Source organism: Canis lupus, chromosome 34 (genome assembly GCF_048164855.1).
Source record: "Canis lupus baileyi chromosome 34, mCanLup2.hap1, whole genome shotgun sequence".
Classification (NCBI taxonomy): Eukaryota; Metazoa; Chordata; class Mammalia; order Carnivora; family Canidae; genus Canis; species Canis lupus.
In genome coordinates this window covers 13,035,658-13,523,244 of record NC_132871.1, presented here as the reverse complement: position 1 = coordinate 13,523,244, position 487,587 = coordinate 13,035,658, and the positions used below count along the sequence as shown (strand labels likewise).

General features: G+C 41.5%; 3 protein-coding genes and 6 long non-coding RNA genes across 24 annotated transcripts; 3 read left to right on the top strand and 6 right to left on the bottom strand.

Moving 5' to 3' along the window:
- Positions 1 to 306: 306 nt before the first annotated feature.
- MAP3K20 (mitogen-activated protein kinase kinase kinase 20) lies at positions 307 to 178,664 on the top strand. Of its 10 annotated transcripts, none has more exons than XM_072810902.1 (21): positions 309 to 358; positions 585 to 770; positions 14,732 to 14,924; positions 85,038 to 85,125; positions 96,697 to 96,798; positions 101,124 to 101,189; positions 105,538 to 105,566; positions 105,694 to 105,831; positions 111,996 to 112,082; positions 117,785 to 117,859; positions 123,068 to 123,174; positions 130,361 to 130,496; positions 142,402 to 142,446; positions 144,267 to 144,297; positions 144,398 to 144,537; positions 149,355 to 149,417; positions 150,408 to 150,500; positions 166,326 to 166,442; positions 168,947 to 169,021; positions 171,900 to 172,050; positions 176,455 to 178,664. In XM_072810902.1, exons 3-21 carry the CDS (start codon positions 14,766 to 14,768, stop codon positions 177,153 to 177,155), a joined length of 2,403 nt encoding a protein of 800 aa, XP_072667003.1. In that variant the 5' UTR covers positions 309 to 358; positions 585 to 770; positions 14,732 to 14,765; the 3' UTR covers positions 177,156 to 178,664. The 10 variants fall into 10 exon arrangements, with proteins under 10 accessions (XP_072667007.1, XP_072667003.1, XP_072667008.1 ...); XM_072810900.1 differs by lacking the exons at positions 309 to 358; positions 585 to 770 and adding an exon at positions 1,201 to 1,357 and having other exon boundaries at positions 176,455 to 177,072; positions 178,204 to 178,664; XM_072810903.1 differs by lacking the exons at positions 309 to 358; positions 585 to 770 and adding an exon at positions 1,107 to 1,159.
- Positions 27,225 to 30,339, bottom strand: LOC140624509 (sialomucin core protein 24-like). Its single transcript, XM_072811430.1, has one exon. The coding sequence runs from the start codon at positions 30,270 to 30,272 to the stop codon at positions 29,676 to 29,678; it is 597 nt and encodes a 198-aa protein (XP_072667531.1). The 5' UTR covers positions 30,273 to 30,339; the 3' UTR covers positions 27,225 to 29,675.
- Positions 105,579 to 117,849, bottom strand: LOC140624166 (uncharacterized). 2 transcript variants are annotated; one of them, XR_012023685.1, is made up of 5 exons: positions 117,743 to 117,849; positions 113,226 to 113,298; positions 109,200 to 112,794; positions 107,771 to 108,445; positions 105,579 to 107,191 (listed from the first exon to the last, which is right to left on the bottom strand). It is a non-coding gene; the product is annotated as an uncharacterized lncRNA (long non-coding RNA). The 2 variants fall into 2 exon arrangements; XR_012023683.1 differs by having other exon boundaries at positions 107,771 to 112,794.
- LOC140624167 (uncharacterized) lies at positions 120,031 to 129,508 on the bottom strand. The gene is made up of 5 exons (XR_012023686.1): positions 128,715 to 129,508; positions 127,425 to 127,538; positions 126,629 to 126,869; positions 124,269 to 124,347; positions 120,031 to 120,170 (listed from the first exon to the last, which is right to left on the bottom strand). It is a non-coding gene; the product is annotated as an uncharacterized lncRNA (long non-coding RNA).
- LOC140624169 (uncharacterized) lies at positions 133,831 to 146,070 on the bottom strand. The gene is made up of 2 exons (XR_012023688.1): positions 144,319 to 146,070; positions 133,831 to 140,352 (listed from the first exon to the last, which is right to left on the bottom strand). It is a non-coding gene; the product is annotated as an uncharacterized lncRNA (long non-coding RNA).
- LOC140624168 (uncharacterized) lies at positions 161,061 to 235,660 on the bottom strand. The gene is made up of 5 exons (XR_012023687.1): positions 235,347 to 235,660; positions 234,712 to 234,824; positions 175,311 to 175,466; positions 166,761 to 166,952; positions 161,061 to 161,650 (listed from the first exon to the last, which is right to left on the bottom strand). It is a non-coding gene; the product is annotated as an uncharacterized lncRNA (long non-coding RNA).
- LOC140624213 (uncharacterized) lies at positions 208,490 to 214,979 on the top strand. Of its 2 annotated transcripts, none has more exons than XR_012023717.1 (5): positions 208,490 to 208,622; positions 211,018 to 211,157; positions 211,627 to 211,748; positions 213,171 to 213,395; positions 214,844 to 214,979. It is a non-coding gene; the product is annotated as an uncharacterized lncRNA (long non-coding RNA). The 2 variants fall into 2 exon arrangements; XR_012023718.1 differs by having other exon boundaries at positions 214,726 to 214,976.
- Positions 235,661 to 236,425: 765 nt separating the features above from the next.
- Positions 236,426 to 249,676, top strand: CDCA7 (cell division cycle associated 7). 3 transcript variants are annotated; one of them, XM_072810910.1, is made up of 10 exons: positions 236,426 to 236,583; positions 239,629 to 239,754; positions 240,175 to 240,411; positions 243,135 to 243,371; positions 244,062 to 244,139; positions 245,507 to 245,704; positions 246,204 to 246,341; positions 247,057 to 247,206; positions 247,642 to 247,778; positions 248,348 to 249,676. In XM_072810910.1, exons 1-10 carry the CDS (start codon positions 236,563 to 236,565, stop codon positions 248,376 to 248,378), a joined length of 1,353 nt encoding a protein of 450 aa, XP_072667011.1. In that variant the 5' UTR covers positions 236,426 to 236,562; the 3' UTR covers positions 248,379 to 249,676. The 3 variants fall into 3 exon arrangements, with proteins under 3 accessions (XP_072667011.1, XP_072667010.1, XP_072667012.1); XM_072810909.1 differs by having other exon boundaries at positions 245,504 to 245,704; XM_072810911.1 differs by lacking the exon at positions 240,175 to 240,411 and having other exon boundaries at positions 236,427 to 236,583; positions 245,504 to 245,704.
- Positions 249,677 to 378,926: 129,250 nt separating this feature from the next.
- On the bottom strand, positions 378,927 to 414,718 carry LOC140624597 (uncharacterized). 3 transcript variants are annotated; one of them, XR_012024066.1, is made up of 8 exons: positions 412,156 to 414,718; positions 411,846 to 412,064; positions 399,931 to 400,013; positions 390,687 to 390,812; positions 390,248 to 390,445; positions 388,685 to 388,824; positions 382,557 to 382,811; positions 378,927 to 381,016 (listed from the first exon to the last, which is right to left on the bottom strand). It is a non-coding gene; the product is annotated as an uncharacterized lncRNA (long non-coding RNA). The 3 variants fall into 3 exon arrangements; XR_012024068.1 differs by having other exon boundaries at positions 382,720 to 382,811; XR_012024067.1 differs by lacking the exon at positions 388,685 to 388,824.
- Between the last annotated feature and the right edge of the window lie 72,869 nt (positions 414,719 to 487,587).

Genomic DNA, 487,587 nt, shown 5'->3' with positions numbered 1-487,587 from the left:
CCACTGGGCAACCCAGGGATCCCTGATAATTTAAATAACAGACTAGAGAGTGGTGTTTCTAGCTTATATTCACCCATCCCTCCGCTTTCATGTTTTCAACCGACGATTTACGATGCTCTTTCTCCCATGACCTCTTTTCTGAGTCTCCGTTTCATATTTCCACGGCTGCATCTCTACCTGTTTTTCCTCCCATGACCTCGGACTCAGCAGGAAGCCAGCTTCTCCCCGACATATCCCTATTTCTGTCAATGACACCATCGCTCTTCCAGTCACCCAGGTCTGAAACCTTGACTGACTGACTGACTCTTTCCTCCTTCTCTTCCACACCCCCAGCTTCTGTGGCCTCCTCCTGAGACAGGTCTCTCAATTCCATCCCCCCTTTCCCAGCTCCATTTCCTGCGCTGCTCAGGCCCGCACGACCCCTTGACCGGGTGGTGACAGTATTTACCTCCCTCGCTGCTTCCCAGTTTCGTCCTAGCAACGCATCCTGCAACCACGTGGCCTGCTCGCTCTCCCCCCCCCCCCCCCCACCACTGGGCAAACACAAACACCTATTTTAACCCTTTGACTCTAACTTCCCGCAGTGCCCGTAGATGACCCAATTGCAAACTCAAACCCTTGGATGACGCCGTCAGCCCCTCGGCGACCCTCGCCCCACTCTTCCTCCGCAGGACCATCCCGCCCAGTCAACACTTTTCTTCCCCAGACTCGGTGCCACATTTTGCTCACGCCCGGAACGATGCTAGCGTCCTCGTCCGACCTCCGTTTAGGTAAGGTCAGCAACCAGGGAGGCGGGCCAGGACCCCTCCTCAACCTCCCCAGGTGTTTGCGGGCGGTCCCGCCGGGGCAGGTGCGGCCCTAAGCGCAGCGACGCCCCCGGGTCCGCGCGGGCCCACCTGGGGCCCGAGGCCGCGGGGCCCGACGCCGCCTGGGCCCGGCTCCCCCGCGCGGCGGCCCAGGGCGAGGTGTGCGGCCGAGGCCCGGGGCGCGGGGGCACCTCGCGAGCCCGAGGGGCGGCTGCCGGGGGCGCAGGGCACCCCGGGGCGGGGCCTGGGGCGCGCGGGCAGGTGCGCGGCCGCCGGGGGCGGGGCGGGGCGGCGCGGGGCGGCGCGGGGCGGCCGGGCCGGGGGAGCCGCCGGGAGCCCGCCCGCGCTCCGAGGTAGGTGGTGCTGCGGCCGCGGCGGCTCGCTCATTGGCGCGGGCGGAGAGGCGGAATGTTCAACTCCTGACTCGGGCGGAAGCGTGGGAGCCGCGCGGGCCGCCGTCCCCCCCCCGCCCCTGCCCTCGCCGCGCGGGGCCTCGGCGCCCCGGCTGCTGCTGCCGCTCCTGCCGCCGCCGCGCCCCGCCCGGGAGCCAGGTAAGGAGCGCGCGGGGCCGCGGAGGCGACGGGGGGCGCTCGCCGCACCCGCACCCGGCCCAGGCCCCGCCGGCCGCCCCCGCCCCGCCCCGGGCCCGCGCTCCCGGCGGCCGCCCGAGGGCCCCGCGAGCTTGGCCTCCGGAAGGGCGGGCGCAGCCGTCGGCCGCCGCCGCGGCCCCTGGCCCGGCCCGCGCCCCCGGGGCCGAGCGCCCGCCTGGCCGCCGCCCACCCGGCCCCGGAGGCGCAGCGCGGGGCTCCGAGGGGCGCGGGGCTGCGAGGGGCGCAGGCGCGGGCGGCCCCGGGCCGAGGGCTGCGGGGAGGGGGGAGCCGCCCGGGCGCCTTCTGCCTCCGCGAGCCGCCGCCGGGCCTCCGCGGGACACCGAGCAGCCCCCCGGCCCGCACCCGTCCGCCGCCCCGGCCCCGGCCCCGGCCCCCCGCCCCCCGCCCTCGGCCCCGCGGAGGCCCCGCGGAGGCCCCGCGGAGGCCCGGACAGCTCGCAGACCAACTTCAGCACGCCCGGCCGGCGACCCGGCTCCGAACTGCCGCACACGCACACGCACACACACGTACACACATATGCACGCACACGCGCACACATGCATGCACACGCACACACAGGTGCACACGCAAGGCACTCACACGCACACATGCACGCACACACAGGTACACATGCATGCACACGCACAGGCACGCGCACACACACGCACACACACGCACGCGCACACACACGCGCAGGACGCAGACCGCGCCGTCCGTGCCAGATGGCTGCATGCGTGTGTTCCCGCCGCGCCCCGAGAGGCCCGCAGAAGCCCGGGTGGGGAGGACTTCGTGCGGAGGTAGTTGTGTTAGTTTCTTCAGTAACGAAAGCGCCGGCGTCCGGGCCGGGCCAGGGATCCGCTGCAGGCCGCTCTCGGCTGGGAATGTAGCGGGATCCACGTCCAGGAGCGTGCGAGGTGGTTGCTACCGTGGGTGCTGCTTTCAGCTCCGAGGCTGCGTGAGGTCAGAGCCCTTCTTGCTTCGCTGACCTCGGCTGAAGTGAACAGTCGGGATCCAGGGGATCCAAACCTACAGACGTGTTGAAAGACAAAAGCAAGTGATTCCAGAGAGTCCATGACTTTTGCTTGCAGTACAGGCCCATCTCCACAGTGAAATTTCACGTCGTTTTTTTGATTTTTCAAAAAAAAAAAAAGTCTGACGGATGCATTTTAATTATGGTTTTGGTCGTTTGCAGAGCCTTTGTTTAAAGTTCCTGCTACGGCCAGTGGGAGAGATTTGGGAGATTGCAAATGAACATGAATCCGGTTTGTTTGGAAAGAGCAAATTAAGAAAAAGGCCTCATAAAGCAATGTGTACAGTTTAGTCTCTCACAACAGAATTCCTACTATAACTTTTCTGGGAGGCTTTTTTTTTTTTTTTTTTTTTTTTTGACCTAGAAAATACTGTTTGAATCAAAAGTTACAGTGGTGATAATTCTAGAGTCAATGACCACAGTGCCATGGGAAGGATCCTTTTCTTGTCTAGGAAAGCAAAGAGATGACTGATCTCTTCGTCTTACTCTTTTACGGAACACATAAGACACATTAAAAAGAGAAAAGGAGAGAGAAATATCCAGATATTAAGCAGGAGGATTTGGATCTAAAAATGGATGGTCAAAGATCTTGGGAACTAAGGGACCTTCTTGCCAAATAAGGAAACTTGGCAAGCTGCACTGTGTATTTTAAGTTAGCACAAGAGTGAGTGTTATTGGCAATATATTGGCTGAGAGCCTATCTGGAATGAGCAGTGAAACTGACTTTGACAGGGCTACAAAACTATAAACAGGAGTTATGAGGAGCCTGGAGGACTAATCTAGTCAGAGAAAACACTGGAGAAATTACAATGATGTTTCATGAAAGGAGGTCAGACATACAGTGAAGCTATTTGTGTGGAGTAAAAGAGAAAAATGGACAGTTTTTAGAAATTGTTAGATTCAGAGAAAAGAGAGGAGAGAATCAATGATTTAAAAAAAAAAAAAACCCAGAAAAAGATGTTTGTGGTGACACAGTACTTCTTGGAATAAGATAGCCTTGTGTCTGTATCCAGAGATATTGAAAATAAAAATCAATTTGGATCATTTGTTTTTCCATTTTATTCTACCCAGGACAGATTGACAGGGAGGGTGTCTTGTCTATCTAAATGTAATGGGAATAGCTAAGGCACCTTTTGGTCCTACTGCAGGGAAGATTTAGGCTACTTCTTTTGTGGCTATTAACCTTGCCCCACTACACACAAATAAGCAGAGTTCCAGCTGTGACCAGAAAACTGTACCTGTTAAGGAAAGAGAACTGTAAATGCTAGAGCTTAGGTTGGTTTGCCTGATACATGGGTGCTTTTGTGTCAGACCCTCCTACAGACAGCTAAAGCATCGATTATGCCCTAATAGCAGTTAAATAATCCCAGCACAGTAGAAGATTCTGTGAGAACAAAGCAGCCTTGCATTGACACCCTAACCTCGCATCACAAATGCTAATAGGAAATTAAAGCCTCAAATTGAACTTTGGGTGGATAATAAGCAATCTAGTGATTACTGTATTAAGGAAACGGTTTGTTTAAGGCCAAAAAAAAAAAAAAAACAGATTTTAAGGAAAGAGCAGAATGATAGAGTGGAAAAAAAAGACGTGGTGAAAAGAATGATATGACTTTGAAGTCAGACCCGAGTTTGAATCCTGGTCATGTTACTTGTAAGTTAGGTAGTTGGCTTGGGCAACTTTCATCCCCTTCATCCTCCGTTTTCTCATGTGTAAACTGGGCACCGTAATACCTGCTTGCTGCATAAGCGTGTGATGCAGCACATGGAAATGCCTGAAGAACCAGCCCCCGAAACTACAGCCACCATGACTGAGCGGTAGGAAGAGTATTTTTCCACATTCTCTAATTAGACACAGAGCAAGCTGCCTGTCTCACCTGTACTCAGGTAAGGCTTGCCCTTGGTAGCTGGCCCCATTCCCAAAACGTACTTCGTGTGTGTTTACAGGCCTGGGAGGTTTTCCTAGCTACTCTCCTGCTTTGAGTATCCTTATTCTTTGTAAAACAGCTTTGTGCACAGCTTTATGATATTTTGGTCAAAGAATCTGAAAGTTATTGCATTTAAATATCTATACGCGGATTTTAAAGAACTCTATGAGTTCTATGAGTAGGGGAAGGCTATGATCTAGAAGACCAAAACCAAAATTACTTGGATCCATTCAAGGCTTCAAGCACAGCTTATCTTCAGGGGCTAACATCTTTCTGGACCTTCTATAGGAAAACCAAGAGAAGGCAAGGATCGTTATCTAAAGATTGTGGAGTGAATCTTTTCTTATGAAGCTTTTCTACCAAAGTACCCTATTGTGGAGAAGAATGTATTTCTTTTTTTTTTTTTTTAAGTTACTTATTTATTCATGAGAGACGCGAAGAGAGGCAGAGACATAGGCAGAGGGAGAAGCAGGCTCCCTGCAGGACTCGATCCCAGGGTCCTGGGATCACCACCTGAGCCAAAGGCAGATGCTCAACGACTGAGCCACCCAGGTACCCCAGAAGAATGTATTTCTCCAGGGATCTGTAAACCTAGCCACAGATACTCCCCCATCTAAGCAAGCACTTTCTTTAAGCACTTTTATTTAATCTTAAAAATCAAGTGAATTTTGCATTCTCTGCCGTGCTGTTTCATTTTATTGAACCAACCGGTACAAACAGATGACGTGTTTATTCCCCTGGATGTTCAGGTAAAATGGACTTGTAGGACGTGGGTTTATTTATACACCTTCCTCACAGTGCCAGATACCCGCCGTGTGGAGGGGCATGAGCCTGGTTCTGATAAAGGGACGTGCACCATTAGGCTTTGCCACTCCGCCCATCGCAAGGCGGTCATGCAGTTCCATTTTGCTGAGAAAAGCATAGCAGTAGATCATCATCCAAAGAGTTTTTATTTTCTGTGGTTATCCTGTGGCTTTCAGCGTAAATAAAGTGTTTGGAAATGGAGGAGAGGGGAGAGGGGAAAGAATGGTTATAGGAGAGGAATCTGGAATAGAACTCACACCTTCCCAGCCAGTTTGGGAGGAGAAATTGAGGAGTATGGCCCACTCATCTCCATCATCCCCATTGCTGATTGTGATCACTGCTCCTCCACCTTGCCAGGGACTCTTAGGTCAGGTTCATGATTGTATCCCTCAGAAGGGAGACCATCCATACTTTATTGTAGGTTGATTAGTCATAGAATACTCTTAGGGTTGCTGTTCTGGCTGTTGCAAGAACCTCCTGTCCCACATACCCACCTCCCAGGGAACCCTCTCAGTGATAGGCAGCTCACTACTAGACAGACTGGCATATTCTCGCAGGCAACTCTAATAACCAGGAATTCTCTCTGGGATTTTTATATCGGCAGCGCATACTATGGGGTCTTCCCTGGTTTTAACAATCCCCATTTGCTTTCATCTTACATCAGGGTTGCTAGGTTTTAACTGTCCTATTGACCCTTTTCAGGGAATGTTTGTTCTAGGTAATTAGTCTAAGACGGTACCTGTTTGTCAGATACTTTCTGTTTGACAGAAAATGGCTCAAGGGTAGAAACAAGAGCCAAGTAGCAGCACCATTAGGGATGGGTAGGTCTGCTGAGTGAAGTAAGCCTTGTTTACTCTTGTTTTCTCCCGCCTCCACCACTCCCACCCGCAAACATCTGTGGATTCCTCTTCCAGGGGGCCCATGGAAATGTGCCCTTGCAGTGCTCCTTGACTCATAGACTCTGGTCCAGCTCTCTTCCCATGCCTCTAGTCCTTGGACACCAGGCCCTCTGCAGTGACCTCATGTCACGGAATTGTACCTACTTCATGTTGCCTCGTTGGGCTTCTGTTTGAGCACAGACGTATTTCCACACAGTCTTTCTGTGGCATAAGTGCCCTTGCCTCCTACATTCCTATTTTGCCTCCAGTGACAACATTTCTGGCATGGACATGTGTGTTGCAGAAGTCTGTCTCCATTAATTAAAATATTACAGTACAAATAAGAATGTTGCATTTAGCTAACTCATTTTTACTTTAACCTTAGCTATAATTAGAGGGATTTGTTGCATGGTGAAGCGTGCGTGCGTGCACACACACACACACACACAATAAAACAGTAGCTGTTCTATTTCTTAGAGTCTTAAAGTCTACTTCTCTCTGCTGTCCATCATCACTAAAGATCCTGTCCACTGAGCCCAACCTGTTCTCTACAGGCTGCTTTTCAGTGGCAGCATTGGAGGAAGGAAGGAAGGAATATCTATGCTAGACACAATATGAGTTGGTTCTATTTGCATACCTAATCTCCTTTGGCTAGACTTACAGATATTTTTTAAGTGGTATGTATGTATTTATTTATTTATAAAAGATTTTATGTATTTATTCATGAGGGACAGAGAGACTGAGACAGAGACATAGGCAGAGAGAGAAGCAGGCTCCCTGCAGGGAGCCCCATGCGGGACTCTATCCCGGGTCTCCAGGATCATGCCCTGAGTCAAAGGCAGATGCTCAACCGCTGAGCCACCCAGGCTTCCCTTTTGAGTGGTTTAAAAACAAAAACAGTGGAAGAGCAGTCCTTTTCTAGAATAGAATCTTAGAATCTTTGCGCTTGCTGTTGTGAACAAATATGCCAAACTCAAGCTTTCCCCATGTTTTAAAGCTAAGACCTGTAGAAAAAAAAAGAATTCATATTATTAATAGTTAGCACCATATTAATAATTAGACCAAGTCAATAATTAGAACCATAATCCAAGTGGTATTGTTTCAATACACGTGATAAAGCATATTTTTGTTTTATTCAGTAATCTATGTTAAGGAGGCTGAAAAACAATATGAGCATAAATAAATATTAGAGCAGCAAGTTTGGCAAAAGAATTTGTTGAGGGCTGTTTTCTAAAAGGCTTTTTTGGTCCTATTCAGGTCATTCTAAAATAATTTTGTTTTTTTCCCATATTGCATCAAAAATAAACTTGTAACTTTTGTGAAGAAGGGAAAAAGGAAAATGTAAATTAGGGATAGAAAAAGAGGAAGAATCTGCATTCAGAAATTATAAGCCCATATAAATCTAAAAGAAAAATTAAAAAAAGCCCAAAGACCTATTTTCTAGTAAAGTTAGTTCTTTTATATGGTGGATTTAATTAAGAAAAAAAAGTTATGATTTGCAGGTATTTAATGAAAGTGGTTGCAGTTTCTTAGATCATTTAATAAAGGAAGACAGTGGCCAGCATGGAAAGTAGGTAAACTCTAGGAACCTACCAAAGTGAATACTATAATTGAATAAATAGGCCTAGAAACTATTATTTAAAAAGTGCAAAAAAAAAAAAAGTATTGTCTTTTAGTAACTTATTCTTGTGAAAAGGTTTGAAAGAAAATTATAATTACTCACTAATAAGATCTTGCAAAAATGGCCAGAAGCAAAAGCAGCAAACAGAAGAGCGAGAAAAAATGAAAACATTCATAGATAAGAGGGATTTGGGAACAAATAGTACATTTATCTATATATCATTGCTCTGCAAAACTACTGGAGGTGTAAAATGATCTGAAAACAGAGGGAAGAAAACTATTGAGGAAAACATACCTGACGATGAAAGCCAAAGAGGTAAATGGCTAAATATGAAAACAAGAAATATTAAGATACCTTGACAATCATCATTTCCATTTATTGAGTATTGTGTACTGGGTGCTGGTACTACCCAAGGTACTTTCACAGCATCTCCCACTTTCCAGCACCAGGCAGGATGGGTATTATTGCCAGTGAGAAAACTGAGGTCAGGGATCCCTGGGTGGCGCAGCGGTTTAGCACCTGCCTTTGGCTTGGGGTGTGATCCTGGAGACCCGGGATTGAATCCCACATCGGGCTCCCGATGCATGGAGCCTGCTTCTCCCTCTGCCTGTGTCTCTGCCTCTCTCTCTCTCTCTCTGTGACTATCATAAATAAATAAAAATTAAAAATATATATATTAAAAAAAAAAAAAGAAAACTGAGGTCAGAGAGGCACAGTGCCAGGGCCAAGGTCTAACAGCTAGTAAATTCAGGTTTGCTACTGGCTCTAGCTGGGTCTTTCCCCTGGACCGTGCTGCTTTTATGTTGAGATAGCTGTTATTTGGAAATAAAACTCATTAAACAAGTCAGATAATATTCTGCAAACTTTTGAGCTAGCAACTGTGAGTCATTTAGTAAAATAATAGATTTCAGATTTTTTATTTATTGGGCCTTTTAGACATTTGCAATGTCAAGGTCAGAAAATGTGTTTGGTTTAAGGTTACCAAGAGGTAGAGGCAGAGTTAAAACCCATTATCTATCTAATTCTAAATCTTGTTTGTTTTTTATAGAATGTTAGCAAGGTCTTTTTTGTTTTATTTTGTTGTTTTAAATTCAGGACAAAAGTCCATTTTTCTTTTTTTGGATTAGAAAGCTGAAAACTTTAAAGTCAAATAATACTCCACTTAAGGTTTCCTGCCTCCACACGTTTTCACTTTTGATAGTTCCTGCTGATGGTGGTATATATACGCTTTCAGTAATTTAGTTAATAGTTAAAAATCATTTTTAAATTTCAATTTTAACATTTTTAAAAATTGAAAAAGTCTGTCTTACTATTCAAGTACTCAAATAATTGGACTCCACCACATTAGTGATTTTCAGCATTTTCAGTGCTGTGACACCCTGTTAGCTTTGATTTTTGTAGTATTTCTGCTTTAACTTACCTTTCTGCGCTGTGTGGTAGATCCTTATTAATACTTAAAATAGCTGTGAGAGTTTATGAAACAAAAGTTAAAATGCTACAAAATTAGACTGGGAAATGTTACATGGAGAAAAATTGCCTTTCTTGGGTAAAAGCTATTATTTTAATATGGTGGGATGTAAACATAATTTGATGGGCATATTAGGTTAAATACATTTATATAGATTACTCATTGTTAAATTCGGCTTTATTCACTGGAGAATGCGTCTGAAAAATGAGAATATAATTTCATTAGCTGGTAGTCTTCCCCAAGATGCTCTAAGTACAAGTAATCAGCAACTCAGATTTTCCATTCTTCTGATCATAAGTTGATCCTCTTAGAATAATGATTTTAAATTAGAGGGGGATAGCTCAAGGGGAAAAATAAATATACAGGTATCTTCCACTTTTTGAAAATTTGCATCACACCACTTTGCTTTTATGAAAGACCTACCTCGGTGCCTGTTTTTACTAACTGAAAGAAATCCGAAGAGGATTTTCACATTTAGGGAAAAAAGGTGTGAAGGGAAATTGCCTTCAGTGTTTGTTTTGCAGTGAGCTGATATAGAGGCCGTAGGCACCCCAAACTTCTCTCCCCTCCCTCCCCTACCACACTCAGCATCTCAGCATGCAGCTGCTGTAGCTTTAAACCGTGTCTGAGAGCATCTGTACTTTATTTATCTTGACTTATTTTGTGCATCTGTTAGCAAGGTATGTCTAAAATACCAGAAAAGTCTAAAATTGTCAATTTAGGCATCTGGAAATACTCAAACTTTTTTCCATGTAAATTAATGGCAGTTGCTTTTATGCTTAATACCATTTTGGGTAACAAAAGGTCTCATAGGAAGACTCTCCTTTCGGATGGTGGGGGGAACCTGTATGTGGTCTGACACCCATACGGATGGCAATGGGAATCTCGATCAGGTTTTTCAGCTAAGTCCATGATGGTTTGCCAAGCTCACTGGAATTAAAACCTGTACTCACATACCCCGGAATTGTTAGTCTCTTCAGTAATAAGATGGGACTAAATTTTTTATGGTCTTAATAAAACATTCAAGTAATTACAGAGTTCCATTCACACATAGCCATTTTCCAAATGGCAGGATGTATCACAAAGTGAGTAACAGTGATTCTGGGAAGGACATGAATAGAACATGATTAGTTGCCTCACCTCAAGGAGGGAAGGTCCTGGAGAACTATACTTCTCAGTGGTCAGCCTTCCTCTGGTGTTCTTAGGTCCCTTTCAACTGTAGCTGATCCTGCCTCCATTCATCCATGTTCCCTGGATTTGCTCTGTACCAAACGTTTAGATTTATTGATCTCATCCTGGTTCAGATCTCTAGGTTTGTTTTGAAAAGAACTTCCTTTTTTCCCCTCTTGCTGTTCTTCCTCTTTTTCTTTATTCTCCTTTAGACTCATAGACGCCCAATTCTGGAGTCCCAAATATACTCTCCTCAGTTTCCCAAAAGGCCTAGACAGCAGTTTTCAAATCAGAATTTTCTTCACAGTCCTCTGGGGAGAACTTGTAAACACTACAGAGCTCAGAGTTTCCTTAGCCTGTTTGAAATCTTTCTAGCTACAAAAGGTATGATGGAAGGACAGCCAGAAACTATTTATTCATTCATTTATTCATTCATTCAGCAATTTTTGAATGGAAAATGTGCGACGTGCCTGGCTGTGTACTTAAGTGCTGAAGATCCAGATGTAAATAGAAAAAAAGTTTTGCCTTTAAGGGATTTATAGTCTGGTGGGAAGTAAGTGGGAAAGATGAATGAATAAAGAAAGGCACTAAGGCACAGAGGAGAATCTATTTCTGTTTATGAGACTTGAAGTAGAGAGTTGAGGACAGGAGTTTCCCAGGCAGAGAAAGACATTCAAAGTAGAACTAGCTTGTGCAAAGGTATGGGGATAGATGTGAGAGAGGTTAGCATGAACTGAGAACTGCAAGTAGTTCCTCATGTATGTATGGGGAATGAGAAAACAAGAAGTAAAAGCTATAAGTGGTAAAAGAGTAACACAAACTTTCCCAGAATTAAAAGACATGAATTCACTGAGAGTACGGGCTGAGAGGATTCACTGAATGTCCTACCAACGAATGGTAGGAAGGACTTCTAAACACTCTTCAACATGTCCTATTAATTTCAGGTTTCTGGAAAGGAACACAGGGTTCTCAAAGCTTTCAGAGAAGTAACAGTATAAAAAGAATTAGTTACCAGAGCAGCATCAGGCTGCTTTATAGCCACATTAGAAACTTAGAAGACTATGAATAATACTTTTGAAATTATAAGGAAAATTATTTCCTCCATAGAATTGCAAACCCAGCCAGGCTACCGGTGAATGAAGACGTTTTAAGACAGAGTCTCGAATAAACCAGGAAAGAGAAACCAGGGGATTCGAGGACAGGGCTTCTCACAAAGGAGAAGGTGAAGGAAATTTTAGGATGATGGTGAATAGAAGTCCCAGTCCAAGTCAGGCCTAGATAGCAACCATCCAGCCAGAGAGAATCAAGATGAAGAGTACAGGGAGAATGTCTCTAAGAAAACAATAGAACACTTTCCCCCAAATTACCTGATGTTTTTATTTCATTAGAGGAGTTTTTGCAGTTCTTGGGAGAGTTTGATGAGGTATGTAAGTGCTAAGAATATAAAAAGCTAAGCCAGGGGGTGCCTGGGTGGCTTAGTCTGTTAAGCATCTGTCTTTGGCTTAGGTCATGGTCCCAGGGTCCTGGAATTGAGCCCCATGTGTTGGTGTCTCTGCTCAGTGGGGGGTCTGCTTTCTCAAATAAATGAAATCTTTCAGGGGGGTGGGGTGGAGTGGGAAGCTAAGCCAACAACAAAAACAGAGAAACTAATAACTCTAGGAGAAACAAAAAGTTATCTAAGAAAGGAAAAATCATTGAATTCTACACAGTACTCCTGGGATTATTTACTTTGTCTACAATAGTTAGACTACTGAATTGATTTAACTAAATGTTACAGTATAGTTGGAAGCTGGGAGGACTGGGCAAATATGACATATTTTTATGCAAGGAGTAATGGGAGTATATGGAAACTAAATCCTTTTCTTCCACAGGGAGAAATGAATAGATAATATCTGTAATGGAACATCAAGAAATAGCAATATGAACACATTTTTTAGAAATATGGAAGTAAATAGAAAAAATGCTAAAGGAGTTGAAATTAGTTTCCTCTGAAGAGAGATGTGGATGTGGGGAGGGGTAGAGCAAGAGAGTTCTATTTTTTTTATTATAAGCTTTGTAGTCCTATTTTATTTTTATACTTTGATAAAAATAAAAATGATTGATAGCAGTATAGACTTAGCATTGGTAACACCGTAACACTGAGGGAATCTTGCAAGTGGTGTTTTGCATTTTGTTGAACAAACTTTTTAGCTTGCATATTCTATGTTCCTACCTTTGGCACATTCCTAAATATTATTTAAACTTTTATTTCTTCTTTTTAAAGGTTTTATATATTTATTTGACAGAGAGAATGCGCAAGTAGGAGCGAGCACTAGCAGAGGGAGTGGCAGGCAGAGAGAGAGGGAGAAGCAGGCTCCTTGCTGAGCAGAGTCTGATGTGGGCCTCTCTCCCAGGATCCTGGGATCATGACCTGAGCTGAAGGCAGATACTTAACTGAGCCACCCAAGTGCCCCCTTGGGTGCTCTTTCTTCTTTTCTGTAATTAACTGAATATGAATTGAAGCAAAAGTTAGTAAGGTAACTTATGTGTATAGCTTTAAAGTTTTTTTCCTCTGTGGTTTTATGGAGACAGTGAGCTAACTTTTAAACTTTATATGACAAACAAACAATTCTCTCTCTTGCCTTCCCCCCAGAGTAGAGCAGAGATTGACTTTGTGTAAGAAATCATCATTCTCGGGGCGTCTGGCTGGCCCAGTAGGTAGAACATGTGACTCCTGATCTCAGAGTTGTGAGTTCAAGCCCCACACTAGGCATAGAGCTTACTTTAAAAGAAAAAAAAAGAAGAAGAAGAAATTGGCATTCCTCAGTGACATGGTGTTCCTAAAATGGGATTGCTCGTCAGCTGCACATTAAGATCTCTGAGCCAACTGTGTACATCACTCAGCAGACCTTCCAGTTGTTTATGAAGAAATTTTGTCAATTTATATAGATACAAACTGCCTCCTTCACCTTTTTATTTTGAAAATAATCAAACCTCAAGAGAAATGGAAAGACTAGTGAAACACTCATACAACCTTTACCTAGATTCACCAGTTCTGAACATTTTTGCCACATTCGCTTCCTTTCCCTCTAGACCCATGAACTATTTTTGGAGGTGGAAGGGGGGTGGTCAAACCATTTTAAATTAAGTTGTAGGCATAATGCTTAAGTGTGTCCCCCAGTAGATCTCCCAAGAATAAGGACATCCTCTTATCAAAGCAAAATACCATTAATATCCACGGATAAAATAATAGTACCTAATAGATAGTTGGTATTCAAATTTCCCCAAAATCCCAGTAATACCTTCTATAGATTTTGTTTTTTGACTCCAGTATCCAGTTTGTGGTCATGCCTTGCATTTAGTCATCACATTTATTTCTGTCTCCTTATGCTAGAAGTTTTCCTGCTTTTTAAAATAAACTCTCATGACATTGACAGTTAGGAGGACCCCACCCCAGGTGTTTTGTATACATACGGATTTATCTTTTTGCTCCCTCATTGTGAGATTCTGGTTTACAGTTTGGCAAGACTATGCACACACACTTTTGTTATCCGCCTGCTTTTTTATGCAGGTTCAAAATTTTAGTCCTTTGTTTTCTTGTTTGTATGTTTTTATTTTGTTTTTCCTGCTGGTTGTGGTTCGGCACGGTGTGTAAGGAATGACCACTTCCCCAGATAATAGTAAAACTCCTTAGACCGCAGAAGACTATCACTGTAATAATCTCTGGGAGGGGTAATCTGTTCCTCTGGAGACAAACATAATATTTTTTTTTAAACATTCTTGGCAGAGTTCTTTGGATGACTTAATATATTGTAATCAGGGGCAAATTTTCTACTCTTTAATTAAATTCTGCTACGGTGTACAGTCCAGGGAGCCACTTGTAGAAAACACTTGGCCGGCTTCTCTATCATCCCTAAATGGAACCTTGGCTTTTGGGATATAAACCCCGAAATTGGCGTTCAGTCTGCAGCATCGTGGCCCTGCTCGTGCCAGGATGCCCAGCTGGTTAGGTTATGATGTATATTTTGTGTGCAGTGCGCACAGCGTGGAGAGCGGGCATGCCTCGGATGCCGGAAGAGCTATGCAAGGCTGCTGTTGAAAGCATGCCTCCGGTTTGTCAGGCTTCGTGATAGACCTGGTGACACAGTAGCCTTTAGGCAGAGCTGCTCTCGATGTGCAGGAAGCACCGCTACAGGTTTTGTCAGGGGGGAAATCCGAGCCATTTCTCTGTGAACAGCTGTGTTTCAAAGTCTGGACAAGTTGCTGTTGACTTTTGCATGGGCTGCCAGGGTACGTGTTTTCCTTCTGATTTGTTTACAGCCTTGCTTTCCTTTCTCCTAAGTCATCCAGGTTCTTTCTGGAAGTTTCACAGCACTGGCTACACATTCCCTAACGTGGGATTCGGAGGATTTGTTCTAGTATTTTTATAATCCAACTTTTCTTTTTCTTTCTCTCTGCAGATTTTGTGGGAGTCTAATACTTTGTCATTATGAGATGTCGTCTCTCGGTACCTCCTTTGTGCAAATTAAATTTGATGACTTGCAGTTTTTTGAAAACTGCGGTGGAGGAAGTTTTGGGAGCGTATATCGAGCCAGATGGATATCACAGGACAAGGAGGTGGCTGTAAAGAAGCTGCTCAAAATAGAGAAAGAGGTAAGGTCTTTTTCTGCTCTCAGAAATGGTCGTGATTGCACTTATGTAAGCTTTTCAACCGAGTCAGAGGTCACAGGCTGTCAGGGACCTAGCAAGAGAGGCCTTTGGGGCTGATCCATGAGGCTGTTTCCCAATTTCCATTCTGGGAGCCCCATAAATAGAAATCACTGCCACGTGTGTGTTAGGGTTGAGTTCTCCTAGGGGTCATCTGAACTGAGAGGATTTCTTTCCATGGCATGAAAGACCGAATGTTCTCTGAGCTCTCATCGAGGGGGAAGGTGAGGCTTCAGCCCTTCTTAGGCTTCAGGCTTTTCTTTTCCCTAGGTCAGCCGAGAGGGGTCAGTAAAGAGTAACGTGTGAAAATTTTATTCCCTTTCTATTTTGGGTTTCGTGATTTTGTGGCCATCAGGAATTGTCTTTTAAAAAATACAAAGCATTATTTTTCTACTGAAATATACACAATAATAGTTTCTTGGATTTCACCTCGAAGCCAAAAGTGGTGAACTTTGTTTAATAAAGAATTAACAGATGCTAGACAAAGAGCTGCCCTATTCATAAAATCAGAAAAGAGTCTTGGCTTCCAGAGTGTGGGACTTGTGCTGGTCCTTCATCTTCGGTACATATGCCCTTCATCTTCCTTAGAAATATGACACAGCTTGGTCACCACGTTCAGTTTGGTACCTGGAGAGTAAAGCTAATTGTGGAGCTGACCTGCAGGGGCTCAGTGGCAGTGATAGCTTTTAACAGCTACCCTCTGTAGCTTGCTTTGGTCATTTCTATTTATGTCCTGTTTTGGCTAATTATTCTTTTTTTTTTCCCCATGTCTTTTTAAAGTGAACTTTCCATAAATATCTTTTAATCTCCCCTGGATGATTTCTTTCTTTCTTTTTTTTTTTCCTCTTAATTGTTGTCAGTGAACCATAGCAATTGATTAGAGAAGGAAACCCAAATGGCAGCACTTTGTGGCATTTCCTCCCAGCAGTGCTGTGTGACTGTGTGATCACCAGCTGGGTTTCCAGTTGTTGAAGCCAGATGAGAAGGTCTAAGATATTTCTGCCTTGGGGTACCAGGAGGTTGTGGAAAGCATTATGGAGCGATAGCTTTTAGTGCCAGTGTGCGCACTATACAGAAGGGTGCTAGGTAGAAAAATAGTAGCCAATTAGTAAAACCATTTCTTACTCTGGATGGACCTAGCTTCTTTTATCTAGTGAACTTTTAAGCCCTTTACAGGCAAGCATTATTGTACCCATTTTATGGATGGGAAAATAGAGATTTGAAAAATATATTAAGGTGCCTCAGGAGGGGCAGTTCAAATCCAGGAGATCAGAACCCCTGTTCTGTGGTTCTTAACTCTGAAATCTATAGTTGACCAGATTGGGGAGAAAATAAACCAATTCTATCCCATTTATATTCAAAATATTTAAGCATGCTAATATTTATAAGCATTAGGTCTTGCAGCTTCAGTACAACACACATGCTCTAATATGGTTATTGAATGTGAGAAAGACTTTTTGAGTCATGGAACAAATTTTGACAGGAAAACAGTAATTGCAACCTATTTGTCCCCTCCCCATTAATACTTTTTTTTTTTTTTAAACTATCTTTGAGAAGCTAGGAAAATGACATAGGAAAGCACAGGGGTGAAAACAGGAATTGGAAACTACAAAGTCCTGCTCTTGTGTAGGATTTTAACCTAAATGTGTATCATTCAGAAATTAGTTGATTTTAACCTAAATGTGTATCATTCAGAAATTAGGTGTCCAAAAAAGGACTTTTTATGGCAGTTTTTTCCAACCCAGGATCCAATCAGGATCACATATTGCATTAATTGCTATATCTGTTTAGTTTGCTTTAACTGAACGTTTTCTCCATTTTTGTCTTTTAAACTTGGACATTTTCGAAGAGTGCAGGACTGTTTTGTAGAATGTCCCTCTTTTTGGGTTTATCTGATTTCCTCTTCCTCTTGCCTAGTTTAAGGTTATGCAGTTTTGAAGTAGGAATACTTCACCGGTCATATGCCTTTGGCGTATCTTAATGGGAAACTACAATGTCCATTTGTCTTGTTACTGGTAATACTAATTTTGACCCTCGACTAAGAGGGGTTCACCCAGTTTCTCCATAGTAAAAATACCTCTTTTCCATCTGTAATTAATAATTAAGCTGCTGGAAGATACTCTGAGGCTATGTAAATATCTTCTCTCAACAAAAGTTACCCAATGTTTTAAGCATCTGTTGGCAATTCTTGTTTGAATGAGATACTATTATAAAGCAAAAAGGTCTAGCATAAGTGAGAGCCTCCCTTTCTTCACTTATTTATTCACCTATTCATTCATTGTTTCATTGTAGACTTTTAGATTCTTTTTAAAATTCAAAATGTTACATTATATTACTGTCGTTATTCCCTTTCATGCTGAAAATGTCCCAATGCAAGAGTCCCTTCAAGTTAGTTCCTGTGTCCTTTTGATGTCTCCATCACTTTTTAGCATTTCCTTATTTCCTGGCACAAGAAGATGTTCCAGGCTGATCTCGTTCCTGCAATCAGCCATTTCTTCAAGAAGCCCAGGTTCAGGGTACCTGATTTGAAACCATGATATTTAGAAACCAAGATTTGGATACTCGTTTGGCTTCATGTAGACTTGCTTTAAAAAAAAAAAAAAAAAGCCTTTGGGGACCCCTGGGTGGGCACAGTTGGTTTAGCATCTGACTCTTGGTTTCTGCTCAGGTCATGATCTTGAGGTTGTGGGATTGAGTGACGTGCAAAGTCTGTTTGAGATTCTCTTCTTCCCCTGCCCTTCCCTATCCTATACTAACTCTTCCTCAGATATGCAAATCTTAAAAAAAAAAAAAATTAAAAGAGCCTTTGTTCTTTGGGAGGAAGAATGATTACAGATAAATTATACTTATACAAGCATTTAATTGAAGCATTAATATGGCTAGCTATGATTTGTGATCGTGTGTTAGGGATGTAAATTGGTAAACTACTTGGAAAGAGATTAGCAAAATGTATCAAAAGTCTTAAAATATTTACTCTCTTTAAGCCAGCAATTTTACTTCTATGACTTCATCCTAAGGAAATAATCAGAGATATGCAGAAAGATGGATAGAATAGGCTGCTCATCTCAGATGGAAAATGGTGAAGAACTGGAAACAACCCAAGTATTCTGTAACAAATTATCTTTTAAATTATGCTACTTCTCAAACACACACACACACACACACACACACACACATATGCAAATATGGGAGGTGATAGATATGAAAGGATTCACACAGTGGAAGTAACACAGTACATATGTGTAGTAAAATTATGTTTTATACTTTTAAAATATTACAATTTTATCTGTTGATTATGCCTCAGTAAAGCTGCAAAAAATTATTCTACACTTGTACGATGGAATTCTGTTGCATTTGGAAGAATATTTAGAGAACTAAGGAAATGCACGTTATTATGTCGCTAAGTGGTAAAGCAAGCTACAAAGCATTGTACATACATAGTAAGGTCTTGGGTGTCTGCTTGGTGTCTGTTTGGTGTTTTTATGTTTTTCTTATACTTCTGTTGTTTTCCATATTCTTCTATAATCTCATATTTCCCCTCAACAGTTTATTGTGAAAATTTCAAACATAAAGAAGAGTTGAAGGAGTTTTCTAGTGAACATCTATATGTCTACCATCTAGGGTCTGTCATTAACATAAATACTTGCTTCATCACATATATATTCAGCTATGTGTCCTTCTATCCATCAATCCATTTTGATGCAATTCAGAATAAGTTGCATGCATCAGTACCTTTCCCCTTAAATACTTCAGCATGCATATTATTACCAGAGTTTCGTAGGTGTTTACTATTTTGTTTCCTTTTGAGGTAAAATTTACATACAATGAAGTGCACAGATCACTCAGTTTTGACAAATATGAACACTGCGTGAGCCTTATATTTACTTTTATAATTGGAAAAAAATAAAAAAAATTATAGCTCTGACAGTCTATGTCACTTTCTCAGGATGTTCAAGTGAATGGAGTTTTATAAAATTCTTCAATATGTCACAGATTACTAATTTTCCTGTCTCAATATGTGCGCCTAAAATGTTTAATGTTTACTTTTCTATCGATTTTTTTCAAAGAATTCTTCAGTGATAATTTAGCTTATGTTAGTTGCAGATTTACTTACGGTGCACTATTTATTTTTGTTAAGAATTTCAACAGGAAAAAAATAATATCTGAAGGATATTATTATAAAGGTAAGGAAAGAAGTCATTATCGTATCTTTTTGGTAAATCTCAGATGAGTTGAGATCGAACAGTATTGTTTAGGCAGAAATTGAAGCAGGAAGTGGAGAAGGCAGGGAAAGACATTGCAGGTCAAGGTCCTCTTTCCAAGCACTGACCTCACACAGCACAGTGAATTAGTTCATCAGCTTCACGACCCTTTTAGAAAGGCTAATCACAACAGCTTCATTTTGCTCTTGCAGTATATTTAATGATATGTTAAACCAGACATGTCTGCACATGATATGTTTTTCCAAGAGATGGAGACCTGCGAGCATTTATGTTACCTTGACATCCGTGGGTATCCTACTGATAGTAGGAAACCAGACTTAAGTATGAGATATGAAAATGATTCCTTTTGTTTCCCCAAAAGAACTGAAAGGAAACAGAGTGTTCAAGAGGTGAAATATGAGGATTTTTTGCCTTGCCTTTTGCAAAGCACCACTCCCTTTATTTAAAAACACACACACAACAAACTTACCAAATTTGTTGTAGAAATGTTGAAATCCAGATAAATTCAGGTTTTGAAACTGTCCCATGCTGTATCTATAATTAAAGAGAGAACATCAAAATGTCAAAACAGGGCATAAGAAGAGGAACTACCAAGCAGCTTTTGTATAAAGGGGGAAATGCCTGTGAGAAACAGAAAATACACTCTTGAAATCGACACAGAGAACTAAAAGGAAAAGCTTCTCTTACACGGACTTCACCAACGCCACGGCATTTAGTGGCTCACCGAAGGCTGGCAAATGTTTTTATCACTGTCTTAGCCCCGGGGAGACCCGTCTTCCTTTGCTCTGCAGCTCTGGGGCTGACCTTTTACTAAAGAGTCGTTTGCGTGGACGTCTGCTGTGGGACGTCTGCTGTGGGAACGCTATTTTATTTTCCCCTGACTCTGAACACAGCAAGGAAGCATGAAACGGCATCGTGTCTCCTTGGTAAATCCTCTCCGTGTTTAAGTACATTGATAGGACGGAGGCAAGCGGAGATATTGTGGCTGCCCGCAGCCGCCGCGGAGTTCTGGCAGGTGTGGCATTGATCCGGGATGGTGCGTCTGCAGGCCGCGGGGCACCTGCCGCCAGCACGAGGCCGACTTCACCGTGGCAGAGCTGGCAGCCGGGCCGTCGCGGCTGCGCCCTCCAGTGCCCGCGCCCCGGGTGCCAGCCTGGGCGCCTCCCCTGCGCTCAGGAGGCCTGCGCTGGGCGCTCCGCCGAGGCAGCCCCCGCACAGCTGTTCCGTCCCCAGGCAGGATTCGCCCCTTCTGGACTTTTCCCATTTAGGTCAGTGGTCCTCCAAAGTGTGCCCTTTGGCCCCGAAGCATCAGGCTGCCCCTGGGAGCTTGTTAGAAGCCGCCTTCCGGGGCCTCCCATCTGCGGGGTCACAAGCTCCGCGGGGGCCTGGCAGGGCGGCCGAGCCTTCCAGAGCTGCCCGACGCCCACTGGAGGGCACGTGCGGGTGCTCAGGGTGTCAGCGGTGGTTTGGAATTTCAGGTGACCCTGTCAAACCGGCAGTGGCCTAGAGGCTGTCGGATCCCCGCGGTCGCCCCCGGCCGCGGGCACAGGTCCCGCCGGGCCGTGTCCCCGAGCACGAGAGCGAGGCCTTCCCGTCCCGGGCCCTCACCCGCCTCTCAGCACCCACGCCCTGGGCTCGGCAGGAGGGTGACGTGCGATAACACACGGAGAAGGGGCTCGAAGAGCCGCTGACTCGTCGCAAGCGCGGGACGACGGTCCGCTGGCAGGTGCACGGCACAGCCGTCCTCTGCGGTCAGGCTGGCCGATCGGGTCACGTTTGGTGAAAGCTCCAGTTCGTGGTTTGCTAGAACCTTCCCTGGGGGGAAAGGTGCCGGAGGCTGCGTTTACAGGCCACGGTGCCTCCCCAGCCCTGGGGCGAGCCCCCGAGGGCCGGGGCGGGCTCTGCCTTCCCCGATGCTGTCGCCGTCCCGACCATCTTCATCTTCACTGTCCCGGGTAGCCCTGCTGCGGTCCCTGGGCCCCGTCCTTCCGGGTGGCAGCCCGCCCGAGACCCGCAGCCTCCCGCCCTGCCCGCCTCGCCTCGGCCAGCCCGGGCCTGCCCCTTGACCTCTGCTCCGTCCTCGTCCTCGGGAAGGGTCCTGGGTGGGCACACCCGCAGCCCCGCCTCTGTCCCTGAGCTCCCGAGGGGGGGGGGTGGCTTCCTTCAGCTGCGTGGTGCCGGAGCTCCCGGCTCTTGCCTTCTCTGTAAGGTCTCTGCTGTGTGATTTTTACAAATGCTCCAGCTTTTCTACCCTTTAGGCTGCCCTGCCACTCCTGCTTAGGAAATTTTAAACATTTCAGAGTGCCATATACTTCTACTTTGGTGCACCATGTGTAAATCATCACTTAGAGAATAAGCACTGTTAAATCATCTTATTTCATATTTTTTAAAAAGATTTTATTTATTTATTCATGAGAGACAGAGAGAGAGAGAGACGCAGAGACATAGGCAGAGGGAGAAGCAGGCTCCATGCAGGGAGCCCAGCATGGGACTCGATCTTATGGGACTCCAGGATCATGCCCTGGGCCGAAGGTGGTGCTAAGCCGCTCAGCCACCCAGGGATCCCTCATCTTATTTCATAATTAACGTAGTCCTCATCCTGAGATTGAACCCCGGGCTCCAAGCTCAGTGGGGAGTCTGCTTGTCCCTCTGCCCCTCCCCCTGTTCATGTTCTCTTTCTCTCAAATAAATAAAATCTTTAAAAATAAATAAATAAATAGGTATCTAGAATTTTCTTCTTTGTTTTCTAGTGAAGACAGGAAGTCACACAAAGGGTATACTGAGCAGCTATCCATCACTCAGCCTGTCTCTGCGTGGCAGTTTCCTTACTAGGTGCTGATAATTTAAGACCTTCCCTCCCCGCCCCCCCTGCCCCAGGTGAACTACTCAAAAGAGATTTAAGAAATTAGACACATATTGAACAAATGTATATGTTAAACGAGTAAGCACGTATTGCTGATGTTTCTGAGGGCTGCACAAACCTCGGAGGAGAGGTAATCAATCATAGGTGGGGAAAAGCCATAGGAAGGGCTTCTCCTAGAACCAGGGGGGTTTAGAACTGAATTTGATTAGAAAGTCACCTGAATTACAAATAATGTTCTTATCATGATCTGTGAATTGCAGTTACATGCAGACGAGCATCACTTTTGGCTTTTCTTCAGATTAATGATGTGACCATAAAAATCTTTAATCTGCAAAAACCCCTATTCCTCCTTATCTTTGCTGCTCAGTTGTTTTACATTTTTACAGTCCTTTCAAAACTTTGTTAGATTACATGTTTACTTGCATGTGGAAGTTATTTTTGATTGGCCATGTGAGGAACATTAATTGCAAACTGTTATTTCAACTCTTCATTAAAGTATTATTGATCTCGGTATATTAAGCAATAAGCATTTCGGTTAGTTAATATTATCCAGTTAATTAATATCCAGCCGTGCTCTAAATATTGTGCTGAAATCAAACCAATGAATATATTCCAATAAAAATGTTGTATCCTGACTGGTGTAATACAAAGGTAGGTTCTTTCTTTATAAAAATAGTATGAAGCACAAATTGAATTTCTGAGAAATTCAGAGCCAGATACAGAGAGAACAACTGAAAAATTGGAGAAGAGCCATCCGTGAGTATTTCAGACAGTTTCAAAATAGATATGATTGGCTGTTAGTCTTCACAATAGGATTATGTCACTTGGGTATCAAAAAGGTATCTAGGGGTGCCAGGGTGGCTCAGTTGGTTAAGTGTCTGACTTTAGCTTGGGTCATGATCTTGTCTTGGGATTGAGCTCTGGGCTCCAAGCTCAGTGGGGAGTCTCCTTGTCGCTCTGCCCCTCCCCCTGCTCATTCTCTCTCTCTCAAATAAAATCTTTAAAAATAAATAAATAGGTATCTAGAATTTTCTTCTCTGTTTTCTAGTGAAGACAGGAAGTCACACGAAATTACCCAAGATAGAGACCATCTTGTTAATTTTTTTTTATTCATGCCTAATTCCTGCTCCTGGTTAGGACACCCAGTTCCTGTCTGAATATTGCCTTTGAAGACATGTGAGATGCAGGCTGTTTAGTTTTGGAACAGTTTAATTCTTAGAAAGTTCTTTATATTGTAACTTCTAGGCATTGATAATGGGCTCTGGCTCTGGGGCCACATAGAACAAATCTTACCCTCTTCTGTATGTCAGCTGCTTGAGCACAGGATCTAGATCTTACTGATCTTTGTATTTCCTGAGCTCACTGTAAACAATCTGTACATCTATAGGGCATAAGTAAACAAAATAATAAACCTGGTGTTCACACCTCAGCTTTTTTCACTTGTGAGATTTACAGAAAGGTCTTGTATTCCTGACTCTAGAAAAAATACAATTTGCCATTCCTAGTCTACTTTGTAGCTTTTCCTTCTTCATGTTTGGCTGAGTTTTTGAGTTCTTAATGAATTCATTTGTCTTTGAATGAAAGCTTCTATAGCAGCTAGGGAGGATTTTCCTGGCCATGGTTCTTACTTTTTTTTTTTAAAGATTTATTTGTTTGTTTGTTTGTTTATGATAGAGAGGCAGAGACACAGGAAGAGGGAGAAGCAGGCTCCATGCAGGGAGCCCGATGCAGGACTCGATCCCGGGACTCCAGGATCGCGCCCTGGGCCAAAGACAGGCACCAAACCACTGAGCCACACAGGGATCCCCATTTTTTTTATGTGTTTCCAAAAAAGAAATCCAAGATGCTTTTTCTTAGCTCTGTTAATATCAGATGTTCATTGATCGATGACCTGAGAAAAATTAAGGTGTCCTAAATGAAATGAGACTGCCGGAATCTTAATGACTTGAGAATGTGACTTTTATCCCTGTTGCTGGTTGTCAGAAAATAGTGCTTGGTAAAATCAGCTACACTGATAAGGATGGAAATGTCTGGTGAGTGTGTGTGCAGGCTCTGTGAAAAGAGGAGGGGACTATAAGGCTGCTCTGCTTTTAAAGAGAGATTATATTAAGCAATTAATGAACAGAATCAGTTTAACTCATTAAATTTTTAAAACATGTAGAACAGCACTTCCTTCAGTGGGAAACTAAATTGCTTCTGTTATTAGAACTGTAGTTGTAGGGATCCTCTGCCTGTGTCTCTGCCTCTCTCTCTCATGAATAAATAAATAAAATCTTAAAAAAAAAGACATACATTAAAAAAAAACTGTAGTTGTACAGTTGATCATAAGCAACAGGTATTCGTTTTTATGTCATCGGATGGGTATTTTTAAATACAGTACACAGGTTTGTTGGCATCTAAACTGACTTTTCCTAAACCAGTTCAACTGTGGGCGAATCTTTAAAGTCATGAAACTGGGACAACGTTTTCCCCTTAAAATCTCAGGACAGGTTCTTAACCACAAACTAAGGCCCTAAGTGTAATCTGCATTCTTCCTTGGGAAAGAGTTTATACTCCAAAGAGCCTGGGAATTGTGGCTAGGGCCAGGGTACATGTCTCGGAACAATGAGGATATGTGGGAAACTCTGCTTCTAGGTAGACTTACCTCATCTGCTGAACAGACCAGGAACAGACTTTTAGTAAGAGATTCAGAGATTAATATTAACTGGATTCAGGAATGTGGAATGTTAAAAATTTATACTCTGCCTTGTTTCAAAAATAATTTAAAATTGTTGGCAGGTAGAACAAGTATATATTTGAGGTTCCAGGGAAGACCCTCTGAGCCCCCAGAATCTCTCTCTCCTAAATGTAGGGCAAAGAAATAGAAGAAAGTGGGCATTTCTTGAGTTCCCATTATTTGCAGCCACTATTTTAGGCAGTAGACCTATATTCTCTATTTAATCCTATTACTAATGCCTAAAATTTTGGTTTTGATAATTCCACTCTTTAAGATAGTTTCTCGGGGATCCCTGGGTGGCACAGTGGTTTGGCGCCTGCCTTTGGCCCAGGGCGCGATCCTGGAGACGCGGGATCGGGTCCCGCGTCGGGCTCCCGGTGCATGGAGCCTGCTTCTCCCTCTGCCTGTGTCTCTGCCTCTCTCTCTCTCTCTCTGTGTGTGACTATCATTAAAAAAAAAAAAAAAAAAAGTTTCTCCTGATAAAACTGCACATACCACTGAGAAAGGTAACTCAACATGTTAGTAAGACCTTACAGTGAATGACATATGTGATTTTTTCCCCTAAGCATGTACTTTTCTAGGTGGGGGGCATATAATTGTTGTTGTAAGAAGCTATGACCTGAACAGATTACTAGGAAATCTCCTTTTTGGTATTCTCTTGTCCAACAAATATTATTACATGCAAGGTACCGTTTTAGATACTGGAGCCATACCGGTGATAAAATAGACAATAATTCATGTCCTTTTAGAGCTTACCTTCAAATGTGGGAATAAAACATTAATTAAATTGTATGTTAAAGCATAAGATGCTTACCCCTTCTTAAATATGGGCTGAACTTAGTGACTCAGTTGCAAAGACTGGAGTATAGAAAAGGAAAAACTGAGAACTTTAGGCTCCGTAACTTTATACAGTGGACAAACTTGGCAGGTGCCAAGTGATCTGGGTTAGCATCACTAGGGATAAGCCGCATCAATGTGATGTGACGAGACACACCTCATCTCTGTGGTCTTCTTCCCCAAAACCTGTAATGCCAGTCTAGTCATGAGGAAAATACCAGATAAACTCAAATTGATGGACATTCTACAAAACGCCTGGACACTGCCTCTCGGGGTTGTTGGCAGAAACTGTCAGAATCCAGAAGAGGTTAAGGAGGCAAGGAGAGCAAACATTTGGTATCCTGAATTGGATTCTAGAATAGGAGGGGAGAAAAAAAAAAGGCATTGGTGGAGAAAATGGTGAAATGGTGAAAGCCAAATAAAGTCTAGAGTTTAGTTATTAGTAATGTACCAGTGGTGGTTTTTCAGCTTTAACAAGTCTGAGTGGTGCAACATGTTAAACTTAGGGGAAACAAGGTGAGCGGGACTGTCTGCCTTATCTTTTCAACTTTTCTGTAGATCTGAAATTATTCCCAAATTAAAAGTTTATATTAAAAAAGTTTATATAAAAAATATAAGGAAAAAACAGCAGAGTAAGGGAAACCAGGAGGGCCAGCGTGGGGTCAGAGTTGCAAATTAAGGTGTGTTGGGCAGAGGATATTGGGTACAAACTTGAAGGAGGTGAGAGAGAGAGACAGAGAGAGAACCCTGTGCTTATATGTAGGTAAAACTCCCCAAAGGGACAGGCAAATGCCAGGTGGGGGCATAGCTGTTGGATTGGAGAAATAGCAAGGAGGCCATTGTTGTGGAGTGGATGCGGGGAGGAGGAACAGGAAGTGAGGCCGGAGACGGAGCAAGGCTGAATGGCATAGAGCCTGGTAGGCAACTGTAAGACCTTCTGATTTCAACTTGGGTGGGAAATAGTGAGCAACTGAATGCTTTGGGTTAGAGCAGTGAAATTATTTGACTTGTGTTTTTAATATGGCTACTCTGGATAAACTGTTGAGAAAAGACCATATGGGGCAGAGGCAGGGGCAGTAGGGCCAGTTAGGATTATCATCCTGGTGAGAGGTATTTGTGTCTGGGACCAGGAAGGTTGCCATGGAGGCAGTTCAGATATGGTTGCATTTGGGGTTTGTTTTAAAGATAGAGCTAACCAGATTTGCTCACTGATTGGACATGCTGTGTGAGCATAAAGTCGCAGAAGGCCCAAAGGCTTTGCTCTGAGGGCACAGAGGATGTATTTGCCGTCTTGTGAAATAGGGAAGATTGTGGGTGGAACAGATTTGTGAGAGAAGACGAGGAGTTCATTTTTGATACAAGCGGTGAAAAATTTGATTCAGCACCCTAAAGAAATACCATTTACAATACAATAAAACTGTGAAATAGTTGGAAACATCCCAAATATCCATCAACAGAGGAAAGGATAAGCAAAATATTGTATATGGAGGTAGTGCAATAGTATTCATCCCTTAAAAAATAAATGAAATTGGGGTACACCCTAGAACATGGATGAATCTTTTATTTATTTATTTATTTATTTATTTGCTTACTTACTTACTTACTTATTTATTTATTTATTTATTTATTTATTTATTTTTTTTTCAATAAACATGTAGATTTATTTTAAATCAGTTTGGTACATGATACAGATTGGTTTTGCAGTTTTTAATGAACTGAAATAGAAATTTCTAAATACAGCAGTGTCTGCCTGTGCAACGAAGGTCTGTAAGGTAAAATAAGGTGTTTTGATAGAACTACAACCACATGAACATATCAGGAGAAAAATCTGAAAAGGTTTCTTAATATACCTTCTGGATTAAAAAAAAAATCATTAATGGCTCAAGATACCAAAGGAAGGTGAGGGGGGGAGGCTGTGAGTTCTGTTGTAAGAGCTCTTCTTGCAGAATCTAACTGGTTTCATATTATGGTTTTGTTGCCAGAGCAGTATTCAAAATTACAGAAAACGAGAGGCTTCATCAGCTACTTTTCACAGAAATTGCTGTATGTGTTGACATTAACGTGTGACAAGGTATTCACATCTAGGTAAATGATATTTGTACCACTGTAGCTAAATTTTGCCACTTTGGGAGAAAGGAAATTCTGTATATTTTAAAATGAATCTTGGATCTTACAGCACTCACTAAAAACTAACAACCATGGCACCATAATAAAAATTTTTGTGAGGTTCCTAGAACTAATCTCAGAATATTACTAATGAAAACACAAGAATGTGAGGTAAACCCACCTTTTTCCCAAAAACCTTTGAAGCCAGAGATTTTAAACAATTAAGGCACTTGAAAACATTTGGTGTATGTACAAATGTGCAAGTGAAACAAACTTAAACTGTACCAGCAAGTAACAAAGAAACAGTAAATCTTCATTTTAAGAACCTTGAATATAATCATATCTAAATGCAAGGAATTTGGGTTTATGAAATGGACCAAAGCAACCTGTCATTTCCTACTACAAAATATTGAAAACCAAGTGCTAAACTCAGCCCCTATAGGCTAAAAAAGCTAAAAAAAGAAAAAAAAAAAAAACCCTTTAATGACCTAGAAAAGCAAAGCTTTTATAAAACTAATGTAAACCTCTGAACTAATCCAATATGTCAAAAGCAGGGGAGCAGCATCCTCTAAAACTGAAAAAACTAGTGCTTCCTAAGAAAACTAAAAAAACCTAAAGTATGCATGCTTATTATACTATAGGAACTGAAACTAATAAGAAGGATGGGAGAGAAAGAGAAAAAAAAAAAAAGAGAAAGCACAATCTGTCAATCCAGGGCATTCATTGTTAAAAATCTACAGTGATCCAAATCAACTAACATTCCTTAGATTTTCTGAAATTATACTGGTCACATTTCTGGTCTCAAAACTTAAAATGATTGTCTCATTAAAGAATTAATAAATGACCCTAAAACAACTTATTTCCTTCTTGCCTCAAAAAAAGTTACTTTTCAAGGAAGCTTGGTGAAAATTCTCTCAAGGTACAACAGTGTTAGGATACTGCCTAAAGTACCAAGGAAAATAGAAATCAGTCAACTTTATTTTTATACTTTTTAACAGCCTAAGAAAAATGTTGGGAAGTTCACTATATGAAGGCTTTCAACTTTGTAGAACATCCTTTAGCTTAACTTGCTTAGGTCTGAAATAAAATAGTAAAATTTCAATTAAATACTAACAGTACGGTATCTAAAAGCAGGTCTACTACAGCTCGTCAACAGTTACATCATCAAACCAACCTTCACCTTTCCTCCTGTGAAAGAATAAATCACAAACATCTGAGGTCACAGTCTACCTTTCCGTCTGTCTTTTTAAGGCACTGTTCTTTATTTTCTGTGATTTAAGGTGCTTTACAAGTATGAACGATAACCTGCTATTCTTTAATGGTCTGTATCCTTTCCACTCGTTTAACTCTGGAATGTAATTCCCTGTGTGGCATCTTATTTCTAATGTAGAAAAAATAACTGTTATCAAGCACAAAATTTTACTCTAAGGATACAGTTTACTCTAAGGATACTAAATGTATAGATTTATTCCACTTTTGAAAGGACAGCCAAAAGTCCACCCGATTGATGCTCATTTGGCACATTCTTCTCAATTCTGGTCACTAAACTACATCCTGAGATAGGATGAAAGTAATGCAGCTTTTAGGCTTTAAAAGGACTAAATTTAAACTGCCAAAAGAGTCATGAGGTTGTCTGCGTAGGACAATGTTTTCCATCACTTACAGAGTTACATTTGGTATGTCAAGAAGAGAGAACATAATCCCACAGCAGCAGCCATTTAAAATAAAAAAGAAGACAGCCACAAGGATTCATGCAGAATATTTTAAATATTCCTGTTGAGCAAAATGACTTAAGTGATTTTTCCTCAAGGACGATGCTCCAAAGTATCCTATATGCATCCTTTGAAAATATAAAGATCCTGGAATAGCGTCTTCCATGTGGGACATCTTGAAAGATAATATTTTGGTTTCAGTGAGTCACACACCAGTCCTTGTTAATTTAATGGGTCTGTTTACAGAGTGTGGTAGTTTCGTTCTTTCGATTTGCAGAATTTATAGAGAAAGAAGATTACAGCCTGCACACCCAAGATGAGGACAATTCCTCCAATGAAACTGGCTGCATCGAAGGTAGACTTCCGCCCAGGTTGTGAAGTTGGACTTAAAGTAATATTAGTTGTACCTGATGTAGTAGCTGTGGTGGTAGCTGTAGAAGAGGAAGGCTGAGTTGTGGTTTTAGCTGTAGAATTGGTTGGCATCATAGTGGGCTCCGGTGCAGAACAGAGCTGTGTGCTATTCACCACCTGGCAATCACTAACTGTTGTATTATGTGAACAGTAGCTTTTCTCTTTACATTCTATCCAAGAGCAGGCAGTGGCATCAACGCTAGTGTTCACACAGGAAACACAGCTGTTGCGGTTGTCACAGGGATCTGGTGCCGGAGTGGTGGCCGGCGCGGCGGTCGTCACCCGCGTCGTGGCTGCGTCGGTGGTCGCCTGAGTCGTGGTGGTAGTCCCGTTCGGGTCCGAGCTGAAGCTCTGAGCCGCGGTCAGCGCACAGAGCGCGGCCAGGCAGGCGGCGGCCCAGCACAGCTGGCGGGAGAGCCCCGACATCGCGGCCTGCGCTCCGGCGTTCCGGCGACTGCTGCGGCGCCCTCCGCTCCGCGCGTCCTGTCCCCTGCGGCCCTTACTTATTTATTTAATTTATGATAGTCACACAGAGAGAGAGAGAGAGAGAGAGAGGCAGAGACACAGGCAGAGGGAGAAGCAGGCTCCATGCACCGGGAACCCGACGTGGGATTCGATCCCAGGTCTCCAGGATCCCGCCCTGGGCCAAAGGCAGGCGCCAAACCGCTGCGCCACCCAGGGATCCCCGAACATGAATGAACCTTGAAAATGGCATGCTAAGCAAAAGCCAAACACAAAAAGGACAATTACTGCATGATTTTACTTATACAAGGTGCCTAGGGTAGGCAAATACAGACGCGGAAGGCAGACAGTGGTACCCAGCGGCCAGTGGGAATAGGGAGCATCAATAAGTTGATACAGAATTTCCGTTTGGGATGATGAACAAATTCTGGGAGAGGATCGTGGGGACGTTTGTGCCACAATGTGAACAACGTCCTTAATGCGTCATGCGTCGTACACTTACAGACAGCGGTTGAAATGGTAAATTTTATATTATGTACCACAACTAAAATATAAAGTTCTATTTCTAAAAAGAAATATGAAATACTAAAGGATAAATGTAACCAGAGAACTATGCGAGATCTTTATACCGCAAACTGTCAAGTGCTGCTGAGAGAACCGAGAGAAGGCGTCGGTAAGCGGGGAGGTACATGACATTCATGGTCAGAACGTGCTGTTAAGGTGCCGGTTCTCCTGAGATGGATTTGCCATTTGGTTCGGTACAAGCCCAGTTGTCACACCAGCCAGTTTTTGGTAGAAATTGACAAGCAGGTTGTAAGACCTGTGTGATAACGTAAAGGACGTGGCACAAACAAAACAGTTTTGAAAAAGAACCATGTTGGAGGCCTTCCACGATGTCCTACCTCGTTTCGTTACTTATTGTAAAGCCCCAACACCAAGCCTCGGTGGTGTTCACGTTGCAGATCGACCGTGGAACAGAACAGGGTCCAGAAATAATAGATCCATATTTGGTCAGTAGATTTTTGACCAAGGCACCAAGGTACCAAGGCAAGGCAGCGAAGGCAAGGGTCACGTTTTCAACAAAAGGGGCTGAAACAATCAGCATCTGTGTGCAAGACCCCGAGAACCACGGGACTGAGGAAGCCTAGGACGGCTGCCGAGCAGCGATAGCTGCACATTCAGCTCAGCAGGTGCAGGGGTGGAATAGACCGAGACCTGGGGTTTTGGGGGGTTGTGGTCTTCCTGAGTACAGGGCAGTTAAAAGCACAAGGAGGGAGGTGAGGATGCACCCAAAGGAAGGGTAAGGAATTTAAGCTAGGTAAGGAAGGAAGGGAAGACAGCTGGGAAGGAAGTGCGGGTGGTCATAGGCCGTGGGGCCACTGGATCCCAGGTGCTAACAGGAGGAGCCGGGAGTAGAAGCGGGGTGGGGGTGTGTGTGCAGTGATTGAAACTACTGGGTCTAGGGTGTGAGCAAAGGAATGCGTGACTAAGGTGTGGGGAAGCACTGGATCCTTGCAGCCGAGTTCAAGGGCTTGAGGGGACAAGTGCCAGAGCCTCGTTTACGTGCATGTGAACATTCCCACACTGTGAGACAAGAATAGTAGTTGGGGAAGATGTCAGTGAGCCAGGAGCGAAAACCCTCAAGAAATGAAGAGTCCTCTTGGGAGTTGTTGGTGTGTGTTGGCAACAGTGAAGGATGAGGGATGGTGCGGCCTGATGAGGACGCAAGAGTCAGCCTCTAGGGAGGGGGCGAGCGGTCAGGAGGAGGTAATGAGCGGCGAGGAGGACCCCTGCGCACCGCCAGGCCCCACGGAGCAAGTGCTGAGGGGGACCCGCTCCTGCCCTGGAGAGAGGGCGGCCTGTGGAGCGGAGCCCGGCCTCCGTCGGGGAAGGCGATGCGCAGGTTAGGGAAGACGTTCAGGGGCAGGGTGTCCAGCTGCTGGTCTGAGGGCCCAGGGCAAGGGTTTCAGGAAGTGGGGGACCTGGGGATGGGGTCCGGCTGGACTGTGCGCGGTCACACAGGGGTGAGCAGGTGGGAGAGGGGCCCGACGACCCGGGGCGGCTTGTCTCGTGGTGAAGACCCGAACAGGGGGCCTAGGCCCGGGGCGCTCCAGTAGGCCGCGGAGGCAGGGGGGGCTGGGGGTGAGGGCTCCCCGGGCCTGGCCGCCAGAGACAACAGAAGGGATTTTCCTGGACTCCAGGGTGCGTGACACGTGTCGTCTGGAAATTGTCTGTGACTCTGAGGAGATAACTATCTGAGATCAAGGCCATTCGAGAGAAACCAGGAAAAACTTCTTTCTGGCAGCATGTCCTTAACGGGGAATCCGTCCGCTGGCTGAGATGGCAGTCGAAATACTTATGAAGACCCTAGAATGAATTTTCATTTGCCGGTTCTAAACCAAGTCGTCTGTCTTTCGCTGAAGATGGAGGCTTTAGTCCCTAGGAAGCTGTAGAGCCAAGTGCTTTCAGAGCCTGCGCTCCGGACTCGGGCAGTGGACGCTCGCCTCCAGGCTGCGCTGGTCATTACTTAACCGGATCTTAGTTTCCTCTCCTGTGAAATGTAGATAATAAGAGGGCCTGCTTCGTGGGGTGATCATGAGGGCCAGGTGGGGTAGTCCCCTGAGGACACTCAGCACGCTTCCCGGCACCCAGTCCACTTTCAGCATTTGTGACTGCTGTGATAGTGGTTAGTTCAGCAACTTACAGTGTGAACACACCCAGTATTTATACTCTCCTCTGTGGCTTGTTGAGCACATTTCAGCAGAGCTTTCTTTTTTAAGAGCTGTCGAGAGGCACCGAGGTGGCTCAGGGGTTGAGCGTCTGCCTTTGGCTCAGGGGGTGATCCCAGGGTCCTGGGATCAAGTCCCACATCAGGCTCCCCACAGGGAGCCTGCTTCTCCCTCTGCCCGTGTCTCTGCCTCTCTCTCTTTGTGTCTTGTGAGTTAATAAATAAAATCTTAAAAAAAAAAAAAGCTGCCAGTAACTAGCTACATACCTATAGTATAGTGTTTCCCAAACTTTTAAAATCCACGTTTTCTATGATACTATATACCTGTTCCTTCCCCTTTCCCTATCTGCCAGAAGTTGGTATCTTCCCCCCAGTGGAGAATCCTTATCATATAGGATCCTTATGGTGGCATCATAGAACAATATGGAGATATCCTCCCCGCCCCCCCCCCCCGCCCCGCACCAACCCCATACAAGATTGGTGGAGGTGGGAAGGAATGATGTCACTTACAGTGGTGAAGGGGTAGGTAATGGGCACACTCATCTCTTGGTGTCAGTTGGCAGCAGTGAGGGATTATGGATGATGCAGTCGAATGACATAGCATTCAGCTTCTAGGGAGGAGGCGAGGAGGGCTGTCTGGAAGTGGTAATGAGCGAGGAGGGCCCCCTACTTACCTCCAGGCCCTGATGGAAAAAGGGCTGCAAGAGACCTGCTAGCTGCCATTGAGAGAGAGGCCTGCAGAGGAGAGCCGGGCAGGGTTCAGAGAAGTGTAGACTTCCAGTGGAAGTCTAAAATGGCAGGCATGACCTTCCAGAGGGCGGTTTGGGAGATTCATAGAGGTCTGGAAATGAAATGTCATTTGACCCATCAACCCTCACTTTTGAGAATTTGTTCTAAGGGAATAATTGGAAAAAATGCACAGGCGAATGTATCCAGAGTTGTGTATGGCCATGAAAAATGGGAAACAGTGAGCATGTGCTATTTTTATAATAATAATAAAAGAAAGCGGAGCCGACCAATTGCATGGAATCTTACTTTTAGCATGGAGACAGGGAAAATATCTTTATAATTGGCCTCTTCTGTACACCTCGGCAATTCACCTCCTGTTTTGTTTTGAATCATGCAAAGTGCTTTGAAGTTTCCTTATATGTTTTTTGATATTTTCTGCTTCACCTCTCCCACAGTATTGTTGATGACCCAGAATTTTAATCTCCTTGTTTATCTTTCTTTTTCCCTCCAATTTCTTTGCTGTCATGAGGCTCTGCATACATATGGTATAAAGTAAACATGAATTCTACTTAAGAGTTTCTCCAGGCCTTAGTTGATAGCTGGAGAAACACTACAGACATTTTAAGTTAAGTGTAATTTGCATTTATCTGGGCACTTGGCACCTTCTTTGTAGTATTCTTTGGGAATACAAATAGAACATTTGTTTGTTAACCAATAAGGCTGTAGAACTCTGTGTTTCTGGCTTGCTCCAGATTTGGTAATTATAAGGGGAAGAAATCTGTATTTGCTCTGTAGGTGAAAATGTATAAAGAACTTCTAACTCACTACTTGGGTGGTATTCGAAATACGGCTTTTCCTTTATCATTGTGGATTTTTTTCCTGTTTTAGCAAACTCATAAAGGATCTGGAATGTTTACCCACAGCCGTTTGTCAGGATGAGTTAGGAAGAAATTGTCCTTTTTAAGAACTGTATATAAACAGAGAAAAACATTTCACACCTGTTTATCTTAGCAGGGCCTGCAGAAAGGGGTGGGGGGAGGTAGATCCTCCATTAACTCTTCCACCCAGAGAGCAATTAAGAAAAGAGGCAGAGTGTCCTGCGACCATGTCAGCTTTGGATAAGAGCACCCAGAGCCAGACAGGGACCCACCATTTGTGTCTACACACAAAAACCTTTCCGAAATTTCTTATTTCTCTCTTTGAGTCCATCTTTCAGCTCATCTAGCTGAATTATCTATCTATGTTTATAAGATATTTCTATAATACATTTTCAGAAATACACTTTTTGCTTTAAGATTTTATTTATTTGAGAAAGAGCATGAGCACAAGCGGTAGGGGAGGGGCAAAGGCAGAGAGAGAAGCAGCCTCTGCGCTGAGCAGGGAGCCAATGTGGGGCTCAATCCCAGGACCCTGGGATCATGACCTGAGCCAAAGGCAGATGCTTAACCGACTGAGCCACCCAGTTTTGGTCCCCAATTGATATAGCAAATATCTTTCTCATCCTAGTATTTTAGGAAATCTTGTTGGAGGTGTGGTGTGATCTATGTGTTTCCTCTAAAGGAATGTTTGATGATCCTCTTTTAAGATATTATTAATTCAGGGGCACCTGGGTGGCTTAGTGGTTGAGCGTCTGCCTTCAGCTCAGGGCGTGATCTCTGGGTCCTGAGATGGAGTCCTGCATTGGACTCCCCACAGGGAGCCTGCTTCTCCCTCTGCCTATATCTCTGCCTCTCTCTATGTCTCTCATGAATAAATAAATAAAATCTTTAAAAAAAGATATTATTAATTCAATTCTGTAATAAGTAAGATATAATAAGTTAATACCTTTTTAACTTTAAGAAAAAACCCAGAGTCTTTTTTAATACAACTTCTAAATCAAAATAAGTGATGTCCTCTTTGACTAAATCAGTTCATAAGCTATATAAGAAAATTAGTCTATTTTTCCATTTGCTACCATGTCTCATCCCTGAATCTCTCTCCATATAACCACTTGAACCACTTCATCTTGCAGATGTTCCCACTGTACTGGGCTTCAGTGCCTGCCTCAGTTAACATCTCTGTGCTGTCTTTGACCATCATCCTGAGTCAATTTGGTACCCACCCTACGGCCCTCTGAGCCCGACTGCAGACTTCTATCACCACCACTTCTTTGTCCTGCAGCCACTTAGGGGTAAACCCCTCAGCATCTCACAGCTTCTCACAGCTTAGAACTGCTACTTCACCTTGAAAAGAACAAGCCTGAGCTTCCCTTCTCTGCCCATAATTTATCTTATCCAGTCTTCCAACATTTCTGCTTTTCTTTACCCTTATCATGACATCTGGCCCGGGTTCTTCAAACTCAGCACTCCCCTTTTTAAATATCTTTTTAAAATTGAAGTAGAGTCAACATACAGTATTACATTAGTTTCAGGTCCTCAGCATGGTCATTCAACTGTTATGTATGTTCCAAAATGCTCGCCACAGTAAGTGTAGTCACCATCTGTCACCATACAAAGTTTCTACCGTATTATTGCCTAGATTCCCCCGTTTGGATTCACTTGCCTCCACGCCTGCAGGTTTCCCACCACGTACTTATTTCAGTGCTTACCTCTTAATCCTGTTAAATCCCCCTCTCCTCATCTCCTTGACCTTCTACTCTTTGAAGACAAAGGCAGTGGCTTAGTGCATCTGTGCATCACCTTGAACAGTGTGAATTTCTTTTCTTAATGCACAGGTGAATGTTAACATATGTGTTCACAGATTGAGTTTCAGTAACTTTTGGCTGTGTCAGAATTTAATAAACCTACCATCAGAGGACAAATATTTACGCCACCAAGGACCCTAACTAACAGAACTGCAAGGTCTGTACTTTGAGGGCTGCACACTCTAGAATCTACACACAGTAACCTGTGGGAGTGAAGTTGGCCTGGCATCACACAGTGGGAGGCATCACACAGCCTCTGCGCTGTGTAGCTAGCTGTGTGCCAGTCCTCCCGGGTTGTCATTCAGAACGTGGTCCAAATTGGTAGCTCATGGGGGTGTCTGTCCTGCAGATATGTCCCACAGTAGTCTAATGTTTAAAAATTCATGGTCAACATTTAAAAGTTTGATGATTTTAGATAAAAATCCGGATTCCTAACTTCCTTTAAAGCAAACTGGATCTGTGTTGTTGAGTGGTGACACTGGTGACTTCATTGGTCATTTGGAAGCATCAGGTCTTTGGGTTTTTTTTTAAGATTTATTTATTTATTAGCATGTGCATTTCAAGGGAGGGGCGGAGGGAGAGAATCTTAAGCAGACTCCCCGCTGACCACGGAGCCCAACACGGGGCTCGATCTCATAATCCTAAGATCACAACCTGAGCTGAAACCAGGAGTCAGACTCAACTGACTGAGCCACCAGGCACCCTGGAACTATCAGTTCTAAAGGATTAGTGAAGTTCGGTTCTATAATTTTATAATTAAGTCTCCTATAATAAGATGCAATTTTCATTAGCGTTTAACAATGCAATCAATAAAATAAAAATAAAAGAATTGGCCTTTTAAAAATATTTATCTATGAAGTATATCTGAAAGACTAGGGAGCGTTAAGCTGAGTCCCTTAAGAATGCCCCAAAGAGTTTCTTTTATGAAGTAGGAATATGTTCTTGTAAACTTCTAAACTTCCTCATTATTTTTTTTCCTAATAAAACATACTGAAATTTATTCTTGGAATTCATGGTAGCACAAAAAGTGTAAGTGCCACTACAAAAAATGCAACGTGTAAAAAACAAAAGCTGGAATGTGCGTTTAAGCAAGCAGCAGCTTTTTGAGAACTGCAAATACCATGTCCACATTTGCTGAATTATTTCTGATTTGATAACAGTATATTCTTTACCTTTGTTCATTTTCCCGAACTACAGTCATGGCAATTATTTTTAATAATAAGTAAAGTGTTAATGCAATGATTCTTTTGTTCCAGTCCTTGAGTGGCAATAAAGGAATGAGACAAAAACCAAGACCAGTGATAAGAAAAGATCGTTGTCTCTTTTCCGTTTTCTTCTTCCACATGAAGCTCTCTCTTCTGTCCTCCATTGTTATCTCTGTGAGGAAAGCTACTCCAAAAAAAATCTTTCTTTGAAAATTCTAGAATGATCAGATTGTTTATATTCATTCCTCTTGTTTTACTTTTATTGCTTCTATGACAGCGAAAGAAAAAATAACGTTTTCTATATAGTAGAATATTAAATTAGCAGACATTTCTATTCCGTTGAAAGGCTTCTCCCACCCACAGCTCTTTTTAGGAGTTTTTTTTCAAAAATATAAGGAATGTTGAATGCATTGGCATATTTAATTTTTGGTTAATTGAAGAGTTTTTTTAATGATGAAGTTTGTAACAATAAAAAGATAAGATTTTATATGAATTGGCTTTACATGAAATTATTTACATGAAATTTACTTGAATTATTTACATGAAAGTAATACCAAGGCACTCACACACATCATCTATTTTGCTATTTATTTTCTTAATAAAATTTCACTGCTTAGATTGTAACCTAAATATTCCTTAATTGTACAGAAAAAATGATTAATACTTTCCAAGCTTATACAGTACAGAACAAATATTAGGATAGTATAGAGGATTGCTTATCTAGAAAATGTATCTGTATGAGGCAAACCGACATAAATCATTTTTGGCTACAGAAATTTTTATTAATCTCTTTTGGCACCTGATAATGAGACATTGTCCTCTTTCCCCCTAAGGTATATTAGAAAAACACCTTCTCTGTTTAGTTTGAGCAATATACCTGCCTTTAGTCAAGGTAAGGAGGGGGGACGGAATGGCAGGTGCTTGGGAGAGTGATAAATGGAGAGAGAAGTGACAAGAATACAGATCTAAGTCTATGGTATGTCAGGGGATTTGCCTCAGGGGATTTTCTGTTCTTTATACAATTTTAATCAGAAAATTTTGGACCTGAAAGCATATTATCTGAGGCCAGCTATTTTTGCTCCATTTTACAAATGGAAAGATCTAGCCACGTAGCACACCTTAAGATTAATTATGTCCTGTTTCTTTTCCCTTTGTAATGCCATTTTCCTTGAAGTCAGAATATTTCTTAGTTTATCGTCCTGTTTACATTTAAGGGGATAATAGCCTTTCTTTAACTAGATGGGCCTGAAAGAATAAGATCTGAAGTTAGTAACGTAAATGAGTCTAGTTGGGGGAGCAAGAACTAACCACAGAGTTCTATGGCCCTCTTAATTTTTCGGAATTACTTCCAGATTCTTGTCCCTGCGTGATGGGTTTATGGTGGTAGAGCAATTTAGACAAGCAGCAAGTAAAAAATGTAACCTATAAAGTACTTCATGTGTTGGTTACTTGGGTTGCCTGAGCATCTCAGTTTGATCCTTGTGGCCGTGAACACTCAGGAGCCACAGGCATACGTATAGATGCACAAGCACACCCACACACTTTCCCCCTAAGCTTTTTACAAGACTCTGTTCTGCATGCAGTGATTTTGGAGTGTAAAGTATGAAACAGAGAATATATTCGAGAAAGAGACTTACTGGATTCTTTGAAGGTGAGAGAGTCCTTAATGGCAGGGCTTGTTTTAGACGTTGGTAGTAATTATGCCACTTCACCCTCATTGTTTGCATCTGCATCATCATGGCATATTAGACTTGATTTTAAACTATCTTCTTTCATTCAAGAAATTACAACTTCTGGGGCGCCTGGGTGGCTCAGTCATCTAGGCGTCTGCCTTCAGCTCAGGTCATGATCTCAGGGTCCTGGGAACGAGCCCCTCATTGGGTTCCCTGCTCAGTGGAGAGTCTGCTTCTCCCTCTGCCCCAGCCCCCACTCATGCTCTCTTTCTCTCTGTCTCTCAAATACATAAAATCTTTTTAAAAATGTACAACTTCCTGTCATTCACATAAAATATTATCAAAATGATGGTTTGTTTAAAGTAGTTGTAAGTAAGTTTTGAAAGTGTGCAGTTTGTACAGTTAGTAAATCCAGTCCAGGGGTATATCAGTTCTCCCCAATATGGGAGATGCTTCAGTACAAAAGAGTAGATTATATCAGCGAGGATCCAGTCAAGATGTAGAAACCACAATTTAAACAGTGAAAATTTAATATTAAAATTACTAACTAAAAAAATAAAATTATTAACTAGCAAAAGGTCAACTACTGTTAACTCTTAACAGTCTCTAAAGAATATAGGAATAGCAAATGTAGGGGGCGACCAGCACCTCTAGAGCTGAGGGAGAACAGACTCAGGGAAGGCCCCGCAAGGCTGAAGGGTAGACCTCCCTGGAGAGGATCCGGCTGTAGCCTACTGGATGTTGGAGGGCTTTGCCATGTGTCACAGGCTGGAGCTGGCTGACAAATAGCCATCTGCTGGGATTCTCGTGAAGTTCTCAGGGATGCCATAGGCCAGTGCTGATGTGTAGGAGGCCACCTGGTGGGGTGTGGTAGGCTGACGCTGGTCCGCAAGAATCCTCCCTTGGGGGTGCAAATAAAACACTTGAGGGTGAGGAACATTGGATCTCGTGCATGCTGCTGGCTACCACGGCCACTGGAGAAAAAATCCCACAGGAATCAGGAAGAGAAGTCTCCTCCTCTGCTGTGCCTTGCAGTGTCCCTCCAGTGCCCTTTACTGACAGCCTGACATTGTGCCAGCTGGCAAAGAAAAAAACGCTTGTAGGGTTGTCTAGCTCCTATATCACAAGGCAGAACAAAAAAACAGTAGCTACAGTGCTGAGAGGCAGCAAATTATTGACGGGGACAGTTCATGCCTTTGGCTACTTAGCGTCTATGGATGCCCTTCACACACATTTGAACTTCCATATCATAATGAAGCAACTCTGTGCTTTTACCAGGAAACATCAGCTGTCCTTTGTACGAATGAAGTTCTTACCATTTTCCCCAATGACACAATCCCAATAGTCATTGTATCCATTGCTGACTTTATTAATTTCTCTTCAAATTCCATCAGAGTCCCACTGAATATTCTGTTACCCAAAATCTAAATCATAAAATTAACTTCTAACAACTTGTACACAAATTATGGTGGAAATAGACGTTCTTCCAAAGAAGACCTACAACTAGCCAATAGGTATATGAGAAGATGCTCAACATCACTAATCATCAGGGAAATACAAATCAAAACCGTAGTGAGGTATCACCTTACACATGCTGGTATAGCTGTTATCAAAAAGTCAAAAGACAACAGGTGTTGGCAAGGCTGTGGATAAAGAGGAACCTTTATATACTGTTGGTGGGACTGTAAATTAGTATAGCCTTCATGGAAACCAGTATATGGGGTTCCTCAAAAAAATTAAAAATAGAGCCAGCATGTAATCCAGCAATCCCACCTCTGGGTATATATCCAAAGGAAATGAAATCACTATCTTGAAAAGAAATCTGTGCTTCCCTGTTCATTGTAGCATTATTCACAGTAGCTAAGATATGGAAACAACCTAAGAAGTGGAGTTGATGGATGAACGGATAAAGAAAATGTGGTACGTAAGGTACAACTTTCAGTTACGAGATAAATAAGGCCTGGAGACCTAATATACACCATGGTGACTATAATTGATGCCGGCGTGAAATTTACTAAGAGGTCCCATCACACACATGCAAAAGGCAAGTATGCGAGGTGACAGTTATGTGTTAATTAGCATGGCTGTGGTTATTTCACAGTGCCTGTGTATATCAGACCAGTATGCTGTGTATTTTATTTTATTTTATTTTATTTTATTTTATTTTATTTTATTTTATTTTATTTTGCTGTGTATTTTAAATATGTACCGTTTTTATTCGTCAGTCTCAGTAAAACTAGGAAAAAAATTAAAGGGAAGAAAAAGAAGAAATAGTTGATGTACCCAAATAAGTGTACATTTTTAGATATGGATATGCAGATATCAAACAAAGGGGAAAATACACCAAGCTGCTATCATCCTTATTTACAGTCCTCATTTCTGTAATTAGTCATGATCTCCGGCTTCCTCCTTCTGCTCATTTTCTATTTCATTTTCCCCGCAGCTAAAACCTCAGCTGGCCGGGAGTCTTTACCTGCTGGGATGACCTGAATTTCATTCCTGAAGGTTCCGAGTCCTCAGTAGCCCTGCTTATTATTGGTTGCCATAGTGTTTCATTAAGTTTTATTCTTGGGCATAGAAGTACTGGGAGTCATGGCATAGAATCTCCTGGGTTTCAGACATAGACTTCCTTGCACCCACTGTTTGGCAACAACCCAACTTTCCTTCGGTAATTGGGATCCATCACTTTGGTCAGTAGAGGAACCTCTTTTTTTGTTTGTTGGCTCAGTGGCATAAAAAGGCTAAAATAGCCAAGTGGCGGTATCATATTTCAATTCACTGGAATCATTATTGTGTCCCCTGGTAGAAAACTTCCATCACTGGGGACTAAGACCTCCAAACCAGCAGAGCTCAAAGTTGTTGGGATAATAATAATAATAATCTGCAAATAGATTATTAGATACAGTAGTGAGGGGAACCATTCCCACTTTTTTTTAAAGATTTAATTATTTGAGAGAGAGAGTGTACACCTGTGCTTGTGTGTATGCAAGTGGGATGGGGGAGGGGCAGAAGGAGAGGGAGAGAGAGAATCTCCGGCAGACTCCCCACTGAGCATGAATCCCAACTCTGGGCTCCGTTTCACGACCTTGAGACCATGATCTGAGCCAAAACCAAGAGTTGGACGCTTAACCTACTGAACCCCCCTCCAGACACCTCTCTGTCCCCCCCCTTTTTTTTTTAAGATTTTATTTATTTGCTCATGAGGGACACAGAGAGAGAGGAGAAACATAGGCAGAGGGAGAAGCAGGCTCCCCGTGGGGAGCCCAATGCAGGACTTGATCCTAGGACCCCAGGATCACAACCTGAGCCAAAGGCAGATGCTCAACCACTGAGCCACCCAGGCGCCTCTCTCTTGCCCTTTTTTGATTCCCAGATCCAGTGGCCTCTGTTCAAAGCATAAGCTATAAGCTTCATCATGTAAGTCAGAAGTGCTTTTAGGATGTGTCTCCCAGCCTGATGATATAACAGAGACCTCCTAAGCCATTCCACCTTTTGGTTAGGCTGGCTTCTGAATGAATGGGTATGTGGTGAGACCAGTTCATCCCAGGGGTTCGAGCCCATTGCTGCACTTCTGTGTGCTCTGGAATGGTTTCTTCCTCGGAAGCCGTGCAGCGTGGAATGCTGTAATGGTGAAGAAGGCGTGCCATGGGTAACTGATGGAGATGCTGTCAGTTACAAGCATTACTGCTGCTCACCTTTGAGGAGGGGAAAGTCCATGTTGTTGGGCCCACATACAGTCTCCATCACTGTCACCATGGCCACTTGAGCCAGCATTGTGGGGGCCAAGAAAGAGTCTGATACCTACAGAGAGGATGATTTTGTTCATCTGATTATCGAGCATCTCCTCTGCGGTAGATACCCGATGATGAGCTTGCTTATGGGACTGTCTGTGCCCGATCTGAGAGGTCCATCCACATGTTTGTTTCCCAAAATTCTTATCAGTCTTGCCATCTTGTTCTTTTCAAGTCCCTGATCATCTAGCCAAACCATATGTGATCATCCATGGATTAGTGTAAATCCACACTTCTGGACAGCTCTCATTCCAGATAGAGTGGGTCACTAAATGTACTGCCCAAGTGCTGCCTCCTGGGAGGATTTTCCTGAGAAGTTGTTCTTCGGGGATTACCCCTGACTGGGGCTACAGACATCTAGTTTGTACCAATATAGTACACAGAACCATTTATAAATTGAGCTCAAGTGGTTTCTTTCTCAGTCAACTGGTAGGGAACTTAGCATCAATTCAGAGCGATGTTTAGTCATCCCTGAAACCACTAGGTATTTCCTTTTCCCCAATGTACTTTCCATCTAGTAAATGGCAGCAGGTACCTTTGATGTGCTCTTAGAGGAAGACTTTCTAGACCTGTAGCAGAACTGCAGGTTTTCCTCAAGGAAACCTGGCACGTCATCAAAGGGCCCAGGATCTATAAGACCAGGCCAGGCCTAGAGACTGGGTATGAAGCTGTGACTCTCTCTGGTGTTACTTAGTGGCCACCAGATCTAGAATTTCTTCAGTTTTATAGATCACGTAATATTCAGTAGGCTCCACGCTGATTTCATTCTTAGAGACGCCAAGATAAATTATCTACCACTGGAGATTTCTGTGGGCAAAAAAAGCATTTTGAGTATCAGTAATGTCCCTGTTGCCTTTTATGATAAATGCACCAGCCTTGTCTTTGGCATTAAGTGCTGCTACTTGGCCTCCGCCGCTCCTGTAATCCCTTCATCCCCAAGGAATTCTAGAAGTCTTTCTCAGTAGTAGCATCTCCTGTGATCATACCTGGTCTACAAATGAGAATGGCCACAGAGTTTTTTGGAGATGCCGTATTCCTTTCTAATGTATTTTTAGATGTCTTTGTGAAGGGAGAGTCTCTGGTCCTTCTTGGGAGATGTTGGTGGGGTAGGTGGGTGGATGTGCAGTTTGCACAGGATAAATCCACTCCAACTTTGTTTTCTTGCTAAGCCTTAGATTCCTCCCTCCGTGCCATGCCGGGAAAGTTCTGGCATCTCAGACTTATTACATGTAGGCTGCCATTGGGCTCAAGTTTCAGTGAACCAAGTAAGCTCTTAAGACACTCCTGGCTTCATAAGCCAGGAGCTAATACATTAATCTGGAATCTCTAGGAAATCCATCCATATCCATGAGATCAGTGTGATCTGTTTATTCCCATCATCCTCCAACACCTTTTGATGTTTACTCCCCTACATATTCCCTGAGTTTTTCCAATACATATAAATCAAAATCTTGCAGGTTTTTTGGCTGTAAATTACTCCCTTCTGGGGGTAGTATACTATGTACCTGATCCTCTGGAGCATGTTAAGATTTGAGGGTGGCACTTGACGGGATGAGCACTGGGTGTTATTCTGTATGTTGGCAAATTGAACACCAATAAAAAATAAATTTATTAAAAAAAAAAGATTTGAGAACGATGAGTGGTTATGGCAGGTCTTGAGGACAACAAGCATACCTTTGCAAAGTGGCCACTCCACGTGAGGCTATCCAGCAAAAGTGTTCCAGCAAGAGAAAGCTAGTCTCTTGAGACACAGGAGGACAAACTATTTCCATAGGTAAGGGAGCCTCAGGATGACTTTTAGGTTTGAAATTGTTAGTTCTGTCTTGCATCCATGCAGAGGTACCCCTTTCCAGGTGTCAGGTCCCATTCTTCCCCAGTCAGTACGCTAATTTTCATACAAGGAACTTGGTGAGGTTGTAAATTCAACTGATGTTGTCATTCAGCAACGCACAAGATCAATTTTGTTTTTGATTTCTGGAAACCCCAGCCCTGTGGCTATAGGTAAAAAAGATTCTTTTAGATCTGCCATGGAAGCTTTGAGATTCTTAGACTATGACTTGGCCTGGGGCTTAAGGGACCTAAACTTGTCATTTTCTTTGGTAAATATGTCCTTGCTCTCAAAAGAATCCGTCCCTCCCTACAATCCTTCTCTTCACCGTTACTGCCATAACGGTCGAGGACAGCAGACACTTTGACCTTCCGGCCTTGCTTCAGTTGGAACTTCCATGCACTTAATCACAGGTGATAGCATGATTGATTTTGATGCCACTTTAGGCTGTGGGTTATTAATAGCCCATTTCCCATCGACAGGAAACTGAGCCCTGCATTCCAGCCCAAGATCATGACCACACCCTAACATCCTACTTTTTGGGGGTCTGTAGCCTGGGTCCACACCCACTACCAATTCTGTATTAGGAAAATTAATACCATCATTAACTATTAAAAGGTGGCCAACTGCTAAGTGGGGTGAGAGAGACTCAGGAATATGGGAATAACAAATGCTCCGGCTCCCTGGAGGTGAGGGAGGATAGCCAGGGATGGAACAGGCTTGGCGAGTGCCCACCCCCCAGGCTGTGATCCCGACTCATTGGGGAGGCTGTGGCTGTGAACGGGTGACAGCAGCGTTTACTGTGGCTCCCTGGGCCAAAGCTGGGCCACAAGCCTGCCGGGGTGCTGGGTTAAGTTTGTTGTAGTGCCATCGGTTCCAGTTTTTCCACAAGCAGCCACCCTCTGGTTACCTGTGGGCCAGAGCTGGTGGACACAGAGCCACCTACCAGGGTGCCAGCGGCCAGAGTCGGCAAGCGGGGAGCTGCCCGTCACGGTGCCAGAGCTCGTTCTCAAGAATCCAGCTGCCAGGGTGCTGGGGGCGGGGCTTGCTGGTGGCTGAGCACCCCTGGGTCTCCCGCACACCGCCGTCAGCCGTGCCGTAAGAGTGCGAAAAGCTGGGGAGCAGAAAAGAGAAGCCCCTTCCCCTGATCGGCCTTGCAGTGACCCTCCAGGGCCTGTACTAACCGAGCCTAAAAGTACACCCACTGACTGAGGGGAAACGTTTATGGGGTCCAGCTCAAGCATTACAAAGGAGGGCAAAATGTAGGTGCAGAACTGAGAGGCAGATAATTCATACTTGGCGCGTGTTTATATATAAAGTACTTGGGCATTTTGAGAAGAAACGGATGTATTGTTTTTTTCTTCCTACATTAAAAATCAACTGCCCAGTCATTTGTTTATCTTGTGGAAGATGTGCGTGTTTCATTTACCTTTAAATAGATCCTTGTAGAATCTCCTGCATCTTACCACCTAAAAGAAAGCAGCCTCTCAGTGTAATAAGTTCTCATCCATGTATTTCAGTCTCAAGTCACTAATATCCCCACACGGTCTGGGACTATAACTAAAGAATGTATATTGTCTGTGGCTTTTTAGCTGGGTGGGAGCTCTCATCACAGCAAAACAAAGATCTCAGATTATCTTGATAGAAGCCTCAGTTACTCGTGCTTTTCTGCCTAGAATCCTCTGCCTCATAGTTTGAAAATAGAAAGCAAAATCAGATTTCAGATATAGAAATAGAACCTTATGGTATTGAATGTACTAGCGTGTCAGACCAAAACACTAAAAATACCAGTATGCTGGAGAAGAGAAGAGAAGATGCATTTCATTCCAGAGAGTTTTCTCAAAAGGTTTTCTCTTCCTTTAATTTTCTAAATTGAGGGATGTATGCTTTCACTTCAGTTTTACAGTGCATTATACAGTTCAGTGTGCATTATGCAGTACAGTGTACATTATAAGTGAGCCGAAAATTATACCACTAGCATGATTAAAAACAAATGCCTTGAAACAATATAATTAAATTTCTTTATGGAACTTTAATACGTTTAATCCAAAGAATGAGACATCGTCTCTAAATATGTATGTTCTAAAAGGGCTTTTTTGTGTGATGTTTTTACCCGTGGCACTTCCGTAAGATTTATATAAATTAGAGTATAGAGTCTTGAATTTCATGCTGTATAGCAGGGGAAAGAATGAGTGACATAGGACAGGAAAGAGATAATGCTATGGTATTCCAGTGTGGTATGGAGGGGAGGGTGGTGCCCAAAGTAACAAAGCATGCTTCTTTACAAAGAGCACATTCATTTCCTATTTCTTTTGCCAATCCAAAAGGAGAGTGAGAACTCCAGTTGCAGAATGCTTTTGCATTTGCACTGTTTTGGACAGTGAGGCTTGCTTGGAAGAGCAGGATAAATATTCAGATAGGCAGTAACTCTGACATTAGCCACTACAAAACGAGTAGGAGTTTGTGTTTTCTGGATTTGGGAAAGTGAAATGGAGCCTGCAAGTGTTGTTCACTTACATGACAGCTATGTGGTTTTGAAAGGGACGTTTATTTTCTTGCGAAACCACAATCCTATCTGGGTTGGTTTTGTGGGTTTTTTTTTTGGGGGGGGGGGACAGCAAGAGGAAGTAGGGATTAACATTTTGACCACTCAGTAAACACCAGGATTTTGATCACAAAACAAATAAAACAAGGAGTAAGAAAGCAAATTTCCATGGCAGAGGATCACCTAGTGGTCATTTCCTTCTGATTACCTCAGTGAGCCTAAGAAAAAATGAAAAGGTGGATGTATGGACATACACTGATTATAAACTCCCATTTCTGCATTTCATTTCCTACTCATTTCCTACCTCATTTAAACATTCTGTTCATAGTTAAATAATTTAATAATTTACTACACTTTCACTCTTTCTTTTAAGACTTGTTTAGCTGTTCCAAATAGGGGAAAGAGAATACTTTTGTAAGTAGTTTGCTTAGAAGCAGAATTTTGCTCTTCTGAGGATGCCATTAAAAAGATGACCTTTAGAAATTAGCATCTTTCAAATTTAGGACCCCAGCTGAAAATAAGCATGTTGATATTTTTAAGAGTTTCTGATAGGGAAGAAAAATGATGAAAGTTGGTATGAATAGGAAAAAAGCTAAAATGTATATTTTAGTAAATAAACCAGACCCTCTTTCTTGGGCAGCTTTTTTAAAAATAGCCTAATTTCTAAACGAGATGAAGATGGGGAGGAAGGTTCTAGCCAGAAATATTTATATGATTTGGAATACAATGTTAATAAAATTTATCTTAAGTTAGGGCAAAAGAAGTAAGAGATGAACTTAGAAGCCCCATAATTTGCACATAACAACTAGTGATAATACTCAAAATCCTTTATTAAACTTTTTCCATATGCCAGCACTCTTTGTGCATAGGTAACAGCTTAGCGACTTAGGTATTGTTACCAATACACAGGTGAAGAAATGCAGAGAAGTGAACTTACTGCCCAAAGACACATAGTGTGTCTTGAACTTGAATCCAGACCGTCTTGGCTCCCATGTTCAACTGTACCTCTGTTAGCTGAAGCACGCTCCTGGAAGCCTTCCCACACCTGGTTATACGTTTCTTTTGGACTCCAATGAGAGATACAATGAGTTCATTTTGTGGCAAAAAAATTCAAGAAAATTATTGAAAGAACAATGGAAAGCTTTCCCTCTAACCCTAGTTTTGTCTCACATTCCTGCTTGAGGCCCTCCCTAGTATTTCTCATGGTACCCCTCTGCTTGTAAGCCCAAAAAGCAGTGTTGTGTGAGGCGGTGCATCTGCAGAAAGACACTGTGACAGAGCAGCAGGTGGAAAACATTATGGTTACACTGACTTTAATTGAAGTTTCCATACTGTTCTTTGCATTATTTTTCCCATAGTTATTTAGTGACTGTGTGAGAGCACAATTCTAAGATATTATTGAGCTGATTCTTTCCTAAATATGCAAAATAATAGATCACTTCCTGCCCAAATAGAATTTCCTTTAATTTGCATTACACTAGCACCTGCTTGTAATAATTTTAAAATGAAAAAATGTTTAATTGTTTTACAATAAAATATGATTCAAGGAACTAAAAAACATTCTTTAACTCAATTTTAGAAGTCTTTCTTTTTTTAAAGATTTTATTTATTTATTCATGAGAGACACAGAGAGAGGCAGAGACACAGGCAGAGGGAGAAGCAGGCCGCCTGCAAGGAGCCCCATGTGGGACTCAATTCCGAGTCCCAGGATCATGCCCTGAGCTGAAGGCAGAAGCTCAACTGCTGAGCCACCCAGGTGTCCCTCAATTTTAGAAGTCTTAAGCATTAAAAGCAATTATAGAACTATCTAATACTGTATCAATAATTAGTAACATTCCTCCAGTGTTTATTATGCTAAGCTCATAGGCACCTCATTTCATTTCATTCTGAGTACAAGCCTTTAAGATTGGTACTACCATGTCTCACCAAATCTAAGAAGCTTTTCATTTATTTATTTTTATTTTTTATTTTTTTTAAAGATTTTATTTATTCATGAGAAACACACAGAGAGAGAGGCAGAGACACAGGCAGAGAGAGGAGCAGGCTCCATGTAGGGAGCCTGATGTGGGACTCGATCCCGGGTCTCCAGGATCAGGCCCTGGGCCAAAGGTGGTGCTAAACCACTGAGCCAGCCACCTGGGCTGCCCAAAGCTTTTCATTTAAAGTGAGCCATTACTATATGCGCCACTACAAAAGAAGGAAGGCTGCTGTTGAAAGCTGTAAGGGGACACCCACTGAAATACAACCTTAAGGCTAGTGATACCTGGAGAAATAAGCGCATATCTTAGAATCCATGGAATACAACATTAGTGCCAGTTTTACATATGGTAAAACTGAGACACAGAGAAAGAAATGACTTGTCTCTGATCCCTAGGTGATTGGGTAGCAGACCTGGGATTGGAGCCCAGGTGTCTGATGATGGGTGTTATGTTCATAACCGTTACATCTGTGCTTTCCCAAATGGTTTCTTTAAGGAATTTGGGAGTATTTTGAAGTGAAACTTTATTGCATGATTTATCTATATTTGACTTATTAAAATTCATTTGAAATTGCTTTTTGAAAATTTATCCATAACCAGAAATTAGAGTCGAAACACGCTTTAAGTGGAGTCAAGAACTTAGGGCCAAACACACTAATGTAAAAAGTACATGAAAAGACATTTCACAAAGTAATAGACCATTCACTGTTGATAAAAACTAATGCAAATTCTCACTACTGTTCAGGACTGGGCAAATGGATACTCTCTCAAATTGTCGGTAGAAAATAAGTTGATATAATTTTAAAGTGCATCTTTGCATTATGTATCAACTGTGCATACTTTTTGAGTAGGCATTTCACAACTAAGAATATATTCAGACGTTATTGGTAAACAAATGCCTCTGATAAAAGTACAGTGATGTTTTTAGAGCCATGGAAAATTAGATATAAGTGAGATGTTCAGTAGCAGAGGACCAGGGAATAAGTTCTGGTATTCCCATGTAATGAAAATTAAGCTGGTAAGGAAAACAACAATCTGGATCCATATTTATTGACATGGAAAAATGTCCATAGTCTATCACTGTTTTTTTTTTCTAAGAAAGCATCTTTTTTTTTTTTTTTTTAAATGTTTATTTATTTATGATAGTCACAGAGAGAGAAAGAAAGAGAGGCAGAGACACAGGCAGAGGGAGAAGCAGGCTCCATGCACCAGAAGCCCGATGTGGGACTCGATCCCGGGTCTCCAGGATCGCGCCCTGGGCCAAAGGCAGGCGCCAAACCCCTGCGCCACCCAGGGATCCCGCTAAGAAAGCATCTTATGGACAATATATATTTGTTTAATGAAGAACTCTTTTTTTTTTTTTTAAGATTTATTTATCTTAGGAAGAAAGAGAGAGCAGGAGTGGGAGGAGGGGCAGAGGGAAAGGGAGGAACTCTTTTTTTTAGGGAGGGGGGAGGAACTCTTAAGCAGACTCCTTCCTCACTGAGCATGGAGCCTACATGGGGCTCGATCCTAGAACCCCGAGATCATGACCTGAGCCAAAATCAAGAGCTGGATGCCCAACTGATGAGCCAGCCAGGTGCCCCAGTGAAGAACTGTTTTGAGATGATATCCACTTAATTTCTGTTACTATTAAAAAAAAAAACAAAAAACAAAACCACCATACGAAAAGCACCATGAGACTAGTATTTCTATGCTGTCAAGGAGAAAGTAGCATTTATATTTTATCCTAGATTCCAGAGGGAGTCCCTTTACCACTCTACTTCGCTTCTCTGTAAAATGAGAGGGTTAAAAAACAGAATGGTGGGCAGCCTGGGTGGCTCAGCAGTTTAGCGTCGCCTTCAGCTCAGGGCGTGATCCTGGAGACCCGGGATCGAGTCCCACATCGGGCTCCCTGCATGGAGCCTGCTTCTCCCTCTGCCTGTGTCTCTGCCCCTTTCTCTCTCTCTCTCTCTCTCTCTCTCTCTCTGCATCTCTCATGAAGAAATAAATAAAAATCCTAAAAAAAATAGAATGGTAAAAATGATGAGCATCTTTCCAGTTCTGAAATTAAAATACACCTTCACTAAAGAGCAGAACTGCATATGACAGGAGAATGTGTTGCATCCCATCCAAACACATCCAGAGTGTGCTAGTTAGCTGTGGTGCCCAGCTAAGGTGTGATGGGGCCGATTCCTAGCTGAACATCTAGCTAGGAAAGTGCTCTGCATGGGGTGGGCTTTCCATTTCTGTCCTGGACTGTCTAGTAGATAAAATGAGATGAGCAGTGAGAGAGCGGGATAGTCAGGCTGATGATTGTCACCGGTACTGGCGTATCTGTTGTATCAGTGTAAAACAAAAACTTCAACTGTACCAGAATTCAGAGTTTGACAAGATTTTAGAATCTACCAAAATTCTGTTGAAATGTGGCAATGGCTAAAACAAGACTTGTCTCTCAGCACCTTTGAAAACAATGTGCATACAATTTTAGGGATATAATTACTTCACATGGTAGTGGCATTTGTGCAGAGTTTTTGTCTGCCTGGATAAAACCCTTAGCTGCGTCTTCTAACTTGGTGAAAATAGCAGAGCCAGCAGCAGTCCAAAGATCTTAAATCATCCTTGTGCATACGCTCATTTTGGTTTTCTGCTCCAGCTTTTACCTGCTAGAGGGGATAATGCACCATCTCCCGTGAATCCAGAGGCTATCCTATGCGCCTTATAGAATATAAAGGAGATTAAGTAACACACACACATATAAAGTTCCATGTATAGTAATTGACATTAGGTGCTCCATTAAACAACGAAATGCCACCTTGTACCAGGTCTTCAGGACATGTTGCCATGGATACCCAGTGTGATGGAGATGGGGAAAGAGTTGCTTAGGAATTCGACAGTTTCATTTTGAGGTGGATTGAAAACTAAAGCATCCAGAGAGGAGAACCATTAAAGCAGCCACAAATATAAATTGTTGTTTTCGAAATTATCAGTGAAAAGAAAAACGCGTTTCAAAATGAGTATCAATTAACAACTGTAACTGGGGCAGAATTTGTCATTTCAGCTAGGAAGTGATGCGGCATTTAGATGTTCTTAAGAGAAGATATTTTAATCACAGATAAATAAAACTCAAAAACTCAAGCGTAGAAGTACAGAAGGGTGGCAGTAGGACAGTAGGAGGCAAGTCCTCGGAGCATCTGTTCGGGTGCAGTCCGCATCGTGGACCCTCCGTGGCCTGGGGGCTTATTGCAAAGCAATCATTTGGGAAAGGAGCAAGTTTTCAGACCAAATACGACACTGTAGAAGCAGTGGTAAGGATGGCAGCTAACTGGCTTGATGATTTCACGTCCTCCCCTGTGGCTGAGAATAGTTTCCACCCTTATGATTCCGGTTCCTCCATCTCCGAGCCCTGATCTCACGCCCCTCCCCCGTGGCCTGTGGAATTCTCATCTCTAATCAGATGGATTCCAAAACAAAGTCCCTGGAATGGAAGGACGGAGCTTGTGAGGAAATGGGTGTTTGTCTAGCTGTATTCTCAGCCATGTAAATTGTGTTGACAAAGGAAAGATTTTTTTTTTTTTTTTTGAATCAGTCCTCCCTTCTCTCCATCTCTGCTTCTCTTAATTCAAGTCCTTATTATGTCTCCTTCCGGCATCTGGCTATTTTCTCCCTTTCTGATCAATCTGCCATATAGATACCAAATTAAAAAACAACAAAGAAAATGAAAAACAAGTCAGATCATGTCATTTCTGCAACAGAAACTTTTGATAGTTCTCCATTATCCATAAATTCTAACTCCATAATGTGACATTAGGCCCTCTAACAAAATTACAACTGCCTCTGGCTGCCTTCTCCTCCTCCTGCAGGCTGTGTATCAGCTTCATAAGAGGACAGAACGTTCTCCAAATGGGCAGTGCGCTTTCCTGCCTCCAGCGTTTCTACTGGCTCCCAGGCTGTGCGGAGCCTGATGTCCTTAAAATACCCGTCCTTAAGAGCTCTTCCGGCCCTCCTCCCCTCCCCGCAGCAGAGTTCAGTTTTCCCTCTGTGTTTTCATAGAACTCTCTTTACACCTCTGTGGGGCACTGGTCTTAGGCTGCTCTTGTAAGACGTTCTTTCCCCTTCCCTCCTCAGGATGTGGATGGAGTGGTTACAAGTAGGGTTGGCCTAGTGCAGTGGCTGGAAATACGGGCTCCAAAGTGGTCGTCCTGGGGTAGAGTCTCTCTTGGCTATTCCACTTACCAGCTTAGTGACCCAGGGCAAGTTCCTTAACCACCAGGTCTCACCTTCTTCCTTTGCCAGCTGGAGAGAACCTTGCTAGTTCTCATAGGCTTGTTAGAGGAATTAAAACAGAATGCACAGGAAGTATCTAGCACAGTGCCTAGCACATGGTAAGCATTAAACCAATCTTAGGTAAAGGCACTATGGATAACTTTTTGATCTTTTCCATTTCCCACCTCCCAGTAGAACTTTACATAGAGTAGACCCTCAAAAATATTTATTGATTAAAAACTGCTCTTTTCTATAGAGTCCTCAGTAAGTTTTTGGTACGTAGGTGATGGAGTTATGTAAAATTTAGGGAATATTGTTATTATTTTAAAGATATATTTATTTGAGAGACAGACAACAGGGGGAGGGGGAGATGGAAGAGGAAGACTCTGCTAAGTGCAGAGCCCTGCGCCGGCCCATCTCCCAACCCCGAGATCCTGACCTGAGCCAAAGAAATGAGGGCTCCAACGCTTAACCAGCTGAGCCACCCAGGCACCCCGGGAACATTATTTTTGAATGCTTTCCCTAAATGTATACTCTAAGAGGGGGAAGTATGGTGAACAATACATATTTTATATGTGACTTCTAAATTTCAGAGGACAGCAGCGAAGCAATGTAAACTTCTAAGAGTCCCTCACCCATAAGGCTGATGTCACTGTTCTTGTGCTTGGTCAGAAACGTGGGTGTGATCTGAAAACAGATTGGGTAACGTGTAGAAAGATGACAGGCAATTGGGAAACTCCAAATGGACACTGACTTCCTGGCAGCAGCTCTCTCGGGACAACTGGAACAGAAAGGACAAAGTGAAAGGAGAGGTGTGCCTAGAGTTTGATGTTGAGAGTGACAGTCAGCCGGGGACCTGTGATGCCTGCAGTACCTCAGAAGTTCAAATCCAGTGATAATAAGGTGAAGAGACAAACGAAAGCACATCTCCGTAAAATTATGGAAGCTTGAAGTTGGAAAGAACCTCACGAGTCTGGTCTTCAGGATGACCTGGTGGGCCTGTTAACATACACATAGCCTGGTCCTCCTTGGGACGATTCTGCTTTAGCAGTTTCACCACAGAGCTTAGGCAGGCGTGTGTGTGTGTGTGTGTGTGTGTGTGTGTGTGTGTGTCTGTGTGAAGAAACCGGTATCCCTGATGTAGCAGGTCAGTGGACTGGCATCTAGGAACCACTGGTCTTCCTTAACCTAAGGTTCTCAGTATGGGATTATTCTCTCCATCATCTGGCCATCTAGACACTTTAAAAACCACTGATAATAGGAACCTTCTGGTAAGAAAACCATATAGTTTTCTTTTGTGTTGCTCTCTTTTAAAGGCCTTAGTTGGTTTCAGTGAGAATTTGCTACCCTTTACCTCAGCCCATCGATTCCAGTACTGTCCACTGGTGCCACATAAATTGGGTCTGGAACATCCTCCGTCTGGCAGCCCTCAGATATCTGGAGACAGCTATGATGCCTTTTTTTTTTTTTTTTTAAGATTTTATTTATTTATTCATGAGAGACACACAGAGAGAGGCAGAGACACAGGCAGAGGGAGAAGCAGGCTCCCTGCAGGGAGCCCGATGTGGGACTCGATCCCGGGTCTCCAGGATCACGCCCTGAGCCGAAGGCAGATGCTCAACCACTGAGCCTCCCAGGTGGCCCATGTGATGCCCTTTTAAAACTTTCTTTTGTGTAGGCCATAGTGCTCTCTCCATCCTTCTTGTGCTGTGATTTCACCTTATTTTACAAGCCTCTTATTAAGGACTGAATATATACCAGAGTTGCGCTGGCCCTTGGAGACCCACAGGCATCTTATGGTAGCACCGGGAGAGAGAAACTTGTAGATGGATACCTTCCATGCGGAGGCAGCAGATTGAAGTGGGGCTCCGGAGTCAGACCTGGGTTGGAATCCCTGCAGGCGAGCTCCTTGGTGCCCTGTTTCCTCGTGTCTCAAGTAAGGACACTAACAGGACCTACCTCAGAGGACCTTCGGGGGGGTTATAGGTTTTCAGTGCAATGCAAGTGCTCAGTGCATTGCAATGAGCTAAAAATCATGCTAAGGATTATGATAGTGACAGGAACAAAGAGGACGGATTACTATGCGGAAAGCAAAATTTATGTGCTGCTGAAAGAAAAATATTGAAATAAAGTTTCCATGTGCAAATTGGGTTGAATTTGTACATGACTCTTAAAAGTATGTAAAGAACACCTAATCCTTGGGCGGTTAAATGATTTTACTCATGCCTGTTCGACACTTACGTTCATAATTTAGGTAGCACCTGACTCAGTTAGTATGATAGTAGGAAGAGTAGTTGACATTGTATAAGGCACAATAAGATCAAGAATCTGAAGGGAATTCAACAGGTGACAGCCGTGAGCCAGTAGAAGGGAATGCAGCATCGTAGACATAGACGCTGGAAAAGCCAAGTGTAAGTAGATGGTGAGGAAGCTGTGGCTCAATGGAAGGACTCTCTCTGTTTGGCTTACTATGAGTTCAAGGGTGATGAGCTGGAGAAGCTCATGTGATCTTCAGACTGTGACAAGAGAATGTTAGGATCCTGAACAATGGAGACCATGCCCTGTTCTTCTCTGTTTAAACTTCTAGAACTTCTACTTTGCTCTTATTGACCATGGTGTAAGGCAAGTCAGCTAACTGGAATTTAATTTCTTCACCTATAAAACGGGGGTAATTCCTGGCTTTGTTATATTTCCCTTGAATTGTAAAGATCAAATACAATGAACGCAAGCAGTATTATTGCCGCTTTAGAGAATTCTGTCAAATTTTACTCATATGGTTCAAAACCCTTGTCCCTTGACGTGACTGACCTCACTAGTTTTTATTAACCATCTAGAGTTTTAATTAACTGAAATTTAAGTTAACTGAAATCCTAGAGATTGTAGTACATACGTTATTGTGCATCTTGCTTTACATTCAGTAGAAATAGGAGCATCAAAGTGGTTGGTAAATGATGAATTATTTTTTACCTTTTAGTTTGTATGTTCACTGACGAACCTAACTGTGCCAAAGTGACCAAGATATTTTAGAATAAGTTGAACTGAATACCTTAACAGCATCTGTGCTAAGATTAGCTATAGCAGAAGCAGCATGAACCACCTCACTGAATAAGCCTGTGTTCCACTTTTGGGGAAAAAGGATACTCTAGGAATATAGGAAGAGAACAGGGTGGTAGTTTCTTTAACACTCTGCTGCAGGTGACTTGTGCTTTTTATGGGGGAGGGAGGCGGGAGTGGGCCAAGAAAGGGTCCTTTTTCCAGTTCTCTCTTTCTCCCTCTGTCTTTTTCTCTTATTCTACTATTATAACAACAAAAATTCATAACATGGAGATCAAGATCCTGTAGACTACAATTCTAATTATGTTTAAAACCCAAACATGAAAATTAGAATCCTTCTACACACAATATGACCATTTCCCATCAGCCTTAAATTGGCATTTTGGATTGTGTTCTCTGTAACTACTGAAGAGCCTCGGTAGAGAAGGAAAGAGACGGTGAGAAAGAAAGATTCTAAATGACGGTCTTTTGAATAGTGTAAGTTCAATCCCTAAAACAAAAAGCAGATCTTTCTTTCCCCTAAATAATGTGCTCTCCAGCTTCACCTCTCATCCTGAGAAACATGAAAGAGAAAGTAAAAGAGGTGACCCAAATCACAGAGTGCCTTTGATAGGAGAAATTCAGCTGTTTTGAACACTTACAATCAAAGGAAGTGGTTTCCCTAATTACATGAACTATGTGAAATCTCTCAGAATAGCTCTTCCACCCCAGGATTCCTTGCACTTTAGAAGTTTGCATAAAAGCTCACATGGAGAATCAGATGCAAAGTGTTTGATTCAGATTTTATTAGGCAGAAGAGTGCCCACATCCGTCCTGCGGCCTGCCAGCTGCTTAGGTTAGGACCACTATACCTGGTTTTGATGTGGATATCTTTCAGACCTGCAACATTAAGATCTTTGTTCTATCCTTTTCTTGCAAGAGGCACCACTTTTCAGGAGCAGTAGCTATGAAAATATTCAGATTGGTCTTCCCAGTTTCTCTCTCAACCCGAAAAGGATCATGGCTGTGTTTGTGCACTTTGCATGGGAAAGCATGATTTCTTGTGTTTGTTGCTAGGGAGTGTTAAACTGTTGGATTTTATTAAGCTCTTCATTACATTTTTTAAAATATTTTAAGTATAATCATGATTCGCCATAAAATTTATATGCAGAATTCTCCATTTACTATCAGAATCCAGAGTTGGAATCTGCCAAAACACTTGGCCTAAAGAATAAAGTGATTATGACTGTATTAAATCTTTTGTATTTTGATAGTCACCTTGTCATTGAGGCATACAGTGTGGTGCAGGTGTGTAAAGAAGAGAATTATAAATATCCCAAGTTCTCTGTTTGGGGAGGCAGGCTCAAGAAGACAGAAGCATCCATTTTAATTAAAATGTCAGCTTGAGAAGATCTTTTTCTGGGCGAGTAATTTTATGTGTAAGGGAGATTGTCTAGTAATCATATATAGCAGTAAAAAACTGTGTGTGGATTTTTTTTTTGCTCTCTTCCTTTCAGTGAATAGATATGTTGCTCTTATTCATTTTATATTCTTAAAAATCTGTGGGTCTGAAGAAACAAATGAGAGTCTATGAGCAGAAACAAGGAAATTTGATTTTGTCTAGTGTCTAAAGTACAGTAGTGACTTAAATTGTAACCCACATAAAATTTTCTAATAGTAGGACTGTTGGCTTTTGGGCAGCAAGGATTCAGTAAAAGAAAATAACAAACAAACAGTTACTCAGCAATTTCTTTCTACTTTAACAGTTTTTATTTATTCTAGGTACATTAATGAAATTAATGAATATTTGTAATTTTAGAATATTTAAAATCCAAAAGTGTTCATTATGGAACTGTGAGACTTTTTCTTCTCTGTGTGTTGTGAACTCCTAATTATGGATGGGTTAAGATTTGACTATTTTGTATGTAGTCACATCAATATAATAAGAGAAAGGAGATTGGAAAGATGATGGAGGATTGATATTGTGGTAGGTGTTTTGCTTAATGGGTAGGTTTTCACATAATTGTGAAAAGGTCTATTCAAACTGTTTTAGTCCAACAATCCCAAACCTCCATTTTAAAAACCAGTTATTTGAAGTGCAGCATATTATGTTGGGTAGCAATAAATTCAGTTGTAGGGCCCAGTCCTTGGCTTGCCAGTTTGGAGCTCTTGTCAAGAGCACACTGCCAAGTTCCTATTGTGTGTGTTATATTTTAAATGACATTCAGCTGCCTACCCTATGCTTGTTATAAGAAAGAAGGTTAAATATGCTTGATCGATAGGCATTGATAACACTTGAACGTTAAACAGTGAAAGGTCATTTTGCTTTTTCTTCTTCACAGTGTTTCTAGCAGCCAGGGAAGTAGTGCCACATAAATCACAGTTGAGCTTCTTATTCTAGATCAAGATTATATTTAAGTCATCGAAGGTACTGAAAATTATGTATCTCTTGTTAAAATTCAACAGCCCCTCTGGAGAATCTTACCATTCAGAACTCTGCTTAATGACTGGCTTAAATAACTTCTTTTGGGGTTTTAATACAGTATCCCTTGCATTATCCTCAAATGATAATATTAATCAGCTGGTGCTTTTACCATTTATAGAGGACTGTTACTTATATCATTTCCTTTATAAGTGATGGAACAGGCTTAGTATAATTCCTAAAATTATACTGGAGAAAACAGAACTTAACCTTGGGTTTTCTGGCTCTGGATCCAGTGCTGTTTACCCTTGATGGAACTTCAGCTTTGGCAAGGACCTTAATTGACCATATTTCTGATGGCCGAATCTCCTTTGCAACATTCCTGTTACAAATAAGCATCTTGCTTCTGTTTGATTTCTGATTACTAATGATGGAGAACTCATTAACCTCCTGGGACAATCCATTTCATCTTTGGAAAACTGACCATCAGAAAGCTCTTCTCTAAATTATTCTGAGTCTCTACCACATGCTAACAGTACATGTTTGGCCCAGCATTAAAGGAATAATGTAATACTTTAATGTGATTTTTTAAAAAGAACATTAAAATTATACTCAGGAAACTCTTACCAAGTGATATTTATTAAGTGCCTAATTGTCCCCTAATTCTTATTAATAAGTACTATAGCTCCATTTACTGTGGCATTTTAGTTTTCTGTGAAATTCTTAAAGTTTTTTTTTTCTTTTTGAAATCTCTTCCTAGTATTAAAAGTGACCAGTTCTTAACATAAGTAAAGGAACATAATTTGGGTATAGTATACTAACAATAGAAATATAGATTTCTGAATAAATATCTTATTTGATACACTTCAGTATCATGCTTCTTTTTTAAACTTCTACTTTTATCCATTTGTTCACTATGCTGTACTTACAACCAGATATTTCCATGTTGTATTTATTTCCCAGATTTTATTTTTCTTATAAAAAAATGATGCGTTTTTTCTAAAAAAAAAAAAATCAAACATTAGAGCAGTCCATATCCTCCCTGTAATCTTATACTCTAAAACTTACCTGTTTATGAGTAACTTTTCAGATTGATTTTCTTTCTGCATGTATGAACTGTACTAATATTTTTCCCTCCATAAAAATGGATCATATGGATAGGGTAATATGAGGGAAATTTGTGATGTAACTGTCTGGATCTTGACTGTGGTGGTGATCGCTTGAATATATGCATGATAACATTCTTTAAAACTAAATACACACACATATGTGCATGTAAAACTGGTAAAATCTGAATAAGATCTGCGGATTATATCAATGTCAATTTCCTGATTATGATGTTGTGCTGTAGTTATATGCAGGATATAAACTGGGTAAAGAGCATATGGGATTTTACAGCTGCATAATTATTTCAAAATAAAAAGTTAAAAACTTGGATCATGCCATCATATGTATATACTATCTTAAAACTTGGGTTTTTAACTTAGTATATTGAGGCACTGTGTGATTTTATAGAGAGCCCCTTAATTTCTTTTAGTAACTTTTGTATTTTGTGTTTAAATAGTATTTGTTTACCTTTACTTATTATAGCAAATTATATTCTTGGCCAACATACAATAAAAAATTACTAGACATGTGGAGAAACATGAAAATGTTTCACTGGAAACTGTGAGATGACCCAGGTGTTACAATTAGCAGACAATGTAAAGGAGCTTTTATTAGCAAGTTCAAGAACTTAAAGGAAAACACGGCCATAATGAAAGAACAGAATGGGAAATTCAGCAGAAAGATGGGAACTAAGAATTCTAGTCATGAAAAATTGCACTCTTTGAAATGTATACTTTATTAAATGGGGCTTAATAGCAATTAGGGGAGACAAAAGGAAGAGTCAATATATATGAAGACAGATTAATAGAATTTATCAAATCTGAAGAACTTGTGGGGAAAAAAGACTTAAAAATTGAAAAGTCAGTAATATGAGACCATATCAATCAGTCTAAAACATAAAATTGGAGTTCCTGAAGGAAAAGAGAGAGAGGGTGGGCAGAAAAAGAATTGAAGAAATGATAACTTAAAATTCCCCAACTTTGGTAAAAAACATTTAAGTCCAAAAAAATTCAGCAAACCCCAAGCAGGATAAGTCATTTTACCTACTTTCACCATTTGAGTTCAGTGTTGTACTGGAAGTCCTCACCAGAGCAGTAAGATAAGAAAAAGAAGCAAAAGGCTAAACATTGAAAAGGAAGTAAATCTGCCTTCATTTGCAGATGAGATAATTATTTACATAGAAAATATCAAGTGTTCAAAGTTACAGGAAATAAGTTGATTATATTGCTATATACTAGGAGCAAACAATTAAAAAGAATTTAGAAAACAGTTTTATTTACAATAGCATCAAACAAAAAATACTGAGAAATAAATTTAATGGAAAATATGAAAAAATGTCCACACTGAAAACTACAAAATATTGCTGAGAAAAATTAAGGATGATCTAAATAAGACAGAGATCATGTCCATGGATTCTAAAAGACACTGTTGTTCAAAAGTCATTTTCCCCTAAAAAGTGATTTTGTGTAAGAACATAGTTGGAGGATTCACACTTCTTCATTTCAAGACTTAATGCAAAGGTCCAGTAATTCAGACTGTGTGGTATTGGGGTAAAGACAGAAACATAGATCAATGCAACAGAATTTCAGATTTAGCCCCCTGATATTAAAGTCAGTTTAATTTTAATAAACATGTCAATACATTTAAATGCAGAAAGGAAAATATTTTTAGTACATATTTCTGAAACAGTAGGTATACATATTTTAAAAACTTAACACTCCTACTTTACACTATACACAAAAATTATTTCAAGATCCATTATAAACCGAAATGTAAAAGTTAAAACCATAAAGTTTCTATAAGAAAACAAAAGGAATATTTTACAATCTGATGGTAGCCAAATATTTCTTAGACAAATCACAAAAAATGCTAATAAAATTAAAAATTGATCACTAGAGTTTCATCAAATTTAAAATTTCTGCTCATGAATAGAAATGGTTTAAAAAATAAAGAAGCAGGCCATAGACTGGGGAAAAAAGATTTATAATAGATGTATCTGTCAAAGGACCTATATCCAGGATATTTAAAAACTCCTACAACTCAATATTAAAAAGATAAATAAAATTTTAAAGTAGAAGATTTGAATAGTCATTCCACAAAAGATACACAGTTGCCTCTTAACAACAGGAGTGTGAACTGTGCAGGTCCCCTTATATGTGGATTTTTTTTATATATATAAATACAGTACTCTAAAGTATTTTTTAATGATTTTCTCAACATTTTTTCTAGCTTTATTATAAAAATACAGTATATAGTACATATACAAAATATGCATTAATCGACTGTCTATGTTACCAATAAGGCCTCTGGTCAACAATAGACTATTAGTAGTTAAGTTTTTGGGGGAGTCAAACAAGGGCTACCAACCCCTGTGTTGTTCAAGGGTCAACTGTATATGGATAATCAGTAAACATATGTGAAAGTGCTCAAACATATTAGTCATTAGGGAAAGGCAAATTATTTTTTTAAAGATTTTATTTATTTATTCATGAGGAGACAGAGAGGCAGAGACGAAGGCAGAGGGAGAAGCAGCCTCCCTGTAGGGAGCCCAATGTGGGACTTGATACTGGACCCTGGGATCATAACTTGAGCCAAAGTCAGATGCTTAACCACTGAGCCACCCAGGCCTCCAGGGAAATGCAAGTTAAAACCACAGAGAGATTTATTTCACACTCATTAGAATGGCTAAAATTTTTAAAACCAGCAACACCAAATATTGGTGAGAATGTGGATTAACACCTCATAACCTCATATTATTTAGGAGAGTATGAAATGGTATGACTAGTTTGGGGTGTTTTTTTGCCTGTTTCTTCAAAAATTAAACACCTACCCTACCGTATGATCTTGTGATTCAACTTATAGGTATTTACCCAAGTGAAATGAAAACGTATGTTCAAAAAAGACTGGGTGTAAGAATATTTATAGCATCTTTATAATAGCTCAAAATTGGGAATAACTCAAACACTCATTAATAGGAAAATTGATAAACAATATTATATTGATAAAATGTAATTTTAATTAGCAATAAAATGAACTACTGATAAATGCAACAACGTAGATAAATCTCAAAAACATACTATTTAGTAAAAAATCGAACATGTTGGGGATCCCTGGGTGGCGCAGCGGTTTGGCGCCTGCCTTTGGCCCAGGGCGCGATCCTGGAGACCCAGGATCGAGTCCCACGTCGGGCTCCCAGTGCATGGAGCCTGCTTTTCTCCCTCTGCCTGTGTCTCTGCCTCTCTCTCTCTCTCTCTGTGACTATCATAAATTAAAAAAAAAAAAATTAAAAAAAATCGAACATGTGGTATGATTCCATTAGTGTGTATTTCAAAAAAGGGCAAAACTAATCAGAGGTGCTAGAAAGCAGAACAATTCTGAGGTGCCTGGGTGGGTCGGTTGGTTAAGTGTTCCACTCTTGATTTTGGCTCAGGTCATGATCTCAGGGTCATGAAATTGAGCCCCTTATGCAACTCTGGGCTCAGCAGGGAGTCTGCTTGAGATCCTTTCCCTGTCCCTCTGCCCCACCACCTGCTTGTGAGTGAGCTCATTCGCTCACTCTCTCCACCTCTCAAATAAATAAATAAATATCTGTTATTTTTAAAAATCTTGTTTTTTTACAAAAGGCAGAACAACGCTGATGAGTAATATTGACAAAAAGGCACATGGAGAGATAGAAAGTCTATATTCTGATTGGGATGAAACAAATGCTTGCATGTATCAAAGTTTTTTACCTTATTTATTTAAGATCTGTTTATTTTATGATATATAAATTTTACCTGAGTTAAAAAACAAAGTTCAGGTTTTTTAAAAAAGACAAAGGAGTAAGCCAAGTCTGTTGCCTTTTAAAGGGCTTTTTCCAAAGCACCAATCAATACTTTCATATGTATAAATATATGCATGTGTATTCACATATGTAAAACTGAATATGAAATTAAATATAATCCACATGCCATATAACCCGTGCATTTAAAGTGTACAGTTAAATGGTTTTTTAGTACTTTCACACTTATGCAGTTATCACCACAATCACTTTTAGAGTCTTTCACCTCCAAAAGAAATACATATCCATTTGCAGTAATTTTCCATATTCTCTCAACTCCCCCACAATCTAGCCCTAAGCAACGACTAATATAATTTCCTTTTTTATAGATTTGCATTTTCTGGATATTTCATATAAATAGAATTATATAATATGTGGCTTTTTGTGACTGGCTTCTTTGACTTAGCATGTTTTCAGGGCTCATCCATATAGGGTGTATCTATTTAAATAGGCTCCTGGACCTAATTCCAGTGTGGGGAGGGGTTCCTTCCACACATACTGCAGGCAGTTCTTGGACACCAGTAGGGTGTCCTACAGTTTAACTCAATTCTGACACAGTCTACCTGGAGATAGCATCAGATAACGCAGGCTAAGCCCAGGTTGTTATCTGTACTTCTGACTGACTGATTGTAAGTCAGAGGTTTCCATGACCCCCTTCTTGGATTCAGTTAATTTGCTAGAGTGGCTAATAGAACTCAGAAAAACATTTTTTTTTAAAGATTTTATTTATTTATGTAACAGGAAGATAGAGCCAGAGAGCACAAGATGAGGAATGGCAGAGGGAGAGGGAGAAGTAGACTCCCCCACTGAGCATGGAGCCTGATGTGGGTCTCGATCCCAGGACCCCATGATCATGACCTGAGACGAAGGCAGACGCTTAACCGACTGAGCCACCCAGGTGCCCCTGAAATTATGTTTTTAATTTTATTTTCTGAGCCCGAAGCAACTGTGGAAGACACATAGAATTGATCCCAGTGTAGAATAGGTCTAAATATTTATAATGATAATGTTCATAACCCATATTTGGAGCTTCATACGTTCCAGGCAGTTTTCTTGGTGCTTCACATGCATGGACTCATTTACTACATAACGACAGTAAATTATATTCTAATGCTCCTTTTTTTTTTATAAAGGGTTTTCATATTTATTTGATTCTTAGCAAAATCCCGTGACATGCAGCCAGAGGAGACGAGGGAGATGTGACAGCTACATGTGACGTGGCGCCTTGGAGCAGGTCCCCAAACACACAGAGGACCTTAGCAGAGACCCTGGTGAAATCCAAAGTGCTAGGTTCCTGGTAACGAGCTGCGGCGACCTAGCTGTTCCCTGAGCCAGGGCTATCCACGTGTCTCTACTTCTTTTAATCTGAACTCAGTCTGGGGCGCCCAGGTGGCTCAGTGGTTGAGCAGCTGCCTTTGGCTCAGGGCGTGATCCTGGGGTCCTGGGATCGAGTCCCGCATCAGGTTCCCTGCAGGGAGCCTGCTTCTCCCTCTGCCTGTGTCTCTGCCTCTCTGTGCCTCTCATGAATAAATAAATTTATAGTTAAAATCTTAAAAACAAAAACAACCCAGTCTAAAACCCAGCTTTTCTCTGAATCTAAAAATTGCTCCAGAATACTAAGTTTATTTTTGAAAATTCTAAATCCTATTTAGAAGTTTTTCCTGTTCCCTACTCCACAGAGTTCTAAAGGTTGAAAGGCTGGGTTGCTGTCCAGCACCCCGGGGAGTGGCGAAGCCGGACCCTGGAACCCCGGGCCACAAGTTCCCAGCTCAGTTGATTCATTGCCACCTCAGTAAAAAAAAGCACACTGCTTCCCACCTCAGCCTCCCCAGTGGATAAGCTCTTCACTTTACAGCTGATAGGTCATTATGACCTGTGTTCACTACTGGGAAAATAACTCAAAAAATATATTTGCCATTGACTTTGAGCCAGTGGCCCTTCCATATTTGAATGAAGAATACAGTACATATTTGGGGGCCTATTTGATTAAACCAATACAATAGAAGCTTCACTATGATGAGTGATGACAGGTGGCTTGAAAAAGCCTGGGCAAAGACAAGTAATGTTCAGTTTCTTTCAGCTTGGCACTTTATTTGTTTTAAATAGTAGGAGACTTTAAGAGATTTATTGTGAGGCTTAAAGAATCGGGCCTAACACCTTTGGTCATCTTGCTGTATTTTTGGTCTTTGGATTAGAGGTTCTTCTGCTGGGTATGATTATTACCTGAATATGCTGGATGACATAGGCCTTCACTCTGTACGGATGCTGTATTCATTGGACCCTGGTCTGTGCTCAGTGTCCTGCCCAGACCTACATTTTGGCCTCTTTCCTTTTTTTTTCTTTTTTTCCCTCCCTCGTGGCCTCTTTCCTTTATGAGTTTCACAGTGCTGTTGCTGTCAGTCTTTGGATCTATTTTCAGCGATGCATAGTTCTAGCTGATGTTCTATATAGCTGAGTCCAGGGCCATGTATCTTAAACATTTTTTCTTTGACTCATTCTAGGTACAATTCCTAGCAGCTAACATTTATTGAGGAGAAACCGTGTGCCTGGCGTGTACTTTCCATTTAAATTTGGTCCTCATAGTTCTTTTAAGTAGATATCAGTTTTCTTAATTTTACAGATAAAGACCAAGCTCAGCAATATTAAGCGACTCACAGGTCCACACAGCTCATACATGATAGAGCTAATATTTAACCCCAGGGTTTTCTGACTCCAGAGTGACTGGACTACCATTCGCCTGGCCCCAGAACTACCCTCTGGGCCAGTAGGTCTAAATCCTGGCTTCATGTTAGACTCACCTGAGAGGCTTCCAAGCAGCACTCCGGCCTGAACTTCACCCCATACTAATTAAATCAGATTTAAGACAGAATGTTAGAGTTAAAGAGACTTTAAATCATTCATTCTATCCTTTATAACCTCCATATTTTGACATTTTATCAGTAGGTAAGCTGGCCCCGAATCACATAGCTGTCAAGTGTCAGAAGCAAAACTAGAATAATGAGGATCTCTTGATTTCTGATTCTAGAGTTCTTTCCATACTTGGGGCCAAATAAATATGTTAGAGTATTTACTATGTACAAAGTCCTAAGCACAAGTATAGTCATAGGTGAGTTTATTTATCCATATGTAATATCTAGAAAAATGTGTGCCTGTACATCTGTGTATATGTATATACACGTACATCTATGTGATTTTGGAAATTGATACTCATTGTGAGAGAAGCAATATTGCATCATGGTTGAAATCGTAGGCTTTCCGGCCAGACTGCCTGGTTTGAATTTTGGTTTAACTGCTTCCTAGCAATGTGACCATGGGCAGGCTACTTAATCTCTCTGTTCTTTGGTTTCTTAGAGGTAGACTGGGGATAGTAGTAGTGCTTACTTTGTGGATTAAATGAGCAAATGGATGTAAAGTGATGAGACAGTGTTGATACACAGGAAGCTTTCCGTAAGCATTGGGGAGTGTAATGTATGAGTAAGGATGTACTCAGCTTATAGCTTCTGGAACTCCATGGTTATTGCATTCACTGACTACAAAAGAATTATAATAATGATAGTATTTCTGTGATGTGGTTCATTTGCATGAAATCCCTTTCTCTCAGCCTTAAAGACATTTGTGTAGCTTTCTAGAGGGCTCTTAATAGGGTCTGTACACCCATGCTTTATAGTTCACAGTATTTTATCTGTCTTCTAAAACATGGTCGTGTTATAATAAATATATTTTCTTCTTTATCTCAGGGCCCACTATTACATCTCAGCCATTTTCAGCCATGACTTTCTGTGTGTTTTGTTAAATGCCTTGAGCTGCCAAAAGGTTGCTCTGATGCAGGTTGGTATATGGTATCAGTCCTCTCCTATGGTATATGGTATCCTCTAAATGGTTTCTATTTATTTACATGCAAAACAATTCCTGTCTCTTAAGAGTCATATGTAGTTGATAAATAGTATTATACAGAAAATCTTGATTTATTTTCTCTGGGATATTGAGTGATGAAGTCTTTTACATGAGAAAAGTTCTACCTGGAGAACTCCAAATATCAGCTAAGGCCTGTCCCTGATCTCTCCAGGGTTCTGCGCAACACTGGAAGAAATAAAAGGAATCCGTTACACAAACACTGCTTTAGTCAACCGGCATGCAAGAATGGATCCATTTACAGTACCATTAAGTACCATTTACCAAATGCCTTTAAAGGTGCTCTTTCTCTTCCTTTCTGTTCAGAGGTATTAAGGTATTAAGTAGAGTCACAGTCAGATTAAGGACACCAACTGACTCTTCCAGCAAAGAGAAAAATCGAAATTTGGGGTGAGGCAGTGTTTGGAAATGAGATAAAAATCTGAACTGAAATGGATATAGCAAGCAAGTTCAATTCAAGAACACAGGAAGTTACATGAGTCAGCTCTAGTAATTTGAAACGATTAGAATAGGCTATCATGAAAAGTAGTTTCCTGCTATAGGAGATCTTAAGGCTCCCAAGGATATAGTAAAGGTACCTCCTAGGCAAAGCTGTTAGCTATCCAAATAGCTCCCAAGTAAGGTAGCATTTGCTTTATGTGTTCAGAAATTTCATCTTCAGTGTTCGGTGGACCTAGGATGGATGCTAAATCACACTAACATATTTGACTCTGACTGAAGAATAAAACCAACTTGCCAATTTTAAAATTTTCTATTTGTAGGTGAGTTATATGGGAAACAGACTTACAAAGACATTGCTTTACGAGTGTGTGGATTCAGAGCATGGAGGCGTTAGTAACAGGATGTGAATATATTGTGATACTACATTCTCTGTATTAGTCTTTTCACTTTTTAGGAGTTACTCCTAGTGAAATGCAACATGAAGGTCAGCATGGCATGTGTTGTCATGTTGCTGTGTCTTAGCAATTCCAATACCTATTTCTGTTTTCCCATGTAAACTTCATGTTCACAACCAAATGGAGGTGCTACTGCTCCTCATACTTGCTGCCCCATGCTGCCTCTCCACCAAAGCTCGTGCTATTTCTTCTGCTTGAAATGGCAGACCTTTCCCAGCTATTAATCAAAATCTAAATCATTCTTCATGGTCCAGTTGAAGCTTTCCATTAGCCCACACCTTCATCAAATCTGCACATGGATCCTCCACAGCACTTTGTTCTTCTGGTGGTTATTTTGCATCTTGTTAGTGGTTTATTTATTTTTGTTTGACTTACAATGCCTGTCTCATCCTTGTTTTCATTCATATCAGGATATAACACAAATATAGAAGCTAAAGACAAGATCAGAATGTTAAGGGGAAGAAGCATGGTTATATTTAACTAGAAAACTCAGAATAGAAACTATGTAGAATATTTAAAAGAAAAGGCCAGAATTCAGTTATTAGGGAAATTTTAAGAAGGGAAAAACCCAGCCAAGTATTATGGGATTAAAGGGTGAGTAGAAAGTGAGGAAATAGAATTTAGGGTGAAGAATTATTTCAAGAAGTCTTGATGTTTAGGAAAGTAGCTTGAGAAGGAGATGAGAGTCAAGGAAAGTTGTTTGTTTCTTAGAGAGATGAAACTCAAGCATTTTTTAAACCTAAAGGAAAGACTTAAAGATTAAAGATTCCAGAATGGATAAAATTGACGGTGTATCATATCCTGAGGGAAGAGAGGGAGATATAAAGAGCACATGTGTTAGGTTAAGGTCTGGGGGAAGGAAGGTATCTTTTTCTCTGAGGCAGAAAGGAAGACCATAAGCATAAGGTAGGATAGCTGGAGGCAGTTATGCCTGTTTATTTCCCCAGTGAAGGACACTCATAGTAATCTGAGGATGACAGGGGTTAGACTAGCCAAAGGACAGAAGACTTGAGGTTTATTGTAGTCGACTCATGAAAATTATCTTGTTTATTTCCTGATATCCTCATTGTCTGTCTTCCCCCATAAGAAGATCTCCCCTTGTGGAGATCATAAGCTCCACAAGGCAAGGGTTTTGCTATCTGGTTGATCACTATCCCCAGCAGCAAAAATTGTGCCTGATACATAGACAGTATTTGTTGGGCGAATGGAGGATGAAAGGGGGAGCCAGTTGGAGATACTTGAAATGATCGTGATTCATCTTTTAGTTTTCGATAAATGTACAGACTATAGGTATACCATGTTAATTGTCTCAGGACATTTCTTTCATAAAAGCTTGTTTAAAAGCACTGAGAAACACAGAAAGGTAATTATTGGATTTTTCCATACTTAGAAATTGGTAGGATGAGAACTAGAGCTTTAGAATTTGGGCAATATTTGGCCAAAGAGTGTAAAGTTATGTGTAGTGTCCTGAAGACCCTTTTATTAGATGAACTTGATCACCAATAGCTTGGTCAATATGGCAGTAACTATTAGTTGTCTACCCAATATATATTCTCCTTGTCTTCCTTAGGATTCATGTAATGTCAGATGTGCTACTGTAGCTTAAAGCTACATTTCCCAGCCTTCTCCAAAAATAAGATGAGATTTCTGAGAAAGCTCTTTAAAGGATGCTGACCTAGGAGGAAACTGTTCCGTCCTTTCCTCCCTCCTGTTTCCTGGAATGTGAATATAATGGCTTGGAACCCCAGGAGTTATACTGTGACCATTAGGTAACCTTGAGGATGCAAACCAGTGCTAAAGATGGTGGGAAGGAGTATAGTTGTGGAGTGGCCATATTAGGCTTCCTGCAGCCTTCTTATTTTGAGACAATATAAACTGTTTTGTTTAAACTGCTATTATTTTGGATCTGCTTCTTTCAGGAGAACAGTGGATTAGAAAGGAAAAATTGAAAAGAATTAAGATATAAGAGACATCAATGGGTCAACTAAGAGGAGTATTAATGGGAGTAGGGATAAGAGGTTGAGATGAGAACAGGGCTTCTACGTTTGAGATGGGTGGACAATGAAACAGTCTGAGGTATTGTCATAGGTTGACAAGAGAATGCTGTTGAAGTCTCCTGGAGAAGAGAAAGTCAAGGAAATAGTATTTTTATACACAGAGAGGTAACCCTTCAATTAGACCAGTGTATCTTTGAATTTTGGTTTCGTGGGTCACCAAGGATCTGTCTGTAGATCAGGAACCAAGAAGTCTAATTTGAGATGCTTACTTGTCGAAATGATTTAAAGCAACTAATAAAAATACAAATTGTGAGGTTAAAAAAATTAAAAATAGGGAAATGGGAGAGAGAGAGCCAACATGGTGAAAAAACAAAACGGAAGCAGGAATGAAGTTAATATGATAAAAACACACCCATGAGGTTCTCTGTGTTTTTAGATGTAGGCAACAAATTTCGTATAAGCTTTCCAGCAGTCAGCTTGAAAAAATGTAACACGATAGGTTGTTAAAATAATCACAGGAGCAGTGGTAAAAACAAGTCAGTTCAGAAAAATTAGAAATATTTCTTTTACTAAGATTATTTTACTTGAATTATAACTATATGATTGAATTACATAATCAAAACACAAGAAATCAAACTTTTTCTTTAGGTGGAGGGAGAATATCAAGATAGCTTTTGGGAGAAACAAAATAAACAAGTTTACACCATACCCCAACATCAGGGTAAAAAGTGAATACGGTTGGGCGGCTCTACCTAAAGCCAATAATCTGTGTTTGCGTAATGACTGTTGTCTTTGCATAGATGTAGGTAAATAACCAAAAGACTGAAAAATAAAATGTGTCAAGAAAATTGGTAAGAATTAGAATTGTGAGGCTTGGGAGAAACTATCATGTAAAGTAGACTGTAGCCTTCAGGGGTTCTCTTCACTGTCTCCTACTGAGCACAAATACAGACTTAGATTTCAGCATGAAGGTTAGAAAAAGAAAGGTTATCGTGGTTGCTACTGATGGTTATTAGGTATTTGAGGCTCTTTTCATTAAACCTTTAGGGGAGGATGATCTTTTGCCTTTAAAAGTGGAATTGCTTTAAGGTGGGGCTTGTGGTTGGGGGCAGTGAGAGAAAAGACTAGAAGACTTCAAACTCCTTCCATTCATCGGCGTCTGTGACTCCAGTTTATTTTTACCGCATGTTTGTTAGGGTTTAATATTTAAAAAAAAAGATCAGTAGTCTAGCAGGTGTCACATACATGCCTTTGTTATTAGTTGTTGTGTGAGTATGCTGACACAACCCACAAATAGTGAGATCATTAATTTAGCTGAAGGATCCAGGTATTCAAGATACTGTCTAAGTGGAGTCTACAAGATATTAAAGGACTTTTCAGACTATTTTAAAATTAAATTTGCCTGAATTCTTCTAAATTATTTTGCAGATTTCCATAATAAATGTGGCAAACATTTCTCTTATGGGATGTAAATAATCAAACTCTGTTGCACTGTAGAGTAATATTATAAAGCACTTAGCTAATCAGATTGTGAGAGTCGCTCAAAATTCCTAACCGTGTAATTTTTGCATAGAGAGAGGGTACTTCATGCTGTGCAATTAACTGGTTTTATTAGCTATAAATTTGGTTGTTGCTCGCTGGCCTGACAGGCTGGTGCCTGTGGAGAACTGGATCTTGGTTTTTGACTTGCTTCTGCACAGTCGAGTGTCAGGAAGGTGTGCGGGGATTTGTAGCAGGAGCAGCAGCCGGGGCCCTGAGAGGGAGTCGATGAGGAATTGTTTCTCACACTTGTGTCACTAACTAAAGAGAACGTTGGAATTTTCTAGGCCTTTCATAATTTCTGGATGTTCTATAAACTAACATTCCATTCCATATTCATATCAGGTTTATGAAATAACATGAGATGGTTTAGGGATTTTAAGCAGGACGTCAGACCACCTGTGTAGTCTGGCTTTGCCATTTATGGTACCCCTTGGGCAAGTTTTAAAAATTTCTCTGTGCCTAGATTTCTTCCCCTGAGTGAGAGTGATCATAGTGTAGGCCCTGGGCTCTGGGGATGCGGTGGGGAATGGAAGGTTCAATCTGCACCAGTGACTTGGCCTGGCTCATAGTAGGCACTCAGTAAATGGTAGCTATTATTGTGGAGGAGTCTGCAAATTGGAATGTCTTTGAGCAAGGGCAGCTTCTAATAAAAAATGTTTAGTTGAAAGGACTCATATTTTTATTAGATTTTTTTTTTGAGAGAGAGAGAGAGGGAGGAAAGATATAAAAAGAAGCAGAGGTAGGAGATCTAGACTCAAATTATATTAGACTTCAACTCAGCTTATGGAAAGTGAACTTAAATCAAAGACCCAGTTTTCTTCACTCTCAAACACAATAAAGTAGCTAACTTACTTGTGAGGGTTAGATAAGACAAGTGTTTTAGGGATTAGGGAAAAGCATGGAAATATTTTTATTTGAACATGGAAAATCACACATCGTAAAATAAATGAAGCTAATTAAAACAAGCACATTATGACAGTAGAATCCACTGCTGGGAAGGATCTGAATTTGCTCAGAAGCTTGACTTGAGTCTGAAGGATAAATTGATTATGAAGGGGAAAGCTGTCAGAGAAAGGAATTAGCGTTGAGCACCTGGCATTTGCAGGGCACGGGAGTGGGATTACTGTCCCCATCTTACAGATGATGAGACTGAGGCCCAGAATGGTTTAACAACTCCGTCAGAGCCTCCACGTTTTAAGTGGCATAGCCACCACTCATGCTCGAGCCTGTTTGACTGTAGAGGCTGTCCTAACACACCAGGGCTAATTACCTCAGTGCAGTTGATCAAATGTTTACTGAGAACCCACTCTGTATAAAGTAGTTAATAAGACATCAACTTAAAAAAAAAATGGATAGAAATTTAAAGCAGGAAGGAATCTGAAAAATAATTCTGTCCGACAAAGTCATTTTCTACGAAGAGAACAAGGTCCACAGTGACCAGGCAGCTTTGGGGCCATCCCCATTTTGGAATTAGAATGTAAATTCCACTCACTTGGCCCAGTATTTGATTAAATTATATTGCTGTTCAATCTTTTGAAAGCCTAATCCTTCATTAGTTCATACTTCAAGGCCTATTCAAGGCCTCCCTTCTTTAGGGAGGAGGAGGGGAGGTTCTGTATAATTTTAGCACCACGTGGTCTCAGTGACCAAGTTACAGGAGTTGTTTTATGAAAAGCAGGGTGCTTCGGGCCCTCAAATTGGGTAGGACTGTGCGTAGACAGGATGAAGAAATGGACCACATGCAACTTTTGCCACCCAAACTGAATGCAGATTGTTTACAACATTTCCCTGACCTTTTCATGCCATCACAGCGACACTCTCTTGTGAGCATTAAGAATGTGAAATCTCATAGCCTTTTGATGATTTGGAAAGCGCTCTTAAATCCCTGTTCGTAAATCTTCACTATTTGTCTGGTTCAGTTCTAGCTACCCTCCTAGCCTGCCAGGTTAGCCCGCCCTTAGTGGGGTATGTCCTTAACCAGAGAGCACCCTGACCTCTGGATAGGAGCCCAGGCTGCTGTCTCAACGGCCGCATGTCGAGTCTGCTGCAACCCACCAGGAAAACCATTGAGCAACAGGCTTCCCAGCACTGCTGATGTTTGTAATAAATCCCACATGGCTTCATCTTGGGTTGGTTCACCATGAGTGAGCAAAATGATTGGCTTATTTTTTCTTCTTAGTGCTTCTAGCCATTTTCCTTCCAAAGGAAAGTCTTCATGGTGTCAAACACTGTCAGGAAGATAGACTGTATGATATTATAGAACCTGAATTCAGTGCATTCATCCTGCATTATTTCCCTGAACACTTACTCTAAAGGACAGCATTTAAAAGAGAACCTACAGAACGGTGAGAGTTGCTCCTTGTCACATGACTGGGACTGAATGGGTCTGATTAAACCTAAGGTGACTCAGAGAGCATGACCCGTGCATGACCGTCTGGCAGTTAAATAAATACGGGATTTAATATTGAATATGAAAATCATCCAGGCCTGCTTTATAAGTTATTCTTGTGGCAAAGCATTTTAAGGAGCAGAAGGGCTGGTTTTCCATCTTGCCATACATATAAGAAACAAAGCTTTTATTTGAGGAAAATGCTCCCAACTATGATACTCTTGGGGTAAAAATGCAGTTAATTAAGCAGTATTTTTGGGACACCCTGGTGGCTCAGAAGCATCTGACTCACTAGAATTCAGCTCAGGTCATGATCTCGGGGTTGTGAGATCAAGCCCTGCACTGGGCTCTGTGCTGAACATGGAGTCTGCTTGAAATTCTCTCTCCCCCTCTCCCTCTGTCCCCTTCCCCTGCTATCTCTCTCTGTGTCTCTCAGTAAATAAGTCCTACCTGTGCCTTGCCTGGAAGAGCTAGGTGTTGTGACCTTATAGATTTGTAAATACTGTTTTAGGACTTTTCAAATCAAGAGTTTCCCCTCATCCCTTACCTGCTGCCCAGTGCAGTAGTTCTGGGGTCTGTGGTGATAAAGAGAAGAGATCTGCACTGAAGAGAAGAGGTATTCTCTACTGCGAAGACCAGTGGCTGCATCTTTTTGTCCTGTTCATAAGAGACCCAGTTGAAGCACTGCAGACTTCTAGGACTCTAGCTCAAGCTGGCTCCCCTAACAGAACGTTAAAGACAGGGTGACTTATAATTGTCAGAGTTGTGGTGGCTGGGAAGTCTGAGATCAAGGTATTAGCAGGGCCTGGGCCTGTGAAGCCTGCTTCCCCATTCAGAGGTGGCCATCTTCTCAATGAGTCCTTACCTGGTAAGAGGGGCAAGGGGGCTCTCTGGGGTCCCTTTTGTAAGGGCTCAGTCCCGTTCCCGTTCCCGAGGGCTCTGCTCTCACAACCAAATCATCTCCCAAAGGCCCCACCTTCACCTGCCGTGACACTGGGGGTTAGATTTCAGCATATGAATTTTGGGAGGATACAAACAGTCTAGAGGGGGGAGCACCTAGCACAGTGTTCGGGTAGAAAAGTGGGTGCGGAAAGTGTGTGGGCTTGGCAAAAGGCTGGCTTACCCTTGGTGATTTTGGAACTAGAGTTGGTCCTTGAACAGTGTGGGGGTTTGCGGAGCCAATCACCTTCTGCCCCAAGGCCAGTCAGAACTCTGTAACTTTTGACTCCCCCAGAACTTAGGTACTGATAGCCTGCTGTTAACTGAAAACCCTACCGATCATGTGAACAGTTGATTAATACACATTTTGAATGTGTTGTGTTGTATACTGTATTTCTACAATAAAGCAAGCTGGAGAGGAGAAAATGTTATTAAAATCATTAAGAAGGGAAAACACATTTAAGGTACTATACCGTATTTATATTTTAAAAAATCCACCTTGGGACACCTCGGTGACTCAGCGGTTGGGTGTCTGCCTTTAGCTCAGGGCGTGATGTCCCGGGATCGAGTCCCACATCGGGCTCCCTGCATGGAGCCTGCTTCTCCCTCTGCCTGTGTCTCTGCCTCTCTCTGTGTGTCTCTCATGAATAAATAAATAAAATCCTAAAAAAAAAAAATCCAACTATAAGTGGACCCACGCAGCTCAAATCCGGACGGCTGTATATGGTCAAATATATTGGGTAGAAAATTGGAAATGGAAGGTACAGGACCAAGCAAGGTTCTACATTCCGAATCTGAAAAGGAGTACAATGTCAAAGCAAGGGCGTGCTGAGAGAATGGCAGAGCAGGAAAGGACTCTCAAGAAATTGTGCTCATGTGATAGCTTTGGACGGCAGAGGCCGCAGAGGTAAAGTACAGATCTTCACTCCGGAAGTTTAAATCAGCAGTGAGCTGGTGAGCATGAATCTCGGAGGGGACTTCTGCTGCGGCCGGGTAGGCCGCGTAATCGATCCACTGTCATTCTTAGGAAATCACAGCCTTAGTAACGACCCTTCTGCACGTGAAAGAACGGAATGCAAAAGGAAGCAGGTCTACACCCGCTGGCATCTTACTCTTCTCACTTTGCTCTTCAGAGTCAACATTTACTAACGCGGACTCTCTATAGCAGTTATTTAAACACACTAACTATCATTATCGTCAAAAACTGTGTGTTCAATCTGCAGAAAAGCTGGAGTGCTTCCTACGTGTAAAGCATTTGACCTCCTGCGGTGCTGTCCTAGACCATTTTGGGAGATGAGCGATGTAGAAAAGGCTTCCCTGAAGGGCAGCAGGCCACAGAGCAAATGTAAGAAGGGAGAGGAGATCATTTAATAAAAGTGCCAGATACCTAGTAGGTTGAAATCAGTCTAGATATCAGTTTCCTGTACCCGCATCTGTGGTCTCAAGGCCTCTCAGGACCTGTGGCCTGCTTCAAGAATGGCCCAGATGAATATTAGTTTGTTCCAGACCCAGGTCAGGCGAAACTCCCAGCTCAGAGGTTAACTGAACTAGTTTTTATAGGTCTAGGGTAGTTCTGGGAAGGTATGGAAAGAATTTTACCCTTTCCTGATTCAATCCTGGAGAAAATCAAAATTTCCATGCAAATATATATTTTTCAGTTTATATCTGTGTTTCCTGGTCATATATATTATATATGTGTACTACTTTTTGTTATTTAAAAATTTTATAGGCCGAGGGCTGCCTGGGGGGCTCAGTAGGTTGAGTGTCTGCCCTCTGCTCAGGTCATGATCTCAGGGTCCTGGGACTGAGCAGGGAGCCCAAAGTGGGGCTACTCCCTTCCCCTCTGCTCTTCCCCCCTGCTTGGGTGCTCTCTCTCAAATAAATAAATAAATAATCTTATAAAAAATTTAAAAATTGGGGCACCTGGTGACTCAGCAGTTGAGCATCTGCCTCCGGCTCAGGTCATGATCCCGGAGTCCTGGGATCGGGCTCCTGCAGGCAGCCTGCTTCTCCCTCTGCTTCTCCCTCTGCCTGTGTCTCTGCCTCTTTCTATGTGTGTGTGTCTTTCATGAATAAATAAATAAAATTTTTTTTAGAAATTTAATTATATAGGTTTATTGTAAAGAATTTTATTTTTTATTTATTTATTTGAGAGATTTTATTTATTCATGAGAGACACAGAGAGGCAGAGACACAGGCAGAGGGAGAAGCAGGCTCCATGCAGGGAGCCCGATGTGGGACTCGATCCCAGGTCTCCAGGATCACACCCTGAGCCAAAGGCAGACGCTCAACCGCTGAGCCACCCGGGCTGCCCAGGTTTATTGTAAAGAATTTTAGAAATGCATACAAATTTAAAATCATTTATGATTCTGCTACCTAGAGATGACCATAATTAATATTTTCTCTCTTCTCAGTCTCTCTTACATAATTTGCTTTTTAAAAGTGTGGGATGGTCTCCTATCTTCTTAAGTTTTGAGGGAATATCCTGAAGTTGGATCATATTGGTAATTTGGAAAAAGCCTTTGACCTTGAATACACAGTGGGAAGGACACTACTTCCTTTGAAGCGTCGAATGAGCCAACTCTTTTTTTTTTTTTTTTTTTTACTATCATATTCTGAGGGAATCAGAGAATCTTAGGATTGGTGAGGACCTCAGAGAGCCAGGTCCCTGGAATGTTTTAAATGTCACATGCACCAGAGGACAAGAAGGAGCAGCTGACATTCGTGGACAGCAGATGTGAACCTTGGATTTTATACATCTACTATCTTTGTTGTCATATCACGTCATAGGCAGAAGGATACAATCCTGCTGTCATGTGGAGGGTAATGGTTGTTGACAACCAGGGAGGAAAGCCTGTTCCTAAGATAATATGTAGAGACTGCCAGCTTAATGATGTGGGTCTTCATAAACGATTTGATTTCTTTCATTAGTGTTGTCTATAGATCAATAGAGTGCTGTCGGTAGTTTTATTTCTTTCAAAAAGAAAGTCAACTCAATTTTATTAATATATTTATGACAGAAGCACTTAGTGGCTCAGTCCATTAAGTGTCCAACTCTTGATCTAAGCTGAGGTCTTGACCTCAGGGTCATGAGTTCAAGCCCCACATTGGACCCCATGCGGGCTTGGAGCCTGCTTAATATATATATATATTTGTCACACAAATACATATAGCCTGTATCAGTGGAACGTGAAACTGTAAAACAAGCTTTAAAAACAATCTTTAAGGATTTTATGGCAGCTCTCCAATATTAAACAAATTTAAACTTGGGATTAGGTTGAAAAACTTTTAGTTATAAAATAAATCATGGGGATATAATATATATACAGCATGTGACTACAGTTAATAATGCTGTATTGTATATTTGAAAGTTGCTAAGGCAGTAGGTCTTAAAAGTTCTCATCACAAGAAAAAAGAACTTGTCACTGTGTGTGGTGATGGGTGTTAATGACTTATTGTAGGGATTAGTTTTCAGTATATATAAATATTGAGTTATCATGTTTTACATCTGAAACTAATACAATGTTATGTGTCAAATATATCTCAGGGTTTTTTGTTTTTTTTTTTTCAAAAAGGCAGTTTTGCCAAAATAGAAAATAAGTTTTGAATTGAGGGAAAGGGACTGCTCTAAAGATGAAAATACTAATCGATTTAAAATCTTCTTTTAAGACTATTGGAAGTACTTTAAAGGAAGAGGATTAAAACTCAAATTCCCTTAAATTTATTTAAATTATAATATTTACTTAAATTTAGTTTAAATTATAATATTTAACTTCTCTTAATCTCTCTGAATCGGGCATTTGGAACTGGTATGTTGGTCGACTCCTAAACGTGGCAAACTGAATTAATGGCTCCTCTGTCCATATAAACATACAGAAATGCCAGATAAAATAAAGCTAACAAAATACCTGCTCCCCCTGGATCTGTTAACTAAAACTCCTGTATTCCTTCCCAAAAATAAAGAAGAAAAGAAGTAGGGAGGGAGGGAAGGGGGAGAGAATGGGGAAGAAAACAGGCCGGCTGGAAACAGTGGGAGCAGCTGCACATCTTACTGTAAACACAGCATCTGTATAGACATTTTTGTACTGTGATGAGGTCATTTTTATGGATATACTGTGGTTACCTCCTTTCTATATCAGATTGGGACCCTTAAGGAGAGTCTTTGAGCTGAGTTAAAACTGTTGTATTCTGTCACAGACTTCCCTTACTTCGTTAAATCTTAATCTGGAAAACTACTTATTTACCCAAGGATATTTAGACCTTGAGTTCTGTAACTTTGAGATGACTGTCATGTGTGTATGTATGCACATGTACACATACATATATATAAATATATATAACAGTCGAATAGAATTTTTTAAGAGCTCTCCTATTTTATTTATTAAATTTAATTTTATTTAAATTCAATTAATTAACATATAGTGTATTATTAGTTTTAGAGGTAGAGTTCAGTGCTTCGTCAGTTGCATATAACACCCAGTGCTCATTTCATTACGTGCCCTCTTTAATGCTCATCACCCAGTTACCCATCCGTCACTCTTCTCCCCTCCAGCAACCCTCAGTTTGTTTCCTATGGTTAAGTCTTCTGGTTTGTCTCCTTCCCTGATTTCGTCTTGTTTTATTTTTCCCTCCCTTCCCCTATGCTCCTGTTTTGTTTCTTAAATTCCACATGAGTGAAATCATATAATTGTCTTTCTCTGATTGACTTATTTCACTTAACATAATACCCTCTAGTTCCATCCATGTTGTTGTAAATGGCAAGATTTCTTTTCCTTTTTTTTCTTTTAATGGTTGAGTAGTATTCCATTGTGTATATATACCACATCTTTATCCATTCATCTGTTGACAGACATCCAGGTTCTTTCCATAGTTTGGTATTGTGGACATCGTTGGTAGAAACATTGCGGTGCAGGTACCTCTTCAGATCACTACATTTGTATCTTTGGGGTTAAATCCCTAAGTAGTGCGGTTGCTGGGTCATAGGGTAGCTTTATTTTCATCCTTTTGAGGAACCTCCTCCATACTGTTTTCCAGAGTGGCTGCACCAGCTTGCCTTCCTACTGCAGTGTAAGAGGGTTCCCCTTTCTCTGCATCCTTGCCAACACCTGTCGTTTCCTGACTTTTTAATTTTAGCCATTCTGACTGGATTTTTTAAAACATTGTTTATTGTGGTAAAATATATATAGAATGAAATTTGCCATTTTAACCATATTTAAGTGTATACTTTGGTGGCATTAATTGCATTCACAGTGTTGTACAGCCATCACTACAATCTATTTCCAAATTTTTTTCATCACACCAACAGAAACTTTACACATTAAGCAGCATCTCCCCAATTCCCTCCTCCCCCAGTACTGGTGTAACCTTTAGTCTGTTTTCTTTATTTCTGAATTTGCCAATTCAAGATATGTCATAAAAGAAGGGTCATACAAAATTTGTCATTTTGTGTCTGGCTTATTCACTTAGCATAATGTTTTCAAGGTTCATCTGTGTTGTAACATGTATCAGAACTTAATCCCTTTTTGTAGCTAAATTAATATTCTATTGTATTTATATATCGCATTTTGTTGATTTGTCCATCAGTTGATAACACTTGGTTGCTTCTACCTTTTGGTTATTATGAATAATGCTGTAGTAAACACTGGCACATACTTATCTGAGAAATACACAGATTTTTTTATGTAGAATATTAAGTCATCTGCATTTCCTATGTTGATCAAAATTATTTCAGTATAACTTAAGTATACACAATATAAAACTAAGAACTGCTTTTTTTTAAGATTTTATTTTTAAGTAATCTATATACCCAACATGGGGCACAGACTCACAACCCCAAGATCAAGAGTCACATGCTTTACTGACAGAGCCAGCCAAGCACCCCAGAACTCTTCATGCTTATAGCTCTTGTAAAATCAAAACCAATTTTTCAATTAAGTAAAAATAAAGCTATAAAGTCAGTATAACTAAAATGAACAATTTTCATCAAATTACATTTACTGAAAATAAATGACTTTTGTTGACATTGATAATGTAAAAAGATATTTTTTTGTCACCATGGACCATTATATTTAGCCTTTATCATTATTATGGTTCTTTAGGGATCCCTGGGTGGCTCAGCGGTTCAGCACGCCTGCCTTTGGTCTAGGGTGTGATCCTGGACTCCCAGGATCGAGTCCCACATCAGGCTCCCTGCATGGAGCCTGCTTCTCCCTCTGCCTGTGTCTCTACTTCTCTCTCTCTCTGTCTATCATGAATAAATAAATAAAATCTTAAAAAAAGATTGTTATTATGGTTCTTTATAACCGTGAACTTTTTTAGACCACTAATCTGTTATTTTGATGGCCAGTCTATTTGCTAGAGTATTCCAAAATAATAAATCTGGAAAACAACAATTTAAAGAAAAGCTTTCTGTTACTACAACTGTTGCATTAATGAACTGTTGGCAAGTCAGTGTCTATAAGGGCAAACCTACAGAAGACATCCACCTGCTGTCAGATACTGACTGCTACAGCACAGACTTTAGTCATTTGGTTAATCCCACAGTTATTTCTGTTGGAGCCAGCTTGAGTTGGTAACATCATAATATCACTTGATCTTCCTTTATTGCAAATGCCACTTATTTATTTAGTCTATCTCTGCTTATTATACCATCATTTCCATGGAACTAGTGCAGCACTCTAAAGTAGTATGTTGTTTTGGGATGTTAAATCAAATTCTTAGTTTGTTAAATTAGAACCTAAAGTTTTACTTACTCTGTGAAAATCTCTTTTACTTAGAAATTATATCTCAAGAATTTAGTTTTTCCTAACGCTAAAAAATTTTTAAATGAGCATAACAGTGGGACATAAAATAATGGTTGTTATTTTAACATCAGCAAATGTTTACCAGCACTTGAAAGATAAATTCTGTCTCTCCAAGGCATCACTTGGCAATATCTTAAATGTAAACATGAAAATTAGCTGGAACATTGAAAATCCCCTGTGGTGCTGAATTATAAAATGGTCATCCAAAGATTTAGAATATTCCTTTTTTTTTTTTTTTTTTAAGTTCTGTGCCCAACATGGGATCAAGAGTTGAAAACTCTACTTACTGGCTGAGCCAGCCATGCATCCCTTAGAATATTCTTGTATTCATTCTTTCTTGATACAAATATTTTTTTAAGATTTTATTTTTTTAAGTAATCTCTGCACCCAACATGGAGCTCAAATTTACAATGCTGAGATTGAGTTACATGCTCTACTGACCGAGCCAGCCAGGCACCCCTTGATACAAACATTTTTAATGTTCACAGAATTTAGATACCCCAAAGAATATACCCAAACATACCAAAGGATAATACTCCCTTATTTTGACAAATATTGGTTCAAACCCTAATGCTTTACTTGCAATAAATTCTAATGCTTTACTCAGAAAGAGTTCATCTGCTTTAAAAATAGGGGGTACTTAGGTTTTCCAAACCTCACATGAACTTTTTTAAAAGATTTTTTTTCATTTATTTGAGAGAGAGAAAGAGAGCAAGCATGGGAGAGGGGTGAGGGAGAGGGAGAAGCAGACTCCCTGCTGAGCAGGGAGTCCAAGTTGGGGCTCAGTCCTAGGACCTCAGGATCATGACCTGAGCCAAAGTTAGACGCTTAACTGACTGAGCCATCCAGGCGCCCTCATTTATTGTTTCTAATAGAATTGCCATATGGATGAATAATTGTCTTGCTTAGTTAATGCATTTTCTTTCTACTTGGAAAAGTATGAGAAGTTCATTTGATGAACATAGAACCTCTGCACACAGTAGGCACTCAGTGAGTGTGAGAGAAGTGTTTTGATTGCCTCCTTCAACAGTTGTATTAGTAAAAGAGAAACACTGTCAAAGAAACCTTGATAAATGTCTCATCCAGTTGATGACAATTTTCCTTTCTCTTGATTCCATATTGACCCTATGCAAACCCTTAAGCTTCCATTTGTACCTAGCTATACCACCTTAAAAACAATGTTTTTCATGAAATCCCAATTCCTATCCTGTGACAAAAAATTTGTAACAAATAATACTAATTTACATTGTGCTGGTTCCCAAAGAGAAGTCCCCTTTCTCCCCAGGTCTTTTTTTTTTTTATTTTTAATTTATTTATTTATTTTTTTTTTATGATAGTCACACAGAGAGAGAAAGAGAGGCAGAGACATAGGCAGAGGGAGAAGCAGGCTCCATGCACCGGGAGCCCGATGTGGGATTCGATCCGGGGTCTCCAGGATCGCGCCCTGGGCCAAAGGCAGGCGCTAAACCGCTGCGCCACCCAGGGATCCCTCTCCCCATGTCTTATTTATTTTTCTTTAATTACTTACCATCTTGATGAATACCCTTTATGAAATGGGGAATTATGAAACTCCTATTTGCATACTGACAATAACATCCTTTTCATTTAAAAATATTAAATGTTTTTTTGTACCTAAGTGATTTTGTAACTAACTGTATTTATAATTCCTGGTGAGCCATGTTTTAGCTCCACAAAAGTAATAAGTACATGTGATTTAGTTAATTTAGAAAATGTCCTTCTGTAGACATTAGCAGATATACACTGTGGTATCTCTGTTTTTTCATTTAAAAAACTAAGTTTAATAAATATTTTTTTATGATGTCACTCTGCAGTACAGTTTTCTGGTATTTAATACATTTCACATGTAAAGTATGGCTTTCTACTTCCCAAATCACTACTGAAGGTCAGGAATCTACTTATAGCCTTCCCAGTACCTTGCTGCATACAGTACAAGAGCAAGAATATATTTTGAATGATTAGATAAATCATATAAATGAGTATGACCTGAACCTATTTCAGTAAGAGTTAAATCATCTGTTGATTTTTGTCACGACTGTTCATCCAACCAATAGAAGTCCATCCAGTCTTGAGTCTCCTACAAGGAGTATGATACAGAAAAAAAAAAACATATTCAACTCTTAGGAAGAAGGCTCTTCTATAAACACATACGGCCTCTCCCCACGTCGTCACCCTCCTCCTCTACCTGTCGTGCTGGCTTGCCATGAAGCACCCTCTCTTGCAGCCACTTCAACCCCATTTCCTTTGTAAATGGTCAGAAGGCTTCAATAGAAATTCTTAAACTTTCCAGAATGCTGCTAAGGATAGCGTTCCATCAGCATCACGTACTTGTTGAGCACACATGTATCTCTGCAAATGTATGTAAAAGGAAATTGAATGGGAAGCCTATTTTAGGAGACTCATAAACATGAAATTTTATGTAACTCTGTATTTGATTTTCGTACAGGCAGAAATACTCAGTGTCCTCAGTCACAGAAACATCATCCAGTTTTATGGAGTAATTCTCGAACCTCCCAACTATGGGATCGTCACAGGTAGGCACGCATTATTTGACTTCTTTCTTTCCCCAATTACGTAGCTTTAGATTCCTTAATATGCTAAAAGGCTTAATATTAGGTTCAGTCATGAATTGTGTGCTACTGTCAGATGTCACTTTTGTTGCTATAAAGCATTAATAAAACTGATTATATCAATATAATTAAGAATGGTGTTTCCACTTCTACCCATGTTTAATTGTGCTAATTATATCTGTGTAAATGCTATTTAAATGCACTCGCAGCTGCAATACCAATATTTAAAGGTGCCGTTTAACTAAAATTTCGTTTAATTAGCTGAAATGAGCGATGTTTTTTGTAACTCTGTGACCTTTTACAAATTAAGATTTCTTGAGCTGTTCGTGGTGTAATTCTTTGCAAGGTATTTTAATCCCATTAGAGCATTCTTTCTTCAAGGTCTCTGACGTGAGGACAGTATTTTTCAGGTTTGGTCATCTGGGTTGGTAATGACCTTGATCTAAATTATCACATGTGGAGCAGCAGTTTATAACTGATGGGAATACCCTTTCCAAAGAGGAGCACACAGAAAATTTTGCCATATAACAACAAAGAAAGACACATATTTTTAATACTTTGTGCTTGTAATTGTACAATCCAATGAGTAGCTTTAGGTCCATAATAAGTGTAACGTTCAATTTATAAGAAGTAACTTTGTCAGGTTCTTTGTCATGACAGTTCTTTGATTAAAACAAAACCAACAAGAAAACCTTAAAAGATTAACTCCATCTTTTTCTGCTGCAGCGTTAACAGCCTGGACTATACAGAGAGAAACAACAAAACACCCTCAGTAAGGAGCCTTGGCTTAGGTACCCTTTAGAAATGATCTCATCTAATATTTATAAGGACCCCACGAGATAGGTAAAATAATTTCTATAAATTTTATAAAAAAGATACTAAAACCCTAACTTTTAAGTACCTTTCCCAAGGTCATCCAGCTAGTGGTAGAAGCACTAGTATAAATTTCTCAGGTTGATCTTCCACAGAAGCTCCTCTTCCTAGGCACAGGCTAGAGTCCAGAAAGCTGAGTGCCTTAGTTCTTACCCTCACGGGGACATGGTTGCTGTTATTTTCCATTTTCAGGTAGCAAGCAGTTTACCATGCTTTTATTCTGGTAAATAGCATTTGTACCTAAGTTCTTACGTGGAGGGAATTTTATCCCCATTCAGCTCTGTTTAGATCTGTGCCTAAAACGGGGTAAGGTGGTAGCTTTCGTTCTGGAGCTTGTACATTTCCTATTAACCTGAACACCTAAGAATCGGTTATATTGTGGGGGTATAAACCACGATTCATCTTTTAAGTCCTATTCCTGATTTAAAGTTAAATCCTGTCTCTGACTCACTTACCATTTCCTAGTCCATCATACTTACTTTTACTAGTTAGTTTTACCTTAAAAATTTGAATCCAGGGATGCCTGGGTGGCTCAGTGGTTGAGCATCTGCCTTTGGCTCAGGGCGTGATCCTGGAGTCCCAGCATCGAGTCCCTTATCGGGCTCCCTGCATGGAGCCTGCCTCTCTCTCTGCCCGTCTCTGCCTCTCTCTGTGTGTGTCTTTCATGAATAAATAAAATTTTAAAAAACTTTGAATCCAGTTTTCTTTTCTTTTTTTTAAAATATCTTATTTATTTATTTCAGAGAAGACTCAGAGAGAGAGAGTGAGCAAGCATACACATGAGCCAGGAGGAGGGGTAGAGGGAGAAGGAGAAGCAGGCTCCCTGCTGAGCAGAGAGCCCACCATGCGGCTCGATCCCAGGACCCTGAGATGATGACCTGAGCTGAAGGCAGATGCTTAACTGACTGAGCTACCCAGGCGCCCCTAAATCTAGTTGTCTGATTCTTGTTTGTGGCTTAAGTTACTCTTATCTAGCAGATGAAAGTGTGGTACTCCAAAGAGATTAGAAACTGTGCTTCTTGTCTAGTAACCCTGGCCTTTAACGCTTTTGAGTGGAAGTCATTTTAGTTTTAACGAACTCAATGGACTATTCATGAAGTTTTCTAGTTTCTTGAGGTGAGAATGAGAAATAGAAAAAGGGATTTAAGTCATGGTGTGCATTCCTTTTTTCCAAGAATTTATTCTGAGTTCCAGGAGGAGGTGAAACACATTCATTCACTTTTAGCCAGCATACGTAACCCAGGTCTTATTCAAAAGAGAAAGAAAGGATCCAAGGAGAGTTGGATGACTAAGTTTGATTTTACTTATTTATGGCCTAGCCAGTCCTTTGTTTCATGCACCCCTTTGGCATTCCCTGCTCATACCTATACCTACCCCAGATCTTTGTTTATAATTGATTAGTTCTTTTTAGATCTATAGCTGTTTCCCTGTAGAGCCAGTAATAAGCAACTGTTAACATTAAACATTTCTTTAAAATACCAGTTTCACAACTGTCAGGTAATAGTAAACTGTGTATTTGTAACTCTTTTATTGACTTGTAAGGCTGATTATTAAAGACACTTCTTAGCCAAGTTTTGGTGTTTATTAATTTGATAAGATTATTTTTTCCCCTGGAGAAACTTGTTTTAATTATTTACAAGTATCTCTCAAAGAAATATCTGTACTCTTCAAACAACTTTCTGCAGCTTAAAGGTCAAGCCGAGTTCTGTGCATGGGTAGCAGCAGTCTCTTTACCAACAGAGCCTAGTTTGGGAGATCAGATGGGTTGGGGATGATAGCACTCATTCTGCCTCTTGAAATGAACACAAATAAGTCTTAATATGGGGAGCTTCGGAGAGAAAGGAGGGCCAAAGAGGCACGAAAGGCCTTGATCACCCAGCTCAGCTGGCTCCCCTTCTTTTGAACTCTGTCATCTTCCTCAGATGTTGGGGTTCTGAGAGGGGAAACTTGCATGGCTTGAATTCATTCCACTTGAGTTCCTTAATAGAAAAGGTTGTTGCGGCAAGCAGCTGTTGTCACTCAGACGGAGCACTTGAAAGAATGATTTATCGGCATGTTGGAATGGAATGCACGCTGGTATGGGAATTGGGAGATGTGAGTCTTGTCATGATTCTGCCAAAGCTGCATAGATGGGTCTCTGATGATCTGTGTCTCGGTTTTCTCCCATGTGAATGAAGGGATTGGAATAGATGGTTTCTGGGCTGGGCGTGTGTATGTGTGGGACTGTGTGTGCGTGTGCATTGAAATTTTCATCACAGACTTAGAAAACCTGCTTATAGGGGGACCCGGGGAAGAGTCCAAGAGGCAGCCACCACTTGATTTCCCTTGAAGGGGAGGTGAGCATCTTTCCCCCAGATCTACGAAGAAATAGAGTGACTAGAACCTCAGATTCCAAAGTCAAGAGAAACAATACAATAACAGGAATGGATCAGATTTTCTCTGATCTTTGGAAACCTCTTAATTCTGTACTACTCCCATTCTTTTTTATCTTTTTTTTTCTTTCCTTTACAAGTATTTACACAAATACTTGATGGCTAGGAGTGTAATGGTGAGATAATGCCTGGGGAGTCTGTGGCTGTTAGAGTCTGGGTTATGTAGTTCTTTGTAGCCAGATTGACCAGGAACAGCTGCACAAAGGACCCAGAGGAAGACTGAGTCCCAGGACTCCAGAGGAGGGCAGCTGAGGGTCTCTGAGCCCTGGGGAATTACGTATTTGTGTTCTAGGGCTGCTGTCACCTCTTAAATTTGCTGCTGATGGTACATGACCTCTTATCACTACTCTAATAAGAGAGGATACTAGTTCTATATGATTCTTCGATAGGCCCAAATTCTCATTTAACTCAACCATGGAAAACATTAATTTTTAAGTGCCTGATCTCATTTCCTTGAACTCAGACTTGATTTACTTTAGGCACAGATGAATCTAATTTGCATGTTTTGGTATTGTGTTGGTCTTCTCTTATTAGCCAATTAGAAACAAATGTCATGTCTTGTTAGAACAAATTCCAGATATTTACCTAAATTCATTTGTACTATTAGTTATAATCCAAACTAAGATTGCTTGGTGTAATATTTTATTATAAAGAAATTTGGTTGATAATGTTACTTATTTCGACAAGACTGATTATATGTTTACGTTTTTCAAAGCCAGCTATGGTTGCCATAAAACTAAAAGGGAAAAACTACCTTAGTAATGAAAAGGAAAAGAAAAAGAAATGAAAAGGAAATGTTTGCTTAATATGGTTCCTGATGACCCCTTTTTAAAAGAATTAAAACAAATACTTTATACCAAAGTCCAACAAACTGTGTTCTATGGAGAAGTGAAGTGGTTTGTCAAACATGTAATCATGTGTGTATATGATGAGTCCTTAATTTCCAATGAGAAGACCAAAAGGATGAAATAATTATATGCCTTTTTAAAATGGTTTACCCACTGACATATTTAAAGATCATATTTTATATGAAATAATGTAACAGTGCTGCTTTTCTTGCAGCCTCACATTCATGAAGCCATTTCATTTCATAATGTATCTTCTACATCGATGTTTTTTTTTCATTATCTGAATCCATTTTTAATTTAACTCACTTCTAACAGGATCTACCTGGAGACAGCGTCAGATATCACAGGCTAGGGTTCAGTCTCAGAACAGATGCCAGTTTCAAGTTCAGGTTGTCACCTATTTACTCACATCAAGTAAATAGAATTTAAAAAAATATAGGACCCCATGGAAATTCTGGAGTTGAAAAGACAATAATTACAATGAAAAATTCTCTAGAGTGACTTATCAGCAGATTTGAGATAGCAGAGGAAAAAAAGTCAGTGAACTTAAAACTGGGTCAATAGAAATTGCCTACTCTGAAGCGGAGAAAAAATTTGAATACATATGAACAGAGCCTTTGGACAACATCAAGTGTATGAATCAATGTTTAATAGTAGAGGAGTAGAAAAGTAGAAAATGGAAAAAATAGATAACTATTTGAAGAAATAACAGCCAAAAAAATTTCCTGAATTTGATAAAATGCATTCATCTACATAGTGAAGAAGCTCAATGAACTCTAAGTAGCATAGATGCAAAAGAACCCACACCTAGACACATCATAGTCAAACTGTGTTGTTAAAGACAAAGTGAAAATCTTAGAAGTAGTAAATAAAAACAACTTCCCTCCTGTAAGGGAACAATATAGTATGATTAATGGCTAACTTTTCATCTACAATAATAAAGCCCAAAAGCAGTTGACATTTAAAATCCTGAAAGAAAAAAATATATCCAGCAAAAATTATCCTTTAAAAATTACAACAAAGCAAAGATGTGCCTGGATAAATGATAAGAGAATTTGTTGCTATTAGTTCTGCCTTACAAGAAATACTAGAAGCAGTTGATTCTTCAGGCTGAAAGAAGACGACAACAGATAGTAATTCAAGGAGAAATAAAGGGTACTGGAAATGATAAATATAAAAGACTCTATAGATATATTTGTTCTTATTTCTTCTCCTGACATCTTTAAAAACGTAAGATTGTATAAACCAATAATTAGAATGCTATTTTGCTTACTTAAAAAAATGTAGATAGGGGTGCCTGGATGGGTGGCTTAGTCAGTTAAGTGTCCGACCCTTGGTTTTGTCTCAGGTCATGATCTCAGGTTCATGAGCCAGTCAGGCTCTGCACTCAGCATGAATCTGCTTGTTCCTCTCTCCCTCCCACTCCCCCCCCCACTATCTCTCTCAAATAAAAATTTTAAATGTAGATATATTTTACAGTAATAGTATAAAAATGAAGGAGGGATGGAGCTGTATCAGAGAAAAATTTCTGTATTTTACTAGAATTAAGTTAGTGTTAAGCTGAAGTAGATTGTGCTAAATTAAAATGCATTTTATATTCCCTTTAGCCACCACTAAGAAAGTCCACTAAAGAAATACAGGAAAAGGGGCACCTGGGTGGCTCTGTGTTTGACTGTCTGCCTTTGGCTCAGGTTGTAATCCTGGGGTCCTAGAATTGAGTCCCATATCAGGACCCCTGCAGGGAGCCTGTTTTTCCCTCTGCCTATGTCTCTGCCTCTCATAAAAAAATAAATAAAATCTTAAAAAATACAGGAAAAATCAACTGAGGAATTAAAATGATAAATAAAAATAATTAACACAGAGGGCAATAAAGGAGGACGAGATGACTGAGAAGGACAGGAGACACGTAAAACACAATATGGCAAAATCAAATCCAACCATATCTATACTTACATTAAATGCGAAAGGTCTAAACTTTCAAGTTAAAAAACAGAGATAATCAGACTAGCTAAAAAAAGCAAGATCCAACTATGTGCTATCTCTAAGAGACACACTTAAGATTCAAAGACACAGGTTGAAAGTAAGGGGATGGAAAAAGATATATCATGCAAAAAATAACAATGAGAAAATTGAAGTAACTATATTAATTTCAGACAAAATAGACTTAAGAGAAAAATATTATTAGAGATGAATAGGGTCATTTCATAAATGATAAAAGGACTAATACATTAGGAAGATATAGCAATTGTAAAGGTAATACCTAATACCTAATAACAGGTACTCAAAGTACATAAAGCAAAAACTGACAGAATTTAAAGGATAAATAGGCAATTCAACAGTACTTGATTTTAGTTCTCTCTTCTCAGTAATTGATAGGACAGCTAGACAGAAAATCAGCAAGTATATAGAAGACTTGACAAAAAAATCAAGTCTACCTAACTCACCAGACATAGAATATACCACCCAATAAAAAATACATATTCTTTTCAAGTACACATCCAATATTCCCCAGAATAGAGTATAAGTTAGGCTATGAAATAAATCTTGATGCATCTGAAATGTTTGTTCTCCATCTACAGTAAAATTAAGTTAGAAGTCAACACTAGAAAGAAATCTGAAAAATCCCCCCCCCCCAAATATTTGGAAATTAAACCATACACTTCTAAATACTCAGTGAGTCAAAGAAGAAATCACAATAGACTTTAAAATATTTTGGACAGAGGGAAATGAAAAATGCAAAATAAAATTATAGGAGACAGGTAAATACTTAGAAGGAAATTTATGACTTTAAACATCAGTGTCAAAAAAAGAAATCTAGGGGCGCCTGGGTGGCTCAGTGGTTGAGCATCTGCATGGCTCAGGTCTGATCCCGTGTTCCTGGGATCAAGTACTGCATCAGGCTCCAAGCACAGAGCCTGCTTCTCCCTTTGCTTATGTCTCTGCCTCCTCTCTCTTTGTATCTCATGAATAAATAAATCAAATATTTTAAAAAATTTTTTTAATAAATAAAATATTTAAAAAAGAGAAAGAAATCTAGGTTTCAACCTTAAGAAACTATAAAAAACAACTGAATAAACACAAAGCAAGCCAAAGAAAGGAAATAATAAAGATGAGAGCAGAATATGATAAAATAGAAAACAAAAATAATAGAGAAAAATCAGTGAAACTAAAAATTTGGTCTTTGAAAAGATCAGTAAAACTTACAAACCTTTAGCTAGATTGACCAAGAGAAAAGAGAGAAGATACATATTAGCAAACTCAGAAATGAAGGAGAGGGCAGCACTATGGCCTCAACAGAATTTTAAAGGGATTATAAGGAAATGGTGTCATCAATTTTATGCCACCAAATTAGGCAAGTTAGATGCAATAAACAAATTCCTTTAAAGATACAAAGTATCAAAAGTGACTCAAGAAGAAACAGAAAATCTGAACAGACCTATAGAAAATAAAGAAATTTGAATTAGTAATTTAAAATATTTCCATAATGAAAAATCCAGACCCCAGATGATTGCACTGGTGAATTCTATCAAATGCTTATAGAAAACACCAATCCTTCCTGTATTCTTCAGAAAATAAAGGAGGGAGGAACACTTACTAATACATTCTATAACGTCAGTATCATCCCAATACCAAAGCCAGGCAAAAACATAGTAAGAAAAGAAAACCATAGATCAATATCCCTCATGAACATAGATGTAAAAATTCTAAATTACATACAGAAGGTCTCCAAATTACAATGGTGCAATTTACAATTTTTTGACTGTATGTTAGTGCGAAAGCAATATGCATTCAGTTGAAACATATTCTTCAGATTTTGAGTTTTGATCTTTTCTGGGGCTAATAGTAATGTGGTACTGTGTTCTCTTGTGATGTTGGGCAGCAGCAGCAACGAACCACAGCTCTCAGTTTTGCCCAACTATAAGCTCATCTAAGTGTTCTGAGCACTTAGTTTAAGGTAGGCTAGGCCAAGGTATGATGTTTGATAGGTTAGGTGTACTAAATGCATTTTCTTTTTTTTTTTTTTTAAGATTTTATTTATTTGAGGGGGAGGGGCAGAGAGAGAAAGAGAAAATCCTCAAGCAGACTCCTCACTGAATACAGAGCCCAATGCAAGGCTCTCCCAGAACCCCAAGACCATGACCGAAGCTGAAACCAAGAGTCAGATCCCCAACCAACTGCACCATCCAGGTGTCTCTAAATGCATTTTTCAACTTAACCATATCTTCAACTTATGATGGGCTTACTGAGATGTAACCCCATTGTAAGTCAAGGAAGATCTGTATTAGCAAACTGAATCCAGCCACCTGTACAAAGGATTATATACCATTACCAAACGGACTTTATACTAAAAATGCAAGGTTGGCCTAACATCTGAAATCAATTAATGTAAGGTATTATACTAGATAACAGAATGAAAAGACAAAATTTTTTTGCATAGTACAGTACCCATTTATCATAAGAAATTTCAGTAGACTAGGAACAGAAGGGAATTTTCTCAACCTGATAAATAGCATCTACAAAAACCCATAGCTAATGTCATATGTAATGGTGAAATTGAATGTTCTTTTCCTAAGAGTTTCCTAAGAAACTCCTGAGAGTTTCTGCTCTTGCTACCTCTATTGAACATTATACTGGAGGTTCTAGTCAGTACAATTAGACAAAAAAATTAGACAAAATAATAAATAAAAGGAGTTCATGCTGGAAAGGAAGAAATAAAACTGTCTAATATGACATGATCCTGTATGTAGAAAATCCACAAAAGACTATTAAAGCTATATTTAGCAAGGTCACAAGGATCTAAGACCAACAGTCAAAAATCTATTGTATTTCTATATACTGAGAATGAACAGTCTAAAAATGAAATCAAGAAACACTTTCATTCGAGGCATGTGGCTGGCTCAGTTGGTAGAGCATGTGACTCTTGATCTTGGGGTTGTGAGTTTGAGCCCCATGTTGGACAGAGAAGTTACTTAGAAATAAAACCTTTTAAAAAAATTCACTCACAGTAGTTTCAAAAAGAATAAAATAGTTGAGTATAAATTTAATAAAGAAGTGTAAGACTTTTATCATGAAAAGTATAAAACATGGCTGAGAGAAACTATAGATCTAAATAATATGGAGAAACCTTACATGTTCATGGTTTGGAAGATTCATTATGGTCAAGATGGCAGTTCTCCCCAAATTGATTTATAATTCAAAACAATTTCTATCTAAACCCCAGCAGGTTTTTTTAAAATAAGAAACTATGAGGTGATCCTAAAATTCACAAAGAAATGCAAAAGAGTTAGAATTTTAAAAGGACTGAGGTTGAAGACTTAGACTGTCTCATCTCAATCCTTATTATAAATCTGTAGTAATCAGCAATATTGTGCCTAAGGACAGGCATGTGGCCAGTGGAACAAAAGTAAGAATGTAGTAGAAAAAAAATCTTACACTGATACTGATAATTGATTTTCAGCAAAAGTGCCAAGAAAATTCAATGGGATAGTCTTTTGAACAAATTGTGCTGGGACAATTAGAAATCCACATGCAAAAAAATTATCTTAAATCCTCACCTTAAATCACACACAAAAAATAGGTTATAGACCCAACAGGAGTCATAGACCTAAGTGTGAAAGCTAAAACTGTAGAACTCGCAGAATAAAAATAGGAGAAAATCTTCATACTTTTGAGTAAGGCAGAGAGTTCTTAGATACGACACCAAAAGCACAATCTGTAAAGGAGAAAATGAGGAATTTGACTTCATCAAAATTAAGAATTTCTGGTCTTTGAAAGATACTGTTTAGAGAATGAAAAGACAAGTTCCAGAGGGCAGCCCAGGTGGGTGGCTCAGCAGTTTAGCGCTGCTGCCTTCAGCTCAGGGCCTGATCCTGGAGACCCGGGATCAAGTCCCACGTCGGGCTCCCTGCAATGGAGCCTGCTTCTCCCTCTGCCTGTGTCTCTGCCTCTCTCTCTCTCTCTCTCTCTGTGTGTGTGTGTGTGTGTCTCATGAATAAATAAAATCTAAAAAAAAAAAAAAAAGACAAGTTCCAGACTGGGAGAAAATGCTTACAAGTCATAAATCTGATAAGGACCAGCTTCCAGAATAAACCAAGAACTCCTACAATTCAGTATTAATAAAACAACCAAATTTTAAAGCGGGCAAACTATTTAAATAAACATTTTGCCTAAGAGTGTGTGTGTATATATATATACTTGGAGCTCATAGGCACGTGAACAGATGTTCAGTTTCATTGGTCACTAGGAAAGCGCGGTTAACAATGAGAGATGCTGCTAGAACTATGCTCACTGAAACGGCTGTGACTAAGAACACGTTGGCAACCACGTGTTGGCAAGGATGGGAAGAAACCGAAACCCTCCCAGAGTGCTAGTGGGAGTATACAATGGGATGGCCTCTTTGAAAAGCAGTTTGACAGTTTCTTAGAAAGTTAAACATGAACTTACCATATGTCCCAGCAGTTCCACGTCTAGGAATCTACCCAAGAGAAATGAAAACCTATTTCTACACAAAGGAGTGTCACCAGTGTTCATAGGACATACTCAGGAACAGCCCAAATGTCTATTAACTGGTGAATGAATGAAATAACTGTGGTAAATCCACACAATGGACTATTATTCCGCAATAAAAAGGATGGAAGTAGTGATACGTGCTACGGCACGAATGAGCCTGGGAATCATCATGTGAAGAGAAAGAGGTCAGACACAAAAGGCCACATGTTGTATGATTCCATTTCTATGAAATATCCAGAAAAGGTACATTTGTAGAGTCAGAAATCAGATTGCAGGGCTGGGGTTGAGAGTGGGGCTTCACTGCACATGGGCACAAGGGAACCGTTCGGAATGGTGGAAAGGTTCTAAAATTGGATTGTCGTGGTGGTTGCCCAGCCCTGTCTCCTGACAATCATCCAATCATACACTGATGGGAGGTGAATTTTTTGGTATGTAATTTACATCTCAAAGCCATTTTTAAAGGTTTCTTCACACTTTCTTGTGGGTTTTCTGTGTGTGTGCGTAAGTTTTGAGGGCTCTTCTAAAAGTCCTGATGCATAAGGATTGATTTACCTTCTCACATAAGTGCTCTGACCTGTGTATTTAATCTTCTCTACCTCATTAGAATGACAGTTTTGAACGAAATACCTATGTACCTGCCTGCCTTCATTTCGGATGCATTCTTCAACTCCTCACTGTGTGTGTCAGTTCCATCCAGATGGCCTTTGAACTCAACCTCAGTTGAAGTTTTACCTTTCATTTCTTATAGTGTTTTTTGTTTGTTTTTTCATTTGGGTATAGTTGACATATATTAGTTTCAGGTGTACACAGAGTCTTATTTCTGAAATGCATGTTGGTTTTAATTGTATGCTTATCTTTTCCTTTGAAACTAGAATATGCTTCTCTGGGATCACTCTATGATTACATTAATAGTAACAGAAGTGAAGAGATGGACATGGATCACATTATGACCTGGGCCACTGATGTAGCCAAAGGTAATAAAGCTTCTTGTATTCCTACAGAATTGGTGGGGCATGTCTTCCCATGGTGACACGGTGACTTAAGGTATAAGATTTGTTAGGTGTTCCTTTTTCAGATTACCGACAGCAAGAATTCTGCAACTGTCCAGATGTTTTATTTTTATTTTATTTCCAGTATAGTTATGTAACATATGGTGTTACTTTCCTTTCAGGTGTACAATATAGTGATTTAACAATTCTGCATATTAGTCCTCATTACGACAAGTGCACTCCTCAATCCCCGTCACCTATTTCACCCATGTCACCCATCCCCACCCACCTCACTCTGGTAGCCATCTGTTCGCTATAGTATTTAGAGTCTGATTTTTGGTTCGTCTTTCTTTGGTTTTGGTTTTTGTATAGATATTCTAAGTCACTATCTTTCCACTCCTGTATTCCTTTCTCTCTTTACTTTATTTCTTTCCCTAAAACTAAGTTCTAACAAAATCAGTAACTCCAGAGCAGCCGTTTTTTGGCACATTTCGTGACTTTGTAATTGACCAGCTTACTTGACACAGTAAATGGAAAGCTCCTAACTCTGTAGTTCCACAAGTCTCCACTTAGACTCAGTATCCAGAAAACGTGATTTATTGTAGGATTAGTTCTACTCATTTTGTGTACATAATAATATGCTAAAAATAGTAACCACGTTCAAAAAAAAGTCTTATTTGTCCTGCCATGTGAAAGCAATTCAGATTTTATTTTATATTTAATGTAAACTTGGAAATCACCCTTGGAAATGAAAGATCTTTAATATGCAAAACCCCTAAACAAGGTGCCCAGTTCTTTTTCCCTCATAAATTCCTAATGCTTTCTAAAGCAATTTAAATTCCATTTATTTTTATCTCTTTTTTTTTTCCATTTTCCTAACTGAAGGTTTCTGAGTTTTATTTATAACTGTCAAAGTTGCTTTGGAAACAACTTAATCTAAATAATGAACACTGATAGTTACATTTGTATTCTAGCAACCCCTAGAAAGTGTGTCCAAATTTTACCAGGGAGATTCACTCCTTTGCATTTTGCTACTCCAATCTCTACAAGCATCTCTTTACAAAGAAATCAAAAGATATTGAGCACTTAGTATGGAGAGTAACTCATGCTTGGCTTTCACTGGGAAGTCATACAGTGATATCCAAAAGTAACAGTCTTTCCTTTGGGGAATTTTCTTGTCAGTTTTAAGTTTCATCAACACCTGCCAAATCCTTCAAATAGGGAAAGTGAAAAAAATTTTTTTTTTTTTAAATTTCATGCAAAATGCTGCTGCTGAACGATACTTCATTACCTTATAAGAATAATAAGCTCTATGTTTGGGATGGTGTACTTAAGGCTTTGGCTGTGTTAATTAACTTAATTGTGTATTCATGCATCAGGCATTTCAAATCAGCCTTGAATTTTCACATTCTTCAAGACGTTTTCATGTAACATCATAGTCACTTCTGCATATGTCAATAGTACACAGGAACCACCTGTTTGCAAGCTGGGTGATGTGTTATTACTGGGAGCCACCTGAAGCATTGTGGAAATACGCTCCCATAAATATAAATGTATATCCAAACAGCCTGTGCCTTAAAACACTTCACCTTATAGACATTTGCATTTAGGGTGCTCAGCCAATTACACCCATGTTATTATCTAATGACACTTAGGATGGATAGACAGCAAACAAATCAAGTGACATCCGTCACTCAGCCTCCTGCTGTGCTGATGCTCCTGAACCTTCTGTGTCCCCCCCCCACGCCCCCACGCCGCCCCAACCCTGCAAACTTGTCCCTCCAGGCCCTTCCCCAGCACAGTCACTGTCTGTTGGCTCCAGATCAGCCCAGTTATTCCCGGGGTTTCTCAAAACCGCTGGCACTGCGTATCAGGACAAAGGAGAGACAGGACGGGGCTAATTAAGTGGCAGGCTGGTAGGCGAGGTAGGGTAGGGCTGGAGGGAATGAGAGTGGACTGGGGGCTGGGGGCCAAACTGCAGCCCAATCAGATCACCTTTTTGTGGCTGGTGAGTTGCTCCTAAAGGCGGGTTCGCATGTGTTTGGCCTCAGGTGAGAAGAGTGATGCAGAGAAGAGACTTACTTATTTATAATCACAAATCCTACTTAATATTTAAAATGGCCAGTAAAAGGGGGAAGAAATCAGTGCTTGCAGATCGACTTCAACTCTCTCTGGTTAAAAGCCACGCACAGGACTTGGAGATTAAATAGGGAGCTTCATCGGTGTCGATTCTGTTTCAGATTCAGCGCCGTACCTTTCATGTGACCATGATCGAAGACACTGAAGCAACAAGATGTTGAGAAATCAAAGAATGAATAATTCATTTCAAATAAGAGTTGATTCATGCATTTTGAAGTAGGCATTGCTTAACATCACTGCTGAGAGAAGCCCTCCTCAAAGCCTCTCTTCTTTCTGGGTAGGAAGGGACGCGGAAGGCAGCCAGGAGGGCAGCCAGCGAGTTCATCTGCAAGCCCCTCCCTGGTGTGTAAGGAAGGCAGTTAAAGCGGGTCAAAGTGATCCAGTCGCAGAGTGGTCCTCACTCATTCCAGATCTCCCCTGAAGGACACCAGTCAGATCTTTTTTTAAGAACCCTGAATCTTAAAACTGATGATTTTTTTTTTAGGTCTCTTCATTATTTGCAATAAAATTAATTCAGAATTATGGATGGCTCTATAAAAACAAATAGGTGTGTCTGTGATTGTGCTTACCACTGTGCTTATGCACACTAAATATTTTAGAAATTACACTAAAAATGTCAAATATCCTATAAATTATAACAAAATGTCTAAAAAACATTATGCACGACTAATTTACAGTGTTTTTTCTCATAATATCTGCCTTAAGGAAGAAAATACCTATACTTAAAGCTTTTTGTACCTGAGTGGTGTTTTTGGAAATCTTTACATGTCGGCCAGTGTAGATACTATCTAGCCCTGCCTCTAGTGGTAATTAAACAGATTTTACCTGAATTTGGTTCTTAAAGCAAGAAAGGGGTAACTATGAAATTCAGTCCTAAAATCATGAAAAGTTATCCAAGTGGTAGCTATTGAATTTTCAGTGTGTAGAATGCAGAACTTCACGTTAGAAGAATGCTCTTCTGTCTTCTAGTTATATCTTGTTTAAGCGCTTAAATTACTGATAACTTTTCTCAACTTGACTCTTCTCAGTAATATCTTTGTATCACAGGAGTTTAAATTTTTAAATTTTCTTTGTTCTTGCATGACCTTCAATATCTAATCAGAATGGTAGAAAAATAATTATTTTAAAAATTCACCTTTATAAAATTGAAATTTTCTGTACTTAAAGAACCAAAGCCTACTTATTACATGTAATGGACATGACATTCATTAACAAAAGGAAAAAAAAAAAAAAACAAAAAAAAAACAAAAGGAGCTTATTTGGTTGTGGCTCTTATTTCAAAAAAGAGCTTGAGAAGGGAAGGGAAATACTATATTTCAGTAGAAAATGTTCTTTTTCTGTATTCTAAGGGGGTAGACAATACATAAATACAGAAAAAGAGTCAAATACTAAGAGGATCACTGTGAAATGTGTGTCTTTTAAAGTATAATTTTTAAAAAGTATAATATTTTATTCAAAATAATGAAATTATACTTTCTATATATTCAATTTACTGAAGTAACATGATTTACATTCTGAGTATGTTGGAGAGAATTTTAGAGTGTACTTAAATATAGACTATCCCAAAGATTCATCCTTGTAAAAGGAGTATTTTGTAACTATTGTAAATTTTTCTGAGGGTCATAGAATCCTTCACCAACTACAACTAATGAATCCAACCAGATTTCCCCACCCATCCCCCAGCCCCACTCCCAGGGTCTTACTGGAATGAGTGCAGAGAAAATAAACCAGGCTGCAGCTGGGTAGCTGCAGACATCCAAATGAAAGCTGAAAGCCTCGGTCGGAACTCTGGCTGAACTAGAAGGCAACTGGTAGTGGAATACCTCAGTCATTGGAGCACTTCTTCCAGTTGTAACTGTGCTATTTTTGTGCAGACTCCAGAAAATCAAGGTGTCCTTATTAGGTATTGTAATAGCTTTACCCACAATCAAATTCCAACGTTAAGAGATTAAAGCACATAAATTTTCCTTAGCATATAAATTTTCCTAATGCAGACAGATCCTATCTCTATCTCATCCATCATGTAAGAACAGAACACATGAATTTAGTTCCTGCTATTGAATCCTCTGCAAAAATATGAAAGGTAATACTGATGTTTTAAAATAGAAAGTTAGTACTAATGCAGTGTTGGAAAATGATATTAAAGCTTTTCTTCCTTCTTGTATGAAAAGGAATGCACTATTTACATATGGAGGCTCCTGTCAAGGTGATTCACAGAGATCTCAAGTCAAGAAATGGTAATGTAGTCCTGTGTTTTTATTTTAACTATTTTACTATGAAATATATACGCCTTGTTATAGAAATAGTTTTTCTAGATCTTTTCATGTTTTTCGTATCTTTTGTACCCTGATGTTTTGACTCATCACTGGTACCAGGAAAATCTTTCCAGTGTTAATAAACATCAGAATTATTTATGTTATTTCAAGAAGCTGCACAATATTCCATTGTATCAATAGCATGGAGTGTGGACATTGGGGCCATTTACATTTTTTTTCTATGATAGAAAATATTGAGCTCAATACTTCTCAGCAAAAATTTTTAACATATCCTTAATTGTTTCTCTAGAATTGTTTTCTGAAAGAGGTATCACTAGACCAAAGCATATACTTCTGGTCTTCTATTTTTAGATAGTTCTCTGTACTGGCAGTTTTGAGTTTTGTTCTTGTTACTTCTGAATTATCTGGTGTAAACTTTTTTCATGTCCATCATATTACCTGGAGTAGTGCCCAAAAATGATCAACACATTTCAGAGTTTGGAAAGCAAAGGCTTTCTTTTTGTTCCTTCTCTTCTTCTGTACTCTCTAAAGTTTACTTATGATCCTACATTTTATAATTTGGGACGTGTGCATTTTAAAATGTCTCACAGGATTAGACGTTATTACCTTGCAGTAAGAAGGTAACAATGCGTCTTCTATTATGTCGCTTGAAAGTTAATGGACTAAGGCAGTGACTGGGATTATTTAGCCGGCCCACACTAAAGTAAATGTTAGAGCTTGCTAACTTAAAAAAAAAAATCTTGCTATCAGTTCATTTACATGCTTTACTTACGGATATGCTTTCTAAGTAAAGAGGAGGAAAACTACTTATTTTTTAAAAATCTTTAGCTCACTGCAGTTAAAATGGGTGTGTCCTAAAAGTGTGATCCTTGCATTGGATGGTCAGGTAAGTGGAGGAAGAGAAGCAGGGGATCGGCCAGCTGCCCTTGCTGGGACTCCAGGACTGTGAGATCTGTGAGGACGGACAAACGGAAGTCCCTGGCCACTGCCACTCATCAATAGTCCCAGTTGGACCACCAGCTCGGCCCTGCCAGTCAGCTGTGGCAGGCTGTTCTCTCCACTGTCTAGGTCATCACTTACTTAGCCTTTGACTCCCCACAGACTTAAACTTCCTGGAGCTAAATACTTTTAAGAAGGGTCGGCTAACAGGAAATTGTTAGGAAATAATCTAGAATCTAGTAGGAAATATTAGTCTTAGGACTGTAGATTTTTAGTTCATGCTCAGAATTTCAGTCTAGAAAGTTAGTCATGCTCAGAATTTCAGTCTAGAAAGTTTAGTTCATGCTCAGAATTTCAGTCTAGAAAGTTAGTAAAAAAAAAAGAGTTTCTCTTTTTTTGACTTCTCTTTTTAAAAGCAGTATTTTATCAGTGTATTCTGAATATCTCATGAGATGAGAATGATTAAGTTACGGATTTATCTATGCTCATTATGAAAACTAATAACGATGGAGACTATCTGGATTTTCACAAGTTACTTGATGGGAAAACACACATTGAAAAAATAATGACCTTTTAGCAGTTTTTTTTTCTGAAACGGAATAACAAGACTCTATTTTCCATGTTCTACATTTTTATGTTAGTTTTTTTTTTAATGGAACACTTGTTTAATCATATTTTTTAAAATTTATTTAAATTCAATTTGCCAACATATAGTATAACACCCATTGCTCATCCCATCAAGTCACTTGTCAATCTTTTAATGAGAAAAAAGAAGTAGAGGTATTTTAAAAGGCAACTGATTATCCTATTAACAATTTATATTTTCATTTGAAAAAATTTATAGTTCATGTATAAATCACATTTACCCTTAGGCTATTTCATGCAAAGAGTTATCTTTTCCCTATTTAGCAAGGTCATTAATAACAGCTTAGTAAGAAATGATCAGCTACTGTGTTCAGGATGCTGTGTGCTTACATAAGAAATGCCAGGGGTACCTGGGCCGCTCAGTCAGTTGCTTCCGACTCTTGATTTTTGCTCAGGTCATGATCTCAGGGTTGTGAGATGGAGCCCTGTGTCGGGCTCCACGCTCAGTGCAGAGTCTGCTGGAGATTCTCACTTTCCCTCTGACCCTCCCCCCTGCTCCCTCCCTCTCCCTCCCTCTCTCTAAAATAAATGAATAAAATATTTAATTTTAATAAAAAATGGAAGAAATGCCAAAACAGTTCTTCAAGGTCTATCTTGGACCTCCTCGCCTCTTCTGCTCTTATTCACCCACTCCCATAAAAGCCCCATCTGCATATTAATACTCCCAAACAGACCTCTGCTTCGGAACCCCTTGTCTAGTCTGTTGATTGGGAGAGGCCACATAGATATTTGTATGACCCTAAGGTTATCATGTTCACATTGATCTTTTCATTTCCTCTCTGCCCCTAAAAAATGAGTTCTGTATTCCTTTTCTCCGTGAGTGGTAATACCAGTTGCCTAAGCCAGAGATGAGATCAAAAGGAACAATTTGATTGCAGAGCTCTTGTTCTAACCGTTGTGCTGTATTACCCCTTTATTTGATTTCATCCTTGAGAAATTCTTCATCCTCCCCCCCACCCTCTGCTCATTATTCAAACCTAGTTGATTTGGCCTCCTAAGTGTTTCTTTTTCTTTCTTTTTTAAAAAGGTTTTAGTCATTTATTTGAGAGAGAGAATGAGAGAGAGTGAGTACAAGCAGGGGAGCAGCAGAGGGAGAGGGAGACAGAGAGGGAGAAGCAGACTCCCCAGCAAGCTAGGAGCCCGATGTGGGGCTCGATCTCAGGACCCTGAGATCATGACCTGAGCTGAAGGCAGACACATAAGTGATTAAGCCACCCAGGGGCCCCCTCCCTGCCTATTTTTAAGGTTTTATTTATTTTAGAGAGAGAGTGTGTGAGCAGGAGGAGGAGCAGAAGAAGAGGGGAAACAGAGTCCCCACTGAGAGTGGAGCCTGACACAGGGCTTGATCCCATGACCCATGAGATCACAACCCATGCAGTCACAGCTGAGCTGAAACCAAGAATCTAGTGCTCAACCAACTGAGCCACCCAGGTGCCCCTGATTTGGCCTCCTAAGTGTTTCTTGATTCGGTCCACTTCTCTCCTGTGCCACAGCCTTCATGTGGGCATCGTCATGTCTCTCTTGGGCTACAGCCACTTGGGTGCATGGTGACCTCCTTGCCTCCAGTTCTGCTCTTCTCTCATATGCTCTCCCCTCTGCACATCTGACCATTTCATTTCTCTGCTTAAAGTTGTTCATTGGACGTCCATTTCTCACAGAGGCTCTTCGGGACCAGGCCCCTGCCTTCCAAAATTGTGCATGTTTCCCTCTGCTCCTGACCTTCTGCAGGGCACTTTTTTTCTGCCTAAAAAATGCTTTCCTCCTCCAGTGGTCCTGTTGGGTTCGTTCCAGCTTGTTCTTCGGGTCTTAGTGTGATCACCATTTCTTCCAGAAAACTCCTGATTCCAAGGCAATCTCTGCAACTCTCATCATAGAATTTATCCCATTTAATTATATATTTTTTTAAAAAATTAATGTTAATTCCAGTGTATTCACATACAGTATTATATTAGGTTCAGGTGTTATCCCACTTGGTTAATAGACCTTGGTTTCATTAGACTGTAAGCTCCACAGGAGCGTTGATAAGCCAGTGTTGCTCACCTTCCTCTCCCAGAACATAGTACATGGCCTTACCCATAGAGGTGCTCGGCAGATATTTGTTAAGTAAGTGAATATATGAATAAGTGAGTGAGTGAATGTTGTCTCTGCCTATTGGAAGATTACTCTTCGATTGGGAGGAAAAAACATATACCACGAAGTAACAATGCTAGTGACCTCCTCAATATCATGCTGGCAGTCTAGTGGCAGACCCAAGGACAAATTTTGGTTCTCAGGGGTGCCTGGGTGGGTGGCTTAGTCAGTTAAGCGTCTGCCTTCAGCTCAGGTCATAATCTCAGGGTCCTGGGATCAAGTTCCACATCAGGCTCCCAGCTCAGCGGGGAGTCTGCTTCTCCCTCTCCTGCCCTTCTCCTCTGCTTGTGCTCTTTTTCTCTCTCTTTTAAATAACTCAATAAAATCTTTTTTAAAAATTTGGGGGTTTTTTACTACTAACATACGCCATTTTTATTGGACAGTATTACATTTATTTAAACAAATATTTCGAAAGCCTTTGAGTCAGCACTTCATGGAATTTCTTATTGCAAAATCTTCAATGCAGTAAATACTTCAGTTTTACCTTTCATATGTCATATGAAAGATAGAAGCTTATAGGGTTTTTTCAATCTGAGATGACTCAAATAAATTAGATGATTGTCATAATTTTTCTTCTTTTTTTTTTTTTTTTTAGTTGTTATAGCTGCTGATGGGGTATTGAAGGTAGGACTGCTTCTTTTAATTTTTTTCAAAAGTGGTTGTTAACTTTGGATATACATTTTTGTGACTGATAATTCTATTATAAATCAGTAAGTAGAAGGTTGATCACTTGTTTTTTCCCTTTTCTCAGATATGTGATTTTGGTGCCTCTCGGTTCCATAACCATACAACACACATGTCCTTGGTTGGGACTTTCCCATGGATGGCTCCAGAAGTTATCCAAAGTCTCCCTGTGTCTGAAACTTGTGACACATATTCCTATGGTGTGGTGAGTTCATTTCTCTCTCTCTCTCTCTCTCTCTTTTTTTTTCTTTTTTTTTGGTTGTTACTCAAGGAGATCTAAAAAAGCAAACACCCCCAGCAGTGGGACAGCAATTTAACACAGTTTTAAGACAACAGTGGTGGTTCTGGTGGAATGCCTAGAGCAGTGACCACACAGAGAACACTTCCTAATTGCTAGAGTGTTTACTCTGGTCACCTTTATGCATCTGAATTATTTTGTCTTATGTTAAGAAGAAACCAACACTACTTCCAAAGAGCAATTAGATGGAACCTAAAGTAATGCCAGGCCAGATGCACTCTTGTGACAAGTGCTTTCCTGGGCTGGACGCAGGACTGTGGTGTATCTGTGTAACTCAGTGGAAATGTGGGTCATCTGGAATGGGACTTCACTGTAGTAAGTTGCTCAAAACACACCAGTCGGTCTGCCGCAGGATTTAATTAACTATAGGAGAATTTTGAATGTTAACTATTAAAATGACTAGAGGGAAACATACTTGGTCTTTAGCCCCTAGCCTTGCCCAAGCCCACAGTAAGTCTTATACAGTAGTGTGATTCGGAAGCATGAATGTAAGGTATCATGTAAAAATCACAGTGGAAAAGCACAGATAAGAACAGGATCTTTAGTGAGGGGGCAGACAGCCAAGCCTTTTCCAAATTATAATACATCTTATGTACATCAAATTAATATAATAGAGATGAATTTTGTTGGCTACTGAAAAAAGTCATTACAAGAATGAAATACGTGTTTTTGGCAAAAGGCTAGAATTTTAAAGGTTGAAAGACAACAATTGCTTCAGGCTACATATCTCATTTCCTTAATTCTGGGTATTTCGAAGAATGAAGGCTATAAACTGTAGACAGTGATCAAATAAAACCCCATCGAAAGATGGAGAAAAACCCAAGTTCCTGAAGAGACTCGATTCTAAAACTCCTTCCCTAGGTCATAAGTTCTTACTTTCTGACCATTCCCACAAATCACCTGCTGGGGAGGTCTGAAAATGGGGGAATGTGTTGCAATTTCAGACTTTCTGTGAGATCCTTTTCTCTTAGGAAGTTATGTTGCTTCATGTTTAAGCAGGAATGCATTTACTGTGGCAGGCACTGTACTCGACACCGGCGTGGGGAGAGTTAAATTGTCCTTTGCCTGCTCATCGGGACCAGTGCCGCCTTCTGTCCTGTGGAACAGGAGCCAGCAAACTCTTTCTGTAAAGGACCAGACAGTGAATCTCTTCTACCCTGAGGCTCACTGATAATCCCCACTGCGTGCTCTTCTGTTTTGTACAACTCTTCACAGACGTGAAAACCACTGTGCGTTCTGCAGCAGGCCACGGTTCGCAGAGGAAGTTCTGTGGAGCAAGAGGAAGGGGAAGGGAAGCATCAGGGCTGGAGTCGTTCATGGCGAGCCAGCAAGAGCCCACACTTCTCACTCTCACTAGCCTGTGCATGTAGCTGCACACACATAGATGCGGGCAGTTAGAGTTTCTAAATTATTTTTGCATATGAACTAGAAGACTCTCGAGGCTCACCTTAGCACTGCCCCCCAACCTCTCGTATAGTGCTTTTACTTTGAAAATTCTCCCCAAGCCTTGGACTCTCCCTGTCCCAGAAATGTTTGATCTGAAAGACAGCTATGACTTCCAAATAGAGTGAACTTTTGGTTTCAGTATTATCTCATTTATGAAAACAGACCTCACACTGCCTCCTTCCAAAACCTTACAGTTAGCAGGGGGTTTTGGGTGCAGTGCACCCATGGGGTTTCCTGAGCTGAAGTAGAATCTCGGTCTGGTAACCAAGGACCGATGTCTTTTCACATGCAAACTGTCCAAGAGATTAGGGACTTCCCTGTGCGGCACCTAGGATTTTTTCCTCTATCTTTTTAAATCCCTTTTGCTCATTCCTCATCAACCCCCTCATGATCAACATACCTTGAATCAGCTTTTCCGAGGCTGCAAATGGTGTTTACCTTGTTAAAAAGCTCTTCCTTTGAGTGATGGTGCACTGCTCCTTAGTAGATGGGCTCGAACATCTCTCTTGGTGAACGAGGTTTCCTGTCTACTTGTTTGCCGAGCTAACCCTTCCCTTGTTCTGGTCCAAGGGATTTAACAAATGCTTAAATCATTCTAGCAAGTAGTTTCACTTACTGTAGCAAACTTGATAGCCAATCGCTGAACATTTCCAGCGTCATTCTATATTGACACACCAGATGCTGCAGCTCAGAACCTGTCCGCCCCAGCCACAGGCTTCTGAATATCAACTCTGTGTTCATGTTAGAGTCTTCTTTTGATGGGCAGAAACAAAGAATGCCATTACAGTGACTCTATTTCTCTGAAAACAGTATCTTAGGTTTACTTGGAATTCTGGTTAGGCTCCACCCGTAGCTAGATCAACAGAGTTCCATACCGAAGGTTGTACATAAACTAATTTAATTACAAGTGAGAATTCAAGATTTTATTGAATTCTGACCTCTTCCCATTATGTTCTAGATAAACACCATTTAATCAAAGAAATGGTACCAGGCATGCTTTCCAGAGCTTTTTGTTTAAACAAACATACATTTTTTAAAAATGAAGAAGGCATCACATGGTCAGAGTAGGTATTACCTAAAAGAGCAGGAGAGAATGGTTACTAAGGTAGGGGCATGTTAGTTTTAGAACTTTGTAGTCCATAGGCTGAAAATGATAGCTATCTAGGAAAGTGATGTGGTTATTTAGGATTTTTGATGTCCTTTCAGAAATAGATAAGTAGCCAGGACCATTTGTCTGTAAAGTGTCTCTGCACAAAACATCCTATAGTTCACTGAAAGTCTGTCCTATTCACTGAGCCTCCACACACGTACACACTTAATAGTTGCATACAGATGAATAAGACTGTAAGGGAGAGTTGTCCTTTTTTGAAACCCACCTCAAAAAAAATAAAAACTAACATATTTTTGCTTTTCATTTTTGCTTTCATTTTTCTGTTTTTTTCAGACTTGCTCTAATATTACTTAAGTCCCTAGTAACCCATAGCTTGATAAATCTGTATCGCTTCTTAACACATAGCAAGACTATCCAGCCTGGGACAGCCTTAAAATAAATGTGCTGCAAATGCCAGAAGTGGATCTTGTGATCCTTGCTTCTAAGCTGATAAACTTTGCCAGACAGGCAATTGTTTCTCTCCCCATATTACAAGAAAGGAGCTTGTGCTACCCCCTTATGATGATCTCCCTTGAAGGACAGAACCAGAGGAGTGTTTAGTATGTTATCCACATAAAAGGAAAGCAAAAATCATTGAAAGAATAAGCCTTCTGAGAACACGAGGCCTAGCCACTCTTTAAAAACAAAGCTATCCTAATGACAATGCAGAAAGGATTACCTTCTCAGAAGCTTCTGAGCCAGAACCACTATTTGAAAGTAGAGTGGCTTAAGAGCGAGCATCACTGCGTCACTTGTCTGTGAGCCCTGTTCCAGAACAAGCCCAGCTCAGGTAATGGCCTGCCATTGTTTGTAAAAGAAAGGGGAGGAAAAGTACACAGCCTTGTCCAAGTTTCTCTGCAAACTGAAAATAGAAATTGTTCCTTGTGAGCACAGTTGAAACGTGAACACGTCTCAAGATAGAATGAGTTGGAAAGTATTTTTAAGGGGAAAGATCACAATAATGTTTGGCCTGCATCCCCATCACTGATATTTTCAGGCATAGTTTGATATATTTTTAGACCTCCAAATGACTTCCTCCACAAAGGACTTTTTTGTGCCGAACGTCACCGGGTTTAGTGCAGAAGCAGCTGCTGTCCAGTCTCACCCCATCTACTCTTTGATACGTGCCTCCACCTGGCGAATCAGTAATAGGGAACGTGGGCATGTGCCGCCGCTGCTGGACGTGAGCTGAAGAGTCACTTGGGGCCCGCAGCGCAGCAGCCTCGGGGCCGTGTCCACACCCGCAGATGGCCCCGTGGCTATAGTAGCTCTTCCGGGACACACTGGGGGACTGGAATGAAACTATTTTTCCAGGGTCAGAACTCTTGGAGAAATAGAACTTGGACTTGAGTTGATGTTGGATGTCTTCCAACTGAATATTTTGGAACAAAGAATGACATAAATCTTCTTTGTGTGTCACTTCCCAAGCTCTTGGTTTTGCATTTGGCCTTGACAAACCCAGTCAGCCTCCTTGTGTGCGCCTGTGCAGGCCGGGTCAGAAGGCAGGGGGCACGAGGCCGCTTACCTGGACACCTTGGGGTCTGGAGCTTTCCATCTATTTGAGGCTGATTCACTGTGCCCTTTCTCCTCAGGAGGGCCAAAGCCACCAGTTTGCTTGCTCTATGTGTCCTTTCCCTCCCCAGCCTCGGCACCAGGGGAGTGGGAATTGCACGTTTCCTGCCCAGGCCTCGGGCTGCTCCATCTCCCCATCTCCCCATCTCCCCATTTCCCCGTCTCCCCATCTCCAGGTGCAAGTGGGGCCTGGGGGACGCATACCTGTCTGGCCCTCACGCTGCCTTTACTGACAGTGCCTGCTACAGGCGGCCCCTTCTGGGTTGCCCCTTACCTTTTCCTAATCACTTCTGGGACTCAGATAGAATTATTCAGTAGCTCTTCTAAAGAAGTACCTTACACACTTGATTAAAAGCCCAAAGAGGCTTCAGTGAATTTTTTTTTCCTCCTGCTTGAGCAGCATCTGCCAATTTCCCTGATTTTCCTGCTAATTATCTTCCTATTAGCCAGAGTTCATTTCACATGTTGAGTCAAATATGACTGAGCACTGGCTGAGGAAACAGCGGATACAGTTAAAGGTTTGTAGGACCTGCCTGAAGAGAGTGCATGTTCTCAATCTACATTCTTCTTTAGAAACAGTTGTTTTTTGTTTTTAGAATAAGAGCAATCGAAATCAAAACCGTTGCATTCATTTGCTTTTCATCTCTGCCCTGGCTCCCCGCCCTGAAATGTGGCATGTCACATTCTCTCTCACAAGGCAGCCTCCCTTTTCTCGAGTTACATCTGGTTAAGAGCTTGACTGTTAGGGAAGGTAGCAACTCATATTCTAGCTCTGCCACTTGATAATGGAGTGTCTTTGGGCAAGTTTATTTCACTTTCTTAGGCCTTAGTTTCCTCATCTATAAAGTGAGGGTAATATCTGTTGGGGGGGGTTGATATTAATCATGGTAACATGTGTAAAGAGTTTAATAAGGCATCTGGAACATAATCACTCGGCGAATGAGTGGTTATTATGATTATTGACAAAATTGTAATTGTTGTCACACTTCACAAAATATTGATAGACTCCGATTTTGATGCCCATTTGTATAAATAGAGAAAATTAACTGAATGTAAAAAAGTCACCATTACTTAGTATTTTAAATAAAACCCAAATCCTTGGCTGTTTTCAGCATTGCTAGAATCAGTTTGCATTCTTTGGGCATTTCAGTGCAGATTTAAAATCCTCTCAAGGATCGCAGGGAGATGAGCACACTCGTAAGTTTCACATGCGCACGCACACACACCCGTAGCTTATGTACATGACATTAAGTATTTATTACATTTTAGGATATATATTAAATTATATTATAGGTGGAAGAAATGACTCCCTTAGACCAACTCATTTTGAGAGACTTTCTCCAAAACACAAAATTTAAATGTTACAGTTTTGCAAGTACCTACCATTATGAGGTGAATGGTTTAGACAGTGATTTGGATTTAGGGCTCAATATTTTTTATCAGACCATTACTGAACCTTTAAAAATACGGTTGAATTCCCAGTTATTATCTTACAGAGAAATTTATTGGTGATTCAAGGTAGAAAGAGTTTGACTAAGAAAATATAAAACCTAATTTGTAGGAATCTGTGAGAATTCTAGTAACTTACAAGATAAATTATGTAGGCCCATTGGTTTCATAAGTCTGGCTCTAAATGTCCTGATTTCTAAACTTTGTAAAAATGAGCAAAAAAAATGTATGTATGCGTGTGTGTGTGTGTGTTGTATACATATATAAAATGTGTGTGTGTGATTTAATATTTGGAAGAAGTCCTGTGCATGAATATATATGTTTTGTCCAAGTTTCTACAGGTGGGGTTGGTTTCGTCTGGTAATTGGATACAGTTAAATGTTAGATAAAGTTTCAGTAATATACCAAAAATATAAAGTACAAGAATAAAAATTCCATTTTCTTTTTGTTCCAGGTTCTCTGGGAGATGCTAACAAGGGAGGTCCCCTTTAAAGGTTTGGAAGGATTACAAGTAGCTTGGCTTGTAGTGGAAAAAAACGAGGTAAGACTACGATTCTCCATTCAGGTACATAGATCAGAAAACAGTATTGGGGTTTTGCAAAAGACTTTTTCATCTTCTTCAAATTGAAAGTAAGTTCACGCTTATGGAAAGATTAGCAGTAGGAGCTAACACAAAGGGTCAAAGTGATGTTATTCCTCATGAATGGACCCTTTACATCTAATTGTTGCAGCTTCACGTCGTGATGCTGTAGATCAAAAATTGTACAAGTACTGTACTAGTTTCTCAGTCTCAATTGTAAAACCTAGGGGTTTGTTCTTAGTGATGAAAGAAGCCATTGCGTCCAAGGTAGGGGAACAGTTTAACTCCATCTCCTGCGTTTAGGACATCTTTTTTACTGGCCGGGAGTTGATATATCTGTAAGAGACCTTCAGCTACTTCAACTTACCTCTCCCAGCAGGAGTCACTATAGTACAAGAAACTGTCGCTTAGATGAGAATTTCAAAAATAAAAGAAGAAAAAATAGTTTCAAAAAAGGGAAAAATTACAGTTTTGCCACCTACGTTGAACACTACATTGAAGATGAGCTCCTCACTGGAATTGGCGAGGCAGTGGCATAACTGTTCCCTTCTTCATGCAGAGCCTTTCCATTTCAAAAGAACTTCAGTGGCGTAAACACCGTTTGTGCTGTGTCCCCAGCCTCGCTTTTCTTCTTCCCACAAATTGAGGCTTTCAGTTAGTTGGACCTATGAGCCTACATCAGAGAACGTGGTACATTCATATCAAAGAGAGCAACTACATTTTGAAAGGTTTAAAATTGTGACTGAAATGCACAGGCATGGAAATCCTCAGCATAAGGCTGAAGCATCCAGTATCAAGGTACTATGAGAACTTAGATCCAGTAATGGAAGCATGCGGTTGTCTTTGCAATGCAAAACAACCTTAGTTCACAAAGCTTCATTTCCAGATCTTATCTGTGCCCTCCTCAAAAGGTAAGAGTGCAACCTCGGAATGAAATAATTTGCAAAAAGGTGAATACATGGAGATATGCCCTTTTTAAGGCTATAAAAGAATTAGATTGATCTGCTCCCCATGAGAGTGCAGGAACAGACTAGATTAACCAAACAGCTGCTATTGACAAGGAGAAACCAAGTTTCCATAGTTTAGATCATATAACCCAGCTACCTTATTAATTTGTCCTCCTGAGCTCTTGAGAACAGATGAAATGTTCATGATAGCTGAACTTGATGGGAGAGAGCTGCCAATTTAAGAAAAAGGAAAAGGAGTTATATTCAAGAATGTGTCCTGCTCAGTGTTTCACAGGAGCTGTTCTGTTTTAATTAAATGTCCTGGTTATTCCTGGTGTGCTATTAAATCAGACCCTCATACACAGGATAACTGATAGGTTCATGATATGAGAACTCACTTGCTTCTGTTCTGTTTCTTTTGCAAGTGAGATGATTAGATGTTTGGTCCTGGGTTTACAAATGAGAGTGAAGAAAATTATTGACCTCATGTTGACTTTGGAGCGGAACACTCAATGTAACTTTTTCCCCTCTACGTTGTTCCAAGGTGAACTAGAAAAAGTTTTTTAAAAGCTAACTGGACCCTCCAGATATGTGTAACAGGAAACAGTATTTTACAGTATTTCATTTAAAGGATGGCAGAAGAGGTGTGCATCTAAAGCACTTTCAAAACATTGGAATATCCATCAAGGATGATTAAAGCTGATAAAAAAAATGAATTTAGACGCTGTCTTTGGATAGCTGGCTTGAGGGCTACGAATCACCCATAAATAACCTTTAGAACCTCAACATATACAGGAGGAGGGTGTCAGTCACCCCCCTTTCCCTCAGGGATTCCCTAGGGTAGAATTCATCCATGAATGAATTCATGGGGTGAAACATCCATGTTTCATCCATGGGGTGACCTGATGATCGGCTAATAACTGATGGAGACCACTCAGATACCTCCCATTCTGTACAGAGAATAGCAAGTTCAGAGAACACCGCCCCACAAGGTGAAACAAGTTTTCTCAGCTTTCTACTAAACTTAAGGAAAATTGGGTATTGCGAGGCTACTCACTTATCTACTCTCACTCTGCATATCTGTCAAAAATATGGAAATGAAGTTTAAGTGTACTTTTCACTGTCATCATTCAAAAAGGAGTCTTCATTTCATCTTATGAATGTAGACACTTATTCCCAAAACAAGTTCTGTTGACATAACATTAAAATAATTGCCACGTCTCAACTATACAGAACAAACTTGAGGGGGTTGCTGGAGGGGAGGTGGGCGGGGGATGGGTTAAATGGGTGATGGGTATTAAGGAGGGTACTTGTGATGAGCACTGGGTGTTGCACTTAAGTGGTGAATCACTAAATTCTACACCTGAAACTAATATTATCCTGTATGTTAACTGGAATTTAAAAACCTGAAAACATTGCCAAGGATTTATTTCATTTCATGATAAAATTGAGACTTTGACTTAAAATAATTTACAAAATCCTTTCAACTTCTAATTATTTCATTTATTTCTACTTTGGAATAATTTAGGTTCTTGAGTTGAAAAGAGCAACCTGTATTTTTTTTTAACAGGCCTCATTTAAATAAAGAATGATGTGTTTAACTTAGGGAGACATTTTAAATGTAAGCCAGTCACCCTAGAATGGACTTAAAGCCAAATATTAGAGTTACCTTTTCTTTTTAACTTTTTGTTTTGAAATACTTATAGACTCATAGGAAGTTTCAAAAATATTAGAAGAGATTCTGTGTATCCTTCATCCAGCTTCCCCCATTGATGAGATACAGGTATAGGCCAATTCCAAAATCAGAAAGTTGACATTGATACATTACTCTTAACTAGACTCTAGACCTTATTCGGTTTCACCATTTAGGACTGTTTTTTGGGTCTGTAGGGAAATGAGTACTTTCTAAAAATATCTGAAAGTGTTTGCTTCTAAATGCCTAATAATGAAGTAAGACCTTCAGACAATATTTTTTTAATATTAAATTCTTTTAAATCTAGATGCATAAAGCACAGTTAAAACAAAGACTAGCCCTTACAGAAGTCATGAAATTAGGAGAGTATTACTAATAAATTTTGTAATTTCTATAAAACTCAGTGGTCATTCAAAATATTCTAAAACAGAATTTCTATCTTTACAAGTATTTAGATTCTCATATAAAATGTTTTGTTCTCTATGTAGCAAAAGAAAAACCTTTTTTTTTTTTTAAGAGAGAATGCACATGTACACAGGTGTGCAAGTAGGGGGAGGGCCAGAGGCGGGGAGAGAATCCTAAGCAGCATGGAGCCTGACATGGGGCTGTATCTCACGACCCTGAGATCATGACCTGAGCTGAAATCAATAGTCGGTCACCTAACAACTGAGCCACCCAGGCATCCAAAATTTTTCTTAATAGAAATCTTCAAAAAACTTAATCCATTGTTGACTACGCTTTGGAAAAATAAATAATCGACAAAATATAATTTCTTGAATCTTATGTAGAAGATGGAAGGTGCAGAAAAAGAATATGATCTTTAAAAAAATGTCATGCCTAATTTAATAGTTGGGAAACATTTTCATTTTAAATTTGAAACTTTTAAAATATTTGAGTTTTAAGTAGTGTGGCTAATCTTTTGTTAAAATCTAGTTATTTTAAGATGTTTTCATGCATTAGAAATGCCCACGGTTCTGTAATCAGGACTTAAATACTTTGGATTCTCTTTTAAGGTACTTTTTTAATGTACTGAAATAAATCCTTACATTAGTGTCTGAGTCTAGATTTAACTTATATTTGAGTATATCAGATAATTTAAGATCATTATGTCATCTTTCATAATGTCTCAGATGCAGTAAGCTAAGTTTTTCAATAAGAAAAAAGATTAACACCCATATTCATCTAGGTCACATTTCAGTTCTCAGAAAAATGTGAAAAAGTTATATCGAAAATGTTATCTTTTATGAGAAATTACTTTGCCATGGAGTGCATTCAGCTGAATAATTGCAATCACTTTGTTTTTCTTAGTTACCACTCCCAACCAACCATCTTACATAAATATTTTTAAAAAGTAAACACCTGATTTTCCTTTTGATCTTCATCAAAAGGCTTCCAGTTCACATTACAGTAAAATGAGTACAGCTTACCCAATCTCCTCTATTTTATGTAATCAGCATAGCCTTCAACTTGGTGAGGGTTGTTCTGTTTAAAACTTTCAGGTTTTATTTATTTTGGTTTATTTTGATTTTAAGGTTATCTGTAATTCTAAACATAGATCATCTGTTTTCTTGCCAGGGCAACTCTTTTTTCTGGTTTTATACGTAGCCTACCCCAAATCCAATTAAGTTCAGTTTAAGTTTTTTATTTGCCAAACTTGTTTGCTAAACAAAACTGCAGAATAAATCTTGGTACAGTGCAGTGATTTTCAGCTCTGTCACATGCAGGCCTCTTGCCATAACGGCTCTGTTCGTGCTCCCTCTCCTCCCCTAAAATGAAATTCAGATGTAGGACCACAGACCCACACACATTGTATTTTAAAGGCAACATAATGCTCTAACTGTAATATAAGGAAGATATGGATGAAATCTGTATTACGGCATATAAATGCGCAGGCATGACCACAGTAGAGGGGGGGAATGGAAGTTTTAGGGCCTTGTCCCCATGGATAAATAGGATTCAACAGCTACAAATGCAGGCTAGAGCTGAACTGTGTCAAAGATTGAAGCAGCAGCATGAACAATGCTGTTGTAGGCGACATTTTCCAAAAATCTTGGTAAGGTTATGAATAATACAAAGATCAATCTGCCCTTGATTTATTTTATTTGGTAGTTGCATTCTCAGTTCATTGCATTTTAAGTGTGCTCAAAATATACATTATTATAAATCAGAGAGTCTAGGGCCAGAAAATTATACACCTCGTTGTTTGATTGCACATGGGGCATTAAGTTTGGTGGAGTGCAAGGGAGTACTTGGGGATTTACAACATAGTGAAAGGTGTCTAGCATTCTTCACTTGCTCCAGGTGCAACTCTCCAGCCTTTAAAACAAACAAAAATGCCTCCATAGATCTCTAAAGAGCCTCCAGTGGCATGACAAGTTCTAGAGAACCACTTCTGTAAAATGCTGGAATGGAACTGATGCTCACAGTATAATCTTTGTTGTATCCAGCCCTTGCGCTTCGCCATGAGTCATCCATTCAGAATATCTTACTGGCCATTGAGAAAAGGCCCACTTCTCTCAAATGATCTCTGTGATGGTCTGTCCTGAAGATGTTTTCAGAGGTGTACACCTACTGCCAAAGCTGAACTGGTTGCCTACTTGCCTCGCCTGCTTGCGTATTTCATAGCCGCATATGCAAGAACAGTGATAGATTTGTGGGTTTAGAGTTCCTATTTCTGTTCCACCGGCCCTTCTCCTACTATAGTTTTTTTTTTTTTTTTTTTCAAAAAAAAATTTTAATGTAGTTTCTCTTAGACTTGAGTCTGTGTTTCGTTGGATTTGTTGTGCTGAACCCGACTTCTCCATACACTGGGATGCTTTTTTGGAAATACAGTATTAAAAGTGTCTTTAGAGATTAGATAGGATGAATCTAAACATAAATTCTCACCTGCCATATATCAATTGATGGAAGTTTTAAATTTAATGACATGATTGTGCCCTTAAAGTAACTCTTTTATGAACTTGCAGTGAATATCTACTTACCTTAATGAGTAAATCCTTCTGTTTTTCCTTTCTCTGTGGTAGAGATTAACCATTCCAAGCAGCTGCCCCAGAAGTTTTGCTGAGCTGTTACGTCAGTGTTGGGAAGCTGATGCCAAGGTATATAAGTAAAAATAAATTTTTTTTCTTTGGTTGTTCAGAATTCTGAAATTTCACTTGTTTGTTTGGCTTTGAATTTTTAAAACTTGGAGTAATAAGAATCGTTACAAAGCAAAGCCAGATTGCTGTTCCCCTGAGTCCCAGATGGACTCTTAAGGCTTTCTGTTGATAGCTGCTTATCCTGATCCTTAGAAATTCATTACTGGCTGTTCTTACAGCACTCTGGCATTCTTGATTCAATAGAAAGAATTACATTCCTTTGTTTTTAATCTTTAATAAGAACTACTGCACAAAATGGCCCACACACAGTGCTTATTATATGCCAGGAACTGGGATCCCTGGGTGGCGCAGCGGTTTGGCGCCTGCCTTTGGCCCAGGGCGCGATCCTGGAGACCCGGGATCGAATCCCACGTCGGGCTCTCGGTGCATGGGGCCTGCTTCTCTCTGCCTGTGTCTCTGCCTCTCTCTCTCCCTCTGTTACTATCATAAATAAATAAAAAAAAAAAATTAAAAAAAAAAAAAAGATTATATGCCAGGAACTGTCCCAAGCACTTTATGTTAGTTCATAACATAACATTAGCTTATTTATTCCTCAGAAGATCTCCATGACATAGGTTGTATTATTACACTGATTTTACAGGTGAAGAGTCAAGGCACACAGAAGTTAAGAAATGCTCAAGGCCACAGCTAGTTCATGGTGAGACTGGAGAATAAACTCAAGCAGTCTGAACCCAACTCCAGGCAAAAGTAGCACTTCTAGAGAAACTTGATATGTACTCCTTGTCCAGATTCATGTTTTTAAGCTATCACAATAGAGTTGGAGACATTCCAAAATTTAGACTTTTCATGTGGTTATCACATTGGAGCATGACGGCCCATTTCCTTTCCCTGCAAAGATCATTTTAAAAGACTCACATACATACGGAAATATTTATAGATAAAATGATAGGCGAGTCTTGGATTTGCTTCAAAATAAAATGAAAGGAAATAGATGGTGGTATAGATTAAACAAGATTGGCCATGATAATTTTTGAAGCGGTGATAGGTATATGGAGGATCATTACATTGTTCTCTCTACATTAGTGTATATTTGAAATTTTTCATGATAATAAGTTAGAAAGTAAAAAAGGTTCGTCCACAGATTAAATGCTGAAAGGAGACAGACTCAAGAAAGGAACTGTAATTTTATAGTTCAAACTTGTTCATGTTTTCATGGAAATAGATATATTGCAAACTGGTTTTTAAAATAGAGATCTAAAAACAAAGACTTAAGAATGGAATTTCTTCCTTAATTTAAATCCAGTTCCAATCTGGCCTCCAGAAAGGATGCATAAGCCACCGGTGAGTTCTGAGTCCTCACCATGCAGGATCACACATGTTACCTAGCCCGTGGTTCCGCACCACTAAGTGAGAACAGCTAAACACCAAGTACAGTAGTTTGTACAGTAGTGCAGCAAAGAAGAGCAGCAAGAGCCACAGATCTGTGAGGCCTCTCCGCCCCAGTGCCTTGTCTCGGAGGCGTGTTGTGGGGGCCTCCCAGACTTGTACCTTGCACCTTTGCCCTGAGAGCCAGCAGCCTTCCATCTTTGCTTTCACTCTTGTTCATAAACTACTTTTACCCTTTTGTAAAAGGAGAGTCTTCTATTTACTTAGCATTATTTTTTTATTAAAGAATTTAACATTTTTTAATTGTTCGTATTTTTGTTTAGAATTACTGTTTTTATTAGCATTCCATGACAAAGCTGCATAGGTTTGGCATGGTCTGTCCTGCTTCTGTTAGGTCCTTTTATTTTAGTGTGTGATTTGCAGAATATGGGGGTTTTATGCATTAAGAGAAATGCCTGCACTTTGCAGCTAATCCAGCAGAAAATATACGCAGCTATTTGCAGGCTTCCTCTGAAATATTTATGTTTTTAAAATGCTATTGTACTACCTTTTCCTCACTCTTTCTACCAGTTCTATGTCCACTGTGCCATCTGTAGTCATTTTGGCAGTGTTTTTCTGCTCTTTAAATAAAAATTTCACCTGAAATTATTTGCACTGAATTAGATTAATGCAACTAGATCTCTATAATTGCAATTCTATTTCAGTATGCAAAGCAGGTTTTGAATTTCTTAATCAGAAACTCTGTATTTCATTAATTAAAATACTAAGGATATATATTTATGGTGCATTAATTAAATAACAGTGTAAACACCTAACACAGGAAGGACATTAGTCCTGGTGCTGATGCTATGAAGTTGGCATGTCTTTAACATAAAGTAGTAAGCTTACCCTTCTTCAGGATGAGTGGAATCTTGTGTTCTCTACCCTGGGGAAGTATAAAGAAAGTCTAAGATTGATTTTTATTTCCTAAATTCAAGGTAATTTATTCTGATACAATTAATACATCCCCTCAGTATTTAATTATACACCCCAAACTGCAGCCCACACTTCCTGCTCTCTGGCAGCTGTTCTCCAGACGTGCCTTACACACTTTCCTTCCCTAGGCATGCCCTCTTCTCTTCTTTCCTCTCCTGATCACTTTGTTGTCACGCCTTCGCTGGCTATTCTGTTTACGCCAGCCCATACTTAGTCCCTCATTTTCCTAAACCACAGTCCAGGCCACTACTTTACCTTGTGCAGTTGTATTTTTTAATTATCTCTTCTTCCTAAATGGACCGCAGTCTCTGAGGAACAGAGCTGCCTTTAGCACCTCACATACACTTAGTAAGTAGAGACCCATGTGTGGACTAAAATAGCCAGACCAAGGCACATTTTAGTTCTCCAGCTTTAAGTATGTAGCAGTTCAGCCACAAATGGATGCCACTCCTGTGCATACAGAGAGCTATAATGGGCTAAAAATTTATTTCTCTTTTCCAGCCCTTCTGCTTTAAAGACAGATTAAAATACTCAGCTCACCTGAGGAAAAATGTTCTTTTGCAATGAGGAGGAGGAAGGGAATACAAGAGAAAGCTGGTGTTGGGTAAATGTCAAATCATGCCAGTAGCTTACATCAGGTGCTCAAAGTATTTTATCAAAGAGAAGAAGGAAGTAAAAGTGGGAATTATTTCCAGTTCTAAAATGGTATTTCTAAATAGGAAAAAAAAAAATAAAGCCCTGAGTTTGATAGGAAGTAACATCTTACCCTCATGTGATAAAACAGATTGAAGGGTTTAAGAGCCTTGCCCCTGATTCAGAAATTTGCTTCCTGTGTGATACTGGGAAATCCATACTTTTCTGAGATGGATTTTCCTTATCTATAAATTGAAGATGGCAAATAATGTATGTAGATGCTTAATAAATGGTCCTAGTTAAAAATTTTTTTTAATGTGAGCAAAACATATAATACTAAAAGGATCCTAAGCCCAGACCAGACAATGTTGGATTCTGCAACCAGAGTATTCATAAAATACCATCACCTGGGACACCCGGGTGGCTCAGTGGTTGAGCATCTGTCCTTGCTCAGGTCATGATCCCGGGGTCCTGGGATCGAGTCCCGCATCCAGCACCCCATGGGGAGCCAGCTTCTCCCTCTGCCTATCTCTCTGCCTCTCTTCTCTGTGTCTCTCATGAATAAATAAATAAAATCTTTTAAAAAAAATACCATCACCACAAAATGCTCCATTGTTGTTTTTTAAATGTTTGCTTTGATCATTTACATCTGAGAGTGTATTCTATGTATAAAACTAAGGTTTTCCTGGGAATACTTGTCACCTAATTTCAAGAGTTTTACTTTATTTCAAGAATGATTAAATGTAGGGAAAACTATTCTTTAAAAATTCAATACCCTCTCCTGCTGCTTTTCCATGCAAAATGGAAATCCTATATTTATTATATAATTAATTCCTGTGCAAACAATTAAAACATTTTTCCTTTTACACCTTGACACAAAGTAGGAGGAATTAAAATAGGAATAAAGTTAAAAGAAGACAAAATATTTTTCAAATTTCGTACTTCAGGCATTTTCTTCTTTGCTGATTAGAAGGCTTAATGTAGATCGGTGACATTTAGCTACTTATACCCTCTTCTTAAAACACACACACACAGGCACACATTTCCTTAAAAGTGTACAATAAAGGCACAACTCAGAATAAATATCCCAGTTTTATATTCCTGAGAAATGGAAAAATTGTCCCTCTTAATGTAGGAAGCACTCAAGTCTTGAGAGCAAGCCACCTCAACATTGTTCCTTCTTGTTTTGTGCTCCTAAATTAAAATGCATGTTTTAATTGCTGCAACTGTAATTTGCTCAGAAATGGTATAATTATGAGGCATGATGAAGAGAGAATGTGCATCATCCTTTTATTCTCTTTCTTCCATTTTTGTTTTAACCTTTTGTTTCAGTCTTGGCTAGAGTCTAAAGAAACAGACAAGTACAGCTACTGGTAGCCAAAGAAATCCACCTAACCACTGCTTTTTCAATTTCTAGTAAACAGTACCTTAGTTTCCTAGCCCCAAAACTAGTTATGATGTGGAATAAACACTGAGGACAATGAGTCATAATGGCTTGAAAATTGGGGGATTTTTCTCTGAGCAAGTGGTTGAGGAAATTTTATTCTAACAGATTAACTAGGGTTTCCCCCAACATTTTAATATAAGAATTTGAAACATACAGAAAAGTTGAATTTTACAGTGAACACCGGTGTACCTACCACCCACATTCTACCATTAACTTTCACTAAACTTGCTGTATCCCCTAGATTTTTAAAGCACCTGCCTTTTCCCTCTTAGGAATCCTTAATCATACCCAAAAGAGAATTAGTATTTTCCTTACCTGGAGAAAACCTGTAATTATTCTAACCTTAGGCCACACGATAGAAAAATGACATCTGCGTCTATTCTTTTTTTTTATTTTTTAAGATTTTTATTTATTTATTCAGAGAGAGAGAGAGGCAGAGACACAGGCAGAGGGAGAAGCAGGCTCCATGCAGGGAGCCTGACGCAGGACTTGATCCCGGGTCTCCAGGATCACGCCCTGGGCTGCAGGTGGTGCTAAACCTCTGTGCCACTGGGGCTGCCCATCTGTGTCTATTCTTATAATTTATTGAAAATAAGGAATATGGTCCACTTCCCCCTGAGTGGTCTGACAGTTGTAAAGGAACTCAGTCAGGATGTGCATGATAGTTATTTTGTTGTGGTGCATCAAGCTTATTACTGTGCTTGTGAATTTTCTCTTAAAGACCTACTTTGTTAAATCCCAACAAGTGATTATTTTCTCTTCTTCAGAAACGGCCATCTTTTAAGCAAATCATTTCAATTCTGGAGTCCATGTCAAATGACACTAACCTTCCCGACCAGTGTAACTCATTCCTGCACAACAAGGCAGAGTGGAGGTAGGTAAGCCTTGTACCAAGTCATGGCCTCTGGCTTTAAAAGACGGTGACCAGTGTCACTGAAGAAGACAATCAGGAAACTAGAGGACAGTCCTGACTTCTAAGCATAACTTAAGAGGGTTTTGGTTTTTTTTTCTTAATGTTAAATTCTTTTTGGAGATCTAATAAGTCCTCCATTTCACATGTAAGCAAAAAAAAAAAAAAAAAAGAAGCATTCCTCTAAGCTTGTTGCCTTAGCATATGTCTTAAGTATTTGGTAAGAATATTGAAATCATCTCTGGAGACAAAAGACGGTTACCAGACATTTCTCAGTACCATACACACTGTGTTAGGAAGCGTTGGCGTCTGTCCAGTGAGAAATAAAAATCCTGTTTGCCTAGGGATTTGCAGAGTACTCTGTCTGTTGATGGAGGGGGTAGGGAGACTATAAAAACACTTTTAAAAGAAAACTTTTGATGTTATAAATCCTATTAAATTTTGTCAAGTGTAAAACAAACTTAGTAATGAGAGAATTGTATTGTGTGAGGGGAAGAAGCAAGCCTGGGATGAGACAGTTGGGCCAGGTCACGTGCTGCAAGAATATAAATAGCATGTTTGGGAGCTGACATTATTCCTCCCTGACTCAGCAGAGATTTAAGTAACTTATCTCGGCTCCTGAGAGCCAAGGCGGTAATGCGACGCCTTACGCCACCTGCTGATGCCCAGTGCCTACTGCAGGCACTCTGGAAATGATGGACTTGTTTACTCCTGTTACCTAGACATTTCCTTGCCTTTCTTTTTGATTGGGCTTTACAATAACCTTCTTTATTTGTATTCTTTTGAAATCTCTCTCCAGGGCCAGTGAGTTAAATGAATTTTTATTTAGGGAAACCAAAGTCACAGTGTCTGCCTGAGTGTAGGTATGAGGGGTTTTGTTCTGGACTTCAATAATTAACAAAACATGTAATAATGTTGTTTCCTACTGTAAGAGATTGGGTGCAAATCTAATCAGATGAGTCCTCTTTTGAATCCATGTAAGGGACTGCTCTAGTACAAAGGCTGTAGCACTTCACGAGACGCATGAGACCCTTTGGCTCTGACCTCGGTGGCCTTACCTTAAGAGCATAGTTCTCCCTCTTAATGTCTGGCTTCTGGTTCCTCAACAGATGCATATTTCTTCCTCGTTCAGAGTCCCTGCAAATGCAGTTTCTTCTGTAAAAAATTCACCCCTTTCAGCGGCATACCTCCCCTGACACCCTCATCCAGCTTGACTCCTAGTCATCATTCAGACAGGAACTGAAATAACATGTCTTTAAGGACGTGTTTCTGACCCTAGATAGATGAGGTTCCACTTTATGTGCCCTGAGAGCATCTCCTTCATAGCCTCTACTGCCATTGGAATTAATTAATTCTGTAGCTTGTTGTTTGATCTGTGTTTCCCTGGCTGAAATGTAAAAAGGTCAGATGATTTCTTTTGTTCATTACTATACATACCTTCAGCATCTAGAGTATGCCTTGAACACAGCAGTTGCTTGATAAAACTAGGGGAAGGAGACACCACGGTAGTAGTAATATTAAAAGGTATTACAATATTACACAAGAGAATAGAAATATGTAAACTAATTTGTTGACTATGACAAGTGTGCTTCTTACGTTCACTCACTCATTCATTCATTCATTCATTCAGATATTTCCTGAACCTCTGCTGGGGCAATGTGTTCTTGTATTGTGCTATGGTATTAAGCAGAACAGCCCTAACGCACATGGAGTACCTAATGTTGAACTACTAAATATAAATATACAAGTAACTATTTATTACTATTTTGATAAGTATTATGACAGAAATACTGGGCATCTGAGAGTATACAACCAGGAAATCTCATCTAGTCAGACAAAGTAATAAAAGGATTTCCTAAGGAGATGCTGTTTGATCTGTTCTCCAAAAGATTAGCGGGATTTTAACATTACTATTGTTACTCTTGAGATACAGTATTAAAAGTATGTCAACAATGTCAGAATATAGGGGAGTTGGTAAGTTTTCTATATAGAAATGTAAAACCTCCATATAGCCCAAAGCAATACCCATGATAAACTTCCAGGACAAATGCCATACTGCTACAGCTTTTTCCCCCCCTATGTAATAGCTCAACAGTTCTAAAAGTTTTTGGTCTCAGGACTCCCTTACATTATAAAAAATTCTTGAGGACTACAAAGAGCTTTTGTTTAAATGAATTACATCTGTCAATATTTACCACATTCAAAATGAGAACGGAGAAAAAATTTAAATATGTAGTTATTGATTCATTTAAGAAAATAAATCCTGCCTCTACATTCAGCCTGTGGCATTGGCACATATCATGAAGTCTCTGAAAAAGTCTTCACACTTCCCTCACACTTATGAGGGAATGAGAGTAGAAAAGGCAAATCAAGTCTTAATGTTATTCTGAAAACCAGTTTAAAGCTCTGGAATCCTTTGAAAAGCTCTCATGGGTCCCCAGAGCACACTTTGAAAAATCTGAAAACCACTAATAGTAGACAGAATTACTGTCCTTAAGATAACATTTTAATTATAATCTCATTCTGAAGGACATGAAAGGCATTTCACAAAAGGAGAAATCAAATGGCCAATAAACACACTAAAAACAGCCTCATTTACCAATCAAGTAACTGTAAGGGAATAGAATTCATTTATCAGATTGGCAAAAGTTTACATTATGAAAATATCCAGCATTATAAATTTTCTAATATGTTGCTAGTGAAAATACCACCTTTTGGGAGGACACTTTGGCAATACAGATCAGACCCCTCCACCACTCCCGCTTTATTCCTAAGAAAACAGATGGAAAAGTTGTCCAAGAATGTACACCTGCTTATTAGCACAGCATTACTGAGAATTGTACACTAGAAATGGCATAAAGTGCAATTAAGGTTTTTGGTTTTTGGTGCTTGTCAGGTTTTTAAAACTGATGATGTCTCCATATACAGAACAGATGGAGCCATTCTTGATAACACAGATCCGATGGATGATTTAAAAAAATAGAGGCTAGGGTCCCTGTGTCAGGTATGTGAACCTACAGAAAAGTATCAAAAGGCCAGTGTTACCATTAGATAATGAAATTATGAGAGAGTGGTTTCTCTCTGGATAGCTTTATTTCCTACAAACCTGGATAGTTGAAAAATACATTTTAAAGTACTTCATGATGAAAAGATGGGGGAAATAACATTGGTAATTCATTAATGTATTTTAGTAAAAAGCAAACAGTTGCCTTCCTGGCTTCCTTCTTGGCTCTCTTTCAGGAACTAGTTAATCCTGAGAGCCGGTGGGAAAATACCTATTTTACCTGAACCACTAACCCAGTCTGAGAAGTAGAGCTGTTTTAACTGAACTTGGTGATTGGCTAAAAGCATAGGGGATAAAAATAATAATATTAATCAGAGTAACAATGAACACAGCTATCAGTCATTATATTCTTACCAGATGCTTGTACTTTGTCTGCATCATCTCTTTTAATCCACATGGCAATCCGGTCTTATATCCCAGATACAGAATCTGAGGCCTGGACAGGTTTGGGTCACCTGTCCAAGATCACACGGAGTAAGACAGAGCCAGTACTAGAACCCACGTGGTCTGGTCCCAGAGTCTACGCAGCGCTGTTCCTGGACCTGTGGGCAGTGCCATGCCTTCCACTCGTTAGCATGCAGAGTACACTTGATTCCTTTGAGAATATTAGGAGAAATATTACACAACATGATTGTTTTAGTTATGATCAAGGCAAAACATCCATCCTACTCTGTGCCACACACCAAAAAGAATTAAATGTTTTGTCAGACTGTCTGGATATTTCTAAGAACAACACATTCAGACTCTTCTCTTTCCCCTGACTTTTGTCTGGGGTCTGAAACCATGTGGCTGTGGGGTTGGAAAGCATGTGTAGGAAATCTGTGGTGTTTCTGGTAAACGCTTGTTTTCTGGTAGAGCTTCCTTAAACATAGACCAGATGAAACACCCTGTTTTAGAGAATTAAATGGTTATTCTTAAAATTCTTTATAAAACTAGGTTATTAAAAACCACAGAAACTACGCTTTTCCCTTTGACCTAATAGATGAAAGGAAAGAAATCTGTCAGGGCATATTCTTACCCATCTCTTTAGCTTGTTTCTCCTTTTATTGACTTATTAGCAATAACAGCAGTGAGCATTACAGAATAGGAAGTGTGTCACCCTGTTGGTGGTGTCGGCAATTTTCATTCTGCCACGTGACTGTCTACAGACCTGAGCAAGCTGCGTGGTGCGCTGTGACGGCGTGTTCGGATCTGGGCTTCTTGGCCGAATACTTTGCTGGTTGTGTTCCCCCTTAGTGATCAGAATACTCTTGCTGTGGCACGCCTTGTTAAAAACAAAACAAAACAAAAAAACAGGTAAAAAAATGTAATCTCTGCAATTTGGATATTAGCACAGATCATTTAACACATAACACTAATATACACGTTACCTGTTTATCGTCCTATATATAATAGGGCTATTTTTACAAACTGACCTTGAAAAGATGATTCCAGTTCACTGCCTGTTTCTGGCATATGGGAAGTTGATACTAGGAGAAGTCAGCCTTAGTTGGATTTGGATTAAGAGACAAACCCTAGTTTTCATCAACTAAAACAGTTTTTAAAACACTTTTATTTATAGAACGGGAAGGTTATATAGGTACATCAACAGATGCATGTGATGCAAAACAAGGCATCAGCAGCATGGGGGACAGCGAGGGGACAGTGAGGGTGGCCGTTGTCATCGGGCCACCCTGGGGCTTGCGGGGCATCCCTCCTGGCACAGAACCTCCCATGGTCCGGCCAGTGTGGGGCGCCTGGGGGTGAGCCTGAGGAGCTGGGTCCAGGAGGCCTGTTTTACTCAGTGTTTGGTTTTCCGTGTCACAGCTTTCAGCCTGCTTGACTGTTTATGTGCTTTCCCGAAGGGCTCAAAATCACAGTCAGCTCCCAGAACTGAAACGTGGTTTAAATTACAAGTGGAAAAAATAAAAATAAAAATAAATAAATAAATTACAAGTGAACTGGAAGGTGCTGGCCGGGTATCCTGGCCACATAAGAGCGGCCATGGGCTCAGTGTCCCTGGCAGGGGTGCGGTGTGGCCTGGCGGGAGCCCCTCCCGTCACCGTCCTGTCACCCTCCATTGCCGGGATGGCTCATCCTGCCTGCCTTTGTTACAAAAGTTTAACCTCTAAGCATCTCCACGGTGATTTCCCGCCACTCAATCCTCCACTTGGAAAACAAATGCAAACTTATCTATGAATGGGCAGGATATACCTTTGTCAGAAACACCCAGAAGCATAAAATCTGGATTTTTTTATGATAGTCGTAATTCTGAAAGATTGCTGATTTAGTGCCTTTCTTTAGGGTCTGTAGTGTGAGTCTACTTATATGGTTCTCTTACTTTCAGATGGTGCATGTAAAGGGGCTGGAGGCTTGACAGCAGATGCTGCTACTTCCCTGGCCCCGAGGCATCTTTCAGACAACCAGGGAGGGAAAGTGTGGGGCCCAAACCCGGACCCACCTCAGTAGCTGTTCCCTGTCTTGGATGTTGCAGTTAATGCCCGCAGCTCTTTGGTTTTCATTTAGTCCTCGTCCACAAGGGCATTGGAATAAGCTGTCCTTTTTTTCTTTTTTTCCTTTTTTTTTTTTTTTTTTTCCTAATTTTCCCTGGTGATAGAAAGGGAGATGCTGGTTACATATACCCAGTGACTTGGGTCTGGGGCCCCGGCCAGCCTCATGCAGTGTGTGTACCCCGCCTCCGTCCCTGTGGCACCTGGAAGCAGCTGTGGAAGCAGCCCTCAGAGCCAACCTCCAGCAGTCCCCTGTTTCCGGGCCTCTCAGAAGCCCAAGGAAGGGACTTCGAGCTCGGAGAGCGTAACTGAGACTTACACACTGTCGCAGCCCTGAAGGAAGAAAACAAGCTTATGTTGAACCATGTCCACAGTTCACGTTCTACAAAGGACAGGTTCCTAGAACTGGACAGATTTCAAGTTGGCCAAAGGGACTAAGGAAGGAACTTCCAAAAAAAAAAATTATTAGACTCTGAAAGTATCTTAGAGTTCATCTGGCCCACACTTGTCTGATTATAAGTCACCTGGGTCTGTTATTAAATAATGGAAATTCCTAGACCCCACCCAGCCCTACTAAATCATGAGCTCTGAGGAAGGGTCCGAGGAATCTGTGTTGTATTATCTGTTGGTTAACAAGCTGCCCGGTAGTTATTAGGATCAGGCAAGTTGGGGAACCCGATGTAAGATAATCATCACCCCTTACAACTGAGGAAATGGGATCAGATTGATGAGCTGAGTGGGGGCACCCAGCGAGGGAAGAAGCCAACGTGAATTTACTGGCAGTGAGATGTGGATCACCTGACGGGAGTATCATTTTCCCCATCTCTATATATGGGATTAGTACCTGTTTCTTGGGGTTGTCATGAGGATAAGATGAGATCTTATGTAACAGTGCTTTTTAGACTGTAAAGGGCTACTGGAACATCAGCATTCACTAAATAGCTGAACCAGGACACAGCCCCACAGCTCAGGCTCTACCCCACTGGGCCCTCAATGTTGCAGTAAGGAAATATTTTGGGCTGCTTTTCCTAAACCTGTTGATCTTGCAGGCTCCGACAGATTTCTTATTCTCTGATAATTGACTGTTTCGGTTAGAAGCACAAGTTTTCCCAACCTCACAGAAAAAAAGGATCAGATTTATGGTTACCAGAGGTGGTGGCGGCAGTGGGACAAATAGGAGGAAGGCGGCTAAAAGACATAAACTTCTAGTTACAAGATACATAAGACCAAGGAATGTAACAGACGGCATGAGAACTATAGTTTAATGTATTATATATGTGAAAGCTATTTAGAGAGTCAATCTGGAGAGTTCTCATCACAAATTTTTTTTTTTTTGGCTTGCTCTGCATGAGATGATGGGCGCTGATGGAATTTATAGGGGTCACCATGCCACGCTATGTGGAAGTCTAGCGTGCCGTACACCTTACACTTACACAGTGATCTATGTCAACTATAGCTCGGTAAAACTGGTGAAAAATAAAAGCGCGGATTTTGGCCTTTTACAAGGTGTAAGCATCCTGATGAGCCACAATGTGTTTGCTAAGTGTTTGCTAACTCCTGAGCAAAGCTGAGACCTAAACCAGTCATCCCCGGGCAGGTGCGAAATTGAAGCAACTCTCGAGAGGCTGAAGAAACTAGAACGGGACCTCAGCTGTAAAGAGCAGGAGCTCAAAGAGCGGGAAAGACGTCTGAAGATGTGGGAGCAAAAGCTGACGGAGCAGTCCAACACCCCGGTGAGTGCTCCCCACAGGGTGACTCGGGCCCCCCACTTAGAAGGTGCAATCCCACCTCCTCCCATCCTGCCTCCTGCTCCTGTGGGGAAGGGCCCATGTGCACACTCAGGGAGCACGCAGCTCTCATTTCAATGAACAAAATGCCAGAAATTTAAAAGAAAGGCTTATTTAGCCTATTTCTGGCTCTTCCTCTAAGAAAGAACGGTTACTGTCAGTGTTTGTGTATTAGAATCACAAAAATAAAATGTAGTGTATTTGCACACCATCTGTTAGATCCCCAGAACACTGGGGCTCTAACATCGTCTAAAGGCCGATTAACTCCACGGAGTCCATCCGTGATGAATAAGCGTAACACGGAGGCAGCTAGCTGTCTAAGAGTCTTCGTGTAGCAGAACTTAACCAAGTTTTCCTTCTAAAAGAAAGCGAACTTAGTGACATATAAACGACAAGCATTAATATTCCTCGCTCAATTTAGTGTTAGAATCATTGCAGCGAAAGAATGCAAAAAGGCTTCCCTTGGGACCAGCCTCCGATAGTTAACTACATCTAGGAAATACCTTGGTTTTCTTCCAAGTCTTCTATTTAGGAGAAAATAAAAATTCTTTTTAAGGATTTCACTATTTATGTTCTTAGCTTGTGTCTATATGTTGCCATGATATAGTAAAATCTAATCAGAAGTTCAGGAGCCTTCCCTCTTTTGAAATGATTTTTCATTTCAGGAATTAAGTAGAAGTTTATCATTGGCTTTTTCAGGGTTTTTAATGGGTAATTTTTGTCCACTCTAAAATCACAAGTAATGATAAGATTACAAGTAAACTTGTTATGTATTTTAAATTCATTTTTAATAGTTGCTATAGCAGTTATGCAAAAACAAAAAACTTAAATGCCCTTCTCTTTGTGATCTTCAAAAACCTTTCCTATTTTTATAAGCCTTTATCTTCCTTAAGCAGCCAGTGCCCAGTTGCAAAGTATTTTCCAGTGTCTAAAGAATAGAAGACTTTGCCTCCTTTTCTACTTTATGTGGAGAAGCAACCTGATAACCAAAAAAGGAAAATAGAGTGAAGTTAAATGTTTATTATCAGATTTAGCTTTTTCCAAAATGACTTTGGCTGTGCAGGAACTTCCAAAGTCAGAACTGAACTGCTATACATAAGACCGCCGTAGGACATTAAAAGGTACCACATTTTACAAAAAAATAAATAAATAAAAGGTACCACGTTTTAGAAGTTCAGTGAATTTAACTTGGCTCTCAGGCCGGAAGTCAAGGGAAGTCTCCTGTTCTGGCTGAATTGGTACCAACAGGCAGACTCAAAAAACATTACCCTGAGGGGCTACAAGGAGAACTGCTTCTCCCAGAGCTGAGAAGAGGCAGAAATACGGCTGTCTTCTGAAGGCTGCGAGGTGGTTTTTTTTTTTTTTTTTTTTTTTAAAGTACACTGAAATCTTAAGCTATAAAGCACTGCATGGCTTGACTCTTTCTAAATGTAGCATTGTAAGAAAAAAACTTTAAACTACTTATTACAGTATGCCTTAGAATCTTTCTTTGGTTTTTTGGCATTCGTTTTGCTAAGAAATCATGGGCTGCCTTGCACACATTATTGCTATTAGTAAGACACTTGTATAATAAATAATGAAACAGTAGGAGTGCTCAGTAGGTTGTATGCTTGCGTTTTAACTCCAGAAAACTTTCTGTAAAGGAACTGCTCTGAAGGCTACCATCTAACAATGGACAGCATGAAGCATGATCTCAGAGATTTTCTTCCCTTTTTTTTTTTTTTCCTCTATGAAGGCTAAGTTTTCTTTCTTAACAGTACTTGCTTTTAATGTCTCTTCTGCTTAGAGCTGGTGTTTCTGAGGAAAGAAAGTTTGTGCTCAGGTATTTTCTTTTATCCTCACATCAGTTTCTAGTTGACTTTAAATGAAGTTTCTGAGCGAAAGATAAAATGAACCTTTTTAAAGGAAGTAGCTGGAAGCTTAGGCTTTCCGTATGTATGTAGCCTCATCTTAATTATAAAAGTTTAACATTTATGGAACTTCATAAAAGATAGTATTATTGGGTTTATTTCAAGGAAGGACACTATTTTTTTTCCTGAAACTAAAACATTATTGAAGGTATTTGGGAAGATGAATTCTCCACACCTAAGTTATAATGTTTATTATTTTTATTGCTGTAACTTGATATAAGAATTCAATTTCTTTGCAACATATAAACTTTTTTGAGAGGCTTCTGTTGAGAACTTAACATAATTGTGAGGAAGGACCCATGAAATACTAAATCAGCAACAAAGTGCTAAGAGAATCTAACAATTGGAAACAAATCTGAAAAGCTGGGAGGTTGGACTGCAAGGAAAGTAAAATCCTGTTTCCAGTGATAAAGGATCTAAGCGATTTTTTTCTTCCATATAACTGGTACTAATTTTTAGCTGAAGCATATGAGGTTCTTACTGAACTAACAGCTCTGGGTATCTCTATTCCTAATAGAGTAAGATATTAAAAAAAAAAAAAAAAAAAAAAAACTCGACTCCAGGGGGCGCCTGGCAAGCTCAGTTGGAGAAGCACGCGACTCTTTATCTTGGGGTCATGAGTTCAAGGCCCACATCGGGTGTAGAGATTACTTTAAAAAACCAAAACTTAAAAACACACACAAGTCCCCCAACCTCAATTTAAAAATTAGGAAATTGGCCCTAAAAAATATCTTTTCACCGAGGATGTAAAGGTCATCCCATATGTTACCTGTACATTGTTTATCATAAACTTATCAATATTTAATCAATACCAAAAATATAAACCTCAGTTTGCTAATTATTCCTCAAAAGAAGAGGCAGTAACACTTTTTAAGATCCTGACAGTTCTACCTCTGAAATGAATGTGACTGACATTTATGGGAATAGCTTAGCTGTTCAAAATAATTACATAAGGTAGGAAATTGATATCTGTATCCACTGTGAAGGGGAATTCCTAAAAAAAAAAAAAAAAAAAAAAAAAAAAACAACTGCTAAAAGAAGGACAGAGAATAGAGTGAAAAGGCAACAGTCTAAACAATTAATACTAATTTGCCCTCCCACTTTTCATCTGTAGTTACATACTTGTTTATAACTTAAGTATTAGAGACAGATCTAGAATTTGTTTACATGTAAATTATAAGTTGAATAATTAGTATTATATCTGGCTGTAATAAATAATAAATGGAAACTAGTGAATTCCAGACTCGTTTTTAGTTTAGAGTCAAATAGTAATCTAGGTAAAAAGGAGATTAATGGCTTAGATTTCCTTAGAAGGATATTGACTACTGAACTGGTTTCAAACTTCCTCTAAGCTTTATTCTTTGGTACAAGGTTTCTCAATTTTTACTTGAAATTTAATCTCTATTTAATTTCTTTTTTAAATTTAATAGTTAGCTAAACGTTTCTGTGAAAGAGAAATGGGGAAAAATTAAATGCAACCCTCAAAACTATTTTAAGTGAAATGAGGGCTTAAAACTTGCAACTTCCTTCCCATTTGAAATTTGTCCCGCTATGGTGCTTTGCAAACTTTTGGTTGTGATTTACTCTGTCATTTATAAAGTATGGCAAATATGCTGATGCCAAACCTGCCATTAAATAAATTCTCACATAATTCCCTACATTCATTTATTTCACTAATCATTTACCTTCTGCGCAGCACCCACTAATTTTGTGGTATCTGTTTCCTTTATTTAAATTGGTCCTAATTTCTCTTTTTACTTCTGTCCTTTCTTCCCTCCTGATAGCTTCTCTTGCCTCTTGCTGCAAGAATGTCTGAGGAGTCTTACTTTGAATCTAAGACAGAGGAGTCAAACAGTGCAGAGATGTCATGTCAGATCACAGCAGCAAGTAACGGGGAGGGCCATGGCATGAACCAAAGTCTGCAGGCCATGATGCTGATGGGCTTTGGGGATATCTTCTCAATGAACAAAGCAGGAGCTGTGCTGCATTCTGGGATGCAGATAAACATGCAAGCCAAGCAGAATTCTTCCAAAACCACATCTAAGAGAAGGGGCAAGAAGGTCAACATGGCCCTGGGGTTCAGTGATTTTGACTTGTCAGAAGGTGACGATGATGATGATGACGGTGATGAGGAGGATAATGACATGGATAATAATAGTGAATGAAAGCAGAAAGCAAAGTGATAAAATTGAAAATGTTTGGAAAAGCGAAAGAAACTTGCTATCTCAGTCTGTACAAAAACCAGTAAGGAGTTAGAAAACTGAGCACTGAATTTTTAGGCCAATCACATTTCGATGACAGTCATTTCTTTGATGATTTTACTTCTTTTTTTCCTGCTTACAAAAAAGTGGGGGGTGGGGGGATTAAGCCAGAAAGGTATATTTAATGAGTCAGCAAATGTGGTGCCTGATTTTAGAAATATGTGATTCTATTATAGTAGTTTTAACTAATTACATTCTGGCTTTTTTTTTTAATGAATACTTTATAGTTTGTATTTGATTTATTTAATTGCTTAAGAAAAATACATTTTGAAAAAGCACTCTTCCCCCTAATTCTTCTTTGACACTGATTCTCTTGTAACACACTACATTTTTTTTTCTTATGGTTATACACTGTACTTTCAGAAATAACAGTGACTACAAAATCTACCAATAAAAAAATGGAGATGAAAGAAGGCTGTAACAAATGCTTCTTCAGAAATACCTAAATGCCAAGGATCTTCTTTTTTCTTTCTTTTTTAAAAGATTTTATTTATTCATGAGAGACAGAGAGAGAGAGAGAGTGAGAGGCAGAGACCCAGGCCGAGGGAGAAGCAGGCTCCATGCAGGGAGCCTGACATGGGACTCGATCCTGGGACTCTAGATCACAACCTGGGCCAAAGGTGGCGCTAAACCGCTGAGCCACCCGGGCTGCCCGCCAAGGACCTTCAATACTTAATGGCACAACTACTCACAGTAAAACCTGAGAGATGTTCTCAGTAGTACACTGGAAGAAGAAATACTCTAATTTGAAACCAGCAGCAGATGTTGCAGGCTTTCATATCAGTGCTAGCCCTGGAAGCTTCTGCACAACACACCAGCATCTAAGGCTTAGTTTATAAAAGGAGAAGGACGTGGTCTTAAAGGGATACTTCCAGGCAGCACAAGTGCTACTCAGACCTGCTCTGCACTTCCAGTAAGGCGTATACGTGTTTGTTTTCCAGAGGGGTGTGATAAACCTAGATTCAAAATACACGTACTGATGTTTTAAAGAGCGAACTAAATATTATAAAAGGGATAGCAAAGATAAGTTATACTCACTGAGACAGAAGTACAGGATGAAGGGTCTTTCTTATCAAATCCAGCCTTCTAGAGTTTTTTTTTTTAATTTTTATTTTAACCCTGACTCAGCCATGCTGGTGTTAAATGGAAGTAAATGTAGGTGCTGCTCTAAAAACCTAGTCAGCCAGAGAAATATTCTCAGAATGTTATCACCTTTGTCAAAGCTGGTTTAAACTATAAAACATTGATATAAAAAAAAATCAAAATATACACACAGACACACACACACACATACAGAAAGGCAAAAGAATAAAACCTTTTTTTTTAGCCTGTATTGGAAAGAGGTGCCATTCATTTGACTATTAAACTAAAATACTTTTGGTGGCTCTTTTTATGGGAAATTTAAGAAAGGATATCATCATAGATATTATCTAATACTATTTCCAAGTATATTCAATCATAAAAAGCCTCTTGAAATTTGAAGCATGACATGCTTCTGATCCCTATTAACAGCTGAAAAATATCACAAAATGATCAGTATGCTGGGCCAGCTTTATTTGGAGAAAAATAACTATTAAAATGTTCTGGGTGTGAAATGTAGAACGATCTATATACTACAGTGATAAAGAGAAGAATCTGGAGTCAAATTATGATTCAAAACTGCTGTGCAATCTGTTAAAAATTATTTAACTTCTGTGTGTCTGTCTGTTCATTTCTGACATGGGGATAATAAGAGTACCCACTTCAAAGGAGTGTTGTAAGGATTAAATGAAATAATACATGTAAAGCACTTAACACAATACCAGGCCCATGGTGAGTGGTCAGTTAATCTTAGCTACTATTATTTATGCCAGTGAAAAGACACTAAAAAATAAGCGGTTACAGTAACCTGAGAAACTAAATTGTCAATTTCCAATAATGTTTGTTGAGTAGTATGGGACGGAAGTTAAAGTGAATAGCTTTTAGGAAAGATTCAGAGGACATTCTTAGAATACAAACAAATTTAATCTGTTGCTCTCTGAAGACTGTATCTGGGGTGTCTGCAGGCCCTGCTGCCGCCCGTTTCTAGGTAAACCTTCCCCCTAGAAGATGGGTTCCCTACATATCCAATCTGGTACAGCTGCTGTCCATGCCAACGTATGTAGGTACGCGCACACCACTGCCTAGTGCTAGCCCGGGCACAAACACCGACGGGGAGGTCTCTGTGACTCCAGTTGAGTCCCTGAAGCAGAACATCTTGGAGCAGAGCAGAGGGAGGGTTTTCAGCCCTTGCCTATGCAGCATGTCCTGGGGACACTGTGAAAGGCAGAGCCAAAGGGGAAGCACATCTTTCTGGGTAAAGATAAAGTCATTCATTCCACAGATGCTCACGGAGCCCCCTTGTCTCTGTGCCGGGTGCTGTTCCAGGGACCAGCCACAGGGAAACCCTTGTGCTCCTGGAGCACACGTGCTAGCGAGCAGAGGTCCCGACAATAAACAAATGCGTTCTAGGGTATGTAAACGTTTGCTAAGTGCACGCTGAGAAAGGGAGTAGGGAAGGAGGCCGACACGTGTAGAGGAGTGCTGTGGATTTTATAGTGTGGCCAGAGAAGGTCTCACCGATAAGGGGATCTCTGTGGGTTCATTTTGGGATCTGTGCACTTTACGTCAGGATGTAAACCCTTGTCTCTCATTTAAGAATCATCATCAAATTTAGAACATATAAACAGGATGAAAGTGACATTTTTTTCTTCATTTACATATAAATCTATTGTAATTGCAATAAAGGTTTGGCACGTTAATAAAAGTAGCCAATTAGGGCCAAAAGAGATAGGTCATAGGACTTTATGCTCAGAGCTAGGTTTACTGTGAATTAGGCAACATTTCCCTCATCTCTCAACTGCTACCATTTTCCTCACCAGTATTCCAGAGATGGTTGTAGCTCAGAACTCTACCAAGAAAAAATGTCAGGGATTTAGGATACAGCAGAATTGAAAGCTTCAGTGATAAGCTTGAAACTGTTCTCCACCGGGATCTGTATTGTAGTTACCGCACGGTATCATTTTACTCTGTTCCAAATCAGTGTCTTTCTAGGGTTTTGAACATCCCTAAAATCTGAATCGTATAAACAAAATTTTAAAGTGGTCTCACTCTATCTGTGACGATTTAGAAGACTTTAGACTCCATTATTCTATTATTTTTTCAAAGAACTGTTTAATACACAGAATTTCTAAAGCTGATGTGAATCGTGCAGCTTCTAATTCACTTTTCAGATCAGTTTTTGAAATGGCAATATACTGATGTTGGGTCTATTGCCAATTACTTGACTTACAAAAATGTACATTTATAAAGAGGATAACTAAAGTAACACTAATAAATTTAAAGATTCAAAATGATCATTGAAACTCTAAATTGTGGTAGTAATTGTCAGAGCCATACAACTGAAAATACAACTACTCTTTTTTTTTTCTGTATTCATAAAGTCCATCATATAGAATTCGATGACACTACCAGAAACTCTCATCCAGGGCCCTAATGGTGTTTGAGAGTGCTGGGGCACAGTTTTGGTTGTCAGGGTGCCTGGGGGTGTGTTTAGTGCCCAGCGCCAAAAATGGTAACAGCCTACACGCCTGAGGCAGTCCCTCCCAGTAAAGAACTCCATCCAAAAAGCCCACAGCCTGGTCCCTCCCCTCACTGGGAAACTTGCTAAGCCTGGCGGTTAGAGTTCTACATCTCATTTTTTTTTCTCCTTAAACAAACTTTCTCAAGTCAAAAGATGCATTTTCAAAAATCACAACCTAATACAATCTGAATTTTATAGGTTTGTGACATTTATCTTGAATCTCCACTTGTGGAAATGGTTTCTTTCCCTTTAAGAATGCTGGTAGAAACTTTATAAAATAGCAAAGTTTACCTGGGGGAGGGGGTCACTCTTATTACACCAATTCCAAAATAAATAAAAAAGAAAAACATCACTGAGGGAGCCACAGTTCTGCAGGGCAGGCAGGTTAAAAGGACTCTTTGTTTAAGAAAAATCACATTTTAATATTTTACATTAATAACCAAGGGGAAAGGGTTGGAGACACGTAGCACACTTGTTTTGGATGCTCTGAAAATGTTGAGGGCCAGTTTTTAGCCAGTGATTTTTTTTTTTTTAACATGCAGCAAATCTGTTAGACTTTAACAACAGCTGAGGTATTCACAACTGATCCCTATTAAAATCAAGGAATGGGAGGTAAGATTTGGGAGAGTTCCCGAATGACTTCTCATAGCATTATGATGTACATAACTTTATTTTTCAGTTTTCCCTGGAGTAGTGAGCGTTTCATAAAAGAACATCTTAAAAGCTATTCTGAGTTAAATAACATTGATACTTTTTTTGGTTTTTGATAACACTAGACTTGTTGCGGCCTTTTACAAACTAGCAGTGTCTCACCATACCACATTTATAATAGAGCATAATTTTTCTATAATCAGGCACCTTTTGCTGCTTTTTGAGTAAGACTTTTATCCTGTTCCGACTCTAAGCATTGCCAGAGAGAAGAATCTGTTCTGTTCTTTTGATTGTGGCATAGCCTGCAAGCTGTAGCATTTCTGTGATGAAAAATGAGTGTGTAGCAGGGAATCTGGAGGGCTAGCAGTGTTCCTTCAGGCTTCAACCTACTTGCATTCTATTGCCTGTGAGGAGCTTTCTGGCATGTGATTACTGACTTTAAAACTAGAGTTTTAAGCACCTACATTATTTTATAGAATGTGCAGAATAGTTTATCTTTTAACGTCAGCTACAAGACACTGCACATACTGCTTTTGCACTCTTCAAAAATTTTGTACTAAATACTAGAAAATATTTATATTCTTTGAGTGTGAGCTTTGAATAGATGATGGCATTATCACTTTATTTTTTTTTAATGGAACCTTTTTCTCAACTATTCTATTACAATGTTATTCTGAGCAAATCCTATGCCAAATATCTTGTACAATGTTTGTATGGAAGATTACATTTCACTCGTGTGTGGTAAGACTACTCGGTTACTGATTTCATAGTTGGAATCTGATACTCCAGCACAAAGTCCACGATGTATTCAGAAATCCAAGTTGGTGTCATACATTTCATTTTGATGTGAACTTTTCTTTGCTTTTCTTTGTTTTAAGACTCCATTTTGCAATAAACGTTTTGACAGTAAATCCCTTTGTTATGTGTTGCTGTGTATATCAGATCTTTGTTAGACTGGATTCCGACGTCCTTGGAAGGACACTGCCACACGCGTGCACACGAATGTGAGCTTTTCTCTCCCGAAATCAGTTGAGTGTAAATAATGAAGTTGTAACGTGATGGGCCAGTCATGAGGTGAATTTTTTTTAATCCCCAAAGAACGAAATGCTTAGAACTCACCCTACAGCAGATACACTGACGTGCTAAGGAAATGGTAAACCACGATGTGGCTGGAGATCATTACCTCTTACCCCCGTCTTGCCAAATTCAAACCGTCTTGAAGCGGTGCCTGGCTCCAGCCTTCCTCTCACTGATCTCTGCAAGCCTGATGCAAGAATCCTGCTGGAGTGATTATCCAAGTGAATCTGTGCCTTTCCCTTGGCGTCATCTTGATGAGCACCCTCGGAGGGCTACAGAACTCTTCCCTCCTCCTTTTGACCCTAAAACCAAATATGTCAGTTTTGATTAGTTGTTTCGTTTACAACTTTTATACAAGAAATACTTATTTATCCATTATGTTTAGTGCAACATTTGGGAATTGTATACAAATCAAAACACCATACATCCCCCACTCTCTATAGAGGCTTAGCCTTGATGCAGGGAAATATTTCTGTAACTCAGTCTGCCGTTCTTTGAACTCTTCAAAAAAAGTTCCTTATTTCACATTTGTTTGCGTGATGGGAAAAGGAAATGGCATGCTTCTGCAGCTGTGTTCGGCTGCCCTGTGAAGACAAAAACTTGTCGTGTGTTTCCTTTGATCAAATTCAGTTTTAGATTTTCTTCAAGTCATTTTCCTTTCTGCATTACTGAAGCAGGTGAGTGCGTGTGGCGAGTCCTACATGTATCAAGTATTTCAGAGGAGGAGAGGGGCGATCCTGAGGGAACCAGGGCACAGGGGGATGCAGGTAGCACAGTAGTGATTCATACCTTTGCAACTTAGCAATAATATTCACACTCTACTCATTCAAACATACTGTAACTTGTGGGTTTTTTTAATCTGCTTGGCTCCCCAGAGGTGTTAACCATTGCCAGAGAATTTGAGCATTTTAAGCAAAGATGTTAAGCATTTCCCCTTTATTCTCGGACATGCACACACTGCATCCAGTGAGGCCAACATGCCCTCCCTCTTCCTCTCCCTCACACTACTGCCAGTGTTTGGCCTACTTGCTTTTCCTCATCTGGAATTACCTCTCTGTTCCTTGCCCTACAGTACCCACCTCCAGCCACCACGCCTTCTGTTCCCCATCTTAGTCTATGAAACCCGCCTCTTTCCCCGGAATGCCTCACAGATATTGAATTCTATACCAGAGAATTGAGCATTTTAGTAAATGTACCTTGCAGTTGTATTCATCCAACAACACGGTTCAACAAAAGTTAACCCGGGATTATAGGCCAGGCATTCTCTGCCAGGCACCGAGTAAACCAACGTGAAGGTAGCCTTGAGCTCTTGCATCTAAAATCCACATCTATTTCAACCCCAGTACTTCTCCTACTGGGGTTTTGAGCATGTGAGTTCAAAATACTTGCAGATTAGAAGGATTAACTCTCCCACCCTCTCATTTTTAGAGTAATAGTAAAAGCAACCAAATTCAACTTTTTTTTCAACTCATGCACAAAAAAAATGTTACTTATAACAAAGGTTGAAAGACACTTGGCCATGATTCTCTTATGAGCAATCCAACCATTCTAGCAAGATAAGTTTGTTAAAGCTAATGGCTATGGCAAACTAATTCAAGACACAGGACACATCAATGTTTTTCAGATTATGTAGGCATTTATCACTTAGCCTATGGCCATGGGCATATATTGAGGCTAGTAGCCCTTTGGCTTTGAAAATGATGCAGGCCAAAGTTCTTTTGCAAAGTCACCTTTCCTGTCTCCACCTGATAGGGAGGTTAGTTGAGTTTCCATTAGAAGAAACTCTACAACCTGAGTTTCTTGCGACGAAGTCCAGTTTCACTTGTCCTTCTTCATCCGTGGGTCCTAATATTTGGTTAATGCAAGTGAGTCATTTGGCTGAACACTGAGAAGCATGTAAGTCATCTGATTACCAAAGGGTTGCTTTGGGATTTTCATTCATAATCATATGATTCTCCTGTTGATGGAGAATTCCAAGGGAGGCTCTGGTATCTGGCAAAACGTCAGAAACTTCTTGACTGCCAAGCCCTGTTGCGGGAGGTAAGACTCCTCTCGGTGGGCCACATACCAAGAGAGGACGATCTCAGGACCTACAGGCCTGCTGCAACAGCTCGCCGAGCGCAGTGAATTGTTAAAGAGAAGCGGGTGCCCCGTGCTTCTGTGGGCACAGTGCTTGGAGCACTGAGAAATTCCCCATAAGGTCAGGAAAGGTGCTTTCCATTCAACGTAACCTGTAGGAGGAACCGAGCCAGAGCAGCGGCCGAGAGCTAAAATGGGAAGACAAGGGATAAACCAAAAAGGCAATGACAATCTTGCTTTTGTGTTTCACCACATTCGTATTTCCCATGCAGCTGCTGCCCTCCTTTGAGATTGGCTCGTGGACTGAAGACGACGTGGTAAGCCCGCTTCTGCTAACGCCTCACTTGGCCCCGGGCAGGTGGTTCAGACATTTGTCCACAAGTTAAAAACGCAGCCAGAGGGGTCTGGGCCTTAGGAAAGTCGAACTAGGAGAAGTTGACAAATTCCTTGTTTTTCTATTTTTAATGCAGTAATGATTTTAAATAAGGCCTCAAGAGCAAAGCAAGTATCTCTTCAAATCTTACAAGAGGATTCCACCTCCCTATTTGCTCTGAAAGGTATTCCAGAATACTATCATGAATACCAATGACAACGTTAAAGGAGTGATCCAGGATACCAAATGAACATACATGAAAAAAAATTTGATCTTAAATTTTCCTAAAATACCAGGGATGGACTTGAACCACAGCGGAGAAAGATCTGGTAAAGGCAGTGCTAGCTGAGAATCTGCTGAACAAGGTTTCCTTCCTGCCTTAGGACTGTTTGGAAGTGACAGGTTCATCCTTATCCTGGCCTTCCCAAGGGGGAATGGCTATGGGCTCCCTGACATTCTCTGCAGCTGGAGCCAGAGGGGTGGGGACAGATTCCTTAAGCCCAAAGGAAGTTCTACTATACCTTACACTTGGGTAGAGACCCTAAGGAACAATCCTTCTTAGCTTGTTGTATCTCTCTGTCTTTAGTGAAAGGTCCAGAGAATTCCTGATCAGAGACCTCGGGGGCTTATGCCTTTCCATGTCCATCTTATACGCTCAAGGTTTCTTTGAATGAAAGCCAGCTGTCATGCCAGCTTTAGCAAGCTCCCATCCCAGGGAACAGACCAGATGCCCAGTATACAAACTCACTACTTGAAACTCTTGGGAGGGTCTGTGTACCCACCTCAACTTGGTTTCTGGACACGGGCATTATCCCTCTCCGCCTACTGTCTTCTGGTGAAGACTGCTTTCAACGTTAGCTAGATTCTTTGGCTTCTATAGGGTGAGAACTACCCTATAGAACTTGGTACCTCTTGCCTCCACTTCTTCCCATCCATTGGGCCTCCTTGACTATAAGGTTCCCACCATCCTGCTTCACAAGGAAAAAGAACTTAGGATCTCCTTTGTTTACGGGCCTGGATAGAATCCCTTTATCCCCTGCTGCAAAGTTGGCTCATCCTATTTGTGAGGAAATGTTTTAAAAAGTCCTGAGCTCTAACAGTTATTTTTAGTCTTTGAGGTTGAGTGGTTTTTTTTAAGCCATGTAAGTAAATCTCAGGGTCAAGGGCTCCCCAGAGAATTCCTGGGACTGGGTCTGGCCCCCCCTTCTATCTGTGTGAGAGGCTACCAGTAAACACGTGCCAAGTGAAATTCAAGGACCGAGGGTCACTGGGTCCAACTTCACTCTATACAGGAAACTCCGTGCTTTAACGTGTCTCGGGTCACAGAGCTACTTCCCGACCAGGCCTAGAACACAGGGCACATTCTCTACCCTCTCCTCTGTCTACCGCTGTGTGGTTCCTGTTCCTCATACAATTCCTGGGTATATCAGTGAGCCTCAGCAACCCCGGGGACAACCAGCACGTAAAGAAAAATCATAAGTAAGAGCCTTCTTGAAGGACTTTGAAAAATCTCACAAATGAGGAGGAAAACCAACATTCCCTAAAGTGTCCCAAGACTTCCTCAGGGAGGGATATCTCCAACTGGAAAGCTTGAAGTTTTAAAACAATAAAGAGAATGTCTTTCATTTCACCTTTGTGGTTGAGTCAAAAAGTTAAAGTGCAGAATTACAGACATTTTCATCTGTTGAAAATGTGTTTTACTGTGAAGTCTGGCCACTGAGCAGCTGTGAATCTTCAAAACCATGTATGTCCTCTCTTTCACAGTATTTTTGGGTTCAGCAGCTCGTCAGAAAAGGCAAGTAGTGGAATCACTTACCTTCTTAATTCATGCAGTTAACTTTGCTCTGGACACGATTTCATCTAATTTTGTTCTGCCTTCCCATCCCTTCCTTCAGGGGACTCTTCAACCGAGATGAGCATATACGCGAGCTTGTTTAAGGAAAACAACATTACGGGAAAGCGACTGCTTCTTTTGGAGGAAGAAGACTTTAAAGACATGGGCATTGTCTCCAAGGGGCACATCATTCACCTGAAGGTACCTCACAGAGGGAGGACGTGTGGTCCGCAATCTCTCCTGAGCCCCTGCTCTATAGCAGAGCTGGTGTTAGAGCCTGAGGACACACACACAAATTCCAGTACTGAAGCACTTTCATACCAGCAGACCTTTAGCTGCCATCCCCATGGGACCATGACTCCCTCCTCATAGTCCAACAGCAAAAGGGTTAACAGCCGGCACAGCAGAAGTCACCTCGCTACACCTGAATACCACTCTATGCCCCCAGGAAGTCTCCAAACTAGTGGAGAAGACAGGTGTTAATCATGCAATGAGGGTAAAATGACAGCTTGTAGGAAATGCCACAAAGGAGAAGGGAGGTTGGGGTGAGAAAAGTCTTCTGCAAAGAAGTTAAGGAGAGCTGAAGGACAAGCAGGCATGAGTCAGGTGAAGGGGGCACAGGGGAAGAGATGCTGGGGGGTGGGTAAGGCACTGCCAGCGACAAGGCTGTGGTGTGGGAGAAAGCTTAGTGCACAGAGGACCTGGAAACATGGCTGTGTGGTGCCCGCAGGACTGCCATCCACCAGGAGGAAAGGAGGCGACTTCGTTTAAGGCCAGAGGGGCTAGGTATCCACCGGGAATCCCTGCGGATGCTGCACCTGTCCATGGGCTGAGCAAAAGCAGAGCCATGAGATCATCTCACATCATGAGGACATGAGTTTAGTTCACAGTGTCTGTAATTCTGACCTGGAACTGACACCACCACATGGGGGTTTAATCCTTCGTTTTCTCAGAAAAACCTGACGCGTGCCCCTCAAACTGAAGTCTTGAACAGTTGCAAAGCTAAATCTGTTTTTGTTGCTGGTTTTCTTTCTTTCTTTTTTTTTCCCGTAGTTTAGCAACCAGATCTGTTTGTTTTGTCTTGTTCTTTAGTTATTCAAGGCAAATAATTGCTGGCATCTGTGTGGACATTGTTATTAGGCAGAGCGAGATCTTAGGATAAAATCAGTTTGTCCCCCAAACCTCGTCCACCCCAGTGTGTGTAGATGGAGGAGTGGGCATGGGTTAGAAAGAAATCAAAGGAAATGTTGGAAAAGCAGCTTCTTAGCCAAATCCACATCTTCAGTTAGAGCCACTGATGTGGACTTTCTAAAGAAATCCCCTCTGAGGTCCAAAGAGAACCCATCTACTCTCTGTTTCCTGAGCCCATGCAAGGAATATCCTTACAGCCCCATCAGCACCTGCTGGATGATTAGCCTTAACCTCACCATATATTTTCTCTCTTAGGATACAGGTAGGAAACCTCATGCATAAACATACTTCTCAAAGGCTGGCAAGTAATTTAATCTTGAGCTCTGGGTGTGGGCACATCCATCCTGAAAAGCTCTGAGAGGGGCCGTGATAGGAAAAATTATGTTCTTCAGCGCAGAGAAGTTTCAGGGTTCCAGCAGAGCAGCATGATAAATCTTGTCCTATTTGGCAGATGACAAATAAGATGCTCCCACGTCCCCTTCCCCTCTGCTGTCCTTCAATAAGGACCCAACATTCCTTAAGGAGCTGTTGGGAAGAAAGGGGGGGGGGTTGGTGGTGGCAAGCTTTAATCACAAAACCGTAGTGACTTAGATATCCCGAGTGGGCCTGGGACAAAGTGCCACCTCTGTGCTGGTTGGTATCATTAGGGCAAGGAATGTCCATACTTCTTATTGTTCAACAAAATCAGTGTATGCCCACTAACTGCAAGACTGGGCCTGTGCGCATACAGAGAAGAACCCTGCCCTTGAGGCGTGTACGTCCTGGAGAAGAGAGAAAACATGTCCATACAGCTGCTCATCAGAGCCTTGGCAGTTGGGAGGAAAGGGGCTATTCACTACCTCTGGGAGGGGCCGTGGGGGGGGGGGATCGAGAGGGAAAGCTTTATGGAGTGGGGTGCCCCCTGGAGCTGGATCTTGGAAAAGTGCAGGATATGGAATGTAGACAGGAGCGGGAGAGGCAAGAGCATGAATCCAGACAGAATAAGGAGCAAAGAGAGAAGGAAACAGAAGAGAGTGTGAAGGAACAGAACAAGGTGGTTCAATGCAAGGAGCAACAGGTGGCTCTGTCTGAAGGAAGCCGAAGTGGGGCGTAGGCCTCAAGCCCTCAGAAAGTGGAGGGAAGACGAGACCAGACCCTGGGCAGCTCGGGGCTTCGGGCCAGGGGTCTGGAGTTTGGCCAGCTGTGGAGGGTGTTGGAAGTTTTGAGACTTGACATGTTTAAAACCTTGCTTCTGGAAGTTGTGAAACGGATTAGAAAGGAGAGGCTGGGTTTTGAAAGACCAGTTCGGAGATTATGATACAAAGTGATAAGGCCCAGCCATAGTGTCCTGAAAATGTGGAGAGAGAAAGGAAGGATTCCACAGATCAGGGACCGGTTTGCAGGTTCAAGAAGGAAAGCATAGTGAACGCACGCCCCGACACAGAATAACCTCCAAACCATCTTGCGATGTGAAAGAAGCCAGACACAAAAGGTCAAACGTTGTATGACTGCATTTACATGAAATATCCAGGAAATAGGTAAATCCACAGAGATAGAAAACAGATGGGTGGTTGCCAGGGACTGGGTGGAGGAGGGAATGGACAGTGACTACTAATGGGCACAGGGTCCTCGAATGTTTTCCAACGAGACCGAGGTGGTAGTTGCCCAGCACCGTGAAGATGCTAAATGGTGTTCTTTTAACACACTTTATTTTTTTTAAAGATTTTATTTACTTTTTTATTCATGAAAGACACACAGAGAGAGAGGCAGAGACACAGGCCGAGGGAGAAGCAGGCTCCCTGCAGGGAGCCCGATGTGGGACTCGATCCTGGGTCTCCAGGATCCCTGGGCCAAAGGCAGACGCTTAACCGCTGAGCCACCCAGGCGTCCCTCAACACACTTTAGAATGGCTAATTTCATGGTAGTGAATTTCACCTCAATAAATAAATAAAAAGAAGGAAAGTGCAGCCGTGTACACGCCTGACCACGAACGGTCTTCCAGCTGGGAAGCTTTCTCCATTTGATGGACAGAGTGCCTTCAAGGATGGATGTGGCAAGGAGAGGTCGTGGAAGCCTGGGCAGGACGAAAGGAGGAATGCCCACCCAGGAAGTAGGAAAAGGGGGAGAAAATGGTGTCACAGAAGCCAAATGTTGAAAAGCTTTATAAAAACAGAGTCTAATGCCACGGAGAAGCCAAGAAACACATGCATAGAGGAAAGCTTCCTCATTGGAAGCTACTAGTTGGGATGGGGTCAGTGCAAGGGCCTCTGCTCAGGAAGCAGTGTCTGCCCTGAGCTCCAAAAGAAAGAGCAGGCCAGTACCTGGGGGGGGGGGGGGTACCCAAGACTCCCCTGAAACTAATGGATGAGAATGCATATGCGCATGAAGACATCCCCAAAGAGGGGAGTCTCCAAAGTCAGGGATCTGGATGGTCCACCTAACTGTCTAAGGCATGGCTATGTTACTGGCCACTCCTGGGGGTGGGTCACCACTCAGCTAACATGCACTATTCCATTAAACTCAGGTGGGCCATAGGTATTTCCAACCAATAAGCTCATAAGACAGAGAAAGATTGAGGGAAGGGGATGATGGAAGCCTGCTCTGTGAGATCCTGTACACACTCATGGGGCTATGAGGATGACGCTTTGTGCTGGGCCTCTGGGGCTGGGGCACCAGGTGCATACCTCCAGACTGGGCGGCCCAGGTGGCTCCGTGGTTTGGCACCTGCCTTGGGCCCAGGGCCTGCTCCAGGAGACCAGGGATTGAGTCCCACGTCAGGCTCCCTGCATGGAGCCTGCTTCTCCCTCTGCCTGTGTCTCTGCCTCTCTCTCTCTCTCTCTCTCTCTGTCTCTCATGAATAAATAAATAACATCTTAAAAAAAAAAAAAAAGAATACCTCCAGACTAAAGGAGCCCTCCTGGTACCTGTCAGATGTGTCATACGCACACCGATGGTGAGAATGTGCCCCCCATTCTCTGCTCTCTCACCAGGAAAGCACAGTCATTTCCGTGTGCTTTCTCAAGAGACTCTCAGCCCATTTCGGGAGGTCATGAAAGTGAACAGTCCTTCTGTCTACCCCTTTTGCCACCCGGCTGTCCCTTTCAGCCTGTCTCAGCATCCTCCTCCCTGCGCCCGGAAGCCTGCATGTGGAGGGGCCGCGTGGAAGGAATAGAGCTGAATATCCCTAAGTGTTCATTACATTGTCAAGTGTCAACAGCTTTCATTTCACTTTGAAAAATGCATCTAATTTTTCTCACATTGGCACTTTTTTACTCTCTACGTGAGATGTTCAGTTCACAGAAAAGCTGGATTATACCTGATGAGTATTAAAAAAAAAAATCATGATTTAAATCATTCTCCTTTCCTCTCCGGGTTCTTTGTGCTTCCCTGGGCGAGGGAGTGTTGGACACATACCCGGAGAAGAGCCCTTACAATGCAGGGAAACCCTTTAGCGAGGTCCCAGCCTTGAGGAAAGTCCCTCGTGATATATTCATGTTCCTTGTTTTTTTCCCCAGTTGCTGAGGCCGACAACTGCACCCTGTACCCTAGAACATTAACTTGTCACTAGGACACTCAACCAGGGTTTGAAGAATGGCTCTATTTATTGTGTGGTCTGAGATTTAACATCTTTAAAATATCTTCCTGTTCCAGTAAATAATTACAAACTACCTATAATATTTTGAACAATCAGTTTCATTCTCCATAGATGCTGGATAGTAACATCCCCAAGATATTTTATGGGCTACATAAATAAAGAATGCCTTTATATGTGCACAATAATTTTAACCTCTCATGGCACTATCGGATCATTAATAAAATCACGTGTTGGCTTTTTTTTTTCTTTACAGTCAGCCATTGAGAAATTAACCCATGATTACCTAAACTTGTTTCACTTCCCACCACTAATTAAGGTAAGTAAGGTGTTTTGTTTTGTTTTTTTGTCTTACCGAGAATGTGCTATTTTATTGATGTACGCACCTGCCACATCCACACCTAAATTTGCCAATGTCGGGAACTGTTGTTTGAAGTGACATTTAATCATCATCTGTCTCACAAAAGGCCCTTTGAGTGAAGCTTCAGATGTACATAAATTGAACATGCTTCATTCCTGCAAGTTGAAATATTAACAATATATATGTGATAAGAACAACACATGTTACCTTAGTGGCTAGGGGGTGTAGGTACGAACATTGTAGCTTAGTACGGTGGCCTCCCACCTGGCTCTGGAGACCTTTGTCCCACATATAAGTCATTAAAGGGATTCCCACGCTAGGGCTCTGGATTATCTATCACTAGCATGGGGGGGGGGGTGGGAGGCATACCGTGTGAGTAATATGTTAGTATATTTGACATATTATTTTGAATATAGTCTAAAGGTATATGGCATATTGTTATGAGTAGATATTTGCAATTAATGCACAGAACTCTTCTTGTTCACTAACTTTAGTTTTCCATCTTAAGCTCCTGAAGTTTCATTTTGTTCCTCTGCTTGGCCCTTCCTCCTCGTCTGCTATAGCAAGCACAGAGCTGCTCTCCGGGAATAGCTCATAAATATGTGTTAGGAGACTCTCAGAGTGCAGTTTCAGTGCATCTCCAGGTGCTAAGTGCATTTCTAGGGTAAAACTGCACCATGCAAGATGCACTGTGGAACACGTAAGATGGTGACATTCGGTTGGTAGCACGTGAGGTCAAGCACGCAGAGATGTTCTCAAAGGCCTACGATATCATTTCTCTTGCTTTGAGTAATTGTGATTTGGAGCTTAATCCAAAATAACCAAAAGTGAATCAGTAGGTAAGAATGGAAACACTAGTGCTGAGAAATCACGTCTCTTATAGGAGAAGTAAAAGTAAAAACACAACGTACCATTGAGGATAAATGGAGCTTGGTTTTTCTGTTCTAGGACTCAGTAGATGAACCTAAAGAAAATGAGGAAAAAATAGTGAACCTTGAACTTGTTTTTGGTTTTCACTTGAAACCAGGAACCGGCCCACACGTAAGTCGCATTTTAAATCCTTTGGAGAAATTTCAAGCTCATTTACCCTTTTTTTTCCTCTCTCAGAACTCTAGGATTTCATACACTTCCCTCCTGCCCCTGGCCAGCCAGCGAAAACTCAATTCTGAGTAAATTTATGGGCTTTATAAAATAGAATTTGGTTGAAAGGTTTCCGGCTCCCTATGTAATCCAGTCTTTGAATCTTACTCCTGAAGAGTCCTGTGTGAGGCCGCCCAAACCATCAAGGAAACTCCCAGCAAAGCACAGGGGGCGGGGGAGCACCAGCATGCTGTTCATGCTGCTGGGCTTTGAGCATCCCATCTTCCTGCTCCTGTTTCACAATGCTGAGAGTAAAATGACACTGAGAGTAGACATGTAGGCAATATGGAAAGCCTGATTGTCAGCTCTAAACAGGACAGCAGGTGGCCAGCCCGGGTTGCTCAGTGGTTAGCGCTGCCTTCAGCTCAGTACCTGATCCTGGGGACCCGGGATCGAGTCCCACGTCAGGCTCCCTGCATGGAGCCTGCTTCTCCCTCTGCCTGTGTGTCTGCCTCTCTCTCTCTGTGTCTCTCATGAATAGATAAATAAAATCTTTAAAAATAAAATAAACAGGACAGCAGGGCATTTGACTGACACTCATTCCATCAGGCTTTCACTTTATGTTAATTTTAGAGTATGGCAAAATTATTTGACCTAGGTGGCATATGAACTAGAATCACAATAAGTTTATGTTACTTTGGACCACCGTAAATAGGTAGTCATAATGATAACTTCTATTAATTTTTTAAAAGATTATTTATTTCAGAGAGAGAGAAAGAGAGAGCATGAACAGGGGGTTGGGTAGAGGGAGAAGCAGATTCCCCGCTGAGCAGGGAGCCGAACATGGAGCTTGATCCCAGGACCCTGGGGTCATGACCTGAGGTGAAGGCAGATGCCTAACTGACTGAGCTACCCAGGCGCCCAATAACTTCTGTTAAGTGACCGCTTATTGCATTCCAGGTATACAGTTTTGAGGTGTAGATGCTACTTCCCCCTATGTAACAAATGAGGGAGCTGAGGCTCTGTAGGGTAAATGCCTTACCCAAGGATTACCAGGCCAGCAAGTAGCAGAATAAGGATTTGAACGCAGGCCTCTCTGACCCCAGAACCAAGCTCTAACCTTCTGTACCACTTGTACCCTTCCCCTGAGGCAGACAAGAGATCTTGTGAGTACAACTCCTTACAACCCCCAGCCGGTTGCTCTTGTAGGGCTAGTGTAGGCTCAGCGGGCCCACTGGCCTGTCACGGATCACACCACACTTACCCCAGGCCATTCCTGGAACCAGGGTTTGGGAGTGACTGGAAATTGTTATGAGGGGTTGATTTTCACCCAGGGCTTCAAAAGATAGGCTTTCTAGACACTGACAGAGCATCCTGCGTGCACCTGCAGGTACACTGGTGCTTTTGCTGAGTGGTATCTTTACCTGCCTTGTTTTGCCAAAGAAACTGGTTGACTGAAAACTCTGACTCCACATTTCTTGTATACGAACACTTTCCTTTCTTTCTGGGAGCGGGTCACTGTCTACTCATTCCTGTTGTTAGAAGCAGCTACAGAAAGTGGGGCAGGAGAGTAAGATCCTCTCCCTCCAACAACCCGGTGCCCTTCTAACCCTGAGATTCTGTAGCTGTGGGCACTCCCAAGTCCATCTGATGGTAAACACGTTATATATTTTAATTTGCTTCTTTGATATCCTCAACTCCATGGCACTTAGTACTCTTTGTTTAAACCATTTTATGACTTGTAGGTAGTAAAAGAAGAGGGAAGGATTTTCTTGAGAGGGACTTATTGAAAGCAGTCTCAACCAAGAAAATAATTTTCCATTAACAAAGAAATGACTTGTTAACGTGGAAAACTAAAAAATACATCTTTTTGTAAAAATCTGGGTAGTATAAGTGATATTTGAGACTGAATACAGCGGTCTGTTTTGGGCCACAATTGTGTAAATTTCTTGAGCCGTAAGTTTTCACAAGACCTATAGTCATTGCAATTTTTGACAGTCTGCTGATCCTTGGTCATGCCTACAGGGGAATAATTTCAACCATGCATTCAGCAGCACATCATTCCATGGAAGCACAGTGGATGTGCATTGAAAGCAGATGCAGAAAGGGGTCAGAGAGGATCATAAGGTCTTTTTGGTAGAAGTGATGCTTCGGCTAAAATTTTAAAACCATTAGAAATTATTCTGAAGGGAGAAGACATGGAAGGCAAAAGGAACAGCATGCGCAAAGCCTCAGAAGCATGGAGCCAAAATGAACACACAGGGAACCCTTCTTATGGGATCTCACAACTCACCTCAAACAGCACTGCCTCTGGAACTTAGCGTGAAGCGAGTGGACTAGTGTGGTGAGAGTTAAGGCCAGAGCAGTGGCTGGCAATCAGTAAAAGAGCTATCTTAGGTGCTAAAGAGTTTGAAGAGTTTTCAGCAGGGAGTAGATAGGATCAGATTTGTTTTTAAAAGGTCTCTAGGCAGCCCGGGTGGCTCAGTGGTTTAGCACCGCCTTCAGCCCAAGGCCTGATCCTGGAGACCCGGGATCGAGTCCCATGTCCGGCTCCTTGCATGGAGCCTGCTTCTCCCTCTGCCTGTGTCTCTGCCTCTCTCTCTCTCTCTCTCTCTCTCTCTCTCTCTCTGTGTGACTATCATGAATAAATAAATTAAAAATCTTTAAATAAATAAATAAATATCTCTCAGATGCACAGGCTAAAGTGAGAAGGATTGGGAGCAGGCAATGCAGACAAGTAGGTTAAAGGGGACAAGGAGAGGAGGCTATGGCAGTGCCATGGAAGTGCCACAAGTCCAAGGACTCGGAGATGGAGCTGATCAGATTGCGTCACCAGCTGGAAATGGGGTGGTGGGGTGGGGCAGAGGAGCCAAGATAGAGATTTCTAGTGTGGGCAGCTGGATAGATGATGTTACGATATAACAGATCAAGAGTGCAATGTGCAAAGTGGATATAATGCCATGGTGCTAACAGTATGAAGAAGGGACTGGAATGGATAAGGTTAACCAGGAAAACCTTTTTTTGGAAGGGTTGAGTTTTGAAACGATGCTTGAAGAGGTTCATGGTCATTTGCAGATAACTTCCTGAATATAGTATTTAAAGCTTATGCTTAGAGAATACTTCTCTCTAAAGAGTTCAGGTTATTTCATAAATGTCATCTCATTTATCCCCCTGGCATTTCTGTGAGATGCATAAGGTAGAGTATTGTCATCACTGATCAGGAAACAGAGCAAGAGGAAGTGTGTGAGCAGCCTTGGGCAAGGGGAGGACAGAGCTCGGACTGGAAATTACATCTTTATCATTACCTTCTTCTTAAACATGTGCTAGATCTCATACCTGACCCAAGATATTTAAGCCGTCCATAAATTTTCATAAAATAATCCTAGAATAAATTACCGTCCAGTTCTAAACTACCCCATTATGCCAGCCTATACCCCAGCATTACGAAACATTTTCCAAAAAAACGTGCTCTGAATTGCAATCCCAATGCCCCTCATGAAAATCTTGTTACCTTGACCTTTAAAGGTACAACCCAAGAAAAAAAGACATCCTCAAAATCCCAACTAACTGAGTTCTCATAAACCCATCTTCACAGAAAAGGTGAAGCCTCTCCGTGACTAGAACATGTTATAAGAGGACATCGGTGCTTTGCAAGTTCTCTCCAAACCTGGGTTTGCATAGCAGGGAGATCTGCTTGACCATTCCGCCTTTTCTTTTACAAAGAAAATGAAAGACAGGTTCTAATTACAGCCACTGGGAATAACAGACGACAGGGACTGTATCATGAAAATAGTAGCTACATTTTCCCATTGCATCTGAGAAGGCCCACCAGCTCCACGACCACTTCAAATTGGTATGTTGGTTCAGTTAACTGGCCTACTAAGAGGAAAGAAAGAAAATATGATCTTATACACAAATAAACCAATACACGTAGAGGAAAAGGCCTTTTGTTGTAAGACCTGTCACGTCAGCCTTTTATTCTAAGAATTCAGATACCATTCTATGTTTTAGCCTCATTTTACAACCAGATGCATTCTGACGCAAAAGGGAGGTTGCTTTGCTCAACTGAGGAAAGCCATTCACATCTGAGGGCCTACATGCTGGCTTGAGTGGCCAGGTGCCGCGTGTGGCCCTGCTGTGGTCCGTCTCTACTGCCACATCCTCCGGAGGGCCAGGACCTCAGCCAGCTGAAGCCCCATACATACCTTAAGAATTCTTGCACAGATGGAAGAATTTTTTTTCCTTTGTGAGACAAACTGGCAGGGCAAATACGATTGGGCCAGAGGTTTCACTGACCACTTAAATTAACAATAAATGAGAATGGGTTTTACTCATGTAGTTGACGTACTTCTAAAAAGTAAGTTACTAAAAATAAATAAATAAATAAATAAATAAATTAATTAATTAATTAGAAAAAAGTAAGTTACTAAGTTAAATAATGCTACGCGAAGAGGCAACCCTGAACTTGTGACAATGGAACTGTTTGAAATTGGGTCTTCCTCAGCTCAAAATTCTCCCGTGCTCAGGCCCGAGATGCTTATGATAATTATTATTATTTCATACCTCTGCCAGACACTGTGATAAGTACTTCACCTTTTTCTCATGTAACTGTTACAATCACCATCACAGGGAGCGTTATCCCTCTCTCATGTCCAAGAGGAACTGAGGAAGAGAGAGGTAAAATTCCTTACCCAGAGGCCCCACCTAGTTAGGGGCAGATCCAATCCAATGACTCAACCACTGTGTCTTACTCTCCTTTCTGGAAAGTATCATCATCCCCTCAAAATAGGCATATTGGTAAAAAAAAAAAAAAGAAAAGAAAAGATAATTTGGTGTGTGTGGGGTCATCTAATACTAAACTACCACTTTCTATTTTGTGTGGAGAATGCCTTGTGTTTTGTAATCTGAGGCCTTCAATCTGGCACAAAAGGAGAAAGGCTTCCAGAATCTCAGATAGCTCCACACACCGCCACCCTAGGGTGGCAACCACCCTTTTTCACAGACATACTCAGTTCCATAGACTTTATTATTATATCTTGTATAAACTTGCCAGTCGAGAATACTGATTCTCCAATTGCCAAGGAATAAACTCTCCAGTCACCTGGCAGTTTTCTCACCAAGAAACTTTCTGAGACTGTGTCATAAAAATTCAAAAGCGGGATTATGAAGAAACTATCTGAGGCACTGTGCCTTCCATGTGCGTACGGGACGGTCAGACTCCCCCTCACCCCCCAAGTCCTTAATCCCTCCTCCCTCCAATGAGGCACAGAAAACCTGTGGGTCTGAGTTGATACCCACGACGGTCAGGGGAGAAGCCTGGGAACCAACACACCCTGGCTACACAGACCCCAAGACAGAGACAGGCTTTGGACTGCGGTACTTCCTACCAGAGGATGGTCACTTCTGATTTTCTTTTGAGTGGAATTCTGAAGGAGCAAGTGAATGGGGAAGAGAAACTAAGAGGAGCACTTTGAAGGTGCGGAAGCAGAATGATGGCCCCTATCAGAGCAGAAGGAGTTTTCCATCCACCCTGTCCCCTTGGCCCCTTCCACACAGGTCACAGGCAGCACTTGGCCCCCTTCTCCTACACCTCACGAGAAGCGATGCAGTCAGTAAGTAGTTCATTCTCAGGTTGTTTCATCTAGAGGTTAGAAGCACTTTTTTTTTTTTTTTTTCACAAATACTTCCCACCTACTATTGTGCTTTTAGGTCTTTATTAGTGGATCACTTATAAAATGTTGCATTTAATAAACTTAATTGAATCTCCAGGCCCTTTTTCAGAGTACTGTAAATATCAAAAACTGTCAAATAGGGCCTTTTTTCCCACTCTTGTGTAATTTTTATAAATGGATAGATAAACATGAATAAAATAACAGGGCATAAAGAAGAGGATTTTGTAAGGAAGTAAAAAGCCAACACTTTTTGTAAATTTTGGAATACACACGGAGCTTTACTTTGATATATCTTGCATTTATTAAAAATGCAGTGTAAGGAAGTTTATTCCCCATGATCAACTATTTTTCAGAGGAAAAACCTATGTACACATACATGTTGGTGTGCCTGAGTATATGAGCTTGCAGTGGCAAGGTTTTATATGAAATACAACTTCTTACTGACTGTGAAGGAACAAATGCAGCTCAGAATATGACTGCATGACTTGCTGCACATTTCTAATCACAATGGGGCTATACTTTCTCAAACAGGTCAAGCAGTTGCCTACAGAGCAAGAGCAGAACTGCTCAGCACATACTTCCTGATAGATTGATGGCCACATGTAGGAATGGCACACCAGAAAATGTCTAATGATGGGAGAAAACAGCCCTGAACTCGTAGTGTCTGCAGACCTCCATAGCACAGATATTTTCACCACGGGCAATTTCAAGTTACCAATCGGATGTCACTGATCTTAAAGCTGAGGAGAGGTGTGAGCAACCAGTTCATGAGGGGAGCTCCAACACACCACTGGATCACTCATGGTCTTCTTAATCAAGACCCTGAATTTCTTTTAAAATAGTGAACAGCAAGGAAGTACACATGATAAAGCATAGGTCTGACCACAAGACAAACATTATTGTTGGTTTCCAGTTATAAAATATGTGTCATTAGCTCAGAGAGCTCCAGTTGCCTAGTGAATCCATAGTTGGCTCAGATTTCCTTGGGTTGCCGTTGATTGGCTCATACAAATACACTGACCATATTGTATGAATCAAAGATTAGGATTTGAGTTTGTAAAGAGTTAAGAATATACTTATGGAGGCAGAGAAACAAAATTTAAATTTGTGATTGTCTTTTTAAAATGTTCCAACAGTCATAGTTGTTGGCTCCATGATGACAGGCGCAATTGATCATAATAGAGGACATCTTTGCTTTTAGAAGCAGATTTTCCAAAGCCATTGAGGATCACTGCAGAGAGAAGACCTTGATAAGTCACAATAAGTTGTGTTTTCTGACCCAAAAATTAGGTCTTGAAAATAACCAACTATAGTTGGGACTGATTATTTGAAATGAAATTAAAAGCACCGCATCGGAAAAGCAAAGATGTCGGACAACCATATCAATCCTGGACATCAGGATTTGGACTGAGAACAGCTCATCTTGTAAATAATGCCTACTAACTAGGCCAGTGTGTGGGGGTTTTTTCCCCCAAAAGTCATAATTTTTTGCATCACCTCTGAAATCATGGGAAGGGAGGAGAATTTAATAGTCAGAAGAACTGTTTTTATATTTGGAGTGTCCTGGGTAAAAGTCAATTTGCAGCCCTTTTACCAGCATTTAAAAAAGCTTAAGCACTAATTAGGTAAGCTAGAACACCGTCTATATTGGTTAAGAAAACTGGTCTTGAGAATAGATTCTTAATTATTCAAAAATCAATAGCAAGACTTACTCCCCCCACCCCACCAAGATGAATACCTAGTACCTTCCAATTTTAAATGGCGTTTAAAAAAAAAAAAAAACTAAACCTTAAAACTAAAAAGCCCTTTCCAAACATGTCAGCTAACATCTGAACCATTTCAGGTAGTCAAGTGTGTAATGCATCATATGAAAGTATGTCTCACTCGATTTCTCTCATTTTATTTTAACATCATCCCTAAAGTCCCTTTTTCCTACGTAACTCCAATAGCAACCCCCCAAAAGGCAATATAACAACCTTATCTCTACTGGTGTCTAGTTGGCACCAATCTGCCCTGGCCTTAGACACAAGCCATTGTTAAGGGTATAACGCATTTACATATTTTGCAATAAAACATCAGTTATTTGCATTACTGTGTCAAGTTTTATTTGATTCTTTCACCTAAAAATGACTCATTTTCCTTTCTTGTATTTTAAAAACCAACTACTCTAAGCTTGTTTGAGAATAATCAAAAATTGCCCATTTAGCTAGAAGTCATTTTCTTTTCAAAAGGCAAATGTTATTTAATCTTTCAGCTGTTCATTGTGCCATCATAAATACTTTCTTTTCAGCACAGTTGTGGGGACTGAAATGAGCCCGCTAATTGCCTCCCATTCCGACTGACATGTGGTGGTTTAGTGGAAAGAGAACACAGCGGGGAGAAGGAAATAGAAGGCTGAGAAAATGAGAGCTAATTATTTTCACTGCCTCATGTCAGGCTCTGTGTCAGCCTTGTTTTTACAAACTGGAAGGTTGAGCACTAAATAAAACAAACCGGCGTCATGTTTTTATATACTGGCAGTGTCATGGAAGCAGCTGCACATCTCAAAGACAATATAATGCCTGCGTTCGCATGGACACCATCTGACAGACACTGTGAGCCACAGCTAATGAGGACATCACAGTGGTGCCAAGTGAAAGGTGCTGAATTATGTATGATTCTTCATCAGTACAGCAATAGTCCTGTACATCATTATGAGACATTGTTTTGCTGAAGAGATTAAAACATTCTTAGTTCCAGACCCTGCAACCTATACGCGCTGAAAGAGGTTATTAATGGAATTTTTAGGGAGAGCTTCTTGTGGGTTTCTTTTTGGTTGAAAAACAAATCTCGTGGGACAAAGCCGTGATGGGTCATGACACCGTATAGATAAAGAAGAGAAGCAAATTAACCGTACTTGCATTATCTTCTTTTTAAAGCCAGCATAATAAAATAGAGAGTAGCGGGGTTATCCATAATGATAAATAACCCAGGTGCTATCACGGGATGTTCCACTCTCCTGCCTTTAAAACAGCAGGTTTCAGCAGCTGAGCTACATAATAGCAACGCCTGTAAAGGAGCCTTCGGAAGCCTAAATCATCAACATCTTACTACTTTTAATGCCAGCATGACCAACATTTCTACCGCATTTTTATTTCATCTTATGTTACTTCTTATATTTTCCAACAGTCACCTGCTAGGAGACAGTTTTCCCTTCTTCCCCCCTCTTGAATCTTAAAAAGTTTATTCCGACCTCTGTTTCATACTTGAAAATGTTTCCTCTGTACAGGCCTTTCTGAGGTGGAGGGGCCTCTTTGCTAGAATCTTGAGCAATCCCTGGTGATTTCGCTTTTTCTCTCCATCCATGGGAGGGGGTGGGAGGAGATGGAGATAGGATTTTGAAACTCAGATGTCTTTACCATTAGACCAGGCATGCCCAGGACCTAAATGTAGTAAACTTGCTGCAAATCTCTGCATTTTTCTGAGTCTCCGTCTACTCGTCTGTAAAATAGAGATAGGGCTATCGACAACAGGGTCAGGATGGAAGGATTAAGTAACACGGACAATTCTCAAAAACATCATGCCAAGTGAAGAAGCCAAACAAATACAAATGCATACTGTAAAGTCCCAGTTTTGTCAGGTTCTAGAGCAGGAAAAATAACCTATGGTGATAGAAACAGAAGAGTGTCCACTTCCACTTGTGCGGGGAGGATCCGCTGGGAAGGGACATGAGGAAACTTTCTAGGGTAGTGGGGATATTTAGTTTGTTTGAGTGGTTACACTGGTACATACATTTGTCAAAATTCATTGAACGTGCACTTAAAAATCTGTGCATCTTATTGCTTGCAAAGTATACACCTCAATAAAAAACACATCAAAAATTTTTTTGCCTGTAATCTTCAGGTAGAAGTAAGCTGTGGGAGCCTAACAGCCTAATGTGGGATATGTTTCCCTCTGAAATGTCCTGAATAATCTTGGCCTTAGATTCTTTATATTTGCAATAAAACTGGTAGGAAAAGAGAGAGTGAGAGCAAGACAGAGTGTGAGCAATCGATTGATTGTTGTCTCTGAACTGCCCAGAACTTGAAACAACATTTAAGTTAATGCTATCTTCAATCCCTTTTACTATTTGTAAAATTTACCTCTATATGGATCATTTCTTTGTACTCCCTCCCTTCCCTTTTTTTTTTTTTTTTTTTTTAGTGGGAGGGAGAAGGGGTGTCTATGTTTGGCATCACTTGTACTAGCTTGGAACTCCAAAGAATTTTAAACAGCTTGCAAAGAATGTAATAGTGATTTCTCACAAAGAGATACTTAATCTAGCATTAACTGAGTGTTGTTTAGGATTTTATCTTCACAGTGTTAAGAGTTTCTGTTTTACTTGGCCAGTAATCTTAATTCAGAAAATTTTTTAACATAATTGGCAATGCAGAAGCGGTGCAAATGGAATGCTTTCTCCTCCTCCATTAACCACACACTTGCTTCTAAAATTATCCAGGTATTTCAGCAGCTGCCCAGATAAATAGTACATATCCTGGGCACCCAACAGAACTGTCATTCTTTTCATCAGTTGCAAATGCAAAAACTCCCCTCTTCCCAACAAAATTCCATTCATGTCTTGTAGATCTGCATTGAGAGGCAGATGATCCAGTGAGTGGAAAGGTGTGGATAATCATTTGTTGCTATTGAAAGCAAAGAACATCCCAGGGCCCAGCACTACTCCTGTGCTAGTGTCTTTTTCCTACTCCTTAGTAGTAGCATTCCCTTGAAATGTTCATCAAGATACAAATTTGAATACTGAGAATGTCCTCTTGGGTGGGTATCTAGCTATGAAAAAAAAAAATCCACAGTACTCAGACCTGTCCCCATGATTGGCTTGTGCAACCAGATGGAAGTGGAAGCAGAAGTCATGCCTAGCCACGCGGCCTGAGCCAGGACTGGAGGGAAATGTGTGTGACTCCAAATACTGGCCAGATAAACCAAGAAAAGAAGCATACAGACGGTGGAATGGCACCATCTGCACTTTTAACAAGGACCTTTGTCAATAAGGGAGGGAAAATAGGCTATGTTGGACTCATCAGAGATTCCGTATTTCAGTCCCTGCCATGGGGACTTACAAAGGAATTCACCACGACAGTCTGGACTGTTGTCTGTTGACACTAGAAGATGGGACTCCTCTGTACTGTAATTCTTACTCTTGTGAACCCGTACCAAGGAAAAGTTCAGGATTCAGAGAAGACTGAGGGTTTGGAAACCTGCTCATTACAGCAGCAAGAGACCACCTAGGATCAATTCTGAACTCCACGTCTTGCTGTCTGTGTCATCCTGCTCCAATTACCTCATCTCTCTATGCTTCGGTTTCCTTGGCAAGACAGGGCACTCAGGCTGTCAATCACATCTCATAGCCACTGTCCTCCAGACATCCAGTGGTTCCCACTGATGGGGCTCCATTAGGATCTGCTGAAACGAGAAAGAGCAGAACTGGTGTGATATAATCCATCTCTGTAAGAACATACTAGTTTCTTCCTTCTATTTATCTCTTAAGACCAGTCCTTATGTTGCCACTGGCCACACCTTCTTCCTTTTTGCAACACTGATAATTCCCTGGCACCAGACTTACTCAGTACCCTCTGGATCCCTAAACTCCTGCCCAAGAAGGATGCTCTGATCCAGCCTTTCTGCTCTGGCCAGATCCCTTTTCTAAACACGCTGGACCATCCTGCCTACGAAAGCTCACTCAACTTCTGGCCCATTTCCAACCTTAGATTGCTGCTAGACGGTGGGCCCGCTAGTCTGATACTCATTGGAGCTGTGTTGGTAACTAATATTAGTAACAGTAATTATAATTGCTCATTTGGCTCTGGCACTGTGCTGAGTACTTTATTTTTATTATTTCATCCTCACACAACAACCCACTCGTGAATTAAAAACATTGAGATTTAAACAGGTTGTATATTGGCTAAGGTTGGGAAGAAGAGAAGGGACAAAACTGGGATTCAAACTCAGGGAGTTGGACTTCCAACTGTCCGCTTTCACCTCACTCCATGCTATCCCCCCGACTCCTCCAGTAATGGCTTAATGCATACCTCTTTTCTGTATATCTCTTTTCTGTATTATTTCTATCTTAATAGTCATCAACACTTTAAACCAAATGAGAAAGTAATGGAGCCATTGCAGACTGCCAGGGTGAAATAGTTTGGAAAGGGAGTCCATGGAGGGCCCCTACAGGCTCTCAGATACAAAGTTGTCTGCTTTTGACTTCTGTCTTTCAGGACTGAGAGCTGTTCACGAGACGTCCAAAGTGACTCTTGAATGTTTCCGATTCAGAAATCAATACCCACATTTCTGTCACTCACATCAAGCCAAAATCAATACTCCACCCTGGCAAAAGTGAATTTTTTTTATTTTTTATTTTTATTTTTAGTGAATTTTTTTTTAATCTGAGCCCACATATCCATGACCCAGTCCCAACTGCTACCAAGAAATGGAAAGGGTAGCAATTTTCCATTTAAGATTCTATATTAGGCCCCTAAATACGTGGACTTGTTGCTTTTAGTGATGTGCTTGATGATTTAATTCACCTTACTGTTGCGAAAAGGTTTTCAATGATCGATTGGTCAAGAACTCATTACATGGCATCCCGTCTCAGTTGGGTCCTGTGGAACTCAATACGTTGTTTAATTCCTGGTAGTTGTGAGCAATGCTCATTGACAACTTAATGACTCAATGTGCAGCAAAAATGCCAGGAATACCTGAGGGTAATAAGAAATTGAGCAGAATTTAAAGAACTCCATGACTTTATTTGTGGGTTACTTTTCTTAACTAGGCAACCAGGAAATCATAGATGCCCTGAAAAACACCTAGCAATGATGGCAAGGCACTGACAGATTAAGTTAATAATTTAGGTGAACGCTGCATATTCTTTTCCTTTCCCACACAGCTTCCTAATTTAATGAAATGGATAAGGCCCCCCTTGTCTTATAATGCCTTTGAGTATCATTTTATTGCTTCTGTGCTATCTTTTATGGTTTAGGTAAAAGCCTTTCTTCCAGATAAGAAATTTGACAAGGAAAAGCTCTGTAACCCTATTACAGGGATCCTTGTTTTGCCAAGTTGGACTCTGGGGAACAGGGAAGCAGTTCCTACAGGGAAAGAGCTGTTGCCATTAGCTTTTTTGGTTGTATTAGCAAAAGCTTCTCTGGTCCTTCTCTCCACTTGCCTGTTGTGGATAGCTGGCCTCGTTGTGGAGCTCTGAAAACCATCCAGGGAGGACATCAGCCCTTCCCTAAGGGTGGCCCCTTCAACTTTGGAGCTAGACAGCCTTGCACTATTATAATCCCACCTCCACCACTTACTGGCCAGGAAAGCCTAGGAAAGTTCCTTATTTATCCGACCCTCATGTTTCTCACCTAAGGGGGAAAATAAACCTAACTTGCAGGGTTTACTGTGGACATCAAACAAAACAGCACAATGTAAGTAACCCAGCAGCATGCCTGGAGCAGATTAAGCACTCCACAAATGTGAGTTCCCACCAGCCAGCCCCTTCTCCACAGAGATCTGCTCTGAACGTGTGCACAGGAGGGTGTGATCTCAGGCGTGTGAGGTCAAGGCAAGTTCTGGGGCTGTGAGGTAATAGTGGAGCAGAGGGAACCAGGCATTTACACACAACCTGAGGTCTTTCACCTGTGATTTGACTAACTTAATTCCAAAAACCAGACAGGCAAAAGATAGAAATAAATTCCTCTTCTCTAAGGCTTTTCATTCTAGCCACTGCTTGAGGAGGCTCTTGCCATTTCAAGAGAAGAGCGATCATGACTCCAGTCATTATCCTGTCCAGTTATCTCCGGGCCCACGTTGCCGGGCAGCAGTGGCTCCCAAACAAAAAAATACTGAGAGATTTGTCCATTCTTAGCGACTCGTTTGACTTCTGTTAGCCAAGAGCCCAGTTTTCACATTATTGAATAGACCTTTTCCTTCACTAATTGGCTCTCCATCTTGTGACTGTGGCTGGCCAGAGGGTCACTCCCCTCAGGCCTGGGCCCTGCTTGGTTCTGTAGTTTGTCTAGAAGCTTTCCTAAAACACTGAGCTCCCCTGCTTTCTGTTGAAGCCAACAAATTTTCAACAGCTTCTTTGTTAGTGCTTTTCCATAAGAATTTTGTCTGAGCTTGCTCAGGAGACATTCCAGGTCTACTCCACTAAGAGTCTTTTCTAGTTTCAGCATGTAAGGTGTTCGGCACATTATCGTTAACCTCTCAGAATCTTTCATTCTTCAAATAAGAGGAGGCGAATTTATGGTCCAAGAGTCCAATTTGGTCCAAAGACATAGCTTCTTTCTTTTAATTGTACACACCATGTTTGTCCCTCAATAATTTTAATATTAAATTATTCATACAGCCAAGTTAAAAAATATTTACAATATTTACAATATTTCCTATACCCACATCCTAGATTCAGCCATTAACATTTTATTTTACTTGCCTTATCACCTATCCGTCCACCTATCACTCTAGCCATATATCAGTCCTTGCTTTTTGATGCATTTCAAAGTAATCTGCAGACATCAGTACACTTCCTCCTAAATACCTCAATATGTTACAGTTCAGTAAGAAATACACACATCTTAAGTATACATTTGCTGAGTTTTGACAAGTGCATATGCCTGTGTAACCCAAACCCCGATGAACAGAGTATTAGCACTGCCAGAAAGTCTCACCATGCCCCTTTCCATTCAATCCCCATCTGCAGAGGCAACCACTTTTCTCAATGTTTTCCATAGGTTGGTTTTCCAAACCACAGATTGGTCTTCTCTGTTCTAGAATGTCATATAAATGGAATCCTTAATATGTTCTTTTTTTGTATAAGACTTCTTTCACTCACTATGATGTTTCTGAGATTTATCCATGTTGTTGCATGCATCAGTGACTCGTTTCTTTGCATTGCTGAGTAACATTCCATTCTACAAATGTATCACCGTTCCTCCATCCTCCTAAAGATGAACACTCAGCCCGTTTCTAGGGTTTTGTTTTGTTTTGGGGGGAGGGGTTGGCTATTATGATAAAGCTGCTCAGAACAACACTGTACAAGTTATTTTTCATCCCTCTTGAGTAAAACCTATGAGTTGAATTTCGGGGCCATTAAATAGATGTTATGTGTATACAATACAGATATAGGTTTACAATAAATTGCCACAACTTTCCCCAAAGTGATTGTACCATTTACACTTCCACCAGCAATCCAGTAGTTCCAAATCCTGGCCAACATTTGATGTTATCAATCTTAGCCATTTGGTGGGCATATAGTAGTATCTCATTGTGGTGACATTTTAATTTACATTCCCCTGGTGACTAATGATGTAGCATACTTTTTCACTACATGGTAGTTTTACTGAAAATTTAATTAACATCACTGAAAAAATCTAGAGGTTTCCCATAAAAATCCAGATATCCAGCTTTTCATGAAATATCAAGGACCTAGCAAGACTGAGTTCATAATCCCACATGGGGACAATCAACAGAGGCTGAGCGGCAGCTGTCTCTTTAGGGCGCATGCCCTTTAGATCCCCAGAATCCTAACTCTCCCAATGCGGGGAGTTCCTCAACACATGGGCCAGTTATCAGTCACCATATCTCACATTTGCGGTTTTCCTTCCTGTTAAGAGGAAAGGGAGCTATTTCTTGAGCCCGTATTATTATCAATACTGAATAAGTGAAAGTTAGATCAAGAGGGCCTTATATTTCAAAGTGGCAAGTCCACATTTCTTTGTGTGAATGAAAAAATATTCCGACAATGTTTAATATGTAAATTAAATGGGTCTACTTTGAAAGATTACAATTTAGGGCTCTATAATGAAACTGCCTGGCTTTACTCATTTTTATTATCCACCTGGCTCCATTAGGATTTTGAGTTTGCAACTCCTATGATAGAACATTTATACTGATGAGTTATGTCTCAAGACTGCACTAACTGGGGGTTATTTAGATATATTAAGAGATCTAATTTCATGTCCTTTTTTTGAAAATGGGAAAAAATGCTTCAATAATAGTTCATTCAGAAAACTTCATGTGTTATAAAACATTGAGACTAAAACAAACTGTTTTACTTTTTGAAATTTTATAATTTTGCTTTTAATTCCAGGATTGTAAGTGGAAAATGTATATGGAGATGGATGGGGATGAAATTGCAATAACCTACATCAAAGATGTGACATTCAACACTAACCTACCCGATGCAGAGATTTTAAAGATGACAAAGGTAGGGTTCTATTTACGGCTTAAAAGCTTTTTTGAATTCACAGATATCAAACAAAGACATTAAAATCCCCCAGCAGTGTGCTTTTGTGCTTGTCGATGTTCACATCAGCTCGGCCTCAAGCTGGCTGTTGAAAGGCACATTTTATTTAGCAGATTGAGATCATAATAGTTTTTTGTTAAAATTCCACATATGCTGTGTGAACTAAAAAGTACTACAAAAAGTGTCCTTTTTTTTTTTTTTTAATTTTCTTCTTTATTTCTTTACACTTACTCCATCACTTACTAAAGGAAAGAAAATGGCAATAATGAAAATATTTACCTCAGACTTGGGGTCATTTTAAACTTTGAAAAACTTGTAAGGAGGAAAGCTTTCTTGGTTGTCTTCACTTTCTTGATGGACTGAGGCGGGGTTATATACTGAGGCACGTATTGACATCTTCCTGGCTTTCTTGAGTTCACACCTCTGGCCAGAGAACATCTCACTACTTTAGGGTCAGTGGGAGAAGCATGCCTATTAAAATGCAAAAGACAGACTCAGAGAAATGCTTAGCTTCTCCTCAAAAAGGAAAAAAAAACTTCAGTTCTGCCCTAATAATACTGAAAAAAATACGTAGGTGACTTCAGTAGTAGGTCAACAACTCAGGTAACTAGCCATGATATCCACTGGACAGTCACTCGCAACTTCACATAAGCCATTCTTGAGTACACTGGGAACTGTGTGTTTGGTTCAAGTAAAGAAAATGGGGTGGCAGCAAAGAAGAACCTGGGTATAAACACAAGTGGGGAAGTGAAGAGTCTTCAAAGCCACGGCATTAGACTTGCAAATGTGTTCCTTCCGAGGCACAAGATTGCTAAGCATCCAAGTCCTTTTAATTTACAAGTGTATTCATCAAGTCAATTGATTTGATATTCATTGTTGGAATCTTCTGAGTAACCGAGAGTTATTTCAATGGTATTATCTATCTGTAAAGGTTATGCTCTGGTTTTAACTTTCCTTTCATTTGTTGGGACTATGTTTTGATGTCTTGAAGACTGGACGGATACTTGCTCCTTCCCCCCAACCTCTGTCATTTAGAAGCAAGATCCTAGTCTTTGCCTGCTAACAAAGGGAAGCTGCTCACAGCAAAAATGAGGGGGTAGAGTTGTAAAGCCAAATACAGGTGTTTCTGGTATAATGCCACATGTGCACTCCCTAAGAACCACATCTTCCGCAAAATCACACCCCAACATTAACTGCGCTCATAGGAAAAATAGGATTGGGGCAGACCATTTAAAATCTGCAGACTTTTTAACATCGACTAACATTCTAACATTGTTAGAATGTTAACAATCCTAATTAAAAAAAAAAGAGGAAAAAAAAAAACCCAGCTAAATCTCTATCACACGTGCTTTGTACCCATCTCAAGGCCAGTCAGTCATTTTCAACCTTAAAACTAGAATGAAGGAAAAAAAAAAAACAAAACTAGAATGAAGGGGTGGAGGGTGGTTAAGAGAGTGGAGATTCACTTATAATAAAGACCATTTTCATCAAGACTAAAATAGGATCCAAGGTGTCAGAGTGAAAAAGTTTCCTTCTAAGTTCTTTTGCTGGTCTAATAATTAAATTGATGTAGATAGATTAATAGAAGAATTTAATTTCGTACAGACAGGAGCCCCAAAGATATGAGACTCAAGGGCAAGTAGGGCAGTTGAGGCTTCTATGCCATCCTGAGCTGAAGAATGAGCCAGGGGCCTGGACCTTCAAAAGGGAGGAAGGCAATTCACAGGAAGATAAGAAGAGCAGATGTTTGGTAATTAGAAGCTTGCCTTGCCTTGCAGATAGGTCTTTCAGATAAAAAGTTATCTCTGATAATAGCTCTCTTTCGGGGCCAGGTGCCCCATCTAAATTCTTTTAGGCAGTTACAGAAGAGGTAAAAGTTTTTCTTGAGTCTGTTGGGTTTTGATGACCTTCAGCTGAAAATACAATTCGCATGCCAAAGTGACGTGTTTTGGAGTGACATCTTCTCCCCTTGAAAGGCTTCTTCATTAATCCTTTGTTTTAATACAGTGGGGAAATGTCACTACAGTTTCATCTGCACACACAGCCTGATGGCCCCGCATACAGGTTAGTTGTAGAAGCCACTAACCCAGCCACTTGCACCCAAGGAAGGCATGTCTGGGTCTATATTTTGTTAAGGCTTTCTCTTATACATGAGAAAGCTTTCTACTGATGCTTTAAAACATTAGCATGAATAATGACCTAATGATAGGATTGAGTGGTGTATCAGAGAAGAGAAAATTGTGGGACTAAGAGTAGCTGTTTATAATAATAGAAAAAGATGTCTTGTGAAAACCAGCATCCAAAACATTAGCATGCTGTGAGTAATCACATGTGAACCAACAACCTGATTCTCATGATACTCTGACATAATGGCCTATATGCCAATTGCATATGGCACAGCTGGCCTCAAAGATACATGCTATAGCAGGGCAGGCTCTACACCATCCTCACTTTTTGTTTTTCAGCCCCCATTCGTAATGGAGAAGTGGACTGTAGGGATAATGGAAAATCAGACCGTAGAATGCACCGTCACCTATGAGGTAAGCTTGGTGTTGGGGAGGGGTGGGCGCTAGTGGCTTTACCATCAGTTTCTCAGTGGGAATTTATTTGCTCCCTCATAGGGCTTAAAATTAGAAGAGAAACTATTTAACCAACATGAATATGGGAAGATTAACATAATTACTCTAACAAAATGTTGGTAAGGAAAGAGAACAGGATATTCTCACCTGGATAAAGACTGAAGTAGTCATTCATCCATTCATCAGTTAATACTGAACATCTTCCACATGCCATACCACATGTTAGGTACTGGGGGAGACCAATCATGACCAAAACAGAGCTTTGCCTTCTTGGTGCTTAGTGTAGGGGTGAGGATACATCAGTGATTCTTCACAAGGATAGAGCACAACTTCTACTATTACCTGGTAGGCAGAGAGGTCTGCTATTCCAAGCAGATTCTATATATTTTATATATAGAAAAATAGAAAAGCTGATACTTTAAGAAAATATGCTATTAAAATTAAAATTCATATATTTAGCAAATACCTACTGACAGTTACTGTTGTATAGTTAGGATATACTAAATCTGTCGTCTCTTTTGAGGTTTATAGTCCAGTGAGAGAAGACTGATAATAAATAGGAAATAAGTAAAGAGTGGTAAGTGAAAATAGTGAGACTTGGGACATGAGACTGGGTGGTTAGGGAAAGACTCCTCTGAGGAGGAGGCAGCAAGAAACAGCAGAGGAAAGGCAACCCAAGCTCCTGAGGCACGGAGGACAATGACAAGGATATTGGGCCGTGGACAGGCCAGATCACAGAGCTTCACAGGGTCACAGCAATGCATCTGGATTTACTAAAAACACAGCACAAAGCCAACACGAAGCAGTAGACTGCTTAAAATAACGTAATTAGGGCAGCCCGGGTGGCTCAGTGGTTTAGTGCCACCTTCAGCCCAGGGCGTGATCCTGGAGACCCGGGATCGAGTCCCACATCGGGCTCCCTGCATGGAGCCTGCTTCTCCCTCTGCCTGTGTCTCTGCCTCTCCCTCTCCCCCCACCCCGCCCCCCGCCCCGTGTCTGTCATGAATAAGTAAATAAAACCTTTAAAAAAAACATAAATATGTTTTTTACATCAGCAATATCTTCATGGCTCGTGGGACATATGCTCTACAAGGTAGAGAAATCCTGCAGAAACAGGGTGGAGGGGAACACACAGAGCACAGTCTTGTTACACATGGAGATATCAGTGTGCATCTGCCATCAAAAGGACATGCATTTCATTCATTCATTCAATTATTCATTCAGGAAGCATTTAGTAAGAATCCACCATGATCTAGGCACTGTAATAAAAACCTACACCTGTTTTATCTCATTAACTTTGTATACATACTGAAAGACAGATAGCATCAGCTTCATTTGGCAGCTGGAAGAAGGAAGGAAGCCCTGAGGTTTGGGGTAGTCAGTGACAGTCAGTGTAGTCACACCCGGATTCTCTGACTATAAATCCAGTTTCCACTCTTGATCAGCTGTCCTACTCATTCCCTTCCCAGCAGTAAGATGAAGGAACTCGGGGATCCCTGGGTGGCTCAGCAGTTTAGCACCTGCCTTCGGCATGGGGCATGATCCTGGAGTCCTGGGATCGAGTCCCACATCAGGCTTCCTGCATGGAGCCTGCTTCTCCCTCTGCCTGTGTCTCTGCCTCTATCTCTCTGTCTCTCATGAATGAATGAATGAATGAATGAATAAATAAATAAATAAATAAATAATCCTTAAGAAAAAATAAAAGATGAAGGAACTCAGCCTCAAACTGGACTCCATGCACTGTGGCATTGTGACGATCTTCTGAGCTGCCAGATTAGCTTTTATTTGGCATTAGAAATCCAGACCCTGGCCACCTCACTTATCCAGGATGACCTGATGCTGGAAGCCAATGAGTATTAGAGCAGTTACTTATCCTCACCAGCCAGGGAGCATAGGTTATCAGGGAGAAGGTGTCTGAAAAACAGCATTAATTGTAAAAGTGTTGCCTGTAGGACATAAAACCTAACTAAGAACAGTTGACTGGTCCTAAGGAACTTGGTATCTAGACTATTCTGGAATCTGTTGACCAGTCTCCACTTTGCAGGATAAGCCTTCTTTTTAGTAACTGGACAGTTCTAACAGCCAGATTTCATCTCTGCCTGCCTCAGTTGTGGAGACATACCACACCAAATTCTTTTCTTCTCCTTGCTTTTTTTTTTCCTCCTCCTTCTTCTCATGGTCTGTGATGATGTGCTACTTGTGTCTATAATGGTCACTTCAGAATTTTTAAAACATATTTTCATAACTATATTGAAGCCTGAGAAGCTTTTGAACCTGATTTGTAACACCTGGTGATGAAGGGCTTTAGGACGAGAAGGTGTCCTCTCCTTTTTCTAGTCCTTATTTTTAACTCCTTATCCTGTCTCACGTTGCATCTGTTACTGTGCACCCTCCATAGGGATAATTAGTCCACCAAGCTGCCCACAGTCCCCCAATTCCCCAGATGATCCGAAGCAGTCGTGGGCAAAATAGTGGTGAGGTATTTATGTATTCAAATCTGTTTTCAAGTGCTTTAAGCAGAAGAAACAACTGTTTTTCATTGCTCAGTAAACAGAAAGGTAAGTAGAGATTTGCCAAATAGAATACATTCTGAGAGAAGACAACCACATTTTGAACTACTATAATCCGCTAAGGAATAAACTAGTTAAAACTTTCCTTTTAATCAAATTACCATATTTAGGCAAACTGTACAAACATTTCACCTAATGCATTATGATAATAGTGTTCTAAGGAGTTAAACTGAAGTGGCGTGATAATTTGATTCTATTTCCTTCCTATCTTATAAACATGAGCTGTTGGTCGTGAGTTTCTTTCTTTCTTTCTTTCTTTTTTTTAACAGAGTGATGTTAGAGCTCCAAAAAGTACGAAGCACATCCACTCTATTCAGTGGAGTACAATGAAACCTCAGGATGAAGTGAAAGCTGTCCAACTTGCCATTCAGACATTACTTCCCAACTCAGAGGGCAACTCTAGAAGCAGGTCTGACTCAAGTAAGTTTGATATATGCCAGACTCCAAAAACTTAAATATTAAATTCTCATACCAGGGATAAGTGCCAGTCTGTAAATAGACATAGATTTCTAATATTATAAGACTTCCTTCTTTTATCTTTAGAAACTGGTTTATAAACAGACTGTATGGACAGCAGTATTTATGGCCTTATAAGTAGGAATATAGTACAGTAAATTTCAGTATTTGGATAACTATGATAGAAGATGAAAATTAATGATTATGTTATATGGGTAAGTAAGAACATATTCGTACATTTATACACATATATATTTAGTTTCCAAAATTGGTCCAGCAAACATTCCTATGAAGCCAGTGGTATGACTGGGGCAATTTCTTGAGTCCTGAACACCATGGATACATCAAAGTATAAGAATGATGGGGGAAGTGAGATTCCCGAGGAAGAGAGGGGAAGAGGAGAGGGGAGAAATAAAGATGAGGAAGGATAGAGAAAGAGAAAACATGAAATGCGTATGATGGACAGTGGTGACAGTAATTACAGATGCTACACTGAACCAAATTAGAAATTACATAGGGGAAAGCCAGCTGACTTGCTGTTAAATTGGTCATTATTTGGTAGACTCAGGGAAGAGGTCCTGACCTTCACCTTGGCAGGTCCAGAAAGTCAGTACAGCCCAGAGATAGGCTCTGCAGGACTACAACGAGCTAACAGGCACGTGAGAGTTGGATGCATAAACCCCCATGCAATTCTACCCAGAGAATTACACCTGCCAAATGAACCAGAAGTACATGTTTTCTGATCAGTGCATTGTTTTTCCCAATAAGAAAATACACCTGAAAAGCCATATCAGAAGGTTCTTTGGTAGCATGGAAACAAAATAGCCCTATGGCTAGTATCACTGAGTTATGCGACCCTACCTAATATGTCCTCTACTGTAGGACTGGCTTGCCAAGCAGAATAGGATTTTTTCTATGTCCACCAACCAGGGGGCTGAGAATCCTGGGCAGTACTCAGAACTCAAAATTTTTGACAGCATGCTGGACCTGCTTGCCTTTGTCAACACAGTTGATTAAGTTGTTTTCTTTCACACTCATTATGAGAAGGTATTCTTGGCCACCATGACTGAACCGGGGTTTTTACCAAGCCTTCTCAGCCACGAAATGCATCTTCAGACACCCCTTACATCGTGCTGTTTCTATACGTGACTAACCCAGGTCTTGATTCTCACTAGCTGCCCTCTCAGAACACTGCATTTCTAAGTTCTTCTATTTGCTAATTCAACCATCTTGTCTTGCATGCGTCTTCCTATCATGCCTTAAAAGAACTTCTTACTGTACTAATTTCCCCCTCCCAGTAAATTAATATTTATAGGGCATATTTTACTTCTGTAGGGCTTTCATAGCCATGATCCTATTTGATCCCTACAACACTCTTGTGAAATCTGTGGGGGTCTTCTCTCTCAACTTCTGCTGTGTATTTCTCTTTGACTAGAAGCTAGTTTTCTGTTTTCCAACCCACATGACACAAAATAGGTGCCAGCTGCCTTGAAGTTGACATGGTTCAAATCCCACCACTTTGGGCAGCCCCAGTGGCACAGCGGTTTAGTGCCACCTGCAGCCCGGGGTGTGATCCTGGAGACCTGGGATCGAGTCCCACGTCGGGCTACCTGCATGGAGCCTGCTTCTCCCTCTGCCTGTGTCTCTGCCTCTCTCTCTCTCTCTCTGTGTGTCTCTATGAATAAATAAATAAAATCTTAAAAAAAAAAAAAAACAAATCCCACCACTTTGAGAATCACCAAATACTTTATCAGTCCCAACTCCAGATTCCCTGGAGTATGACTTATTTGTGCTGTTTTTTTCCAAGCATTCTCCTCTGGATCAGTTAACACTGCCAGCAGGAAGAGGTGGTGGTAGGTGGCAGTACCTAGTGGGGGATGCAGGCAGTAAGGACACAGTGTGCAGTGAACTGTAGCCATGTGAGTGGAGACAGACTAGACATTCCCCAAAGAAGACAATGGGCAGATGTCTAACAGGTGTTCTGTACCTCTCTGAAATCTAAATTTTAGGCGAGAAAGCAAATCATTTCTCTAAGAGAGTTAGGAATGGTCAATAGCCTTCAATCTCCCAGTGGAATGGCTTTAGACAAACCTTTCCCTCTGATTATTATGAACAGGAGAGGTTGTAGGATAGAAGGAGGGAGTGACCTCCCTTCGGCTTACCCCAGTTTTACCTGGTTTGCCTCCCCTCTTCCTTCCTCCTCGTATTTTTATTTCCCTTTTGATGTAAAAACTCAAAGGATACCACCTGCATCAGTTAGGATATATGTTTTAGCTGCAAGTAACAGGAAATCCAACTTCCACCAGCTTTCTCCCAAATGGACCAAAGTGTAGTCCCAGGAATGGCAGCCTCAGAACCAATAGGAACTTGTTAGAAATGCAAATTCTCAAGTCCAACCCCAGACCAGAAGAGTCAGAAACTGGGGGGAGGGACCAGCGATGTAGGCACTCGAAAGTTCTGAACCACGGGTTTTAACTATAATCAAATGTGCTATCTCCTGGAGAAGACGCCCCAAAGACAGCTGGGCTCGAGTGCAGGGAGAGAAGCTGGCTCACCCGCATGAAGGGCGAGGAGCAAACCTTTCCTTGCCTCCACTCTGCTGTCCTCACTATGTCGCCTTACCTGGGCCTCGCTCCTCCACAGTCATAGCCATCGTATAAAGAAATGGCAATGAGCAGAGGACAGGAGGGGCCCATGCCTTTCCTGCTCTGGTGTGGAGGGGTGAGAGAGACTTACCCCCCCCCCCACCCCGCATACGACCCCTCAGATTGCTCTGGCCAGAAACTGAGCAACTTGTCCATACCTCACCACGACACCTCTGCATCTGAGCAGACCAAAGTCGGCCATGAGGGCCAGAATATGGGCAGCTTCCCCCCCCACCCCCCCACCCCCTGTGCCCTCGGCCCCCATGAGGGGGCGGACCACCAACAAAGCCAAGGCTCCAGTAGAAGCTAAAATTTCAGGGGCGCCTGGGTGGTTCAGCGGTTGAGCATCGCCGTTGGCTCAGGTCATGATCCCTGGATCCAGGATCGAGTCCCCACAGGGAGCCTGCTTCTCCCTCTGCCTGTGTCTCTCATGAATAAATAAATAAAATCTTAAAAAAAAAAAAAGTAGCTAAAATTCTAGAGAAGTCAAGGGGAAGGCAAGAAGGCACTGTGGCTTGGTTGAAGCTGTGAGGAGGGTCTGGACACAAGAGGTCACCTGTGTTGGGACAAGTCACTCACCTCCGAGATGCGGTCCCCTGTGCGGAGCAGTGAGGCAGGGGCTTCTTGCTGGAGACAGGAGTGAGCATGCTCTGTTCCTCTCTAGAACCTCCTGGCAAGCGTGCGAGGACAGCTCAGGGAGGACTAGGAGGGAACTCAAAAGATGTGACTCAGGCCCTGGGGAAGACAGTAAAGATCCAAGGTGTGACTTGCTTATCCACTGAAACAGAGCTTCCTAAATGGTTCTTGTTTATTTACCATTTTCTTTTACCTTCTCTTCCTGTCTGCCATGAGGCTTCATTTTTCATGGAAAAAAAAAAAAACCCATATCTTATTCCTGAACCTCACAATCTCTCTTCTAGAGACATGAGCTGTCTTTCTCCCAGACAATCCCCAGCTGTCTCAACCCCTGGAATCCAATTTCTTTTATCTGCATTTAGGGTTCTTGAGGATTTAAAAGTTCCCGTTAGCGGGATCCCTGGGTGGCGCAGCGGTTTGGCGCCTGCCTTTGGCCCAGGGCGCGATCCTGGAGACCCCGGATCGAATCCCACGTCAGGCTCCCGGTGCATGGAGCCTGCTTCTCCCTCTGCCTATGTCTCTGCCTCTCTCTCTCTCTCTCTCTCTATGTGACTATCATAAATAAATAAAATTAAAAATAAAATTAAAAAAAAAAAATAAAAGTTCCCGTTAGCAAAAAGCCTTTCGTTTACTAAACATGCCCCTACCATCCAAACACACGCAAGCAGCAATTTCTAGAAGTGAGGATGTGGCTAAGTGGGAAGAAGATGGGATTGTAAATGCAGAAGGACCTGGAATTATTAGCTGAGTGACCTTGGGCAAGCGACCAGACCTCCCCAAGCCTCAGTCTCCTAGTTTACAGAGTAAAATTATTAGCACTTACCTGAGACTACTGAGAGGAGTGAATGAGATCATGTCAGTAAAGCCTCTGGAACGATGCCAAGCATAGACTCAGTACAAATGCCCTTATTTATAAGGAAGAATTTATAATAATGAAGGATATGTCCTTATCCCTCGCCTAGGATTTCTATGAATGGGAAAGCACGGAGCATCCCAAGCAGGCTTGAATTCTCTTGAGACAGGCTTATGAATTAGGCATGCAGCTTTACTGTGGCTTAAAAGATGCTCATTTCCATTTCCTCTGCAGGTGCTGATCGCCAGTGGCTGGATACTCTGAGGATGCGGCAGATTGCTTCCAATACTTCTCTACAGTGTTCCCAGAGCAACCCCATTCTGGGGTCACAATTCTTCCCATATTTCAATGATCAGGATTCCTACGCTGCTGCTGTCAGGCGGACCCAGGTGCCCATTAAGTATCAACAGATTACACCCATCAACCAATCCAGAAGCTCCTCTCCTACTCAGTACGGACTAACCAAAAACTTCTCTTCTCTACATCTCAACTCCAGGGACAGTAGCTTTTCCAGTCTTCCAACTGACAGCTCTTTAGAGAGAGGTCGATACTCAGGTAGGAGCAAGAACAAATATGATCGTGGCAGCGTATCACTCAATTCTTCTCCTAGGGGAAGGTATAGCGGGAAGAGTCAGCATTCCACTCCTTCACGAGAAAGATATTCTGGAAAATTCTACAGGGTTTCTCAGTCAGCACTCAATACGCAGCAGTCACCTGACCTCAAGAGAAGCCCAAATGACTGCCACCAACCCAGGACCATACCAGGGATGCCTTTACACACGGAGACTGACTCAAGAGCCAATGAAGAGGAGAGCAAAGTCAGCGAAGGAGGATGGACAAAAGTGGAATACCGTAAGAAACCTCACAGGCCCTCTCCTGCCAAGACTAACAGGGAAAGAGCCAGAGGAAACTACCGTGGAAGGAGAAACTTTTGATGACTTGAACTAGAGGAGTTTTCCTAAACAGGCTGCTCTTTTCTTTCTTTCTTTCTTTCTTTCTCTTTCTTTCTTTCTTTCTTTCTTTCTTTCTTTCTTTCTTTCTTTCTTTCTTTCTTTCTTTCTTTCTTTCTTCATCTTCTTCTTCTTCTTCTTTCTTCTTCTTCTTTCTTTCTTCTTCTTCTTCTTCTTCTTCTTCTTCTTTCTTCTTCTTCTTTTTAAGATGTAATGGATTTTGATAATATGATACCTTCAGACAGAATTAACAAAAAGACAACTTTTCCATTTTTGGATTTAGGAAATGCTTTCTAATGGAGACTACCATTTTTGGCCAAACCAGGGCCAAAATTACGGATGTGGTTCCCCAAAGATGATAACTAGACTTTAAACATAACTATACATATCCCCCCACCCCTGAATTGACATTTTGAGAGGAGGGGCTACGCCACTTTATTTCCCTAACACTGCCATTCTGGTTAACAGGGTCTGAACTAGGGTGATGTTAAGTGGGGCCCTTGTCTTGAGTGCAAAATTTAAGGGAACACCAGAAAGCTCAGTAATCAAGAGACATAGTATCCTAATGCAATATTTAAATAAATGAAAATTGATGCAAAAAAATTCTAATAAACAAAAAATCAAAATTTTACATAAATATAGGATTGGTATTACTGATTTTTCCCCTTGTCTAAGGCTCCAATATGGCTTGGCAAAGCACTATTACTGATCCTATTTAAAATTTTGATATTTTGTTCATCGTGAATTTGTGCATTAATTTTAAAAATGTTGCATTAAAATATAATTTATCTTGATTACTGAGGTGTTGGGGGTTTCTTGATGTTTTTCTTGAGGCCTCCTGAAATTCTGTACCCGAGGCAAGTGCCTCTCCTTACCCAAGTCTAGTCCTGACACTGTTGGTTAGTATTTATTTTAGAAATGCATTTGGATTTTTATCATGGTCAGAGCTGAAGTGATTTGGCTTATCATTTTTAGGCAATAAAAAAAGTTATTGAACTTAATGTTGATTATGACGCATATCTCTTTCATTAAGGCTCATCAGAAACCAAAGATCTAAAATTGCCTAGGAGATGTGTGGTTACTGCTTTCCCAAAGCTCTCCAGGGACTGCTTTTGAATATTCTCTTCTACATTTTACCAAAGGAGGAGCAAAGAGGGAAAAACAACAGTCCATAAAGACCTCTTGGAATGTCAGAAATCTAAAATCTGAAAGAAAGCAGACACAGGGCAGGGTGATAACGTCACAAGCCATAACCCAAAGAAATGTGAAAATCACCAACATCCTCTTTAGCACAAGACAGTAAATACCATCCTTGCAGCAAGAAAGCTCTAAGCAGCTGGGGGCAAAGGGCTGGTGCAGGTGGGAGGAAACTGCCTGCAGTAGGGGACAGGAACTGTGAGATCCAACTTGATGAAATGCTTCATATTTTACAAATCAAAAAGTCCAGAGGTAACAGCCTTATATGTCAAATAAATAAACTTGACTTTCAATATATTCTGAGATTCTGTTCAATATTCACTAACCCTGAATAGCAAGTGTCCTTTGCCCTGCCCAGGCTTCTCAATGCTCTGTAGAAATTCAAGTGCCACACTGGTAATTCCATGGGGTTGAGTTCTCTTTGATAGAAACCGGTCATCAAGTTGGAGTGTATACTCCCAGAGCAGCTGCCCTGCTCAAATACAGTGCCTGGGGCCTGGTGGGGGAAACTATTTGGGAAGCATTAAAGCCAAGGTTATAGGAAATGACCTTTGTTTTATGAGGGAAGTTGTAACCTAAACGGTGATTCTTGATTCGACAACTTGGTTTTTTAAGTCGTATCGTTTGCCATCTGCATTTATAAGCAAGAGCAATGGGGAGTGGTAAAATCAGAGGGTGAAGTACTCTTTTCCATCCGCATAACCAATGTCTCTAGGGTGGTAAGCTCCACAGTGATCCTTTCTCACAAAGCTTATGGCAACTACAGTCTGTTTTCAATTATTATTTTCCTCTTGTCCTTTGAGTTCAAATTTAAAGAAAAATAGACTAATAGAAAGTATGCTATCTTAATAGCATGGTGCTTCCAAATAAGCAATAAAATATTTTCTTTGATTAGAACTTTTGGTTAAGTGCCCGAACACAGAACAGAGGCTTAGCTAAGTCACTCTGAAAGGAACAGAGTATGGCTTTAATTATTAAACAAAAAAGGCATTCTGGAGAATGACTTAAGACTCATTTAAAAAGTGTTACGCAAATGATTGCTCATTACAGGCTGTTTTCTTCACTTCTAGCTTTCTTGGGCTTTGGGTTAGAGAATCCAGGCTGGTAGTGAAATCACTTCATGAGCTCAGTCCTAGTTAGCGACCACACAGTGGTTATTCCAACAGCCCACAAATCTGACCACTTTGGAAGGTCTCTTGGAAAAATACTTGTCAGCATCAATGCTCCCAGTCAAAACCAAAATCAGGAATCTGTTTCTCGGTTGCAAAGCAAAAATAAGAGTTGGATGTTCTTTTTTTTTTCTTTTTCCCCCTAATAAACATCATTAGGAGTTGCTGGCCAGGTTGAAAGATGAATATAAGAATACAGCTAGGATTAATAGGATTTTTTTTCCCCATCCAACTAAGTTGCCAACTATATAATTTCCAAGAGACTAAAGTTAAAAAAAAAAAAAAACAATGGATATTTGAAAAGAAAAAAATTACAGTAGAAACAAATTAAAGTCTCTCTTAAGTTGGGCATCTCTAGATGTGGAGGTTTAGTGGTCCTTAAGTAGGCTTCTGATAGAATCTGAAACCACCAAATCAATGTTGGTTGCTACCACAGAGGTAGTCATTATTCCAAGCATAGCCCAGACAAAGTAAGATATTTTGCTCCTTACAAAGTCACTGAATTAGCAATTCTATAGAAGTAACCTGAGTCTTTTTTTTTTTTTTTTTTAAGTAGGCTCTATGCTGTGCACGGAACCCAATGAGGGGCTTGGGTTCCTGAACTCTGACCCTGATCAAGACCTGAGACCTGAGCTGAGGAAGAGTCACGTGCTTAACCAACTGAGCCACCCAGGTGCCCCCTCTAAAGAATAGTCCAAAAATCCCAAAATCTGTAAAGGAAAACTGGAGGTTATCGAGGACTACCTTAGAAATAAATATAAACTAGTAATTGTTTTCATACAATTAATAATGAATATAGTTCATAAAAACAATAAAAATTAAATTGCAGGGACGTCTGGGTGGCTCAGTGGTTGGGCACCTGCCTTTGGCTCAGGTTATGATCCTGGGATCCAGGATCGAGTCCCACATCGGGCTCCCTGCATGGAGCCTGCCTCTCCCTCTGCCTCTCTATATGTGTCTCTAATGAATAAATAAATAAATCTTTAAAAAATAAAAACTAAATTGCAGTATTTAAGACTATTCATGATAAAACTGAGAAGAGTAAGATCTGACCTGGGAAAATTAGATTAAAAAACAATGGCCACAAAAGAATACTCACGGTGGCACAAGCGATGACTGGTAAAAAGTTGGCATGAACAAAACAACTTTTGATTTATAAAACCTTCACCGTAAAATTTCAATTGAAAAGAACTGATCCCGTGGGGGGAGGGGAATCAATATGGTAAAAAAGTAAATATAAAATGAGAAACAATTTTACTATGTCAGAAAAATCAGGAAATTGATTTTTTTTCAGGAAATTAATTTGACAATGACATTCACTTCTAAGATTCTTTCTTGAAAAAAAAATTCTCAATAGTTACATGGAGTTCTGATAAAAATATTTTTTTCCATATAGAGTCACATGTCGGTTAAACAGCAAAATCAAGAAGTCCAGCAGTTCAAAATGCCAGAGTCAAAACATCGCGGACACAGGTCCAGGCATTCTGACTTAATAGAAACTTTTCCATTTCATAAGTACCAAGTATTTTATAAGTCTTCTAAGTACACTCTCCATGATTTGTCATTTCACCTCAACAAGTTGGTACAGATACGGTATGCCTCTGAATTTCTGGCTGTCATGATCTGCTCCGTTACAGGATGCCACGGTTTGGTTGTGCCAACTTGTTCAGGATGTAGCCTCATGGAAATTTTAAATTATAGACACTGTATAGAGGCTTGTAAAATCTCTTGCCACCACTGGATTTGAGAAGCTCCAGGTAGGCCAGGATGCCCTCCCTGGGAAAGTCAGAACATAAGACCTGGGCTTACTTCTGTCTCTCTGCTGGTGTTAAAACTGATTTATAAGATTGCAGAGGTGGAGGGAATGCCAGATCCATGGTCAAACTTGTCAAGACTTCAGTGTAGCAGGCACCAGTGACTTCTTGCTCAATTGCCTTTCCCTTTGACTGATGAGCTGGCCAAATAATGACTGCATGGCCAAAGCAAGAGGGTTCACAGAATGAAGACGACTTGTGGCCTCCTAGCTCATTTATTCAAAACCAAAATCAAGATTTATCTCCAGAACCAATGATCCCTTATCCTCAACAGTTCTGCCAAAATGCTTTCCTTACCACCTATAGGAATCCCACTCAGGCCTCAAGATCCAGGGGGACAGCTTGCTTCTCCCTCCACTTCTCCCATCCCGTACCCCTTTGATGACTCACTCCTTTGTGACAATACTTAACCCGTCAAACCCACTCCCATGAAGGTGGTCCTCTGTGAGAACAGGGCAGTCCTGCCCAAGAATGTGTTGACAGGGAAGCAAGACTTAACCTCTGAGATTTAAGCAATGGAACGGCCACAAATGCTGCAACGCCTCTCAGGCCCGAAAAACATGTTTGCCAATCAGACTGGAAGTACGAAGTAATCCAAGGAGAGGAGTCTTTCAGAGGTGGTGGGAGGGTTAGGGGATGGGTGTGGAGACAGCCAGAGGGGGGCAGTCGTGGAGGCCCCGAATAAGGTGACCCACAAAGGAAATGGAGAGCCTTACTATCCACGCCAGGCCTTCTTGCAGGCTGCAATCTGTCCAGCCATTCGTGGAGACCCTTTAAGCAGGACAATATTATCCAGCAGAGACCCTTCCAAACTGACATGAGAATCCACTCAGCTGGGGAAATACGAACTTGTCACAGAGACGGTCCTATGGGCCCCACTCCTGCTCACTTCAGCATCACCTTTTGCCTCTCCCGCAGCAATCAAATACTAGGCTACAGCCACGCTGAACTGCTGGCGTGTTCCCTCCTGGCTTCAAGACTTTTAATCCCTCCATCTAGCTTCCCCTGCACCGTGTGGCTGGGTCATCCGTTAGCTCTCTAAGACATCACTGCCTCAGAGAAACCTTCCTGGGTCCCCAGGTCTGGGTAAGGCCCTTCCTCATGAGAAACTTTTGGTTACTCAATCATATATACCCCCCAGTGATATAATGGTCCCCCAGTTTGGTTATCTGTGTTCCTTACTAGGCTATCAGCTCTATGAAGGCAGGGACCGTGCCTATCTTGATTACCAGTGTGTCTCCAACATATAGTTGGTACTAAGTCTTTTTGCTGAATTAATGCATTAACTGATGAATTTATGAATCAGGCTAACACACCATTAAGTCATCTCAATTCTTATTCTAATCCTCTGCTCATTAAGTGACTCCTGCAGTGGTGTAGGAGTCTCCAACCCACTTTAGAGTTATATTTCTGGTGTTAAAATAATTGCCATTCTGACTTTATACATCAGTCTTCTGTGAGCTTTGCCAATGTGAGTTGGCCCCTGAGACCGAGACACTGATTACATTTGGGGCTTATCACTGACAGCAGATTGTGGATATGCCAAGTCCCTCCCCCCCCAAAAAAAACAGGTCAGCCTATTCTTCTCAAGAAGCAGCTCTTTGTATCAGAGTGAACTTTACCTCCTTTCCATTTTGAATTTCTAGAGTATAGCGCTATAAACACAGGCTCTCAATAAATGCCTGTCATGGGAATAAAAAAAAAAAAAAAAAAAAAACCAGAAATATTTTGTATGTGAAAGAAATCCAAACACATTGTCCTTTTAGACGTTTATAGAGTCTCACTACAAGGCTTTCCTTTCCAGAGGCCCAAAGTCCTGTCTTTTTAGCGACTAGCAATGGTTCCTAATCCTAGCGCGCTCTCCACTGTAGCTTCGAAAAGTACATAAAGCTTTACTGAAAGTCTGACCTGGCAGTTTTCCTTTCTCATACCCAAAGGTACCAGGCGCTTTCCTGATGCCAGATGACGCCTGTTCTGGCTGAGACTAGGGGGAGGCTTGACGTTGGTGCAGGGACAATTCAAGATCTGTCAGCTGGTTGCGGCTGATTATCAAGATGTCCAAACTGGCTCCTTTGCTATGTGTAAGCAATTTAATTTTGTGCCTAATTTTAATCTGCAGCGTACTGTATGTCTACATCTGCTGTGTTAAAGCATTCATTAGCATTTAAAGGGGGAGCTGATGGTATTGATCACTCTTATTAAAACCAAAAACAGTCATTCGGCAGTAACTGATGAGCATTCTCTTCAACTACTGAAGTCACAGCCAAAGTTTATGGACTCAAAACACCGGCAGAAATGGAAAACGCAATATTAAAGCAGGGATATTAAAGTGGCATCTGTTAGAAGCATTTACCGTTTGCTACCGCCTACCCAGCCCCCAGCGTCGCCGATTGTGAACTTCTCCATCACAGGAAATTTCATTTTTTTCCCCTGAATTTTACCACCAGGCAGAGTGCCTGGCACAGAGTAGGTTCTCAGTAAAGTTTTTGATGAGGGAATAAATTAAGGAAGGAAGGTGAACTAACCAGTGCCTGTTTTATAAATCCTCTACGTGGACTATATTTTTCTTACAGGCATCGTACCAGGCATCTATTGCTGTGTAATAAATCACCCCAGAACTTTTAGTGGCTTAAAGGAAGAAGAGACATTTGTCATCTGACATAGTTTCTGTGGGTCAGGAGTTCAGGCATGGCTTAGCTGGCTGATTCTGGCTCAGGTTTCTGATGAAGTGCTGGTCAAGGTGTTCACCCGAGCTACCTTCATCTGAAGACTTGACTGGGGCGGAGGGTCTGCCGCCAGGACGGTTCTCTCACATGGTGTTGGTTGCTGGCAGGAGGCCTCTGGTCCTCTTCATGTAGGTATTTGCACATACTTGTGACGTGCTGGTTGCATTCCCCCAGGGGCAGTGAGCCAGGAAAGTAAGGTGGAAGCCACATGTATTTTATGACTTAGCCTCAGAAGTCACACAGAGTCACTTCCCATAATGTCCTACCGTTCACACAGGTCAGCCCTATCGCACAGGAGGGGACTACCTAAGGGTGCAGGTCCCAGAATTGAGAGTCACCGAGTCACCTTGCAGGCTGGCTTATCACAGGCACCTTAAGATCTCTGGTGGGGGCAGCTCTGGTGGCTCAGTGGTTTAGCACCACGTTCAGCCCAGGGTGCAAACCTGGAGACCCGGGATCGAGTTCCATGTCGGGCTCCCTGCATGGGGCCTGCTCCTCCCTCTGCCTGTGTCTCTCCTTCTCTCTCTGTGTGTGTGTCTCATGAATAAATAAATAAAATCTTAAAAAAAAAAAAAAAAAGATCTCTGGTAGTACCTGAGTGGCTCAGTGGTTGAGCATCTGCCTTGGGCTTAGGTCATGATCCTGGGGTCCTGGGATCGAGTCCCGCATCGGGCTCCCTGCATGGAGCCTGCTTCTCCCTCTGCCTATGTCTCTGCCTCTCTCTGCATCTTTTATGAATAAATAAGATCTTAAAAAAAACAGATCTCTGTACCCCCTAACTGCAGTTAGAGGTCTTTCTCTGAACTTTGCCTTTTCTGCTTCGTTTACAGTTTCCCACAATCTAAAATTTGAACCTGAGCGTGCCTCAACTGAGTGTTAGAGCAGGAAGGCATCGTGGAGACCGTCAGAAGTTCAGTACCCTCTCTTTACAGAGGAAGAAACCAAAGCCTGTTGGAGCAACATAGCAACCATCCAGCAACTTAGCCAGTGACAGGCAAGGGCAGAGCTCAAGGCCACCCCTTGGGGCTCTCCTCTACACTCTTCTCATGGAAGCTCGTGCTTCCCAAAACGTTGTTTAATCACATGTTAAAATTAATGTTACTGAGGTCTGGCAGCCATCAGTTAACACTTTATTTTAGGACAGTTGGATCTTCTTAAGTCTCCATAAAAACTGGGGTAGTCTTGGTGGATTAGTAGGTATGAGAATGCTTCTAAAAAATATCAGGACAATTCATTTCCTCTGTCTTTCATCAGGCCTTTGTTGGCTTCCTCTGGATTTCTGGTGCTTTAGAGACAGCATCTGTTTTATGGAATACGTGCTCCTAATAAAGTTGTCTGCAGAGTACATTTTTATGCACAATTCAGTCAAGTAAACATTGGCTGCGGCCCTACTGTGTGTTTGACACTGGCCCTGCATGCTTTGTGATCTCCATTGTAAATTCAGAAACAAATCTCAGAGGTAGGGGGAATTATTTTCCTGTAGACTAAACTAGAAACATAAAATGGAGAAAAGAAATCATTTATTTTGTGGGCCAGGAATAATTCCTTCCCCACTTCTTTGCGGATCTTTGGCTCTTTCTGCATAGCAGCCCCCTGCTTCCCCTTCCTCTCACTGCATTTCATCCTAGCCTGGGGCACCTGTGTCTCTGAACTTCCAAGTTTCCAGGACTTCACTTACCCAATTACTCTTTGTTTTTAAAAAATGCCTAAAAATCACTAGTTCCTGTGTTTAGTATAAAACACTCAATAAGGATCTATCCTTAAATGTGAACCATTAGAGCAAATCACCGTCTTGTTTTATTGAAGAATCAAAATGACTTTACTGAGAATGAGCGATCCAATGCTAGGTGGTCAATTTTCAGAAATCCCATACTTCTTACTAACTTACAGATGAAGTTCCAGGCAAACTCAAAGGAAAACAACACCATTTGCTTGTTTAATGGAGGTTTCCTGATAAGAAAGTCTCATCCTAGCTAGTTCAAACATAATTAAGCTTACTTTGATGTAATATAAAATATATTGTGGAAGAAATAATTATGATGAGAGTTAACATTTAGTAACTGATTACTATGGGCCCAGTCATGTGCTAAGCCCTTTGCTCATTAATCTCCCTAATCAACCCTATGAGGTAGACTCTATCATTATGTCCATTTTTCTTCCTCAGGAAGAAACTGAGGAATAGAGAGGTTAGCTATTTGCCCGAGGTGATTCAAGAAGTGCACTGCAACAGGGTAAGACCCCAGAAAGACTGGTGTTGGAAGGCTGCTCAGAATTCCAAGTGGCTCTCAGTGCCTGGGCCGGGTCCCTGGATCCTTACTCCCATGCTCCACCATTAAAGTGACTCAGCTACGCCCACGTGGCTGCTGCCTTCCAGGCCACCGACACCTGATGTTTGGTGCTCTCCCATATTTCAGTCTGCGCCAGTACTGCTTCCCATCGTGGTGCCTCTTCATTAACTCTCAGCGACAGCGCCTACCTTTATTTATTTATTTATTTATTTATTTATTTATTTATTTATTTATTTAAGGTTCTATTTATTTATTTATTCATAGAGACACAGAGAGAGAGAGAGAGGCAGAGACACAGGCAGAGGGAGAAGCAGGCTCCATGCAGGGAGCCCGACGTGGGACTTGATCCAGGGTCTCCAGGATCACACCCTGGGCTGCAGGCGGCGCTAAACTGCTGTGCCACCAGGGCTGTCCCAGCCCCTACCTCTAACTCCTAATAATTGCTTCTATATTCCTTGTTTCAAAGTCGCCCAGAGAGTCAGATTCAGTGTGGCCCAGCTAATGTTTTTAAGACAGACCTGAGAAGTCACAGGTTGTTCAGCACACCCTAGGTTGGCCAGGTGTCCTCCCTAGTCCTGTGGCCTATGAAGAGGAGTGTGAGGATGGCAAAGGATAGAAAGTATGGCCATCTAGGCTGTAAGGTCTTGCAGCTGCAATGATTTCTCTTAGAAGAGGGTACAGGCATACTTTCCCAGCAAACTTTTATCCTCTATTATCTAATCTACACCATTTACCAGAAGGGCATATTCCAAGTAATAGGCTGAATTTACTAAGTTTTTTTTTTTTTTTTTTTTTTTTGGTGGCAATCATAAACTCTACCAAGAAAATTATGCAGATAAAAATTTTTGCTTTGTAAACAAGACTGGATTGTGAGTAGGAAACCTACACTCCTCCTGTGTACACCACCACACTCATAACACTTCTCATGCCAGATGTGTGGGGCTTTCTGCCCACTCTGAGCAATTCTGCAAATCCAGTGGGGTGTCCTACAATTTGATTCCATTTTGACGCTGTCTTCCTAGAGATCCCATGGGTTAAGGGCTTAGCACACAAGACTGCTCCCCGCACTTCAGATGCCAATCACAAGTCCAGGTTGTCACCTGTGCTTCTGACCAGCTATAAATTATGAGGTTCTCAGGTGGCATCCTTGGGTTCAATAAGTTGCTAGAGCAGCTCACTGAACATAGGAAAACAGTTTACTTATTATTTTTTAATAGATTTTATTTATTTATTCATGAGAGACACACAGAGAGAGGCAGAGACACAGGCAGAGGGAGAAGCAGGCTCCATGCACGAAGCCCAATGTGGGACTGGATCCTGGAACCCTGGGATCTTGCCCTGAGCTGAAGGCAGACGCCCAACCACTGAGCACCCAGGCATCCCTACTTATTATTATTTACCAGTGTATCATAAAAGGATATGATAAAGAATACAGATGAACATCCAAATAAAAGAGATGCAAAGGACAGGTATGTGGGAAGGGGCGCAGAGCTTCCGTGTCTCTCTGGGTGGTGCATCACCCTTCCAGCACCACTATTGTGTTCACCAACCCACCAAGTTCCCCAAACCCATACTATTGGGGATTTTTATGGAGGCTTAATTATGTAAGCGTGATCAATGATTAACTCCACTTTCAGCCCCTCTCTCCCCTCTGAAGAATAGATGATGGGGCTGAAAATTCCAAGCTTCTAATCAAGACTAGGTCTTTCTTGTGACAAGCCCCCACCTAGGAGCCTAGGTATTCCTATCACCCAGGAACCTAGGTATTCCTATCACCCAGTAAATTGCAAGGGATTGAGGAGCTTGGTGTCAGGAGCCAGAGGCAAAACAAAATATTAGAACAAAAGATGCTCCCAAGTGCTCTTCTTATTTAGGAAATTACAAGGGTTTTAGAAGCTCTGTGCCAGCAACCAGGGGCAAAGACCAATATACAATTTTTTGCCTATTATTTCACAGACTGGATAACTTTATATACCAAGGTATAATCACTTCAACCAATATTTAATTGAACCCCTACTACAAGCAACAGCAAGGATACACTTCCTAAGAGGTGGAATAGAGTTTGTAGGATCTGAGAGCTAGGAAGGACTTACTATTCCCAAGTGTCCCCCAAACTGGGCAGATGTATTCAAAAGGTCACTGTTCTTTAAGAAATCTTAAAGATTTGTTTGTACTCTTTTTTTTTTAAAGATTTTATTTATTTATTCATGAGAGACCCACAGAGAAAGAGAGAGAGAGAGAGAGGCAAAGATACAGGGAGAAGGAGAAGCAGGCTCCATGAAGGAAGCCCGATATGGGACTCGATCCCAGGACTCCGGGATCGCACCCTGGGCTGAAGGCAGGCGCCCAACCGCTGAGCAACCCAGGCATCCCTTGTGTTTGTATTCTAATAATCATCTGAAGAATATATGAGCACATTTTGGATCATCTGCACAAACACTTTAAATCTATGCACTGCCCTGCAATTTTGGTATTTGAGTTTATTTTTGTTGATGCTAAATGGCATCAACATTCATTTTGGGGGGCAAATGATAAAAGGAAAACTTACCCACCTACACGAACTATTTTTATGCCAAAACTCACAGCACGCAGTGGTCTGGTTTCCTGGTGGTTTGAACAGAGAAAAACGGCGACAGAATTAAGTGAAGGCACTACATTCATGATGGGAACAGCAACCCTACTTCAAAAAACATCATTCTTCATATCCAGTTACTGTGCTCAAGCTTGATTTTCAGCTTAGAAGTTAGTTTGGGTTGTACAGCTGAATGACAATTACTGCAGAAGGCAATGAGTATATGCTTTCTTGGGTAGTAGTGTTTATTTTTAAGTAACATTATAACTAAAATAATTTATTGAATTTAATAATTCTTAATTCTTTTCCTTTTAATTTAATAATCTAATACTAATTTAGTTGTTGGGATTTCACAATTCTCTCTTATGTTTTTATTTATTTATTCATTTAAGTAATCTCTACACCTAATGTGGGGCTGAACTCACAACTCTGAAATTGGGTCACATGCTTCTCTGATTGAGTTAGCCAGGCACCCCAGTTCTTTTCCTTTTTTTTTTTTTTAAAGATTTTATTTATTTATTCATGAGACACACAGAGAGAGAGAGAGAGGCAGAGACACAGGCAGAGAGAGAAGCAGGCTCCATGCAGGGAGGTTCCCGTGGGGAACCTGATGCAGGACACAATCCTGGCACCCCGGGATCACGACCTGAGCCAAAGGCAGGTGCTCAACCACTGAGCAACCCAGGTGCCCCAGGACTAGCTTTTTATACCTATCTTCTTTCCTAGACCCCAACTCTGGGAGGCCTGTCAGTCCTTGCCTAGCTGGATCATCTGTGATTTTCTATTTTTTTTAATTTAAATATATTTGACATATAACATTGTAAATTTAAGGCATACAACATGTTGGTTTGATACATTTATGTATTATGATTGCCACTGTAATGATAATTAGCACCTTCATCACATCACGAAATTATTTCTTTTTAGTGGTTGGAATAATCAAGATCTAGTCTCTTGGCAAGTGTGAGGATTACAATACTGTTGTCTATATTCACTATAATGTGCCTTTGATCTATAGAACTTATTTCCTACTGAATGCAAGTTTGGGCCCTTAAACAACATCTTTCCTATCTCTACTCCTCACCACCACCCAAGCTCCTAGTAACCCTTATTTTATTCTCTATTTCTATAAGTTTGGATTATTAATTTGTTTATTTATTAAATTTATTTTAAAGATTTATTTGATAGAGAGGGTGCATGCCCACGAATGAGGAGGGGGCAGAGGAGAAGGGAGAGGGAATCCTTGAGCAGAGTCCCTGCTGAGCGTGGAGCCCCTGCCCAGGGGAGGATCTCAGGACCCTGAGATCATGACCCGAGCCAAAACCAAGAGTCAGATGTTTTACCAACTGAGCCACCCAGGCACCCTGAGTTTGGCTTTTTTAGATTCAACATATACATGGTATCACACGGTATTTGTCTTTCTCTGACCTGTTTCACTTAGCACAATTTCCATCCATGTCCTTCCAGTGGCAGGATTTCCTTCCTTCCTGCGGCTGAATAATATTCTATTGTACATACACCACATCTTTATCTACTCACCCACTGACCCGCACTTAGGTTGCCTCCATCTCTTTGCTACTATGCATAAGGCTGCCACGAACACAGGAGTGCAGCTACCTCTTCAATATCAATACTGGATATATACCCAGAATTAGGATTGTTGGATCGTAAGATGTACCTATTTTTAATTTCTTGAGAAAGTGCATACTGTTTTCCATTAGTTTTCTAACATCCTTTTCCTGCCTTTTTTCTCTCTCCCATCCTCAGTAGTAGCAGTAATTGTAACTACAGTTTAACTATAGCTTAATACGTGCCTGGTCCTTGGTAAGCATTACCCTGTTTAATGTCGAATTGGATTTCTCCAATTTTAAACTGTCTTCAGTTTTGTTTTGTTTACCATTTTGTTTTTCCTAGGTCTTTGTCTCTTAGAAATTTTTTTCTTTTTTTCTTTTCTTTCTTTCTTTCTCTCTCTCTCTCTCTCTCTTTCTTTCTTTCTTTCTTTCGTTAAGCTCAGTAGCTTTTCCAGGTCTTTGTCTCTTAGAAATTTTCTCTTTTTTTCTTTTCTTTCTCTTTCTTTCTTTCTTCTTTCTTTTCTTTCTTTCTTTCTTTCTTTCTTTCTTTCTTTCTTTCTTTCTCTTTCTTTCTTCTTTTTCTTTCCTTTCTTTCTTTTTTCTTTCAGCTCAGTAGCTTTTCCAGATGAATAGCTGAGTGTTCCCAAAAGCTGGCACTTTCAACCTAAATCACACTGCCCTGTCTACTAAATTAATGATACTTGTCTACTGACTTCTTTTTTTTTTTTTTTTTTTTGTCTACTGATTTAATGATACTTGTCTAGTCATTACCTTAAGAACTTTCTGTTGTCTTTAAAAAGAGACAGTTCAGGGGATCCCTGGGTGGCTCAGCGGTTTGGCGCCTGCCTTTGGTCCAGGGCGCGATCCTGGAGACCCGGGATCGAATCCCACGTCGGGCTCCCGGTGCATGGAGCCTGCTTCTCCCTCTGCCTGTGTCTCTGCCTCTCTCTCTCTCTCTCTCTCTGTGTGTGTGTGACTATCATAAATAAATAAAAATTTACAAAAAAAAAAAAAAAAAGAGACAGTTCGGGCAGCCCAGGGGGCTCAGTGGTTTAGCACTGCCTTGGGTCCAGGGCCTGAACCTGGAGACCCGGGATCGAGTCCCACGTTAGGCTCCCTGCATGGAGCCTGCTTCTCCCTCTGCCTGTGTCTCTGCCTCTCTCTCTCTCTCTCTCATGAATAAATAAATAAAATCTTTTTTTTCTTTTTTTTTTTTTTTTAATTTTTATTTATTTATGATAGTCACACAGAGAGAGAGAGAGAGGCAGAGACACAGGCAGAGGGAGAAGCAGGCTCCATGCACCAGGAGCCCGATGTGGGATTCGATCCCGGGTCTCCAGGATCGCGCCCTGGGCCAAAGGCAGGCGCTAAACCGCAGCGCCACCCAGGGATCCCAAATAAAATCTTTAAAAATAAAAAGAGACAGTTCATTTTGTTTGGGGTGGAGCTGTGGTCATTTGGTGCCCGATAAAATCCAGTTTACATGCTGGAAGAAACCTCTTTTTTTAGATTGTTCTGCTATGAGCTGCTTTCCGTAGTTAGATTCCTTGAAAGAAAACACTCCTCTTCTCTCAATCCATCATTTTTCATAGACAGGTTCCTCAAACACAGATAGAATACCAAACGAAACAATGTTCTTCCTTTCTGCAGTGCTTTATGGCCATGCCACAAATGCTGGGCCCCATAAGCAGGGCCACCACTGTGTTGAAAATCCTTATCTCTGTTCTACAGGGGTGAAAAGACTTCCCTGTGGTATCAGAAACTAGATATCTAGAGTGTTGTCTAAATTGGAATATGGGAGAATTTAAGTTTAGTCTTTAACTCAAATAAATCATTGTGGTCTCATTCACAACACTGTCATTACGAGACTGATTCCAGTGATGGCTACAGAAAAAAAAAAAAAAAACAGAATGAACGCTGTAGGGGAGGGAAAAGTTTTTCTCATCCCTCTTATGGTCTCTGGCTGAGTCTGAAAATTGAACTGACAAAAACCGATTAACAGGAGGAAAGCATACAATTTATAATAGAAAAATTTTCCTCTTTAATTTTATGTATATCTTAAAACAATTTTGCAGAAGATACCTATTCCCCCATCCCCACTGTGACGTGTTACATGGGATGGGTATCTTGAACTTCGTTCACAAGTTATTTGGGAGGGATCCCCAGATGGCTCAATGGTTTGGCGCCTGCCTTGGGCCCAGGGCATGATCCTGGAGTCCTGGAATCGAGTCCTGCATCGGGCTCCCTGCATGGAGCCTGCTTCTCCCTCTGCCTGTGTCTCTCTGCCCCCCACCCCCGTCTCATGAATAAATAAATAAAATCTTTAAAAAAAAACCAACTTATTTTTGTTAACAAATTATACTAAAGTCTAGGCATATCTAAAAGTTGTATTTCTTTCTGCAGTTCCTGTAGGGGAGAAACACTTTTCCTTTCTTCCCTTCTAGTTTCTTTGACTGGTCTAATAATTACATTCACACTGGACAGGTTGACAGAAGAAAAATGTAATTTCATATGCACGAGAATCCCAAAGATAAGGGTCTCCCAGACAGGCAACTGAGGTTTACATCCCATTCTCCGCTAAGAAGAAAGGGGCAGAGGTCTAGGAGTTCAAAGGGAAGAAAGCAATTCACAGGAAGGTGGGAAGACCAGAGTTGGGTAAACAAATGTCTGCTGCGCAGATCAGACTTTCTAATGTAAAAAGTTATCTCCGGTAATACCCTTTTGCTGCTCAGTCCCCCACCTGAATTCTCATAGGCAGTTAAGGAAGAGGTAAAAAAAGAAAACTCTTCCTGAGTCCCTTAGGTCTTGACTGCCTTCAGCTCCAAATAATCCAGATGCCAAAGTGTCGCATTTTGAGGTCCCATATTCTGCTCCCTGTCACTCAGTAGCGTTGACGTTATATCAAGATGGAAAAGAAGGGCCTAACGCTGATTCTAGTTTAGAAACAATTTATTAAGAACACAAAAACCTATAAAATAAGGCAATGGTTACCAATACACACTCTAGAGTTAGCTGATTACAGCATTTGAAAAACAACACTATGCAAGGGAAGGAAAAGGAATCCCATCACTTCTGCACTGATAGGGTTTGACCTTTAACACCAGGCAGATTTGGAAATGTGCCAAAGTCAACCAGGGTTGAGGGTAAGGAGCCCACCCTAGCTCAGCTGGCTGTTGGACCCACCCCGAAAAGCACTGGCTCATTTACCCAAGTAACTAGGCCAGAAAAGGCCAAAACCTAAATAAAATAAAGATCTCTGGCTTTTTTTTTTAAGGTCATCCTAGAGAGATTATTACTTTTTTTTCTCCTTCCTGAAGGGGAGCCAAATGTATCACCCCAAAACAAGCCTCTGTGTATAGGGATTCTTTTGAGGTAATCAGTTTTAAGAAACAGCAGATGCAGGAGAAGCTCTGAAGAGTAGAGGTTACCCTTTTGTAAGGAAAATCTACATTTATAAGGGAAATTTACATTAGAAAGGAGGCCTGCACCAGGAAGAGAGCTACTGCCTGTAACTTTTTCACCTGAAGGGCTTACCTGTAGGACCATCTTTGTTTACCAAACATCCTTCTTCCCACTTTCCCCTCATTTGCTTTTCCCTTTGAAGCCCCAGCTGGTTTCCTGGTGCTTAGCTCAGGATGGTATATACTTCGCAATGGTCTTTCTAGTCATCTTGAGAAACTCCTATTTCTGAGATGTTAGTATGAATATATGTAATTAAGCTGGTTTTATTTTTCTCCTGTTAAACTATCTTCTATTGTGGAAGCTGAGGGGCCGGGGGATCTTGGCCAAGAACTCAGAAGGATAAAGAGAAAATTATTTTCCTCCTCTGTATCACCTAGAAAGCAAAGCTCTTATTTCCCTAAGATTACTACGAAATAAGAATAAAATAAGCATTTTTTTTTAAGAGAGGGAGAAGGGCGGAGGGTGAGTAGGGACAGAGGGAGAGGAAGAAAGAGAACCTTCTGTAGGAGCCACATCCAGTGTGGAGCCAAGGCGAGGCTCCCAGGGGCTAGATCCCAGGACCCTAAGATCATGACCTGAGCTGAAATCAAGAGTCTGATGATGCTTAAGCAACTGAGCCACCCAAGTGTCCCTTTAATAAGTATCTTTAAAAGATAAAAGGATATATTTGTAAGTGTTCAGTTCATACCTGGTTTCCACCATGGGCTCAATAAATTATAGCTATAATCATTATTGTTGGGGATCCCTGGGTGGCTCAGTGGTTTGGCAGCCGCCTTCGGCCCAGGGCGTGATCCTGGAGCCCTAGGATTGAGTCCGACGTCAGACTCCCTGCATGGAGCCTGCTTCTCCCTCTGCCTGTGTCTCTGCCTCTCATTCTCTCGTTCTGTGTCTCTCGTGAATAAATAAATTTTAAAAATCTTTTAAAAAAATCGTTGTTATTAGTTTTTAATTATATCTTAAAACTCAAATTAAAATGGCCAGGCCAGAGATGAAAACAGTAACGCCCTACTCTAGCTATCACCCAGGTGAGTGCGTACACATCTGTTTTGGTCTGTTTATTCATCTTTGCTTATACCATTGTCCCTGGTCCTTTTCTTTGTTTTGTTTTTATATTGCTTTAAGGATGCTATAGTAGTGGTGGATCAAATTTTATATTCCTTACGATTTTACAATCCAGTTGACTTTCCCATCAGAAGAAATACACTTGTTGCCTCCAAGCCTTGGCTATTTTAAGGGCTGTACATCAGTGACTAGATTGTACAAGTTTTACATTCCTAAACACTAAATATCATGGTGGCTTGGTAAATTGCAAAATCCTGTAAATTTTTAACGGGATCCAAGGTTCTAATCTGGTATTATTGCACTAAAAAGTTTATTTATTTTTTAAAAAGAATTATTTATTTATTTATTCTTGAGAGACAGACAGAGAGAGAGAGAGAGAGGCAGAGACACAGACAGAGGGAGAAGCAGGCTCCATGCAGGGAGCCCGATGTGGGACTCGATCCTGGGACTCCAGGATCATGCCCTAGGCTGAAGGCAGGTGCTAAACCACTGAGCCACCCGGGCTGCCCCTTGCACTAAAAAGTTTAAAGGGGGATCCCTGGGTGGCGCAGCGGTTTGGCGCCTGCCTGCCTTTGGCCCAGGGCGCGATCCTGGAGACCCGGGATCGAATCCCACGTCGGGCTCCCGGTGCATGGAGCCTGCTTCTTCTCCCTCTGCCTATGTCTCTGCCTCTCTCTCTCCTCTCTGTGTGACTATCATAAATAAATAAAAATTAAAAATAAATAAATAAATAAATAAATAAATAAATAAAAAGTTTAAAGGTGTGTATGTGATGGGGTACCTGGATGGCACAGTGTGACTCTTTGTTTCAGCTCAGGTCCTGATCTCAGGGTTGTGAGGTCAGGCTCCAAGCTCAGTGCAGAGTCTACTTGAGATTTTCTCTCCCTCTGCCTCTGTCCCTCTTGCTTGTGCATGCACTCTCTAAAATAAATCTTTAAAAAAATAAATAAATAAAGAGGTGTGTGTGTGTGTGTGTGTGTGTGTGTGTGTGTGTAAAAACAAAGTCTGAAAAGATATACAATAAAATATTTATCTCTGGGTGGTAGTATAACAGGAGCTTTGTATTTTCTCCTTGTGTCCATTTAATACCTCCAAAGTGAGCGTGAATTACTTGCATTATTTTTTAGTTAGAAATGTACTAATGTAAACATTATAATCAAATATCTTTAGATAAACCTACTAGGGAGGGCTTTCTGTCTCCTCGGCCTGGTGAGTCCTCTTTGTATCTCACCAGGCCCTGAAGGAATCATACCAGTTATCTATGATGTGCCCACTTTGCTGTCTGCACCCTTAATTCCAGCCAGACATTTTCAAAAGGCAACCAACAAACCTGAGTACAAATTGATGCCATTGCTACTGAAAAGATCTCTGAGTTTTTACTCTATTAGATGTGAGCTGACAGTTTCATCTTTGAGACTGAGACAGACCTAAATTTTAATCTGTCACTTAGGAACTATATCATGTTGGACACACGTTCCCAATCTATAAAAATGGGTACAAGACTCCTGACTTCACAGGAGAGTTATGACTATTAGGGATGAGTGTAGAACTCCAAGGTGCCTGGCAAGAGCCAGCATTCAACAGGCAGTAGCTATGTGTATGGTTCTTCTCTGTAGGTATCGCAGCAAGTGGTCCTTTTTCTTTCCACCACCCCCTAAGTATGAACCTCTCTGAACAGCAGGCTCTCCTACGCAGCCTTGCCAGTAAAAGAGAACCAGCTCGCACTCTTTGCTGTTGAAATGATAAGACGTATACACCCCTTAAGAGAGTACTAGTTATATATCTATTTTTAGATTTTTTGCTATTGTATATGTGAAACATATACGATCTGTACTTAAGTCAGTTGTTTATACTGATCTAGCAGCTGATTAAACGAGTAACAAATCATAAATGTTCCTGCTAATCCCAGAATAACAAAGCTTTTGTCCTGCTTTCCCCACCAGTACTCTTAAAGACCTTCTTCTCTAAATAATCAAGTTGATAAAATGCTTTATGGGCAGGGTTCACTTTTAGATTCAATATCTCTGAATCTTTTTTTTTTTCCTATCTGTTTGACAATTATCTCCTAATCTATATTTCTAAATTTGCCAAGGCTACAGCCAGAGGTCTCTCAAATCAGACTGCCTTGGCTCAGATTCCAATCCACCATTTTCAAACCATGTGATAAGTTACTTAACACCACTGTGTTTCAAATTCCTCCACAGTATAATAAGTAGCTATCCTATCTCATTAAGTAAAGTGCTTAGAACAGTGAGAGCCCTGTATAGAGTAAGTAGCCATTATTTTATGTGATCAATATTATAAAAGTGAAATATAGGGGCATCTGGGTGGCTCAGTAGGTTAAGCGTCTGCCTTCATCTTAGGTCATGGTTCCAGGTCCTGGGATCACCCCATGTTGGGAATACTTCTCCCTCTCCCTCTGTTCCTCCCTGTCCTGCTCATACTCTCTCTTTGTCATGAATAAATAAATTAAATAAATAAATAAAATCTTTAAAAATAAAATAAAAGTGAAATATACTCCAAGAACACTTGTAACTCCATCAGAATGGCAAACCGTCTACCTGCAGGATTCTCTTTCAAATGATAACCATTGTCAGAAAACCATTCAATGTGCATATAATTGTCATAGCAAAGACAACAGGACATACGCAGACATGCTCTAAAGTAATTTCTGCGTGACAGATGTTACTGGAAGTTGAGTGGCAGACCATTATTCACTCCTGTGGAGAAACCTGGTTTGGGGGTTTCCCATAAACTACAGTAATAACTAGTTGGCTCTGCTACCAGTCACGTTCAGTCATTTCAGATGTGTCTGAATGCGGAGTTCCTTAGTATTTGTTTAATCCCCGGTTTCCTCTCCTTTATTCCAGCCTCCCCCAGCAGATGTCCCCACACATGTGGGAGTACTTGAGGAAGTCCAGCAGAAGCATACCCCTCAAGGGGACACATCAAAACTATACGCTGACCATTATCTAGAAACTAGCTGAGCTGATGGCAGGGCACGAAGTTTCTCATTCTTCGTTGCTCCCTCCCCACTGTGTGCAATCACTCAAAACACGGATCTCTGTACGTGCCAGCACCAGTGATGATCCTGTAACCAGGTGAAGCAGTACCGTGGAGGATCAAACCTCTGCCTTGTAAGCCCATGTTTTCCACAAACCCAACTCCCAGAGATATTGAAGATGTGCTTCAAAGACACTCATTTGAATTTTTACTTCCACAGTGCAATGCCCTCTGACCTAATTACTATTATCACTCAAACCCAGAAAAGACAGGTTACATTATTTGGCAATTGAGAGGGAAAAACCTGAACCAGAAAGATCTCCTGATATTTCATATCAACAAATTAGAAGAAAATAACACATCCCCCTGAAAAAGATGGATATCAGCAAAAATATCTTGTGATAGGCTACATGTGACGTGGAAGCAGTTTCATCTAATTTTTTATTCTAATAAAGTCCCAGAGCTCTCTAAGAATCACACTGTTGGTTGAGACAGGTTGGAGGTCATGGAGCAGTTTTATATGTCTAAAGTTGTAACAGTCTGTGGAAATTATATTTAACCATGTGTAAACATCTGGTGTGGAAAAACTGGATTGGCCCAATGGTAGGCCCAGCTGGAAAGCACCAGAGTGGTTAAGCTAAAGACTGCTGGAGCAATATCCCAGCTCTCTGCTATAGGAGATTACCAGGCAGAGAATACCTCCCAGGAGATTTTCTGGCCTCCCCTGAGGATCCAGGCTCACAAAGAGTTTGATTTTCTTTTCTCAAAATTTCTATACTACTTATAGTCTCATCTTTATATTCTATTACTGGATTTTAATGAGACTATGTAATAAAAGGTTAGATTAGTCTAATTGTTTCTTTTTTTTTTAAGATTTTACTTATTTATTCATGAGAGACACAGACTGAGAGAGAGAGAGGCAGAGACACAGGCAGAGGGAGAGGCAGGCTCCATGCAGGGAGCCCGATGTGGGGCTCAATCCCGGGACCCCAGGATCACGCCCTGGGCCAAAGGCAGGCACTAAACCGCTGAGCCACCCGGGGATCCCCCAGTCTAACTGTTTCTGTAGATTGGTCTTTCCTCACTATGTAGCTCTCTCCTTATTAGGATCATTGGTAATATCTTTTGAACATCCAGTAACTGCACAAAAGCAATAAGCACAGAGCAGGTGATACTCTCAACTCGACTGGATAAAAACACCAGTGTTCAAATGCCACACCAGCTTAGCGTGCTCCTTTTTTCCACATGTCAACAGGCAAACAAAACATGTGACTCATAGGGGCACCTGGGTGGCTCAGTGATTGAGCATCTGCCTTTGGCTTAGGTCATGATCCCGGGGTCCTGGGATCGAGTCCCACATCAGGGACTCCCCGCAGGGAGCCTCCTTCTCCCTTTGCCTTATCTCTGTGTCTCTCATGAATAAATAAATAAATAGCTTAAAAAACAAAACAAAACATGTGCTTCATAAAATAGATTAAAAAAAATTTTTTTTTAATTTCTTAGTAATCTCTGCAGCCAACATGGTGCTTGAACTCATGACCCCAAGAACAAGAGTCACACACTCTACTGACTGAGCCAGCCAGGTGCCCCAAAATAAAATACACTTAAATACTTAGGTAGCTATTGCATGTTTCTGGTATGGTAGAAAGATTTAGGGGATCCCTGGGTGGCTCAGTGGTTTAGCGCCTGCCTTTGGCTCAGGGCGCGATCCTGAAGTCCTGGGATCGAGTCCCGCGTCGGAATCCCGGCATGGAGACTGCTTCTCCCTCTGCCTGTGTCTCTGCCTCTCTCTCTCTCTCTCTCTCTCTCTATCATAAATAAATAAATAAATAAATAAATAAATAAATCTTTAAAAAAAAAAAAGAAAGATTTATTAGCCAGGTGATCTGATTTATAATACTAGCACTACAAACTACCTGTGTGACCTGGGGCAAATCACTTAACCTAGTCCATTTGGTCATGTAACAGATCTTTAATTATCATTTGATTTATTCAGAATGTGCTGCTGGATAAGGAATACAAAGGTGAATAAAGCTTCCTCAACTATCTTCCAACACCTATATTAAGGTTTTCATTTCTGGAATTTCATTATTTTGAAAGTTCTCCTTTTGTTGTTCTCGGAGTGTTCCCTCTTTAGAGCACTCTGTTGTTTAATATGTTCTCATCCCTTTGAGAATATTAATGTAGTCTCTTCCTGTTACTGTTTATTTCTCCATGTAAAGTCTCTGTTTTGGCCAAGTTTCCCCTTTCATATTACATGCTTTCCTCCAACGCCAGCTTTCAGAATGAGGAAGAAAAGCTGATAGGAAGCTTGGAAAGCCCGAGTGTAGCTTGTCAAGTACGTTCTCACTACAGAGCAGTGGCTTTCAAAATGATCTGACCACAGATTGCTGGGAAGATGACAGAGTAGGAGGACCTTAACTTCACCTCGACCCACAGACACTACTAGATAACACTCGCATCAGTGTAAATGACCCAGAAAATGACCCGAAGGCTGGCAGAAAAATGCCACAAGTAAATGTAAAGAAGAGGCCACACGAATAAGGTAGGAAGAGTGGAGACCTGCTAGGGAGCTGAATGGACCCTCAGGGCTGTCCACGGGAGGGAGGAACTGCAGGTATGGAATGGGGAGAGAAACAGACATCATACCAGGGAAGATGAACCCCCAAAACATTTGGCTTTGAAAACCAGAGGAACCAAGTTTCATGAGTTCTTACAATCAGTGGGATGGAAAATCTGGAATGCTAACAATCAATGAGCTCAGCTCTGGGAGAGGCAGGAGTGCAAGAGGAAATGGCATCCCCACCCTTAAAGAGAACACAACCACCTACAGAGATACACCATAGAAGCAGCAATTTGAAAAATGTCTCTGGGATATACGGTAGGGAGAGGTATTGAATAATCTCAGAGCTTGTCCTAGAGGGACAAAGATCAATGGGGGACTCCTCCAGAACACAGGAACTGGGAGGCACCATTTCCCACCGCAACACCCCGGCAAAACACAGCTACCTGTGGGAACCAGCTTGTGCCTACATGTAGTACCTGACTTCTTGACACCAAGCCCTGCCCTGGGCTTCATGGATCACCCTTTCTGGTCAGGTTAGCCTCAGTCCCCATGCTAAAAGTCCCCTGTCCCAAGAAGATAGTTGCAAACCTTGCTAATACATTGTCTCCTGACCCACACACCTTGTGGGGCCTTGATCCTGGCAGCAGCAGGCCCCCTCTCGCAAAGGACTGGTGTACAAAACTTACTAAAACTGCCTGCCCTAACCCCACACACTTTTCATATCCACCCCCTCCAATACATTCTCGGATGCAGCTCATTCTAAACAGGGCCAAAAGCCTGGCAGTGTGCAAGCGGCCCAGACAGGGACCAGAACCACTCCAAATGACTCCTGACCCAGAAAGAGGAGGAGATAACCACACACACCACTCAGACTGCAGCCTCAGCACTGGGCTGGAGGCAGACATCTAGTCTGATTGCAGCTCCTGCCCACCAAAGAAAGCCTCTCGGGGGCAACATAGGGAAAGCACCCTGCAGTTTGGGGCTACTGCACCTCTGGCAAACACCTGGACTGACTCAGCTCAAGCCCAAGGTAGTTCAGACTGGTCCAGTAACACCACCACACAGACCAAACCCTGTCTACCAAAGGCAAAGAGTCCTTGTATACAACTGGACTGAAGGAAAAAGCAGCTCAACCACAACAGCAGGGTATATGCAACACAAAGACACTCCTGGAGCACCAGGTGTGGGTCAACAGGGGACACTGCACTGGAGAGCACTACACAACCTCTTCACACAGGGGACATAGCTGACCTTTCTAACATAGAACAGACAAAATGAGGAGACAGAAGAATACGTTCCAAATGAAAGAAGAGGAAAAAAAACACACCAAGAGATCTAAGTGAATCAGAAATAAGTAATATGCACGATAGAGAATTTAAAGTAATGAATGTAAAGATATTCACTGGACTTAAAAGAGTAGGGAACATCAGTGAGACTCTTAAAAAAGAGATAAGAAAAGAACCAATCAGAGATTAAGAACACAATAAATGAAATTAAAAATACACTAGATGGAATAAACAGCAGACTAGAGGAAACAGAAGAACAAATCTGCAATCTGGATGATGCAATATGGGAAGTAATCAAGCAGAGTAGTGAGAGAAAAAAAATTATGCAAAATGAGAATAGACTTAGGGAACTCAGTGACACTATCAAGTGTAATTACATTCACATTATAGGGATCCCAGATGGAAAAGACAGGGGAAAGGGGGCAAAAATTTATTTGAAGAAATAATAACTGAAAACATGCCAAATCTGGAGAAAGAAGGCCAGGAGGCACAGAGATCCCCCCAAAAAATCAACCAAAGGGGTTCCATACCAAGACACATAGCAATTAAAATCGTAAGAAATAGTGAGAAGAAAGTGTTAAAAGCAACAGAAGAAAACAGTTATATACAAAGGAAACCCCAGAAGGCTATCAGCTGATATTGCAGCAGAAACTTTGCAGGCCATAAGAGAGGGACAGGATATATTCAAAATGCTTAAAGGAAAAAAATCTACATCCAAGGAGACTATCATCCTGTTCAGAATAGAAGGAGAGATGAGAAGTTTCCTAAAGAAAAGTTAAAAAGGGATCCCTGGGTGGCGCAGCGGTTCGGCGCCTGCCTTTGGCCCAGGGCGCGATCCTGGAGACCCGGGATCGAATCCCACGTCGGGCTCCCGGTGCATGGAGACTGCTTCTCCCTCTGCCTGTGTCTCTGCCTCTCTCTCTCTCTCTCTGTGACTATCATAAAAAAAAAAAAAAAAAAAATTGAAAAAAAATATTTAAAAAAAAAGAAAAGTTAAAAGGAATTCATGACCACTAAACTAGTCCTACAAGAAAAGCTGAGGGGACTCTTTGAATAGAAAGGAAATACCATTAATAAGAGTAATAAAAGTAGGAAGCACAAAAGCAGTAAAAATTAGTGCACCCCTAAAAATTAGTCAATAGTCTCACAAAATCAAAGGATGTAAACTATGCCACCAAATCCCTAAAAAGGGGAAGGGAGGTTGCAAAGAATGGGTTCAAGCTTAAGCAACTGCCAACTTAATATGGACTGCTACATGCAGAAGATGTTATATAACCAAAAGCCAGTAATAGATATGTAAAAAATATAGAGAAAGGAATACAATTATATCACCGAAGAAAGCCAAGTTATGAGAGAAGAGAGCAAGGGAAGAAAGAAACAGAACTACAAATGCAACCATTTGCAAAACAAGTAACAAAATGGCAATAAACATATAAACATAGACCTCTCAATAATTACATTGAATGCAAATGTACTAAATGCTCCAATTAAAAGGCATACTGTGATGGAATGGATAAAAAAACAAAACCCATTTATTTGCTACCAACAAGAGACTCCTTTCAGACCTAAAGATACGGAGATTCAAAGTGAGGGGAGGGAGAAACAGTTATCTTGCAAATGAGTTTGGAAAGAAAGCTAGGGTAGCAATGTTTCTATTGGACAAAATAGACTTTATTTATTTTTATTTTTTTCAAAATAGACTTTAAAACAAACTGTAAAACAAGAGACAAAGAAGGACACTATATAATCATAAAAGGGCAATCCAACAAAAAGACATAACAATTGTAAATATTTATGTATCCCACACACAGGAGCACCCAAATACATAATGCAGTTAATAATAAGTATAAAGGAAGTAATTGATGGTAATATAACAATAGTAGGGGACATTAACACCCCACTTATGTCAATGGACATATATATATATCATCCAAACAGAAAATCCAAAAGGAAACACTGACTTTGAATCATACATTGGAATAGATGGACTTAACAGATATATTCAGAACATTCCATCCTAAAACAACAGAAGATACATTCTTTGCAAGTACATATGGAATATTCTTCAGAATATATCACATATTAGGCCAGAAAACAACTCTCAACAAATTCGAAAAGACTGAAGTCATACCATGCATCTTTTCTGACCACAATGCTATGAAACTAGAAATGATCAACAAGAAAAAATATAGAAAGAGCAGAAACACATGGAGGATAAAAAACATGCTACTAAATTATAAATGGTACAACCAAGAAATCAAAGAGAAAATCAAATAATATATGGAGACAAATGAAAATGAAAACATACCGGTCCAGAATCTTTGGCATGCAGCAAAACCGGTTCTAAGAAAGCAATTTATAGCAACACATACCTAGCTCAAGAACTAAGACAAATCTCAAATAAACAACCTAATCTTACAAAAGAGTTAGGAAAAGAACAAACAAAACCTCTAAAAAGCAGAAGAAAGGAAATAACAAAGATTAGAACAGAAATAAACAATATAGAAACTAAAAAAGCAATAGAACAGATCAGTGAGGGATGCCTAGGTGGCTCAGTGGTTAAGCATCTGCCTTTGGGCTCAGGGAGTGATCCTGGGGTCCCGGGATGGAGTCCCCACATCAGGCTCCCTGCATGGAGCCTGCTTCTCCCTCTGCCTATGTCTCTGCCTCACTGTCTAAATAAATAAAACCTTAAAAAAATAAAAAGAACAGACCAGTGAAACCAAAATCTTATTTTTGGAAAAGACAACCAAAATTGATAAACCTCTAGCTAGATTCATAAAGAGAGAGAGAGAGAGAAAGAGAGCACACATGAGGTTTAAATAAACAAAATCACCACTGAAAAAGGAGAAATAACTGACACCACAGAAATACAGACGATTGTAAGAGAATATTATGAAAAATTATATGTCAACAAATTAGACAACCTAGAAGAAATGGATAAATTTCTAGAAACATCTGTCTTCCTAAAACTGAAGCAGGAAGAAATAGAAAATTTGAACAGATTGCTTACCAGCAATGAAACTGAATCAGTAGTCAAAAAATTCCCAACAAACAAAAGTCCAGAACCAGATGGTTTCACAGGTGCATTCTATCAAACACTTAGAGAAGAGTTAATACCTATTCTTCTCAAACTATTCCAAACAATAGAAGAGGAAGGAAAGCTTCCAAGTTCATTCTATGAGGCCAGCAGTATTACCCTAATACCAAAGCCACATGGAGAGACTACATAAGAGAGCTATGTAAGAGAACTACAGGGGTGCCTGGGTAGCTCAGTAGTTAAGTGACTCTTGGTTTTGGCCCAGGTTATGATCTCATGGGTTGTAGGATTGATCCCTATGTCTGGTTCCCTGCTCAGTGGAAGTCAGCTTGAAGATTCTCTCCCCCTGCCCCTCGTCCCACTTTCTCCTCCCTCATATAAATGAATAAATCTTTAAATAGAAAGTACAGGCTAATATCTTGGATGAACATAGATGCAAAGTCCTCAACAAAATATTAGCAAAGTGAATCCAATAATACATTATAAAAATCATTCATCACAATCAAGTAGGATTTATTTTCAGGATGCCAGGGTGGTTCCATATTTGTGAACCAATTAACGTGACACGTCACATCAATAAAAGAAATGGTAAAGACCATATGACCATTTCAACAGATGCATTAAAAGCATTTGACAAAGTACAACATCGATTCATGATAAAAATTCTCAAACAAAGTAGGTTTAGAGGAAACATACCTCAACAGGATAAAGGCCACATATGAAAAACCCACAGCTAACATCATACTCAATGGGGGAAAAACTGAGAGCTTTCCCCCTAAGACACACACAATCAATGATACAAAATTCATTAAGGTCCCAGGATACAAAATCAATGTACAGAGAAATTAAGAAAGCAATCCCATTTACAATTGCAACCAAAAATTTAAAAACGCCAAGGAATAAACTCAACTAAGGAGATGAAAGACCTGTCCTCTGAAAACTTTACAGCCTTGATGAAAGGAACTGAAGGTGACAAAAACACATGGAAAGACATTCCGTGCTCATAGACTGAAAGAACAAATATTGTTAAAAGGTCCATACTACCCAAAGCAATCTACAGATCTCATGCAATCCCTATCCAAATACCAAGAGCATTTTTCACAGAACTAGAACAAACAACCCTAAACTTTTTATGGAATCACAAAGGACCCAAATAGCCAAAGCAATTTTAGAAAAGGAAAACAAATCCGGAGGTATCCCAATTCCAGATTTCAAAATACACTACAAAGCTGTACCAATCCAAACAGTACGGTACTGGCACAAAAACAGACACATTGATCCTGAGATCAACAGGACAGAATAGAAAGCCTAGAAATAAACCCACAATAATATGGTCAATTACTCTTTAACAAAGGAGGCAAGAATGTGCAATGGGAAAAAGACAGTCTCTTTGACAAACGGTGTTGGGAAAACTGGACAGCTACATGCAAAAGAATGCAACTGGACCACTTTCATACACCATACACAAAAATAAATTCCAAGTGGGTTAAAGATCTAAATGGAGACCCGAAACCATAAAAATACTGGAAGAGAGTGCAGGCAGTGACTTCTCTGACATGGGCTGTAGCAACATCTTTCTAGATATGTCTCCTGAAGCAAGGGAAATCAAAGCAAAAATAAACTATTGGGACTACATAAAAAAAAAAAAAAAGTTTCTGAACAGTCAAGCAAACAACCACCGAAACTAAAAGACAGCTACTGAATCGGAGAAGAGATTTGCAAATGACAAATCTGATAAAGGGTTAATATCCAAAATATATAAAGAACTTATACAACTGAACAGCCAAAAAACAAAACAAAACAAAAATCCAATTTAAGAATGGGCAGACATTTCTCCAAAGACAACATACAAATGGGCAAGATACACATGAAAAGATGCTCAACATCACTCATCATCAGGGAAATGCAGAGCAAAACCACAATAAGATACCACCTCATACCTATTAGAATGGCTGACATGAAAAACACAAGAAACGAGTGTTGATGAGGACGTGGAGAGAAAGGAACCCTTGTGCACTGTTTGTGGGAATGCAAACTGGTGCAGTTACTGTGGAAAAAAGTATAATGTTCCCTATGATGCTACCCCAAAGTATTAAAAACAGAAGTACTAGGGCGGGGATGCCTGGGTGGCTCAGTGGTTGACCATCTGGCTTCAGCTCAGGGCGTGATCCCGGAGTCCCAGGATTGAGTCCCGTGTGGGACTCCCTGGGGGGAGCCTGCTTCTCCCTTTTCCTATACCTCTGCCTCTGTGTGTCTCTCATGAATAAATGAATATAATCTTAAGAAAAAAAAAAAAAGGTACCTGGGTGGCTCAATCAGTTAAGGGTCTGCCTTAGGCTCAGGTCATGATCCTGGGGTCGGGGGATTAACCCCTATATTGGGTTCCCAACTCAGCAGGGAGCCTGCTTCTTCCACTCCCTCTGCCACTCTATCTGCTTGTGCTCCTCCTCTTTCTCTCAAATAAATAAAATCTTTAAAAAATAAAATGAGAATGTATTTTATATACAAAGATATTCACTATAGTATTATTTATAATTGGGAAATACTAGAAACAAGCTCAATGCCCATGATGGGGAAATTATTAAGAAAGGACAAAGTATATTAAAATGATGTTGATTAAGTTTATAATCATAGGGAGATGATTGCAACATTTTTAAAATTTTTAAGGAAATATGATGTAATAAAGGCTGGCTTAAATTACTGGTTTTAGGGATCCCTGGGTGGCGCAGCGGTTTAGCGCCTGCCTTTGGCCCAGGGGGGCGATCCTGGAGACCCGGGATCGAATCCCACGTCGGGCTCCCGGTGCATGGAGCCTGCTTCTCCCTCTGCCTGTGTCTCTGCCTCTCTCTCTCTCTCCCTCTGTGACTATCATAAATAAATAAAAATTTTTAAAAAATTACTGGTTTTAGGGATCCCTAGGCGGCTTAGCAGATGCCCTCAGCCTTTAGCCCAGCACATGATCCTAGAGTCCCCGGATCAAGTCTCATGTCAGGCTCCTGCACAGAGCCTGCTTCTCCCTCTGCCTGTGTCTCTACCTCTCTCTGTGTGTTTCTCATGAATAAATAAATAAAATCTTAAAAAAATATATTGGTTTTAATACCAACAATCAGCTGTGCTTCTTTGCCAAACCCCATTACACCCACAGTAACCGGGGTGTCCTTTGTTGGTTGCTTTTATTTTATTTTTTGTTTGTTTGTTTTGTTGTTGTTGGTTGCTTTTAAAACAGAAAAATCACAAGGTCAAAGAGGTTAGGAGAGGAGACCAAAGTAGCAACATTTTAGAAGCTGGAAAACAGAGGGTAAAATGGTAACCAACTTGAGAAAATGGATTCATTTGCAGTGAAGAATGCCAAGAAATTTGAGCGCCATTTATAGGATAGAATTCCAAGGACTCAAGAATTGGCAAGATTATATACATTTCTAAATAGGGGTACAGGTAAACCCACAAAGGGGAGGAATGACTAAAATTCATGGCCCAGGCACCTCCCTCAAGACCAGAGGTTTGTTATCTGCAGAGGGTAACATAAAGGGTCTCTGTGAGGTCAGGGACTCCACGTGTGATAACAGGTGATTAGTGACCGTTCACATCTCAAAGGTGGAGGCCCCCAACTTCTACTCCTACTCCCAGACCTCTGGCCACCTCTGAACTTCTCATGAAAGTTCCCTTTCCCCAGGAAAAAGGAAAAGTATCTTCTAGGTAGGTCTAAGACAGAAGGTCTGACCAAAGACAGCCCAGTGAGATCACCTTTACTTGTGATCAGTTTGGGAACACATTACTGCATCATGAAATCAATTTAGCTGGCTGTGTCCATAAAATAGAAAATATGAGAATATACCACATGCAAAATGGAAAGTATTGATAAAGTATTGTGGAAAAGGTTTGTGAAAATTTTATTTAAGACACACACATGCAATGCATAGGGTTATGTAAAATGTATTTCTTACTGTTTACTTGGTCAAGACATTTTTTAAAAATTTATTTCTTTTAATTCTAGTATCGTTATTATACAGTGTTGTACTAGTTTTAGTGATACAATATAGTGATTCAACAATTCCACATATTACTTAGTGCTCATCAAGATAAGTGTACTCTTGGGATCCCTGGGTGGCTCAGCGGTTTAGTGCCTGCCTTTGGCCCAGGGCATGATCCTGGAATCCCGGGATCGGGTCCCACATCGGGCTCCCGGCATGGAGCCTGCTCCCTCTGCCTGTATTTCTGCACCCCGCCCCCCCATCTCTCATGAATAAATAAATAAAATCTTTAAAAAAAAAAAAAGATAAGTGTACTCTTAATCCCCTTCTCCTATTTTACCCATCATTCCACCTACTTCCCCTCTGGTAACCATCTCTGTGTTTCTCTTTTCTTTTTTCTTCCTTTATTCATTTATTTTGTTTCTTAAATTCCACATGAGTGAAATATATGGCATTTGTCTTTCTCTCACTGACTTATTTCAGTTAGCATTATATCCTCTAGATCCATCCATGTTGCTGCAAATGGCAAGCTGTTTTTTAAAAAAAAAAGATTTTATTTATGTATTCATGAGAGACAGAGAGAGAGAGAGAGAGGCAGAGAGAGAAGCAGGCTCCATGCAGGGATCCCGATACGGGACTTAATCCTGGGACTCCAGGATCACATCCTGGGGCAAAGGCACGTGCCCAATTGCTGAGCCACCCAGGCATCCCAATTTCTTTCTTTTTTATGGCTAATATTCCTCTGTGTGTGTGTGTATATACACATATATAGCACATCTTCTTTATCCATTCATCTATTGAGGGACACTTGGGCTGCCTCCATAATTTGGCTATTATAAATAATGCTGCAATAAACACAGGGGGGCATATAATCCTTCAAATTATTGGTTTTGTGGTCTTTGGGTGAATATTCAGTAGTATGATTACTGGATCATATGATACTTCTATTTTTTAAAAAATATTTTATTTATTTATTCTTGAGACAGAGAGAGAGAGACACACAGAGAGAGAGAGAGAGGGGCAGAGACACAGGCAGAGGGAGAAGCAGGCTCCATGCAGGGAGCCTGATGTGGGACTCCATCCCAGGTCTCCAGGATCATGCCCTGGGCTGAAGGTGGTGCTAAACTGCTCAGTCACCAGGGCTGCCCCTTTTTTTTTTTTTTTTTTTTTGTTAAAGATTTTTATTTATTTATTCATGAGAAACAGAAGAGAAGGAGACAGAGGCAGGGAGAAGCAGGATCCCTGCGGAGCTAGGAGCCTGATGCAGGGCTTGAACCCAGGGGCCTGGGATCACAACCTGAGGTTTAGACAGACCCTTAGCAGACTGAGCCACCCAGGCTCTCTGGTACCTTTTTTTTTTTTTTTTTTTAAGATTATATTCATTTATTCATGAGAGACACACACAGAGAGGCAGAGATATAGGAAGAGGAAGAAGCACCCCACCCCCCAGCAGGGGGGATTAATGGGATTTAATGAAGAAACTGAAGTGGAACCCTATAAAGCATTCACCAGTAGCACTAAGAATCCATCTTTTTTTTTTTTTTTTAAAGATTTTATTTATTTATTCACGAGAGACACACAGAGAGAGGCAGAGACACAGGCAGAGGGAGAAGCAGACTCCCTGCAAGGAGCCGGATGCAGGACTCGATCCCAGGATGCCAGGATCACACCCTGAGCCAAAGGCAGATGTTCAACCACTGAGCTGCCCAAGCATCCCAAGAATCCATCTTAAACTAACATCTAAACTGAATTATAAATTCAGAACGGTACTAGTCCTCACTATCACATGAGGTCTTTGTTTTTTCATCGTAGGAGGTTTTACAACCATGCTCAGCGGCCAGAGAAGGCCTACAGGGCAGCAGCGCAAGCAGGGAAGGGGCTAAGGCTAGTGGTGAGTGAGAGATTGAAGCAATGGACTGTGAGGTCTGGGCTAGAGAGGAAGGGTCTAAGCATGCTGATCACCGTGCACAAGGGCAAGAAAAGGAAGAGCTCTCAGAAGGACAGCAGCTTTTGGTAAAATGTAAAGAAAGCCATGTGCAAGTAAGCACGTGAACAAACAAGAGACAGAACAGGAGACGATTCTTGAGTCACACTCTTTTTTTTTTTTTTTTTTTTTTGAGTCACATTCTTGGGCTGACCATTCTGCAAATGGAACTGTTCTCAGATGTGAGAAGAATTTGGCAATCATTAGAATCATATCGAGGGAGTCTGGAGGTGAACTGTTTGATGGCTCATTTGCATAGCACTAAAATTCCTGAAGGTAATGACAAATACTGGGTCACCTGGAGGATGGTAAATGAGAGCCTGGAAACAGATAGTAGAACTGAAGGCAGGGGTGGTAGGAACCTCAAGAGGCTTTGGCATCAAAGCTGGAGACTAATGAACTGAAATCAGCCCTGGAGAGCTAGGAGAATTTGGATGCTGCTTTCTTGTTTACAGTAGACGAAGAGTAGGAAGCCGTGGGGTGTCATCTGAAGCCCTGGTATTGGCCAGGTGGCCGTAATGAGGGGCCAGGCCTGTCAGAAGTTACTAAGTGCTGCAGTAAGATTCATTTCTCTAAAGAGCTGCAGGCAACAAGAGTTCCCACAGAAAAACCTGAGGTCCACAGTGTTGTTTTTGGTACCCAAGAAACCTAAACATCTCACAGAGGGGATGAAGGCTCATAAAGAACATGCTGATGCATTAGTGTGATCATTTATTCATTATTTCTTTCCTTTATATCAATCCAGAGTTGAGGGGCTACTGTTCTCCCCTACTTCCCCAGGATCATGGTCATCGTCAATGTTCCAGGCAAATCACTACCAATCCATCACTTCGTACTAACAAAGGAAGCTCCCTTCCCATTCTTGTGGTAGGCATTGGGAATACTAAGTCTCTATTCTCAAGTGAGAACAGTCTAAGATATGAAATAGTCTTTGATGGGAGGTCAGAAAAGGAAAACCTCACTAGATCTGGAAAGATAGAAAATGACTCCTCAGAGGTCATTCTTCTATGAGGCAAAAGCTCTTGGAGACAGGTATTTCCTAGGAAGGAAGTCTGCAAAATGCAAATAAACCACTTAAGATAAAGTAAACCTACTTTTCATTGGCTGCTATTTCTGGCCTACTTTCTGAGAAAAGGAGTTAGCCTGAGACTAAGTGAAAAGAGAAGGAGGCCAAGGGGAGGTATTCCATGCTGGGCTGTAGTCTGTGAGGTGCACGGCAAACACTGGGGCCTTAGCAAATTCCAGGGCAGCCCAGCTCATAGGGAGAAAGGGCATAAACAAATATACTGTTCTTGCATTTCATTCACCCTCACTCTGCCTCTGGAATTATTAGCTTTTCTTTTAAAGAGAAAGATACCCTACTTCTAAAGACTTGGCCCAAAAAGGGCTGAGTAGAGAAAGAACAAGAAAGGAGAGAGGAATGTTGTAGGTGACTGAACACCAGTGTGTGTAGATAGAGGAGAACACGCAGATCAAAACCTCCAAGAATGGGACACCTGATTGGCTCAGTGGTTGAACTGAGCTCAGGGTGTGATCCTGGAGTCCCCGGATGGAGTCCTGCATCGGCTCCCTGCATGGAGCCTGCTTCTCTCTCTGCCTATGTCTTTGCCTCTCTCTGCCTTTCATGAATAAATAAATAAAATCTTTTTTTTTAAAGATTTATTTATTTATTTATTCATGAGAGACACAGAGAGAGGTAGAGACACAGGCAGAGGAAGAAGCAGGCACCATGCAGAGAGCCTGACGTGGGACTCGATCCAGGGTCTCCGGGATCACGCCCTAGGCTGCAGGTGGTGCTAAACCGCTGCACCACCAGGGCTGCCCAATAAATAAAATCTTTAAAAAAAAAAAAAAAAAAACCAACACCTACAAGAACATTTTTAGGGTGGAAACAGGAAGACTGCCTATAAAGATAGGCTTGCATGGGTTCCTGGGGAAATGTGACCCATTCCATAGTCAGTGCTGGGAAAGGGATAAAAAGAATACCAAGTGATAGAACAGATGATGGATGGTGGAGTTTTAGGAAGAAATGAGAAACACCAGAGCCACTGGAAAGGCCAAAGAAATAAAGACCAATAAGTAACAGGGCAGGATTGAAATTACTGAATGTTCAGGAGAGTCACTGAGGAATTGTAAATACAGTGGTCATGTGTATATTAAAAACATAGCTGGCCAGGAAGAAGGTGGGTGGGTGGTGGGAGGAGAGATAGGAGACAGGGAGAGGATTCAGTCCCTCCACATAGCTCCTTCATTCTTTGTCCATCATTTTTTCTCTTCCTCTCTCTATAGGAGCCTAGGAAGGCTGAAGCCAGAGACTTATTTTTCTTCCCAGGCCATGAGGGTTAATTCCTCCTTTTTACAGTTCTGAGAAATCAAAGAAATCAAAGCTTGGCCTCATTCTCACCAAAAGAAAAGAACCCTTGCTAGGTTTTGACAAAAAGGAGACTATTACAACAGGAATGGAATAAGTACTATAATCAAGAAACTCTCCATAGGCTTCCCTGGCATGCACAGGTATTCTTTATCTTAATTCATTCAGCATTTACTATAGGCCAGTGCAGGGGGCAGGAAATTTTCCTCTACCTTTCTGGGTTCTTGGCTGAAATGGCCCTGTAATGAAAAGACAGATTAACTGGGGAAAAAACCTAATTTAGTTACAATTCATACCTATGGGAGCCCCACAAAAACATGAGACAGGAAGAAGTGACCAGATTTGTGAAGAATTGACTAGACAAGGGGGCTTGGGACAAGGGTAGTAATATGGTGAAGAAATAACAAGGTTTGTTTATACAGCCTCTTGGCCCTAAATTCCTAGAGAATGTCTTCTACTTTCTTAGCACAGGGAGGGTACCTTTCACATGGTACCTGGTTTCCTGCTTTCAAGGGGCCAAAGAATGTTCAGAGTGTCCTTCCACACCAGCCGTTTCTTCAGTACCTTTCATTCAAAATAATATGTCAAAATGGCATACTTGGGGGTAACATATACTAAATCTCTATACCAGCTATGATACTAAGATGAGGGCTATGAACAAGACAGAGAGGGTCTTTGCTCTCCTACAGTTTATGTTCTAGGTAGGGTGTGTGTGTTGGGAATAGGGGTAAAACAGATTTTAATCAAAAAACCATGAAAATGTCAGATTCTGAGAGGAGCTGTAAGGAAATAAATAGGGAGAGAATGTTACCATAGAATATAGTAGGGCTTAGGGGAGGCCTCTCTGAATGTCACATAAGGCCTAGGTAGGAAGGTGACATCTAAAAAAGCTTGAAAAGGAATCAGGATACAAAAATCATTCCACAGACAGAACAGCATGTGCAAAGGCCCTGAGGTGGTTTTGAGTCTGAGGTTCTTGTGGCGGAATCCCACTGAATGAGGAGGAGCTGGAGGAGTTAGCAGAGGCTAGAGCATATAGGCCCCGGAGCAGCAGAAAGCTCATGAAGGACTTCTTCAACAGAAGAATGACACAATCTAAGTCATTTGGCTAGAAACAACAAACTCCTCTGGCTCTTGTGGAGATATAATTTAGGAAATCACAGGAGAATCCAGAGAGATGATGGTGGTTTAGGCTAGAATGATGGCAGCAGAGATGGAGAGAGCTGCATAGATAGATGGGTGACAGACTTGTTGAAGTAGAATCTACAGTATTTGGTAAGATTTGATGAGAGAAATAAGGGGTGGGGAGGAGTCAAGAATAACACTTGGGGTTTAGCTAGCAGGTAGGTAGATGATGCATTTACTGAGGTGGAAAGATCTGGAGATGAATGGATTTTGAGGAGGAAATCAAAAGATCTATTACTGATATGTGTGTTGTATTCAAAATGACATCAAATCTCTATTTTAATATAGGAATATGGAGTTCAGATACAAAGTCTTTGCTGGAGATACAATATCAGGAGTATATCCTATATAATGACTCCCTCACCCATGGGTTGAAATAATTTGTTCCTTAAAAACATTCTGATAGGGATGCCTGGGTGGCTCAGCACTTGAGCATCTGCCTTTGCCTCTGGAGTCGCTGGATTGAATCCTACATCGGGCTCCTGCGTGGAGCCTGCTTCTCCTCCCTCTGCCTGTGTCTCTGCCTCTGTGTCTCTCATGAATAAGTAAATAAATAAAATCTTTAAAAAAAATCTGACAGAGTCACGTCTTTGCTAATTCAAGGGCATGCCATCCCTCATGCCATCTTTCAGGTAATGCTCACATTCCAAAGGTAATCACTGTTCTGATTTCTACTGCTGGTTTCATTTTGCCTGTTCTAATATTCTACACTCATTATTATTATTTTTAAAAGATTTTATTTATTTATTAATGATAGACAGAGAGAGAGAGAGAGAGGGGGAGGCAGAGACACAGGCAGAGGGAGAAGCAGGCTCCATGCAAGGAGCCCAACGCGGGACTCGATCCCAGGTCTCCAGGATCAGGCCCTGGGCTGAAGGCGGCGCTAAACTGCTGAGCCACCCAGGCCGCCCACTACTTTCATTATGATATAATTCAATGTTTTTCCCTTGTGATTTCTTTTCTGACTCATGGATACTATTTAGATGTGTGCTATTTAATTTCCAAGTATTTGAGGTTTTTCTAGATAATGTTATTGATTTCTAATTTAATCCTCTTGTGGTCAGTAAAGATACTACGCATAACAGCAATTTCTTTTAAAATTTTTAAAAACTATTTTCACAATCTAGAATAAGATTTATCTTGATGAAGATAAATTTGCACTGGGAAAGAACATGTATTCTGTTACTCTATAGTTTCTGGATATTTTATAAACGTCAATTTTAAATTTAAAATATAGAATATTTTATAAATGTCAATTAAGTAATTAAGCTGCTTAATAGGGTTTTTAAAATTCTTCATATCCTGGTTTTGGGGGCATGTGTGTGTGTGTGTGTGTGTATTGGTCTACTTGTCAGTTTTTTAGATAAGGGTGTTAAAAATCACCAAATGTGATTATGGATTTCTTTAGTTTTCTCTTTAGTTTTGTCAAAGTTTCCTTAAATTTTTTTTTAAAGTTGGTATACATTTAGTATTCATAGGTATTCCCAGCAAGATAATCCCTTTATCATTACAAAATATTCTTCCTTATTCTGGTAATATATTTTGTATTGAAGTCTAATTTGCCCACTCTCAAGTGGGTCTCTTTTAGATAGCACACAGTTAGGTCTCCCTTTTTAAAATTCAGTCTGCCAATCCCAGCCTTTTAATTGGTGAGTTAGGTTCATTTACATTTGATGTAATTATTGGTATGTTGCATTCAGTTCTATTTTGCTGTTTCCTTCCTGTCTCAACTATTTTTTGTTCCTCTATTTTTTCTTTCCATCCTTGTTTGATAAGTCAATTTTCTTTATTTCTTTCTTTTTTTCTTTTTCTTTCTTTCTTTCTTTCTTTCTTTCTTTCTTTCTTTCTTTCTTTCTTTCTCTCTCTCTCTCTCTCTCTCTCTCTCTTTCTTTCTTTCTTTCTTTCTTTTTTATTCAATCTCTTAGTTCCTCTATTAGGTTTTTAGTTCTGACACCTCAAGCCAGTAAGACTGCAGATTTCTGCTTGAGTTCTGGTGGCCCCATGCTGCCTAGATATGGTAGTATCTGTAACATCTGTATAAATATGGATCTCATCCATTGTATGTATTTCCCTTCTTTCAAGGCTTGAAGGCCTCCCTCTAGTAACTGCCTGCTTTTGTCCCCTCTCCAGCGTCTTCAAATAGATGTTTAGCTATACTTTGTCTAGAGTTTATCATTGTAATCTCTGGAACAGTTATTACCATACTGGCTACTCTGCCATTATCAATACCAGAACTCTAAGGTCTCTTTCAATTCTTTAAAAAAATCTTTATTATGTAAGGAGATAGCCTTTGGTTTTATCCAAAAGAGAACAGGTCTCAGGCTTTGGAAGAAAATAACATCTAATTAGAATTTAATAATCATGTGCTGTATTTGATCAATCTATCATTAGTGATGGCTAACGATACTGCTTTTCCAACTGTAGCCATGATTTCAAGTTTTATACAGGCAAAACTGCGAGTCAATGTACAGAAAATGAGTAAAAACTAATAGTACCAGGGTTATACAGTTATAGTGAAACATGAGACAACAGTGCTGGAATGACTGAAGTTAGGAAAATACTGTTCAGTAACATACTTCCTCTAACCATGAGACAGTGATGAATGGCAGTCTACAGTTAGGAAGAGAAGTCAGGACCGGAAATAGAGATTAGAGAATTCAAAGGCTTAAGACCTTCAATCCAGTGCCATTGTTAAAATCAGGTTTTATAGCTTTACTGTAAAAGGTTGTTGAGAATACAGCCATTCTATGAGGTTCTATCTTTGGTTCCCTGAGATGTTTTTATCCTTACAGGTTGTTAAATTTTGTAAGAATCAGTATAACAGGTTCAATTCCACTTCTGATTTATGTTTTTTTTTTATTTGATTTTGCTTTCTATTTCTAACCATTGTGAAGATGGCTTTAAAATACCTCTATAAGTTAAAAACATTTGTTTGAATGTCTCTGATGAAACTTCAATTTCAGAAATATCTATTGTTGCTTTTCTTTTTTTCTACATTGATCTTGATCCTGAGGAGAGTTATAAAATTTTCTTTTAAGTCATCTGATTCTAGTCCTGGATCAGGTCAATATCACCTGAAAAGTAACACTTTTGTTATCTAAAGAATATAAAGAAAATAAACCCCTAGGGAGATAGCATTGACTAGAGATTAGAAGAGGCTGACAGGATGATAATCCAATTTAATCAGCTATCCTGTTTCTAAACTGCTACTGGTCCTTTCTACTCTGGCTTTTCAGGGGTTGGTATGACAAGTTGGTGCTAATATTTATATAATGAAAGTACAATTTTATTTTCTTAAGTAAGTAGGTTTTTAACAGTCCACTATGTAGTAGCTGGTTCTTTGATCTATTTTGAACAATAAGATTAAGAAAAAATTTCCAATAAATCTGTCAAGGGTCTGGTATCATGAACATGTGTCCTACTGTTTCTTCTGGCTGGTAGTATGCTAAAGTTGAATTACACTAAAACATAGATTTTTTTGAATACTTAAATACTTTTGATGAAAAACCAGTGGTCATTTGTATTGTATCCTCCTGTATATAATGTATTTTTAAAATTTGTTTTTAAGGTTTTTCTCTTCATCTTTGGTCTTCAGAAAATTTACTAAGGATAGCATAGATGTGGCTTTCTTTGTATTTATCCTATTGGGATTCACTGAGTTTCTTGAATCTATAAATTTGGAAATTTTTCAGCTATTATTATTCCTTTAAATATTTTCTATTCCGTTCTCTCTCTGCTTCCTTCCTAGGACACCGATTATTCATATATTACACAATTACAATATTGTCCCATGTCACTAAGTCCCTGTTCTATGCTTTTCCTTTTTTCTCTCCTTTTTTCTTTCCTATTCTTCAGACCAAATAATTACTAATCATCTATCTTCATGTTCACTTTTTCTTACATCTTCTCCAACCTTCTGTTAAGTCCACCCATTAGACATTTTATTTAGGTTATTTTCTAGGTGTAGAATTTCCATTTGGGTTCTTTTTAAAATACTTTTGATTTTTCTGCTGATATTTCTTGTTTATTAGTTACAAAATATTTTCCTATACATCCCTGAGCATAGTTACAACAGCTATTTTACAATCTTTGTTAACTTCAACATCTAGGGAATCTTGAGGTCAGTCTGCACTGTATACCTGAGTTGTTTTCTTTCTATTTTCCCCTATATCTGGTAATTTTGGATTTTACTCAAGATATTATTAATAATCATTGTAGAAACTCTGGATTCTATTCTTCCAAGGAATCTTGGTTGTTTAACAGAAAGTTAATTAGGCTTAGCTTCAAACTCCAAGCTCAAACTCCCCTGCAGTTGGCAGCAGCTGAAATCTGTTTAGTTCTTTTAGTCATGGATAAACTTGTATCTGTCTCACACATGTCAAGCAAAGATCTAGGCAGAATTTATGCGCAGATTTTGAGATTATCCCTTTAGGACTCTCTTCTTTCTGAAATTCTCAGTTTCTAGCTGCTATTGCCACTTCTGACTCTGGTTCTTCAAGCCAGTAAGAGTGAAGGTTTCAATTTGAGTTTTAGCTAACCTGTCTGGTGTCAACTAGAGGTTGCCTTCAGGTAAAAGTCATAAAAATGGGAAACTCACACAGAGCTATTCTCTTCTTCCAACCCTGCAGTTTCAGATTGCTTTTGGTCACTCATACCTTCAGGCAACTGATTTCTCACCTTGGTCTTTATATAAAAAAATAATAATAATAGTTGGATTGTCTTAGGGATATTATCTTTACTTCAGACTTTCACTTTATAGATAACTGTCCAGTATATTTTATGCCTAACAGATTTTTTTTAAAGATTTTATTTAGAGAGAGAATGCATGCAAGAGGGGCATGGGCAAAGGGAGAGAGAGACTCTCAAGCAGAGTCAGCACTGAGCAAGAGCCAAAAGTGGGACTCAGTCTCGACCCTGAGCTAATGCTTAACAAACTGAGCCCTGAGGCACCCCAGCTTTATTTTTTAATGAAACTTTTGATTTTTGAGATAATTGTAGATTCACATGCAGTTGTAAAAAATAACAGAGACCCATGTACCCAATATCCAGTTTCCCCCCAATGGTAACTTCTTGCAAAACTATAGTATAACTTGAGGCTAAAGTCAAGATTCAGAACATTTCTATCACCACAAGGAGTCCTCCTGTTGCCTTTTTATAGCCATGCTTCCTTCCCTCAGCCATCATCCTCTCAATCTCTGGCAAGCACTTATCTGGTCTCCATTTTTTAAAAAAAAGATTTTATTTATTCATTCATGAGAGACACACAGAGAGAGAGAGAGAGGCAGAGACATAGGCAGAGGGAGAAGCAGGCTCCCTGTGGGGAGCCTGATGACAGACTTGATCCCAGGATCCAAGGATCACGCCCTGAGTCAAAGGCAGACACTCAACCACTGAGCCACCCAGGCGTCCCCTGTTCTCCATTTCTACAGTTTTGTCGCTTCAAGAATGTATGTAAATCAAGGTGCCTGGCTAGCTCACTTAGAGCATGCAACTCTTGATCTCAGGGTCAGGAGTTTGAGCTTCATGTTGAGGGTAGAGATTGGTTTAAAAAAAAATGTATATAAATGAAATAATTCAGCAGGTAATCTTTTGGGATTGGCTTTTTTCACTCATTGTAGTTCTCATAATTCATGCAGGATGTATATATCAGTAATTTGTCTCTTTTTATTGATAAGTAATATTCCAAAGTGTGGATATGCTATAGTTTAACCATTCAGCCATTGAAAAACATGTAAATGTTTTTTTCCAGTTTTTCACTATTATGAACAAGTCACTATGAAAATTTATGTAGGTTTTTATGTGAACATAAGTTTTCATTTCTCTGGAATACACTCCCAGGAGTGCAAATTCTGGAACATATGGTATTTGCATGTTTTGTTTCTTAAGAAACTGCCAAGTTGTTTTCCAGACTGGTTGTGTCACATTATAACCCCTCTGGCAACGTATGAGATCCAAGTTTCTCTCTATCCTCCTCACCATCATTTGGTTAATATTTAAAAAAAAAAAATTTTTTTTAAACTAGTGATACCACCATTCTGATAGGTGTATAGTGATAATCTCAATGTGGTTTAATTTGCATTTCCCTAATAATTAATGATATCAAACATCATTTCATGTGCTTATTTAGCATATTTTTTTCTGTGAAATGTCTCTTTCATGTGTTTTGTATACATTCAAGTTGGATTTTTTTTTTTTACAGTTGAGAATTCCATGTTTTAGATACTAGTCCTTTCTCAAATATGCAGTTTGTAATTATTTTCTTCCTAATTTTTTAAAAAAATTATTTATTTATTCATGAAAGACACAGAGAGAGAGGCAGAGACACAGGCAGAAGGAGAAGCAGGTTCCCTGTGGGGGCAAATGCTCAACCACTGAGCCACCTGAGCGCCCCCTAATTTTCTTAATTAAGCTTAACTGTCTTAATTCTCTAAATGTTTGATAGAATCTCATTTCGGTTTGGATAGGTCTTTTTGTAGGGAGTTTTAAAATTACACATTCCAGAGATGCCTGGGTGGCTCAGTGGTTGAGTGTCTGCCTTTGGCTCAGGGCATGATCCCAGGGTCATGGGTTTGAGTCCCGTATCGGGCTCCCGTAGAGACACTGCTTCTCCCTCAGCCTATGTCTCTGCCCTTTTTGTGTCTCTCATGAATAAATAAAATCTTTTTTAAAAAATAAATAAAAGTATGCATTCCATTTCATTAATAGTTACAGGGTATTCAAATGATTTACTTCATATTGGGTGAGTAATAGTTTATTTAGCCTTAAATGGAATGACATTCTGATATATACTATATGGATGTTAAGTGAAATAAGCCAGACACAAAAGGACAAATGTGATAAGATTCCACTTGTATGAAGTACTTACAATAGGCTAATTCATAGAGACGGAAAGTAGAAGAGAGGTTGCTGGGGCTAGAGCGGGAGTAGAGGATGGGGAATTATTTAATGGGTACAGGGTTTATGTTTGGAATGATGAAAAGTTCTGAAAAAGGACAGTGGTGACAGCTGTACAACACTGTAAATGTACTTAATGCCACTGAATTATAATTACACTTAAAAATAGCTCAAATGATATATTTTGTGTATGTCTTACCACAATAAACAATAAAACAAGAACACACACACAAAAAAACAGTACACCAGAAGTCTTGATTCTGTGAAGCCTCTGGGGTTCAGGTAAAAGGTGGTAGGAATGAAGAGAACCATATTTCCACCCCACTCTCTCCGAGATTTCCAAAGAGAAGAAATTACTGTTGTAAATATGACAGAATTATAACTAGTCCATAATGTCATCATAATTCACAGCTCCCTTTTGCTTTAAAAGTATTTAGAAATTATAGGTTTTTTAAAAAATAAAAATAAATTTTACTATCAATGGCACATAATCCCTATACCCACCAACTTATACTCATTTCCTGAGCCATCAAAAAGAAATGAAAAGAAAACATCCAGAACTGTCAATCTGGCCTAAGTATACAGAGATACATCAATAGGAGAAATGGCATCCCCTTCTTTTAGGTGAGGGTCATCCAGTGTGAAAGGGAATTAACTCTAATCAAACACTCAGGCTAAGTCAGATATCTTCTGGAACACTTATGGAGTTTTGGTACAAACAGATGTTTTGGAACGGGACACAAAGATTCCACTTTAATGATCTCCAAATGGTCCTTGTGAAACCTGTTTCTCCTGGGTTGTAACACAGAAGGACCTACTCCCTTTGGAATTTCATTGTAAAATTGTAAAAATTGGAAGAAGCCTTTTGCTGTCTCAGAAGGACCAACATCAGCAGCTACAAGTGTCACCAAACATTTGCAGCAGTGATTGAGGGGATGATGGGATGATATGAGTTGCAACAACAAGGACCTTGCTGGTTAGGACCACCAGGCAACAGAGTACAAAAGAAGCAATGACAGGTGTAACAGGGGTCATTTAATGGCAACCAAGATTATCACAGGAACCTCTTAGGCTAGGATTTGATGAAAGGCCTAAGTTTTGAGCAAAGGAACAATATTATAAAATTTGCATTTCAGAAAAAGCACTCTGGCAGTAGGATGAAAAATGTATAGAAGGGGAGCAAATAAGCTGGATGCTGGAAAAAAAGGAATCTATTCCAGCCATCTAGACAAGAAATCATGAGGGGCTAAATTAATATTGTTCAGTTGGGATTAGAGGGAGGGGTGAGCATAAAACTGGATATAAAAATTTTAAGAGGTCAGAGAAAGCAAGAATAAGAAAGTTGTGGGAGAAGACTGTAAAATAATAGAGTGAATAAAGATTTAGAGTGCTGTCATTAAAGAAAGAATATCATTAGTGTCCTCAAAAATAAGCCAATGAACTACATTCGTAATAGTATGCAAGTTTGTAGATACATTTTAAAAACTGAAAACTAAAAACTAAAACTAAAAACCCATGATTCCAAGAATTAAACAGATATCAGAAATAAAAGTACAACATTGGTTTCCTGTCAGAATTATGTAATTATAGGGTGATAAAATTTGAGGAAGACCTCACATACAAAAACCACCATAAAACAAGTAACATAATGGCATACCTATCAATAAGTACTCTTACTGTAAATAGACTAAATGCTTCAATCCAAAGACACAGGGTGATAGAATGGATAAAAAACAAGACTCATCTATATGCAGCCTATAACAGACTCATTTCAGACCTAAAGACACATGCAAATAGAAAGTGAAGGGATGCAGAAGCATTAATCATTAATTGTGCAAATGGATAAGAGAAAAAAGCTAGAGTAGCAATACTTACATTAGACAAGATAGATTTTATTTTATTTTCATTTTTTATTTTTTTAAAGATTTTATTTATTTACTCATGAGAGACACAGAGGGAGAGAGGTAGAGACGCAGGCAGAGGGAGAAGCAGGCTTCATGCAGGGAGCCCGACATGGGACTCGATCCCAGGTCCCCAGGATCAGGTCCTGGGCTGAAGGCGGCGCTAAACCACTGAGCCATCCGGGCTGCCCTATTTTTATTTTTATTTTTTTAAGATTTTATTTATTCATAGACACAGAGAGGGAGGCAGAGACACAGGCAGAGGGAGAAGCAGGCCCCATGCAGGGAGCCCGACGTGGGACTCGACCCCGGGTCTCCAGGATCAGGTGCTGGGCTGAAAGCGGCGCTAAACCGCTGAGCCACCTGGGCTGCCCATAGACAAGATAGATTTTAAAACAAAGACTATAATGAGACAAAGGAACTATATAATCATAAAGGGAACAATAATATGTAACAATTGTAAATATTTATGCACTCAACACAGGACCACCCAAATACACAAAGCAATCAATAGTAATACAATAATAGTAGGGGACTTTAATACCCTACTAACATCAATGGACACATAATCCAAACAGAAAATGAACAGGGAAATAATGGTTTTGAATGACACATTGAACCAAATGTATTTAACAGCTATATCCAAAATATCCCATACTAAAACAGCAGAATATGCATTCTTTTCCAGTATACCTGAAACATTATCCAGAAGAGAGTACATATTAGGTCAGAGAACAAGTCTCACGAAATTAAAAAAAGTCATACCATGCACCTTTTCTGACCACAATGCTATGAAACTAGAAATCAACCACAAAGGGATCTCTGGGTGGCTAAGCGGTTTAGGGCTGCCTTCAGCCCAGGGCGTGATCCTTGAGTCCCAGGATCGAGTCCCACATCGGGTTCCCTGCATGGAGCCTGCTTCTCCCTCTGCCTGTGTCTCTGCCTCTCTCTCATTAATAAATAAATAAAATCTTAAAAAAAAAAAAAAGAAAAAAGAAATCAACCACAAAGAAAAGTCTGGAAAGAGCACAAATAAATGGAGGTTAAGTAACATGCAACTAAACAATGAATGGCTGGGATCCCTGGGTGGCGCAGCGGTTTGGCGCCTGCCTTTGGCCCAGGGCGCGATCCTGGAGACCCGGGATCGAATCCCACGTCGGGCTCCCAGTGCATGGAGCCTGCTTCTCCCTCTGCCTGTGTCTCTGCCTCTCTCTCTCTCTCTGTGACTATCATAAATAAATAAAAATTAAAAAAAAAAATAAACAATGAATGGCTAACCAAGAAATCAAAGAGGAACTCAAAAAATATATGGAGGCATACAGTGCCTGGCTGGCTCAGTTAGTAAAGCATACAACTGCTGATCTCAGGGTTGGGAGTTCAAACACTATGATGGCATTGAACTTACTAAAAAAAAAAAAAAAAATTATATTTTTGGGAAGGAGGGAGAGAAATAGAAATAAGAACACAACAGTCCAAAATCTTTGAGATGCAGCAAAAGCTATCCTATGAGGAAAGTTTATAGCAATTCAGACTTATCAATAAAAGGAAAGATAAAAAACATATGATCATTTCAATAGATGCAGAAAAAGCACTTGACAAAGTACAACATCCATCCTGATTAAAAACTCTCAAACGAGGTAGGTTTAGAGGAAACATACCAACAAGATAAAGGCCATGTATTAAAACCCCACAGCTAACATCATACTCAGTGGGGAAAAACTGAGAGCTTTTCCCCTAAGATCAGGAATGAGACACTGTAATCTTGCCATTTGCAACAACACAGATGGATCTAGAGGATATAATGCTAATAAATTAAATCAGTGAGAGAAAGACAAATACCATATGATTTCACTCATAATGAGGAATTTAAGAAACAAAACAAATGAACAAAGAAAAAAGAGACACAAACCAAAAACCCCTTACCTATAGAAATCAAAGAGATTGTTACCAGGCTGTAGGCAGTGGGGGATGGGTAAAACAGGGGAAGGAGATTAAGAGTACATTTATCATGTTGAGCACTGAGTAATGTATATAATTACTGAATCACTGTATTGTACACCTGAAACTAATGTAACACTTTATGCTAAATATACTGGAATTAAAATAAACAAGTAATTAGTCTGTGAATGATCTGAAAGTACCCAGTGGTGTAGTTGTCTGTTGGTTTGATAGGATTTCAAATCCACTTGTTTGTCAAAAAAGTTGTTTTTATTTTCATATTTATTTATTTATTTTTCAAAGATTTTATTCATGTATTCATGAGAGACACACACACACACAGAGAGAGAGAGAGGCAGAGACACAGGCCAAGGGAGAAGCAGGCTCCGTGCAGGGAGCCTGATGTGGGACTCGATCCCGGGACTCCAGGATCAAACCCTGGGCCGAAGGCAGGCACTAAACTGCTGAGCCACCCAGGGATCCCCAGAAAAGTTTTCAATAGTAAAGTTGTTTTGCTACAGGAATGGGAAAAAAAAAAAAAAAAAAGATAAAGACCTCAGATTAGTGTACTTGCTCTATCTAGACAGCCACCGTGTGTTCTGCGGTTTACTGACATATACACATACACACATATATGTACATACACACTAACATAAGGCAGGAATACAGGGGATCTGGCCTTCTTGCAGCAAGGCTCATAATAAACCGAGCTCGTCCCTGTAATACTTTAATTTTAGAAATTTGTATTTTAAATCTCTGCATTTAATAGATACTTATATCTGTAAAATATACTTCAATACTTTCACATACTTTAGTATGTTCAAATATTGTAATAAATATTTAAATACTGTATCAGCAATGTTGATGGTGATTAAAGCTACCACTTATTCCATAGGTTGTAAAATAGCAAAAAGAGATTGTAGTAGAACTGGAGATGAGATGGATAGTACCAGGAGGTCGTAAAATTTAAGACTGAGAACACCTTTAATATTGCCCCATGATATCACCTCTAGATATAGTAGCTGGATATGATTTTAGGAGTCATTTATTGTTGTCCAAGAGGAGAAACAGAAATGTGAGCTTATGATTAGAAAAGTGATATATGAATCATGTTAATTGAGTGCCTCTTTGGAATCACAGAATGGGGAAAAGTCTGCTTATCAGGCTCAATAATAATAGTTCGAACTTCTGAAATGGAAACCCTTGTAGCCTGTGATAAGTATGTCAATGTAATCCCTGGAGCCAACCTTAATAATGATAAAGAGATACACTAAAAGTTATAAATAAATTAAAATGAATTTTTTTTTAAAGAGGGAGAAGCAGGCGTCCTGTGGGGAACTGATGCAGGACTTAATGCCAGGACCCCAGAATCACGACCTGAGCCAAAGGCAGATGCTCAACCACTGAGCCACCCAGGTGCCTCTCAAAATGGAATTTTTTAAAATGTTCAAATAATCAGAAAGCAGAAAAAAATAAAAGAAAAAAAAACAAAATAAAAAATTAAATGGTAAGTTTAAGCCCTAATAAAAGTTAAAATATGCATTGAGCCCCAACAACATGCTAGATATATACTCGTTTACTCTTCATGCCAACCCTATGAGGTAGACTTGGAGTATTATCTCCATTTTATAGATAATACAACTGAGATGGAGATGAACTTGCCCAGGATCATAAAACATGTGGGTGGCAAAGCTACATTGCAAACCCAGGCAGAGCCGACCCCCTACCATCATCCTGTGCCAGACAGCATCTGAATACCCAGCCCCAGCTGCTTAAGCACCACATTTGATACCACGTGATAATGCTCCCCTGCTCCCAGATAGCAGATTGGACACCTGACATAGGGCCACTGATCCATCATACCTTAGTGGCCCCAAATACACGTGCACATATACAAGATGAACCTAAGCCAATTAGTTTCTTTACTAATTGCTTTAGTTAATCTCTTGTTAATACCAAGAGATAATGCTGGCCAATGGTAAGATTGGAGGCAAAATGATGCTTTGAGTCCATGGCAGACCAAAGCTTGCTGGTAAGTCAGTGTTATGAAGGAACAAAAGACAACAAATAGCCAGTAAGACAGCTGGTTTGATTAGGACAGTATTAAGGAGAATTACCTAAAACTTGAAAAATTAGGAACTGTAAAAACTGGCTGTTCAGGCTACTCTAATACACCACAGGCTGCAATGGCTTGAACAACAGACATTCATTTCTCACGGTTCTAGAGGTTGGGAAGTACATGATCAAGGTGCCAGCAGATCCAGTATCTGGTGAGGACCCTCTTCCTGGTTTGCAGATGGCAGTGTTCTTTGGATCCTCACGTAGTGGAGAGCCAGGAGAGAAGAAGCAAACTTTCTCTCATGTCTCTATCAGGGCACTAATCCCACTCATAAGGGCTCCACCCACATGACCTGGTTACCTCCAAAGGCCCCACCTCCAAATACCAGCTCATTAGAGATTAGATGTCCACATGTGAATGGGGTGAGTGGAGCGGAGGGCGGGCATACAAACATTCAGTCCATACCCCTGACTCCCGAAGTCATGAACACTAGCTGGAAATTGGAAAAGCCTGGTTATTCTAGTGGTCTTTCAGAGTAAAAGTTCAAAAGAGCTAATCTAGTTCATCACCAGAGTTGTAATGGTAATTCCATCTCTAGCATGAAAGCCTGGCCAAGGGACCTCTGTTTGGATTCATTTTTTTCCAGCTTAGAGACTGGAAGCCAATGGGTTGTTATTAATTTCCTGGGGCTGCCATAAAAATTAAGCCACAGAGTTGGTGGCTTAGAACAATAGAAATGTATTCTCTGGCAGTTCCAGAGACCAGAAGTCTGAAATCAAGGTGTGGACAGGACTGTTTTCCCTCTAGAAGCTCAATGAGAGATTCTGTTACTTGCCTCTTCTAGTTTCTAGAAGCTATACTTGTACCTTGGCTTGTGGCTGCTCGTTCCAATCTCGGCCTCCATCTTGAAATGATCTTATCTATGTCTGTGACTTCTTTTTTTTTTTTTTTTTTTTAAGATTTTATTTATTTATTTATTTATGAGAGACACGGGGCGGGGGGGGGGGGCGGCAGAGACACAGGCAGAGGGAGAAGTAGGCTCCATGCAGGGAGCTCGACGTGAGACTCGATCCCGGGGTCTCCAGGATCAGGCCCTGGGCTGAAGGCAGCGCTAAACCACTGAGCCACCTGGGCTGCCCTTCTTTCTCTTATAAAGACAGTTGTCACTGGGTTTAGGGCCTACTTGGGTAATCCAAGATGGTCTCCTATCAAGGTCCTTAACTACATCTGCAAAGACCTTTTTTCTAAATGAGGTAACATTTACAGAGTTTGGGTATTAGAACAAGGATATGGATTTTGAGGGGTCACAATTCAGCCACTACAGGTGCCCTGAGCGCGGTACCAGCTGTTTTTCTGATAAGCCTAAGGAAAGGTAAGGTACAAGAAATTCTCAGGTTTCTGTCAAGTGTTCCTTTTGCTTAAAGGGGCACTGGGTGGCTCAGTGGTTGAGCATCTGCCTTGGGCTCAGGTCGTGATCCCAGGGTCCCAGGATCGAGTCCCACATCAGGCTCCCCATAGGGAGCCTGCTTCTCCTTCTGCCTGTGTCTCTGCCTCTCTCTGTGTGTCTCTTATGAATAAATAAAATCTTTAAAAAAGAATTCTGTGGGTTGGGTTACATGAAATTCCAGAGCAACTGGTAGAGAAAGTATCAGTCCATAGCAGTGTGTATGCTTTAAGTTTGAAGCCTGAGGGAAGCTGCTTTGAAAAACAGTTGAGATAAGCCATACCATTCACAAGGTTCCTTTGGGGACTCCAAAAAAAGAGAAAAAGCCGAAATTCCGCCATTTGACCAGTGGAGTTGATGGATCAGATGGCTTCTATGTTTAATGTTTTAAGGACTGCTGGTAGACTAGTTTTGAATTCTATACATCAATGTACAGATTAGACTTTATCCCTGGGTCCCTGACCATCCTGAATTTGGTTCACTCCAGAAATAAACCAATCTCTAGACAATCCCTAAGTTTCCTTTTACCTAATTTTTAAACTTCCTCTCTCCGCAACAATTCTCTCAAAGAGCTGCTTAAAAGGAAGAGATCTGAAGAATTCTATGACCTGGAAAATTCACAACTATAATAGTTTAGAGGAAGCTGCCTATGCAATGAATGGAGACTTCTCACACGTAAAAAACAGAGATTTTTTTTTTTTTTTTTTGCACACCGGTGTTTCCAGAAGGGGAAATGATCAAATTAAAAACAAAAAGTGGGCAGCCCTGGTGGCCCAGCAGTTTAGCGCTGCCTTCAGCCCAGGGCCTGATCCTGGAGACCTGGGATGGAGTCCCACATCAGGCTCCCTGCATGGAGCCTGCTTCTCCCTCTGCCTGTGTCTCTGCCTCTCTCTCTCTCTCTCTCTCTCTGTGTGTGTCTCCCATGAATAAATAAATAAAATTAAAAAAAAAATAAAAACAAAAAGTTCTTGAGTAGAACCAAAAATCTTGCTAGGTTCTTATGGGCCACAAGCTTCCCAGCAGGGCTTTGCTACCATATCCGAGAAGTCTGAGCTGGTGCCAGTCAGACCCTGGGATAACTGAAAAGCCCTTCAGAGCTGGCTGCCCCGCCAACAGGCCCTCAGGCTCCCCGACTCCATCTTCCCTTCACACGCCCACTCCCCCCATCTTTCATCCTCTCCAAATCACCCTCACTGCCTCAGCCTCTCTTCCTCTGCATGGTTTGTTTCTGTTATTTTAAGGACAGGGAGCCACTCTTGTTTTTCTTCCTGTCGTTTTCAAAATCATCTGAGCTCATTCCAGATAATGTGGAAAGAACAAAAAACAAACAAAAAAAAAGCACCAAAGGAAAAATCACCATTAGCTCCCCTATCCCAAAAGAAATCTCGGCTAACATTCTGTCATAGATCTCTCTGGCCTTCCCCCCCTCCCTCGCTTGTGTTTTCTAAAGTTATTATTGCATCAAAAAGAGGTAACAAGTGTTGGCTAGGATGTGGAAAGAAAGGAAACCCTCGCACACTGTGGTGGAAAACAAACTGGCACAGCCAGTATGGAAAACAGTATGGAGGGGCCTCAAAAAACAAAAAATAGAAATACCATATGATCCAGTAATTCCACTTCTGGGTCTATATCCAAGGGAAATGAAATCACTACCTCCAAGAAATATTTGCACCCCTATATAAAACACTTTACCAGGGGCATATTTAATAAGTTACAGAAGGAGAACAAGTTAGAGGGGAGTTGTAGCTGGTAAAATGTAGACAGTTGGGTTATAGTTATGGTTCGGCTTCCCATAATGTTGGGACTGACTGATTCAGTAATTAAAACATGACTTTCTCTTATCCAGTGTTTGATGATGCTTTAACACTTTATACAGTTAAATATTTCATGGGTAACAATGGTTACCCATGAAAAAACAAATTATTTCTTCTTGCCAAACATGACCAGATATGCACTCACGTTCCCATATTCCTTTCTCTAACCAGGTATCAGAGGTCTGCAAACTGACTTGCTTAACAGCGCAGACATATAATCAAAAGCAAACATACCCATAGGGTTTGGAGAGGTAGGACTTGTGGACTAAACTGAACCAGGGTGGTAATGGGCTGGGCCCGCCCACAGAGTGGCTTCTGGCAACAGAAGGGTAACTTTAGGCATTTTAGGTTTCTTGCTTTTGTACATTCTGAAAGCAGACACTGGGGAGGGAAACCTATAATTAGGGGCTTATTTAGAATAGAGATTTGTGACCTGACCGACTGCAACCTGTCTGTATCCACAAACTCCGGGAAATCCCTTAGCAGCCCTTTGTCTCTGGGTGTGCATGGTCTATTGAAGGTTTCTCACTGACTGAGCCACTCGGGTTCACATTACATTTCCTGAGAGAAGGAAGGGTGTATGGGACTGAGAACAGTACATCCGTGTATCTAAAAAGGACATATCTTATTAATTCTTACATTCTTTGTCCTGAAATCAAATCATCTTGAGTTCAAGTTTGACTTCAGCTCACCTCATTATGTAAGTGCTGAGTGCTCAGAACCTCAGGGTCAAGTTTTAAACCCAATAGTAGGAAATGGGATTCTTTGTGCAAGGTGAATAAAAGCTACAGGACAACACATACGAATCCTTAAAGTTAAAGCTCTTCAATAGGAGACCGTATTTTAGAAGGTTTCAGATTTAAAGGTCCATCTACAAACCCTGTAGTTGGTAATAAGTATTTTCTGAGTACCTGTTGTATTTACAGCCCTCATACCAGATACTGTCTGCAGAGGTCAGGTATGTGCTTATGAAAGAAAGGTCACTCTCTGTTACCCGTTGCTGTGGCCTGGGCCCTCATGACTTTGTGCACACTGAATTTCCATTCTTACTCATTTTGTGTCTTTCATTTAAGATGAACACATTTACCAGTATATTATTAACATAGTGATTTAAGACCTTTAGGAGGTACCTAAAATTATAAGATGAACTTGCAGTCCCATTTACAGGACTCTGTAACCCTCAGGACCCCTGTAAACCGGACTGCATATTTAACACTACAAACCTATAGATCTTGATGGACAAGTGTCACAAAGTTTAAAAAAATTTTATTATAGGGGATGCGTGGGTGGCTCAGTCAGTTAAGCATCTGCCTTCGGCTTGGGTCATGATCCCCAGGGTCCTGGAATGGAGCCCCACATCAGGCTCATTGTTGGAGGGCTGGGGTGGGGGTAATCTGCTTCCCCAGCTCCTTCTGCCCTTCCCCCTGCTGGTGCTCTTTTGTGCATGAATAAATAAAATCTTAAAATTCATTAAAAAAATGTTTTAGATCCAAAAAAAAAAAAACAGGGAAAGCAAAAATATAAAAGACGTCACATACCCACCACTTGCATTGAACAGTTTGCCATATTGCTTCATGCTATTTATTCTTTTTTTTTTAAGATTTTATTTATTTATTTGAGAGAGAGAGGGAGAAAGAGAACACGAGCAGGAGAGAGGGACAGATGGAGAGAGAGAAGCAGACTCCCCGCTGAGCAGGGAGCCCCATGTGGGGCTTGATGCCAGGGTCCTGAGTTCACGACCTGAGCTGAAGGCTGACGCTTAACCGACTGAGCCACCCAGGCGCCCTTATTTATTCTTAAAGAAAGCATCCGTGAGAGTGGAAGGCCACACCCCCTCTCTTTCTTTCCATCTTTCCCTCCTCAGAGTTTACCTCTATTCTATTTTGTGTAGGTTCTATTTAATACTTTCACAACATATTTTTAAAATATTTTATTTATTTAATAAGAGGCACAGAGAGAGAGAGGCAGAGACACAGGCAGAGGGAGAAGCAGGCTCCATGCAGGGAGCCCGACGCAGGACTCGATCCCAGAACCCCGGGATCAAGCCCCTAGCCAAAGGCAGACATGCAACCGCTGAGCCACCCAAGCATCCCAATACTTTCACAACCTAAGTAGGTTTTATTGATGGGGGAACAGAGGATTAGCTGAGAACAAAGCACATTGACAAGTCCTTGAAACAGGGAGAGTGACATTCCTCTAGGGACTCAACTACCTCCATGTTCATACTTTGCTAAGGGCAGAAGGCAATCTTAGCCTAACCAGCCCCAGGAGCCTGTAAGTCTACTTTAACATATAAAAATTCCTTTAGAAATTTCCTTAATCGCTACACCCCTAACATACATGTTGGCAACCATCCCCCAAGCACATGGCCCACCGACACACAACTGAAGGGTCTCATGACTCAGGTTTTATTAGACGGTAAGAAGTGACCTTTTCCCAACAACAGCTCGCCCCCTCAAGGTCCTGGAAACCCTGCTTCCAAAATTCCTTAGAGAGTAGGTTATCCTCAAACCCCTCCCAACTCCCAGGTATATAATCAACCACCCCTCACAGGCCCAGGACAGCAGCTCTTCCTGCCCACGGGTCCTGTCCCTGTGCTTTAATAAAACCACCATTTTGCACCAAAGACGTCACAAGAATTCTTTCTGGGTTGTGGGCTCTGGACCTCACCTATATTCCAAAACTTCATCATTAGGTTTCTTTTGTTTGGTTTTGTTTTAGGTTTCCAAAATTTGCATAAGGGCTACAGTCTGCAGAAATGTTTGCAATTTGCTCTTTCGTTCAACTTTAAGATTTATCTACATTGATGCAAATAAGCCATGCCATTCATTTGAAGTACTGTTCAAATTCCATTCTATGAATATTCCACCGTTTGTGCATCCGTTTCCCTTCTGAGGGGGCATTTCGTTTATTTGCAATATTTTACTATGATACATAATGCTGTAAGGAATGAACCACCCATCCCTTCAGTTCCATTAGTTTTATCTTCAAAATAATATAACTTAAACCTGAGCAGTTCTTCGTACCCCAAAACTACCCTAGTCCACGCCATCATTTTCTTCTTCAGGGGCCTTGAGCTTTCAATCCTGTTCCCCTTCAACCTACAGTTCACACAGTCCATAGGGTCAGATTGGGTTGGTCCTTCATCAAAATCCTCCCCAAGCTCTTTCCAGGGTCATGAAGAAGCACCACCCCCACTCCCCGCACCTGGCCGTGATCTGGCCTCTCTCCCTTTCCTTCCCTAGCTAGAGTCCAGCATATTTAGCTGCTTCTGTTGGGTCTTATGGAGCCTTTGAACTAGCTGTTCATTTTGCTGGAAACCAGCACTTCCCTTATCTTCCTAGGACTTCTTCCCTTGCTTTACTCAGGCTCCTGATCAGATAACACCTGAGAACCCTTTCCCGTTTTTCTTATCTGAATTAATACCTCTTTCATTTCCTATCTCCTTATCCTGCCTTTTTTTTTTTTTTTTTCGTTTCAGAAGTTATCACTCCTGAAATTATCTTGTTTACTTTTGCTCCTCCACCAGGATATGCACTCCCTGGCCTTTGTGTCCCCAGTTCTCAGAATAGTGCCTGGTGTACTAGAACTATCAGTACTTAGCCTGAATGAATGAGAGAACATCAGTACAAGACTCATCAGGCGCATTCTCCAGGACATTATCTTGAAAATTCTGTCCACGGCAAAGCACAATATGAAATACACGTTTATACGAAACACACACCCAAAGGTGACACCAAGTTTCAAAAAACAAGAGTCACCCTTACTACTCCTATTTTTTACTCAATTTCAAAAGAAAGATAAAAGAAGGGGGATCCCTGGGTGGCTCAGCGGTTTAGTGCCTGCCTTTGGGTCAGGGCGTGATCCTGGAGACCCGGCATCGAGTCCCAGGTCCAGCTAGCTCCCTGCATGGAGCCTGCTTCTCCCTCTGCCTGTGTCTCTGCCTCTCTCTCTCTCTCTCTCTCTGAGTGTCTCTCATGAATAAATAAATAAAAATCTTTAAAAAAAAAAAGGAAGAAGAAGAAGAAAATGTGCTGGTTGTAACCTAAGTTGATTATTTCACAATCCCCCAATGGGTTCTAACCTGCAGTGTGAAAAACTTTGATGGTACACATCTGGAAGTGGTTTTGCTGGGTTTTACGAAATATCCCTAAACTGCCCTCTGATGTTTTTTTTTTTTTAAATTACACTACTAACATTGAGGCAATTTCCTTGCATCCTTACCAACACCTGGTCTTCTCAGGCTTTTCAATTTTTTGCCAGAGTGAAAGTGTATCCTTTGTTTTCACTTGCTTCTTCCCCTTTACTCAAAGGACGGACAGACCAGACCTCTTAATCTGAAAAAAAAAAAAAAAAAAAAAAGAAAAAAGAAAAGGACACCTGAGTGGCTCAGCGGTTGAGCGTCTGCCTTTGGCTCAAGGCATGATCCTGGTCCCGGGATCAAGTCCCACATCGGGCTCCCTGCATGGAGCCTGCTTCTCCCTCTGCGTATGTCTCTTTCTCTCTCTGTGTGTCTCTTATGAATAAATAAATAACATCTTTTATTAAAAAAAGGTAAGCTAAATTATTTTGTAGTCCCCTAAAGAAATCAAGAATTTTCCTATCATAACTTTTCTGTGATGTACCCTTCCCTTAGTGTATGTCACAATTCCAAATTCTCACTTATTTCGGTGGCAAAAAAAAAAAAAAAAAACCGCCACTATTTCCCAAGGACCCAGCACTAACGAAGATTCTAGGGCTTTCACCATCTACATAGTTGTTTATTTACCCAACAGACACTTAGGAGCCCCGCCCCCGCCCCGCCCATCCCCGCGGCTGCCAGGGACCTCGCCGAGCCCCCCGCCTCCCGCGGCGCCTACCTTCCAGGCCGCGGGTCCTTTGTCCCTTGCAGTGACCGTGACCCCGGGCAGGCGGCTTTGGGGGAGGCTCTCGAGGACCCGCTCCCAGACCCTCCCGATTCCTCCAACCCATTGTTCTCCTGCAGGACTCGCTCCCAAGTTTCTGGATCCAGGCGCTCACGCATGCTCTCTCACTGCCGAGGACTTCTCGGCGAGAGAAAAGTTTTTTAAGGAGCAAATTCGATGGTTTCCATCCCAAGCCCTCGTCTTACATGCGAGATGACAGCGTCTTTTAAAGCCACCCAACTCCTTTTTACCTTTTCTTCTTAAAGCCCTTTTTCTTGTTCCTGCTACCCCCCCCAAAAAAAAGTCAAAAAAAAAAAAAAGAAAAATGCAAAAAAAGAAAAATGCAAAATGCAAAACCTCACACTTTATTGCGTCGGAAATGTCACGTTTGACTGGAAGGGCAAATGAAAAATATCTCGCGGTCATCCCGATTTCGGTAATTACAAGTTCGGACAAAAAAAGAGAAGATTCCCCCAAACCACATAAAGGGGCTCCAGCTTCTACCCCCCAACAGAGGCCCTGGCAAGACCGTACGATCCCGCAGGTTAAGTCTTAAGTTACAAAGCACAAGTCTGGCATGAATCCCGCTGCGCGGCTCCCTGCGCGTTCTGCAAAGAAACCTCAGGCTTTGCCTCATCTTATTGCTGCGGGTGGTGATGGGGTCGCCAGGTAGGAGGTGCCACACTCAGGGACAGGGGCTGCACTAGTGAGGGGGAGAGTCCGTGCTCAGGTCCCGGGTTATCTTTCACAGCGTGAGCCGCACCCCGCAGGCCCCGGGACCTCATGCAAATCAGCCTGCCTGCCCCGGGGCAATACGAACCTCTTTCGCGCCACTCGCTCAGGTCTGTGCAGCAGCGTAAAGAGAGGGGTCCTCGCGCCCGTAAAAGGCGCCGCTTTTCCAGGCGCTCTTTAGGGGATTCCAAGGCTGTGCCTTGAGTTCGCAATATCTGGGGGCGCCGCGTTTTTCCCCGGCGGCGGGAGGGTGCCCGTGGCCCCGCCGGCGGTCTCCGCAGCTGGCAGGACCTGCGCCCCGGCGCGGGAAAGCCGGCCGAGCCCCGCCCCCCGGGGCCCGGGTCTGCGCGCCCCGCCCGCCGCCGCGCCGCTCCCTCCGGCTCAGTGGGACCGCGGCGCTCGCCGTGCTCGGCTCTCCGGCTCCGCGCCCGCCGCCGGCATGGACGCTCGCCGCGTGCGGGTGAGCGCTGGGCGGACGAGCTCGAGGGGTGGACGCGGTGGGCGCTGGGCGCTGGGCGCGGGCCGATCCCCCGAGCCCCGCGGACCGGGGGCCATCCTGGGCGGTTCCCGTATGGGCAGCCCCCCCCCCCAGACTGTGTGCATTTCGGGGGAGCCGGAGCCGGGGCCGACCCCGCGGGGCGTGCGCACCCGGCGCGCGCGGGCGGCGAGCTGAGCGGTTTGCAGGTTGGTCGGCGGCGCCGCGCGAGCCCGGAGCCACGTGCGCCCGCAGTGCACGTGCGCCCCGGGGCCGGACAGCGGCCGGAGCCGGCGGGGGCCCCATTGTGCCTGCAGGCCCGAGCCCGGGTCGGGGGGGGGCGCCCCTCCCCGCCGCCCGGGGGTTTGCCCCGCAGCTCCGGGCGGGTGGGTGGCTCCCGGCTGCGGGGACCCGCGCGCCCCGGGGGGCCCCCTGGACGTGCTCCCCGCCGCTCCCGCACCCGCTCTCCAGCCGCTGACGGGGGTGGGTGGGCTTGAAGTTTCAAGGTCTTGCAAAACGGTCTCTTTCGGACTTGGGGTGCGCACAGGCGGGGGGGGTGTGGGGCGCCCCAGGTCCGGGCGGCGATTGCACCCGGACGAGCTGGTGTCCCGCCTGGCCGCCTGCCGTTTGCGGGTTCTGCACCCCTTCACCCACCCACCGGCCTTGCAGCTGCAGGACGCTGCCCCGGGTGGGACGTTACTTTTTTTGCTCTAACGGAAACCGGAACGTAGGGTCTGCCCCCCGGAGATGTTAAGAAGATGGGGGCTGGGTGGAGGAAGGGAGTGACAGGCTTTATAAATAAGAGTGACACGCGTGAGGAGGCTGTGCTTCTAGGGGGATGGGGTGGGGGCGTGGCCTCGGGCACCTCTGGGTGAGCCCGGCCTTGGCTTTTAGGTTGGAGAAAGCCGCGTCCAACAGGGCTCGAGTCTGACATCCCTGCGTTCAAATTTGGGCCATCCTGTGATTTGAGTAATCCACTTCACCCCTCGGGCCTCAGCTTCCCCATTTGTGTGTGTGTGTGTGTGTGTGTGTGTGTGTGTGTGTGTGTGTTTAAGATTTTACCTATTTATTCATGAAAGACACAGGCAGAGGGAGAAGCAGTCTCCATGCAGGGATCCGGATGGGGACTCGATCCCAGGACCTGGGCCAAAGGCTGACGCTCATCCCCTGAGCCGCCCAGGCATTCCCTGCTTCCTTCCCCATTTGTTAAGTGGGAATAATGATAACACTTGGTTGCAAGGGAGTAAACGTTATGTGAAAACACGCTCCGTGCCTGGCACAGAAAAAACACCTCCTGCACAGTGTTGGTTATTATATTCCCTGCCTGCCAGAAAAGTTCATCTCAACCGTGACCATTTGCCTTTTTCTATGTCTTTACCTCCAAACATGCATTTGCCTGCTACCTAATTCTTGGCCTGTGCTGACGCGTTAAAGCCCAGCGTGTGTTTCCTTGTCAGCTTCCAGTAAAATGCCTCCCCTGAGGCGGTCTTGGACCTCTGCTCACAGGTAGATTGATGAGTAAATTGCAGCGGAATGCTAGGAGCGGTGCTGGCCGAGGTGACTGCAGAATTGGGTTCTTCTTCCAGCTGTGTCATCTCCCGCACTCGATTTCACCCTCCCTGGGGCCTTGAATTTCCTCACCTGGAATATGGGGTGTTTGTGAGAGCCTTCTTTATTTTTTTGTTCTTTTTTTAATTTTTATTTATATTATTTATGATAGTCACAGAGAGAGAGAGAGGCAGAGACACAGGCAGAGGGAGAAGCAGGCTCCATGCATCGGGAGCCCGCCGTGGGATTCGATCCCGGGTCTCCAGGATCGCCCCCCTGGGCCAAAGGCAGGCGCTAAACCGCTGCGCCACCCAGGGATCCCTGTGAGAGCCTTTCTAATAGATGGTAGCTCTGTTCTCACGTTTTCCTGCCTTTCTAAAGGACAAAAGACATGATAATTTTATTTGCAAGAGATTGAAATGAAATGCAGAATGTTAGGTGTACAAGGAAGGTCTAGAATGTTCCTGACACCTCACATCTTGGCTTTATTTTGTGAGACCCATAGCAGAGCTTGCCTTTCAGAGTTTTCAGTGTGAGGAGTCATTTCTATCTTGTGGCTATATACTTAAGAAGATTTAAATATAGGAACTAAAAACACTTAAGAAATCTCATTAAATATTAAGAAATGCCAGAAACTGCTGTCTTTAACATGAGATAGATGCCAGTTGCATTTTCTGAGGTGCAAAGCCAGGCTGTTCCGTGTTTATGAACAAGTAACCTACAAGTAGGAAGAACTTCTAAAAACTTAAGATTTGTGTAGCAAGGGGACTGCAGGAAGAGCTGAATGTCAGGCCAGGCTACTAGAACGCTGAAGTGGAATCAGGCATTCTTCCTGGGTTTGGAGGGCTGTTTGACCTTTAACTTGCCTCCTTGTGGGTTTGTTCATTCTGTGGATGTACGCGATTTGTAAGGACTTTGTGCTGAAATCCCTATACCCCTCCTGGTAGAGCAGGGCCTGCTTGAAAGCCTGCCATCTTGAAGTAGAGGTGCTGCCCAGTTTTTGTAGTTTGGATAATTAGCATCACAGTACAGAGCCCAAAGCTTATATAAAAAGACCTCATTAGCTTGATTTTGGCCGACAGAGAGAAATCACCCTACCGTTTTGTACTTTTGAAATTTCCTTTTAGAAGTGCAATCCAGTGTTTTTAACAGGCAGGTTTTAGGAGGTCAGCACTAAACCCCTTGGGAACTGTATAATGCTCGGCTTGGTGGGAAGAGAGGTGAGCAGTGAGGTAGTTCCACAGATGTTTGATTAAACTGATAAGTGTCCTTAACAATATTCCTTTAAATCCCCTTTTAAGATTTTACCAGGTTTAAAATTTTTTTTTTGTAGCATTTGCAAATCCTCCTTTTTCTATATAAGGTGTTAAGAAATGGACATATCTACCCTGTGCTGTTTGAACTACTAAACTCAAAATGATGTCTTCGGTTAGAGGGTGTAGTAAGCGTCCCACTTAATAGTATTGCCATTTTCATTTGCAGCAAAAGGATCACGGAGTAAAGAAGAACGTAAAGAAATTTAGATATGTGAAGTTGATTTCCATGGAAACGTCGTCATCCTCTGATGACAGTTGTGACAGCTTTGCTTCTGATAATTTTGCAAACACAGTAAGTGCTGCCTGAGAATAAACAGAATTGAGTCTGCGGTGCCCACAATGCCCCAAATGCTTTGTGCGTGATTAAAACTGCTTGCTTTTTGCCCGCATTTCTATACAGCCGCTGGAAAATACAGTATGCATTGTAATTTCATTTCACTTTTTTGCTGTGGTTCTAGGTAGTAATTGTTGGAGGTAGATTAGCTACTTATTCTATCTTTTTGAAATGTCGCCTAACCTAACATGCCTGATGATTTGCCATAACAACTCAGAAATCATTTGTAAACCTCTGAACCATTTTTCTTTGTAACAAAAGCTGTTCTCTTGTAGTGCACTTGTAAATGTGATTTGCTCTCTGCACGGTTTATGGAAAATTGGTTCTTGAAAAAAGAGGGAAAAAATGCACAACCACATTTATTTATTTATTTTACAGAAACCTAAATTCAGGTCAGATATCAGTGAAGAACTGGCAAATGTTTTTTATGAGGACTCTGATAATGAATCTTTCTGCGGCTTTTCAGAAAGTGAGGTGCAAGATGTGTTAGACCATTGTGGATTTTTACAGAAACCAAGGCCAGATGTCACTAAAGAACTGGCCAGTATTTTTCATGCCGACTCTGACGATGAATCATTTTGCGGTTTCTCAGAGAGTGAGATACAAGATGGAATGGTGAGTTTGAGAACCCATGTCAAGAAGCAAGGTACATATACAGGCATGGCATACTTGCTTAAAAAATATTTTTCTCGTAATTTTCATTTTAGTCATGCCATTAGATTTTGTTGAGCTTTTTAAAATTTTAAGAGTTATTTTCTTCTTCAAGTCTTACAACAGTTTTGACTAACATAGTTCCTAAAAAGCTTGAACGTTTTATAGGCTGTAAAAATCTTGGAAACTGGTAAGATAAAATTGGCCAACCTCCAGCTAGCCTGATGATCAGAAGCCCACATGTCCTCAAGATTAGAATTATTCCTATTTAAGTTCAAGTGCCCAGCCCCAGTACCGGCCCAGCATAGAGCAGGCCTTTGGTAAATGTTGGTTCTCATGGTGGCTCTATACCTTCATCCGAAAAACCTGTGATGACTCATGTGCAGGAGTTCAAGTGCAGAAAATGACAATTAGGGCCCTTCCTGCTTTCACTTTTGCTCCGTGGCTGGCTTTTCTTGTGCATGCTGCCTTAGCTTTAACCTCTCGTGCTGCTGAGGCCACTGCTGCTGCTGCTGCACCTCAGTCCCAGTCTCCCTGAGCATATTGTTTAGTTCTGCAGACTCTTGTTAGCAGGACTGTCTCAACAAAGGAAGCAGCGTGTTGGTTTACAGTTAGGTGCATGCTCTTCAGCTCATTGCAGTCTGATACGGAGCCACTCCCAGGGACCACACTCACACTGACATAAGTGAGAGCATCTGGCCAAGGAGATAGTTTATCACTATCTGACTTTATGGTAATGTCTCTAAGAAGTGGCGGTGGTTCAAATCAGTGCAGATTGGAGTTAATGCAGGGGCTGGTCTGTAAATCTGCACGTGACCTAAACATTGCGTAGCCTGAGTCATTTCTGGGCAGTGTTTCCATTCTTAGTAGATGCTGTTAGTTTCAATGAATAAAATGCCAATTGAGTAAAAGCCTTAAAAACCCATAAAAGTTTGTCATTTTCTCATAATCAGGCACATTAAAAGTACACAAAGAATACTAGAAGCTGTGTGGATTTAAGAAGTGCTTGAATTTTTTTTTTTTAAAAAAATGGGTGTTCCATTTCTGGAACTTCATGGGTGATACATTTTCTTTTCTCAAATTTTTTCAGCCATCACCACCATCAGTTTAGGATATGTTCATCACCTCCCCAAAAAACCGTGTCCCCATTAACCGTTACTTCTCATCCTTTCCCAGTACCCTCAATTTTCCATTGGCAACCACCTGTCTGTCTGCTGCAATTATACGTTTCCTATTCTGGACACTTCATACAAATGAAACCATATACTATCTGGTCTTTTGTGACTGGCTCCTTTCACTTCGTGTAAGGTTTTCAAGGCTCTTCCATGATGTGGCAGGTGCCAGTACTTAGTACCTTTTTATCACTGAATAATATTTTGTGAATATACAACATTTTATTTATCCTCTTTACCAGTTGATGGATTTGAGGGTTATTTGCACCTTTTGGCTGTTGTGAATAGCGCTGCCTCGAACATTCACATACAAGTTTTTGTGTGGACGTATACTGTCGGGGTGTATATACAAATGAGTCCTATGGTAGCTCTGGCCTTTTAACGAAATGACAGGCTGTCTTTGGCTGGACCATTGTTAGATTCCTACCAGCAGCGTATGTGGGTTCCAGGTGCTCTACATTCATGCCATACTTGATACTGGTTCAGCTCCACTAGTGTGGGTAATGAAGCAGTATCATGATTCTGATTTGCTTTTCCCTAATGGCTAATTTTAATATATGTATATATATTTTTTAATTTTTTTTTAAAGATTTTATTTATTCGTGAGAGACAGAGAGAGGCAGAGAGGAGAGAGAAGCAGGCTCCATGCAGGGAGCCTGACGTGGGACTCGATCTCCGGTCTCCAGGATCAGGCCCTGGGCTGAAGGCGGCACTAAACCACTAAGCCACCCCGGCTGCCCTAATTTTAATATATTTTTAATGATGGGAACCCACTTTAAGTTTGGAATCTCAATTTTTTTTTTTATTTACAAGAAGTAGATTACAGAGATACCCCGAGTAGTGAAATTCAGGGAGACAGAAAGTAGAATTGTGGTTGCCAGAGGACCGCCGGGAGTGGGGAGTTAGTGTTGAATGGGTACAGAGTTTCAGTTTAGGAAGATGAAAAAGTTCTAGAGATGGATGGTGGTGATGGTTACACAACAGTGTGTATGTACTTAATGCCACTGAACTGTACACTTAAAAGTTAAGGTGGTACATTTTATGTAATGCATATTTACCACACATTTTTTAAAAAGTAGATTAGAGCACTAAGACACCTATATGGTTTAATGCCATAAGCATTGAAACCGTGTTTGTGAGAGGACACATATTTGTTTTTATAGGAGTTCTTTTAAAAAATAAAAGATCTATTTCTAAATTAAAAAGGGAACTGGGATTTTCACATTTAATTAAAAAAATTACTCCAAACCTCTGGCCTAATAAAGGCTATGAAGATGGCTTATAACAACATGTCTCAAATAGGCTACGGGAGTTAAATTAAACTGATTATTGTACTTATTTGTAATTCCTGATTTTGTTTCTCAGGGCTGTCAATTAAAATTGACGATTAAAGTGTTCAATTAAAATTTATTCCATGTCAGTGTCTTTTGTTCAAAAGAGATTTGTAGTCCTACTGGTGCAGCTTGTAGGACAATCAACAAGTCATTAATGACTCCATTGTTCCTGATTAACTAGAGACTGCAGTCAGACCACACTGGCTGTAAGACCCGCAGCCAGTGCAGACGGTCCGGACCCCTCCGAGTGGCCATGAAGTTTCCAACTCAGAACACCAGGGGAGCCGCCAGCAAAAGAGCAGTGCCCCCCGAACCCTCTGAGAATTCTGTGACTGATTCTAATTCCGATTCAGAAGATGAAAATGGAATGAACTTTTTGGAGAAAAGAGCTTTAAATATAAAGCAAAACAAAGCAATGGTAGGTATCTGACTTTGTTCTAACACTAACCCATCCTGTCCTTTCTCTAAGCTGCTCGCTGTTTATATCTGTCCTAAGAATTTTTTTTTTTAATTTTTATTTATTTATGATAGTCACACAGAGAGAGAGAGAGAGAGAGAGGCAGAGACATAGGCAGAGGGAGAAGCAGGCTCCATGCACCGGGAGCCTGACGTGGGATTCGATCCCGGATCTCCAGGATCGCGCCCTGGGCCAAAGGCAGGCGCCAAACCGCTGCGCCACCAAGGGATCCCTGTCCTAAGAATTATTTTCAGTGTGCTGTGAAGTCTTCACAATGTATGCCTCAAAATATGCTTTTTTTTTTAAGGTATATTTATTTATTCCTGAGAGACACAGGCTGAGAGAGAGGCAGAGACACAGGCAGAGGGAGAAGCAGGCTCCTCTCAGGGGGAGCCCGATGAGGGATTCGATCCCCAATCCCAGGATCATGACCTGAGCCAAAGGCAGGCGCCCAACCACTGAGCCACCCGGGCGTCCCTTCAATATATGCTTCTCCTCCTAAATTAATTTCTTTTTTTTAATCCATTAGTCTTGGTAAATATATGAGTGAACCTGGAAACTTGAGATGTGCTACTATATTTTCTAAAAGTTGCTTTATTCCCTGCATTTATTCTAAACTAATAATTTCTGTTGAATTTCCTCCCTTTTTAGCTTGCAAAACTAATGTCGGAATTAGAAAGCTTCCCTGGCTCATTCCCTGGAAGGCGTTCCCTACCAGGCCCCAGTTCAGTAAGTGCAAATCCTTGTTTGTCTTATAGTATTTTGGACAGGTCTAAGATAAATTTGTTATTTTAAAATCCAATTTCCTTATTTTGTGTAGTCCTACAGACAAAGAACTAGAGGAAAAACCTCTCTAACATAACTCTGGGACCTCTTCTGTGCATCCTAGGTCAGGTGTGGCCTCCTCTCTAAGCCATGCTTCTGCAGTGCTTAAACCCATTTTGATTGGCTGTTTCTCTCCTTCCCAACTAAACTAAGCCCCTCAAGAGCAGGGAGTAAAGATTGAAAACTTTTTTTCCTATATCCCCAGCATTAGGATATTCCTCCTGCATGATAGATGAGTAATAATACAGATTTTTAGTAACTGAGAATGAGAAAAAAGGAAAAAACAATTTCTTTTTTTTTTTTTTAAGATTTTATTTATTTATTCATGAGAGGCAGAGACACGGGCAGAGGGAGAAGCAGGCTCCATGCAGGGAACCCAACGTGGGACTCGATCCCGGGTCCCCAGGATCACACCCTGGGCTGAAGGCAGTGCTAAACCGCTGAGCCACCCGGGCTGCCCAGAAAAAAACAATTTCTTAACCAAGTCATGGCCTAATATATGTGATTCTATTCTGAGGAACTAGGCTGGTGCAACTAAAGGGAATTTGATGTGTCTGCTGTGGTACAAAAGGAAAGATGTCCTTTCCCCACCTCTCCCTGAGGAGAAAGGGAAGGGGCAGGCAAGGAACAGAAGAAGGAAAACCATAAATACATACATTTCTGTCTTGTGCCACATAGAAATAGTGAGTATGTTTCAGGGCTCAAGAGATGTTGTAGAAAAGGTTTTGTTTTGTTTTTTGGAAAACAAGATCTGTTCTTTTTTTTTTTTCTTTTTAAAGATTTTATTTATTCATGAGAGACACAGAGAGGCAGAGACAGGAGGAGCAGGCTCCATGCAAGGAGCCCAATATGGAACTCAATCTGGGAACTCGGATCACGCCCTGAGCCAAAGGCAGACGCTCAACCACTGAGCCACCCAGGGCTCCCAAATGAGATCTGTTCTCCAGCGGAGGAATAAATGGATCATCTCTCAGTTTGAGAGAAACGGCTTGGTGTTAGAAAAGCAGAATTACAGTAGCTGTACCATTTTGGGGCTCACTGTGATTGTGTCATGGAAAGGACAAAGGATTAGGAAATGGAGCTCTCCTTTTACTTAAAAACATGCTTAAGCCCCCCCCTTCCCACTCCGGGCGGTGGCCCCGCAGCTCAGCTAATAAAGCAAGTGCTGCCAAAAAAAAAAAAAAAAAAAAAAAAAAAAAAACATGCTTAAGGAGAAGGTACATTTCTCTTCATTCTGGAATAAATGGGTTCCATCATGTTTTGTTTAGCAGTCAAAGACACCCCGAAGGCGTACATTCCCGGGTGTTGCTTCCAGGAGAAACCCTGAACGAAGAGCTCGTCCTCTTACCAGGTCAAGGTCCCGGATCCTTGGGTCTCTTAGTGCTCTACCCACAGAAGAGGAGGAGGAGGAGGAGGAGGATAAGTATATGTTGGTGAGAAAGAGGAAGACCGTGGACAACTACATGAATGTGAGTTCTCGGCGTTTGTGCTTGCTCTTCCCTTTGTCGTCTTCCTGTAGGCGCAGTATCCAGTACACTACACACTATGCGGCCTCAACATCATAGATGACCCACAGTAAACCTTCTTCTCATCATTAAGAATTGTTAATGTCGTATAGACTTACTTGCTGTTTTTGTAAACAAAACAGAAAAGGTTTAGCAGGTTTGTTAGCTGGTGAAAAGGTCAAAGCTTGCTTTCTTCCTTTCTTTCTCTTTTATTTTTTTTTGTTTGTTTTCGAGATTTTATTTCTAAGTGCCCCAAGCTTTCTGCAGCTTTTCATAATGTAGGAATCATTTCTGTGATGTTGTCCCGTTATCTTTAGTAAACTTAGAACTTGTCCCTTCTCCATAAGCTCTAAGGAAAGGTTTCTAGGTTGAATTCTTTGTGAGGAAATTACAAATCATGTGCCTGGGATTCAAAGCTGAGGAGAGCCAGTAGAAACACCAGTCCATGATTTTTGTCACGCAGGAAGATGACATGCCCAGAAGTCGTCGCGCTGGATCCATGACCCTTCCACATATAATTCGCCCGGTGGAAGAAATTACAGAGGAAGAGCTGGAGAACATCTGCAACAATTCTCGAGAGAAGATCTATAACCGTACATTGGTATAAACCTCTAAATTCTATCTGTGAACATGAACATCTGTGAGAGAAAGGAGAGCTTCTATCCTTAGATTTTTGCTAACTTTAAAGCCTTAGTACAAGGGATATGTGCTTGTGTTTTTTTTTTTCATAAAAGGAAAGAGTTTTGTAGCATCCTTGCTCTTAGTGAGTCTGCAGCAGTAGTATTTGCTTAGTAAAGCCTTTGGTAGCATTTGATCTTTTAATTTTAGAAATTGATTCAACATATATTGACTGTATGTCTCACAGAAAACTACTTTTTTATTTTGTTTTTGTTTTGTGGGTGTTTTGTTTTTTTTTTTAAGATTTTATTTATTTATTCGTGAGAGACCCAGAGAGAGAGAGGCAGAGACATAGGCAGAGGGAGAAGCAGGCTCCATGCAGGGAGCCTGAAGTGGCACTCGATCCCGGGATCACGCCCTGAGCCACTCAACTACTGAGTGACCCAGGCGGCCCTCGCAGAAAACGAGTTTTGATAATATTAACTGTTGGGTCTGCCAGTTGAATGAAATCACCATGCTTGATTTATTTTTCATGCCCTCGGCATACCCATGTATATGTAGATTTGAAATAGGATCCAAAGACAAATTGTCAGACTCCATCCACAAAGAAGCACATTCTTTATGCCATTTTTCTATATTTTTCTATACAAAAAAGCAGTATTTTGTTCTTTTTTTCCTTCTTATCTCCCTATTTGTAGGGATCTACTTGCCATCAATGCCGCCAGAAAACTATTGATACCAAAACAAACTGCAGGAACCCGGAGTGCTGGGGCGTTCGAGGCCAGTTCTGTGGTCCCTGCCTTCGAAACCGTTATGGTGAAGAGGTCAAGGATGCTCTCCTAGATCCAGTAGGTGCCTTGAAGGGGTGGTCCTGTGGGCTCGAAGGTCAGCCATCGAGTTGAAAGGGCCAGAAAGAGGGCATCAGGGACAGGATCAAGCCCTTACTGTTTTGTAGTGCACATCTCAGGGGGCGCTGATGAGTTCAGAGTGTTGGTGCTGGGTGAATGTGAGCCCCCCTCCAGAGTGCTTGGGACCAGGCCATTCCAGGGGGGTTGACTCTACCTTTACCCCTGCAAACTGCTGTGTGACTTCCTCTGCTGCATTTCCTAAGAAAACGTCAGGAGGACAAATGGAAGTTAATCATGTTACGGTTTTGCTATTACTGAAAAAAAGATTTACATCCAATTGATGATACCTATCTTAGAGGTTAAATAGGAATAGATAAGTAAAAGGGAGGAAAGTAAGATTTGACTTAACTGTGCTTTTTCACAATTCTCCTTCAGAACTGGCATTGCCCACCTTGCCGCAGGATCTGCAACTGCAGTTTCTGCCGACAGCGAGATGGGAGGTGTGCAACTGGGGTCCTTGTGTATTTAGCCAAATACCATGGCTTTGGGAACGTGCATGCTTACTTGAAAAGGTAAATTGCTGGTCTTTCTCTCTCGCACACCCAAATCTTGCATTCATGTATGTGTCTGAATAAGAAATGATACAAGTCTTGGGGATCCCTGGGTGGCTCAGCGGTTTAGAGCCTGCCTTCGGCCCAGGGGGTGATCCTGGAGTCCCGGGATCAAGTGCCACATCAGGCTCCCTGCATGGGGCCTGCTTCTCCCTTGGCCTGTGTCTCTGCCTCTCTCTCTCTCTCTCTCTTTCTCTCTCTCTGTCTCTTTGACTAAATAAATAAAATCTTAAAAAAAATGATAGAAGTCAAAATAGCAGTTGTCTCTGGGTGGTGAGGACTGCAGGTTTGGACTGGAAAGGGGCACATTGGGAGTCTTTTCGGATGTTGGAAATATTATGTAACTTTATCTGGGTGGTGGTGATGTGTGTGTGAGTGCGTAAAAATTAAAATTGTATGCCTCAGATAGATGCACTTGACTATATATACTATAACTCGATGAAAACATTTTCAAAACTGTGAGTTAGGTTTTTCAAAGAAAATTCTTAGGTTGAAAACCATATCCTAACATGTTCCCTTCTCTCTTTCAGCCTGAAACAGGAATTCGAAATGCAAGCATAGCATTTTGAAGATCCACTGTCCATCCCTCCACTGTGCAAATCTTCCTGAAGTTTTCCATTTTGTCATGTGCTTGAAACCCGAGTTAAGAATTTGGATGATCAGTCAGTTTTATAGGAAACGCAAATCACGTTAATTTCGTTAGACATGTGTTTCTGAGCATCACAGAGGTATATAGCCAGCTATACTTTGCCCTCCTGCCGTTTCTCCTCTGCTTTTTTTTCCTCCCTACCCCATACCATCCCCCTCTGCTTCCAGTGGTTCTCTCCCACCGTTCTATTCCTGAATTCTTCTTAAATGGCAATTTTACGAAAGCATGTTTGATTTAATTGGCGTTGAAATAGCCCCGGAATCTACCCATAAAACCAAGCACTTAGAAACACAGTAGTAATGTTTACTAACTACATCTATTGAATTCCAGAGAACAGCCTTCTAGCTTGTTTACAAGAAAGCAGTATAATTTAAGATGTAGCGTTCATACTAGTTGATGTTTTTTAACAGAATCAAGGCACACAAGTCTTAAAACCATGTGGAGAAATTGGAGTAATTGTCGGAAAGTGGAGTATATTACTTTGGATGCCTCTTGTGAGAGTATTCCATGTATCGTGCTGCTTTTACACGGTGTCCCAGTTGAGACTTAGTTGCTGATGCTTTCTTCCGCTAGGAGGTTAAGTGGTACATCTGGCTCTCCCAGTCCCTGCGCCGTGGTCTGTGGGCATTGCTATGCTCAAAATCATCGTAGAAAAGACCCCCCAGGGAATTAGGATGCTGAGGCTTCAGGAAAAGGCCAGCTTGGATTCATGCTCTAACACTTCATTGTAATTTTAGTTGGCCAGGTTTATTTCCATTTGTTTGTGAGGTGTTTCAAATTAATTCCTGATCATTTTGTATGGAAAATTGATAGTACTACTACCAGTCTTTGCAGTATTCGCTTTCTTGAAGTTATAAACCAGGCACAGGGTTCACATTCCGGTTTTAAGCACTTTTATAACAATGAGAAGTGCCTTTTTGGAATTGGGTGACTTTCAACAGTTTGTTAACTGGACATCTCTGCCCTTTTAGTTTTCTGGGCAGATTCCACGTGTCCTGCCCCCTCTCCTTTTGCATTAATCAAATCATTTTATAGAGGTGGAATCTAAGTGTTTGTGTGTCCATTTTCTTTGCATGTGCAGCCTGTTGCTGTGCATGTTCAGTGTTTGATGCCTAATTGGACATTGAATCAATAAGTGTAAATAGAGCTTTTGATCTGTAATGCTTTTATACAAAGTTTTTTATTTTAATAATAAAACATTTTATCCTAAGCTTGTCTGCTTTTTAAAAATTCTTTAATACTCAATCTTACTGGACTGAATCCTAATATTTTTCCTCCTATTTAAACAAAAGACCAGGGCAGCCTGGGTGGCTCAGCGGTTTAGTGCCACCTTTCGCCCAGGGTGTGATCCTGGAGACCTGGGATCGAGTCCCATATCCGGCTCCCTGCATGGAGCCTGCTTCTCAGCCTGTGTCTCTGCCTCTGTCTCTCTCTGTCTCTCGTGAATAAATAAAATCTTTTAAAAAATAAATAAATAAACAAAAGACCATTTCTATCTTTTGGGTTTAGTTTCTGAAGGTCATGGGCCAGCTCTTTTGAGCAGGAACTAGCTCAGTGACATAACCAGTAGCTGTGATTGGAAAATCAGCTGAGACAGCTACATCCCAAGATAGAAAATAATGTGGGCTCATGAAGTTTTACGATGTTGTTTTCCTTCACCATTTGCCAACCCAAGAACTAACTGATTTCACAATACCTGGCTTGATTTTATCAACCATTTGAATACTTAAGGCATGCAGTCCCTTGAGGCCTGCTCCAGGACTCAGAGAAGCAAAAGATAAGTCATGGTCTTGAAGCTCTCATAACCCAATTTAGACTAGAATTGGCGAACTGCAGCCTGTGGACCAGACCCTACTGTAGCCTATGTTCATACAGCACTTGCACTAAGTATGTTCTTTACATTTTTAGAAGACTAAAAAAAAAAAAAAAAAACCACATGGCACTATGGTCCACAAAGCCTAAAATGTTTACAATATGGCACTTAACTGTAGATTTGCTTATGTTCTAGACTTACCTTGGAAATCATGTTACCCCCACATATTCATCCAGGGAAAAGATCAAGCTATATGAAGTTATACAATTGGAATTCTAGATAGATGTAAAAGAAATGGGAATTTATTTTAATAAACGGAATCCTGACCCAAATTGTAATCTGACCCTTTTATAGGTAGGTAATGGGGAAGGTTAAAATTTTGGGAGTTTGCAATATTGGCTGTTGGGAACATTTTTGGTGTTACCATGTTTTAATACAAACTGGACCTAATGTGGTTTTTCATTCAAAAATAGTGACTAGGGACACCTGAGTGGCTCAATGATTGAGCATCCGCCTTTAACTTGATTTGATTGTGATCCCAGGGTCCTGGGATCGAGTCCTGCATCGAGTTCCCCACGGGGAGCCTGGTTCTTCCTCTGCCTGTGTCTCTGCCTCTCTCTGTATGTCTTTCCTGAATAAGTAAAATCTTTTAAGAAAAATAGTGACTAGCAACAGCTGATTTTGAGACTTACCCTTAAAGGATTTAAAGTCTAGTAGAAAACTAAAAGTTCTGAATAGGAATGGAGAGGAAAGGGCATTTTCTCAGTATCAGGTGTTTGATAGCACTGATGGGCCCGTGGGTCTTGTAATGGCTCCTGTCTTACAAAAAGGACCCATCAGTTGCTCAGTCTGAGCTTTGCCTGGAGGCCCCAAACTTTCTCCCACACGGTCCACCTGCAAAGCTCCACGTACCAGCCTTACAGTTGAAAGAACTTGTGTTTTGTTTTTTAAAGATTTTATTTATTTATTCATGAGAGAGAGAGAGAGGCAGAGACAGGCAGAGGGAGAAGCAGGCCCCATGCAGTGAGCCCAGTGTGGGACTCAATCATGGATCTCCAGGATCACACCCCGGGCCCAAGGCAGCCACTAAACCGCTGAGCCACCTGGGCTGCCCAGAACTTGTGTTTTTAAGAGAAGTCTGCCTTTACTGGCCAAGTGGGCCACTTACAGAGGGATGAAGTAAAAGCAGGGTAGCCCCAGTGCCAGGCTGCCCAAGTGTTACCAGCTGGCAGGTGACAGAGAACTCCTCCAGGTAATGGCTAATCATCTCCGGCTTGAGGTCTTGACGTTGTAGACCCCCACCCCGCTGCCCACCATCTCCTGCGGGAGGTCCCTGCCCAACAGGTGCACCCCGTCTCTGCCCCCCCAGCTGCCCGGCCCTGAGCAGGTGCAAGTGCTGCTCTGAGGGACAAGTCCAACAGCTGGCCCAGGCCCCCGTGGCAGCAGGTGAACTTGAGGGAGGTCCGGGGCTGCTTCTGCTCCCCTTTGCCATCTTGCTGGCTCTTTAGAAAAAGTGAGAGAATTCAAGTTTTGACGATTTAGGTGTGAAGAGTAGTTTACAGCCTTTATGCACCAGGAATTGTCTTTACTTTGTCTCCAGCCTGGGTTCCCCAGGTAGGGAGGCTGCCCACCTTTATCTCCACCAACTTCAGGGTTTGAGGAAAGAAACAGAGACTGTTAATAGCCTTCCCCGGTTTAACAATGAAGAGGGGCAAAGGCAGTAGGGGGTGCTGCAGGAGGGGCATATTTGTGTTTTATTTTGCTTTTCAAAGAAGTGGGAGGGAGCTCCTGATGGCTCAAGGTCAGGTGGAAAATTGGGTTATTTGCATACCAGGGGAAGGGACTATGAGTTCAGTGCTTTGAAGCGTGGCTGCAAAGTATTAGGTTCTGAGAGCAAAGTGATACCAAGTCCTAAGAGGAGTAAAAGGTGAGCAAATGTTATTTTATCTTAATCTTAACCACACATTTGTGGGGTAGTAGGAGGAAGTAAATCCAGAGACGTTGACAAAAATGCCCCCTGCCATCTAGCCGAAATGGCAGAGCTAGAGGGTTGTTCCGGGTAGGAGGACTTTATCTTGAGAGAAAAAAATCCAAAAACAAAAACAAAAAAAACCTAAGCTGTGGTTGCTTGGCTTGGAAAAGCAGAAGAAGGAGGTTTGTTGGTGAGAACAAGGGCACAGTGAGTGCTAGGCAAGCCTGGCTGAGGTGGCTTTTGCAGAAACTGTTGAATAGGGGAACAGGAGGGTGGGGGGCTGCTGAGAGCTTCTGTGGTCAGGAATAGTGGGAAACCCCAGTACTGGATCAGCTAGCAGGGATGTTGGCAACCCCTGAGGCTTTTAACTACTGGGCATTAAAGTCCTGTGGGTAGAAGATGACCTTTTAAGTTATTACAAGGTCGAGAGAGGCTGAAGATAAGAGGGGACAAGACCTTCCGAAGGAGGTGTTGCTGAGACCGTAGAGGGTGGACTAAAGCTTAGAGTGGTAGTAGGAAGCTGGGGAATGGAATCTGCTTAGGGATGGTGTGAGAAATGGACTCTTGGCTGCAGAGAAATTGGCATGTTCCAGAAACAGGGCTCCATCCATTATAAATAATATCCAGACTTGTTTGAAAGAACAAAAAACAAAGGAGACACCATTTAAGGCTAAAAGTCACCAACATTTTGCTTTTTTCAATCTCCCTTGCATTTTGTTTTATAGGGTAGTATTTATATACTATATGTACAACTTTTTTAGCATTAAAGTTGTCAAAACATTTTAAATGGCTATCCGGTATTTGTTTATATGGGTGGTCCATATTTTACTTAAACAGTTTCCAATCTTGGGGTGTCTGAATTATTAATAATCTTTTGCTATTATGAGTAGTGCTGTAGGTAGTATTGTTATGGCTAATTCTTGAGTTTTAAAAAAGTAAAGTAACCCTTCAATTACAGAGATGAAAGAAGGTAGTAGATTAGGAATTTTGGAGAGTGTGGGGCTGTTCTGTAGACCTAAGCTGCCCAGAGTTCTAGGAAAACTTGAGTGCAGCCCACGGATGGGAGGAGAGGAGGTGAGCTATTTGACTAGGCACCAAAATAAGAGGCTCAGGTCACTATAGGTGAACTCAACCAGAAATGCATAGTTGGCCAAATAATAAACAATGCTTTATATAATCCTGTGCCTTGAATTGAAGGAAGTTTATTGGGGATCCCCACGTGGCTCAGCAGTTTAGCGTCTGCCTTTGGCCCGGGGCGTGATCCTGGATTCCTGGGATCAAATCCCACATCAGACTCCCTGCATGGAGCCTGTTTCTCCCTCTGCCTGTGTCTCTGCTTTTCTCTTTCTCTTTCTCTCTCTGTCTCTCATGAATAAATAAATAAAATCTTTAAAAAATAAAAAAATTAAAATAAAAAAAAATGTTAATTGAAGGAAGTTTATTGGAAGTGTCCACTGTCAGATGGTAATGTATGATTGCAGCAGTGCTCAATGCAACCTTATAAATATTTGCCAAAGGAAGAAAACTAGAATTGGTTGAGCACCTCCTAGGTGCGAGGCACAGTGCTCAATGTAGTAGGTACGCTAGCTTTTCATTGCAGGTATTTTAGAGATGAGGAGACCCAGCGAGGTTAAGTAACTTCTGAAGACTCAGGAGCCCGTGCCTGTTCCCCTAGCCTGAGAAAGGAGATATTAGACCAAACACTGTTCTGAGGACTTCTGACAGACCTGCCTACTACTTTAATTATAATACATAATACTTGCCACCCATAGTTATGTGTTTTAGTTTTTTCTGTTGTAAGACCATGAAGTTCGTGATAGCAAGACCATCTTTGATCCATGTAGTAGGTACTCAACGTTTTTTTAAATATTTATCAAAGGATAAGTTGAGTGTCCCAGGCAAGATATCTCCTTAAATTTGGATAGAGAGAACTAAAGTTATGGTGGAGGAGCAGTAGTGAGTAGATTCCCAACATTGAAAGCATTAACTCCTATGAGGCATAACCTCTTCTATGATATAACACTTAGCTTGCTATGTAGCTGCCAGGATCAGTTCATTTAAATTTATGTATTTCTAATATTGTATTTTTTCTATGGGAAAAGATAATTTTACTTCATCAAACTAACTTTGAACAAATACCTCTATTCTACTGAGTAAAGTATTTGTATTATTGAGCTACAAATAAGCTACAAATTGAGTTACAAAAAGATAATTTCATTTTTAAGTAATCTCTACATCCAACATAAGGGTTTGAACCCAGAGATCAAGAGTCACCTGCTCTACCAACTGCACAGACACCCCTAAAGAGATAATTTTAGATACAGTAGCTCTAAGTGTTAGCATGTGTTGGGGGAAAGCTTTTGGTGGCAAAAATTGAGTGTATGACTTTTTTTTTTTTTTTTTTTTTTTTAAGAGAAGAGAGAGAGGCCTGTTCCATGTGCCCATCATTAACTTCAACAGTGATAAATTCATGGTCTATTCTGTTTCATCTACATTTCTTTACTCCTTCCAATCCACTGAATCATTTTCTTTTTTTTTTTTTTTTTGAATTATTTTCTTTTTAAAAAATATTTACTAATTTATTTTAGAGAGAGAAAGGATGAAAATGGGAGGGGTAGAAGGAGAGGGAGAGAATCTCAAGCAGATTCCCCACTGAGCACAGAGACCAGCACAAGGCTTGATCCCAGGACCCTGAGATCATGACCTAAACCAAAATCAAGAGTCTGATGCTCAACCAACTCTAGGAGTTCCCTTGAAGTATATTCAAGGAAACACCAGATATTGTGGTGTTTGGCTGTCTCAGCATGAGATGCTTGACCTCAGAGTCGTGAATTTGAGCCCCACATTGGGTGTAGAGATTACTTAAATAAAAATAAAACTTAAAAAAAAAAATACCAGACATTATATGTCATTCATACAGACTTCAGTATTTCTAAAAGATAATGATTCTTTAAAAAAAAAAAAAACATAATCAAAATATCATTATTATACTTGCATAAAATATACTTGCAGAAGAGTTTCTAAATATAAAAAAATGTAGGAGGGCCTTGGTGGCTTAGTCAGTTAAGCTTCCAACACTTAATCTCAGGTCTTGATCTCAGGGTTGTGAGTTCAAGTCCCTTGTTGGGAGACTAGGGGCATCTAGCATGGAGCCTACTAAAAAAAAAAAGTATTTTGGGGCACCTAGATGGTTCAGTTAGTTAAGCATCCAACTTTTGATCTCAACTCAAATAAATAAATAAGTAAATATCAAATATGGGTAGTTCAAATTTTTCACTATCCTACTCTCCCTCATCCTTTTTATATAGTTGTTTTTAACTTGAATTCAGGAGTTTAACTCTTATTTATTTATCTACTTAAAGTCTCTTTTAATTAATGAATTTCTTCTCCCTTTAGCCTCCTTGCAGCTTACTTCTTTAAAAAAACAGTTAATTTTCCTGTAGAATTTTCCATTCCACATTTTACTAATTGACCCCATGGTCTCATTTAACATGTTCCTCTGTCTTCTGTTAGATCCAGAAACTTGATCTGATTCTGATGCAACAATTCTTTATAGTTAATGTTGTGTATTGACTTCAGAAGACTTAGCATTCTGTTGTCTCCCTCTTTGTATTGTTAATAGCCACTGATGAACATTTCCTGTAAATTCTCTTTCCTTCTTCATTAATCAACTGGAAATATTCCCTCGTGGATGATTTAATTATCTGAGGTAGAGTTTGTACAGAAAAAGCATATTAAGGGCTTCATTTTTTTTTTTTTAACCAGTTTTTCAGAATCAAAAATTAGGTTGCTAGTATCCTTCAGTGGTGCCTGCCAAGGTTTTTAGGGGTTTTGTTGTGTTTGTTTGTTTTTAAGTATTATATGATTTCCTGAATTTTTCAAATATTTTATATGTTTCAATCCATTGCAGTTACTATTCCTACTGATTGATGCCCAATTTTGGTTCAGGGAGGCCTCTTCAGGTAGACTGCTGAATCCTTCTGATATGACTCCAATGGTTCTTATTTTTTCTTTTGTTTTCCGGTAAGACAAATGTTCCATGCTTAAACATTTTCTGCCCCAAAAGTAGAATCAACCATTTCTCCAAAGTATTTTGATTTCAAAACACATTTCTTTCATGTGTATCTACTATTTATCTGTATATTATACACACACACACATATATATACACTATTATATAAATGTGCTTGTATATAAGTAATTATATACTCTATTATCTGTATATTTATTAGTAATATATTAGTAATATCACTATATATACACATATATGGTTTCAGGATAATAATACCAATATTATTACTAAAATATAAATAATATTACTGAGAAGTTTAATTTTTTTTTGATTTGGTCCTCAGTGTAGGTCTTTTGGTACAAATTACTGTTTTTAGAATAATTTTGAACACTTCCTCCTTATGTGGGTAAGCCACAAACTTGATACATTGTTAGATCCATTTGTTTCATTTTGCTTTTGATTTTAAAGACTTGCTTTTTAAAAAATTAGGATTTAATTTTGTTTTATAATGATGTAAAACAGTTACATATTTTCAAGGTTAAGCTTACTGAATAAGATGTTCTTAGAGAATATAGATGATTTTTCTATCCTTTCACCCTGAGCCTCTCTCCTTCTATAGGTAAATATTTATTAAATTTTATGACTTTGACTTTCAAAAATGTAAGCAAATATGTATAAATATTTGTAACCTCCTCTTGCCATCTCAGATAAATGGCAGCATATTATTCACTAAATACTTTTTTCTATCTTGCCTCTTTTATTTATATGTATGGGAGAGAGAAACATTAATTTAATTATACATAGAATATTATACAAAGAATTCTGAAATATACACACATATATGAACATTGAACTAAGCTTTAAAGTTTCAGACAAAAAGATGTGGTAGAGAGTGGTTTTCTCTCCTACTCAGACACCCAAGGACAAACTGTTCTGTAAGCTTATGCTAGGGAAGTCAATTTCTTTTTTCTTGCATACTTAGAAGGCAAGCCATTTCAGCAGGAGCTAGTGTTTCAGTTTTCCCTTATTTTAATTTGATTACATGTCCTTTAATAGACCGATCCTCAAGTTTGTCTTTTAAATTGAATAGCTGGAAATGTTTCTCACTTCTTGAAGACCACACAGTATGGCTTTTAAAAAGGTAATAATCACTGCCGGAGCTTGCCTGAATTTCCAAGACGTGACCATTTTGAGTATCCTAGTGCTTAAGGAGGAAAAATATGTAAATAAAATTCCTTTATGCAAATGTTTCCTGCAATTCTCATTGCCATCCAAATTCTTGTAAATCATGATAAACAGATGCTACTGAACTAAATGACTAAGTAAAATTATGGAGATAGATTCTATTTATCTTATTTTTCAGTGTTGGGGAGGGAGAGAAGGATATTAACTAAATTTTATCTGTCTGCATGATGATTAGGGCAGACACCAAGAACTCTATTAATTGAGTTCAGCAAGGCGAGATGTGGGACTCTTCAGAATTGGAGAGCTGCCCTTGGTAAGGGAGAGGTTCTATTGCAACTTAGTTTGCTTTATCAGAGAATTGTGTTTTGGAAATGATTCAATATCAAGCTTGCTGGGTCTTTGCCTACTGCTTAAATTTATGTTACTTTTTTATCTTAAAAAATTGAAGTAAAATTCACTTAACATAAAATTTATCATAACTATTTAAAAATGTGCAATTTGGCAGCTTCCAGTACATTCACAATGTCATACAACCATTGCCACTATGTAACTCCAGAGCATTTTCCTCGTTCCCAGAAGAAACTGGGTACTCATTAAGTGGTCACTCCCTTTCTTCTCTCCTCCACCACCACCCCCCAACCCATGGCACCCATCTGCTCTCTGTGTTTATGGATTTGCCAATTCTGGACATCTGGGAACATGGAATATGTGGCTTTTTGTGTCTGGCTTATCTCACTTAGCATAATGTTTGCAATATTCATCTTATAGTAGGTATCAGTACTTCAATCCTTTTTATGGCCAAATATGTTCATTGTATGAACATATCACAATTTATTCATTCATCAGTTGATGGATATTTTGGTTGTTTTCATCTTTTGGCTATTATGAACAGTGCTGTTATGAACATTTGTTTACAAGATTTTGTTTGAGCACCTGATTCTCTTGGGTATATATCTAAGTGGAATTACTGGGTCATATAATAATTATTTTTAATTGTCTGAGTAAGTGCAGGCTGTCTTTTCAAATGCTTGATTGTGTTCTTTGATGGACAGAATAGAGTCCAATTTATCTAGTACTTTTTCGTTGTTTGTGCTTTTGGTATTATATATCTAAGAATCCATTGCCAAATCGAACACCATGAAGATTTACATCTATGTTTCCTTCTAAGAGTTTTATAGTTTCAATTCTTACATTTAGGTCTATGATCCATTTTGAGTTCATTTTATATATAGTATGAGGTAAGGATTCAACTTTATTCTTTTGCATATGGGTATCCCATTATCTCAGCATCATTTGTTGAAAAGACTCTTTCTTTTCCCCATTGAATGATCTTGCTACCCTTGTTGAAAATCAATTAACCATAGATATATGGGTTTATTTTGGACTTCTAATCCTATCCCATTGATCTTTATCCCTATCCATATGCCAATACCACAGTGTTTTGATGCTGCAATTTTGCGCTAAGTTGTGAAATTGAGAAGTGTGAGCCTTCCATCTTTTTTCTTCTTCAAGATTGTTTTGACTATTCAGGTTGCTTTGCAATTTCATATTAATTTTAAGATCAGCTTATCTATTTCTGCAAAACTGGCAGTTGGAGTTTTGATAAGGATTTCCTTCAATCCACAGTTGAATTTAAGGAATATTGCCATATTAACAATACTAAGTCTTCCAATCCACACACAGGGTATGTCTTTCCATTTATTTAGGTTTTCCTTAATTTCTTTCAATAGTATTTGGTAGTTTCCAGTGTACAAGTCTTGTATGTCCCTGGTTAAATTTATTCTCAAGGATTCTATTCCTTGTGATTATATCATAACTGAAATTACTTAATTTATTTTTCAGATCATTTATTGCTTATATATAGAAATGGAATTCATTTGTGTATGTTGAAGTTACAATAATTATTAAGGGAACTGTTTTCCCACCCATGCATCCTTGGAGAATTTTGCTAGTTCTTTGGGGTTATTTTTCTTTTTTTCATTTTTTAAGAGATTTTATTTATTTATTCATGAGAGAGACACACACACACAGAGAGAGCGAGGCAGAGACACAGGCAGAGGGAGAAGCAGGCTCCATGCAGGGAGCCCAAAGTGAGACTCGATCCCGGTCTCCAAGATCACACCCTGGGCTGAAGGCGGCACTAAACCACTGAGCCACCGGGGCTGCCCAGTTCTTTGGGTTTAATGGTCACTCTCTGACACTCGGTTTTTCTAAATGCTAAAGGATATTGCCACCCTTCTTAGTCTCACCTATCTTGATATGAGCATTTCAACACTATTTTATTAAAAAGAAGTTAATCCTCTTAAATTAGCCATAGATAATACTTTATTTGAACATGCTGACTGAAATGTTAGGGAGGGGGGAAAAGAGAGATCTGGGAAATAAGCTTATATTCATCTTATTTTTAAATGTATTCTTATTTATTTTATTTTTTGTTCAGTATATTTGCATGGTTATAAAAATGTCTTTTGATTACTTATTATATAAAATTAGAGTTCCATGATTAAAATCACCCATAATTCTAGCACTCACAGATAACTGCAGTTAATATTTGGGTTACTTGTGGATGCTGAACATGAGTATTGTTAACATTGCTAAGATTATGCTCTGCGTGTAATTTTTAGCCTTCCCTTTTTTTTTTTTTTTTTTACATCTAAGTTGTGTAATAAACCTCACTGTTAGGAAACATCAATTTAAACACACTATCCATATAAGTAATTGCAATTTTTCAACATTTATTTGGGACAGCCACTTAATCTAATAATATTTCTCAAATAATCTCAAATAATATTTCTCTTCTGAAATTTCTTCATTTGTCAACTTTAGACGTTATGTGCTGACCTCCTGACCTCTTTTCCCTACTTTCTCATCACCTCTCAAGGTGTGACCAGATATCAAGGGACATTAAGCCCTCAATATTAAGAGCTCTTAGAATTTCCTAAGCACTTTTTTTTTTAAGATTTTATTTATTTATTCATGAGAGACACAGATAGAGAGGCAGAGACACAGGCAGAGGGAGAAACAGGCTCCATGCAGAGAGCCTGACATGGGACTTGATCCGGGGTCTCCAGGATCACGCCTTGGGCTGAAGGCAGCGCTAAACTGCTGAGCCACAGGGGCTGCCCTCCTAAGCACTTTTTATGTGTGAGACACTCTGCTCTAAAGCTGCCATTTTAATCCTTACAACAATCCCATGAGTCTGTTTACATTATTCTGGTATAAGGATGAGGAAACAGAGGTTCAGAGACATACAGAAACTAGTCTAAGGGTGACAGATGACATTTTCCAAAAAAATGGCCCCGATAATATTTCTTGTCCCACCTGCTTTTCCAGAACACTACCCTTCCCTCTTGCCTTGGCGTCTATTTCCTCTCTTTTTGAACCTGAGCAAGACTTTTAATTGCCTTGATGAATAGAACACTCTGGAAATACTGCTGTTTCATTCCTTATGAGACTGGGTTTAAAAGGGTGGAAAAGCTTCTTCTTCTTCTTTTTTTTTTTAAAGGGTGGAAAAGCTTCTTACTGTCTCTCTCCCTGAGAGGACTCTTGCTCTTGGAATCCAAGTGCCATGTTGTGAGGAAGCCGAGGCTCCATGAAGAGGTACATGTGGATTTTCTGGTTCATGGTGCCAGTGTAGGTCCCAGCCAACAGCTGGCATCAGTCACCAGATACATGAGAAAACAGGCCTGGGGTCATTCTCATCTTCCCAGTCTTGGAGCTGAGGCCCTGGATATTATAGAACAGAAACAAATTGCCCCCATCATGCCTTGTCCAAATTCCTGGCCAATGGAATCTGTGAGTGTGACAGAGAGGTGTTTTATGCTACTAAGTTTTGAGGTCATTTGATACAGGTCAATAGGTAACCAGCAAATCAAGGCACAGACATCTGATGAGTGACAGCCCTTGGATTTACACCTGGCTCTAACTCCAGAACCAACTCTTAGCCAGTGGCTCCGAGAATGGGAAGCCTATTGTATTGGTATGTTAGGGCTGCCATAACAAAGCACCACAGGTTGCGTGGTTTAAGTGTATTTTCTCATAATTCTACAGACTAGATGTCTGAGATCAAGGTGTTGGCAGGGTTGGTTTCTTCTAAAGCCTGTCTCCTTGGCTTGCAGATGGCCCATCTTTTCCTGGTACCTTCACATGGTCTTCGTTTTATGCTTGTCTATGTCCTCATCTCCTCTTCTTGTAAGGACACCAGTCATATGGGATTATGACCCACTCACGTGACCTCATTTTACTTTAATTACCTCTTGAAAGGCCCTATCTCCAAATACAGTCATATTCTGAGGTACTGGAGGTTAGAACTTTAACATATGGACTTGGGGAGGATAGAATTCAGCCTATTAAATAGGACATTCTGGTGGTCTTGGGCCTGGAGCTCTGGCTCGTGTCTCATTTATCTTCCTCCTACCTTCATCTACTGGCCTCTCAGGGCAGTGGTTTCTGGACCCTGGTCACCCATCAGTATCATCTGGTGAGTTCCAAACAGAAGGGGTATAGCTGGGTCCTACTTGGACCAATTAAATCACAAGCTGTGGGACAGGCCTGGGTATCAGCATGTTTAAAAATGCAGCCAGGGTTGAGGATGACCTCTCTGGGGTGGAGAAGGAGTCTGACGAGAGCAGTCAGAGAGCCAGCCAGGAGAAGTGAAGGTCACTTGGGGTAGCAAGTTGTTGGCTTTGGTTAGAGGGAGAGACATAAAAATCACAGAGCCTCCCTTCATGTTTCACAGTAGCTTAGGAGTGAGGAGGATGGGGTAGTAAGTGGAATAAAAAGCAGAAGATGCAGGAAAACAGCCATTCCACTAATTAAGATGTAAAATTTTATTATGGGACATTGGAGACCAAAAAAGGGAAAACAGGCAAGTGCAAGATATTTAATGAAAGTGAAGAAATGCCCATGAAGAACTAGGGTTTGATAGGAGTCTTCTCTGTTGTATTAGAGCCTGGCCTCCGTGGCTTGGAAATTTGTCACTGAGCAGAATTTATTGACTCTATTTTATGAAATGCAAAAATCAACTGCCGGCGTGATCGTTCAGCGTGGGAGCTCATTACCCACATGCCAGGAATCACAAGTTTCCATCTCCGCTCACAATCGGAAGTCGGAGCAGCCCCAGCCGGTGCCCGCCTCGCCTTGCCTGGCCAGACGCTCGGCAGCCTCTACGCGGGCCAGGTTTTCCCTTCCTCCTGGCTCCCCCTTCCCCTTGGGCTCTTGCTGGGCCTGTGTGTCGCCCGCAAATCGACCTGGGGGATGTCGCCTATTGCTGAAGTCATTTATATTGGTGTTACTACAGTAAATTCTTTATGAAATAAAAATCAATAGTCACCAACATCCTGAGTAGTGAGGAAAATAATTGTTTATGGCACTCAGCTTAAGCTGTTCTGGTAATCACGTTGAAAAATACAATATTTATTCATTAGATCAAATTTAATGAGGCCTCCTGGCAGTAATTATAAAAATTACTGTAGCAGTAAATTACTAATGAGTTGTGATGTGCTTCCTACCTGTGAAGAAGGACTGGGGGTTGAGAAAGCCTGCTACCCAGATGAGGATGTGAGGGAGGGAGCCCCACAGGCCCGGCGCTGCGCTCTCACCCAGGCAGGAAAGCATCCGTGTCCCCAGCCCACAAAAGCAAACAAGAAAAAAGACCAAGGACACGCAACCAGGGAGGGGGATGGTTCTTGCAGCTTCGAACAGGATCAAGATTAGAGCATTCTTTGCCCCAAAGGTGAGCGTCATCTCAGCGACTTGGAGGTGCCGGCGTGCTGGGGTCACAGAGGAGCACTAATCTGATGCCTGGGAAGGACAGAGCTTCCTATTAGGGCTGGGAAAGGATTCCAGACATACGCTGTCCTTCAGGCCTTCAAGTCCCAGGGCTCCACTCTGCCCGCCGAGGGGGAGGTTGGGCTCAGCGTTTGCAAACCTGGCGCCTGCTCTAATGCAAGGTGGTTTTTACAAGCTCCTGGGGGTTTCTTCCTCTTCGGAAGGCTCAGAACTTGCCAGAATCTTTGCCCTTCTATTTATAGCATGGAGCTCAGTTGTGTACCTGTGTGTTCTTAAGGGATGCGAGTAATCCATTTGATTCAGAACCTATATGCATAACCCCCCTCGCCCCCAAATACATTGATCTGAGAGCAGGCCCCGTTTTTAAAAATATACACTCACAGAGCTAAATGGAAGCATTAAATCCTACAAGGTGTGGTTCAACATAGCTTCCTGCTGTAGTTTTCTGGATTAACGTAGACAGTGGATAAGCAGGCTTACCCCGTAACAGGGCTACTTACTGGGTCAGTTCCCAATGGTGGCCTCTGTGTGCGGCCCACGGAGCCTTGGCCTGCCTGGGAGGGGCCCCCCCACACCAGGTGAGGGCCTCCCCCCACCAGCAGCTGCGGTCTGGGAACCAGTAGAAACGCCCACCGAAGCCTGGGGTAGCGTCCCCCTCCAAAGCACCGTCTCTGAATAGCAGGCAGGCTGTCGTCCTGAGTGACAGCCATCTATTCAGGTAGTGGCTGCTATTGTCTTCGTACTTGCAACACCAAGAGGATTTTTGTTTGACTTTAAGAATTCTGACAGCATCTCAGGATGTCGCACTCCGAGCGGGCTCAGCCCCTCCTCTCCCGGGGAGGGTGCGATGACATTAGAGTGTACATTTTTTTCTTTAAATTGCAGATGCCTTAAAACGAGATTGTCAGGTTTGTTGGCTTGTCAGACTAAAGTATCAAGATTGTCACAGTGTATTATATCACTATAATATGATCATTGTACACGGAACTCATGAGTAATATTGTACTTAGTGGTGGGACTGAGTCACAGTAACGCTAGGAATGGTGGAAGCCTTGCTTTCTTAGCCTTGAGGGCCTCGAACCTGGGAAAGATGGCTGGTTGGTGGGACATGAGGTGGGAATGTCATCCTCTGGGGAAGGTCAGGAAGCCCTCTGGAGAGGGAGGTGTCGCAGCGGTGGCAAGCCGAGGGCTGTGCCGGGAGGCCAGAGCAGAAGGGACAGGGGGTGCTCCTCGGGGAGGTGATAGAAGCACCAGAGAGGTGCTCAGGAAAATGGCTTTCCAAGGAAGGAGTAAATGTCAATGCTGGGTTTTCTTCACGATTAAAATCATCGGTGGCTAAACTGGAAGTAATTTGGAGAGGACTGTTATTTTAGTATTTGCCTTGGCCATTTATTCACTGACCCATCCATCCATGCATCCATCCATCCATTCATCCATCCTTCCCGTGTGGATAAGCCCTACCATGTGCCAGGCATGAGCACCCAAGGTGTAGGTAAAAGGCCCAGGCCTGCCTGGTGGGCTCACAGTGTCACGGTGTAGGTGTTGGACAAGTACAAGTACAAATAAACACCTAGTGTCCACATGGAGGAAGCGCTGGGGTGGCCTAACTTATTTTAAGGAACTGATGGTGAAGCTGAGAACTCAGAGGCAGAGGAGGAAGGGTGAGGACAGGGAAAGGTCAGGGAGGAGGGCTTTGGAGGCAAGGGCAGCTGCATTCCTGGGCTGGAGAGTGCTTAATACCTACCGAAACTGGTAGAAGGTCAGAGGAACTGGAGAGAAGCACTGACCTCTGGGGCCAGACAGACTGGAGTTTGGTTGGGGGCCAGTCGACCTCTTTCAGTTGTAAGGGACCATAAGTAGCCATCTGTGAGGGCCTCAGCATGGGGGCTGTGGCACACAGTAGAAATTCAGTGCGTGGAAACAGCCAGTCTTGTTATGTACTGCTAAGGGGCTGTGTGAAGACACCCAACAATCCTGTTCTGTGCTAGATGGACTTTGGGGGCAGGGGTTGGACAGACAAAGGGAAAGGCATGTGCAAGCACGACACCGCTGCTATACCCGAATCAGGACGCAGAAGAGAACAGAAGAGCAAGTGCTTAACATTAATTCAGGATAACAGGGACACCTGGGTGGCTCAGAGGTTGAGCGTCGGCCTTTGGCTCAGGGTGTGATCTCAGTTGGGAGATCGAGTCCCACATCGGGCTCCCTTCGAGGAGCCTGCTTCTCTCTGTGCCAATGTCTCTGCCTCTCTCTCTCTCTGTGTCTCTCATGAATAAATACATACAATCTTAAAAAAAAAAAAAAAAGAATTCGGGATAACAGTATCCCAAACCAAACATTCATTTTCTTTGTTGGGGTTAAGCAACACCATCGTGTATGGTAGATGAACTCGTACATCATGGTTTATTTGAGTGGTACCCCCTGGATTTGTTCAGTATACAAACTACACAACCATACTCAAAATCCCGGAATCCAATACCCTGTTCTTGAAGTGCCCACAAAGTGGTCAACCTCAAAGTCTGTTCTTTCTTTCCAAGGCCGACTAGTCTCATGCCTACTGCTACTGAATGTTCCCTAAAACCGGTAGGATTTACAGGGCTTGTCTTTCCCAAAAGAAGCATGTGGATTCCTCTCACTAAGGTTATGGCAAGCTGCATTCAGATTTGGAGAAGATGTTCCTTTAAGAACTGCTAAAGAAGCTAACTAACAAGGTTTACCCCAAACCCTTCCAGAAGTCAAAGACCTCAGTGTTTAGAGTCCATGCAGTTGGTTCTTTGATGTCCCTGAACTCCATTTCCCCATACTCAAGACGTGTGTGGGAGGATGAAGTGCCAAGGAGCGTCCCTGTCCTTCCCACCCCACCAGCACCCCAACATCAAAGCATGGTTCAGATGATCTTGCTTGGGCGGGTTGTGAGCATCTCTATAAAGGACTGGACCAGGCCTGGGATTCCAGGAAACCGGGTTGGTTAAACCAAGGTTTATTCCACTTGTCTTCTCCATTGCTATCCCCATCCCCCACCCCCACCATCCTTGATCGTCATCATCCTCCTTGTTGAGGCTATAATGTACCTCATTAGGATTCCTGCGAGGTGAGACATCGCTTTTTCCAGCCTGCACTTCCAGGAGATGATAAGGCTCTTACTTGCTCCGCATTTTTGTCTGGAGGAAAAGCATTCGCCGATGTCCCCAAATGGCTGCACAAATGAGAGGTGGGGAGTCTACACTGGCTTCTCACTTCAGAATGCAGTTCCGGAGAGGGGAGAAGGGGGAAGAAGCAGGAAGAGAGCAGAAACAGGCTGGAGACTCCCCAGTCCCGCCAGGCGCGGCTTTGTGTGGCCCGGGCTGTCGGTGGTAGGCGAGGGCACACGCGTGTTCTCACGCGGCTGCACGCTCCCTTGCCTGCAAGCCCGCTGCCCCCGACTCTTTTTAGAGTGCCAGGTCCGAGTGTGGCTGAAAGCGCCGGCTGCAGAGCCTGCCACGTGCACATGGTCAGCTTTTTGTGGAAGCTGCTTATTGGGGGTACTTTAGAACTCAGCCTCTTTGTCCCACAAACAGCATACTTCTGTTGGTTTTTTTTTCCCCCTAAATTGAACCACTCCTGTCCCTAATTGTGTCACTCCTGCTGTCACCTCCTAGCCATCAGAGCCCGTGGCATGGTTCTGATTGTGTTGCAATGCGTCCTTGAAGCATTCTTTTTGTTGTGTTCAATGGCTCTCCTTCAGCTCATAACACAGTGGTCGCAATGGTTTCCTAGGGTCACCCATTCTCTGCTGAGGACCAGCCCAGAAAAGCTCAGTCGTAATGAACGGGGCTTCAGACGGACAGACGCACACACGGGCTTGAGAGCCCTCCTGGCTTCGGCCACTCTAACAAGATTTTGTCATTTGTGGCTTTTGCACATTGGAAAAACTTTCATCTCTGAGTTTCTATGGGCTATAAATACTTGGTAGGTTAAAAAGGAATCATTCAGAACATGAAATAAACATAACCTGGCACGTACACAGCAACACACCTCAACAGAGCCCTTCAACTTGTAGGCCAGAGCGGCGGGAATCCGAGACAGGGCTTCCTTCATCTCCTCTCTCATTCACTTCCCTCCCGGGCTGGACACTGCTCTGCTTGATGACCTCTTTTGGTTGGATATTTTCCTAATGAGGCAGGAGGATTAGGTCTCCATGTTCCTTACACCTTTTAACCATGAAGTGAAAACTGTTGATTTAGTTGGGATTGGGGACAATTTTTACAATGTATAGGGAAAAAAGTGATATGGATCATCTCCATCTACCACCGATCCAGAAATGAGTCTGGCAGTGGGACTCTCTGTCTTGATTCTGAAAAATTGCTGCAATCCCGGTCTCTCTGGCTTTATTTGTTTTCTAAGTAATTCCTTTATCGTTTTTTTTTTTTCAGATGATAAAAGAAATATGTGGTTCTGGTAAAAGAAAAAAAATCTAATAGAGAAAAAAAGACCATGAAAAATAAAAACCCAGGCAGCCCGGGTGGCTCAGCGGTTTAGCGCCGCCTTCAGCCCAGGGCGTGACCCTGGAGACCCGGGATCGAGTCCCATGTTGGGGTCCCTGCATGGAGCCTGCTTCTCCCTCTGCCTGTGTCTCTCATGAATAAATAAATAAAATCTTAGAAAAAGAAAAACCCCATTTTCCAAACAAAATGTCATTAATATCTTGGTCCTATGCTTTTTTTTTTTTTTTACATTGAGATATAAAATACATGTAGAAAAGTGCACAAATCATGATTATACATCTGAGTATTTAAAAGATCTTTAGGGGACACCTGGGTGGCTCAGCGGTTGGGCATCTGCCTTCAGCTCACGTCATGATCCCAGGTCCAGGGATCCAGTCCCATATCGGGCTCCCTGCCCTCTGCCTGTGTCTCTGCTTCCCTCTCTGTGTCTCTCATGAATAAATAAAATCTTTAAAAAATGATTCAAAAAAGGTCTTTAAAAATAGTGTACATCCATGTCACTACCATCTAGGTTAAAACATTTCTTGGGATCCCTGGGTGGCGCAGCTGTTTGGCGCCTGCCTTTGGCCCAGGGCGCGATCCTGGAGACCCGGGATCGGATCCCAAGTCGGGCTCCCGGTGCATGGAGCCTGCTTCTCCCTCTGCCTGTGTCTCTGCCTCTCTCTCTCTCTCTGTGTGACTATCATAAATAAATAAAAATTAAAAAAAAAAACATTTCTTACACCATAACAAAGTCTATCATGCCCTCTCCTAGTCCGGACCCTCCCCGTGGTCTCTCTTCCAACATGTATAATATACATATCACACATCTTTATATTCTGTTCTCTCTCTACTACACTGTTTACGCCTTGTTTTATGTAGCTCAGACACTTTTACAAAAATAGATCAGATTCTTTGGGGAATATTGCAATCAGATCTTCTCACTTTATATAACATAATAAAATGTAAATGTTACATCATATAGTACTTATATGATAAAATATGTAATGTTACCTTATAAGATATCAATAAAACCTCACATTTACATTATGTACAAATATGTAATTTATATAATTGCTGCTTTGTATAGTGTCTTTCTGTGTCAGTAAACATAAAACATCATTTGTAATGGCTGCATCCCATTATTAGATGTACCATAATTTGTAAACTACTTCCCTCCAGATAGACATTTAGCATTGTTCTCTTGTGATTATATTTAAAGATTGCCATTAGGGCAGCATTTATGATCAAACTTACTCCGAAGGCTTTGTCGTCCTATTTTACCGTTATTAAGTACGAATATTCTTAAATACTTCCACATTTTTGTATTGTCCATCTCTTTTGTTCTTTTTCTAGCTTGCAGGCATCTTACAGCATGGCTAGAAGGACAGTGCGTGCGTGTGTGCGCTTTCTCTGTTTCTGTTGTGTAGCAGCCTCAATCCAGGCCAGTCTTGGAGCAGGAGATAGAAAGTGTGTTTGGGTCCACACATCATGTCAGGAGGTCTTAAAAATCATTTAAAAATTCTCATCAGGTTGCAATCCCTTTCTTCACAGATCAATCTAGTCTTTCAATTCACAGAAGCGAAAAAGTAAAGTATGTGGCTCAAGTCCTCTGATGCAGTCAAGTTGTTGTAATGTTACCTCTGCCACTGGACTGAAAAGCACCTCCATGAATATGCACGGTGCATTTTTTTTCCTACTCTAATCCATGAATATCACTGCCCTTGTTTCTCGGCCCCAGCCCTCCAGGCTTTCGGTATAATACTTCTTGATTCTTATTAGGAATTAGAGTCTCTCGTACAAAACTCCAGTGCTGTGGGGTGGCACATTTGCTGAATTTTCAAATCAGGGGTTCATTTAAAAAAATTTATTTTTATTTTTAAAAAGATTTTATTTATTTATTCATGAGAGACGCACAGAGAGAGAGAGAGAGAGAGAGAGAGAGAGGCAGAGACACAGGCAGAGGGAGAAGCAGGCTCCATGCAGGGAGCCCGACCTGGGACTCGATCCCTGGTCTCCAGGGTCACACCCTGGGCTGAAGGCGGCGGTAAACCGCTGAGCCACCCGGGCTGCCCAAATTTTTAATTTTTTAAAGACATCTTTTATTTTCAGTCAAAAAGACAAGTAAAAATAATTCTCAAAGATACGTGTTTAAAGTAAAAGGGGTTTTTATTAGGCTGTTTGTTTATATTGACTCTACAGAATTCTTTTTAGTCTAGAAGCCACAGGGATTGTTATTTCTTTGTCATGGAATCCCTAGATCTTTGTGGGAGGCCTAGACGAACCAGTTTCTCTTCCATTTAAACAAATTCAATTCACTTGCATTGGCAGAGCACAGCAAAATCTTAATTTTCTTAGCCAAGGAGAGCAAAAACTGCCTGGGAGTTCTTTAAACATGCAAGAATTTTTTCTTCCCCCAGAGATATAGATAGACAGACAGACAAACAGACCCTCTTCTCCAAAGCAACAAGGACATTTGCATTTTCTCTCCTAAAACCCTTCCTGTCCCAGGAAATTATGTATGAATGAAAGAAAGTACAATTTTCTTACTGGCTTAAAAGAAATAGCCAAGCAAATAGATACTTGTCTTTAAAAAAATTCAAACAAACATCTGAAAAGTAAAAAATAAAATTTGGTCTCTCATGATCCCATTACCTGGAGGTTAATCATTGTTAAGAGTTGGTGTTTGTATCATGCTGTAGAAATAAAATATGGGATTGCACTATCCATATCATAATGCAGAAGGCTGTCCTCACTCCACACTCTGTTGGATACTGCTCTGTGGCAGTGAGGGGAGCAGAATATGTCACTCCCCAAAAAACCATTTTTGCATGTGGATTATATTGAGCCTAAACACCATCAAGACCCAGTAGATTCAGAAACAACTTTTACCCCTCCTGTAATTACCTATAAGAATTTAGATAGGGGGTCTAGCCCAGAAAGAGAGCTGTTACCAGAGATAACTTTTTATCTGAAAGACCTATCTGCAAGGCAAGGCAAGCTTCTAATTACCAAACATCTGCTCTTCTTATCTTCCTGTGAATTGCCTTCCTCCCTTTTGAAGGCCCAGGCCCCTGGCTCATTCCTCAGCTCAGGATGGCATAGAAGCCTCAACTGCCCTACTTGCCCTTGAGTCTCATATCTTTGGGGCTCCTGTCTGTACGAAATTAAATTCTTTTCCTGTTAATCTGTCTTACGTCAATTTAATTATTAGACTCGCCAAAGAACCTACAAGGGAAGAAGGGGAAGATGTTTCCGCCCCTATAGCAGAGCCCCAAGATCTACCTCATTCTTGAATGGCGTCAGAAAATTCCATAGTCTGAATCCCTATAATTGTTTAACCATTTTCTATCAATGGACATCTAGGCTTTCTACAGATTTTTCTATTTAAAAGCTTATATATTGATTCTTAATGTCTCACATGGCCAGTGAGTAATTCTAGCCACGGATCTTAGCCAGGCTCACACTAGGTGGTTAGTGGTTTTTTTATTTGCTTGTTTGTTCTGTTTTGTTTTGTTTTTATCCATTTCTGTTCCTGGAAAGAAAGGAATGGGGCAATCCACAGCCAGCGCTTGGCCTGCTTACCCAGTACAAAAATGTAAATACAGAATCTTCTTCCCTTCTCCATCTCAGCCTCCCTAACTTCTTCCTCCCACATGCCTTTTTCTTTCCTCCTACCCATCAGATGGGAAGAAAAGGTTCCAAGAGAAAGTTTGGGGCTTGAACTAGCTGATGATATATGCAACATTTGGAGAAATGACCACGTTATATTTTCCTGGCTCCATATTCCTGGTTTTCTCCTAGAATTCTCAGAAATCTATGGATTGCTCTCCATTCCGGACAGTGGTGACCATTGTCTACGAGAGGATTGCCAGTGGCTGGAAGGTGATGGCTGATGATGTAACTTCGTAGCCATTTCACACCAAACCCAAACATTTCTTAACCCAACAAGGTGCCCTTCAGCCAAACACATGGCATTCCAAGTCTCTGTGGTTGTGTTCCCCTTCCTTCGTCATGGGTAAGCTAGCTGGCAACTACATAGAGGTCAGCTTTCAGACTTGCATGTGAAAATGGCAGAGTTCTGTGTGTTGTGTTTATACTGTCAGCCCGTGAAAAACAGACAAGATTTAGGAAAAAGGAAGGCTATTTACTAGAATAAAATACACGATAGTTCACATCACATATTTTCTTGATGGACACAAAGTGACATCCATCCTGATTGACTGTCGGCATGTGCCTCTCCTCTGAGCCAGGCTCTCTGTGATGGATCAGCCGGGCTCAGGCAAGTGTCAGAAAGATGATCAAAAGAAAGAGCTGTCTGTAGTTGTTCCATTTCTGAAGAGATTGACAACTCACCCTAACAAAAGGAAACATTAGTGTGCTATTTGCGTCTCCAAAAGAGACTGTGATAAGATGACGTGATAAATGGTGGGGTGGGGTGGGGTGGGAGGGAGGTTGCCATAAAAACACATAAGGTAGCTAAATGGTGAAGAGCAAAGAAAACCTCAGCTCACACAATTGATGAGGCTTGTTTATTTTAAGAAGGCGAGGGGATCTGAACCGCAGGAGAGCCTGCAGATGTCTCCAAAGACAGCCCAGTTCTCTCACCAATGTTGCTCCCAGCTTCAAGAGAAGTCGGAAATTCTCCACGCCTTCCCCCCTTGCCGACTGTCCCCCTGAGATGCTTTATTATGACCATTGAGAGCTTGCCCAAGAAGGTACCGTGCACCATGGCACAGACCCTACTCCCTCCGAGAAACCCTGAGTGGGGTCTGGGGCTGCCACAGCCCCAGGAGCAGAGGTTGGTGTGTTGGATTCAAAGAGGGTGTTCATTATGATTCTGAAACAAACCGGATGAACTTGAGTGTATCCAAATAGGAAATTGTCCCCCCAGAGAGGCTTTTCCTACAACTGCAGCCACCGTCCCCCCTCGTTAATTGTAGGGATGGCACCAATTTCCAGCATTTTCGGGTCATCTTGGCAGGCTCGCTTCCACAACGTGTGGGAGGAGATGTGCGGTGAACAGTTTGCATTTGGAGGTGAGAATGCTTTGACAGATGGCTCAAGCCCACCCAGCACCTGGTTCCCCCTGTTTTTCTCCTTGCTGTCCTTGTGTTTTCATGGCATCCCCAGCCTCCATGGTGCTGCTCCAGGTTCTCCTAGCCATCGCAACCTGGACCCTGTCTAGCAGGTGTCAGGGCTCCTTCGGCCCAGGTGGTGGTGGTTCTGGATCTCAACATCCTGCTGTAGGAGCCCACCCTTGGGTCAGGCTGTTTCCACTCTGGGTCCTCAGGGTCTGGGCTTGAAGTGGGTCCTCCAGAAATGCTTGCTGAACATGACTGATTCAGAGGAGCTGAGGACACTAGAGTGCTTGCTTTAGCATGGATCTCAAGACAGGATTCTGAGTCTGGGCCTCTTGTCCTATGCCCCAGAGATCCAAGGATCTCTGCCACTCTTTCCCATTTGCACAAACTAACTTTGGCTTTTGGAGTTTAACCTGGAGGCTACCAGTGAATCAAGCCGGATTCTTATATATGCAGCCGAAAGGCCAGCTACCAGCCGAGTGGAGAGGAACGTCTTCTGAGCTTTGTATTCTGTCTGTCGGTCATGGAAGCACCCACTAGGTGGGGAATAACATTCTGTGCACAATTTCTTGGTAGAAAGCATGGTCACTATCAAATGCCAACAACGGAGAAGAGTGGTTTTCTGATTTCTTAGAAACTATTTCTTCCTTTTCTGTGGATGCTGGCCTCTACTATGAATCCTATTTGATGACCTACTTCACTCTTTTTTAAATGCCATACTTTCTCCTGAGACTTAAGGCAGTTTTGTCTTGGTGTGATTAATCTTTAATCCCTGGGTAGTGAGATGAGCACTGGGTGTTATATGTTGGCAAATTGAATTTAAATTAAAAAAAAAAAATCCCTGGGTGGTTTACGTTTCATTTCAAGCTGTTCTGTTAAAGATGACTGGATGGGGAGGAGACTCCTCACAGTGGTGGGAGGGCTATCGCCAACAGTAGGTTGAGCTCCATCAGTGTGTCTTTGCTGACGGAATGACACGATCAGGTTTTGCCAATCACTGGTTTGGTGCCTTCAAAGACATTGGGAAGCCCTCATCTTGCTCACAGAAGGGGCCTGACACACGTCTGGGTCTTCCCACATTTAGGTGCCCTCCGGGAGAGAAATGGACTCCCTTTTCCCTGAAGCCACTCTCTATATATTTACTCTTTATATTTTGAAGGCTTCTTGCAAAAAAACCCAAAGCACCCCAATATTTTGAAGCCTTCTTGGACCTGTCTGAACCCCTAGAGAACCCGTATCACAATGATAACTGCCTTGTCTTCTCTTGATCTTTGTCTTCATGATCTTGAAAAACCACATTCTGTAAATAAACCCAACTCTACCTTTTCTGGGCGGCCTCCTGACTCCGTGACTGGTTATGAGACCCTCTAACCCGCGGAGTACTGAGACAAACCAGCAAGTTTTCAGGGGGGCCAAAATCTAAAGTGATTTAGAAACAAGTGGTTGAGAGAAATGGTGAATAAGCAAAAAGTCTGAGAAGGAAGCTCTTGCAAGGTTAGGGAGAAGAAAGGAGGCAGATAAGCAGGCTTCAAAGAGGAATCAGGGATACTGGAAAGGCGGGGGCCGGGGGGCGGGGGAGGCAGAGAGAGAACAATAAGAAGGCCAGATAAAGAAATCAAATTGCTTGAGTGAAAAACAAAACCAAACAAAAATGGTAACCACAAAACCCAAACAACATTAAACCTCAGAATCCTCCCCACATTTCTTGAGGTCAGCAACACCCACCAGGTGATCTGACAGTGACACCAGGTGGCTGAAGAGGCCACACAGAGGTGTCAGCCTAAATTATTTTAACCCTAGTGAGTCAAACTTTGTTTTATAGACCAACCTTCCAAATGAAGCAGAATTGTAAGAAATCTAGGAATCATGTAATTGGGTTCAACTTCCTCATTTTACACTGGGTCCTCAGATTAGCAAACCAACCAACCAACCCACCAACACAAACAACAGATACAAACCAGGAACACAGACATCACACTTCATTTTAACCAACTCCGTGACTTCAGCTTTTGTTGCTATTAATCTTTGAAATATAAAAGCTACCTTATGGACAATAGCGGGCAACTTATATAATAACACAAATTGTAATGATCTGGGTATTATATTTGATCAATTTAGATGCACACAAGAGGTTACCGCATAATGTTAATCATGAGGAAAATCATCACAAACATATGAACCGTAACCTATTAAGATAAAACAGATTATTGAAGACAAAGCAAAATTTGACTAGTATTGTTTTAAATTCTGGGAAGTTACGGAGAGCTATCTGCTATTCTGGGAGTAATGTGAGAGATAGACCATGTGCTTCTGGTAGTTTTTAAAGAATATTATGCAGAAGAATCATCAAATGTAAGAGAAAACAGGAATTCTAAATATTTTTGGTGTTTTATACAGTAAATTAGAATGCAGGGGTCTGTTCATCCTAGTTATGTATGAAGATGGTTTCATTTAAATTATATACCAAATGAAGCATTTGGATGAAAAAAAAAAAAGCCATGTTCAGTATTAATTAGAATGAGAATCAGCAAATCTGAGCATGTGGAATATCACCCTGGACTTTTATAAAGCAGTTTGACTCTTGAAAAAAAAAATCTTTAAGGGAGGAAAATGAAGAAATGAAAATATTTGGGGAGGTTATACTGATTTGGCATATTGAGAACTGGTTCTCTACCTTAAACAAAATTTCTTACATGCCCACGTCTTACAAATTACTGAAAATAAAGGAAAAATCTATGATTTCAGAGTGGCTTATTGAGGTTGACTTGTTTTATTGGTTATTTTTTTTAAAAGCCGTAAAGCTATTTCTTTCTTTGCTTTGGTCAAATTAAAGGAAAAAGAAAAATCAAACAAGAAAATAGCCGCGTTAAACGAAATCAACGACTATACTGAAGAACACACACACTTTGCCACTTTTTGCCAACTATTTCCCATCCCTGTGTGTTTACAGATCTTTCTCTCTGAGCATCTCTATTCACTAACTGCCAGTGATGCCCTCTCACTAATGATGAGGCTATAGAACAGGTTACCCAATGTCACTGTGAGGAGGTATGGGACACATAGGCCAGGCCTTCCTGAGGGCCCGAGGCACTCTTTCATTTGTACACTTAGTTCTGCTCTGGAAATCCTTTGGAGAAGCCACCACAAAGTGGGGTTAGGGAAGGCAAGCACCCGATGCCTTGCCCAGCTCGCCCAGCGAAACCCCAGGTTATTTTCATCATTGCTCACAGTAGTAGCCCTGGTCAGATGCACAAGCCAGTGATTCTGTTGGAGCAGTCATGCTGATAATGACCCAACATTTATAATGTGTCTGTGCATGCCTAAATGAGTCCATATCATTAAAACAACGTGCACAGAACGCAATTATGGACTTTTCATTGACAAACATTCTTACTTGGGCTGCTGGTTCTCTGAACTATCCTTTAGCTGAAATACAAACATGTCCCCTCCCTTTTTTTTAGAGGGGGCACATGTTCCCTCTCTCATTTTTGAAGCACTATCTTATTGCAAAACATTATTATTCCATTTGTCCCAAATTAAACAATTTAATATTTTCGAAAAATACTTTCCCTTATTTAAATGAAAACAAGCAATGTAGTTTGCAAAGTAAAAGGCAGGGTTTCATCTTTTAGACAAAAAAAAAATTAAAACAGAGAGAGAAAGAAAGACATGTATTGTCTATTTGACAATCAAAACACTCCAATAAAATAAAATAAAATCGTGGTATCATAATAATGAGTTCTCTTTCAAATGGTTCGCTCTGAACTAAATTGTGTTCTTTATGTAATAGAATGACAAATGGTTTAATTCAGTATCAAATATTCATGAGCTGTAAATGTGCTGCATCACCAGAACGGGTGCAAAATCATAAACAAATACTGTAGCGTGAAGGGAGATGGGAGAGAGCAGAAGTGGACATCTGCGTTGGTTTTGAACAGCATTGTGGTTTTAAGTCTAAGAGAGAGAAGAGAGAAAGAGTCCTGCCGTGGGGAGAAAAAAGGGTGAGAGGAGAACCCAGATATAGATTTTCATAGCTCCTTTTCAAAGCAGAAAGCTACAAGCAGATCACGGATTAGACCACAATGTGACCGAGATTTTTAGACATTTCAGAAAGGATCAGGGTAGTATTTCTTTATTAGAAAAGACAGTGTGTATACTGAGTTTTGGGTTTTTTCCTTTAAGGTTAGAATGGCTGATTACCATTACCAAATTACTTATCAAATTACCATTTGAATCTGAATTTAAGATGAAGTGGATTCAAAAAAAAAAAAAAAAAAGGAGAAGAGGAAGAAGTGGATTCTGACCATTCAAGGAGCTAGAAGAGAGATCATCCTACATATCATCTACTTGGCCATACTGTTTGCCCTTTATGTGGCAGGACTTTGTGGGAAGACATGTCTGTGGAAAGAATGGAAATTGCAACTAGAAAAACCGGCTCTTTTCTGCAAGCTCTGAGAGTCTTCTTAGACCTCTCTGGAACAAATTGATTAATTTGGAATAGCAGAATAACTTCTTTTAGCCTCAGCCATACTGTCTCAATGCCACACAGGTCTGTCTGTCTGTCTGTCTCTCATCTGACAGTGTTTGCCTCACAGCAGTGGAGGGGCAACAGTTCAGAAGGAGAGGGCAGTACGTCGGTTGTGAAGGACAGCGAGCAGATTCCCTTTGCCTTGCATGGGGTCATATTCCACTATTTCCCAGCTGCTGCGTTCACACTTTTCTAGAACCTTTCTCAAGATCAGAAAAGGTTGACCACCCAGTACATAAAGCAATCCATTGGACGAATTCTGTTCCCATCCCTGGGAGCAGTCCTTTGGAGTTGCCTAAGAAATCTCTACAAACTCTACAAAATTGAAATCAACTCTCCCAAAATGGCATGAAGAGTTTTTGGTTATTAACTCTACCATTTCCTGTTAGCTAAGCTCATTTGTTTTCCCTCCAGAGAGAAGAGCTCTTGCATCTAATCATACCTAATCTTTCTGCAAAGATGTTTTCCTTAAAAAAAAAAAAAGTGTAAATCAAGTTTTTCTAAATCTAATCATATGTTTTATGCATCAGGGGAATTTGGAATGTAAAGGAATCCCATGGTGCATCCTTCTGTAAAATGAAGATTTGCTCCCTTATTATTCATTTTTGTAAATCTGAATAATTATTCATTGGGTTGAAGGAGGTATGCCTTTATTTAGGCTTTTGCATTTGGTGTCTTTCCATTTCTTATTTTCAATGAGCTCCCAAATGGGCACACATTCCATCCTTAGAGGAAGGAAACACAGCAAACGGACTCTCTGATTCTAAGCTCTTAAGGAGCCTCCAAACTCTGTCAGTGGATCATCATCTGAACGAAAAAAACCAAGAGAAAACCTTGCTTCTATCTTGCTCCATAACGCCAGATATCCATTTCGGACAGTCTTGGTTCTATTCCTTCCGTCTTTCCCTCATCTTCCCTTTTGGAAATTAAAAAGATACACGAGGCTCTCAATTTAAAATAGGATGGTGTCTATTAAAGCTTTATCTAGCAGGAATTCCCCAAATCAAGGGTCATGAAATTATTCAACCACCAGGGATTCTGGAAAGTCTGGGCACTGAAGATGAAGTTAGAAATGAGGGAAGGTTTTATTGTTCAAGTCGGCAGAAACCACAGGGTCCCACAGCAAGGGAAGGCTTAGCAAAATCAGGGCAGAGTGAAACCAGATTCCCAACGTTTGTGCTATAGACCTCACTCCAAAGGGGAACTGTTTGAGGTGTTTTTCCACCCTTCATCTACAGGATCCCAATGAAAGGAAACCGTTTTTCTAAGACGTGTCTTTTTCCCATGATGGAAAAGCAGAGCTTTTTCTTTCTTTTTCCTTTTTCTTTCTCCCTTTCTTCTTTTTTTTCCCCATCCAGATGGGCAACGAAAAGCATCTGGTATTTGAGAAATGTAATTTTATAATTAGAAACCTGTCCTGCAAGGGCCTCCAGCCTTTAATTTGGGAAATTTCCCAAACCCAAATCCCCAGCCTAGAGGAGTCCAGTTCTAGATGGGCCTGGCAAACTGGACAGTCTTTCAGCAAAGGAGAAATGGCCAAGGGGAAGTAAGACGCACAAATGGCTGAACACTGATTTCAGCTCAGGTCCTTGGTAAAAGCCACGATATGAGAATAAAGTGGCTGACTGAAAACTTACTCCTTCTGGGCTTCTCACACTCTTGCGGGAAGAAAAGAATTCCAGGCAGGGTTACCAAATGCCTTGGATGCCAGCAGGGGGAGCTCTAACTCTGGAAACCTGTCAGTGGTCACAGAAAGCTATTTACCGGGTCTAGACCTTTCTATGTACCCGTTTGTTCAGGGCTCCTGTGACTCCGGTCACAGAGGTCAGACCCACAGGTGATGTCACTGAACCAGAAACAGAAGTCTCCCTTTCCATGGTCCCTGGATGAGGAAACTAGTTAATACCTTTGTAGAAACAGACCTGACCCCCTGGCAGGGTGAAGAGAGGCATTTTAGGAGCTGGTGACCAAAGTCTTCCAAAGACAGCAAAGAAGAAGCCCCTCCTTCCTTCTCGTGTCCCTCCCCCTGCCCCTGGGCACAACTCTTTCTCTGTGGGATCTTGGGCCTGGTCCTACAGGTGTAAGATCCATTTAGCAGGAGGGAGCCATCCCAGCTTGTGCAAGCTGCCTGTGGTTGGGATGAGCCAGATTATTCCGCGCCATCCATCAGCTCTGGGTCACTGTAGGGCCTGCTGCTCTCACTTTGGGTTCCTAGGAAGGAGAAACAAAACCCTTATGCTGTATCAGGACTCCACCTCTTATGTCTTCTATGCTGGGTGCAGAAGTTTCTACAGAGGGAGGAAGAAAGCCTCACAAAACTCAGACGTGTAATATAAAAACCACTCCAGCCCATGAAATATCAGAGAAGCTGCAGGGCTCAGAGCAGCATTCCCCCCGCCCCCCCCCCCACCCCAAAGCTTTTACAGGTCCTGGGAATTCTATAGCTCAAGTGAGTAAATGAGAAAACCCACCGAATTTCCTTTAATCCCGCCTTTCCATGATTTATCTGACCATGAAATATCTTTTCCTCTTCAGAGAGTAGCTACACCCCAGGCATTTGTGTTCTCTGGAGCACACTTGGAGAAATGCTGAGAACAGATTGAAAAGCAAAATCCTAGGAGTGAAGAAACATGTGCATTCTGTAGGTTGGCTCTAAGTCTAACTGTTGCTATGATTTTTGACGAGTCACCTGTCCCTCTGGTCCTTAGTTTTCCCGTCTGTAGGGTGACCATTCCTCCAGTTGTACAAAACTATGTAGCCCTCCGCTGGATGGGGAATGCCAGGTATTCAAATGCATTCAGAGTCCCTAAAACTTGTGCTTCTGAACCTGGAAATTAATGGCACATTTGTGTTGAAAGTAAGTTGTGGACTTTTGTCTATGAACAGACAAAATCATACAAGAGGAGGCAATACTCCTCTTTCCTTGTACTTGACCTACAAACCATGCCACTCCCCTGGCTACTTCTGTGCCTTTATCTGCCCACTTTGTTTCACCTGTGGAACAGTTGTACACATCATTCTCTTCACATGAATAAGACTGCAAGGGCTTTGTTGTGTTTTAATTCATGTAATAAGTGGATTTCACTCTTTGAGGACATTTATCCAGAATTTTAACAGGAATTCCACAAATTGCAAGGATTTATAGGCTCCTCTGGCCGTGTTCCAGAGCACCCGCCCCCCTGGTAGTTAGGGACCGACACTAACGAAATGGTGCAGGTTGGAAGGTGTCCACGTGAAAGTTTATTTCTCAGTGGTTGTAAGGGATGGTGGTTGGAGTGATGGGGTCCTTTGTGTTAAAGGGACCTTTCTGCTCATTCCCCAAACTCTTGCCTCTCCTTCACTTGGGAGTGGAAATGATATTACCTTGAGTGCCTTCCCTTGGGGATGTTGATCCAGGTGTGTCAGAGGGAAGAAGGGAAATGGAGTTTTGCCCCATGACAGTACTAGGCATCTATCTTGCTCATGCCCATCTGCATGTGCCTGTTCAACAGTGTCGAACAAATCCAACAAATATTGACTAAGCACCTACTATGTGCCAGATGGTTCATAGATGGTTCATAGATGGCCATTTTCTTGCTGTGTCCTCAGTTGGTGGGAAGGGCAAGGGAGCTCTCTGGGGTCTCTTTGCTTAGTCCCATTAAGTGAAAAGTCGTCTCTTCCAAGCTCTGGCTCAAATTCTGGCTCCCCTCCGGAGGCGTCCCTCATATTTCCAGCTTTCACTGATATCTGCCAAATGCTACTGTGTTATAGTCGGGGGTCACACAATTTAGCACTCATCATATGCTGCCTTGTTGCTGTGGTTTCATAGGAATCCTTAACTAGGCAGTAAGCTTCATGAGAGGGGGGGGCCACATCCCAACACTCCTTTCCTTCCTTGAATACAATTCACCAAATCATAGCAAATCACAACAGAATCTGGGGAATCCTTCTGACAACAGTTGTCTGCACCTCAGACTAATAAAATGTGTTTTTAAGCCAGTGGTGTGCGTTGTGCGGTATGTGCTCATAACGGTCTGTTATGTCTACTGTCTGTTTCAGTTGGTTTCTGTTTCAGAATAAGAGGGTCTGATTCGGAGTTTACTTCTATTTGTTATTGATAATGTTGTGCACTAAGATTTGCTAAACTCCACAGAATTAAGTGCCTCTCTGGGTGGTCTAAATTCATCTCCAAAGGCAACTTCCACTGATGTGGTCTTTTCCCTAGCTTTCTGTTTTACTAGTTTGTGGCTAATTATGAGGGTTTCCGTCAGTTCATTGTAGCCACAGATGGCACCAACACCCCAGGTGGCCCAGAAGAGGATTTGTGGGGCTGCGGCGTCTGGGCTCCTTCAGAGAGACCCACAGGGAAATTAGTGATGTGGTTGTGGTTTTGTCTCTGTCCCTCTCCCGCCTCTCCTCCTGGCATCCTTGCGTCCCTTCCTGAAGCCTCTACCTCTGCCCGGCCTGGAGCCCAACTTAGGTGTTTTCTGCTACAAGGCCACTGCCTACGTAAGGTGGGGGCTGGCAAGTGTTCCCAGTGGGATGCCTCCCAAGCATGTACTTGCATGAAAAATTGATCTCAGATATCCGAAAGTCCTTCACAAAGCTTAACGCAACTGGTCTTTCCCAGTTCTCTCAAACTGTAACCTTTGCAATTTTTAACAGTCAACAAAATGCTTTCGTGCACAGTGCCAGTTGAGCTGCAAAATAACCAGGTGAAGTGGGGGACGTGATGGGGAAGCCGAGGACAGGTGACCTAGGAGGAGTGTAGAAGAGGTGGCGGGGCTACAACCAGGTTTTTCTGACCCTCTCTGCCTGTGCCTTGTATCATGGTTCTTGACAGACCCATCCCTCATCCTCATAGCCTATAAGGGGGTGTAGTGGACAAGTGCTCGGTCTGAAGAGCTGGGACTCAAAGTAGGTCTTCCCCTCACAAGCAAGTGGACAATGGGGACAACGATGGTAACAGGTCCCCTGTGTTCAGTTCTTTCTAGATATGAGGAATTGCACACCCATTGTCTCATTGCCTTAATCCGTTTGGGTTGCTAGTTCCAGAGACAAAGTGGTTTACGAATAGTAGGCATTTATTTCTCACAGTTCTGGAGGCTGGGAAGTCTGAGATCGAGGTATTAGCAGATTTGATTTCTGCTGAGAGCCTGCTTCCCGGTTCATAGATGGCCATTTTCTTGCTGTGTCCTCAGTTGGTGGGAAGGGCAAGGGAGCTCTCTGGGGTCTCTTTCAAAGGGGCACAATCCCTCTCAGGAGAGCTCCTAATCACCTCCCAAAGGCCCCACCTCCAAATACCATCACATTGGGGATTAGATTTTAAAGATTTTATTTATTTATTCATGAGAGAGAGAGAGAGAGAGACAGAGACACAGGCAGAGGGAGAAGCAGGCTCCATGCAGGGAGCCCGACGTGGGACTCGATCCTGGGTCTCCAGGATCACACCCTGGACTGAAGGTGGCGCTAAACCGCTGAGCCACCTAGGCTGCCCCTGGGATTAGATTTTAATGGATGAATTTTGGGGGGCACCAGCATTCAGTCTAGCACTCGTGTAATACTCATGACAGCCCCAGAGGCATGTATTGTTACCCTGTCCTACAGTGGAGCTTAGAGCTGCTTGGAAGAGCCATGTTTTGTCTGCTTTTCGCTTATGATTATCCACAGTTTCTTCATTGGTTGTTGAGAGCTTTAAACAAGATAAAGTAGTGGCTAGCATGGTGCCAGACTGACCCATGGGGAGCCCACAATAAACCCTGGGTCTCTCCCCTTTCCCCTGAGCCCAGCAGCTTAATCATGCCCCCACCCTCACCCCCGCCATGTAGATATTCCCTACAGTCTATATGCTTTGCATAAGTTTGTTCTCCCTAAATGTTCATTGAGTTAATTGGAAATCAAAGCTGAGAGTGAGGAAATCAGGTTGCTTTCCTAAGCAGGTGGAGGAAATAAATGAAGCAGCCATACTAGGGAGGCTGATGCTATCTACGTTGGAGCACAGTGACCTCAGAATTGTGGCTTTGGTCCCCAACCACTGTTTCCTGGTTCTATGCCCATCGCTCTGGCTGTCCCTTCTTACTCTCCTTTGGAGGCCTTCTCATCTTCTGTCCACGCTGATAACTCGCAAATCCCTTTCACAGCACCAACCTCCTTCCCGCAAACGCATTTATATCAACACCTACTTAACTCGGAGCCCCATACCTCATACACAGCATATCCTGTATTGAATTCATTATTCCCTCAGCCTGCTTAGCTGCTTTTCATTTTTAGCTCATTTGAATCATTTCAAGTAATGATAGTTTTATTGTCAGGATACACATGTGAGAGAGCTGAAAAAACAAAAAACAAAACCATGCCTCGGGCAGGGGTGGGGGTGGGGGGCGAAGAGAAACCAGAGTGGATCAGGAAAAGTGGGACCCCAGAGCAGCTTGTGGAACATTAACGGCAGGACCCAGCATGCTTTTAGTCTAACCTTACTCAGCTATCCTCCAGACTCTGCACTACTTTGTACTTGCTACTGCATGGCTGGTCCACCCTATAGGCTGTGCGGGGGGTTTTTTTGTTTTGTTTTTTAACATCATAGCTTCTGTTAACTTTCCTCTTCCTCATCTTGCCCATAACGTCTGCTTCTGTATAATCCTGGCTTGCCTTGACCCCTCCTCACTCCAGCACATGGAGTCTCCGTGTGTTCTGGAGCTTTAGCCCCCACTGAATGCTACCACTGAATCCCATGGAGTCATTCTCCAGTATTTTTGCAGTTCAAACTTGCGAGAATCTGATTGCCGGGCCACCTTACTAGCTGTTGACCAGCATATGGATTGCCTTTCATTGGGGCAGATCCAATCCAGTGAGCTGTGGACAAGGGTGGGACCCCTGGGCTATCTTCAAGTGTGTTTCCACAACCCAAAAGTCCTATGCTAAGTGAAAAAGTCAGTCGTAAAGGATTACGTATTGTGTGATTCCACTTTTGTGAAATGTCCAGAAGAGGCAAATCTGTAGAAACATACGGGAGATTAGTAGTTGCCTAGGGCTGGGGGTAGGGACAGGGAATTGGAGGATGACAGTTCAGGGGTGTGGTGTTTCTTTTGGGGTGATGATCGATTGTGGTGACGGTTGCAAAATTCCAGGAACATGCTAAAAGACATTGAAATGTACAGTTGAAATGGATGAATTGTATGGTAAGTAATTATAACTGAATAAAGCTGTTTTAAAATAAGAGTGCTTGGTAGGGCAGTTTTCCATAGAAAGGACTGAGGATGAGGCCGATACCATAGCCTCCTTGTTTATCTTAATAAGTACCTCCACTTTTTTCGCACTTTGCCAAACCTAAACTCTGACATTCTTCTTGACATCCCCACCTCTTTCCGTTTAATAGTTACCTACTTCCCTGATACCAGCAATGATGAGCGTGGTGGTTGGAACTGTCTGGGTCAGGTGCCCACCTTCCGTGCTCCAAAAGCATCTCGTGCATGAGCATCCCATTTATTATTCCATATTATAATTGGGACCCTACTAGCAAGTCTCGGAGGGCCTTTCATCTCCATTCCTAGCATTCCACTTGATGCTCTAGGTACCCACGAAGTTTTCTTAGGTGGATGGGATCAGTGGATCAGTGGATGGGATGGAATGAGGGGATGGATGAAAGGAAAGGGTCATTGTCTCTACCCATGACTCCTGCCTGCTCTTAGAGATCTCACCAATTCCCTAAAACATGCGTGCCACTGGGGGAATGAATGAGGAATGGGTAGGCCAGTACAGCTCCACCATTGTGACCTACTGAAGAATCCAAAGCACAAGTGATGTTAATGTGGTTTAGCCTGTTATTGCTGGAGTAGTTATCTGGGGCAACCAACAGACTTCCAAGGACTCAGTTTCCACTCACTGTGATTTGAGTTGAGTTTCCGACGTGCCCCGTGGTGCGACAGGCATCCTGGGGTAAGGGCAGACGCAATGCTAACCACACATTATAGACCCGACGCTTCCAGTCATTTCTGTGCCAGGCCCTTTGGCTGAAAGATCTGGAGTGTGGTGGAAAGGCTAGAGGGTGGGAGGAGGAGAGGGGAGAGAGGAATGGACTTCTCAGAGAACAATGATTGATTTGAAATACGAAGCATCTTATTGATAAAAGCAAGGCCTAGACGGAAGGAAGCAGTTTGATATAGCACACTATCTGAAAAAAATCATGTGCATCTGTTTAGCACAATATACAACATAATGACAGCAATCTTCCCTGTTTGTATCTATTCATCTGATTATACGGAGTAACAATTCTTTTAGTTACACATTTATTTACCCAGGGATTTTTTTAATGGATAATAAGTTAGTAAATCAGATAGCATGTGTTCTGGATAATACTTTAGTAAACTGTCTACCATACAAGACAGTCGCAATTCACATTTTATATAACATCCAGTGTTCCATTAATACACATAGCACAATGTGAAGCTATGAGCAGCTCTTCAAGAAGAACAAAGCAGATTTTAATGATTATTTAATATTGTTTGATCTAGACACATATTATGTTGAAAAGCTACAGATTTCAGTCCTGCGATGCACCACAGATGTGACGAGAAATGTGGACGTATTTGAAGTAGAATCCAGTGGCCTCCTTTTGATGCAGTTGCCATGGTTGTTGGTACTCAAATTCCCTGTCTTTAACTCAACGATTACATTATGAGCTTTTTCGAACTGGTGAAAAAATGCAAACTTGAACCTCCAAATGCACCTATTGCCTCATGGCGAAATAATGAATGCTGAGGAAGAGAGGATCGTGTTTAACTTAGGTCGTTGAAATATGATAACAAGAATATAAATAATTCTCTCTTTCTGAAGTGAACACAGAAGTCAACATAATTTCTGGTCCTTTCTAGAATGGTGAGTGGAGCGGGAAGTCTTACTGTTTAAGACTTCAATTTAAGATGGAAAAAGGGCCCTTTTAAGGAAAGGGCTCGCTGCTTCCCCACACCCCCCACTGGGGGTCAGGCTGCCAAGAAAACGCAGCTGCTGTCCCTGCAAGGCCCACATGTAAGGATGACCTCTGACTTCTCCAACAATATCTACTTCCTCTGGGCCTCGTCACAAAGCTCATGGGGCTTCTCAAGGTTATTAAGATGAGATCTGTTGTGGTCTTAATGCCACATTGTAGATCTTATTTTAAAGAAAATCCCTTGGGTCAGATTCCCATTGTACCCCACGTTTGTAGGGTATTACTGGAAAGGGATACCAGAACCCTTATTATTCAGTAAGAGAGCATTTGCAGGCACCCTCTGGGCTGCTTCAAGTCATTTCCTAAAGGGAGAGGAATCTGCATGTTAGATCTGATCTGATATAGACAGCAGCAAGACCTTTCTGTTCCTCCCATGGTAAGGCATGTGACAGGATTATTGGATTTGGACTCGTTGCTCCAGACTATGGCATTCACACTTGGCTTGTTCTTGCATAATCCCACCAGAGAAGTGCCTTAGCCAGGGACTCCACAGCTTTGAGAAGGCAATTCCTTAGGACAGAATGAAAAGACATTGAATATTTGAGCTACTTTCTTGATTTCTACAAAATCACATTTGTTTTAGAGTATTAAACAAATTAAAGGTACGTAGGGAGGGAACTTGGCATTAATAGATATCTGCTTTTTACCAAACATTTCCCACATATTTTCTCATCTAATAGTCACAGTGGTCTTTGGAAGTAGGTATTTTAACCTCCCTTTTCCAGACAAGGAAACAAGATTCAGATCTGCATAATTAGTCAGAGGCAGTGCCAATCTCTGAACCCAGCACTAGCTGGCTCCTAAGCCTGTGTGGTTTCTCTGTGCTTCAAGCCTCACTGCATAATAGTATTCTCTGTGAGTTAAAAAAAAATACCATTGTTCCTATTCCACACCTAGAGATTCTGAAGAAATTGGTCTGGGTTGGGCATCAGCACTTTTAAGAAACTCACCCAGTGATTCTACTAAGCAGCTAGGGTTAAGAATACCTGGTTTGCACCATTCCCACCATAAGTTACATATATTCACCTGAACTACTTAAGGCTGAAGTTGACTAATATCATGCCATCTGTACTGGGGGACAGATAAGAAAAAGTGGGTGCCCTTGAACGCGATTATCAATCCTTTCTATAAACTCCTAATGCATTAGGCATTCCACAGGGAGATTTTGGATTATATGGCCTCTTTTTTTTTTTCTCATTCCAATTCAGCAATCATCTTAATATGTTTTAAATAAGCTCATTGAGCTATGTTCTAGTAGTGGTTGTATTGTTCCAAGCCCATTCAAGGAACTCAAAAAAGGAAATGATCAAATGAAACTGTATTTTTGACCACAGGGTCAAAAACTGGGTTAAAGTTTAAAAGGCAGACATTTTAAGATCCTTGCTTTCTTTTATTCATTTTCTTGATCTCGAAACCCTTATTTGATTGGATCTTTGTTTTAATAACTAGAATCTAGCTGTTCACTTGGCAAGTTGTTTTGGTGCTGCAGAAGTCCATTCTGTGGAAGAAATGATAAAACTTAAATGATATTAAATATGGATTTGCATTTGAATCAAAACGAACTTCTTTTTGTTTTTTTTTTCAGTGCCATGAGTACTTTCTTTTAATACATTAATGCCATTACTTTCCCCAAGGTCATGAGGGCTATTTTTAAGGCACAAAAATCCTTCAAAAAAAACCCAAACCAAAAAACAACCCACTCATAATCTAACAGTTAAACTGTAAGCAAAATGGTTTTGGTTAGAAATATTAATGCTTATTGGAGGAAATGCTCCAAAATGTGAATAATGGCCACCTTTGTTGATTAGAGGTACATCTTAAAAAATATCCAAACTAAACCCAAATACTTTTTTTAGATTTTTAAAATTGTTTATACCTGTAGTCCTATTGATAAATTGTTTTCTTGAAAGCAATGGCTCTGGGTCATTTTCAGGGGTCTTTTTCTTTCTTTCTTTCTTTCTTTCTTTCTTTCTTTCTTTCTTTCTTTCTTTCTTTCTTCTTCTTTTTTTTCTTTCTTTTAATGTTGCATCTTAGTTCAATGACTTGCTCTAATAAAAGCCTTTTATTTTAAACATATGGGAGTAGAGATTAAAAACACTGGCATTTTTTCTGAAAATCTTCTAAAATGAACAAATATGCTTCTAAAGCTTTCTCAGACTTGAATTTCTTTGAACTGCTCTGTTTCAATATACATACATATATATGTGTATTTTTTATATGATTCTGATTCCAGATTTCATTGAGGAAATAAAAGGAACCATGATGTATGGTTTAACAAGGAAGAAGATAAGCAAAAATAAGAAGACTTAATTCCCACAAAAAGCTTTTAACATCACACTGTCTCAGGATTAAGAAAATAGCCAGAATGCCAGTAGATGATCCTGGTCACATGACCTGAACAAGCCATTTTATCTCATTTGCCTCAACTTCTTCATCTGCCAGATGGGACTAATATTTGGCAACTTCCCAATGGGGTTGCTGTGAGGCCTAAAGAAGTTAATATGCGAAAAGTGCCCAGAACACTACATAGCACATGGTAAGTGCTCAATATATGATAGATATTTTTCTTATTATTATTTTAGATGGAAGAGATACTTAGATAATGGCAGAGCTCATTAAATTATACAAAGTCTAATGTGGATAAGGCTATGTTTTAAAAAAGATTTTCACTCTTAATTGAATGTTCCTAAGCAAAGAGAGGGCTCACAGATGGCTGGTAGTAGGAAGTGAAGAACACCTGACAGTTTCCTCTCCTTGTTTTAGGGCCCTGCAAAAAGTTTAGTTGTTTTGTTTTTGTCCCTGGATGCTGCCCTGGGAACTACAATAGATACTGGAGACAAGTTCAGAGTTATATCCTGCTGGCCAGCAGTCTATATTCTTGGCCAGGACTATACGTTAGGATTTTAGCAAGAAACCATATTCTGAGCCTAGACTTGGACAACACAAAGATCTTTTACTTGGAGTAAAGAAGGGTTGTAGCACATTTTCTTCCCTTCCTCCCTCACCTTTTCTTTCCTCCCCTCTTTCCTTCCTTCTCCTTTCTTTCATTTTTTAATTCTTTTTTTTTAGCATTTCAGTTAATTTTAGTTAAAGAAAAAGCCTTTTCCAGGGTGACAAAATGAATTGAAAGTCAGAAGGAAGCAGGGTGGGGGCTGCTTAAAGCTCTTGTTCCAAAACATGGAGGTGAAGAGAGAAGGCCCTCCCAAGAACTCAAGGGTGATTGGCCAGCCGAGGGATAACTTTGATGATGTTGGTCATTGGATTGGTCTAAGTAGGCTCTAAGGTGATTTCTACCTGCCCGTTGGTTGACATGATTATTATTCTTGGGGGTATTAAATAAAGGAATGATGGAGGGCGCTAAGAGAGTAGATTCAGTTAGATTCTGAATCATGGTCAGGAAATAGTCTTTATCTGGTGCAACCATAATTTCATTTCTCTTGGAGTGAATTTGAAGGAAGTTGAGGTCATTCCGGGGGTTAATTTCACACGTGGCACTCTAGGTCTTCAAGATCAGGCTGTGCGTGCTGCATGGTGGTGGAATTGTCCACGGTGCTCCTGATGGGAATGCCTTCGTGTTTACCATCCTGATTCCCTGTACTCTCTTCTGTCTCCCAAGTGGCTTCAGTGTCTCCTCCACCTCACCATCTATGACTGATTGGGTAGCTCTGTCACCAGCGCTCAGTCTCCATTCTCTTTCTTTTAAAAAATTATCAATTCTGAAAAAAAATCCCTTTATATCACTGTTTAATCAACAAAAACAGTGAAAAAATTGGAATAAGTTAACTACAAAGATAATTCTATTGCTAATGTAGCAAATACCATACACTGCTTGCTCAGTGTTGGTATTCCGTTGCATGTATGCTAGTATTATGGGGTCTCTCTGGGGGATGAACTCCCCCAAACATGCATAGACATAGAATTCATCTCCCTTTCCTTTTCCTCCTCCTTATCCTCAGGTGCCCTCCTCCAGCCTGCTAGGGGGAAGGAATGCTGAGGGAGAAGTTACTAGGTCTTTTGCCTAGGATTTCTCACCTTGCTCCAGCTTGGAGGGCCCCTTAGAGCCCCTGGGGTCTGATGGAATGCATTTCTTAAATCTCTATCAGCTTTTACTTAAATACTGCATTAGATTACAACATTCTTTCCAGCAACATTAAATATTAGAATAAAAATGATTTTCAAAAATAACCCTTCATGTCTTCTTTTATAACTTGGACCACATTTTGAGTACATGCAGCAAACTACAAGGCATTCTTTCCTTGCCTGTAAGTTCAGATGTCTTGTCTTCATTATGGAACAGTCCCACACAAGCCCCAAATTGCTCATATTTCACTTTTATGTCTTTCGATTCAGTTAGTATATTATTCTTAAATCGTCTATTAAAATTCTTGACTAAGTTTCCTTTAATTTTTGCCTCTACACTTTGATATGCCCTCTGCCCTAAAGCTTATACTCATTTTCTCCTTAAAGAAACACAGTAGGCCTAAATGATCTTGTTTTTGCATATTTTCCCCCCATGATAGGTTGTTCTTTTAGTGATTACCAATCCTGGGCTTGCCACCTACCTTAGGATAAAGAAATATAAATGTCCTTGCCCATGTTTGGTTGAGAACCGATAAACCTGATTAGTCACAATTAAGTCATCAGACCAGGAACCAAGAACAAGGGCTTAAAAATGATGCATGAAGGCATCTTTTATTAGAATATAGGTTTTTGGGATCTGGATGGAACTCAGAAATAAATGAGGCGTGTCAGACATTTTCTAGATGAAGAAACCAAAGACCTAGAAGGTCACTTTTCTTGATCAAGTGCCTCACAAATAATGGTAAAGTTAGAACTAAAATCTAAGCATCCCGCTACCTCCTAGCATAGCACTCTCATTCATTTGTTCTTTCTTTCATTCATTTATCTTCTTTCCTTCAATATTTATTCATGCCTACTGTGTACATGTTTCATAATAAACGAGAGACCAGTAATGATTTATTTATTTAGAATTAAAAACCTGGACAAACATATAATCTGACAAGTAGGAGAGTCCTAAATAGATATAGAGAAATAAGAACAACTCTGGAAAATCTGATTAGTGTGATCACTGTCAGCATAATGTAATGTTACGTTGTAACACATACCACAACACTTTTACTGTAATACTCCAGAACCTTGATCCAGGACAGGGCAAGAAGAACCAAAGGACAATAAGAAAGTGCACATACATTTTCAAACCCATACACAGAGATGGAGCTGCATCAAATGTAATTCAGCAGACAATTAGTACGCTGACATTTTGGCAAAATTTCCAGGCATTTCCATAAATCCTTTTTAGATTCTTTTTCCCTCCAGCTCAGCAAGACGGTCACATTTTCCTGGGCCGCAAACAAACAATAGCGTCCAAATGATATTTAAGAACAACCCCCTAGCATGACAACAGAGGCTCAACCCATCTCGGAAAAAGGAAGGTCACCATATGCCCTGTGCTGTTTGTGCATGGCCTTGCTGCCATTTTACAGCTGCCTTCGCCTTTTTATTTTACTTTGGGAGACAAGGGCTCAACTAAAATACATAAAGGGGATTTAGGATTAAGCATCATCTTCTATCTCTCTAACCTGTAACATCTTTCAATCTAACAAAGGTGGGAGGAGCTGAAGAGAGAGCTGGGGCTACCAGGAGGAGGGCGAGGAGGAAACCAGCAGACAATGAGGGGGGCAGGGGAGAAAGCCATCTTTTCTAAACTTGCTGTCCCTCTCACGCTCATTTTTTCTTCCTCATACAGAAGCACCATCTGTTCGCAGACTTGATGCGTTTGCATTTGTTTTCCATTCAGTAACAGCTTATATAGGAAGCAGATTATGAAGAGAGCAAATATGCCACCGACTGGATCAGTGACTGTATATTGTTCATGCCCCTTAAAACTTTGCAAAAACACTGCAGCGAGCTCTGTGTGGGCCCTGACCGGTGCCTAGCTCCGGTGTACTGGCCTTGATTAACACCACCTGACTTTGATTAGCCCCTTTATGCCAAAGCCTCTCAGTGCTTATGCACTTCATTTATACTATATTTTAAAATAGGCTTAAATGATGTTTTCAAGAATTTTTCTAGTGTGCTAGCTTAACAAAAGCATAAACAACTTGAGAACGGGGATTTATAATCTATTTCTTGCTGTATGCCCTTTTCTCCGGCCAACGAGAGAGTCAACTCTGTAAGACGTTGACATTTGGCAAATTTTCCAGGCATTCTTTTAAATATGTAGACTTATTTGATCTTGCCTTCAGAACTAACCCATGAGAATAAGTTACAGGAGAGAGAAGTGGTTGTAGATACCAAAATATCACTTTTTGCTATCTCAAAATAGAGAAGATATACTGTACTGTCTTTGACATTTTTAGGCATCCCTGAAGAAACGATCCAGTTATAGTGATCTTCACACTGGGTCAGAGTATGTCCCAGTTTATGTGACTCTGATATGTAAAAAGGCCCACATATAATTCCATGGAGCTGATACACTCAAGATTACATTCTAAAATATTACTGGACATTTTAATTATTTAAAAATTTTTAATTATAAATAATGCTGGGTCAAATCTTTGAGTGTAGAGCTTTTTCTAGTTAAAACTAGAATTGGTTTCTTAGACTGTATTGCAAGACATGGAATTATAAAATCAAATGAGTGCTATTTAAAATTTAATCTTCAAACTCTACTGTCTAAGAAAAGTTTACTGTTTTGAGTAGGGTTATGGAAGTCAGGACCACTAATTTATCATTGCATTTATACATCTTCACCCAGACTTTGTTGAATACTCTTGATACATCATTTAACTAGAGTTTTCAGCTGTCAAACAAAATTTAATCTTTGTTTACCTGAAATACCTCTTTTTTTTAAAAAAGATTTACTTATTTATTTGAGATTGAGAGAGAGAGCATGAGCAGGGGAAGGGCCAGAAGGAGAGGGAGAGAGAATCTTAAATAGATTTAATACCCAACATGGAGCCTGACATGGGGCTTGATCCCAGGACCCTGAGATCATGATCTGAGTGGAAATCAAGAGTTGGCCATTTAACTGACTAAGCCACCCAAGTGTCCCTATTTACCTGAAGTACCCTTAAGATCTAGGAATATAAATTGCTATTAAGATTATTCTTTAGGAGATGCTGCTGGCTCCGTGGGTTAAGCATCTAACTCTTAATTTCAGCCCAGATCGTGATCTCAGGGTCCTGAGATCAAGCCCCACATGGGCTCTGTGCTTGATGTGGAGTCTGCTCAAGATTCCCTCTCTTTCTCCTCTGCCCCCCAACTCCTGAGTGCACACACTCTCTCTCTGCACCCCCCAAAATTATTTTTTATTTTTCTCAGAAATTCTGTGAACATTTAAACACTGCTAGAGAATATGAGTGAGTAGGTTAGATACTTACTTAAGCTTGAAAGTACTATTCCGGTATTATAATACATTTTGTACATACCGTAAGTTGCCTAGACATCAGATTACAAAAGTGCAATAAATAATTGTCAAATTCTTTTTAAATTTATTTTTTTAATGATTTTAATTATTTATGACAGACACAGAGAGAGACAGAGAGAGAAGCAGGCTCCATGCAGGGAGCCCGATGTGGGACTCGATTCCGGGTCTCCAGGATCATGCCCTGGGCTGAAGGCGGCGCTAAACCGCTGAGCCACCCAGGCTGCCCAAGAATTGTCAAATTTTAAACTCTAAATGTCATAGATTAATAATTATACCCTGATTTTTTTTAAAGAGCCAAATTTAACTCTGATATAATTTTTGATCCTATTTCGTATTTCCTTGGGGATTTTTTTTTTTTTTACTGTGTTTGAACAATTTAAATTAGATTAGTGGAACAGAAAAATCTCAGATGTCCATTTTAAATTGAAATTGCCATGTAGATTTCAAGAGTTATTTTATGTTGGAACTACTTGTGGATTCAAACTTTTTTTTTTTTTTTTTGGTTAATGTACCTAATTGCCTTATATTGATAGTGTACACTTCTCGGTTAATGATTTCTCTTTTATCACATTTGCAGTTAAACATTCTTTTGTTTATTTGTTTTTCGTTATTTTTCACTCAAAATTATCTGCGTATGAAATACGTGCACAGGACAACTTTAGTGACATATCACAGTGGCCAGGCTTACCCACAAATATGCTGCTATATGACTGGATCTCATTCCTATGTGTGCTACTGGCACAAGTACATGCTCTGACACTCTACTGATAAGCATAAAAAATCCCTTAACTTCTCACAGATTGGCCTTGGCCCTTCTAGTGTAAAGCTTATAAGAATTAATGTAATAGTTCCCAACTATCAGACAGAAGATAGTCCTCGGGCAAGATTGTGAATTTTCATTAAATCTTGTGTTTTCTTGGATCGACTCTAATTTCCTTTGAATTCTGAGTCCATGCTAGTGTGCACAACTGAGATGGGGTTATGTAGAGCTAGGTGCGTTGGGAGGACAACACCTGGCACAGTTTCCCTACTGAGCAAGGAAATGCAGACATTTTCCAACCATTCCTGCCAAGGAGTTCGAGTGATTAAACCCAGGAGGGGATCAGATGTGTCCCTTTAGAGTCTTTTGTCTGTGTCAGCTCACAGTGTACGTACAGTGATAGAGGCAGGCCCAGGGTTATGGGAGCCCAGAATCCCCTCTTCGGGTGACTCACAAACTTGCAGATTTCCTTCACTTTTCCAGAAGTTTGGAAAACCAGGACCTGCTATTCACTACTTCCATCCTGGCCTGGAGAGCATTGCAAGTGAGACTATGAATTCCTGCCGCTTATCTCCACAAACACAGCATCTTCTCTTTGGATGATGCCTCGCAGAAGATATTCCAGATTCCTCTATTTTCCTGGAGCCCTAATCTCTCCAGCGAGCATTCCTCTTGACCTACTTGAATTTGAGTGCATGTGACGTCACTTGGATGTTGTCTTCTCCGTTACTCACTCCCCTTTCCAGGCCTAACCTCAAAACATTCCCTTACCAACCTCACTCCTTCTTCTGCCTTACAGCTCATTTGCTACAGGGGGATGGTGTGTGGACTGACGCTGTAGTGCTCACACAGATTCCCCTTCAAGGACCTAGACTGTGCTGCTGCTGACCCTCAGCCAGTCTTTCCCAGGGACTTGCCCTTGGCCAACGTCATGCATGCCCAGTGCCTGAGGCTGCCTGCCTGCAGTGACTGGCCAAGGAGACAAAGAGGGAAATAGGGCGAGCAGCCCTGGCCAGCTTGATGTTACTTCATCACAGTGCGACCTCCCCTCCTGCCAGTCCCTCTCCTCTCACTCCCTCACAGGTGGTTACAGCTGAGAGCCATCCCCCCAAAACCTCTTGCATGCAAATGTCAGAGTCCTGAGGTCTGTTTCCAGGGAAGCTGACCTGTGACAGGGCGTAATTCAGGTGGTGCCATATGCTGCTTTGTAACAAGATCATTTTTACTGATTATGCCATTTTAAGGTCATGCTAGAACTCAACAGGGACCAATAAAGAGTTTGGAACTAATAGAGAAATAAGGCAGACAAGTTAGGCACAAGTATGGGATCAAAACATCACCTTGACTCTTGAGAAAGCTGATCCCAGGACTAGAACCTGTGTGTGCAGAAATCAGGCGGAAGTGCCTCTGCTCTCAGCAGCCGCAGCAGGTGTAGGTGCGGAGCAGAAGGTGCGCTTCCTGCAGGCAGACCCTTCCTGCCGATGACTCAGACCTTGTTCTTTGTCTCGAACCCACCCCTGAGTGCATCACTCCACCTTCCCAAGGGGCTAAGGAGTTGAGAGGTGAGCCCAGGAACGCTATGCTAGGTAGCTTCCTACCCGTGGAAGGTAAGGAGTGGAGAAACAATCCTCTCCTCAATAGGGGGCAATCTCCGTTTTGGATTATTGGGAATTTGGTCCTTTAACGGTTTTCAAATATCATTAATACCTATCAGGTAACAGGCACTGTTTCAGGGAACTCAGGCTAAAAGCCCTGTCCTCACAGAGGTTACCATCTCCTGGGGGACACAGAAATAAACAAGGGAAATAAGGAAAATGGGGTAGTTTTGAGATTGAGGAGGGTAGTTATGAGTGAGCAAGAGAAACCATGAAGTGGGGAAGGGCAGATGAGGGATTGTGAGAAATGGTGCCAGAAGGGACATGGAGAAAGCTTCCCTTCTGCGTGAGTATAGTGGGACCAGGGAGTTAACATCTGCCGCTGGGATTGTGCTGCCCATTGCCCTTCCCACTCCCTGTCTCACAGCCCCCCCTTCACCTCCAGCCCCAAGGTTCTTCCCTGCTCTGTGAACACCAGTGCCCACTGCAACCTTGTCACCGCTAGCCCGTCTTCAGGGGTGGCAGCGAGTCGGTGGCCTTGACTGGGCCTTGAAGATATGGGCATCCTGGGTGTCTACCTCTGGCAGAGGCTCAGCATTCCTTCTCCGTCTGCAGTTTTGCTCCTTGCCAGACCCAGTGCTAGTCTCGCTGGCTGTGATTCAAGCAGCCCTGAAGGGACTTGTACCACCTAAATCCAGTTAGAAGTCGCCTCACGCAGCGACGCTTGTACTTGCAACTTTGCTGCTGTAATAGGAACCCTGGAACAAGAGGCGCTGTCAGCATTTGGGAGCTAGAATGGCCTGGGGGGGTCCTGGCACGGTGGATTTTCCTTTTTTTGTGTTCCTCCTGCCTTCTCGGACTAACACCCCTTTCCTTGGGGAGCTGTTTCTCTACCCTCTATCGATCAGAGGGGGAATTCATCTCCTACATGGGCCCGCTTGCCTATGCGTAGTGTTTGGTCAAAACACAAAACTTGGCCAAGCTGGGCTAATCATGGAAGTCACTGGCATGGCCACAGTGACATGTCCCCAGTGGACGACTCAAGAAATCAATCAGAAACTCCCTTAGGGTTTCAGTAACTAAACCTGGATGGTAGAGAACTCTTTTTCTTTTGAGGAAAAGCTGGGAGATGTGAGCACGCAACAGCCATTGTCTGTTCTGTGAGGAAAACTGGGCTGTGGCAGGAGAGAGAGAAGCAGGTCTACAGAGAGAGGAAGACATGAGAGTCTGACCAGCCGGCATCCCTGGCATCTCCTGCCACACTCCTGCCCTTCAGGTCCTTGAGCTAGGACCTTCTCATTTTTCTCCTTAGCTTGGTCAGGTTGGGTCTCAGTCACTTGGAATCAGTAGAATCATGATTGCCATACTGGGGAGAACCCTTTGGGTTCAGGGTAGCGTCTCTACACCTCCTGCCTACCCTTCTTTGGAGGATTACTTCTTCCATGAAGCTTTTTCTATCTGTTCCAAAGAGAATCAACTCTTCCTCCTTCCTTTGTGTCCACACAGCTCTCCATTTCTTCGTTCTCATCTCTTCTTCTCTCTCTGGGGTTTGTAATCCATAGTGTACTTCACTGGTTTACCTATTTATCCCCATGTAGAGGGCAGAGATTGGTCTTCCTCTTATTTGTATTCCCAGAGTTTGCACATAAGCACTTAGTGTATATATACGTATATATATGTATATATATATATACACATACATACTAGTATATATATATATATTTTTTAAAGGAAGAGTTTTTTTTTAAGATTTTATTTATTTATTTGCAAGATTTTATTTATTTATTCACAAGAGACACACAGAGAGAGGCAGAGACACAGGCAGAGGGAGAAGCAGCCTCCAAGCTGGAAGCCTGATGCAGAACTCGATCCCGGGACTCCAGGATCACTCCCTGGGGCGAAGGCAGGCGCTAAACCACTGAGCCACCCGGGGATCCCAGTATATGTTTGTTGATTGAATGAATACATGGATGGGCAGATAAGTACCACCACCATTCAATGGGTACCTCTTTATGACAGTCTTTTAATTAAGATTTCAAAATCCAGAGATTCTCTGTGGGTATTGAATTAATTCTGGGATTTTGTTAAGGTTTTGAGGTCTCTCTCTCTCCCTCCTTCCTCTTCCTCTCTCTGTGTCTCTCTCTCCCTTCCCTTCTCCCACTCCACCTGCTTACTCTCTCCCTTTTCCCTTGCCTCCCTCTCCCCCTCTCTCTCTCACACACATTTCATTTATGGCATTTGCTTCTTTGTACCTGATTTTTTTTTTTTTTTTGTCTTTTGCAAAGAGACCATGAGCTTTTTTAAGAGCAAAAGCCTTATTTTATCCATCTTTGCACCCTCTAGGGCACCCAGCACAATGCCTGGAGAAAATGGAGTTAAATGTCTTCTAGATAAACTCTCTGTTTCCATATTTGGGTTTCTCTAGTTTCTTCAATTAAGGTAATTTACACAGGTTTCTCCAAAGGGATCTGTATGGGAAGTCATTGACTTCCTCACTTCCAGATAAATTTTATATGTAGTAGCATTAATGAAAATTGTGAAAAGAAGAAGGTATCTATGCACACTACCACAGTATTGTGTCCCATGTATGTATTACTACTATATGGCGAGGTACTTTTGAAGAAACATCCATTGGTGGGATATTTCTTCCTTGTGTGGACTGTCCGGCATATCAACTCATCCTTTTAAGTGTCAGCAGGTCCCTCCATCATTGTGGCAAATAAAAAATGTCAGTATAGAAAATTTTCAAAATATTAACCACAAGTGCATCCTCTAGACTTAAAAAAAAGTTCATTAGGTGCTTATGTGTTTATTTTTGCAATTTAAAAATAGTTTTTAAAGAATATATAAAATTAAATTCATATTTCAAATATAAAAATTTAAATATAAAACTTATTTTATATTTAAAATAAATGAAAATTGATTTTTGCGCCTAGTTATTGTGAAAGTAATACATGCCCATTATGGAAAAGTCTGAAAAGACAAATAGAAATGAAAAGTAGCCATTCTTCCACCCTTTTAAGATTAGTCACTTTACCACCTTGATGCATATAATTCCACTTTTCAATCCATGGATGTATAAATAAAAAGAACATTGTGCTATATGTTTTGTTGTGTAGCCTGCATTTTCTCTTGACAATATATTATAAATAGCTCTTTATTGTTGATAAAGATGTCTATCTAACATTATCTTTAATGACTGGCAGATTATTTTATTGTCTGAATGTACTCTAATGCATTTTCTCAATGCCCTATTGCTGGACTTTTGGCTGCCCCTAATATTTATAATTATTAACAGTGGTGCACCGAGCCTTCTTGTTACATCTTTTTGTAACTCGACATTGTTTACTTATGATGATAAGCTCCTACAGTGGACTGTACAATTTAAAATCTTTTGAGACATACTGACAAATGCCCTTCCGTCGCCCTTAGTTTGGGCTGCTTTTATAGCTTTCTTTGTGGCCATTGAACCAACTTCTTGTCACCCTGTGGTGACTCCAAAGGGCCAAGAGAATCCTATTTTCCCCAGACGTCCTCAAAACTTCTCCCAAATCCTAAAATTAATTCTAGTTTTGTACCACCTTTTTTTTTTTTTCTTACAGTGACCTGTTTTGTTGTTAAGGACCCCCCTGAAGTAATTGAGGTACAAAGGCACATGAAATATTTTAGGTCAGGAAAAGTAGAAAAACCTGTAGAGAGCCTTACAGGCATGACACAGAATCAGTGTAAGTTGGTCATTTTGTCTCTTAAATACTATTTTGAATATATTCATTATGCATCTTTAAAATGCTATTTTGAAATGCTACTTATTACTACTTAAGATGTAAATAACTCATTGTAAGTTAGAAACCGTATGGTTAGAAGGCTTCAAGAATAATGCCCTAGCTACAGTTTTTGAAATAAGGAACACTACTGCTATTTGCCTAGTCCCTTGCTGGCAAGCCTGAGGCAGCCAGTGTGCGAAGCTGACATACATGTGTCTTTCATGGAAGCTTCTAGAGCACAACCGTGTAAGGCAAGGCTTGGACCCAAAGTCCTATGCTCAGGTGACTCACAGCCCCTACTTATCTCTATGTGAGGTCAAACTACAAATGCCAAAACTCCACTTTCCCCAATTTTCTATTTTTGCTAATTGCATTTACCTTGCTCTTTTCCTTTATATCCTACACACGTTTGACATTTTAAAAAGGTATTTTAGCCTCTGTACTTAACCAAATTGGTCCACAGAACTCCCCAGTGAGTAGTGAACTCAGAGTTAATATTCATGGTGTCCTAAATGTTAAAACTACCGTCAAAGTAGCTTGGTCAGCCTTGGCTCCAGCTAAGCTTAAATTGTATTTATGGAGTTACTTGCCTTTTTTTTTTTTTTTTTTTTTTTTAATGAGTGGGAATATCCAGTTAAATTTGGTCAATTATTTCACTACTCTTCTTTACACAAGACAGGTAAATTAGAGTGTTACTTTTAAAAACAGAGAATCCATAGTAGGTTTGTGTTTGGACAAGAGAATGCTTTTCTTTCAGAGGCAAGGATCTGATGGGCCTTATATTCTAGAATGCCTTCTTTAGTAAAGAAGAACAAAAATCTTGGGCATTACTGGAGAATGTCCTTCATTTTCGTTTTTAAAAAATGTTTGCTTATTTAATACTCTGTTAATGAGGGTAGCCCGGGTGGCTCAGCGGTTTAGCATTACCTTCAGCCCAGGGCATGATCCTGGAGACCCAGGATCGAGTCCCACATCGGGCTCCCTGCATGGAGCCTGCTTCTCCCTCTGCCTCTCTCTCTCTCTCTCTCTCTCTCTCTGTCTCTCATGAATAAATAAATAAAATCTTTAAAAAGACATGTGTCTCTCATGAATAAATAAGTTAAATCTTAAAAAAAAATACTCTGTTAATGAGAAAGCATAGAGGACACCAAAGTTGAGAGGATTGGTCACAAAGTATATAACATACTATTGACTTAAATCACTGTGAAAAACAATATCAACATGAAATAACAAATGAAGTTATCTCTAGGTATATATGGGGCTAAAATACTGTCATATTACATATTCATATTTTTTCTTGCCATTAATCCATTCTTTGGAATTCCTGAAGCATATTTAGAAATACCTACTACCATTTGTATTGCCATCTTTGCTATGAGGAAAAATACTAGACATTTCTATCAAAGTGGTATTTTCTTTAGAACCATTGCTGTTTCCTTATTTTTCAGAGAAATATATGAGTGATGTCTTGTATTGAATGTACATCCCAAATGTTTCCAGTTCATCACTCTAGGGTTGCCATCACAAATCATCTGAGGCCCCATTCTGTTGAACAGTCTTATAATTTCCACATATCCCTTCTGGCTGTCTGTTGTCTAATTTATCTGGCTCCCGAACACTGCTCTCCTCTCCCCACACTTTGTGACTAGTTCTCTGCTCTGTTGTTTTCTCTATCCTGCTTTATCCAGAGAGTGGATACAGACCCTTCCTGCAATCCCCCAGTGGAAGCTGACACCAGGCTGTAACTTTTGAGGGCTTAGGAGTATGGGAAATGAATTAAATCCCAGAGTCCAGGGCTGCAGACAGGACTGCTTTCAATATCTATCACCCCATCCATCACAGGGAGACACACCTGGACACCTTTCTTCCCAGACTCTGTCAACAGGACCTACTTATCTTTCTTAAAACGGAGATAGTATCCCCTTGCCCCACATAGCATGTTTATGTTTCCCTCACTGGAGTCCAGAGCCAAGCTTGCACAGATTAAGAAAAAGGAAAAAGTTCTTCTTTAACTAGACCTTCCTCCTCTTTCTTTGTGTAAGGATTGTTGCTTTCAACGTTATGGTTATTTGACTATGTCTACTTCTTTTAGGGGCAACTGCACTCCTGTGACCTTGCCCTTTGACATTTACTGATGGATGTCATATTTACTGATTTGGTATCATATATGTCCCAGACTTTGGGTTAGTGGCTCAGGTTAGATACTTGTGCAGAGGGGTCAAGGTTGAGCTTAGGCAATGCCAGTCTTCCAACACGAGGGCACTTCCTGGAGCCTACCTGGAGCCTATGAGTCTATGTTGCCTAAATCCATATTTACTAAGAAAATATTTTCCCTGAAGGAAACCTAACTTCAGAAGCATAGGTCCTATTAAAAACTACATTCAACTGACATTACTGAAGGTCACACTGAACTTCCCAGTCAGAATATGTGCATTCTGGTCTTTCCCAAGAACAGCAAGAGTATTTGTTTTACATTTGCACACATCTGAGTGATGGGTCTGGAAGCATGTGGAAGCAGTACTAGAAAAGAGGTTTTATTGTCCACCACTCTACAGCAATTTTTTCGCAAATGCAAACAAAAAAAGTTTCTGTAAATCAAGCAAGTATGAGAAATACTAGCTAAAGCAAGATTCTTTTCAAATTGGATGTGTCTCAAGACTTTGAATTTACTCTGTCCATTATGTACCCTCCAGGGATGGTATAACACATTTCTCAAACTTTTGACCCTTCAATTTCTCCCCCTGTAAAGAGCTACATTTCTAGAGTTCTAATCAAGATTGGATGGATAAAGATGAGACCCTCTGTCTTCCTTGGTTAAGGACACACAGTTTATATCCCACTACTAGATTATGTGTAGAATTAAATTTCTAGGCTGCCCCAGGGAACAGAGAGAAATCCCAGCAATCCTGGCAGCTTTAACATCATAAAACAATCTGTGCTACTCCAGATGGCTTTTGTCCAGGGAGCCCATATGGCACCACAGACCCAAGCATCCAGGATCTCTGGTTTCCTACCTTGTTCTCTTATTCTCTCCTTTCTTTCCTCTTCCTGAGAGGTTCAGGCACATACGTGTGAGATTCCCCCCCCGTCACTTATCACTTCAGAACCCTTCCCAATGGCTCATCGTATTTAAAAAAATCTCTTATTTTTGAGGAAGAACTCTGCCACTACTCACCAGACTTGAGAAGATTTTAATTTTTTGGTGAGGCAATGATCATGGAAGGTCTGGTTTCTGGCAATAATCACACACAGTAATTTATCAGTAGTCAATAATTCATTCATGCCAAGTATAAAAATGTAAACATTGTCATAGTATAAATGCTAATGTATAATACTCGCTTCAGGATTTCCTCTACCATCCTTCATATTTAGATGATGAATCTTGTGTAGTGACCACAAATGCTTCCACAGTAAAATGTAAACATTTTATCATATAGGCCAAGTTAATTCCACGTCAAGAAGGCATGTGATACTAAAGTGCAATTTGTAATCATAGCTGCTTTACTGTAATCTCTTGGAGACCTGTAAAATGACCTGCCTCAAGAAATATATGAAAGAGTAATGTGAGAGAACCTATTTGTGCTAATAAAAAAAGTGAAGAATAGCATCACAGTTTAATTCATGTGGTCCCAGTATGTACATACATTTAACAAGATGTATTTTATCTGAAGTGGGAAAACAAGATACCTACTGAGTGGATGTAGTTTCAGTAGACCACAATGGATGAAAATGAAAGTGAAATGGAGACTTATCAATGAAGTTATTGGTCTGTCACAATGTTGTAAAGTCCCATCTACAATCTTGTTTTGTGGTGAGATTAAGGAGGGAGAGGTGTTGTGGGGAAGAAAGAGAGAGAAGTTGTAGGAAAGTCAGTGAATGAATTTCCTTTAAGACTAAATGAGCTGTTCACACAAACAGATCTGCTCTTGAAGAGTCAACTGGAATATATATATATATATATATATATATATATATATATATATATATATATATATATTAGGTCCTGAATTAATAAAGCTCACCTATGAGGAAATAGAACAATGAAGACTTTATTTCACTTATTTGTTATTTCCCCAGTGATATTACTTCTAAAATTTGCCAGTAACAGAGACCTAGTGAAAACAAAAGAGTTTATTCTCCACTATCAGAAGGAAACAGAAAGTGGCAAGAGATCAAAGGGGTGGGGATTTCCCTGTTGCTGAAAACAGAGAGTGCAAGACATCTGAGATTGCTCAGTATTAGTAGTAATCAGTTGTGTGTGTGTGTGTGTGTGTGTGTGTGTGTGTTGCTCTCAGAACAGTTTATCAAAACCTCCAGGATAGACATAACACTTTGCATTAAAATCTTTTATTTGCAGTCCTCAGGTAGATTTGTGAACAACTAGGTCATATTGAAGGATTTAATGTGGAAATTCGTAGACTTAGAAAACCTCGAGCTTTCTCCTCCAGGGGACTGTGAAGTCTCTCAATGCTATGGAGACGCACTCAGGAGAGGTGTGGCTGAGCATAGTAGGTGGTAAGGAGGCAACAATGAAAAGGAGATGATCCCTCTATTGGTTAGGTTGTTTTTGGCTGCAGGTAACAAAACCTGACCAGTGGTGACTTAAACCAATAGGGGTTTGCTTTTCTCACATAGCAAAAGGTCTGGGGATGGACAGAGACTGGACATCAGTTCAGCAGCCCAGTATACATCTAGAATGCTCAGCCTTTCCTTCATGGTGGCAAGATGGCTCCTACAGCACCAGCCTCCACATCCACACTCAAGGTAGTGCCTGGACCAGGTAGTGCAGCTAGTATTCATTCATTCATTCATTCATCACAAAATTACCGAGAACCTGCCATGTGCCAATACTAAAGTAGGTACTGGGACTAGAAAGACAATACATAGAAAGGAGAACATTACAGGTTTTTATCCTCTCTGTCAGGAAATCAGGTGCCTTCCTAGGAGCCTTCCAGAGGCTTCTCTTATGTTTCATGGACAGGAGATAGATACATGCCTGTTCCTTGTTCAATCACTGGGAAAGACTAGTTGGAAGATTACAGCCTTACACCGGTCATAATTAGTCTTCTGAGGCCAAGGGAGTGACTATTCTTCCCTGAGAAGAATATGTGACAATCATAATTCCTGGATTTTATCTGCAATTGCTGCTCCTAGTACTCATTCATTCATTTACTCAACAAATAATTACTGAGCATGTGCTATGTAGCAGAAACAAGCTAGGTACTGGGAATAGAGAGATGCATAAGACAAGGAGTTCCCAATCTCCTGGAAATGAAAACAGAGCAAACAATTCATTGTAATGCAATGTGATAAGATGAATTAACTTGATGTTGGGAGTGGAGAAAAGCCCAGAAAAGTTATGAATTTTCAAGCAGAGAGGAGAGGGATGGATTAAAATAAATGAAGACTTCCTAGAAGAGGGGATATTATAGCAGGCTGTTAGGGGATAAAAGGGATAGAAGGTTTGAAGTTGGAAGAGAGGTGGTGAGGGACTCAGGAGTCTCAGACCTACTTGCAGTGATCATGGGGTGCTTAGAGTCTTTATTTCTCCATGGAAGTCAGTTTTTGCCCAGGCTGTGTATTGGCTGACTGTGCCACTGGTTCAAGGAGAGTGAAGCGAGAGTAGCGAGCTCAGGAGAAGGTTGCATCTACTTTGGAGTCTCCTCGTTGGGCAAAAATCTCTTCTGTAAAAGTCATAATCTCTTTAACTTTTCCCTCGTCCTGCCAAACTAAAAGACAGGAGAGTTAAAGTTCTCCATTTGGCACAGAAAGATCAAACCTTTCAAAGAATCAGAAGGGAGGGGACCCCGTTCCCTTCATTGTTCCTCATACATTTCTAACCTGTCACCCTCACTTCAGTAACTTTATTGGCATGACAAGGCACACAAAGAGCTTTCCAGCTGCAAGCTCTACTGCTCACAAGAAAGGGGAAGGCCTGAGGTTCCCCATTATATTTACGAGGGAGCTTCAGAGTAGGAAGGGGCCCAGTGTCTGTCTGCATTTTAGGCAAGTCCAAACAGTGTCAGACAAGGAAGACTTCCAAGTTCCCCCAAGTGCTAATCCATAAAAGACCTGGTTGGTCTTCTTTATAAACCTAATCCTCTGTCAATAGTGGTTAAGAGTCTGAGTACACACTGCTTCAGAAGCGCTGGGTTGTGCCCGTCCTTTTCTGAATTTGTTGCTGAGCAAGTACACCGCAAGCCCTTTAGAAAGCATGGGGTTATGACATCTGACCTTAGAGAAACCAAGTGACATAATCCAACTCTACACAACTCTATTTTGGGTCTGACTAATGAAAATCCCCTACTGAGGAAGAAGAAGGATCTCTAGCTTTAGGATATATCTGAGGACCTAGGAAGAGATGAACTCTGATAGTTTTATTTTGAACTAAAGATATTGTAGCTTAAAAAATATTCTTGATCCCTTTGAAAGTGTTAAATTAAATGTGATTTTGGGAGGAGTGTCTTGAATTGGAGTAAACATTGGATGCTGTAGGATGATGCCAAAGCTCAGACTCCCCGGATGCTTTCTCTGAGCTAAAAGAAGCCATGCCAGACTCACTAGTAATGGCCCTTAGATTCAGAGGCTATAGGTGCCTTGCAACCTGGTGGGCAGATTATGTGGAGACCAGAGGCACCAACTTTTCCCTCCACTACATGTTTGCAAGGGGCATGTTTTTCCTCAGTGTGCCTAGTTACCATCTAGGAAATTCAGCTGATAAGAGAGGCAGAAAGAAGACTGAACAAACTAACTGTCTGAAAATAGTTCTTTCTTAAGAGAGTGAATAATATTTGAAGGGATTTTTAGTTAAAAATAAAACTACCCTGTAAACCGGCAATCACTCTACTAGGTATTTACCCAAAGAAAAAAAAAATACTATTCCTAAGGGATGAAAGCACCCTGCTGTTTATAGCAGCAATGTCCACAATACCCAAATTACAGAAACAGCCCAAATGGCTATTTTTTTTAAAATACATTCTCAGCTCTTCACTAATTTTGAGATGAAGGCGCTTTTTTTTTAAATTTTTATTTATTTATGATAGTCACAGAGAGAGAGAGAGAGAGAGGCAGAGACTCAGGCAGAGGGAGAAGCAGGCTCCATGCACTGGGAGCCCGATGTGGGATTCGATCCCGGGTCTCCAGGATCGCGCCCTGGGCCAAAGGCAGGCGCCAAACCGCTGCGCCACCCAGGGATCCCCCAAATGGCTATTGATTAATGAATGGATAGAGAAGATGTGATATATATATATATATATATATCACATCTTCTCTATCTATACAACAGAATATTACTCAGTCACAAAAAAAGAATGAAATCTTGCCATTTGCAATGATGTCAATGGGACTAGAAAGTATGATGCTAAGTGAAATAAAGAAAGACAAAATCCATATGATTTCACTCATATGTGGAATTTAGGAAACAAAACAAATGAGCAAAGGGGAAAAAATTGGCAAACCAAGAAAGAGACTCTTAACTATAGAGAACAAAGTGATGGTTACCAGAGGGGAAGTGGGTAGGGGGTGGGTTAAATAGGTGTTGAGGATTAAGGAGCACACTTGTGAGGAGCACCGGGTGATGAATGGAGTGTTGAATCACTATATTATACACCTGAAACTAATGTAACACTGTAGTTAGCTAACTGGAATTTAAATAAAAACTTAAAAAAATAAATGATGAACACACTAGAAAAAATATAAAGGAATTTTTAAATGATAGGAATAGATGAAGTTCTGAATGACATAAAATGAGAAGTTATTTTTCCCACCAGAAAGTGAGAAGTCAAAAGGAAGATTAGCAAGAGCCAAAAGGACAGAACTGTACTCCTTTTGAACATTTGAGTTACATTTGCAAACATGATAGAAAAAGGTGAACAATAGTCTATACAATTCCAAATTCTACAAATCTGTTTTTAAGCTTTTAAATAAGAAAACTTAGAATAACAATGAATGAACCTTTCTAGCAATCCAACTTTCTAAATCACAAACAGTGAAGAACAGTATTATAGGAGTTATTATATTATTGTATAAGTTAAGCTATTTCTTACCCTAAATATTTATTTCCATTGTTTATGTGTATCTAGTATATTATGAGGAATATTTTTAAAATAAATTTTTAATTTGAGAATAGTTTTAGATTGCAAAATAGTTGCAAATCTAGTACAGAGGTTTCCCATAAACACCAATTTCCTCTGTTTTTAACATCGTACATTAATATGGTACATTTGTCACAATTAATGAATGAATACCGATACATTATTATTAACTACAGTCCATATTCTCTGCAGATTTCCTTTTTTACTTAATGTCCTTCTTCTCTTTCAGTAAGCCATCCAGGACACTACATCACACTTAGTCATCTCCTTAAGTTCCTCTAGATCATGATAATTTCTCAGACCTCTTTGTTTTTGATGGCCTTGACAGTCGTGAGGTGTACTGGTCAGTTATTTTGTAGAATGCCTCCCAGTTTGGGTTTGTTTGATATCTTTCTCATGACTAGACTGGGATCATGTTTGTTTGTTTTTTGCTGAAGCCACAAAGAAAAAGTGTCATTCTTTCTCATCATACCATATCAGGGGCAGATAGTATCAACATGACTTCTCACCTTGATCACCTAGCTGAGGAAGTGTTTGTCAGATTTCTCCATAGAAGGGGTATTCTTGCCTCCTCTTTGCATACTTCACTCTTTGGGAAGGAGTGCTCTTTTGATACTCATTCTCCTAGATTTTGTTTTACTCTTGTAATTTTACATGTCCTTTCCCTTCTTCCCAGTAGGAGCCTGGTACTCTGTGCACAAATAAGAGAAATCTGCTTTCTATGCTCTTCTACTTAGAAGTTATGAAAAAAGAAAGCAAAATCTTTTGGTACTTTGTAAAAGAGAAGAGAAGTAATTAGGTTTTATTTAGAGACATTCCTTTTTAGAGAAATATCTAAAGCATCTCTGTGCAGATGAAATAGGACACATGGAATTACTATAAGCCTGGAAACTGGATCACCATGAGGATAGTTATTAATAGAAGTGGCAGTGGACCAGACAGTGAGGTCATTACCTCTTCCTTCAAGAGTGTGGACCTTGAGGACAGTGCTGAGGTGATATTTCATTTTGCTTTCCCAGTATTTGAGCATTTCTGTAAACTAATGATTGGTTCCCACTTTTCCAAGAACCAGCTGTAAGATAGTGGGTCAAATAATTTCTTATTTATTTATTTATTTGGGGGGGCAGGCAAAGGGAGAGAGAGAGAATCCCAAATAGACTCTGTGTTGAGTGGGGAGCCCAATTCGGGGCTGGATCTCATGACCCTGAGATCATGACCGAGTCAAAGTCCAGAGTCAGATGCTTAACTGAGTGAACTACCCAGGTGCCCCTCATTTAATCTTTAAACTTTTAGTTCCACATTGTCATGTGGGGATGCTATTACCTATTTTACCAACTTTAATGCATCTTTGATAGATCCTCATGAAATTTGTGAGTGATGCTGCATTGAAAAGGATAATTTAGGTGTTACAAGCTCTTAGCCAAAACTCTAAAATATAAAAATCATTTTAAAAACTGGATGCTGGGATGCCTGGGTGGCTCAGTGGTTGAGCATCTACCTTTGGCCAGGGTGTGATCCCCGAGTTCCAGGATCGAGTCCCACATCGGGCTCCCTGCAGGGAGACTGTTCTCTTCCCTCTGCCTAGGTCTCTGCCTCTCTCTCTGTCTCTCATGAATAAATAAATTAAATCTTTTAATAAAAAAAATAAAAACTGGATGTTATTTTATAACTCCTTCAGCTGTAAAACATGGCATGACCTGACATGAGGCTATTGGTAATTTTTATTTATTTCATTTAGTACAAACATACATTTAGTTGCAGAAAAATGAGTGTGTTTAATCATGGAATACTACCTGTAACACATGGAGATATTATATAATTTATGACATGTATTCAATTATAGTTCTAAATTCCTAACATTTCTGAACTCTGAAACATATCTGGTGCAAAGGAGTTCAGATAAGAGATTGTAAATCTCAATGTGTCAAGGTATCATTATTGCCCTGTCATTAAGTGAGATTTCTCTCAACCTTTCTAAAACCAAAGCCACTTACTTTTTTTTTCTTTGTGGAGAGTCACAGTAAATTTCTCTATTTATATTTTCAGTCATGATATAGTATCAAAATTCTTCAATATGAAAGCTGAATGTTATTGTTCTAGATTGTTAGATGGGAGCTTTCCCACTATTGGTGAACCCCACTCTGGTGCCCAGAGCATATACACAGGTCACCTCACAGCAAAGAGGTATCCAATTAAGTCAAAGAGTCATCTGACCCCCCACTCCCACATTCTACCTCCTAGGCAGCACAGCCTCCATTCCTAGTTGGTAATCTCTTCTCTGTGATTAAGTCCATTTGATGTTACATTTTAAATCAGCTTTAATTGGATACTTGCTGTGTGTTTTAAAAATACTACTCTACCTGGGGCGCCTGGGTAGCTCAGTTGGTTAAGTGTCGGACTCTTGATTTTGCCTCAGGTTATGATCTCATGGTCATGGGAATGAGTCGGGCTCTGTGCTCAGCGTGGTCTGCTTGAGATTCTCTTTCCCTCCGTCCTTCCCCCATCTGTCCCCCCCCCCACCGCCACTGCTTGCTTCTGCCCTCTCTCTCAAAGTGAATAAATAAAATCTTTTTAGAAATACTACTCTCCTTTATCTGTGTAATTTTTCTATTTACCCTATCACTTTTTTTTTAAGCAGAAGAATTTATGTGTTTGTGCACGAAAACTATGTAAATTTGGGGCTGGTTCATTATTATGTGGAGGCAAATTTTTTCCCCCACTTATTTGGTTAACTTCACCTGTTGATAGTCTGGGAAGCCTTATAAATGTTTTTAAACCCTATGTAAAGAACTATCTTAATTAAATGCAGTGCATCCCTTAGAACGTCAATGAGCTGTAAAATCAGCTCTTCACCTTCAAATGCCTGATAGCTAATTTCATATGATATGCTAGCAACAGGCAGTCATAAAGTTTGAACCAGAACAGGGTCCTAGAAGTGGATAGAGAAAAGTTTTACGTTGCTTTTTTTTTAAAAAAAATTTCCATCTTAACTCTTAATTTTATATGGCAAACTGGATATGATTTGACCTCTGAATTTTATTCCTCTTATTTTGCATTCCAGATGGCTTTGGGTACAAATAACAGAAGCATGAAAGAGACTACTCTGATTAATAATTTGTGCTTTCTAGTGAACGGATGCATCAAATGTGGATGGAAATGTAAAGGCCACAGTAGATCTATTAGCCCCATGTATTCACAGGAGGAGAATTGATTGGAACTAGCTCTATGAATCATGTGTAGATTATGTTATCCTTGAGTGGAGTTATATGTGGGTCCTAAATATAATGCTTTGTTACAGTTTATTGGCCCTGATCCTACTTTTGAGACCAGAGTAAATTGTTCTCTTTTAGGGGAGCATTAACTATTTCAATCTGCCTTGATAAAGCAAGGGAAAACACAGCACTATATTTTTCTGGATTTTCATATACATTTATACCTACAGCTTGAGTCTTTGCAGGGGCCTTTGTATATTCAGAAATTCCTAAATGATAAGGTGAAATCACACATAGGTGAGAATAGCTAATCTGTTCCAGACAAATTCTTTAATCAACCACATCCAGCTGGTAAGAAAATTCCTAGTGAAAAAAATTTAACCAAGATTTGAGTCAAGAGGAGAGCATTACATTTTGCGAGATTGCTCTCATTTCCCACAGATCACATTGTGTGTGTGTGAGTGTGTGTGTGTGTGTGTGAGAGAGAGAGAGAGAGAGAGAGAGAGAGACAAATGCAGGTATTCTGGCCAGAGATTGTTGAGATAGTTGTGAAATTATAATGTATTGTCTGTCGTCTGAAAAAATGATGCTTATGACCCTCTACCAGAAGGGTATGCTCTTTGAGTTGGTTTTGCTACAATGGAGAAAGGTGTTTCTCTGATGTGTCCATATGTTCTCTTTATGTTGTCCTTGAACCTTAGGGTGATCCTGTTGAATGAAGTTTCGTGGTGGTTTCTCCCTAAGCTTTGCTGCAAGCATCTTTGCCACATACCTAGCTGGCATAAGGCAGTTGTGCAGTAAGACAATGAAAAGAGCTGATTGACAGTTGGTTTGACAGTTTGTTGGTTCCATCAAGGGGCTGACAGTTTGGTTTCATTTCTCCATTGATGCAGTCACACCCATTTCTGTCTTATATAAATCTTAGCCTTCGTAACGGTCTATACAGGGGCGCAGAGGTTTTAACCCACATTTCCCACAGAACTTTGGGAAGTATATCAACAGACACATGACAATAGACCAAGAACAAGCAACAGAAGGCTTTTGCAGTGCAATACAAAGCTCAGTTGCAAATATACACCTCTCTTAACAAAGGAAGAAATTTTAGTAAGAAAAGAAAAAGTATGCTAAACAAGGAGATGCATCAACAAGAAAAAAAAAGTGTGTGTATATAAAACACTAGGGAAGAAAGATGTGCTTAGGTACAATCCACATTTGCACAGTATTGCCATGAATTGACACCCTTTTTAAATGTACCCGACTATTTTGTATTTCACAATAAAGTCTTTTAAACTTTGTTTTTCATGTTTTAATATGTCCTTTTCAATGAATGTCTCTTTTATTGTTTGTGATTTTTTTTCTTTTATGGCAAAATTGCCTTACAGCCAATTAGTTATGTGGTGAACATGCTTCCGGAAAAGATCCTTACTGTGAAAATACTCGACATGCCTGAGGAAAACCAGGGGACACAGATTGGGACTCCTTGGAGAGGTTCCCGGGGTGGAAAGTTTAGGTGGCTCTTGAGAAATAGCAGAATGTACAAGGAAGAACAATCCAGAAGAAACTGGGGCTGGCAAAAAGCTGCCAAATCGCGTTTTTTAAAAATAAATCTTTGACTTCTCTCCTACTAAGTATCAGAGGTTATGACACATGTTGAACCTACCTCCTCCTTATTAGAGTTTTATCTTTTGTCACTATGGAGAGTCCCTCTTGCATTTTGATAAATGTACTTTGTTTTACTCCCATGTTTGTTACTCCTTCATACAGGAAACTGGAGGATAAGGTGAAATAAATTCAGGCATGATGGTCTGAGACCCTCTCCCTCCCTGAGCCGTCCACTCTTCCCTTTGCAGGTTTGTGGTACAGCAAGTGGTATGAGCAAAGCTAAGGGCAGAATGATAACCCACGCTGAGCTGTATTCATCTTTAGATCTGATGCGTGTGTTTTTAAAGATTTTATTTATTTTTTCATGAGAGACACAGAGAGAGGCAGAGGCCTAGGCAGAGGGAGAAGCAGGCTCCCTATGGGGAGCCTGATGCAAGACTCGATCCTACGACCCCGGGATCATGACCTGAGCCAAAGGCAGATGCTCAACCACTGAGCCACCCAGGTATCCCGGTAAATCTGATGTTAAAGATGAGGAGGAAAGTTAGATCAGAAGCAGCTCTTGGGCTCAGTCCTCACAGTGAAAGGCTGGTGCTGAGGGATGTCATGAGGACTCATTTCTGGACCGTGCAGAGGTCTATTTGAGCAGTTTCCAGAGACCTCTGGTTTGCTCTTAGGTCAAAGGCCTCATGCAGCCTTGCTCATTCCTCCTGTTCAAGTGTCTTGCAATTTTGGGAGTGGATTTACGGGCAATGATGGTGTGTTTTTTGCCAAGGGCACTAAAAAGCGAGGAGGAGAGAATCACTGTCTTCTTTGTATTAGTTTCCTAGAACTGTCATAACAACGTACCATAAACTGGGTGTGTCTGAACACAGATTTTATTGTCTCACAGTTCTGGAGGCCGAAATTCCAAACCAAGGTGTCAGCAGGCCCACACACCTTCCGAAGGTGCTAGGGTAGGGTCTGTTCCAGGCCATTCTCCCAGCTGCTGAGAGTCCCTTGGCTGGTGATAGCATAACCTTTAATCTTCATGTGGCTCTTTCTATATATGTGTCCCTGTGCCCAAATTTTCCTTTAGTACTGGTCATAGTGATTAGGGGCCTACCTTATTCCATTTGATTTCATCTTCATTTATCTAATTATATCTGCAATGACCCTATTTCCAAAGAAGATCACCTTCTGAGGTCCTGGGGGTTAGGACTTCCACATCAGCGTTTTGGAGGGACATCATTCAGCCTATAACACTCATCCAGTAGATTTCCTGTATGTGTAACTTCTATTATGACCTCTGCTGCTGCACTGGGGTTGTTTCTAGCTTCTGCAATGGGGAAGTGTCTCCAAGGAAGTTACCCTGTGCAGAGGGAAAGCAGGTGAGGGACTCCTCTTGCTGGATTTTCAACTGGATTTTGAAATCATCTTCCTTCTTGGAGAGTGCAGCCTGAAATAGCAATAAAGACTTTTCAAGCCTATAATGTCAGTCTTGTCAACAGAAGAAACATGCATCACTGCCCTTCCAACTTGATCATCTCAAGGGCTTTTGCTGTGATTTTATGACTTCTGTCATTCAATTCCCAGTTGACTTCAAAAGGGAAATAAAGCGTTGTTTTGCCCTGTTCTTGAAATAGCTGTGGGAGACCAGAGAAATAATCATTTGCAGAGGGAGCATTGAGAATTAGTGGACCAGGATTAATATCTATCAGGAAACTGGGATAAAAACAAACTCGCTTGGAGGGCAGAGGAAGTCCTGGGGATGGATGGAGGGGCCCTCGGCAGCTCCTGTCCAGGGGTGGCAATTTCTTCACTCTGGCGACATCATCTAAGTTTAAGATGACACAGAAAAACCCATTCTTTTTAGGACTTTCCAGATTCATTCTTCTCTGGGAAGAGCTTAGCTTCTCCTTCTTTGATAACTGGCAGAAATTACTTAAAGCGATCTGGAACCAGATTTCAAATTTTCACCTAGGATCCGAAAAGCAAAAATCACTTAAAGTTGCTGGTAAAATGTTTACTTCTTATTTCTTACCCTGTGCAAGAGTGGAAGCTGAATGGAAGAAGCAGAGTGGAAAAAACCAGCTATACTAAAAACAAAAGCACAAAGTCACCGAATTAGAGAGATTATGTTAGGATAGTAAGAGCAAGGGGGACTGTGAGTAAGGGAGAGGGTTAATAGAAGGAGTAAGTGTTAGAACAGAAAGCTATTATTGAGTAAGATGTTATTTGATTGCAAAATTGTAACCAGAAGATAAAAAAGTAGTGGTTATTTCCCAAGTCTTTGCCTCCGGTCAAGTCACTCTTTATAATCAAAACCTCAAGGAGTGTGAATAAGGAAAGGCAGTCCCAGTGCATCCAATAACGAGTGGATTTGTGGACTCCGGAATCCAGAACTTGAGTCCTTAATCCAGACACTCTGGGTGTGTTGGTAGAGCCAGAGTGCCTTTTCCCAGGGACAGCCACATGGAGGCCAGAGGATTAAAGGCTCACATTTCCAAGAAATCTGTAGCTCCCTTCACCAGGCCCCAGGAGTTTTAAATTGGTGTCTGTAGTGGAATCCTTGAGGAGTGGCTAGAGCAATCCAATCTGTCTGCCTTCTAGTTGTTCTCTGTTCTCGTTTGGAAGCTCTTGGGAAGAACGTGCTCCCAGGAGTGTTCATGTCGGCAGAATTCAGTTCCTGTGGCTGTAGAGCTGAGCTCCCTTTTCCCTTCCTGGCTCTAGGGGTAGGATCTGCTTTCAGCTCCTGGAGACTTCTCATATTCCTTGACACACACTTGGCCTCTTCATTTGCAGATAGCAGTGAAGAATTTTCCATGTTGAATCCCCATTGTGCTTCTGATCTTGGAGTTTCCTCCTTTCCTGCAACCAGAGAAAACCCTCTACTTTTTTTTTTTTTGAAAACCCTCTACTTTTAAAGAGCTCATAGGACTAAGTCAGTCCTAATATATTAGAATTGGAGATAATCTCCCTATCTTTTTTTTTTTTATTTATGATAGTCACACACACACACAGAGAGAGAGAGAGAGAGAGAGAGAGGCAGAGAGAGAAGCAGGCTCCATGCACTAGGAGCCCGACGTGGGATTCGATCCCGGGTCTCCAGGATCACGCCCTGGGCCAAAGGCAGGCGCTAAACCGCTGCACCACCCAGGGATCCCGATAATCTCCCTATCTTAAGATGTGCCGGTTTGGAAGCTTAGGGACATCGGCACAATCCTCTCATTGCAATGTTTGATTGAATAACTAGGAGAAGGAGTTTGCACCTTAAGGGCTGTGAATTGAAGGGCCATCTTAGAATTTAGCCTACCTCAAGGTCCTTCTTGCATTAGTGGTACTTCTGCTGAAATGGTGACAAGTCAATTTACTACATGTGTAGACACATACCTCAGTAGCAGAAGACTGCAATAAAATTGCCTGATAAATTTTTCAAGATTGCTGCAGTATTTTTTTAAAATTATTTTTTATTTATAACAACAGTCTTAATAGCTTTGCATCAACGGGGTGATTTTAAAACCGAAGTTGTAGGGTATCTCCAGTGCTGGGGTAGGAGATTGTGGTCAGTGTAGAGAGGCCAGTTTTTTGGAACAACTGTAGGACTTTGTGTGACCCCACTATCAGGGCAGCCCCATCCAATCTGCTGATTAAATTAGGCGCCTAATATGACCATTCTGCTTTTGAATCTGAATTTTATAGGAAGAACATAAACTCATATCAAGGCTAACTTTTGCATAATAATGAATCTTAGAAATAGAAGTGAAGGGGAGCCTGACTGGCTCAGTTGGAAGGGCATGTGACTCCTGATTTTTGGGGCATGAATTCAAGCCCGGCATTGAGTGTAGAGATGACTTAAAAATAAAATTTTTAGAAAAAAAAAGAAGTAGAAATGAAAATAAATAAATAAACTTCTCACAAAATATTTTGGAAAAGATTGTGGTTCACAAAAACGAAATGAAAAAGACCTGTTATCACACCACCCAGAGTCAACTCCTGTTAAGTTTTTGCCTTTTTGTCTCAGTGTTTTTTTCTCTCTTCCTATATATATAAACATGTGTGTTAGTCAGGGTCCAATCATAAGACAGAAATCACATGCTAATTTGGACAAGGAATATTTATTATGAAGAATTATTAACTAAAACATAAGTGTAATTAGGAAGATGAAAAGAAAACTCTGAAGAATACCCTAGGGCTGAGAAAGAGCATCGAAGAGAGGAATAACATTAAAGTGGGGAACCCTCTTCTCAAAGTGGATGCAGGCCTTCCTGGAGAAGGTGACAGCCCTTCTGGATGGTGACATTCTTTGGGTTGCCTGAGCCAGCACTGGTCTACAGTACCTGGCCAAGAAGGGAACGTACTCAGGGTTAGGAGAAGGGCAGGTGCTCAGAGGCAGTTGGGTTGCCAAGAGTCAGCTCACTGGCAAGACAAATGGAGGCCTGGGGTGATGGTGTCCCTGCTGGGAAGGCTGCTGCAAGGTGGTTGCTGTCTGGAGTGGGGCTGAGTATCTGCTGAGGGACCATATGCTCTAGGTGTGTGGCTGGGGCTGAAGCCTCCGGCAGTGGTGTAGGAGCAAGAAGAAAAATGAAAGAAAAGTCTTGGAATCAGGAAAGGAAGCTTCTTCTTCCTGCATTGTCTCTACCCTCTACTGACAAACCTGACATCATGCTTGCTGCAAAGGAGAAATGAGTAAAGGGCCTGGCCTATTAAGGCCGAAGAGGCAATCGAGTAGATCCGGAGTTGAGAGGCAATATTTTGCCCAACTGAGATGACAGCACAGAGATCATTTTGTAACTTACTTTGTTTACTTCAAAATATACTAAGAACATTTCCCCGTGTGATAAAAATATTTTTCTACCACATAATTTTTACTGGGTAGTGATATTCCATACTATGAATGACCTGTAAGTTATTTAGCCAGTTGCCAGTTTGGGGACATTGACCCTATTTCTAACCTATAGCTACTATAAGCAGCACTGCATTAAACATTATAGTAGTGAATCCTTGCCATATTCTTCTTTCCTTAGGGTAAAGTCCTAGCAGTGAGATTCCTGGGTCAAAGTATATGCCCTCAAAGCTCTGAAATTTTCCTTCAGAAAGATAACAGTATGTTTTAAAGCAGCAAGGCTTAGTAAATTTTCTGTACTTCATTTTTTAATGTGTTCTAATTTAAAAAAACATGCTAATTAAATGAATTTTATGATGGTAGTGAAATAGTCTTGGAGAAAACAATTCTTATAACAACATTTAATAATGAGTGATACCAAAGAATTATTTTAAATGATAATGAAGTGGCTATTAGTACAGTACCAAAGAGGGAGAAATGCTCAGAACTTACAAATGAAGACCCTGATTATTCCAAACATGAATTTCAAACTGTAAACACAGAACTTATTGTAATGAACCATCTTTGTGTTTTACAAAGGAAGAGACAAAAATGTAATAGTCTGCACCAAAGGGGTTGCCTTTATTTTTATTTTTTTTACATTTTTTAAAATTTAAATTCAATTTGCCAAAATATAGTATAACACCCAGTGTTAACCCCAACAAGGGCCCTCCTCAGTGCCCATCACCCAGTTACCCCCCACCCCCCTTCTTCAACCCTTTGTTTGTTTCCCAGAGTTAGGAGTCTCTCATGATTTGTCTCCCTCTTGAATTTTTCCCACTCAGTTCCGCTCCTTTTCCTTATGATCTCTTTCACTATTTCTATATTCCACATACGAGTGAAACCATATGATGATTGTCCCTCAAAAGAGTTGCCTTTAAAAAAAATCAGTGATAATTAGATTTCTACTTTTCACACAGAAAGATGCAGTGGAAGAAAATACCTTGGAAGAAAAAAGACATGAATGAAGAAGGAGAGAAGGAAGGAACAAAAAAAGGAGGGAAGAAAGAGAACAGGAAGTCAGAAAGTCAGAAAGGTTAAAAAAACCAGGGAGGGTACAGCTACTGTGGAAAACAGTATGGAGGTTCCGCTATTGAAAAAATTCAATAGAACTACCATGTGACCCAGCAATTCCACTTCTGGGGATTCACCCACAGAAAATGAAAACAGAATTTTGAAGAGATATCCATACATGTGTGCTCACTGCAGCATTATTTGCAATAGCCAAGGCATGAAAACAGTCTAGGTGTTTGTCAATAGATGAGTCAGTAAAGAAGACATGAGATACATGACACACTTATATGTACATATATACACATATATAGGCATGTTTGTGTGTGTATATATCTGTGTATCTATCTACAATGGAATAGCATTCAGCCATGAGAAAGAAAGGAATCCTGCTGGTGGTTGTGACAACATGGATGGACCTTGAGGGCATCGTGCTAAGTGACACAAGCCAGACAGACAAAGACAGATACTGCATGATATCACTTTTATGTGGAGTCTAAGAAAAAAAGATAAATTCCTAGAAATGCAAAGTAGGAAAGTGCTCTTAGGACCTGGGGTCGGGAGGGAGAATAGGGAGAGGTTGGTAAAAGGGCACAGGCTTCCAGACATAGGCAAGTAAGGCCCGAGGATACAGTGCAAAACATGGTGATTGCAGTTGATAATTCCCATATCGTATAATTGAAATTTGTCAAGAGAATAGAAATTTAAATGTTCTCCCCCACAACCCTGACAGGTAAGTATGTGAGGTGATGGGTGTGTCAGTTAATTCAATGCGGGGCGGGGTGGGGGGTACTTTCACGGTGTATACATATATCAAATCACCATGTTGTTCACTTTAAATATCTTGTCATTTTATTTGGCAGTTATACCTCTATGAAACTGAAATAAAAATAAAAAGGAGGCAGGAGGGAGAGAGTAATGAAGAAAAGGAAAACTAGAAAGGAAGAAAATACGAAAAAGCGCCCAAGTAGAACACAGGCAAAAAAGAGAAAAGACATTTTTAAGCAAACTCCATCTCTGGGATGGTAATATTTAATGGGCTAAATAGCAAAACATCTTTTAGTATTAGGAATATGTAGCTTAAGAAAGACATGCTTGCAGGAAACGAGCCTTAATTGCCCAAACTGCCAAAGCCATAGAGATGGCAATGGTTTTGTGACCCTTGTGTGGTTGGGCCCTGTCATCATGGATGTCCAACGTACAGACATGCACACAGTCCCCAATGCTCTCCTTTGTTATAAAGTGCCTCAAAATAAATGGCACAAGTATTTCAACAAAGAAGATTTTGAGGGTAGACGCACCACACATCTCTACCATGGGGCGGTGGAATTTATTTGCTGATGGGTTAGTCATGGTGACCTGGATTCTCAATAAGCCGAATGGGAGCCTGGCTGACAAAGGAGCCAGCACAGAGTCACAGCTGCTGAGGAAAGGCAAGTCTTCCTGCAGATGTCCTGTGTTCACAGTCCCAGTAGAACCTTCTTTGGAGGCCACAGATGCATTATGTTAGAAAGGATAGAACAAGAGACATGGAAAACATTGGAAGAGGTCCAACACTCTCTGGGCTTAGAGTGTGGTTCTGCTCTGAATTTGTTCCAACAGGTATTTTCCTCTTCTTCTCCTTCTTCTTCTTCTTCTTCTTCTTCTTCTTCTTCTTCTTCTTCTTCTTCTTCTTCTTCTTCTTCTTCTTTCTTCTTCTTCTTCTTCTTCTTCTTCACAAAGAAGCTTCATCAAGTGAAGCTAAGTCAGTGAACTTTGGGTATGGATGTTCTTTCAGGATATGGGGATTCAGGCTTTTTTCTTTGGAAAAAAAGAAATCCGTTGCTACTCCTCTACTATTTCCCCTGATCTATTTGGGAACTGGCAAATTGATTTGATAAAACAGTGATAGATTTGTCAGATTAAGATAGTAATTTACTTCCATTAATTTGAGAGACATCAGTGTCTCCCAGTGAGAAGAAATATGGCTACCCTGGTGGGATACATTTAAATTCATTAGATTTTCCAGCTTTCATTTGAGACACCGAGATTTTTTCTTCTCAGCCGATAAATCCTTTCAATTTTTACTTCAAATGGCACTAAACAAGCACTCATCAATTTATATTTTAAATTCTCCTAATAATATCCAGTTGGATAAATCTGTTTAATTAGCAGTGGGTTGATGCTTTCTTGGCCCACTGCAAGTCCAGTTACCAGAATAAAAGAAAGGCATGGAGAGCCGCTGGTTGGAAAAACATGCCTCCTACAATGGCGGGGAACAAGAAGAGACATTCTCCCAACAAATGTTAACCCAGGGAAAAAAATTTGAATATATACAAAAGATTAAATTAACAATAGATGAATGGCAAATGAGAGAGCTGCCAGTGACCAGACTTTCTCAGGAGCCAACCTTTAACAATATGGATTATTTCGGATAATTCACGGTTTGCCACTCTTTATTCTTTGTCTCCTCTGTAATATCCAGGGCACATCTTAGACAGATAATTAGGGCATTATCATATTCCTTAACTAAGTCGGACAAATTGCATTGTGCTTCGTGGTAAACCAACCTAGGGCTCTATCACTAGCATTGTCTAATTGTTCCAAATAAAGTCTTTGCCTTTTTTTTTTTTTATTGCATCAACTTTATTTGTCAATACTCAAGAAAGAATGACTTTTTCCTTTCCTGTAGGGCTTTGTGAATATGCTAGTCACTAGGTACTCTTACAGTTAACACAGGCCGCAGCATGGCAAAATGTAAGAAAATGTAAAGGTCAAAAACATGTTTCTATTATGAAAAAAATGAATGCTAATGACATAATTTTTTCAGCTCATCAGGCTCTTTGCTAAGTGCTGCTGTTATTGCCAGATCAGTAGTGTATAACAAAGAAGTGCTTTCTGCAGCCTGCTTCATTAGTCTGCCCTGTAGGACCTCACCTCCAGACCTTTCACTAATCTGTTGGCCAGCTCAATAGTCTTGTTAGTTCTATTCACTTCTTCCTGACGGCGGATTTTCTCAGCTGTAGCCCTCCCAGAGGCCGTGGCTAAGGCAGCCAGGTTTGTGTCTAGTTCCTTTAAATAAAAACAGTGAGAGACAACTTTGGACGTTGTCAGAACAAGTAAAAATATCTCCACTGACTTATTTTATATTGCAGAAAGTTAAATTATACAGTGTGCCCCAGAAGTAAACACAACCGCGTTCAGGAGACTGTGCCAATTCGCACAATGAGAAGGTGCAGTAGGGGAAATGGAAGAAAAGGATATTCGGCAGTTTATGTAATTTTTGTTGTTTGTTCAGAACAGCACCGAGGGAAGAAAAGAACATACACACAAATTCAAAATCCTAGTGGGAAATGGAGAATGCCATTTTCCCAGACAAATTACCTGAAGTCATGAAGATTTAATACAATTGATTTGTGTGTACCATTAGTGCCAATAACACACTTAATACACAGTGTCCCCAAACATTTTGCATTGAGTGCTGACGGCAAGATAAAACCCAGGGGAAGCTTTTAAGGTGAGATTTGAAGAGCTGTGATGAATCAACAGCTCAGAGGGAGGGAGCCGGGCCGGGAGCTGGGGCGGTGCCAGCGAGAGCACGACTTCCAGCTGGGGATGTAATGGAGAAAGGGAGCCGAGGAGATTGGGGGGCCCATTGAGCAGGCTGTGATGACAATGGAGCTCACCGAGGATAAGTGGAAAGAATGGGTAGGAAAATGAAGGTTTCCGTGTATGTGTGTTCGAGAGCCTTGGCTGTTTCTTTGGGGGAGAGGGATGGTGAGAAGAGGGAGATTTGGAAAAGAAAAGGCAGGAGTCAAGAAGAATCATTGTCCAAGTCGTGTTCAAGTAGCAAAAGAGCCATTTGTGTGTGTGTGTGTGTGTGTGTGTGTGTGTGTGTTTCTGATTGGCTGCTCTCTTTCAACAAATCATCTGCTCCTCTCATGTTTATAAAGTACGCCCATGAAGACAGGGAAACTGTTTATGCTCTTGCAGTAAGTGGGGAAGGCATTTGTAGATAAGGCATTGTGCAGAGTTTTGCTCATGACATTTTTATGAAGACACGTTAACACTGGAAATAATTAATAAGAATCAGAAAAACTCTCTTCGGGTATGTAACATATGAGAATCTCAAAGTTCCTTTGGTGTGACTGCCTGTTTACCCAAGAGCTGCGGAGCTATTATCAGTCTGTTTTATTATTAGGGAAACTGAGGCCAAGAGCCTGCCTGGAAGAGGGAAAGGATTGTTTACAGAACATTAGGGAAGAAACTTGGTCAGTGTTTCCTGGGCCTGTGGAATTATTAGGCCACTACTTAAAATTCCTCATCCAGTTAAACAACCCCGCCCCCCGCCCCCTGCGATTTCTGAAGTTCTTACATCCCTCTCTTCTTTCCAAGCAGCTGGATCATGGTTACATACTTACAAAACCAGTGTAGACCATAAACTGAATTAGGAGGAAAGCCTAGACCCCGCAAAGTCTATTCCATATCTTACATCGTCAGCTTGCATCAATGATAACACAGATGGCCAAGTGGCCAACCTTTCGTCAAGTAGAACAGTGATCCCTTACTTTCTAGAACCCTCTGATTCTATTAGAAGAATGGCTACTGTCTTAGTTTGCTAGGGCTGCCTTAACAAAGTTCCACAAACTGGAACACTGGACAACAAGCAGATGTTTACTGTCTCCAAGTTCTCGAGGCTAGAAGTCCAAGATCAAGGTGTTGGCAGGGTTGGTTTCTTCTGAGGGCTATGATGGGGACTAGTTCCCTGTCTCTTCCTCGTGGTCCGCTGGCAATCTTTGGTGTTCCTCATTCACCCGGATCTCTTCCTTCACCTTCACATGGCATTTCCCTGTGTGAATGGCTTCAAATCTCTCTCTCTCTCTCTCTCTTTTTTTTAAAGATTTTATTTATTTATTCATAAGAGACAGAGAGAGAGAGAGAGAGAGAGAGGCAGAGACACAGGCAGAGGGAGAAGCAGGCTCCATGCAGGGAGCCCGACGTGGGACTCGATCCCGGGTCTCCAGGATCAGGCCCTGAGCTGAAGGTGGCGCTAAATTGCTGAGCCACCTGGGCTGCCCAAATCTCTCGTTTTTTTTTTTTTTTTTTTTTTTTTTTTAATTTATTTGTGATAGTCACAGAGAGAGAGAGAGAATGAGGCAGAGACACAGGCAGAGAGAAGCAGGCTCCATGCACCGGGAGCCCGACGTGGGATTCGATCCCGGGTCTCCAGGATCGCGCCCTGGGCCAAAGGCAGGCGCTAAACCGCTGCGCCACCCAGGGATCCCCAAATCTCTCGTTTTTATAAGGACACCAGTAACCAGTGGATCAGAGCCCGCTCTAATGACCTCATTTTAACTTGATTAACTCCGTAAGGACCATATCTTTGAATACAGTCACACTCTGAGGTGCTGAGGGTTAGCACCTCAACATAAGAATTTTGGGGGTGCACAGTTCAACTCATAACAGCTGCCAGGTGCAGGACTATGAACTTAAAGGGAAAGGATGGTACAGAGATGAATAAGGTATGGCTCCTGAACTCATCATATACTCACCATTTAGTAAAAGAAGTGGGTTGATGCCCTAATGAGGGCAAATAAAAGAAAGGAATTTATGGCCAATAGCAGCTACTCTGAGGCTGAGGGGCTGAGAAGCCCTGGTCACTTGTCTCTAGGGGGTGGGAGAGGGAAGAGGCCTTTGTTTAAAATTCCCCCTTTACTCATGCTCCTGAGAGGAGTATGTCCCCATCCTCCCTGGAAGTTGTTGCTGTGTGTGTCCTGCCCACCGTGAGCCTATCAGGAGCACAGATTTTCACCACCTCACTGTCAGGTGGCAGGTGGTCCTCTGGTTCTGTGCCTGAGGTGGGCCAGAGGGCAGAGCACTTGATGTTTGGGGTCAAGAGGGAACACCGAGGTCAGGCACCTATAGGATTGGAATTTTGTCTTCAGTCCAGTTGCCTTAGGAACCCATGGGGACCCGATGCTGGGTGGAGAAGAGGAGTCCCCTCAGCTCTCCTCAGCTTCTCAGCCCCTGGGAAAAAGTAGGCCCAGGAGGTCTCTTCAGATGTCTTCCCATTCTCCCACCTGAGTTCTTCTTGCTGGAGGCCATTTGCTGCCTTCCTCTCCCTCCTCTTCAGTGAAAATGGAGAAGACCAGTGAAACTCCTATGGAAACAGCCCTACAACCTTGAGACTTGGCCCCTTTATGGGCTGTTACCAAATTTCAAAAATTTATGGTTCAACAATTCTTTAGAAGATCATTTGAGTTCATTCTGGAGGGAAAGCAGGAAGGTAGGAACCGGAAAGCAGAGAAAGAACAGAAAAGAAACTCGGTGGGAGTGCAGGAGGCCCCATGGAGAAGGGGAGAGGGAGGATAAGGGACTTCTGTGAGAGCAACAGAGGCCAGACCCTGAGTTTTAATCCTTTTCTTGCTCAAATCCATGCCTCACACCACTTGTCATAGTTAATATCCCCAGAGCACAGACTGACCCCCCACTGAGAAAAAATGTCTTCCTGTTCCCCATCATCTCTTGAATCAACTCCAGAATCCTTGGCATGTCACACAGGAGCCTCTAGAGCCTGGCTCCTGCCTGCCTCTCAGACTTCCCCTCTGCCTCCACCTCCATCCCTTCCTCCCAGAATCTCTTTCCATTCCTAGAAGAAGTCATGCTATTTCACACTCTAGAACCCTGTAAATGCTGTTTTCTCTGCAGAATCTTGCAGGCTTCCACACTTGCTCCTCATTCGAATATGTCACCTCCTTCGCAAAAGCTTTCTCTGCACCCCAGGCAAGAGTAGTCACACCTCCACCCTCCTCTTAGTTCCCACAGCCTTGTTGCTCATCATAGTACAATACAAATAACATTATATTATAATTATATATGTCTCATCTGTCTCCCCCTCCAGACTGGGAACTACCGCAGGAGAGCTTTGTCTTACTCACTTGGGAGGTGCCAGCCTTCGGCACATGGCCTGGCATGTAGCTGAAGCATGGTATGCCTCTGCCAAATGAATCCATATTTGTAAGGCTTAGGGAAGAGAAGGGAAGACAGGAAACAGCAAGAGAGAAAAGCAGAAAGACAAGGTGAGGGGAAAGGTAGAGACGGGAGAGGAAAAACAGAAGCACTGTGACTCTTCATGACTCGAAGACCTCCCCCCCGACACGTCTGTGCACTAGTTCATTCAATAATGATGGTGTTTCGGGGCTAGCCACCAGGCACTACTCCAGGAACTGCGGATATGGAAACGAAGAACGTAGGGTCTGTCCTGGGGAAGCCCCCGGTTTAGGTGGCGGTGGTGGGGAGCAGTGCAAGGAGGAGGTAACCAGCGAAAGGACAAGCAATGAGCAGATCAGTGTTCACCACACAGTAACATGGAGGGGGGCGGTTGGGGGGTGCAGAGGGCACGACTCACCACCAAGCCTGCGGGAGTGGAGGGATTCTAATAACCGAGTTGGTGTCCTGAGCCAGGACAATGAGTGCCGGGCAAAGAAACCATAGCAAGGGAACTACTGACGTTTAATTTGTAGAGGAAAAGTCTTTAAAATTTAGTGCTTTCCATTTTTATTTTTATATCTTGAAAGCAGCAGGACTGGCAGTGTTTCTGGAGGATGCTCTGGGTCTGTCTGGCGTGTTGACAAAACTGGTTGAGGTATTTGAGGTTGGCCAAGGACTGTAGGAGTCAGCCACCCGAGCAGTGGCTTGAGGTGTGTCATTGATCGCTCCATCAGGAGGAAAAGGTTTCAAATTTTATGGTGGGAACTTCCCTGCTTTCTTTCCTGGATTCCTTTGGGTTCCTGTGAGTGGAGCAACACGACAGTCCCCCAGACCCAGGTCCGTATGTGTCCAGTGTGTGTTGGCCCCTGGAGATGGGACGTGAGGCACCCATGCTCCCCATATAGGTAGCAGCACCAGGAGCTGATACCATGCTGCCTTCCCTTTAGAAGGATCAGAGGCGTCAGGCTCTCGTGGCTTTTCTTCTAGGTTCTCTTTTTTGAGTCTGTTTTGTGTGACTACAGTTTTTTTTTTTTTTTCTCTGACATTCTGAAAAGAGGTGCTAAACAGGTAGAGGACAGTGTCATTATTCCCCCATCCTTCTGTGCGCTGGCTAACAAGGCCTACCTGCCCGTTCTCTCACAGTGCCTATCAACGGGATTAATATGAGAAAACCCAAGTGTCCAAATCCCTTTCTTTTTCAGCATCCCTCTCTTTTTTTTTGTCTTTGCTTCCTTCCTTCTTTTCTTCCTTCCTTCTTTCTTTCTTTTTTTTTTTTTTAAGCACTGCCCTTTTCAAAACAAGGGGAGATTCAGCATAGTGCCCGTGCCCCAGTGATCCAGTGGTGTCACATCACTATGGCAATTGCTGCCCAGGGCAGGAATGCAGAGCAGCTGTAATTGTGCAACGCCTTATTGCTGGTGCATGTCAATCAGAACCTATGAATTGAGAAAAATTTGCTCTGTTCATTCTGTTAAATGATGTATCCAATTAAACCTGTTAGAATTCATGATCTTCAGTCAAGGTTAAATGAAAGTAGTTACTCCTGTCAGCTAGGTGATTAAATGCTGCCTACATCAGGCACATTTATGTGCAAAATTAAAATTTTGGTATAAAGCATGAATCTTTATGCATGCCAGTTAATTATCTTGCGGTTCCTCCACTTATTAAATGCCCACTGCATTTCTTCTTAATCATCAGCTTCCTTTCAAAACTTATTTCATACTTCACATTACACCACATTTCAACGTTTAAATGAAATGCCTTACCAATGAAAACTTTCTCTTTTTGAGGGCTTGGCTGTCCTATGCTACTGAAAATAATCATTATTAACGTTCTCTCATTATTACGTACAAGTATTTCTAGAAGCCAGGTTGACTAATGCCAACGCATTCTGGAAGTGATCCCCATTCAGGCTGCCCACGGCTTGTGTCTAACCTGGGGCTCGGCTTCCTGCACACCCCCTTCCCTCAACCACGGCAGGCTGCCAGTGTGCAAAGCCTCTTGCTGATTGTGGGGTACTATTTCTTTTTGCTTTCTGATCTACTTTGAGTAGATACAAAATGAGCACAAAGGTGATGATGAAATGATTTACTACTCTACATCAAAAGTACATTAGAAATAGATGGGGCCAGGGGGAAATCCCGGTTCCTCCTTTGTAAAGAAATTAAAACAAAGACTTAACCACTTCAGGGCTCAACCATACACAAATGTTGCCTCTTCTGTTGGGGTTTTAAATGAACGGAAAGTACAAAGTGGTAATGGCACAATCCGACAGTACCTGCGGTTCCCAGATACAGCGCTACGGAAGCAGTGGGATGCCACAAAAGCACACCATCAAATACTTCTCTTAGATGTGTTTCATACTATAGAATCTACCTTTTTGGACCTTTATTTATTTTTACTAAGAAAAATGCACCGATGTTTGCATAGCATTAAACATTTTGCAGCAAGCTTTCCCCCTACTTATGTTATTTATTTCAGACACTTCTCTTATGAAGCAGCTGCTACCTTGACAAATGTCTAAGCTTAAAAATAAATTCCCACCGTTTAATTGATTTACAACAAATAATACCAACAAAGCCAATGTTATTGAAATCGGTTTCCATCTTATTTAATTCTCTGTGTCATGTTTCCTAGTTTTACAGTCTTTTCTAACCACAAAGCATCCCAGAACCCCAAGGAAAATAGGTTTAAAGATGAAAAAGTATAAGTTCTCAATTTAGTTGTTGCAAGTGTTTAAATGAAAACACCTCCCATCTTCGAAAGTTATGAAATATTCCTCTTAACTGAACTTGAAAGAGGCTGATTTCCATGAGAATGAAAATAGACTTATTAACAAATGAAATGGAAGAAATGCTTTTCACTGAATAATATTAATGAATTAACCAGTGGTTGGTGACGCTGAGCAGCAGCCTACGTGGGAACGTGTTGGAAACTCATTTTCACTGCAAATAGGCCCTCAGACACACCTCGTGTCAGTAACAAAGCTCTGTTATCCTAGATTCTACAGCCTCAATAATACACACCCATATCCGATGTTAAGTTTTTTTTTTTTTTTTTAATGGAGCTCCAGCACCAGTCTATTGAAGAAATGATGCAACTTGAACTCCAGCAAATGCAGGTCCCTCCATTTGCTGCAAAGCCTAGCCTCGTATGGTTACATCGGTGAGTCCACCTCGGGGATGGGGACTGGGCCTCCAAGTGCTGGGTCACCTTAGGCCCCTCCAGTGACTGCAAGGCTGATTCCAGCCTTCAGAGAATGAAGACAGGGTAGATGGTGGCTCCTCACCCTGTTAATCCCCTTGCTCCAGATCCTAGTGGATTCTTCATCTGTTCTCCAGTAGCTGCTTAGGTCCCTTGGTCCTTCACCATTATGGGATCCACTGCTTGGGTCAGAGCTCGGTCCTACGCGGAAATATGGCAGGAAAGATCATGAGGGTTGAAGTCAACTTGAGCCAGGCAGGGGGTCCTGGAGGCACCAGCTTGCAAGGGTTTTGTAAACATAATCGAAATGTAAGGGGCTGGAGAATCTTGCATTTAGAAAACATTTCAGAGAGCATCAGGCACATGGTTGGAAGAAATCTCTTGCTCTTCCGCTCAAGATGTGGGAAAGGTTTGGAGAGACCCCCTGTGCCAGGAGCATGCTGGAGCTACAGTAGGTGGTAACTGAAGTGCCACCTGAGAAGGGGCCACCTTTGGGACCACCAAAGCTGAATCTGGGGCTTTGGTTTTATTCGGGGAGCCGGCACCTGTGTCCTCTTCCCTCTTCACCTGTGCGGCACCGGCCTTGTTTCCACGAGATGAACGCTGAAGATTCTTTAAAGGATGTTGATGTAAGGTGGCCCCAAATGATTGCCCAGGGCACCCACAACTCTCATTCTGCCTCTGAGGAGGCTGCTAGGAGGGATTCCAGTACAGAAAGGGGTAAGCTGGAGCTCTCCTAAGTTCTGTCTCGGGGCTTAGAGGCTGGGAGAGAACACACAGCGCTGTTGGAGACATAGCATGAGGCCCAAGCAGGCAGCAGGTGAGCAGCAGAGTAAGCAAATCTCTGTTTGAGTTAATTCTTACAAACTGGTCTCTTTTTGTATGACCATGTGTGTGTTTTATGGGTTAGATGTCAGCAAAGCAGCATCTTTCCTGGGACCTTTTTCTTTTCTTTCTTTCTCTCTTTTTTTAGAAAATCATTTAGAAACAGGAACAATTTTCTGTTCAAACGGTCGCGGTCCCTAAGTGGCTTAAAAACTCCCAGTGGGAAGGACAACAGCCCTCTCAGAGGCAGAGTGGCCTCTGTCTGTGAGAAATATTCACCTACGGGGTTGCTTTTCTGGCTTGCTTTATCGCTAGCTTTGCAACTTGGAGATGTAACGTAGCTTGAAATCAACCGTGTGTTTAGCCCCGCTTTGTCAGCCCACCTAGCGACAAATCGGGCTGTTTTGTAGCCCTGCTGCTTTCCCAGGTCACACAATGCGGTGGCAAGTAGAAGGACTGGGTCCGATTTAATCAAAGGCTTTTGATTGTACAAAGCTTAGAGCTTCGTTCCGACAGGGAAGCCTCTTCTGGGACAGGGCAAGACGGGGTTCGGTATGTAGCAGACACACACAGGTCTGACGCTCCATGCAGAGAGATTGATTCGCCTAAATCTGCCTTGGCAGCAGCATGGCCAGGCCACCACCACTGCACATGGCTCACACTGGGCAGGCCGGGAGCCAGGGGGAGGACCGGAGCTTCCTTTCGGGGAACCCCTGTCCAGAGGCCGTGGCCTGTTGGACGCGAGGTCTCCTGCTGCAGTCATCAGTCTAGTCAACCACCAGGTGGGGGTGGATTGAGTACGGATAGTAAGGCACCTTGGGCTGGTTGACAGATTGGCAGAGAGAGGCTGTCTGAAGGGGCATAACTCCAAAGGCATGCTCTGCTCCTGGGGAGATGCTTGGTTTTTACATTGACGGTGTCCTGACCTGAGGTTGGAAAGGCGATTTAACTACTAAAGGCCTCCCCTTTTTCTCTAACTTAAAAAAGAGATGGGCATTTTCCTAGTCTCCAAGTCTCTCGGGTGTGAAGAGGATGGTGTCTCCAAAATGAAAGCACTGAGACTCCTATTGCCTTTACTGATTTGCTGTGAGTGGTTTTCCAGCGAGCATGATGTTTCCTTGGAATGTAATCGGAGAGAAGAAAGCAGAGTCTACACAAAAGTGACAGCTGGCAACTTTCTCTGGTGGCCTTTGACTCATCTCATGAGCCCATGGTAACCTGCGATGATATTCAGGGGAGGGGGTGTAAGCCGTGTGGCTTTGTGGGCCAAAAAGATAAGACATGCCCCATCTTCATTTCTGTGTGAGAGGACTCTTGTGCTCTTGAGTTTGCCATGTTCGGAGGTGCTAGGGGTGGGGGGACATAGAGAACATGCGAGAACTGAGTGGGAAAAACAAGAGAGGAAGACAAACCATGAGAGACTCCTGACTCTGGGAAACAAAGGGCTGTCGAAGGGGAGGTGGGTGGGGGGCTGGGGTAACTGGGTGTCGGGCACTAAGGGGGGCACTTGATGAGATGAGCACTGGGTGTTGTACTGCGTGTTGACAAATTGAATTTAAATAAAAAAATTTAAAAAAAGAGAACAAGCGAAACAGGAGTTTGGTTTGAAATACTTTACATCATAAAGACATTTACCAAAATAATTCCCTTCACTCGAAATGCAGACAGTAGGGCAGTGGCTACAGTGGGATCTGCATTAAAAGTAGCCTAAGTTACCCCTTGGTTTTCTTGGTTTCTGAGCCAGCTTGGGCGGGCGTGCCTTCATATAAGGGAGAACTGGTGTTTTAATCCAGCTCATCCTGTTTCTGTATGTTCAAACAAATTCGGCATTGGACAGCTGTTCGGAAAATTAATTGAGAAAAGAAGGAAAGGTGGAAAGGTGTCTTAAAGAAACGGATGAATTCCGGTACATTGCTGCAGCAGCTAATAAACAGCAGAGAAGACTAAGACTCAATGTGAAGGCTGTCCATTAGATAGGTGTTTAAAAGAGATAGATGGCATAGTCAACCGATGGTGCAGATAGCTTTTTTTTCTCCAGAATACCCTGACAGGGATAACAGAATTAAAGCATTTCCCCCTTCCTGCGCCTCTGCACACTCCCTCAGGCCATAAGGTAGGAGAGTTTCTGGGACCCAGGGTGTGGGTTGGTGTGGATCAAAATCTTTAGCCTTGCAGCCCTACTTCAAGGTCTGAGTATGAAACAGGAAATATTTGGAAGAAAACAAGGTCTGGGGGAAGCACCCTGTGTCCCCACCTCCAGGTCCCCAAAAGAAAGAGGTCCCAATCTGAGAGAAGAAGGGAAGAAAGTTTAGAGAAGAACAAACTAGTTAGTGAGGGTACCTCCCAAAGGGGTTTCTCAGCCAGGCCTCTGCTGATCGTGTGCCCTCATGTGCGCACCTGTATGTGCATGTGTGTGCCTTGCGTGTGCCCGCTTGTGACAGTCCCCCAGAGTTCCGAGAGGAGAGGAGCTCTGCAGCTTCCTACACCTTGGGCCTTGGGGCGGGGGGCAGCAAGGAGCCACCTGGGGAGCACAGAGGACTGTGGTTATGCTTTTACTACTGAGAACATGTGGGCAGCTTGCCTCAGGGAGTCTCCCAAAGCCTTCAGGTCCTGGCAGGATGCAGGAGCAGTGACATGCTTTCCTGCGCACCCCCCCATGTAAGGCATGGAGCCAAGAGCTAGCCATGACCTAAGGGCGCCCTGTGGCTAGTGTGAGGAAAGGTATCCACAGCATGGAGTGGGCTGGAGGCCAGGTGAGAACTGGGCCACCCTGGTAGGTACCTGCACACAGAGCTGAGGACAGCTGGGAGGCAGGCAGGATGCATGCATTTCCGAGGATGCCAAGGGGGCAGACTGAGGACCAGATGCCTCCCCTCGCTGCTGTGATGCTATGCACTCCTGGGAAAATAGATGGCATGCTTCCTCTGGGAGAAAGGAAGACCTTAAATTGATCGGTTTACCCTGAATCAGTTAGGCTGACCCTCATTTGATTAGGAATTGGGAAACATCTTCTGGTAGAGGGCTGGATGAAGGCTTCAGTTTCTACTGAAACTTAGTTCGACTACAGAAAAGTAAAGGGAGTTGCAGTTTTTGAAAACCTGGCTAGTGGATTGAGAAATCTATTTCAATACCTGAGAAACCCAAACGCCTGACCTAATCTTAAACTTCAATATTGGGAGCAGAGGAGACACGGCTAAATGCCTGAATCTCATCTGAAAACCTTGGAAATACCTATTAGTATAGCCTTCAAACTGTAATCTGTATAAGGCCTGAATTTCTCTCTCATTGTTCTTTGAATCCTAAATTTTAAAAAGTCATTTGTATGTTAAAATATTTATCGAACACTTGCTGTGTGCAGATGTTTGTCCAGATATGGGTAGGATAAAGTCATTTAACACGCCTTCCCTGACCTCACAGAGCTTTGAATTTGTTGTTTTACAAATAATACGTAGATATTTCACTCAAGACATTTGTGTCACTAGAGTAATATTAAAGCAAAATGATGAAAAAATAATCTTTAAAGATAATGAAACTCAGAACCCAGTTTAGGCTTCATGTACCTGTAATGTGTTAGTTGGCCAAGTTCATTAGGAATTATGAAGAGGAGAAGCAGCATAGCCGGATTACATGCAGAAACTCAGAGGTTGGGCAGTCTGGGCTTGGATCCCTGCTCCACCACTCACTAGCTGTGGGGTTTTGAGCAAGTTACTCAACCTTTCTGTCTTTCCATTTCCTCAGGTGTGAAACAGGAATAATAATAACCTACCTCAATAACACATCCACAGGGATTGTTAGGAGAGCTCAGTGGGTTGTCATATACATAGCACATTTTATGGGACCTCGTAGAGAGAATGCTGGGTAGACATGTGTATTTACGTGTTTGTGTAATACATAATACGCAAGTGTTTCTTTTTTTTATGCATGAGTTTCTTAAATGCTTTTTTTGCTGAAACCTAACCGTTCAGTTGATGCTGTAGTGCAGAATATAAAAATATAAAAATATCTCTCCTTAAGTTTTAAAACTCCATCTAACAAATGAATTACATTAATCTTATACACTAAAAAATAAAACGAACCAAACCGTCCCCTTGATGTTGTTTTAGCAGTTACTACATCCAACATCAAGTTTCAGAGTATGAGAACTGTCGCGAACATTAAGGAACATACGTGTATAAAATACTTGAAAAATGAAGGCCCAGGTTTAGTTAAATCTATGACTTTTTGAATTGACTGTGTGATAAGAGGGAGTCAGTCGATAAAGGACAAGAGAAATGCTAAATATGCATCGTGACAAACAGTGAAAAATTAAGGATTGTAACTAACATTAATTACATCCTAGTAAGATGAATAGGCTGCTCATCATTAATGAGAACATACACCTTTGTCTAAGTTCCACATCCACCTGTGATGAATGTGCTAATGGGGATAAAATACATCATAGTAACATTTGAATTAACAGCACACTAATAGATTGACATATGAGTATGAATAAAGCATTTAATCATATAAATTCCACCACACCCAAGAGCAAATTTTGCTATATTTCCCACCTCACATCCAAGCGAGTGCAGAAAACATCATAGAGCCTTATTTTAAAAATATATTTAGGATAGTGTTCATAGTGTACAATGTTCTAGAAAAAAGGGTTGACTCATTATGTTCCAGTGAACTTAACTAAGGTGAATAAAAAAAGATTCTTCAACCGAATTCTGATGAGGTAAAGGGAATTCACCCGCTGTATGTACTTCTCAAGTTAAATCTTTTAACTTTGACTCTTAGTGTATATGCTGCTGATGAAATATCAATCTAATACCAAAAGTAACACGTTCCAAGGCAAAGCCACCCTCCTGTTTTGAGGAGTGTCCTATGAAAAGTCAAATACACTCTTTTGGTTGATACCTGGTATCATTTCTATAGCAGTAGCATAGGACCTCATAAATAAGGCAGTGCCATGTTATTTTGATGGATGTTAGATTTCTCATATATTAAGTAATATTATTTAAAGCCTTACCTGCTGTGATTAAGTATTCTTGGAGGACAGCAATTACGCATATATCACAACAATGAGGATAACAAGTGTATGTCTATAATCTAAATCCATTGCTGTTAGAGAGAAGATATATGCTGTGTGATATTTTCAAGGAATTTCAAGCTCACATATGGACCACTCTAGTTGCTATACTTACTTAGAGTCAGAAATTAAAAAGAATTTGATTGTATAATAATAATAATAGCTAAAGACTTTTTAGAAAGACATTGTAAATCATCAGTCACTCATTCAGTCACCGAGCTCCTGATGGCAGTGCTTAGACAGATCTGTGGACACCAAAGACAAGGTTTTGGCTCTCAGGGACTAGCTGTGCAGAGACAGAAATACCAGTAAGCATGCTAAAGACCTCAACTATTGACATAAGCTGCATAGATTTTAGCATTGAGGAACTGTGTAGGAGGCTGGTGGATGGGAATTGCTTTGCGGTAGGGTAATTACTTGTGAGGCAACAGAAAAAACTCTGGCAAAAAACCCCAAAAATACGTTGTGGAAGAAAAGCTAGGGGGTAGGATTTGAGCCTGTCGCTCCGTTTTTCCTTCTTGCTAACTCCCGCAGACATAGGTCCAAGGGGCTGAGAAAAAGACCAATATCAAAAGTGGTTCTCTAAAATATCTTGACCTGTAGGAGCCCAGCAGTGTAGCCTGTGAAACAGAGTGCATCCATAGTGCTCCATCACTAGGGGTTTCAGGAGGAGCTTGCTTGATGGAGTATGGAGTGGACAGAGTGGAAAATTGAATGTGATAATCAAGTTTACACAAATAATTACAAGAACATGTTTTAGTAACAGAGGTGAATATAAAATGCTTCTAAGAGAGAAAAGAAAACAAAAAGGATCCTGTCCCTAACATTTGTAAACATTTTCACAAAGGTGGTAATGTGAGTTGCAGCTTATAAAAGGAATATGAATTTTTCAAATGGGGGGGAGAGAGGATAATTCCTAGAAATGGAGGGAAAGGCACAGGGCAAGGTATGGGGTGGTCAGAGAAGGGCATACAGTGTGATATTTGATAAGGCTGGAGTATAGGTTACCTGACAGTGAAGAGAGAAATAAGGCTGTGTGTAGAATTTAGGCTTTATCTTTTAAAATGTATGCTCTCTCTTTTTAAAATTTGAGTACAGTTGACACACAATGTCACATTAGTTTCAGGTGTACAACACAGGAATTCAACAGGCTTCTATGTTATGCTATGCTCATCACAAAGTAGCTACCAACTGTCCCCATCAATGCTACCATTGACTGTATTCCCAAGGCTGCACCTTTTCTTCTCATGACTTATTCATTCATAACCGCAAGCCTGTAGGAACCAGTCCCCTTCACCCATTTTGCCCATTCTTCCAATCTCTTACCTCTGGCAACCCTCAGTTTGTTCTCTGTATTTATAGGTCTGATTCTGTTTATTTATTTATTTATTTATTTATTTATTTATTTATTTATTCATTTGTATTGTGTGTGTGTTTTTTTTTTTAGATTGCATGTAAGAGAGAAATCATATGATATTTGTCTTTTTAGTTTGACTTATCTTACTTAGCATAATACCCCCTAGGTCCATCCATGTTGTCACTAATGGCAAAAATATCATCTTTTTTATGGCTGTCTAATAGTCTATTGTATATATAACATATATAATTTGTATGTTTAACATATTTATATATTTACATACCCACACCCACATCTTTCTTATCTATTCATCTATCAGTGGACATTTGGGTTGCTTCCATATCTTGGCTATTATAAATAATGCTGCAATAAACATACACATATCTTTTCACATTTGTGTTTTCATTTTCTATGGATAAATGCCCAGTAGTGGAATTATTGGATACATCAAAATAACTTTAATCTTTTAACGATGAGATTTCTGAGACCATAGCAGTCACTTTTTCAAAAGTTGCCTGACAGTGACTTAAGTGTACCCACCATGTTAACTACTTGGACCAGCATTTCCTAGAGTCTGTTAGATAGAAAAGTCTCATGGAGAAATGTTAAAAAAAATACAGTGTATGAAATGCTACATCCATTTACTCCTGTATCAGCTATCCATTGCTGTGTAACAAACTACTCCTAAAACCAGTGGCTCAAAATAGCAAATATTTCTCTGTTAATGCCTCTATGGGTCAGGAATTTAGGCAGGGCTCAGCAGTGATGGCTCATCTCTGCTCCATGTGGTGCCAACTGGGGGGGGGGCCCAACCTGGGATCTCTGATGGACTCAAACTCATGGTTTTTAATTTTTATTTTAGCTTATCTTCTCTTCAGAGCTCCTTTACAGCCTTGTTTGGAATCAGTATCCCAAAAACTACAAAAATGGCACTTATTTATATCCTGCTTCATCTGCATTTGTCAAAGCATTGGAGGCAACAAATCACTGCGCCAGAGTCAGCTCTATAATATCAATCAAAGCTGAAACAATTGTCCTGTTTCTTGTTTGAGCTGAGATCTGCATGAACTATGTATGGCACACTCTGTGGAATATACATGCTCTGATCACATACTTGTACACATGTGTATGCACGGGGGCGTGTCCCAGTACTCACGAGATTTTGTTAGAATGGCATGCTTTCCCCCATTCCTGATGTTCTGTTCCTGTAAAAGGAACTAGTGGGTGAAATTCCTGGCCTCTCTGTGTCCCTTTGTCTTCTCTGTTCCTGGAGGCGTGGGATGACTTATTTGATTGGTAAATTTGGGAAAAGTAACTGGGCCTGCTAGGTTTGGTAATACTTTCTGGCTTTGGGGAGTTACCCTGCCTTCTGAAGACATCAGTCTTGCTCTGCTCCTTTGTTGCTACGAGTTCATATGGAATCCTCCATATTGCTGCCTAGGGCTATGAGTGTAGGCCTGCCAAATCTGGGGTTCAATTATAACAGGTCTCTTTCCCTAAAAGGCCTAACGCCATGTCCTCCAATTCAGCTTTTATCAGTAGTAGAGAGAGTATTTTGGTCTCCATTTTTGTACTTTTGTTTTATTTCTCAAACTGTTTAGAACTGGGCTGGGAAGAGGGTTAATATTTATTGAAAGGATCACCTTATAGATTGAGCATGATGTCTGGGTTCAAATTCTATGATTTGGGGAGAGTTACTTCATTTCTCTGAGGCTCAGTTTCCTCATCTGTAAAATTAGAATTGTAATAGTACCTACTTATTAGGGTACTTTGAGGATTAAACGAAAATCACTTGTAATACTGTAAAAGAGTCAATCAATTTAGCTATGATGTATTCATTTATTCTCCAAACATTAGATAATATTGTGTATGGTTTTCTCTGGGTGTTGTGGAAAATAAGACAGAGTTTATTAATAGAGACAGTCAATGACTAAGTAAATACATACACATACACGGTAATTTCAAAGAGTGATAGATGTTATGAAATAGTAAGTAAATTAGAGGATAGGGTGTGGAGAAAGGGCACTTAGCTGGAATGGTCTTTTGGTGGTTGGCATGGCAAGAACCCGTGTAGCAGGTTGTTGATGGCAGAGGATATCGGCAGAGGGAACCTCAAGTGAAAAAGTTCCTGAAACAAGAATACATTGTTAGCAAAAAGTACAATCATATAAGCAAAAGCAATCTGCAAAGCCCATGTCCTCAAATATAACCTCTTTAATTTTCTTCATGAAATTAAATGCTGTTACTAATCTCAAACACTCTCATGAGTGGTTTGGGGTGCAAAAATTATGAATCTACCTCTGGATTTCTCAGATAGTTTCCTTTGTGGGATAAAGAATGATTTTAGAGGTATGGAGGATAATTCTTTATCAAGATTAACAAGTGTTGGGGGCCATTATCCGCAGAGAAAAAGGAAGGGAGGGAGTTTATAAAACTTTCAGAGCTTTTGCAAGGGCTGTGACTAGTTACTTAGTACTCTGGGAGTCTGACCTTGAGAGTGTGGCATCACACTCACTTAGGCCAGCATTCAAGTTAAGGAGTTAAAGCTCAGTCTCGCTGGAGGAAGGGTCTGGGACCACCTCCCTACACATGAAGGAGGGATAACTAATGGCCTGCTGAGGTTTTATTTGCCTGCTGGGTGTCCATAGCAAACACCATTGCTTGGCTAATGAATCTGATTACTTCTTTGACTCTGGGTAAGGGGGTTGTTGGGGACACACACAAATTCTTAATATAGTAGCATCCTTCACTCCTCCAAGTACAAGAAAGACCATCATTTTGCCTATTTATCAATCACACTGGCAGTTGCTTCTTTAAAGATCATGTTAGGAGTATATGGTGAAATCAAAATCTGCTAACTGAATGTAAGTCTTTTAGAAAGAGGTCCGAGGAAGGGTATCTGACCCAAAAACATCTAAATGAGATAAATAACAAGTAATAGAGGGTGTGTATTAGAAAGGCCACAAATCTGGGTATAAATACTATACTTCCTGCTTCGCCACCTGTTATCTAAGCAAGTAAGGGGGGATAAACTAACTTTGTTGAGCATCTACTATATGGAAGATTTTGTGCTATTTGCTTTATATAAAATATTGCATTTAATCTTTATAACACATTATAAGGTTAATATTAATCCTTCCGTTTTTTACAGATGAGAAAACTGAGGCTCAGTGACATGAACTGTTCACATGGTTAATAATGGAGCCCTGATTGAAACCTAGAGTTGTCTGGCATCTACAATTGGACTCTTGCTACGATGCTATGATGCTATGATCCCTGTCTGTCTGTCCGCCTATCTATCTATCCTACACATATACAGATATATGTATGTGTATATATGCACAGATCTCAAAACTGAGCCACTTTTCACTACACCCACCTCTGTTGCCTTCATCCTGGTCAAAGCCAGATCATCTCTCATCTGGATTACCATAAAATAGATACCGTAATTACTGGATTACTTACTTTATAGATTACGTCCAACTAGTTTCCTTGCTTGTACCCTTGCTGACTGCAATCTGCTTTCAACACTACAGCAGAATGATCTTGTTAAATGAAGTCAGATCCTGTCATCCTTGGTTCAGAACTCTTCAGGGGCTTTCTGCCTTACTCAAAGTGAAAGCCAAAGTCCTTATTATGGTCCACAAGGATCTCCATGTTTTGACTGCTGGGCCATCCCCTACCCTTACCCCTGTGTCCACTCTGACCTCGATTTCTTTCTTTATTTCTCTGTCCCAGTCATGACTGTCTCTTCATTGTTCCTTGAACTCTTTAGGCACACTCCCATTTCAAAATCTGAGACCTTCAATGGCTACCCTACCTAAAATTTTAAGCCCTTCAATTCAACCCTATATATCCCTCTTCCTTGTTCTATTTTTTTCCTCCTTAGCTGTTATCATTATGAAGCATGCTATGTATTCAACTCATTTTTGTTATTGTTGTTGCCTTTAGTGGTCCAAGGAAGAGAAGATGATGGCTTGGGATAGGGTAGGAGCAGTGGAATAATGAGAAGTAGAAGGATTCAAGATACATTTTGGAGGTCATGATTACAGGACTGTGGGGTCGAATGTTGAATTGAGAGAAAGAGAGAATGGGTTTTGATCTGAGCAACTGAGTGAATGGTGGTGAAATTTTCTGGGATACAGATATTTTGGGGAATGATTTTTTTTTTGATGGGGAAATCAATAGTTCAGTTTTAGCTATGTTAGTTTCAGAGGCATATTAAACATCCATATCAACATCCAGTTATGTGTTCACAAGTCTAAGCCTTATGGAAGAGGTCTGGACTGGAAAAATAAATTTGAGCATCACCAACATATGGATGATATTTGAAGACATGGGACTTTTTTTTTTAAAGATTTTATTTATTTATTCTAGAGAGAGAGAGAGAGAGAGAGAGGCAGAGACATAGGCAGAGGGAGAAGCAGGCTCCCTGCCAGAAGCCTGATGTGGGACTCGATACCGGGGTCTCCAGAATCGCCCTGGGCCGAAGGCAGGCGCCAAACTACTGAGCCACCCAGGGATCCCCGTGAGACATGGAACTTTTTAAAATGACTCGGAGAGAAAGTGTAGCTAGAGAGAAGATTTACAAAAGATTCCTGGAGATGGGGCTCCTGGGTGGCTAAGGAGCGGTTAAGCGGCCAACTTTTGATTTTTGGCTTAGATCATGATCTTGGGGCCCTGGGACAGAGCCCTCTGTCAGGCTCTGCGCTCAGTGGGGAGTCTGTTTGAGGATTCTCTTTCTCTCCCTCTCTCTCTGTCCTTCCTCACTGCTCACTTGTGCACACTCTCTAAAATAAATAAATAAATCTTAAAACAAAAACAAAAGATTCTTGGAGCAACCAGCACTTAGAGATTTAGTTTAGAAATCTATTTAGGAAAAAAAATCTATTTAGGAATGGATGAAGCAGCAAAAAGGAAATTCTTCTGGGAACCAAGTCCAGGAGAAAGAGTGTAAGATGGGCATGTGACTATAGACATAAATACATTTGTGGAATGAAAGGTGGGAAGTTGAAATGGTTTTCATCTGATTGCATCTATATTTCTCTATGAAATATATGACAAGATCTTCACCTGAGAGTTGGGTGGGAGGAGATGTTGGAGATTTGAGGACTGAGGAGAAAGTGCATAATAGTCATCTTGGGAATAGGTTAATGAATTTACTAGGGAAGTTTCGTTGTCAGATAGTGTTGAATGCTTACTGAAGATTTTGATCATAAATTTGAAATGGATCCTGGTAGCATGGTTGTGTGGTTTTCTCCAGCAATATTCAGCTTCTTGGGTATGGATATATAGTAAGCAGTTAGTTGGGTTTAAGAGGATTTGGGATGGTTGAAAATGTTCGAGAATGAGATGGATCATGGAGTGCAGGGTGGGTAGTGAGAGCTGTGAGGACTTGAGGAAGTGAAAGAGGGTGAACACATGGCTGGGTCAGTGGGTTGGCGGTCTCAAAGAGGGGTGCTGGAATAACAGAATGTGATGACCTGGCTTCATTGGAGACTGGGCTTTCAGAGGTGTTTATATTCTAGTATACATCTGGCTCTCTTATAGGCACAGGAGATGTCACAATGAATGAAACAGATATCCATGACACTTATAATCTATTGCATAAAACTAACAATAAACACACTATATAATATATCAGATGATGATAAATGCTATGGACAAAAAACAGAGAAGGAGAATGAGCAGTACTAAGGAAGTCATTGCAGTGTAAAATAGGATGGTTGTAGAAGGCTTTTCTGTGAAAGTGATTTTTTTTTTATAAAGGATGGAAGGAAAGTAAGGAACTGACACTCAGATATTTCAGGTAAATGCAGTCCCAGTAAAATAATAACAGATGCAAGGACTCTGAAGTAGGAACATGCCTGTAATTGAGAGGGGCAGCAAGGAGGCCAAGTGGCTGGGAAAAGTGGCCAGGGGAGAGTAATGGGAGAGGACGTCAGAGAGATAATGGTAGCAGTGGTGGAGGAGGGGTGGGGGGTCAGATCACATGGAACCCTGTACCAGATTGTGGAGGTTTTGAAGGTCATGGCTTACTCCCATTGAGTAAGATGGGATGCCTTTGGAAGGTTTGAAATAGAGACAAGACTTATTCTTAAAGGGATCACTATGCCTGCTGTGTTGAGAGGAGACTGAAGGGGGATAAAGGCAGAGGGAGGGAGAACAGCTGGGAAACTCCTGCAGTAAGCCAGGTGAAAGATGGTAGTGATTTTGACCTGGGCGGTAGCACTGGAGATGGTGAAGAGTGGTCAGAATCTGCATATGTTGTAAAAATAGAACAAAGAGGGTTTGCTGGGCCGGATGTGGGATATGACACTGAGGGAGGAGTCAAGGAAGACTCTTAAGAATTTTGGCCCAGGCAAATGGAAGGTTGGAACGGGTATTTACTTGAGTAGAGGAAACGGAGGGAGAATTAGATTTGGTTGAAGAACAGATGTTGCTTTTGGCCCTGTCAGGGTTGAGATTCTTCTTAGACTTGTGATCAGAGATGTAGAATAAGCAGTAAGTACACAGGACTAGAGTTCAGAGTCCTGGACTGTAGGTCAGCTCTGTTTTATTCTGAAGATAAAAGTTGGGAAGCCATCCCAAGCCATGAAACTGTATGAGACCTCTGAGGGAGTATGCATGGATATAGGAAAGAAGAAGTTGAGTATCTGAGGAACATTCCAATGTTTAGGGTTCAGGGGGATGAGGAACAAACAGCAAAGTTTACTGAGAAGTGTCCAGCAACATATGAGGAAAATAAGAGGAGTGGGGTGTCTGGGAGCCAAGGCTTGTAATTACTGGCAAGGACAAGGCATAATGTATGATGATATGAGTAGATGGTTGAGGTGAGGTGGAGGAAGAGATCACTGGAGCTATGAAGGGTAAAGAGCTGAGTGTCAGGAAGTTGGACGACTCCAACATTGATGATAGGAAGTGTAGCGGAGATGTAGACAGGGAGCCATTTGTTGATATCAGCTGTGACTCTGCTCACCAGGATGCAAGGAGATGACTTAAGAGGTGGCAAAATTTGATGATTTGCTTCTAGAAAGCTAGGGTTTTTGAATGATGGGAGACAGACATCTGAGAGGTGGTGCAGGAGTGCCAAGTGAATATTTACCCTCCACCCCCACTCCAGCTTGAGGTGCTTGGGGACAGGAAAGACAAACTTTTCAATTGAGAGGGCTGCTGGAAGTGCTTCCCTCGGGGGGACAACCTGGCTTCCCTTAGCAGGAAGTTACATTAAAAGAAGAAGAAAAATGTAAGTGAGTTTGTTGATGATGGGGAGTCCCAGAGAGCACATTGGAAGGATTTGGGGTTAGATTAGGTAATACCTGTATGGTTAAGGTGCATGTTGTGGGGGAGAGTGCTGGTGGCCTGGTGGTGGCTGTATTGGTATTTGGTATTTGGAACAGAGTATATGGTATTTGGGTTTGGAACAGAGCAGCACAGGGCAAGATCTCCAGCCTGAGGTTGGACAGCTTATGGCAGCTGGAAGAAGGATGATTGAAGACACCTGAGGCTGGTCACACCAGAATAGGTAGGGTGCGGGGGGGTAGAGTGAATCTCTCTATGATAGCTAATTATAATAATGCCATAGTCATCACAGCTGAGGAAAATTTATCAGCAACTGGGCCAAAGACTCAGGGAAGTTTATCTGCAATGAGGCCGAAAGTGATGAATTACTTTTCACCCAACCCACTGATCATCTTAATAAATGTTGACAAACAAACACCAAACTTTTGCTGATAAGAAGAAGAGATATTGGAGAAATCTGGAAAAGAAAGTCGTGATCCTTCTATATGAACTTCGGGACACGGCGAAAGCATTCTTCTATTTGGGAATGTGAAAACTAGAGTGTGTGGAATAAAGAGTGCACAAGGAATCACTACCATAAACCCAGCTTGGGAAAGTCTTGTCGGCCCCAGATCCACCCCTTTATGGAATATGTGGATCTAAATGATATTCCTGTGTTCGTTTATTTATTATAATATTTTAAAAGAATGAAAATCACTGTAATTCATACTGAAGCATAGAAATCCACACTATAATCTGCCCAAATAACCAACTGCACAACCCTCATTTGATAGGTGTGGGGGAAAAAATAATCCAAAGATCTTACCGTCTTGTAGAGAGCCCCAAACAGATAGAGTCAATTGGTGTAAATACAGCCTTTATGACCTCAAATTCATGGGGCTTATTTCATGTAGAACTATATCTTTTGCAAGAAAGTAGTGTACAGAGTAGCTGTCAAGATTCTGGGCTCTGAGGTCTCTGTGCTGGCGTGATATTGGGCAAATTATCCAACCTTTGTAACCAGATATCTAACTGGGTATTAATAATTACATGGGAGAGTTGTTTTGAGGATGGAATGAGGTAATGCATTATCTCAAGGCTTACCCCTGGGTAAGATTATTATGAACATGTTTTCATATTATTTTCTTACATCTTTCAATAAAACAAATGACTTAATGCCTCGGAGTGAGTCAATTTAAGAAATTAGCGTTATTCCCACTAACGATGGATTTCTCAGGGACAAGTGTTCATCTTTGTATCTTCAATGCCTAGAATGGTGTCTGGTGGCACACAGTAGGCATTCAGTGAATGTTTCTTGAAATGAAGTGGAGTCCTGCCCCCTGAGCATCGCCACAACTATTTCCCACATTTGCTTTCCAGATAACAAGGGCTCTTATGGCAAATGAAGTATTTCACCAATTCCATTTATAAAAGGAAGTCATCTTAGACCCATGTCTTCAATGAATTAGTATTTAATTATCCAACACTTGAGCCAAAGTGTGGACAATAACTTAAGACTATACATAGTAATCGAAACTAAGTATGACAGTATTTTGTCGTGCTGATCTCTGTGTTGTTAGGAACATAAATACGTATGATGTGGCTCATTTGCTATAGGGAGAGCAGTAGTTAAAGGGTAATGCTCTTGGCTGCCCTGACAAGAGGGGTGATGGGGAAGGGCTTATTGCATGAAAGGTAAAAGACTTCTGTAGAGCGTCACAGGACATCCATTTCAGTTCACATCTCATTCTGGAAGTTCTTCCAGTCAAAGTGTAGAACTCACACACTGTAAGAGAGAATGGTTAGAGAGAGGAAAACTCCAAAGCCCATAGTAGTTGGAAAGGAAGTCCTTCCCAGGGCAATAACTGACAGCAGTGACTGACAGAGAGCATGTTATAGACTGAAGGTTTGCATGTCCCCAAAATGCCTATGTTGAAACCTAATCTACAAAGTGATGGTAATTGGAAGTGGGACCTTTGAGAGGTGATTAGGTTATGAGAGTGGAGCCCTCATGAATGGAGTTAGTGCCCTCATAAAGGAGGTCTCAGAAAACTCCCTTGCTCCTTCTGCCATCTGAGGACACGGAGAAGAGATAACTACCTATGAACCAAGAGGCATACCCTCATCAGGCCCCAAATCTGCTGGTACCTTGATCTTGGATATCACAGTCTCTGAACTTGTGAGAAATAAATCTTGATCGTTTCTAAGCCACTCCCTCTACAGTATTCTGTTAATGTAGCCCAAATGGACTAAGAGCAGTAGAACAAATCTTAAACTCTAAGTACAGCTGATACCTGGACTTAAAGCTATTGCTGTCTGAGACTGAGAAATTCCTGAAAATCTTAATAAGGGCTGTGGTACGAGGAAACCTTGGGGACTGAGAGCAGCACAGAATGCATAAGAGCACTCCAACCGGACCTGATTCACTAGGGGCCCAGAAAAGGCCCCAATCACAGATGCTAAGGATTTCCATTTGCCTCTGGTGAGGAGAAACTGTGCACAATGACCACAATCCCTCCGCTGAATCTTGCTGTATGCACTTGGGCTCAAAAGTTAAGTATTTCTAGTTCTTATTTAACAATCATGTCTGTTATTCCCCAATATCCTGGGTTTAAAATTTTTTTTTCCATAAAAATTTCACTTAAAAATTTTTGTGAGATCATGTAGGAGGACATCCTTGTGCTCAGGAATTGGATGCTGAAATATTAAGAGCTGAAACGTCAAGATATCTGCATATTACTTTTACATCATACACACACACATAGAGAAAGCAACTATAATCACTGTCTTTGAACTATAGAACAGTTTCAAAAATTTTTATAGATTAAAAAAATCTGATAGTAAAAAGTTGGAGGAATAAACCACACTCGATATTGATACAGACAGATATCTGGACTAAGTATACCTTGTTTGTCAATTTTAATCAAGATGTGGCTGCCCCCAGGGATCAGGCCAAATTGGCAACAACCCATATAGAACATTACCCCACAAATGCTTATTTCTGTTTGTTCTATTCATTCATTCAACAGATATATGTTCAATGTTTACTCTATGAGGGGCACAGTTCTAGGTTCTGGCTAGATAGCTGGGTGTCAGAGGGGAGGTAGAGCCCCTTTCTCCTATGTACATATGTTAACTACTATTTAACAAGAATAACTTCTAGAGAAAATAAATCTTTTGGAATGTTTAGATTTATTTTTTCAGAATGTCTGTTTTTGAAAAAAAAAAGTTTCTTTAAATGATCTTAAGCTTCACTAAAAGAGCATTTGTAAAACATACTCTATTACTCTCATTGTGGTTTTCTGACTCCTATAATTTAGGATTTTGCCCTGGGGAGACTGAAAGACCAAACATTACAGTCCTGTAGGTATCAGAGGCAGGAAAATAGGAAGAGTCTTTAGTAAACGAGAAAGTGCACAGATGTAGACCTGGTAATTATTTTAACCAGAATAATGGGATAAGTAATCTGAGAGTAAGTAGGAACCTGTTCAGACTTCCTGTTAAACTTACAAAAACCAACCCTGTGCCCTCTGTGCTAGTGTTTATAGCCACATTTGTGGCATCCCTGGCAGGCTCTTCTGGACTAGGTCATCTTCAGATACTTGTGGCTGTTTTATCACTTACTTCTAAAGAGCAGCAACCCAGAAAACTTTACCCCTGCCCGTTTTTAGCCTGCTGTAATGTCACCATCAAAGGACAAAGAGTGCCCTTCCAAATGATGTCTTTAATTTGCCAGATTTCATATCCCAAAGAACCTTCTAAAGGTGCATCCTATCCTCCACACTGCCATTTATACACTATTCCTGTAGTGGGCCAGAAGCAGACTACCCCCTACCATGAACTAGAGAGTTTTTTATAGAAGAAATGGGAATCCATGATTGCTATGTTGGGTTTGCATATTTTGTTTGCAAAATAATGGGTTTTAGGTTAAATTGAGGCAGGTGTGCAAATATTCTGGTGAAGTCCATGCCACCTCCCTCCCTTACAGCAAACTGTAAAAGAGTTTGATGATAGTTGTCACCAGCATCAATAATTGTAACAAGGGTCTTGAATATCAATCAAAGGAAAGACAAGCCTTTTGATAGCATTAATCAGAGCTGGCTTCCTCCTGCAAATCATGCCAAAGCTCTTGGATTGCTGCCTGTTCCCATTGTTTTCTGTCTGGTAGTTTGGATGCAGATCCTTTCCCCCTTCCCCAGTGTGGCCATAATGAAATTGGGGAATTAACTCAGAGCAGAGTTGTTCTAGTTTGGATGTGAAGGTAAACACAAATGGAGAAAGTTCAAATTATTAAGAAGAACAAACAGCCCTTGTTACTAAACATTAGCTGGCAAATGCAATAGACATGTACAATGGGCAGATATCTCGGATGATTTCCCATACTGGCCAAAAGGGAAGATGATCACAGGCTGCAAATGCCTGTGTATTGTATCTCCAGAAAGAGATTTTAGGTGTTTCCATTTTCAGCAGCCACACCGATATACTTAGTCTCAAGATTTTGAATAATACTCTGCTATCACTAATACAAAGAGATTAGAGGAAACCCATGTGCTTGGATTTCTTCAATTATCATCCTGAATTGAGCAATTCTATGCAACTTTAGAGACGCTGTGGGGACTGATCCGATCTTTTTGCTTTGCTTTATTGTTGGATAGGCTTTCTTTCAGATATACAATCTCTACAGGTCTATTTATTTATTTTAGATTCCATTTGGACCAATTACAAATGACAGCGAAGACCATGGCTCAGAAATTTAAACACTTCAAGAGTAGAGTTTTCCAAAACAATAAATGGCTTGAAATCATGCTTGAATTCGGGTAATGACAGAATTTTATGTGATGAGGAGAAAATGGAACAATAGGGATAACTTTTCAAAAGATAACACATCAGTGAAAGAAGACGCGTTAGAATAGAAAAATCTGCCCACTCAGTTGGAACTTTCATTCCAACTCCCTCTGTCAATGTGCTGCTTCTCCTGGATCCATTCAAAGGGGGGTTGTAAAAAGAATCCATGAGCCCAAGAAGCAAGAGCAAAGTCTTTTACCCCCTCACACACACACATTAAGTATATTTTATAGAAAATGTTCCAGCATTATGTACCTTTCATTGGGATTCAAGCCACTGAAACAGAAATAAAATCCATATACTATAAGCATATGTATGCACATTTCCATATCTATACAAAGCCAAAATAAATGGTTGAGAAATGAAAGATTCAGCCAATTGGCTGATTTGTCTAAATGCTGTCAAACAATCATTTTGATTAATATTTTTTTCCACTGAATTGACTGATTTTTTTAGTGGCTAGAATGAATTGCGACATTGCATAGACATCTCATATATGGAATTGCTATAGCTCCTTGGAAAATTAATTGGTCAGCTTCTGCCGTAATGGATAACAACCTATGTTAGAGATATCTCACATAAACAAATTATTATCCTTTATAACATAAGCAGACTAATTAATTTTCCAGGGAGCTGTAAGTCCTAGGAACTATTATTAACTAGTGGTAAAATGAAAATGTGCTTGAATTTTAAGTGTTTGAGCTTCTTTTGCCTTTTATTTCATAATAAAGGGTCCATTTTGTCTAAGTACTAATAAATACTTGCCTTTAAGACAGGTTATAAATTGGAACCTTCCTCATGACTTTGCTTATTTTTTTCTGCACTAACATAAGCCAGTCTTTAGATAACACACATATACGCACACACACATACACACACTGGATAGATTTTGGAAAGGATAATCATATCATTATGAGAAAAATGCTCCCAAACTATATTTTCCTTAATTTGAAAAAGACAAGAAAAATTTAGCAGAAAACTTAAGAGATAGAAATGGTTCATTGGGTTTAAATCCATAATGATCAAAATATGTAATCTTTCCAAGAAATTGTAGGTTAAAAAACTAATGTGGCTCACATATTAATATTCATGCTTTCTCTCGGTGGGCCTTCTTGTCTAGGGCCCACATGGCTCCAGCCTGACAGAGTTTCTTCTATTGTCCTATTTGGGCAATCAGTGACTCAATGTCTTTGTTTCTCTGATGAGGTTTTATTTTCTGAATGGCAAGTTTAGACTTTAAATCTTCCACCTGAATTATTACAAGAGAGATTTGGTAATTAAGTTCTAACAAGATTTAAATGATATTAAAAACAGTCAGTTAAAAGGAAACACAGCCTTGGGCTTTGTTGTAAATTTGTATAATTATTTTTAGTCCTCTAGAGGATGCATAATTATGTTTCTGTATTTATAAAAATACTGCCTCTGAGGCACCAAAATGAATTTTACAGTATGCTGATTTGCATATTAATGTTACTCTTTGTATGTCAAAATTTCTTTGGTTGAAAAAAAAAAAAAAAACGATTTTCTAGGAAATTTTCAAAGTAACCACAAGGAGTATACAATCTTTTGATCTGTAAGTCTGGCAAAACCAATGCTCAGCAAGAAAGTTTGATAGTCCAAGAAAAAAAAAGACACCTTATAAAGCAGACCTAGAAGACTAAACCTGAAGTTTACTTTGCTCTTCACTTAGAAAGAGGTAGAGGAGCATAGCCAGGAAGATTACCCAAAAACGTTTATCGCATACTTATTATTTGCTAAGTGAGATCTAGTCACTTCACATGCTTCATGCAATGATCATATGAGATAGAGACTTTTCTTTGGTTTTCCCATTTCAAAGATAAGGTAACTAAAGCCGAGAGATTAAGTTAATGGCTCAGGGACACACACCTGACATTTTATTTAATTATTTTCTAAGATTTTATTTATTCATTCATGAGAGACATGGAGACAGAGGCAGAGACATAGGCAGAGGGAGAAGCAGGCTTCTCTCAGGGAGCCCGATGCTGGTGGATCCCAGACCCCGGGATCACGCCCTGAGCCAAAGGCAGAAGCTCAACCACTGAGCCACCCAGGTGCCCCACAAACTTGACATTTTAAACAAGGCAATGTGATGCTAGGGCCTTAACTATTAGTACTGTATTATTTTCTGTCCAGAAACATAAGGAAGCACTAAGGGCCTCTTTATGTTGTGAAGGATAAAACATTTTCCTGTGAGGCTCACAAGACAACCTCTGCCTCCTGGGTTAGTGTGCAGTGTTGGAAACGCCACACAACGCAGGGGTATGTGCCCCCTTTTCCCTGCAAGTGTTTTCCTATCTGTTTTACAAGCAAGTGCTCTCCCTGCACTGGATTTTAAGCTCCTCCAGAGTAGGAATGGTGTCCTTTGTTTATTCTCTACTTTTTCCTGCACTTAGCATTCAGGGTTACAGTCATTACAATGAAACCAGGAAGTGAGTCTGTCTTAGTCCATTTGGGCTGCTGTAATAAAAAAAAGCATTGTCTGGGAGGCTTACATGGCAAACATTTATTTGTCACAGTTCTGGAGGCTGGAAGCCCAAGATCAAGGGGCCAGCAGATTCTGTGTCTGGTGAGAGCCAGCTTCTCAGTTCTGAGATGGCCATCTTCTCGGTAAGTCTTCATGAGGTAGAAGGGACCAGGGAGCTCTCTGGCATCTCTTTTTCTTTCTTTCTTTTATTTTTTTTTTTTTTAAGATTTTTAAAATTTATTCATGAGAGACACACACAGAGAGAAGCACAGACACAGGCAGAGGGAGGAGCAGGCCCCATGCAGGGAGCCTGACATGGGACTTGATCCTGGGTTTCCAGGATCACTCCCTGGGCTGAAAGCAGCGCTAAACCGCTGAGCCACCTGGGCTGCCCTGGGATCTCTTTTAAAAGGATGTGGATCTCATTCATGAGGCCTCCACGTGTATATCCTAATCACCTCCCAAAGCACCCCACCCCTCACCCGTCCAAATATCATCACACTGGGGATTAAGCTTCAACATCCAGATTTGGGGAGGACACAAACTTTGGTGTGAGCAGAGTCTCCCTTCTATGATAGTTTTTTTTTTTTTATTGTGGCAAGATATTCATAACATATAATTTACTGTTTTAGCCGTATTTAAGCATACTAGTCAGTGTCGTGAAGTACTTTCACATTGTGCTACCATCGCTACCATCCATCTCCACAACTTTTTCATCTTCCCAAACTAAACCTCCATATCCATTAACATAACAACTCCTCATGTCCCCTCCTTCAGCCTCTATTAACCACGATTTGCTTTTCACTCTTTCTGACTGACTACTCTAGCGACCTCACAGAAGTGAATGGTTAGTTTTATTTATTTATTTTTATTTTTATTTTTTAATGGTTAGTTTTAAATTGAAGGTAATTTTCCCTGGAGATAAAACCTGGACAATTTTAATGTGGAAGACATAAGCTGCTGGTCTCTTAAACTGTGCTCAGACCATGAACAACAGATGGCTAGAGGTAGGAAAGGTCAGAAGGGTCTGAGGGGTACTGATGAGACATGGCCTACATTGTAGGAAAGAACCCCACTATTTGGTCTTGGTTGAGGAGCAGACCCCACAGCATGTGGGGCTCATGGGTGAGCTCTGAGGCTCTTCTAAAGGATTCTTTGTGGGAGAGATGATCAGTGCTTCAGGGCTCCATGACTATAATATTCTCTAGAATTGACATGCCTGAAGAGAGACATGTTCTAGCAAAGGGTAAAGGGAAGGGTTATGTTCACCTAACATAGACCTTGGGTCGTGGTTTATATGTGCACTAAGATAATTCTGGGTGAAATTTTATCTAACAATTCAAAAAATTATTTGAAGACAAAAATAAAAAAGAAATGGGAATAAGCATGATGATATTCCATAGTCACTAGGCTATAGAGTGTTTTCTAGAACCCATTAACTTGGACTTTGGGAAAGATGGAGAAATCAGACGTAGTCAATAAGAAAAATATTAGCCTATATATAATACTCTCAATCCCTTCGAGTTCCCTTTATAGGAACTTTTGCCTTTTAGTTGGAGGCTATTAACATTTTCTGGATGCAAGAAAATATATTTTATAATGAAAGAATTACAAGCAGTAGAGCAGTCTATTTTGGGCAGAGGTTTCTTCTATAATTGTACTCATCTATCTACTTCTAAGGTTGTGTTAAGAAGTAGGAAGGCTTTTGCTCAGATCCTTAATTTGCCACTTACTCATTACCTATATGACCTTAGGAAAGTTACTCCTCCTCTCAGTCTCAGTAATGTGCTCTATAAAAGTATTTATAACATTTACTTCAGGGTAGTGAGGATTATATGAATGTCTTAGGTAAAGCACCTAAAATAGCTGCTTAATGAATGTTACATCCCTTTCTCTTCTTTCCTAGAACCCTTTGTGAAGAGCTGTGCCTATTGCAAGCCCATTTCTCAACCTAGTTTTCATTGTAATTTTCATGGCACAACATTTGCACAGGAGGAAACAGAATTCTGGGGTTAGATAGAATGGCCTGGTTTGGCTTAATTACACTCTCCCCAAGTGTGAATTCCTGAGGACCTACTGCTAGGGTCACCAGCTGTCCCAGTTTGCATAGCACTGAGGGGTCTTCCAGAATGAGAGACTGCAGTGCTAAACTTGGGAGAGTCTCAGGCAAACTGGGGCCAACCGGTCACCCCACCAACTCTATCCATGTTAGAGACATAGTCTTCATTGCTTTTCTAAAGAAAAATAACCCTGGACTCCCATGCTTCTTTTCTTGGTGGGGAGGTAAAAAGTGATGATTCTGTGCCTGAATAAACAAGGGAGACCGAGTCCAACTGGCAGGGACAGAGAAAATGAACCTCAAACAAATCATTGCCTGAACATTCCATTGAGGTGCCAAACATGTTATCTTGTGGTGTTTTATTTATGGAAGTCATCGTCCTCATTAGTTTTTGGTCATATGGGGGTAGCAGAGAACGAAAGATTTCTTAATCTAACTTTTTTTCAAAGTTTTTATTTATTTATTCATGAAAGACACAGAGAGAGAGAGAGGCAGAGACACAGGCAGAGGGAGAAGCAGGCTCCATGCAGGGAGCCCGACGTGGGACTCGATCCTGGGTCTCCAGGATCACACCCTGGGCTGAAGGCAGCGCTAAACCGCTGAGCCACCCGGGCTGCTCTTAATCTAACTTTTCTACACAACTTGGGTAACTTTCCTCTTGATATAAAATGAAAATTTTCTCGTTAAAATGGATAGGAGTTGAATCATTAGGGAAATGGAAAGCAATACTACAATGAGATACCCTTTAGGATGGCTACTATCAAAAACTCATAAAAGAGCAAGTCTGGGCAAGGAGGTGGAGAAATTGGAAGCCTTGTGCATCGTTGGTGAGAATATAAGATGGTTTAACCACTGTGGGAAACAGAAAAGCAGTCCCTCAAAAAATTAATAATAGAATTACCATATAGCCCAGCAATTCCACTTCTGAGTATATGCTCCCAAAGAATTCGAAGCAGGGTCGCAAAGAGATACTTGCACACCTACGTTCCTAGCAGCATTTATCACATTAGTTAGAACGTGGAAGTGACCAGGAGTCCATCGACAGATGAACGGAGAGGCAAAATGTAATATATACATACAGTGGAGTGTTATTTAGCCTTAGAAAGGAAGGACATTCTGACATATGCTACAGAATAGGTGAATCTTGAAGACATTGTGCTAAGTGAAATATGTCAGTCACAAGAAAGGCAAATACTATATGATTCCACTTATATGAGGTACTTGGAGTAATCTAGATCACAGAGAAAGAAAGTAGTACGGTGGTTGCCAGGCGCTGGGGAGAGGGAAGAAGGGGAATGGGGAGTTAGTGTGTAATGGGTATAGAGTTTCTGTTTTACCAGATGAAAAGAGCTGTGGTGGTAGCTGCACAACATTATGAGCGTATTTAATGTCACCGAACTGTATACTTAAGAATGGTTTGAATGACAAATTTTATGTTAGTATATTTTGCCACAATAAAGAAAGGAGCAAAGTAGAGAGGACCGTTGTATTACTAAGAAGATTCTATTGCTTGTGCTGCCTCCTCCAGTTCTAGGCAGTGACCTCCTTCTGTTCACTATCGTTTCTCATATTCCAAAGGAGGACATTTGGGTACAAAAGGGTCCATTTTGTGCCATTGGAGTCATAGCCAGGGAAATAATTTCATTAGATTGGTGGCTTCTTAAAGATGCTGGAGGAAGTGAGGAATTGTTTAGAAACACTAAATATAAATAATTAGAAAACTTTATAAATAATTAGAAAACTCTCTGAGAGCCAACAGTGAAGAATTTTGATGGCCCATCTTTAAATATTTCCATTTTCTGGGTTCGTTTCCTCTTCAACCAGGCCAGGACTGGTAAGGCTGGATAAAGGAGAGAGCGTGGATGAGGGGCAGTTATAATTTCCTAAGTATTTCATGCCAGTGAATCAGGGAACTGCACTTGTGCTCTTGTGCACCAAGGCAGTGCAGATGCTAGTGCACGTGTTCACTTGAAGAACAAAAAGCAAACCGGAAGTACATGATCTCAGCAAATTCTCAGCAGTCAATATTTAAACAGTTCCTCTTTATATATACCCAACCGGGGGCCCCGATGTTGAACCAGCAGCCTATATCATTTGCTGACTTGAAAGATTTGTGTAGACAATTCAAATCATCAACAGTACAGATTAAGATACATAAAATGCTGTCGGGATGGCTTTGATTTTTCAGAAATACATTACTAAGAAATTGATGTCCTGAGTTTGATCAATAACAGCAATCCATGTGAATGCTTCCGTACCCCCTTATTAAAACCGCTGAACTGGTCTGGAAAACCAATCTATTTCAAACCACTGGGTGTTAGGAAAGCCTTTCTCAGCCCCAAGTAGGTCTCTGTCAAGCCAGCGTGATGCTCCGTATGCCCCAGGACTATCTCTATTCTGGACAGTGCCACCTTGGAGCAATAGATCATCGGTGTCCTAGGTTTGGGTGATGCATCGCTCTGATGTGTCAGAACAACAGCTGGCTCAGTTTCTCTATGCTGGGAGCCCAGCAACAGCTGACTGCTATGATGGATTGCATGCATGGCGCAGCCTATCGCTGTAATACATCAAGACACTGCACTGATTTGAAGGTGAATTAGTCAAAAGATGGAGTTCTGCAAGCTCCAAACCCGGGAAAAGGAATCCTGTTTAATTATAGAATGAAAGACAAAGTAGCTGGCATGGGGCTTAGTGAATGTCAAATGCAGGGCTATTTCTAAGATATAATTCACATTAAGCATGCAGCATTACCAGACGAGGTCTGATCATTGCTCTGCTTTCTTGAGGTGTGATTCACATCTTGCATCAGCACACCACCCCCGCCGGAGCAGCTGGACCGCAGTTGGGACATACTTTTTCCATGTGCCTCTGTAGGGGCTTTCTAAATCTAGCTCCACTATAAACAACCAGACTCCTTCTGTCCCAAGTTCAAGTAATCTTTCCATGCCTTTCTCTTCCCTTAGTATGCCTTCGGTCCAAATCCACACACAACAGAATGAAACTATAAAATGATAGTCTGCACCACTCTGCCTCACGTGAGGTGCTTGAGCCCTTTGACATTTACTCTACTCACTCAGTTATTCCTTTAGCAAGCATTGATTAAGTATTGAACCTATTAAGATGTTTCAATTGCATATTATTAAAAAAACCTGTAATGGTTAAAAAGTGAAGAGACTAATTAGTTCAGATAATGAGACATCCAGAGGAGGCAGTTCTAGGGTGGAATAAGGCAGTGGCTCAGTGATACCATTGAAGATCCAGGTTCTTTCCATCTTTTTTTTTTTTTAATTTTTATTTATTTACAATAGTCACACAGAGAGAGGAGAGAGGCTGAGACACAGGCAGAGGGAGAAGCAGGCTCCATGCACCAGGAGCCCGACGTGGGACTCGATCCCGGGTCTCCAGGATCGCGCCCTGGGCCAAAGGCAGGCGCCAAACCGCTGCGCCACCCAGGGATCCCTTGGTTCTTTCCATCTTTATGTTCTACTGTCTGGCTTTCGTTTTTAGGCCTTTACCTTCATGGTTGCAGTTCCAGCCGTCACACATAGATACAGTAACATTGATCTGAGCAAGACACAAAAGAAGGGACATTCTCCCTCATTTTTAACACTGAGAAAAGCTTTTTTTCAGAAGTTTATATCAGCCTTCCCTTCAAGGAAGTGTCTGCCATGTGCAAACCAGCTCTGATGAGACCACCGTGAGTGACAGTTTGGAGCCTGTCTTCCCTGAAGGACATGGCTACTTGGCAGAAAGTGAATAAAATTGAGGTTTTAGGAACAAAGAAGAGTGGTAGGCATTTACTGTTTGGAGGGCAATCCTAGCTCTGAAGGCCAGGTGAAGTCTTTCTTAAGATCCTTGGGAGCCTCCAGAGGGCAAATTGTGGTAGACAGAGTGACACACCACCCAGAGCTCCCTTCAGGAATAAAAATCTATTCTACTGGCTTCTGGACAGTCCCAAATGTCAGCTCTCTGCAGAGGAAAATTGTCTTTCTCAAGGTCATGCTCTTTCCAGGGTCAGCCTGCATCCAAGGACAGGCCCCTTAGTTCCACTTGAGGCAAGGGCCATCCCAGGTTCAGGGCTCCCAGAGTAAGAACTTCCTTGAGCCTGTGTCTCGGCTCAGTGTCTGCTGGCCAGTCCTGCCTCCTCCCATCCACGTGTGTTGGTCCTAAGAACGTCTTGCCTGCTAATCTCTGTCTCAGAGTCTACTTCGTGGGAAACCTGCAACACAGGGTTTCTGACTTGAAAGGTCCTTTCAGACTCTGTGATACGGAACCACCGAGAGAGGTGGCCATTCTTCCTTGCCAGATCGTAATTTGGAATCTTGTAAATAGGTAGCCAAGTCCTGGACCCAATGAAGATTCTAATCTGCTAAGAGGACTCTCTGTAGCCCCCAATAATAACAGTTTATTACTCACTTTAGCTTCCTGAGGAAGTATAAAATGTGAGAACTCATTAAAGCTTAGAGGTTGGTCAGAATGATAGCTGTATTTGTGTTGTTGTCATGAGCAGAAATGAATCAACAAGTAGGTTATTCCCATGCGACATGTCATGAGAGTATTGATTGAACATTGACCTCCAGGCAGGGCCCATGGAACTGCAGCACTGACATCACTGGGGGCTTTGTCAGAAATGCAGAATCCAGGCTACACTCTGGGATCCACTAAATCAGAGTCTGGTTTTTATTTTTATTTATTTATTTATTGACAATTTTTTAAGATTTTATTTATCTATTCATGAGAGACAGAGAGAAAGAGAGAGAGAGGCAGAGGGAGAAGCAGGCTCCATGCAGGGAGCCCGAAGTGGGACTCAATTCTGGGTCTCCAGGATCACGACCTGGGCTTAAGGCGGCGCTAAACCGCTGAGCCACCCGGGCTGCCCCAGAGGTTTGTTTTTAACAGGTGAGCCACATGTACTACTCTCCTATCTTCCATCCTGTGCTTCAACCAAAATACTTCCCCTACTTAGCTACCAGATGGCCCCAATCTTTATTATTATGGTTATTAGCCTTTAGTTTGGATACTTGAAACATATTACAGATGCTCTCAAGGGCTAACATATGCATTTATTACACTTTAATTAGAATTAGTTTATGTTATTTACAAGTAACTTAAGGTTCCTGTACACCAACTCTGTGCAAGGCCCTGCATTTTGTCAGACTTTTCTCTACGTCAGGAGCATCAAAAGCCAGTTGACCATCTGCTGGATAAGGAAGGAGCTAGACAAGAGGCCAGAGCACAGAAAAGCGATATGGGAGGCTCCAAAATCAAACCACACAGTTTCTCTCAAGGACAGGAAAAGCATTTGATGCTTCTCATTGGTTAAATCTGGAAGTGTGAACTCCTAACCACAAGCACCTCTTGTTTCACAAGGGCATTCAGCTTTCTGCTTGTTTGACAGAGAGCAGATCTTGGGCCGGTGACACATTGTTTCAGGGAAGGCATCCAAGGGTATTGGGCATGGGAAAAAGGTAAAGTAACTGTAGTTAAGCTCTGTAAGGGATAGTAAAGAATCAGCACAGAAGCAGAACAATTTTTTTTTTAAGATTTTATTTATTCATGAGAGACACAGAGAGGGAGGCAGAGATATAAGCAGAGGGAGAAGCAGGTTCCCTGTGGAGAGTCCGATGAGGGACTCCTTCCCGGGACCCTGGGATCACGTCCTGAGCCAAAGGCAGACGCTCCACCACTGAGCCACCCAGGTACCCCAAAGCAGAACGATCCTGTTGCTGCTGGCTGCTTCTCAGGATGACAATGCTGGCCACTGCTGTGTGTCACTGCTCCACCCCACAGGAGGACTGCCAATGCAGGGAGGTGGCACTGAAAAGTTGCCAGATGGAAGTGGATGCTGGAGGGCTCTGGGGACAGTCTCTAGGAATTCAGCTGCGGTCAGTGAGGAAGAGGCCAGTCACAGGTACCACTAGTACATATGGCACTGTGAAGAGCCAGTGCATTTCTGGGGCCCTTCACTTCTTGAGATCCTTGGATCTTGAGGGTCTTGATCCTTGGATCTTTTCTGCACCTTCCAGTGAATGGTAATATCAATGCAGAGAATAAGTCACTTTGTTGTAGTTTCCTCATCACACTTCACTCTAAGGTAAGGTTCTCTGTGGCTCAGTCGGTTAAGCGTCTGCCTTTGGTTCAGATGGTGATCCCAGGGTCCTGGAATCGAACCCCGCATTGGGCTTCCTGCTCAGTGGGAAGCCGGCTTCTCCCTCTACCTGCCATTGCCCCTGCTTGTGCTCTCTCTCTCTGTCAAATAAATGAATAATAAGAAAATCTTTAAAGTAAGGTTCTCTGGAGGTAAGATGTTAGGAAGGAATTAAAAAATTATCACGTAAGGTCTTATTTTTCCATTAGTAGTAAGGAAGTTAGCAGGAGGGACAGCAAGAAAGAGGGTTATTTTTGGTAAGCTAGGAAGTGATAACCTTGGTCCTTAATAGAGGGACCTCATATACTGTGGCATCTGAAGAACATTAGTGATAAGCAGGAGGCCAGACACCTTCCATCTTACTGTTGTATCGTTCATAATGTATCATCTTCACTGGCAGGTCCAAGATGGTCTATTTCCACATTAGGCCAAGGGGAAGAGAGAGAGAAAGAGGCTCCTTCTTTTTAAGGGCTTAGCCTGTTCATTGCATTCTTCAGTTCCATTTACATCTCACTGGCCAGAACTTACTGTCATGGCCATCTTTACCTGCAAGAGTCGATGGGAAATGTAGTCTTTTTTCTTCTGTTATGTTGAGGGAGAAAGGGAAAGATGAAAAATTCTATTATGTGAAGAGCAAAAGGAAAATGATTTGGGGGGATAGAGAGCAGCTGCTCCCACACCCGGTACAATTCAAAATAATGAGACCTTATGAGAAACAACCCCACGGAGAAGAAAAGCACATCCTCCTCCACATTCCTGTCTTTCAACAGCTCCTAACTAGGACCCAAATCTCGGTGACAGGCCTCTCTTTCGTTTTGAGTCCACATAAACTCCTTGGCAGAAGTCATTCCTTTCTGTATTTGGAATGATGGAAAACCCTACTCTTCTAACACAACCTTAACATCAAATTAAGATGGTGTCTAAGTGGTAAGAGTAAGAAATTCCCGAGGGACAAAGCAAGATGCTCTTGGAAGTGAATTGATAGTAAGGGACTGTGGTTGAGGATCAGAAAGCAGTTCTAACTCTTCTTCTAACTGCAATCAGGAGGAGAAAAAAATGGAAATAAGTAGTCCTTCAAGATCATCTGTAGGCAGGAAGCTCGTGGCAAGGCCAACAGGCCCCATTCTTGAGTTATGATACTTAAGGCTTTTTTTTAAAAAAAAGATTTTATTTATTTATTCATGAGAGACACACTCAGGGGGAGAGAGAGAGAGAGAGAGAGAGAGAGAGAGAGGCAGAGACACAGGCAGAGGGAGAAGCAGGCTCCATGCAGGGAGCCCGATGGGGGACTCGATCCTGGGCCTCCAGGATCATGACCTGAGTCAAAGGCAGATGCTCAGCCACTGAGCCACCGATACTTAAGGTTTGAGACTGGCTTGTGGTCCATACAAGAGCTCAAAGTCCTGCTCAGAGCCCCTCTCGGGAGTGGGACTCTGGGGAATCGGCCACCTGGCCGTGAGCAAGGGAGGCCGCAGGATTAACGCAGAGGTCCTAACGAAGATATTGACAGTTAGCTTTGGGACAGATGTCGCTTCCCTGGCCGTGCACAACGGGAAGAATGATACAAAACAAGATGATTAATCACCAGTGGGGTCGGAATCACTAGGGGCCCTCACACACTTCACACAGATGAACAAAAGCTAGCGCCGTAAGTAATGCAGGCTCAGTCGTGAGCGTTCCCCGGCGTGTTCTTAGCGGCGGCCGCACTGGGCTTTGTTGTCGGAGGTTGTACAGGGGGAGCTGAAGCAGCGGGAGAAACAAAGGAGAGACGGAATGAGGCAGATGAATATTTTCATTTCTATGTTTGGTTCATAAAGACCCGGCACCTGTGGGTCAAGCAGGGCAGTCTGCAGAGCAAGGATAGAGACGCGGGGCCGCTGGCCGGGAGGGCGAGGGGACGGGCAGTTACTGAAGCGGTTTGGCCTCTCTATCTTTTAGGGCACCGTGATGAACACTAACTGGGTTTCCATAACTACCCACAGCGTTTCCCCCCTTCTCATGGGCTTCTATTTTGTAAGCCGGGGGACTCCTGAAGAATAAATATTACATGGAGGCAAAAAACAACCACAGCAATTGTTGTGGAAACAGAAAACTGTAGGTCATCTGATGAACTTCCAGGGGAATGGCCCAGGCCCCCTGTGGGAATCACCCCTCGTGTTGTATTTCTCATCACTGAGCGGCGCCGAGCCCTGCATCAGTCCCGCCTATACGATGATTCAGGGATTCAGTCTCGGGCCTTCCGAGCTCTCCCAGGTCCAAGGCACATACAGAATTCAGCGTAAACAGAAAGATTCTTGGAAGATGGAGTGGGGCGCTGCTACCCTTGCTTCCACGGAGGGGAGAGGCTGATCAAGTAGATGTAAATGTCCCCAGGCTTCTCCCTCTCTCTTTACCTGTTTCCCTCCTCCTGTATTTTTTTTTAAAGATTTTATTTATTTATTCATAAGAGACACACAGAGAGAGAGAGAGGCAGAGACACAGGCAGAGGGAGAAGCAGGCTCCATGCAGGGAGCCCGATGGGGGACTCGATCCCAGGACCCCAGGATCACGCCCTGCACCAAAGGCAGATGCTCAACCGCTGAGCCACCCAGGTGCCCTCCCTCCTCCCGTATTAAGGGCACTGACTGGTGTCAGACACTTGGGAGCGGGACCTCAGAAAGCTGTCATGCATGTCCTCAGCGTGCCCAGCCACAGGGCAAAGAGAGACCTGGAAACAGATTGCCCCATATTGGGTGATGGGTAGAAGGAAACATGTGAAGAATGTTCTGAAGGCACAAAGGATGGACAGGATGGCTGAACCCACTGTCTCTGTGAGTGACATTTGGCAGAATTTTAAAGCACAAGTGGAATTTTCTGGGAAGCTGGAGAATTAAAGGCCCCTTCTGGGAAGAAGGAAAAAAATGAAAAGGTTTAGAGGCTTGAAATAGCAAGATGTATTTAGGGAGCGTCAAATGGATCGGTGTGAATCCACGGAGGACATGACTGGAGGAGAGGTAGGAAATGGGCCTGGAAAGGGACCTTGATGCTTTACTAAGGAGTCTGAGGTTTGTTTGGGGTTTTCCCCCCATCTTATAGGTGCTAGGACTGTGGTGGAAGGAGAAGATGGGGCTGAGGAGTCCCTGAGCAGTGGCAGGAAGAGGCTGCTGCCCATTAGTCACCCCTTCCCACCAGAGGTCTGAGCAAACTTTAGAAGGAGCGTGTTGAGGACAGAGAAGTGTGACAGTGGCAAACAGTTTGGAGTGCTAGAGAAAGAAGTCCAAACTGGGTACTGGTAGGTGGCCACTGGCCTGATGGCCCAGAGGACAGTTGCCGTGTACATCATTCAGCATCCAGCAGGAAGTGGAAATCATTCCGGTTGGTTTGGCTACTCAGACACTAGCCATCGTGGGAACTAGTTCTTGGGCTGACAAGGCAAAGGAAGATGCCTTTGCCAGAGCCCAGTGAGGCGACTCAGAGAGCTGGACTCACGAAGGGACATAGTGTCTGCCATAGACACAAGCCAGAGGTGTGATGCCCAGGACAGAAGTGAGGGAGGAAAACCCCACCTCTCTCTTCTCCAGGCCTGGGATTTCCCACTGGTGCCTCTGCTGGTTAACCCAACCAGAGCCAGCTGATAAGACAATCCAGGTGATGGAGTTCTTAGGGTCCTCCTCCCAGGGCCAGAGAAAGGCACAGAGGGTGAGGAATGAAGCTGGCTAGGGACTGGAGGCAAAGGGGGGACAGTCAGTTCTTGCTTTATCTGCTCTTTTCCCAAAGACCCTCACGGATGGGGAATTGGATCCCATGGTCAATAGGGCTCTCTTCTTTTGTTGTCAATTAATCCCATACAATATCTGTTTTAAGTCTTTTTGTTTGACAGACCCCCTTGAGAATCTGATGAAAACAATAGGACCTCTCCCTAGGAAAGAAAAATCACATATGGATGAAATTTCCATTCAATTTATATATCCTATAGAACCTTAATGCTCAAAGGGGGATCTGCACATAGACCAGCAGACTCAGCCTCACCTGGGAGCTTGAAATGCAGGCTCTTGGGCCCCATCTCAAGCTTGAATCAGAATCTGCATTTTAACAGCATTCTCAAGGAGTTATATGTTCCTTAAAGTTATGAAAACACTGCTTTGGAAGTCAGTGGAACACAGCTTCAACGTGGCTGTTTGAGTAGATGTGGGTATATGAGTTAGGATGTAGGCTCAGTTGCAAATGAAAGAAAAGCCAGGAAAACAGTAGTTTAAAAAAAAAAAGAAGGGTTTTATTTTTCTCACATAATATGAAATCTGGAGATAAATCAGTTCAGGGCTGGTTTCATGATTGCCTCACTGTCCATTCATGTTCTTCCTCTGCCATCTTTAGTGTGTGACTGTTGCTCTTATGGCTGCCAGGTGGGTCCTGGACCTCAAGGCATCGTCTTTGCATTCTGGCAAAGGGCAAAAAAGTCATGTGAGAGCAAACCACTGAGCCCCTTGTAAAGAGCATTCAAAAGAACTTCTCCCCAGAAGCTTCTGCTGGCCATGGTTTGATATGGCTGCTTCTAGCTGCGAGAGAGGCTGCAAGGTAGAGTTCTTTTCTAACCCTCAGCTAAAGTAGGAAATAGAAATTATGTTAATAGGAAAGGAGAACATGGCTATTGAGGAGAAAATTATCCAAATCTCTCCTTGGATGTATTAATGAAAATTACTGGCTCTGAAATATCGCCCTCATTCCATCTCTTGTCACTGCTGAGAACCTAGTCTATGTCTTCTGCTCTTTGGAATGTCTTTGCAAATAAGGTGAATTCAGAACTTCTTAGCAGAGGGCAAAATAGAATGATAGAAAAGAGAAGTGGGAGATAAAATTAGAAACTGATCAATCTGGGCTCTAGTTACTCAGAAGCAGTGTAATTTCTTTAGGTTCCAGAACCAAAATGTACTTTTGCACGATATTAAAGAAATAACTGCCTAAATACACCTAAGAAGACACAGAATATCACAGATTTCTTAAAGAAATTGTGCCCAAATTTCATTTGTGTGGACATTTTGTGTATTTTTCTGGAAAGAAAGGGCTACAGCTTTCACTATACTTCCTTTGGTTCAAAACCACTAATTTAGAATTATTATTTGTACATGTGTTCAGTATTTTTGTCTTCATTCCCTCTGATAATACTCAAGGATGTTTTTCCTTTTGTTTGTTAACATTTAAAAAATCTGTATGGCATGATAAAAGCTACTTAACAGGAATAAAAGATTTCTATTTCTGTGTGTGATTGATATGTAGGAACTAAAAGCCCAGCTAAAAGTTCCACATTGGCTTATTTTAACAGGACAAGGTGACATTTGTTGCAAAATGTATGTAACTAAATGTTAACTGTGCAGACTGAAGTGTTCAGCAATGGAGTGGATTCCTTAGTAAAACCAATTTTTTTTCTTAGTGAAATGTTCTGAGCTGTACTCTGATGTTTAAAAGAAAAATAAATATTGGTTAAAAGAACTTTTACCTTCTAGGATCTACTTTCTAAATCTTTCATCCCCTGCCGTTACCAACCGCATGTACCAGGCCTCTAGGAACTCATACATTAAACTGAACCAACTTGATGGGAGTAACCGTCCCTAGGGCATGCTTTCCAAAGAGCATTGTTTAGAGTGACAAAATTATAAGCTTACCTAGACGTGTCATAAAGCTGTTAAAAACGTAACTCAGCAAGCTTTTTTTTTTTAAGATTTTATTTATTTATCTATTCATGAGAGAGAGAGAGAGAGAGAGAGGCAGAGACACAGGCAGAGGGAGAAGCAGGATCCATGCAGGGAGCCTGACCCGGGACTCGATCCCGGGTCTTTAGGATCACACCCTGGGCTGAAGGCGGGGCTAAACCACTGAGTTACCCGGGCTGCCCATAACTCAGCAAGTTTTGAGTGGCAATGTAGTGTTCAAGTCACATTCTACTAAAAGGTTGTAACAAATACAAATGAATTAAAATGATTATTTACCGGCAAATAACATAATAATTCCATATCTGAATTCTCCATGCAGATACTTGCAGAGTTCTCCTAGCCCATTCAAGCTAGGCCATACTTCTTAAAAGGAATAAAACACTTGTTTAAAAAAGTTTGTTTATAGGAATGCCTGGGTGGCTCAGCAGTTGAGTGTCTGCCTTTGGCCCAGGGTGTGATCCTGTAGTCCCGGGATCGAGTCCCACGTCGAGCTCCCTGCAGGGAGCCTGCTTCTCTCTCTGCCTGTGTCTCGGCCTTTCTCTCTGTGTTTCTCATGAATAAATAAAAAAAATCTAAAAAAAAATCTGTTTATAATATTCTTCACTAATTCAGACAGAGTTTTCTCAATTAATCTAAATTAGTGATTTTTACTAGATTCAAGTAACCAACTTCCCTGTGATCTATGAACTGTCTGCTCTGGCAACAGTGTCTTAAATATTTGGCTAAAGGGAACTGAATTCTAAGGAGACATGAGACTTGGATTAATGTTCTGGATTCTGAAAAATAATTTTAATTACTGCATGTCAAAATACTTTCAGTCTTTTATGGGTTTCTCTGTAGGGACATCTGAGAGTGGATGGGGTCTCAGTTGGAAGGTTTTCCCTCTCTGTGGAGTCAGAGCTCTTGGTAGAACACAAGGTGATTTTTGAGCTTAAGCTCAGCTGATGGATGCTGTCAGAACAGGACTCTGCATCCATTAGTTAAACAGGCAACAGATCCTTGGAGCTGAGAAGGCCAGCCATGATCATACCCTGAGACTTTGAGCCACAGATGCATTCTAAGATTGGTGTGGATTGTTGCCATTCTGTTGTTCTTTATAGAGAAATGCTTGATTGGGTGACTGCACCTTGGTTAGTAGGTTCTGTCCATTTACCCAGTCAAGATTCACTCGACACCAGTTATATCGTTTTCCCCCTGCTGGAGACTGGTATGAGGAAGAGAAGATATATAGAGGGATAAAGAATGGTTCCTGAGAAAGGGAAACCCTCTTACGCTGTAGTGGGAATGCAAACTGGTGCAGCCACTCTGGAAAACAGTGTGGAGATAGAGCTACCCTATGACCCAGCAACTGCACTACTGGGTATTTATCCAAAGGAGACAAACAGTGATTTGAAGGGGCACTGCACCCCAATGTTTATAGCAGCAATGTCCACAATAGCCAAAATATGGAAAGAGCCCAGATGTCTATCGACCGATGAATGGGTAAAGATGTGCATGTGTGGGGATCCCTGGGTGGCGCAGCGGTTTGGCGCCTGCCTTTGGCCCAGGGCGCGATCCTGGAGACCCGGGGTCGAATCCCACGTCGGGCTCCCGGTGCATGGAGCCTGCTCCTCCCTCTGCCTGTGTCTCTGCCTCTCTCTCTCTCTCTCTGTGACTATCATAAATAAATTAAATTAAAAAAAATTAAAAAAAAAAAGATGTGCATGTGTGTGTGTATATCTACATATATATGATGAAATATTACTCAACCATCAAAAAGAGTGAGATCTTGCCATTTGCAACAACGTGGCTAGAACTAGGGGGGTATTATGCTAAGCGAAATAAATCAGTCAGAGAAAGACAAATATATTATTTCATTCATATGTAAAATTTAAGAAACAAAACAGATGAACATAGCCAAAGGGAAGGAAAAATAAAATAAGATGAAAACAGAGAAGAAGGCAAACCATTAAATACTCTTAACTAGGGTAGCCCAAGTGGCTCAGTGGTTTAGCACCACCTTCAGCCCAGGGCCTGATCCTGGAGACCCGGGATCGAGTCCCACGTCGGGCTCCCTGCATCGAGCCTGCTTCTCCCTCTGCCTGTGTCTCTGCCTCTCTCTCTCTCTCTCTGTGTGTGTGTGTGTGTCTCATGAATAAATAAACAAAATCTTTAAAAAAATACTCTTAACTGTAGGAAACAAACTGAGAGTTGCTGGAGGGGAGTGAGTGTAGGGCAATGGAGTGATGAGCATTAAGGAGGGCACTTGATGTAATGAACACTGGATGTTCTATGCAACTGATGAGTCACTAAATTCTACCTCTGGAACTAATAACACACTCTATGTCAGTTAAATTGAATTTTAAGTAAAAAAAATTTTTATAAAGAATGCTTCCTGCCCTCAAGATTATCTATTATCATCTATCTATCTATCTATCTATCTATCTATCTATCTATCTATCTATCATCTATCATCTATCTATCTATCATCTATCTATCTATGTAATTGGTCATAAATAGGAGGTGTACACGAAGTGCTAAAGATTTTGCAGATCTGCAAATCATTTCTCTGCTCCCCTGCAGAGCAATTCCAGTGTTGGCTACATAAATGCAAAACTGTAAGATTTTGATTCAGCTCTCTAGTTGGTAGATAGGTTGCAAAGAAAGATAGAGCCAATATCTAACCCTCCTTAGTAACAGCTAATTCTAAAGAACTATACCAAATATTTACCAAGGTATCTTTTCAGATCTAAGTGAGTTGTCAACACCAAGTTGGTGCAGCCCATGTATGTCTACAGTATCGACGCTTATTTCAACTGTGTTTGGACAGCTGGATTACAATTTATGAGAACTATACTATTTTGCTTCTACAAACGTCACTTCTTGTATTGGCTAAACATGCTCACTTCCACTTCATTTCCACAAGTATGTGCTCATCAGGATTATTAATACTCGTGTGATGTTACGTTCTTCCCCTCACTTTTGGGAAGCAGCCCTTCTCACAACAGGGGCTGCCATGTTATGTGCTATTCAGACTTTCAGGCTTGATCCTTGCTGTTTCCAAGGCGTCTGTGGTGTTATTGGCATGTTAATTATTACAGCAAATGATAAAATGCGCAAAATGGTACCCCCCTTCTTAATGACATAAATAAATGGAGCAATTAATTTTACACAATAAAAACAAGCAATACAATAACTTACAAATTTGGAGTTTCTTCATTATTACATCAAATTGCAAAATGGAAACATGTAATTTCAAAAGGCTCATAAGTAAAAATGGAAACACAGCTGATGCCGCGTCAGCTTGTGGGCTGCAAAATAATGTGGGGCTTGCACAGTGCGGAACAGTCAACATCTTTTAGATACATCAGGCCACATATTCAGAAACTGCAGATCTTCCCAGAACTGAGCCATCCCAAGGATGCAAGCCATTTGTGCACTCTAACGACGGGCCAAACCAAAAAACTTTTCCCTGTTTTCCTTTATAACATTCGTTTGGAATTCCAGCAGCTTCTTTGCTCAGGACCCTTATCTCCATTTATCTGCAGTTGCAGAAGCCAGAAGCCTGTGATTGATCTTGTAACTTCAATATCTAGAGAGAGATAAGTAGGGAAGCAAATTTCCCGGGAGAGCTGACAACAGTTTTTAAAATGAAATGTGTATACACCAAACCTGACATCCTATATTGCCCACCATCTCTGAAACCGTCAGTTTCCGGGCTGACATTTGGTTCTGTGTGTTTGTTTTGGTGAGTGAGAAAGTAACACATATTTTCCTTGACATCCTGTGCAATTTTACAAGTATTCAGGGCACACTCCCTCCTTTGCATGGAGAATGTATTTGCACAGTTGTCAGAATGACGGACAGCGGAGTGAGTGACAGGATGGAGCGTTGATCTTTGCTTGTTATTACATACAATAGCCTGGTAGGAATCGTGATGTGTTGGTGAGACAAACTGTGTCCCATTCTGGAACATATTAAGTTTGTCTCCAGGACACACATGACTTCGCTAGGGTGTCGAACCTCATTCATAATAGATGCTAATCTTTTCAGGGCTGACTGATGACAGCACTTCCTGCCCTTCACGGAATTAGAGCGAGGTTTTATCAAAGGACTCAAACTGCCTGCTAATTAGACTAATTCCCTTCATCATGAATTATTTATTTCCATTGGTAACCGATCACTGTGACATTAATGGGTTCTGCTCAACTTGGTTTCAAACTCATACACACTAGGAGTTAAATGTTTAAAAATTCCTGATACTTCACTCCAGGTCAAGTGTATCTTTGGCTAGTATTTGACAGATTTGATGAAGTCTCCTCGGTTGTGTTTTAGTGACAAATAAAATGGGACAAGGTCCCACATTGGGTTTGGAGAGGAAAACAAATCCATTTCTTTCTCTGAGCAGGTGTCTCCTGACTGCGTGCGAGCGGCTCATGGTATCGTAGGTCCTGCTATCTGCGGAGCAGAGCATCTCATCAAGGTCAAATCGCCACATGGAAGTGCCAGTGATCCTCTTTGGGATAATAATATTTCAAAGTTGAACTGGACAGAATGTCAGCCTGGGAAGTTGAAGTGATGTTTAATTCAGCTACTGATATCTGTTGATAAAAATCAGAGCGCACTATCTTGTTTACCTCTCCGTAAAACTCAGAACACACTTAAAAAAAAAAAAAAAAAAAGAATGTATAGCTCTAGCCCAGTGGTGCAGGTATTTAACCTCTGAGGTTGTACAGGTCAGTGTGTCTCGAAGTCCAATCAGGACACCATCTGAAAGTGTTGCTGAACTGCTAAAATGGGCCACGCACAAGGCCTGTTAGGTAGAATCTCTGAGAATGGGATCCTGGAATTTGTATTATTAACAAGCACCACACGTGATCTTTAAGCAGTGGGAGGATTATTGACATCAGTATCCCAAACACCCTATGAATGACTGATACTCTTAGAGATACCGAATCACCTCACCAAAGAGAGACAAGACACTGCCCTACAAGGTTAGGATCAGTCTCTGGATTTCGCTTCTGCGATGATTTCATTGCACATAAGCTGTGCATCATTTCTACTTACCGATAAGCCAGATGATAAGTTCCGTCTGTGAATGATAGAGGTAAATATTGAGACATCACAATTTCACTCAAAGGACACACAGGAAGAAGGTGTCAAGTGGAGGGATAAACAGGCACTATTTGCCAAGGTAATGGGTATCAGGTGAGAAGGTGCGCCGTGTGCATACCTCGGGGCCCGTATTTGTGCTGGTAGGTTAGCTATTAAATACTGAATTTTGGAAAGCGGTCAAAGAAAAAGTGAAAAGGCAGTATAATGAGTCGTAACTAGAGGTGAGGCGACAAACACTGAACAAAGGCATTTTGTAGACTGCAATGCAGTGAGACAAAACCACAAATAACAGCTTCTGTTAAAAACAACTGCAGTTCCAAACCGAAGGTTGGTTTGCACATGAGTCCCACTCATCAAAGGCGAGTGGTCTCAAATCACATGTACCTGGGGGAGCAAAAAACGAAGCTTTCCGCAGTCAGGGTAAGTATAAGGAACAATATATTATGCACACTCACTGACCTATAGTAAGTTATCACACTTTTAATTTGAAGCATAAGTAATCTATTCTTTCTCTTAAAGATTTTGTTTATTTATTTATTTATAGAGACACAGAGAGAGAATGAGAGGCAGAGACACAGGCAGAGGGAGAAGCAGGCTCCATGCAGGGAACCCGATGTGGGACTCGATCCAGGGTCTCCAGGATCGCGCCCCAGGCTGCAGGCGGCGCCAAACCGCTGCGTCACCGGGACTGCCCTATTCTTTGAGATTTCTTAAGGAAAGTGATACTGTGGCATACTAGGAGGGATTTCATCCTCAAAGACATATGAGATCTGAAACGAGGCTTGCAAAAATATACACAGAAAGATCATGGATTCATGAAGAGTTTATAGATGTTTTCTGAACTACTTATGTGTGCAAGTGGCTCATTCTACCTAAAACCACAGATAATATTTTTCTACTTAAAAAAAATTTGGAAACATAGGGGTGCCTGGGTGGCTCAGCCGGTTAAGCATCTGACAATTGGCTCAGGTCGTGGTCTCAGGGGCGTGACGTTGGGCCCCCGAGTCAGCTTGAGATTTTCTCCCTCTTCCTCTCCCACCACTCTCTCTCTTTCTCTCTTCCTCTTAAGTAAATAAATCTTTAAAAAATATATAGAAAGACATAAGGCTATCGGTGAAATGGAAAAATGCATTTTTTCTTATGGAAGTACTCAGATGGCTTCAGCTTTGTATTTTCACACACACACACACACACACACACACACACACACACGTTTAAATGAACTGTCTCACATCCCTCCTTAAGTCACTATGGGTTTTTATTCATTTCATTTATCTGAACTTGTTAGCTTACGGAATTGTTTTCCTCTTTGCTTCCCTTTTTATCTCTTACAAGTCACGTTGCAGCTGGAGTAATTTTAGCTTGAAGAGTTCATTCATGTGTTAATATTTGGTATTTTGAACCAGATCCCACCCTCACATCTTCTACAAGGCGCAATATCATTTTAAAAATCCCAGAAATAAAGATTTTCCTCAAACAACAACAAAAACGGATGTCAGAAGTTCTGGCTAGGGATGGCCAAAGTAGCTTATGCTAGCCTGACTGCATTCTGTTGGTTCTAACATGATTGGAAAAGATTGGCTATTGAGAAGACGTGTTAAAGGTATTTTATCTTGGGGCACCTGGGTGGCTCAGAGGCTGAGTGCCCGCCTTTGGCTCAGGGCATGATCCTGAGGTTCTGGGATCGAGTCCTGCATCGGGCACCCTGCAGGGAGCCTGCTTCTCCCTCTGCCTGTGTCTCTGCCTCTCTTTGTGTCTCTCATGCATAAATAGATAAATCTTTAAAAAATATTTTATCTTGTGCATACTTCGTAAATACTTATTAAATTGAACCAAAGTTTTCGGTGGCTTCAGGAAATCACGTTCCAGCTTCTCCTTGTCTATATCTGGAGATCATTTCTGACCCTCAAACAATTCTTGAATTATATTTTCTTGCTTCAAAATTGTTGTTAACACAGTGTGAAGAATAGTCACCAAAGACAGGCAGTGGGACAGGATCTGAGGTCTGAAAGAAAAACCAGTTTGTGGCCCACCAAGGAACTCAGGCTGTCAGGGAGGCTTCAGACCCCTAGAGCTGCAGGTAGTAATTGATCACATATGACACAATCTTTCACATTTCCGCCCCGAGAGAAAATAATGTGACCTGTCAATTAGTGCATTTGGGGACATTTGAGTCACTTATGCGGCATCCCTGAGTATTCTTTAACATATTTGCGGAGAAGGATTACAAGCTTTTTCTGGTCATGTTGCTGGAGATTTAGACTATTGAATAAGAAAACAGATTACTTATATTAATTTGGGTTTTGAACTTTGCAGTGTCATTTCCCCTGGTAACTAAATTATTCAATCTATAGGGCATACTTAACAGTAAGTAGTAACAGAGCATAATTTAAAAAAAAATCACCATAAATCCAATGAATAGACCCAAACTAACTTACTGAAAGAGGAGCCATTTGGAGAAAAATAACTATATCAGAAATATGCTAGACCCATGTAATCATCCTTCCTGACATTCCTACACGCTCTTATATCTATCTATCATATTCTAAAGAATATGTTCCCTTAAAGCAAAGTTTTCCAAAAGGTATTCCAAGGAAGACTAACTCCCAAAGATGTTAATAGCTGCTCTATAAGAGGTGGTGCATGGTCAGATAAATTGGGAAATGTTATGAGAACTTTGAAGCTTCAAAAAATTTCTTGAATTTCTGTTTATTTCCAGAGAAGAGGCATTGGGACCAAATTTATCTTTCTACCATAAACAAGTAGGAAACTGGACAAAGTCTCTAAAACAGCTATTTCCAAACACCAGACAGAGGTAGCTCAGGGCTGAGGTTCCTGAGAGACAGGAGCAAATGAGATGAGCCCCATTCTCACCCTGGTTTCCACTTGGAGGCAACTTCCAACCACAGTGCAGGGATGAGAATCCCAAGCAGAGCTCAGTAGGCTTGCTGAACTAAGGAAAAGGAGATAAAGGGAGGCTGAGCACCTTGGGAGTTGCAGATCATAACTGTAAAGAAGACGGTACTATGCAGAAATGGAGCTGCATGAATCTTCCTGCAGGGCTCCCTTGCATTTTGCCAATTATTACATTGTGTGTGCATGGGGTAAAAGTCCATGAGGCAGGGGGAAATATAATCAGAGACTTGTAAATTCACAAGGGCAAGGAGATGTTTAAGCTCCAGGCACCCACGGTAGAGAGTCCTCACTGGTCACGAGGGCATTCAGTGGAGACTACAAGGGGTCATGTGTTAATAGTAAGGCTGAACAACCCCTGGAATAAAACTACACAAGGTGTGTGATAGAAAACCTAAAAAAACAAAACAAACAAACAAAAAAACCAAACAGGTCTAGAAGGGGTGAAGCTGGAAAGCAAGTCATTGCTTGCTGAAACAAAGCCCACTATTCTTTAAAGGAAAACAGAAAAACAAAAATCCACACATTCAGTAGCATAACATTCATAATTTCCATAATCCATTTTTAAAAAATCATCAAACATGCTACAAAGCAAGAAAATGTAACCCACACCAGGAGAAAATCAATCAATAGAGACACTCTAGCTCTATAGATGGAATTAGCAAAGAAGGACGTTAGACCAGCTATAATAAATATGTTCAAGTAAAGCAAAGCATGAATGGAATGAGAAAATGGAAGGTAAAAAGAACCAGATGAAACTTCTGGAGATTGAAATACAACATTTGAAAAGAAAAATTTAGTGTATAGAATTAACAGAAGATTAGGCACTAAAGATGGAAAAAAAAATCAGTGAACTTGAAGATCCAGGAATAAAATCTATACAGAATGAAATATAGAGTTAAAAAATCACGGAACCAAAAAGCCAAACAGAGCAGCAGTGACTTGTAGGATGATATTAAGCAGTTTACATATATGTTACTAGGGTCTCAGAAGAAGGGGCGAGACTAGAAGGGAACAATAATTTATTTGAATAAATAATGGCTAAAAAATGTTCCAATTTTGATTAAAATTGTAAACTTGTAAGTAAAAGAAGCCCAATAACTCCAAGCAGGAGAGACTCTTTGTCTCGGTCTCTCTCTCACGCAGCATACGGTGATCAAATTCTTGCTGACCACAGAGTAGATCTCAGGTAGAAAAGAAAGCCTGGAAGTTGGATAGAACCTGACGTGCAGTGGTCTTCAGGCCCACACTGGCTGCCTCGCACTCCCTGCATTCCTTCCCTCAAGGAGTTCTCATAAACAGCAAAGTCCTGGGGCGCCTGCGTGACTCAACAGGTTAAGCAATCGACTCTTAGTTTTGTTTCAGATCATGATCTCAGGAATCTGAGAGTCTGAGAGATTCAGTGGGGAGTCTGCTTGAGGTCTCTTCCTCTTCCTCTTCCTCTTTTTCTCCCTCTACCCTTCCACTGCTTGCACTCTCTTTCTCTCAAATAAATACATAAATCTTTAAAAAAAAAAAAAAAAGCACACTCCAGGAAAAACTCCTCCAGCAAGGTCCCGAGGTCTTTTTTCTAGCAGCAGTGGGCAAGAGTGCAGGCATGGAATAAACACATCTTCCAAAGCATCCGGGCCCAGTGAATCAGGATGAGCCTACTGGAAATCAGGCAATGGGCACACCAGGGTCTCATGTCATCTGCTCTTCTTCTTGTCCTTTTCACTTGTCCTTTAACTTTCACAGAATTCAGTTTTATTTTCTCAGAGAACTCGGGACACCTCCTGAAAGCAGTCGTTATGTTTCAGCCCATTACCATGTGTAACTATAGATGGAAGGCAAGAGGGGCTTGGAGATCCAGGAGGAGAAAGATGTGAATTAATGTGAGAGGGTAAATAATACAATGGATGGTTTGATTGTTCGGGGGGCAGCTGTGGTGTGGTGTTAGGCCTGGCCTCAGAAGTAGCCAGAGCCAGCTCTATCCCTTACTTTCTATGAGATATTCGGTAAATTTCTTATGTCTCTGAATATTGATTTCTTTATTTATGAACCAGGGATATATACACAAATATATACCTTATACATATATCCTAACCACAATAAGCACACACACATACATCTATATAATTTCATATCATTTACTTAACGAAATAACGTATGCATAATGCCTATTTATTCCTCAGACATGGTAAGTGCACAAGAAACAGGAGCTGCCATCATAGTTTTCAAAGTTACCATAATGGTTTAAAATAATGAATCTCTGGTCTGTGAGCGCAGAGTATCTTCTTATAGAAGGAGAGATTCTGAAATAATCCAAGGGTGAGTCTCTTAAAACTTCTGCGAAGGCTAGAGGCACGGGAGAGAAATAATTTCAAACCACAGAACTCTCTTTAAGAAAAACTACAAGTTATTCTACATTGTTTTTGTGACCTGATCCCCTGATCCTGGATATTCTGGGAGGCAAAGGGAACTTTACACTGTGGTGTTCTTTTTGTTCTATGGTTCCAATAGAAAGCCCATTTTCTTATAAAAGCAGATGTTACTCTGCACCTATCTAATGGTGTCCCCTGAAGATAAATGCATCATTTAGAGCTTTCTATATGTTCTATAGCCTGCACATGCTTTCTAAATATAGTAGCCAGATGATTACTTAATTTTGCTAGAAATGGCAGATTGTTGACAAAGAATCCCCGCTGAGTTCCAATGCCTTGAAATGCAGCTTTTATAGAGCAAATCATATCTGAAGAAATGACTTACAATGCCATTTGCTGCATATAGTGACATAATATTTAACTCTGTCACCGGAGTATAATTGCCTTATTTTTACAATGTTAGTGCTCTATTGATAAATATAGATTACCTGAACAAGTCAGTCCTACAGCAGGGGGCAAAGCAGTTGCAGAGAGCAGAGCTTTGCGACAAGGAAACTATCTCATGCTCCGATATACCATCTGTGCTCCGACAGTTGGTTCCTCAGATGATGTGTATTCATTCAGTTCATATGTGGAATCAATTCACAGAGCATCTTTCCTTAACTCATGATTTAATAGATGGTAGATAAAGAAATGAAGCAATTGGTTTCATACAACAGCCAGAGATGTGAAGGGACCCGCACACATAAATCTTGTTGTCATTTTGCTACCTGGTCATCGTGTGTGGAGGGAGTGGTAGGTTTTAGAATGAACAAAGCCCCACTTTCTCTTACCTCTGGGATGAGTATGGGTGCCCCTGTATCTCCTTCCTCCTCGATTTAGCCCTGTTTTTTTTTTTTAAAGATTTTTATTTATGCATTTGATGAGAGAAAGAGAGAGAGAGCTCACAAGCAGGAGTGGCAGACAGAGAGAGAGGGAGAAGCCGACTCCCCACCGAGCAGGGAACATGATGCGGGGCCTGATCCCAGGGCCCTGGGACCATTGCCCAAGCCGAAGGCAGACACTTAACCAGCCAAGCCACCCAGGTGCCCCTAGACCGTTTTTGAACGCAGTGGGAGTCATCTGTCAAGAGTATGGAAATAGAGTACAGTGGACAGAACTCAACTCCAATCGTTTAAGCACAAAGGGAATTTATTGGCTGATGGACCTGAGCAGTCCAGGTGTTCAGACAATCAAATTCATCTGTGTGTGTCTCTTTGTCTCTCAGGTCTCCTTTCCTTGTTGGTGGTTTCTCTGCATGGATATAAGACACCCCTGGGTGGCATCCTTACGGCTTGAGGTCCTGACATTTAAATAGATGTTGTAAATTGCCTCATTGGACCAAGGCAGATAGTGAAAAAGCTATGTGCTCCAACCAGAGAGTAATTTGTTCCCTAGAACTGCTTTTGCTGAACAGTACTTTGAGGTTATCCCATCAGCTAAGCTGATGTGATTTCCACAGTTTGTTCTTTGAGACTCTCAGTAACACAATGTCCCCTTCGCTGCAGGAGAAAGTTTTCACAGGAAAACTATTCTTTCTCATGCAACTACCTTTTTGTTTGCTTCTCTTTCTCTCTCTCTTTTCCTTCCTTCCTTCCTTCCTTCCTTCCTTCCTTCCTTCCTTCCTTCCTTCCTTCCTTCCTTCCTTTCTTCTTTCTTTCTTTCTTTCTTTCTTTCTTTCTTTCTTTCTTTCTTTCTTTCTTTCTTTTCTTTCTTTTCTTTCTTTTCTTTCTTCTTAAATCTACCAGACTTTGGGAATCTATTAGAGGTGTGTTTTCCTTTTTGCCACATCTAATTCAAAAAGTCAGAAACAAATTTGCTGTCTATCTATAGTAACTATGTAGGATATTATGAAACCATTTTGTATACTAACCTTACCCTGTCTTTGATTTTCCTATTTTTACTTTTATGTTGTTTGATTTCATTTATTAATCTTTTTTCCTACATAGTTTTAAAGCGACCTCAAATAGTTTTCAGAGATAAAGTATAAGTAAATATATTCACTATTAAAACAATATACCCAACACCTATTTAAAAGATTTTAAAATATCTTGTGTTCACAGACTGACCCTGTGGGAGTGTTTTCTGGAATCCTTCTGTGGCTCTTCTCACAGAAGCTGTAGTGGTAAAATTAAGGAACTCTGGATTGTGAATTGCTTTAACTAGCTCATCTGTAAATACTCATTCAGTGCCTCTAGCTAGCAAAAGGGCAAAGGCAAGTAGGTGAGTGGTGGTATAGGAAGGTGTCCTGATTCTGGCCAAACCCTGGTGTGACCAAGACCCTTTCTTGGCAGTGACCAGAATTCATCCATAGGTCCAATGATCCTAGGGAAGCTGGGGGTATTCCTGGGGTAGCTCCTTCCCTCTAGATGGGTGTGGGATTGTTTGTAAATACCCAGAAATCTTGGAGTTCACAGATTCATCTAGAACTCAAATCTCGACCTTGAATTCTGTACACAGGTTCCAGGAAGTATTTTGAGGTCCCTAATTATAAGGACCATTTAGGGGTGGCCCCAACATTTCAGTCTTACTGTTGGAAATGAAATCTAAGGATTTGCATGGAAAGTAGCTGAATGTCTATGAAACAGCACTTAATTTTGTGTTGATCACTGTATCAGTTAGGTTTTACTTGTATATAAGGTTTAAGTTGTATAAAATTGGCTTAAACAATTAAAAGGAGTTTATTGGCAGAAGAATCCAGAGGAAAGGAGAGCTTTATGCTAGAATTGATCCAGAAGCCCAACAATGGCTACTGGTGTCCTTTGGTCTTCTTCTCTCTGCTTTGCCTTGTACTATGGCAGCTTTTTTAAAGGCTGGTTCTCCTCTTTATTGTGGAATGGAGGGAAGTAACAATTGGAATTAGATGGGTCTTAATTCTCCTTCACTAGGAGAAAGCATCAGCTTTTTCTCCCCAGTAGATCTTTTATCTACTTAAACCAACTTGTGTCATCAACTCTGAACCAATCAAAGGAGACAGGTAAGTAAGGCCAGTGTGTCCTTGTTGGGGAAGGTCAGGGACACTCAAATTATATAGCTAGAAATTTCAGGGTCCTAGTAGGAGGAAAGGGAGAAATGAATGCTCATAGAGTGGGAGATGAGGGAAAACAGACAAAAAAGCTCACTATCATCATTACAGTCTTAGGAAAACATTTTATTCATGGATCCGTGAAGACCCTCGGTGTCTGCCTGTAGAACATTGTAATGGCTCTTACTGGAGGAATTAACAGTATCATTGCTATCTTTTTAAACTTCCTGCGTGATATTATGCAGGAAGGAAATCTATAGTTAGAATCTGTACAATGTATTTTAGGGGAGTTCTAAGCAGATTATGCTAAGGCAGAAGGAAAACAGGTCTGTCTCACTTACACTAAGTATATTCAGCTCCTCAGTGAATAGCCACAGTTGGATTAGAGAGACTCTGGTAACCAGCTAGGAAGCCAGGCTAAGATCGAGAAGTAGAGGGAAACCATCGCTTTTACTGAGTGTAGACCAGTGGAGGAGATGCATAAAAGATCCTAAAAACCAGCAACAAGCATGCTACCTGGCAGGACCCACTGAACAACTGCGTTTAAGGCAAAAGAACTCAACCCTCCAACAGTGTATGATCACTAGGTCTAGTAGACTTGGGTTTGAGCTGCAGGTATCCCATAGCCTGGAAGTTTCTATTGGTACAACTAACACAACCAACTATAAGAGAGCGCTGATCACAAAGATCCGGACCAGGCTCACCTTTGCTCCAGGTATAGAATCTGGCTTTTTAACCTAAGGATTAAGAAATCCTTAGATTTTACAAAATCATTTCCTTTGTATCTCTCTCTCTGGGGTCTTTCTGGCTCAAAAAATGGTTTTTGCAGTGTATATCACAGCCTCTGTATTTGACTAATAGTTTGCATGAATAATAAAATCTTCCAGAAGTAAACAAGCTCATATTTTTGCCATTTGTAAACTTTATTGCTATTATAAAATCAATGTTTTGCAACCAGAACCCTTGACAGATCTCACTGACGGCAGTGGGGGCTGTTAACAAGGTGCCATGGACTTTTCTCCTTTTCAGTATGATTTCCTTTTCATATAAAACATTAGTGTGATTTTATATATGTGATACTCACTCCTCACCATAAACACCTCAGGAGGTAGGCAAGCAGTGGCGTAAATAATGATATGCAAAGCAGTGTCCGTATTCGTGAATGAATGGTCCTCCCAGCCGAGAACAGAGACCTGGCTAAAATATGGCTATTTCTGGGATGGTAGAGGCTTCACATGTGATGAAACTTAGAAACAGATAACCTCTGGTTACCCAGATCTTTGACCTTTCTTTCTTGACCTTCAGAATCATCTAGATTGGAAACTCCCAGAACCACCTCATGTGTTTCCGAATTTTGCCTTGGGCTGACTCTCTTGTGCCTCTTTTAGCTGGTCCCTAATGCAGGCATTCTCGAACATGTCTGTTTATCAGAACTACGTGGTGTTTTATTTTTTTTCTTAGGGATTTAAAAAATAGGTTATGCGTGGGGAAAATAAAACTCCAAACAGTGTAGAAGAGAACAAAATGCAAAAATAGGTCTTTCTTCCCACCTGGGCTCATTTCCTAATCATTAACAAAACCATTTCTGTTTTATATTGTTCTTCAATGTTTACCTGCACGAGGCTCAATCATACGCTTACACTTTTTTTCACGGTGTTCTTCAAAGTATTTCACAACTGGCATTGCTCTCTTTTTAAACTTCCTGCATGATGTTATGCAGGAAGAACCCATCAGAACTGCTAACCCATCAGAACTGCTGCTTGTCCACGATACTAGAACAGTTTCCTGGAAGCCCCTTCTGTACCAAGCATTAACTTTCATTTGCAGGGTTATGAGGACACGTGCAGGGTGTACTAGTTTCTTGGGGCTGCCGTTAACAATTGCCACAAACCTGATGGCTTAAAACAAACAGAAATCTGTTGTTTCACAGTTCCGAAGCCTAAAACCAAAGTGTAGACCAGGGAGGGCGTCCATCCCTCCAAAGGCTCTAGAGGAGACTCCATCCTTGCTCCCTCTGCCTTCTAGTGGCTCCAGTCATTGCTCGTCATGTGACCATGTAATTCTAGTCCCTGCTGCTCTCCTTGCCAGGGCCTTCTCCTCTATGTCTGACCACTTGTCATGGGGTTTGGGGTGCAATTAAAAAATCTTGCCAGATAATTCAGATGAGGCTGTCTTGCCACACCGCCTTAGGAATGATTGCTGTAGAGCTCTGATTCGCAATCCTGGAGAAGAAGGATCAGAATCTCCGTGGTGTGAGAGACAGGGTACTAAAACTGCAAACCTTCTTGGGAAGGGGTGTTTACCATTCGGGTTGTTTAACTGATCTTGTTAATAACACTAAGATTATTTGCCTCTTTCAATACTGTTAGGAAAAGGTTGATTTTTCCAGTTTCCAAAAGAGATTGAATTTAGAAGACATTTTTGGAAGAGCCACTGGTCTTAGTAGACCCCAGGGACTACAAAGATAGGGTTTTACCAAGAGGTGGGTGGGTAAGTCTCAAGCACCTTTTCCATTTATTTATTCAATCTCTACTATCGCTTTTCCTTCAGGAACAATTTCTTAAATACATGAATGAGGCAGAAAGTGAGAACAACATAAAGTTTGCCAGTGTAATAAGATCAGGCTTGCTGGGGGGGTTGGGGGGCGGTCTGTTAGCTCATCTTCAGGTGTGAGGCAGCCGCCCCACCCACAGCTCCTCCAGCCTCCACAGAACTCTTCCTTGAGCCTCCTTGACTCCAGGGCAGGTGTGTGAGGGCTTTCTGGTGACATGTGCCAGTTCTCTGCTGGAGCTGGACACTTGAAGGTGCTGAGAGGCTGAAGTGGGTTCCAGTGAGAAAGGGAAGCAGATTCCAGCTCCTTCTCCCAGACTCCTGTCTGCTCTCACCTGCCCCCACTTCCCAACCATTGGCTTGTTCTCACTGCTGGCTCTGCTGACCTCATGTCCACCAGCCCGCACAGGAACAGCAGACGTATACAACTGCTTGCCATGCTCCAGTGATCCGGCAAGACGAGGTCTAATCCCTAAAAATAAATAAATAAATACATACATACATAAATAAATAAATAAATAAATAAAGTAAATCCCCTCTGCCACTCACAGCACTCCACTTCTCTGATCGACCCTACTACTGCAGAATTTGGATAATGTATTATTCTGTTTTGGTTGTTGAGGAGGGAATTTATTTTGAGAACTGAATTTCCCTGCTATATTTTCAACTAGGAGTAGAAGCATGTAAGGGGAAATAGGGGTTATCGTCCTGTCTTGCAAGCGTGGCCTGTTGGAGACCCTAAATATTGAGGTGTCATCATGACTTCTCCAGCCCGGCTTCTCTTGGCTCTTCCTGTCCATCTTGACCTCCACACCCTTAACTCCTTTTCACTCTATGTCCATTTCCAGCTTTACCCATCTCCCCATCCAGTCCAATGCCCAGCTCTTGGCATCCTAGGCTGTCTGCTTCTCTCCACTCCCCCTTTCCTCACTACCGAACCTCTTGACAGGGCAGCGGGCCCACACTGTCTCCATTTTCTTGCATTTTGGAAGGTCAGCGATCTCCCAAGCCTAACACCCAGTAGATCTTTGCTTCAGAGCTTATCCTCCCTGATGTATTCACAGAATACCCATGGTTGCCCCACCTCTACTCAGAAAGCTTGTTTCCCTTCTCTTTTGTGGTGCTAAATTACCTCCTCCCATGTCTCTGTTTCTGCTCTGAATCTGCTCTGAATCATTCACAAGCCGTTCCTGTCACTCTAGACTCTCAACACAGCCAGCCTGAGGGAAGGAGCTCTGTGGTGTGCTTAGTTGTGGACTCCCAAACTACTTTGCATACATCTGAAAACAGAGGTTTTTGCCTTAACTTTGTAATTTCTCACAGTTCTTGAATCATATTTTTATTACATTAAAAACATTTTTAAACCTTTTATTGCATCATCAGTTTCCATCCTCCCACCCCTCTATCCCTTCCAACCCTAACGTGCATTTCTGCTCTCAATCCATAAGCCACTGGGGAAAAGTAGCATTGAATGTGCTGGGCAAAAATTTGCTTCACAGCTAGATTTTTCAGGAACTTCTCTATTCTTTATAGCACTGCTGGAGGAAAAACTAGCATCAATCAGTTTAAAACAGACACTAACGCCTAGTTCTTCTGCATTCGACTGCTATTCTTTATTTTCTAAACCAACAAACTGTCCCGTCAACTCCGTACTTATGCTTGACATCTTACCCAATCTTCCAGGGTCAGCCCCAAAGAAGTCCCACTGTATCATCGATCCTTTTCTAAATGCCCCTTCGTTAAAAACTCACATGTCTACTTCAGAATTCATCTAAGTGTTCATTCCTTTCTGTTTGATGACACTATTACATCATAGTTATTTTCATCCTTATTTTCTATCTTATATTTGGCAGGTTCCTTGATGTCAAGGTCACAAGGTTACAAGTTCACCATCACTCCCTTTTCTTTATGGTCCCCCAGCTTCCCTTAGCTAGCTCTATACTTTGCATGTCTTAGGTCTCTGCTAAGTGTTTCACAATTTAAATCAAATGGGCAGCTTTTGAAAGACACACTTGTGATTGAGTCATCCCGTGAGTTGAGGGAGCAACAGACAAAGCCACCTCCTGGAGATGGGGTGAAAAAGACCATTTCTGGGTGAAATCTGTGGCATCTCTTTTCCTGCTTGAGCTCAAAGCCCAAGTACAAAGCTTCCGAGGATCTATAAGGATGAGCAACCTTGAGGAAAGCTTTAATTTCACTGTGGGAGTCTAATTTGAGTGTCTAGATGAAATCTCAGCTATTTCTTGATGTCTCTGTATTTCTTGAGCCTAGAAGAACAAGCAGAAAATAATCTGGTGAGAAATTTTCAAAAAAGATGTTTAGAAGTTCTGTGTACAGCCCTAGTTTGAGACCCGGGATGCTACTGCTACTGATCTTCTCTTCCCCTAGCCAGTTCTTTACTGAATTTGGGACACAAATGTAATTAAAGGAAAGAAGGATAACCTATTCACAGGTTTTCAAAGACTTCTTGAAACAAAACAGAACCAAATTCCTCCATTGCTTCCATTCTGATCAAAAGATTTTCTTTCTTGTTTAAAACAGAGAGGATCATCCATCTTTCCTTAAAACATGGACATTTTTTTTAAGACTCCTAGGCTGAAGGTCAGTTTGAAGTATCAGATGGAGACAGCAAACCAGCCCAGATAAGAGTTTCCAAAGCTATCCATCACTTGAATAAAAGCCAAGCAGCAGGTATTGATCCTAATCCTGAAGACAGGTTGAAAGGAAGAGGTAAGGTCACAGCATGGCAGGGACTCGGGGATATGAAAGAGGTGAGATTGTGACAAAGAGGCAGACACACAGCCAACCAGAACCGTCATGGACCAAGTGGAGAGGCACTTAGGAGACAAGTGAGCAGTGACCTAGAAAGCCCTGGGGGTGCCTTTATGTCACACAGACCGGGGAACTCAAAATGGAAATCAGTGGGCTTGGATTTCCAGGCAGAGAGCACAGGGCTGGACTTTAACCAAGTGAGTCAGAGAAGAGGATTACAGTCTAAGGCCAGGAAAGTGATAGCACGTTGATGACTTTGGCACCACCAGATTATCAAGACCTCTCGATGAAGTGCAGGGCCTTGTTTTCCAGGTCATTCCTCTCTCCTACCTTTCTGGGTCTATATTTCCTTTGTAGATGTTTCTACTTCTTGGTCACTAAGTCATAAAGAGTTTCCGCCAACCCCACTAACCTTCTCACTTGATGTGCTTTCCTGGACCATTTTCTTGTTTTCCTGGGCTCCCCAAAACTATGTAGTAAGTGCCAATCTTAGTATACAAACTGGCTTGTGGAAAAAAACATAGCTTTCTTGATCTTTCCTTCTCTTTCTTCTCTTCTTTCTTTCTTTCTTTCTTTCTTTCTTTCTTTCTTTCTTTCTTTCTTTCTTTCTTTCTTTCTTTCTTCTTTCTTTCTTTCTTTCTTTCTTTCTTTCTTTCTTCTTTCTTTCTTTTCTTTCTTTCTTTCTTTCTTTCTTTCTTTCTTTCTTTCTTTCTTTCTTTTTCTATTTACTTTTTTGAGATAGAGTGAACAAGAGGGCATGAGCAGGGGGTAAAGGGAGAGGGAGAAGCAGGCTCCCCACTGAGCAGGAGCCTAATGCTGGGCTCTATCCAAAGACCCTGAGATCATGACCTGAGCCAAAGGCAGACAGATGCTTAACCGCTTAACCAAGTGAACCACCCAGATGCCCCTTTCTTGATTTTTCTATAACTTAGGTCTGTTTTACATCACTATTCTACCAAAGTAGCAGAAATTTAACCTTGGGTGTCTATTCTCAGTGTAGGGGTTTCTCCTACCCACCCCCACAAAACTAGAAAATCATCAGAGAGCCTGTTTGCCCTAAACCCACCATGCAGTCCCTGGCTCAGGGCTGCTATGAACTCCCCTCTCATCTATGGTCCCTTCCCAACACTTCCCTACCTTACCACCTTTGCTCCCTCAACACAGCCTGGGCAAAGCCTTTCTGGTTTCCATGTGGTTTGGGTAGGAGGTGGGGGAGGGTGACCCCTCATCTTAAACTTTTAAATATTGTGGCAAAAACCTTCATTTGTGTGTGCGTGTGTGTGCGTGTGTGTGCGTGTTCCCTTCAGTATTGAGGTTATTGAAATACAAAAAGTCAAGAAGAATCTCCTAGAATCTTCTTTTCTGTACTATCAGTGGCAATGAGGGAGGGGAAGGACTCTAACGGGGGAAGTGCCAGTGGGCAAAAAGGACACGGATGGGTGGTGCAGAGTGAGGTGTGCAGGAATGCGTTATTTGCAGGCCCAAAGTGGTATACAATGGAAACAAGTGCAAGAGCCAGCAGTATTTAGACCCACCCCATGATCATTTTTGTTTCCTGTCCTACTGTAGTTCACATCTTTTGTTATGGTTAAGGACACTTTTGCCTTCTTTTATCTTCTTTCTTTCTTTCTTTTTTCACCTTTCCTGAGATGAGCCACCCCCTGTCCTTGCTTCCAGTTCCAGTGTGTGCTTTCTCTCTCTCCTGCCACAGACACAAGGACTGTATTAATTTTTATACTGACCACGTGTTTAAATTACAGCAATAGAGGATGTCAATTTTTGACATCTCACGATATGTTCATAACAAACCTTACATCTCGTGTATCGTTCCTACCAGAGACTAAGATGTTTCATATAAGGTACGATTTGGGAGATCTGGAGCTCACACACTGTAAGTCGCACATTTTGAATAGAGTTACCCAGTTTTAGATTCGTATGCTTATAAAGCACTTTTTGTTGTGGTAAAATATACATAACATGATATGTACCATTTTAATAATTTTTAGGTGTGCAATTCAGTGTATATTCACCATGTTGTATGACTATCATGACTTTCCATCTCCAGAACTTTTCATCATTTTAAACCAAAACTCTAGACCCAGTTACTGTTTAAGAATTCCCTTCCCATTCCTGCCCACCCCCCAGGCCCTGGAAATCCTTATTCTGCTTCCTGTCTCTATGGATTTAACTATTCTGTGGCGGTGGAATCATAGAATATTTGTCTTGCTATGTCTGTCTTCTTCCGCTTGGCATGTTTTCAAGGCTTATCCATGGTATAGCATGTCTCAGAATTTCATTCCTTTTTAAAAGGCTGAATGATGTTCCCTTGTACACATGTACCACATTTTCCTTATCCATTCATCTGTCTATGGACATTTGGGCTGTTTTTACCTTTTGACTATTATGAATAATATTGCTATGGTTATGGGTGTATGAATATTTATTTGGGTCCTTGCTTCCAGTATTTTTGATTCTATACCTAGAAGTGGAATTGCTGGATCATATAGTAATTCTATGCTAATTTTTTGAGAAACTGCCATGCTGCTTTTCTTAGTGGCTGTACCATTTTACATTCTCACCAATAATGCACAAGGGTTCCAATTTCTCTACATCCTTGCCAATACTTGTTATTTCCTAGTTTTTTGATAATAGCCATTCTATGGGCATAAAATGGTGTATCATTGTGGTTTTGATTTGCGTTCCTCTAGTGATTAGTGATGTAGTGATGTTGAGCATCTTTTCCAGTGCTTATTGGATGTTTGTGTATTTTCTTTGGAAAAATGCCTGTTCAAGTTCTTTGCCCATTTTTAAATTGAGTTGTTTATATTTGTTGTTGTGAGTTGTAGGCATTTAGTATATATTTGGGGTATTAATCCCTTACCAGATCTATGGTTTACAAATATTTTCTTTCATCCATGGGTTGCCTGTTCACTTTCTTCATGGTGTCCTTTGATGCACAAATGTTTTTAATTTTGTTGAAGACCGATGTATCTTTTAAATTTTTTTTACTGTTGTTGCCTGTGTTTTTGGTATTATATCCAAGATGTCATGCATCTTTCCTCCTATGTTTTCTTCTGAGAGTTTTATAGTTTTAGTTCTTATGTTCAGGTCTTTGAACCATCTTGAGTCAATTTGTTAATGCACTCTGTAAGCTAAGGTTCCAAATTAACTCTTCTACATGTGCATATCCAGTTTCTTCAGCCCCATTTGTTGAAATGCATTTTTAGATATTTAAAATGCATATTACACACTATTCTATTTTCTTCAACAGTGTATGGAAAACAGCAAACCTTTTCTTGAAGGTTCTTTGTTACATCCAAGATTGTTAACTCTTAATCTATGCTGTATTACAGTGACTCTTAAAGTGGCTCTCCTATCCTAATGACCTCCCACTATTAGACTTTATTCATTCCTATGTTTTCATTGTTTTTATTTGTCCTCCTTTGCTATTATACTGTTTGCTGCCAAGATCTTAGCTGTCATGTCTCCCTCATAGCAATGTGCCTATCTCATTTATTTTATAGACTAACAAACCTGGTAGCCAAACTAACAAGAATTGTATGTAAACTTAAGGTCAGTATATCCTCTAAGGAAGGAATGGATTCATAATAGAGTAAATGAAATGATCTTTAGTTAAAGGGCTTTATGAGAGCTCTTGACTTTGCTGAGAGGTCATTGTCATTTATGTTGAGGTCTTCATCTGTGTCTGATGTCTACATAATTGGACATTACACACTGACGTGCTAGTGAATGTTTAAAAACCAGCTTTTGGGGGCAGTGGGGAGAAGCTTTCTTTTATAATGGTTGCTGATTTCCATGGTGTAAATACTCCCAGCGTGGCCAGTTTCAAGCTCCCAATGTGACATCACTGAATACAGAGTTGGGAAAAGATGTGTAGTCCTCCATTGTCTAGTATTTTTACTATATAGATACAAATTGTCTAGTATTTTTACTATATAGATACAACAGTCATAAAGAGTATAGATAATAGTAAAATGTAGCAAAATAATTGGGAAGTGATGCATTTTGAGTATTTATTACCTTTATTACTATTGCTTTTAATATAATTTTTTTCGGTTGTAAGTTTATATAGTCTAGTTTTTAATAAAATCCATATTTAACAACTGGTTCACAAAATTCCTGAAAATTTAACAGTTAGCTCTTCTGGGCTGGGACAGACCAGCTCCAGCACACCTCTGGCATTACTTGACTACTCTGCACTTAGGGTAATAAAGTCATAAAATTTATTATCCCCAAGAACTTGCACAGACTGAACATTTTAAGTTTTTAAAGGTTTCAATTAATTAATAAATGACTTGCATGACTAGTTACTAATGAAAATAGAATATTTGGATGGGGTTCTGCAGAATATTAGATAGCAAAAAAATTAAGGGTTCTTACTTTATGCCAGACAGTATGATAAGTTCTTTATTGTCCTTATCTTGTTGAATCCTGATAAGAACCCATGAGTAGTTGCTATTTTTGTCTCTACACTGTAGATAAGGAAACAGGTTTAGGGAGGTTTCTGTGTTCAAAAACATACTAGGTTTTGAGCCCACATCTGTATGATATCATACATTCAAGATTTCTTTACTGAAAGCACACTGTTCACTAGATGATGAATAGTAAAAGGGACTGAGAGGTGGACAATGTAGCTGGGCAGAGACTGAAGGGGCCACAGTACAGGATGAAGCTAGAGATACCTGAATGGCTAGACCATGTAAAATTTTCTAAGCCATGTTAAAAATTTAGTCTTTATTCAGGAGCACTGAAAGCCACTGGAAGATTTTATTTTTTTTTTTTTTATTTTTTTTTTTTTTTCACTGGAAGATTTTAAATGTGAATGTGAAATGTGTTCAATTATGCCTGTGAAGAAACTATTTGTATGGAGTGTGGCTCAGTGTCCATAGAAGACCAGTTAAAAGGTCATTGCGATGATCCTGGAAAGAGATGATGAACTTGGTCTAGGGTGGTGCTGGTTTCTTGTGTCTGCAGCTGGGTTTATGGTGGTGTCATTCACGGAAACAGGAAATAGTACAAGAGAAACACCCTAGTGGGGACATCAGGAGTTGAATTTTGGACATACTGACTTTGTGCTTTCTGTAAGAGTTCAAAGGAGAGAAGTTGAGTGAGAAGTTAGACACCTGTGTTGGGGAGTATAAGTTATGCTCTTTGTCTCTGTACTGCTCTAATTGCATTTTGAGTTGGAACAGATGAATTTTGAGATCCTTTGAAACCTTGGCATTTCATGATATTATGTTCCCTGACATTTGAGGTAGACATGAAAGAGAGCCTCTACATCTTTCCATTTATGTCTCTCTGTGCTAATGGAAATGGGATCTTTCTTTGGATGGACTTTAAGACTTACCTTCTGTAGCACTGTCCAGTTTTTATGCTCACCATTACAGAAAGAACTCAGATGAGCTGGCCAAAGTAAACCTGGACTGGCTCTCCAACCTGACAGAGCTTCTTGAGAAACTTACCTGGACTGCACAACATGAGGGTGTCCTAAATTCCATGTAAAGGAAGGTAAAAATACAAAGACAAATGTTTATTGAGGACCTGCTATGGGCCTGACACTGTTCTAGGATCCAGAGCACAATATAAACAAAAGAGCCTTTGGCCTTGAGAGCCTCACAGTAATTGGGGGAGATGTAAACAATTTCATTATAATTAGGGTTCAGAGAGGTGTGAAACCCAGAGTAAATGGCCAATGCTGCAGTCCAGTTGGGCCTTTGGGCAAACTGTTATGCTTATCAGAGAATTTCAGATCAAGAGGAATGCAAGAGATAGGACACAGAGGGCCAGAACAGCAGGAGGTGTGCAGGGAATTATCAATATTTTAACATAATTAGAGTATAGACTCTGAGACAGGGCATGGGTAAGACAAGGCTGGAGAAGCAGGAAGGCTCATGCAGAGCCAGGAGCTCAGACTCCATCTGGTCAAGTTATAGTAGGATTCAGGAACAATTATGGTTGTGGGGAGAAGGGATGAAGAAGAGGCAATGGTAAAAAAAAGCTGGTATTTTTCTTTTCTTTCTCTTTTCTTTTTTTAAAAAATAACATTATTCCTTTAAAATACATGCAAATAGTTTTTTAAAAGCAAATAGTTTGTTGTTGTATTTAGAGACAGAAAGAGAGAAAGAGCAAGGTAGGGATGGGTAGAGGGAGGAGAAAGAGAGAATCTTAAGCAGGCTCCATATCCAGAGTGGAGCTGAATGTGGGGCTCAATCTCACAACCCTGATATCATGACTTGAGCCAAAATCAAGAGTCAGATGCTTACTGACCCAGTCACCCAGGGCACCCCAAAAATCAAAGTTTTAAAAAATCTAATAATAAAAACTCTGATCCCTTGCCCAACCTATCCCTACTTCTAGTCTTATTTCTCAGAGCCGAACACATTCAACTCTTAACTATTTCTTCCAGAATTTACCTCCATATTTCTAAATGAAATGCTTATACTGCTATGTCTTCATTTATCCATTTTACTATGCTAAGAGCACAGCACTCTTGAACCAGACTGCCTGTTTTAGAATCCTAACTCTGAACAAACTAGCTACATGATCTTGAGTGAACTACTTAACCTCTCTGTGTCTGTTTCTTATTCTATAAAATAAGGATAACAATAGTGCTGATCTCGTATGAACTAAGCCTTAGAAAAGTGCCTGATACTGACATATAAGTATTTGTGAAATAAATTGATTTAGAAGAGACGTTCTCTTTTGACTTCCTATGATGGTGATTGAGGACCTGGCTTTATTACACCACTGTGGCCATCCACACACAGCACCCTCCCCACCTCCCCTCACTCCGCTGCAAATATACAGTTGTATCACAATTTTTGCTTAAATCAAGAGTCAATATTTCCATTATTATGACTATATGCAGAATATCATTGCTGAACCAAATGATACACTACATTTATCTTACCTTTTAATTAAACTTTTTGTTAATAATGTAGTTCATAGAGATAATAGAGGTTCCTAGTTTTCTTACGGTTTTCCTTCCAGCTCCAAAGTGGACTGGTGTTCTTTAACTTGGTACACATCAGTTATCCTGGAACATCTCCAGTCCCATGTCCCTGTTTTCTGGATTCCAAGCCAAAGGGATATGTCCCTTAGCAGCTCCCTAAGGCAGGAGTATCATGGATTAAGCATTTAAGTCTGCACATTTGAAATAGTCTCTAGGCTATCTTTGATGGACTAAATGTGTGTGTCCTCCCACCAGATTCATATATTGAAGCCCCAACCCCTAGTATACCTGTATGTGGGTAAGAAAGCAATTAAAGTTGAGTTCATTGAAGTCATAGAGGTTGGGCCCTAATCCAATAGGATTAGTGTCCCTAGAAGTGAGACAGAAGAAAACTCACCTGCCCCTGCTTCCTCTGCGCACAGAGAGTACACAGAGAGATGGCAGGCATCTGCAACCAAGGAGAGGGCTCACACCGGACACCAGTATTGCTGACATCTTGATCTTGGACTTCTGGTCTTCAGAACTATGAGAAAATACATTTTTGTTGCTTAAGCCATCAGTTTACGGTATTTTATTATATCAGCTCAAATAAACCACTACACTATTCTTTCTTGTTTGATTGGTATTTTGGCAAATAAACAGCTGTTTAGCTTTGTTAAGAGAAGAGTCCTCCAGTCTCCTGCTTCAGAGACTTGGCTGCTGGCTTTTGGGGAACAGGGACTGTGTCCCACAATTCATCTCTCTGTGTGAAGGATGGCCTCACTCCTACCTGCCACTGATCCTTGGGAGCCCATTCTGAAGCTCTATTGTTCAGCTTCTGCGAGACGAACCTGAACTGTCCTGTGAGCTTGGTGGAACCTGGGCAGGCTTGGGGTGTCTAGACCTCACTCTGCAGCACTCCCACCTGCTACTTCCTCAGCTCTGCAAAGTTGGCTCCTGTCTCTCCCACATAGGTTTCATCTTTCAAATAACCTCCTGAAGTCTCTGTTCCTCTTTGGTCTCCTCTTCTCTCCTCTCTGTCCTCATATATTAATACTTTATTGTCATTCTGGGGACTTTTGGGGAGGAAGAGGAGACAAATGCAAGTTAAAACTGTTACAATTCGCCATGTTTCACTGGAAGCCTCTCCACCGCCCCCCCCCCGCCCTTTTTTTTCTTCTTGCTTTACAATTCGGAATTGTTTTTTTTTTTTTAAGGTTACAGCCTGTATACCAATGATTAATTATTAGAATGGGATAACTTCTCATTCATGTGAATCACAGTTACCTAAAACAAACCAAAAAAAGAAATTCAGGATTTTCCACCTTCCAACCCTCTAATTATACCACCATAAAAGTGTTTTATTAATTAACCAGACACTGTTATCATGTATATTTGTAGATGAAGTGTCAACAGTATATAGATTCTAAGGCACAAATCCACCTTTAAAATTTTCTTTAAAAAAAAAAGAAAGTAAAAACAAAAATTTCTTTTAAATTCTCCAAAGAAGAGTTCTTCGTTATGTAATGTGGCAAATTCCCATGATCACTTAGGCTATTGTGAGTTTATCTGAGACAAGTAAAGTCATTTTGATCAGTGTGATGGATCCTAATCATATACATTTCCTCTGAATGAGACATGGTGGTGTGCTTTCCATCTAATTAGGGGGTTGAGCAGCATTTTTGTTGGCATTTGAAAGAGGTACTCATCTGGGGACCCCTGAAAGTCGTAAAGGAGTTGGGAGTTGCAGTAAAAAGCACCAGGTTCCTATGGTGCAGTTCTGGATAAAAGCAAGAAATTAGCTGTCACCCACGCCAAAGGAGTAGAGCAAGGCAGAGTAAGCACGCCCATCATTCTGATTGAAGTGGAAGAGAAGAAGGTAAAAGAGCTTCTATTTCGTATCTGAGTACCGGGAAGTAAAATAGAAAGGAAAAAGCTTTCAGTGCCTCAAGAGCAGTTAACAAATCCTGAAAGGGAAGAAGTGGGTAAAACTGCAGTGCCTGAAAGTTTTATTGAGAAAAAAAGAGCAAAGTGCTTTATCTACAAGGTAAAGAAATGATGCTCTTGGTTTTTAGAAAAGATAATGTGAGTTACAGGTAAGAAAACAGTACTTAACACTTCACAAATTTTTATAGAAAGTTACGCATAGCATTCGGTACCTTAATGAAATGCAATGAATTTTTAAGCGAAGCACTTTTAAAATATAGCCAACGTAGGAAAGAAATTCGTTGTAACATTCATAAGAGAATATTACAGTCTTGGGGAGAAATATTAGCATGTTTAGTGATAATGAAGTGGATAAGCTGATACTGTCTAAAGACTTGGCCAAGTCAGTTCCAGAAAGAACTACTGACAGGTTTTAATTGACAAAATTTACCAAGAGCCAAAGATGAAGAGAAAGATGTGAAGAAAGAAAACTCCCCCCACCCCTTCAATCAACAAATAAATCCTCCAGCAGTGAATTCTCATAATGACAGTGTTTTTGGCAAGTTGCTTTCTTTCTTTCCTTTTTTTTTAAAGATTTTTCTTTTTCAAAGTAATCTCTACACCCACCGTAGGGCTTGTTGAGATCAAGAGTCTCATTCTCTACTGACTGAGCCATCCAGGCACTCCGGTAAATTGCTTTCTTTAGTAAAAGGGAAAAATTCATTTACTGATTTTTTCCATCGGCGATATCTAGTTATCAGGGGCCTCAAAAACTCATCTTAGTCTAGTGACATTGTGAATATCTCGATGAGGATGAGAAAATTCTACAAAACCAAGTGGTTTAATGATATTTTTATCATATGGTTACTGAAACAAAAAAATATAGAGAGCTTTTAAGAAGCAGACTAAAAGCCTTGATTTTCCATTCAAACATCCCTCCCTAAAGTTTGAATTAATTGATAATTCTCTGTGTCAGGAAAGCAATGCTAATTGGGACTTATAAAAGGTACAGTGATCTCCCAAGTCACTCCCAAAAGGGTTAATGAGTTACGTATAGTGTCAGAATTAGGAATATTCTATAGTTGAAAGTCCTTGTATTTCTGTTCCTGGAAAATGGTACTATGAGTTGAAATGATGTGAGTCATCTCTGACTTGACTTATAAATAGTGGTGTAACATTCCCATTCAAAGACCCTATGTCCAGGCTTTCCAAAAATGACTTCAACTATGATATTCAATAAGCCATATATATGATATGGCTAGATACCGAGAAGCTTTCTAAAATTTATGCAGGGGCTTGGGGCCCCTGGGTGTCTCAGTCGGTATAGTGTCTGCCTTTGGCTCAGGGCATGATCTCAGGGTCCTGGGATCGAGCCCCATGTTGGGCTTCCTGCTCAGTGGGGAGTGTTTCTCCCTTTCCCTCTCCTTTAGCCCCTCCCTCTGTTTGTGCATGTGTGCTCTCTCTCTCAAATAAATAAATAAATAAATAAATAAATAAATAAATAAAAACTTTAGATAATAAATAAGTAAAATATATGCAGTGGTTCAATTAACAAAATCATACAGTAGCCAGTCACCGGATATTATCACAGAGCTCAGAACACACTACCAAATGTCTACCTTCATAATTCCTGTTTGTTTTTCCAGTAGCAAAGCAGAAAACAAAAGAAGAGCTCCATCAAGGCAATTAATATGGAAAGGATTCTTTAGGGGGAGAGCCCTTTCTTCTATTCTTCTAATTGTCTTTAAAGGGATTGATGGGAGATGGGAGGACCTTTGGGGGTCCTTTTTGTAAAACACATATAGGTGTTTATTATAATCATCTTTTTCATGTCCCTCCTTCTTTCCTTTTTCTCTCCCTCTGTCTTTTTTTTTTTTTTAAAGAATTGCCCTCAATGAGTGTGTTCCAGTAATCTAATGCTGAGTGACAAATTATCCCAAAACTTAGTGACCTAAAGTACCAGCAGAGAGACAGCTGAAATGAGGTAGGTAGGGCACTGGATGGGAAGCCTGAGGTCTTGGGTTCAGATGCTGGCCATGGCTTGCAATAAATTAATGCTCATGTATAAATCTGTTCACCTCTCTGAGGAGTTGCCTCTGTAAATCAGGGACCCCTGCATTAAAGTGGCTTTAATCTATAGCTACCTCCCACCCGCAAGCCTTTTGATAATTAAGTTGTTGACCACTCTGATTCTTATTCCTCCACCTGAAGGCTGATCAGGGAATATAAGACAACTTGACTGTATATGACCTAATCCAAATGTTCACTGGATATTTTATCCTTTGATCTATTACCACATTTTCACAAAGGAAAGATGGCTTGAATGATGGCCATATACAGAACTGTAGAACCTTACAGCTGGAAGGGAATATAAAGACCTACAATGCCAAGTTTGATTCTAAACCCACAGAGTTAAAAGTCATAAGTTGTATACCTTTTCTTAAGATCAAAGACTACAACCATCCTTTAAGCACTGATTTTTTCCCCCTTTAACAGCTTTATCTAAAAATCGAATAAAATGTATGGGTATAAAAGCTGAACACTTATTCAGAGGTTGTTTTACTTATTCAAGACAGTTGTAAGACTTTACCTTTTGAATTGCTTTCAGAACTTTTCACCAAACCAGCTCTTACTTGATATTTTTGGTTGATTGTCCGTTTGCTGTTTCCTCTCCCTCTCTTTGGGCAGCACCTAGTTAGTGTCCTTATCCCTGCCCTACCACTTTGGCTCTGCCACTTAAACCTACAGCTTCGTCATGTTAGCAAAGATCTAAGAGACTCAGGAACAGTTTTAGAGGGCCTTGGAAGGTAAGAACTTGACTAAGAATAGAAACCAAGAGAAGAATTTCATGATGCAAATAAAAAATACATAGTCTGGGAAAATTACATTTCCAAAAGTTGATTTCCCCTTTAGTATTGTAAAGAAGCGGGTGCAACTGACTTCTAGAAATGAGAAGCATTTAATAAAGTGTTGATTCGTCAGTATGGTTTTAGGTGTTGGGTTTATATCCGGGAATAAGACAGAGGGAGTCTGTGCTCTTATTGAGAGAAGAAAGACTATAAATAAATGAAAAGGAAAATATCAAGTAGAGTTAAATGGTAAGGAAAGAATTAAAAGTGAGATATTGTGATGGGGGCAACTGAATGGTAACTTTGGATTAGGGTCAGAGAGAACCTCTCTGCCTCTCTGAGGATGAGAAAAGTGAGCTGAGATTGGAATTGTGAAGAAGTGGCCCATGTGGATAATCAAAGGAACAACATCCCAGTGGAGGAAGCAGTGGTACAAAGGTGCTAAGGCAGGAATAGAAAGAATGACAAAGTGAAGCAGCACAGTGAGGAGGAGAAGCTAAGAAGGGCAAGCAAGGGCCAAATTACTAGGGCATTAAAAGTCAGAGTCAGGGTAGTTGGGTGCAAGGATAGTGTGATATGTTCTGGCTTCTATGTTAAAAAGCCACTGGAATGTGGATGCAACAAAGATGTCCTTCAACAGGTGAATAGATAAATCAACCGTGGTACAATGGAATAATATTTGGTAATAAAAAGGAATGAACTATCAAGTCACAAAAACACATGAAGGATGGGATCCCTGGGTGGTGCAGCGGTTTAGCGCCTGCCTTTGGCCCAGGGCGTGATCCTGGAGACCCGGGATCGAATCCCACGTCGGGCTCCCGGTGCATGGAGCCTGCTTCTCCCTCTGCCTGTGTCTCTGCCTCTCTCTCTCTCTCTCTCTCTCTCTCTGTGACTATCATAAATAAATTAAAAATTAAAAAAAAAACACATGGAGGAAACTTAGATGCATATAACTAAGTAAAGGAAGCCAATCTGAAAAGACTACCTACTGTATGATTCCACCTATATGACATTCTGGAAGAGGCAAAACTATAGAGACAGGAAAAAGATCAGTGGCTGCCAGGGATTTCGGAGAGCCAGGGAGGAATGGGATTGGAGTACAGAGATTTTCAGGGCAGTGAAATTATTCTGTATGATACTGTCATGATCTACTGATTACTTTTTTTTTAAGTCATTGGAGCTAATTTTGGAGGGAAGAGTGGTTTGGAGACACTGCTGCAGTCCACATGAGGCATATGTGGCCTGTATTTTGGGGTGGAGGGGAGGGAAGGAAGTGGGGAAGATGGAGAGATCTAGAAATTGGTTTAACAGGACTTCTCAATGGCCCGGATATGAGATGAAAGAAAGCCAGTGTTTGGGGTTAAGCCAGTGGGTGAACGGTCCTACAGTTTACCTGTTTATCTCTGAGATGGAGAAAGGTGAAGAATGCTACTAGACATGCGCATGCAGAGTTCTGGGTTAGATCAGGACTGAAGATAGAGATTTGGTGGCCATCAGAATCTGGAAGATGTTTCAACTCACAGGACTGGATAAAACCAACTAGGAAATGAGTGTAGATAAAGAGAAGCAAAAAAAAAAAAAAGAGAAGCAAGCACTGACAGCTGATCAGCTTAGTATCAGAAGGGGGAACAGACAGGAATTGGCAAAGGGAGCAAGAAAGGGCATCCAGCAGGTAGGAGGAATCCACAAAAGTGTCATGGCAAAAAGCCAAGAGGAAATTTGCTCCTGCGCTGAAGAGCTGTATCTAGAATTGTTCACAAACTGAAGGGTTGTGTCTGGCTTCAGCTCTGAGAGATACAAACACCAATTCAGATGCAACACCCCTTTGAACAGGAGACTCTCCACATTTCCCCGGGTCAGTTCTGGTCCATCAGCAAGGGGACTACCATGCTCCTCCGCTGTGCACCAACACCTTGCCCTTGGGTCCTCACATTTAGTTTTCCTCTTCAGGAAGTCACACAAGCCTGTTGATTTATTTATTTATTTATTTATTTATTTATTTATTTATTTAAAGATTTTATTTATTTATTCATGAGAGACACAGAGAAAGAGAGGCAGAGACACAGGCAGAGGGAGAAGCAGGCTCCATGCAAGGGAGCCCGACGTGGGACTCGATCCATAGTCTCCAGGATCATACCCTGGGTTGAAGGCAGCGCTAAACCGCTGAGCCACTGGGGCTGCCCAAGCCTACTGGTTTAGAACAAGGTTGGCAGACTGTAGCCTGAGGGCCAAATTGGCCTCCTGCCTGCTTTTTAATAGCCTACAAGCCAAGAATGGTTCCTACTAATTTTAATGGTTGAAAAAAAATCAGAGGAAGAATATTTTGTGGCACATAAAACATTATAAGAAATTCGAATTCAGTGTCTACAAAGTTTGATTAAAACATAGCCGTGCACATTTGATTGCTTATTTTCTTTGGCTGCTTTTTCATGATAATGGTGGAGTTAAGTAGTTGCTCTGGACTCTATGTTGTGCAAAGCGTAAGATATTTACTGCCTGTCCTTTCCCAGAAAAAGTTTTCTGACCCTTGGTTTAGAGCACAAAATTTATATTACCATGTGTAAGGAGTGGTAGGCTACAAGCTTTATCTCTTCATCTTGCATTTTGTTGGGCACAGCTTAACTTGAAGCCTTTTTTTCTTTTCACCATAGTTCATGATAGAGAGTATTTCATCCAAACAATGATTTCTGAATTTCTGCCTCCAGTTGTGACTGACCTCCTTCCTGAGTTTCTCCTAAGTGCCTGCTAGGCTTAAGCTTCACTCAAGTAATCCTTAAGCTCATCGTGGTAAAATGGAACTAGCTATGTTCCTTAGCAAACTTAATTTATTATTTCTTAGTGTGATACAATAAAAAAATTTATATTTGGTCTTTGCCCCAGTTCCTGGCACAGAGCTTCCAAAATCCTTGGAATTTTCCTTACAAATCAAAACCACAATGAGCTATCATGTCACACACATCAGAATGACTAAAATCAACAGCACAGATATTGGCAAGGATGCAGAGACCTTCTTACACCGTTGGTAGGAACGCAAACTGGTACAGCCACTGTGGAAAACAGTTTTTGTGGAGTTTCCACAAAAAGTTAAAAATAGAACTACCCTACGATAGCAATTGTATTACTGCAGATTTACCCAAAGGATACAAAAATACTGAATCGAAGGGGCACATGCATGTTTATGGCAGTGTTATTGACAATAGAAAAATTATGGAAAGAAACCCAATGTCCATCAATAGATATATGGATACATACACATATAATACATAGTGGATATCCATATCCATATATATATATGGATCTACTATACACACACACACACACGTGTGTGTGTGTGTAGTGGAATATTACCTAGCCATCAAAGAGAATGAAATCCTGCCATTTGCAAGAACATGGATGCAGCTAGAGGGTATAATGCTAAGCAAAATAAGTCAGTCAGAGAAAGACAAATACCATATGATTTCATTCATATGTGGAATCTAAGAAACAAAACAAATGAGCAAAGGGGAAAAAAAGAGAGACAAACCAAGAAACAGACTCTTAACTATAGAGAACAAACAGATGGTTAACAGCACTGCGGGGGGAGGTGAAATAGGTGATGGGGATTAAGGATGCACTTGTGATGGGCATTGGGTGATGTATGGAAGTGTTGAATTAGTATATCATACACCTGAAATTAATATTACAGTATATGTTAACTAACTGGAATTTAAACAAAAACCTAAAAAGAAAACCTCTGAAATTTCTTGAGTGATAGGAGCATCTTTGTCCCTCATAACAAGCCTCTTTCAACCGTTCCTGAGTTTGTGCTAACAGGGTGAGTCATGGGGGCCCTTGGATAATTTCAAGAAATGGGCTGGCTGTACCAGAAAGACTATGCAACGGATTAGAGGACTGGGATTTCAGTACCCTCCATCTCTAGAGAGGAGTGGGGCTGGAGATTGAGTGGCCAGTCATTTAACCAACATGCCTGCAGGGAAATCCCAGACACCCAGAAAAACTCTGAAATGAGGAAGCCAAGGAAGTTCCTGGTTGGTGAACATATCGACTTATCAGGAAGGTGGTGTAACCCACTCTAGAGAGACGGAGGCTCCTATACTCAGACCCTTCCAGATACCCCATGCATCTCTTCATCTGGTCATTTATTTGCATCCTTACAATAAAATGGTCATGGTTAAGTATAATGAGTTTCAGTGAGTTCTGTGAGTCATTTTAGCACCCTACTGAACATAAAGTCAGGTTGTGGGAACCCCTGAATTTGTAGCCAAGCCCAACAGAAGTGTGGGTCACCTGGGGGCTGAGCGAAGCAGTCTTTTGGGACTGAGCCTTTAAGTTGTGGGGTCTGCTTTAATTCTGAATTGTGCTGGAATTGAATCGAACTATAGAATACCCACTGGTGTCAGAGAGTTGCTGTTAAAATGTATTTAGATAAAAGCTTCACCAATGCAACCAGTCACTCAGCGTACAAATCTGAGTTATTTTAGACTTCTTTGCTAGTCTACCCTCCACATTCAATCACAGAGTAGGGCTGATTTTGCCTTCTAAATACGTATTGAGTCAGCCTCCCTACTCCTAAGCTCTGTCTCCCTTTCCAGCTTCCACCGCCCTGGTTCAGAACCCATCACCTGTCCCATGGATGATTACAGTGGTATCCCAACAGCCCTCCCTAACACCAGTCTTGCTTCACCTCAAATTGATCCACTATGTAGTAACCAGTGATCTGTTGAAAAAATACGGATCCCACAAGCCCTTAAACCATTAAAGACTGCCCCCTACCTACAGCAATGATTCTCAAGCCTGATGATGTACATCACAATCACCCATGAAGTACTTGAAAAATATAGATGTCTGAGCTGCATCCATATTGCTTGAGATCTAGCTAGGTCCTACCTGAAGGACAACAGGAGAGCTTTTTCCTGGAGTTTTTGGATCAGACGCTTCAAGTATTGGTTCTCAACAATTTGGAATTCATGCTGATGAAAAATTAAATCACAGAAGTTTTTAGTTAGTCCCGACAAGAAAAAGTGAAATCTTTCACCTCACCACTTAAATAACACTTTCTGGAATTTCATCATTCAGAAACATTCCAAGTACAGGTGTCGTGCAAATCTTCCGCACCCAGTCTTTTTTTGATTCAGGCTGCAATTTGATGACTGGTCAAAGCTCACAAAACTTGAGTTCAAATTTCTGGGCCTCGCTGCATCTTACCTATTACAAGGTAAATTCTTAAACTGCCGGGAGGCATTTCTTAAGTAGTGAGAGGAGCCCCTTTCGACCAAAGAGGGAACTCATGCATTGGAATGTATTCCCCGGGGTCTCTGACTACTGCAGATGTGGTGGGATTCCGTGCCATTCTTTATCAGAGATGTTGTACAAAATGGGGATAATTCCGCAGTATCTCACTCCCATGGATTACCCATTCCTATAACATCCTGGGCAATTTAAGTGCTACTTCCACTATTTTAGAAGAAATCATTCATTTTATCAGCAATACACAGGTGATTTGACCTTAAACTTGGGTAATTACAGCAATTAAAGAGCTAATACCACATTCACAAGCATGTGCAGACCCTCTCTCAATGCCTATTGTCTAGAAACCATTATGCTGCGTGTAGCTCTCTTTCTGTTCCCTGTTTCTTTGGAGTGCTTCCAAGATTCAGTCTGTTATTATTTAAACTCTCTCTGAATGTTGGTATGTTGGTATTTTTGTGCTCTGCCTTGTATGACTTATGGATTTTTTTTTTCCTTCTTGGTGAGATATTTTCCATATCCATTCACAACCATTATTCATCCCACATGCTCCAAATATAATGCCCACCTAATCAATCACCTCTTCTGTATTTGAAAATCAAACCATCCTTTCTTTATTATATTGGGCAAATTAGTCAAATGAGTGTTTTCTAAAACTTGCTGCCTTTTTAGGGCCCTTGGCTCTCCGCCTGCCTTTCTCTATTGCCGCCTCCTCCCTTTTCTCCTCCTCCTGTTTGCAAACAGTATCCGTTTCCTTTCACTGGTGTTCGGGGTGGATTGTGATCCTCCCGACTTTGTCGTTTGCTTCCCTGATCACACATCCTTCCTGGGGAGCACTGCCTTCCCAGGGAGGCCTGGCGGCTGGAGCGGATGGCTTATGCCCTGCCCGCTCCCCCCCCCCCCCCGCCCCCCAGCAGCTCAGCAGCCCCTGGAAATTCAGCAGGGGAAGCTCTCCCATCTGACAGTTTTCCTTCCAGAAAGCAGCAACGGTACAATCAATATTCATCACTGAACATGACAAAATGCTATTGTTGATGGTTTGCTTGAGACAAGGTGGTGAAAAGAGAAAAAAGAAAGAGGAAGCTTGATACCTCCTTTTTTCCATACCTGTTCTCCCCCCAGCCAACATTTCCTTTAATTTCCCTATTTTAGGTTAATTTTAAGAAGGATTCCTTTGTTTTAAGAAACCAAGGTCCTTTTGTGCCACTACTGATGTTTTCTTTTTTTTTTTTCAATTAAGCCTCTTTGAGAGAGAGAGAGCAAAGCATCTGCTGCCACAAAAAGTCTTGAGGCCAAAGCCTGTTATAGAGAACTCTAACTATTGTCCTAGCAAAGCAAATGGTTCTTAGAATCCTGATTCTTTCTAACGTATGTGTTTATAAGCAATTAAACTCCAGTTTTAGGGAAGACTCACTAACAGCATACATTATTTTAATAGACATACTGTACTACTTTAAACCGTCTTCGCCATCTGCTCATCATGATTATAAATGCAAAAAGAACATATTTTACATTAGCATCAGAAACTAGTGTGATATTAGGGATTGAAATGCCCATATATGCTCTTTGTACAATACCGAATGCATCTGTGCTATTTTCCTTTTCTTTCCACAATGCAAATCAGAGAAAGAAGATGCTTGTTCCTTGTGGTATCTTTCCTGACATGGAAGATAATTTTTAGGACAGAAATTCATTAGAAGGGGATTTCGACTTACTGTTCAGCCAAAATGCTTTTAAAATTGTATGAGCTGATGTGGCTGGCTCTTGCTGGCCCTATTTGGCTATCTGAGCTCCTAGCCAATGAGGGAGAAAAAAAAATACACCAAGGGCAGTAAATCTACTATAATCTTCTTTACTGTCCATCAGAGATACAATGCATAATGTATAATGGTGTAAGTGTTTCTTCTCTATAAATGAAATTTAAAAGAAGCATGGGATGCACGTGTATTGGTGAACACTTAATACAGAGTTGAAAGGCATCTAGATTGGCACTGCTCTTTTTCATTTGCATCTTCACGGCTGGATGATCTTTTTAGATAGACACAATACCATTCTAATGTTGGAGGAAGCAGGGATGAAGCACTCTGTTCTATTTTCTTAGCTGGGCTATCAAAACATACTCCTCTCATAAGAAATGGTGGAGATGAGTACATTAGGCTCTCTACTAAGTATGATTTTTAGCCAGTGTCTAGAAATGGAGGCCAAAGGAAAGGTTATTCAGGATGAGTCAAAAGAAGTTCAACAGTAGGGGCTCCTGGGTGGCTCAATCAGTTAAGCGTCTGCCTTCAGCCCAGGTCATGATCCCAAGGTCCTGAGATTGAGCTCTACGTTGGGCAATCTGCTCAGCAGGGAGCCTGCTTCTCCCTCTCCCTCTGCCTCTCCCCCTGTTCATTCTCTCTCAAATAAATACAATCTTATTTTTTTTAATTTTTATTTATTTATGATAGTCACTCACACAGGGAGAGAGAGAGAGAGAGGCAGAGACACAGGCAGAGGGAGAAGCAGGCTCCATGCACGGGGAGCCTGACGTGGGATTTGATCCCAGGTCTCCAGGATCGCGCCCTGGGCCAAAGGCAGGCGCCAAACCGCTGCGCCACCCAGGGATCCCAATAAATACAATCTTAAAAAAAAAAAGTTCAACAATAGAGTCTACTCGAATTTGTTCTCAGCAGCAAACTGGATTTATTATTTACTTGAAGAATTCAGTTCACACTGTATTTCCAGTTCAACAAATTTAAGAACAAAGAACAATAACCAGCTCCCCTGGGTTTATTAACTGTAATTTCTGGCTTTTGTTTTGCATTCTGGCCATACTGGATGGTACCGAATGTTAAAGACGTGGGGAGCTTTATCATTTCAGGATGAGAAATGTTATTAGTTATGAGTAGCCGTGGACTCTGAGCAACCCCGCAGAGCCAGGTGATCATCACCAAAGGTGACTGACCCCCAGGTGGGCAGGGTGGAGACCTGCCGTGGTCACGGAACAGCTTCTGGATGCAGAAAGCCATTGCTGTTCTCTCTCCTCAAATCCAGGTGAAAACCAATATACAAACAAAAGCACTTAAAATACAGTTCCCTACAAGAAATTTCTGGTTTCCCTTGGAGCAGCACCATTTTGCCATTCCGTTAAAGATGACCTTCTGGCCGTGGGTGCTGTTGTTTTATGTAAACACTCAGCTTTTTGAGTCCTTGCTTCCTAAGCTAACCCAGCTATGAAACCAAAGTACCACACTCGCCATGTTCCTCCCTGCCGGGAACTGTTCAGTGGCATCTTCAGCCAAAAGTTGTGAGGTTGCCGCTGAAGCCTCTGTCGGCAAGGTCTGCCAGCTTTTCTTTTTAACTCCGGGATCTCTCTGATCCTTCCAGTATCTCTGGCCTCCCATGCTCCCCAAGAGCTCCCGGGGGGACTTCTGAATCTCCACATGCAGCCTGTGAGGATCTCCCACTCAGACCCTCTCTAGCGAAGTGCATCTACTGGCCATGTTCTCCCACAGCGGTGCTTGTTGGCTTAGGGACCCACAAGATGCCTCCTCCCTAGACTTCAACAGAAAGCCCCAAGCCCCCTACAGTGACCTCGGGTTCTATCATTTGGCGCTCTCTCAAGCCGAGGGCTCGAAGACACAGGTGCTTTCTCACATGTGTAATTAGTGCTTTAACCCCAGGCCTGTATCTCCTAAACGCTTCTTTCATCCCCACAGCCGACACCCCCTGTCCTTGGAGCAGCTTTTCTCCTCCCAGGGTTTCAAGAACTGCCCCCCCCCCATTCCCTATGGCTAATTGTCAAAACTCTACTCCTCTAACTTTGGGTCCCTGAAGTCCACTGACTCTTCCTTACTTCAGCAAAGCTTGGCTCTCACAGACAAAAGCCTCACGACTCTGGGATCTGAAATAGGAAGAAATACTGTCTTTTCTACAAGGGCTAGGTTCTGCCCTTCTTTAAGAGACAGATTGCTTCGGCTCCAAGGGATGGAAGATGGCAAAGCAGCAAGAAACTGGGGGCTGAAAATCACCCCTTACAATAATATTAAGACCCCATTCAAATTCCATCTTTGCTAATCGCACAGATTACATATGGTCTCTACCACCTCTGAACTCCTGTAGCAGACAGTCCTCAAACAGAGCCTTGGGAGGCTTGCCTGTGGAAGTTTCTCTTATCTCTCCAAAGTACACGGGGATCCCTTTCTCCTTCATCTTCTTCATTGTGCCTGATGCCATGCCTCTTCACATCGGTGTCATTGGGAGCTCCAGAACGAGAAGCATTGCCTCCTTCCCAATAGACAGCCTTCTGGTGTCTCCCTGGGCCTGATTGTGGGTGTCACCTGGAGGGAAGCAAGGCATGCAGGTGGTGCTAAGAAACCGATGAAAGACCCTAGAGGTGAGTCCGTGACTAGTCCAGGTCTTGCTTTTCACATTTGTCCAGCTTTTTGGATCTTTCAGATTCCGTGAAGTCCAGGGCCACAGCAGCGCCTTCATGTCAGCCACCAATGAGCTTGATTTCTGGACTCTAAGTACAGTTGCTAAGAGGAAAAGCTTTGATATAGAGGAAGTGGACCCTTAGTCACTGCAGTCTTCCAGTGCCACCAAATTTGAAATTTGGAAGAGTGGTTGAATGAATATGGTACACTGGTTGCAAAGAAATGCTGTCCTTTTTCCAAAGTCTCTTGGGCTTTGGACTTACAGGACTACTAAATCCTGTAATTTAAACAGTGTAAGTAAAATATTGTTCAGAACACTTTAAACTGTTATTTTGACTTAAAAAATAATAATTCCTGCACCTAGCCAAAAGAAATTGAGTGATACTAAAGATTACATGTCCCTCTCGTTCCAAATTCCCTTCTGCTTTCTCCTCCAGAGGCAAATGCTATTAATAGCTTCTTTCTTATCCTTCCAGAAAATTCCTGTGCACACAGAGGGTACATTTATGTAGATACATAATATGTATAGAACTTTTTTTTTTTAAGAGAGAGAGAGCATGTGCATGCACATGCACAGGAGCCTGGGGAGGTGGGGCAGAGGGAGGGTGAGAGAACCTCAAGCAGGCTCCATGCCCGGTGGAGCTCTGAGATCATGACCTGAGCCAAAATCAAGAGTCGGATGCCTAACCAACTTAGCCACCCAGGTGCCCCTATAACCCTCTTTTTTTAACCACAAAAGTGAGCATACTTTTTACACTGTTACAAACCTTGCTTTCTCCACTTAGAAATGAATCTTGAGTGTTTTTATAGGTCAATATGTACAGCTCTCACTGTTCTTTTTAATGAGTGCTTGCTATTGCATTATTTGAATGTCTCATAATTTATTTGACCAATTCTCTACTGAAGAACATTTAGGTCAATTATATTAGCAAGAATTTCTATAAATAAATTTCCTAAGTCAAGGCCTCAGGTTATGCTAAATTTAGATTGGCTCAAACCACTGCACACTTCAACTTTTACAATCCCTTGGGGATTGGAAGTGTTACTGGCCCTTTTCTGTGTATAAGGAAAACTCCGTGGAGGGGTAGCTTTTCCTGGGCTAATGAGGGACATAGAAGCCCTCAAGGTGTACATGTAGCTTTGTTTTTTTCCTTCTTCCAGCGTTGGCTTAGTTGGCCTGTTGGAGCAATGTGATCTGCTACCCTGTCCTCAGACTATCCTGATTCTGCTCTGCTCACTGCCGGAGCCTGTGTTCTCAATCCACTTCATGTGTTTCGCATTTTTGTATCCACACTGTCTTACTTGACCTCCAGAAACTGTTGATGCCAGCCTTTTGGAGGTAGTTTTTCTCCACTTCTGGGACCATGTGTCCCCACCCTCCCACGAACCCCCACCTCCACCCCCACCCTTACCCCATGGTTGATCTCTAACTCTAAGGCTGCTCCTCCCCTCGGCCTCTGTTGTTGGCTCCCTCTACTCTTCTCTGCCTGTAGCGGTGGACTATTCCAAGGCTCTGCAATTAGTAATACCTGCTTCTCTAGCCACACTCTCCTCTCTAGGGGATTGTCAATCCCACCATCTGACATGGTTGAGCAAAGAAAACACCCAGGAATCATCCTTGGCTCCTCTCTTTTTCTTATATCTGGTGTCAATAAGCCCATCAACTCTACCGTTGCTACTCTAGTCCAAACCATACTTGTCATCAGCAGCTAGATTGGGCTGAAAACAAGGAAAAGCAGCAAGGGAACAATTAGCCTAAGGAATACAAATGTGGTCAGTATGGACAATAGAAAGGCTGGTGCGTCTCATGAGCTTTTTGTTCTAATCTGAACAAGATCCCATTTCTAGCCATGGCTTCCAATGGGGAGAAAGGACAAGTCAAGTCATGAAGTGACCACTCATGGCACATCCAGTCATTGCCTGTTGCTGCCCCCTGCAGCCCACCTGGAAATGTATCAGTGCCAGGAAGGCACAGGTCAAAAGGGCTGTGAGACAGGTCTGGAGCTGCACCATCTAATGGGGTAGCTGCTACCACACGTGGCTGTGAGCCTTTGCATTGTGTGTTTTACACGTCCAGTACATCTCCGCTCCCTTTGCTGGTGGGAGCGGAGATGTACTGGACGTGTAAAACACACACCAAATTTTAAAGACTTAAGGCAACAAGGAAAAAAAGAATGTGAAGTGCCTCACTAACGATTTTTAAGTTGATTATATGTTGAAATAATAAAATTTCAGATGTATCGAGTGAAATAAAATATTAATATTGAATTGAAAGTAATTTCACCCGTTTCATCTTTTTTAATGTGGCTCTTAGAAAATTTGTATTTCATTAAGTGGATTGCCATTATATTTCCATTGGACATCACTAGTCTAGAAGGTCTGGTGACTGGGGGTTTTAAGAATCCTAATAGAGCTTTTACATTTTAATGACACACTGTCCCCATAATTCCTGAGAAGTTTACATGGTTCAAGAAATGTTCAAGGAAAGAAAACTGTAATAGAATAATCTTCAGAGTCCAGACCTCTCATGGAAGTGCATCTTTGTCCTCTAGGAAGGAGTTTAATTTCCAGACACCATTCACTGGGTTATTGAGCAAACATGCTTTGAGCACTTACTGTGCGCCTGACACAGTGAGACGGTGATGCATGGTCAGGTGGAAATGAAAATTTCCTAACCTTCAGGAGTTCATTACCCCTGAGAAACATCCATAAATACACATCCATAAGAATTATTTTAGAGCACCTGGGTGGCTCGGTGGTTGAGGTCTGCCTTTGGCTCTGGTTGTGATCCCAGTGTGATCCCAGGATCCTGGGATCAAGTCCCTCATTGGGCTTGCTTCTCCTTCTGCCTGTGTCTCTGCCTCTCTCTCTCTGTGTCTCTCATGAATAAATAAATAAAATCTTTTTTTTTTTAAGGAATTATTTTAACAGGAGGTTGTACAAAGTCTGAGGAATGTCCATTAATTTGGAGCCAGGCCTGGCGAATAAAATAGATGATTAAGGTGAGGTTCAAAAGGGAAGTTGAGTGCAAAGCCATGAAACTGCTTGCTTGGGGTGGCGGATAAACAAGATGGCAAACAAGATAGCCCGAAAAAGTGAGCAATAGCAGCATCATTGTTTGTTTGAATAAGTGTTATTTAGCCTGCTGAAGTGACTGCTTGGTAAGCGACAGTTTTTACCTAATCTTTTATGTATTTATTAGCATGTTTGTAAAAATGAAATCCTATCCCCATGTCCTGTTCCCACTGCCGCCTCTCAGTCCAGCAGGCCCAGGACCAGGAGTGGAGCCTTAGGAGGCTCAGCTTCCAGGGGTGGGGGCATCTTGTAGGAGATCCCTAGGGGGCTGGAATGGGTGGGGACCAGCAGTGCCTGTCTCCATCCCTCCTCCTCCTCCTCCTCCTCCTTAGGGAAGTGCTGGCGTCATCTCCAGATGCCCTCCGATCTAGGCCACTGCAGCCTATGCAATAGGACAGCTAGGACATTGCTCCCATCCCAACACCTACTGTGTGAAATCCAAGGGAATGCTACAAGGCCCACTCTCATACGCCTCATACACAGTGCTGTTTAAAGGAAAAGATTTTGGAAAAGGAATTACTTTGGTGATTCAGACAGACTAGTAAATACACAGGAGACCCACCTATCATGCAAGGCTCTGACCACATGGGCGAGAGTGAGCAGAACCAAGCTTCAGCGCCCCAAATTAGAGACTTGACTGATTGATGTGCGGTCACACAAACATTTTCTCGTGCCGGTACACGGTGGTGACAACATCGCACCGAGAGTGGCTGGTCAACTCCGGTGCAAACCATTAACCACATTAGAGAAAATAGCTCTGGAGAGGTATCGCTCAACGGTTTTTAACTTCGAAAGATGTCACGAGAAGAGCCACAAATTATTATTGCTGACAATTTGTACAATTTGTCCCTGGTGAAATGTGTGTGTCCCTACACTGCACCATTTTACATAACAATATGAAATATTAAAAGGGAAAAACGTTTTGTAATAAACAGCAGTTTTGCTGATTGCGGCTGATTATGTTAAGCAGCTTGTACTGTGGGTGTCAGAGGAGACTTAATAGCTCCTATAACTAATCTCCGCGGCTGACCTCTCCCCTCCGCTGATGAAGCCTATTCAAAAACCTGCTGCCCTTTCTCATTTTCAGATCTTATATTTCTGAACTGTTTTGATCATGCATATATTTGCTAAAGTTGTGTACAGGATTTGTGTGCGCGTGTGTGCCTATGTGTTGAAAAATATATAATGCAGAAAGAAAGATTCCTGCCAAGTCTGTCCTCTGCATTATTAAAAGCAAAACTACGTAAAGACTCAAAACATGCATGTTTACAACATTCTTATCAGATGCCAAAATGCCCTTAATTTTGGCCAAAGGCTGTTCCCAGGAACGAGGGGGCCAGTATGAAGGAATACAGCGCCAAATTTTTTTACTCCACCTTTAAAATAAAGGGCAAGGATGTCTTTCTGGGGAAGAATGTCATCGTGGTCATTTCATCAAGCCTCGATGGCTGGTACTTAGAAGCAAAGTGCTATTCAATCATAAAGCAATTTCATTTTTCTGATAAAAGTTTTTGATTTAAATGGGATTTCATAGAGAACATTCTGGAGTGTAGAGAACTCCTCCATCGATAAGTACAGATAAATATGTAAGTGCATATGTGTAAGTGTCTCTAATTCACAGTTTGCTCTTCCTCTTTTCCCCAGATCCGGAGATGTTTACAAAACGGCAGGGGGGTAAATGTGGGGGGGATGCAGTAAGCAAAGCTGTGAAAAGAGCGGAGGCGAGGTCTACCCCCACATTATGCAAATGTAGCCATCCTGGGGACATAAAGACAAAAGAGGGAGGGGGAGAAAAAAATCAATAATCCAAAAAGTAAAGTGCCTGCATGCGACTTGCTAGGGAAAAGGGTGGACTCAGTACAACAAGGTCACCAAAAGGTACCGCTTTCTATGAGACCAAATCCTGGCTGAAGCCAGCTGATAAATATTTCCTGTAGGATTTGAAGCAGGTTGCCACCAGCAAAGCGAAAATCCCTAGGGGGCAGTACATAATTAACAATTTGAAGATGTGTCATTGTCTCAAAGGGAGCCAGGGAAGCCTACCCCAAAAGCACAAAACCCGAGTTCCCATATTAATCTCACGGTTCCCACATAGACAAACGTCAGTGTCTCCCCAGAGGCCGGGAAGGTTCCTTTGCTCTTGGCTGGCAAACGTTTCCTGGTTAATGGTGTCATTTCCCTGTAATTTTCTATCAGCACCACCAAACTTGTTCCTCTAGTCTGAGTTTAGGAAAGCCAAAGAATCTTTTTCTTTTTTTTTTCTTTCCTTTTTTTTTTAAACAAAGAAACAAAATCAGGACTGAAAGGAGAAAGCTGTTTAGACAGTGCCTGTCCCAGTGTTCAGAAACTTTTGCAACAGTGACTTCCTCTTAAAACTTTCTTAAACCTGCCCTTTGGTTAAATCGGCCCCAGAATGAAAACCAAAGCTCAGGAGGCATGAACAGAGACAGGAAAGAAAAGAAGTGCTGAAGAGACTTGGGTGTGGTTTTTACATTTCTTTCATTTGTTTCAAGACAGGTTGGGGTTTGTAGGGAAGAAGAGGTTGGTTATTAGCTCCCAGAGAGGAAGGATCAACAAAGAAACAGTAAACCTTGTATCTTGGGGTGACCCTGGAGTTTATTGAAGAGAAGTCAGCAATGTTTCCCAAGAGGGTGCCCACTGGGCAGCACGGTTCTGGGTTGTGGCCGGGGCTGCACCTGAGAAGGGATGCTTGCTACTACTCAGGGCCCCAGATTTGGGGAAAGGGAGACCTGGCTGCCATTCCCAGCTCTGCCCCAAAACCATGTGCTCCCTGGGAGGTTTCTGGGCTTCTCTGTGTCTCGGTTGCTTCAACTGCCAACTGAGTTCAGATCACTTGCCACCTGCCTACCTAATCAGAATATTGTGAGGGTTAATGAGATTTTGCTTGCAAAGTGATTGCCTCATCATATAACTCCAAAGTATTATTATTCATCATAAAGACACAGCTGCAATAGTGTATATTGTTACATACCAGACGCCATGCTTCTATTTTTAGCAACTTTGAAATGAGAGTGTCTTAGAATTATACAGTGGAAGGGACCGCCCCACCTTACCTGCCCCAGGCTCTGTTCCGGGCCAGGTGAAAGTCTAACCACCCAAGACAGGCTGGCTTTTCGTCTCAATTTTACATCTAAGACCCAAACTCTTCAGTTCTCTCTCCAGAGGAAATTCCAATGTTATCATCCTGATGTTTAGGAGTTATTGCTTGGGTCTGAAATGCTCCCCTCCTGTTTTAACTACAATCAAACTCTTTCTTTTATGAATATGTTCGTTGGTCTCTTTCAGTGATCTTGGGGGGGGGGGCGGGGGGCAGAAACCATGTCCTCTGCATTCTCGTAATTTCAAAATCATTTCCTGGCGAGGCAGCACGTAGTAAACACTCAAGAGGTGAGCGCTGGATTTAATTCAATTGTTTGCATTTCCCCCACATAAAAGGACCACTGCTCAAGTATATTTTACACCAAGAGCATGGGCTCTGCAGCCCCAGACCCCTGGAGGCTAGGGCTGGAGGATGACATAAATCCAGGAGTCCTGGGTTAAGGGGCAGTGTGACCATGGTGTGTGTCCCAAATTTGGAAAGAAAGTTGCCCTTAAACCTTCTGTCCCTTAGGCATTTCAAAAAAAAAAAAAAAAAAACCCCATTGGCTGCTTCCTGGTGTTTTATGCTCTTTGATGCATAGATTAATGAGTGATTTAATCAAATTTTTCTAGTTATCCATGCTATGTGGTCTGTAATTACTCTATTAATTCATCTTCACCTCCCAGCCCCCATCTTTTAAAAAATGAGTATAACATTTGCTCACATTTCTACTCAAAAGGAACTTCTGTCCTCTCTAGTCTTAAAAGAAAAAAAAGAATCTTAGGCGCTAGAAGGTTCTATCTGCATATCATTAGAACTGGCTCACTTGCATGCATCCAGCTTTCAGATTCTCTGTAAACCTATTTGGCCTCTGGTCTCATCTGGTTTCAATTTTTTCCAAAACAACTGAGTCTTGATTGGTTTAGAGTTTGCACTTTATATTTAAAAAACAACAACAAACCAACCTGAAAGACAAATGACCGCTTCTGCCTTTTATTGTCATCTCCAGCATTCCTTCCTGTAGCGGAGACTGCTTAGGCCCCCCTCTACCAGCACTTGGTCCTGCTTGGACTCAGCTGCTGCTGAAGCAGCTTCTGAAATACTTGTCGGCCTCCCTTCTCGTTGTGTTACCTGGTGGTGGACTGTGGAATTCCTTGGTTCTTGTCTTCTCAAAGGAAAGAATTCTGTCAAGAGACCCCCCAAAGAGAGTTAAAGCAACAAAAGCTTTTATTTAGCAAGGCGAAGGTGCACTCGAAGCTTGGAGGAGAGCCTGACCTGAGGGTGGGGAGCAGCCTGATGACTTCTGCTTTGCGTTTTCTTATGTGGGTCTATTTGGTCTCCTCTGTCCCATCTTGTCACCATCACACCACCTCTTAGATCCCTCCCCCTGGTTTCTTCCCCTCCAACCTTTTGCAGGTGTTCAAGTTGGCCATCTTCTGACGAGCTCCTAAGTGAAACCCATGGGGTGGGGGTGGAGGTGGGGGTGAGGGTGAGGGTGGGGCAAAGTCTCAGTGCAAATGATATCATAATGATATTATAACAGCCTTGAGACTATTAGGGACAAGGTTTTTCTTACGTGCGCATGCTCCAAAGTTGGACGGTCCCAGTGGCCCATGTCTTCTGCTTATCAGACTGTGCTAAACCATAAAAGGGGTTGGTCTTTGGGCGGAGATTGGGTGGTCTCTGCAATTTCCCATCTCCATCCTCCCTTCTCCCTTCCTGCTCATGCCTATCTTACCGACGGCTCTAGCGATAGTACTTGTTTCCTTCCTACCCACCCTTAGCACCATCTTCAGCAATCTGGCCCAATGTCTTCTATCTTTAATGCTTTTCCATTTGCCCTTCAGCATCCAGTGAAGTCCTGAGATTACTCAGCTGGTCCCCATGTTATTTGTTTGGTCTCCACCCTGCTAGGGTCTTTGAGAACCTGCAAAACTACCCTGAGTGGCAGTGCTGGATTACTTGCCGTGGTGGTTAATTTTATGTGTCAACCTGGCTAGGACATGGTATCGAGACATTTAGTCAAATGCCAGTTTAGATGCTGCTGTAACGGGTTTTTAAAGATAGGATTGACATTTGTATCCGTAGACTTCAAGTAAAGTAGATTATCTTTGTAATGTGTGTGGGGCTCATCCAATCAGTTGAAGGCCTTAAAAGAAAAGACAGGAGCTCTGAAGAACAGGGAATTGAACTAGAGCTGCAGCATTAACTCTTCCCTGGGTCACCAGGCTGCTGCAGACTTTCCAGCTTCCAAAATCACCTGAGCCAAGGCCTTAAACAAATCTCTCTCTTTCTAACCCTGTCACCATCTGTGTCTCAATCTTTAAACTTTTTGTAAGGGTAGCATATAGATATATATCCTTTGGTTTTGTTTCTCTGAAGCATCCTGATTAATATACTTGGTCTCTGAAACTCCCTCTACAATGAACCCTTCCTAGCCTGAGTCTGCTAATTTTTTTAAAAATATATATATATTATCAGAAGTCACTTATTTTTTTTAAGTATTTTTGTTTATTCCTCTTCTTCTAAGGACCTTGAAAATAATCGATCACCTTGTCATTGTTTCTTCTGAAGCCCCAGAATTATGGTGAAAGTAATCATCACTCATATTGGTGTAGTGCTTTACAGTTACAAACTGCACTTAATCTCACAAAACATGGGGTTGGTTAGACAGGTATTATTACTGGGGAATGAAATAGGGCTTGGGCATCATAAGTAACTCACCCAGGTTCACACTGGTAATATGCAGCAGAATTAAAAGGGAAACTCAGGATCTGGTTCTCTTTCAATACGATTTAAACTTTTAGTTAATAATCAAGTTCTAAGACCCCCGCTCTTCCACGGACCTCCTCCTGGAGCAGCCTGCAGTGCCTACACACTGAGCACCCCGGGGTCATGCTTGAGCCTCCCCCAGCGCCCACCCTTCTCCTTGGGCGACAGCTTCTTCACGCCCGAGTTTTGCTTGAAAACTTGAATCCAAATCTATGAATACTGGAAGGTCTCTTAGTCACCACCCAGCCTCTGTCCAAGGCTGGAGAGGCGGCAGGTGGCACTTGATGGAACATTCTGTGCATCGTGCAGAGGGGCTTGGACTCTACCTTTGGGGGTGCCTGGCTGTCACGGAGGCTTTGCAGCACAGACTCTTCACTCTCGGGTTTAGAACTCAGGTGATCCCAGCTGAAGGTCTACAAATACCCTTGATACATTCTTCACATTTTCATTCCAATATTTCAGTAAGGAATAAAGTTATTAGCTGTTTTCCTTCTCTACAATCCTTCCAAATGTTTAAAGAATTTAGCTTGGAATTGCCATATCTGAGTCAGAGACGGGCTTATTTCCTGATTTCCTGGAGCTGTTGTCTGTGAATGTGTCCTCCCGCCCACCAGGGGGGCAGAGCAGAGGCCATGCGGGCATGCGGAGGGAGTCCTGTGGCACTGGCACTGGCCGGAGGAGCACAGAAAAGCCGGTCTTGGCAAATTCTGGGGCTGCATGTGGGAGGAAAGAGGGCGAACCCATGCTATCACTGCCTCCATTCACAAGCCCCCATTCTTAGAAAACCTGAGTTCTGCAAACAACCGTGTGCTGGCTCAACAAACCTCATTTACTCTACAGCGAAGAAAAAGTAAACAGATTTGTTCCTCACCTCTCCCTTCTTTTCTATGCAGAGGTAGCCTGGAGAGGAAACGTTTTCTTCCAAGCCCAGAACATTCTGACGTCACACCACTGGAGCGGCCACCACTTCCTAAGGTTCAGGCTTCCCTGCTGAGCCTTCTCCAGCCACCCCTGGCATCGGTGCCAGGGGGGCATAGAACACGTGGGGACGGGTCAGACTGTTTTAGTAAATAATACTGTTACTGTGAAAAATGGGTAACAAGAAGAACGGTGACCACTGATTGAGGGCTTGCCCCAAACTAGGCACGTTGCTAAACCTTTTGCAAAATGCATTATTTCATCGGGGAGCTATCATTTCCATTTTCCAGATGAAACACATCAAGGTTAAGTAACTGCCCCAAGATCTACAGCTGGTACATGGTTGGAGAGATGGTTCTCGGCCTAGCTAAAGGCCCCTAACCTCCGGCAGGAGCCGCCAAATGATGAGAGACACCGGGGCGAATCCAGAGAAAGAAGTCATTGCACCTACGGGCTGGTTCTAGTTAGGTCTCTTCTAGAGTAGTGGTGGTCCTGGGTCAGCAGTTCTAGACCCTCGATGTGTCCAAGGCTATCCCAGAGTGGGACAAAACGTCCTGAGCCTCCGGTATCCTTGCCTGGTCTTGGGCCTTCCGAGCCACAGAATGTGGAGCTCCACGAATGAGCTCCACTCCTCTCCTGCGCTTGCCTCAGCAGTGCTCATCAGACCCGGCATCCTCATCCCATCCTCTTCTCTCTGGAAGTCTAAACCTAGGGCTGATTAGGGGTAAGGAGATGTGGAGGGAGAGAAAGAGCCAGGCCAGGTAAGAATGGCTTCTTTTCTGCTGACCTCTCTCATTGTCCTTAACTCTGATCCAACAAGATGCCTGGGGATCCAGCACCCTAGACCTCTTGAGGAGCCTGTTCTGCCCCGACTGACTAGGACAGAGCCATTCAGGACTGCAGGTCAAGTAAACAGAGCCCATGCATCAGTGCACTGCCAGCAAATGGGCAATCTGCGTTCTTGTGACAAGAAGTGGGAAGATGTACAATTAGGTGAGGTCTGCTCCCACGGCCTTAGTGCTACTGTTTCGGTGACACTTGGCGGGGGAAAATGCAACTCTAATTAATCTCAGAACAAAAGCAGACCTTAGCCAGCCCCTGAACCTGGCTCACTCCCCACCGAGCCCTCGATTCAAAGTTCTCGCTTGCTGGGGCTTTATACATGAACCCCTGCCTGAAGGCACAGGTAAAAAGGGACAGGAGGATCCGAGACCTACAGCCGTGGGGATCCAAGGAAAACCAGAGGCTCGCTCAGGAACCAGATGATTCATTGCTGGAACATCGTCCCTTTGCTCTGCTCCCGGGAGTCCTGTGGGCGCTAATGGAGATACTTGGTGCGTGGATCAAATGAAGGACACAATGAAAAAGAAATGTGCGCAGGACGGACGTGGCTCTCTGCTCTTTCAGCTCTTTGTGCTTCAGATCGAGTGTCTACGCATCCTTTCAGAGCCCTCCACTCTGGCAGGAGGCGCGCCAGGCCTCCCGTCTAGGGCAGGGGGGTGTGGAGAGCACATTTTATCTCCTCCTGCAGATAGGACGATTGTGAGAGAGGACCTTTTTGTCTGTGGTCGTTAGGCTTAAAATCCAAGTGAATCGTAATATTTATTAGATCTTTAGATTATGTTGGCTTTGGGAGAGGCCCACTTTTATTTCAAGATGAGTATTGGAGTGCTTTGGTGTACAGCTATGCTCTTTCGCCCATGTGGTAAGGTATGAACATTTTCTACTTTCAGAACTTATGTTCCGAACTCAGTGTGAAAAACCAGCCAACACTCCCCCTCTCGCCCCCCACCCCACATACACGCCCCTCAGTGAATTTTCCCATGGAATAACAAACTGCCCAAAGCCAAGCTGGAAGCACTGTGATGCTGGGAAATCTGGGAAATCAGAAATCACCACTAGACTCAAAGTTTGAGGCATCAGTGTGATTTGGTTTCCATGATAGCAGCATGGTTGCGAAATCACCATAGGATTCTTACTCAAAAACCACAAACTTTTTGGGGGTTGTTTGGAAAACTTCCAACAAACTGTAGCCCTCTTTGACTTCCAGCAGGGCATTCCCATAAGAAGGTGAAGAATTTAGCTGGTAAAACAGCTCAAGAAAATAAATTAAGTGAAGTCATTTTTTGTATTCGTTTGTAAACGTCCAATTCAAAGTCAAAGTTTCCCAAAATGTGGTCTGTGGGTCACCTGGGGTTCTTCTGGGCTTCATTCTAGTGCGGAATCAGTTAGTAATAGCTCCCTCAAGTGATGCTGGTACATCTGAAATTTGAGAACCTGCTGGAGTGGGTGATCACTTCACAGCCTAAACATTCGTGCCTTACAAGAACTGTCACTGGGTAGACATCATTTTCTTCCTGGGTCAAAATTTATAAAGTTAGAGCTACTTAATCTTGGTTAATTCAATTGATCAAGCATTTAATGAACAACAGTGTCTTGCTGTCAGGGACACAGGGCTGAGCAGGACCTAGTTCTTGTCCTCACAAATCTTAGAATTGAGTAAGAAGTATCAGACAAATGCACAAATAAATATAATGCAAGGCAGAAAATGGTGAGATCTTCCCAAGAAAGAGCTCTACCGAGTACCCAAAGTTCAGAGAAGAAAGTGGCCATGATCTGCGTGGAGAACTAGGAAGCCATGGTTTTTGAGATGGGCTTTGAATGATGGGGAAAATTTCACAGGCGGAGATGTTTGCTGAGTGTGTTGGGATTCTGGGAAGAAGGAACAAAGTGAGAAAACTGTAGAGCCTAAGGTGTTTGGGAACCACCAGTTAGTGGGTTTGAGCCAGAAAGTTAGTTTAGAACCATCTCATGACTGTCTGGAATGCTGGGTAGATGAAGATTTGTTAATTGGGGTATAATTCACATGTCATGAAATTCATTCTTTTTAAACCGTGTGATTCATGGTTTTAGTACATTCCCAGGGTTGTGCCACCATAAAAATTATCTAATCTCAGAAATTTTTATCACCCCAAAAAACAACCCCCCACCTATTAGCAGCCACTTCCCATTCTCCCCTCCCCCAGCCCCTGGCAACCATTAATCTACTTTCTGTCCGTATGGATTCGGCCCATGAATTTGTATAGAACTAACTAGAGAGTTGGGAGCTACCAATTATCTAAATTGAGGTAGAATTTGCACATATGAAATACATAGATCTTAAGTGTAAGATTCAGTGAATTTTAAGCAATATATACACATATCTTACTAATTCCCCCAAATACAGAACATTTTCATCACCCCAGAAAGTTCTCCTATAGACTATTTTAGCTGATCCTACTCCATGAGCAACCATCGTACTGATTACTATCACCATAAATTAGCTTTGTTTTTTTTTTCTTAAACTTCACGTAAATGGAAGCACACATTATGTACTCTTGTGTCTGGCTTCTTTTGCCCCAAATAATACTATTTTGAGATTCATTCCTGCTGTTACATGTGTTGGTAGTTCATTCTTTTTTATTCCTAAATAGAATAAATGTACCATATTTGGTTTATTCGAGCTTCTGTCCGTGGCCATTTGAGTTGTTTCCAGTTTATGGCCAATTGTGAACAAAGCAGTTGTGAAGTTTCTCTTTTGGGGGATGTATGCTCACCTGGGGATGACGGGGGTGGGAAGATAAATACCTAGGAGTAGGATTCTTGGCTGGGGAGCTAATGCTTTTTCTAGATCAAGAATGTCATCCCACCAGGACTGAACTGTAAGAAAATGGAAGCAGCAGCAGGTCGCAGGGAGAATCAGGGGTGGAATTTCGGAAAATCAACATGCGAGATGTCCTTCATGATGGGGACTCAGAATATACAGAACTTGGAAGACGAGTGGATGTGGGTGGGCCGGGAAAACAGACGTTTTAACAACTCTTTACCAAGTATTTACTCGGCAAGGCCGCCTTGGGTTGCAGGCGGTGTGACAGACGGAACAACACGCTCATCCTTGTTTGTAGGAAGGATAAAGGTTTTGGTTTGGGATAAGATAGATCCCTGTCCCCAGAAGGCTGTTTCCCTGACACTCCACGAGCCTGGGTGGGAGTATCAGCTCAATGAATGAACTGCTGACAATCAGCTGATACTCAGGAAGAAGGAAAGGGCATCTGGGAGAGTGGGTGGGCTGAGGGAGACGTACACACGCCAGAAATTAGCCCACTTGCTGGCCTGGCTGATTAGATTAGTTACTTGTGTAATGAGGTGGAGAATTTTATTCATCAGAAATTCTTCTCCAGAATTGCTCCCAAGAAAATCAGCCAGAGCATGCCCCCTGATTCTCCCTCCCTCCCCCCCCCCAACTCCCCAGGGACTCTCCTGGAGCTCCTGGATGTGTTTATTCAAAGAGGATATTTATGGGCACTAGAAGCACCAGAAGGTTGTTGAATTCGAATTTAGGAAATTGGGGGGGGGGTGAAATTTTTTTTCAGTTATTGTGCTGATCATGAACAACTTTGTTCATCAGTTTTTAAATTTCTTTATCTGTAAAATGGGAATCATGACGTTTTGTATTTCTCTTCTAAATAGAGAGGTGATAAAAATCAAATCAGATCGTAAGCGCTAAAATACTTTGTAAAAGGTAGGCTCCCAGGTGCCTACCAAAGAATGAAATAACCTTCTATATCCCAACGGTCCAAACTGCCTTCTAGTTTATTCTCCCGCTACTCTGGCTGTGGCTGGCACATGTCCCACACTTGTCCACAGCTGGCCTCAGCCTTTACCTCTGCCCGGATTGTCTTCTTTCTCTTCCTGGTCCCATGAAATCCTTCCCAAGATCTGTTCACTCACACCAGCTGCTTCATAGAGTCTTTCCTTACAACAACCTCCTGTTCTGCTTGGGGGCCCAGATTACAGAAGAAATCACCTGTCCTTGAGATGTCAAACCAATCCTACGGGAAAGGCAATGTCTATTCCTCTGTCCAGAAAGTTCTGGAGAATTACAGACTCATGGGCTCTTTTGGCTCCAAGTTCCTGCTCTCACTGAAATTTTAAACTCCGTGTCTTACCTTCTGTGGCTCTTTCCTCTCTTAGCTGATGTGGCGCTCAGCCCCACCTCCCTTTTTCATAATTTCCAACACACAGAGCAGTCAGAGAAGGACGCGCTGTGTGTCAAGTTTACTAGAGAGCTGAAGCAATGAGTGGAGGTTTATATTCCTAAATGCCACAATATTAAATCTTATACAGCCTTACTCTTAAAAGCTACTTTTCACCATGGCGAAGCCGCAGCCATCTGGCCTGCCTGTCTCTCTTCCTCTTCCCCCCTTGCCTTGCCACTCGATTCCTTTACCCCTGTAATAGCTTGGGGCTCGTTCCCAGCATCCCAGGATCCTGACCTGAGTCAAAGATGGGCACTTAACTGACTGAGCCACCCAGGCCCCCCTATTTGCCACCATTTAACATACTTTTTGGTCTCTGTTACACTGACTAAAGTTATTTATGATTATGTCTTCCAGCTCCTACTGGGCTATTTGCTCCTTCATAGCACTGTTTATTTCTGATAATGTTTTTAAAAATGTTCCCAGGGTTTAAACCCAGCACTTTGCATGGAGTAGACCCTCAGTGCTGAGTGAGTGAGTAAGTGAATGAATGAAAGGTGGTACCTTCTGTATGGCGTTGGAGAAAATGGAATGGAGGGGATAGAAGCATTAGGCCTCCACGATAGGGTACTCACATGTAGCAGTCACCAGGAGAAGAGGTCACTGGGGGGCACAGAGAACCGCCCGAGAGCTCATCATCACCCTAGTGAGCAGGTGGGTGCTGGGGCAGGGTCCATGCAGGCTTGTGTGTCCCTGGGAAATGAGTGTGCAGCACTGATTCTTTTTAGAGAGACTGCTGATGTCCAGTTGAATGGTAATGATTTATGAGCATGACCAATGAGAACCAGAACCACTCCTGTGACCCATCGGACTTGTCCTCTCCATCCCACTCGTAACCCTGCAGGTCAGATCTCCTTCAGTGAAATCAGGGTTGCCACAGGGAGCACAGATTCAGGGTAAAGTCACCCAAACCCTCAGACCTACGGATTGGAAACTCAAAACATGTATTTTATGATAAAGACTCTGCCATTCATCTTATAAAAAAATGGGGAAAGAGAAAGAAGACGATGGCTTGAGCACCAATGAAAGATTCTGTACCATAGAGAGTAGGCTCTTGAAATGGTCCTTGAATGCTACAGTAGATCCTCAAAGTAAAGATGGTAATGTTTGTGGGGCTTTATAATTCACTAGAGAATTCATTTAAGAGGTCCGAGATCTTACTAAATCTTCACCCTAAACCTATAAAGGAAGAATCAATCACTTGTTCCCGTCTACAGATGAGGGACCTGAGATCCATAGAGGCCGACTTTCCCAGGGTCACAAACCTAGGAAGTGTTGGAGCTGCAACCAGGAGCCTGTCTTCTGGCCCCAAATCTTACCTGCTTTCCATCGTGTCGAGCCACTTTACCTGGTAAGATAGCTGTCGAGACCTGTTCATACACCGTCCATCATAGGGCTGGGACCTGAAAGCCTACCAAAAAAAGAAAAAAAAAAATCATACTATCTTCAGAAAATGTAGAAAATGATTGGTCTAATGAGTGATGAGGTGGGGTTAGTTGCCGATGGTAAAGTTATAGTTTGAAGGGTAATTAAGTCAATAAATACATCATTTTGGGAACCCTGGGTGGCTCGGTGGTTTAGCACCTGCCTTTGGCCCAGGGAGTGATCCTGGAGTCCGGGATCGAGTCCCGTGCCAGGCTCCTAGCATGGAGCCTGCTTCTCCCTCTGCCTGTGTCTCTGCCTCTCTCTCTATCATGAATATATAAATTTAAAAAAATCTTTAAAAAAATAAATAAGTACATCATTTTGCTCTGCTGTATCTGTTTTGACCCATAGTAATGGGTCCCTGATCCAAGAGAAACATGCGGAGTTTCAGAAAGCTGGAGAGGCAATAGGTGTGGCTTTTGGTCCTGCTCCAGGAACTTCTTCCCTGGCTCACCTTGCTGTAATAGTCAGCAGAACATAAGAGGTAAGATCCTATGTTTGGGAGTCTGGCTGGCACAGGTTTGTGTCCTGGCTCTCCCAGCTGCTTTGGGCAAGTTACTTAACTCTCTGCGCTTCAGTTCCTTTAACCCACCTGCAAAATGGGAACACATCAGTTCAGTTCTTTGGTTACAAGCCACAGAAACAGACTCACTTATGCCAGAAAGGGATATGTATGGAAATGATCTTTATTCTCTCACAGAATCGCAGGGAAAGCTGAACAATCGGGCCTTGTATAGACTAGAACCCTGGCAACAGCAGAACAAACAGCCATTTGGACAACATTCTTATATTAAAATGACTCCACCCTGTTTTCCATCCTGGTGTCACTTACGGCAGGCTTGAGTCATCTGTCTACACCTGGGCAGGGAGAAAGGGAAGGGATGGGTTTTTTCAGAGCCATATGGAAAGGGTCAGGGGAAGTCACTCAAAGAAAAATTGTAGTGCCGTTTTGAAAAAAGGAGAAAGCAAAGACAGGTTTACTACAGAACTAAAAATCAGGACTTGATAGGGTTTTATTTAGGATTAAAAGATGTAATACATTAAAAATGCTTAGCATGATGTCTGACACATAGGCATTTGATAAATATTTGTTGCTGTTAAAATGGGACAGAAGTGATCTGAGAAGGAATATGTATAATCCAAGGAGAATAATAATAAATCAAAAGAGAAAAGGATTCAACAGGTAGCTTGGCAGGGCAAAGCAGGGACCTCCTTCTCCCCCTGACACATGATCACTCCTAAAATACCATGAAATCTGTAATGCCTGCCTTTAATTATTTGAACATTGTATCATGTAGAAGGAATGCTAAGTGTAGGAGCACCAATAAATTGACACAACCAGAGACTATTTCACTGACTAAACTGAATAACAGATACATAGACACATCTATAGAGAAAGCAAATGGCAATAAAGGTGAAGTATAAATGCTTCATTTTCAGAAAATGCAGTTTTAACAATCTAAGGAATGGAGTGAATATTTTATAATTATTACGATGGAATCGTTTAAAAATTACAGTAAAATAGTTTTCACTTATTCCTCTGTAACATGAATGAAATGTATTGGCAATTAACAATTATACTCTGATATTTCTGCATACCACACTAACTGCAATGAACATTAATATTTATGTGTTACCCACACTGTTACTGACTGGGCCAGATTTGCTCCCCAGATCCTCATTTCTCTCTTCCCAGAGACATAAATGGGAGCTGCAAGTGAGTGGCTGAAGGCACATTTTCAACTGCTGTAGTTTATCATTCTTATAGTTTATATCTTGAAAGCTTCATAACCGTGGCAAATCAGTCCTCACTCTGGGAATGATCTTAAACAAGTTGGAAGCCATAACCCTACAGACAGTGCCAAATGTGTCTGAAGAATCACTCACCTTACGGGTGAAAACTCGGTTCTCTTATTTCTAAAATCACAAAGCATTTAAATTACAATTTTGAACAAAATGATATCTATCTATCATCTATCATCTATCATCTGTCTATCTAATCCAATGGACATAGCCTCAGAAATTTATACAGTGACGACTCTGTGTGATGCTGGAGGATGTACATCTCCTTCAGTTCTCAAATCTGCATGTAATCCTACACATTTGTCAGAATCTTTGCCCAGAAGAGGCCTAACATGTCCCTTTTGTGGAACTTCTTCCTCAAAGCACCCCATCCTGTTGCTATTAGAACTCGCCTTTTGGGTCCTAGGCAATGCCTACAACAGTTAAAACAATTTCAAACTTCAGAAATGTATCTGGCTTCAATTCTTTATTTATAAGGAAAATGAAGTAGGAAAGTTGTAAAACCTCTAGTTGTTTTTTTTTTGTTGTTGTTGTTGTTGTTTTGACAATTCTTGAACGTTCACAATAGTGAAGAACCTCTTTTTATTTGTTTATTTTTAATTTTTTTAAAAGATTATATATTTGGGAGAGAGAGGGAGAGAGCACACACACAAGCAGGAGGGGCAGAGGCAGACGGAGAGGGAGAGGGAGAGAGAATACCAAGCAGATTCCACATTGAGCTCAGATCCTGACAGGGGGCTCGATCCCACAACCCTGAGATCATCACTATCTAAGCTGAAACCAAGAGCCCACCACCTAACTGGCTGCGCCACCCAGGAGCCCCCTCTTTTTATTTTTTAAGATAGGTATTGTTAACTTGAAATGCTTTTCATTCGTGATATCATATGACATCCCTTTAAATTAGTAAATTGCATCATTATATTTGGGGGTATGCAGGACCCAGGTGTGTGGGGTTAAGAGAGATAAAAACAAGGGAAAGATATGGTTGTTGTTTGAACTGGAATGTATACCCTTGGCACTCATATTTCTAAAGTGGTGAGGGGTTTTAAAATATCATCGTCAGCATTTGAATGAATTTGTACTTGAATGATTATCTTTGTTGGCGTCCACAACACACTGCTTCATGGGATGCCGACACATTGGTAGCATCCTTAGAGAGAATGAAGTTCCCACAGCATCAAACCCATTGCACTGCTCCATTGCATCTCTTAAAATTCTGGTCAGCCTCTCCCAATCAGATACTGAGAAGTAATGAGGCATCATGGGCAAAGTAGTAGCAAATTAGTGGTTTATAGATAAATACATGCTCATCATTACTTGAAGGTAATAATATATGAGGTAAACAAACAGTAAATCAAATTCTTTAACCCTTCAATTACTTAAGATTTTGCAGGAATAGTTAATCTTTTCTTTTGAACCAACTTTTTTCTCTTGTCTATGGAGACTACATAAATTATCTCAAATAAATATGTAAAATTTCCACTCTTTTTCAAATAAGAAAGTACCTGAGGGGCTACAATATTCCCTCTGAAGAATCGTGTGTTTTTTTCTTTAAGGGGGCCTGCACCGTACCATTTTCTTTCTTTCTTTCTTTCTTTCTTTCTTTCTTTCTTTCTTTCTTTCTTTCTTTCTTTCTTTCTTTCTTTCTTTCTTCTTTCTTTTTAAGATTTTATTTATTTATTCATTCATGAGACAAAGAGAGAGAAGCAGAGATGGGAGAAGCTGGCTCCCTGCAAGGAGGCTTATGCAGAACTTGATTCCAGAACCCTGGGATCATGACCTGAGCCAAAGGCAGATGCTCAACCGCTGAGCCACCCAGGCGTCCCCTGCACCCTACCATTTTCAATGACTGATGCCATAGTACCATATGACCCAGTTCATAGGAAGTAAATATGCTTCCTTGTCTTCTGCAATTTTAACATTTGATTGCATCTTTAACAAATCGTAGCACTGAATATGTGCTCTACTCTACTGTTAGGTGGTGATTGGTTACTCTAAGAAAAGTTTATACTAGAACAATATAAAATAGAGTGAGAGAGGAGAATTTAGGAACTTCAGCTGTTGTCTCCCAAACTTGAGCCATGCTCAGACTGTCACAAAATAATTTTTTAGATGATTACCAAAATGAAAATATAAAATTTTAAAGATCTTCTAGAACTAGGCCTGATAGACTTCAGCTTGATAAATACTGCGTTAAACTGTCGCAGGTAGATAGATCGATCTCTATCCTTATCCTTATGTTTCCTCCTAGAAGCATCACAAGAATATCTGGGTGACCCATTCCAAAATTAAAATACTCTCAAGGTCTGGAAACTGTTTCTGAAATTCCCATATTGCAATGTCTCTCCTTTTATTTTATGTTATTTATTTATTTTTTATGTGTCTCCTTTTAAGGTGTTTAGTTACCCCCCCCCAGTTTGTCAATTACCCATATATCCTAAGATAATAATTATGTTTCTCCGAGTTGCAGGTGATATATATCATGTCCCATAATCTTATTTAGGGTTCTTCTCTTTAAAATAAAAAAATTTCTTGGGGCAGCCCAGGTGGCTCAGCGGTTTAGCGCTGCCTTCAGCCCAGGGCCTGATCCTGGACACCCGGGATCGATTCCCACATCAGGCTCCCTGCGTGGGGCCTGCTTCTCCTTCTGCTTGTGTCTCTGCCTCTCTCTGTCTCTCATGAATAAATAAATAAAATCTTTAAAAAAAAATTCTCTACCCATTTCATTGAAACTGTCTCCCTGGCTTCCACTTCTCAGCCTCCCAGTTGAAAAGCCCTAACCTGGCAAGAGTCCGACCTGAGCAGGCCACGATGCAGAGGCTGTGATGCAGTCCGTGTGTGCACTCTTCAAATGCTCTTTATTACTATTCTTCTAATGGGAGCAGAGTGATCCCACAAAACAGTGTTGTGAGGAATCAATAAGTTCTACATCAACATGATCACATTGCTCTTTTTTGTAAGGTCCAGGGGTCTGGGGTGCTGTCGGACCGGGCCCCCCAGAGCCAGGCTGCACACATTCCCTGCCAGCCCATTTTCATCCTCTGTTTGTGTGACTGTCCTCATCTCAACAGCTTACTCCCATAGTCTGGTTATGAAAAGCCGCTTCATAGAAGCTGATGATTGCTTGATTCATAAAAATGTGTTTTTCGCCTTCCTCACTTGTATATTTAATGACTTGCAGAGCAGAAAACTTGATATAATGAGCCAGTGTTATTGCCTTGGAAACATTGATCGCTCTCCTTCCTGACTCGTTGTGTAGCTCTTTCATGTTGGCTGGAGTGTCATTTCCTGTGTCTTATATCGAATATGCTCCCCTGGTTCTCTTCAGCTGGGCATCCGCCGTCCTGCCCGTCCTCACTGTGCCTGCTAATGGGTGCAAGCATGTACCCCCTTCCACGAGCTGGGTTGTTGCTGGTGTCCAGGCTGCATTTCTAAGTGCGGTGAGGCCCATCACTACGCTTCCCACCTGGTTGACCTCTCTGATAACAGCCTGGGAGCTTCCACAAAATCTCCTCCTGCAGGAGGCAGCATCCGAGATGAGAACTCCAGACACTGAGGACACATTCCCAGCCTGAGAAGCTTTCTTTTTTTCTTTTCCTTTCCTTTTTCTTTTTCTTTTTTTTTTTTTTTCAAAGATTTTATGTATTTATTCACGAGAGAGAGAGAGAGAGAGAGAGGCAGAGACACAGGCAGAGGGAGAAGCAGGCTCCCCGCAGGGAGCCCGACGTGGGACTCGATCCTGGGTTTCCAGGAACACGCCCTGGGCTGAAGGCCACACTAGACCACTGAGCCATCCAGGCTGCCCCTGAGAAGCTTTCTTAACCCTTTGGGACAGCAGGGCTTCAACTTTGTCACATTCTCCACTTTTAATACAGGTGTCAGCTTCTGGCCAGGGTCCCTAACAGCCAAAGTGAGCACTGCCGATGCTCCCGTGTTCTTCTCCTACTGCTGTAAGCCTTGGTGGTGCTGGTTATGCTCCGTGTTGAGGGCACTCTGTGTGGGCTTGCGTGGGTGTGCGATTAAAACACGTTCCAATACACCTAACACAGTACCATCTCGGTGTTCAAGTGCCAGTTCAAGGTTTCCTTGGAAAAATACCCAACTTTGAAATACCTGGCCTGAATCATGGACTTGGTAGCCAGAGTCTCTGGGTTCGAGTGGTGGCCCCACCGTGTGGTAGCTCTGTGGCCTTGGTCAAGCTTCTCGTGTGCCTTCTCTGCCAGCTGGGTAGCCAGCTCACAGGGCAGTTGGGAGGATTAAATGAGATAATCACGTCAACCTCCTAGAGTAGCAATTGTCAGGGAGTAAGCACTCGGTTGATGTGGGTTATTACCAGCCATTGTATTTCTGTCTTCTTAGGAAATGTTGATTTCTGTATTGGATGAGCGACCTATACAGGCTTACATAGAAAAAAAATTCTTCTCATCAGAGAAATAGGCTTGGAAAATGCCCGACACCCAGAGGTTTTCTTTGGGGGATCTTCTTGCTTGCTGGGGGCCACTGTGGATTCAGAGCCCTGAAGCCTGGCTTCCAGCTCACCCTGCATCTGATCAGGACAAAATGAACCAGACAGCTGTCCAGAGGTGAAATCTGTGTCAGATTCCTTTGCAAACATATATATATTTTTTTAATACAGCAGTGGTTTTTGAAAGACATGGCAAGTCTTGCTCCTCGCTCTGGGCAGGGTTTCCACTTAACTTTAAACCGAATTTTTCTCTCTCAATAGCATGCTTTGCAGCTGCCATTTTCTGGCTCCCCTTGGGTCCACATCCCATCCAGAAGTAAAACCACTGGGCCGGTTTCTGGCCTGGGAGGGCTGTTCCAGTATGTGAGGGTACTGTTCTTTTAAGGGCGGCTGCCACTTGAATGCAAGTTCATTGTTTGAAACCCCAGCTGCACTTCATTAGCGTAATGACCGCAGACCAAGAGGAAGGCTGCCTGCCAAAGGTGACTCAGTAGAGGGTGAGATGCTGCTCCAAGAGAATGCAACTTCACAACGGGGCTGCTTAACCTGGACCCTGGCTTTCATAGGCCCAGGAGGAGAAGACTAGTTTCAAGTGCTGTGGTTGTTTTCACAGGCCCATAAAGGGGATCTTTGTCAGAACCTAATCATTATCATAACATTTGAGTGGCCATGTAATTCCATTCAGTTCTGCAAATAACCGGTGGCGTCAATTATGCATGGAACATGGAACTGGTCTCCAGGGAATTCCCAGAAAGAAGGCATGGTTCAAGCCCTCTAGTAGCTTACAATTTAGTAAGAAGATAAGACAAGTCTAATCACCAGTTATTCAAACAAGTAGTCATTGGGTTTTCTCTTCTGTACCTGGAAATGGGCCAGACTAGGGAAAGCAGGTGCATACAGCAGCCTTTGCCCTGGAAGAATGAATGTAAAATGAATTGTAGTGATTACTTTGATCATTTTAAACTTTCTACTTCAAAATAATTCTAAACTTAGAGAAAAGATGGAAGAAGAGCACATCTTATGTATACCGTTATCCAGGTTTCCAGTTGTTAAGATCATTACCACGGTTGCTTCTTATCATTCTTGTCCTAATAAATATATTTTTCTCCTTCTCCTTCTTTCTCTTCTTCACAAGATGTTCTCCACCTTCTTCTTCTTTTTTTTACTCTCTGATCAAATGAAGGTAAATTGAAAACTCCTAAATATTTTATGTATTTCCTAAAAGACAAGGACATTCTCCTACCTAATCAAAGAACAGCCAACAAAATCAGGAAATTAATATTGATATAAGATTACTAGCTACTTCCAGGATCTCATTTCAATTTCACCAGTTGTTTCCAATAATTGTCTGTATAGCACAAAGAAATTTTTCTTTGTGGTTCATTATCTAATCCAGGATAACATATTGCAGTTAGGTGCCACATCTTTTCACATATCTCTCTAGTCTCCTAGTTCTGGAACGTTTCCTTAGTCTTTTCTTGTCCTTTGTGACCGGGATATTCTTATAACATTCAGTTATTTTGTAGAATGTCCCTCAATTTGAGCTTGAGATTGTCTGTTACTTCTTCTTGATTAGATTTAGGTTATGCATGTTTGGTAGGAATGTCATCAAAGTGACATTATGCCCTTCTCAGTATATCATGGTAGGAAGAAAAATGACATCATTATGTCCCACCATTGGCTATGTTAACTATAATCTCTGGCTAAGGTGGTGTTTTCCAGGTTTCTTCCCTGTAAGTTATTATTAATTTTTATTTGTAATGAACAAGTGTCTCATGGGGCACTACCTTAAAATCATGTTAATATTCTATTCCTCAACAGTCAGCTTATTTTATCATCCTTGGTTGACTCTTGCCTGAATAAAATATATTACAACAGCTGCCAAATTTTGATTTTTCCAATTTCATCATTACTTCTGCATTTGCTAGTTGTCTTTCTACTGAAAGGCAGTGCTTTCCTTTTCCCCTCATGTATGTGCTTATTTATTCTTACCAGAAGATCCGTGGATTTCCATTTTACCAGATAGGTCCTAATCTCTAACATCCATTACAATCATTATTTATTTTGATGCTTAAATTACCCCGTATTTGGCAAGTGGTAACCCCTTCAAGCTGATTTCTTTGTGATTTTTGACAGGTCCCCTTAACTTTGGGAGAATTCCTTACTTCCTGGAACAGCAAGATGTTCCAGGTTCATCTGGTATTTGCCCACCTCAGCCATTTCTCCAAAGAGCCCTGACTACTGTGAGTGGAGAATGGTATTTAGAAACCAAGATCTGGACCTTGGGTGTGCTCTTTGCATCTAAGCCCTCTCAGTGGACAGAGCTAAGAAATGGATATATGTTTATACACACACACACACACACACACACACACACACACACACACACATACAATCTGTACCTATTTCTAGAACTATGTAAATATATTAAAAGTTATGAATTCATACCAATAATATCTATTCCAATATAGGGCCCATTTAGTCCTTACCCTTTCCTTATTTTTAGCAGCTTTTTAAACTGTGAAAAAGCTGGCTCCTGTTACCTGTTTATATCTTTATTTATCTGCTTACTTTCCTTGTATGACTGCAACCTCCTGACCACCTTTCCCCTCTGGCCCTGCAGACCCCTTGAGTCTCATTAGCCTCCCGTAGGCCCTGATGCTTCCTTGGCTCCAGCCTTATTGGCGGTGCCCCCCACAATATAACAGTGGGTGCCACCCATTAACAAATATTTTTTAAAGTAAAGGAAAGAAAAGAAGAGGAAGACAAATAACAGCTGCTACAGTTTGAATGTTCGTGTTCCCCTAAATTCACATGTCGAAGTCCTAATGTTAAACGTGGTATTATGAGGTGGGGCCTTTGGGAGGTGATAAGGTCATGAGGGCTCCACACTTGTGAAAGAGATTAATGTTCTTGTAAAAGAGATTCCCTGCCCTCTACCCCCTTCTACTATTTGAGGACATAAAGAGAAGACACTATCTGTGAAACAGGCTGTGTGCCTTCACAGACACCAGATCTGTTGGCACCATGATCTTGGACTTTAAGCCTCCAGATCTGTGAGAAATTAATGTTTGTTGTTTATAAGCCACCCAGTCTATGGTATCTTTGTTATAGAAGCCCAAACAGGCTAAGAACAACAGTCTTAAAAAGAATAATAACAGTAAATTGTCCAAAGTTCATTCTATACCCCACCATTTCCTCTTGTATTATTAATAGATTCACTGATTAGATTTCATTGTTTGAAGACTTAATGTTTAATACTTTTAAACCCAACAAATCATTGTACTATTTTAATAGCACTGTATAATGTTTTTGAATTCAGATTCAAAGCAAATAACTCATATAACATCTTAAAATAACCTGTATTTTTCTCATAAAATGAAACAACGAAATATTGACTGTAAGGAATTCCACATCTTTTCCTCTTTCTCATCCTTTTTTGTTTTCCTGGTTCTCCCCTAAGGATTGGTGCCAAGACCCGTATCCCATGTTTTATATAAAAGAAACGATGATGAGTATTACAGGAGAAAGTTTCCCCCACTCCTGAGTTGAGAGGTGTGTGTGTGTGTGTGTGTGTATGTGTGCTTGCATGCGTGGGTGCACACTAGTGTTGGTCAAGGGATAATATGGTAGAGTGATGGTTTATCCACCTACCATCACAAAACAATAGACACTCTGTTCCCCCTCTCCTTTCTTTCTCTAGTAGATCCCCAAGGGGTTGGCTTTATGTAGGAAATATCAGAGAAAATTGCTCATGAGCAAAAGATTTCATGTGATGAAAACAAAGTTCTACAAAAAGTTCATGAAGAGGTTAAGACTGTAAAAATAAAAATTATTTTGTTTACCATAAACAAGAGTGTGTGCTGGGCATGTTGGTGACTGATTCATTTTAACAGGATATCAATGGGCATTTCCTCTTGTTTATCCTGAGGACGGGCACTGCTCCTGTGTGGGGCTTGTCACCTCCCACAGGGCTTACAAAGAATGAGTCACACCATCTGGAGAGAGAAATGTTTGGGGCTTTCATTGCTTATACAGCAGTGGGAGAAGAAGAGCTACTTCCTTCCCTGGCTCACTAAAAAGCCTTAGTAAAATCTTGTAAAGATTGGAGGTATCTACAAGAACGAGATGGCATTTCATTCTTTGGTTGACTGACTACTCGGGTGGCAGGTTTGTTGATCTGTCCCTATAATACCAGAGCAGAGGGGAAAAAGAATTTGTGACTGTTGGCCATGTTCCCAGATGAGTATAGAAAATGGGTCCCTCACTTGCCCAGGGGCCTGAGAATTTGCCACAAATTGTAGTTATACTTTTGTCGGCACCACTGCTTCATGGGGGACGTGGAGATGCACACAACAGAAAAATGCAGCTTGAGTCTCCCCAGCCCAGAGTCAGCTGGTAGATGCAGCTAAATACGGTGAGGGGCGGTCACGCTAGTTCGCTCCATGAGAATGGGTCCCTTGCCAGTGGGCCATCTGGAAGCTACCACCTATCCACCCGAGCCCCAGGACGATGGGTGGGCACAGCAGTTGAGGCCTTCCAGGTAGAAGACTAGGGACTGACTTGAAGGAGGAGACTTCTCTCTTTTGCACATTCGCCTCCCCTCCCACCTGCAAGCACACCTGAGGAACTAGCATCTCAGAGGGGGAGAAAGAGGAAACTGAGTCTGGCACTCCCCCTGCCCCATACAATTTTTGTGCTAGGAAAGGAAGGAGATAATTTTAAATCATATTTGCGTTTGAAGTTTTACGAGAACGGTTCTGGAAGAATATTGTTTTAATAAGCTAAAATGGCTAAGAATCTACGCAACCTAGCCAAGCAGTCATTAGGGGAACCATTACCCAACAGCACAGGGAGGTGGGTGTTGAACAGAGTATAGTGTGTGTCGATTCTTAGAAAATAAATTCTCTAACATTCCTATGCCAAAGAGCTGAGTTTTCTGAATAAACTATTTACATGGACATCGGTTAAAAATATTTCTGAATGCTGTTCTGGCTTGCAGAATGCTGGGAGAGAGTTTTCAGAGTGCATCAGATAGCTGCTCTGAGATGCAAAAACGCGTTCCTAACCTGGTGTCACAGCAACGGAGAGGAGGGGAGGGAGAGATGACCTCCACACGCAGCCTCCCCTGGGCCCTCCCGACAATAGGAAAGTTGCCAGATGGAGCCCAGATGAACTACTACCTTCCTCTCACTTTGAGCATTAGAGAAGGAATTTCCTCAATTTCCTCCCCCAAGGTCAACCCACTTTTGTACTTACTCTTTCTCTTACCCCTAAAAGGAACTCCCTGCACCGAAGACTAAGACCTGACATTTACTGGCCTTAATTTGTTAATTAGAACAGAAGCCTGCAGAGGCTGGCTCTCTGCGGCTTTGTTGTTATAATGCTGCTCACTGTAGTCAACTAGAGCTATGAGGTGTATATTTTCATGTGCATACCCTTGAACACCCTTTTAAATAAGTTTTTGGAAGGAGCTTGGGATGTAGAGTTTGACAAATTTGAGATAAAATTCTAACTCTGCCTCTCCCTCGAGAGCTTGGTTTGGTTTCCTTGAGCTTCAGTGTCTTTACCCGAGAAATAAGTGTCCTCACCCATGGGAAATAAGACCAATGTCCTATGGTTAGTGGGGAGCGTAAGTGAGGTGACATATTGAAACGCCCAGCAGTGCACACCACCTCAAGAACCTCAATGAGTGGAAGTACTTCCAGTCCTTCCTCACACCCAGCATCTGACCCAGTGATGGGCACAACAGAAGATACTCAGTAATAATTTTCCAGCATGAGTTCTAGCACTCAGAGTTGCCAGGCACAATAACCTCTTCCGGGTAGCTTCAGTGAGAAAGGGATGTAGTGTAAGGACACAAGAGAATCTCATGGACTGACTTTCCACATTCGGGGGTGGGGCTCTTAGTGTGCATTGCCCCATAATGGATGTTGGTACGTGACTTTGTCTTGTCTTGTGAGGATGTTCACTCCTCTTGGGTTCTACATAACTTTGCACTTCAGCTCCAGAAAGTTAGCCCAGTCCATGTTTTGGTTCTCCCATTTCAAATTTCTTGGAGGGAGAATCCTTTTGCTCAGATTTAGTTAAGATTTTATCTCTGGTGAGCCCTGGTCGGAGCTGTAAACATGGCTCCCTGGGCCTACCTGGTCAGCCACACTGTGGATGAAGAAGAGGGTGTGCTGGGCCAGGGTACAACTCCCATCTCCACTACAATCGCTGTGACTGAATGGGATTCATTCTGTGCCCTCTAAGGAGACTTCTCAGAGGATGAGTTTCCACAGTTCCTGTTGACTATAAAGACAAGACCATGTATACATTTCATAATCAATTAAAATTTTTTTTTTACCTGAAAAACACTGATTATTTAGTATGTGCTAGGCACTGTCTCAAGAGTTCAACAAATATGAACTCATTCAGTCTTATAACTTGCTGAAAAAAAGTACAGTGAATGACTCTGCTTTTACAAGCTCTACTGAGAGCACAGAGAGGCGGAGTGATTGGCCCAAGGACACAGAGCTAGCTGGCAGTAAGGCCAAGATTTGAACTCAGGCAGTTTGGTGTGCAGAGTCCATGCTCCAGACCACTATATGATGCTGCATTTCACACTAAGACAGCCAGTGGCCAGAACCATCAACCTAGGTACTTACGACCTGATGGAGTGAGAGTCTTACAACGTGCGACCGCCCCAGCTAAGCACTTTCAGAGATGACCCTGGAGCCTGACACTCACTTCCCACTTGTCTTTTATCCTTGCTGGGGTCAGCAGGTGTTGTAGGAGCGTTGCTGCGCGCTTCATAATACCTAGAAAGGGTTACATGTGCTAATGGTTTGGTTTTGCATTCATGTTTTTAAAACCTTTTCACCTCGGTAACATTTCCCATCTTCTAACAACACTTTAAATTCCATTTCTATTACTTGAACATCAGGCACAATTATGCCATTTTGAGTTTCTTCTTTGCAATTAATGCAATCATATGACACATCACTAATGCCAACCAGGAGTCTTATCAAAAAATAGTATAAATTATCATATTTCTATATACATTTGCAAATGTCTTATCAACATTCCAATCCTGTATACATTTTTATTAAAAAAAAAACACTCTCTGGGTTGGATTTCTGGAACTGTTACTATCAGCTAAACTAGATCGGTTTATGTGACTGTCTCTGTCACAGAGGAAAACTGATTGAAATTGGCAACTTAAATCAGGTTACATGAGATTTCTTATCCAATCATATAAGCTCTTTGAACTCTCAAAATTGCTTATGATACTATAAGACCATTTTCTTATATAGCTATATATAGATAAATATAGATCATCTACATATATAGATATCTAGATGTATAATATATAAGGCCATTTTCTCATATAAATAATATTACATATCAATGTATAGATATGTACAACGAGCATTTTTCATATCTAAATTCTGGTACTCAGTAATGAGAATATTGAATTAATTCTTTAGAGAATGATCTGGAAAAGGCGTTGGTCAAAAGTTGCCCAAGGACCTCAGATCACTGCTTTTGCTTTGGGTTGATTTATATAAAAATGGGTATATAATCATAGAATTTGTTCCAGAGAATCAGTGCGATTTTAATTTTAGTAAGTCACAATTCCTCTGCTTCAAATCTTCTGTCTGTTAAATAAGTTAAGGACAAAAATATCTCCCCATATACAAGATGCCATTTTGCAGAAAGTACCTCCCGCTCAGCCTTTGGAGTAGAAATTCATGGGGAGGAATGGAAGGTATTTCCCACTGTCTTCTCCTCCCCTCAACCAACTAAGGAAGATGAACAGGTTTCTAATTTTAAAGCCTTGCCTGCAGGCCCCTGAGCTCTATTCAATTATTGTAGAAAGGGACAGCAGAATGTGGGCTTTGTTGAGAAAACGAGAAGAGGGAAAAGGAAGAGGAGGAAGGTGGTCTCCTGGCTGTTTAAGTCATGTCAGAATCATTTCTAGGGTTGTCGTTACGTGGTCTACGATGTGCTGGGGCTCATGGACCAGGAGAGAATTTCTGAGGGAGCACTGAGCAAGTGTCCTGGAGCATCGGGCAGGTGAGTGGACCCACCCAGGACGGAAGCCTAGGGACACTCACCAGGAATTCTGTCTCACTGTGTAGGTAGGTGCCTTGCTGTCCCTGTATATTTGGTCTTTGTCTACTACCATTCTTTTCATAGTAGTGTGAGTCCCTACATTTCGGGATACCACTGCATCCTTTCCTAGTTGCACAAGAGCAGGTACCCCAGGCAGGGTCAGCTTAATGAATGTACCACCTGTGCAGCTGACCAGGACCCACAACTCAGAAAGATCCTCTGCTTGGTTTGATGCTCTGCTGTTGTCATCTCGAGTTTCTTCATAGTTTTGTCTTTAAACTTTGTATTTTGTAAATGCAGTCTAGTGGGATAATGAAGCATGTATGTGAGCAGAGGAGATAGCTCCATTTGTATGCCCACTGTTCCTTGATGGTCCATTCACACATAGGATTCACGAAGATCCATGAGCATAGAATTCCTGGGGACACGTGATGCACGGAAGTTCCACAAGACTCAAATGAGAGTACAAGGTAAGAGAGCATGACATCTATGACTGGAGTAAATGGGGGTGCTGACATCCCTGAGAAGCCAGTCTTTCCTATTTGAACCACAACTTGCTTCCAACATAGAAAGAAAGAAATGGTGTGCTAGGAAATCCCAAGGAACTTTATAGTATCCGTTCTTGACCATGCTACTTATTAGCCAACCACTTATGCTGGAAAAGATGACACTGAAGGAAAGAAAAAGCTAGGCCAACCCATAATTCTCTTTCATTTTCTTTTCAGTCCTTCCATACTCATCAGCTAAAGGCAAAATGTATTGGTAGAATGTGCATGTATTAAACAAGGAGTAAAATAAAGAATTGAGGAAGTTTCGTGTAGCATCTTCGCTGTTCTGGTAAGAATGGAATACATATGCATGTATGAGTTAGGAAATCTAAATTGTGTCATTTCAGAGAGTCCACATACAAGCTAAATGTTCTTATATTTGTATTTAAAAGCAGAATTGCACAATACAAAGATGAGCAGTAAAATCCATGGCAATAATTTAAATTTATAATTTTTCTTTCCTTAGAATGATATTAAATAACAAATTAAAAAACCCATCATAACAAGTCAAGAGAACAAGGCCATAGAAAAGAAAAAGCTTTATATTTTAGTATCTTCAACAACATTTTCGTTTTGAACTGGGACCCACAAATGATGTAGCCATCCTTGACCCCAAGGTCCCTCCAAGGCACTCAATGGGATGGGACGGACATGAGTAGTAATATTTAGGGTACGGGCTAGCATTTCAGGGCACTCTGAGCTTGGGTCAGAAGGAAGTAGCCACGAACTCCAGCCCAAAGGCCAAAGCTTCTTGACCTTTATTTCCTGACCTAGACTCACTGTCAATACCTTGTTGTCTTTATTCTTGGATGTGTACACAAATTCTCTTTCTCTCGTTAACCTCTGCTCTGTATTGATTTCCTGTCTTCTACAGAACAGACCTGAGGTTTTTCCATGACTGCTCCTAAGTCCATTTTTTACTTTGAAGACCAAGTTTTAGCATTGAAACCTCCTTTCCACCAGCCTCCAAGACTGGCCTGTGACTAGTTTGGGCTTCCTCACTCCCTGCCTGTCCTATGACATTCTAGTTGCTAGGCCTGGAGAGAGCCTCCCTTTCTCTCTCTACCCATAGCTTTTTTCTTCTGAAATCATGGATGGTAGCGGTAGTGGTTACTGGAGGAAAACACTATGCTTGGTTTTGCGGAGTCATTCTCCTTGGAACGATCTCCTCCGATGAGCTCTATCTGCTGGGAGAATTGTTCTTTTGACCCCATGAATATCTCCTAAGTCTGCTATCCTTAGGTTTAATTTACACATGAGTGTTCGTTGGTTCTTTCTATTGTGAAATGAGCAAAGTTTAGAGGCAAATCAAGTCAAAGAATTCAAAAGAAATAATAAACCAACGAGAAAATACTTTACAGTGAGCATAGACATGTTATACTATTAAAGCTACAGTTAAGTTAAATATATAAATGGTATTGTGGGTCTATTGCACCAAATTATTAATCAAAAGCATAATTAAATCTAATGAGTATTGGCAGGGAATTCTCCTTTTATGCAAATAAATTGCTGTTTGTGTAAGTATGAAAATAGATCAGTATCTCCCAGATTGGAAAATATATATATTTATGGTCCATTATAGTACTTAAGAGCGTGGTGTCAGGACTTGAAATCCTGGGTCTTGAACCTGCCTCTGCTGCTTATTAGCTGAAGACCTTGGGCAAATCGTCTCATCTGGGAAATGGAAATAATAGCAGTGCTGACCTCATAGGGCTATTGTAAGTTTTAAACGAATGAGTATGTAAAGTGCTTAGTTCCATGAGCTGCATATAGTAATTACTTGATAAATACCATCTATCCTCCTCATTATTATTACATATAGGATGAACAGGAAAATAGGACCGAACTCTGAGAAAGATTGTTTTAAAGTAATCTCTGTGTCCACCATGGGGCTCAGACTCATGACCCCGAAGATCAGGAGTGACCTGCTCCACCCACTGAGCCAGCCAGGGGCCCCTGAAAAAGTTGTGTGTTTTGTTTTTTTTTTTTTAAGTAATGGGAAGGCTTTGGAAGATTAAGAAGAGAACCACAACAAAGTAAAAGGGAAGAAATAGATGTATTTTTCTTTACTTTTTTTTGAAATTCACAAATAATTTCAAGGGTTGAAATTATTTAGAGTAGTTTTCCTTGGCCGTGCATAGAGTGCTATCACATTCATGGAGCATCTCTCTCTCTGGAGATTATTATTATTATCAACTTAGTATTAAACCAAACAAATGAGCCTGACCCAGTAGCTATACATGGCTTTTCAATGTCTTCTTGTTCTAAAAAAATACAAAAAAACAAAAAAGGAAAGAAAGAGAAAAAAAGCTCCCTAATTTATGGTAATCTAATATGTGCACAGTTTCAGATATTCTCCTAAATCAGTACACAGTCCAAACCCTAAAATTTCAAGCATTCTCAGACATAAGTTGCATCAGCCAGACTAGGGCTTGGTTGAAAGGTGGAGGAAGGAGGGAAAGAAAAAGACGAGAATGCTTTATAATAGGGCACTATTATTCCTTTTGTCATATTTTGGTTTCTTTAAAATAGTTCGGTTGCATTTAAGTCCCCAAGAGCCACAAAAATTATGTCGAACAATAGCAGGGATTTGTGAAAAGATTCCTTAGATAACATTTGAAAAACACAAGCAGCCCTTGAACCTTTTTGCATCCAGTACATCTGACAAGCTTTGTGAGCTGCAGCCACCTGCAAGAGTTCTAAAATAGATGCTTTCATAAAACAGAGAATTCTCAGAATTGATGTGTTAATATCATTCTCTTAATTACTTGACATCTGACCTAAGTAGCGGTAACAAGATGATTTCAGCCAAAGTGAAAGCAAGAGTTGAAGCCGTCATTCACATATTTTTGGTCACAAAAAAAGAGGAAAAAAAAAAAAAGACAGCTAGTGAGAAAAAAAAAAAAACCTCTTATGGTATCAGGCAGATTGTCTACCCAGCTGAAGTTCACTAAATAATTGCTTAATCCACCATTTCACTTTCCCTGTGTATACCAGCTTAGATTTTCAACAATACAAAGAGTTTACTTACCATTTGAGGGTGGCAGGAGAGGATGGCTTGAGTAGGGGGTGTGGAATCTTCAAAGGAAAATGTATATTATAGTGATTTTGTTTATGGAGATTTTTCAAAGCATGAAACAAAACATATAGAAATAAATATTGGTTTTTAAAAAAAAAAACACTTAGAAGCCCTGGAGGGTGGAAGAAAAACTCCAAATAATGGAAACTTCATTAAAAGATAGAAATTATAGGTCTGAAATTCAAGTTAAATCAGTAACTTCTACTAATCAAACCATGGCTCCCTGTGTGGGTCCCAATCCAGCCCATCTGCTTATTTCCCAGCCCAAGACAAGGTTTTATTTCCTATTTGTCTTCCTCTTTTTTTTTTTTTCAAACTGTCAACACTGCAAAGCCATACAGCTGTGAGTAAAACAGCTGTGTGATATTCTTTCTGCCTCCCACATCGTCAACCAAATTGTCTGCTGAGTCTTTCTTTATTACTGGTACTGATGGATAGAACGCCAAGGGCTGAGGGCTGATTTGAGTCAACGAACCCTGGCTTATCAGGTATCTCTCACTTTAGCACCTCTTTTTGCTAATCCTTCCTTCAGTCTTCTTCCAGCCTTTTTTTCCCCCTCTCTCTTTCCTTCACTATAGAAGGATCATGTTCGTGATATCATGTGAATTCCTGATTATTTCCTCAATAAGTAGCCATAAGCATAACCGTGCACTTAAAAGTTCCCCTTCCCTTTTTGGATAGTTATATAGTACCGCTGTGGAAGACTCATGCTTCATTTAGCTATTTTCATACTTAACCATAAACAACTGCATGATGAAAATCTATACATAAATCTCTATGTTCATTTCTGATTCTTTTCATCCGGATGCCCAGAAGGCTGCGTTGCTGGATAAAAGGCTATGAGCTTTTTAAAGGTTTTTGATGCATAATGCCAAATTGCTTTCCTTTCTGGATCTATGCGTGTAGGAGAGTCTAAAGCCATTTTTAGTGCATCCCACATGGGAGAGAAATGTGTTCTCTTTTTCTCCCCAGTGTAATGCGGAGGCCGTGTCAGACCCGAGAGCAGTGTTTGCCAACGGCACCTGGCCTGAGCATCCGCCCGGGGTGCTGGTGACCAATACGGATGTTGGGTGCCCTCACCTAGGGACTGTGAGGCAGCAGCTGTGGGCCGGTCTCCGGACGCAGACTTGGCACACTAGCAGGCTCCCCAGGGGCACACCTAGGGCCGAGAAGTGGGAGAGGCTTTCCCCCAGGGTTGGGTGTGCTTCGCAGGAGGAGCAAGTGGTATAGGATGCTCGTGCTTGGGCCTCCTAGGCAGAAACTCAAAACGAAGTGTTGGGATGGTGTCTGCTTCAGGGATCTGTAGAACTGCCCCCAGAGAAACACAAGGGAGGGAGAAGTGATGTGGTGAGGACAGCGGTGGTGTTGAAGGTAGGCATTCAAGACAAGCAAGGTGAGTGTGAGCACCGCACTTAAGGAAGGCTTCCTGGAGGAGTTGAGCTGAGCTTGCCCACAGCTCACCTAAGGATCATTCTCCAGTTGTTGAGTGTTTATACGTTGGAAATTTCTTCAATTATACTGCAAATTCTTGTTTGGGGCAAAGCTGTGTGTGTGCACATGCACATATATGCGTGTGCATATTTGTGTATGTTCACATATATACATACACCTCGCCTCATAGGCATAAATCGTGTGATTTTGTTAGTGGAAATGCATGAATACATTCCACCAGTTAAAACCTTAAAGCGTTGCAGGTGAGCCTAAAATTATCTTTAACTCTCACTAACCTGATGCACACCTCCCACCCCCTGGGGTAACCATGGCCATCCGCTTGGTGTGTGTACTTCCATAACTTTTTCTGTACACTTAGGTCCATATATATGCCTGTATAAAATATATAAAATATACAGAATGGTTGTAAATGGGAGCACATTGTTCTGCAGCTTGTGGGGGGGTGGGAGGTGGCGGGGCGGGAAGCATTTTCATCCACTCTAACTTTATTTTAGAGTTTGCTGGATTTCAAGTCAATTTTTAGCTGCACAATTAACATGAGTGCTGTCTTCTTGTAAATAAATAAAAAAGAAAGAAATTGTAGATAAAGCTAAAATTTCCTTTGTCTGCCTCCTCAGTCCTACTCCCTCTTCTTTCCAGAGGCAAATCCTGCCATCGTTTTGGATGGCATCCCTGGCAACGGCTCTATTTTATACCTTCTCTGTGTCTCCATTAATTTCTCAGCATCTAACTGCAGCTGGTGCACTTGTGGGGCCTTAGAACCGCAGGAAATTTTATGGATTATCTAGTCCAGCCTCTCATGTACTGATACAGACCTGGGTCAAATGCCTGGTCGGGTCACACTCATCACCCGGGCCATGGTTTTTGTGACCCATGGCTAGTGTGCTCTTCACTTAATCGATCCGTGTTACTTCTAGTAACTTCTGTGCATATGGTTGAAACTGAAAGCATCCTCAGTTGCAACTTCCTTCTTGAAGAATCTGTGCAATTCTCTCTTTTACCAAGGTGTAGGCTTTGGGGAGGAAAGGCTATGGGGACAGGGCGGGGGGAGGCCCAGTCTGTAAGGAACTGCGCTTACTGTTCTTTTAAGCAACCGAGAGGGCCAGGAAGAGTGTGGTCCTTTGGTTCGGCCCCTGCTACCATGGGCGAGAGGGGCCGTGTGGCCCCCATCCCCCTGATTCCCTCAGGGGGGCAAGATTGTCGTTTCGAGGCCAACCCTTTGGACACCAGCCCCCACCTTTCGGGGTTTTCTAATGATGCCAGAGGCAGAAAGAGCACAGCTTGACTCTTGAATTCCAGGGTCAGCCCATTTCGGGGATGAGCAGAAAGGAAAAAAAAAAAAAAGAAGAAGAAGAAGAGAGAGAGAGAAAAGAAAGAAAGAAAAGAAAAAGCCCCTTCGGCTCGCAAAGTAAGAATCTTTGAAATGAAAGTTGTGCGGATTGTAAATACGAAGCCCCACAATGCCATCTCTCGAGCCTCGGTTCAGAGCACAAGGGCACTTCCACTCTGTAGCGGAAAGTCGAGAGATTTCATGTTCTTTAATTAAAACCCATCTCGGGAGTCAGTGGGAGGCACCTGCACAGCCCCTACCTGAAGACACCGATGCACAGAAAAACTTCCAGCCGTGGGATTCATACAAGGGACGCGCTGGCAATTGTGCGTGTCTTTTCAAATCGGCCTGTCATACCTATGTAGTTACGAGATCAAAAGGGATAATAAAGTTCAATTGTATATTCACAGTTTGATATTTCTATTGACAGGTCTCACACACACAAAACACCGTTTCAGGCAACTCGGATTCTGTGTCCCTCTCTGAAAGGCGCTGAAAGGCTCTCCCGGGTCGCCCAGCCCCACCCCACAATCCCTCTAAATCTGAACCTCTAACGTGGCCCCGTCAAGGTTCAAAGGTGTCAAATTGGGCCTCCTCTCCCCAGGTTCTGTTTGTGATTTTAAAATATCCCTCTGATGGTGAGGGAAAAAGGAAACCACCCAGACCAAACCACAACTGAGTTAAAATCCCAGCTCCTCAGCAGAGGAGAGCAGTTAACCCAGGCGTCGCCACATCGCAGAGGGGGCCTGGTGGCCTGTCCACACTGGGGGCCTTGGGCCCACCGGCCCGACCCCTGCAGCTGCCCAGCTGCCCTCTCCTCACCCCCGAGAGTCCGTATCAACTCCAGATAGTTCTCATGTTTGAAAAACGTCGAAATCCTTCACTACCCTGGAAATATCCTTCAAGGCCCACTAGAAAACCAACATGCAGGTGCCTGTAATTTTTCGAGAAGATTTTTTCTTGGAAAATGGGGGTGGGGGTGTGTTTGGCTAGATTCAAAACCAGCAAGTCTGTTCTTGTAATAGTGTATGGGACCAGGCTTATGCAAGAGCAGAGCACATCTGAATGCAAAAATTAAATGGAGGAATGGGAGGGGGGAACAGGTGCTCTTTTATAAAGGCTAAATTCCATATTTACCAAACTGATTTGCATGAGGCATATTTTCAATGAAAATATTGCTACTCATTTTGCTGCATTTGTGCAACAGAAACATAAGGATGGAGCAGAAGAGGGGTGGGTTCTCAAGCTGTCTTCTTGTACCTACCCTTTAGCCGACAGTTAAGTGGCACATTTGGGAGATTAGCTCTTAAAACCTCTGGCTTCCCACTGCCAAGTTAGCAGGACTTTGGGTTTCTTCTAATCCATAATACGGCCTCTGAGTCAAGAGTTAGATGAGAATCTAGAAGGAATGATGAGAGGTCATTCACTCCATTAGCTATCACCAAGTGAGAACACCTGAATTATCTCAAGAGAAGGATTCTATTTTGTCAAGTTAATTCCATGCCTCCTTTTACTAATCCAAGCCTATGTTAGTCTTAAAACCAAGAATTTCATCCTCCTGTTTCAAACATTTTACTTCCTCTTCATGCAAACCCAAAATGGGTAAGTGCCATCAGCTACATAGATTATCTCATTTGTCTTCTTTAAAAAAAAAATGTTATTTTTAAGTAATCTCTATACCCAATGTGGGGCTTGAACTCATGACCCCGAGATCAAGAGTCACATGTTTCTCCGACTGAGCCAGCCAGGCACCCTCCCATTTATACTCTTAAATCTTAAATCTATGACATACATACTATTACATCCTCATTTTACAGATACAGAAAGTGAGGCAGAGAGCAGTGAAGAAACTGGCCCTAGGTCACTCAGCTGATATGCCATAGACCCAAGATTTAAATCCAGGCATCTGACTCCAGAGTCTATTTTCACATCACCACCACAAGATGCTACCTGGCAGTTTCAGATATGGTCAGTTGCAAATGGAGTTACTAACAATGCAGTAAGGACACCCCAGGGAAATTGAACCCAGGCCAGAAATGAGAGGTAGAAATTGGAATAAGGTTAGGTGAGCAATTGACTGATGGAAGATGTTGAGCAATGGTTGGTTGATTGCTCCTGCAAATATACAAAGATTCACTCGCAGGTGGGCAGGTGGTAGACAGATTCCAATGGTCAAGGCCAGTCTCTTGGGTGTTTATAGTCCATGTTCTCCAGAGGGTTCCAACAGGACAAATCCAGTGGATCTATGTCTTTAGGGGACTCTCCAAGGGATTGATAAGTTCCAGAGTCACAGTGAAGTTTCCACTTATCTATGAGAGTTATCTGAAAAGGGCTTGTAGAGCATCTTGTAGAGAAGTGAAGCTCCCAGAATGCTTTACTCTCTCTTTGTTGGAATGAAACTTAGAGCCAGTCCAAGTCTCCTGTGGGTCTTCTGGATTTCTTTTCCCTAGGGACCTAGAGACTAAACACAGAGCCTTGAGTTGTAGGGTGAAGGGAGGGCCTTCCTCTGTTGGTGGTGGTATCTGCCCTATGGGGAGAGCACCTGAAGCCATGCTTCTTCCCAGTTTGCAGCTAAAGTGAAAACACTCCAGAGGCCCATGCGCACCCTTGAGGAAGCTGAAAGTTTCAGAATTGGTGTCTGAGGCCAAAGAGAGCTTTCATTCCTCACTACTCAACTAGTTTGAAATAAGCAGCTCTTCTTTTGACTGTTGAATCTAGTTTACCCTACAACTTCTTTGAAGAACCGTACAAACTCTGTACAGGGTTGTGTTTGCTTAGATAAATGGCTAGTTTCATCTGACATCTTGGCTGTCTAGCATTTCTGTTTATACAAGTACCAAAGCTTAAAATTGGCGAAACAGACATTGGACAGAAACCACTCCATACTGGCTACTCGCACTCCCATAAATGTCCTTGGACTTGCAGTAGATCACCCTTTGGGCTTTCCACACTGACTCTGGGCTCCATGAGAGGAAGACTATTGGGAAAATGTTCTATACATGGAAATTAAAAGTTTCAGGGAAGATTTTCATCACAGGGGAAAGAAAAGCAGATAAAATCTGAGTCCTCAAATTGTCCATGCTCTGTGGGAAACACAATTTTAATTCTTTCTATAAAATTCCTTACTTCAAAGAAGGACTTCAAGTGTGTGGATACCCAATTCTCCAGTCCCTGAAGAGTCCCTTGTTTGCTCCAGCCTGCCTCAGAGGGGCTCTGACTTCCATGACCTACAAGGCACAAGTTGTGATCTGTTTTTCCTGTTGCTCTGTGTTCATTTGTAGGTTTGTTTCTTAGCGGAGGTCTGGTGGGTGGAAGAAGTTCATATATATGCAACTAAAAAATTTAACGAGTGAAATGCCATTCAAATGTCTCCAGACCAGTGACCCTAGACACTAGTTCATTACTGCAAAGGCAACTCCAGTTATTGTCACACTCATCATTTGAGAGAGAGTCTCTGCTTATATAAGCATAGGATGTGTGGGCATGAATAGAGATAATGGCAGCATACTGTACACACTTCAAAATAATGGTTAATAGCATGAACTCTTGACTCAGGAGTTCAAATTAGAATCCTGACTCTGCTGTATGACAGTTGTGTAACTGCAGGCAAGTTACTTAACCTCTCTGCGCTTTAATTTCCCCATCACTGAAACTGGGACATCAATGGTACTTACTTCATATAATTTAATGATTAATTAATAGATGTGGAGAATCTAGAACAGTGCCTGCAACAGAAATGGTAAATTTTTTTGGTTTATCACTTAACAGTAGATCTTGCAGCTTCTCTATAAGTTTGTGTAGGTGTCGCTCTTTGTTTCTAGTGACTGGAAAAGTTCTATAGTATGGAAATATAAAAAGTGTATTTAACCATTATTTAGCTATTTAACTGTTAACTACTTAAGTATTTAGTAATATTTAACTATTGGTGCTTATTTAGGTTGTTTCTAGTCATGTGCTACTGTAAACATGCTATAATGATCATGCATCTAAAAGTGAAAAGAATTCCTAAAATTGCTGAGCGCATTTAAATTTTTGACAGACATTACCAAACTTCCCTTCAAAAAAGGGGTTTTTAACTTATTTTCTCAGTAACAATATACAGGATTCTTGTCTATCACACTTTTTCATCTTTATCAATCGAAGAGGTGAAACATGGTATCTTGGAGTTTACATGCCTTTTGTTATGAATGAAGCTGAGCATTTTTTCAAGTGCTATATCCATTTTTCTATTGGGTTGCTGGTCTTTTTCTCTCTGAGCAGTCTGTTTTTTAAACCAGAGAGCCCTTATGTGAGTGATTCGATCTGCCTCCTGGTTGATCTCACTTAAAGTCTCATTAGCCTGCGCAAAAAGGTTTTCACTGTGGTAATTTTATTCGAAATGTTGAACAATGCAAATCTGATCACTGCAAGGATCTGTTAGCACTCATGCAACCTCATCTGCCGTGCTGTAGAATCAGAGTTTATTGCATCATAAAAATGTTACCCTCCACTTGCATTGGGCAAGTATTGAAATTTTTATGAGCTCTTCCTAACTAAAGTTATCAATAAATAACACACGATTCTTGACTGGGCTCATCCTAGATTGATGTGACTTATTTGATAAATCAACACCATAAAGAAACTCTTGGCTCAATGGCCTGATTGTTCAAAAAGAAAAGGAAGATTTCAATTCTGAGTTACTAAGATTTCAACAGTGAGAAATATACAGGTGTTTTAGCCTTCCAAGAGTTGATCCCCACTGGTCAAGGGCATGGAGGAATCACAGTAATCACTCGGCCCCCAGATGGTTATAGCACAATGAATCCCTCATAACCCGGTTGCCTCTTTGATCTGCCCCAGAAGAGGCCAAGCTGGCAGAGGTCTTTTCCAGTGGTTTTTCATGCTTTAATGTCTATCAGGATTATCCAGGAAGATACACGTTTAAACGAGCCCACAGGTGATCCTGAAGCAGGTGGTCAGAAGGCACACTGGGAAGCTCAGCTCGCAAAAGCCATGCTAGATTACTCAACCAAAATTTCAAGCTACGTGGCCCAGGAATCCCCATTTTCACAGGCACACCTGCTCACTCTCGTGCACCCCAAAAGGGAAGAACCGCAGGTGCCGCATCATAGCCGTGGAGAGGCTGACAGTGTTGGAAGGGTTTTTTGGAAAGTGCCCTCCAACAAACTCAGAATTGTCGGTTTGATTGGAAGAGACTTTTGAGTTTTCTTCTTCCCCACAGCTACGTTTTAGGGGCTCAGCATCTGTTTTACCTACACTTACCTCATAAAATCACAAAACGAGTGAGGGGCAAGAAATCCACCCATGAGAAACTGGCCACAATGGGAAGAGGAGAGCCCTGAAATGTCCTGTAAGACATCTTGCCCCTTTTGGGGACACAGAGCCGGACACCTGGTTGAAGTAAGTATTCACTGACACTCCATTTCCACATGTAGAGTTCCTATTTTTGTCTATGCTGTTCAGCAGCTAAACAGGAGATTCCCTTTTGAGGAGCATCTGGTAAGGATAACAGCTAACATTGAATTATGCCAGACACAGTGCGAAGTACCTTTTACACGTGTTATTATAACCACCCTAAGAGGTGGTATTGTTATTATTCCCATTTTATAGATGAGAAAACTGAGACTCAGGGAGGTGGAGCTGCATGGCACAAGTCACACAGCATGAAAGTGGAAAACAGATTCAAACCTGGTAGTCTGATTAGAATCCCTACTCTTCATTACTCAGGATGTGTTGCCCTCTAGCAGTTTCTGATCCTCACCAGGTATATTTTAGAACTCCTACTCATACTGATCTGGCAGTGTGATCTAATAGCACAAGAAGAGTTCAAAAATCAAAAACTCTGGAATGCTTCTGACACTGAAATCCCGTGCAAATCAATTTACTTTTACTGCTTCCTTCTAATGATATGTAAGGAGTGGTGATGGTCTTATTAAGATATTTGTAAAACTATTTGGCTTGTAGAACTGCATGTACATGTGCAAACATGATGCTACTCAACAGTTTACAACGTGCCTGGCAGAGGGATCAGCCCCAAATGTACTAGAGATCTCTTTAAACCAGCTGAGAACGCCACCAGGTCATCGGCATAGGCCTGCGGGTAGAATGCAGGACACTGGCTTCTTATCCCATCTCTGCAAATATATGTGACTTGGATAATTAGGCTATCTCTAGCTCTGCAACTCATTTTGTCAACTATAAAATGAGAAGAAATAATTAACTATCTTCTTCCGCTTGGTGTAGGTTTTATTTGCTGTTCTTTCTCCAGTTCCTTTAGGTGCGAGGTTAACTTGTGTATTTGAGTTTTTTCCAATTTTTTTGAGGGCTGCTTGTATTGCAATGTATTTCCCTCTTAGGACTGCTTTTGCTTTATCACAAAGATTTCAAACAGTTGTATCTTCATTTTCATTAGTTTCCGTGAATCTTTTTAATTCTTCTCTAATTTCTTTGTTAACCCATTCATCCTTTAGCAGGATGCTCTTTAACCTCCACGTGTTTGAGTTTCTTCCAAATTTCTTCTTGTGATTAAGTTTCAAAGCAGTATGGTCTGAAAATATACCAATCTTTTGGTATCGATTGAGACTTGATTTGTGACCCGTCTGTGGTCTATTCTGGAGAAAGTTCATGTGCACTTGAGAAGAATGTGTATTCAGTTGCGTTCAGATGCAAAGTTCCGTATATAGCTGTGAAATCCATCTGGTCCAGTATATCATTTGAAGCTCTTGTTGAGAAGAAACAAATCAATAGTTTAAAAGTTTCCAAACTTAACAGATTATGCCTAGTATATTCCCATTATTTAAAAAATCCAAACAACATGGACAAGTGAAAGGCCTCTTTGACTCCCACCCAATCCCACGGAGCCCTCAAATGGTGAGTACCATAAACAGCATGGTGCAGTGGATCACTCCACTCACTGTCATCAAACACACATGTTCCTTTACCAATGTATAAATTCTTATAATTTACATAAGTAATATCAAATCAGTACTTTTTAGTTCTTCTTCTTCTTCTTCTTTTTTTTTTTTTTAATTCTCAGAACCCAGTAAAAGCTAAGTATCTCCTCCCTCCTGGAGAACGTACATATACGCAATATTTTTTAAAAGACTTTATTTATTCATGAGAGACACAAAGAGAGAGAGGCAGAGACATAGGCAGAGGGAGAAGCAGGCTTCATGCAGGGAGCCCGATGTGGGACTCAATCTTGGGAACCCAGGATCACGCCGAGCCAAAGGCAGACGTTCAACCGCTGAGCCACCCAGGCATCCCCAATATTTTGAATAGAAAATATTCAAGGATATTCATGGACCCCTTGAACCTCATCCATGCATTCCAGATTAAGAAACCTGGACTAGATGATTCCAAGGGCTATGTAATTAAAAATTTATGTCCTATAATCATAAGGACAGGGCCTTTTCATGTTTCTAGGTTTTCCATGTCCCCTTCTCCCCCATCCTTTCCACACAAGAATTTTTGCTTTCAATAAAAATTTTAAACAAAATTTTGTTAAGATTAAATTACATTAGATTTCATTTTTATCAAAGTCTCATATATATAGTTTTTTAAATATTGTATGAGCAAAACTCATAATGGAAAAAAATATTTTCTCCAACTTCAAATCATGTTCACTAGAGGCAACCTTTTATCTTTCAGCTGTTTCTCCTGGGACTTTCCTCCATGTTTCTGTATAATCCACTTATAAGTGGTTTATTGAAAAAGCCCAACTAGATGACATACAAACAGAAGATGATTTTATTTTTCTCCAACCACAGCCTTCATTCTTTCCCGACCTTAATGTCATCTCAAGCAAATCCTCTAGGTTTTAATTATATTTTAGACATAATAATTTTCAAGAATAAGTTAGTCTAGACCTGTTTGTATACTTCCATCAAATCTATTTTAAAACTTCCCCCGTCTCTCAGCTTGGGACTGGCCTGGCCTGTGGCTGAGGGGTACACGGGGACAGAGGTGAGGCTGATGTATCCGTCAGGGGCAAACACTCCCTCCAACACAGTAGTTCCTTTCTTTGCTTACTGTTCTACTGGCCTGAGGAGCCCAATGTAACCCAGAGGGAGTCACAGCTTTAAGTTTCCTGGAACCTTCCTGTGCTCCCTGGCACTGAAGTGGTTGAGAACAGACCTGGCTGGTGTTCATGGAAAGAGTCATACTGTCCACCTGTTTGTTGAGATCCTCCTCCATCCTGAGGGAGCACAAAGATCCCACAGATATATAAACATGCTCTTTCCCCAATACTCCCTGCCTCCAATGTCATAGTCTTCTTGTTCATGGTCAGCCCGTGGCCACCCAGCCCAGTCATTCGCCACTGACTGGGAGTCCCTTTACAAGCTTCCCTCCTAAGACATGAACAGCCAAGTGCGTTGCTCAGAGCTCTGCACACTGGAAGGATATCCCTTCACCACTGTCCCTCAGAACCATCTGAATGAGGCCGCAGCACAGCAGAAGTCCACTGTCAGGTGGCACACACATTTAATGCCAACTCATCAGTGAGTCTGGCCTAAGTTCTTTCCTCTTCCTCTATTTGGCCAAAGTGGATTCCAAAGAGCCTATGGGTGTGAATCAAGAGCAACACTTTGATGCAACAAAGCATGTGGGATGAGAGTCTAGACCACCTCCCCATGTAATCCACTTGTGCATCCCAGACCTGCCTGGGCTGGCTCCTGAGAGGATCATTTCTGCTTTAGAATGGATTACCACTGTGCTCCATTTTCCACCCCAGCTTTTATGAATTCCTTCAATTATTAACTTTATGAAATACCACCACACGGGACAAATACTCTTGCAGAAAATTTATGCAGAAAGTTTATGCAAGAGAAAACACCTGGACTAAACACTCCATGTGAGAACTGTAATATAGGAACTGGCAAAATCTGGGCAATTTCAGCCTGCAAGGTGCATTCTCTTCTCCCTCAACCACAGATGCTTTTCCTCTTTCCCTAAATGGATGGGGAACCTTGGTGTGCACAAGCTCCCACTTTCTTCCCCAGCATTTCCTAGACTTTCATTCATACACTAGGTTGCACGATCCATCAAGAATTTGTCCTCTGATTATGTCAAACCCTCCATGTCAGTGAAAGCTCTCTCCCAAAGGCAGAAATGCGGTAAGAGTGAGAGTCCCAGGCCACCTCCTCACTGTTGCTCAAGAAAAAAGAACCCAGCCTTTCAAAGGAGGCCCCATGCTTGTTTCTCTGTTCTACTCCATTGTTAATTCTCTCTTGGCCAGAGAGACACTTTCCATCTCCAAATGGGTCCTCCACAGCGCCCCTTAACTGTTCAGTCTTCTGGCACTTCTCCTGGGACACCTTTCTAGTACAGGCACATTTGCCACAGTGATCACAGCAGTACAAAGAGATGGTGCTTTCTAGTTCTTATAAAGCAGAAACCCAGCATGTAAGATATTTCTGGTACTTCTTGCTCTTAATACTTCTTTTCTCCTGCTCTGACTTGGGACACTGAGTGGTGATTATGATTATTTTATAACACAGTGGAATGGATTATTATAGCAGGAGAAAATGTTCCAAAGGAGTGCTTAAATCCATCAAAGAATCTCTTATCCAAGTTTGCTAACTTAAATGGTGAATTGTTAACAATATATTCTCTTTCATTTGTCAAATGTCCTTCCTGACCTTTTCTTGTTTCACATTTTGAAAGGAAATTATGGTTAAATTGTCTGAGCTACCCTCCTCTGGATCGAAAGGCTACTTAGTTCTGGACCCTGGGCTTGCCCTGGGCCGGAGCTGTCTACACAACCCAGGCCCTCTTTTCACGAGGGGGCCGCCAAAGCACTTCCAGGGCAGTAGGTGAGATAAGCCCCCCCCACATGAATCAATTCACATTCGTGTTGAAGCCATGATGGTCTCTGATGTGAACTTGCTCTCTTCAGAATCCATGCCATTCTGAGGACCCGAAGCTACGTGCCTTTCCTGCCATGTTCATGGACCCTCTGTTAGATTTTTAACACATAAATATAATAAAACTTATTTGAATAAGAAAAGAGAAAACAAGATGGTAAGAGAGGCAGATATGAGTCCTATGAGACAGTGTCTATGGAATATAGGATTTGTTCTGGAGAAAGAGTAAAAATCTGAATGACTGTGTTATCCTAAGAACCACCCTTTTTCTCTGGGATGAGATTTTTCAGAGCAGCTTCCCAGAGAAACAGGGCTTTGGGAGGGTCTTTTTTTTTTTTTTTTTTTTAAATAAATTTTTATTTATTTATGATAGTCACAGAGAGAGAGAGAGAGAGAGAGAGAGGCAGAGACACAGGCAGAGGGAGAAGCAGGCTCCATGCACCAGGAGCCCGACGTGAGATTCGATCCCGGGTCTCCAGGATCGCGCCCTGGGCCAAAGGCAGGCGCCAAACCGCTGCGCCACCCAGGGATCCCGGGAGGGTCTTTAAATGGTGGATAGGAATCAGAAATGGAGGTAAGTTTGGCCTTCTAGGTAAGGGAAACAGTGGGAGCAAGAGCACGGGGCTGGAGAGTGGTTTTGGGGGCAGCGGGCAGACCCACGGCACTGGAGTTGGGAGTTGACAGAGGAAGAAGTGGGAGAGGAGGTTGAACAGGTGGGCAGATTTGGGCAGTGTGAGGATGCCACGCATGGTGGGTGTGATTGTACCCCAGACACTGGGGCCTCTTGGAAGGTTTTTGAGAAGGGGAATGGCATGGCGAATAGAAGTTCTGAGGACATGAATCTGCTGATGGGGTATAGTGTTGTAGAATTAAAAGAGGTCAGAGGCAGAAAGACCAGCCCGCTGTCAAGGCCATAGCACCTGGAACAGAGAGAGGTGATGAGAGCGTCATTGTGGTGGGCATGTCAAATTCCCTGCAGCCATGCACTCCTCCCTTTACACATGGTCCCATCCCCTTTCCAGTGGTCATGGGGTCTGGCTCCAGGGTGATTGGCATAGGATACAAATAGAGCTAGTCAAAATGCTAGTTTAAAATGGGAGAGATGGAGGCCACAGGGCTGGACGTTGGCCACCATCTTCCATCCTTGGGAGCTCTATGTGGCAGGTGGGAATGAGGCCCACCCACAGGCAGAGGTAGAATCAAGAGGTGAGGGAGTGGGGAGAGAACTGACAACCTCGGCTCATCTGGGTTTCTGAGTCTAGCTGTGTCACTCCAGCTTTCCAAGCGACATGAGTCAAAAACATTCTGGCACTGGCCGTTGAGAGGCCAAATTAATACAAATACTATCTTTAAAGTCTCAGTGGGAGTTGTGGAGTGTAGAGAAAATCAACAGTCAACAACTCTAACCCTTTTATCTTGGGGATGTGTCAGCACGTAGATATATCTTTGATGAATAAATAAATGAGTATGTGATGCGGGACCAAGGGAAAGTGTTAAAGTACTGACACTCAGTGTTCCCAAATATAGCATATTTTAAAAATACAGCTTCTTATGAGTACATCTCTGTCTCATCAATGCCATGCAATGGCATCTGCCCACGGCCATGAAATTGGTGTCAATATTCATGGGGGAAAAAGACACTGCTAATTGCGAAGGTAAGTAGCGCAAGAGAGGAGGTGGGCTAGGTGACACGTTTGTGGCAAAAACACAACTGTTCCTTCTCTGTAGCCCTCAAAGATAACCAGAAATGGGTTTCGATCCCATTAAAAAGTGGTGGGACATCAGGTACTGCGTCATGGCTTCCATGTGCACAGAGGTCTCGGGTGGCCCTTGCTGAAGGCTTGCGTGAGGGCTTCTTGTTCAAAGTTTGCTTTCAAGTTTGGAGGTGTTCAAACTTCAGCTGGGCTGGAGCAGCCAGAGCCAAGGGACGGGAGTCCACGAGAAGACCCCTGCCGAGGGCTTCACGGGCTTAGCAGAGTGATTACCCTGCGTGTCAGGGCACGCAGGCCGCATCCTCTCCCCTCTGGGGAAGTTTGATTTCTGTCCCCTCTCCTTGAACTGGAGCAGACTTTTGATTTGGTCGTGTGATTTGCAACTGTGTGATTTCTGAAGCTAAGTTGTAAAAGGCAGGCAGTGGCAGCCTCATTCCAGGAACACCCACACCAGAGCCCCGGGTGGCCCCAAGGCCATCATGCTGTGAGGAAGCCCAACTAGTCCAGAGGAAGAGAGCCCACGAGGAAACCGGAGACCACAAGAATAGAAAGGGAAGTGTCTGGCCAGCCCCTGGCTGTTCCAGACACCCCATGGGAGTGGGTGAGTCCAGCCAGTGATGACAACCACGGAAGAGAACAGCCTGATCAAGCCCTTCCTGAATTCCTGCCCTCCAGAAATCATGCTGGGGGTTTAATTTGTTGCTCAGCAATGATAGCCAGAATAGTTACGTGGCTGTTGGAAGGGGTTTTCAGCTATAATTAGATCTTCTGATATCCTGGAAAATTTGTCAGACCGCAGAGCTACTTTGCCAACTCCAGATAGACGCCCTCTTGGTGTAATTGACTTTGTCCGCTCCATAGAGCAAATACTTAGAGTATCTCACATAGACAGTTTGAGCTGCTATCCGACGCACTCTGCGTCTGAGAAGAGTAATAAAAACATAGGTTAAGTCTCTATTGAAAAATACAGGTCTACACAATTAGCACAGCTCAGATACTAATTTAAATTTCCTAGATTTGTTTTGCAATCATTCCTCTAACAAAGATGGAAAAAAAACCCCAAATTATTTATGGTTAGCTTTAACTACTGGAAATGTAAAATTATTACATATATACCAAAAGCAATTATTTATGGTTAGCTTTAACTACTGGAAATGTAAAATTATTACATATATACCAAAAACAATTATTTATGGTTAGCTTTAACTACTGGAAATGTAAAATTATTACATATATACCTTATATATAAGGCTTGTTATAGTCTTAATTTTCCAATAACAATGAAAAATCTCTGACAGTGCACAGATTAGGCACTGAATAAATGTTCCAGTAAGATTACATTATGTAGCTTTTGTAACTCAATGTGGTGGAATATTGCATTTTCTTGCCACCGAAAATAGAGTGAAATGCACTTATTAGAATTATTGCAATATCTATATGCTCATTTTCAAATATGAATGGCATACTATAAACATAAATCATTTAACTCTAGTGTGATTATGTTGAAATAATACAACACGGACGTAAATGAAGAGCGATGACGTCGAACTGCCTTCCCAGCTCCACGATTTAAGATTCCACCCTGAAGATCAGAGTCATAATTGAGAAACTGAGTAAATACCGTGGCAGTAGTTTTAACCTGAGAAAAGCACCAATTTCTCTGAAACTGAAATTGTAGATACGCATTCCTATTTATCTCACCAGGCACTTCCTTTGCTCTGCACAAAATAGTCATATCACTGGCCGAAATGAGGTAGGATGTTAGCGTAAATCGGAGATAAAATTTAAATCTGGCGAGGTGGTTAAAACTAAAAAAGAAGCAATGGCTTTGTTCGAGAGGCTCCAAATAAGAGGCAAAATATAGAGGTCCCGCAGTGTACTATCATATCAGCCCTCAGGAAATCTGGAGGAGCTGGTCGCTTACAAGTCAAATATATAGATTTTCTACATTTTTCGAAATGAGTGAACTTTGTACCCTCAGCTACACACCAGCTACTGCCCTTGCCCGGACCCCAGAGCACAAGGGGGGTGGAATACAGACTAGAAAAGCGTGAAAATTATTTCTTGCTGTGAGGGACCGAGGCAGGAAATCACCGGGGCCTATCCATTGATTCCCACAAGACCATTTACGGAATCACCAAAGCTTTGGTCCCAGTTTGCAAGAGTGGGCAGTGATGAAAATTTCGGGTGGGTGGGGGGTGGTGAGGGGGAAGGAGTGAGGAGAGATAGGAAGAGCAAGAAAAAATGGTAAAAGCAGTCTTGTAATCCTCTTGTTCTTACTGATAATGCAACTCATTGACAGCTGTCAAGAACCTTTGTGAGTCCTCTGGAGCTTCTAGACCAGTCCACCTCAAGAGAAGGAAACCAAAGCCACTGACCCTTCTTTTTTCTTTTTTCTTTTTTTTTTTTTTTTTTAGATTTTATTTATTTATTTATGAGAGAGACAGAGAGAGAGGCAGAGACACAGGCAGAGGGAGAAGCAGGCTCCAGCCAGGGAGGCCGACGTGGGACTTGATCTTGGGACTCCGGGATCACGACCTGAGCCAAAGGCAGATGCCTAACTGCCGAGCCACCCGGGTGTCCCAGCCACTGACCCTTCTTACAAGGAACCTCTGATAAGGCCTCCTTTATAATCTGGAAATAAAATGCAACCTACCTAGACACCGATTTTTTTTAAAGCCCCTCAAATGCCCTAACTATAACGTAAAGGCATAATGAAAGGCCGTAAAGTGGGACCCTGCGAGGTGCACCTCGGTGAGGGATGCTCAGGTCTGAAGACGGCTACCAACAATATGCAGAGCCACTGAGCGTGCAAGCGACCAATGCACACCCAGAGTTGTGAGCGTCTGTTGGCACGTATGTGGTTGGGGGTGCGATTTTCCAAAACGAGCAGCAACTTTTGCTCAAGTTCCCCGTGAAACAAAAAGCAGCCTCCCCTTGATTTACAGGATAGTCCAGAAAAATTAAGCAGCATCAAAACTGTGCAAAGTACTTCATGTTTACACATTAAAAAAGTATTTTTTTAAACCCAGTATACATTCTAGTCTCAGCGCATCATAAATAGGTTTTTTGTTTGTTTGTTTTTGTTTTTTGTCTGTGTGAATGTCCAAGGGGGGATATTTGAAAGCCAGGCACGAGGTAGAGCAATTTTGCATGGTGTTGGGCCAAACACCCTGACCTCCCCTCTCATTAAATGTCAATGGTGTCCCCCTCACTCTTCAGCCTCACGATTGTTTCAAAGATTGATTTGTCCCCATGAATTTTCAAAACAGCACTGGCTTAGATGAAGCTAAGGCCCCAGCCCCTTAGCTAGGTGGGAGCACCCTTGTCCGGCTGGTGAGAGTCTATCTTTTGCTAATTTTTTTAATAATAAATTTATTTTTTATTGGTGTTCAATTTGCCAACATACAGAATAACACCCAGTGCTCATCCCATCAAGTGCCCCCCTCAGTGCCCGTCACCCAGTCACCCCCACCCCCCGCCCTCCTCCCCTTCCATCACCCCTAGTTCATTTCCCAGAGTTAGGAGTCTTCATGTTCTGTCTCCCTTTCTGACTTTTCCCACCCATTTCTTCTCCCTTCCCTTCTATTCCCTTTCACTATTATTTATATTCCCCGAATGAATGAGAACATATAATGTTTGTCCTTCTCCGATTGACTTATTTCACTCAGCTATCTTTTGCTAATTTTGGAGAAAGGAGAACCGGAGGCCGATGGAAACTAAGTCAGAAGTGGGAGCCAGACACCGGGGACTTTGGGGCTGGGGGAGGGAGGGCCCGGGGACTTTGCTGGGCTTGGGATGACAGTCCCCTCTCTGCAAAACGCTGAGTACGAAGGCAGACCGTGGAAGTCTCCAGAATGCCTGAGTGTCCGGCCTTCCTCTAACAGAGCTAAGAATGTTCAGGAAAAGCGGGCCGAGATTGCCCTTCCTGAACCAGCCGGGCTGCCTGTGGCGGTGTGGCCGCAGCAAGACCTGCCCCTAGGACCGGACATACTATTCATAAGAATCTGACAGCGTGTCGTCGCCCCCCAGGCTGTCTCCCATCGCTGACTCCGTCCTGGCTGGGAGGACAGCAGATGCCAGGGCCTGCGCCGGCCAAGGGCCAAGAGAGCAAGGTCCCTAATCGGGCCTCCTTTTTCAGGGAGTCCGGCTGATTCCCCTCTGGCCCTGTTCTCACTTCTTCATCCTTTCAGGCAAATCTTGGCTCTTTCATGAACAGTGTTAGAGTCTCAGCAAGGATGCCATCCGCCAAGGAAAGTGTCTTTCTCATACACAAGGACAAAAGGGTGGAGATTCTGTGTCACTGAGTCCCCATAACCATTTCCCTTCCAGAGCTGGGCAGGCCCCTGTCCAGAGTAGGAGGCGGGCCCGGCCACCTGAGGGCAAGCTCAGAGCCTCTCCCAGCGGGAGGTGAGGACTGTCTGGCTGGTGGTCCCACACCTGAAGCAAAGGAGTGAGCAGAGTGGCTAACCGAGTGCCTGCGCAGGTGGTGGTGGGGAGTGGGACCCGCCTGACCAGACCTTCTGGCATGTAGGGCAGACCCACACCATCTCGGTCTTCCCATGTCCGTTCTGGAGTATTCCATGAGAGTAGGTACTGCTTCCTTCTCCCCAGTGGTCCTTCCTTCCTTTTCTGCATTAACCATCCCATCCGTGGGCATGTGGTGCTCCCCCATGAATCCCACACAGGCCAGGTCTCTCAAGCATAATTTCCTTCCTAAAAAACCTGGGAATCCCTTACTAACTGAGTGTTCTTTCCCCTGTTCAGTGTCAGTTTTCTGTTCCTCTTTCCAGTAATCTTTCTGATCTTGCCACCCTTCTAGTAAGTACCACTTGCTCCTTCCTGATGGGGCACTGTCAAAAGTTGGACGCTTGACTAAGAACCCGTCTTAGTTTTTTTTTTTTTTTTAGATATTTATTTATTTATTCATGAGAGAAAGAGAGAGAGAGAGGCAGAGACCCAGGCAGAGGGAGAAGCAGGCTCCCTGCAGCGAGCCTGATGTAGGACTTGATCCTGGGACCGTGGGATCACATCCTGAGCTGAAGGCAGGCGCCCAGCCGCTGAGCCCCAGGCATCCCCCATCTTAGTTTTGTTATGTGGTTGGTCCCAGACCCACGGTGCTTGAGACCATGTACAGTCTCTAATGCAAAGATCCACGGACTCTCTCAGTCTCCATCACTCTTTCTCCTTTGGGTGCCCTCTCATACAACAATATTTCCATGGCCCTGGCTACCATTTCCTGAGAGAACACCAGTTTCTAGAGGCTTGTGGCCTCCACCAAAAGCTCCAGTGTTTGACTAATTGCGGGTGCTAGAAGGAGCATAGTCGTTAGGAGATTCTTTCTGGGCAAATGGAACAGAGATGAGGAACTTTGATTAGACTGAACATATATGCTAACATTCTCTATTTCCCTTCCAGAAAATCTCCAATATTGAAATGAATTTTCTGTATAAGGATGGCGGCTTGCCCACCGACCTTGCGGTGCATTTTTGCCTGGTTTTCTTCTGGATTTTTATCTGAAATCTTCCGTCTCAAATATCCCTCAATTACAGAGAAGCTGGTTTCAAAGAGGTTTTCAAGACTTCTTTCTCACTTTAGATGGAATTCCCACGTCCATGCCAGCCTGTGCTGGGTCTGTTTGTGGCTCCCTATATCACGCACCTATGGTCTGGCGCTCGTTGGGATCATGAGCACCCTGGCTCAGGTCTAAGGTGAGTAGTTTATGCTGAGATGCACCTGTATGCTGCCCCTGAGTCCAGACTCTCCTAGGAGGGACATCGGGCTTAACCTCAGTGTCAACTGAGGTCACTCTTCCCCTTACAATGTAAAGCTTAGTCCAAACCCCATGTAGAAAGGGCAAGGACTTTTAGAAATTTCTGAAAATCCTAGAGGGCTTTAAATTCTCATACTCAGGTCTGTGTGTGAGCTCAGACTACCACTGAATTAATTCAGTTTGTGGCTTGCTTTATCATTTCAGGGGTACTGTCTCCCTGGAGTATGAAACCCAGCTCCTTTCCTTGACACACATAGCAGGCACATATTCATTCACTGATTCATTTGTTCACAAAAATGGCCATGTCCTCACGGAGCTGACGTCGTAGTGAGGGAAGCTGTGCAATAACATAGAAAACAAGTAAATACATGGTCTGCCAGAGAGTGATTAGTGCTACAGAGACAGAGCATCACATGAAAATGGTAGCTACATAAGGGCAGGGGATTTTGTTTGTTTTGTTTTGTTCATTGACCTGTTTGCAACACCTAGAATAAGGCCTAGCACAAGGTGTTGAATGAGTATGTATTGGTTGCATGAAAAGGTAAAGGGCATCCGGCAGCGGCGTACTGGTAAATGTGTAACGACTGGCTCTCTATGACACACGCATATGCATGTGTATGTGCATATTCTAAATTTCACATTGTACCTAAATATGTATTATATAATGTATGATGATTATATAATATATATTTTGTACTTACTATACATTTTACTACATAAAGGACCTGTAGCAAACAATTTATAAATAATAATAAAATATATAATTCTTTTCATTATAAATTCTGTATAACCTACCAGTTCTCTGATTTTTGCCAGATTCTTGCCTCCAGAGCTACCCTCTGGTTGCACTGCCATTTGTCTGTATTCAAGTGAATACAGTGCCAACATAAATGCTGAGATAACTTGGAAAATATCATCAAGAAAGATATAAAAGTGAAATAATTCAGATGTACCTTAAAACTTCACTCGTTCATCAATGATGGGACTTCTTTGCTGAATTGGAAAATAGTTTTTGAGGAGTGCCTGAGTGGCTCAGGGGTTGAGCGTCTGCCTTTGGCTCATGGTGTGATCCCAGGGTCCTGGGATCGAGTCCAGCATCGGGTTCTCTGCAGGGAGCCTGCTTCTCCCTCTGCCTGTGTCTCTGCCTCTCTCTGTGTGTCTCTCATGAATAAATAAATAAAATCTTTAAAAAAGAAAATAGTTTTTTGGGATCCCTGGGTGGCTCAGCGGTTTAGTGCCTGCCTTTGGCCCAGGGCGCGATCGTGGGGTCCCGGGATCGAGTCACGCGTCGGGCTCCTGGCATGGAGCCTGCTTCTCCCTCCTCCTGTGTGTCTGCCTCTCTTTCTCTACGTCTATCATGAATAAATAAATAAATAAATTTTTTAAAAAAAAGAAAAAGAAAATAGTTTTTGAACATGGGAAGAATGTTTTTTCAACTTTCTGCACTTTCCACAGGGTAATAGCTATAGACATGACACACTTTTAAGTTTAAATTGTGCTATTAATATTAAATCTAGGCTGTTAAACTCCTCTTTACACTTGTAGATTTCTGCCATGTAAATACTTCAACCGTGGCCAATTTCAAGCCACCAAGGTGATGCTTATTAACCACAGAATTGGAACAGGGCACAACAGCACACCGTTATACACTGTTAGCACTGTATGGGTTAGTGATATTCAGCAGGGGACAATTTTGGTCCCTAGGGGACATTTGGCAATGTCTGGAGACCTTTTCAGTTACCACAACTAGGGAGAGGGGATACTACTGGTATCTAGTGGATAGAGGCCAGGGATGCTACTCAACATCCTACAACAAAGAATTATTTGGCCCCAAATGTCAATAGTGCCAAGTACATCAAAAGCATAGATAAATATAACAAAATATTAATATAATATAACGTAACATCAATATAATATAAATATAACAAAATATTAGGAAGTGATACATTTTGAGAATTACCACCTTTGCTTGTAGTATAATTTATTTAATATATTTAAGTTAATTAGTATAATTAAACTAACTAATTAATTATGTAATTTAATTTGTAATAGTCCTGCATTTAATAACCAGTTTGCAAAATTCCTGAAACTTCAAAACCAGTCCTTACACACTCACAAGGACCAGCTCCGAGGCACCACTGGGATAACGTAGAGTAGGGAGGTAGTCACTATTTTATACAGAGCAGTCAAAGAAGTTCTTAGAAAGTGACTTGAACTTAGTCCTGAAGCAAGTGAGGAGGGAGCTCTGTGGACATCCAGACAGGTGCAGCAGCACCTGCGGAGGGCTGCCGTCAGGGAGCTTGCTTGCCATGTTCCAGGAACACACAGGAAGAGTCGAGTGGGTGGGGACAGAGTGGAGATGGGGTCAGATGGGAGTCCATGGAACGGTTTGAGCTGGGATGTGTCACAGACCAGTGCGTAGGGCAGGATTTCCTGCAAGGTGTTGGGTGATGGAGGAGCCACACAACAACTTCACATGGAATATCAGGTACCTCCATTCTTGAGACACCTTTTGGCCACTTGCCACATGGAATTACCACAGGCTGCCCCACCACACAAAGGGCAGAGCCAGGCACCCTGTGCTGACTCCCCTTTTCTCCCTTCCCTTCCCCTTTTCACCACCCTCCCTCCCCGACCAGGGCACTTCACCCTTTATCATCCAGAGGACTTCATCTCTCTCTAGTGCTACCCTTGACTCGACTCCAGACCCATCACGAGGCTCAGTTAGACAAAAGGGCCTTCCTGTCCATCAGTAGTAAGGACCACGAGGAGCATTCACACTCCCAGAGCACAGCTGAAGCTTACACCACACTTTCCCCTCTCTGATATTAAAATATGTGAGATGACTCACCAATAATTCTGTTAGAGGTCTCCCCCAAAATAAATTACTCCCATTACTAAAAAGGAGGCATAATGCCAATGCATCAATTTTGTCACCTGACTTATAGAGCATTTTAACAAGGTCTTGCTCTGTGCCTAATGGTAAGTGCTCATGGATTCCAGTGTGACCATAATCTTGGGCAAATGACATCATCAAGGACATCTCCAATCCACAAATAAATAACATCTATGTTTCTGTCCTTTATAGGTGTCCTGCGTTAGCTCTCTCACCCCTCACAACAACCTGTGATGGGAACATTACCCCTGTTACAGATAAAGAAACTGAGGTTTAAACAGGTGACGCAACTGGTACCAGGTTGCACAGCTCTACAGGTAGAGCTAGGATTCAGAACGACGTGTGTTTGACTCCACTGGCAAGTTTTGCCTGCCCTCCATGACTCCCAGCCCACTCCATGCTGCAGCCCCACTCACTGCATCCTGTACCGACTGTTCCAGAATCTCATACCCTCAGAAAGTACACATGCCTTGCAATTAAGATTAAGGAAGACACATTGTTTTTCCTCCAATTGTCGTAGAAGTAAACAAAATAAGGACCCACTAAATCAGTTTAAAATCTTACAAAATATCTCCTATAAGTACAGAATATTTTTGTAATTTTTTTTTAAAAAAAGCATCAATTAGCCTTGTCTGGCCACCTTGTCATTTGCTTGTGTTCTTCAAAATTCAGTTTCGATCAGAATTGCCTCTGAGTGAGGCCCCATGATCAACCCTTTGTTCTCGGGCCACGTTTCTTCCCTTGGTGACTCTTGATCTCCTCTTTTTGTAACATGTAACAGCTGCTAAGAATTCCATCTTTCCCCCAGCTGGGAGGGAGGTGTGACCCTCTTGCAGGTTTCTCTGTCTCACTCAGAGAGTTCTAATACGAAGTTTAGTCATAGCACATTTTAGAGACAGGAAGTAGTCACAGAAAAAAAACCCATCACTCCAAACCATTCTGCTTCTGAGGCACCAAATACAGTCTCTGTCCTGTTCCAGTGTCTTGCTTACTCTAGAAATATCTGGTCACCCTGCGGTTTTCCCATCGCGGTGACACTTTTCATTAGCCGAGCCATAAAGCTTGAACTTGGAAAAGAGATCCGTGGGAGAGTAGACACCAGTGAGCAAACACCAGCTGGGGACAGCAGGATCTTGAAGCAAGTTAGCTACAGTTCTGCAGGTCTTGAAAGCAGGCTGAATAAAGTTATATTTTCAATCTACATGGCTTTTCCTTCCTTGACTGAAAAAACATAAATTGTAGGATTTTTGTAAGAAAATGCCATGAACAACAAAAAATCAAGGAGAAGACTAAGTGAAAGAAAAGAGAAGAAAACTAGATATATTAACAAATGAGCAAGGGAATGAGTAAAACAAACAAAAATGTACAAACCTTCTTGAGGGCAGTTTGACAAAATATACAAAATCCATCAAAGATGTGTATAACTTTGACCCATGATATCCACTTCTAGGAATTTCTCTTAAGTATTAGGGAAGTCTATAAATATGTAGCTTCAGAAATGTTTATCTTAATGTTGTTTGTAATGACAGAAAAACTAAAAACAGTGTAAACGTTTGATAGCAGAAGACTGGTTTAGAAAGTTCTGGTCTGTCCAACTGGTGGAATACTATGCAGCCATTTAAAATAATACTGTGAAAGTTATTTATTGATGTTAAAATAAATCCTTTAAATATTGTAAAGTGAAAAAAATCGAATTATGAAATTAATATGAGGGGAATTCTGCTTCTGGCCAAAAAGGAATAATAGGAATCAGATTTATCCTTCTGCCAGAAACAACCAAAAAAATGAAAAAAATATATGAATAGTGAACTTTAAGACTGTATATCAGTCGACAAAGGACAGTGATTTCCTATAAATGGAAAAGAAATGAGGTGGTCCCTACTACCATTTTAGCTTACTGCCTTGAATTTTTGGACCACAACTTAAGCAGGAAAAACTCAGGTGGAGGCCAATGGATTCCTTAGTTGTAGAGATGGAAGAGATGGAAGAGTCCAGGGACGCTATGGTGGCTAGAGCCTGCAGGAAAGAGCACCTGGATGGAAAGAGCTTTGTAGAAGGAGAGCTCTGGGACTATGCAGAGGGTCACTCTTGAGTACTCACCTAGTACTGATCAGTGCTTGCATGTGGGGAAGCCACTTGGGACCAGGGAGACAATGAGTCAAAAGAGAGTGACTAGAGACAACAGTGTCTGGTACACAAACAGGGTCAGGAGTGTTCCTGTTCCCACTACACAGACTGGAAAACTTCGTGGATTATAGGGCCTTGGGTGAGGTATACAAAATGGCCTTCTTGCAATAATGGGAAATAATTACCTGTAAACTAAGCACTGCTCTAATCCTGTCTGATAGACCTTAAAAGCAAGACCTGACAGGATCAAACTGTTCCAAGTAAGGTGACTATGTCACAAAGCTCAATAAAATTGATAGGAATACAACCATATCCAGTACACAGTGTCCAAGTGTCTGACATCCAATCAAAATTATCAGGCTTGCAAATAAGAAGGAAAATACAACTCATAATGAGGCGAAAAATCAGCCAACTAAAAGTGATCCAGAACTGACACAAATGTTGGATTTGGTGGACAAAGACACTAAAAGAGTTGTTATACTTGTGTTCCATATGTTCAAAAAGTTAATAGAGATATGCAAGATATAAAAAAAGCCCTCAATCAAGCTTTGGGTGATTAAATATACAATGTCTAAGATTTTCAAAAAATACATTGTAAGAGGTCAATGGCAGATTACACATTACAGAAAAAAAGGAAAAGTGGCCCTGAAAACAGTAGAAACTTTCCACAATAAACCCAGGTGTGTCAACTATACTTCAATTACAATAAAACACTGAATAAAAGGGAATTTGAAAAATCTGAACAGAGCATTGGTGAGCAATGGGACAATTTCAAGTAGCCCAATGTACTTGTAAGTGGAATCCCTAAAGGAGAGGAGAGACACATAGGTACAAAAACGTTTAAGGAAATAATTGTTTAAGGAAAAAACATTTAAGGCCAAAAACTGTTCAAGTTTGCTGAAAACTATACACCTAGAGATACAAGAAACTCAACAAACCCCAAGCACTCCAGGAAATAAGAAAAAAACTACATTAAGTCACATCATAATCAAGTTGCTCAAGATCAGTAGTAAAAATAAAATCTTAAAAGAATCTAAAAAAAAAAATCATGTTAGATGCAGAGGAAGAAAGATAGAGATGATAGCCAATTTCCTGCAGAAGCCATACAAGCAAGGAGATAGAGTGCAGGATCTGTGAAGTGCTGGAAGAAAAAAAGACTGTCAATTTATACCGTATATACAGTGATAATATCTTTCAAAAATGAAACAAAATAAAGACGCTTTTCAGACATACAAAAGTTGAAACAATTCATTGCTAGCTAGTAGACTCACATTATAATAAATGTTTAAAAATGGAAAAAACTTCTTCAGGTAAAAGGACAATGATTCCAAGTGGTAATATGCATCTACAGAAAGCAATGAAGAGCCCCAGAAATGGTAACTAGAACACATAAGTTTCTTAAGGTATTTTTATTAATATTTAAATTTCTTTAAAAGAACTTTGTTTAAACAAAAATAATAACAATGTAGATAATATTTAAATTTCTTTAAAAGAACTTTGTTTAAACAAAAATAATAACAATGTAGTCAGAATAATAACAACGTAAAAGTAAAATGTGTACCAATAATAGTTCAAAGGTCAGGAAGGGAGAAATAAAAGTACACAATTGTTAAGGTATTTATACTGTGTGAGAAATGATTTAATATGATTTGAAGGAAGACTATTATAAGTTAAATATGTATACTAAAAATACTAATGCAAACACTAAAATTAAAAAGCAAAAAATTACAGATAATAAACCACCAATGGTGATAAAATGTAATCATGAAAAACATAAATTAATCCACAAGGCAGAAAAAGAGGAAATGGGGAACAAAGAACACATGAACTAACTTGAATACAAATAGCAAGATAATGATAGTTTTGAACCTAATTTTATCAACAATCACATTAAATGCAAATGGTCTCAATTCTCCAATTAAAAGGCAGAGATTGTCAGAATGTACTGAAAGAGCAAGCAAGACTCAACTATATGCTATCTACAGGAAATGCATTTTAAATATAAATGTACAAATGAGGGACGTCTGGGTGGCTTGGTGGTTTAGCGCCTGCCTTTGGCCCAGGGTGTGATCCTGGAGTCCCACATCGAGCTCCCTGCATGGAGCCTGCTTCTCCCTCTGCCTGTGTCTCTGCCTCTCTCTCTTTATGTGTCTCTCATGAATAAATATATAAATAACATCTTTTTTTAAAAAAGATTTAAGAAAATAAAATAATAAAAGTACAAATGCTTCAAAAGTTAGGGATGGAAAAAATATATCATGCTAACACCCATTCAAATTAAAGCTGAAGTGGCTATATTTAAAATATCAAATATTGTAGATTTCAGAGCAAGAAATATTACCAGGGATAAACAGAGCATTTCATAATGATGAAGGATTCATTAAAAGGATCTAATAATTCTAAATGTTTATGCCCTTAATCACATATCTGCAAAATACACGAAGCATAAACTGACAGAACTTTAAGGAGAAACAGACAAATCTGCAATTATAATTAGAGACTTCAACTACTTTCTTTCAACAATTGATAGAACAAGTAGACAGGAAATAAGTAAGGATACAGAATATCTGAACATTATCAGCCAACTTGACCTAAGTGACATTTGGAGAACATTCCACCCAACAGCATCAGAATAAATGTTCTTTTCAAGTATATATGGAACATTTATAAAGATCTATAAAGGAAGACCTAAATGATTATTTTAGAAAAGAAAAGAGACGGGACACCTGGGTGGCTCAGTGGTTGGGCACCTGCCTTCAGCTCAGGGCGTGATCCCAAGCCTGCTTCTCCCTCTGCCTGTGTCTCTGCCTCTCTCTATGTGTTTCTAATGAATAAATGAATAAAATCTTTTAAAGAAAGAAAAGTAAAGTGACATTAAATTAATGACTTAGCTTTGGCTTAAAAAACTATGAAAGGATACACAGCTATAAAAAAGGATGAGACCTTACCATTTACAACAGCATGGATGGATCTAATGGGTATTATGCTAAATGAAATAAGTCAGACTGAGAAAGACAAATACTATAAGATTTCATTCATATGTGGAATCTAAAAAAATGAATAAATAAACAAAAAGGAAAATCAGAAGTATAAATACAGAGAACAAACTGATGGTTGACAAAAGAAAATGGGGTGAAGGAACCAGCAAAATAGGTGGAGGGGAGTAGGAGATAGAGGCTTCCAGTTATGGAATGAATAAGTCATGGGAATAAAAGGTACAATGATATTATAATAGTGTTGTATGATAACATATGGTAACTACACTTGTGGTGAGCATAGCAGAGTATGTAGACTTGTAGAATCACAACGTTGTACATCTGAAACTAATGTAACATCATATGTCAACTATACTTCAATAAAAAATTAAAATAAAAAAGTTACTTAAATGTAAACAGCAACTGCAAACGAAGAGCAGAATAAGCCCAAAGAAGAAGAAAATAAATAATAATGATCAAAGCAGAAAAAAAAAAAACCTGAAAAGAGAAAAACAATAAGAAAAAACAATGAAAACAAAAGCTGTTTTTTTTTAAAGAAATCAATATAATTGGTAACCCTTAGCCAAACTTATCCGGGAAAAAAAAAAAAGTAAAGACATAAGTTACCAGAATCAGGAATGAGAGAGGTGACTTTATGACAAATCCTATTAAAAAGATAATAAATGAATATTGTGAATGATCTCATGTAAATAAATTCAACTACACATAAGTGAACAGATCCCTTGGAAGACACAAATAACCAAAGCCCACTCAAGAAGAAATATATAACCTGATGAGTCCTATATCTATTAAAGACATTGAATTTGGAGTTTAAAATCTTCTAACAAAGAAGACCTTCTAGGCCCAAATTGCTTTACTGCTTTTGCCAATTCTGCACAAACTTCCAGATAACTGAAAAAAGAGGATAAAACTTCCAAACACATCCCATGAGACCAGCATTACTCTGATACCAAAGTCCGGCTAAAATATTACAAGAAAACTGTAGACAAATAGTTCATTAACATAGATATAAAAATTCTAAACAGAATTTGAACATGTCGAATTCAACAATATATTAATATGATAATCTATTATGACTCAGGCATGAAAATCAATGCAATTCACGATATAAACAAACTATAGAAGAAAAATCTTAGGATCATCTCAATAATGTAGACAAAGCATATGACAAAATCTAATATCCAATACTGAGAAACACTTTCGGCAAACTAGGAACAAAAGTGAACTTCCTCAATCTGGTTAAGCGCATCCATGAAGAATCTACATCTAATATCATATTTATTGGTAAAAGATTGAATGCTTTCCTCCCAAGATTAGAAAACAAGACAAGGATATCCACCCTTAGTACTCAGTGTTGGAGGTTCTATCCAGTGCAAGAGAAAGAAACAAAAGGCATCCAGATTAGAAAGATGGAAGTAAAGCTGTTTTTGTTTATAAAGAAATTAAATCTACAAGAAAACTAGTAGAATTAAAAAGTGAGTTTAGTGTGGTTCAAAATACAAGATCAGTATATATCAAAATCAGTACTTCTAGATATTAGCAAAAAACAATTAGAAATTGAATTTTTAAAAACACACCATTTATAGTTCCCTAGAAGTAAATTTGGTCAAAAATATAAAACATCTGTGCACTACAAAATGCAAAACTGTTGAAGAATATTTTAAAAGACCTAAATAAATTGAGTCAGATACCATGTTCGTGGGTCAGACGACTCAATATTTTAAGATGTTAGTTCTCAAATTCATCTAAAGATACAAAGTAATCCCAGTCAAAATCCCAGCAGGCATTTTAATAGAGTTTGACATGCTGATTATAAAGTTCATACGGAATGAAATGCAAAGGACCTAGAATAGTCAAAACAACTCTGAAAAAGAAGAACAAAGTTGGATGGATAACATTGCCTGATTTCAAAATTTATTATAAAGAAAGTAATAAAGACAGTGTGGTATTGGTATAAAGACAGACAAATAGAATAGAAATTACAATAATAAACCCATGCATGTACAGACAACTGATTTTTTACAAATATGTAAAATAGAGAAAAGAGCATTTTCAATAAGTGATGCTGGAAAAATTTAATATCCATATGCAAAAATAAATAAATGAATGTATAAGAGAGAAGAACTTTGATGCATGCCTCATACCATATAAAAAACTGAAACATAGACCTAAAAGGTAAACGTTTAAGCTATAAAACTTCTAGAAAAAAATCATAGGAAGACCTTTATAACTTTGGGTTAAGCAAAGATTTCTTTTGTATGACACCAAAAGCATTTAAAAATGTTAACAAATAAAAAAATAAAATAAAAATATTAAATAAATAAATAAATGTCAATAAATAAACTACACCAACCATTCAAATGAAAAATGTCTGCACTACAGAAGACACTTAAGAGAATGAAAAGGTCTCCATGGACTTGGAGAAAATATTGCAAATCATATATCAGGTAAAGTACTTGCATTTGGAAAATATTGAGAACTCCCAAAACTCAATAGGAAATGAATTCAGTTTTAAAAAATGAGCAGAGAGGATGTATGGTGGCAAATAAGCACCTAAGATGCTCAACATCATTAATCATTAGGAAATACAAATTAAAACTACAATAAGATACTGTTATATACCCATTAGAATAGCTAAAATGTTAAAAACTGACCATACCAAGTGTTGACAAAGGTAGGGAGAAACCAGAACTCTCACACACTGCTGGTGGAAAATGAAAATGATATAATCGCTGGGAAACAATTTGGCAGTTTCTTAAAAAGTTAAACCTATAGCTGCCATAGAATTGAGTCATCTCACTCATAGGTGGAATATTTATTTACAGGAGCCAAAAGAAGAGAAACAAACCAAATAGCCTTCAGTGGGAGGATGACCACACCGCAGGAGAACCATATGCTGGAATTCTATTCAGCCATGAAAAGGAGTAAACTATTGACCATGCTACAACATGGAAGATTCTCAAGAGAGCTGTGCTGGGTGCAAGAAACCAAATAAGAAAGAGTGCATAATGGGGGGCTGGGGGGTGCCTGGGTGGCTCAGTCAGTGAAGCATCTGCTTTGGGCTCAGGTCATGATCTCAGGGTTCTGGGATTGAGCCCCGAGTCAGGCTCCCTGCTCATGGGGGCCTGCTTCTCCATCACTCTCTGTGCTCTCTCTCTTTCTCTCTCAAGTAAATAAATAAAATCTTTTTTTTTTTTTTTTTTTATGATAGTCACACAGAGAGAGAGAGAGGCAGAGACATAGGCAGAGGGAGAAGCAGGCTCCATGCACCGGGAGCCCGACGTGGGATTCGATCCCGGGTCTCCAGGATCGCGCCCTGGGCCAAAGGCAGGCGCCAAACCGCTGCGCCACCCAGGGATCCCAAAATCTTTTTTTTTAAAGGTGCATAATGTATGGTACCATTCATATAAGATTCTAGAAAATATAAAGTACTCCATAACAACATAAAACAGATCTGTAGTTGCTCAGAAATGGAATGGCAGGGCAGCCCCGGTGGCGCAGCGGTTTAGCGCCGCCTGCAGCCTGGGGTGTAATCCTGGAGACCCAGGATCGAGTCCCGCATCGGGCTCCCTGCATGGAGCCTGCTTCTCCCTCTGCCTGTGTCTCTGCCTCTCTCTCTCTCTCTGTGTCTCATGAATAAATAAATAAAATCTTTAAAAAAAAAAAAAAAAGAAAGAAATGGAATGGCAGGAGAGGCAGGATGGAGGCTTCCAATGAAGCATGAGGAGACTTTGCAGGTGGCGGATATGTTCACTATCTTAACTGTGATCGTTTCACAGACGTATACACATGTTACAAAATTGTACAATTTTGTATTGTGCAATGTATTGTATGTTAATCATTCCAACAAAGCTATTAAAAATATTGTGGCCTTATTTGGGTCAAAATATCTCTGTGCACTTACATGGTCAGGAGACAACATATGCCCTAAAAGACTAAAACAACTAATTTTTCTTTCCTCTCCTTTTTTTTTCCCTTCTACTCATCTTCCTCTTCTTCTTTTCCTTAGTTACAATCTCTGAGTTCCCCAAAAGGACATGTATTATCTGTGTAACAAAGCAAAAAATAAGAATACTGTGGAGTAGAGGAACCAGAAATACCAAAAAAGAAAGCTAGTGATTTTGCTAACCAAGTCAGGAGGAAAAACAGGAAACAGAGTTTGGAGGAATTATAAAGAAATAAAGAATAGCTCTTGCTCTAAAACAAAGATTATTATAAAAATTCATCAGGAACAAAAATTGTAAGGATCCAATCGGTCAACTTCCGTGCAAGCCCAAGTTGTTAGAAATTTCCAAGGCAGTCTGACTTGACCATTACAGCTTCAGAAACATGCACATAAGCAAATAATTACGGCTTATTTTTTTTCTCCCAAGCACCAACTTCAGCACAACCTGCCGAAGTAGAAGACGAGCCCAACTGGTGGCTGAAAGTTTACAAAGAACCAAATCATTTTCTACGTAATGATGAGTTTCCAACTCCGAGAGGATGGATGCTCTAGGTCAGATTTACTGCCAGTGGCAATTCCGATAAACAGATTTCTGTTTTTGGTAGAATTAGCTACTGCATTATTACAGCTGACATACTTAGTGACCTAGATAATTTTCTGGAATCAAAAGCATTGTGCAAATGCCATTTTTGTGTTAGAGCTGATGGCTGGTGAAAGATACTAGAAGATCAAATGTTTTACAAAGTCCCAAAGCCCTAAGATAGAGCTGCACTCCAAGACAGGATATTTCAACTGTCTGCTGTTTTGCAAAATATGTAATGCCACGGATGACCAGGGGGCGGGGTGGGGAGGCGGGGGTAGGGGAGTGCAATATAGCTCAGTGGTCGTGCCCACAGCTTTGGGAGTCAGACAACGCAAACTGAGATCCCAGCTCCACCATTTTTTATGTGACCACAGGCACTTTATTTTTCTCATCAGCCTGCTAAGAATTCCAACAGTTCCTTGTGGGTTGGTATGGAGACAAAATAGTACATGAAAGTCACTATGTTTGAAATGTCATACTTAACGATAACATCCTTGATAAATTTTAGAATGTTGTGGTTCATTCATAAATGAAAACTAAGATAAGAAATCAGAATAATAGAGTGCTAGAGAGGAAGGGCCCTTAGACACCGTGGTCAGTTCCCCAAGCGGGGGTCTGGGGAGTTGCACCGAGGTAGAGCCAGAGCCAGTTGTCCCTGTGTCAATGTGTCCCATTACACTCCACCCTTGCTTGGCCCTGCTCCTCTGGGTTCACTGTAAGTTCTTCATCAGCTCAAAAGCTTCTACTGAGCAATGATTAGGATGTTTTAAGTAAGTACAAAATGGCCAGCAGAGCTGCGCTCACCAGGGTGCTCAGTAAGTATTACCTGGTGATGGCAATTACATGGTGGCGTAGAGACTAGGCAAGAGACTGGTTCCAGAAGCTCCCTAGTGTGAAAATGAATCCTGTCCTCCTTCGCTTTTCTCACTCTTTCATACACACACACACACACACACACGGTCCTTGTCTACTTTGCTTGGCTCAATAAGCATTTTTGCAGCAAACCCTTCTCGTTCTCAAAGCAGAATGTCCTGCAGTATAATTTATCCTTAAAATACACTTCCATGTAAGGTTGTCCAACTGTTCATCTGTACTACCAACAAGTAAGCAAAACGATGTGAAGGGAGGGGGCAAATTCTACCTCTGTGTTCTAGAGCAACATCAGAAGAGAGTATTTGAAACCTAAATATTGGGGCACCTGGTGGCTCAGTCAGTTAAGCATCTGCCTTTGGCTCAGGTCATGATCCCAGGGTCCTGGGATGGAGCCCCACATTGGGCTCCATATTCACTGGGGAGCCTGCTTCTCCCTTTCCTTCCTGCTCATGCTCTCTCCTTCTTGCTATCTCTCTCTCTCTCTCAAATAAATAAATAAAATCTTAAAAAAAAAAAAAAAGAAACCTAAATATTTGTATGGGTAATGCCTGGCAAAGAGTGTGACATGGCATGGCTTCCTCTGTATTTCCTTTACTGGGCTTCATAAGCCTGTATCTATTTTCTAAAAGGCTTAATCATAGTATCCTGACTCTTCAGCACATACGTCAGTCGTTATGGATTTCTGTACATCCATCTGCCAAGTGAGAATGTGACGGTGGGACCTAGTTTAATTCAGAATATACCTGCAATCAGCTCTGCCTCAACTGGGGTGGGGGTGGGGGGTTGACACCAGACATATTATTTCAGATTTACAGACTGTCCACTTATTCTCAAATACTTGCTCACCATGTTGTTTACAAAACAGAAGAGAAAATCAAGTCCTTAACTACCCCTCCCATATTTCATGGCTGCTTGGTTGAAATTCCTATTCTGCTTGGATCTAAGATTCCACCAACTAAATCCCAACCTGCAATGGAAGATAGGGAGGAGGGAAGCCAGAATGGTGGGAAATGGCGCTCTTCTAGCTTCTCCTGGGTGCAGTCCTACAGTGTAGCTTCATTATTATTTTTAAAGCAAATCTCACTCAATTTAAAACCATGCACCAAAATGTGTTCCAAATGTAACTATACATTATTTTGAGACTCTCAACTATTTGAGACCATCCATACATCTGCTCCTCTCTCCACGACTTAGAAATGATCAAGACTTGACTCTCTGTGATTCTACAAAATTCTCTCTTCTGTTCCCAATTCGGCCTCCTCTTCCTGCTGTACTTTCACGGGATAATGGAAAACAAAGCGACAGTGATGTGAGGAGGGTCTGGTTCTACGTGTGAAGCTAATCGAATCCTCCCAAGGCGGTTGCCAACAGCATCCTGACCCTTGCTGGGAATCTTCAATATTGCGATGAAAAGTGCAAATTGTAGTTCAAATATGTCTTCAGTCTAAGTGCATTGGGTCATTTACCTTAACAAGTGAATGTGCTCTCATTATCATGTTCAACTTGATTAGTGTATGGTCTAACATTTAAAAGTGCACTTCAGATAAAAGAATGTATAAATGCATGATTGGTTCCTAATAAATTGAGCAACCCCTTAATGAACTGTGGTGAGCCATCTCGAAAGGAACTATTACATACCAGTCACAGAAATGGCAACCCAGACAAAAATAGATGATGTGTGTGTGTTTGTATAGGGAGACATCTTCCGTGACACACCGATTGCTAACTTTGTTGGAAAAATAACTAACAGAATTCAACACAACCAGGGAAATTAGATGCTGAAACTAATTCAGAAGCCAAACATAAATGAGCGCTATCTTTTGGCAAATGGTCGGCATACCGAACTAGCACACCTGAACAGGAAAGTTCAGAGGGACACATGGAAAAATCTCCTGCAGGAGCTTTCTCATTGTTTTCTTCAAGGTCAAAAAGAGCCAACTTAGGATGTAAGATTTTCTTAGTCACTCAAGACATATTTTGTCCCACCCTCTTGATTCCCATTCCCCTCTCTCTTTTTTCTTTTTCTTTTTTCCCCTTTTGCTTTTACTTGCTAAACATATAGTTTATGAAGTGTTAGAATAGGCAAGGGCACTGGCCGAACAGTCTGTTCACACAGTTTGTAAGTAGCAGTTTGGTATCTCATTTATAAAATACATCCTACGTTTACTTCTGATTGGAATCTAAACATTTCCAGAGGACTAAGGCGACGTGTCTTTCTACTTTATTTCTTACTCAAATCAGAGAAATCCAGGTGGATTTTAGGTACTTGAAGAGTTTATATACTTACTTGGCAACAGACTCACCCATAAGAAATTTAAGAATTATGCAGAGCAGCATATGCCACACATGTTTACTGGGTACTGAGTAGGTGCAAGAGGAAGGCAATACACAGAAGAAAGGAAAGTTCAGGAGAAGCAGGATGGTGGGGAAGGGCTCATAAAGGAGATAAAACTTGAGCTTGGCCTTAAAAGATGTGACTGGGCAGAAATAAACCCAGACAAGGACAGAGGACATTGGGGTGGGAGCTCCCAACTTGAGAGGACACCATGTGCCTGGGGTCTTTGGGGGAGCCCAGGTGAGCCTGCAGGGAAAGTGCATGTGGGGGACCACGATGACATGAGAGGCTGAGGGCCAGGAAGCTGACTACGAGTGGGAAAGTATCAAAGGCTTCAGAGGAAGCAGTGACTGCTGCAGAGAAAGATGAATTTGGCTACTACGTTATAAGGGGGGAGTGCCTTCAGGCAGAGTGTCTGGGGTGGATGTCCCAGGTAGGGCAGGTATGCATGGGGAAGAAAGGAAAGACAGTGATGAGACCTAATAGTCCAAAGGCAGGATTCTTTGCGCAAAGGATCTTACCTGCTGTGGCAGATTTTCCAAAGATGGGGATCTACATGGACGTGTAACTCCCAAATGCTCTTCTTAACATCAGGCATTGCTGCTCCTGCATGGAGGAGTGGGGTCTATGCAGTCTCCTCTTGGCCTGGGGAGAAGGTTGTAACTGCTACAACCAGCAGGATGCTGAGGAAGTGATGCTATGTGGTGTACAGAGCTGACACTGGGACACAGAAGGAAATAAGGTGCCATGCCTCTCATCTCCAAGCCCCCCACATCTCTCTCTGACACACACACACACACACACACACACACACACACACACAACCTGAAAGCTCTAATCCAGCAGGCACCAGTGCTGGAGAGGTCACATAAAGAGAGCAGCCCAAGGAGCCCCAGCCTTTCAGCCCATAGCTGTTTGAGTCTTCCAGCTGAGACCCCACACATCATGAAGTAAAGTCCTACCCTCTAGAATCCAAAAGCATAAGAAATGGTCATCTTATGCCACTCACTAAGTTATAAGGAAATTTGTTGTAAAGTCATAATATCTGTCACACCCATCTCTTGACTATAAACCCACTAAACATGCATAGTCTTTCTACAGCCCCCTTTTGCAGAGGTCAGTAGATTTTTTTCTCTAAAAAACCAGAGAATGGGCAGCCCTGGTGGCCCAGCAGTTTAGCGCCGCCTTCAGCCCAGGACATGATCCTGGAGACCCGGGATCGAGTCCCACGTCGGGCTCCCTGCAGGGAGCCTGCTTCTCCCTCTGCCTGTGTCTCTGCCTCTCTCTGTGTGTCTGTCATGAATAAATAAATAAAATCTTAAAAAAAAAAAAAAAGAACCAGAGAATAAATAGCTTCAGCTTTGCATATACTCTGCCACTAGTGTATGAAAGCAGCCTTAGACATTACATAAATGAATGAACCTGTGGGCTGTGTCCCAATAAAGCTTTATTTATAAAAACAGACATCAGGCTGAATTTGGCCTGGGGCCTAGTTTGATGACAACCCCCTCCCCGTTCTATACTTATGAGTCATCAGCAGCAGCCTCATTATCATAGTAGTACAAGGTCAGTCCTCTAGGTTGCACCAGAAGGAAGGGATGGTACACTGGGCCCATGTCCCAGACCACATCACAGGAGCCAGAGCAAATAGAAGGTCTGGGGTGACATAGCTTCCCACCCTCTGCCCCGACCCACTGAACAAGCCCAAACATTTCCACCACCACTTAGGGCCTCAGAACTATCCTAAACTGGAATCCTTCGTCCCCCATCCTCCTATCTTACTTTATTCTTAATTGCCGCAACATTTAGTGTTCAATGCTGAAATCCTGAGGGTTTTCCTACTGGCTCAAAGCATAACTGATTTATAAAACCCAGTTCTGTTGCTAAGCGCTCAGAATTCATTTCAGAAAGCACAAGGGTGCTCTTCACCCATGATACATGGAACTCAAGGATGGGTAAGAATGCATCCCATAGTCCAATTCCTATTCCTTGAAATGCCATCAACTGTGAGCCACAGAAAGTGACAAGTAGGAGAGTACAATGGAGCTGCCCTTCTGTTCCTGCCTCCTGAGAGCGGAGTTGCTGTTGGGTCCTTGATATCTTTAAGTGCTGATTTTGCAATGATGGCGAAGTAAGCAGTACTGAGTTCACAAGTTCACATCACAGAATACACCGAGAGAGGCCTTAATGAGAGACAGAAGGACTATAAGCTAGCCAGAAAATTCGCCTCTCCTTCCTCCTGGTTTTACAGGATTCTCTAATAAGGGGATAACTTGGAGCAAAAGGAAAGAAACTCTACTAAGTGTAACAGCAGGAGTCCTTCCAGCAATCTTCCAAGCTGCTTCCTGAGAAGGCCTCCAGCCATTCAGCAGAGCCCTGGAAGGCTTAATGAGAGCAGCCCCACATGATGACCTGGATGGGGCAGCCCGGGCGCTGGTTTCCCATGGCCTCGGCCTGCCCAGCCTCAGCTGGCCGCCCAGAAACAACTGGACAGGAGGGATTGTTGGTGCGTGCGCTCAGCGCTGCCCAGCTGCTATTTTACCCCACGTCTGTATCTACCTACAGCCATATCTCTATCTCTATAACTTTATCTCTAACATGTAACCTAACATGTAACATGTGTCTCTATCTCCATCGATGGTGTGTCTTATATAATGGGGCCACTGACAGGTAGGTAGCAAAGCATCCTAAGATAAACAGAGAGTGAGGATGGAATTAGGTATAATGTTTCTACGTCATCAGTCCAAAAAGCCATGGAAATGACAAGCACCCTTGGGTCGGAGGGAAGTTATGTCATCCTCAGAAGGTAAACAAAGACCCATCGGACCAACCTGATGGGCTCGTGCGCCCTGCAGCCGGTGAGAAATCTGGCAAGCTTAAGCCACCCAAGTAGCAATGGTCTGAGAATCTCTGAATGGGGGACATCCTTTCTTCCTCCCTCCACCTGTCCCCTAATTCATGATAGCTTTTCTGAGGAAGCAGGACAAGCGATCACGGTGCACTTTCACCTTGGGCCTCAGAGGAATGGACGTATTCTTTCAGAAAGCATTTGATAAAATAGCTGTTTGTATGAGAGCTAGCTCAAACCTTCTGGGGAAAACTGTTTAAAAGAATCGCTTTGATTTATAAAAGGCAGCAGAACTCATTTCTGTTCTGACATGCCGCAGAATGGCCTTCCGCAGAAGTGGATTGTCCTTTCCAGCTCAGAGCGCAGAATTTGTGCCAGGTGCTGAGCACGAAGGGGTGGTCTGGAGAGCCTCACCGGGGGCCAGCCACTGACCACCCCTCGGTCTTCTCACCTGCAAAATGGATCTAATGAACCAGTGTGGCTCCTTCAGCTGTTAGGAGTAAGGTCCAAATGGGATCACATGTGGGGAAAGCGCTTCAGAAACTGCCGCGCTTGGCAGAGTTATTATTTTTGTGACACTCGGTACAACTATAAGCAAAACTCAATAGGGATAGACAGAGGGAAAATGGAGATGATCTGGCGACCAAGGTGTTTTTTTTATTAAGCATTTATATAGCACTTTATATTTTCAGAGAGCATAGCAATCTTTTTTCCTGAGTTACTTTGACAGGTTAACTTTTTGCTTACTGACCTTGGGCCAATTACCATGTCAAAACATGGCAGAAAGGGCAAAAGTTCAGAAAAGCAATAGTGCAGCTATTTCCCTTCTGGATGCACTGGGACATTAGCCGTTGAGAAACTGCTCCCCCGTCACCTCCCACAGATCTAAACCAGAAGCAACATCACAGAAAGCCCAAGACCAAATTTTCACAGCAATATTTCTCTCTCTCTCTCTTTCTGTTTTTTAAAATCACAAAATCAGGCTGGGATCTGAAAACTCAAGACCTCTTTTGAAACATACCCGCCACAGTCTTGCTTTTCCTAAGCAGCACAGAAAAAGCCAGATTCTTGAGTTTTTCTCCGGAAAAGCCAGTTAGGCCTCACTCGGGGGCCCCACCCTGTGTCCTGATGGGAGCCCTGTCCTGGTCAAAGGGCTGCTGGTCTCATACTGATTCTCTCATCTCCGATCCCTTGCAATTGCTGTTATCTTTCTTCAAAACAAACGAAGCTTTGGTGGTTCTTTCCATTGCCAGAGATGGACGCTTGAATTGAGGACACACTTATTTGAAGGCAGCAAAACACAAACAAAAGATAACATTTCAATGGGCCAAATATCAAGACAGATCCTGTTCTGAAATGGAGACACTGGGAGCCCCGTGTTCCAAGTTTGACTTGGGCTCAGGTTGAGTCGTAGCAAGACTGGTTTGGGTTGGCTCTTTCACCCTTCCTGGGGCTGGGCTCAGAGAGGAAAGCAAGCGCCTGGTCCTAGGCTGGGGGGACATGGACAAAGTCTTCCACGATGGTGGCAGGCGGGGTGCAGAGGATGAAGGTGCCCGGGAATAAGAGCGGCCACCGAGCCTCCTCGGGGAGAGCCATCAAAGGTGCGCTCAGGGAAACAGTCCCAGCTAACGGTGGGTTTTCAGTTTTCTTTTCTCATTGAAAGTCCCATCTGTCAACTCCAGTCCATTTTAAGAGGTATTAGGTATCACGGCAGGTCAGAGTACAATCAAGTGTCAGCACTGCTTTGGGAACTCAAGGGGAAAACCCTAGAGGAAGATAACTGGACCCCCTTGCATGGCAGGCTGGGCGTCGGGATCCAGAAAGAGGGTTGGAAACAGACGAAGCACAGAGCTGAGGATGCAGAGATTTAAGAGACTTCAGGGAACATAGTTCTCCCCCCCCCACACACACCCATTACTACACATAAGAAAACAGGCCCAGAGAGGTTCATCTACTTCCAAGAGTTTGATGAAAAAGTTCCCATGCGTTGTTCATGTACTTGAGCTAGAGTTTTCCTGCCAATCCCCACTGCTTCCTTCTCCGAGAAAAAAAAAAAAAAAAAAAGATTGGGATTTCTCATTCTATTTTCTCCCAGAGACTAAGATATATCAACTGAAAGCCAAGTCGAAGCTGCACACCTCTGAACTTGAGTGCAACGGCCACTGAGAGTAGGTTGACCCTTATTCAAGATCAAGCTGGGAGGATGCCTGGGTGGCTCAGTGGTTGAACGCCTGCCTTAGGCCCAGGTTGTGATCCTGGGGTCCCAGGATCAAGACCCACATCGGGCTCCCTGCATGGAGCCTGCTTCTCCCCCTGCCTATGTCTCTGCTTCTCTCTGTGTCTCTCATGAATAGATAAATAAAAATCTTTAAAAAAAAAAAAAAAGATCATGCCGGGTTTTTTTCTCCTATTTTCCCCAGGTTTTCTCTGTCCTAACAGGTTTATTATTATTATTATTATTATTATTATTATTATTATTACTACAGATTTCTGTGCTGTCCCTTGACATGTTCTTAGTTGCTTAGTCTGCCTACAGCCTTCAGAAAGATGTGGCCTCACCCCCATTCAGCGAACATTTATTGAGGACTTGCTGTAGGTGCCAGGCATCATTCTAGACGCTGGCTGCATGGTGGTGCCCATGTCAGAGAAGACCCTCCCCTTTGAGGGTACACACTGGGGCTTTGCTGCCTCTCTCAACTTCAGGAACAGTCCTCAATGGAATACTATAGTCTTTGTTTTCAACCAAAGCCTCGATAGGTGTTAGCACCCAGAAATCCAGCCAGACAGAGGTAAACGCTCCTACTCCACTCAAGCTCTGTTCATTTTTCGTACTCTCTCCTTTATTTGGTCATTTTTAATCAGTACCTTCTTTGTCTGCACCCTCCAGCTCCTACACCCCTAAGGAACTCAGGGAACACCTTTGAAATGCATACAATATTGTAAACTTTTGAGAAATCTAAGCGCAGCCTTCTTTCCCATTTAGCATCCAGAAGCCAACTTAAAAGGAAATTCACTCAACTGATAAATGCCAAGAGCAGATAACTTGGAAGTATTTTCGGAAGTTAGGTCTCTCCCACACCAAGATGCATCCTCATTTTGAATGGGATGGGGTGAGTTTAGGATCTATTAAGAGGACTAAGGAAATCTGGGAAGCCAGGTGAATTGATACTTGAAAGTTGAGAACTCCCAGGAAGGGCCCCTTCTAGTACCGCCCCCCCCCAACCCACAGGTGACAGGAAGCTAACTGTCATTGTGGCACAAATCAAAAACCAAGAGGCCTACCCCCATGTCTCCTTTTCCCTTTCAAGGTTGAATGAGGGTAAAACAAACCCTCTACTACATCAAACCTTTCCAGGTTCTAGTGGAATCCATCTGAATCCTGGAAACGTCCTAGAAAGCCTTGCCTGCCCCAGGGCTGGGTGTAAATCTGCAATTGCAAATAGTATTGGGATCTGAGCACCCATAAGTCAGTTACAGCTATCAAGTCCTTAAGATTAACTAGGTCACTTGCTTGTGACTTTGAGCATTTAAAAAAAGATGACAAAGATGAAATGGACACAAGAAATGAAGCAAGCAGAGGTACCTTCGGAAGACACATACCTCTCTCCGAGCCTGGCCGAAGGTGTTCTTTAATTGACAGTAATCAATTCCAGTGATTGATACTGAAACAAAAGCAGCAGGTTTACAATCGTGATGAGTAAATTCCCAAACTGGCAAGAATTTCTGTGCATGTGCCAAGGCAGCTTTTCCCAGCCCAACTGACTCACCAAGGCCCTGGAGGCATTACCTAGACTTGCTTCATTCTTTCCCATCATCATGAGACTGCTGTTCCCGGTCTGTGTTTGCTCTTGTTTGAATCATAGCATGGACTGACAATAGAAGCATGTCAAGCAAAATCCCAAAATTAAAACAAAGTTGTTGAAAGGGCGTGCCTGTGCCCACTCAGGCCCTTGCCAGGGAGATGCATGCATATCCACCACATGTTTAAAAGAAGAAGAAGAAGAAGAAGAAGAAGAAGAAGAAGAAGAAGGAGAAGGAGAAGGAGAAGGAGAAGGAGAAGGAGAAGGAGAAGGAGAAGGAGAAGGAGAAGGAGAAGGAGAAGGAGAAGGAGAAGGAGAAGGAGAAGGAGAAGGAGAAGGAGAAGGAGAAGACTATCCACTTTCCTTGTTTTTTAGCAAATCTGTGAATAGAAGGGTCATTTTCTGCCATGATTTCTTTAAACTTCATGTTTAAGAAGGATAAAAGGCACATTTTGGAGGATGGTGAAGCACAGCCACCACAATATTCCAGCTCTGTGGGTCCTATTCAACTCTTTTTTTTTTTCCTCTTCAGTGAGCTTTGCATAAAGCTTACCCAAACCCACATGGATTTCTATAATATCCAAAAAGAATGACAATGAGTGATGTGATGTAGGTGGAAAGTGCCTGAAGAAACCTAAATTGTAACAGGAAAAAAAATTGACATTTTAGATTTTAAATGTTACACAGTTTTTATAAAGCTTCAGTCAATTTATTTTATTTATTCTAATGAAGAGCATTACAACTGCTTTACTGCACTGAAGCAAGCATCGATCACACCATTAATCACACCTTGTGAATAGCCACAAATCAAGTTCTAACAGCAAGCACTGAATCAGGAGCAATGAAGCATAAACTCCTTCACAATTTATGATCTCTCCAATTGCATCTTTTCAACCATTAAATTGCAAGATACCATAAATTTTTATCTTCTTCACTTCAGTCACATTATTGATTCTGCCGTGTGAAATATAGAAGCGCCGTAAATCTCGGCTATTGAATTAAATTTAAAGTCCCGACTTCAGAAAAGAAACCCAACACACTGCCATGGCTGTTAATTTACACTGAGGAACAAATGATAGAAACATTAAAATTTAAATGGACAACAGGGATTTCTAAAAGCCATAGTACTGTCAATCCTAGTCCTTGTCAACCTTGAAGGCTTTTTTTTTATTATTATTAATTCAAATTTTAAAATGTAAAAAAAAAAAGAAAAGGAATTAAAAAATTTAAAAGTGGAAGGAAGGTAGATCATTCACAAGAACAGATCATAGAAAGCTTTCCTCCATGGGAATGGCTGCCAATACTACTGGAGATTTTAAAAGGCAAGATGATGATGGCATCTCCTTTCACCCCATCCCAGGGGAAGATCCAAATGAACCCAGGTGCCCCATGTCCCACTCAGGACACCTCTGTGTCCTAAGTGATGATCCTACAGGGGGCGCTGAAAGTCCCTAGGCAGGTGGGCTGTCGTCTCCATTAGCCATCCTGACCCCAGATGCACTTGCTGCCCCGCTGTCCCTGCCTGGGCCCTAGCAGGTGCCTCATAAGACCCCCTGCAGTCTGGCTTTCTGATGGGTTTAGCCACCGAAGGAGCAGTCTGGTAGCAAGGGGCAAGTGTGAGAAAGGTTGGAATGTTAGTTCCCCACTCCCTCCCTGCTTTGAGGCCAGAATCTGGGAGGGTGGGACGCCTCCCTAACTACAGCTCCCGTGGGGGGCGGGGGAGGACAGAAGGGACTCCTCCTTGGCAAGAGCCCTCCCAGAATTCCACTGACACCCCTTCCCCACTTTGCCTCTGCAGGCCTGGGTTAAGAAAGGCTTCTCCCAGCTGTTCTTCTCCAGGCGCCTCAGCACCCCTTCACAGTGCCCTTAACCCTGCCTACAACTCTGTAAATAGCCCCTTCATTAAAGTCTCCTCATTTTAACATCTAGAGGGGAATCTGCTTCCTGCTGGAACCGTGATTGAGACAGTCAGAGCATAAGGAGGACTTGAAAGCTCCAGAAAACAGGTGACAGCAGCCCAGCTCTGCAGTAAAAACTAGAGATATCACACCCCCCAAATGGTGAAAGTCCTAAGTAGGCCCAAACCACATACACATCAAAAAATGACAATTACGTTTTGGCAGAGAGTAGACGCCAGCTCTTCTGATGCACATGCATTGCACCCGGAGGTGAGACAAATGAGAACACGACAAGTGGCCGTACTCATCAGCCACCAGGGAAGTTGAGCTCTTCTAGCAGCAGAGAATAAACGGGAGGTTGCGGAGCAGACGCCGGGCTAGAGGAGGAAGCAGGGCCTTGCCTTCATGCACACACCTTTCAGACACACGTAGAGGTTATCCAGGGTCCACTGTGATGTCCAGGGCTGGCTGGACTTAGCAGATGGAAGCAGCCCACCCGCCTGTTCTCATAGGATCCAAAATAGCCTTGTGGTGTGTGACCTGTGATGTGAGGAAGCCTGAAGTAGCTTATCTACTTCCCAAGATGCATGAATTTTCTATCTTCCAAGCCACTGCCAAATCTCAGACCCAGCTGTTTCCCTCCAGGAGGGTGAGACAGCTAAGAAGGTCACGCTAGAATAGCAGTTATTCAAGACACGACTACGGACACGTCTCATGATCTAACAAACCCTCCCCTTCCCAACAAAAAGGCCAGGGACTCCTTAGAATTGAATATGCTCATTTCTCCAACCAAATAATAAGCTTATGAGATAAAGGGGTGGAGTGTGTTTCCCAGTCCAAGACTGTGCCAGCAGCAGTCAGGACACCCCCGAGAGCCAGCAAAGCCATTCTGGGACCAACTGAGGATCCAGCATACTCCAACAGAGTCCAGGCAGGTTCAGACTGAACAAGACTTCTGGGGTCGGTCTTGATTTGACTGAAACCTGTATGAGAAGTAGAAGAGCGAGAATCTACACCTGCATCGTCTGTTGCGTGTTTGCTCAGGATTTGGAGAATCGCACTCCCTGCCCTCTATCATAGTAATGCCACAAACCCAATGGGTGATGTCAGATAGCCAGAGGAAATGCTAAGGCTCTAGAAGAGATGGTGAACTGATGATTCTCAGACCCTTCACCAAGCATCTGTTTGGTAAAATAATAATATATTCACATGGCTCCAAATTCAAAACATGCAAGGGGGTCAGGTAAAAGGTCTCCCTCCCACCCCATCACTTAGCCATCCGATTTCCTTTTCCAGAAGCAATCATTACTACTAGTCTATCTACATGCCTGTGTATTCATGTATGCATGTATCTATCATCTATTGATCTGTCTAGACAGAGATAGATGTACGCATGTGGGTGTATGTACATACACTTTCAGAATATATTCTATTCATATACAGGCACATGCGTACATATGCATGTATATTTTCTCTCCTCACCTTTACACAAATGGTGGGATATCATATACACTGCAGTACACCTAACTTTTTTTCATGTAATAATATGTCATGAAGCACAAAATGAACTTGCTTGCTGCTTTCATGGCTGCAGAGCAGTTATATAAGATAGACCATAATTTATTGAGTTGGTCTACTGTCAAGGACCATTTAGGTTGTTTCAAATTTCTTGCTATTACAAACAACACTAAAGTAATGAGTTTATGCTTATCATTTCACAAATAGTGCATTGTAGTTTTAAAAACCAATTGAATATTTTTAAATCGAATTTCTATCTATCTATTTATTTTTAGAGACACACAGAGAGAGAGAGAGAGAGCATGAGGAAGAGAAGAGGGAGAGGGGCAAGCAGACTCTGAGCTGGTGCAGAGCCCAATGTGGGGCTCAATCTCTGGACCCTGAAATCATGATCTGAGCTGAAACCAAGAGTTAAATGCTTAACTAATTGAGCCATCCAAGAACCCTAAAGATCTAATTTCATGTAAAAACTGGGTTGAAGGCATCTCTTTAAAAATTAAAGTTCTGGGGGCACCTGGGTGGCTCAGTCAGTTAAGCATCTGACTCTTGATTTCTGCTCAGGTCATGATCTTAGGGTTGTGAGATCTTAGTGTTGGGTTCCTGTACTGGACACGTAGCCTGCTTAAGATTCTCTCTCCCTCTCCCTCTGTCCCTACCCTCTCCCCATCTCTAAAAAATAAAATTAAAATAAAAAATGATAGTTTTGGCAGTAGGGAACTCCTACTCCCACATGGCAACAGCCAGCTAGAGCTGAGCAGTAGGTGCCCCTCGGGAAGAGTTATGTGCTCTCCAGTTTGCCATATCCTCTGTGAACTTTTACATGACTGGCCCAGACCTTGTGGACATTTGAAATCCTGTCTACCTCCGAACATGGTAGAGAAGGCTGAGATAATGCAGTAAGGCACCCAGCATGGTGCTTGGCACCCTGTGAGTGGTGGTAACCTCTCAAGGAAATAAGGTGCTTATTAATGGAGCTTTCCTTTCCCTTCTTCTTCTCCCTTGGATCTATGACTTCCTGGTGCTTCAACATTTTCTGACCTCACTAGAAAATAAACACCATGAAGACATAGACTTCCTTTTGTTCAATGCCCCAACCCTGGCACCAGGAAGAGCACGGGGCTCTTGAGTAAGTGAGTGGATGAATGAATAAAAGAAAGCAAAAGAGCATCAGTAAATAAACTTTGCTGGAATCTACAGACCTCAACTCTATACCTGTTCCTGGATGCTTTCCTGCTTTCATTCATTTCTCATAGTTTTCTATCGACTTTTCCAATCTTCTCCATATTTTCAGTTACATAAACATTTTTCCAAATTCTTTAGTATTTACTTTTTATTCCTTATCTTTTGGTTTATCTTTTCCATTCGGTCCACTAACTCTTTCTGTTGCTTTCAACTGTTTCAACCTCATCGTTTCAAACCAGAAGAAAGCAGATTAATTTTTTTATGTGTTTCCCCAAAGCCATAAATCTAATTTTAAATTCCAAAACAGCCCTAACATCTTCAAAATGTTAATAACCCTATAAAAATATTCACATTAGTCCAAATTATATGATTAATGTGGCATCCTCCCCATGAACACTTAAAAGACTTTAAACGTCCAACTTTGTGACATTTGCTATGTGATACAAGTTCCACCTTAGAAAATATAGAAGATGAAAAATGTCATCTGGTAAATGCAATTTTGAGATAGACTCCAAAGACTTCAACTGTCCACAGGTACAGTCCAGCTTGTTTTGTTGTATAACAAATGGCAGGTCACAGGGGTAGGAAGCTTTAAAGTTTAGGAAGTGCTGGCCCAACATCACACCAGCTCCTTTGCTCTTCACTGCAACTTCTGGTGAGGGAGGTAGGGTGTTGGAGGCGGTTTGACTGAATCTAGAAACTCATTCAAACTATCTTAAACTCAAAGGGGCGGTTGTTGCTGGAGAGATGCAAGGATCTCACAATGTGAGGACAGACAGTGCAGCTCCATTCCAACAGGAAACGGAAATGAAACTTCAAAATCATCAGCCACCAAGACATCTCCTCCATTGGTTGCTCAGTGGGGCCATGGTCTCTCATCTCAGCTTCTCCCTGCATCTGTCCACCCTCTTCTTCTCTGCCTGCCGTGCAGCTGTTTTTGCTTTTCCCTCCACACAGAAGATGGCCCTATGGGTTTCCGAGTTAGTTTCTCACCTTCCCTCTTCAGACAGGAAGATTAACCAGATTCTCACAGTCCCCGAACTGTGGGAGACATTCTCATTGGTTCATGTGGGGCCAGATGCCTATCTCAGCCCAACATGAGCTAGGAGAATAACACCACTAACCACATTTTATTCTTTCACATTCCAACCACATCAACCAAGGGCAGCTTGCTGGAGTTTTTATTGTGAGTTGCAGAAATCATCCAGATATGCTTGAGCAAAAAGACGGGATCACTGAAGAGAGGGGTATCTTTTAGCTCAAGCAAAGGAAGTGCAGTTCGCTCTTTGCTCATTCCACAGCTCGGGCACCCTCACATGTGGAGAAGAGCCAGTCACATAATGCATGGGGCCCAGTGCTAAGCGAAAATGCACGGTCTTTTGTT

Bases quoted from the DNA above. Each gene is read 5' to 3' on its own strand.
- MAP3K20 (XM_072810902.1), top strand. From the start codon at position 14,766: ATGTCGTCTCTCGGTACCTCCTTTGTGCAAATTAAATTTGATGACTTG. The intron at 96,799-101,123 runs GTAATAAAGCTT...TTGTATGAAAAG, and splicing joins GGCCACTGATGTAGCCAAAG to GAATGCACTATTTACATATG. The intron at 130,497-142,401 runs GTGAGTGCTCCC...TTTCCCATGCAG, and splicing joins CGGAGCAGTCCAACACCCCG to CTGCTGCCCTCCTTTGAGAT.
- CDCA7 (XM_072810909.1), top strand. From the start codon at position 236,563: ATGGACGCTCGCCGCGTGCGG. The intron at 246,342-247,056 runs GTATAAACCTCT...CCCTATTTGTAG, and splicing joins AGATCTATAACCGTACATTG to GGATCTACTTGCCATCAATG. The intron at 247,207-247,641 runs GTAGGTGCCTTG...ATTCTCCTTCAG, and splicing joins AGGATGCTCTCCTAGATCCA to AACTGGCATTGCCCACCTTG.
- LOC140624509 (XM_072811430.1), bottom strand. From the start codon at position 30,272: ATGTCGGGGCTCTCCCGCCAGCTGTGCTGGGCCGCCGCCTGCCTGGCC.